Below are 576716 nucleotides of genomic sequence, written 5' to 3' on the forward strand. Positions count from 1 at the left end.
GCAAGGGGAATGGCTTCTCCCTCAGATCTCATCTCACAAGACATTATCAGGAAGAAATAGGAGGTGGGTGTAATCACAGAGACGGGACTGGGTTTCTAAAAAAGCCTTGTAGGTATACGGATCCAAATTTTCATTTGTTCAGCTTGGACAAACAAACCTAACTCTTGAGAGGCGGTTTGAGCTTTATTCTGATTGCACATGGATTTCTATCTTTGTCTGCCCCCACCCAAAAAGTCTATCTTATGAATGAGATCAGATGTTCCTGTATAGAGCAATCTAGCAGTGAAAGCTTTCCTCTATAAACATATTTGCATGACTGGATGGGAAGTGGAAATTGAGTCTCATGATCACAAAGCATTTTTAATGTAGATACAGCAAGACACATCAAAGCTGAATAACATATAAGTGGTACTTCACAGGCAATCTGCAGAAACTGCCTCAGTATGCGTTGATTGTGAGGGTACAGAAGATGTGGCTTGATCAGTCTGTTGCTATCTTCATCCTTGGCTGATTGCTTGGTTGTTCCATGAAATGGCAGTCTTCAAATCTGCACACCTCCTTCGTTAACTAAAAGTAGCCAGTGTTTCAATATTGTTCATTACTGTTTATTGCCTAAGAACAATTTATAGTGCACTTTGCTACTGTGATGGGCTAATCGGGTTGAACTAACTCTCCCCTTTGGATCTAATACACGATAATGCCATGCTTGCTTAGAGCACGCATGATGGGGCCCCACTGATTTGACCCACGGCAAACTGTTTACATTTCTGGAGGCTGTTTTCTTTCATGATAGCAGCTACATAAGACCTTGCCTTCACCAGAGCCTTAGACGGGTAAGAGTCAAGAGTCCTTAGCAACCTCATTTTGCAAATGACGATACTGAGTCACAGTGAGTGAGAAAAAAGAAAAAAAGCCTGCACAAACTGCATGTTTGTTTGTTATCCAAGTGCCAGACTTCCATCTTCCGCTTCTGGTATTATTTGGGGGACTGGGGATATGGTAGGAGAGAGAGAAAAGAAGACTGGAAGGAGAGATGTCGGTTTACATTGGGATTGCTTTTCAACATTTTAGGGAAATGAAGGGACTACAAAATGCTAAGATTTGTCTAGTCAGTAGATGGAGGCTGAATCTAAGGGAAAATCAAACCCTTTGTGTCCCATTGAATGGCTCTCACCCAAGTATCATTTTACTTCACGTCTGATTTGTCCTTGGCATCCCCTCCAGCTGCTGCAGCTGTTTGCTTCAAGTCCCATCTGATTCCCTCTTTATGTCTTCTCATCTGGATCACTTCTTATGTGCTGCTTGAGGGTGAACCATTTCCCATCGTTTGCCAGTATCCTGATGTATGTGACCTCTCCTTTATACACTTTCCAAGTTGGCTTTGCTTACTTGGGTGTTTGGACATATTTACATGCATAACACATAGAAAATACTGATTTTTTTTTGCTCGAGGTCAACTAGTGATGATGAGAAATGAAGGGAAATATCTCCCCAGGTGTTAAAGCGGGCATTTCTGTTTTGCACTAACAATGCATTTGGTTTTGTAGAATTTATGGTCTTTCAAAAGTAGTTTTCTTGGACTCCAGCACCCTACATAGTATGAAAAAAATTCTTGCTCTCAAATCTGGAGATCCAAGACTTCATTATCATTGCATTAGAATAACTGGTGGAATCCTATAAGAAACTGGCCTTTCTGTTTTGCCGTGCAGTCCATCTGCAGGTTGTTCCTTTGTTCTGGTGTCATATTCAGCTGAGTACCATGGAGAGGCTTGTTGGGGGACAGCAGTAATGTTATACTTAAGTATGCTTTAAAAAAAGAAAAAGGGCAAGAAGTTTCTTTAGTTTGGCATCTTCTATCAGAGGCAAGATAATAGAATTTCTAAACCCATTGATTTTATGGCATTAAGAATCTGCTTGATAAGTCAGTCTCTGTACACTGGTGATCACTATCTCCAGCTGTATAAGCAGTACTGTCCCCATTTCATTTTCAATAAGAAATTGAGGGAGACTTAGCTTTGCTGAAAACTATGGAGAAAATAAGTAGCATAAAATCTCTGTGCAGTTGGGCTACGGCACAGCTATTTATTATTAAATACTGTAGGGGTCAGAGAGAAACAGTGTTGCAGGAAGCATGAGCAAAGAATTCTTAATGGAGCCCCAGGCAGTGCTGGGGCCCTGGGGCAGGAGCAGTGGCAGCCTCCCAGAGATGGCCAGGAGGCTTTCATATGTGAAGGTGTAGCAGGGAAAGGGCCAGGAACTGGGTCGGTGGGGAGGTCCCTGTAGTCCTGCAGATGTGAAGCTTCTACAGTACTGAAGCTCCAGGGAAAGAGGATTGTGCTCCCCAACCCCCTTGCTAAGACGCTGTAAAAGAAAGGGAATAAATGAGGGCGAGTGGAGTTGCAAGAGGGCCCATGGCGTTGCCAGGTACCTTGGCCGGATAGATGCGCAACATCCCGTTCCAAATGCTGCCTCCCTCCATGGGGCTGTCCAAGTCTGTTTTCTACTTGGCTGCTTGTGCTATTGAGTCCCATTTGGAAGGATTCACATGTGACTTAAGACTGTCCTCTAGATGTCTGACTCTGTCCTCTACGACATAAATAATGCAAAAACAAACATGCCAAACAGTAACCTTCACTTGTCTCCCTGACACTGCTAGAGGGAGGGAGGGAAGGAAGGAGTGAGTGTGAGCAAGTGAACGAGTAAACTGCATGCTAGGCAGGCAGGAGACTGGCAAGGAGGGGCAAGTTGCGGCACAAGGAACTGTGAGAGCATTTAGCTCTATTCTCCAACTCGGCTCCACTGTTTTAGGTGATGCTGCGTCCTGAAGCAGTGTGTTTGGCAGATGAGGTCAGGGAAGCATCTGTCCCCAGGCTGGTGCAGAGCAGCCCTCTTTCTTGTGCAAGATGTAGATGATTCAGCAGCTTCCCTCCTGCTCATTTCTGTTCACTGATGACTGTGGCTAGAGCTGGGTGAAGGCAGTGGTACTTATGAGTCTGAGTTTTCGTTGTACAGCTTGGCTGTCCTGTTAGCCTCCAGCAAGTTAGTTAACATTGCACAGTGTATGCTCCCTTCTCTGTGCCCTCTCCTGAAGCCCCAATTCTCTAAAGTGGAGAAGAGAATCCCTTTTTCTTATTGAATGTACTTGTGATGCAAGTATTCATTAATTGCAGATACAGTTGTACGCAGCTCGCATGCTAAAGCACTATCAGCTTTGTGTGGAAGACAAATGCAGACAGACTTAAAAAGCTGAGATTTTTATCTATCTCTCCTCTCCTGGAAAACATGCAGCAAGTTGTCCTCATCCAGGGACTTGGTAATGAAGAAAAAAGCTTCTGTCTACCTCTTGTTTCCCCTCCCTGAGATAGGAGGAGGTAGGGAAGTGGTCTGCACATTCCTTCCAAAGAACAGGGCTTCCCCATTCCAGCAGTGGAATGCTTCTGTCAGGTTAAAAACTATGAAGCTTTTTCCATTTGCACATGGAGGAAAAGCAGAGGCATTCCCTCTGTTTCCCTCTGTATTCCCTCTGTTTCAACTCTGCTATGGAAATGTGGGTAAGCGGAGGACCTCCTAAAGATGAGTTCTTTGGTGGGCACCTAGGGAGAGCACACACTGAGGGGATTGTGGAATGAAAGCTTGCCTTTCAAAGAATGAAAGCACAGTGATTCATTGAGGTTGGCACGGACTTGAACCTGATGGATTGGAGCTGGACATGTGGGATGGTCTCTTGCTGCAAGGGAGCCACCTGGACAGATGGTGAAAGCCAGGTCCCAGTTCCACTTCTGATCAGCGTCCAGAAGCCAGGCAGGTAGCTCTCTCCAAACCAACTGTGAGACAGGCAAGAGAAGAGGATGGCACACAGGGAAATGCAGAGAAGGGCTTCAGCCTGAGAATCTTGGCATCAAGGAGTCTTTGGAGAGGGGCTGTCCTGCTCCCAGTGGACTCCAGTCTGAAGGAAATCCAAGTTTCTGAGCATTTGTTGATCAGATGGCACTGCTTACGCATAAAACCGGAAGCCTTTTGTTTTGAGAAGTGCAGAAGACAACACTGCAGGAACAGAGCAGGTGAGATTGCTGGCACACAGGAGCACTGAGTAACTAGCTGCCTTGGAAGCGAGCTATTGTGTGCTGATTCCCTGGGTACCACTGCCCCTATTCTGCTGAGCTGTGTTTGCACAGAGCCAGTTCCAAGCCGTCATCTTTGCACTCAGAACCTGCCTCCCCATCTGCTCACCTGCCGTCCATCACTGCCTACACTCTGGGATTAATGTTCCAGCCCTGCATGCCAGCGGTCTGGCTCCTTCAAGCTTTTGTAGCTTATTTTCTTGAGGATCAGAGCAACTATTCTGCTATCCCACTGTTCAGTACACACCAACTCAATCTCTGTCGTACTCGCACACTCTTGCGCACACATGCATGCGCACACACGTACACACACACACACTTAAGCTAAAGGGCTTTTGCTTGTTGTGTTGCTCACAGCATTATAAGAGTGTTTGCTTCAGCAGTGTGATTATCCCATGTGTAGGGAATTTTCCCTTCATTTTTCTTCCTTGGTTGGAGGAAGGCAATTCTATGCAAAGCTTGCAAAAATGTGTTTGCGTCTTTATTAATGGGGAGCGGAATGTTGTCTCCGGTGTGTGACAGGAAAGCCTGAGCCATTATTTTCAGTTTTTACTTAAAAGGCAACAACAGTCACAGAAGCCTCACAACAGAATGTCTGCTTCTTACAGACATAGATCATCGGCATCTTATAGCTGTATGCAGAATTATCTGTTTCCCCTCAGTCCTGTGCCCTGGTGGGATGCAGTTCCTAAAGAAATGGGCTTTATGATTCACACAGGTTTTTAATATACTATCAGAATGCTGCTGTGTCTGAAAAGCCACGATACTCACTCTGGATCCCAGCAGACCTTCTCACCAGTATTGACTTGCAGATGAAAACTACCACTTGCCATTAAAATAAAGATGCTGAGCTTCGTCATCATACAGTTGCAGGGCAGAAGCATCAGGCTGCAGGCACAGCAATGGTGGCAGGGGATTTACAAGCCTGGCAGAGTGTCTTCAGGCCTCTGATTCCTCCTTAGCGGCACAGGAGCTGTTTGTGTGCAAAGCTGTGGTCAGTGTATGGTGTAAGCCTGTGTCACTGGTGCATGCAACTAGGCAGAGTGTGCACTGCGCTATGATTTAACTAAGCACATCGCATGCTCAGATGTTTAAATAAATAGCTTTGATGCAAATTTAGCGAGGGACTCAGGCCCATGGTTAAATGATCATGGTTTTACTATTGGCTGTAGTTTTCTCACTTCCCACATGTACATTCTTAGCTAGAGCTGGGAGAGAAAATGGAGAAGTGCTACATGTGATGGAACTAAGGCCTGATTTTTAGCTTTTGCAGCATTTTAATAACACCTTTTTTCAGCCTTGGAAACAAAACAGAAACTTAATCACCATCTTTGACTTAGCTGCAGGTCCTGTTTCTGATAAACCATTTTCAGAGTCCAGGATGAGTTAGAAACGGGAAAGATAATTAAGGCGAACTATACATGAATTAAGAAATAATATGGAAAGAAAGGAATCTACGTGCATATGAGATACAGATGTGTGGAAGGGTGCAAATGGCCACTGCTCTCTCTGCGACTGCATGTGTTATCTTCTTGGGTTAATGAGCTGCTGTGCCTTAGGAAACCACTCAGCACTGCCCTTATGTGCTTAAATTCCTGCCCTTGGGGAACTTGATCCAAAGTGGTAGAGTTAAATTGGGCTTTAGTCCCTTGTATTTGCTCAGATTATGCCCACAGAGTTGTACAACTTCAGCACAGTCAACTGATTATTTGTGTCAAAGCTATTTATTTTAGTCTTTCATCTAGTTCTTTTCTTCTTCCCATTGTTGCTGCAAAATGAAAGATGTTTGAATTTTTCAAGCTGACCACAGACAGTGCTCCAGGACCTTGATCAAAGTGAGGAAGCAGGAGGAGATGATTGTAAAGGGAAGCTGGTAGCATCCCTCCTCACAGTTGGCTGCTGGGGCTCAGCTCCAACTTCAACACTTTGTAGCTGAGGCTGGACCCCTTTTTTTGGTGGCCTTAGACCAAAAAGCCTCCACAGGGCTAGTGCGTCTTCCCCAAGAGCTGCTTTTAAACTGAAACTCTATAGAGTTCAGTCTTTGTCTGAGCTACAGTGTCTTAGTACAATGTACTAAGAGCACCTGTCTCCTGCTCAGCCACCGTTTTGCCTGGCCATGCACACCTGCACCCTGGCCTCATCCCAGGATCTGTGTCTGATGCTAGATACTCTTACTAGGCTGGATCCTTCTTCTTTCTCAAGGTGCCTGAACCAAGGCCTAAGATGCACGTTGATGCTGGACCTGAATGAAAAAATAGTTTCAATTATGTATGTGATAGTAAGTATGCTGAGGCAAGCTCACAGCTGCACTCTCCAAACTCAGCTGTCTGTCCTGTATCTTGCTGTGTTGAGGACTGTGCAAGAGAGGTACTGGTATAGGTTGGCTGACTGTCTCACAGATGAGAGCCAGGCTCATTGTGAGCAGTCTGCCTTGCTTGCTATGGGATAAGAAACATATCGTAGCCCTTATGATCTTTCCAACTGGACAAAGGACTGATACTCAGCTGTATGAGATCATTAGGAACACATGTAATGGCTACCTGGACCTTGAGTTCTGTGAGAGATGTGATGTTGCAGCATGGATTTCATTTAAATGCGATCAATTCATTGATTCATTTAAGCTGATCAAAAGCTCTGAAGATATTTCTTATGGCAGTGCTAACATCTAAGCAGGCATCTTTCTTCCCAGTCAAGACAAGCAAGTCGGAATAAACAAACATAACAAACATCTCTTTAGATGATGAATATTCTGATGAAAGAACGAGATAAAATGTGAAAGCTTGCTTCAGGTTCAGTTTCCAGATATCCCAGCCTCTTCAGGGCCTCACAGAAGCTTGTTCCCTCCTCAGGGCTTTGTACCCCATCAGACTACATCATCCATAGAGCATTAGAGCATTATCTTTGGTCTAAGTTATCAGAGAGAACATTTTTATTTCATCGAAACTTCATTTTCCAAAGGAAAAATGTTTTGGTCAAACTTAGTGATGTTTATGCAGCCAAGCACAAGGAGTATAAACAAAACAAAACGTATTTTCAGTATGCATAGCTTTTCATTCTAGATTAAAGCAAACAACCAGAAAGAATATTGGTCTCCCATGAGAGAGCAATGTATTGTTGAATCTATGGTAAGAAGATGCAACAACTCTGAGAATGAAATGGCTGTTGGGGAGAATTTTGGAAACATTTTTAAGAGGAAATATGCAGAAAGCAAAGAAGCAAGAATTTCATGCTTCTTCCACCATAATAATAATACTTTGCCCAGTGCGTATGCTTTACTACTCACCGCAGCCAAGAGCAAAATTCCCTGCCCGCCAAACAAAATCAGCAAAAGGCAAGACTGGCTTTGCAGGCAGGAAAACTTCACAAGTGCATCCATCAAATCCTGCAATGGGACCAGTGAAGCACACAGGCTGCAAGGCATCAGTAATGAGAACAGGAGAATAAAAACCCTCAGCAGTACGGGCTCAATAATTAATCAAAGCTGAAAATCTTTCTAACGAAGGCAGCAGCCCCAGCAAAACAAAAAGAGAACATTTAAGGAGTTAGGGGTCTGAAAAAGAAAGGAGTTCTCACAAAACTTAACAGTAAATGGGGAAAGAATGGCTGCAGTACTTTACTTCCTGAGATTCTTGAGAATGCAATGAAGCTGCTAAAGCAATAGATAGGAATCTTCTTGATTTTCCATGATCTGATGCCTTTACTAGTAGCTAGCTACTAGTATAAGAAGGAGGTCATTCTACAAAAGAAAAGTTCTGCTCTGGAGCCTGCATCCTAGAGATGTCTCTAGTTTTCAGGGTGACACTGTAAATGTGTTTCTCAAAGTCCCTATTCTAATGCATAAAGTTGTCTGGCAAAACTCCCAGATTGAGTCTCAAGACTTACTTAATTATGAATCAAAGCCTTAACATATATACCTTGTGCTTCCATCTCTTTCAAACTGAGAACTTCAGGTTACTCCTTGCACCAGAGGAGGGAAGTGTTTCATACAGTTGGCCTTGAGGGGTAGATGGATGCACTATAGTCATAGCAAATGTGAAATAGGAGTCTTGTCGTCCTGACTCCCATGTACATTGTGAGCCACAGGGCTTTCAAGGCCATAGAATAGCAAGCTGATAGTCATAGCCAAGTTTTCGCGAAGCACTTGAAACTTTTCTACCTTATGGTTTGATGCTTCTTGAAAGTATAGACCAAGATCATATAGAGATGGCTTCACCAGCCCTGGGCGTGTTCAAGTAACAATTGGATGTTGTGTTGAGGGACATGGTTTAGTGGGAGCTATTGGTAATAGGTGAAGAGTTGGACTGGATTTTAGGTCTTTTCCAACCTTGGTGATTCTATGCTTATCTATGACTCTCTTCTGCAGGTGTCACTTGGACACATGGCCCATTTCAAAGTCTTTGATCTGGTGTTCAAAGTCTTGAGAGAACTACTGGTTTCTCTGTGAGGTGGTATCATTGGAGGTCTCTGCTGCATAAATAAAAAGCCTCTAAATCATTGGTCTACAAAAGTTAACTGTGGCACCTGTGTTTTTGTGTCACCACCTCACAGTGGGATCTTTGCATTTAATCTTATACGTCTGTACTGAATAGCAGACCCCTTCTTTTTCCCCAGCAGAAGAAGAAAACATCATTGTTGTTGTTTACACTAACTAGAAACAAGCAAATAAAAGTGGGGATGGGGTCAAATTAGAACTGATAGATAAAATAGATTGGGAAGATAGATGGAAACCAAATTAGCTGTGAAGCCAGTGTCAAATAGAATAGAAAATCATTTCCACCCAATAGCCAGCTGAAAGATTTAGCAAGACAAGAAGGAAATAATCAGGATTGCCTAATTGCCAAGTAACCTTTTGGTCTTTCTTTTACTCCCTTTCTTCCCTGATACAATCTGTCTCAGATTCCTCTATTAAAATGGAGGAAAACATCTTTTGATGTGGTCTGCAATGTGAACTGCAAGACAGGCTCGCAGAAACTCCTTCTGAAAGAAAGGTCCTTTATGTAAAGCTATCTCTAATGTGCCATACAGCTGCCTCGTGAGATTTTTGGCTAAAGGAAAGAAAAGACAACATGCCAGCAAATACTTTGTATGCTGTTCCCTCCTGGGTTGGCTCTGTTATCTAGCATGTCACGTACAAAGTTTGATATGCAGACAGTTGGTGAAGAATTAAGTAAATAGCAGGGGTATATGGGGTGCACTTTCTCTTCATGAATTGCTGATAATCCCTTCCTGGGGGTGGAAAGGGAGAGCTTTGAGGAGCTGAAGAACAGCTTTGTAATTAGTGGGAGCCTCTGGCCACATTGAGAAGTAGTGTTCAACAGCAGTGTTCTTGGAGAAAGCAGAATTTATACAGGGTTGCTGTGATGGAAATCTGTTCCTACAAGCCTGGCAAAAGGGGGGTCTATCTTGTGTTTCCATTTTTTTCTAAAGGACTTAAAGGTATGTAAAGGCTATAATATATTCCATTGGCAGGAGAAGTAGGTAAAGAACTGTGTGTGTCGGGAGATTGATAATAGCCTGCCCGGATTTTCCTGCAGGTGACTTGTTCAAACCTCCAGTAGGAAAAATTGTTAGAGCTGCCTCTCAGAAGCAAGCTTGCTTTTCCTTGCAGTGCATATTGAACATTAAAGTCTCTCAGAAGCAGGCTCTCTAGGTTCCTGCAATCTGTGAAGATACCTGGTGATGCTAATAGGAATCGGGCACCATCTAGATGTTGAGTGCCCATACATTTTCCATGATCTATGTACTTTTCCTCCTCCCAGACTGTTAGGTGAGGGAAAACAGCCTGGCTGGTGGTCGCTTTTTTCTGGTTCAAAGCACAATACCAGGAAAAGCCAGACTTGAAAAGCCAGACGTGTATGCTGAGCACTGATGAGAGCTGTGCATATTGGGTTACAGCTCCATCTGGGAAGGTCTTCCACGTTTTCCAGCTTCAGTGGGGTGATGACCACCTGCTCTCCACAGAGGACGAGGCTTTGGCCACAGGCTCTCAGGTCGAGGAGGAGCAAGTCTGGAGCTCTTGTTGTGTTTCTGTGTAAATGCCAAATGTTATTTCTGATTGACTGGATGCTTCCTTTGAAGTAGGGAAGAGGGGAAAATGTTATGTTAAGACTATATGCTTCTCCTAGGCAGACATCTATGATGTTTTCATTTCTTCTCCTAAATTAAAAAGAATAGAAGGCTCCCTTGAGAACATCTTGGCTGTGTTCAGGGCTGAGATTAGTTTTTAAGTCTTTCTTCATTACTGAAAACAATAACAACTCCTTGACAAAAGGCGTGATGTTACCAAATGTGGTAAATAGGAAGTTAAAATAAATCTCTGTGGTTCAGACCTGAGTGCCTCTGAAAGGCAAGGAGGTAAAGACAAAGTGCTTGGCCTTTTCAGCAAGGTTGTAGCAAGGATTCTGCAATAAATGCTTCCCAGTCATCACTGCTCTAAGTCCTGTCAGAGCTGAGTCTCCAGGGTGGTTGTCTAAACAGGCTTTTTTGCTGGGACTGTGGAACGGACTGGTTCTTAGAGGCCTATGCCATCTCAGTTCACCAGTTTGCAGAGCTGTGTAATGATTCATCAATACTATGAAAGTCTATAAACCCATTTGTGGCCTTTGCATCAAATGGAACTACATCAAAATGTTGATGTTTTCACTCAAATTTTACTCAAGTTGATACTTGAGGCAGCAGTGGAGGCCAAGGGGATAACAGTGGGACCTTCATTGGGCCTCCTTGGAATGCCTCCTCTGAGCCCCCCAGGACAGGGTTAGAAGAGGGAAAAGCTGCTGCACATCAAGCAACCGTGTTTCCCAAAAAAACAGGTAAAGAAGGCATCTGTGCTGATAGTAAAGGCAGCCTGTGAAGTAGTGCTGTGTTTCTGCCAGGAGCCAGAAAGGCCTATTCTTATACTAGGTACCTGTTCTGAGAACCTGGTTTAATTTTTTCCCCCTCAGGGAGGTTGCTTTGAAGAAGAGAAAAGTGCTTTTACAGCAGAGTTGCAAGCAAATCCTTTCCCCTCAGTGTCATTTCCTACTTTCCTTTCCCTTCAGTGCCATTTCCTACTTGTTGAGAAAGAGAGAGCAGTTCTGGGGAAAGGAACATTGAAATCATCTTCTAAATCACTTTGGTTATGGATCTCTTCGGTATTGTATGAAAACCTGGTGTAAATACACCATTAAGAACAGGTCTGGTTGCAAACAGGCCACACATAGCCAATGTATTCAGATCAAATGGGTATAGCAAAAGCTTTAAGTAAGTAGCAGATAAAGGGGGAAAATGCCTATTAAATAAATAAGCACGCGTACAAAGACACGTACAAAGCAAGCAAGAGAAAAATCTCATGTGACTCTCATGGGAAATAATAGCATTACTGTAGAAGACTAGGCAGAGGAATGAGGCTAATAAATGAGAAATATCTAGTATATCAATTCTATACCCCAGCAGTGAATTGTGCTGTTTTATGCTGCAACTAAGGCTCTGGATTTTATTTATTTATTAACATAAAGAATCAAAATAAATACTGAAGATTCAGGGAGAAGGTGTGAGCTGAATCCATTTTTTCGAAGTTATGCTAACACAAATGTGTGGAGAATGGCAAGTGCTGGTGACTATCAGATCCGCAGAAGATCTTTCCACTCCAAGCTCTATACCGTGCAGTGTGACAGAAATGTGAGAAAACCTGCCTCAGTTTTCCAACAGTGTAGGTCTGAGTGATACAGTAGAAGTATAGCAGTGTCAAGGGCACCTTTGCCAGACAGAATAACTAGTTGGGTTAATAATAAGCTGGGTTTTTTGTTTTGTTTTGTTTTTGTTTTTGCAGAGATCCCATTTACTGCCCATATGTTTTAACTTGGTCAGGAAGCAGTTATAAGTGGCAATATAATGCATCTGCTATCTGATAAGCACACAGTGAATTCAGTTTGCACAACGCAGAGTCAAGCAAGGCAGCTAAAAACTATCAAGAGGTTGAAAAATAAAGTAGTGGAATGCTTTTTTTCTTCAACCTTACAGACATCTTAGGATTTGTCTAGTTCTTATTTTCCTGCTAGAGGGCTCGTGTCACCTACCATTGTGCACATCAGGTATATAAATTAGATCCACCGAAATGATCGCTGAAAGAAATGGCAGCATTTGCCCATTTTTAACATTTTACAGCTTAGCTCAGATGAAATCCACAAATTAAGAATGAATATTTAGTTTAAACTCGCCTTTCTTGTAAACATGCATTATAATAAAGCCCTTAAAGGCAGTATAATAACATATCCATTCTCAAGTAACACCACGTAAGACATTCATATTTTTTCCTGTGAGCTTTGACAAATGTGTAGGATCTTGCAGCTGTTCAGTATTCTGGTTATTTCAAACAAACAGAGCTTAATGATGGCTTCTTATGAGAAAAGTATCTGAACAATGCATCACAGATGAAGAGGTATTATAATGGCCATTACAGTGAAAAGCGTGTACGTTCTAATGCGTATTGAGTTTTGCAGATAGGCTGCAAAATCAGCTTATGATGAACCCAGGTAAAGGCTTCCTCCCATTGCTGTCCATATCACTTCTAGCTGTTAATTTCTAAGAGCATGGCCCTGTAACTTGACAGTTTTCTCCATATATGTATTCCAGAGTGATTTTGCTACTGGCATATAATACAATTAAATGTGTTGTATTTCCGTGCTTTAGTGCAGCATGTAATATAAAAAACTGCTCTTTGAGAGACCACTGCTGGAAGGCTGTCTGCATTTGACTGCCCCTCTTCTAGGACTTGTTGCCTTTCTATTCCTCTTCTGATCTTACACTTATTCAATCTAAAATTTCACATACCAGCCTTTTACTGTCTCTTATCTGCTGATTTAGTGATTCATAGCACTATGAAACCAGGCTCTGGCCTATAATAGCGTGTAACCCAGGGAGTTTTGGGATTCCTTTCTGTTCGTAGTTATGTCCTAGCCTCTTCAAGCAAAAATCTTGTGCATTTATACAAGTGAACAAAACATTTTGAGAAGAAAAAAAGAAAAAAAGAAAAAAAAAAAGATTGTAATTCATGAGCTTTTTATATGAATATGTCTAACCTGAAATCATGTATCTTACAAAGGGGACTTCAGAAAACCTCTCTTATGACAGATTCTGAAGCCTCTTCCTTTTATCAAGGAAACTGTCTTCCTTTTTGTGGTGAATTGAATTCTGCTTTTGCTGTGATGGATCTTTCTCTGCTAAAGATTTTATTATGCTTAAAGAAATTGGTTGGGACCAGCATGAGCTGAGGTCAGCCAGGACCGAGTATAACAGCCCTTGCATAATCCTTTGGTATTTGAGGTTAAGTCACCTCATCTACCGTATTAGCTTCCCCTTCCTAGAAACAGCCGTCTTTGAGTTAAATCAACATATGCATTCAGAAAATGTCATAAAGATAATCAGTCTTTCATGCTGTGTGCACAAATTATTGCAGGCTACTTCAAATTTGTCACAGGCTTCTTGCTTGCAATACATTTAGAGAAGGCCCACCTCTTTCCTTCTTACCCTTCTGTGTCAAGAGGACTGAGGATGGGGGACAGAAGCAAGGACAAGTTTTTGGATAAAAGTGTATTAATTTGTTGAAAGTAGCAGTAAGAGAAACTTTGGAAACCTATGAATGCAGATAACTTCGGCAACGCATATTGAGCCCTGGGGCTGAAATCTATGATTCAGGGGATGCAAAGAAACAGAATATTACTAGCAATTTGAAAAGAAATAGTTGATGTTGTTCTGCTTTGGTTTGGATGTATCACACGCATAGATAAAAGCCCGTGTTTGTTGATAGAGTTTGATAACAAATTGCATGTAAGGCTCAAATCGGTTTATGCTTCTGCACAAAGAGGTTGGCAAGATGTCACAAACCATACACACTTAATACAACTCTGTGCATCTGTTAATCTGGAAGGTAGCTTGTGAAATTCTGCAGTAATAAATTGCTATTGTGAAAATCTACAGTAATAAATTACTACTCAGAAGTGTTTGTAGTCTCCGGGGAAGGAAAAAAAAAAAAAAAAAAAAAAAAAAAAAAAAAAAAAAAAACTAAATCTTTTGTTTAAAATATAATGCACAGCACAGGCAAAATTATTATAATACGTACCTTAAAGAGAAGGTAATTTACTGTTAAAATCTGTCAATTACTACAGTCAAGCATACAAGTATAATAAAGTAAGCACAACTGTCAAACGTAAAAAAAGAAGCTCGTGGAAAGGTCAGCCACACGTCTGAAGTTTTAGGAAAAAACATCAGATACATCTGAAAAATGGTTCCTGCTGGTTGTTTAAGGCAGCGATTAAAAAAATGCATGCACAAGTAGAGAACGAAGGCGACGCTGCTTAGTTCTAACAGGCACTTTGTAGTGGCAGTGGGGCTTATTTTTTTCTTTTTCTTGCTTGGCTATGCACATGTCTAGCTGATTTATGCATCTCCGTCTCTGAACCCTATACAGAGGCGGGGAGAAACATTACAGTCATGTTGCAGATGGGGTAAATAGAACTGCTTACAATTACAAACCATTTCAGCAGCAGAGCCAAAAAGAGGAGCCAGATTTTCTTTTTTCTTTACTTTGAATCCTGCGTCCAATTTAGTGAAGGCTGTGGTTCTAAAGTTATATTAAACTAGGTCTCTGATCCCCCTCTCCCCTGACCTGTGTAAAAATAATAACCCAGACCCTCAGCTGCTAAAATCTCTGCAGCTCCATCTGGCCCATTAATGCGTGTGTACATGCCAGTGGACAAGATTGCAAGTTGTTACCTACTCCCTGCCTAACAAACCTGGCAAAAAAACGAGAGTAATAAACACATAAAGTTGTCATTAAATTTCCAGCTTAGGTGGCAGAGATTTCTCCCTCTGCAGCACGATGGTGAAGATAATAGGCAAAAATCCACCATTTAATACTCTATCAAGAAATGTCTCTTCTTCTGGTGAATGTTGAGTAGAATTCTGCAAGCCTGGGATAAGTAACCTATGGACATACAGTAAGATGTTTTTTCTGAGAGAGACAGAGAGAAAAATCTGTTGGGCTTTATGCAGGTAGTAGGCTCCTAATCTTTTGTCTCTATAATTTTAATAATGGAATTAATGACAAGATTATCACAGCCACATCAAGATGATCTCTCATGTGAAACGAGCAGAGAGTCATGGCAAAGGGCTGGTCAGCAGAGATGCATGATGATAACTTTTTTTCTGGAGTTTTTTTTTGTGTGCTTTGTGTTTCGATTTTTTAATTGGATATGGGAAAGCAGAGAAAGGGCACTGCTCTAGATAGCCTTGGCTCACTGTTCATAAAAGGGCTTATACCTGTCAGCCCCTCCTGTGGGGCAGTTCTGGGCTCTGATGCAGGGTTGGCTTCCTGTGCCCCAGCAACAGAAGTGATGTTGAGATCCTGCAGGCAGTAAGCCTCCCTGCTACACCTCTGCATGGTTAATGTGATGAATGGCTGTATGGATATCACCATGTTGCTCTCCAGGTCAAAATCCAGCATTTATATCAGGATCTCTTCCTCCAAGCCAATGAGGAGTAGGGTCTAGATGATGCTGTGCACTATTGCATTTAACTGTGGCTGTGCTGCTCATTCCTCCCTGGGATGTCCCAGCTGCCTGATTCCAGTAGGGTCAGGTAGCGCGAGTGGCTCTGAGATGGGTACTGAAAGCTGCAGTAGCAGCAACCAGAGCACATTACAGCACTAAGACTCACCCTGTCTACACTCCAGTCCTTGCACGTGCTCAGTTGGAGGCCAGGCAGAAACTGCTGAGATGAGCTGCTGCAACCATATTAAAACAGTGTTGACCATCACTTGGCCACATTGCAAAGCATCACCTTCACTCAGCCTTCACTAGGGGACTTCACCACCTATCCCCCCCAGATGTCATAGTCCATTGCTGAGTCATCACAATGAGCTATCCTCGCCTGCAGCATGTGCATCGGCAACACTCCAGACCCAGCACAAGTTCTCCAACACTACTGCCAACTCCATTCCCCACATATCATGTGCTTGACATCAATGTTTCATGCCAATCACCAGGGCCTTGGCCATGTCTTCCCATGGGCCATGGCACACAGCTTCAGGGATGTACAGCAAAGGTTTTTCCAATAAAATCTCACACTTCCCTCAGTGCCTGGGATTTGGCAATATTCAGAAGTGTTTTGCCATGTGGGAAATTAAAATCTGCAAGTACAAAATTGCTTATTTAAAAACAAAGAACAGCAACAAAACCCATGTTAGTTCAATTAAAGGGTCAGTCCAGGGAAGCCAAAATAGATTTTTTATTTGCTAAGAAGCAAGGGACTGGAAAAAGATACATGTATGTAGCAGGTATTTCTAATTAACCAATGAGAGTAAAGGCACTTGTTCCACTTAATCACGAAGCAACAGAATGGAAAATAGCCCTTCTCAGCTTAAGAATATGCTCTGAATAACAGCCCAGGATGAAGGAGAAGCTTGTGGCATTTCAAGAATATATTCTGCTTTCCTTCTTCTCTACCTTCTCTCCGCTTTCTCTAACCCAGACTGTTGCAGCCTAAACAGGTATCAGTTTTTTTGTTTTAGGACTGGCTTAGTGGTTTGTGGTGAGCAGATGGGGATTTGATGTTACATTCTGTTTCAATTGTCTTTCATTGAAATTAATTGAAATAATGATCCTCTTTATTGATATAACTCCTGTTTCAGCAGTGTCCTACTGTAAGAGCATTAGAATCTAAAGAATTTAGAATCATGTATCTCAATACAGGATTAACACTAGAGATGGTCCTTGAAAAACGTCTTGGATTCAGAGCAAGCATGATACTTGAGAACTCAAGCGGAATGTTACATCTTTTCTCTTAGGTCTTTAATTGCTGCCACATCAGTAGAGCTATCAGGTTATCTATTTTGGGTCTCCTATGTTGCACCTAGAAGTTTTTGTATTTTGGACTGCTTTCTAGGAATCTCCTATCTGATGTAGTCCCTGTGCCTTCTTTCATGTTGTACACACCTTGTCATCTTTCTTCATATCAAGAGGATGGAAATGGATTCCAGTTCCTATTAGCAGTTTGATGGGGTAGCAAAATGGTGCCAATGCTGACGTGTCTACCTCCATGAAGCTCCAGCAAGACCTGTGTTTTATATCCTGCCTCAAAACCAAACAGGGAGAACTGTTTTTTAATTCACCAGCTTTATCTCTCTGGGCTTAGTGAATTCTAGCACTCATAAAAAGTGAGAGACAGCTATTGCAGGCTAAAGGCTAGCACAGCGCAAGTTACATGCATACATACTGCTCTGCTAAATACACCTTAGTGCTGACCCTGTGGCATGTCCTACTCTAATAATTCATCCTCCCATGGTCCCCGTCACTCCCCTCACCAGTTCATTCTTGGCATTTCTGTTGTGCCTTGCACTTCCCTTTTAATATTGCAGGCTTGGATGCCTCCTGATTAGTGACTGAAACTTATGCTGAGCTCTGCAGCAAGTTTTGTGAAGGGTCTAGGGTGAAACCTTCTGAATTCATTTTCACTCTTGATAGAAACCAGACAGTGAACTTTAGTTTCCAGATGAGGTAATGATTTGCCAACTGATCCCTTGCGTTTCTTTCTGATTTAGGATCTTCCTCTGGGGAGATGCTCGTACATTTAGGAATGAAGTCACTTCTATAGCACACTATCCTGAATTGGAAATCAAAAGCTCGGGCCTCTCTGAGCCTGTTTTCTTTGTGCTAAATGGGAATGTGTTCTCCAAATGAGAAAATTCTCTCTTCAGCAGATGGTTCTTCTTTTTGCTTTTCTTTCCTTTTTACAAACACAATGAAACTCTAAAGACTGGAAAAGGTCAAATATTTTAGTGAGCTTTATTCAAGGAGGAGGAAGAGATCACTCACAGGAGAGCATACCGAGACCCCTGAAATGTCAAATAAGGAGATTATTTGGTTACCGGAATTGGGGCAGCTGGTCCCAGGCGAGGACAGTGTCACAACTTCTTAGCAGTTTTTTTTCCAACACTTGGCTTTAAGATTTTTCCAACTCAGATAGAATAGAAAAGAAAAATCAACAAATTATGTTTTTTCATATTGAAGAGAACTTCAGGCAGAAAATAAAATCCCAGCCCTATTTAGATCAGACAGATGCAGTCATTCAGTTCAAGGGGCATGGATTTCACCTGAAGAATAATCACCCATGTGTTTCCTTTGATGATGTAAAGCGACACAGTTTGAAAGACAAGAGAGAAAAAACATGTGCACTCATTAAGGTGTGGGCATAGACCAACTAGGAGATCTGCATCTCATCTGTAGAATAGACATGACAGCCATAAGTCTTAAATCAGCCTGTATGGACTTGTTGATACAATCTAGAAAGCCTCTAACAGTGGTGGGCATTATGTCCGAGCGCAGGGATCATTGACACAAGAAACTAAAAGGATTTAATAAATATCTACCCTTTACAACATGTTTTTCCTCCACAAATCTCCCAGTACTTTATGCAGGAGGTAAGCATCATTATCCCCATTAATGGGTTTTTCAGATTTTTCCTGCAGACATTTCTGGTTGGGTAAAGCTGGGTTGGCTGAGAGAGAAAGTGACGCTGTTAATGATCCCCTCACGCTTCATGGAGACCTAACTGACTGCTGCCGTAGGCCAAGTTGCAGCATGGGCAGCTCCAGGTTTTACCTTGCCTTGCCACATGTGAAATGAAAAACAAGTGAGAACAAATCACCGTGATGTTTTTGTGCGGTTCCAGTAGGTTTCTCCCAGAGGTCAAGAGTTTCCACATAACCCTCCTTTATCTTTGAGTCTAGGGTGACAGTTTGGGGTAATTGAAATACAGTGATGGATTTTGATCACACTTTCCTTATAATAGCAGATAAAATCCTTGCATCCTGTCTTAGACCTGTCCTGTTACTTCACAGTGCTGGAGTGAGTCTGTGTAACACAATGCAGAAGACCACATAGATGACGCTATACTGCATGGAGTTTCAGTTACTTGTGGTGTGGAGTGCGCTAGTGGATCTGTGGGTGGGTGCTGTGCTGCATGGTGGTAAGCATGCTTTGGATGCAGAGGAATTCTTGTGGTTTGTTTGTTCTTAGGATTGTTACAGCTGAGTTAGCTCACAATATTCTTCCAATTTACTGCCTGGACAGCCACCTAAAAGAAATTCTTTGCCTTCTCCTGGCAAAGGTTTCTTCACTCATTTTCCATGCTCAGTCTGTTGATATTTTGTAAATAAGATTGGTTGGCTCTAAGTGGTTGGAATTACATTTATTTCTCTGACTTCTATGACATTCACAAGGTGAATGTATAAGCCTAGCATGCCTCTCTCACTTGACACTAGATGAAACTGTGGCAGCTATGGTGCCATTCCTTTTTAATATCAGAGACATTCTTAGAGTGAGCAGCTGACCATTCTTAAACACCTTAAAGGGTTGAGAAATCCTTGTTAAATACTATATTTCACTATCATCAAGCCATCATTCTTCTAGCCTTATGGGGAAAAAAATATTGATAGGCTGTACCTGAAAAATTCCAGTTACACTAAGACCTACAGAATTCCTGCTTTTGACTTTTTGGTTGCTTAAAGTATACTATCTAAGCTACAGAATAACTGTTTAATGACTTCTAGTTCAAAACTGGATGTTACATCTTGAGCAGTTTTACATTAGAGTGGTTAAGGATTGTTCACAGGGAATGCAGGTATTGTTTCAAGACAGGTTGTCTTCTGCTCTCAAGCCTTTGTAATGCTGGACAACACATTTCATTTATACACATCAGTAACAATTACGGAGATGTTCTTAGAGAATATCATCTAATATACTGAAGTTGAGAGGCCAAGCAGTTACTCCAAAATGTCTTGTTGTCTCAGCTCTCTCTTACCATGAGATCAGTTGTTTGTGTTCTTTGCTTAAGATGGAAAGTAGCCACATTACAGATGCAGCAATAAGCCTACAAGTAGAAGGAAAACAAAAGGAAGATAGGAGTGGGCACAACACCACAAGCAGGAGTTCTTGGCAGGGAATGGATGTGGTTTGTACATGACACCAAATGGCATCCCTCTGAGGGGAATGTGGAGCCTGCCTGGAAAGGACCTGAAGCCTATTGGCACCTGCGTCCTCAAGAAGCACAGTCAATTGACAGTATTTTCTCTGTGCTTTTTTAGAGAGTGTCTCTGGAGTTCAGTGTCTCAGATTCTCCTAGCTGACCACCATGAATGCAGCAGAGAACTGTCATCGCTCATCTCTTGGCTCTCTGCAGGAGCTGATAGCCCCAGGGACCCACCACCAGCCTTGGTGTATCTTCTGTTTGGTGCCATGTGAAAATCAGTCTTTGTGCAAAACTCTGTTTGCCCATGGCATCCCCAGATAAAACTCTTCATGGGAGGATCTTGTCTTGCTAGCTCCAGTGAGCTCCACTCGCTGCCAGTCACCGATGGCATTTTCATTTTTTGCTTTACCAAACAGAAAGGATTAATGAAAAAGGAAAAAAAAAAGTTCATAAGAGTCAGAGCAGTAAGAATAATGAGAAAGCAGAGCAGAAATCCCAGCCAAATATGCCTTCTTTAGTAAAGGAGAGAGGGGAAGCCTAGAGCTGCAGCACAAATACTGATTATTCCTGTCAAGGAGTTGCTGCTGTTGCTATGTTACTGGCCTCTTTGGAAAAACCTTGAAGTATGGGGTACATTAGGAGCTCATTAGGGTCCCGGGGACTTGCGCTAAATGTACAATGTGTCTTCGTGCAAAACACACGCCAGAAATAACAACATAAACTTTCTGCGCAAGGGTTTGGTTACTTCTCTTGTTGGGTTCTCTGCTCTCCTCACTCCTGCATCGCTTCAGTTGTTCTTTCCTGGCTGCTGCGCTGTATGACAGGATGGGCAGAGATTACCTGGATAGATGAAGATGAGCTCCGCTTCACTTTGTGAAGTTTTTGGCTTTTCATGCAAGTTCCCCTGAGGGGGGAATGTGGGAAAGAAGGGAGTGTGATTGGAGACGCATCTCAGATCTGTTCAGAGTGGAGGCTTAATGACACTCCAGGGATTTTGTGTCAAGTTGGCAGAGCAAAGAAGCCTGAACCTTAGGAAATCATGGGTGCACAAAGGAAGGCCCATTTGTGTTGGAGCAGAGCAAACAGCCTGGAGGCTGGCTGCTCAGGTGTGATGGAGGGGAGCCCAGCACTCCAACAGCTGGTGGGAGGACACGGGGCTGTTCTCAGGGGAATCTCAGCAGCATGCTTGCATCCGGAGATAGAGCACGTGGGCTCTGCAGGGAGTTAACAACGTGTCTGGGCTGAACAGAAAATGTGTATCTTTGCTGTTTTACATAATATTTAATGAATGATATATTAGTAGCCCCAACAGGATTTTAGTTTTATTTAATGTAATTTATAAATTAAACAGTCCAGACTGGGCGGAGAAAATTAACCGGCAGGCTTACTAGAAACAAACTGCCGGTCTTAGGAACAGACAGCAGTTCTATTACATGGATCATGTGCCATTTAGCTAACTAGGCATGAATTAAGCAGCGAAAAAACTCTTTTAGATTGCAGAATCATCAGTTTCTATAACTCATCAACCTGGAATCTACATTTGAATTGGGAGAAAACCTCAGACTGTTTGTTTAGGGAGCATTTTTAAGAAAGAAAGAAAAGAGATTTCTCTGCACAGACCAAAACAGATGCACAGGGGATCAGCCAACAATTTTCCAGGCAGATTCTTAGAATTCAAGCATAAGAGTAGCACTCAAAGACACGAGAGAGCCGCTGTGATCTTAGCATCTTCAAATCTGGTGGCTGAGATGGTGAAAATATTTCTAGCTGAGGAGGCAGTAACCAGAGACACACCTGATCAGGGGGAAGAGGCTAGGGCTGTGCTGTGTCTTACACATACAGGCTCGTGGGCTGTTGCCAGCTTTGTGATTCTTGTCTGCAGTGGAGGAAGCCAGCTCAAGGCACTGTGCTTCTATGAACCCTGTATGACTACCTCTTGCAGCCCTGCCATTTCTGAGATCTAGGCAAGACCTCTACAGCTAGATGGGAAACCCATTCTTAAGTTGAGTTTTATGTTTCTTTTTGTCATATTCTTTTTGTTTATTTTATTTTGGTTTTGGCTCTGACTTGTAACTTAAAATCCTGACACGTTAAGTGCTGCTAAGTGACCTTTTCCTTTGACCTAAATATTGGGCTTATCCTGTGCTGATAGGATGGGAGAGCAGTGAGTGGGGTAAAACAGACGAAGTGAGCAGTCTACATGGAGGCTGTGAGTCAGAGTAAAGCACTTATGTGCAGGCAGTCCTCAAGGAATGGCATCTCATGGTATCTTTAACGAGCGTGGGGCAGGAATAGTTTTCATCACTATGCAAAGGAGTGAACTGGTGGTTTTCTTTGCAAGCCAGTTCCCTTTGGTGAGTAGGAACACGCACCCCTCGGCAAAACTCAAACAGTTGAGAATAAGCATCATTCATACCGTGACGCTGTACAAACCTGAAACCTCCTGCAAATTTTCCCATGTGTTGCGTGGAAGAAGTTAAGGACCTCAAAATGCCACTCACCCAAATAAGTGCCCTGGACAGATGTGCTTAAATAAACCTCTTCTGCTTCTAGACTGGGAAGGACAGTACCTGACCTTCTTGTTCTCACTTTGTGAGATTATTTGACAATTTAGAAGCTCATGACTATTTTTGTCTAAGAGAGCAGACAAAACCAGCACTTATGCCACCTTCATACTGAGCTTGTAAATTGCCTGCAGAGTCCAAAAGCACTTCCTCCCCATCTGCAGAAAAAGAAAAGTGGTGTGTTTTTGTTTTGTTTTTTTTTCCTGGGAGGGAAAAAAAAAAAAAAATTAAAAAAATAAAATAAATTTAAAAAAAATCATAGATTTTTCCCCTTTTCATTGATGTAGTTTCAAAGAAAACTTTCAAGCATGAAGTGAGCCTAATTAACATAATATCTGCCTGAAGCAGTTTCACTGAGGTAGATTTGATCTGTCTCCAGTCATTTGTATTTGATGTTAACCCTGAAACCTAATGACTCTACCTGCTCTTTGTGCTAGCAAAATCTTTGCAGGGTCATGGCTTACCCATACCTGCTCTGATGGCTGGCATCAAACGAGTGGACATTTGTGGAGTCTTTCTTACATGGAGGAGTTCAAATCTATGTCCTTTGGTTTTTAATCTATGTTCAACAGCACCTCATTGCTAAATAGGATCCTGGGACCAGAGTATTTAACTGTTCTGCTGAAAACCCGCCTTATCCATGGTTCCTCAGTAATGCAGGCCCACAGTTTCCATAGGGAAATCTATTGCATGTCAAAAAGAGAAGAGCTATAGAAAGTAACTAGAATATAATGCTGAAATAAATAACAGCAGAAATTCAGTACTAGATGCATTATTAATTATATGAGTAATGAGGACATAATATTCCACTGGCATCCTTAGAAGTGCCCCTAAATCTGCTGCAGCACTGGAGGTTGCTGTAACTAGGGGCCCTCCCCTGATTTTCAGTCTGTTTTCCTACTGACTGCACAGGACTCTGACTCCCCTGCTTTGCTGGTAGGTTTGGGGGGACTCATGAACTGGCATTTGTAAAGACTTCAGAAGACAGGCATTTGCCTTTCTGAGTGACGAAGCCCCCTGAAATAGCTGTTTGGGAGTACCCGGTCTCTTTTGCCTACTGACTAGGTGTGATTACAACAGCTTCATCTTGAGGTAGCTGTCCAGCCACATCTCCCTAAAAAGCTGCAACCTCAATTGTAGTATCCCTTAAAAGCCAGAATTATTTCCATTTCTTGCTTATGTATGCTGATGGGCAGCGACAGCAACAGCCTTGAGCATTTTGGCTATAGTGGAAACTGTAACAGTCGTTCACTTTGATGAGCATAAAATTCTCGCAGAATTAAAACCAACAGACACCTTGAGAGCCCCAACGCTGTGCTTAGAGCGGGTGAGTGAATGGATGCTGCCATCTAGCAGCTGAGCTGGGCTCCTACCGGAGCGCCTCGCCTTCAGTGCCAGGTCTCCTACCTTGAAGCGAGTTTGTTGACTATTAATTAGTTTCACAGGTGAAGGGCTTTTCTTTTTCCGTTTACATCATCATCGCAGCATGTTGGACTAAACACATTGAGTGGTCCTTGCTGAAAACAGCAGTGCAGAGCTAGGAAGCTGTGTGTGCATCTGTGAATCCTGGCATCTGTGTTTGTATGAATATGTGCTCGCATGTGCTTGCATGTGAATTTATGTGCACCCAGAGTTTCTAGGAGAGAGAGAAACCTTTCAGGAGATGGCCACCATTGGGTAAGAGGCAACTGCCAAGTCCAATAGGCCTCAGGTAAAAAAAATAAGAGACAGCTAACTTCATGATTTGAAGGAGTAACAGAGTATCACAGGAAAATCAGAGGGAAAATAGCTGTGCTGCTAGTTTGACCTTTATAAGAGTAAATGTAGTCTCTGAAGATGAGGCTATCTGATGCAGAGTGGACACTTGACCTTAGAGATGAGGACTGAGAGATGCTGATGGTGCAGGTGGGAACACATTTAATTCTTTTTCAAAAACCTGAATGATTTTGACAAGGGGCCGGTCTCTGCCGTACTGGGCACATCCCAAAACTATGGTCTCTGCTTTAAAAAGCTTTGGCCAAGTTTCAAAGGGATGGGAGGTAAAGGACTCAGTGAATTCTTCAAAGGAGCAGCTGGAGTAGTCAGAAAGTGAAATTTCAGATTCACGTGAAAGGCTCTATCCTATTAAAATGTGCGTGTTAGGGATGGCATGAGCAGTGTACTGCCCTAAGTTGTATATGCCATTTTAATGCTGGAGTGGTTTATTCTGGGGAGGCCAGGAGAAACTAGGAGATTTCATGTTCTGTCTGCCCCTTGAAGTCCTGCTAGAAGTATCAGGTAAAGCATTTAGACCATGCATGCTCTCCCAGTGCCAAACAGTTTAACAGTATCACCACATACTTTCTAAGTTACGTACTTTTTTAGTCTCGCTATCCGACCATCCCTGCTTTCACCTCTGTTATTACCGCTATTTTGCTTTGGTTTTGCCTGTGTCTTTGTGTATAAAACTGAGCTAATAAGCAGTTTTCCATCCTAACTACTGGAGTTTCCTCTTCTGTTGGGTTTTTCTGCTTGTCCATCTGCACCCCATTTATGCCAGCCTCTGCTGCCGTGCTGTGAGACTTCATGGGTGATCATCCACCTGCTCTCTCAGACTCTTTAACAAGTCCTTCTGCTTCCTTCAGGGCACATCTCCACCCTAAGCTGCCTCCCCCTCTGCTTCTCACTCTGATGCCACATGGTTATAGTTCTGCTCTTTGCCTTACCTCCTCACACCTACCCTTTTCTGTACCTGCTGTTCTTACCTCATCACACCTCCAACCTGTCACCCTTTTCCTCCCATTTTTGATGCAGAAGAGCAGAGAGAATCTTTGTACTCACCTGTCGTGGAGCAGAGAGCCAGGAGAAGACCTGTAGCTGCTGCCTCTATTGGGAAGTGGAAAGGAAAAACCACTGCAACAACAGAGGAAAGGGTGTGCTGGTCTGTCCTTCAGTTAGTTTTGCTGTGGCCTCATTCTTTCTTTCACTGTATGGGTGAATGATGCAGGTGTAAATGGTACAGGCTCCATCCTACTTCCAGGAGATTTCTTTACCGCTTCCATGCAGAGATTCTATTTTGGTCACGTTTCCACCAATGCTGACCACCTGAGTGACAACCATGAAGTTAGTAGGTGGTGATCACAAAGCTGTAATAGAAAAATTTCTTACTCCACAAGATGCCTCTATTTGGGATCTAACTGCTATTCTAACTGCTATTCTGAACCTCTGTATGTCCACAAATTGCTCCAGCAATGACATGTTTACACTTGAATTTCAATTGCTTGGAGTGCATATCTGTTTGGAGAGCAGAATTCTCCCAGGAAATGAGGGCAGAATGGTATGGGAAATTGCTCGTCTGTATCAAACTAATGGCCCATCCAGTCCAGTATTCTGTCCTAACCATTGCCAGTGCTGGATACTTTAGAGAGAGACTTGTAACAACCCCCTAGTGTGCCCAGTTTTACAACACAACATAATAGGGAGACATTGCTTTCTGACCCCTACTTGCGATCATTTTATACCCTGAAGTGGGAAGACTAATAACCCATATGGTTTTTATTCTAGCAAGCCTAGCTGCAGATGCTATTCTTGTAAGGTCTAATCCTTTTCTGAATCTTGCTAATCTGTTTTTCTCTATAATATCCTCTGGCAACAAGTTTCACAGGTTAATTATACGCTGATTGCAGAGACTTTCCAATCATAGGCACAGTTCTTTTGTACCTCATCCGTGTATTTTTAAGTCTCTTTCAGCAACCAGAAGTGCCTGCAAATTTCTTTCTGCAGAAAAATAATGAAAGAAACTCACTTTATACTGAATTCTGCATGCATAGGCCTCGAGTTACTGATATTATCTCAGTTTCCTTTGAATTCAGAGCATGCTTCTTTCCAAGTAATCTATCTGGTGTAGCTATAAAGAACTTCTCCCTGGGGTTCTGTCCTGCAGCTCATGCCTCTAAAATTCACTCTCCCAAGTTGTCTATAAAATAACCCACTCTCGAGTCATAGGTAAGTCATCTAGCTAAACTACAGCCAAACCAAATCATGCCTTTATGTGTTTATATTCTACTTCTCCTGCTTCCTGATCTTCACAGCTCACTAGATGGTACATAGTAGGACTTTCTGCATGCCTAGGTGACAAGCTTCCCCTTCCAACCAGCCTGTATAACCCTGTGGTCCCGCTGTATTTCACGAGAGGAAGTAGGTGATTATTGCAAACAGAGTAAGTAATGCCAGAGGTGCATTTCTCTGGGGGAGCAGAAAGGACTCCCTGAGTTAAGCATATCTGCTCTGTGCCCAAGTGCAACTCTTCTTCTAGAAGCTCATGATGGGCTGGCTGCACTCCATCCCCAGAAATCCATGGCTTCCTGACTAAAGCTGTATTTGCAGTATGTCTCTCAGATCCGTGTATGTCCCTGAGTGATGGGCTGTATCTACACTCCTTCCCTGTTTGTGCCATCCAGATGTCTGTATTTCAGAAGCTGAAGGGTGCTTTAAACTCCCACATCAATATTGGCCAGCGTGGTATGATTGCCCACTATTGTGTGGCCACGTCTCTTTCCCATTCAAACCGATACTGCATTGTCAGACTGTTTCCCGGGCTGCAGACCTTTTGACAGCATTAGGTGCAGAGCAATTTAGGATTCTCAAGTATATCCAGTGCCAGCGATGAAAGACAGACTGCACTTGGCCCTTGCAGCCTCCCTCTTGCTCTTCCTCAACTATTCTCCCTGTTGTGTAAGGATCAGCTGAGTGAGTGTCCCATTCAGATCCCTTTACATACTGATTACACCTGTCAGGCAAGGTAATCATTAAGGATCTCAGCTAAACAGAATAGGAAAGTGAGGCAGAGGGAGGTTTAATTACTTGCCTGAGGTCATCTTGTTTCTCAGCCTAACATCCAGCTCTTGTCACATCTCAACTACTGGGTCAGTTTTCCTGCTGACATGCAATTGAAATGTTACTGTGATTCTCACACTTCTCTGTTAAATGGCTGCTCTATAAATAAATATTCCATTGAAAACGGCACATTAGAAAAATGCTACTGCATAATTATTATTTCTTGTTGTGAGGGTTTTAGTCATCACATAGAGAACTCTCCACCTCAAAAGTCAGCTGCCATAGCCATTCCTCTTCACTGTTCAAGGAAGAGTGCTTACATGTAACATGAGCCAAATTAAAAGTACTGATGCAAACAAGGAGATGCAGAGGGGAATAACTGAGCCAGCCCTTTTGGATTCTCCTTCAGTACAGGCTAGAAGGGCATCTTCTTCTCACCTGGTGAACTCCAGTAAGCTTAATTTCTCCACTGTAACACATGGGATTGGGCACATGAGGGAAGTGGCTGTAACATAGGCAAGGCTCTGGAGTGTGCCCTGAGAAGGACAGTAAAGCTGTGTGGTATCTGGAGCACAAGTCTTATGAGGAGGGTCTGAAGGAACTGGGATTGTTCAGTCTGGAGAAGAAGAGGTTCAGGGGAGACCTTATTGCTCTCTACAGCAACCTGAAAGGAGATTGTGGCAGGGTAGGGATCGGCTGCTTCTTCTTCTGGGTGACAGCGATAGGATGAGAGGGAATGGCCCTCAAGCTGCAACAGGGGAGGTTCGGGCTGGATATTAGGAAAAAATTCTTCTCCAGAAGAGTGGTGAGGCTTTGGAATAGGCTGCCCAGGGAGGTGTTCAAGAAACATGTAGATGTGGTACTGACGAAAATGATTTAGTGCGCAGTATTGGTGGTAGGTGGACAGTTGGACTAGATAGAGATCTTTTCTAACCATAATTATTCTGTCATTCTAAGTGCATCGGAGAGGGGAGTCTAGCATCTGTGTGTAAGTGGGAAGGCATAAGGCTGGGAGAAGACAGGCTCGCCATTTCATTTTTTCAAGCCGTCTGCTGAAGTTTTTGTTGAAGTCATTCTAATCAGATTTTTTTCCACCAGCTCTTAAAGTACTAAGACCTTCTCTGCTGGGAATTTCCTTCTTTTCCATTCTGTGTCCAAGAATCCAGGTAGCCCATAAAGAAAAGTATAACTGTGGTTATAGAAGAGGCTGGATGTTTGAAAAGAGAAGCAGGAAGCCATTACATTGAGAGTTAGAGTCTGTCTTACAAGAAGGGTATGTAACATGGCAGATGTTGGAACTGTTCTTTGCTGGTTTGATTTTCATGGTGGCTCTGATGGGGTGGATGGACACAAACCTCATATTCCCATCTGCAGCACGATCCTACTGCTTCAGAGTGTGCTGGAGGGATGCATGGAAGCAAGAGGGAATAAGCAAGCATGAACTGCTTTTCTAGGCCTGTTGACAGACACAAGGGATTCACGCTTCTCTTCTCCCCCATGGTAATGAACTCCCGCAGAGAGCATACCAAGTGTTCTGTCTTCCTTCAGTCCATCTGTGTGGTGAGGGTTTTATGGTCCCTTCCCTCTCTCTGGGAAACAGGGAATTTAACAGCTTATTCCCAGCAAGTCTAACCGCTCCGAATTAAACACTGGCACTACAAAAGGAGGTGGCCACCTGGTTCTGTGGCTCCCTGCCGTCAGGCAGGGAGTCCTAATGAACCTCTCAGGGGGAACACCCACAGGGGGAGGCTGATGAGCCTAATAGAGACTTTGGTCCCTGGGGCTGAGAGGCATGAACAGCAGCAGGGATGGTGCTTGGGAGGGGAGAGATGGAGGGCTGATGTCTTGCCTCTCAGCATTAAAGGGCTGACAAGCCTTCTCACCGTCATGCCTCTCAGCATTGAGCTTCCGGCATATGGTGGCTAGTGATGTGTGAAAGTGGGGATGTGTAGCTGGCACAGTGGGACTCGTCATTCCAGAACTGCTTTTCCTTCCTGCCTGCCCTTCCCCCTGTGCCCATGTGCTGCCCTTGCTGGTGACTCTCATCAGCTGCTTCATAGGTATCTCATCAGCTTAAAAAACACCTGGGAAAGCTGGGGTGTCTCTATGGGTAACCAACTTATAAGCCAGGAAAAGCGGAAAGGTGCCTGATATAAGAGCATCTGCCCTTGTCACATCTCTAGCCATATCTAAGCACTTCTTTTTTAAGTAATTTACTGGTTGCTGGCCTAGCTACACGCAAACCTCCATCAGTCAGCTAACCCCTTTCAGAGGGAGACTAAGGACTGTGGATAGTGTCAGAAATAAATGATGCTTTCTCCCTCTGTCTCTATCGTAGAAGATCTTTAGAAGAGGTGTACTTAATGGAAAAACCTCTTTCCACATTTATTAAGGGTCTGCCATTTTCCAGTAAGATTATTTACTGTGTTCTAACCTGATACCGCGAAACACCTTCATTTTGAGAGTTAGAGAAGCAACTATTGCTTTTTGTTTTTTGTTTTTGTTTTTTTTTACATTCTGCAAAATGATGTGACAGTGGTTTATAATCTGTAATGAGTGTGATCGGCCCTGTTTATACCAGTGCAGTGATACCAAGAGTGCTTGAATAACATGATGATGGATATTGCACAGGAAACCAGAGAACAGGGTAAATACTATGATCCAGGTAAATATCCTGGCTTCAAAACACACTCATCTAATGTGCAACATCTGCCACTATCAGGCTGAAAATTGCCTCAAGGATTTTGGAAATTAGGTCATAACAGGGAATAAATTTCCATATCTTGGTAGCATTTTATTGCCATATGGAATTCACGAGACACATTGCCTTTTGCTTTTGGGAAGGACTGGTGGACATGGTTTGCAATAGAGTTTCAGCCCCACAAGCAGCTAAAATGTTAGGAAAGCTAAACCTTAGCAGAAAGCCTTCAGGATCTTTTGAGCACTCTTCCTATGTCAAAAATATATTTAGGTTTCTGCACAGTTTCTTGTGTAAGAGGGGAAGGGGGAGTCCTAAATCTCTATTCTAGCAGGCATTCTCTCTCCCTCTTGCCCTACACTTGCTTGCAGAAAAGTGGCCCTATGTTATGGGTGGATGGGAAATGCTACTTCACCACTTAATTTCTGTGACCTTGTTAGATCCCTTTGTCCTTCCTTGTCCTGTTTTCCCCTCTGTGTGTGATTCTTTTGTTGGGAATGTTTTGTGCTTTTCTTGTTGATTTGGGTTTTTAAGCACAGTGAACAATGTAAAGTGCAAAACAGTAATATATATATGTATATATATATATATATATAAATTTAGTATTTCATTATTCTCCCTCTTCATATCACCCACTCTTGTGTAAGATGACATATAATCGACTCAGTGTAAATTCTGCTTTGTGGACCGAACTAATCCATTTACAAAGCTCCAAGGTCTTTTGCTTGCTTGGTTGTTGTTGGTTTTTTTTTTATTTTTTATAAGACTTTTTCATGGCTCCCACTGGTCCCAGGATAGAACAGAACAAGCCGTAAATGGCTTTTACCCCCAGAACAATTAGGAAAGCAATAAAAAAGTCCTCCTCTTTAAGAAGACAGATTTTCAGCTTCCATAATCCATTCCTGAGCATTTTTGAACATTTTAGCTACTTGAATTTTCAGCAGTGTAAGAAATCCTCTTGAGAGTGCCACGACCTTTCAGGTTTGGTATGCTTGGAGTGAAGACACTATCAGTCCCTGCAAACAGCTGATCTCTTCTCTTTTCCCTAACTCATTTTGTTTGGAAAGTGAACTGTCTGCTCATCAAGGAGATCATTGCAATGTTGTTTTCCAGGCATTCGTCTCCCATGTTATAAATGGTATTAAAATTACCAAGGGCAAAAAGGAAATTGAAGTCCTGGCTGTGAATACATATGGCTTTCTGCATTTGAGTACAACCTTTCTATGCAGCAGTCACTGGATGCAGAACTCAGCTGTTGTATCCAAGCCTCTGTGAGGTTTTGGAAAGCTGAGATCTGTGCCCAAGGCCTATCTATAACAAATATTTTCAAACAGTTCTACATAAAGATAATTTGTTAACAGTTAGAGGCTGTCAAGAATCCTGGATCACTCAAAGTGGACTTAAGCTTATTCACCCGATTAATTAAAACTGAGCATGTGGGCTCAGACATGTGGTGGTTGATCTGCAGAGAAGGAAGATGTATTAGAGTAAGATTCTAACCATCTGCTGTAGCAAAGGAGATCCTGGCTGACAAGACGGGGTTGAACAAAATGAGTATCCAGTGAGCCCAAATAAAAATATTTGATTGGATTCTTAGAGTTTAAGAGAACTCAGAGATCTTTCTTGGTTATAAAGGCTGACTGAAAGGCAGGAACAACTTTCTAAGATTGCACAGTTCAAACTGTTCTCGTCTCACAGAACAGAGTCATTCTCTATTCATTTTTGCAGCCTTCAGTGGAAGAAACTAAAGAGGGCTAATAGTTGGTCGGTTTTCTGCCACCACATAATTTCACTGTTATTCTCCAGGCAAAAGAAGGCAGAGTCTCTTCCTGATTGTCCTTTGAGGTTTCATTTTATTGCATCTATGTGGCATTATGTTTCTGGATGCGAGTGCATTTGTGTGCCAGGGAAGAAGTCTGTAAGATAGATGTACATACTGGACTCGTGAAGATCAGTTGGTAGAAGTCCCTGTTCTGAATTTAGGATGTGACACCTACAGTGAAAGAACTGATAAGAGCTTGAGCCAGTGCCTTGAGCTCAGGATATGCAATTTGACTTTAGAGGAATTGACCATGCTTTTAGTAATGAGGAAGCATATGATAAAGAAACATGACATGTATTTATAGTGTGAAGATTCAGAATACTTTTAGATTTTCACAGCATTTGTAATCTGTAGACTGGGAAATTTGTATTACTAAGCAAGATTCAGGAGTAGAGACCCACTCACGCTTAAGCCAACAAGCATCTGTCCAATTAAGTTATTTATATATCCTCCTTGCTTTGTCACTGTGCTGTTAGAGAAGCATGGGCTGAACAAGAGAGTGCTGGTATGGGAGATGTGACATAATGCTTACAAACCAGATCAGGACTCGGGCAACCTGGGTTGTAGTCATAGATCTGCCATGAATGTTTTGTGTGACGTCTAGCAAGCATCTTAACTCTGTCTCAGTGAATTAATTGTACCTTGCAGCAATTCCTGACAGTAAGGCCAACTGGCATGGAACGGCCCAGATCAATGGTAGTAAAACACTAAAGTACCCTGAAGAGTAGTAGTGCTGAGCAGCCCTTCCTGCTTACAAGTGTTTTCCTGGGCCGTTCATGTAGGATAGGTGCAAATTTTAGTAGGGCAAAACTGTGCAAGCAAACTTGCTTATAGTTTATTAACTTTCTTTTATTGACATTACTGTATCTGGGATCATTCCTGGGCACATTTAAATTTACTAAATTGGAGCACAGTCTTAGCTGCTGTAGTCAACTGATGGTCTGGGAGGGCATTCAAGCAGCTGCTGGGGGAGGAAGCTGGATCCGCCACCTCCTGTTCTCCTTTCACAGTCCTTTGTTTTGTTGGGAAGGAACGTTAGCTATATGGGCTGAGGGGAGCTATGGAAACTCCATCTGGGTCCCTCATTTACACCAGGACAATCAAGGGACCAGGCAAACCACTGGGCAAACCACCGTGCACCACTCAGTCCTGCGCCTATAAAATGAGGGTAATAGAATTTCCTGACTTAGAAAATATGATTTAAGGCAGCACAGTAATAGTCGAGGTTAAAATACTCTGCTCTATAATTGCTATGCTAGCCAAGCACTCTTTTTGCCTTAAATTGCTCCTGGGTTTGTGGAATCATTCGTTATGGGCAGGTTTTTCTAAAACTGCCCATGGCGTGTTTCTCTTACAGTCAGTTCTCAATTACAGAAAGTAATAGGAGGTAGTATATCTGCGTCTTTTGCTTCATCCAAGCTAATACAAGCTTGGATGGCAGCCAGATGAACCATTTACTCATCCACTATGACAATTTCTATGCCTTTATCATTCGTAAGGAATAGGGTATTTCAGACAGCTGTAGAAAAGCAAATAGTAGGTATAATCCAAGTATCTAGATTTCCAAGACTTAATCGGTCTTATCTTATTTAGATTGCACCTTACTACTAACTAGGAAAAAAATAAAACAAAAAAGGTTTAAATTCTTCTTCCAGCAGCTGCTTATGCATTATTGGAGACCTTCAAAAGCTGCCTGAACATGGTCTGGGCACCATGTTCTGGGTGTCACTACTGGAGCAGTGGTTGGGCCACAGGGACCCAGAAGGTTCTTCTATGGTGTGATTCTGTGATTCACTGTGGGTCAAAATAAACTTTAACGTGCCTGTCGTCTCTTACACACTCCCTTGTGGCAGAACAGTGTTGAGAGTTTTCAGCAATTACCTGGTGGTGGTCACATTAAGTAGATAAATGAAACCTCCATTGTTCCCAGTGAAAAGGCAATAGTGTAAAACGTCCATTCATGGGCTTTGGTACAGCTGATTCTGCTCCCATTGACCGTGCTGTTTATTTTATTTTTCTCTTATCGGCAAGTGGGTGGCTTTTCTTTCTTTCTTTCTTCCTTTCTTTCAGTGATGTTCTTTGCCTTAGCAATTTTGGAGAAACATCCTTTGCAAAGCTGAAAAAAAGAAAAAAAAAAACACCTTAATGTGCACTTTGTAATATGGAATTATAACTACATTTGCAAAATCAGCTTCTTTTAAGATTCCCTTATTTTGGATTACTCAGTACTGTGATATGAATGCAGCCTGCTGAGTGGGAAATTGATATAACCCTTCCCCACCTCTCGCGGTTTGTGGCTGTCACTCTCACCCCATTTCTACCATGTAGGTGAAAGCTATACGTGGCAGTATCTCTTAAAGGCTCTCCGGCATGGCTAGTTGAAGTGATTTTAAAACAAAGCACTCCTACTTGAGTCACAAAAGATACTTCCTGGACCTCTGGCAATTCTGCCTGCTAGACTTCTAGAATGTGGATAACTTCCCTGATGCTTGAGATCCTAAAGGCCTCAAACTCTATGTATGTGAAAGTAAGTTGCAGTGAAATTCAACTGTAAATAATCTTTTTTTCTGACATACAGATCTATGCTGCGCAGAGCGCATTTTCCTATATCTTATTTAAAGGTAGTTGGTTTTGTTTTGTGTTTTTTTATTCCATAGTAACATAACACTCTCCCTTCCATTCATCAGTTTTGTTAGCTGCTGTCCTTATTTACTCTGCTTCCTCATGGACCTTTGCCAAGGTCCTGATGACACAGTGGCAAGATGGTCTTGTGTACCCTCCCATTCTGTGTGTACTCTGAATGAGCTCATTTTTGCCTCCCACCGGAGCTCAGTGTTCCTTTCCCCCCCCATCTGTAAGAATGGACAAATTAAAATAATTTGTCAAGATGCATACACTGTGAAGGAACCAACGCTCCCCTGAAATGAAGTTGTTAACAATACCCTTATTGATAGCAGAGAAAGTCACTCTTGGCTTAAAAAAAATCCCTATCTCTTCCTATTTCCTACCTTCAACTCAGTAGCATCCTCTTTCCTCCGTCTAAATTGTAAAATAAAGGTTTGCATTTCTTACATTAACATTCTGGCCCTGAAGCTTGCTCTTCTTTGTAATCATGTTGTCAGGGAGGTTTGCTGGAATCCCACACCATGTCTGTTCCAGCCCCGGCTCAGTAATTGTGTTTCTTGGTTTCCTTTTGTATCAAATAAAACTGTTTTCCTGAGTAAACAAACAGTATTCCCACTCCCATCTCTTTATCGGTGTATACCTTGTTTCAAAAAAAAACTTCTTTGAAATCTGCATAAATGCCGTGTTTACTGTAAAAAAATACATTGGCCAGAATAACGATCATTTGCATGTTAATAGCTCCATCTCAGTAGGTGGCTGTTAGTTATTGCCGGTCTTGCTTGTTACAAAGCATGCGAATCCTTTTAAAGTCCTAATCTTAATTGCAAAATGATAGTAGTTTTCCATAATTCCCTATATTTCAGTAATTTTAATCTGTATCAAATAAGATTTCTTGACATGCTATCACCTGCCCTGTATTTTATGCCTGAGCTCTGCGCATCTTCCCATAGACATGCTAATTGCCAGACTGTTTGGGGTTTGAACTGCAAATAGGCCGTTAGCCAATTCTTTCCCACTGAACTTCCATAAAGAATGGATTGAGACCTGAACTCGTGCGTTGTGTCTCGACTCCATTTCATTCTCTTTGCTCTTCATTTCTTTTGCTGCATCTGACTGAGAAGTGACTGACATGGCAATGTGCTGCTGGCATCACTTCCATTGGGGGAGTGGGGTTACTGGGGTGGATGGCTCACTGTCATCATCCGTTTATGTGGCCCTTGTAGTGCCAAATGGGTGGTGTTTAGTGCACACAGAAATGTGGGCTCTATGTTTTAAAGGGGCAATATACTAAGGTAATTTTTTTGTACCTGTATTACTGAAGACAACTGTGTACAAGAGCTCCTATGGACGCACCAGTGGAGATGTGCAGTGCATGAAGCTGTAATGGCTCAGCATGGAGGATAACTTAGGCACAGCAAGGCTATGTGATGATGTGGTTTCCTATGTAATGGGCAATCTTATCTCCAGATGGCTTGCATCTGGAGATATTATAGGTCTAAGTGAAGTGCTCATGTGCTTTTCCTGCACTGTATAGGAAGGGAAATGTAAAGGAGCATTACTCAGGAAAGTCAGAGTGTAGAAGAGAAAGCCACTTAAAGTAGTTGCTAGCAACGCTAAGCAAAGCAGTGTGATTTTTATCCTAGGCCTCTTAGAGGCTTAGCCATTCCTGCTCGTAATTCCTGGTTTTGAACTTGTACATCCCAAGATAATGTGAATCTGCTCTGTGACCAAGGTCTAATAAATAATGACAGTAAAATGAGGAGCAGCAGCCACAAGCTGGGGCTTCAAAGATTTGGATGGGACATAAGGACAAGCCGTTCACTGGGAAGGGGGTGCAGCACTAGCAGAGGTATTCTGTAAGTTCTGGAGTTGTCTGTGTGTGGGGCTTTTGGGACCAGCTGCAGCAAGCTAGCTTGGGAGCAGGCAGCACAACTACCTGGTCTGTCTTGCAGTGAGCAGGGATTGGATCTAGAGAAGGTATAGTCTTGAGGTTCATTCTGAAATTATTTTTTTCAATGACAGGAAAGTTTACCTTAGCTCTTCATAAGGTCAATCTTTCCCTGAGTTTCCTGTGCCCTTTAAGGTGATCTTCTTTCCATCTTTAGCAGGTGACTGTGTCTTGAGAGCAGCATCCCTATGAGCATTTGTGGGGTTATAGCTGTCGTCGCTGTTTTAGTGCAGTTGTTGGGAATGATTGGAACAGATTGGTGCTGTGTGAAACTCACGTCACATGCCTTTATCGGATACACTCATAGTGGGATCTAAAAGTTTTAGCAGCATGAATTTGGGATGGTTGTTTCCTTTATGGCTGGGGAAGTGGAAAATGAATAGTGCACATAAAAACTTCTTAAATTCTTTCCCTAAGTCTGTCTCCAAACTTATGTTATTCACAGAGGATTGTTTCTGCAATTACAGAAGGTAGGCTGAAGCACATGTGATGGAAGAGGGGGACAGATCATCAGTGCTTTGGAAGGTCCTTATGGAGAAGCGATGAAGCAGGAATGGAGAGGGAAAATAATCACAAAGAAATTATGCTGGGAAGAGATCAATAGCCAGAAAATTGCTCTCGTCACTCGACACTCGGACAGATGTATTTAAAAACCTTCTCTTTATAGAGGAGTAGCCTCAAAATTGACCCATTCTATCCAGTCTATTCTTTTCATGTTAAAGCAACAAAGAAATTATTGAAAATGCAATGCTGCTTTCTTTCCAGCATAAAAGATGCAGCTGCCTTCCTTCCCCAGGTATGCAGACTGATTCCACTAACTGGGTTAGGAAAGAGTTTGGAAAGACCTACCAGGAGTCTGCATAGTATAACCACTAAATACATCTCATCCATATGGGGAATGATCTAAAAAATGAACCCCACACACCCTTCAAAGTGTGATTGCAGGAAATGCTTCCAGAGGTTAAACATACAGGCATGAAACATGTTTTTTTACCATGTGAAGCAACACACCAAAATGATGCTGCTGGTTGTACAGATTGATAGTGAAAGAAAGGGGCAAGCAGACTGGGAGAGGTAGAAATGGAGAACTACAAAACAGTTCCTGTGCTGGGTACCTGTAAGGAATCCTTCCCAGTGGATGGTTAAGAGGATAGTGAGAAGGGAAATAAGCTCATCAGTACACTGAGTGTGGAGCCCACACAGCATTAGAGAAGTGAACAAGCAGGGAGACATTTTTAAATTCTAAGACATGCTACTTGATGATAGACTTTTTTCCTTTTCCACCTTCGGTCTCACCAACTTGTTTGTTTCAGTAGAAACCGCATTGTGCTGCAGAGCTTGGAATAGCACAGAAGGGTGGTGGAAGCCAAGGACACGTGCCAAGTGATGGCGAGGGATTGTCCTGGATTTCCAAGCTCAATTGATGAGATGCCAGGCAATTTTATTTTAATTCCGTAGCAGTGAATTAGAGGCTGCTCATAGCCTGTTCTATTCCTTCTCCAGCTCATTTCTTTGCGGAAGGATAACTAAAGGGCGGCACATCTAAAATTTCGGTTATCTACGGTTCCACCTGTGTTAAGCAGTTTGATTTATTTATTCCTTTTGTTACATATTTAAATTGATATTTATTGTGCTTAGTATAAGACAGTAAGGGTAGAGTTCTGTGCACTGCTAAGTGCGTAATGTTTGCAAATATGAAGCTACTGTTTCTGCACATGACTCAGTTCAGTTAAAGCTGGTTGTATCTTGCAGGAATGCCTTCCAGTCATGTTCTTATTCTGTGCTTGACTTTTATATAGGTCAATATTTCAGTTGCAGTTGGGTTTGAATTCTGCCAGATTCACACTGTTCTTGTTTAAATGAAGCCTGTAGTTTTCAATTTAACTCCAATTCTCATTAAGAAAATGTGAAGCTTTCAGCCCTTGTTAAAGCATAATCTGTACAGCACCGATTGTATCCAGCTCTTATGTCCATCGGGAACAGGAATGGAGTGTTCCAAAGTGGCTGCTGATCCTACAGATCCGTTGATAGCTCCGAAATTTCCAGGCAAAACATGGTAGTATTTTTGAATAAGGCAAATGTGGCATCTGAGCTCACACTCGTTCTTCAGAACAGATTTTTATGTTGAGGAGCCTTTTGATTTATGCTTCTAGTTGCCTAGTCTTCTTTCTTGAAATAGGAGAGAGGCCAAGGGCTAGATTTTCAAAGGTATTCAGATATTTCATGATGCAGGTAGAGATGTAGTGTGATGCTTAAAAGAAGAAAAAATTAGGTTGCTCACCTTTCAATTAAACCATGGAGGATCAGATATTCATGTGCCTTTGAGAACCCTGCTTTGTGATTACCCCCGTCATTAGACATCATTTAAGTCTTTTCAGAAGCGTCATCTGTACTTTCATTTCTACTCTGTGCAATTCAGACAATAGCTTTTCTTTCCCTCACAATCCTATTCAGAACATCAGTATGTTATAAACAGGGTCATACAAAGTCCCTTAAATGAAAGAGCAATAAAAGCCTCTCTGTAGCAGCTTAGAGAATTGCCTACTGGGCTTAAGGGTGTTGCAGAGAAGATGCAGAAAGCAGTCAATAGTACTGGATGGGGCAGCTGAAAAATGAGAAAGGACAAGCATATTCTAGACCATCTGTTCCTTTGGAGAACGGGGCTCTTACAAGTTAACACCTGCTCTTGTGTACTCAACACGATGCTAAACATCTCTTCCATGGTTTCTGACTGAATGACATCCTTAGTGCATTTGCCTTTTCTGATTATGCTGAAATGTTAAAATGAAGCAAATAATGTGTTTTTCCTTCACTTCTGCTGCAAATAAAGAGGAACCAGTGGCATTGCACAGGCCTTCTGAACCTACTGGTGCTGGAGAAGACCTGCTGCTGTTAGCCCTTCGACATGCAGAAGGATCTATTGCCACTGTCAGTGGAGTTGCCCTAATGAGAAGTTTTCATCACACAAGGAGGCAAAAAGGTTGATACCTGAGCTCTTAACTAGAAGGCATTCTATAAATACTCACTGTTTATATATAGATATGTTAAATTTTTAATAATAGATTTGTAAGTTAAATACGAATACGGAATTTGCCGCAGAGAGAGAGAACAAATGAGAAGGCCAAAAACAGGTTGCAGTCCTAACTTTGCTAGAATGGATTATAAGAACAGGCAATTGATACAGGGATGTCTTATACTTGGATGCACTGCCTACATCTGGTTTCAGGGCAACTCAAGCTGGAGCAGGCCTCTCTCACATCCTAGGTCAAAAAGGCCCTTTCTTCAAGTAGAACCAACTTCATAGCACCTTTGTCCCAGTTCAGCTTGTTTCCAGCCAGTTGTGAAACTCCCACAGAGATAAATCATTTTACAGAATCACAGATCCCATCACACGCTGCTGGTAATGAAAATTAACCTGCTTAGATGCATGTGACTTTGGAAACTAATGATTAGTGTTCTTTCCTGGCCACTGCTGCATTGTCCAAAGAGCCAGCGTGAGAGGTACACTAAGAGCAATGAAGGCTTGGATCGGCAGGAGAAAAGACGAGAATTACAGTAAACGTTAGAAACAGAAAAAATGAGGCATTATGGATTAAAAACAGAGGCATTTATGCTCCTTTTGATTCCACAGTAAAGATGGGAAATCCTAGTTTGTCTTTAGGCAAATTATAATATGTTAACAGTCAATATGCCTCGACTGCAATTAAATATTTGATGAGAGATGGATACGATCTACTCTTTGAGTCCTAAATCCTTCAGTTTTTTGGAAAGCTAGATCCAGACCAGAACCAGCCTACTTTGCCATTTGGCCTCCTTTAAAGGTGTTTGGCAAGAGCCACACCAGAGGAATTAAACCTGGGACGACTAATCTTTGCAGAAATGTGAGTGAGTCTGTCTTTCGAAGCTGAAATTTCAGGGACTTGAATTCAAACTCTGATTCAGCCTCAACCTCATGTACTTTCCTAAATCAAATGCTATTGACTTGACTTCTCCTTCTATTTGACCTAGGCCTATGAGTGTTCTTGTGGAGTACATACTCAACGGATTTACTGCATACAGTTAACCAAGTGTGGGCTGGCTGGCTGTACTGAGTATTGAGTATTAATAAATGCTTAGAATCAGTTGAGGCAATGGTGCAGAGTCCTGCATGCATGTGAACTCCATCTAATACCACTCAGTGTTTTCATTAACATTTTCACTGGAGACTGGAATGGAGAGTATGCTAATCAAATTCATATGCAAAACAAAGCTGGAAGCAATCGCCAATGCATCGGAGAATAGGATTAGCCCAGAGACTGACTATGATGAATTCAAGAAGTGAGCTGAAATCAATAAGCTGAGATTCAATAAGCACAAATGTAAAGTAGTTCACATAGGAAGGCATAATTAAATGCAAAAATGGAAAATGGGGCTGTCTGTAGGCGGCTAATATGGACGGAGAGACAAAGAGGTTTTGCTCCTTAAACCAAATCTAGGAAGACAAGGAATCATTTTTATTCCTGGCAGTGAACAGCCAATAGCTCCAAAAATTAGCTTCATGTCCGGATCTTGCTTTTAGCTCCACATGAGCTTGTCACTGACGATGCATAATTAAAGGTGAAAAAAAATCTATCCTAAAATCATTAGCTCAGCATTTTCTGTTCTCCACAGAAGAGGTTAGCTCTCAAGTAAGGAATTTACAAGATTTTGTTGTTCTTTCCTTAGCTCTCCACGATCACTTATCAGAATCTCTCTTTCTATTCTCCACACTTGATGTCAGAGATGCAAAGTTGCAGAACTGGGTTGACAGCTATTTTGCTATGGACAACGACTGTGACCGGTGTCATGACCTACCACACATAGCTCCTGCTGGCTGTTTTATGTCAAAAAAGAAGCACATCATTTCTTATAATTATTGATCTTTGCACCTGAGTTTCTAGATTGACAGGGGCTTGTTAATGAGAAGAAAAGGTGTCTGTAGGCTGCAGTGCATAAAGCTGAAGTCTTGGTATCTGAGATAAGACGAGCAGGTCTCTGTACAGCCTTTGCAAACTGTGATAGGAAAGGATTGCATGAGTCCGCACTCCCTGGTGAGAACACAAGTTTTGTAGGGATGAGATTAAGAGAATTCGTCTCCGCTTCAGGCAGGTTAGAGCTGTAAAGCACAGTGAGAGAATCAGACCATGGCTTGCAGGGGGACACCACATTGCGTGGCTCTAGCCCATGCCATGCCTATCTTGTCCACAGTCTATCCAGGCCTATCAAGCAAACGCTTTGCTACAAGTTCTCTTTTCTTTGCAGGAAAATAATATGTACTGTTGTTTGAAAGGAAGTTTGTTTGTTTGTTTTCAACAATACAGTAAAATCCTTCCATTACCCTGATTGAGCTGTCAGAGTCAAAACAAAACCTAGCCCGTATGCCCAGAATGAGTTTTATTTTCAAGTGCTGAGCAGGCAGAAGTAGAGCATTGGTTCATCAGCTGCTACTGTCTTGGGAGGGACTAAGTAGAGATCATTGAGGACTGCTACTGCATTATACCAAAGGTCAAAAGCTGCCTTTGTTCAAGCCAGAAACTGGGATCTTTTGAGAGCCTCTAATGCTCACATTCCCTTATTAAATCCATCCAGGCTCTTTTACTGTTAGGGCTCTTCTCTGCCTAAGAGCCGTTTTTATTTTCTGGTCTCCTGATTCTTCCCTTGTTGATCTTGGGCTAGATATTTCTGTTTTGAACATGCACTTCAAGGAATCGCAGTTCTTGAAGAGCCTTTTGAGAGGCAAAAACAAAATGATGTTTTATTTGTGTGCTTGAGGCTGTTAAAGAGTATCTTTTCTTTGTGAGGCCATGAGAGCATCTTTAAGTGAGGTGACAGCTAAGAGATTAGCTGGAGCTGTCAGTGGGCTACGTGCATTTAGAGATTCCAGGGTTTCTAGTGGGGAAACAGCAAGCTGCATGTAGAGAGGTGTTAGATACTATGGGTTGCCTTGACTTGAAATTTTGGCTTCAGGATTTGTCTCAGCAGAAACACCTCTGTGACTGAATTGCTTCTGAGAGGGCTGTTGTCACATTAAGAGCTTTTTGTTGAGTAAAATCTGCCTCAGTGGGACGGCATACTTTTGTCATGACTCACATCTATGTGTGCTTTTCATCTCCCCTTACCATTCTCAAACTTACCTCTGTGGTGGAAATGCTAAGTCATGGATTGAACCAGTGATTGAGCACATGGTAGGAAGGCAGGGCCAACCCTAAGGAGCTCAGGTGCATGCAGTGTACCTGATTGACTATAGGGGTTGGAGCCAGGATCTACCCCTTTCCAGACCTCATTTAAGGGCTGGCAGGGGGCAGGGGGAGGCAAGGACATCTTATTGGAGATCTCTGTGTACCTGAAATATTATGAGGATAAATAGTGTCTTTCCTTTGTTTTTGTGCTTATGGCTGTTGTGTTTGGGCAAGTGTTTGCTTGCTGCAGCCTGGGACCTTGCTGCTCTGCTGCTATTGCATATGTTACAACAGCAAACTGGGAGATATTAGCTCATTGCAGTAGGATGCTGTGCTTCCCCCCTTCCCATGACAAATGTCACCTGTGGTGTTTTTAAAACTACATTTTAGGGGTAATCAGCTTAGGATGATCTTTAATTGGTTTAGTACCAGTTTGATACAACTGATAGGGTATTAGGATATAGGACAGACAGAACTCTGGAGCATCTCTATTTCTAGATATATCCTTCCCACATAATAGCCTTGAAAGATTGTTGTAATAGTCTAGACAAAATTCAGGGCAGTCCTGAGGTTTCTCTCAACTGTTGTGCGCAATAGCGTGATACATCTGCTCCCGAAGTCAAGAACAACAGTTGCTTTGGACTCCTTTTTGTACCCAGCAATTCTTCTGTATGGTTGAGGATACTCCATGCTGCTATGACCGCAGCTGCAATAAGAATTCAGGGTCAGGATGTTTCAAGCAAATTGAACCAGTGTAGCAAATAGAGTCTAGGAAAGATATTATTTCCCTGTGAACACCTAGGGTTGGGGGCAATAAGGAGACATAATTCCCTTTCATTGGTGAAAATAGGTTTGGCATAACTGACTTGATTGGTGGGATAAAGCACTTGATTATAATGTTTAAGATGTGACTTTTGTCACTACGTAGTGAGAGAGGAAAAAAAGTAGCAGTTGCAGTGATGCCCTGCGTGGAACTGCTCTTAACTTTCCACAGTTATTGATAAGTCAAAAAATAAGTTTTGATAGTCATGTCATACCTGTAAACACAGCCTAGGGGAACAACACAGGAGAGTATGTCTGCATTAATCGTGCTCTTTCCGTTGAAAGCCGGGTGGCTGGATGCAGACTGCAGGTGGAGAATAGTCTCAAGAATGCTCTAGTTTCCAAGTTGTACCTCAGTTTCTTGTGAGAGTACTTCCCAAGCTAAGCTGGGGCTGTGCTGGCTGTCCAACAGTGCGACTGATTATTTTACTGTTTCCAGGACCACCCCAAGGCACTGTTTATCTTATGAATATTGATGCAGTCTGACTGCCCCAGTCACACCAGAAAACAGTGTTATTGGCTGCTCCCCTGTGAGCTCATCTGAATGAATGTAAAGCAATTGAAATGTCAGTAGAGATGTCAGTGTTGACTGTCTGAGACTTTCAACTGGTGGTCATTATGCCTTCATAAAAAAGCCTTGACTATATATGTAAGGCAAGAGATACAGCCATCCACAGATGAGAATGGTGGAAAGAATAAGAGCTAGCATTACTGCTCAGTGTGAGAGAGGTATGTTGAGCACCTCAAGCCTGGCTGTCATCATTATGAGCACTGCGACATCAGCACAGAGCTTTAAGCAGGACAATGAAGCAGCTTAGTAAAAGTTTAGAGGAGAAAGCTCAAAAGTGCTGTTGGAAACATTTCAAGTTGGGTAATGCTGCCCATCAGACATGGGAGCTAACCTTTTGTTAGGGATCCAGAGGTGATGCTTGGGTAAGGGTAAGCCATAAAACCTTGACAGTGAAAATGGACAGTTTGTGTCTCCTTAAATAGAGGAGGAGCTGGAAGAAACAGGGTGAGAATACAACATGCTGTAGACAACAGGAAGGGACTGGGACCTTTGTCTTTCTGCACTGATTTGAGCATGGCAGGTTTGCAGTAGTAAGGCCTGAAAAAAGGATGTTGTAGTAATGAAAAGGCAAGCAAACATGAGCCTGGACAGCTGTTTTAGCTGCAGGGAGAAAGGGTCAGGAATTTGTGCCTTAGACATTTTCTAGCAGCAGCCTTCAAGTTTCTATGCAAGGACCTGGGAAGGGGTCTGAAGGAACAATTCAGTGCCTGAGTTGGAAGAGAGTGATGGTTTGCCAGGTTGATGGTATGCTTTGCAGGGATGGGAGAAGCAGGTGTTTCAGAGGGAGACATTCTTTTTGCCCATGTTCAACAGTCACTTGTGTTCACCACTGGATTGAAACTCAGCAGCTCCTTCATTTGCATGCCTTTTAATGAAGTGTGAAAGAAATCTGCATCGTGTTCGTGTAAAGCCAGCTCCTTCCTGGATGTTCCATATGGGGTGTTTCCGAGGTGTGAAGGGAAATTACTGGAGTGTGCTGAAGTCCCAAATGTGGAATATTGCTCAGAAGCTGTTGCAGGTAGTTTAGTCTGCAATTACCAGACCTGGTAACTGTTCCTCTGTTTATGAAGTTGACAAGGCATTTTTCACTTCATTAATAGTTATGATGGATGTTAGGCGATGCTTAATAAGGGTAGACATTTGAAATCCACAGGCTCTGGTAAATTGCGCCACAGAGCTCACAAGAGTTGATTGAGGTGATCTCCAGCTCACAGATGTTAATTTTAAATCTTTGTGGGAGAATAACAGTAATATTAGAAGAATGTTAATGTGCTGGATTTGAAGCAAAACAACCAGGATGACTTGAAATAGCAATAGGGCAGTTATTTTGACGTTGCTCCAGAATAAAAGTGGAAATGATGATATAGAATCCAGCAGCAGAAGAATTAGAGGTAAGAATGTCATTAGCGCTAGTCAACACAGATTTAAGGAAAATAGGCTTTTTCAAACAAATCTGCTCTTCTCTGTGGTATTAGGAGTCTGGTTCATGAAAATGACTTCATACTTGGATTTTTGTAACATGATATAATACCTCATGGCATTCTGATAAAATGTTAACACTGTGCAATTACCAATAAAGCAGAGATTAAGTGACTTGAGAGAAAGCTAAACGATAGATCTCACAAAGCAGTTGTCAATAGGGAATCATCAAATGGGAGCATTCCTGAGTAGCTTCTGGGAAGACAGTACAAAGCCCCACTTTATTCAGCGTTTTTATCAGTGATCTGGGAATAAGTATGCTGATTGGGGGGGAAGGAAAAAAAAGAGCGGATGGCACAAAGATTAGCAGATGGAAACAAAAAGATGACAGTAAAAACCTCGTGCATGGGTTATTTAAAGGCTGCATCCTTTCTTGCCAAGATGTGTAGGACACCCAAAATTAATTCAGATATTTAGGGAGATAGAGTAGCAAATTGTGTTTTCAGCTAGCAGAAGGACTGTGTCTTGAAAAGAGGAGTAAGGTATTGCACAAGTGCAGCTTAGGTTTCCAAACAGTGTGGTAGTAAAAAAAGGGTGTTAATGACCGTAGATCTATGAACACCACAGCAATGAACTGTGGTGAGAACTGGTTTTCTCTCTCACATGGCATTAGTGGGTCCATTTCTGATGCTGTAAGTCCTTTTCTAGTATCCAGATTTTTCAGAGTGTGTTTTGTATTAAATTGGCACACAAAAAGAGCATTCAATGTGACTTCATGGGGTGGTGAAAGTGACTTGCAGTGAGACTACAAGACCAGTCTGTTTTCTTTATTTGAAAAGATTGAAATGGGTCTTGATTACAGGGCATAAATATCTTCATAAAGGAAAAAAGTGTATGTGCTACAAAATGCTTTAATCTAGTGGAGAAAGGCATAGTAAGGACCAAGGCACAGAAACTGATGTCAGACAAATTCAAATGAGAAATTAGGCCCAACCTTTCAACAGTGAAGGTGATCGAGTACTGGAACAAACTCCTTTAGGACGTAGTAACTCTTCATCATATTCAAGCTAAGACTGGATACCTTGCTTAAAATAATAATAAAAAAAGGATGAATTAGTCAGATAACAGTAACTGAGCAAGTACAAGGAAAACGGGGTGAAGATTAAAGCCCTGTGATATATAGAAGGCTAGAGGGAATTGTTTCAACCTCTGTTCTGGCCTTAAAACATACAAATCTACCAAACCTGTTCTCTCTTGACAGTGCTTTGCTTGTTCCTTGTGTTTTTCTTCTACCATCACTCATAGGAGTATATTGCACAGAAACTTGCAAATGGCAAACAGAGGCAAGCAACACCTTTAGATGGATCTGAAGCTTCTTTACATCTGCTGCCCTTCTTCTTATCTCTTTCTGTGAATGCTGGCAGCGAAAGACTAAAAAGAAAAGATGGCATTTCAGCATCAGGGAACAGAACTATTTTTGAGAAGAACTTTATTTACTCTAGTGTGTTGGTTGCCATTACCAGGAAAACATAGTAGGAAGCATTTGTACCCCAGGTGATAATCCAAGCAGCTGAGAATCTAACTGAAGATGTGAAAATGTAAGTGGCGGGTTGCGTGAAGTATATCAAGGTAGTACATTTGTAACTGCAGTGGCAGCAGGAGCAGTTGCCTTGTACAGAGAAGAGTTCAAGGGATTCTGGTATATTGGAGAGTTGTGTGATGATCAATGGCACTTTTTTCCACAAAGGAAAATGCACGTTGCTGGACCTGGGATGCAGTAATGCCAGACGAGTGGCTAGAGGGCACCTCAGCAGGGAGAGACTTAGGAGTGATGGTAACAGCAGGCTCAGCAGGAGCCAACATTGTGCCCTGGCTGTCAAGGGGCAAACCACTTTTTCGGGGGCATTAAGCAGCTTAGCTTTCAGTTAGTCCTGAAGTGGTCAGGCAGTTGGCCTTGATGATCTTTCAAGGTCCCTTCCAACCATTCTGTTCTTTCAAACCTTTAGTCAAGGCATAGCAATTTGTGCTGGAGGATCTATTGAACTCAGCAAGCTAAAGCCTTGAGATGAACTAAAATAGGAATACTAAACTCTTCACGACTTGTTCTCATGGTAATTTCTGAGTATGTGAGCTAGCTTATGTTAATATTATATTTACAAAGCCTAAATGTAGTATGTTCTGTGTAAGCTGAGTATCTGAGGGTGTTTCTGCCTAAACACAAAACCAGATGCAAATTGAATAAAATCAATCATACAAGTTTTGAGTCTGGGGATAGGAAGTCATTCATATCAGTGCAGGTATTCCTCCTGTCTTTGCAGTACAGTTTATCATTTCTTCAGGACTTGAGAGTCTCGCTGTTAATGTTAACTCACTTAAAAATTCAAAGACCTAATTCTCATTCCATGTACTCTTAAGACAGTCCTGTCAGTGAGGAGGCAGCCTGTTTGGGACACTGGAATGTGTCAACTTAGCATAAGCCTCTGTGCAAACAGAAGGCTAGTGCTGTAGTTCAAAGATGATAGTTGAACAAGATTTGCAAGTCAGAGGCTTGAAATTCCACAAAGGGAAGATCAAACAGGCTCTTCCTTTTAACAAGCATTTCATTTCTTTAGGGGACTGGACAGTTTTCATCCAGAAAATAAATGCAGAAATTTCATGCAGAAATTAAATGCCACTATTGATATATATAACAAAATGTTATCCCTGACACACACATTGTCAACTGCCAGCTCATCAGCATATCTGGGAATCCATAGAGATGGTCCCGAACTAGCTGGATTTGGAGCTGTTGTCAGCAGAGATCATACTTGCATCCTGTCTCTCTCTGAAGTACACATCCTGAGTTCCACAGATAATTTTAGAAGCGGCTCCGAGCCTGTGCATTATCCCTTTAACAGCCCAGACTACAAACTTAGGCACAAGCACCTCTGAACCCTGTGGCATTTGAATTTCAAATCTCCTTTCTGTGTATTACTCTATTTCCATTGCTGATTTTAAAATGCAGCACCCCCTCCTCACCAGCCTTCCCCAACCTCCCAAAAGTGGTGCAGGCTGGAGAATGCTAATTCTGCTTCATGACAAGTTACGAGTTTCTGAATTTTGTTTTTGATCCGTGTTGGATTACGCCCAAAACTTTTCAAGCATTTTAATGAAGGAGAGCTGTGTTTAAAATGTCTACTCTGCTTTTGGAATGGAAATGTTAAGTGTTTTGATTTGGGTCTCTCTGTCATCCTATGGAAGTGTTAGGATAGTCTGCCCTAGACTTGAAATGTTTTGGCTTTCAACTAAGCATCACATCGTGACCAGAAAACATCTAGCTGGTAATGTTCCACCAACTCAACTTGAAGTTCTGCTTTGGTAGTAGAGTGCTCAGCACATCTCATTGTTAAATGAACAGCTGATACTGTGATCTCTGTAAGCAAGCAAATAGATGCTGAGATAGCTTCTGCCATTACTGATGTCACAACAGATAACCATGGTGACCTGTTGCTGTGGACACGATTTTGTTGTGTGCAACCCTTTTCAGAAACATTCCAGGCTGTTAAGGTATGTGTATGCGTTGCTGGTTAGGGGTTGTAACTCCTCTGTTCAGAAGGTTTGGCTATTCATACTGGGAACATAGAACCGTTAAGATTGGAAAGCACTACTGAGTTATGTAGTCCAACCATTGACCTGTCCCCATCATGCCCACTAAGCCATGTCCCTCAGTGCTGCGTTTCCAGGGACAGTGACTTCACTACCTCCCTGGGCAGCTGTGCTACTGCCTCACCATGCTTTTTGAGAAGAAATGTTTCCTAATGTTCAACCTGAACGTACCCCAGCACAACTTGAGGCTTTTCCCTCTTGTCCTATTGTTATTACTTGGGAGAAGAAGCTGATCATAACCTTGCTACAACCTCCTTTCAAGGAACTGTAGAGGGCAATAAGGTCTCCCCTGGGCCTTCTCTGGACTGAACAATCCCAGTTCCCTCAACCCCTCCCCATAAGATATGTGCTCCATACCCAACACCAGTTTCATTGAGCGCCCATCTGTATGTGCTCCAGAGCCTCAATGCCTTACTTGTATTGAGGGGCCCAAAACTGAACACTAAAGGAACCATTGGTATCTGGCACGGTTGGTGCAAAAGACAACAGTTAGCTTATTCTATGTCAGTCTAAAATGATGCTTGGGAATATCTGGCAGCTCAGAAATACTATACAAGCTGTTAGAGAGAAGGTGTATATAGGGTGGTAGAAAAATGGACAGAGAAGGGACTTCATAGACAAGGGCCGAATGTTGTGATCTAACTTGATCAGAAAATAGACTAAAAGATCTGTCTGCTTGAGGTTGTCTTATATAAGCCTTAAAACACCCTTGGTCTCTGTTCTGAAGTTCTTGCTGATTCTGGTGTTGTATTACAACTTCTTTCATAACTACGCAGATGCACCTTAAAACCAGCATGGGTTTGTAGTCTTATTTCCCCTTTTGGCAACATGTATGTGGGAAACTGAAGATACAATGTCAAATCAGCCACAGGGCGATTCATGGCAATGTCCTCGTTACCATTTTCAGCCTTCTTTAAAGGCTTCTCCTGATTTGATCTGTTTAGCTGATCCGGCTGATGGCCTTGCAGTGTGGAAGCAGGTGGAGGAAGCTTAACTTGGCACAGCCGGTGTGATGGCAGAAAGGTGCCATGTGTTGGGAGTCTGTGTGCTGCATCTTCCTGCATGGCTGGTGTGCAGCTGTGCCCAAAGCCTACAGCTGCAGTTCAGGTTGCTGAGCCTTCTGTGCTTGGCTGTGGGAGGACAGAACAGAGTGTGGGTGCCATGCTGCCAAAGGGCCTCCTGTGGTGCAAGAAAGCAGGGGAATGTTTAAGCAGCCTCCATCCAAGCAGGATGAGTGCTGTCAAGTAGTTCTCTCAATTCCTTCACCGATTTGTCTTGATTGCATTGACACTCTCTTGGCATCCACATCCTGTCATTATTTCAGTGAGCGCATTTATGACAAGGTAGGCTTGTGGAATAGAGTGAATTTCAGGTAATGCTCTGACAACAAATTTTGAATTTCCAATTGGCAATACTGGCACTCAGATCTGATTTTGAGAAGTGAGGTTCCTTCAGGAGAGGGAGGGAACAAATCTGCCAAGGGATGCAGGGGACCAGTCCCAGCTGCTCATGCTTTTACAACGTGCACCTTGCTGGGAGGCTCTGGCATTTAAGTAGTGCTCTAGAAGCTACTGATGGGGATTGCAGGCAAGTAAGTTTCAATCTGGACTAATTTTAGCTAGCTTAGTTTCCACTTTGTGAGTGGAGGTTTTGATGACATACGTGTGTTTCGTTCATTCTGTGCCTCTAAAAATGAATGGAAATGAGTTTTTTAAAAAAAACAACCCAAACCCTGAAATATTATGGAATCACTTGCAGCTATAATTCTGTTTAGCCTCTTTCCCTTTGCTCATGTTCATTATCTCAGAGCTAAATAACTTTAATTATTTTTTTTTTGAGGGGGGGGTTGATGTTTCTTTTGTCAAATCCTTGCACCCTTCTCTTTCTTGCTGTAGTGGAAATGCTGGGACATGGCCTGAAACAGTGATTGAGCACCTGGTGGGAAGGCAGGGCCAACCTGGGGGAGCTCAGGTGTATGCAATGCACCTGAGCGACTTGAGGGGGGTGGAGCCAGGATCCACCCCTTCCCAGACCACACTTAAGGGTTGGCAGTAGAAGTAAGGGCATCTCTTGCTAGAGATCACTGCCTACCTGAGGCCTTCCAACGTTAAGCAGCTCTTTCATTTCTGCATCTGTAGCTGCTGCATTTGGGCTTTTTCTCATTTGCTGTAGCCAAAGATTTTGCCACCCTGCTGTTATCATCCCATTATAGCGTTACACCTGCTTTCTTACTAATGTGGTTTAGGCAGGGTAGACATTCACAGCACCAGTTCCCATCAGTAGGATTCACAAGAACTAATTTCATGGATCTCCCCTTGAATTGCACAGGTGTGGGTACTTAGCATATCCCAAAGCCAACTTCTTCACTGTGGAGCATCGGTTGTCTAGGATGGACTCAGTCATCTGACTCTTGTTTTCCTTTGTCCTGGGGAAGATTTAACTCACTGCAGATTTCCTTGTTCTTTAGTGTGATATATGAGCTTCTGGTTATAATCCATGTGAGGATGGGGTGTTTTTTTGCTTATTCCATCCCAAAGTGTATGTTTTCTTTAATTTTCTGTAAAATGGAAGCATAAAGTGCCATGTAGAGTTGATAAATTAACTCATAGACTTAATACACTGCAGTATGTGAAGCACCTAGAAGTCGAAGGGGCCCCCAAATCCATTAAAGTAGTTTCATTCCATTCCACCATTTGGCACAGTACCGGGACGAATACACTCTGCAGTAACTTTTAATTATTACTGATCCTGATTTGATCAGACTTTGTGAATGAGATAAGACAGGCTGGGCAAAGCCAAAGGGGTCCTTTCTAAGGGATCCTGCATGGTCATAAGGGACCCTTATGACTGCAGGCTGCGAGTAACGCTGCTCTACAGCCTTGTATGGTGCCTTAATTCACTGTGAACAAAACAGTACAAATCCCCATGCCCTGACCTTATTTCCAAGGAATGGCTTTATTTCTTTGTTTTCCTTCCTGTTTTGTGGAGTTCTGTGTTTAGGCTCCCTTCTATACTGCTGTATTGAGGTTGGTGGACCCTAATGAGCAGTTGCCCAGGTGTGGTTGCTGTCCTGGTGTGGCACTCAGACACCGACTCACTTCCCCTTAACAGAACATTTTGGGATCTTTCCAGCTGCTGGGTCCTGTGTAAATGCCATGCATCATTATCAATTAAGTTGTGTCACCTCATAAGTTAACTTCTAATTACACAATTACTTTATGTGGCATTAATAAAAAGTAATGTGAGATTTTTCAGCAAACTCTAATTTTAAGTAAATAATATTTTTGGAGGCCAAGTGATTTATTAAATTAATTTTTTATTAGGCCTAATTTAGACTTCAAACCATTTTTACTGGTGCTACTGCATAAAATTATTATGTAATTAGTAATACAGTTGTCATACTTCTAAGTAATGGTTTTACTTAGAACAAATTAAAAAGAACTAGATTTTTTTTTAAGAGAGTGCTGAGTCTCAGGGGTAATAATAATAAAGGATAACTTATATAGGAAAGGTGTAATGAAGTTTGAACATCCTTTGGAAGCATGATTTTTATGGAGGTCACCTCAGCAGCTATTCTTCCTGTGCAACAGCTATCTCTGGGGTGGAACGTGTCATGTATTTTCTGCTTTCACCCTTCAATTAATGAAGTTTGTTTGATGCTAGTGGTTTCAGTTCCAGGTGTTCTCACCCCGCAGCAGGGACAGCTCATGAAGCAACCCCTTCCCTAGCACAGCTGTACAGGCAGCTGAGCTGCCTCAGCTGACATCAGTGTGATTCATGCTAATTGAGTGAGCTCCAGGTGCAGCAGCTGGCCCAGAAGCTGCTTGGTTGGCCCATAGGTGGGAGCTGCAAGCACCGAGGGAGGTGTTGTGGCAAGCTGCATGCCCTCAGCTGTCTCACCTGTTAGGTTCAGCAGCTTCACACCCTGTGATGTGTGAGTAGTGTTCGGAGTTGTCGCTGTTAAGCATTGATACCATTTGGTGAGGGAGGGTGTCTAGGAGAGCATCATGGTGCTAGGCCAGCATCTTGCTTCCCCTTGGAGGGATTGTAATTCCACTTGGGTTCTTTCAGACCTGAACTCTGTGATGGTTTTTGTAGCCAGGTCTGACAGCGTTAGGTCCTTTACTGCTTTGCTTTGAGAAATTAAAACTTCTCCCCTGTGGAAGCTGTATATCTGAATATAAAATGCAGGATCTGAGCAGAGGGAGAGAAAGCTCTGGGCAGAACAACCCCTAGGAAGCCCTCACCCCAGGGAGAGGCTGGCATCACCAGGGTAAGTCAAAGCCTGTGGCAGAGCAGGCAGGGAGAGCAGGGGAGAGCACCTAGAGTCGCAACCACCCACACCTTCCCTATTATTCCCGTTGTAAATAAATTGTGTTTATCATTACTGGCACCCTTTGTCTCCAGGCTTCTGAGGTGTTGAAAGCTCTGGTTAAATGGATTGCCCAAAGAAAACACTGTCACATTTGCATATTATTTTCATAGACACTGAGCTCAACCTGAGCCTGGAGGGAAGCAGGGATGTTCCCTGCATATTTTATATTCCCTACCTCAATTCCCACTAAAACTAGCTCTAAATTGTGGCACGGATATGGGTACACGTATGAGAGAGAGAGGGAGAAAGACATATGAGAGGTCTGAATTTGTCTAGGGTATTTCCAGACACTCAGCTTAAGGAGCTACTTACACCCCATGGAAAGCTCTGAAATAGTGCTATTTAGAAACAAATCTGCTCACATTTCACTTTTTTTTCCCCCCAGTATTCCTCATTCTTCATTACTAGGGACATCTGCATGAAAACTGGTTTCTTTTTTCTTTCTTTTTTTTTTAAATCTTGGGAGTTCATCTGCCTCTGCTGATTATCCCCTCCCTCCCCTCTCCTTCTGAAGTCATTATCTTCTGATTGCATTACATTTGCAGCCGTCCCACCGCGGCCGCTCTTCTCATCAAGATTCTCTAGTTACTCAGGGAAAAGAATAGGTCAACCCAAAGAAAGGAAACCTCAAAGAAAGCTTGGCCAGGGCAGAAGTGGGGTGGTGGGGTCCAGTCTGGGTCACCGCCCTTCTCAGCCATGGCTGTGCTTGACCACGGGTATTTCTGTTAGGGTGCAATGAACCCAGTCAAGTGTCTGATCATGAACCCAGACAGTGTCTGATCAAGAGTTGGGTGGGGGAGGTGTGTGTGTGTGTGTGTGTATATATATATATATATATATTTACAAGATGTATATTTGCTGCAAGATGCAATGTCATTCATGTTGCCTATTCTGCAGATGTTGGTAAGCTTGGATTCATCTAAAGAAACATTTTCATTGCGGGAGTGGGAAGGAGCAACAGGAAATGCAAAATGCTGTTTGTTTCCTTCAAACCAGAACTGAGAGCCTGCTGTTGGGTGACTCTGACCATATAATATTTAGCTGAAGTGAGAAAGTTTCCTTAGGTGAAGATAGGGTAGAACCTTCTCAGCACTCATATGAACCACAGTTTGTAACCTTGGAGTTAAAAAGTGATTTCATCACAGGTCTACCATGTCTTGTTGCAGCAGCACAGTTTTGACAATCAGTGTTCCTGGGTGCTGTGGGAAAAAAAGCCCTTTGTCTTTCTGAATCCCTTGACAGAATTAACTAAGGGTGGAATTATCCTGATGAGTATAATTTCACGGGAGTGGGAACAAAGCTGAGGTCACAAGCAAAAGCTGAACCCAACTCCCAGGTGTTCAGCCACCCAGATCTGCTGTTCAGCTCACATCTATCAGACACCCCCTTCAAAAATTATCCTATAGCCTATTTCACTAAGCCTGTCTAGAGGCTTAAAAGCAAATTCATATATGCGGCATTTTTAATATTCTTCTTTCTGTCTTGACTTCTTTCAACTGCTAGAGGAGGATCCAAAATAGCAATGATAAAATTATATCTTAAAGGATGAACTTGAAAACTCTTAATGGGGTACTGTATAAAATGCTGTGGGTTTGGGAAATGGCTCTGCCAGCAAATCTTTGTGCAGTTGATCCATTGGAAAAATACTGCCATTGTTCCCTACTCTGCTCCTAACTACGTGCAAGTAGTGTCACAGATGTAATAGGCCCCTTTACTTCCTGGTAGCAAAACCCTTGTATGCCTAAGACATCAACATGGCCATAGCAGTAATGCCAAGTGAGAGGCAGCGAAGTTTGTAAACAATTTTGTACAGGGTGAGAATGACAACCCTTTCGTCCCAGAGAGATGCCTAAGCTGTTTCGATTTGCCCCAGGAGGCAGTGGAAAGGTAATTCTAAATAAGAGCTCCCATACATGTGTTTGCTTTGTATCTCTGGGCAGGGGATGCCAGCAAATACTGAATTTACTTCTCGAATTAAGTGACCACGCAGCAACACATCATTGCATTCAATGCTACTTCGGTACTGCAAAGAGTATCAGTGATAGAAATCAGTTTAAATGTAGGATGATCTGATTTCCTACTATCCTATTACAGCTGGTAGCTCTGCAGTGTTATTGCACGGGCTTGGCATCTCTGGCTGATGGGTGCTTCTGCCTCTGGACATATTTGTGGAAGAATAGGCAATGTGATGGGTAGTTTGATCAAGTGTTTGTTCCTTAAGGATATGTGAGGGATGAGACCATGATCTTTTTTCCATTTTAAATCATCTAGGTGAATCAATACCCAGCAAGCTGTGGATTTGTTTTTGAGTTTTTTTTTTCCTCCAAGAACAGTATTAGGCAGGTAGAGTTCTGTAAGCAGAAGAAACTGCTCAACTTGAAGCCAAGTAATTATGCAGAATGAACATCCCTATGGATACTTCCCAGGGCTGATCTGTACTTAAAGATGATAAGGGAGTTGGTTAGGTTGCTCCCAGTTGTGTATCCTTTGGGGGAGATGAGGCAGAAAAATAAGTCTGAGGCCAGCAACAGCCCAGCATCTGGTGAGCCCAGCATGTATCCAGCTTCATGTGCTACGTACGTCTTACTTAAAAAATAATAATAAAGCAACAGAGGAATTCACATTGTTGAAGTTAATCGCTGGATTAAATTGCCATTTGTCAATAGCGATGTAATTTGTATTATAAATTACAGCAGCCAAGCTCTCGGGCGTGTTTTATCAATGTGCTTCCAATTATTTAATAACAATATTTTTTTCAGAAAATAAGCAATGCCACTTTTTTTTTCACCCCACCCCTTTTCACATCAGCCCATTCTGAGGGTTTCCATCAGCGTAAAAGCCAGCTCTGCAAAAAAAAACCCTGCTAAATAAATTATCACCAGGAGTCTCAGAATCCATTACCATAAACAAAGCTGTTTTCCCCTCCCCAATCGATGGCATACTGTGTTGCTGCTAATGGGACCATACACACATGTTGCATAGAAGGGAATTAATTTGCAAGTTCATCAGATTTACTTATTTTTTGCTTAATCTTGGTGGAGCGGGGAATATCGTGGGGAGATTCAGGAAACATCTCCTTGAACTCCCTGTTTCATGCAGAGGATAAGTCCTTCAGTCTGCAGTAAGGGACATATTGACTTGCACACTGGGAGAGAATTTTCCATACTAATTCAGGGCGAAATGGGAGAAGGCAGAAAATGGGAAGTGCCCCAGAAGTCAGGATAGCTGCCTTTATTTGGGACATTGTTTTTGGTAAGCAGAACATGCGTGTATTCTGCTACTGGTTTACAAGTGTACCTGACTTGTTTCTTCTTGTATCTTTCCCTGTTTCAGCCCTGCCTTCATACTGCAGTTCAGTCATGGTGCTTGCAGGCTGATTCCCTGCTCTCCCACCCCAAGCGCAGTCTGCATGTGCACTGCAGTCATTTTATTCTCTGTTTGTACTGAGTACACTTTTCTTCTTAAAAGTGAATCATCATTGATGTTTCTTTCTCTTTTTCTTTATAGGTAAGTGGCCGTTCCTGTTTTTATGAGACCACTGAACAATCAGCAAACCTCAGCTCTCTCAGGTACTCTTTGTGGTACGGTTTCTTCCTAAGCACCTTGAAGTATTTTCCTTGTCTGCGTTTGTACGGCACCTCAGCGGGAGGTTTGAGATAGATGAACTGGGATTTAACCTTAACTAAACAATAATTCCTCTTCTTTGATTTCTGAGGTTTAGTCAAACCTTACCAAGGTGCCCAGAAATAAGGAGCTAATGGTGCGGTAGTGGGAGAGATTGTGTGTGGCTCTTTCAGCTCCCAGGTACAAACACATGAAAGGCTGTTAGCACAGTGGGAGGCACGCTGTGCAAAGCTCTCCCAAACATCGGGTCAGCTTACGCAGGTACGCTGCCTCTTGCATATTCCAATTCCTTTTGCACTGTTCTCAATGGGTGCCTATTAGAGGAATGCTACCAAGTCTGAGATACGTACTGAAGCTCAAGTGTTCCAAGTGTTTCTGTAGACATTTCTAAATCTGGTAGGACTGGTTGTTAACTAGCAAACATCCATCTACATCTTCTCCTCCTAGGAAGGTGTTGCACAATGGTGCCAATGGGGATGATGGGAAAAGACATGTAAGCCCCTAGAAACATCCAGGTGTCTGCAGTTGCTGTGAAGTTGTTAAGTCATATATTTTTAATTGATGGTTTTTGGCATTGGGAATCCAGAGCAGGTCTTCAAAGTGATTAAAGAGGAAATAGTGACATTGTATTTATTTTCAGGAGTGTGGGAGTTATTAGGGAAAAAAAATAATACGGCAATGATAAAGTCATGACACAAAGCAGTACCAATCACTGGAGGGAATGCTGGCCCATCTTAAGACTGACTTGGCTTCAAACATGGGGCAAATATTAAATAGCTCAAATGCAGAGAACCTCAGTTCCCTGAAACACGGGACAATTTTAGTGTCTTCTGATTAACTGCATGATAGTTTTTGGTGCTGAATGGACAATTATTTTGTGGTGTGACTAAACTATTATCTCAAATGAGTTGGACACAGCTCTGAGTATTACCAAGAAATGCAAGTCTGGAACATATTAAATATCAATATTAATTAATGAGTCCTGGACACATACAGGAAATTGCCTTAAACCTCCAACCTTCTGAAAATATCTTCAAGTGGGATTACTGACATAAAGGATTTGATCTAATTATCAGTGCTAATTTCTTTTATGATGGCGGTAGCAACACTGTTGTTAAAAAGGCGCAGCCAAGATTAGTCACCTACGGTATTAATGTTAATCCCTTATCCTTATTACTAATATTTTAAAAACTAAATCTTTTAGAAATTATTACCACCAGTGCTGCTTCACGGTTTTATTCAGTGTAGGCAATTAGGCAGTTCAATTTTCTCATCCTGATGTGCTGGTTTGGGGCTTTATTTCTCGGAGCTTTCTTCTCCTGAAATTGACGTTATTGGTTACACTTTCCCAGCCTTTGTGTGATTTGAAATGCTATCTGTACACTATAAGGGTAGGAGGCAGGTGGATAGATTGAAATGATTTAGCAAGATTATGTGTTTTTTCCCTCTGGCTTAGCCATTAGAGGTAAGCAAACTCAGTGAAATAAACAAAATCCACGGAAATTGTGATGAGGGGCAGGAGAATAACAACAAGAAAAGGAATGTGTGCAAGATAGAGGACCTCCATCTTCCCTGTGTGATTTCTTTCTTTCTTTTTTCATGAGAATCTGAGCTCAAAGCCTAGCACTTCTTGCAGGGATGGAGCAGAGAGGTCTTGTGGTGGCACTGGGAAATGTATGCATGGCTCTGTTGGCTACCAGCAGTGCAGGTGCTCTTGGGCTGTCAGTCGTTGTGCCTTAGTAAGCCAAATGCTCCCAGGAAAAATAAAGCTTGTGAAGGCTCAGTTGCTTTGTGAGCCCAGTGTCTGCCAAGAGAGCTTGTAGATGAGGAAGGACTCCTAAGGGAACTGGCCAACTGAGTTCCGTGTGAGCCTTCATCCATGGGGACAGTGAGAACTCAGCTGACAACCTGCTGCCTCCAGCGCTGACGCAGAGAAATGCTACCTATCTGTGCAGTTCATTATCTGTTACTTGGATCTTAGAGAATAAAGTTGCTGCTGAAGAAATCCCATAGTCACCAGTGTCATAACAGACAGCACAACATGCTATCAGCTCTTAAATGTCCAACCCATCAACACAAATTGGTTCTTCTGAACAGCAATCCCACACAGAGATCAGGTTTCCCTTGACACTCCTTTTTTCCTCCTGTCCTGGTTTCCTTTCTCAAATACTTTGAGTGGTCAAGTGATCTCTTCTTGCATGGATCTTGGAGTATTTTAATTGGCACACAGTCCTCGGCTGGAAATGAATGTACTGAATCGGTTCTTTGTTTTGTTTCTAGTGCTGTTTTATTGACAGCTCTTTCTGGGTAATGATCCAGACCTCTGCAGTGCTTTTATATAAGCACGTGATGCTTTGATAGGGAATAGCAGGCTGGGACAGGGCTGTGTAGCTGGCAGGCTTTGATTCAGCCATTGTGCCAACGGGTACAGGACTTATTACCTGCTCTTGAACAGACAGCAATTAAAAAAATGCCACTTTTTAGGGGGCTGTCTCATTGCTGTGCATCAAAACAATTGAGCAATAAAGGGCAACGCACAAGAGAAATGTGAGGAAAACCTGGCAAATTCCTGTGTGACAGTAACACTCATTCATAGTTCTGCAAATTAGCAAATAAAGATGATAACAATAATAATAAAAAAGAATAAAGATGGTGAATCACATAATGCTCTTGGTTCACACAGTTAGAAAATTGCTAATTGTCTATACCTTTCTAATGCTCTGGATCACATTTCATAGGAGTAATAAACTTTTGGTAACGTGGTACCTCTCCCCCTGCAAACGTCAATCTTTGCTGAGCAGAGCAATATTATTGTAGGTGGGGATCATTGTGTGCAATGCACTAATTAATCTTGTACATGTTGAAAGAGAGGGGGGTAGAGAGGGAAGGAAGAAGAAAGTTTTATTTGGTGACATAGTTGCTATATGCAGTTGAACAAAGCACTGAGATTTAAAGGAGATGTGGGCTGTGGAAAATGATTAACAGTGTAAAACTATGCAGTTGTCCTCTGTGATCTGGAGAAGGAAAGAATTAACTAAATGGAAGTAGTCATAAATGTTTGTGCTTGTGTACATATATGAGCTTAGGAGTATTAAATATATGTCTATGCAAACAGGTGTACCTGTATGTATCTCAGTCTCTGGCAAGTGACATCATAGGGTTGAGGTAGGACTCTGTATCTGGTGCCTTCTGCTTTGTATGTCTGGAAAGATGGGCATAACTAGTTCTCAAGTCATTTGTCAAGGATCGCCCAAGCAAGTGAATAGGACTGACTTTCAGTGCTCATTCCAACCCAATACCCACTGTAACATGCTGCCAGCTCATCTAGCATCTCTGCACCACAGCTGGTGAGAGGAGAGTAAACCTAACTAACATGAGAAAAGCATGAAGGGTTTGCCAGGGTTCTTCCAAACACCCCAGAATGAAACAACTCTTCTCTAAAGAAAAATAAATCTCCATGTAGAAAAGCAACTCTACTGATCTAGCTGCATTTTTGAGACATTCACAGGGAAATAAGGCTGGAGAGCTACTGCTTTTTTATGTATTTAGGCTTTTAAATGAAAGCACGGTTCCTCAGGAGTAGTTTGGCACCTTCTTTGTAAACCCGACGTCCTCTTCTGATGTTCCTAATTCAACGTTGACTCACTTCAGGTTTTCTTTTTTGCTTGTTTAAAATCAGTCCCATATTGCTGGAATTCACCGGTCTCTTTCAAAGGAACTACAAGCTGCTTTTGTGATAGGGTGTTGGTAAGAATCACTGGAAGCACTTTCTAAGTGTTGTACATCATCTCTATGCTGCTGAATGCCGCATTTCAAAAATGGCTTGCCTGAATCTCCCTACAAAATGCTCTCCGTGGATTCAGGCAAGCATTTCTTTCTAGCTGCAGGCAGTGTAAGCTTATGAAGTGGAAACCACCTTGTTGTAGAGAGGTATAAAGTAGCAGCCTGACTCTCCTTTAGTATGAACATGACAGAGTATGACAGAGAGTGGTAAGTTGTGTTTACCTTTGTAAAGCTTGTTTTGGGCACAGCCTTATTTGGGAGTGGACTGTGACCACCGTGCTTGAGGCTGGCTGTCCCAGGAGGATTATCAGTGCTGTGCTATTTACCTGAGGAGCAGAGCGCAAGAAAAGCAGTGTCCACCAATTACATCTGCAGTATTCTCAGAGCTTGAGCTCTGCGCAGAGGGATTCATTTCACATGCTGTGCATTACTGGTGGTCTCTCAGCTGACTGGGTTGGTTATTTCCATCCTACCCAGGTTGTTGCTTTCCCTGCTTCTGACCCAGCTAGTGTGCCAGCCTCTTGACAAGCTCCTGGCTGGCCAGTGTTCAGCTGAGCGGCACGGGTGCTCGGGAGCCTGCCATGGATGGTCTGTAAATCAGTTTGTGCTGTGCAGCAAGGCTCTAAGCTTAACGATGAGTCAGAAGAAAAATGTTATTAATATTTAATGCGCAAGCTGAACGTCTGGTGTGCTGTTATTAGTTACACATCATGAGGGGTGCAGTATCGGCTACCAGTCAATGCAGGTCGCTTCCTCCAATGTTCTCATTCTGCAGACTTAATTCGTACTGTATTTTTCCATTCACTGAGACAAATATCTGCTCCATTTAAAGGGGCTTTGTCAAAATCTTCCGGCTAAATCTTTAAATTGGTGTGCCTAGCTTTCAAGACCCCTTTCTGTGAGACGGCTGATTACTTTTGAGATCAATTCTTCAGGCTGTAGGGCACTGCTGACTTCCAAAGGGGTTCTGTGCTGTGCCCTGGCTGTGAGACCCCACGTGGCAGAAAGGCCCTTTGGGGGTGAGCCATAGGAGGTATGAAGAGCAGGTCCGAGCTGAGTTTGCCTGAACCTACTGTTTGCAAACCTCTTAAGTACAACTTTCAGGCAAGGGCTGTATCATTTAGCCAGCAGTGGTGTTCTGATGGTGAAGAGCACTGGATAATCCACATCTAAACTCATCCTCGAGGCCTTTCATCAGCAAGCTTCCCAGCATGGAGGATACAGGGATGTGCTGCTAGGATTTCTGACTTCCACACATCAAGTGTGGATAGATAGCCATCCCTGGCTTGGGCTCTTCTTGTGCTGTAGCAGCCACTGAGCTTCCAGAAAGATGAGGTTCTATTTGTGAATTAAAGTAAAGCTGCACAGGGTGAGAACAGAAGACCTGGGCAGTAATTTGTGTGCAATTAGTGTGAAAACTATGCTTTCTAGAAAAGCTTCTGGCCACTTTCTGCAGTCTGTTCCCTTTCTGTTCCCCCACCATACACCATCATTGAACTGGGGTACTTTTCTTTCTATTTATTTTCAAATCTCTTCACTGCCCTGTTGTTTGTAAGGGTGTTGTTTTTTAACCTGCTCTAAAACTACATGCTTAAGATATAAATATATCTATTATTAAATATATATAATAAAGGAAAAGGAAGGAAAGACAAGGAAAGGAAAACCAACTACAGGATTGCCCTGAGAAAGGACACATGGTTTACAACTAAATGATATTTCTTTGTGGGAGAATTTGCAGCTTCAGAGGGTGGATTGGCTTCTTGCAATAGTGAGACTTAAAGGGACCCCTTCTCATTTTGCAATTTCATGCGAAGGCCTTTGCTCTTGGCTTTTGGTTGTGTTTATAAAGAGGAGTGGTCAGCAGGGAGAAGGAGGTGATTGTCCCCCTTCTACTCAGCTCTTGTGAAGCCCCATCTGGAGTACTGAGTCCAGGCCTGAGGCCCCCTGTACAGGAAGGATGTGGAGCTCTTAGTGGCCCCTCCTCTGGACCCATTCTGAAATGATCAGAGGGCTGGAGCATCTCTCCTGTGAGGAAAGGTTGAGGGAACTGGGCTTGTTTAGCTTGGAGAAGGCTTGGGGAGATGTCATGGTGGCCTTCTAGTACTTGAAAGGAGCTTATGAAGAGGCGGGGGAGGGTGTATAGCAATAGGACAAGGGGGAATGGTCTTAGAGACAGGGGGGGAGGTTTAGGCTAGATATTAGGAGGAAGTTTTTCACACAGGGTAGTGACACACTGGAACAGGTTGTCCAAGGAGGTTGTGGATGCCCCATCCCTGGAGGCATTCAAGGCCAGGCTGGTTGGCAACCCTGCACATAGCAGAGGAGTTGAAACTGGATGATCCTTGTGGTCCTTTTCAACCCAGGCCATTCTATGATTCCATTCTGTGTTACTCCTGAATTCCAGCAACACAGCTTATATTGCATTCAGAGCTCATGAGCTTCAGAATCATTCATTCCTCTTGCACTAAATTGACCAACTCTTGAAGTTTTGCTTGCATGGAATCAGCACCAATAAGAAGATTAAATGAAGCAAAACAATTGTATTTATAAAGCATGTCCCTTCTTACGGCATGTGGGTGGAGGCATGTACACTTTCCTCTTTTCTCTTTTCTTTTTAGAAGATATACCCAGCTCCTATTCATTTTGCGGGGAGGTTGTTGTAGGGAAGACAAGGAAAGCAACAAAGCCATACACAGGTGATAATGCTTTTGGAGTAGCTGCTAGGAAAAAAATAATAATAACATATTGCTCCTAGCAGAAGCAGTTGCTTTCCTCTTCCTGTGTTAACCCATCCCTCTCCAAATACCTTGATTTTCGCATTTCCAACTGTGCATATTTTTGTGCTAGAGTATTTCTTCAAGGCACTTGACTGCTGCAATCTTATTTGTCAAATTGAGGTCAGACTTACTGTAGGACTCATCACTCAGCCACTGGGCTCGTCTCTAGCACTTCACATGGGAAGGGGAGAGTTATCTCAGTAAGCGAAGACTGCGAGAATGAGATTTGACCTGAAAATTCTTATTTTAAGGCTATTCTGACTCTGCTTAACCGGCTTATTTTGACCACGTATGACATTGTTAAAAGATTAAAAGTTCAGCTCCGTGGTGTCATAATTTGGTTACTTTTAAATTGTAGCATGCATGCTGGAAATGCATTAAGGATAATAAATGTCTGCACACACAGTAATTTTTTTTCTGTAAAAAAATAAATAAACAAAAGCAATTTTGGTGCAGTAGACCAAAACCAACCCGATAACATCATTGTGTGAAGTAGCAGGGTGGGGATGGATAGACACAGCACGTGTTTTGAATAAGTTTTATTAACGCTATTATTAATGATGTTTAACTTTCATAAAGTTCCAGTGATATAATCTGTCAGACTGTGACAGAGCGCCCACTGGTGTCAATGTCACCAACTGGTGTCAATAGATTAACTGTTTAAAACACAGTAATTATTTTCTCAATTGAATAAAAAGAAAACGTTTTTTCGCATAGGAATTAAGGCTGTGATAGCATAGGATCCTGGAGCATTTTTACCCCCTTCAGAGCATTAGTTGGGAGAGAGGCAGAATTCCAGTTAGGAATGAATTGCATTCATTCTTGCTGTGCTCTTTTTGTTCCATTTCCTGCCTCCCCATCCTTCCTGTAAATTAGCTGCGTTTCAGTAAATGGAAGTTTTTTGTTTGTGAAGTTTGCAAAACATTCAGTGCTTTCTTGTGGAAGTAGCATTAATAACTGGCATATTGGTGCTAATAAGTTGTGTGGTTTTTTTAATCGCAATCAGAGTATGAAGGTTTGCTGTGAATTGTAAAATTAGCCAAAGCTGCCTGGCATGTCGCTGCTGCACTTTTTCTCTTCCACATGACATATTCTTAACTAAGTCAATCATTTACATGGGCTTTAAATTTAATTTAAATGTAATGAATTTAAATTGGGCTTTGCTCTATTTCAAGGTTGTTGGGTTACTTTTCTGTAAGTTAACATTCGGCGCAATGGATTCAACTCTAGGTTTGCAGCTTCAGTTGCTCTTCCTCTCTCTCCTACCCACTCATCTTTTTTCCTCCTTCCCCACCTTCCCAAATCAAATCCAGCCCCCACTGCCTGGTGGCCTGGGATGTGTGTGGGAAGGAGAAAGGGGCAATTGAGTGTGCTAGGAACGTGAGGATTGGCAGCAACAGAAAAGCATTATGAGAAAATCAAACATACGTTTTCAGGAGGAACCGCACGATTCTCCGTGCGCATTAGTGCCTATCTCAGTAATCATTCTTTTCCTCGATCGGGAGCCCTCTTAATCCTCCACCCCATCGTCCTCCTCTATCAAATCTCCAATACTTCTGAAACAAATCAAATCAAGAATTAACCTTTCAGCCGTGAAGCATTCCTTTGCTATGGTGTGTGTGTCCCCTGTTAATCACTGTGCTGCAAAAACATAAGGCAGAGAGTAAGTACTCTATCAGAGTTACTGGACTTACGCATTTTCTGCATTTGCCCTTGTAAAAGTCCCTTGGTCCATCTCAACAAGAATCATATGATGCCTTTTCCCAAATGTTGCACTGGAGAGATACTGGTCTGCAGTGGCCCTAAACTGGAAGTGGTTTTGGAAAGCCACTCTCTGCCCGTAGGTCACTGTGCATTTTTGGGGATTGTTGCCATATAGGGAGCATATAAGCAGGAGGGGCAATGGCTGTTTACTAGGGTGGATGGTGATAGGACAAGGGGGAATGGTTTTAAACTGAGACAGGAGAAGTTTAGGTTGGGTATTAGGAGAAAGTTTTTCACACAGGGGATGGTGACGCACTGGAACAGGTTGCCCAAGGAGGCTGTGGATGCCCCATCCTTTGAAGGCATTCAAGGCCAGGCTGGATGTGGCTCTGGGCAGCCTGGTCTGGTGGTTGGTGACCCTGTGTATAGCAGTGGGATTGAAACTGGATGGTCATTGTGGTCCTTTTCATCCCAGGTCATTCTATGATTACTGTGGTGCTGCGTGTTCATTTAGGGAAGGTTTCCTTTTTCACACTTGGAAAGGGAATATAAGGAGAGCTTACTCATAGTCTCTGAGTTAAAATGAGCAATGTGGAGATGAATTCTAGGCAGAGGAAAGGTGAAGCAGAGTGGCTTGAATTTGAGGGGACTCAAGAGTGAGAGAGAGGGCAGTTCTTCATACCTTTTGGACTATGCCTCCCAGAGCCTGATCCCAGCATCTAGCTATTTTGCATGATATTTAGCAGGTATTTTGCTTATGTTTGTGAAATCTTAGTGTTTTCTTGGTCATTTCTGCCACATTCTGTGCATTTAATCCAGGCTACCCACTGTACATGTACGCTGGGTAATTCTATGCAGTGGTGGGATAGACTGTCCACATTGCACTGCAGTGTCCCCTCTGTGGAAATACTTTTCTCTGGTTCTTCCCCTTCCCACTCCCCCATGTTAATATCAGGTTACATTTTCTTTAATCTATCTGACAATGGTATAAACTGCTACCATTCTGTTTTGTCTCATCTGGATGTCTTCCCCATAAAATAAGGTTGATGGACTGCAAATATGTTAGTGCATTCAGTCTTCTTTCATCTTCAGCTAAGAACTGGGGTGCTGGGGTGCTACTGTCACAAGACTTAGTATTAACTCTCTTGCAGTGACTGCAGGTTCCTCAGGAGTTAACAGAGTGCTGGTTGCAATGCACACAAAAAATATAGCAGCTCAATAGTAATGAAGTAACAATGTACTAACATAGCAAAAAATTGAGTGAAAATTAGAGCATAGCTGATTCATCACTGTGTTATTCTACTTAAACCAGTAGTGAATCAGAGCCAGCAGCTTGGGGAGAGGTTGTTAGACTCTTTATGAAGTTTGGAGCCATTTACCAGCATACAGTCAAATTCATTTTGTTTCATTACGGCTATGATAACCTTACATATTTGGGGACAGTGAGTAAATTTTGTTTTGCTTTGGGTCCGTATATTGTTTTGTCTCTTGAAGGACAAATCTGTCGCTGAAGTTTCTTTGTGTTCCTGCCTAGTAAGAGCCAGGCTGTAAACCTGTTGTAGCATCGAGGGGTATGCATAGTAACTTTGTAAGTGGTATATCATTTCTATGCACTTGTAAATACAGCCCTTCTACCTTGTGTTGGTCTTGCCATGTAATTAGACATACTTAGAGTCTTCTGGATGTAACATTTCTGAGAGTTAGGTAAATAATTTATAGGGTACTCTTCACAAATGGATACAATGTGAATTCAGAGCTAATCTGCTCCTCTGGAGGTACATAAAATTATCAAGCTTATACAAGAGCAAGCTAATTAGGAAGCAATCATCATCAACAACAGCTGTTTGTAGCTCACTGAAGGGCGGAGGCTTCTCTAGCCCTGTCCACTCATCCATTTCCTCTCCCCAGCTTTCTGAGACATAAAAGCATCTCCAGAGCTACTCCCATGCAGCCATTCCTGCCAGTTGCTCCCAGCTCAGTGGTCTGTCTGTGCTGGCAGTGGGTTCATTTCTGCAGTGTGTTATTGCCGTCTCACTGAGGATGCATGCCTATCTGGGTCACAGTTGGAAGGGGAAAGATGGGGAATTGGTCTATAGTGTCTTTCATCCCAACACCCCTAGTGTGCAGACACACTTAAGAGAACTGAGAGTTGCTGGTGGTCTTAATTTCTTGTTGCTCTCCTCTCTGCAAAACACAGAACAGCTGAAAAGAAGGAAGAAGCTGACTATCAATAGAAATGCTTGAGAGACCTCGCTAAGGGTAGGCTCTCCTTAGCACAAGATACTATGTAAGTTAAAAAGAGGAGGCTAGGTTTGGGGTGAGGAAATATGGGTATCAGAATAGGAATTCAGAGTTGGCAAAACCTGCGACAGCTTTATAGATTAAACTGCTGCCAGATGTTAATTGTTTTCCGTGTAGTTTTCAATTGATCTGTAATTTGACTGTAGATTCCAGGCTTTTATAATAAATTGTGTACGAAGCTAGCCACTTAAGGTGATAATAAAGACTCAAAGGCAGACAGAGTCATAAATTTGGACTTATCCGAGAGTAAGAGATGAGTTAGGGCCTCTCTGGGAGTGTTTTTGTTGGTTTTTTAATCCTTCTCCTTCCTGCTGCTTTTTCATGTAGAGAAATAGGAAGGAACTGGACTTTCTCTGCTCTGGAGACAGGAGAGAAGGAGCAGGTTGAATCCTAGCTGAGCTGCAGACACATTCCTTTCAGTGGATGATGTCTCGGCATCCATTTAACCTGGCAGTTTAAAACTCCCATTTGTTCTGATGGGGCAGGAGCCTTTTTGGAGCTTAGATGTTATCCTCTGTCTTTGTTCACACCGGTGTGTGTGTCTGTCTACTACTTTGGCTTCTCACTGCAACAGCTGTTGACTTGGCTTGCTGTGATGAAACCCCTGCTGGAGGGTAATAACCTGCAGACCTTGCGTCCTGGTGTGGTGTCTTGCACTTAGTTTCAGAGGTGTAAAGACTGCCTGTGGACAGATACTTCTGTCTCCATCTCTGGTCACTCTTAGAAAGCACATGCCAGGCTCCACATGATAAAAACTGGCATGGGTGGAGCACTTCAGGCCTTCTGCTCTTTCTGTCACTCTGCAAAAGGGGCACAGAGGTTTAGTCTCAAAGAATTATGACAGTGAGTATCTGATCATGATTTGTAGCATGCAGTGCTATGGCATGAGGTGTGTGGCAGAAGTTTGCCTCAGCAGAATGGCAGTTTTCTACTTGAAAATAGTTTTTTATCTCCTTACCAAAATGTTCTGCCTGCATTCTTGCAGGAAAATGGAGTGATATGTGGACCACTTAGTGCTTTGAGTAGTGTCAAGGGTGCACATAGAACCTTCCAAGAGGAAGGAGTCATACCTGGGTCACTGTGAGCTTGGCGCTGCTCCTGGACATAGGAGAGCTCATGCATCAGATAGTGGGGACTGGAATTGTTCTGGTGGCTTCAGCAAAACTAAACTGATTAGCATCACCTGATTGCATGGCCCTTTCCCATTGTTTTTTTGCAAAGGCTGACAGTGCGATAACAATTTGCAAACTGCTGAGGAAGGCTGCTGTGCTGTTGGACAGTTCTGGGGACTCTGCAGGAGTCAGGAGCCCCATAGGCCTGAAATGCTGGATACAGAAATCACCTGGTTTTTCCTCATCCTTGTTGCACAGGGGCATCTCTGCAGCAAGTAACCAAGGCTGTTTGGAGTCCGCCTACATTGGTTTCTGATGACACTAAAGCTGCTGTGAGCACTGTCTTCTCCTAGTGCCATGCCTGCCTCTGCTGCTGTTGCTTCCATTCAAAGTCACCCCTCTGTCTCCTTCCAGCTGCTGTCACACAAGCCTGTGCATTTTGATTATTCTTTGATTCCTGCTTCAAAGGAGTGTCCAGGCCAGGTGCCTACCTTACACAATTCTTCCTGTAGTGCAACCCCCTTGTTTCAAGTTAATGCTGCTGCGTGACAGTAAACCAAACAAAGGGCTGTAAGACGCTGTGCTGATGCACAAAACCACGTGTGTGCCCATATCTCCCACTGAACGTGTGCATTATGTTTCATTGCCCTATGTGTGAGCTGCCGCAAATAGTGTGCACATGTGGTTTATGCTATAGGTTCTGAGGATTTCATTGTCTTGCATGCTGTGGTGTCTCTGTGATGCGTGTGCTTTCTGCATGCTCTCCTGCCCTGTGATAGTAGCACCCTCTGAGAGCAGGATGGCAGCCGGCTGCTGGCTCATAATTTGGTGTGGACTATCTGTCACATGGGATTAGCTTTTCTGATGTAGTTTTCCATGACAAGCTTTCCTTTCGAAGGCATAGAGTTGAAGCTGAATGCATACAAAGCAGTACTGTGCAAGGTGGCAGGCTCTTGTGTGCACGTACCTGGAGTCGTGACTTTTGTCCTGTGATGCTTAATATGAAATCTTGAGTGAGTTCACCTTACACAAGTATATCTGAGGAGTTCTTCCCTGTATAAAAAAGTCTTAAGACTGGACTTCTACAACATCATCTACTGTCTTGCAGAAGAGGCTGCTAAGAGAACTGAACAGCAAGAACAGTGTTTAATGCCTGATCTAGGGAGTGTCAGAGATGGGAGAGCCCAGTGTGGAAAAGCATGTTGTTAATTTACTCTTGTCTCCCTTTTTGTGGAGCAATAAATCCTCTCATCCCATAGTCAGTGCATCCTGATGATAGCTAAAGCAACGAGATTGTGTATGCCATGCAAGCACCTGTTTGCCTGGGGATCCAAGCCCTCCTTCTGCCCTTCTCCTTTCCTTCCCTGCCACAAATAACCACTTCATGACCTAAGAAAATGGTTCCTGTAAAGGCTGAAAGAAGCCCAGCCTACTAGCATTTAGAGAGCTATGGGGCTCTCCCCTTTTCAACTCGTCTTTGCCACTTGAAACTGATTCAGGAGATCCGTGTTCCTTTTCTCATTGTGTGATCCTTGGAAGCAGAAAGCAGATGAGAAAGGCGCACGTTTCTACTTGTGGATGCAGCAGAAGCAGACAGCAGTTGCATTTGAGGAATCTCTTACCTCTGTGCCTGGTTTTACTTTTTTTCCCCTCCCCTGCTGCTCTCTTCATTCAGGGCATTTGCACCTGTCACTGTGCTAAGTCGCTTGTAGCCCTGTTGATTGCCCTGTAGAGAGGGGTAGGCTGTTAACTGAAGTGGAAAGAGTTGGTGTGTTGTTACTTCTGCCTCGGCAGAACTATCTGAGAAGGAAATAATATCTCAAGGACATCCCTCCTCCCACTTTGGAATCGCTCAACCAGCTGGAGAGGACCTTGAAATATGGCCAATTCAGCAAAGCCCTGCGATGGGACTTCTATTGCTGTTAACGAGGCAGGTCACCGTGCAGTACCTGCCTGAGGAGCTTCAGAGCAGGTCCTTTTCCTTGCAGCAGAGATGCTGCTCGCTCTCTGACCTGCTCCTCTCCCAGAGGCATCACACCATCCATGCTGTCATTGGACAGGTTGCCCTTCCCCAGAATCTGCTCCACACCCTGTTTTAATTAAACAACCTAATCTTTTAAGTAATCTTTTAAGTGACCCTATGCCATGGCAGCTGCTGTAGGACCTGTGGCGTCTGGACAAGTGTAATTACTCACTTTGGAGATGCTGTGCTTGGCCATCCAAGTGACAGTGCCTTCATCTTTCTATTCATGCTTTCCAGTACAGTTTCTCCTGTGGTGCCAGACCCAACTTTCCAGCAGGTAGGACCTGCCCCAGGCACTCCTGCCTGGCTCTTATTTAAACCGCCTTCTGCCTGCAGTCCTTTGTGCAGAAACTCTCACAGCTCCATCCTTTCCATTGGCACCAGCTCTGAGTTCTCAACTGAGAGCCCACACCTGGAGAAACAACAGTGATTTCAAGTGATTCCTCTCATTCAGCAGGAGATTTTAAAGGCCTGAATGGCCTTTCTTTAGGCTCTAGGCCAGTGGTTCATTAGTGGAAGGTTAGAAGCTCCACAGCTCAAGGTGCGGAGTCTTCCAGAGAACAGAATGCAGGAGAAGGGGATGCAACCAGGTTTGGCTATCTGATTCTGGGGGAATCACATGCCTCACCTGAATGACTTCAACTGCTGGGCACATATCTTTATATATGCCAATTTATTCTGTGCTGTAGCTCAAGGGCATTTGAAGGACTCACTGCAAACTGGGAGAAAGGGATGGGTCTTACAGGTGGAAGGAGGAGGAGCTGCCATTTGTTTTGTCGCTGGAAATTGTCTGATCCTGGCTGGATTCCTCCCGCTTCCCTTGACAGAGTAGAATGTGCAGGAGAGGGGAAAAACCTGTCTCTTTAATCCGGAGAGTTGAAAAGGCCCAAATAAATAAATAACTTTCTTCTCTTAATATTCTGGGCTGAATCACTCTGAAGGGAAAATGAAAGGGGAGAATGAGAAAATCATAGTTTGTCCTGTGCAGCGAGAATGTGTCATCACACCCATGCTTCTAGGTGGTGGGTTTGCTCATGAAATGTCCTTATTTACTCTCCCACGCTTTGCTAAAGTGCTTTTGCTGAGCAGAGCTGAAGCAGTTTGCTTCTCTCGAGCGCTCTGTAGATGGCACCGCTGTGTCCTTTTCCAGGAACGGGATCTGAGATGCTAACATGGAGTACTGTTGCCATCTGCTGGCAAAGTGGAGTTCCTCTTCTCGTGAGTTTTGTTCTTGCTGGCTTGAATGCAGCAGGGTAGCTGCAGACTCTTGCTCCATTTCGGGTGTTTGAGTAGTGAAACGTGTGCAGTAGGGCTTCTAATTTGGATTGATTCGTTTGTACATAGAAATCTTGTAGCCTGAACTTCTCGCTGCAGGACTGGCAATGCAGCCCTTGCTTGGTGGTGGTGTTCCAATTCCACAGAACAATGAAGGGCTTTGTGGACATCCCACATCCCATATTCAGGTGACATGGAGGATGCTGCCCCGTTAAGCCTTGTGAAAATGAGCTTTGCAACTTCACATAAAGTACTGCAGAAAGGACTGTATTCCTCTCTTCAAGGAAGAATTTGGATAGTGTGCACTATGAAGGTCTTTCTCAGCCTTTCAATACCTGAAGGGAACCTATGCCCAGGAGGGGAGTAAACTCTTTGAAAGAGCAGACAATAGCAGAACTAGGGGAAACGGATCCAAGTTGAAGGAGGGAAGATTTAGGTTGGATGTTAGGGGGAAGTTCTTTACTAGTAGAGTGGTTAGGCCCTGGAACAGGCTGCCCAGGGAGGTTGTGGATGCCCCGTCCTTGGAGGTGTTCAAGGCCAGGTTGGACGGGGCCCTGGGCAACCTGATCTAGTAAAGGCATATGTTTGGTGGCCCTGCTAGGCAGGGGGGTTGGAACTACATGATCCTTGAGGTCCCTTCCAACCCGGGTCATTCTATGATTCTATGATTCTCAGATGCTCTCATCCCTCCCTGTCCTGGGAATGCTTAGCAGGCCAACTTGGCATTGAACGCCTCCAGTGGTGGGGCATCCACAGCATCTCTGTGTAGCTTGTGCCAGTGCACCATCCACGTAGTGAAAAATTTCCTCCTAACAACTAATCAGCATCTCCCTTGTTATAGTTTAAAATCCTTTGCCTTTGTCCTATTGCTCTCAGATTGTTTAAGAAGTTGGTCTCTGTCTTATTTATGATAAGCTTCCCTTACTGGAAGGGCCCCCCTGAGGTTTCCCCAGAGCTTTCTCTTTTCTGAACTGAACAAGCCCAGCTCCCTCAACCTGCCTTTGTAGGAGTGGCACTCCAGCCCTCTGATTACCTGGTCCAGCAGTGCTGACCCTTCTCACTTCACTGGTTGCAGGAGGTGAGAGAGGGTCGGCCCTGTTATTTTTACCCCCCAAAAATAAAGGCATCATTGATGACCTTTCTCACAGCCTCAGTCTTCATCTCTAACTCTGAAGGGAGAATGAAGGTGAGGGGAGCACCCACCACAGCACAGCAATTATTCTGCACAGCTAGGAGTGAAACTCTGAACCATCCCTTCACTTGTGTGTTGGTACTAACACAGCTTCAGGCCTTGGTGAAAGCTGAAGAGCAGGATCCTCTTCATCTGTCTTTAAGATCTTTGCACAGATTGTTGCTGATTACACTGGAAGCAGGTATTCAATCCTGGGCTGGAAATAAGCAAGGTCCATGTCAGGGTGTGTGTAGATTCCTTCAGAGCTTTGGAAACAGTTGTGGTGGCTGGGAGAGGGAATTCCAGAGGGAATTTTTGGTATAGGAAGGGTAAGGATACAGCAAAGACTGAATGGTATCCTGAAGACAAAAAGCAACATTTGTCTCTGTTCCTCCTCTCATGTTTTTCACTCCGTTGGTTTTGTTTTTGTTTTCAACAGATGTTTTCCAGTATTCTTAAGCTGATTGTGTTTTTGTTTTACTTCAGAACAGTCTCAAAACACATTCCTAAGATTCGGGTTGGATATTAGGGAAATATACAATAGATATTAGAAAAAAACTCTTCTCGGAAAAAGCGGTGAGGTATTGGCACAGGCCGCCCAGGGAGGTGATGGAGTCACTGCCTCTGGAGCTGTTCAAAGAAGCCATTGAAGACGTGCCATTGAGGGTCAAGGTTAGTGGGCATGGTGGGGATGGGCTGAGAGTTGTCTTTTCCAACCTTAATGATTCTGTGATTTTCTGAAGTTGGTGAATCACAGCTGCAAGTGCATAGGGCCTCATAGGTTAGAGCTTTCTAGAGGAGAGGGTAACTCTTCTATAGATAGCCAAAGGTTGAAGCACTGCTTTAATGGCTTCTAGCACTGCAAGACAGCATCCTCTTTTTTTGTCTTAGAATCATAAAGTTTGAAAGGGCCCACGAGATCATGTAGTCCAACCATCCTCCCATTACCATTGCTACCACAAGTCACTAAACCATATATCGTAGCTCCTCATACAGATGCTTTTTGAACACTGCCAGGGACGGTGACTCCACCACCTCCCTACACAGCCATTCCAGTGCCTGACACCTCTCTGAGAGAAAAAGTTCCTTCTTATGTCTAGTCAAAACCTCTTCTGCCCATCATTAGTGCTCCTATTGCCACTTCATGAGCAAATGCTGCACTTTCCACATCGGCTTCCCATCCCTTGTGCTACCCGCATGCTTCAGGCCGAGCGCTGCCAAGCAGAGACTGTGCTGCAGACATTGGCAGCGAGAGCCAAAGAGCAAAGATGTGGGAGTTGCTAGGGAAAAATGGAAGAGAAAAAATGAGTAGAACATGTGGGTAGGGCAGGGGAATGGAGTTGCACAATATGGATTTCTTTTCTGTTTTGTATTTGGTTGTGAATGTAGCAGTTTCATAGTCAGCAACAGCCGAATCTTCTTTGCCCATCGTAGGGAGTAAAACTTGTGCACTTTCACTCTTAACAGCCTCATATAACAATGCAGGAAGCTGTAATTTACTTTCTGAATCCTCGCTTGTTGTGAAATGGCTTTTAAAGGATCCTCTTGGATACAAGTGACATGACAGCTTGAGAAGCTTTTTCTGTTCTCTGTGCTGCAGCCAACAGAGAGCAGCACTGTTACATGTCTGCTCACACAGGCAGGCGGTGAGAAGCTGAGTATGAGCCACTGCAGTACTTTGCCTTAAGAAGGAAGAGAGCTCAGGAGCTTTCTTAGGGAGTGGTAGTGTTGGTCCGGGGGGCACTGCAGCATCAACAGACCTTTGTGACCAGTGCCAGGCCAGACTATGGCTGAGATTTGAGCAGGAAACACAGATAATAAGTTGTAAAGCTTGTTTGTTGGTTTGTTTTAATCAAGCGTGACAGCAGATTGTCCAAATGTTTACCATCTCTTGCATTAGGGAACTAAGCTAGGTAGCACAATGTGAAATGCATTTCCCACCTGATGGAAAGAATTCTGTTTGGGCTTCTCACCCATTGGTGGGATGGGGCTTGTAGCGCTACTCTAGCTCTTGAGGATGTTGTGTGGATGAAGCATGGATGCCTACAGAATGTGGAGCGGGAAAGCAGGAGATAATGGTCCTGAGAGCAATACACTCCTCAGCCCTGGGGGTAGGTTGCATCACTGCAATCTTATAGGTATGTGTGTAAAGGGCCACAGCAGTCTGTTATGTAGGAAAAGGTGGCATCTATCTATGTGGGCAGCACAGGATATCTATCTGTACAACATTTCATCTGCTAGAATTAGTGGCTGAAGCTATGCTGGTACATCTCCCCTTAATGCATACACAGCTAAAGAGGTTAGGGTGGGCAGGACCCACTTCCAAAATAGCAGATTCATCCCCTGTGGCTGCAGGCACTGCCTCGATAGGAGAAGCATGCTGTGGCTCGCTGCTAACCCACCCATGCACAAGCCACAGAGAATTAGCCAGATGGTTTCACTTGAAAAAATCAAAAGCACAAAACCATCTGCTCCCCTGTCCGGATGATCGTGAACTTGACTTCTTGTCTATCAGCCTAAATTGAATCTCCCAGAGGGCAGGAATGTGCGTGTGCGCTCAGGTTAGAAATCATTGTGCCTGATGGGGGCAAGAGGACTGGAAACAGCTCCATCACTCGAGTTTCTTGTGGGCAGAAGTTTCCAGCATGTGTTGCGGCAACCTTTCCGCGGTGAGACAAATGCCAGCAAAACAGCTATTAGTCAGGGGAAAACATCAGCTGGGAAGGCTGTGCAGAATGCTGGCTGGCTCAGCCTGCCTGCAGCCCAAAGACCGGCAGAGGGAGCGCTCGCATCGCTCTCAGCGTTACGTCTGCATCTCTTCCCAACTGGGTATGGGGGAAAGCTGCTCAGGGAATGGGTTAGATGCTCGTGAATGTGCTCATAGCTCAAGATGCTCATGACTGAGTTGATGGAGGAATGACACTGCCAGAGCAAGCAAGCCTTCAGACAAGGATGAGAGAAATGCTCGCACAGAGGACATTTGCTTCTGAATGTAAATAGGAAAGATCTGAAGGACAACAAATTAGATCCTATATTGGGAATAAGTAAAGCTTAGGAGCCCAAATCCTTCTTCCAGCAATAGCTAGAAAGCCTGATTTGGCCCTGGTTCTCTTCTCCCCTTTTAGATTTGCATGATTTTGTTTGGAAAGAAGTCCCCTCACAGGAATGGTTGTAGAAATCATGGCAGCTAATTCAGCATTGCAAACAAACGCTTGTATGACTAGAGCGTAATTGTGTAGTTGCCAGCACTCATGTTTTGTTATGAGCCGTGTAATATTCTCTGTGTTCCCAAAGGCCTTAATGTTGAAGTCACAATGATTTGTCTCACACGTTTCTGGCCCTTATGCTTTAGACAAGCAGAATGGGCCTGAAAGGTTAAAAAGAAAGGGAAAGAACCCAGTGTTTATTGGGGGGAAAAAAGAAAAACGAAAGCCCGTGATTTTGTATATTCAGGGGTGTGACTCCCAATTGTATTATTATTATTTGTTTGTTTGTAATGCGGTCTTGGTAACGCGGCACAGAGGAAATGTTTTGAATTTTGCTGGTTTCCTGGGCAGTTATATTCTCTGGAAGCTGTTTTCATCCATTTGAGAATATGCAAAGCTACCACACGTGACCCTTGCAGTCACTCGGGAAAGATAGGTGCAAAGTCCCAGCTCACCGCTAACGAGTAAGCTGAAAATAAAAGATAGCTAGCAGAGAAAAAAAGGAACAAGATCCATCAAGACAAGCTCTGTTCAGCAAAAGCTTGAACGTACCAGCTTATTTTTCTGCAAAGAAATCATCCTGCTGACTTCAGTGGATTTTATTGTGTTCTTATCCAAATGATTTTGAAGAGAAAATAGACTGGAGGAAGCTGGGAAGCACTAGTGGACAGTTCATGAATTGGAGGAGGTAGAATTAAGCTAATAAATGATTCATTCAGAATTGTTTACCCAGCTTTAGCTAGCATCAGGAGGGAAAGAATGCAAATGGGGCTGATTATCCAGCTTCACTTTGTGCCACTGAGTTGTTCTTGGCTCAGGAACTCTTCCTACAAAGGGAAGGCTTGCACACGCTATCATTTGAGAACATTTATCACAGAATTGGACAAAGGTCTGAGAATGCACAGCAGGAAATCCTCGTGGCAGAGCAGAGGGCTGGATTCCCCAGGTGCTCTTTCCTTATCTGCCACAATGCTTTAGTGTTGGTAACCGTGCGCATTGCTAGCAGAATTGCCTGAATGAAATTGCGATGAGGGAACTCTCCCCTAAGAGTTGAACACAATAAGGATTGCTAATAAAGGTACAGCCGAATCCTTGTCAAGTTGCTAACTCTTTCTTACAGAGGAAATAGCAAAGCTAAACTAAAAATACCTGGCTGTTTCCCTGCAAAAGATGCAGCCAGCCCTCTGTCTCCAGTGAGGATTTTGGAGCTGGATCCACCCACCAGCTCCAGTGACAAGCAGCAGGAAGACCAAGGCAAGCCTCGCACTGATGGTATTGCCCAAGCCAACTGTGTTGGCTGTTCCTCAGAGCCATGCAGAGCCACAGGCATGCAGGAGGCAGGCCTGCTTATTTTGTGATCTGCTTCAAGCAGGGACTGTTGGCCAAAGAGAGGGCAGACAGATCTCTTGGTGAATGTGGTACCCATCATTAGGTGGCCTTCCCTTGAGAACAAGTTCATTTGACAGAGGCATAGGACAAAGAACTGAGAGTGCACAGAAATGCTTGTAACAATTTCTTGGGGGTTGGGGATGTATGGGGGACAGCAGGAAAACGCCCAGTGCTGTTTAAAATGTTAATGAAGTTACTAACAAAGTCATAATGATGTTCCAGAGGAGAGAGCTAGGGAAGCCATGGGCTCTCCTCTACTGGGAGTTTAAAAGGATAGAGTGGACAAATGTCTGTCAGGAATGGTTTTTAATGTAGTTGATGCTTTGGGTGGAACAGGATGTCTAGGTCATTCGTCAGCAGTCTCCCAGCTTTCTTTTATGGGATTCTAGTAGTGTGGGTTGTGGGGCAGGGCTGCATAGTGCCCAAAGTGTCATCAGCTCTCTTGCGATTGCAGATGGTCAAGAACTCTGCTTTGCAGGTGGTTCTTGTCAGTGTCACTCTGGGATGTGGGGACTAATGATGTTGTAGGAGGAATGACAGCCACTCACTCACGAACTTGGCCGCCTTCAGCACCTTAAGTTGTCTTTGGAGGTCTCCCATCCACGAATCTAAATTAATGCTCCCCTGGAACAGGGAGAGAGAGACAGAAGGAGATTTATGGTGGTTTGCAAGCCTGAGAGAGACACCATGACTAACAAGCTAATTAGCCCCTCAAAAGCTGGTAGACGAATGGAGAAGAGCCTCTGTCTGACTTGCAGACATACATTTTGCACACTGCAAAGGCAACTTGCCTGCAGGGGCCAGCAGAGTTTGCCCAGAAAGAGACTTCATGTGCATCTTCTTCCCATCTTGCCCCCTGCTCCTCGCTGTGGTGACAATAATTCACAAGGTTTCCTTCTAAACAAGAAGGTGCGGGTGAAGGAGACTGGTGTTGGAGCTGGAGTAACTGAAGCATGAGCCTGGTGGAGGAGGGGCACCAGATAATGCCGTGCACCCTACATTTCCTGAGGCTCCTGCCATGCAGGTTTCAGAGAGAGGGAGCAACCCACTCCACCTCCATCTCTGAGAAATGGATGGAACGTAAGAAATGTTTTAAATAATTGAATAATGAAATGAATATATTAATGCTCAGAGAGCGGGAGAGGGCTCCTGGGTTGGACTCATTCAGGCAAACAACCCCTGACAAACCAGGAGAGGAATAGGGTCAGAATTTATTCCTCTGGAGGGGATTGTTCGGTCGGTCTCCACAGAGCCCTCCTTTTTCTCTCCCATTTCTTTGTTCAGTGATTGCAGCTGATTTTCTATCTTCAGGTTGTCTTTTCTGCCCTGCTCTCATACGTGGCTGTCTCTACATCTTCTTTATCTTCCTATAGCTTTACGCTGTTTAATCCTCCAAAACACAGGCATCCTTCTCAGTGCATATCCATCTCCAAGACATACGTTCGCCCTTATTCTGTAGCCACTTTGCTTCTTAGGAACATTTAATTACAGGTGAGATTCATCTTCTCTCCAGATATGCTGCCTCTTGTTCAGGAGACAAGTAGGTGTCGAACACCAAGTGCACTTTGTTTCTGGGAACGCTTGCACGGCTGGCAGCTGAGGTTGGCGGTCCGAACCATCCATTTGCTTATGCAGGAGCGCAAGCACAGAAAAGTGTTGGGTTTGTTAAGTCAGGCAGTAAATGGCACAGGAGCTGGCATTAAGAACTGCTGAACTGCGATTCTAGTGAAAAACAGGGAACGATCAAGCTGGCTGCAAACAGCTGCTGCACAGTGTTTGGTACAGCCCGCTCTGCCCACACCCCTCTTGCCTGCAGACCCCAGGCTCGGGCTGCCCATAGCAGCTCTGCCAGTGCCCCTGTCCCCCCTGCAACCCCTCGCCCTCTCTCCCCACTACTTCAGAACTTAATTCCTCTTTGCAGAGTCTGCCAGTATTGCTGATGCACGCAACGATTTGTCAAAGCGATCGTTCAGTTCCAGAATATTACAACAAAACCCGCTGATTCCTATCAAGGGTAACCCGAGTCATATTTCAGATCCTAAATCCAAAGTGCTTAAGGAATCACCCGGCCATTTTTATTTATTTATTTATTTATTTATTTATTTATTTTGCTTGTAAATGTAAATGCAAATCATCCAGATACTAGCTTTGCCCCGCTTGAGCACTTCTTTTTCCCAGTCAGATCTTCCTGTTTGGATTACGTGGGGAGCAGAACCTTCGGAGTTCTTGTAGCCCTGACTCTGAAGTCAGCAGGGCCCCGCTGCCTATGCTAAACAAAGCAGTTGTGCTGCTGCTGTGTTTTACTAAAGGTGCAGGCAGAGCTTTGTGTTGAAACCTAGGGTGAAATGGACAGAGTGTAAGTCAGAGCAGGAATGAGTTCAGAATCACAGCAGGAGCTGGAGACGCTGCTGGAGACTTAATTTTCCTCTTTCAGTGATGAGAAGATTCCACAGATCAATATAAATGAGTAGCCGATATAAAAAAGAACACGTAAAATACGTATACAAGATACTTATATAATAGTTATGGAAGTGGAACCTGGGTAGAGATCAGAGCAGCAGCCGGTGAGGAGATAATGATGGAGAGAGACAGATGATTTCTGGGTGCTGCATGCAGGGACGGGTGGGGAGGAGGAGAGCACCGGCAGTTGAAAAGTGGCAGCTCTCTCCTTCATCTGGAAAGTTATTTCTTATGCAGAGTGAGTGTAACCCTCCAATGCGTCTTCCAGTTAGTGACACCCAGGAAATGTTTTATGGATGAGACTCCATCACCCGTTAGCATGAAGAGGAGCAGGCAGAGCCACTGGTGATGGATGATCCTCTGGAAACTGCACCGTGTCCTCTGCACCTCCCGCTCTGTGCCTCTTTATCATGCATCATCGCATCAGCATCCACCTGTGGCTGCCAGGAAACTCCCGGTTCCCAGCTCTTCCACCCGCTTTAACTTCCAAGATGTTCTGACATCTCCTTCTCTGAATCTGCCTTTCTCAGTCAGGGATGTTGTCACCTAATGGATGAACCACGGCCGTTTCTGGAGGTGACAAAGGGATTGTTCTACTCTGGGCAGGTTGTGCAGGACATTGCTTGTTAACCCTCGCTTCCTCAGTGAGCATCCTAGCATAAATCAGATGGTTTTGTGGCTCGGGGGATAAAGGAGCAGGATATTGCAGAGGATTTATTTTGACTGGTAGCGGGCACATGCTCATCAGTTTGAAATCTTGATGTGCAGTATCTTCTTTTGTTTCTTTTAGTAAATACTCTCTTTCACCGCATCTCTGTCACTGCAAACGACAGTTGTTAATGACGTGGCAAATGGCAGAAAATAACCGTGATGTGTATTGGAAACCCCTGGCCCCCAAACCAGATTATGGTGAGAGATGAAGTAAGGAGAGAGTTTCAGAGGTGACAGGCCAATCCCGCTGATACTGCTCGTTTGCTGAGCAGCCTCCAAATCCATGCACTTGTCACAGCCTCATTTAATAAAAGTCATTTTCTGTATACATTTGGAAAATACAGATAGAACCTAGGTACTGGTTGCTGTTTCACTCTGTCTGTTCTTGGATGGTGCAGTCTCAATTAAACCTTCCTCTTCAGTCCCCAGCCATCAGGAGCTCCCTTCTGTGTCTGCCAAACCCAGTTTGCAGAAGCAGGTCTCTGACTGTGAGCTGTGTTATTGCCATGCCAACCCTTTCTTCTTTCCTGAGTCCCTGAGTCCCATCTTTGTTTTTGCTTCCTGCAGGAAGCCTCCTGCTAGCTTCTCATTAATCAGCCGGCAGTTCACTTCAGCGCATCACTTAGTCTCATCTACGTGGTACCCAAGCCTCCCCATCTTTTCTATTCCTCTGCAAACCAGAGATGGTTTCAGTGTATGAGAGTCCTGGAGAAGCAGTGTAGCGCTGGTACACTGCAGGCTGGGAGCAAAGCCCCAGGGTTGATTCAGGCATGCAGTTCTGGCTTCAGGTTGGGTAGCAATGGCAATGTAGGTAAATTCCTCGAAGCTCTGCTACCTGCCTCCCAAGGGCTTCCCAATGGGCAAGTCCAAGTGATGCGGAGGGGCTTGGGACCGAGCTGTGCCTGTGTTGCCTCTGCACGTAGCACATACAGTGTCCCATACAGTAAAGGAAGAATCTCACTGCAAGGCTGAGGCTGAATGCCTGCCCCAGCTCCCATCCATCACAACCCCCCCACACACGGTGCACATACAGCAGGCCTGACCAGCTCCCATCCATCACAACCCCCCCACACACGGTGCACATACAGCAGGCCTGATAGCAGGGCAAGATGAATGCCAAGGAACATTGCTGTGGTAATCGCCCACCCCAAAAGGCAGAATATGACCTGACTGCCAGTGAGCTGGGGATACAGCCTAAGAATGGGTCCTTGGGAGCAAATTCATTGTAGTTTTATTCCTCCTCACCCCCCACCCCTTCCTTCGCCTAAGTGTTTAGCTCTGAAAAGAATAATTTATCAAATCATTTTTCTTCAACTTTGGAGGAGGAAGAAAAAGGATGGAGGGGGGGGGGGGGGGGAAAAAGGGCCCTTTGCTGTTTTAATTGCTTTGCGGTGTACTTGTGAGAGCCGAGCCGAGCTTATCAAAGCTGGTGCAGCTGAGTCCCTGCCACTCGCTAATGAGAGCTGCCACGTGAGCAGCCACGCTCCTCCGATGGAGCAGATAGCGCTCCGACCAGGCAGGGCTCAAACGCTCGGCGTGTTCGCTTAAATGAGGAGCTATGGAGTTGAAGCGGGGGAGGGGGTTGGGGAGCTTGTTTTACAAGGACTCGGAAATCAAATTAAGGGGGTTGTTTATCTTTTTCTTTCTTTCTTTTTTTTAAGGCAAAATGAGGCGTACAGCTTAGGATGTTGTTGGACTTGTTTTTCTGATGATTCATTTCTGAGTCAGGTGTCAGAGTCTAGGAAGAAAAAGGAGGAGGGTTTGGTTTGGTGTGTTTTTTTTCTCCCTGGAGTGAATAAAACATAAGAAACCAGCTGGATTCCTGGAGCTCATTTGTTTCCCTCTGTGCCTGAGGGTCTCTTTCAAGAGTTGGGTGCTGTGGCCTCTCCTCAGAGCTGTTACGGAAGGGTAGGGAGATCTAGTTGCAGGGATGGGAGTGCTGCTTAAATCGGTGGTAGCTCTTTAGTGCGCCAGGAAGAGTCCTGAACCTCTGGCTCAGGATCGCTCCTGCTGAGTCTTAATTTCTTAGTTCAGTTTTATGTCATTTTTGCTAAGTTTCAACTCAATGCAAGCCAATTTCTGGCAGGTGAACGTTTGCATTAGCTGCCAAGGTCATGGGTTATAGCACAACTAGCATCCAGACCTCCAGCATCTTTAGGTATATAGGATTGGGTTTTGCTATTGCATTTTAGCTACCGACACCTTGTGGCTGTTCTTCATGTAGCTGCACCAAAAACTTTCCACACAGCTACCACTCCTTGAGCAACCCAAACAAACTAGGTAACCAGCAGCTAGCCCAGGTTTGAGTGGCAAGTTGGATCAGGTATCATCCCAAAGTCCTTTCTGGCTTTAATTGTTGTAGGGTTCTGTGGTTGTGTTCTCCTGCACTGCTGAGGATGAGACTAGGGTACCCCCAAGTGAGCTGTATCCTGGGTTGTGCCCAGCAGCGAAGATGACTTCTTCCAGCACAAGGTTCAGCCCAGCATTGCAGGCAGGAACACAGGGTGGGAAGGAGGAGGCTAATATCTCTTATTTAAGTTCCTCTCCTATAAGATTGCTCCTGTCCCTCCTGGCTGTCAGCACACTTAGGTTTCACATTTTTTTTTAATTAAAAACTCTACGGCTGAAATTTCTATAATACTGGGAAAGCAGAAACTGAATTTTACCCGACTGCTTGTCAGTTCCTTCCAATGAAGAAACAATGTCAGTTCTCTAAAATATCAAACGTGAATAAAATATGTTCCCCCCCCCTTTTTTTTTTTTAATCTTTACTTAAAAAAAAAAAAAAATAGTTTCATAAAAAGCTCTCTTGAAAGCAATGATGGGACAATCTATTATTAAATGAAACAAATCAATATTAATGCAATCTGATGGCTGAGATTTGCTTGAGTAGTATTTTATATTCATGTGTACGCTGTTAACTCTGCCTTATTAGATATCCGCAACATGGGTGAGTTAAGGTTGCTGTGGGAACCATCATTTTTTAACTTTCCTGACTTTTACGCAGGTGAAGTCAACCCCAAGCTAGCTTGCATTAATATTGTGTAATTTCCTTGATTGAAGAAAGTGTTGGAGTATTTTATTGTCTGTGTTCCTGCATTCGATTGCACGTTCAGCCAAAAAGACTTCAATTCATAGCCTCAAAGCAAAGAATTAGAGCATTTGAGCTGGAGCTCTTTTTTCACAGACACAGAGGAAGAATAAAGACATCCCTTCCTTCTCCCTTCCTTCTCCCTTCCTTCTCCCTTCCTTCTCCCTTCCTTCTCCCTTCCTTCTCCCTTCCTTCTCCCTTCCTTCTCCCTTCCTTCTCCCTTCCTTCTCCCTTCCTTCTCCCTTCCTTCTCCCTTCCTTCTCCCTTCCTTCTCCCTTCCTTCTCCCTTCCTTCTCCCTTCCTTCTCCCTTCCTTCTCCCTTCCTTCTCCCTTCCTTCTCCCTTCCTTCTCCCTTCCTTCTCCCTTCCTTCTCCCTTCCTTCTCCCTTCCTTCTCCCTTCCTTCTCCCTTCCTTCTCCCTTCCTTCTCCCTTCCTTCTCCCTTCCTTCTCCCTTCCTTCTCCCTTCCTTCTCCCTTCCTTCTCCCTTCCTTCTCCCTTCCTTCTCCCTTCCTTCTCCCTTCCTTCTCCCTTCCTTCTCCCTTCCTTCTCCCTTCCTTCTCCCTTCCTTCTCCCTTCCTTCTCCCTTCCTTCTCCCTTCCTTCTCCCTTCCTTCTCCCTTCCTTCTCCCTTCCTTCTCCCTTCCTTCTCCCTTCCTTCTCCCTTCCTTCTCCCTTCCTTCTCCCTTCCTTCTCCCTTCCTTCTCCCTTCCTTCTCCCTTCCTTCTCCCTTCCTTCTCCCTTCCTTCTCCCTTCCTTCTCCCTTCCTTCTCCCTTCCTTCTCCCTTCCTTCTCCCTTCCTTCTCCCTTCCTTCTCCCTTCCTTCTCCCTTCCTTCTCCCTTCCTTCTCCCTTCCTTCTCCCTTCCTTCTCCCTTCCTTCTCCCTTCCTTCTCCCTTCCTTCTCCCTTCCTTCTCCCTTCCTTCTCCCTTCCTTCTCCCTTCCTTCTCCCTTCCTTCTCCCTTCCTTCTCCCTTCCTTCTCCCTTCCTTCTCCCTTCCTTCTCCCTTCCTTCTCCCTTCCTTCTCCCTTCCTTCTCCCTTCCTTCTCCCTTCCTTCTCCCTTCCTTCTCCCTTCCTTCTCCCTTCCTTCTCCCTTCCTTCTCCCTTCCTTCTCCCTTCCTTCTCCCTTCCTTCTCCCTTCCTTCTCCCTTCCTTCTCCCTTCCTTCTCCCTTCCTTCTCCCTTCCTTCTCCCTTCCTTCTCCCTTCCTTCTCCCTTCCTTCTCCCTTCCTTCTCCCTTCCTTCTCCCTTCCTTCTCCCTTCCTTCTCCCTTCCTTCTCCCTTCCTTCTCCCTTCCTTCTCCCTTCCTTCTCCCTTCCTTCTCCCTTCCTTCTCCCTTCCTTCTCCCTTCCTTCTCCCTTCCTTCTCCCTTCCTTCTCCCTTCCTTCTCCCTTCCTTCTCCCTTCCTTCTCCCTTCCTTCTCCCTTCCTTCTCCCTTCCTTCTCCCTTCCTTCTCCCTTCCTTCTCCCTTCCTTCTCCCTTCCTTCTCCCTTCCTTCTCCCTTCCTTCTCCCTTCCTTCTCCCTTCCTTCTCCCTTCCTTCTCCCTTCCTTCTCCCTTCCTTCTCCCTTCCTTCTCCCTTCCTTCTCCCTTCCTTCTCCCTTCCTTCTCCCTTCCTTCTCCCTTCCTTCTCCCTTCCTTCTCCCTTCCTTCTCCCTTCCTTCTCCCTTCCTTCTCCCTTCCTTCTCCCTTCCTTCTCCCTTCCTTCTCCCTTCCTTCTCCCTTCCTTCTCCCTTCCTTCTCCCTTCCTTCTCCCTTCCTTCTCCCTTCCTTCTCCCTTCCTTCTCCCTTCCTTCTCCCTTCCTTCTCCCTTCCTTCTCCCTCCCTCTCTTCCTGCCTTCCCTCCTGTCACCAAGTGAATGCAGTGCTAGTATGAGGCTTCATTATGCTTTTTGCTTTTCCAATTCTACTTTGTTTCACTATGCCTTTTCCTGAACATCAAGCTTACTCAGAAGGAGTGAATCTAGTGGGTGGCACCCTGCCCACAGCAGGGGGTTGAAACTGGATGGTCTTGAAGGTCTCTTCCAACCCAAGCCATTCTATGACTCTATGATGATTCTATGAAATTGCCTATTACTAATTATCTACACCTTAGCAACATCAGAGTCTATAGCCATACTGGCTGCAGGCTCTTTGTAGTCAGGGGTGTGAGACGGCTAGTGAGGAAGCTGCTTATCTGACATTCTCATCTCATGCCCTCGATAGGTTGTGATGATTCAGCCTTTGGAAGTTCATAATAACCCTAGGAGAGTGGTGTACCTCAACAGGAGCTTTCTGTATTATACATGATCAAATTGCCCTTGTACATCCACAAGTAGATAGCAATCATACGGAAATGCACCCAGTTCCAACATCAGCAGTCTAAATACATATATGCGGGCATAGAATACTGCTTCTCTATATATTACTTATCTATTTAACTGTACAGAGATTAAAACAAAAGCATCCATAAACCTGGATGGAATACTGTTTTCATGCAAAGCCTTTGTTTCTGATACCAAAACTGCCTTGCAGTTCTCTGTAAAGCATTGCTTTGTGCCTCAGAGACGTGGCCTCAGAGCTGTTTCTTTTACTGGATATGGCTTGCACTGTTCAGCATATTTTCAACTACTTCTAATCAGCACGTGGAATTTTACCATCAATGTGAGTTTAGCTAAAGCTGGAGCATAAAGGGAACATAGGAGTTCATCTGTTATAACTGTTGGATAAGGACATGTAAATCTGGGAACTGATGTGGAAAAGAAGAACCTGGAGCTGGCATCCCTTGTTGTTGTACTTGGTGTGTATTGGAAATAGCAAATCAAGCCTCTCTGTGTGGGAAGGAACCAATCTTTAAGACTTGGTTGGCCTCTTTTGGCTAATAATGCTGGTCAAAATGAGTGGTGTTACTGATAGCAGTCATTTAGTGTAGGAACTGAAAAGACAGCATGAATCCCAGTTTAAGGTGTATGCTGTAACTCTGCTTATGCAAGGGGATAACTATTCCAATGGTTAGCTGATCTCCTGCAGTAAGTCGTTTTGGCTGTTTAGCAGAGATAGGACCGTGCACGCTATTATGGTGTGTTATAGAACTACATAATTTATTATCTTGTGCCTTTGTTGGATGGTGATGCTTTTTGCAATGATTTGTGTTTCAGAAAGACAACTTTAAGCCAGTCAATATGATCCTTTCAATCCAGAGACGGAATTTCCTTGAGGCCAAAGCTGTTAATAAAAGTTAAGTCATTGCATAACGGGACAGGAAAAAATGCCATGTGACTGAGATGGCCAATTAGACATCATGAATATTCAGAATCCTCTAATCGAATGAAAGCTCATTACAAACACTCAGACTGAAATTTACTCATGTAAAATATTCATTGAACAATTTTGCATAAATAAATAATAAACAATAATAAATGCATAAAAAAAATAATAATGTTCATAGCCCATCTATCAGCTAGGGAACAAAAAGGACAGAATCTGCTAAATAAACTGAATGTAATGAGTAATCTGCCTACTGCAATTTCTCCCATGGTAAGTCTGCTGGGGGAGATCTGATATGAGCATCTCTCCTCTAAGAAGATACGACAGAGTCTGAAATGTCTCTGAACATGTAAACTGGAGAAAACTTACAGGAACAGAGAGAGATTCAAACCTATTTCCACCTATGAGCAAGAGCAGCTTCTCATCCAGCCAGCCAAGGCTTAGGAAACTCCTCCTGATGCAGAGGATGTGCTCAGATGCACCTGTTGTGGCAGAGGGATGCTGAGCGAGGACAAAATTGAAACTGTAGTGGGTGTGAGGTGCAAGGGAGTGCATATTGCTGGACACATGCAAACAGACTGTAAACAAACAGAAAAAGGTCAAAGCTGTCCCAGAGTTGAATATGAAATAAATGCAAATGACCGCATCCTCTCCGCCTACCTGCTTGGTTAGCAGGGCCAGGGAGGGGAGGGGAAGAGCAATCAGAATGCTGCTCCGATGAAATGTGAAAGCCAAAATCAAGAGCTGTTAGGAGAGAAATACCAAGGAAAGAGTGCTGTGCTCTGATTGGAGATGGCTGCAAGTGGAAAGGGCTTATGCTCTGATCATAGCGTGGGGATGCCCGTCTGTGTAGCATCTGGCTCTTGGGAGGTCTGTGAGACAGCCTGACCTATTGAGCATGGGCTACACGGGAGCTGTGTCTTCAGGGCAGCTTTTGTTGTATGCTTGAACAGATGCCAGAATATCAGCAGCCCACTCTCCAGCTGTGCCCCATCATGGGAGCAGTGAGCGGGACAGTGATAGGGATACATAGTGATTGCACAGACCTTCATGCTGCCCAGTAATTGGAATGTAGAGGTGGTCTGTAAGGGTTAATTCAGTGAGATTGCTTACAGTCCCTCTGCTTACCCTGAGCTGAGGTCTTGGGCTGTTCAGCGGTGCCACCTGTATTCCTTGGCCTTCAGGAGGCATTCAGCATCTCTGCTGTAATCAGACAAGGAAAGCAGACCAGGTGGGCTTTTATCTGCTGTCATGCATGCCCAGTTCCCAGCAGGTGAATGTATGATGCCAGCGTGAAGAAAAACCATCTCCCATTGTGAAAGATGGTTTCTGAACCCTGGGATTTCCTACTGATGTGGACGATCGTGTGTCTTTCAGTCTGGAGTTTTGAGCTTTCTTGGTTGGATTTTGGTTTGTTGGAGAGAATCCTCCTCCTTTAACTGTTTGCAAATCCCTACCCTGTTATCACAAGGCAGTTAACTGTCTAATCACATGCTTTTATTGCATGCTTAGCCATGAAACACCCCATCCTGCCAGATGCTCTAACAGACTGTATTAGGGAAATAATAACAAGGCAATTCAGAAGGCTCGTCTCATAGCTGCTGGGTAATTTAGTGACCAGGCTGTCCTGTAATTTTGTTGTCACTATGGCTCTGTGGATTTGGCTGGGAAAAACTGTGTCAACACATGTGCCATTTGCCGTGATGGACTGTGTGTTCTCCGGCCGCGCTGCATGGGAGGAGTTGGTATATATGACAACTGGGGGCGTGCTCATTTCTCTTTATTGCTAGTCAGGGTAGACCTCTGCAAGGGGGCCGATCATTGCTTTCCTTGCTAGCTGCTTTATTGGAGAGATCAAACACAGAAATTGCTGTGTGCGTTAGTGCTTCTCCTCACACCTACAGCTGGTATTTCCAGGGGAGGACTCGTGAACATGGACAGCGTGAGGAGAATGGAAGATATGGGATGGGGACTCTTTATCTGTTCAGGACAAAAAGTTATCCCTGGGGCTCTGTCAGATTAACATTTCTGCAAGCACCAGGATTTATCGAAAAGAGGAAGGCAGAGAATATATTAAACCATCTGTTTCCCTATTGAAACAAACTGTAAGGCAGGACAGAGATGAGTGTGTCTCCTTGTTCATGGCTGCTACGTAACTGTGAGAGATGGGAGATTGAGTGCTGGCAGGAGACATTTAAAGACAAGTAGCATTCGGTAGGAGCCTCAGTAAATTCATATTTACTAGCAGAGGAGGAACAGCAGCGTATGAGCAATGTGCAAGTGAGAAATTTCTGTTCTATCAATCCTTGTCTGTGCTCTGTGCCTCAGCATGAGCTCAGACATGGTCATCAGCTTTCTTCAGCCTCAGTCTGCCTGGTCAGGGCTCTTTTTGAACAATTCTTCTTTTCCCCCAACCCGGATTGTAACCCCTTGGTAAAAGCACAGCTCCCTCTAGGCAGTGATCAGAAACCCACCTCCAGCCATGCTAGTCATTCATAATCCATGCCTCAAATAGACTGCTAAACAAATGAGAGTGTGGGTGCTTCACCTTGTCTTTATGCCACAGCAGATGGCTGAACAGCACGTCCTGCCAAGCAGAGGGTGGCAGAAACTCAGCCCTGGTGCTGGGTAGAGAGAAGAAAAGGGTGTCCGAATGGGTGCAGAGTGACTACCAATAAAGGGAGCAGTCCTCTCAGCTTTATTGAGCTGTACTGGAAGAAGCGTCTGTTTTGCAGCACCTATTCCTCTCCCAAAACGACCATAAAGATTATTGCTTAGTTGTATGTTTATCATTCTGTTCTCACATTTCCTTCATCTGGACAGCACAAGAGAGGAAAGGCATCAAAGCAGGCCTCCAACACTACCCAAATATCAGACGGGGAGTCTTTGTGTTTGGGAGTGCTCAGATCTTTAAGATAAATGTTGCTTGTTCTATGTTCAGTAGAGTCTGCAAGGGGAAAGCATCCACATTTACAAAGGAAATGAACTGCCCGGTCACTATGTATAAACTGAATGGAAGGCGCTGGAAGGAAGAGGTGGCAATTAGGAGGCTTGTTTGGCATTTGAGAGATGAAAGTTCAATTCCCTGCTGTGTCATACACAACCCATTTGTCAGGCAGGTCATTTAGCCCTCTACTCCCTGAGTTCACCATTGCAACATGACAGTGGCATCCACCTCACAGAAGCATTAAGAATGCAAATATGCTACCCCGAGGTACTGAGATACCATAGAAAGAAAGCAAGAAAACACAGGTACCTAGAATGAAATATGGCCCCATAATGCACCCTAGCAGTGTCAGAAACCATGCAGTGACAAAGGTCCAGCTGACAGTCTAGCTACAAGACTGCAGGCAGTTAAACAGGGGCTGTTTCTTGCTCAGAGCTTTGACAATGCTTAGCATATTACAGAGTGTTCTTGGTTGCTTCTTAGACATTACTATATTATTAAATAATCATCTACTGAAATTCCTATAATAAAAGTGAATGAGCTGGGATTTTTCCCCTTCTGTTTCTGCTGCAAAGAGCACAGTCTAGCACACACCAAGATGTGCCCCATACAGATGTCATGGAGAGCAGATCTTGCACAGAGTTAAGAATTCTAATGCCTGTTTATCGATGAAGCTGCTGCTCAAAGGTGGAATGAGGTGGCATGTCCCTGTGCCACTTCTTTAGGGCACTGATAGGGCACTATGCCATCGTTTTTAGAGAAAACAGTTCCGTTCATAGAGCTCTGACGATCCTAGCAAGTGCCGCCGCCGCTGCTGGGTTTCTGCAAGCTTATGCTGATTTAGGAACTGGTTTTTTTTCTCTGGAATGCAAGTTACAACTCATCCTCTGGCTGGCCCAATCTTCTGTGACTGGCTTTCAGCACTGCGGCTCCCAGAGAGCTCAGCAGGAGCAGGGATGCCTGATGGGCAAATCAGCAGAAAGCTGTCTCCTGGCTAGTAGCAACTGCGCTATCACAGCAGCCCACAGTGTGGGCACAGCTGGGGCTGTGCTGTAACTCCCTGCACCACTTGAGTCAGCAAGGAACTACCTCGTGATTCACTAGCTCAACGCAGTGGCAAGGTTGTGTGGGGTGCAGCCGCTTGTATGCATGTGAATTGAGTCTCCTACCTATGTCCTCTTGGAAGTCCTGCACTGTGGGACCAGTTTGTCATGTGAATGGGGACTGGATACAATGGCCTATCTTCACATCCAGGAAGGGAGTATGCACTCCCACAGAAACACTCTATACTTTTGTCATTTTACTCCCCATTTTGAGTTCTGGACAAGCAAATGAGAGCAGTGTTGAAAGTCAGAAGCTGAGGATACTGCCAGATGATCAGAGCAGGGAGTTTAATATCCCCATTAGCAAGCAGACGTCTAACAGGAAATCTTTGGGTAAAATAAGATGGATGTCTGTGGGAGACTTCTATCCAAGAGCAGACCTATAGTCTGGTGACTCATCCCATCTCCAGTATGACCAGTGGTAGATCAGAGGCAGCTTCCAGTCACTTCTGTTGCATCAACTTTGGGCTATGCAGTTGAACAAAGGTGTTTTTCAACTAGTATTTCGTACCATGGGCAAAATTAGTATATACTCTGAACTGCTCATATCTGCATCTTTGGTTCTTTCACCTCCCTGTTAATCATTTTTAGGCTTTTATTTTAAAATTCATATTTTGGAAGTTTCTCATGTTAGCTTAAAAAAATATGGGTTTTGGTACTTGCTCTTCTACTACCATGGAACAGCGAGTTCCACAGGTTCTTAAGTAGGCACAGTGTGACACAGAAGTGCAATTAGTGAAACTACACTGAGTGCTTTCCCATTCCTCTCTTTTGGGTCATTGAACAGTAGCATACCATTCATATTTGAGGTCCTAGAGGTAGTCCTGGTTTTGAAATGGCAAAGAGCAATAGCATGTCCCCAGCAGCTTAGCAATAGAGAGAGATACATTCTCTTCTCTCACTTCAGGGTATTTAAAGCTGCTTTCCTGTAATGCTTCTGCAGTCAGAAATGGACCTCACTGCCTTTCGCTTTCCTCCTAGCTCTCCCCACTTCCCTCTTTATAGCTGTAATAGCTTCAATGAGGTTTGAATTCAAGCTTTCAATATCCCATGACCAAACCTCTGCAGGTAGCATGGCGAATTGGTTTCCATGCCTGAGATGCCTGCTTTCATAGAGCACGTTGAGTCATTGTGCCAAGGGAGGAAACGGAGCAGCCTCAAACTAACCTGGGAATATCGACTGACTCCAGAGCTCTTGTGGAGGAAGCAAGGAGGGCCAACAGCAGCCCTGATTAGTTACCCTACTGGATTTTAAACTGGATTTTGGATGAAGAATTTACTGGGAACTCTGTGTCCCGGATTTTGTGCAAATCAAACTACAAGTGAGGCCGGCTTCAGAATTACTGGATCACTGAATAAATTGTGTTGCAGTGACCGCAAGTGAGCACATAAGTCCGGTTGTTAAGAGCAACAGTGACTAACCACGGCAGTGAAAAGAGGAAAGAGTTTAGGGTGGAACTGCATGACACCCAGTGTGTGAATTCTGGCTGCTGCATCCAACATGGACACACATGCACAGGTCTCACAGCTGATAGGTATGCAGCCGTGCCTGGCAGGTGATGCAGTCAGTGTGCACATGCTCTTCACATCTCTCCAGGTGGCTTTCCCGGCTGAGTGCTCCTGTGTACTCCACAGGGTCCTCTCCAACCCCTCTGCAGTGCCTTGTGGGCAAGTTGGCCCTGAGAGAGCATTCTGGGGACCAAGCAGACCTGGGATGGATTAGCCAAGCGTTTTCCCATGGATTGCCTTGCCACGGAGCCAGTCTGTATCCATGACAGGTTTACTTTACTAGCAAACCCTCAAGAGACCTGCATGACCACTTAGACTATAAATCTGCCCCTTTAATACATTTAGTCTGCGGCTAGTCATTTCTCACCTGTGATGTTTCTCATCTCTTTTCTTCACTTCTCTGCTTCAGAGTTACCATTAGTCCTGCTTTTTTTTCCCCCTCTGATTTTTTCCCCTCCTCCTTTCTTTCTCCTCTGGTGACGGAGTTCACTGAGCAATCTGATTGCCACACTGGGGTTCAGGTCCAGCTCTAGAGTGGACATATTGCCTTGCCTTTTCTCCTTACCTGCTACCTCATTTTAAGATGCTTCCGTAGGCACAAAATGGAGCACCACGACTAGACAGATGCAGTCTAAACCTATTTATTAACCACCTCTGCGGCAGTCCTCGTTTCCCTTTCAGGAGTGAAATATGTGTCCATTTCTCTTTTCTACCAGTTTGTCTTATTTTGCATCTTTCTGCATGCCTGCAAGCAATGTAAAATGCCCTCATACTGAAAATGTTGGTGAGAATCCTTCACAGCTCAAGCACAGGAGATGCTGGCACCTCGTTTTTGCTGTTTGCAATGTTGTTGTTTGTCCTAGCATCTGAAAAACAGGCCATACTGATGGGTTCAGAGTCCTGGGAAAAACATTTCAGTCTAAAATCCTACTTCTCTTCTGCCTCTTCAAAAAGCTCTGCGGGTATAATTTCACAGCCCTTCTACCCCATAGGTATCCAGGAATTCACTTGGCAAGGGCAGAAATGCCTTGCTTCCTAAGGCTTGAACATTTAATCCATCCGAATAGGGAGGTTAAATCTCCTTATATGTCATGGATGTGTCTGTGTACATACGTGCCCACCAGTGCGCTCAGTTATAACATAGAAACAATTAACCCAATACCCACACGGCTAAACAGAGAGGAGTCTTTAGGGGAGAACGACCTGGCTCTACTGGGGCCATAGAGGTAGGGTGATAGAGAAAGCCCCTCTCCTGTGCTTGCCAGTGGAACTGATATGTCTGGGAAGGGAGGGGAGGTGGTAGCCTCATGCTGTCTGTGCTGGTGGAGCAGCTTCCATTGAAGCCAGAGCCCTGCTGGGGGTAAGCCTGAGCCCATTGAAGAATCCCTGCTGCAGTCTGAACCTCTCTCCTCAGTGCAGGGCATTGCATAAAGCTACCATCTGTCCTAATGCAATGTGTGTTTTTAACAGCACCAGCATCCACAGTGAATTTGTGGTGATTTTTCATTTAATCCCCTTGGCATGGCGGTGCTAGTTGTTTTGCCTTCAAATAACATAGCAAAGGGAAATTTCCTCCATGTACTCTGTTGCTGGCCCTGATTTGGATCGGACATTCACACCATTTGGAGAGGAGTGAGGGAAGGGAGTCATTTTCCAGTTTCACTGCTGCTCTTTTTTTTTGTAAGAGGCACGTGCTGGGGGATTGCCATACCTGGATCACTGTGTTCAGGAGTGAGTTACTGGTCTAATAACACCTTCTTTGGCATTGGCCAGAGGAAGCTATTTCAGTAAAGCGGAAAATGGCAGTCATTCTATGCAGAGAAAGCAGTAAATTGCAGCATTGCTTGAAGAAAGAGCAGTGAGGCCTCCAGGCTGAACTGGCAAAGTAACATTTTGCAGGACCTGCTGTTTTGAGCAGCAAGTCTCGGCTTTTGACTTAGAGGACCACAGGGCAGGTTGTACGCAGAATAAATTGAATCTGGGATCATGAAGCCTGACCTAGAGAGCATGGCTTTTCTGGGCTCCATGGACTTGCTTTGCCAGAGTGTTAGTTTGCCTCTTATGGAATATCTTTCAGCTCTTTTCCTACACCCTTTGGGAAGCAAAAATACAGATTGCATTTTCTGCACAGGGAGTGAAAATAAATAAATAAATCTTCTTCATGTAACCCAAACATCTTCCCCCACATCAAAACATCTTGGTTGCAAAGTCTAATAGCTTTTATCATTCTCTCTGGGCAAAAACACACTTCCGTCTTTCAGAATGAGATAAAGCTTTCATGTTCAATCAACTTGGTGAGAAGCATTGAGTACATACAGATGGTTTCAATTCTGCCTACATTCTTGTGTTTCTGTATAGCTGGCTCTGGGTTTCCCAATGTTCACACCCAGAGGTGTCAACAAGGGGTCTTCAGTAGAATCAAGACTGTTCAAATTTGGCCACTCATCCTTGAGTGTTTGCTTTTGATTCGGTGGTTGAGATCACTGCAGGTACAGGGCTACATCTTGACTATCTGAGCCAAAGTAGCTGGGAAAGGGAAGGGTACAGCAAGACTAAAAAGCTGTTCCTGCCATTATATTTTTCAGAAAGTTTGCAGAATAGTCTAATAGCGATGAAATACCAAACATTGGGAACAGGTTTCTGAATCTGTGAAAAACACATAGTTGCCTGTTGATCATTATCATAAATTGCGTTATATTCTACTTCTCAGTCTTTTTCATTAGGAGTTCCCAGGGCTCAGCTGCAAATGTAATGCCCACATCTGCAAAAAGCTAAGCAGCCCATCTGTATTCACAAGCTGGTATCTGTTGTTTCATCTCTGTTCCATTGCCTTTATGCAGTTTCCGTAGGTAGTTCCATGCCAGACTGCTGCTGTTGCGTCCAGACATCCTGGCTTCAAGTATCCATAAGCTTCTCTTGGCCTGCGCAGGCTGTTTGCCTTGCATTTCTTTTTTTTCCCCCTGCTCTGTTTCATGTACTTTTTGCCCTTTCCACGGAAGCTGGGTCTTATGCTGTGTGTGCTGTAAGCCCTGGAGCCAGTCCTCATTGCCCTGGAGCAAGGCATACCTTTTATTAGAGCTCCGGCGTTGCAGGCAGGGTGAGTTCATAGTCCCTTTTCCTCAGGGACCCACTGTACTTAAAGTGAAAATTATGTGCAGAGATATTGCAAAGATTTGGAAATCCCAGACATTCTTTACTAGCATGAGTATGTTCAAGGCATGGAAAATCATACATGGCAGATACCTTTCCCTGCTGGCCTCTAAGGACATTGTGTTTCTGTTCCTATCAATGACCTCACAGCCTTCATGTTTCCACCTTCCTCTCCGATGGCTGAGGGAATGCTCTGTCTTTTATAAGAACTGGCTACCTCCACAGCATGTCCCTGTCTATGCCTTGCACTGCTAGGTGCTCTGCTTTTCCTTCCCTCCCGCTTCCAGCCTTAGTTTCAGCTTGGAAAACCAGCTTGCCCTAGGCAGCAGCCAGCTGGTTTTCTTTTGTGCACCATTTGAGTGGATGCCATCAAAGTTTAACAGGCCTATTCTGTTATCATTGTCACCTCCTGTGGATTTTAGTTCAATGTAGAGGCAGAAAACCTCAGAAAAGAAAATTAAACTAAAAAACGAAAAAGAAAAAAAGCCACAGAGAAGGTATGAGAGCCTCTCAGATCTTGGAGTCCTCCACTAACATTGGAGCCCCCAGTATCAAACAGAATTCATAAGCTTCACTCAGACGCGTTACCCACGTAGTCATGGCAGCTCACCACACGCTGGCACTGGTATGACTTGATCTGGGGTGCAAACACTCATTGGCACTCCCAGAAAGGGGAAAGCGTGTGTGCAGCGGGTGCCAACGCAAGCAGCATCCTTTGGAGAAATGACTGTGGAGCCGCCTGTGGTCATGGAAACCACTCCTGCCTTCCCTCCCCTTCCAGCACAGCGAGACAGAACGGTTTGTTCTTGCCATAGCTGCCTTGTGCACAGCCCGAGCTCCTGGGAAGCCGAATGCGGGCAGCCTTTGTGCCGCGCTGTGCTTTCAGCATCAGGCCACATACAGTTAACAGTCCTCCCCGCACCCGCACCAACGCCCCTTCAAAGAGAAAATTAGATCAAAGTTTTATCAGTTCGCCGTGTTTGAGAGTAACACATGCCAGGATTAATAGTTCTCAATTTTTCAGAAATATTAAAATTTGCTCTCTATTGTCAGGACAATAAATCTTTTAGCCCGCAAGTTCATCTTGCTCTGAGAACGACCAAGCGATTACTGACCCCAATTACACAATTAAATCTTTGAAATAATACTGTTTGATATTAAACAATTACATTTCTCATATGAAAATATCACCGCTCTCTTGCCAGCTAAGAGAGTATTAATAATGTATCTACACAGATTCTATTGTGTGTTAATAATGAATGTCTACAAAACCTTATAGGACGTTAATACTGCATGTACCCACAAAGCTCTATAGGATGCTAATATCCACCCACAAGGCCCTAGGAAATGCAAATAGTGAATGCAAGGCAAGGAAATGGGATTCCCTATCCATTCTAGTCTTTAATACAGCATTCCACTTTGAGCAGTGTAACATCACAGGAAGACAGGAGGAAGGTGCGGTCAGATGCTCGTGAGGACGAGGAAAAGAGCTGTGTGTGGCTTCTTGAGGTCTAAGATGTGAGTGGTAAGCATCAGAAGTGATCTCTGAGATCTAATAAGAACTGGGGGTTTCTGGCATTGACTTTGGTGGGATTTGGAGTCGAGAGTATGAGAATATGTGGGGCATAACCATGTCTAGTCATAGAGCAAAATGGAAATGTGGAAGGTGTTGGTACGCTGAGCAGGAAACCCTTAATGCACTTGCAAAACACAAGCATGGCAGTCTGGATATAATTAATAATTGAAAGCAACAATATTGCACAGGGAAAGGAAAGATGGAAGCTGTCTCAAAGAACTTAAATGTGGAGATGTGAAATAATATCTGAAAAGATGGAGTAGGATGCTCCAGCATGCATTAAGCTGTAGGAAAATAAAACAGTGAAAGGTATGATAAGGGCCCTGCTTCACTGGTGTTGGGCTAGGTGACTGAAATGGTTACTGCTGCTTGTGCTGTCGCTGGTTATGCCATGGCTGTATGTGCTCACAAATCCTAGTAGCACAAATGTTGGTTAACAAGCATCCGCAGGATTTTCACAGTAATATTTACCTCCCGGTTGCTGCGGGATGTTGAAATACATCCCTGAACCTGATGTAAAAATAAGCAACTGCAGCATCTTGTCGGATGACAATAACGTGGCTCTGCAATCCCACGCCGGAAGCTAATAATTCAAACCCACAAAATGGAGATTGCTTAGTAGTTCTGGAAAGGTGCATTTCCTTTTTTCTTTTTATACTAGATCCTGAATACTGCAAGTACAGAAACGTCTCTCTTTAGTACCAAACAATATTTTAAAGTTGCACTGAAGGAAAGCTGCCCTACAAATTGCATTGTGTTACAGGGCGGGTGAGGTATCCTGCAGCCACAGGTTCATTCCTATAGACAGCACTTTCTGTTCCTCGAGCAAGCATGACCTGCTTGGCAGAGCTCCTGGTTGTGCCACTTGGCAGGCTTGGCAGCGTTATGGTTGGATGGTGCACACTTCCATATCCCATGCTGGATGAGGCCCCTTGAGACAGACAGGCTGCCAAACGTGTACAGAGTATTCAGGCCGCAGCATTCTTTGTATGAGAAGTGACTTTAGAAAACATAATCCCTGGCTGGTAGAGTCAGAATAACAAAACAAAACAGGAGAATAAAATGAAATGAACCTTCAGACAGGTCCCTTAGGAATAGACTGGGGCACTGGGTAACAAAAGAACTATTTGTTTCCACCATAAAACACTCCTTTTGTGTTCTCTTCTGTGTGTATTGCAGTGAGTATATTGACTGGCAGGAATGTTCATGGGAGCACTGAATTTTATGTAAATATTAGAGACTATTTGCAGGAGGCAAATTTTGAACTCATATAAAGTAGTATTCTCTATGGAAGCCTGATCCTAAAGGTTACTCGAAAAACAAAAACACAGAGTGGGATTTACTGAGTGTATTTCACAGACAACGTATCTAACTCAGCTCCGATTTTGAATATCGACTATCCGGGGACAGTTTGTGGACAAACAATATACTGAGAATTATTTACTGAGACAAGTCAGCAAATAATTGCAAATGACAAATAAATTTGAGAAAATTACAAACTGCTTGTGGACAGTTCATGAGCAGAAGCGAGGCAAAATTAATCAGATAAATTATTCACAATGAATGAATCTCTCAGCTCTAATTAAAACTCTGTAGGGTATTAATAATACATGCGCGCAGAACCACAAACAGAGTCTTATAACCAAAAGGATCCGTCTGTGTCTGCCTCGCAGACCTTCCCATCCTAGAAGGGAAAGCTGCTGTTACCATCATGCCTCGGTATCTTGTTGTGTTTATGTGCTGATGCTGCTCGCTGCTGATAAAAGCCCTCTTTGCAGGCGGTGTGTGTGGTTAGCGTGGTAGGTTTCCCACAGATGTTTGTGGTGCAGAGGATCTGTTCCCTCGGAGTTCTTTTTGCTCTTCCAGCCCTAGGGGGATTCCTGGGGAATATGCATAGTGTTACCACTGCTTAGCTGAAGTTCTTAAGGTTTTTTTTCTTTCGTGAGTGTTGCAAATGGTTTTGAAAATGATTTATTTATTTATTTTTTTCCCCAAGATATGGATACAAAGACCTAAGGGCTTAATCCTGAAGATTCTCACAGTGGGAACTTGACTAGCCCGGAGTTCCCTGCACCAGTTCTGCCAGCACCCCCAGTGGCTCTCAGCCCCTTGTATTGCAGACTGGGACTCCCTGCACATAGGTCTGCTGTGACCTGGTGTGTGCTGCCTGCTTAAAGGGAAGCCTTATCCTAACAGGAGTATTTTGAGGGGTTTTGTGCGTAGCAGGACTCTCTGCTATGGACAGGGAGCAGAAGCCCAAGGCAATAGGCTGAGTGCTGGTGGTTCTGCCTGTTGAAAAATATGACAGTAAAATAAGGAGACTTGCTCTTCCTCTCTCCCAGACTCGTGTTATTTTGCTCTGCTTTTGGTATAACTGCATCTTCATACTCTGAAGAACTCCCCAAACCCATTCCCCCTGCCCTGGTTCCCTGCCTTGCAGTCAAGACCTAGTCAATCAGAAAATTGTTTAATACTTCTTTTATTCCCAAGAGATCTCCTGGCCTTCTGTGTTCCCATTCATCAGCTTCTTTTCTACCAGCTACCCCCACCCCTCCTGCATCTTTTATCTGCCCAAACCCTATCACTCTTCCCCTCTTCTTTTTTCACTTGTCAAAAGGAATCAGAATTCAATGAGAGCAAGCTGCAAAATATCAGCATTAATCCCCTTGTTCTCATGGGGCCAGCGCCATGAGTCGCTGGGTCTCCTTATCGGCCCCAAACTGTATTTCACCAGCTAGAACCCTTCTGATAGCGTAAATACCTGCCATGCAGGTGTCTCCAGCTGACAAGATAACACATTATCAATCATACATCCCAAATTTATGCAATAAGCCCATCTTCCTTCTGTTTATTTCATCTCATGTTGGATGCAGAGCTGGGGAAGGGAGGAGCTGATAAATTAAATCCTTCCTGTTCCCATACACTCATAGAGCCAAATGACACATCTCTTGCCTATCCAAAGCAAAGGTATTTCTCTCCTGTAATTCACTTATTAGCAGTTATGGGGTGGTGGTGGTTCAGAAGAATGGTTTAAGCAGTAATTGTCAGTGGAATCACATTCAACTTTGTAATAACGCATGGTTCCAAAGTGGGCACTGCAGAAACTCTTCCATTAGAATTACCTGCTGGAGTGTTGCTTACACTGATCATCAACTATTCTGACCTGGAAGGGACCTATAAGGATCATCGAATCCAACACCCAGCTCCTCAAAGGACCACCTCAAATCTAAACCCTATCTCTGAGAGTGATGTCCAAAAACCACTCAGTGCTGTGCCCACAGCCCTGTGCAGCCCATTCCATGCCCACCGCCCTGTGGTGCAGACCCTGACTCCCAGCTGCCCCTCCCCTGGCACAGCTCCATGCCCTTCCCTTGGGCCCTGTTGCTATCACACAGAGCAGAGCTCAGTGCTGCCCTTCCGCTCCCTGTGAGGAGCTGCAGCCGCCATCAGGCCTCACAGGTGAGAGTAGTGTAGCTATGCTCCCAGAAGGTTTGGAGCTTGACTCCATCTCCTCTAGACCTCATTTAAAGGCTGACCACCACTAAGGCAGCATCTCTCTTGCAGATTGCTCCCTGGTGGAGATTGCCTCAGCATTTCCCAGTGAAGGCATCCATATTGGTGAGTTTTTCCTTATAAATAACCTTTTGAATATCTGTTACCATCTTTGTATCGTTCCACCTTGCAGTTTCCCCATCCCAGGTGCAGAATCATGCACTTGCTCTTGTTAAGACTTCATGTTCATGGGTTATTGCTCATCCCTGTACAGTCTGCTAAGATCTCTCTGCCCTCAAAGGAGTCAACAGATCATCCCATTTAGTATTATCTGCCAACTCTGTATACCTTCAAGTCCTTTATCTAAGTCATTGATGAAAACCTTAAAGAGAACTGGCCCTAAAAAGGAGTCTTGGGGAACCCCACCACTGTTTGGCCACCAGTCTGATGTAACTCCATTAACTGCAGACTTTTGAGTCTGACCCAACAATTCACTCATTGCATTAGGTTTTTGTCTGTCTGTATGATGGATATTTGTCCAGAAGGATACTCTGAAAAATAGTATGAAAAGCTGTGCTAAAATCCAAAAAGATTACATTAACTGGCCTCCCTTGCTCAGCCAGATCGATAACCTTCTTATAAAGGTGATTCAGTTGGTTAAACAGGACTTTCCCCTTGTGAACTCATGCTGGCTGTGACCAATGACTGTGCTGTCTTTCAAGTGTTTTTTCATTAACTTCCAGAATAATCTCCATAATTTTGCAAGGCAACAAAGAGATACTGACAGACCTGATATAGGAGAGAGACGGAAGGTGTTCAGGGTACATCTTGCTCTTCACTGGCCATCTTAGGTGCCCACTACAGTCATAAAGGAGGGCGAGACCTTGCCTCTGTGAATCATAGAATCATAGAACGGCCTGGGTTGGAAGGAACATTCATCTGAGGGTGATGGTAGCTTGAGGAGGGTGCCAGTGGCCACTGAGGAGGCAGCTTGTGAAAGCCCTCCGTGCTGGCAGCTCACCTTCCTCCTGTGACAGCCCCAAATGGTTATTGTTTGCTGGTGCTCACTGGCAAGGGACTCAGGACAAGCAAGACTGGCTTCAATTCGCAACTCTTTTAGTTGTGTCCTCCAACATGATTCAGCCCCGTCAGCAAGGTAGATATAGTGTGGGATGTACATGAAGTAGCTTTCTTTACTAAATGCTGCAGAGCAGAGTAGGGCTGAAATTGATCTTAGGTGAGAGGGATGTGAAGGGATATGCAGGATCAGTGGGGTTGGGGTTTCTTACACTTTTAGTTATGTTCTCTGAACTCTGTAAAGTTAATGGCACAACTTCCATGTCTGTAACAGGTATTGGTATAAAATACCTTTAACCAGTCTAGTTTGTTTTGTTTACTGTAGGGAATTATGCTTTTATAGTAAAAGGAGTCAATACAGGTCTAAGGGTTGCTTTGGTTAAAATGTTTGGATAAGATTTCACTGTCTGAAATAGTCAGACCTGTACACAGTACTGAGTTGACCGTCTTGACCTTCCACTGAAGTCTGATCTCAGTGGTAGCCGTTGTATACAAAGGTCCAATTTAAAAGTACTAAAAAAAAATATAAATGTGAGAATGAATGGTACTTAGTAAGTAAAGGAATAGAGATGCAGTGCCATTTCCATTCCTACAAGGTGGCATTTTCTTTGCTCCGTAGCACCTCTGGTTCACAGAGTGGCTGATGATGTGTGGGGAAGGAAATAAGCAGCAAGAGCAAATGACCTCATAGGCAGCAAAGAGCTTGGTTTCCATTGCAAATGCCTTTATTAGGATGGAAAAAATGGGGGAAAAAAAAGGCAGAAAGTACAAGGCAGAAAAAGGCCTGGAAAATATGTCTTCTCAGTTGTTTCCACAGTATCTGTTCCTAAAAGGGGTTGTGGCTCCTTAAACGTATATTTAACCCTATCCTCATAAGTATTTCTGTTTGCTAATGAAGGAAGATTCTGAAAACAAGTGAGCCCAGGTGTATTGCAGGGCAGTATTTATCGTGGTCTCTATTCTGTACTTGAATTGTAACGTGCTTGGAGCAGTGACTGTATCCTTGGTCTTGGTGTGTGCAACACTTATCAGAGTGGATTTCTGTTCCACAAATGCAGCTCCCATGTGCTGCCTCAATACAGAAAATTAGTGATGGTAATAAATCACGGCCAGCTCTGATTCTGCAAAGACCAGTTGTGTGGGAGAGGAAAAGAACAGTGGCTGTTAAACCTAAATCATAGATGTTCCTGTACTCTCTTAAAGTCTTTGTCCCCTTTCAGTGCCTGTCCTTGCTACTTATTAAAAAGTAAAATGACTCCTTTAGGATGAAGGCTTGTTCTGTTGGTACCGAAGATCCCAGCTTTAAGCTCTAGGGACAGGTGTGGTATCTGCCATCGCTCACAGTGCCCAGAAATCAAAATGCTTATGTCTGTTATGTCAGTGAGTGTCTGTCTCTCAGTGACAAGGGAGTCACTTGACTGGTGGATGAGCTATAATGAATTAGCTAGCTGAGCCAGTGTCCCTTTTCTTCCCATCACGGGCAATTAGTATTCTGTACCACTCAAGTCCTTCCAGATGCAGGAGTCCCCACCTTTGCACTGAGGCACTACAGGGAGATCATCTCTACCTCTGGACCCTCCAATTTTCCATGTAGCAGCTGATGCCATTCTCCAGACCTCTACCTCTCTTTCATCCTTGGGACCTCTCCATAAAGACACCTGTCTTATTCGATTAGGCCTGTTCCCTTTGGGGACGTGGAGATGTATGGATCATGTCTACTGCAGTTTCCATCTCCAAACTATGACATGTCATTGATCAGCATCTTCCTGCTCTTGTGTCTCCTCTCTCAGTCATTAATGACCTTGATGGACACCTTATGTTGTACTCCTGTGTTTTCCAAGCTCTGCAAATCGTGCTGGTGATGCAATCAGAAACCTTCTGTTTCTTATCCGTCACTGAAGTTTTTGTGATATCCACACTGAGAGAGAACATTAACATGAATAAGCATGATGGAGGGCTATAAAGGTTTTATTATCACAGTTTTAGGCTGTTCATCTTATAAATGCCAAACTAACTCCTTGGGAGGGAAGTGTGTTGGGTAGCACTTGCAGAGCAGTCTGGGGAGGAATCCCAGTGGGGATGGAGGGGATGAAAGACAAAGGAATTTGTGTTGTTCACAAAAGCAATCTGAAGGTAGTTTGCAATAACCAACCCTCAGCTACATGCAGGTAGTTTGAAATTATTGTCTTGAAGTAGCCTAACTTTGTGCAGTGTAGAATCATATTTAGCCTCTTACATGCACTAGTTAGGTTTGGACAATGCAATTAATACAAAGTTGTTTGCATAATGCCCAGGGCAGCTGCCATAAACGTGTGCACATTTCTCTAGGCCTGTGGATGAATATACTGTGGATATGTGAGCATTTTTCTCTTATTTACTCCTCTCACCCCTCCTCCCCTTTTAAAAAAGACAATTTCTCTGCATCTTTCCTTGGTCTCTGGACTGTGACTTTCAGACAGTTTTTGATAAGTCTGTGTGGGTGTGGGTTGTTTTGTCACTTATTACCTGGGCACTGCAGAGCTCGCTGAGTTTAAATTTATGTGTTCCGGCTTTTATTGCCGTGCCACTTGGCTCTTTTGAATTATCTCAGTCACCAAATGAATTTTATAGTCCATTGGGGGCTGTCCATGCTTGTTAAGGTGATATTTCCATCTCCAGTGTGCTGTGGAATCTCATCTGCCATGCAGCGATCGCTTCTGCCGCCAGCTGCCTATCACTTCTTCAAAAAGCACCCCCTGTTCCTTGGAGACTCAGGCAGTGTCTGGTCGTGTTGTAGCAGGGCTCCTGGGAAAATGCACAGCTCACAGCGGGACGCTGCTTTTGCTTAGGAAAGAAGCGTTTGATGCTGTTGCATTGTTGGGTCATACCAGCTGCTTGCCCCTGAGCCCTATTTCAGGCGCATCCCCCAGTAAAGAAGGATTATCAAGCAGAGAAGATGGTCCCATGGTTGGAGATCCATCCTTTTGTTCTGCCTTAAATTGTTCTCTCTCTCTCTTCTGGAAGCAGTTCTGATATTATGAACCCCAGTCTCACTTTAGTAAAGTTGTCAAAGTTTCAGGGGCGTTTTGAGAGAGTTTCCCATGCCTCACATCAGGTCTCATAGCACAGCAGATCCGCATGGTAGCAAAGGTATGAGAGTGAGCGAGGAATTTATTACTCTGCAGTGATGAATGCTCTGGGTTTGATACAGTGCTGAAGCGTGAGGAATTGTCCAAGGACAGACCTAATGGCTCGTACTCCTAGCAGGGATCACAACGCTCTCCCTCTCCATCTCTGCATCCAGAAGACTATCTTTCCTGGGAGACTTCACCTCTTCCCAGTGCCTCCCCAAGGACTCCCACAAGCACTTGCCATCCCTTTAGATGTCTCCAAATGACTGTTTCTGTCTTGGTACCTTTTACCTGTTTTCCTAGGGACCATTGGCAAAAAGCAATTTGTAAGTCCCTTGTGCCATTTGTTGGCATGGCTGATAAGCAGCCCATGTATGGCTTAGCCAGGAGTCTGCAGCTGGAGAGATCAGCTCTGTTTTTCAGCTACTGTATGTTATTTATCACGATGGCAATACAATGATTGGTCTTCAGATGATGTGAAACTCTTGCATTTTTGCCCTGATCCCCTTAACAGAGCTCCTGGTGGAGCCAACCACTGGAAGACAACTTGCTGCTTTCGTTTTCCTGCGCAAAGGGTTTTTTGATGGTATTTCTCAGAGAGTCTCTGCTGGACTCTGTGTGATGCTGTTTCCTTTCTCCACTCCTCCATTGTAAACCACCAATCAGTGATATATTGCAGCTGTTTTCATGATTCATTTTCTTAAGCCTGTCGTAAGGCTAATTGCTTTTCAGTTTAAGTCCTGGATCTTGCAAATTACAGTGTGTGGGCACTTTGCAGGATCCAGGCCCCAAATTTTCATTCCCCGTTGTCATTAGCTGTGCTAGACTCTGCGTTAATCCCTCTCCAGCTAACTGTCTTCATACAGCAATTTAACTGCTTCATATTAACCTAGTGTACCTCTTCCTGCTGATTGTGTGGAGTTCCTATGTCACCCTTGTGAGCATCCCTCCTATCCCTCCTACTGAGTGCAAATAAAAGCAAATTATAAACAAAACAAAGCTTAAAGCTACACATATCCTCCCTTTCTCCCTGTTCTGTCCCTCCAAAACAAACAAACAAAAAACCAACAACAAAACAGATTCCTTCCATCTAAGGATCTTGATGTACTTTGCAAACGGGAGTGAATTAAGGGTCACTGTGTCCCCCGTGAGGCTGGGAAGTCTTGTCACAAATCTGTGTCAGCTAGCACCTGTCTTTATGAAGCACATGCAGCTGCTGGAACTGCTCAGCCTCTGCAGGGATAGAAGTCATTTCTTCCTGCTGCAGGAAATTAGCTCCTACCTGTTTCTGTTCCAAGTGGAAAAGAGGGTCCATTAGGAGCAGAAGGCCTCTTGGGGAAATGAGAAATTCTGACTTCTTTTAGTAAAGCTAACTGGATTAAATGTGTACGCATAAATAAGCTATGTATTTTAGAGGCAGGAAAAATCAGACATAGAAAGACAAAGCGATATGTCCAGCGTCATGCACTGAACCAGAGACAGAGTGAGGGAATCTTCATCCATTGTTTTAACTGCAGAACCATTCCCCTTTCTGCAAATAGCAGGAAATTTTGACTACTTGTGGCCAGCAGCATGAAATTTGGGCTATACAGCTAGGGATTCAACAGAATGGCTTTATCAGAAACTCCAGATTTGCTTACGGGCTCCAAGGGAACAGTCTTTCTCAGGAGATTTCCACTCCTTCCTGCTTCAAGGAAGATTGTTTTCAAGGAAGACAAGAGCAGCTGTCTTTCTGGTGGTATCTTGCCATTCCACACTGTCCCCGCAGCCCCCAGAAGGCACACTGGCCTGCCCTCAGATGAGATAGCAAAAGGTACCAGGTCTTTTTCAGGTTTGGCTGAATTTCTGAATGTAGGCTTGCATTTTTTTCTCTCTTGCCCTCACTGCTCCAACCCATCCCCAATAATTATCTCTCAGATTCATCCTTTCCCTCCATCCCGATTCTCCTTAACTGCTCATTGAGATTAGGGAACATCCTTTTAGTCTCTCTCTCTCTCATACTCATTAAATCTCCTTTTTATTTCTTTTTTTCTTTATCTTCATCTCCTCCTTCCTAGACTGTCACTAAATTAAAAAAGAAAAAAAGTAAAGAAAAGCCCTTTAATGTGTTAAAAAAGAAGAACTCTTTGAAAACGATACCGTCTGTGTCGCTTCTCTCTCTCTGCCTCTCTTGCTGTATGCACTTATTTATTTTTACAGACTGAACTAAAACTGGCTTATTGATAAAAGCCACAGTGGCTGCTGTTTGCTGATGATTAGATGCAAAGAAGCGGCCTTTCCGTGCTCAGATAGGTAAATATGTAAAAGGTGTTATTTAAATTGAAAGAACAGACTGACAATGTGCATTCCTTCTCTCTTCAACACCGCGTGTCACAGGCACAGATGTCCAGGAAAAAGACTGGACTAGAATCCAAAGATAAAAGCAGAGTTTGCCCACAAATGTGCACTTTAACCCCAGGCACTGCTTTCAGAAACTGCTGATGTCTCCAGGCCCTTGAGTGATGTTCCTCTTACTAGCAGACTGCAGATTACAGCATCTCAACCCTCATGGCTTCCATTAGTCAGCCCTAGTAAGGAAATGGTACAGAAGAGCGGCTTCTTACCCAGTGGGAACAAGATCGGGATGTTCTCTTTGAAAAGGAAGAGAAAAAAAGGTAGCCCTTCACTGGTTTGAAATACTTGAGGACCAGTCCTAAACAGCTTCTCACAGTACCCTTAAGTTCTGGAAATTCAATGTGAATCAATGTGTTAATAGTCAGAAAAGACTACTAATTCATCTTCACTCTAATCTGAATGTGTTAGTGTATGAGCGTGTGTCCAGCTTATCTTTGTTCTATCTCTCTTGAATACTGGGAACAGTGAAACTGCAGGAGCTTCTGTGTTAGCTACCCACACTTATCCAGAGTTATGTGCCTATAGCAAGTCAAAGTTATGCCCTTGCACCTTCAGAGCTGTTGGCAAAAAGCTTGCTGCAGGTAGCTTGCTGCAGTCACACTTCTGGTATCGGTAATGAGGTTGGAAACTCCTGGTAATGGAGCTCCAGACCATCTGTGTGTGTCAGCTGCCCAGGCACTGACATGAAAGAGATGGGTGTGATGGCATGTAAAATCACAGTAGTGTTGGTTGGAGGGGGCCACTTGTTGGGCCTCTAGTCTCCTGTCCAAACATCTCTGAGAACACCACGTGTCAAGATCAAAAGTGCTATATCTCAGTAGGTTAATTCCCTCTTTCTCCCTCCTTCCCCCTGCCTCATCACTGCTGCTACCTTCTCAACACTTTGCCAGCACCAAGGCAGCCTTGGCTGCCTATCTAAGTCTCTGTTCTAGAGTCACATGAGGTGGCCTGTATCAGAGCCAGAGTAGATCCAGTTTTGCTATTAATTTTTAATTCAACTGTGATGTGCTTCTGGCTAATGAGCAAAACCTGCTTCAACCTTTGGGTACCACTGCTATAGAAGGCAAGGAACAGGTCCAGTGCACTGTGCAGTGGGGCCTTTTCTATGTCTGTGCAAAGGCCCTATGGTGGAAGGTGTGCAGGGTGTGCGGAGAAAGAAGAGAGCATTTAGATAGTTGGGAAACATGACAAATTCTTATTCTTCTAGTCCGTTCACTTGACTGAAGAGTTGATGTCACAAATAAAAGGTACATTGTGACTTGACAAGTGCTGGCCTAGGAGAACATTCGTGCCCAGAGGAGACAGCAGTGAAGGCCTCTCATCTGGCCTGTGCCCACACACATAAAAAAATGATTAAGTAGAAAAAGAGAAAGAAAAGCTACAGATTGATAAAATCAAGAACTCAAACTGAAAGAGCGAAGTAGGAAAAAGACACAGATAGCAGAAAGAAGAAACTCTGCATCATGGGGAAGGCCAAGATGATTTATTTTCATGAGCAAGATCTAGTCTTGGAAAGGTGGTTTGCATTTTTTGTTTCCTGTGTGGTTATCTATAAGGAGGCATCTGGGTGAATCTATAATAACAAGTGTCAATTTTGCTGCGTTTAATGAGTGATGTAGTTTGTACTGGAAGAAATCGTGTAATATACAAGCTCACATTGCTGCACTGATCCAAGGAACTCTGTGATACCTTTTAGTTTGCCCTTCAGAGTGAGTAGGACTTGATTCTTGACAACATCAACAAAACGTTCTTGAGAATACAGCAAAGGTGGAAATGGAGGAGAAGGGTTTCTGCCAGGCCCGTGACCTGATTACTGCTGGTAGCATTTTGTTCAGAGATAGACATCGGCCTCACTTTTGCAGTGGAACCAAACAAAACCCACAGCATGTCCATCTGCATTTCAAGCTGTATCATTATGAAGTTGCCTTCGAATTTTCCAGTTCTGTGTGATCCTGCTGCCCTTGGCTCCTGTGGTAGAAAATACCAGTTTATAGAACCAAGGGCTGGAGTTACCTCAAAAAAGCCACGAGGCGCAGTGAAAACATGCATTCTAACATCTTATGCCTCAGAGACGCTGCAGGCATTTACCAGATCTTTCTCTATGATTCTTCAGTGCTTAGTCACTAATTGTTATTCACTGCTCCCACAGAGCAGTTTGTTTCTTATGACGTGTGTAAATGGCACACTTATTATCAAACAAGGTTTGAGAGCGAGAACAAATCTAGTTTATTCTAATAAAGTGAAAATTAAAACAGTGGGCTACACTATTGGAAATGGGAATCATGCAAAATGAGACAGCAAAATGGACTGTCAGTTATCTATGTGACACTTTTCTTCTCTTCCTAGTTCTTTATTGAGAAGCTCTCTCCCAGCCTGGGACTCCTTGAACTGAGAGTGAATGCCAGCGGTTATTCTTCTTGAATGAATAGCCTACACAGCATATGGCCTTCCAGTTTATAACCTCCCACCTTTAAGGAACCATGGCATGAATGTGCCTTTTCAAAGTTGCTCCTTACCTCACTATTCTCTCTTAGGAGTTTTTTACTTACAAAGGAGAGTATTCACTAATAGCATCCTTTCCCTTTCTTTTATACTGTTCAGATGATTTCTGAGAGGGAGAAGGAGAGGAGAAATAGTTGGAAGGGACCTGCAGAGATTGTGTAGTAACAACTGCCTGGCCACTTCAGGGCTAAACAGAGGTGAAAGATTTCCAGAAGTACGGAGCATCCTCTAGAGGGTTGGATGACTTCCAAGAAAAAAAAAACAAAAATGAATAACTCTCAGGTTTCCATCTCCTGTGCAGGAATCAGGCCCTTCATTTCCTTTGATACCACTCCTGGTGGTCCCCAGGCAGAGCTATCAAATCTTAAGATGGTAGGACAGCCATTGTCAGGCTGGGGGCAGTCCATATACAGGGGGACTATTTGCCTCTGTGCTATAACTGATAGTAGTGAGGGATGCCAGGAAGGATCAATGTTGGATTGTTCCCTGTCATTCCATATGAGAGGTCAAGGAAAAGATGTTTCCAATGTTTCCATCCTACGTGCCTAAAGGCTGCTTCTGCTCCTGACTCTCTGGCTTTTTGGCTGTTTTTTCTGTATATCCTTTTGCTGTTTTGCTTACTTGGATGGGAATCTCTGAGGGACTGTGAGAGTCTCTACCCCTGTATGCCCGTACAAGATCCAGCAGTTAGGGGCCTTACCATTAGTGGGGCTGGTGAGCCTAAAAACAACCAAGCATAGCAGTTGGATTTTTTGCTGGGGTGAAGTTCATATCACAGTGTTAAAAGGTTTCCAAGCTTCCTCAGACCTGGAAACTGATCAAATAAAGAAGAAAAAATGCTCAATTAAACTAACACGAAAAAAGCCTGAAGGGGTCAAAAAAACTGAAGGCAGTGGTGCCCATTCCCCTCGGCACATGGCAGAGCAGCCTCTCTCCTCTTGCTACAAACGCAGGCCTGTCACTTCAGAGAGACTTATGGTCCTTTCATTTCTCTGGCTGTCACCACAACAGCAGAAAGACCACCCTGGAAGCCATCATCCCTTCTGCTTCCCTCCCCTTCTGAGCAGGAGAAAGGACAACCTGACATATTGTACCTGTTTTCCTCCTGGGGAAGGGAAATTGAGGGAAGTTATCCGTTTTTCCATTGTTGGGGCCTGGTCACAATGCAGATAACAGCACCAGCAGGGGGTGGCCATGGTTGGAGATGTGCAGCACATCACCTGCTGTGAAGGCCTTGGGGGCCACTCTGCTATGTGCCACTGGGATTGAAGCGCTTTATTCTTTTATCAAAGAGAATTTAGATTGGACATCTAAATCCCTTTAAAAATAGAGAAGTCTTGATGTTCTCTGTTCCCAGTGTTTGATGTGGGAGTGTTGCGAGGGGCAGGTAACATTGGTTTCCAGGCCACATCTTGCGTTGCACAAGTCCTATGGCAAGGTGGGGCAGAAGAGTCCCAAACCTACTGTGAGGAGAAGGTCCTTACTGTGACCTTCAGCTGGATGGATGGGGATGCTTTTAGTTGTCAGAAAGATGAATGAGTAAGTAAAGGCTTCTTTAGATCTCTTAAAGGGCTGTAGTGAGCTTTTTCCCATGGGAGGACATTATGAAAGCTTGAGCATTGAGTTATGGAGTTTGGCTTTTATGCTTCTGGTGACTGATGACTCATATCTTTGGTTTAGAAAGCCTTGCTGTCCATTTGCCTGCCACAACTTCCCTCAGTTTGAGCAGCAGTGCATCATTTGATATTCCTTTTTATGTACAGGTAATATGCTCCGTTATGTATAAGCATGGAAGGCACAATCACAAACTTGAAAGGTATTGGGTTAGCAGAGTGCTGTGGGAGGACCAGGAGGGTGACCGAGTGTCAGTAGCTCTATTTTCTTAGTGTAGAGGGGAGATTTTTAAAGGGTTGCAGCGTACCACTGGGAATTTGGTGCTCAAGTTCCAGGTTTTTAAACATGCTGGTGTCTCAGTAGGTTTAAGCAGTATAGAAAGATGAAGGTAGTAGCTCTGGCAGTGCAGACTTAAAGACATGATCCCCTATGCTGGAGGTGGCAGGGAAAGAGGCAGTGGGATGTGACTGGAGGGGAAATGCAGAGGAAGCTCAAGTGTGGTATCACCAGCAGAGTAGAGGAGGAGGATGAGCTCAGGGTGAGGTCAAGCTGGTGAAAAGGACAGACAGGCTGAAATTGCTGTAGGTTTTTGTAAGTGGGAAGAAGAAATTGAAAACTCAAGAAATTGAAACTCAATCCAGTGGACACTTCAGAAACAACAGAGGGATGAAGTGGGATAGATGTGCTATGACAGGATTTCAGGGCGAGGAGAGAGAATGCTAATAGCTATATTGTATACGCTTTGTGTGTCAGAAAAGCTAGGAAGAAATTGCATTGTATGGAAGTGAGCAGGAGTGAGCAGCCAGGCGTGTCTCCCAGCTGTCAGGACAAAAAAGAAGGGCTTGGGTGCTGGCTACGTTGCAGAGTTGTCACCGTCCCAAGGGACTGCCACTTGAAAGCCTCTCCATGGGAGGTTTGCTATTTCCCCTGTCAGCACTGCAGTCACTCATTCTACACACTGAAGAAGCGACCCCCAGGACTCAAGAGACCAGGCTGGGTCATAGAACCTTCATTCCTCTTCCAGACCTACCAGCTTTCCAAAGGCTTCTGCTTTTGTGCACTCTGAGGAAATGAACTTGCTGGAGGGAAAGGGCACAGATATTGTGTAGACTATTTCAGTGGAGTTTAATTGCAAAGGAGGAAAAACAATTTGTAAATGAAATGAAGTACCCTGTTTACAATTAAGAAGTGTAAAGAATGATCTGAGAGGAAACTGACATTTTGGCAGTCTGATGGCACAATTGAAGCCACAGGAGATACAGCTGAGCATCTCCAAGTAGCAAAGGAAGCAGTGGCTTTTAGAGCAACAGGAAGGCAATTAGCTTTGTTTTCCCTACACTTCCTTAGATGTCTGCTTGTTGTTACCTAACTGTCCTGTTTTCTGTCTGCCTCTTCATCCTGTGTTCTGCTAGGCAACATGCACACCAAGGGTCACGCTAGCCTGAGGGGCAGCTGAGAGGGGCTCCAGTATTACCGCCTGTAAACTGAATAACATCATCTAATCTAGCACTTGCTCCCACACTAACGAGATGAGTGGGAAGGGTTTTCACATGAGGTAGCTACATGTTTGCATGTCTGTCTATCCATCTGCATGTTGCAACAGAGATGTGCAGTGGAGGCTGGGTATTCCTTGTAGCTGAGGATCTGGGGTTGTTTTCGCTGTGTACATTTGTAGTATAGCCCTCAGGCCCTCCCCTGGGTGGTGCGAGACTTGGAAAAGTGGTCAGAAGGAGCTAGAATCCATGAAGCAGTCACGCTTGGTAAGATGCTGGCAGCAGTAGCTGTATAGCCAGTTGCTTAACAATTAAATAGGATGTCTGTACTCTCCTAGGAATTCTGCAGTAAAAATTAATAGTGATTACATAGTGATAATACAGTGGTTCTGATAATAGTCATATCAGCCTGTATGTAAAGAGATAAGAGCCAATGCTATAAACACAGTAATATCTATGTGGAGAGTAGTCTTAAGAACATCACATATGGTAAATGTGGCTATAGTATTTGCAATGAACAGTGTAGTTCTTTGCCTATAAACTGCAGTTTTCTTGCAATTAACTTGCCTCATTTTATTCCTTGTTTCCCCGCCTCTCTCTGCACTGTTGTAACTGCATCAGGAATCTTAAAGATTTTTGCTTCTAACTTAAGTAAGAAACTGTGCTGAGCTGAGTAGAAGATGCCTGTTAATATTCACAGTAAACTTCACAGCAAAGACTAAGGCAACAGGCAAGTGTTGAGGACAGTCTCATGCTCAGAGCGTGGAAGGCTTTCCTGCATTGCCACTTGCATTAGTCTTTCTTTTTCTTGCACAGTGCCATGAGAAAACATGTGAGGAAATAGATAAAAGCTTTTTAAGCTGACTCAGTAAGGTTAAGGTGCCTTTTTACTCAGTATATGCACACTTAATGGATTCACAACAGCTGTGTGAGGAAGTCCAGCCTCCTCTGAGAAATGGAAATGGGCACAGAAATAGTGGGAAAACTATCACACGCTGGTGTCTCCTGCCTGTGGCTTCAGGGAGGAACTTGGAGCTGCTCTGCACTTTCTTAGGGCTTAGTCCCAAGATACTCATATGTTCTTTGAGTGCCAGCAGCCAAGGATGGAAGTAGGAAGCTCTGAGGTTAATGTTAGTATAAGCTTTTTTGGGGCACTTTGAGAAGTGGGGCTGTTAATGGAGGGAAGACCTTCCCTAGCTATACTAAGCAGGTGCTGCCAGGGTTGGAGAAGTGGGTTACTATCTCTGGATATTCCTTCTCACTAGAAACACAGGAAGGAGACTTAGATTCAGAAATCCTATTAGGAGTAACCTGCGCTGACTGGGGTTAGCTAGTTTTCTGTGGATTCCAATGTGTGAAAGGCAGTAAGGTTTTCTCAGGCCCACGTGGTTGTGCTTTGAGAAAGATGGCACAGTGTGTGGTAAGCTAACTGATCAGCACGGTGCTCTGGGATGATAAGAAGGGATAGGTATACTCAGTGAGAGGGAATAAGTCCGCAGGAACACAGCAGATTGTACAGCCTGGACCCCACTGTTCGTGCTTTACACACAGAGGTAACTGCCCAAAATCTTGGCCTTGTTCTTGGCCTAACAAAGAGACATTCCCATTGGGTGGCATCAACTGCAGATGCTGCCTGTGGGTTGATGGCAAATGGTTGATCACAGCCTGAACCTCTGATTAACCATCTGAGGCAAGTGATGAATCAGCTGTGGGAGCACAGATGAAGGTAATTCTGCTGTGCTCCTGGAAGGGGTAGAGCTCGGCTCCACCTCTCCCATATCCCACTTAAGGGCTGACCACCACTAAGGTATCATTTCTTTCTGGAGATTGCTTCTGTGTGGAGTTTTTGCAGCAAGCCTCAACATTGGCAAGCATCTATCTTGAAGGCCTCAGAGTTGGTGAGTCCTTTTCCTTAGTTATCCTCTGACTATTTATTTCTAACTGTATTTGTATTATTCCAACTGTACATTATACCTGTATTATTTCAACTGTATGATGCTATACCTGCATTATTTTCCCTGTACGATTGCTGCACCCTTACCAGAGGGAAATCTCTTTCGCTTCACAGTCATTCCTTACTTGTGTCATTGCTTATTGGTAGTCTCTACATCTATGATCAGTTATTTTCAAGGATGAAGTATAAGAAGAGTAAAATTTCATCAGAAAGTCTCTGAGACCTCATTAAGTATTGCAACCACTGCCACTGAACTAGCCTGATGGGTTAGTTTCCTAAAGCCGAGTTCAAATATCTGCCTAGTTTCATGTTTTTGTTTTTCTTTCTCTCTTTTTAACGTTTTAAGAAGAATATTAAAATTTAAATGTTTTGCTATTTACATGTTAATGATATTGTATATTTTATGAAGGCTGCCCTGAAAGCAATGTCTCCTATTTTACTGTGTTGACTCATGATATCTGAAGCGGATGTTGGTGGTATGGCAGTAGATGTTGAACCTTCCCACCAGCATTCCATCACATGTTGGTGCTGTGCACCAAATGGCAGCAGAGGGGCAGTCTGTCACAGTGGCATCTGATGTGGAAGTGCATATGAAGCAAAGATCACAGAATCATGAACACCCATGCAATTCTGCAGGGCTCTTAGGACTCATATGGCCATCTGATTGCTATCCAGTATTGTTTTTTGTTTTGCTTTTTCATGTTGATGGTGATGAAGTAGCAAAAGGAGGTCAAAGCACAGTCAAAAGGGAATTCAGGGTCTTAATAATGTGATAAGTGAACAATTAGCTGATGGGTTGGGCTCCGTGGGTTACATCAAACTGATGTCCAGTTACTGATGGTGTTCCATTTTAGAGCTAATTCTCTTTAGTGTTTTCATGAATATATTGGATGCAGGACTTGAAGTTATACTAAGTGTGTTTGTGGACAATGCCAATGTAGGAGGAGCTGCTGTCTCCCTTGAGACCTTGCAGAGAGATCTTAGCAAACTGGTGGGCTGGGCAATTGCCAACCCTGTGAAGTTCTACAAGAGCTAGTGTGTGATTCTGCACCAAAGAAGGGGCATGAGTCTATGCTCCTGTGTTTATGCACAGACCAGTAGATGTGAGGCTGGAGAATAACCACACATTAAGGGGTGAGGGAGTTCTGGCTGACAGCAAGTTGAATCTGAGTCAGTAGTGTGACCTGGCAGCCCAAAGGGCAAACCATGTCCTGCAGTGCCAGCACTGCCAGCTGGGCAAAGCGAGGGGTCATCTTGCTTTGCTCTGTGTTGCCGTGGCCTCAGCACCAGGAGAAAATGGGGGAGGTCAGCAGGCAGGGGCCTGGAGGGAGAGAGAAATGGAAACTGCACTCTTTTCCCTATCTTCCCATTTCTCAGTCTTCTCTGTTTGAGACTTCATGTCAAATACCTCTGTGCGTGTTCCTCTCCCCACTCCCAAATCTCATCTTTCTTCAGAGCTTTGGCTTTAAATACATACACATATATATGCAATTAAATGCAGGCTTTGACTTTTCGCCTGGGAAACTGGAGGGATAAGGTGAGCTAAGCTTTTAATTACGAGTACCCATTCTGGGAGGCAGGGAATTCAAGCTGACAGTAGATGCTGCAGTGCTGTGCTTAATCCCATCTTACAGGGAAGGGAGGGGAAAAAAAACATGAATCTGCTGGAGAAAAGGTTTCCTGAGTATATAAAGAAAATACTGTTTCTTTTTGCTTTCCCTTTTCAAGTCTTCTTCTTTTTTTTAATGTCAAGTAGCAATTAAACATTCAATACTGAGAATTTGATTATGGCTTTTACTAAGGTGAAAGCATGAATGTGCTGTGCAGACCCCTAGCAACGTGCTGTTTGTGCTAGAATGGGTCATGTTCATCCAGGCTTCTTGCAGTAACTTGGCTGGAGTTGAACCACAGATACTCTTCTTTGGTTTCTGAGTGATTGTCTTGGTGGAGAGGTGAACAGTGTTAGGAGTTCAGTGGCATTGCTTCCAAACCAAGCACAGCTGAGGTTGCTTGGGGAAAAAATAAAAGTATGCCAACTACATTGCATGGTCCAGTCCCATTCACAACTCTTTTCTTTTTTTTCCCCTCTACTCATTCTAGTTATTTGTCCCTGCATTTTAGGATCATAAACTGTATCTACAGTTTACAGTCTGAGTCTACAAAAGGAGGTAGGATCAGGCCTGGAGCCAGGATGGTGGATGCAAGTCACAGGCAAAGACTTGACTGAAGAAGGAAAGCAGAATACGAATAGGCATTCATTGGGTTGGTTAATCAGTGGCACAGTGGAGTTCTTGTTTTGTTTCCATGCTTTGGGGAGAGCTGGGCCAACATCAACGTTTCAGATGGGATTTTTCTTAATTTGAGATCTTCTATCTGAACTTATTCTTACAGTTCTTGTTCTGCATGAGTTTCTATTTAGCATCTCCTGACAGCTTTCTGCTATAGACTGTGACCCCCTGTGCGGCATAATAGCCGAGGCCTTTGCCTAGCCTGCTGTTAACTGGAAAACCTGACTGTCTTACTGATATGAAAAACCTGAAAATTTCACTACTGCCTCTGAATATCCTCTGTAATACCATCATGCCTCCTGATTAATTTCCATAATGCAGTTTTGCCAGGTAGACCTCTGTAACCTTCTAGCTGACCTCCCTAACCTGCTGTTCCTCACAGGTTCTTGCTATTAAGAGCTGAATAATCCAGCCAAACCTACCGCCTTCAAACAGATTAATGGAGTAGTCTGGCATTTATATAAGATGGATTCCCTTCTCCAAAGATATCATCTGTACAAAACCTTGATTTGTTGGCCTCAATTCTACTTTTTTTCTTTATTATTTTTTTAAGATGCCTCTTTTCCTTTGCTTGAATTCATCAACTTAGAAAACTGAGTTGTATTTGCACAGCTACAGTGTGTTGCCTGTGATAAAGGAAACCTGTCCCAAACTAGCCAGCATTCAGTTTACGATTTAACAGTCTGTATTAGATTCACTGCTCTAGGTAGACTTTTCTGTGCCACTTCAGTCAAGTGGGAAGTGTGACAGTGAATTTGGTGCTTGCCTAATGAAGCATGGGGATCTGACAGCATAAGCATTCTGTGCATAGGCGAAGAAAGCACTTGAAAAATTAAGACATTTCTTAGCTTAAAACTAATAGTGTGTGCATGCATGTATGTGTGTGGGGGCATCTCAAAAATGCTTAGAATCCCTATGAGCCTAGTTGTGCCTTTTGTGAGTCTTGTGATGTTTGGCTTCCAGAAAAAAATGTGAATCACTTTGGTGAATTTTGTTCTCAGTCTTTGGGATTGCCTAATTTCTCATGGCTTGAGTACTGACAGCGTTGCCCAGCTTCATGAAACACGGTAAAGATGAATGCATGGAGGCTCTGTGATATTGGGCTAGTGTGGTGATTAGGAAGGGGGAGAGAAAGACACAAATTGGTCTTGGAGTCCCTAAAGCAGCACAGTAAATTTAGGGGTTGGATTTATTTGTGGAGAGAATATTTTTGTTTATTTTTTTCCTGTGGGTTTGTTTCCTATTGCCTCCTTGATCTGCATTTTGCCAGATGGAAGGAATCAGCCCAGAGCAAAATTTTCCTTTCTCTCTTGGCTGTGCTGGTCCTGAAGGAAGGGTTCTACAAACAAGCAGCAAGAATAAATGCAGAGTGTTGTGGTGCCCAGCTTTGTGTGCTGCTTGAATGCTCTGAGTCATCAGTGGGGCAGAGTTGAGATACAGAGTGGGACTGTGGAGGTCTGAGCTGAGGCCCTCAGTCTCTTGGCTTGACTCTGCACCCACTTCTCCACCTCCAGCCATGGCATCTCCTTCTGAGAGGCTCTTGTAAAGGTGCTTAGCACAGCCATGCTGGATTCAGCTCTCTGACTACTATCATAACCTGCATTTCAAACCACCTTCATAGCACCAAGCAGATGTGGAAAAGGCTTGTGTCAAAGCCTGTTGGGAATGGATTGGTGGAAAGAGGGAAAACAGGTGGGATGTAATAAGCACACTGGGGAAGGAGCAAAAGAGAAGGGAGCTCTCTGATCTGTTGTCTGCTCCAAGTACCTTTGCCGTGGGCTTGCCCCTAAGGTGATGCTAGACAGGTGAGACTGAATGTGCAGTTGGTACGTCAGGAGGATAAGTCTGAGAGAAACGTTTATTTAAGACAATTGTGATCAAATATTCATCACCTCTCACTCCCTCCATCCCACTACGGCTTCTTTCTTGCTTCTCTCAGCTGGAAAAGTCTTCAGAGTAAAAGAGGGAGCAGCACTTAAATGCTTATTTATGTTGTCATTTCTAGGCATTTTATCAGGTTTCTAATGAAATAGATTTTCTCTCAAGAGGTGCATATTTTCTGAGCCAGAGGGGGAGAACACTACAGATTGCTGAAAAAACTGCCCACATTCAATACATTTGTTGCATTATTAATGACGATAAAAGCAAGGGGTTATAAACATTTTCTTTTCAAAGTACTAATTGTAGCTGACCTTAGCTTTAAAAGAAAAAAAACGTACAAACAAACCCAGTGAGCCTAAAATGTAACTGTCAGGGCAAGACTCTCTTCTTGACAATCCCCAATGCTTTCACATATATCATTTCTAAGAGCGCTGCCAGAGCCAAACCATTTGGGACTAGAATTATAGCAGAGATTAGCAGGATTCTGTTCCAAGAATATCTTTATGGTGATCACTTGTCACTTGTCATTACAAATAAATCCTATTGGTCTTCTTTCCTCGGTCTCATCCTTGGCTTACTTACACTTGAGAAATCATTCTTCTCCTCTCTTTTAACAGCGAGCAAAATTCAGGTTGCTTCTTCAAGTGGCTGCTGGTTTATCCTGACTCAACACAGCCATCCGTTCTGGGTGGGGGAAGATGCAGGAGTTTTTCATGTTTGTGTTTTGTCCTGTAGCTGGTAAAATGTGTTTTAGCTGGTGTTGCTGGAATATTCCATGTTTCTGCGTTTTCGCATGGGACAACAGTATATGTGCAAAGGAACAGACAGGTGATCCTGCATCCTGTTTCCTCAGACAAAATGGAGGTGCTTTTTGAGCCATGCCTCTGACTCTCAAGGGTACCAGGAGTGTTCTACCAGAACAGGTTTCTTTTTATGCTGTATTGTCCACATGCACACAGGAGAGGCCGTGTGAGTAAAACAGCAGAAAACAAGTGCACGAAGAAATAAAACAGGCCGTTCATTTTCCTGCACCAGTTTAGTGGGCTAGCTAGTTGATGGGAGAGCCCAGCTATCATGGATCTTGTTGTGGAGCCCCACCTCATGAACTGCATTTCTTTTCTTGGATGCTGATACAAGCAGGGCTCTGGACAGGGCAGTTAATAACTAGACTGTCAGCTTCAGGGATGCTGCTGGTGCTCTTGTTCAAGGCAGCGGGAGGCAAATTTTGCTGGCTGAATTCTCCACAGCTGTCATGAAACCCACTGAGTTTTTATGGGTGATGCTGAGACATCCTAAGTCTAAGCAGCAGAAATGGAATATGAAACAATTAAAGAAGATATTGCACTGTTACATGAACAAATCAAGTTAGTTATCCATGTGAATGTTCAGGAGGGTTGAGTTGAATGGTTACCCACTGACTTGTGTTGCTTTCTCTGGAGCTTTAAGAAAAAGAGACTGTGTTTTAACATCGGAGCTTAGGCTGGTGTTTGAATATGCTTTAAAAAACCAAACACATTCACTGATATGTTGGCTTTGTTTGCAACAGAATGCCTTATTTCTATTTATTACTTCAGCCATTCATTATTTATGTTACAGCAACAGCTAGAAGCCTCTTTCTGCTAGGTGTCATACGGACTCATTGTAAGGGGAAAGTTTGTCTCCTTGTTGGCTTGAGATGTGGGCATGCATTCAGAAGAAGGAGAAAACTAATTGCGGAACATGGGAAAGGCTCAGGTCTCTTGGATTCTGGCTTTTCAGTGTAAGCAGTGGCCCTCACAAAGAGCTGTATGAACCAAAGCTGTTGCCCTCACTTTATGTGATGCCTTTAATTTGAACTGACACTGAATGGGAGCCTTTAAGTATACCATACAACAAGCTCTGCTTGAATGGAAGGTCTTCCAGAATTATATTGCACAGCTGAAGAGGACTGCGCTGCCTGAAGCTGGTGGCCTCTGTGCTTTTCTGGAGCATAAGCTGTTTTTTCATGTGCAGAAAACTAGAGGTCTTGCTTAGCTTCTCTCCTTAGTAGAACACATTGTCCACGTTCCTCAAGGTACCTGGGGAATCTTCCCCAGATGTGCATGCTAAAAACTGAATGTTTTGATGGCTGCTTGTCTCTGAGCTTAAAAGCAATCAGACGGAAAGGGACCAAACCCTTGGGGATTCACATTTGCTTTCGTTAGGATAATTAAAGAGCAGAATAAGCAGAACAGACTTCCCCATTTTAAGATGCAAATGAAGGATTCTGTGAATGGTGTTTTGGATTGAGTTTTCCTTCGTGCTATGCAAAGAAATGAAATTTCCAGCAAGAAGAGGAATAGGATGATTTGAGGGTCTTTATTTAAATGCATTTTCTATCAGTACTTGAATATGGGACATAGGTGATCCCCTGATCTTGGTAGAAATAGAGTGATTCACAGGAGTGAATCTCCCAAGGGATTTTCTTGGTTGTCTGTTTCTCTCGAAGAAGAGAACTAAAGCTGGCTTTGAAGAAGAAACTTTAGAATTGTTTCAGTAGCACAACAAAGTGGTTGTAAGGGGAAAGAGATGGAAGTTGCATGGGGATGGGTTTCAGTGCAAGTGGGAGAAGTACTAAATGGAAAAGACATGTAGATGCAGCACTACAGGGCTTGGTTTAGTGATGGGACTCACTCTGTCTGACTAATGGCTGGACTTCATGACCTTGAAAGCCTTTTCCAACCTAGGTGATTCTGTGTTTCCCATGTATTTATTCTTCTTTGGTGGATGTGCACAGCAGTAGTACAGTTGGCTGGATGTGGCTTTCCTACAGGCTACATTGGTGTTCTGTGAATGCAGCAATACAGTGAACCTGCCACTGTGTGGGTGACCGTGGAGGAAATCATAGAATCATTAAGGTTGGAAATCACCACTAAGATAATCTAGTCCAACCATCAACCCATTGCTACTATGCCCAAATGAACTACTTCTCTTCTTCTAGCGCAATATGGAAGTTCTTGTGAACTTGACAAATAAATCACCCTCTTCTTCCCCCGTCACACAGAAAGGATAAGTAGCTGAAAGTATACCTTCCACAAGTCTCTGAAACAGTGGTACTTTCTTTGTGAGTAGGTACTGTAATGGAAAGAGTTGTGGTTGTGTTCTTCAGCTGAGTGTTCTTGAAATCTCCTTTCCTTATCTGGGTAGTATTCTTGTTTAACAGACAAAACATCAACTTCATATCTTTGCTAATATTCCAGTATATCTACTCATTTATTTGTGTCATTTCTGGCATCAGCCTTGCTTCCCCCTCCCCCCCTTGCTTTGTGACACAGTTAAGCCAAATATCAAACAGATTCCTTTTCCTTGGGGTTATCACTGAACTCATTTCTGACACAGGGCTATTTTCTTATTAATTATTTAGGAGATCTAGGCCCTTTCCAGACTACTACCCGGTTTTCTTCCAATGCATTGGAATTGCATGTGCGTGGTTGTGCTGTGCCTCACATGTGTGCGGTGTCCTTGTGTCTGAGTTGGCTGTTGCTCAAGGGGCAGACTTGCTCTTTGCAGCAAGTTCTGGTGTTGTTAATTTTGCTCCTGCCTATGGGACAGGTGCCAGAAGGCACATGTAGGGAGGCAGTGACTCCATGAAGGCTACACACAAAGCTAAGCAAGTAACAGAATGATTGAAGGAGGCTGCCCTCCACCTTTTATTTTGTAAACACTTGAGTATTAAATATAAATGAATCTTTCAAGGATGTGTGTTTTCTTCAGGGATGCCTGTTTGCTACATCATTGTTACAGTAAAGCTTGTTTCTTTGGGGTCTAGAAAGCGAAAAATAAAACATCTTCATTCCTCTATCCCTGCTCTTTCCTCCTACTCCCACAGTCTTCTTCCTTGTTTTTCCTTGCTTTCATCACTGGGTGATAGGAGAGCGGTGAACACTGCAAAGCAAGCATGCCCTTACATAAACAACCCAACCAAAATCTTAAGCATGTTATAAACCTCAGCAACCATCTTCTTCACATAGCTTTGCTTCTGGACTATGTTTATTTAACCTGTGCCCCTCACCAGGGCAGCTACCCTGCTTCTAGTGTTGGATGACATGTTCAGCAGAGCACAAAGGCTGCAATTAGACCTTACAGGTGACTGTCCATCTTCTGTAGTACAGCATGAGCAGCCTGGGTGTGTGTTTTTGCTAGCTACCCCTAGTTGCTTCCGATTAAAATGTTTCTGCAGTTACTTCAGATCAGTGCTGCAAATTAAATCGTGCAACTTGAGACATCACCTTGTAGGCTGCTTTATGGGTTAAGCTGCCTTGTAGTAGAAGCAAGCTATCATTGGCTAAACTGCAAGATCATTACTGAATGTATTATCTTAATTACACCACACGAGTGTCATGTCCACTGCAAAGTACCGATGAGATAATCTTAAACCATACCAGCTGTCAGTGAGAGGAGAAGAGGCGAGTTAGGGATGCATTTAATTTTTGTATGGTTAGCTATTTTGCATAAACGAGCCATTGCAGCAGTAGTAGTTTGAAAAACATGCAGATTAATTATTGTACATTTACTAGTGAAACTACCTTTAGGAAAAAACAAGTATCTGATGGCATCTGGGATGTAACGTGGTACTAATGTTTTGGGCTTTTTTTCTTCAGTGGGGAACTCGCAGTGATGCCCCTCATAGCCTCTTGCAGCAGGGAGCAGGCAGAAGCAGCATCTGTAGTATGCTCTGGTCCCAGCTGGAAGAAGCACATATGCCACAATATGAAAGCTGTGTCACTAGGGAAGTGATCAAAGCTTCACTATTTATAACTGTTGCATTCGGTGTCTCCTTCTGCCTCAGACCCAGGAGCACAGCTCTTCCCCATCCCAGCTGCTTCCAGGGGAAGGTGCAGTTTCTGTGTTACTGTAGAAAACAGCTGGCATCCACAGCCAGTTCCTCCAGTCTCTTTCCAGTGCCTTCCAGTTCTCTGCATGTGTGGTGTCAGCAAATGCGCAGCAGTTCTGCTTGCAAATGGGATTGGGCAAAATAAATGAGCTGAAACTCTGAAAGGGGATTATTCATCATAGCAGAAGCTTGAGCTGCCGCAGTGTTTGTCATCTGTAGTGCCTTTGTTATCAGTTCCATCACCAAAGCCAGCACACCTTGTCAGGGGTAAAAGTCAAACCACTACACAGTGACCTTTCCACTTTGGTAACTAAGAGTCAAAGGTAAAGGTGAATAGCATTACATTTGGGACAAAGGCACTGCAGCTCATGGTTGGGAACATCCCTTCCTTTAGGGACTAATGATTCAACTGTAGGGGGTGAGCTTTTTCCTCATTTATTTCCTTTGTTCCTGTGAATAGAGGTGAGGTTTGGGGTTCTTTCCCAACCTCTTTCTTTTTTCACTCCCTCCTCTCTAAAGACAGAAGAATTACATCCATCTTTTGGGTAAGGGAGAAGCATGAGAGAGCCATAAGTTAATGGAGGACAGGCTAAATGACTGATAACCTGTCTGTCCTTCTTAAGTATTTCTTCTTCACCTCTTTCAGTCATTCTTGTATTCCATCACTTGCTCACACAAAATACATGCAAAATGGCATTGAAACTCCGACTGTTTTTCTGTCCTGATGTTTTCTCTTTGTACTTGTTAGTTTACTCTGTTCCATGTTCTGGTCCAAAGAAGGGCAACAAGGCTTGTGAAGGGCTTGGAGAATCTGCCCTATGATGAGCAACTAAAGGAACTGGGGCTGTTTAGTCTGGGGAAGAGGAGGCTGAGGGGAGACCTTATTGCTTTCTTCCAGTACCTGAAAGGTGCTTACAGCAAGAGCAGGGTTGGTCTCTTCTCACTGGTGACAGAAGGAGGGGAAATGGCCTCATGTTGTGCCAGGGTAGGTTTAGGCTGGGTATTGGGAAGAGTCTTTTTACAGAAAGGGTTGTTAAGCACTGGAATAGGCTGCCCAGGGAGGTGGTTGAGTCACCATCCCTGGATATGTTTAAAAACCATTTGGATGTGGTGCTCAGGGACATGATTTAGCAGAGGGTAGTTAGAATAGTATGGTTGGGTCATAGTTGGACTCCATGAGCTTTAAGATCTTTTCCAATCTGAGCAATTCTGTGATTCAATGTATTTAAGGGGAGATCAAAAAACACAGAATGGGAAGGTATAGGCCAGCAATAATATGAGAGGTAGCATGAAGGAGGAGAGGAAATTCAGACAAACATGCCAAACCTTGAAAGCTCCACTGCTTCTTGGCTCTCCTGAGGGCCATGTCTTTGCATGAGAAGGAACGGCCTTATGGCTGCTCTTCCTCATAACTACATTGCTCCACAGCTCTTTGTGATTCCCATGGCACCTGTGTTCTGGCTCTGAGAAAAGCTCTGAAAGTTGTCCTCTTTCTTCTCAGTCGCTATGGCCACAAGGGGAAGAGACTGGACAGCTGTATGGAATTGGCTTATAATTATGGATGCTTTGCTCTCTGCTCAGCATCTCTGATGACATTGCTTTCCTTCGACATCTACATGCATGCAGGCTTATTCAGAGTGAGATGTGTAGGGGAAGGTGTGGCTTTTTTGTGACTTCTGCAACCTGTCCTCTGTCTGGAGCTCCCTGTGAGGAGCTCCTTCTTCTTTTCAAGTTGCTCTTTGAAGGCTGAAGGAGAATGGGGCCCAAAGAAGTGAAAGGTATGCGCAAGCAGGAGGGTTACTGGTGGCCTGTTTGTTTTAGGGACATCTTCTGATTCCTCGCTTTAAAGACATTTTATCTTCACTTCCAAGGGAGGTCTGTCCTTTGTCCCTTTCTCCCAAGTAACTAAAATTCATCAGATAACCTCTTAAGGCCAGGCCTAAGGCAAAATCAGTCTCCAAAGGAAGCAGCAATTGTTGTAGCTTAGGCAGCTAGCAGAATGTGAAATCCATATTGGTTTATTAAAAGCACAGGCTTTGTCTCGCTTATCTCTAATGATGACAGGCAGCAATTATTTTTATTATATACACACATGGACATGTGAAATAAACTGTGCTAAAGGCGGGAGCTTCCTAGGGGACCTTATAGTGATCCTCACTTCACTGCTGAGGGCAGCTGAATCCCTTCTTGAGCAATGTCCTGTGTCAGTGTTTGAATCAAGTACCCTGATTGATCTGTTTTCCTCTGGAGTTTATTAACTGCTCTGTTTCCCTAGAAGAGCTGGGTTTGGAGGGGAGATGCACGGCAGCGAGATGAGCATGCACTGTGGCCCCACCAGCTGGGGCTCTGATGGAGAGCCAGGGGGTTTTAAATGTCAGTGAGTTAATAGCATCCAACTGGTCCCTGAGAAGGAGGATGCTGCAAGCAGAGTCTTTTTCTGGGCAGGCTGGAAGGCTCCTAATTACTAGAAATCAAGAGAAGAGTCAGTCAGGCGTGAGGTAGAAACCTCACAGTGGGGAAACACCACACTGGGAAATGCCTAGTGAGCAGACAAAGTTTCTTAGCTCTTCACAACTGTAGAAGATGATTACCGTCAAACTTCTTTCTCTTCCTTGCTCTCCTGCATCCCTGTGGAAAGAAAAACAAGCTCTGTCTCTCAAGCTGTGCTTCTCCCTGTCATTTGCTCTGGGGTCCCCACAGTCATGCAGGACACCTCCCTGCTGCTGCATACTTTCAGCTGGCAGCCAACAGGCCCTCTGCAGCCCAGGGTAGGGTTAATGAGCTGGGGAGGCTGCACTGTGCTCCTCTCCTTGCTTTCATTATGCTTCTCACTTCAAGCTTGCCCTTCTTCTTCCAGCCTCCCTCCCCAACCCATATATGTATGCTCAAGATCAACCTAGCTGTGTGAGTTGATCATACAGTGCCTTGCTTTGGGCTGCTGCATGAGCCCAGAGAGCTCTGGCTAGTGTGGAAAAACTGGTGTCAGGTAAAACCAGGATGCTGTGTGCTCACTCTGCAAGAGCTGATTGCTTGTGAACACAAATTGAAGGGAATGGTGAGGTGAATTAACTCCCTGATAGGATTGGGGAGGACCAGTCAGCCACTGCCTTGACAAATCTGCCTTGTCTCTGTGTTTTCCTGTCCCCATTTGTCACTGTGAAGATTTCCTTCTCTCTGTAGTTTCTCCCCTGTGGTTCACGCATAGGCTTGGGAGCCAGGAACTCTCTGTTTGTCCTAGATCCCTCACAGTTTCCTGGAGTCACTGATTTATTTGGGCCAAAACAGTCTGAGTATCTTGTGTTGTTCAGAGGGGAACTGCCCTTGCTTTCTTCGTGCCTGCCTTACTCTTCTTTATACAGCTTTGACTCAAAATGTGATGCTGGGAAGTTTCCTTCCTTCTGTTATGCAGCAGTGGGGGTCACCCAGTAAGGTATGAGCCTCACAGAGGTGAGGAAGGTCAAGTGAGGAAAGCTGGAAGGCACGCGTGTTGTACTTGGTTTCTAGGAAGTTTGTTGGGAACTGTGTCACTTCAGACCTTTGTGTCTCTCTCACAGCCTGCAGCTACGTGTGCTACTGCTGATCTTCTGCTCAGTTTTTGACAGAAACTGCAACTTGGGTTTTCTCTGACAATGTGTCTCAGTCCTTTGGCTGGATCATAGCACCTTGGCACATATCCATGATTACAAGGTGCTGAACTCTCAGCCCTGTTAAGTCTGCAGCTCTATGGAGCAGAGGGAGCACCTTGTGACAGCAGTAGCATTGAGGACAGCCCCATCTTGCTGAGTTCCTTTGAAACTTGTCTTTGGGCTTGTACTCTTCCATGCCCTATGTAGGAGCCCACTCAGTGGGAAGGAATTGCCATTTCTGGCTACTGCAGGAAGAAAACCATGTATGCTTTCTTTTTTGGAAGCCTTGGGAGAGGGACGAGGGAGAAAAAGTATGAAAAGCCCAGCAAGTTCTCACTCAGTCACAGAGCTGTGACTCAGCCTTAGCTCTCCCTGGAAACTCTGATCACACCTCCAGAATATGCATGGAAAGCAGTGCTGAGGCAGGGAAGTGTAAGTCTGGGGTCAAAGAATTAACAAATGGATGTTTCAGCTGAAAGCACAATGAGGTCTCTGCGGCTGGAGCTCAAATCACTTTGCATCTCTATAATATGAACAGGTCTTATTACTAACATACAACTTGTGTGCTGAGGTTTGTTTTGCCTCTTCTGCTCCAGATGAATGGAATTCCCCTAATCCCTGTGCTATAGATAACACGAGGAATGGGCGGATGAAGCAGTCAGAAACCTAGTGAGAAATGCAGCATTTTCCCTGGGATCTGTAATACGTTGGTATAATACCTGGGCTCTTCATACCACAGTCAAGGCTGTCTTTGGGTCTGGGCTGACATTTTTCCCATGGAAGTGAATATGCCTGCTCCTTTTCCAACCATCTTTACCACCACCCACTGTTTCTGCAGTGATTTACTGCCCACTAAGTTGTACACTGTCATCTTGTGCACAGGCAAGTCTATGCGGCTTGTTTGGGATTCTTTGAGCCCATGAGGTTAAGACTCCTAAGAGGACATCCCTGTAATAGTCTCTTTGTCTGTTTTGGATATTAATCGTAAGGCACAGGTATGTTTAGAGTAGAATAAACTTGTTCTTTATTGCATACAGCCATCTTTGCCTCAGGAGGTCACTGAAGCCAATTATTGTAAACAGATTTCAGAAAAGGCCTGGATAATTTTATGACTGTTTGTAATTTTATATTAAGAAGGGGGTAATCAAATCTTTGTGGCAGAAAATGATAACCATAGGGACCATGAAATGGCTTATTTTCTCTCCCATGCCCCAGCTGACCATTAGGCTGGAGGTTTCACCTGACGCTTGATCACTTTAAATTAATTGCCGCTGAGCACAGGAGTTGGCAGGCCCTTAATCTTCTGGTCTCATCTGGCAGGTTGAAAGCTGCTAGTCTTAGTCTGCTTCTCCCGTCTTGTTGCTGGGGAGAAGCAAGAGGAGATATTTCCAGTGGAAATCATGGGGTATAGGAGCAGCCCCAGCAGCCCTGTGTTTTCCTGAACAGGTAAAGCTCACAGGTGTGCTCCTGGTTGCAGGAGCAGTGGTACAGCATCACAGGTACATGGTGAGTGGCTTCTGACCCCAAGAAGTCAACCAAAGCACCTGCCGTATTGCCTGGCCTCCATGCAGCATTTGTACGAGCAAACTGTCTTGGCAAATGGTTACACTGGATTTTGGATAAGAAAAAAAGTCTTCTCATTTGTTCCAGACTTCAGCTGCAGTGCTTGCATTGGCTCATTTGTAGGATATTCCTTGGGCAGAAGGATGCCAAGCTGATGGGGATTGAGAAGCGAGGGTAATACAAGGTGTTTTTCATTCTGTGGCTCTGCTGTGCTGGCTCCACTGTGATCCATGGCTGTCTGCTGCATTTGTTCTGTAGGGTGGTGAAAATGGATGGAATGTTTCACTGAATAATGAATTGTGGCCTTTGAGGCGGCTGTCTGCAGAGATGCTTCAAACCATTTTCAATTGTAAAGAAAGTGATGTTCTTGCCAGTGGCCTCTCCAGCTTGCAGAGTTCCTCATGCAGTTTCCTCATCAGCTTTCAGTATAAAATGGAAATTTCAGCTACACCAGTTTTCAGTTGCTACTAGACAAACTGTTTTCCCACCTCAGTCTTTTAACCTCTTTGCTTTTGTAGGTAGAGGCCAGAATGCAGGTTGTCACAGATATGCCATAGGTGAATAAAGTAAAGCTAACTGGACATTTTAATCTAAACACTGTATTTTACCCTCCTGCATCTGAAAGATCCTGTGCAGATGCACTCTGGGGAATGCATCTCTTCTGAGGCTGGATGTGGTAGGAGCTTCTACACAGCAATGTTAACTGTTGGTTGAGGTCATAAAATATAGAAAAAGCTCTGTTAAGGAAGATGGAAATGGTATCCCTCTTCCTTATCCTAGCTAGAAGACAGCAAACATCTGTGCAGCTGTACGTGAGTCTCTTGCTTCACTCAGTAATGCTCTGAACTGGCAAATCCACTGCCTTGGCATGCTGTTTTGTAGTGCTACACTGTCCATCTCTTACAGATGGGAATCCTAAATACTTGATGGAGAGGAATGAGATCAAAAGTAGAAAAACTGCAGGATGGTTGGCAAAGGAGAATAAGAGATGCTGTCAGGAGAGGAACTGAACTGGGAAGGGGAGTAAATGAGGCAGATCGATGCAAGAAGGCTCTTCAAAAGGCAGGATGCAGAGCAGAGGCTTTCAGAGCAACAGCAGTGAAAGCTCTACCACATGAGATAGTGCACAATGAGGAAAGCAGTGGTTAGATAACACAAGAACTCCATCTGTCAAGGTTTACATCTTGACATCCATCAGATCCCTCTCCTGCAATCAGTGTTCCCATCTCGTCCCAGTCCACCATACCTTGCTTTGTGCCATGCTGCTTCCTTCCCATTGCACAGGCTTCAAGCTATGAATATTTCTTCCAGCTGCCACAGGCTAGTCCAGGTGATCTCATGACACTTCAGGCTGGATTTTTTTTTTCTTTCCCTATAATTAAAAAAGCAAAACAAACAAACAAAAATGTTCCTTCTCAGTCAGCCTGGTGGCTCTGCACCCAATCTATCAGCATGTGCATCCTGATGTTCAATGTTCTCCCACAAATTGGGCACTGCTGTCCTCAGGTCAGAGGGCTGTATGTTTTTTACTGAGCTTGGTCTTCTCATTATCTGCTATAATTGGGGAAAACTTTAACTTCATGGGACAGAAGCTGTCAAAACTGTTTCTCTGCTATGTCTGTAACTGCAGGAATTTGTAAAAATAGAGCCAGAGCAGCATAGTGCTGATTGGAGCTTGCAGCGGAGTTTACCAACAACCGCTAATTGCCAGCTCTGTTCGGATGAATTGAAAATGACCAAGATAATGCAAATTAAGATGATGTTCTCTCAGCAGGGTTTTAGCAGCTTCTGGGAGCAGGAGGAGTCATGCAGCTCTCTCTGATCCTGAGAGCAGAGTTCAATTTGTGGCAGCTTCCTTGGCCTGGGAGTAAACTTGGGAGCTCCTGGGCCACGGGCTGCCTCCAGGGTTATGCTGGTAGCTAATGCCATGCAGAACCAGGGTTTCTCTCAGTCTATTTTGGTCTGCCTATGTTGCTTTTAATGAAACATTTTCAAACTTTATCAGTAAGAACTGACACCGTGAGCTTTTTATGTGCTCTTTCTTTTTCCCTGAACGTAGTAGTGATGCATTGGGAAACTCTGTGCCTGAGAGAATGTGGGTAGGGGTATGGGATCAGTTGTGGAAGAGATTCCTGAGATATCCTTGTTCTCTTTGTTCGCTTGTTCTGCTGTTTTGTGGGAAACCCTGATAAATCCATGAGCGCAGGTGGAGCACGGCCTGAATGTTTTGGGTGGATGGAGAGGAAGCTCTCCCTCTCTGACCCCTTCCATCACATTCAAGAAATGTGCTTATGGGGAGAGAGCCCCGACATGCATGCCTTGTGTTTAAGGCAACAGGGAGAACTGTGTATTTTAACAGTGTATTTCTGGTGGTCTGTTGTGGTAGGCAGATAAAGATCCTTCAGCTTTTGCAAAGGAAGGAATTTCACCGTTTTTTTTCCTACCTCTTACAAATGGGTGGGTTTTTGGTTTTTTTTGGGTGGGAGAACGTAGTCTGCTCTGAATGAGGAGCAAACAGAAGTCAGATCCCTGCCAAGCAAAGGGAAGTTGGATACTGTAAGTACAACAGCACAGCCTCAGCAAGGAGCAACCTGTAGCAAGCATGGGGCTTCCTCTTGACAAAATGCTTGGGGTGCTGGGAAGATTTAATCTGGCAGTGCCAGAGAGTAGCTGTCAACACATACTTCCAGGGGCAACAAATAATGGTGAACCTGACAAATATTGCATTGGAAATAATCATCACTGGATGGAAGTCTGCCCAGATGTCTGTGCTGATTTGAAACTTGCTGGCTATTATCTGGATGGTTGTTCAATCACAAAAAAAACTTGTACAGAAATGGCTTGAGGTCTTGGGTGCCATTCCTACCATTTCAATCAGGGAATAAAATCAGAGGAGCAGGCTGCTTGTGGACTCAGTCGTTTGCTTTCTGGTGCTTGTCCTATGACAGTGGGTGTCTCCAGGAACAAGCTTGTTAGTTTATCTTCTTTCCATGAATGTTCTTGTGGGCACATTGGGGTATGAGTACAGCTAAAGTACAGCCAGTTTTAAAAAGATAATATAATATATATATATTTATATATGTTATATATAAAAAGTACGCTTTTCCTATCTATATATTTATCTAGATAGATAGATAGAAAATATATACATACATATACATATATATATATATATATAGGAAAAGTGTATTTTATTTCTCACTTTTCTTTAGAAAATGAGAGTGATGGGAATGTGTTTGCAGGTGAATAAGGTAAGGTAACGATGTTCGGCATGGCTGGCGTGAGTGCACTTAATAGGACACAGAGGGAGAAACTTGAGACTGATGGTGTAATTGTTTTGAATTAAGGTTTTTTTTCAAAGTGAAGGCTCAAAGAAAGTTGAGGAAGGCTGCCATGGTGCAGGAGGTGCAGAGGAAGGGCTTTGACGTTGGCAGCAGAGGACAGTGCCAGCAGTGAAAGAATCCAGAGGTTCAAACCTGCTTCTGCACTTCCCCTCTCTCTTTAAGTGGTGCGCTTATGTTAAGCAATTCTCATTCACAATGAAATCTGGTGTACTTTATTTAATAACTGTGTCAGGGGGCTCCTCTGGGATCCAGAGTGCCAGAATTGGTTGGCTTTTTAATGGGGCCTGTCAAGGGAATTGGCTACAGATGGGGAAATGAGACGCGTTCACTCATCTCTGGTTTTAACCTCCCAGCTCTGGAGTAGAGGGTGGGTTTAGTTAAGTGCACTTTGTGGCTCTTTCTCCTCTGTAACAGCCGTCTACTTAATGCAAAATGCTGCTTCTCAGCTTTAACTCAGCAAGGCAAAGTGCAGTGTTACAAAAGCACTGTGGGAGGGGAGAGGACGGGGAGGAAGTATGCGTGTTTATTTGCTCCCATTACAACACTGCTGTTATGAACGCAGATCGAAGCTTTCCTTCCAAAAGGCCCCTTGGCACAGGTTATTTGCACATAAATGGCTGCAGGCGATTTATTTATTCGGCGCAACTGGGTTCTGCAAAAGAAACTGTGGGCTCTACTGCCAATACGTTAATACCATTCCTGCAGCGCTCAGAGGGCACATGGAATTTGCTTTGCTGTGGGAGACTGCAGGCTTAAAGACCATGGCTGAAATTTTCAGCAATCTGGGGTAATTTTCTAGATGCCCTGTCTGCTTGCTGGTATATCTTTTTTTGAGCATGGCACTAACTAGCACATAGGAATTTTGATGTTATGGCACAAGGGAAAGGAAGATTGTTAGGGAAGGAGTCAGAAAGGAGAGGTTTGTGTTGCTTAACAAGGCTAGTGTGTTATGCCACTGTAGAGGAAAGGAGTTTGAATATAGGGGAACAGAAAGGGGACTGCTATGGGCTTGTTCATTAGGTAGAATTGACTTTAGTGATGAATGAATGCCACAGAGCTAGACGGTCTTGAAGGTTTCTTCCAATCTAATCCACTTCCATGTGGTCGTACAAAAAAGATTCCTTTAATATGAAGGTATATGTTATACCTCTATATGAATTAGCTATGCATGTGGCCGAATCTAGATTTTGATGACTGAGTGTTGCCCCTTGAATACATCTGGTGGTGGTTTTGTTTCCTCTGGAGCTGATGGTGTCCACCATTCTGTAGACATCTGGGCACATGTATTTTCATAACTCATTAAAGAGAAGAGAGTTTGTCATAAAGATCAAATTCAAATGTGTGGCAGTGACTATGGTGGGATGATGTCATTATTGGCTGGGTTGGTGAGGAGAGAGCAGTGGATGTTGTGTATTTTGACTTCAGCAAGGTGTTTGACATATCTCCCACAACATCCTTATTACAAAACTTAGAAAGCGTGGGACAGATGAGTAGATGTTGAGGTGAATTGAGAAGTGGCTGACTGGCAGAGCTCGGAGATGCACTAGTGGTGCAGAATCTGGTTGGAGTCTTGTAACTAGCAGTGCACCCCAGGGGTCAGTACTGGGTCTGGTCTTGTTCAACATCTTCATCAGTGACCTGGATAAAGGGATAGCATCCATTCTCAGCAAGTTTGATGATGACACAAAGCTGGGGGGAGTGGCTGGCATGCTGGAAAGCTGTGTTGCCATTCAACAAGACCTGGACAGACTGGAGAACTAGGTGGAGAGGAACCTGATGAGGTTTACCAAGAGCAAGTGTAGAGTGTTGCGCCTGGGGAAGAACAACCACACGTATCAGTGCAGGTTAGGGGCTGACCTGCTGGAGAAGGGGCTCTGTAGAGGAGGACCTGGTGAATAACAGGTTTGCCATGAGCCAGCAGTTTGCCCTTGTAATCAAGGCCAATGCTATCCTGGGGTGTATTTAAAAGAGTGTGGCCAGCAGGTTGAGGGAGGTGATCCTCCCGCTCTAATTCTCAGTGTGGTGAGGCCACATTTAGAATACTGTGTCCAGTTCTGGGCTCCCAAGTTCAAAAAAGACAGGGGTCTCCTAGAAGGGAGTCCAGCAGAGGGTCACAAAGATGAGGAAGGGCCTGGAGCATCTCCTGTACGTGGAAAGGCTGAGTAACCTGGGTCTGTTCAGCCTGGAGAAAAGAAGACTGAGAGGGGATCTGCTAAATGTTTATAAATATCTAAAGAGATGTGGGAGGCAAATGGATGAGGCCAGGCTCCTCTTGGTGGTGCCTAGGACAAGGAGTAATGGCCTAAAGCTTGAACATAGTAAGTTCCATATGAAGATGCAGATGAACTTCTTCATGATAAAGGTGACAGAGCACTGGCACAGGTTGCCCAGAGAGGTTGTGGAGTCTCCTTTATGGAGATACTCAAGACCCAGCTGGATGCCTACCTGTATGACCTATTGTAGGGAACCTATTTTAGCAGGGGAGTTGGACTCAATGATCTCTTGAGGTCCCTCCCAGCTCTGCAATTCTGTGATCTTAGTGGTCTTTCCTAACCTTAATGATTATATGATTAGTAATGATTCTGTGATCTATCGCTACTGGTTTTTAAGGTGAAAAAGACTTTCCAGGTAGAAACCTGGATCCTATAATTTGAATACCAAGAAGTAACTGAGTTGTTGAGAGAGGGGCATGGTGGGGAAAGGACTGCAAAGATCAAGTGGTCATACACATCAGTAGGGTGAACAAAGGATGCAGTGAAAAGGAATTTGTTTTAGAAATCACCTTGTAAAAATTGGGGTCCTCAGAGCCATCTGTAGAGAAAGCGGTCTGAAAATCTCTCACATCTGACTTCAAAGGTGCCCAAAGACTTTCAAGTGCAAATATTTAGAAGCTTGAGCATCAGTTGAGAGTGGAGGGGATTGCTTGTTTTCCCTCTCACTACTTTTTTTATTATTATTTTTCCTGAAGGAAATTTTCAACTGTTATTTCCATAAAAGTTTTCCACAAGGGAAACCTGTTTCCATCGCACAGTATATTTACATGAAAGGCCAAAAAGCTAAAACCCTACAGCACTAGAAATCCAAAGCACTTATGTCCTTAGACATCTTTCTTCAGTGAAACATTAATTGTTTTTCTCTGACCTAACACATTGCCTCTGAGCTGGGACTTGTCATAGAAAATCTCAAGATAGGCTCGTGTTTGAACTGGATTCAGATTTAGCATCCACTAATAAAACAAGAGAGGAGCTGAAGAGGAAGATACACTGCATGTTTAGGCACCTGTATCATTAACCAGCTGGAGCCAAGAGTATAGGGTTTTTGTCCTATTTTGTACAGTGTGCTGGTCAGGGCGTGAATTGAAGGTTGAATGAGCTGGGTCCATATTCTTTAGCTAGCTCGTAGACAAGTCCTTCAGTCTTCTGGTTCTTTAGCTCACTGCCTGCAAAAATGAGGATTGTAACTGTCTTAAATCAGAAGCCTTGCAAACATATACATGTAACTGACGCTCTGGTTCTGGAGACTGTATTGAATGCATTCCTTTTGAATCAGAGCTTCAACAATTTAGATGAGCCAGCAATTGAAGGGTATGAAGGTAGCTGGGTTTAAGTTCTGTTCTGAATTCACTTTCCTGCAGGCTGTGTGTAAGAACTTGAAATGAGTCTGCTGGAACCTGACATCTAATTCCTTCCCATCTTTAGAGGAGTAGAAAATACCATCTAGAATGTGTACTTAGGAAGTCAGCACATGTCGATTTTTAACAGGGCTGAGGTTATTTAATCTTTGCTACTTTTAAGGACTTAAGATTTTCTTCAGTGCTGTTAGAGGAAATAGGACAATTTCCTTTTTTTCCTCTTTCTCTTTTATGACACAAACTCTGTCTGTTTAGTGTTAGCCCTATTATAAAATCTTCCTTTTAACAAATCCAGTAATATGAAAATGTCATGTGAAATCCTTTTCGCCCATTACAGAACAATAAATCTAAATGTAGAAGCTGGAGTTCACCGTGGAAAAGGTCTCTCTAAATATGTGTGTATATATACGCACACACACACGTGTGTATATGTATAAAATTCTATTTTAAATTATCTTTTTTTCTCCCTGTCTTTACCCTTGGAAAAAAAAAATGTCCTCACGTAAAGTGAATTGGCTTCAACTTTCTTGAGATGACAGAGCAACTTCTATTTATATCAATTTAAAAGTCTTGGATGCAGGATCAAAATGTGAATGTATACAGTGTCCAGCTATATCTTGAGTGACCGCAGTTTTGAGCTCTCCCATTGTTTGACAGCTTGTTTGAAGAAGGATGGTGGGAGTGATGGTCTGGCATAGTAAAGAGTGTGGAAAGGCCTGGAGAGTCAAGAATCACTGAGCTAGCTGACTCACAAGGAAGATAACACTGTCAGAGAAAGCCTGAGTCAACCCTGCAGTGGAAGGTTGTAAGAGAAATATATCTAAATATATCCAGTCTCTGTTCATGCTATGACAGCTTATAATAGCCTTTACCAAACATCCACCATATTCCTACTGTTAGAATGCAACCCTGGTGCGAATACACTGTGAGTCTGGCACTTGAGCAGCATTTGGCTTCATGCTTTGTCAGAGTCATCCTAGGTGACCTTGGGTAAATCACAAAAGGAGACGTGAACGTTATGAAATCCCTTTACAAATTGCATGCCTCCCTCAGAGTTCACCACTGTATCTTACCTCAGGAATCTATCAGAGTTCTTAAGCCAGGGTGGGGGACAATGGCAAGGCTCTCTTTTGTTTGCCCTCCATTCCTTCCTCTTGCTGAATAGCTCAGGTCTGCATATTCCTCGAGATGTGGGCTTAAGTCCATACCGGTAGTTGAGTAAAGGAAGGATTTGCATGAGTGTGCTCTGTACTAGATTATAGCTTTGAAAAGTGCTGCAATGCTGAAAATAGGGTTATCCTTCTTTTCAAAGAGAAGAGGAAGATGGGGTTGTGTTAGGGCAGTGGGAAACACTGTGTGTAAGACCCAGATGATGAGGCAGTGAGGGAGTATCTAGCACATCAATTCAGGCAGAGCATGGCTGTGAAGGAGGTTTTGAATGTCTGCCAGATTTAAGTGGTTATACACATGTTTAATTGCAGAAATATAGATGTCTCAATAATGGATGAGCATAAAGATTACCCACAGAATTACTTCAGGTGCCTCCAGGGCATTGAACAGAAGCCAGGAGGAGGTTTGGTGCGTGGCCAGTAGCACCTACGTGTTCAAGGTCTGCTTAAGGATCCTGTGCTTGCCTCTCCAGTAATGCCAGCTCAGCCCTGCCTGCTAGAAGGGATTCATACTCAAAGCACGGAAGTGTTGGGATACCAAGGACATGTGGTGCTTATCAGTGCCTACAAAATGTGGCCAGGTTGGCTCCTCAAGGGTGCAAAGGTGAGACTGGAATTTAAATCCTATTAGTTCTCTGCTGTAGGTTTTTGCCAGCTTAGTGTAGCTGGAGATTAAGGAGCAGATTTTGACCCTGAGGCCTGTACAGTCCCTAAAGAACAGACAGGGGTGCTGCTCTAGGATGCAGGTGAGCTGACGTGGGAGTTGGAATGCTGCTGGCAGAAAATGTAGCAGGAGGGGCCATAACCTGGCAGCAGCAAAGCTCTTAGCCTTTGTGTTTTGCTCAAGCCTGAAAAGCTGTAAAGGTCAAGGCAAATTGTGGGCTTCCTCGCAGTCTTCCTGCAGCTCTGCTCCAGATGTCTTGGTGCTTTTGTTGTTTTGGCTCTTCGTAATTTTGTTTCGTTTCCTCATTTTGCTTGCGTTTCTTGCAGTTTATAAGGAACCAGAAGCAGGGGTGGGGGGAAGGCTGGGGGGAGGACGTTCAGCATTAGGAATAAATAGCCAATGCACCTCATGCCCACATGGCTCTCGCATACACACTTCCTGCGTTTGACAGCAAAATCAATTAATCATTAGGAATCTCCTTCTGGTATCAGCACTGAAAGATTTCTTCACTGCAGAAGAGAAAAAGAGTACAGGAAAAAGGCAGAAAATGTAAAAAAAAAAACAACAACAAAAAAAAAAAAAAAAAAAAAAAAAACAAAAAAAACCAAAACACAAAACCAAACAAAAAGCCCAGTGAAAGAAAATGAAAACCCACAACGTTTTCCATCTAAGTGTGTTCTCTCTCCTCTTTTCCTTTCACATAGCCACACGCTCACACCTGCAGATGTTGACACAGCGGTCTGGCTGGCTGGAGCTGCCACTCAGTACAAGCACTGTGGGACGGCAGAAAATAGCACTCGGAGGAATAAATGTGCCCCTTTTGGTCTTGCTTGGGAGGGATGTATTGTGTGGGTCTCCTCTTTATCCCCTGCTCTCTTTTCTCTATTGAGTGGGAGCGTGTCCATGGGACTCCTTTTGAATTTCCAAAGAGAGACACTTGCCCCTTTCTACCCTGTTTCTTGCAGGGAAAGAACCTGCAGAATACTGTCTCTGAAAACCTGACCAAGAGGTTTTCTCCTCTGATGGAGAGTGTTAGTCCCCTCGTTATCTACTGGGATACTTGTCCCCTGTGCCAGTGTTTGCCTCTGATTTAATGCAGCGCTGAGTATGAGCTGTATTCCCAAGCTGCTGTGTAGAAAGAAGGGCAAATATGTCATCTCTGCCAGCTGAAATCTTCAAGGTGAGAGAAGGGATCAAGAGTAAAGCAGGAGAAGCTCACATGAAGGTGACCTGGCGGCTGTGGGGTTTTAGTTTTGTTTGCAGAGAAACCATATGGGTATCTGTGCATACTGCTGTCGGGAAAGTAATGGCCCTGCAGAATAAAAAATGACATTCATGGTACTTTGATCCTATATGTCACTAATGCAGCTTCAGCACAGGCTGATGTTAGTCAAACGCAATTGCCCTTAGCTGGCCACCCAGCATTTCCAGCTGGGAGAGTGCATGGGCTGACATTTCTTCCTCTGCAGCCAGGGCCTGTTCCATGCAGCCTCTGTCCTTACAGGGAGTACTGATAGCAGGCATCTCCCTGGTGTCCTCAGCAGGCACCAAACAGAGGGATTCCTGTCTACCCTTAGAACATGAATTCACCTGATGAGACAGTGTGGAGATTAAATGATGAAAGCTTAGGTTTATAAGGTGGTTGGGACTTCACTGCAGCAAAGAGAGAGAGATCTCTGCCCTGCAGGCAAGATGGAGTTGTTTTTTTGCCCACTGGGTTATTTTGTCCTCCTCCAGACAGCAGAATTCACATTCACAGCATTGCAGTTCCTCCTGCTTACTCTGCACTGCACTCTGCCATTGCTAACTCCTTGATCCAAGCTGTGGGTGTCGGGACCCTGCTCCTGTTTTGTCTGGTGATGAGTGTGCTTTTCTGTGTTCCACCCTGTGAGACAACATCATCCATGGGGCTGAAAGGGAGCACAGCCAGTCTCCCTTCTTCCTTTCTCTCCACGTACTCAGTGTCCTTAGTACTGTAACCACTACTAGTGTTCACTAAAATGTCTAAATGAAAAGTCCAGTTGGCCCCCACCTTTGTAAGACTTCTCAAGTTCATAACCCCAGTTTATTTAGAGCAAACGCACGTACCCTGCAAACATTTTAAAGAGGCATTTGCTGATATAAGCATTAAAATGCAATGGTCTTAACTGCAGGCTGTTTGAATTGGAAATTATTTGCTTTCTCTAATCCACCAAATAAGCCAAATAAACCCAAACTGCCTCGCCGCGAAGGTGACTCTCGCTTTTTCGCCCGTTTGGAGTTGGCTGTGATGATCCTGATTATTTCTCCATAACCAAAAGGAAATAAAACCCATCCATCTGTGCCGGCAGCTCTAAAAGGTTCTGGTTTGTTCGGGCAGGAGTTATGTGAGGAAAGGACCGTGGCTGAAAGCACCACAGGGAATTAGGAACGCTGAGGCACGATTCTACTTCTGTCTTGGTGAGTGATATTAGTAGAGTTATGAAAACTTGGATATTTTTCCCCTTCATTCAAGCTTAACTCGAAGGCATACTGCATAAAAAGGCTCACTGGTGTCAATTTTTCACTCTGCCTGGCATCTGTGGCTGGGGATGGTGTTAACAAAGAAACTAGTGGTTGGCTCTGTGGCTTAGCAGTCAATTGTACACTAACCTCCGTGTATAATTTAAAAGCAGCCTGAGGGAATACTAGTCCTTTAAACATTACCATCTGGCCAGGGCCCCTGGTGACAAAGAATTGGAGCCAGAGAGCAATAGTGTTCCAGCTGCACCCCATATTGCCTTCCATGCTCCCCTTACCAGGAGACCCATCAGATTCAGCTGCACACCAGCTGGGAGCATCCTTATGAGGAGGGTCTCCTCACCCTGAGGACAGTAGGTGACTCACTGTCCTACTGTCATGGCCTAATTCTGTTTTGAGAAGAGCTTTAGAGGGGAAGCATTGGGTATTCTCAAGAAGAATTTTTCAAGCCAATTCCACAATGAAAATACTGTTTCTTTGCTGTTAAACTAGTTCCTGGTTGATGTTGTTGTTATATATGATTGTCTCCAGAGAAATCATCTCCATTTGAATTTCAGGGAAGATGATTTTTATTTTCTGTAAGTCCAAAATGTACAAGTTTATAAATCAGTAAAGACGGCGCTCAATCTCAGTTCTGCCTGGTCCCCCTGTAAAACTATGTGCTCTGATTTAATACAAGAGTTGTCTGTCACTGACAATGGATGACTCTACCTAACAGAACTGTTGACGCACAAAAGTTATTTCCATCACATCTGCAAGCTTAAAGAATGTGTTTTGCACGATGCAATTAATTTGAAACAAACCCTGTGTATCCTGTAGAAAAATTAGGACGCAGCAAATCCTGGCTAAAGAATGGCAGCTCAACCTCTTCCCCTGTCAGAAGTGCAGGCGGAGCAGAATAGTTCAAGGCAGCTGGGACTGTCCCAGCCACAGGATTGCAGTGCCTATTACAGGATGTAGGGGTGCACCTTCTGTTGCGTACGATCACATCAGCTTGGATGTGTCAACCACAGCACAGGGAGATGGCCCACTGTCTTGCAGACCTTAAAGGGCAGTATATTGCATAATAATAATAATTATTTTTTATTTTTATGTCTCCTCTGGGAAGGTAGAAAAGCCTGACTGTAGTCTGTGGCTTGGTCTTCGTAAAGGTCAATGAGTGCTGAGCTCTGACCGATTTGAATGTTGGAAGTGATGCCTGGCTGAGTCTTGCATTACCAGGAGACTGGATTTAGGAGTGCTGGGACTTAACATGTCAGGATGTTTGGCAGCAAATTCAGGCAGTGCCAAGGCATGTGGTATGTTTTATTAAATACCTGCTTGCAATTTAGCCAAGAAACTTGGCAGCCAGCATGTGGTGTCCAACTGAACATGTGGGAGCACTGTACCACCAAAGCTGATCTCCAGCCCTTGGACAAACAGGAAAGCATTATGAGATGTTAGTAAAAACAGGTGCCGCAGTCTCCCTTGAGACCCAGCCATCAGTGTGCAGTACCTGCCCAAAGGCAGGACAGTCACGCAGTGTCTGTAATGCTTTTTGACAGTGCAATATCAAAGGTTTCCATACCAATGTGTTTACTATTAGGTTTCCTCATACACGCTCGCACCTTTCTTGGCTTCTCCTCAGAGCTGGAGTGGGAGGACACTGTGAATTATTCTATTTGTGCTCTATCTGCAATCTGAAACTCTGCCCATTTATACTAGGGCAGACAGCTGTTTTTGTTGAAATGAATGGCTGGAAACAAGTTAACAATGCCGACAGTTAAATTGACATAATTAGACTTCAGAGTTAATACCCACAGAGACCTGTGAGAGGAGCTGGTATTTATCATAGCTGTTGTTCTTTTGCAAAGGGATAAGATGGATCTGTATTAGGGTATAATAATAATAATATCAAAGAAAAAATTACAACCTTTTTTGTTTTGTTTTTCTTTTTTTCTTAATCACAAAGGTTATCACTTCGCTAAATGCAGAATTGAAGGATCTCATAGCCTGTGCTGAGCGCTTCTAGTTGTTGTACTCTGGTGCATTGTTAGGTGCTTATACAGTCTGAGCCTGAATTTTGCTTTCTGAAATCTTTTGTGTGTTATTTCTTGGTTTAATTGTTGCATGTTTTGACATATCTCCCATTTGGTTTTTCTGTATTCACTCTTGTTCTCTATTTCAACTTTCGACTTCTCTGTTGCAACTCCTTCCCTTTGTTACACATCCTAGTTTGTCATGGTGCAAAATTTTAGGTGCAAGCAGGCAAACCTACACCTTCTTACATGAAATCTGTGGCTGTGTCCTTTGTGCCTTCCACTGTGCTTACAGAGTGCCCACATAGTACGTTGCTGTGCTACTCCCTGAGCATGTCGTGTGCTACTGAGTGATAATTTTGCTTAGAATGCACAAAGTAGAACGAAAAATGAGTTGCCATAAAGGGGAAGGGAGCATCTTTTTAATAAGCCTATTTGTTCCCTTAACTGGAAACAGCTCTGAACAGCCCAATACCAGCAGAGGTGCTTGAGGTGTTTTTGCTCCTGTGCAGCAATTGTGCAGTGTGGAAGGCCAAACTGTCTGCCTCCATTTGTGTAATGAGGCCACTGGAGGTAGGAGTTGAGACCCAGACTGAGGTGCACGTGGAAGATCCTGAAATGCTCTTAAAACAGACATAGGAATTACAGCACTTCATATTTTCCTGGAACACTGGCTTTGTGCTATTAGTTTCCTGACAAGGAAGTTTGTTTAATGTTTTGTTTTGTTTTATTTGCACTGCTGGAGCCAGAGTGTAGTATATCCAGAAGCAATAGAGCTTTTATAGGAATCTGTGTCTTTCAAGCTGGCATTTGCCCTTTCGCAAGCAAAAAAGAAAATAAATAAAAAAGTAAATAAATAAATAAAAGTATATATTTTAAAAAAAAGAAAGGCTGAAATCTTTACAGTGCCAATGAATCCCCCACGTCAGCCACAGAAGCCTGAAGGCCGGCAGCACGAGATGCGCTGTAGGCCCCAGCTCTCCTCCGGGAGCATTGTTTGAACACAATGAAAAGGGCTTCAGTTGTAGAAGTCAGGAAAAAAACAATCAGTGCTCTGCAAAGACAAAGGATACCAAAGGATGCTTGTGTTGGGAGCTGCTCTGAAGTGAGGAGATGCGAGTGAGATTTGGCTTTGCCTCTCCCTGCAGTTCCAGGTTGCTTGGATCCTAGCCCTTATGGTTGGCTTTGGTTCTTCCAAAAAGCCATAAAATGTCTTTTCTTTTGTAAGGGAAACAGAAAAAAGCTAGAATAAGAAGTCAGTGGGCGAGGCAGAGAAAAGCAGTAAAGGAATTATAGAACTGCTGCATTCAGCTTCCTTAAGGCCTCCCTGCAGCCCCCATTTCCTTAGGCAGCCTGCCCACATCCCAGGCAAGCTTCCTCTGCGTTTATAATGGGGTGCTTTTCCAGAGTTCCTGATCAGAGTCTCAGTACCCTGATCTCTGGGGCAGTTTGCCACGTGTCTGGCTAACGGGCAGAGGTGGGCTCCGTGAGGGCACTCCACCATGCTTGACCTCTCCTGTCTCCATGCTCAAAATGAGGATTTTCAGTCCAAAATGGCATTTATTGCAGACAAAGAAAAAAGGGAGAAGTTTCAGAGGGTTGGACTAGATGATCCCTGGAGGTCCCTTCCAAACCCTACAATTCTGTGATTCCATGAGAGAACACAGTTCACTGGGTTTTTTTTAACATGAGAAATGATTCCAACCTCTTGTAAATTAGCAAACTCAAGTTTATAGACTAGAAAGGTTGGCTGGCTTTCAAAGAAAAAGAGGAGAAAATGCCCAAGGAAAGAGAAACCATTCATTACTGCTTGCCCGTGAAGACAAAGAATATTTTAAGTCTCTGTCCTGCCAGTTGTTCTAGACCCATCTTTAAAAAGAAAAATGCATGGCTTTATGGTGGATCGGCTACGAGGAGCTGTTCAGATTTGATGCAGACCAAACAGTGAGCAAAGCCTTTGTGTGTGGGATAAAATATGGCTTTTTCCTTACCATTCTCTATAGCTGAGCTTCAGAGTTTTGCCAGCTTTCAAACTTCAGGCATAAAGTTAGGGTATCCGATTTAGGAGGGTGATCTTTTAAAGTGTCTTTGATGATAACAGTGACAGAACCATCCTGAAGTTTGTCTGTCTGTCTCTTCATTCTTGAATCATCCAAGGTGCCTAGACTCTGAGAATGGCATCTTTGATGAGGTAAGCCTGGATGTAAATCCTAGACATTCCCTTTGCTTCTGTCTTGTAGGGAGAGAGGCTGTTCTTGGCAGTAGCATAAAATTGATGTACCTAGCACTCTGGCTTACATGACATTGTCTGAGTAACATGGTTGTACTAGACCTTCTAGGGATGCCTAACCCTCATGGCCCCCTGCACTAATGGCTGCTCAGGGATGCTATTGGAGGACACACCAAAATACTTGAATACCTGCTAAATATATCTGTTCAGCGTCTCTGCACAACTGTTAAGTGAACTCAAATGACAGGAGTCCCATTGCTGTACCCTACAATTGGGGTGCAAGTTTTTAGTGCTTAGATGGAATGGCTGCACGGAGAAAACAAGCTGTCTGGGAGCTGAATGTGAGCAAGGGGCCAGACCGCAGTATTTTGAGAATCACAGCTACGTCTGCTCACTTAGGACTGAAAAACACCTTGTCATCATTAGCCTCTGGTCTGTCAGTTTGAAAAGTGCCTCTGTAGGCCTAAAATTTCATGCATTAGCATTTGGGAAGAAAGCTTTATGCAGGGACTGGGAGATTTGTGAGAAAACATCCAGTGAGCTGATCATCATTTTGTGATCTTTCATCTCTCCTTGTCTGCATCGTAGCACTCCTCTGTAACAACATAGAAAATGATCAGCTTCTTTTCTACCCCCAAAAAACTCAAGTTTCCAGTACAAGATGTATTGCGTTTTGACTTCATACTATATATATATACACACACACACACATATATATATATACACACACATATATATATATATATTTTCCCTCAGTCACTGAGGCAACCTGATCAACTTGTACAGGAAAAGCAAATATCAAGTCACAATTAAGGTCTTGGTGTTTGTCCTGAAAGCTGACCCGAGGTGACTGCCAGAAGGCTGAGGTGCAAGCTGTGTCTAATCTCTATGGATCTCAGGCAGAGCAGATCTTTCTTCTGCAAGTTCAGAGTTGGCTGGAGTATGAGATGGGTTGTTTTCTTCTGTTACTTAGTCAACAGCCCTGGGATGGATGGTATCACAAATCTCACAGGCTTCTATTCCAGGGGTAACATAGACTTCCTTTGCCTTTCCTTTTTTAATGCAATTGCTATTTGCATGTATGTAATCTGCAAGATACATACAAGCTACTAGAAAAATAAATTCCCCATCCCCACTCAAATGTGCAGCAGTTGGTATACAGTGTGAGGAAAAAGAATGATTTGCGGTACATGTTATATCATTAACTCACTACTGCAAGTTGTTTTGAAGACGTAGAGAAGAACCAGCACAGACAACTCTTAAACTAAAGCATGTTTACATTGTAGGTATCGAATGCTTATGAGCCACAATGCATACCGCAGACACTGAGAGTAAGCAGTTTCTTGATACATAAGTCAAAATGCTAGCTCAGAAAGAAAACAACCAGATGTCTATTAAGCTATTTTTGCCAGGGTTGCTTTGAACTTCATGCCACGTTTAAGAATGTCAAGTGCTTTTCAGCATCAGACTTCTTCTTCACATACATTTTGAAATGAATTTTTAATGGCTGCGAAAGATGAGTGGCTATCATCCTCGCTTTCTATTTGAAGAAGACTGTTGTTGATGAGATGTGCTGAAAGTGGTGAGAGGAGTAGGTGAGCCTTGTGTTTTGGCTAGCTGGACTGGTATTTCTTTGAAGCCTTACAGCACGGGTGAATTGGATGAAGAGTCTGTTTTTTGTTGGCTGCCAAGATCACAGTTTTGTTAGTCTAGTAGGCAGCACATCACCTCTCACAGAGGCGCTACAACTGGGATCCATGCTGTTGATTATCTCTAAAGTAAGGCCTGGGAAGACTCTCTTCCAAATGCACCAGTTCTGGCATTTTGCTCAGTGTTACCCTTGGCTTCTTTTTCACTGTTTGTGAATGAAAAAAGAAAACAAGTTGTCATCTCAAAATAATAATAATATCTTTAAGAATTGTTAATAGCTAATGCTCAAGCAGACAGCAGAGGAGACCTCCTAATTCCAAGAAAACTTGTAATGGGCTAGTGCCATATGTTTGGAACATATGGACTGATTAAATAAAATGCTTCTGGAGGGAAGCATTTACACCTTGCTTGGCAGCATTTGAAACCAAAATGTAAAAGCCGTGGTGGATCAGCCCTACCTGCACTGCAGACACTCTAATGAGGCAAGTGGAGAGCTAATGGACTACTGATGAAGCATGTTTTAGATATCCATTTAACTAAAGGAAATATTATTGGGCTTTGCTTACCCAGGAGGTCAGAGATTTCACAGCTTAAAACTGCAAGAAGCAGCCCTGAGGGTTATTAAGCCATAACCCCTCAGATCTCTCAGGAATGAGCATTCAGCGATGCACCGTTAGTCTGTGAGATCACGTGGTCTTATCACCCTGCTTTCCTTCAATTTTTGCTACATTCACCTGCTGGATCTTGTCTTAAATTAGGCTGCGAGCTCTTCCAGGCTTTCTTTGTATTTGCATAGAGACGAGTACAATGGGGTCCTGATACTGAATGAGGCTTTTGGGTCCTACTATAATACCAATATGTGAGTAATGAATAGCTAATAATAATAATAATAGTGTCTGCTTTGTGTATGAGCTGCTGCCTTTTTTTTTTCCCTTCTTGCTCTTTTTTTTCTGTGATCTTCCTCAGCCTCAGTGGCCTGGGCCCACAGTTTCTTGTCTTATTTTGCCTTTATAAAGTGCAGTGTCTCCAGCCTAGCAAGCAGACATACGCCGATGTACTGGAGAAGAGCGCGGGTGGAAGAGGGCATGTGACAGGTAGCATAGATGTTCAGTCAGGTCAAATAACAGTGTTAGACCTTGGGTCTTAGGCTGCGTCCCAGCTGCCTTTGCCAGTGTTTCAGTACTGTCTCTCCTGTGGTTTATTCTGATTCTTGTGACCTTTTCCAACTCTCCTTCTTGCTTCACAGTTACAGAAGCAGGATGCCAAGGGCAGTTCTGTGCAGAAGTCCAGCCTGTAAACAGGGATGGCTTCTCTAAGTGGAAATTGCCTCTGCTCAGAAAAAAAATATCTCTAGGGACAGACCACCTTTCCCTATGTAGAATGAAAAATAAATCTCCCCCAGAACTGTATGTGTCACAGTTAAAATGTAAAAGAAAGAATAAGGTACAGTTAGTTACCTGTGAGCTGCCGTCGTCTAGCACTGACTACGTCTCTGTTCAAGTACTTGGTTGCTTCTAATGGCTGCCTATTCTGGCACTGTCTTGATTACCTAAACCTTTAAATTTGAGAGACTAATTTCTTTAGTAATTTTTATTTTATTTATTTATTTATTTAGTGATAAAGTGGATGCTTACCTTGTGCATCTTCACACACCTTTTCTTTGAGTTAGCAGGTACTCTTAGATTTCTGTATTGTCCGGTCAGGCTTCATCTTTCCATCTCTGTGAAGGTGACCCATCCTTACTGAGCCAGCATGGGGCTAATGAAGGCTCAGTATTCACTTTGGCTTGTCATTTCCAAACCAAGTGAAAATGTGGGTGCACTTGGGTCCTTACAGGGAATTTCGCACCAGGAAGGCCAGTTCTATAGTAGATTCTCTATAGCCTCTCTTGCTCCTCACATCATGCCCTTGCATGATGTTTGATGACTGGCTTTGGGGCCAGAGATATCCCCTGCATTCTCTTAGTCAACTGGTTGAAGCTGAAAGAAGAAGAGTAAAGCCAAAAGGAAACTTGCTCCCCATATACACATGCATTCACTGTAGAGCAGAATGGGATCTCAGGGAAGCAGTGTGGACTTGGGTTTTAAAGAGCTGCATGCATGAGTGTGTACCCCATCTGAAGGGGAAAATGATGCTTTGGGAATGCCGTAGTCTTCCAGAACCAAAAGCTGTGCAGTCCATCGCCACCTCCTGTTTTCAGATGTGTGTTTGCGATGTTGACTGACTTGGAGTATATTCAGGAGATAACCAGGAGTCTGTCTGCCTGTCTGTCTGCAGGGGGTATAGTGTAAGGGTGGGTCTTTCCCACTATAGTTTTTGGTTGGAAGGAGACTCTGAGAGGGGTGTAGAAAAGGAAGGAGATAACCCCCAGGAAAGTCAAACTATCTATTTATTTAGTTATGTGTTTTGGGTTGCGTTTTGCATTAATCGCTGCCACACACAGGAGCCCTGTAATTTATTATTGGTGATAAGTGTGGACAGTAGCTATTATTTTTGCTCCCTGTTCTAAAACGTGGCAAGCAGGGACACTTAGATTTATGGAACATGCATTATTCAAATCTCAAGGCCCGATGGCTCAGCATGAACAACCCCAGCTATTTCCAGAACCTCTCAGGCCTTCCTCCTTTGTTCCTCCTTGTTTTTCCTTTCCATTAGGTTTTCTTGCCATTTTGTTATGCTGGGTAGAATTTTTTTCAGACCGGTGTAGATCCAGTAAAACCACACGAGTGACAGAACGAATCTCATGGGCAGTTGTGGTTGGATTGATTCCTAACTGTTGGAAATGTGCTGATGTGGCAAAGTATACAAGTTGAGCAGTTTCCTGGGTCAGTCTTCTTTATTTAGCTTTTAATACTTGACCTCGCTGGGACTGTTGTAAGGCTGGAAGAAAGGCCATATGTCTTGCCTGCCCCTGCTGGCACTTCAGGCACTATACCTATTTCACTTCTTGTCTTTTAGATGTGCACTGTCTCTAAATATGCCTGAAATCAGTCTAATGTCTACAGTCAACATGTGAAATGTCATGAAAGCAGAGGATTTAGATGTCTTTGTTCTCTTCTTTTGGTATACAAATCGTGGTAGCTGGGAGGGTTCTCTTGGCAGAAGTTCCTTCTAGCCCAAGCATGAATTTGGCTAGTTTCTCCTTCCAGCTGGTTGTGACTGCTGTTTAATGAATAGTAAAGACTTTCAGGAGAATGGCAGAGAAAATGGTTTCTTGGAAACTCCTATTTGCAGTTAGAAGCCAATGGAAAAAAATAAAATAATATTCAGGTGTGGAGCCATGGGAAAGCCAGTAAATTTTAAGGAGCCTTCAGACTGGGAGGTAAAACCTGATGGTGGTAGCAAAACTGAAAATGAGGCCTGCATCGCTGAAGAATAATGCATGGAGGCCCAAACAGGACCACAGCATAGAAAGAAAAGAGTAGTCAAGTAGTAATACTCAAAGCAGGAGTAAAATTTGAGCAAAAATAATTTCAGTGACTTAATACCTCCTGAAGTGGTCCCAATAACACCTAGTTCACACACATGCTGCTGAAGTGTTACAGGTCTCCAAGCGTGAGCATTTCTATGCTGTCGGGGGTATGTTTTAATTGAAATGGAAATGAAATGATCTGTACAAGTATAACCTTATTTTGTATCTATGTAGTTACATCTGCTGCAGGCTCGTAGGATAAAACCACTACCTTTTCACACACATTACCCTTACCTTGAATTGTATATTGCCATTTAAAAATACTGTTGAAAATAGATCATCAGGAACCTGCAAAGAGGATATGGTAGAGAACTGAGTAACACGTTATGGGGGATCAGAAGACTGGAATCTGAGAGTTTATTTCCCATGCATTAGTTCACACCGATTTTATCTATCTGCCATTCTGTTAAAATTGTAGGGAGGAGAGCTTATGAAAATACAGTATGTGGATAGCAATCTTCAGCTTTACCCAGTGCAGCTGTATCTTCTCGGCCCATTTGTGTACCTGCTGTTGAACCCGGCGTTCTTGTTATTTCCATGCTATATTACAGAAGAAGTAAACTTACTCTTCTTTCTTTGGAGACTCTTAGGATCTGCTCCTAGGGCTAAGTATCTCTTAAAAAAATAAATGTGAGGCGCGATGAGAGAAAAACAGATAAATATACAACAGAGAAAATAGCAATTTTGAATCAACATGAATTGGGGAAAAAATTGATGAGTGACAGTAATATGTGTTTGTGTGTAAAAATGAGGTAAGGTAGACAAGCATTCTGTGTAGATTTGTTTAGGATCTGCCAAAGCACCATTTCTGATAGAGCCTTTGGAGAGGCAGATTTCAGGTCTCAAAGACATAAGCACGTTAACTGTTTCTCAGCCTCTGTAATAGCATGACCAGGAGAAACTCGAAGTCATGCTTTTGATACTTTAGGAAAGAACTGTAATCTGTACTAATTCAGAATTGAACTGAAGTTAGAAATCCCAATTCCGAGAGCCGCTGAACTTTGACATGTCATCTGGAACGGAACTTTGTGCCTGGTGCCTCTTTATAATAGGATTACTCTGAATTATCCAAACTGAAATTGAGCACATGCAGCAGCATCACATGGACTGGGGAAACAGGTTATCAGACTCAAGCAAATGTTGTTTATAGCAGCTAATTTCTTGAATGCACAAGGAGTGCTGGCTCCCATTTTAGGTAGTCTGGATGTTAATTCCAAAACTGAATGCTAAAACTGAGTATTGGTTGGAATATTTTCTCTGAGGGAAAAAAAGTAAAAATAAAAATCATTGTATTTAATATTTTTTAACATGGTATAAAAATAAAAATGAGCCGCAAACCAGGCTGGCAAGGCAATAGCAAACCGCTGATGGAAAATTAATTTCTAAGAAAATTTCGGAGGAAATCGAGCATGATGCAGTTCAGAGCTTTGATGAGACTGACACATACCTGCAGAACACTCTGATTTCCACAAGCTGGCAATCCTTGCAACGCTTTTTTTTCCCCAAGAGACATTTTTCCAACCAGCCTTGCTTATTGTGGCTCAATCATTATGAGTGACTTGAAGGGACCAAATGTGTTGTCCTCCCAGGAGAATCACTTGAAGAGTGACGTGACACAAAACTTCAAGTAAGTACATTATTGAGAATTCAGATGATAGTTCTAAGAGCCTAAAGGGAAAAATAAGGATATTGAAATCCTTAGAATGCTTTGTATGTTATTTATGGTGTTAGGATAATGCCTAGGGGTGAAATACAATTCCTGTCCCAAATTCTGCATGTTCTAAATAGAGAATGCTTGAAAGTCTGTTATCAGGCTGCTATCAAGTATCTGCAAAGCATTTTGTGTGAATAGAGGTGAGAAATGAAACGCGGGGAATTGTGGACATATAAGAGGAAATCTCTAAGAACAGGCTAGCTAGAATGCTCAGAAAGTTTACATGGGCTTAAAATCTAGAGCCAAATAGTGCAGGTCATGCTTGTATGAAATAGAGAAAGGCAACACAACTGAAGAGAATCATACACTAAGTGCATCAGTAATGCCAACAGCACATGTCAGAGGTTTTTGGCAATACGCGTGAAAGAGACATTAATTGAACTATCAGGAAATAATAATTAGTGAAGTGTATAAAGACAATTAATGTATTATTTATAATGTGGTTCTTCTCTGAAAAGTGTCTGGAAAATGTAAATACATTGGTAGGTCCCAGTAGGAATCCATGAGGCTTGAAATTGATCTTTCAGGTAGTGGGGTATGGTGAAGGCCACACTGTTTCCAGCAGCAGCTGGGAGACCCTGTGATATGTGCTAAGAGGCATTTTCCTTGAAAGCACAACCCAGGTTTTTAGGCAAACGTTAGTTAAATTAAGCATCTCAGTCTTCACTCCCAAATCCTAGCTGTTGTACTTTCAAGATCTGTTCTTCCCCATGTCTAACATTCCTGATCCTCAAATACACCAGAATTAGGTCTTGACTTCTTACAGCTTCCCTTTCCCTGCTTGTTTCTGATGTTTAAATGCTGTAGCAAGTGTCTTTTCTTCCAGTTATGAGTGACGTTGGTAGGATAAGGTTTCTTTCTTGCATCCCTTTTTCTCATCCTCACTCTCGAGATGCTGCTATTCTTAATTCCAGCCTAATCCAAGAGTCCCCATTTTTTTAGTGGATTCTTTAGTAGACTATTCTAAAGATCTTTATCCCCAGCAAGTCTTAGTAGGTCTAGCAGGCAACATGCAATGGATCTGGGGCTTCACTGTCTTAATAGTTATGAATTATTTCACCTATCACTGCCTGCTTATCTACTTCTAAAATAAATGTAATCTAAGCTTACCTAAAGCAGTAGTTGGAGTGCTGGCAGTCGTAAAGAAGGGATGCTGGCAGGTGTAGAAAGGACATGTTGGATGCTGAATCAAAGAATATGTATTATGTTAAGTTTTTCTCAGAATCTCTCTCTGATTGCTCTAGGATTTTCTTGGTTTTTGGGTTTTTTTTTTCTTACTGAACAGTGAATAGTAGAGTTCCAATCTAGTGCATTTACATTTTTGCAAGCACCACCGCAAAGCATCTGCTATTTCAGACAAGTGTCGTGGTCCTTCCTGTGCTGATAGCTTCTTAGAAATTTCCATGTAGAAGGAAGGAAAAGAGCTCTCTTGTTTAGTAATCTGCCAATTATTTGTTTTATTTAGAATACTTGCACTTAGCCAGGTGGTTGTTTTAGATCATTGTAGCAGGGTCAATGGACTTTTCTAGAATGAAGAACAGAGGATGAGATGCTTCTGTAACTCGTGACTTTTACATGAATAACTCCAGCGTATGTAATAGAAGCATCTTAATAGGCAGTTGCATGATTCCTGCATTACACTCCTGCTCACTGAATATATTCCATACAGAAGTTCTTTGCAGAAGGCCAGTCAGTTCAGGTTTTAGCTCTACTGTTTTGCTTTAACAGTTCTGGTGCTATTAAATATGACAGTGCTATATGTCCATGGATCTGCAAGAAGCTGGCTTAGTGCCATGATTTTATCTTGAAATTCTTAACAATTGTGGGGCACGCTGCCTTATGAAACAGAGTAGGATTTGGCAGAAACACAGTGGGAGTTCACCATATGTGCCTGGATCAAACATGGCAAAAGAGGCAGATATTGTTCTATATAGATCCTACCAAAAGAGTTTTGTGGGGCATAACTTATACTTACTGCACTACACTTTATCTTGGCCTAAAGGCCAAGATGTAATACAAGCTATTCAAATTAGATGAGCTCCTAAAACATACTGAGACAAAAGAGATTAAAGAACCTCTGCAGGTGGATACTAACCAACTGCAGCTGGTCTTTCTAATTCCTGAAAGAAGCACCACAACTGCTCTTTAGATCTGTGAGCAATCAACATTTGGAATAAAATCTCTAGCTAGAGCTGGGCTTCACCAAGGAGGCAGCTGTGCCAGCAAGAGCCATGCTCCCACAATATTGCCTTGGTATTCGCTCAGGCTTGGAGAGGAAGGAGAGGTTGAACTGTGCTGCTTTGCAGCAGAAGGCCTGAAGGAAATAAGAGGATCAGAGAAGTCAAGCAGGTCGGTATGTTTGTCATTGGATGAGAAGATCTCCCTTTGAAGTTGTCTCAGGACCTGCCTGAATAACAAGGCCTGTCATGGGTAGACTGATTAAGACCAAGTGCCTGACAGTGGCAACAATATTTTATCATTGGTACCGTTCTGGTGGTAACTGGACTTAAAAGTGAGCTGGGAACAGAGGCTATCTTAGTGCTATGTGACCGAAAGCCTGCTTTAGAGGTAATGCTGAGGTGAAGAATTAATGTTTCCACAGTGCTTTTTAAAAGAAGGAAACCTTTTCTGACACTTTGCCCTTTTCAGAGTCTGCATGTGTTTGTCAGCCTCACATGAGCTTTTAAAGAAGAATTTTACACCAGCATCTCAGTGGGAACTAGAGGATGCTGGGTGTGCTTGAGTATCTATCTGTCAGGTACAGGTTGTTTGCTATCACCAAGTGAAGCATGCAGTTTGGGATTGCTGGGCACCTCATCTTTCTTCGGGAGAGCCTGGAAGTGGGAGACCAGAGGAACTGACATGTCAGCTCTGAGATTTGTTAGGACAACTCTTGGGGCCTTTTGACTACAAGAGCAGCTGGTGTGGGAGGTGGAGATGAAAATGCACTTGCAAGGCTCTTGCTCATAGGGGAATATCAGGCATTACAGAAATCCTGCTGTTCATAGTTGGAGCAACTACCTGAATGTGTAGAGGGACAGAGCAATCCAAAATCTAAGCGTTATTTCTTTTTTTATCACATTATATGTGCAGCCAGCATACATTTAATTTTTTTTTTTCCTGGAACTTCTCTTTCAACCATGTTCTCCCTGTATTTGTTGTGGTACAGCTGGCAGATCCGCAGACACTTTTGAACTAAGTGCATAGAGTCCAAAACGTTGTTCTTCTTGACCATAGTGTCTTCTAAATCATGGCAGAAGTCCATGGTTTGCTGGACTCAGAGTGAATACTTCACACATCCCAACCTACTGTAACAGTTGGGTTAAGAGCTGCTAGGTTTCTGATGAACAAAACAAACAAACATTTTTATTCTGTCCATGTCTTTTGTGAATTGATCTTTATAACCATTGCAGTCCATTGATGTTGTTGAAGATCAGGCTCTTGCACTAGCAGTGTGAAGGCAGATGATTTCACTGTCTCTAACTTCCAGCCAACCATTGCTGCTATTGAGATAACGTATGTTTTCATTGCTTGAATGTTTCTCTTGCCATTCAGTCAGGGCTCAAAGGTGATGGAAAAAGCAGATTGTCCTTTAGCTTAATAGGCTGCCCTGCTGTTTTTCTGATGCTGAGATCCTTGGCTTAATTTATTGCTGGAATGGATTGCTTCCAAATAAGGATAATCCTCCTCATGCTGTTTCTTCACTTGGTTACCTCCAAGTTCTTTTCACTGGCGGCATCAGCCTCTGCAATTCCGATTTATTCTTGCCAGGAGACTCTTATTCATTTGCTGTGTTTATTGTAGTTATGGTCCTAAACCCGGTATCTTCAGTAGCTTAAAACTTTCCAAGACAGTTGCTTCAGGGCCTTGAACTTTTTCCTCATGTTTTCAACCCAAAAGTGAGTTCCAGAAGAAGAATTTGCTTGGCTGTGTTGGTAGACAAGTTTTTAAAGCCATGACGTTTTTTTCTTTTCTAAAGCCAGGATAAACACATTGAAATTAATGACATTGTGCTGGGTCAATTCCTGATTACATAAGGGAAAGTGCCAGGAGTTTGCTATCACAAAATTCCTTCAAGAATGCTGCGTACAATGCAATGGCATCTCTCACATCTGCTCTTTAGTAAAATGTTTAATCTGGCTTAGTGAATCTTCTTGGCTCTTAGGGCTGGACCCTGGCTTTTACCAGGATGCCAGTATCTGTGGAGAATAAGAATGGTTCAAAAAGAGATGATTAGCTTTTACCTTCAAAACGTCAAGTCCTCTCAGGTCTGAAGTGGCTTTGGCACTCTGCTCTCTTCAAACCCACTGCTGCAGTCCTCTCTACTCAGATGACTGTGGAGAAGAAGATACTAGAGAGGGATGACACTTGTATTTCAATATATTTGATCACATAGTCCAGCAAAGCCTGATTTTGATCCTCTTTTTCTGCAAAGACATTAAAAATAGCATGCAATTGTCTCTTCTCCCCTCCGGTTTGTTGGGCGTTTACATCCTCTTTTCCTTCCTCTCTCTTTTCTTTCCTTTTTGGGGGGTGTGAATGTGCGGAGGTGCACAGAGGGAGGGAAATAAGTTATCCTTGTAATGTGCAGATTCTGGTTTACTTGAAGAAATCAAATAGGATTTCTCCGGGCAGTGTTTTTTCGGGTTCACAGCGTAACGGGCAATGATTCTCACCAGCAGTCTATAACCCTTTTTGTAGCACTGGGAAAGAGCACTGTTACTTCATTTTAACTCTGTGCAAATTTAATTATCAGCAGAAATTCATTTATGCCAGTAATTTTCGACAAGAAGCTCTTCTTCCAAATAGAAGCTGAAAAGAGAGCATGAGAATGCATTTAAGACAGGCAGATAACTTGCTGTCTAACCTCGAGAAATGCTCGTATTCAAACACCTCATGCACATGGAGCGTCATGCTCCAGCAGACCCTTCACCTCCCTCTGCAAGGGGCCTGAGATAAGGTTGCTCTGTGAACCTCGGAAGAATGAATTTCTCAGCTACTGCACGATTCACATCTCAGCCAGAAAGTTGCATCAACAGACTATTTGCTGCTAGACTAATTACTGGATATCGACAAGGGGGGTAGATGTTTTTGCATGCTCAACCTCAGCTAACTGCATTAACACAACAGTCAGCTTTCCTGCTTTAAAGCCAGTAAAGGGCGTTCTGCCTCAGACCTGTGCCCTGCTTGTTGGAGTGCTGCAGGGGAGAGCTGAAGGCTTGATTGAAATTTGAAGTCGTGCTCTTCCTGCTCAGTCTTTTGATGAAATGGTTTTTAAATCTGAACGTTGCCCTGTCACGGAGGCACAGCACAAGGTTGCAACAGGCCCTGGATAAGAAAGCACTGAGGAATGGGAAGTTGGCTACTCACCTGTAGTGCAAAACAACCTCATTGATACGCAGGAGACTTCAGTCTCGGTGACTTTCAATGTCTTCCACAGCATCAAACTGATATTTCAAAGAGATTAAGAACTGAAGGGAACATACGATATCCATTTAAAGCCAAGACTTCAGATTTAATGAAGGCTGTATCAGAATGAGATATGATTCAGATATCAAATTACATTTGTTTAGCCCAACACGGCTTAATAAATCACAGCAACATTTAATAAATATTTATCTTCTTTTAATCACCAGTTAGTGCTTTTTCTGATCTCCCCATTCCCTTAATGGCTCACTCCTGTATTTATTAAATGTGATTTCCATTTCTCTAATAATCAATACATCTTTTTATTTTTTATAATTTGGGCAGCTTTACTGAACTTTTGCGAGATTTAATTAAGATTAAGGTTTAATCTTTAATTTCAATATATAAATTGCCCCGTGTTTGCTATTAAGTCATTATTTGGTAACCTCATTCGGTATGAAGTCTTGACTGGAAACATAGCAAGCTCAACAGTGGTTACAGTATTAATGTTAATGAACTTCAGGGGAATCTTTGGATTGGAGGGGGATCTTGGCTGCAGTTACATCTCTCTAGCTGATGTAGATGTGCAATTAATAATGTGAAATGGGAAATAAGGAAGGTAGGTTGTGAGTGGCTGACAAAGCTTCTGTTTGCACGGGTGTCTGGTGCAGCAGTGGAAGTCAGGGTGAGGTCAATTAGAAAACAGCAGCCTGTGGAAATAACACTTGTACATGATGACTCAGCTGCCAGCATGGCATGCGACACGCAAGGAGGCTGTGAGTAGGTGTGAGTCTCATGGGTTATTTCCTACGCCATGATGAGCCTCTTTGGACTCAGAGACTGAGCCCTGCCAAGATACCTGAAGGGAGATCCAGGTGCTGCCAGCGGGAATGACTCTCAGCAAGACCTTGACTACTGCCTAAATCTTCTTGAAGGTAAATCTTGAAGGTGGTGCTGTGCAGCTGTTCCGCGCTACCTTCCCCTTCATCACCGGCTCCCAACCTCAAAATAATAATCTGTGAAGCTCTGTAGGCTGGTGTCAAAGTCTAATTTAAATTCCAGGGCACACGCGTTCTGCAGCCCTTGGCTAATCCCAGGCACATTGTGGCCTTGTTGTCCTTCTATGAAAAAAAGGAAAAAGAAGTGAACCAACAAAAAAATCAGAGGGAAGCAAAATGGTATGCCATTACCTTGTTACAGCTCGGGCGGGCACATGGATCCTGGGGAATGCTCTCAGCTTCCACCATGCAGATAGAGCCCATCTTCCCGAAAACTCTCACTGGTAGTTAAGTTAGACATATACAGGCCAGTCTGTGAGCTCATATTGTTCAATGACATTAGCACTGTCTTTGTCTTTTATTTGGCACTGGAAGATTTCTGTTGAGTCCTCTCCACGGTGTTCTGCTATGTGCAGAAAACTTTGGTTTACCTAGAGAGCCATGGAAACAAAGGCTAAAAAAATCCATAAGGGTGCATGTAATATTTATAAAGTTAATGCACTGTTCTTTGAATATTCCATGCTTCCATAACATCTGTCACATATCAGTATAATAGTCTCTGAATTTTGTATGACTCCAGAACATCCCATCTGCCATGGCCTTGTCTGGAAACCTGCTGCCTAAAAAGGGCAAAGTGTTTCTTTTCCCTCTCCCGCATCTAGTATAAACATAGGATAAGGGCATTATGGATTTCAGTGGCGGCATCACTTTTGCCCAAAATGTTGTAGACTTGATTCAGAATTTTTGCTTAACCACTGGGCAGTTTTTTTTTCAATCCTTATAAAATTATCTAGACCTTAAATTCTGCTCAGTCAGTTGTTAACTGGGCTTTAATGCTTTCAGCCTTTGTTCTCCATGTCTTGTTGATGGTCCCTTCTCTAACCACGTGAATGCTGCAAAGTAAAATACGTATTCTGATGCTTCTGTTTATAGATTTGAACAGCACAACCATTTTATATCTCATCGGAGGAGCAGCCACTGCTGTAAATTAGTGAAGGGCCATCTCCCCTTTCTGGTTCTGTCAGAGTGACTACAGCAACATATCTCTTTACTTGAGCCTACTTTGACCGTGGCTCCCTTTTTGGGACCCTATTCCTTCCTAAACACTACTGGAAGTAAAGGAGATTATCTGAGGAACTTTTTATCCTTTCTTTTCATTAGGTGGCCACAGCCATTTGCTCATATTGGAACTGTACAGAAACATCATTTTGATTGGAAACAGAGGTTGAGAATAGTAGACTTGGACACAGGGATGAATCTTCAGTGTTTGCTGCACAAGGCACATCTGATGAATGGCATTCCAAACTACCTCTTCTGTTGGCTCTCCTACCAGAATGCTGTAGTGTACCTACTGTGGTAATGTGAGGAAGGAGCAGGGTTTCCTTCCTTTCTCCTCGGAGCCTTCTGTTGCCACGCATCAAATGCCTTGAAAACATACATAAGGAAACTGCTTTCAGTTGCAAGGGGCTGGACTTGGTCAGCAGGTAATTTATAGATGAGTTTAGACTGAATAAGATGCTTTTCTCTGGTGTAGTCAGCATGACTGCAATCAGCTGGGGGTGGGAATAAACACAGTTTATCAGATTCAACAGGTGAGGTGCATTAATCCAAGATGCATGGCAATGCTCGTGTTGAATATCCTTGGTAACAGGGTTCTCCTTGGTCTACTTTTGCTTTCTACCATTTTCCTGCCTTGAGACCGACTCCTCAGTGGTGTCTTGCAGCAAGTAAGGAATTTGAGGGGTATGAAGAAAGCTGTGTTTGATACATGTTAGCTGGGCAGCAGACTGAATACTTGAAGTATAAAATCTACAACACCCGCATTAATGTTCCCTGTTAATGGCACCTAACCTCGATTGTTTGAAAGAGATTGTCTGGCAAACTTAGAGGTCTGATCCAACAATAGTGCTAGTACAGGGCATGAACAAAGAATACCTATACTTTTAACAGCAAAATGTCTTTTGGCTTTGGGTAGGTCTGTTTGTAACCCAGCAGCAATAGCTCTGGCTTGAGTTTCTCTGTTGCCTTTCTTTGGTTTACTTCTGTGGACCATAAAGACTGAGAGTCCCTTTGGTTTTATGGTTGCTAAAGGAACAGTAAGTTACGGCACGGTGAGTACCCCTTTTGCTAGCATTTCCCAAAATTATTAATACTCATCACTATGAAAATAAGTCCTCAGAGGGAAAAAGGGAAGGAGATTGACAGGCTGATGTCTGTCCTCTGGCATCAGCGTGTGCTGTGGGGTCTTGGGGAGCTTTGGTCTAGAATGTGTAGGCCAAACAGCTCAGGGAAAATCTAAACGGCTGAAGAGGAGAAGATGGATGCCTAAGTGGGGGGGAAAGCATTAAATGCAATTAATGTACAGGAGGAGTAGTTCATCAGCAATAAAGCAGGCAAAGTCCTGACTGGCCAGCCAGCTGCCTACATCTATCACTGCTCAGCACCTGCAGGCAGACATTTTGTTGTGCTTATCCTGCAGTCACCCAGCACTGAGAGGAGGATGCCCGGGGACAAGAACTGCAGACACTTGAAAGGAATTTTGCATAGGCACAGGAAGAGATCACACCTTCTGCCAAAGTTGAAGAGTGAGGTGGGAACACCTGTGGCTGGGCAAGGGGAAGAAACACCTTCCCCAGTAGATGACTAGGAAAGGAAAGGAGACAAACAGCTGTACTGCTGTAGCATTGTCCTTCTCCTTCTCACCTCTGTGCCTTGTTGAAGATGGATACCCTTGCCTTCTGCATCTTGTAAAGGTGATCGCTACCATGCCATGCTGACTGAATGCCAGCTTCTTCTGCCAAAGTTGCCAGCTTTTTCTAATTTTTATGTAATGAATGGCAAAGCCACGCTGTCTTTTTGTTTCATGGAGCCTGCCAAAGACCACATTAAAAAAGTTTGCTATGCAGTTTCTGGCTTTTGCTCTAGAGCGCTAGTTTGACCCATCAGTCATTTTGACATTGGGTTTCCAAAATTGAGTCCAGATGCTAATTTCTTTAATGGAAGCTGCCGATTCTATAAAGGCCCCCTTCCACCTTGCCCTTGGATCCTCTTTCCCTGGGAGGCGGTGCATACTGTTTTGACAGACAGTTCCTATGTGCGGTAGAGCATGCAAGAACATCTGGGGAAAGAAGAGAACTTCACAGTTGCCTGTAGCTGAGAAGAAAAAGTCATCTTAGCACAGCAGATTCGGATGCCTTTGGCTGACAGATATCCATGTGAGTTGTGCCTCTTAAAGGCAGAACAGCTCAGCGTCTTCAAAGCACACCAAATCCGTAGGAGTCACTTTCCTGGATGCACCGCTGTTACTCTGCTTCTTGTTAGTAATGTATCAACCTCAGCAGGAAAGCTGGATTTGAGATAGAGCCACAGTAGGAAATATTTGGGTTGGGCATGCTGGTTGTGTAAGGGAGGGGCTCACAGCCACGACTGTGCCTGCCTTGGAGGAATCGAGAGTGAATTAGCTTGAATCTCAATATCCTAAGGTTCTACCAAGGGAAAAGTTCTGCACGTGCATGTGCAATGGATAAAAATAGGCTTTTGTTGTATTTTATGCCTTCCTTGGTTCTCTTAAGCCGAAGGAGAAATTGCTCAGCATGGAGCGGGAAGCTCAGCCAGTGTGTTTGAATCACTGGTACAAAACATACCCCCTCAATATCAAAGGAAACCCACCCCAGCCATCAGGATCCTCAAATCTCTGAGTTTCAGCCAGATGGTAACACATTCATGCTCTCCAGGTGCAATTAAGTGTCATATGCAAAGGGAGTCAGTCTCATCTCCACTGTGAACTCTAGGACAGGGAAGTCCTTTTTTGTTTGCTCACTCAGTTGGTTTGACGTAGCAACTGGCAAAAGAGGTCTCTGTTCTGTAACCACAGAGTGCTGCTGCTGTCTATCTGTTGAGATGCTGACAGTGACGTGTAAACCAAAAGAACCCCACTGACATCAGTGGGGTCCTTTCCACCCTAATGAGGTACAGGAATTGAAGTTGGCTGTGATTTTGGACCAGTTCATTTCCTCTGCCTCAGTTTCCCTAACTGCGAACCTATTGATTACATGCTTTCATCACCTTAACTAGAATGCTTGAGATTTCTGCAGAGGTTGTTGTAATCTTCAGATGTTGTAGGAGTGGGAAGGATTATCATCATTATTTCTGACAGGCAACTATAATTCATCTTTGCTTACCAGACCCCTGTGGTAGTCTTATTGTGAAACGAGTAAAGGTTGCTTCAGCGTGGGATTCACCTGAGTTTATTTGTCGTTAAGCTTGATAATAAATTGGCCCCAGACAGTGTTATCCGAGCTGTGCAAACAGAGAAAATTTTATGATTCTTAATTTAATTTGCACTCTCCATTTCTCACTATTTGTATTCTCTCAAAGTCTGAAAAAAAAAAAACAAACCCAACAACACACACCTTCTTCGCCATTTGATCTGGATGTTTCCTGTGTGATGAATGCTGATTATTTCTTTCTCCTCCTCGTGAGATTTTTTATGGGTTTTTTGGGTTTTTTTTTGTATAAGGTAGAAAACGATGACTTAATTAAGTCAGCGCCTATCTTGAAAGTAAAGCTTTTTTTAGTTATTTTAAGCTCCCTCCACTGGAGGCTTCTGCAACAGCATTGGAGAATGGAACGACCTCAGATAAATACAACCCGACTTCGTTATGTACAGTGCAGTGCTGTAAGAAATGTGTGAAGGTAGAGTCATAGAATATCCCGATTCGGAAGGGACCCATGAGGATCATTGTGTCCAACTCCGAGGTGTGACAAGTGTTCTTCCTATGTCTGTAGTGAGCATTTTGTGAGGGAACGTTAAGGTGTTTGACATAACATTAATTTCTTAACCCTTATGATGACGGACCTTTGGGAAGCAAGTGAAGTGCTTTCAGAGCAAATTATACAGCAGTCATTAAAAAGCAGCCGTAAGGAACATACCGAGGGATGGGGTTGTGCTAAGAGCTGCGAGGAGAAGGTTCTTGGAGCATGTTGAAAGGACAGTGAACGTAGTAGCTCCCAGAGAGAGCAGCTGCACCAGAAACAGAGTGAAACACCAACCAGCCCTCACCCAAGAGCAATAGGAGCACGGGGCAGATGGATTTTTTTCCCACTGCCAGCAAATCCACCTGTCTTGTAGTAGCACAGATAAAGTTGTTTCACGTAGGTACTAGAGAGCATTCAAGCTTGTTATGCATTTCCAAGCTTGCTTAATCAGAAAATAAAATCAGGCTGTATATGTGAAAGCATTTCAATTTCAAATGTTTCAACAGAACAGCAGGCAGTAGGTGGGGTGGCATCAGGATCACTAAGCCACTTTTTTGGTGGGTTTTAATTTATTTAAGCCTGACTATGTGAGGTTTGTTTTTTTTTTTTGAGAAGAAGGGAAGATGATTCTCTGCTTCAGATCAGTCTGCTAAGACAGTGCCTTTTCTCCATCTGGTCCTTCTTCTGTCCTTCAGTTGCACCATAGGAGGTTCAGGTTGGGTATTAGGAAAAAGGAGCAATGAGGCAGTGGCACAGCTGCCCAGGGAGGTGGTGCAGTCACTGTGTCTGAAGGTGTTAAAAAACCCATAGATGTGGCACTGAGGGGCATGGTTAGTGGGCATGGTGGGGAGGGACTGGGTATGACTTGATAATCCTAGTGGTCTTTTCCAGCCTTATTGATTCCGTGATTCTATGAGATAATATTGCTCAAGCTGAGTAAACCAGGAATGGAGTAGAGTAGAAGGCTGGCAGGATTGACTGAAACAAGCTTTTAGAGTGAAAACTGTGTAAGTATTCTTCCCACTGCCTTTGCTGTGAAGTGTCACCACGCTCTCTTCCCTCCCATTCTTCCTGCTCAGAACCACTGTTTATGAATGCTGTCCTATGCTCACCACTACCACACCACTCTCAGAAGTGCGCTGCAGTCAAGGCATGTTACCTTGCTCCTCCTCAGCAGCACACAGTGCTTGGGGAGGTTGTCCTTATGGGGAAGCCCCATGCACATGCTTACTTTGCAGAGGTGGGGGATGACAGCGCAGAGAGAAAGCTGTTTGGAGTGGTGGTTTCTCTTCATTTTTGCATACAGCTCTTTAATAGCTGTGTAATAAACCAGTATTGATGAAAGAGGCCATTTACCATCAACTTATTTGGTTTTCTGCAATGAGCTAATGTTTAATTAATGTGCAATAACTTTTGCAACCGAATGTATCCCGTTAGATTTACTATAGGGGACAGTTTGAACATCAACTTAAGCGGCCAATGACTGCAAATGTATTTATTAAGGTTTAAACATGTGTAAATGAGTTCGTGTCTATTTGCAGAGCTGTTAAACTACAGTAAATATGTTCTTTGTCAATTGGTGGTTAATTAACATCCATTAGTTCTCCATTAAGAGCACAGTTTGGTGTCTGAATTTCCTTGCTTAGTACTAACTTTGAATTAGGGCTGCATTTTTACCTCCTTCTACAGAACAGTGTTTCCAAAACCCACTTTCTCCGTAGGGCTGGAATGCTGGGAGCAAGAAGACGTGCCAGTTTTTGGAATGTGCTTTGCAAGGCAGGAGGTTCACAAAGGGACGAGTGGAATCTTACTGCTAGGCCTCGCAGCTCCTATTTATAAGCTGAGAAGCTTCCCTCCTCTCGCAGCTCTGCCTCCCGAATGCTTGTAGGCACTGCAGGTTGCAGAGCTGGCTCACGTATTCGATGCCTGCCCACCTCTGAGCATTTTGGGATTCACTAGTGCAAACACTGCTAACACCTCCACGGACAGGACACACAGAACAGATCATAGAGGTTCTCTTTATTCCAAAGGAAGTATTTAAGGTGGGCATTTCTAAGCAAAGGCTGTGTGGGGTAAGATCACAGAACTGCAGAATTGTAGGGGTTAGAAGGGACCTCTGGAGCATATTGAGTCCAGCCCCATTGCAAAGCAGGCTCTCTGCAGCAGGCTGCACAAGGAGGCATCCAAACAGGTCCTGAATATCTCCAGAGAAGGAGAATCCACAACCTCCCTAGGCAGCCTGTGCCAGTGCCCCATCAGCCTTACTGTGTAGAAGTCTGGCACCGATATGCAAAGGAGCGTCCTACGCTCAAAAGCTTATGGCCGTTTCCCCTTGTCCTGTCCCCACAGACCGCTGAAAAGAGGTTGGCCACGTCCCTTCGACAGAAGGGGGGTTAGGCACTCGGTCTCCCCGCTCGGTTGGCCGCTATGTCAGCAAACAACCACAAGGTGACACTGTCCCAGTACGTTATTTATGTTTTGACAGGGGAGCGTAGATTACATTTGGCATAAAAGAGTGTTCCGGGCATCGATATTTGTTCTCTGCTTCTAAACTGGGAATTAGGTATGATGCCGGCATCATGCACTTGTTAGATCTAAAAACTAAGAGCATTTTCGAGTTGCCATCTCTATATGCAAACACTGCCCTTTTACAGAATGAGTAGCCTTAAAGAGAGCAACATTCACTACTGCTCACACAGCGGTCTGAGAATTTAATCCAGCAACAGAGGAATGCCTGACCAGTCACATTACCATCCCAAGCCATCACAAACATTTTGTCTTTCTTCTCCTTTCCTCTGCAGCTGTCAGCACTTGAAGTGATAGAGCATATTGTTTACAGGTGAGGATGGGAAGAGTCCTGTTGCTTCTGCAGTTGTGCAGATACACAATGAAGGGAAACATGGGCTGCTGAGGCCAATATTTTAGGAGCTATGTTGTTTTTTTTTTAACCCAAGGTACTCCAGTGTCCTCATGATAGAGTTTGGTTTCTTTGTTTAACAAGAATGCTTCGATTCTTTGCTGGAACTGGTCTCGGACGGTAATGCTAAGAGAAGGTAAGATGTGCTACAGGCATAACTTGGGTGTTGAGGTAATAAGTGGTGATGTAGATTAGACATATATGTAAATGGTTAATGTGATAAGAGTAAGGCACTACAGTGTGTGTCATGTTTGATAGCAAAACCTAGTATCAGAAGCAGCTGAGATAAAACACAGTTGTAAGGTACATGGAAATACAGGTAAAAGATATGCTTGGAAGGGTGGCCTTTGGACCTGTTTGCCCAACAGTGATGTTAGGTTACCTGTGGCGATTTTGTTTAACCAGATCAGGTTTAAAGAGCTGACTGTGTTGCATGGTCATGAATAACAGGCTGAACCTGATACTGCTCTGTTGCCTCATGCTCTGTGCCTGCAAGCATCTACTTTGGTTTTAATAACATTAGCTAAATTGTTAGCACTGTTAACTACTTCCCCTTGATTTCTCCCTCATGAGCCTGCATGCCTCCCTGCGTTTTGTTACTCTGAGATTATTAAAGGAACAGGCAGAGAAAAGAACAAAACTTTGATCAGCTCTAGTCAACAAAGCCTTCCTCAGCCTCCTAGTAATGGGGATCATTGAGAGAAACTGTCCTAATGTATTTCTAGGGGTGGGAGCAAGAGGAGCTTTGAACTGAATAGGAAATGCAGTAAATGGGCTTTCCTAGAGAAGCAGCAGATTTATAGGATCATAGAATGGCCCGGGTTGAAAAGGACCACAATGACCATCTCATTTCACACACCCCCCCCCTGCTATGTGCAGGGTCACCAGACCAGGCTTCCAGAGCCACATCCAGCCTGGTCTTTAATGCCTCCAGGGATGGGGCATCCACAGCCTCCTTGGGCAAGATTGTTCAGGCTCACTGTGGTTCCCTGCATGATTCCACACAGAGGAAGCTCTTTGTGGTTCATGATTTGGTGGTGAAGAGGAGCCCGATGCTGCCATGGGTATTAAAACTGTGCATCCTGCCCATCGGTAATCATCTGCATGCATGCCGTTATGAGCTTCTGTCAAGTTAAATTAGCAGCTTTGGTTTGAGGCACGATATCTGTAAGTAGCAATCATGACTTGTCCTGCTTTTCCCCCACCAATTCTAGACAGGCCAGGTCCTTGAAAGAACAAATCTGTAAGCTGTGAGCAAATGGACATGGTGGCCGTATCAGCTGTAGGCACAAAGCCAAGGCAGCAGCAGCAGAAACTTGCTCCTTCAGCTCCTTGGACGCAGGCTCGACCTGAAAGAACTCATCCCAGAAGAGCAGTAATCCAAAAAGTAGTACCTATTGTAGGGTGCTTTGCTGACTCATAGGAGGAGAGTCAGGCTGAATTCTAAAGCGTGAAATTGTCCATTGGGGCTGTTGGGTTTTGTCTTCTTCCCGAAATAGTCCAGTTCTCTGTGCTGCAGTCAGTGCTGCCCATTCACAGCCTCAGCAGGGGCGGGGAGGATGCTTTGGGGGTGTTTTTCTGCAGAGCATTAGGACAGGCAGTTGCAGCCTTAGGGGGAGACGGGGACAAGCAGTGCCTCACCAATAGTTACACGCTCAGTAGGAGACCTGAACTACAACTCCCATGAGGCATTCCCTTCCCAGAGGCAGATGCGTTGTACTGCTGGGAGACTCAAAGCAAAACACACTAAATTCCGAGTGCCAAAACGTTTTGGTTCATTGGAAAACACCGCAATTTCCCAGTCAGCCTCTCTACTTTAGATTTATATATATGTATATTAATATTTCAGACTTTAACTTGAATTTGGGATGAAAATCATTGATGAATCTGTTGGAATTTTCCATGAGGAACACATTCTGATTTATTTATTTTTTTCTCCTTTCTTCTGAGCACAGCTTTAAACAGAGGTAGCTGCACTTGTTTCTGTGAAGTGCTTTGATATACGTGGATGAAAAGAGCTATAGAAGTGCTAATTATTGTCACACCGGTTTTAATTATTCTGTCAGGCTGAGGAGCAGCTGCCAGTTTTCAACCAGCAGTGGGTTTTTTTCCAAGATGTCCTGTCCGCAGTTCTCATAGAAACAATCAGATACTTGTTTTTAATTGTTTTTAAAACAGAAATCTCTCTGTGCTCAGCAGATGCTACAGCTCTCTGATGGAAGTTCAAATCCACCTGTGTTTGTGTGAGATGTTGCTATCAGGGCAGTAATTAGGGGAGGAGAAGGAAAGCTCCATTTGCTAGCTAATAGGGAGCAATCCCTGTGTGGGGAGGGGGATAGAAAGGGAGTGGTTGCCAGCCAGGGTGAGATGCTCTGAAATTCGCTGTGCATAGCATTTTAAAATGGAAAACACAGCGTCCAACATTAGGGAGAGGAGTGATTTTTACCTCTTTTCTATTTGTTGCTGCAGTTATTTATTTACATTACGTTTTGTTCTGTCTCTGGGAAGACCTAAACGAAGCATTGCATCTTCAGTCGGCTCAGAGAAGCTCAGTGGAGCCGCACGGCTCAGCCAGTTTCTAGATAAACTTTGTTTACCCGGCAGTATTGCCAGCTCTCAGGGGAGCTGGAATTGGAAGGCCTCTGCTCGTGCTTTGCTTTTCAGCCGTTCCGCCCGGCTGTGCTGCCTCATCTGAGGCAGGCGGTGTGACAGTGGAATCCTAAGGCTACGCCGGCTGTTTGTGTTTGTCACTGCAAAATGACCCGACAGAAATCTGGGGGATTTACCTATGGGACTCCAGCAAATACAGCCTGCCTGGTATAAAGAAACCTACTGTGTGTCCTAAGGGAGAGATTAGGACCAGGGAATTGATAGGCATAAGGCTCTTTAGGGTGTTGTGTTCTCACAGCAGAAGTGTCAGTGCTGTGAGTTAATGGAAGGAAAGGAGCTGTTTGGACCAGAAGTAACCTGAGGATGAACCCAGACATATCAGGAAATAGGCTCCAAGCATTCTTGTTATAAGGCCGTCTCTAAAGGAAATGCAAAGTGCCGCATAGTAAGGATGTTGGTGGCCACAAGCGGGTAGACAAACTCTGGAGGAGCTGCCTTGACAGAAGTGCAGGCTCTTCTGTCTGTGAGATTTATAGAAATAAGATGAAGTTTTTCACGATCTTTCAAAATTGCATTATGTTTTCAGAAGAGGAAACACTTGCAGGAGGCACAAGTGGCACTGACAGGTCACTCCCTCACTGTCATGGCTCTGTGCATCCCTTTGTCAGCAAACTGGTGTCTAGGGCATGCAGCAACTCTTCAGGGCTGTCAGTAGGTCTCCATTAAAGGATAACAATGATATTTCTTTGGAGAAGAGACTTTCTCATCCGTTCTGCTAAATGATGTGTCAGGCTGTTAAAACACAGAGGTGGTTTTATTCTTCATTTGCCCTCTTTGCTTCTTTCTATGTATTTCCGGTGTCTAGTTCCTCAAGGCCAGTATGGCCCATGACACACAATAAGCAGTAACGTGGCCCACGCTGTAGGTTTTGTTCCAAAGCAAAGATTTTGTGGCCCTGTAAGCTCCTTGCCAAGAGTGTTTATTGAGGAGTGAAGAGATAGGAAGTGTGTTGCAGCAGTGTCAGCATTGTGTTAACTTTAGCTGGGTTGGCCAGCAGAGCTCAACCTTTCTATGTTTCTCAAGGGAGCTTTGAGGTGAAGCTGCCTTTGGGGCATCTATTAACAGCCTAATGAAAACAAGGCAAGCTGACTCCAACATCTGGTAAGCACAGTGGTGGGAAGTAGCTTAAGGTTTTACTGATTTTTGATAGAGCGTAGAAACATGCTGCTGTATTTGTGATAAGCTGGTAGAACACATTAGTTAGTTAAATGTGTATTCTTTGCACTTCCTAAATCCCACTACGGACAGTGCAAGAGTAGTTTTCTCAAAAGATCATCTGTATTGAGTTAAAATCCTAAATGCAGCCCTTTTTCCTTTCTTTTGACGAAGGTAAATCTTACTCTGAGCTTCCTCTGTTTCCTCCTGAGGAAGGCTAGTGAGAGAATAAAAACAATATTTTATATTGTTTTTTCTCTTTTTATTTCTCATTGCTTATATTCCAAATCTTGCTGAAAAATCAGAAAGCATTAATCACTTCTCTAGGCGGTCTAAGACAAAAGGAGAGAATCTACTTTTGTAGGTTCTCTGAATAATGTTTTGTTTTGCTTTCCGAAACACTTTCTGGTCTTAAACTTTATTACCCTCTACCTTAACTTTCCAAAGTCTTCTATTATGACTTGCTATTAATGTGACTTAATTGCTGTGGTTGCCATATGAGTCGTCAAAACAGCTTTGCATCTTTCTGGGGGATGCTAGAATTTGACATTCTCTTTTGTGCTGGCAAAATCGTCAGGGGAGATGAGAGCTATAACCTGCTGGGGAAAGTTATCCTTAACTGCTGGATTTAGGGAATCAGACAAAGTTGAGCAGCTTGCACATTGTTTGTGGGCTTGCCATTAGAGCTTCATTAGCTCCATAATCATATTCCAATTACAAAATACGTCTCTCTGTATACTCAACCCCATCCATCTCCCATACAGCTATCCAAACACATGGCAGCTTTATGGAAAGATATTACGGGAGCCAGAAACATGCAACCACGGTTTCCCTTTGTGAAAGCTCTTGAGTCAACTGTTAAGAGCTAAGGGGTCACCTGTCCAGTTGTGGTGACATCCTCAGTCTTTCTGTTATGCGTAGTAAACTAACAGCAAAATGCCTTGTTCCCTGGTATTCAAGACATTGACTCCTTACTGGCCAGCGTGCTCAAACAGTGAATTTTAAGATTGGCTCTTGGGGTTAAGGAGATTTTTCAAGAGCTTCAGAATCATTTTGGATGTTATAAGGAAAAACCTGCAGTCTGGTTTCTGTCCCTTCTATATTCTGATTTATTTGGCTTCCTTATTGTAAACACAATTCTCTATTAAAATTAAAAGAGAGAGAGACTGTAATGTGGTGGAAAGCACAACAAGGACAGCAGAGAAGCAAGATCTCAGGCTGCAGGAAGTGAGGATTCAATGAAATGCAGCAGCCATGGGCACAGAAATAAGGGAACCTTCCTGGACAGTGCTTTTCTCCAGCAGAGTGACCATTATCTCTCTTCTTGCACATCACTGTGATACATCAACAGGTCTAGGATCTTCTGGAACTCTTCTTTCAACTGTGACAGACTACTCTTCTGGCTGGGATAGGTGGCCCATTGAACCACTGTCTGTGTTCTGGCCACCCTTGCTTTAGGAAGGTGGATCAGGTCTTTCACCCACCCCTGCAATGGCAAGGTCATGTTAACTAAAACTGTTTGTGTTAGTGGCTCTGCTGCTTGTAATGCAGAGTAGGTGGCCAGAAACTGTTTTCAGTCTGGCTATATCTCTCTTCTGCTCTGCACCAGACCCAAGACCAGAACCCAACTGGGCTTTGAATGGTTGGGCTGCCATAGGCCCCAGCTGAACCTGGCCTGACTTACATGGACATCAACCTCAGCTGGAACGGTAGAATTGAACACACCTAGCACCTGTGCCTGTTTCAAACTAGTTTAACAGCTAGTTTTGCTTGCTGGAAGGCCTCCTGTTCCATTCTCACCCACTCCCATATTTGGCCTTTCTTTGTGTGTGTGTATAAAGGCCTCAGCAGAGGCACTAAGTGGGGTATAAAGGAACACCAGTATCCCAGTATACCCAAAAATTCTTGCAGCTGCCTTGGCACAGTAGGAACTAGGAATGGCTGAACCTTGTCTGTTATCACACTGGGTAGTGCTTTGGTCTTCCCCAACCAAACTTCACCCAGGAATTTCAGATAGGCCTGTTCCTTGCACCTTCTATGGGTTTATGGCCTACCCTTTCTCTTGCAGATGGAGAATTAATCTACCGCCTTTCCTAATGCTTCCAGCGAGTCACACATCAGCATGAGATCAACAGTGTAGTGATAGAGTTTGCTGACATTGGGTTTATTCCAATCTGCTAGGTCATGCACTGCTAGGTTATGACAGTATGTAGGCGACTGCACATACCCTTGTAGCAGGATGTGGAAAGTCCACTGTCTGCCTCCCCACGTAAACACAGACTTGTCTTATGATAACTCTTGGATGGGAATACTGAAGTAGTGTAGTGGTAGGTTTCTATCTCCCTACTCAATTTATCTATCACGGAGGCAGTATTGGGTACAGCTGCACGAACAGGCAGCATGACCTTATTCTGTTCTCTGTTATCCACTATCATTCTCCATGTGCCATCTGACTTTTGTACTGGCCATATGGGGGAATTATACAGGCTTTGTACAGGTCTTATGATTTGTAATTGTTTGAGTTCCTGCACTGTTCTTGAGATTTCCTCTTGCACCCCTGAGCTTCTATACAGTTTCGTGTTAGTAATTTGATCCAGCTTTGGCAGGCAAATAGGTTCATGTTTCATATGGCCTCCTAATATTGCCTGCGCTGCCCAGATAATAATACATCTCTCTCTCAGTCTGAATTGTCCCACAGTCATCTGGAAAGTCAGACCCCATAGTGTACCTATGCTCACTGTATACTCTGGGACTGGGGCAATAGACAACTTATACTCCTGGGGTGGGAGCCACCCAACCCCCATCTTCAGGCTTATCTGGGTTACAGGGATGGTCTGTCCCCCAAACCCACCAATCATCTCCATGGAATTTAGTTAGATTGCCTTAAATAACTGATCCTTCTGCTCCTGTGTCTACTAGTGCCATCACTTGCTGTATGTTCTTCTAGGACCAAAAAAATAGTTAATTCAACATAGGGCCTCCAGTCCATCTTGGGGTCAGCATCCCCCATCACACAAGTAACTGCTCAGTTACCAATTCATATTCCTTAGGTGGCTCAGGCATAGTGGCCCAGGTCACTTGGGAAGGCTTTTTGCTTTTGTTAGGAACTAGAAATCATCCAGATTCCATGTTCTCATTGTCACTCATTCAGTAATTCCTGCCCATGCTTTTTTGGTTTTTGTTTTTTGTGGGTTTTTTTTAATTATTTTCTTCCAGCTGCTTCCATAGCTGGAGGAGAACATGACTGGGCTGGCAATCAATTTTTGTAAATTGAACCCCAGAATGGATTAAATCATTAAACATCTGTTCTTAGGATACCTGAATGCGTCCCAGTTGAGATGTCCCCAGGGCAGGTCTCCTAGTTTTAGTTATAGAGAGAACCTCTGCCCCTTCTAATGTCCAGATATTGTGCCTGGTCGGTAGGCACTTTGTTTCTCCTAGATCAGTCACCAGCTGGGAGGCTTGTCGGATGATGGACTCTGAGGCCACTAAAGGGTTTAAACATGGACACTATTGTGCCACACTGCTGAGGAGTCATCTTGTAAGATGAGGTTCCTCATCCCTGCTGAAAACTTAACCGGGCCCAGATTCTCAAAAGCATCATCATAAGTAGCCTCTTTCATTCCCAGTTCTCTGATATAATTCTGAAGTTCCTTCTATCGAAGTCCACAGACCAGTATTTGTTGGGACATCACTTTTATTTGGCCACATGATTCTACATGCAGCCATTGAATTAGAGAATAATTTTTGCCATTGTGCATTATAGTCACATATAAGCTTTGTCTGAGGGCCAGATACCTGGTAATGGATGCAAGTTTAGAAATCTCTGGTCCATTAATAGCCACACTTTTGGCCCCCATGTCCTATAATTTGAAGAGCAAAGGCTGGCTCTTGGTTTCTGTTCATTATAATAAATACATGAGTTCAACAGCCACGTACAGGCATACTGTTACATGCAATGGGCAGGGGGCCACTGCTTGGGTGGCAACCCCATCACACTATTTTGGACCTTCTCAGTTTTTTGAGTAATTACTGGTCTGATTTCTAGAGGATATGAGGTCCCCAAATCATCTAGTTGGAGTTTACTCCTGTTGAGTTTCTTTTTATTTTCAGATTCAACTGTGATCCAAAGGTCCTTTTTCCCTCCTAATGATATAATTCTTAGTTTTAGAGGGGAAATGCCATTTGAAGATGAGGCAGTTTGCCCTATCAGAAATGTAATTTTATTTTCTAATTGTTTGATAGAAGCTTTTAAAAGCTTATTTTCTTCCTTTAGCTCTTCCTTCAGAGGAATAATATACACTAATAGTTAGTAGTAGCAGTCATGCTACAGTGGATTTTGTTACTACTCTTTCTTCTGTTAGGAAAGTTTGTTCTAATTTATTCAGAAGTTCTGCTATCTTGGAAGAGGATTTAATAGTGGGACAATTGTCCATTATGGGTCCCCATTCTTCAGTGATGTGAGCAGCATTCATTTTAAGATAATCCATCCTAAGTATATATACTGCTGTCACTCCTGCTTGGTTAGTGTAACATGATGGAAAGCACAACAGTGACAGCAGAGCAGCAAGGTCCCAGGGTACAGAAAGTGAAAATTCGCTCAAATGCAACAGTAGTTAGCATAGAAACAAGAGAAAGATGCTGCTTATCTTCAGAAGGCCTTACATATCCAGAGATCTCCAGGGAGATACCCTCACCTCCACTGCCAACCCTTAGCTGAGGTCTGAGAAGGGCTGGATCCTGGCTCCATCCCTACAGGTCATTCAGTTGCACTGCATGCACTTGAGCTCCTCTGGGTTGCCCCTGCCTTCCCACAAGGTGCTCAATCACTGCTTCAAGCCCTGACTTATCATTTCCATTACAAAGATCCTAGAGCTTAAAAATCAGTGGTTGTGTCCCTTCCATTTCAGCTATTTCAGTAGGTTGGAATGTCTGGTCTTACCTCACAGAGCATGATGATGTCATAAGCCCTTTCCACAACAAAGTGTACCCTGCCCCTCCCTCCTCCGAGTTTCTTCCCTTATGTAGTTACAGTGCCTGGAGCATCTCCCACAGCTCTGTTGTGCTGGGTAAGTTAGAGTGGAGAGTATTCTCTCCGTAGCGAAACTTAAATCTTGTGAGCAACCCTCTGTGCCATCAAGACCAAGCAACTTTTTCAGTCCAAAGATTTGAGCCCTAACACATTACCTATCAACCTTTATGTAAAGTAGAACTTTCACTTTTTGGAGCTTTCTTATTTACAAAACATTGAAGGACTGTAACAACGTTATATATCAAGTATTGATTTTTCCAGTTTCCTTTGGATATTTTTGAGTGCTTATGGCCATTCTATGCTTCAGTCAACAGTGCTTCATTTGTACAGCGGCATAGAGTGGGCTGTGTGGTGCGGAGGCTTTATCAGAGTCCACCTTGGAAGGACATTAAGGTAGCAGGGGCTATTTTGAGGCTTTTCTGTTACCTCTGTAAACATCTGCGTGACCGCTGTTTTGCTGATAGAATTATACTTTTCATTTGCGGCAATATATATGGATATAAAATAGCGATTTGACAAAGCTTAATTGTATACAAGACAGCAACTCAGTAAGACTCAAAATGGCAAGGACAGGGTTAAACGTACTTATCCAGGAAGACCCTTCTGTTGAGTCACGAGGTTCAGAGTGGGCCATTTTACTTCTGAACTCCTTGAACCAAATCAAGATGGAGCATAGGTATGGTTGATAACACTCCTAGTCCCAGACTTTGTCAGTATTTTATGTCTAAAGGATTATATGTTCGCAATTAATCTGAGATACTATCTTTACAAAACTCAGAAAGTTTAGCAAGCTATTAGTCACTTACTGAGGACCTGTCACAGCAAGGATTCTCTTGATGTCAAAGCATAGGAAATCTCTTCAGTAGACATAACCTCAAGAGGCATTCCTACTCAAGGGGAGATCATGTTGTACGTCCCGCTGTTGCATAGGAGAGCTCAATGTTCTCCTGGGCTGCTCACTGTTTATGAGGTAAGATGATGAACTCATAGTCGTATTTGCATACTGAATGCAGATCTTAGTTTCTTCCACGTTTGGCTTGAGTCACACATTGACCTGCACCGTGGTCAGGTGAGTGTACTGCTCAAGTTAGCCTTTAGCTAGTGTTGTAGTGTTGTTACCTGTCTTCCCCAAATCCACATTGGGTGGAATGACCTGTCACATCCATCATAACTATCAATGATGTTTATTAACTGCTCAAGTTGGCTGCAGCAACCACAACTGCCTTTGGTGATTATCGCTTTAAAAGGATTACAGGAAATATTGAGCAGGGTTTAGAGGGATAGGGGGAGCATACCATCACATGATACCAACATCAATTTATAGACATTATGTTTACCAAAATGCTTAAATTTCCCTTCAATTGCAGTTATGGTTCCCTTAACTTTTGTGATAGTTGTGCAAATGTGTTTTACATGATGGCTTACAGTGTGGAGGCATGTGTCTGGTAGCATAAGCAGTGTGGCTCAACTGACAGTTGTGTTTGCAGATAATCCTTACCCACAGGTATCTCAGTTCTTCAGCCATGGAAATGAGGCCAAACGTTTCAGATTGTATGAACAATGCATCCTCAGTCCCATCACAGTTATAATGTGAACAAGGCATCAGCTTCTCATGAAGCACTCATCATACATCAGTAAGGGACAGATGTGTTTTGGAAGTTCTTGAGTAATGATGGCAGTAATCTGCATGACATACATTGCTTGTGGCTAGGAGCTTTATTGGTTTGGCCTCTTGGTGTTTCCTTATTGATTGAGCTACAGCAATAAGACATGACAATTCATAATTATAGCATATTTGGCTGCAGAAGATATTTCACTGCGGAATTATTTCATGTTCTGTGTTTGTCAGGGACATGAGGAGAGTTTGTTTGATGTCAATGGGAGAAACTTTTCAAAAACCTATACTCTACCATGTCCTTTAGCAGAGAGGATAAATAGAAAATACCTGGAATTCATCCAGACAGCCAAATTTGTCTCAATCTCCTCTTTCCTGCTAGCTCAAAATTTCCGTTCATCTTCTGTGGATGCTTAACAGATCTTCTTGTAAGGTCCTCATTTGCTTCTTGGCACTGGAGGATTGGCCCAGGTGGTGACAGGACAGACAGAGCGTGTAAGCACTGTTTATGGCATTAGATCTCTCAGGTGATTCTTTGGTGTGTCCCGAGCACGCACTCAATACAGAATTAATGCAAGGTATGGGAGCATGGGTACCGTAGAACTAGCTTCACCCTTGTCCTACCAGCAGCTGTTTTCCTTTTGGAACACAGTTCTTTTCCTGTCATACTCTGGGAATTTTATTTACCAGCGGAGACCTAAAATACACGTCTTTCTGTGGCATATTACATCATTAGATTCAAGTTTCTTACTGATGGTCATACAATGTCTTTGGGTGTTGGGAAGCATTAGGAGGGGAATGAATATGTTTTTAGAGCATTGTGCTTGTGATGCAAGAGGACTGGCCCTAAGGTGCCCTCTGGGCTGTCACGTCATGCGATCCCCTGCAGACACATATGGGCAGAGAGGTGCTTTAAGGCCATTGGCTTCCCGCTGGCATTGGTCCTGGCATTCTTCTGTACAGAAAGCATTTCGTGAATAGGGACCTTATTCTGAATACTGCTTTCAGTTCGTATTGTGTTCTAATAATACCACACAAGAGACATGAAATGGCTTTGATCATAGGGAGTAAATGCCACCAAATATTATTCTTCCTGAAGGAGAAGCCTTTTCCTTGCCTCATTAAAAATTCATGACAATAGCAGCTTCATCTTTTCAGGACTTAGCTACATTAGCAGATGATGAGAGTGGGCAGCGATACCAAGGGATGCTGATGGACAGAATAGGGGTGTCCTGCCAGAGATGGAAGCAGTAGAAATACGCATTTCGTTTACTTATGCCAGGTCTGTCAGAGGCTAGTCAGATTCACCGTTTGTTCCCCATTTTGATGAGCGATGAGTTTACCGGAAAACTGTTGTAATTCAGTCAGATGATTCTGAATTTGAAGGTATGCCTTAATTTCCATATTTGCTTTGCTCTTTCTGTGTTCTTGCAGTTCTCTAGCCAAGAGGAATTTACAGGGGACGGGGTGAGAGGTGGACCTGGGAGGTGGATCTACAAACCTGATGAAATTATTGGCAAAGCTCCACGTGATTCTGTCAGGGCCAGGACTCCTCCAAAGGGCCTTTGCCTGTCAAGATTGCTTTTGACATCTCATACACTCGTAGAAGTTTCAAACAAGGAAAAATTTTGGGCTTTAGGCTTCTTCTGTTTCTAACCCTCATCAGATCAGTATGTTTTGAGGACTAGGACTTGTGAGGATAACTCACTGCTTTTGGCAGCGTTTTCTTACCATGCCAAGCCCGTGATGGGCTTTCCTGCCAGCTGCTATGTAGTAAGCACTCACCACAGAGAAAGTACCTCTGCTAAAGGATTTTTACATTCTTCCACGTGACTTTATATGAAAGTGTTTGTCTGGTCAGCAGTCAAGGTGAAGGCCATCCAGATCACAAATTCAGGCCCTCCTTGGGCTCTCACTTCTGTCTGGCAATCACAGGGCAATTCCTTGCAGACAGAAAGAATCAGGTGAAAAGGTCTTATGGGCAACATCTTTGACTTACAAGTGATCAGTGATAGGTGTTCCCCAAGGGCACCTGGTCACCTACAAATGCTATTGGTCTGGTCTCTGGGGTTTGTTTGCTAGTCCATTTGTGTGTCAGAGGTTAAGTAATGAGCAGTGGAAATGTCCTGCTTAGAGCTCCTTCTCATTCTCAGAGAGCTTTTGGGGGGCTTCGTATTTCATTACCCTCCTCCAGTCTGATCCAACTGTAGGTCTGTTTGCATATCAACAGCCTATGTCCAGGCAGCTGCCAAGGTACTCTGCTCTTTGTCCTTCCCTGATCTCTGCCTGCAGGAAGAAGCTGGGAGGCTCACTATGTTATTTAAAAACTACCTGTGTGTTGTATAAATTAGGAAGGTAATGAAGTGTTGCTGAAGGCCAGGGTTTATGCACAAATCCTCAGGGGTTGCACAGGAAGCAATGCTTCCATTCCTCTTTGGGCTCTTGTGCTTTTTGTTCACTCAGCAAGCTGTTGGATCTAACACGTTTCTTCAGAGGATTAGATTGTTAAAAGGTGTGTTTGCCAGCAGTATGGGGGCAGGTTGAGTTCCTATTGCTGCCTCTGCCTCATAAGGAGAGCGCTCACCTGTTCGCATACCTGAAGCCTTCAGAAATGCTCCCAGGTCTCTGCTTTAAGGAACTGTTTCAGGATGTGTGGGTCACTCATCCAACCCAGCTTTAGCAGCACTTTAAGAAGAGCTTCAGAGAAGAATTTCTATTCCCTCTGTGGGTATTGGCTTGTCTGGTAGGTGCTACTTCACCTGAGCAGTTTCCAAGTATATGCACCGTGGGGTTACTTTTCTTTATTCAGATTGATGAGTTTGGATGAGATTAAATCAGGGTGGTTGAGACAGACTGCCGCTGCCTCAAGCAGTGATGCCTGTGGGCAATGCAGCTGTGCTGCTGCTACATCCCATGGAAGGACTATGCTGGAAGCAGAGCTGTCTGACAGGACCAGCTGTTGGAAATGCCACCAGCAAAATCCCTCATCCCCTGGAGAGCTACTTCATTCCTGCAGCTCTCAGTGAGAGGGTCTTCCTTCCCCCTTCCACTGCTACATCTCCTTTCCTCATCCTTGGACTCGGACCCTAAGTTCTCACTCCTGGCTCTACCTGCATTCTGTGTGACCCTCATTGCCAGCATGGCACTGGGAACCTGGTGTCTGCCAGCTCTTTTGTGGAGGCTGCTGAGAGCGCCCTGTTTCCTCTCTGGGCACCGGGTGTTGGGGATGCATGGCAATGTACTTGACTAGGATCAAAGTTGGTACAAAGTGAGACTCAAACAGGTACAACACTATTCTTTGGGGAGAGGGTTTCTAACTACAGATGACCATTTAGCCTAAGCAAATAAACATGATTGGACTCAGTGGCTGGATTGTAAAGAAAATAAGCTGGTGCTTAAAATAACATGAGAAGTTCTTGACTTGAGGGAGAGTAAGGGGAGATAATTAATTGATAAAACTGCTAATCTAAGATAGGTCTCTGCAACTGGATGTGCATAAACCAAAGCTGGGAGCGTCTCTTTAACAAGGTCCTCTGGCACCTTGACACAACCAATGGTTGTGGCTTCTTGCCAAGAGAAATGGGTGAGTTTCCATGCTTTGGGGCAGGCAGCTGGACAAGGCTTTAAAACCTATAAAGAGGGCTGTCCCTGACAGAAACAGGACAGACGCAACTGATACAAAGGAATAAGGAAAACTGTTGATCACAGCCTGAACCTCTGATTAACCATCTGAGGCAAGTGATGGGTCAGCTGCAGGAGCACAGGTAAAGGTAATTCAGCTGCGCTCCCAGAAGGGGTAGAGCTTGACTCCAGCTCTCCTAGATCCCATTTAAGGGCTGACCACAGCTAAGGTGACATCTCTTTCTGGAGATTGTTCTTCTGTGGAGTTTTTGTGGTGAGCATCCATCTTGACTGAAAGCCTCAGAACTGGTGAGTCTTTCTTAGAAACTCTCTGGCTATTTACTCTGTAATTACAACTATACCCTTGTATTACTCCAACTATACAAAAGGAGAGACGCTTAAAAATATCAGGATGAGGATATAGGAGAAAAGAGCAGAAAAGAAGTGATGCAGAGGTGTCCCTGGTTTGCAGCTTGTAAGAATGGTACTGAGTCTGTGGGGCGGTTCTCCTGGCTTGTCATCCTGAAAATCTGGATGAGTTTAGGAATGTGTTTTCCTTCTTTTCAGATGTGAATGCGGTGAAATGATGTCAAGTGTTTTCAGAAGCGTGAATTTCAGGCAGATTGTAATTTCAGAGGGACCCTTCTCCCAATTTCTGCGTTCCAATTTATCTCCTTGCTTTGTTGTCTGTGAGGTTTTCTGACAGTACCTCCTGTCCTGATGGCATCACAAATCTTGAGAATCTTTCTTGTCTCGCTGAAGGCCTCAGTTTAAGTTTCATAAAAACTACGTGGGAGCTTCTGTAATGGACAAGGAAAAAGCATGGCACAACAGCCTGCTGCACTCTATTCATCACAATAAAATTAATTCTCTGGTGATGATGAATGTATAGCATGTATCATTTTGGAAAGACTTGGGAGCTCTGTTCCGAATCATCACTGTCAGAATGATTATTCTCATCCATTAGTATTGTGTAGAGAGCTCCATGCTGGAGCAGGTCATTGAATTTAGAGCAAGGCTCAGCAGAATGGGTTTTACCACTTCTTAGTCGTTCAGGATTCCTGTCTGCTGAGATCACAGCACCCTTTGCAGTGGCCACAGTCATTTGGGGGTCTGTTAATGAGCATGTTAAGAATCACATCACAGACTTGTCTCACGCGTTCTGTAGATTGTAGCTTGTGGGGACTTTTTGAATTGTGTTGTCAGATCTCCTTACAGTCTGTGATGCTTCATCCTTTGAATGCTATCAGAAACTGGAGGTTTACTGGGATCTGTTATGAGGCTGGAAATCATGACATGCCCCAAGAGATATGACATTTTTTAAATGGTTAAATGAGGCGTCTGCTCTGAAGCGTCCTCAAGAGAAGATTATCTCTAGGAGGGCAGGGGGAGATGAGGGAGATTAGCCTTTTAGTCTTTGTGAATTCCTCATTAAATGATTTACCCAAAGTCACAGACTAAACTGGGGCTGGAGGCCTCCCAAGTCCTAAAACCTCCCAGCCTCAGGGTCCTCTTTCTGCTTATATGTTGGATGGGACTTTCAACTCCTTTAGCAACCTTTCGTGAAGCCAAAGGAACTTCCAAACTCAAGGCCTCACACGTAGCTGCTGGAAATCAGGATAGTTTTTCAGCTGTGGGGGTGATAAGTCAACTTAGGGCAGCTCAGAACCCGGCTCTTGGCTTCTAAATTGTCCACGTGGAAGTGATCAATTGTGAAGCCAAATCGATGACACAGTAAAGAGGTTACAAATTGGTGAAAATCACTACTGCTCTGATACAGGAGGAGGTTATGTTACAGTTCGGTGATCACGCTTAGAGTTGTGATGCACGTTCACGTTATCATCTTCAGTTATGACCTATCTGTGACTGCTCTTGATGCACTAAATCCTTCTGTGTGATGAGGTCTGTAGTTCAGAGGAAGCTTATTCTGGTTACAGTACATGTCCTGATGCGTGTCTCGGGCTTAAGCTTGCTGATTCTCAGTTTCAAAAGCCAGACTGATTTATAGATTTGCAAAACAGTCATAACAAGCCAGTTTTTCTTAAAATAAAGCACATGCTGAAAGTGTTATTACTAGTATTTGAGGTATCATACACTTACGTTTCCTCGTGTTGCAGAATGTTTCCATATAACCTGTCTTCTCTAAGTGCCTTGGGGAATATGAGTAAGTGACATTAATGTTCCAGTCCCCATAGGATGAAGCTGGATAGACAGCATCCTGCCCTCAGATTCTCTATTTTTCAGCTTCCTCATAGAAATGTCCTTGCTTTCCAACACACTCTTTGGCCTGATATAGATGGAGGACACTGTATCTGGCAGGTACAGCTGGAAGAATGGTCTAAGTGCAGCCTAGAGGAACTCTCTTTGAGTGTGAGGAAAGAGGTGTTTAGCATTCAAAGTCCATTTTGTCCTCAATTTGCCTGTAGAGGCACCTGCTGCATTCACAGGCTTTTCCCTTTCTCTTTTAGTCTTGTTTCTCCTCCTCCTCCTCTTCTACTCTTTTGGCTCCCTGTAGATCAGAAAGAAAAGGAGAGTTGAACATAGCTGCTAATGAAATGGATACAGCCCTTTGCCCTCGTGGCAGAAATGTATGCAAGGAGGATCTGCAGGCACAAGCAGCAGAGATCACCACTGCCCTGATATGGTTCCTTCCTCCACATGAAACCCCTTTGCCTCTTCCCCATTCCTCTCCATAACTCCTCTGCCAATGAAACACAACTGTATTTTCTCTGCACGGCTGAGGAGCTTTGAGTAGGCTCTGCTGCTGAGTACAGCAGTGTATCTTGGCTAAACATGTCATAGCTCACAAAACATCGTATGTTTTCGCTCAGCACTGTAGATAGCCTAAATAAAGTCCATAGGTGCTTGGATTCAACTGGCAGAGCGTTTATGCTGTCTCCTTGCAACAATCGTGTGTGTCATGAAAGACTCTGAAGGCTTACATGAGCCTTTTAGACATTTCAAATGCAGAAAAGCCCATTCTTATGTGTGTCCAAAGTCTGTGCTTTTCGCTTCTGCTGGCTTTCCATCAGAAGCAGATGGAGGAAGGTGACGTGGTACTTATGGGACTGGGCTCATGCTGCCCATTCCATTCCTGTACTACAGCATATTAGGGAGATTTTGGCTCATCAGGCCAGAACTGACAGTTCTGCACCTACTGAGCATCGGTAAATGGCATTAAAAAGTGGCTGTGTGCAGTTGTGGTGCACTTGGTTTGATTGTTACCTGATTTTTTTCCCTCAAGATTTTAGAAGGCAGGGAAGCCAGAAGGCAGTCGTGCTGCTTTCATTATCAGCTTCCAGCAGGGGGAGATGAGTCTAGAGAGTTATTTCTTCCGGGAGCACACACTAAAAAACCCACGTTATTTATTTTGCTTATGAGGCTTTCTCCTAGGATCTGTGTGATTCTTGCTTGTTTGGATTTTTACATCCAGGCAACCTCTTCCTTTTACTTCTGTGTGTTTCTGAAAGCAAACAAGACTCACAAATTTCAGTGTTTTCCCAAGGTTTACAAGACCCTCAGGGGAATTTAATCCTTATCTGTCTGTTGATGATGATGATGATTATTAAATAGTTACGCTAGAATGGTTCTAATGAGGATTACATGAATGTCTGAGAAGATGAAGTCTTTGCTCATATTTCCATCTCGGTGAGAGGGGTCCCTGACTCTGCTATGATGCAACTACGTCATTGAGTCCCACCTCAAGTCGGGATGATGTGGGGATCTAGGGACAGGATTACTGCCTTCTCCCTCTCTGAACCTTCCTCTGTCACTTCCTATATAAAACATATTGGTGTCACTTTCCACAAAGTGTATTTAACTAAGCATTAAATTTAGATTTAACTGGATAGTTATTGCCTCTTAAGTAAATACTCTGAGATAAGGAAATATTTAGTGAGCTCTAGCAGTTGGGTGGCAGATGCTTCTTGCATTACATAATAGTTAATCTTTGACAAATATGTTTTCCTTACTCCACTGGCATTTAATTTACATACAATAGTTCTTATTAAATGTAGATGGAACATATGTGGGAGAACCTTGTAAAACAGATCCATGCAAAGTTTTGATTTGCAAAGAGGAGTGCATTACTATCTAACTGCATATGGGACTGGGGCTTGTACTCAAACTGCCACAAGGGCCCAGAGGCATCTTCCTGACACCTGTCATACCATGCCTGGGATGCCACTAGAGTGATGGCATCCCTGTCCCTTGTGCACAGGGCAGTGGCTCTGAATTGCTCAGCATCACGGGTTTCTTCAGTTCTGTCCCTGCTGCAGCTCAGAAACACCCAGTGTGTGGATGAACAGCCAAGCTTTTTCTCATTGCTCCTCTTCTCTCTTGCTATCTATACCAAGTCTCTTCTAGGGAGCTATCTGCATCTGCTCACTCCCTTGGCTTGAATACAAAGCAGCCATCTCTTTTGCTACTGCTTGCATGACACTGGAGGAGTGGTGTCATGACCTTAGCCCTTAATTTGTGGGCTTTTAACACATGCAGAGATTGTTTAAGCACCCACAGACAGCACTGGCCTTTCCATACCAAGACTGCAGGGGTTGGTTCCTAGGGGTTCAGAGAGGACTGGATGCATTCCTGGAAGAAGAAAATCAATAGAGGGCCATGAACTACAAAGACATTGCCACTGGCTTGGGACATGCCGTAGCCACAGATCATTGGGAACTGAGGAAACGCTCAGGGGCAGTCACTGCACGCTCTCCTTAAGCTCGTGGTTGGCTCAGCGACAGGATGTAGGGCTGGCTGGACCCCCGCTCTGATCCTGAGCCTGTGTTTGTACGGCAGGGAGTCACTGCTTACATCTCTGTAGTTTGAGCCTGACGTCCCCAGGAGTCCTCAAACCACCTTTCCCATCTCTGCCTTCCGTTTTGGCCACAGAAGGGTTATGCTGGCCGAGCGTTCCTAGAAGCTGTTCTCCATCCCTCCCTCCCACAGAGGGGAGCGGGATGGAGAAACAGCAAGCCGGCGACAGCAGTAAGACACACGGCCTATTCCTCTCCATTTATTTCATCCTTTTCTCTTGCTCCGGTGCAGGGCCGTTGTGTGCTCCGGGAGCCTTCCCGGCGGGCAGCGCTGCTGCAGGGCTCGGGGCTCAGCTGCGGCTGCTGGCACGCGGGGAGGACAGGCTGAGCATTCACACTGCGGGCAGCTCAATACCAGCATTGTCCGCCCTCCGTCCCTCAAAGGCTGGGAAAAGAGAGGGGGGGGAGGGAAGGACCGAGCGAGCGGGGAGAGCTGGGAGGGAGGCGGAGGGAGCGATGTGCCACTGTTTATTTGGGGAGAGAAAGTCTGAGAAGGGAAAAAGCGTGGCTTGGGGCTGCAGGGGCAGTTGCCAGCATTGCTCTTCCTTGTATCGGCGTGCTCAAAGCCAAGTTGTTTGCACTTTCCGCCGTGCTGCTTTGAACACGCAGCCCCCTTCTCTCAGTATTTACTCCTGTGACCGTTCACCGTGTTGTCCTCCATCCTCCGTACCCCGCTCCTGGGGCCTCCCTCCATCTGCCTCCCGCAGCCACCTCCGCCTGCCCTCAGCCTCGCCGCCTCCCTTCCCGGCTCCCCCATCCCTTCTTCCTCTCCCCCATCCTGCCTCCATCCTCCCTCTCCCTCCTGACCCCATCCCTCCTCCTCCTCTTCCCAGTCTCCCAGCTCGCCATCGCCTTTCCCCTTCCCGGGCTCCCTCCGCTCACGCACGCATCCCCGGCCGGTCCCAGCGCGGAAGCCCGGTCCCGGGGATCAGTGGGGCTGGGGGCATGGGGCCGGGGATACAGCCGCTCCGCGCCGCTCCCTTCCCTCTCTCACTCCAGCCGTGCGGCCGAGCCGCCGTCCTCATCTCACGAGTACGGCTCCCTCCCTCCTCCTCATCTCCCTCCTCCTCCTCATCTCCCTCCTCCCTCGCTCGCTCCGCCTGGGAAAGTGGGTTAGGAAGGGAGCTGGGAGCTGCACAGCCACGCACCGGAGCAGGACCGGCCAGGCGCGCAGCCGGCGGCACGGGAGCTGCGCTCTGTTTTTTTTTCACCTCTTCCATCGCTCCAGACGGGTTGATTTAATTGTTGCTGGGTTTTGCCGCCTGACTTTTGCGTCGTTTTGATCTGCCTTTCTGACACGCGCACGCTCCTCTCTTCCTTTTTCCCTCTCTTTTCCTTCGTTGAAGGCTGTGCTCAGACTTTTTGTGGAAAGCCTTAAAAAAAGAGAAGAGAAGAGAAGGGGGGGGTGGAAGAAGCCGGCGAGAGCCCGAAAAGAGCACGAGAAAGTGGCAGCTGAGGGCTGTGAAATCACCTCCCCTTTCCGGGGCTGTCTGTCAGAGCGAGAGTTGTACATTATTATTACTGTTTTTCTTTCTCCATCCAACCATCCATCCACATACACGCGCAGAGTGAGAGACGAGCGCAGGCAGCGAAACTCACCGAGACCAGCCATGGTAGCGAGGGCTCAGCCTGATCGGAAACAATTACCACTGGTCCTACTGAGATTGCTCTGCCTTCTCCCCACAGGGCTGCCAGTCCGCAGCGTGGATTTTACCCGAGGCACCGATAACATCACCGTGAGGCAGGGGGACACGGCCATCCTCAGGTAGGGCGTTCTGCCAACTTTTCCTTTTTCCTTACGCGTGTCCGTGCTGCCGTGTTTGCAATGTATAGATGTAATACTGCGTGCGCGCCTCTGCGAGTGTTATTCTACCTCTCCAACTGCGGTAACGGCGGCTGCTGCAAGCAGGCTCCGCGTGTGTGTGTGTTCGTGCCTTCGTATCAAAACATTGCAAAGCCTTTGAAAGCCTCTCGTAGTGTTCTGGATCAAAAGAATTTCAGCGGGGAAAGATGTGTTTGTGTGAGTCTGCTCTCGCCGGTGCGCGTTCGCCACCAGCCCAGCGATATCAATGGGGAGAGCAAAAGGGATCCAGCTGTGCTTGCCAGATGTTCCATTGATGATCCCGTGCCTCTTGTTGTACCTATGCAAAAACTTTATCCCTGGTGCTGCAGGAACTCACGGGCAAGTTCTTGTGGGAAACTCTGGCTTTTAATGCTATTTATTTATCTTTTGGTTTTTTTGCCCGGAAGGGAGGGTGAATGGATACAGCGGTGGGAAGGATAGAGAATAAACAGCAGGAGAGCTTCGGTGTCCCTGCAGCTCACATCTCACTCACTGCGCTGGGTCCTTCGCAGGGCTCAGTGGGTGGGTGTTTGCTGTGCCTGTATCTGAGCAGCTGGGAGGAGGAGGGTGTCTTTGCACACCAAGCCGTGTTTACTGGCAGTGTTGAGCACTGTATTTCCTTATCCGCCGTGTGGGTTTTCCAGCAGTAGTTCTGTGGCTCTGTGGGTTCAGAGAGTCTCAAATAGCTGCAAGCTGCTCATCTCTTTCCTGTGGGTTTGTTTTTTAAATTCTGCCTTGTTCAACTTACCTGCAGTAGGTTCCCTACCAAAGGAAAATGCCGTGTGTGTGTGCATGTGCTGTATATTATGGCTATAAAACTACTGGACGTAACGTGAAATAAAGTCTGTAATCTGTGTGAGGAGCTGATAGTGCACAAACCCTGAAGCACCAAGGGAGCAATTCCCTAGCAAAGCGAGCGGCAGCCGCAAAGTTTTCTTTCTCTTCCTCTGAAATAAATCCTGCTACATGCCACCAAAGAGCCTGCAACGTGATCCCCTGTGCCCTGCATCCCTCCCAGTTAATGACAGTGGGTGTGTGAGCCAGCAAGATGGGATCGGGGACAGAGCATGCTAGGAGAGGGATGTGCGTGTGTGTGTGTGTGTGTCTGCCTATCGCTTCCCTCAGCCCCCGTGTGCTGGCTTGTTTTGATCCTGGAATATCCGTTCACAGCTTCCATTCCCCAGCTCTCCAGACTTGTTAACTCGCGTGTAAGATTTATCCACACGGAGTAATAGGATTTACAGAGCAATTCATCTGCCTTGCATATGCGATGGAAGGGGTTTAGAGGCGACATGGTAAACACCTGACAAGGGGTGTTGCCTCTGAGTTCGGGTTCCTCTCCCTTCCGCTTGGTAGCAATTCATATATCCCATTAACCCTTTTCTAGTGGAACCCTTGGCTGACTCATCCCATTTTTTTAAAGGCAAATCCCTTCCATCAGTCCTTTGCCTTGGTCAGGCAGATGTTTGCTGGAATATGTCTGGGACAACAGCTGCAGTCGAGTCATTAAGCTCACTTGCCCAGCCAGGGGTCACTGGATTTCCATTTCCCACTTAACCTTGGAGCTGTGAAGTTTATCTAAACACTGTATGCTGAAGCTGCATTTGCAGCAGAATGAACTGAAGGGATGGTGGGGATGCTGCCTGCAAAGCTTTCTGTCAGCAAACTGAGCTGGGTGACAGGGATTGTGTGCCTAGGAGAGTGGTTTTGGGGCACATACATGTGTGTGGAGAGTGTGACTTGCCACTGTTAGGTCAGGCACTAAAATACAGTGTCTGAATAATGAGACCCAGCTGTGTCAGCCAGATGTGTGCCAAGTGGCACAGTTGGTGGGAGCTGCACACCTCCCAGCCCTGCAACTGCAGCACTAGGTAGTACAGTGCTCCTGGCAGGATGTGCTTCTGTCACAGGTCAGCATAGAAGATGCTCTCCCTTGGCTGCCTGGCTAAGCTCCTTAAGCAGCTCTGGTAGGGTGTGCACATCTCATGTTTCTTCCTCCCTTTCCCCCCCATGGTCCAGCCCTATATTTCTGGGACATTTTGGCTTCAGAGGAAGGGTTGCAGCTGGAAGATGGGATGCCAGGCTGCAAAGGGAGAGGGTTCCCTCTGTCTTGAGGTCCTGCAGAATGACTTTCATTCCCTCAGTTTTAAAGCCAGACTCTGTTTGCTAGCTCCCCCCTCGCTGTCTTCCCTGCCGCTCTGAAACATAACTCATCGTGACAGCCTTGTGTTTGGAAAACTCCCATCATCTTGCTGTCAGTGCCTGCAGACCCACTGGTGATAACACAAGGGGAAGAGCTAGATGGGGAAAAACTATTAGATGGTCTGTTCTGACCGTGCCCTGAGCAGATCTTTACTTTCACGGGGAGATAGATAAGAGATTTCTGTACAGAGATCATATCACCTCTTATATCTTTGTTACACATCTACTTCAGAGCGAGCACGCAGCCACAGTTTACCAGTGAACAGTAGCTCCAGCCTATAGCTTGAAAGGAAAATGTAGGAGGGAATGAAAATGGTATGCTGTTGGAAAGAATTGAAGGCAATGTACATAACGATAATATTAGTAAAAACATTCTGTTCCTCCAAATTGTGGTGTGGAACATTCAGCGTGGCAAGGAAGACAGGGTATTCTCAGTGCATCTGCTCCTCGGGGGCCTTCCACATCCATATATGCTGTTGCGCTGGTAGGTGGAAGAATGGGTGGATGGAGTAATCTATGAAGGAGAGAAAAATATTTTCCTATTGTAAGCCCTAATGTTCCTGAAGGAAGCCACTCCTTTGGAATTTCATCTACAGCTTGTTAGAATGGAATTATTCTGGGAAGTTTGAGTATGACTTTTTAAAGCCATGGCATTTAAATACTCCCCTGCTACGGACATTAGAAAAATGTTCTGAACGCTATACTGGCTCATCTCCTAAATGACCTGGCAGCAGGTTTGATTCATCTGTTGGCCTTGCTGAAGGTTGATGACTTTTAGCGATATTTTGGCATGGGGAAGTTAGTCAGGGGATTGCAGAGATGGAGAATAAAAATAGCCTGTGATGGGCTATCCACGGGGAAAAGGATAATGATCGGCTCCTTAGAGTGGGGCTGGAAAGGGAGGAGGGGGCTGAAAGCTGTAAAGAGGCGAGAAGGGCTGAGCAGCGCTGCTGGGGTTTGAAGGAATGGGATGTCTAGGAGGCAATGCTGTATATCAGAGCCTCTGTCAGGTTTAAGGGTTCATTTTTAACTCTGTCTTCAGCATGTGAAAGGGAACAGTGAACCTTGAGTACTGAGAGGGAATTGTGTAATTCCTGCCAATGCAAGATCAATTCTTGCCTGCAAGATCACAGTCACGAGGTTGTCAGGTTTTGTATGCAACTTTCCTACTTGATTTAAAATAAAAATCTCCAAGCAACGAGCACACAAAATAGCCCCCACAATCAACTAAAACGTGAAAATTAAAACACAGCCGTTCTTTCTGTTTGCCCACTTCCACCTCATTTTTTCCTGCAAGCACTGAGTGAGCAAAGGCAGGGGCCCAGTGCTGGAGAGGGGATGAGAAACAGGAGGACCTTGTCTGAGATGGGATGTGTGGTAGTGCAGGGCAGCTGCTGCAAGCTGAGGAAGCAGGGGACCATGTCACTGTGTTACATTTGGCCTTCAGGTAGAGTTGGAAGCAATTTAGTGATGGGAGTCTGTGCTGATGATCACTACCAGAGAAGGCACCGCTCTGGGGCTGTCAGCAGGATTTGCAGCTTGCCCAGTGCTTTTGGTAGTCCTGGTACAGGGGCTAATTTGGCCTTTTTATGTCTTCTGTAATGGAATTATTTGCTATCTGGAAACAAATTGAGTCCCATTCCCATCCACTCACTGATATCAGGAGAAATCCACCAGAACCCAGGGGCGCTGCTAGAAACACCTCCTTTGTCTTTGGGACAGTTTCCTGGGGGCTGCCAGTGAAGAGACTCAAGTGACTCACACAGGGCCTAAGCTGCCTGCTGCTTCTCAGGTGATGCTCAGCCCCCTGGGGAGCTGGGACCTGGCGGAATCCAGAATCTGGTTCACGGTGGTTGAGTTTTTCCAAGTGTCAGCTTTTTGTCAGTCTGCTTCTGAGGCAGTAATGAAAACTAACATTTAGCTAGGTGTCCAGTTTCCATTTTGAGCAGGTATTTTTTCAGCAGTAGGAGGTTTCAGGCTGACAGCATGTATGGGAGCTTTCATCCTAATGGCAGTTTATTCAAGTTCTATGTGGCAGGATGGCCTGGTAGTCAGTGACCAGCAGTGGTGATGGCGCTGTTTATGTGATCCTGCACTATGAGCAATTTCCGCTGACTCTGTTAGTGGCTGCCTGATATTTTGCTGATGTTCCATGTGTAGAGCTGTGTGGTGGATAAAGGCATTTCAGGCCAAGTAGCAGCACAGCATCACGACAAAGCTTATGCCCTATACATCCATTTTAAAATAAAAGGAAAAGCTCTTCAGATTATACTTATAATTAGCATATGATTTGTAACAGGGAGCACCGAGTTGAGCCCTTTACTAGGAATGAGAATAGGCACGTTCAAAGGTATAATGCTACATAATAATACAGTCTCGGCGGTAAAATTGTAACCCTGCTTATTAGTGGTATTGTTGTGGCACTTAAGGCCAGGGCTAAGTCGAGGCACCCTTTATGTTAAGTGCCCTGCGAGCAAAAGCAGGTCCCTGGCCATTAACTGGGATGGGCAGGGGCTGGAAAAGAGGGGTGACCCAGGGTGACTGGCCTGCCCCCAGGGCAACAGCCCAGCAACATCTGCATTAGGCTGAGCCACACACTGTAGCCCAGCAGACATGACAAGCAAGGCTTCCCATGGGCATCCCGCTCTTCTTCTCTGGCATATACTGCCACTGTGATCAAATATGGTGTGTGCACATCGGGAGGGCGTGTTGGGGTCTGTGCGAAAGGGTCCGTACTTTGCTGACACTTTCCTTCCTTCCTTCCAAAAAGGAAGAGTTAAACTATAAAAAGAAGTATATAAATGCAGTAACAGATGATGTTGCAAAACTTCCAGGTCTGGCAGCAGATGGTGCCATTATATGAAGGCACACACGCGTACATAGATGTCTGTGTGTATACATATGATAAAGGGAAATGCGATACGTACGGGAGATCGGCGTCTCTCCCTGTCACACATGCGTGTGCATACACACAGTGTTTCACACAGAGCACTCAGTGGGGAGTGGGAAGCTTGTCATGAGGCTTTTACCCCAAACCAGGACAAACCCATTGCAAGCAAAGGTTGGCTGGAAATTAGGAGAAGGTTCTTCTTTGGGTGGAATTGCATTATGTTCAGTAACGCTGTACATACAAGTTGCGTTCAGAAAGATGGAGGAGGGGAGGCAGCATCAGACTGTATGGCTTTAACCTCCTCTCCTGAGCCTGCGCGCGCGCTTCAGTTTGCAGCTGAGCACCATATGCTTTCCTACATAGTTGACATTAAAATTTATATACTGGGATGTGTTACCTTGGAGTGTCTCAGAGCCGGTACCTCTTCCACACCGCTCCCCTCCTCTGCAGGTCACAAGGAAATATTGAGCCTTAAAATAGCTTGCAGTTACCGGAATTTGCAGTCTTGTAACTATAAGTTTTCAAAATATATATTACACATACCTGCCCTTTCCTTCCAGACCCATTGGCTTCCCATTCAGACAGAACTGCAGGGCCGCCACTCGCTGTGACACAGCTGCAGGGCTCCAGCAGGAGCACTGCAAGGCTGAATGTAGCCATTTTCACCTCCTTGTGTTGTCCATCAAAATTCACGCTGGTTTGTGTGAACTCTGGCTCTCCTGGAGTAAGAGCAATGGAGGGCACAAAGGTGAAGTCGGGAATTTACTGAGTTTTCTTTTACTCTTCTCTGGCTCGAGAAGAAACGAATGTGATTTTCAGCTGAGTCTGACACCAAAGCATTTGCTTCAGGCTTCAGGCACATCTAACATGTCTGGTTTTATGGTAAGTAATGGGAACTAATAACGCTGAGTTTCACCTCTGCCTAGAAAGCAGCTATTTCAAAATAATCCCAGCAGCCAGTCTCCTCGGTGCACGCCTCGTTCTGCAGATCTTGTTATTAGGAGCAACTCGGTTGTGTGGGAGAGGCCCGCTCTGACCCCCAGGTGCCCCCGTTGTGCAGGGAGGGGAGAACCAACCCCACTGCAGCCCAGTTGGACGCAGCAGGGATGGGCTTCTCTAGCCAGAGGCAGAGTGATGGAGCTTTCCACTGTCCCTCACTCTCTCTGTCCCAGGATGGCTGTTTGCCCTCAGTGAGACACTGAGCCTCAGAGCTGCCTGTCCGCTTGGTTTTTGGTGCCTTCCTGTGCAACCAAAACCCATGCTGAAACCCACCAGCAGGCAGCACTCATGATTTTGAATAGTAAATACCAATCTCTCCTCTCCCTCTGTGTCTCTTTCTCTGTTATTAAGCTGACAGGCACTTAGCCAATTACCCAGTCGTAGTCTCAGCTGTATTTATGGAGGAGGAAGAGACAACGTGCGCAGCTCCTGTCTTCAGGGCTTCAGCTGAGCCTCCCTTGCGTGCTCTAGAGTTTTCCCTTATGTGAGCTTCTTAAGACACTTGGGGAAATAAACCAATGACATAGATATGTTATAGGAGGGGAACACAGAGAGCAGGAAAGGGGGCTGCTCCCCTAAACCAGAGGTGTGAGCAGAACTCCCACTGTTTGCCATTGGTTCTGTGTTCAAATGTGGCAGAAAAGTGAGCGCCTTTGTCGCAAGAGGTCGCGTTGGGTGTGGAACGCGAGGGCTGCGGGGACACGCTCCGTCTTTTTGGCTGTGACAAGGGCTGAGAGTCACAAACTGCGGCGACAGACTGTGAATCTGTGCCTTGAAGTACGGGGCCATGTGTACGTGGGGGGGGGACGTAGTGTGAATCCGTAACTCGGAGCCAAGAGCCACCCCTAATCCCTGATGCACTGCGCCTAGAACATACAGCCTGCGCCAGCTCAAGTGTTTACTCCAAACAGCAAAATTTAGGCGAATAGCGCTGAAGTGTTCTGTGAATATTTTCATGAATGTGAAAAAAATGAATTCACTTTGGCTGCAGCTGTGCTTCCTTTGTGTGTGCTCATGCATCCTTTTTTGTTCTCCTCTCTCCCCTGTGTATAATCTGAGTGGATGAGTTTTCTTTGCCCCAGCGTTCACGTACAGAACGTTTTAAACGGGTTCGTAGATGAGGAAACAAGGTTCTAGCTGCAACTTCTGCAGCTGGCAGCCTGTGGCTTTGCAGATCTGCAGGCACGTGCCCTTCTCTCCCTAGGCACTAACTAGGTGCATATGCCTGCGATGCTCTTGATATGTATTTATATAGGATGTTGCTTGGGGAGCATTGGACGTGGTCCTTGCAACACCTCATCGGAGCCTGGGCGTAAAAGCAGTGGAACAAGCAAGATGTGGAGCTGATCGCAGCTCAAGCCACAATAATTTATGTGCATGTGACAAGAGAAAATTACCTTTAAACTCTGCACCCAACCAATCAATCTTGCAGCAGCCTGTTTTTGCTAGGAAGGGTGCCTCAGGCCAAGCCCATCAAGCTCAGAAAAAGAAAGGTTAAAATGTTCTACCATCATAATCTCTTTCTTTTCCTTGGGTGGAGAGGAGCAACAGTGACAAAGCCAGACTGACTCTTTTACAGTGAACCCCCTTCGACTCCCAGCTTAGATTCCCAGAAGGAGTAGGCAGGAATTTCTGTGGTCTGACCCCGACTCCATCTTCTCAGGGAACAGAAAGCATGTGATGTAGGGGGCCAAGCACCAATGGGCATGCTGGAATCAGATGGAGCTAGAGAGGGGGAAAAGCATCATTATGGCAAGGCAGCAACCCTACCGGATGGCTGCAGGTAGCACAGGGATTTCAGGAAGCTCCCTTGGATCCAGGCTGTCCCCTGAGCCTGCAGCAGGGGGATGTGGGGAGTGATTAATCCCTGCAAATTATTGTCCCCTCCTTGCCAAGTACAATATAACACGATCCGTAGTCTCCCTCTCTGCAGCTATGGAGCACGGAGCCTGCGCCAGCTGCAGCAGTCATTTATTGGAGCCCCCCTCCTTGTGTGAGCTGGGGCACGTGTGGTTTGCTGGAGCTTGTTGGTCCCTTGAGAGCAGGCACGTTTATTAGCAGTTCCCTCGGGCCAAAGAACAGTGAGGCTTTGAGTGCCAGGGTCAGAGCTATGGTGTGGAAGAAGTTGGACAGGGAATGCTACACCCTCCTTTCCTTATCTCCTTCCCCTCCCTGTTTGCAGCTTGCTATTTCTCAGATGGACTCTATTCTCTGTGGGTTTGCTGGAGGACTTAGCCCATTTTGAAACCTTAGCAAATGCAGCCCCTTGTAATGGCTTTCCCCCTCAACTTTCCCACTGCAGGCTGTTTTCTGGAATGGATCAGGTCAAAGCAAACAGAGGCATGCCTGTTTATTTAAAGCCAAATAGGCAGAAAGTATAAACATTAAAAAGTGTGCATAGTCTCATTAAAAAGTGTGCATAGTCTGATCCTTTCTCACGTGTATGCTGCATAAGGTAGCCGTGGCTTTGGATAGCAAATAATTCAGGGCAGTATGCTTTAAAGTGTGCTCAGTGTGGGCAGCAGTAACAGGTGCTCCTATCCTAATGAGGGACGGAAAAGGAGTTGCCTCCTTCACTAGCTGAACTCACTCTTTAGGGCCTTCTGCTATTATACCTACTGCTTGCTGACACTTGGAGTGTGCCAAGAACAGATGCAGTACCTCATCTGCCTCCTTCCTCTGCCATCTTTGGATGTCTTCTGTCTCCAGGCCAGGGGAAAGGGGCAAGTGTGTATGCAAATGTTTGTCAGGTGGGACAGGAAGGATGGGTAAGATTATTGGGGGACAGAGGGGGCATATCTCCAGCTCCGTCTCCCCTTATGAAGCCTACACACAGCTCCCTCTGTTTGGTGTGCTCCCCGACCCAGCCTGCGACCTTGATGAAGCTGTCTGTCACATCTCTGCTACGCCTTCTCCACCTTCCCTCCCTATCCATTGCTTCTTCTCCCTCTCAGACCATCTCTTTCTCACCTTCAAGACACGCTCTTGTTCCTGACTCAGACCATTTCCTTCTCTGTTTTGTCTTTCTCTCTTTGCTTAGTTGTCATCTCCTTCAAACTTCCCTTCATCCTGGACCTAGGTGCAAGAATGGGTGATCTGGGGAGAAGCAGAGGAGGATGGGGGAGCAGCATGGAGGCTGTGGGGCTCTGGTCTCTTCTGTTTTAGATGACAGTGAGCTCTGAGCTCTTTAGTGGAGCCCAGCCACTCAGTTACCCACTGGTCTTCAGGCTGGGCCTGCAGAATATTCCCAGGGCCTTTATTTTCTGCTCCAGTGCAGAATGCCTGATGCCTGTTTGTCCTCAGAGCAAGAGTAGAGGCTGTGTCACCAATAAAGCTTCTTATTTTCCTAACACGAATGTAGTTACATTCCAGTGGTCTGCTGCTCCTGCTTTCAATTGTAGCCCAAGTTGGAAATGAGTGGAAGGATGAGGAGGCTGACAGGCAAGAACTGAGGCTGCAAGCTTGCATGAAAGCTGCTTTGCTGCAGTCTGCAGAAGGCTACACTGCTCTGCTTCTTTCACATGCTCTGTGGTTCTGCTGGTAGAAGATAAAAGGGTGCAGAAGCTTTGTTTTTTTCCATCCCATCATGCCCTTCTTGGGTGAGAAATCTGATACTCCTGTACGATGCTGATTTGGGGAGACCCAGGTTGATGCTGGGGTACAGACCTGACCTTATACAAGTGGCAAGGAAGACAGATGCACTTACAAACCGGTATTAGCACAATGCTGGGGAAAGTCCTCAGTGCTTAAAGTGCCAAACCTCTCTGGCCGTGAAGAGAAGCAGTCTGTCTTTAGCTACTGAGTTATGATTATCTCAGACAGATTTGTCCATTGCAGGAGAGGCTTTGCAGAAACTCTGGAGGCACCTCCGCACATTTGGCAGAGAACCACAAGGTGCTAAAAACTAAAGCCAGCTGCTGGTGCTGTACAGGCATGGCCCTCAGTGCTAGTAACCCTTTTCTATCCTCCTGTGGTACCTCTGTTTTGTGGGACTGGGTCTCTGAAGTCTCTGTGGCGAGAAATGCAACCTGGCTGCCTCTACACTTAAGGGAAACCTGAGCCTGGCATCCATAATCAGGAGCAGAAGGTGCTGCAGGCAATCTGTCTTCCTAGCACTGCATTAAACCCATTTTAGCTCTTTCAGCTAAATATCAAATTATCTGTCCACCCACACATCCTCCCCCCTGCATCAACTGTGCTTAGTGATGGGCCATCTGTAGGACTTCCACCAGGACAAGAGGGTCCACAGGGGTTCTTGCGTAATGTACTTTGTGCGTGTTTGTTGGCCTTTAGAGTGGCATTTCTTCCTTTCCTATTACTCTGGCCGGTCTCCAGTAATGGTGATGAATCAGAGGCATGCTGGTCCATCCACTTGAAAAGTGTGTCCCAAGGTGGAACAACACACAGCTTTCTTCTCACTTCTGCTGGGAAGAGGTGCTTAGATGCAGGCCAGGTGGGTCAAGGTCCTTGAACGTAATTGGGACAGTTAGCCTTTTAAATGATCTCTTTTTTCCTTGCTTCATTCAAAGCAGGAGCTGTTAGGCCTAAGGAAGAGAGGTCTAAGCATGAGATACGATTAATGACATGTAAGCATGTAAGAAGCAAAAAGAAAGTAATAATCTCTTCTGCAGGAGAATGCAAGGAGGAATGGATTTAGACTGCAGCAAGAGAGATGGGCAGAATGTCAGTAAGAACTCTGAAACAGTAAAGATAGCAAAACAGTGGATCAAATTGCCTTGGGAGGCTGTAGCTCCATCACTAGAGGGCTGTAAGGACAGACTAGACGTGTATAAGGAGTGACAGATGCCATAAATGACGAAGTAGAACTTATCCATCCTTCACACAGAGGAACAAACTGGACAGTTCCTTTGGGTCTCTCCCCCTCTGCTTCTCTGCACACAGCCTTTGGGCTCAGAGGATGGCAGGAGTTCGGCAGAAAGACATCTGAAGGTAGAGAGTATCAACCCTGGAAGGAACCTTGCAAACCTGACCAGGAGGCCCTTGCCCATCTCTCCTGCTGCAGCTGCCCTTCTCCTTTCCATCCCAGGAGCACAACATGCTCTGAGATGTCAGTAGTTGGTGCCTCTCCAGTCCATGCATGTTACACTAAAACTGTCTGGCAGGAGGGGCAGGAATCAATATCAGGACTGTTCTTAAAACCAACTTTCTGTTGGAGGGACACATATCTGTTCCTCATCTGCTACCCTGGGAGGGCCGTGGGACATAGAGGGTGTTCCACCTCTTGTGTGACAGAAAAAATGAGTTGAAAGTTCATTGCTTCTTACTGGAGAAGTTTGAAGTCGTTACTGAATGTCCACCTCACAAAGCTTTGTCAGCATGTTCTGCTAATGAAATGATGCCTTTCCCTGCTGTGAAGTCACCTTTGTGTTCTGGGATCTGAGCACGTGAGACTCAGGGTCTGCTTGAGGGTTGGATGTGGTACAGCATATGAGTGCTGTTGGGGCCTTTCACCATGGGGGAGGTAGCATGTGACGTAAGGCACAAAGTCTTGCATCTACTGCCATCAAACCAGAGATTTGGGTGGCTTCCAGGGACATCTCAAGCAACCAGAAGGCTCAGTGTGATGGGGATGCAGGGGAGGATAGGAAAGGATGTTTGGAGAGAGAGAGGAGCAAGTTAAGAGAGGAAGAACTATCCAAGAGTGGGAGTGAAGAATGTGAAACAAATCTTGAGGGCCTGCTGTAAAGTTTGGATGGATGTCCTTTGTCTTAATCTTTCTCCAGCTATAGTGACCAGGTTGTCGCTAACCTGGTCAGGCAAGGTGCCAGAGGCTTTCTCCATTGCTCACCCATCGTCCGCTCTCGTCCCGTCTCCGAGTCATGTTTTCTTGTCAGCATTTCTCTCCTACAGATCGATCCCTCCTTGGCTCATTCCAGTGATTTTTAAGCATAGAGAGAAACTTCCTCTTGGCAAGTGAGATAATCAAGCTGAATATTACCCATCTCTGAAGTGCAAGCAGTCTGTGAGAAGAGCCAAAGTCAATATCTTGGCAGATGCTGCTTTGCATTGATTTATCTTCTCTTGGAGTAGGCTGCAAGACCTCAAAGAAGGCAGCGTGGTCACCTGGCCAAACCCCAAAACATTCACAGGCAACATTAGCCTGCTTGATTCGGGATCCAGGAGCTGCTCTCCTCACTGTCTGGGAGTATGAGACTGTGGTGCCAAACTCACAAATCCCTCCTTTCCTCTTGTGTTCGCACCAGTGCTACTTCTTGTGCTGAGACAGATCTTGGGCTCTGAGCAGCAGCTCAGGGTGCTGAGCTAAGCCAGCCTCATCTGCTGGCTTAATGGAGCAAGAAAACAGCCGTCTGTGCTGCTGCTGGGGCAGGGGAGAGCAGCAGGGGACCTGCCCAGGGAAGCTTGCAGCATGGGGCTTTTCCCTTGTGGGAAACCTAGATGTGTGAGGGGAAACATCTCTGTGAGCAGGGAGGGCCTCCAGCAGAGCAGGCAGGGGGCTTTCAAAACCACAGCTAAAGAGAAACCATGTGTATGATCTCAAACAGCGGACAGCTGTGTACAAAACCCATCCCCTCTGGCACCATCCCCTCTCTTCTGCTCCCTCCCCAGCCCCTCAGCTCCCGGCCCGGCTGAGCCCTTAGCAGCTCCCCTCTCCCCACCTTGCTGCTTTCATGCTAGAACAGCACTGACACATCTCCAGCTCTGCAGTCTCCCCGAGGGCCTGGCCAGATGCTGATTGTCTTCATGCCCAGTTGGGGACAGCAGGAATTGTTATAAAATAGCATTGATTTCTTGTGCAGCACAGAGAAAACTTTCCCCTACAAGTCCATGCCTTTGCTCCCGGGACTCGCTGGGATGTCTCTCAAATGTCACAGTACGTTTGCAGCAGAGAGTACCTCTGGAGGCTTCCTGTGGGCTCCGATCTTGATCCAGATGGAAAATGGAACGAGTTGGCTGAGTCTTTCCTCACAACCTAATTCTTTCTGCCTCTCCTCGTCATTTTTATGTGAACAGGAGAGGCTTGGGACTGAAATAGGAGAAGCTGCAGAAGCGAGTGCTTCAGATAGAGAATGCTGTGCTGGGGGGAAAGAGAGGGGCTCGGAGCAATGGCTGAGCTGGGGAGCACAGGGCAGGGGCAGAGCTGGGCTGAGGAGCTGGGGGCTGCAAGGCTGCCATACTGTCACGTGAGAGTGGCATGTTAAAGGAGGGCAAGCATTTCTTCAAGACAGGAATATGTTTTTCCAGGATTAAACAACTCCTTCTCCCTTTGAGTTGCTGTGGCAAGAATCCATGCTATGTGGAGGAGCCCAGAGCAACCTGTGCAGAAGCACAGCTCCTGGCCCCCCGGCTCCCTGCCCATAGGCACGGCAGAGCACGCAGCACCTGTGGGCAGATGGAGCCCTTTCTATCTCCCCAGCTGACACCAGCTCTGTTTGTCCCCTGCTTCAGCTCTGTTTCAGCCCTAGGCACTGCTTGCTGCTGCTGGAGCTGGTGTTGGCACCAGCACATGTTCCTTCACTGAGGGCCTGCAGCCACGGGGCTGGTGCTGTGCTTGTACCATGCATTATGCCGTCCGCTTCTGTTTGTGATTTCTGCCCTGTCCTTGCTTGTTCTCTGGTTTCTTTTGTGTTTATTATTCTAATTTATTGAGTTACCTGAAGTGTTGCTGCAGACACCAAGGCTGCTTTGCCGAAATTAATGATTGTGCATTCTGCGTGGTGGTGCCTCGTGTAGACTTGGCTTTTATGTGATGGAGCTTAAAATATGCTCAGAGAAAATGAAAATGTTCACCTCTATTATAAGCACACACAGATAAGTTGTTGTCAGATCTGTGCCAGAGCACGTGGAATTACTTGGAGACTATTTTGCTCAGTAGTCCCTGCCGTTTCTGAAACTCAAGATACTTTAATTAATTTACCCTTTGAAACAAGTCAGAGTTGGCCACTCCATTCTGCAGCGGGAGAAACTGAGGCTCAAAAATGAGATGTGTTTAAGCAAATTAGTGGCTGGCCAAAGGCAGCTTGATTTATAGGTGCTCTTCGGGGCTGTGCTAGGTAACAGGCTGCTGCACCAAGATAGCGCATGAAAGTCTCCTAGTATGTTCTGGGTTGAATTAAAAAAGGGGTAGCCAGCAGGGAGAGGGGGGTGATTGTCCCCCTCTACTCAGCTCTTGTGAGGCCCCATCTGCAGTACTGTGTCCCCCCAGCACAAGAAAGACATGGAGCTCTTGGAGCAGGTCCAGAGAAGGGCCACTGAAATGATCAGAGGGCTGGAGCGCCTCTGCTGTGAGGAAAGGTTGAGGGAACTGGGTTTGGTTAGCTTGGAGAAGAGAAGGCTCCAGGGAGACCTCATTGTGGCCTTTCAGTTCTTGAAGCAGGCGTATAAACAGGATGGGGAAAGACTGTTTATGAGCGTGGACTGTGATAGGACAAGGGGGAATGGTTTTAAACTGAGACAGGGGAGGTTTAGGTTAGATATGAGGAGGAAGTTTTTCACACAGAGGGTGGTGGCACACTGGAACAGGTTGCCCAAGGAGGCTGTGGATGCCCCATCCCTGGAGGCATTCAAGGCCAGGCTGGATGTGGCTCTGGGCAGCCTGGTCTAGCGTTTGGCAACCCTGCCTGTGGCAGGAATATTGAAACTGGATGATCATTGTGGTTCTTTTCAACCTAAGTTATTCTATGATTCTGTGATAATATTACAAAAAAGTGGGAGATGCGCTCTACTCAGTTGTGGTCAGAAAAGCCTGAGCTGGCAGTTCCAGTTCACTGGCAATGATGGTACATGCAGGGAACATGCAGCCTCTTTCGTGTTCCTGAGAGAGTCACTGATCACTGCTCACACTCTGCTCCCACTGCATGAAATGGAGATTCTGGTTCACAGGACGAGCAGGCTGGTGCAGAATGAGCCTGCATTCGTGCATCTCTGTAAAGCATGCAAAAGACAAAGATAGCCCTGTGGACTGCTATGTTGTTTCAGGTGTACTTAATTGCTTTTCTGGTTGCACAGTGCTTATCAGCTTACTGGTCTCTGCTGGGAAGATCTGGATGGGGCCATAGGAGATGACAGACCTGAGTGTCTAGGAGGTGTTGCAGCAGGTCCTTTCAGGGGCTGACACTGTAAATCAATTGCATGTGCCCTCCCAGCTCACTGGGAATGAGTTCCTTGATGTGTCTGTGCCAGATCCAGTGCTTCGTGGACATCACTCAAAGGGGGGATGTGCGATGCAGGGTGGAATTTTTAGCTGCTGGGACGTAAGCCATTTGCATAGTGTGGTCACTCCCCTCTCTTGCCTGAATGCTTAGAAATCCTGCAGAGAGAGAGTACTTTTCAAACAGACTCTTAATTAACATATGTGAATTTCCTCCCAAACAGAAGAATTTAGGAAATATCAGGTGATAGCTGAAGCCTTTTACAGCAGTATCTTGCATTTCTTAATCGGCATTGTATAAGAAAATAGAAAACCCTCCTAAGTGGGCAAATATGCAAAATGACTTGCTGATATGAGAAATTTCTTCTGTGCCTTAGGCGGATTGTCTCCTGCATGTGGTTAGAAACAAGAGGATTTGTATCACAGTTGTTGGGGGAAGAGGTTGCGAGGATTTCCCATCATGTATAAAGCAAACAGTGGTATTCTTGCAATTCACATAACTGTCTTGTGCTCCTTTTGTGAACGGTGTTTGGCCTTGGTAATACGTAGGTAGCTCCAAAAGTAGTGCCTCCTATTTATAACCATGGAAACCATAACAGATACAAAGAACACAATGATATTATTTGACAGAGCAAATTCTCAGCTACAGAAATCTGTTTTTTTTTTTTTCTAAACGTTCTCCATTAGCTATGAATGATAATTGCATTTGTAAAAATCTGCACGACAGATGCGACCCGGTGCTTTACAGCTGCTTTGACAGCTTTGTGGCTAGGAAAATGTTGCCCACGCAGTCTGTCTTTCATTGGCCCAAGCAGATGGAAGTCAGAAGATGCCAAATCTGGAATATACAGTGAGTGTGGTAGGACATTCAAGCCTAGACTGGCAGCGTGTTCCAAATGGTACAGGGCCTGGTGTTATCGTGTTGCGAGACAAAGACTGCCGTCTTCTCTGACCTGACCCTGGAAGGTTGAGCCTTCAGCTCAGTCAGTGTCACAGTGTGGTGGTCAGAGTTGATAGTTTGTCCATGTTACAGGAAATGCAGCGTAGTCACTCCTTTGCTATCACAAAAAACAGTGCACATCACTTTACCCACTAAGGCCTGCATCTTGAACATTTTCTTCAATGGAGAATTCACCCGTCGCCATTCCATGGACTGTGCCTTTACAGGGCATTTGCCTGCTCTGTGCTCTCCATTATTTTGTTTATTGCTGGGCTATCTACTCTGATTTGTTTCCTCCCGATAGCAGAAGGCCCCAGTCTTTTCAATCTATCTCCCTTCTCACAGAAGTTTTGCCAGCCCTCTAACTCACTGCTGTCACCTGTCCCCGAACCTCATTTATTTCTATTGCATCTTGTGCAGACATGGTGACCCGATGTGGAATATTGTATTGCGGTTCAGTACTGTGCTTGGCCTTGGTTTTTCTCTCAATCTCCATGCAACCTGTTGTCATGTTCAGTTTTTTTTGCCGGTTCCAAGCAGGGGATTTTCAGGACTTTTCCATACGTGAATCTTTTCTGAGCGATTACAGTTAATTTAGAAGCCAACAAGATATCTCAGATTATTTTTCCCAGGGTGTGCATCACCCCGTGTCCTGTTGCTAGTCAGAGCTCTTGCATAAGGCAACACGTATCTGAGCAGAATATCTTTTTTTCCCCATTTTTTTGTAAGCCAAGTTGCTGCGCTGTCTGCTTGCACACCTGCTTGATGGAGCCACAGTCTAGTCTTCTGTTTTGTTTTTTTTTTCTCCTTAAAATCCACTGCTTTTTTTTTTAAGCAGTCTTCTTGCCACCCCTGCAGGAAGGGTCCTGCTGCAGGGCGCAGTGCACCTCTCATCATTCAGGCAGTCGCCTCTGAGGCAGTTATCAAATGGCACGTGGCTGAAGTGAAGAAGGAGCATGTATCCAATTGAAACTGCAAGTGGAGTTTGGGATGGCAGATTGTAATTAAACTAATCAGAATTCAGACTTGACTACCGTCTTCGCACCCGGTGCTTTTGAGAAGTGTCAAGCAATCTTTGATTATAAGCGGTCTCTTCCTTTATACTCCTATCATACTAAAGTTGTCCAAGAATGCAGTGTCTCATGTATTAAGTCCTATGAGGCTAAAAGGTATTAAATAGCTTCTTTTGCCAGACAACCTAAGCCACACGTACAAAGTCTCTGTGCACTTAAGCACAGTAACATCCCCAGAACTCTGCTGTTCTGCACGGTATTCACCTGAAACCTTTTCTCTGCATCTTTCAGGGGTCATTACATCCTTTTTTTTAGATGAAAGTAGGAAGCAGCTGTATTCAGGTGGAAGGAGCAGGCATGGAGGCTGCTGAATGAGGTGTAGCCATAGAAATCAAGAGATAGAAAAGGAGAGGTATCAATACGAGCTTCCTTACCGCAAATGCTTTTAGGCTTGCCTGATACTTGATCACTTATTGTATGTAATTACTTCAATCGAACTTTCTTTGAGCTTTGTTATTTCATACGGAGCAAGAAATCCATTTGCCTTGTAAGAAACTACTGAAACCACGTGGCTGACCTCAGTTCCCCAAAGAGTCCAGTGGAGAGTTCAAACATGCGATGGGAAAACGCTTGTGCAAAATACAAGAAAACTGCTTGGCATGGTTTTGACCTGAAATACACCCTAACAAGAAGCTGGTTGCAAAAGCTGAGATCACGTGATGCTCAGCAGTAATCCAGCTGTGAATCGTTGATTCACTGTTTTGTCCCCCTATTTAAACTGGGAGAAAAAATAAGGACGTTCTTAATCTGTGTTACTGAAGAGCAATAGATTTGGGTACGGCTCTGTAGGAAGAGCCCCCAATGCTTTTGCTCTCCAACCTGCTGTGTTTTAGTACAGGAAGCGTGTGTTGGTATATACTGTCCTGAATCTTTAAAATCTGATAGGTTGGCAATAGTAGCAGACTTCAAGATCTCTGATCTTTTGGGAGGAAATCAGTCTCCTGTATGTCCAGGGCACTGCCTGCTTCCTTCTTTCTGCAAGCGTGCAGTTGCAGAGTCCTTTCGGATAGCCAAGGCTCCGGCTCTTGACAAAATAAAACAGCCTTTCATAACAACAGCACCTCCTTCTCACATCTCCTTTCCTCCCAGAGAGCAGTTTACCTCCCACCACGTCTCTGTAAGTTCCCTGTTTGTTCCTCCAAAACATTTTACAACTCTTTAATGAGACACGTATCTCCAATTTACTACTATTTAAAAGGGTAAGCAGTTAATGTCATAAGACTTAGAATGCCTGGTAATTAATTATTAACTCCAAGGACCTAGCTATCTCTCTAACCAGCCTTGTCTCAAATAGCATCTCTCGCAGTTAAAACCTCTGTTCACAGTAATTAAGTAGGAAGGGGGAGGAGCATCGTGGAGTCTACCCAGCCAAGTCTAGCTAACACCATGTGCTGCTCTGCCAGGCTGCCCTTTCATCTGACTATCTGGCACGGGCATCATGGGAAAACAAATTTGCATGACCCCACATGCACTTCAGCTTTGTCCAACAGAGATTTCTGCAAATAACTCAACGGGATCCCCTCTGCTCTCTACTGCCAAAGCACGAAGCTGGTTGGGATCATCCCCATCTCTGGAAGGGCAGCCTGTCCTAGGAAGACTGCAGCCCTCAGCCAGCAGTACTCTTGCTGTGCTCCCAGGGACTGCAGCATTCAGAGCTGGAAGCAGGTTTGCACGACTGGCCCTCAGTGCCTCTGCAGCATCCTGTAGCACTTGGCTCCAGTTCTGCTCTTTAAACAGCATTTAGCCTAGAGTTTTGCAAGCAGAAATATTAGCGTGTTGGGAACAGATGTTTGTTAAGCATATACGGTGCCTTATGCAGAGATACAGAGCAAGATGATTGAGGGGAGAGCCTTTGGTTTGCAGCAGGAATGTTCTGAAAGCATTAGTGGTGGGTTTACAATCTCAGGTCGAGGCTGGCTGGTTGGATGCAGGACTCCCACGTCCTCAGTGAGAAGTTTTAAATACAGACGTGTGCAGATGCGGTGAGCTCAAAGGTATCATAGGAGATGGCATGACATGTGGGAGAGCAAGACTGGCAAGCCTATAGTGTGTTCGCTATGCTGCTGACTCACTGTGTGTGAGTTTTGGTATCCTATTTGCACTTTCTAGATTTCCCTTTCCTTATCTACTCTTTGACAGGGACAAAGATGCTTAACACCTTCCAAAATTGCCTTGAGCACTGTGAAGGAAAAGTGCTAAATAGCACTGGTGAAAAACAGGTTTGCTTCATTGTCTCCTGGCCAAATTTCACTTTGTTTAGCTACTTAATTGCCTCTGTACTTTCAGCTAGAAGAGGTATTCTTCAGAGCTTCCTTAAACTGTCTTCTGGTGCATCTGTGTGCTGCTAACGAGCGAGGCTTTTCAAGTCTAAAGGGAGATGCCCTTCTGTGATGACTGAAGTGATCGCTCATTGTTCCTTCCCCATCTCCCAAAGGTGCTGCCAGGCTTTAATGAACTATTCATCAAGTGCTTTGAGATCTTTTGATGGAAGCGGTCCAGGCTAGTACATGATTCTCACTGCCAGGGAGAGGATGACATCCAGCCATTTGCTGATTGCCTTCATCTGCAGTCAATAGCCCCTTTCTTTGGGTGGGGGAGTCCAGCAGCAAAAACCCTGCCGCAGACTTACTTAACATGGCAAGAAATAGGAAGCTGTAACTGTGTCTGGTTCCTTTATTGAAATGTTTTTAATTGGCCAGATCTGTGGAAGGGACAGGCAGGTTGGATGTGAGATTTCTGTGGGTGTTTTTGTTTGGTTTTTTTTGCTGTGTGGTTCTTTGTTTGTTTGTTTGAGTCAGGGCTTGCCTTCCTGTTGTGGCTCTACTGCACAGAATAGGCTGTTTTTACCAACTGCTCCGAGTCTGATGCTGAGTTGATCAGCACTGAGCTTTTGTGTGCATGGCTGTCTTCTGTGCAGTCCTTGTAATTTTACCTCTGTAATAAACTTCTGCGCATAGTGGGACTCGAGGGCATCTGCTGTGACAATAAATCCCGTGGCCTCAGCATGGGATCCCTTGTCTCCGTGGATAGTGAGGCAAGTAGGAGACGGACACATCAGTGAGAGGGAAGTCTGAACATCATGCAGATGTCTGCCCTGTCTGGACATACATTTACCTGTTTCGTAGTGCCACATTATTTCTGTGTCATCTTTTGAAAAGGCTGAGCCTCGAGCAAGACAATACATTTCACTCCTGCTGTCACAAACTCCTTCCCTCCCCCTGTTCCAGGCAGCCTGTTTCTGTGTGCTGGAGGAGCCTCTGCTTGCTCTCTCACTCCGCATAGCCCTGTTTCTTCTTTCCTCCTTTTTGCCTCTCTTTCTAATTATCCTTTTCATCTTCTATTTCCTTTGTTTGATTAACATCTCCCTTCTCGTTCAGAGAACTGCATTCCATTTCTCTCTCCTCCTGGCGGTGCCATTTCTGTACCTGTACTCCTGGGCTTCAGCTACCCTTCTCCCATAGCTGTCTTCTTCCTTGTAAAGCGCTTTGAGGTTCCTTTATTCTTGCCACGGCCATACCTGTGAGTCAGAGCTACAAATACTTATCCCTTTTGGCTGAGCCCTGAGTCCAGAGAACAAAAGGGAGAATCTTCCTTCAGGGAGCTTATGCTCTGAGCAGCGGGGATAAGAGGTGAGAGCAGGCGGTGAGCGCACAGAAAGCACGAGATACTGCAGGTCAGCGTGATATTGGCAGCCAGGCCCTACAGAAGTGCCTAAATGGTATTATTCCCACTTCCTTTTCTCCTTCTGCTCTCTTTTCTATCCTTTTAATCACCTTCGGGTCGTCTTTTTCTTCCGTCCTAGAGATTATAGGGCTTTGTCATTTTGGCTCCAAGCAAAGGGAGAGAGCGCAGAGTGTTTTCATTAGGCCGGGGGCTGGAGAGAAGGAAGCAAACCGTCGTATATGCTAGCTTTAATCTTTATGGTAATACTTTGGTAAATATCTGCTGTTCTTTCTCTCCTGTCAGTGTGGCAGCCTGTGAATGATATGGAGTTGAGATCAGGGGAAGAAGAGGGAACTGCAGAGAGGATTAGAAGGTTAAGATAGGATTACGAGGTCAGGATGGAGAAAAAAAGAGAGAGGAAAAAAAAGAAATAGCAAAAGAAAGGTAAAGAAAATGAAGTGTAGTAGTTGCGATAGTGGAAAGGAAGGCAAGTATACAGAGTACTGGAGAAGATGAGACTTTTATGAATGGATCGATGAATTCAGAGGTCCTGGAGTCAATAGTCTCTCTAAAATGATTTATTGAACAGAAAATCATTTGTTCCATGTTGCTCCACGAAGGCTTTTTTTCTTCTTCACTCTGGAGAAGGGGTCTGGCAGGGATATACAAACACCACAGTACCCGGCAGCCTTGCTTGGCCAGGAGAGCACAGCGGGAGAGACTGTCAGGAGAGGTGCGTGAGCCACCACAGCTACACCAGAGGAGCTGGAACACGGAAAGTCCTTGCTCAACTCTGTCAGCCTCCCTCCCTCCCTCGTGGTCCTGCTGTTCAGTGCCCTACTTTTAGGCAGCCTCCTGCTGAGAGTGATGGAAAAAAAAAAGTGAAAAAGGTGCAAGTTCCTTGAACTGCTCTGTGTGGAGCTCAAGGAACAGATTTGGGACTTTGAAGGTCAGGGCAGTTTCACTCCAGCTTTCGGTTGTTGTAATCAAAAGGAGAGAATGGGTGAACCATGTCTGGACTCAGAAGGAAGTGACCCAGACCGTTGCACACATTTAATAAGTTTGGATGAATTAAACCAAACAGGTCAAATGTCTGAGCTGCCTCTTCTCCTCTAAAAAATAATGACACAAGAGAAGCTAAAAGGAATGTGGTGTTGGGTTTGGTAATGAAGCCCTTGGAGCCAGGGCTCCCTCACTCTGCATGAACTCAGCAATGCATCAAAAGCATTCACACCTCCAACAATGCTAGTAGAAATGTGAGCATTCCTTCTCTTTTTGCATGTCACACAACAAAAAGGTGTAGAAGCTGCAAAATGGCTTCTGACCCCTGGTCAGCGAGAGGTCAGTGGGGTGCAGCAAGTGGGAAGCTGAGTGCAGACTGTGCATGCACTTGGTTTCCCAAGCAGTTTGTGGGGCCTGGTGGGTAGTCTGCCTTGCAGGCTTTGCTGCTGCATTAGCAGGAATTCTGAAGGAGGCATGGATGCCTTTCTAGAGACAGGGATTAGAAGGGAGCACATTGTAGGCTCTATGCTCTTCACAACTGAATGCAGCCTGTAGCCTTTATGTTATTTTATATGATGCTGTTGTTTGGCACCGCCTGGATGTGTAGCACTTCCTGGTACTCAAGAAGCAGAGATGCGCAGTTCTCCTTCAGTTCTTTTTGTGGGCAGAAGTGAGTTCTGGCTGGTCTGTGCGGGTCTGTGAGGAGTGTTTCTCCTCTCTGTTTTCTTCTCCTGAAACAGGTTATCCTCCTGTCAGGGCTTGTGATCATTGCTTGTCTCTCTCCCCTAAAGGAATGAAAGCTTTTTCCCACCTTTCATCCTTCCTTCTCCATTCGCTCCTTGGAGAACTTGAGGCAGCTGTGCTGTCTTACATCCCTGATACAACTCAGTCTTTTTGTGGAGCAGGGCAAGATGGCCTGCTGTCAGCAAAAGTTGGGAAGCTCATAAAATCCAGGCACCTTTTGTCTTCATGTTCACAGCTCATCTGACCATCCCTTTCCTTCTGCATCTGAGCCCTTCCAGTCCTTCATTCATGCCCTTGCTTTCTGAAGTCACCCTGTAACGTGTCACTTTTTGGAGGTAATGCTGAGTGCAGGGGCTTTTGCTCTTCTGGACTGTGTTCTCAACTGGTTAAGATCTCCAGAGCTACTCATGGGCTTTATGTAATTTCCATCTGCATTCAGACAGCCAGACTCCGTTTTGTTTTATTTGCATTTAACAATAAGCTGCTTTTCCTTAGCTCTAAGTTGCAAATTATCAAAAGTCATCAAACTCTATCCATTGAAATTTAATATATAGTCCCTAATCAAATCCAGGTCAGTTAATCTGACTGGCCGCAGAATGGTCCCAGGGCAGGACAAGGACAACTGCTGTATATACAGGGGTTGGAAATTCTTTGATGTATTTCACTAGGGGCCACACAAGACATTTCTGATATAATGTGATTGTTCAGACGAATGCCTAAGCTGCCTTGGCTCTGTATATTCATCTTTAATTACTAAAATAGGACAGATAATTCATAACCCTTGAGGTCTTTATTTTCTGACAGTGAAATTCAATGTACGCTTGGCCAAGGGGGAGAAAGGTAGATTCCAAGAGCAAAAGAACAAAGTGAGAGGAGAGGATGAAGAAAGAAAGAAACAAAAAAAAGAGATATTAAAATAATAAGCATTCTGGAAATAGGAGGGAGAATGAGAAGTAAATGAGGAGGCAGCATAGAACAGCCTAATGGTTAGTTGTACATCCTTTTCTGTGAGGAATACGACCGCATTAAACATTATCATGTTCTTGTTTGTTATCAAATACAACTAGATGCACTGATCTTGATGGTTCTTTCACTTCTTCTGTGTTTTGAGGAGGGGTGTAATGACCCTTTTAAGATAGGCACTTTATATAGGGAGAATGAGTGACAGTCCTTCCTCCAACAATCTTGAATTGTGTATGTGGTTATGTGGTTGCATCAACTTACCAGCAGAGCTGGTTGTCAAATAATAGCATCTTTGAGGATGTGTTTTCACAGAGTTTGGAGGACAAGGTTCAGAGGAGGTGAGGGATGGAAGTGAGAAAATAAAAGCAGACAGAAGAAGATAATACAGATAAGGAGGAGAGACTCAAATCACAAACTGCCTGCAATAAAGTCAGAGGGAATTAAGACAGACCACCAGGTAACAGCAGAAGGATAGACATCTAGATCCCAGCAAGTTGAGAGGCACTAATGTTGATGTCCTATTGCTAGGTCACTGCCAGTCAGTATAAATGCTGCTGTACATTCACAGCCAAAGGGGCTTAGCAAAGCTAATGAGCAAGGAAAGAATGAGGAACTGGGGAAGGAGAATTTCTCTCTTAAAACTGGCTGGGAGAGGATGTCGCTGTGCAAAAGGATTTGCAAGGCAAAACAGCTCACACTAGTGCAATAAATAAGCTGAGCTGGGAGACAGTGAAGGGAGAAACGGGAAGTCAGGTTGTAGTAAGAAAAAGGGAGATCCTGGCATATTTGCCCTGTCTAAATCTGCTCGGTCCTAGTAATTAGAAAGAACATACTGAGAGTGCTCATCAGAGTTGCAAGTTTAATGACTCAAAATTACAGCAGCCTGACATCCATTAAGCCGAAGCATTTGTTTTGGAAGTGTCATTTTTCATGAGGGAACACTGTCAAAGCACTGCCCAGTCTTATGCTGGCAAAGCTTTCTAATGGCAACCCAAGACTGATGTGTCAGGAGCATACAGGGCAGCAACTAGGGGTTTTGGCAGAGCCTAGTTTGAGAAATTGAGAGTTGAGCAAACAGGGATGCTGCAGGGCAGGAGAGATAGGATTAGGTGAAAGCATATCTTGTATCTTCCTCTACCTGGGTGTTGCTGTTTAGAAGTGTTCACATGCATCTACATTTTTCATTTAAGGTAATTTAGAATCACAACGTTGGTCAGGACCTAGAAGATCATCTAGTCCAGCCATCCACTCATTACCATCACTACCACAAGTTACTAAACCAGATCTCGTAGTTCGTCTTGAGTGATGCTGCTTTTAACTGGAGGTACTTTGCAGACTGTGGCAGGGAGTAAACTGTTTCAATCAAAAACTAAGCCATGGTGAAAAACTCGCTGAGCTTCAGGTCACGCGAAGGCACAGGAAAATCCATCTACATTTTTTATCTCAATTTATCTCAAGCACTGAAGCATTGTCAAATCAGAAAACCACAAAATACCTTATGTGAGAGCCCGTGACCATTTCAGCAGTGCTGGCTCTTGATAGCGAACTTGGAAGGACACCAGGTAAATTCATTAGAAACCAGTAGTTCCATTAGTGTTATAAGGAAACCTGTTTTCTGTGCCTCACATATCTCAGCGCTGTTGGGTACTGATGATGCACAAACAGTTTAAGTGCTTCTAGTAGGCGGATTTTATACCTTTCCTGCTGAGTACTTCCTTTGGTACTTGGTAATGTTTCTCAGATGCATAGCAATGTCAGTATTTTAATACCAGCAACAACAGTAGCTCACGTTTATCTTTTATCACTTGAGCATTGATTTCTGGAATATATTTCTGAATGTCAAAACTGTGGATTTCAGATCCGCAGTCTCAACCAAACCTATGAGGTATTTTGAGTTGCTAGAGTTCAGGCCCGGCCTTTTGACCAAGGACCTCCACCATGACCTAAGCCAGTAAGCAGGGGTAGCAGCTGCGGTCACTCTAACCAGTACTGATTATGGCAGTAGGTTAGTGAGAGGGAAGGAACCAGAAGGCTTCTGCGTGTTCACCTCATGTTGAGAAAGCATTCACTGCAAAATTTAGTGCCAGTTCTGAGCTTTTTCTGCATGCTTCTGAGTATTTCAACACAGGATTTATTCAGTCTGCTGCTGCCAAGTGTGTGCAAATTTTTTTCTGCATACTAAGGGCTCATGTCACATCCCTGATGTCTGTATGTGTGGAGTTGTTAGAGCAAAAGACTCATGATAATGCCTTAGGGCAGGAAGTGACAGTATGAGCGAAGAGTTTTGTGAGGCTGGTACAGGAGCTGAGGATTGGCCACATTCTGCCTGCCATCCCTAAGAAGTGTTAAGTGGCTGAGAGACAGCTTCTGTATTTCACCAAATCACAGAATTGCAGGGATTGGAAGGGACCTCAAGAGATCAGAGTTCATCCCCTGTGCTAAAGCAGGTTCTCTACAATAGGTCACACAGGTAGGCATCCAGATGGGCCTTGAATATCTCCATAGAAGGGTACTCCACAACCTCTCTGGGCAACCTGTGCCAGTGCTCTGTCACCCTTATCGTGAAGAAGTTCTTCCACATCTTTGTATGGAACTTACTATGTTCAAGTTTCAGGCCATTATTCTTTGTCCCATCACTGTGCACCACCACAAAGAGCCTGGCCTCATTCACTTGCCTCCCACCTCCCTTTAGATATTTATAAACATTTATCAGATCTCCGCTTGGTCTTCTTTTCCCCAGACTGAACAGACCGAGGTTACTCAGCCTTTCCTCATACAGGAGATGCTCCAGGCCCTTCATCATCTTTGTGACCTTCCACTGGAGTCCTTTCAGCCAAGGAGCTCCAAATCTTTGCTTCCTATGAGACTGGGACCATGGCACCTGACTTCATTCCAAACAGAGGCAGTCAGCCTGCTCTTCACTTACTTCTTTAATCACCTTCCTACTGAAGGTTGGCTGCTTTTTGGATAGGTTTGTATTCCATATATTTTCTCTCTGCACCATCTGTTCGCAGACTGGATTACAGTTGCTGCCAGTTAAAAAGCAGATTGCCTTGGCCCAAGGTCAGGATCGCAGCCCCAGTGCCCTACCTGCCTCCCATGGATTTACATGCTGCACAGAGGGCTCACCGCCTGGCTGCTGCTTGCCCAAAGTTCCTACCTACTGCCATGGAGGGATATTCAGGTTCTTTCTCTTGTACCTTGCTCCCATCTTCCTGGCCTCTGTCCTCTTGTGTGCCCTCCATTTGGCTCACTTTAAAGGCCGGGGAAAGAGAGGAGAAGGCAAAAGTACTGGCTGTCAGCCTTGATTTACCTCCAGTGACACACCGTGCTCAGACTTGTCAGCATGCCAGCCTCAACATTCATCAGCTCTGCTTGCCAAATCGTTTTGGTGACTTCTGAGAGACATTTGGGCCCTACTCTGCCCTGCTGGTAATTCAGAGCTGGCAAGAGATGGTGAGGGGGTGCTGGGCAGTAGGGTGTGTATCCCATCATCCTGTGTTGTATTTTACTGGCAGAAGAGAGAGGAAGGATTTGCAGTGGTGTGGTACTCCTCAGCTGTGGTTGTGCCCTTCACACACACAAAACAAAAGGGCCAGTGCATTTGTGTATCAGGACATAGTGATATTCAGAGGGTCCTGGTGAATAGCAAGGAGATTATCTGATCAATATCTATCTGAGGAGAGCAGTGGAGCTGCTGGCAGGCCTAACCCCAGATGCACCTGAACCATAGTGTTGTACTTACAGCTGTACAGAAACTGGATGCATTAATCTCCACATTCCCTTTACTTTTCCCTTTCCCTTCCTTCTGACTGTATGGACTCTTTGCAATCTCTGCTTGATTTTCTCTTCTCCCACCTCAGACCCTCTGTAATTTGTTCTCTGTGTTTTGAGGGCGGTGCTGGACCTCAATCAGCCTCTTTGTGACAAATTGCAGGGCTCTGCTGGTGTTCCCTGTTTTGACATAGCACGTTCCCTTATTCTACTTTCTTCTTCCAACTTTGAGTCACACGCAGTGTCAGTGCCACATCCTCCTCAGCTCTGTGAATCTCAAAGGGCTTTGTCCTTTCTAGACGCTCATGTTGCCGTATCCAGGTTCAACCACCCAAAGCGACTTCTAGACCTCCTGTACCCTGACCCATCACAATCTGTCTCTACATCTCTTAGTCAACAAGGGCTCACAGCTCAGGCTGTTGCTGAAAGGCTGCTTGCTTTTTCCTTTCAGTTCTATTCACTTCAGTCTTTTTATCTCTCCTAATGATGAAAAAATCCTCCCAGTCACATCCTCTCGTAATATAGAGGCTACTTATTTTCTCCCTCATATTATCCCCAGTTTCTTCCTCTACCACATACAGAAAATCCATTTCTTTTTCTGCTTCTCAATGTTTCTAACACTTCTTCATGTCTTAATCCTCCTTAGTCTTGATTATTTTAACATTTGCTTCCATACTTCCTTGAAAGTCGGCCTCCTTTCTCCTGCCACCATAAAGTGGGCATGCTGAAATCTCCCCTTTTCCTCTGCTAGTGAGAACTCGTGGTCTTTCTGTCTGTGTGACTCATCCTGATGCCTTTTGGAGCAAGTTCCTTGTCTTTGTCTTCATGACCCTCCAAAATCCTGCTGGTGTTTTTAATTGAACTCTCACAGTCTCTGCCCTTTTATAACAACTCTATTGTCCCAGTCATTTCCCAACAGTATTTCTCAGACTCAGCAACACAGCACCCTTCTGTGACTGTTTCTTCTTTGTATTTTTACCTTTCTAACACTCCAGAGTGTTTCTCTCCTGTACTTTCTCAGTGTCAAAGGAGTAACCTTTCACTCCGTGCCTTACCTTAGCCACTTCCCTTGGCACCGAAGGATTGCTTGCTTTGCCTTCAGCATTGCTGGATGGTGCTCAGTGACTTGCACGCCCACTCAGTTGCCCTTTAATTCAACCATACTTGCCAAAACTTTAGTTTCTACTATGTCAGTAATTTGCCCTGTGTACTTCAGCCCCTGCAAGGATCTGGGGATGCTGGGCTGGAGGATATGTGTCCCAGATTTGGGTCTCAGTGCTGGACGTGGCTGGATTAGGTATACTGTGACAGTTGTGTAATAGCGCTAAGAGGATTGCTGTTACCTTCCCAAGCATGACTCAGCCGAAACTTATCTTGGATGTAGGTGGGTAGGTGATGTGTCCCAAGAGGAAAGGGAGGGGACAGATTCCTCAACCATAAGTCATCTTCTTCTTTTTGATTTGGTTGTTCTTGTTGCCAGCAGCACAGCATCCAATTCCTGTGGCAAAAACGATCCTCTTGACCTGTCCTGCTGCAGGGTCCATGCAGGGCTGGGTGGGGACCAGGAAGCATAGAGCTTGGCCCTCTATGCAGGGTGAGCTCTGAGCAGGGAGCAGGTTGTTCCCTTCATTAGCAATATAATTCAGGAGGCGACCAGGATGACCTGGCTGGATTAATGAGGTGTTTCCTCTGCACTGTATCTGGCCTTGAGCTCTTGTGGTTCAGTCTTAGCCCAGGAGTCCTGGCTCTCTGCTGAGGGGCCATGGAGCATTGGGAGGCTTGCTGCCGGATGGAGTGGGGCTGGAGAAAGCCAATACTCTAATGAACCAGCAATGGCACCTAATCAATGTGTGAAAAATGGGTAATTCTTCCTAATGCCCTGTTAATGTTCTCGTAATGATCTGTCAGGGAACTCTGGCTAATTATCGTCATGGTAATTTGGCACAGGTTAGCCTGGGATAATGTGGCCTGTGTGACCAGATGCACGTTTTTACACCCATGGTCCCTTGCTCTGCTGCTCTCTCCATTTCCTCCCGCTCTTCCCCTGCTATCGCCCTTTCCTGGTCACTGTTGTAATTAGACAATTAGTTGATTGATTAGTTAATGTTTGTACAACACTTCAAACGTGCATAGTCCTAATTCAGCGATCTTTGTTATTGCTCCTTTGCTTCTGTCTTCTTTCTTGCTTTTCTGATGCAGTTGCCCCTCTTCCTTCTTCCCCTTCTATTCCTCCCTCTCCTGGAGGTCCAGGACAGATTTGTTTCTGGTGTTTTTCACAGTAGACCAAGGACCACATAGAATCCCTGTTGGTATCCACACCACCACGTGCTTTCCCTTACCGCTATATCGGTCTTGCTTTCCCATTGCAGTCCACCACTGTCCAGTGCATAGAAATCTGAAATCTGTGCCGCGTGATACCACTCCTGTTTTATTGGCCAGTATGTTGTTGACCTCGAGTCGAATTTTAATTCATGTAATTTTTTAGGGAGCTTAGAGAAAGGAAAGAGTACATTGTGCCTTTGAAAGTCTTCTTGTTTCCCTGCGGTGCTAAATCAGGAATACCGAGGACTTACATTTAAGCTCTTGCTACAGTTAGCTTGAAGCTAGCTGAAAAGGAAGTGAGTGGGAGGGCAAGTGGAGAGCGACCTATTTGCACATTAATGTATGATACGCCTCATTGTATTATATAAAGGCCTGGTTTGCATGTGTTTACATAGCTTTTCAAAAGGGGAAACCCAGTCATTGGAAACCCTCAGGATGAGCATATGGCTATAGAATGGCTGTACATTTACAGAGGAGCTTTCTTCTCCTAGCTGACATTTATGTACCACTTATTTGTGTCATCCAGAAGGATCCTAAACCCCTTAGCTCACTGCTGAAAGGCAGCCAACTCTGGAGTGAAACAAGCTCACTGTTCTTGCAGAGACATTCCCCTGCAATGAAAGTTTAGGACAGGATCTGGAGATCGTTTCTGTGGCAGAATGTGTGTGCAGGACCTTGGCTTAGGAAGGTAAGGGTGCAGGCAGTATGCTGATGTCAGTATGGTTGGTGGTTTGTGACTTCTGGAATTTCTTAGTGACAGGCCATGGCCAGTCTGAATAATTCTGCCTCCTACAACTGTGTGCTTTTAAATGATAAGATCACCTTTTTACAAAGCCAAACCTCAGCTCCCTCACTGTCAGAAGACCTAAAAGATCTTTTACTTCTTACGAGGGCGTGGAGCAAGGCTCCGTGTCAGATTGGGTTTCTTGTCCCGGCAACACAGCTTCCCTCCTGACTAGTAGCATCGCCGGTTCTCTCCATTTGGTTCCATAACAACAGCTTTGCCATCCCCCAAAGACTGTGAAGATGTCACTACTGCTTAATATTAACAACTGTAATTTTTCCCTCACTTGTCTCTGGCCTGGCTTGGCTCTTGAGAATGCCTTGCTCTAATCTTCAGCCTTCTTGTCTGTTTGCTACATCACTTCTGCAAAGTGGAGATGCTTTTGTAGTTTGGAAGCAAATGCAGCATGTCAGTCTGCTGAGAGCTGGATGAATTCTGCCCAAATGTAAAGTGTTGATAGTCAACATACTTATTTCTAAAAAATCCTTCCTTCAGTAAGTGATCCTCAGCTGATCCACATTTATTTTGGTATCATTCAACTCAAGTCTGAATCTGGCCCAAGGACACATTTTGTCTTCTTTCTTTCTTTTCTTTTTTTTCTTTCTTTTTTTTTTTTTTTTTCTTTTTTTTCCAGGAAAGAGTAATTGTGAAAACGGAGCTATTTCTTCTCTTTTACCACTCTGAACCACTCTGTGTTTTGTTCTAACCCTTTTAGAAGCTGTTAATTTACTGAGCTGTGTTCGCTCAATGTTTCCAGAGAGAAGAAAACAAGTACCAGTGTTCCTGCCTTGTGAGTGGCTTGAATAGCAATATAGAAAGAGAGAGCACAACAGACAGAAGAATACTCTGGTACAAGATTAGGCAGCTGAGATTTAGTACTGAAATGTATAAGCTAGAGGGCATATCTGTATGTCTCATCTGTTTACTGATCAGTCTCCATGCCTATTCCCCCTTTCCTGCTCCCTCCCTTACCTGTTCAGACACAGTGGCCAGCCCTGGGAAGGAGTGTATCTTTCCTTGCAGAAGTGTGTTTCCAATTACAGGCCCTTCAGGCACTCATTCCGATGTGAGATTAGAAAATGACTTTCCCTCGGCTGCTCATCCCCTCTCTTAATTTACTGCTCCTTTCCGTGTGTATGGAAGTTTGATGTGCTGCTTCCCTTACTTCTGGGTTTCCTAACAAGGAGATATGGAGTATGCTAAACTCTGTGGCTCTGAGAAAAGACAGAGGACGAATTATGACAGACACTTATAAATTTATGAATGTCATGGAGGAGGTTTCACAGAGTATCCATAATGCAAGAACTAGTAGCAGGTTCAGCATTAACTGAAGAGGAGATCCTTTTCCAAACACAGGGTGTTTTGTGTAGAACTCATAGGAGTTAGCACACAGAGCCATGTTCAAAAAGGCATCAATAATCTGTTGTAGGAGCAGCCTGTGGATTTCCACCCTTACTCATTCGTTTACTTCTGCTACCCCATGGGGACTGTGCTGTCCTGCCATTGTCACCCTCAGTTTCCCCTTTGTGGGGCTCTCTGTGGTTATGGGGTTAATTGTAGATTCATGGAATCATAGAATGGCCTGGGTTGAAAAGGACCACAATGATCATCTAGTTTCAACCCCCCTGCAATGTGCAGGGTCGCCAACAACCAGACCAGGCTGCCCAGAGACACATCCAATCTGGCCTTGAATGCCTGCAGGGATGGGGCAAACACAGCCTCCTCGGGCAACCTGTTCCAGTGTGTCACCACCCTCTGTGTGAAAAACTTCTTCCTAATATCTAACCTGAACCTCCTCTGTCTCAGTTTAAAACCATTCCCCCTTGTCTTATCCCTGTCCACCCTTGTAGACAGTCATCCCCCCTCCTGTTTATATGCTCCCTTCAAGTACTGGAAGGCCACAATTGGAAGGCTGTCCCCAGAGCCTTTTCTTCTCCAAGCTAAACAAGCCCAGTTCCCTCAACCTTTCCTCATAGGAGAGGCGCTTCAGCCCTCTGATCACCATAGTGGCCCTCCTGTGGACTTGGTACTTAAACCTTGATACTTAAGATGTTCCTCAGCCTTGTCCAATTTATTCTCCCCCTCCCCATTTTTTTTTTTTTTTTTTTTTTTTAATGTTAATTTCTAGCCTGTAAAAAGAGAAATATGGCATCGGTTAATCTCAAATTGTACAAATTATACATTTGATTCATGCCCTCTAATGCGATACTTTGTCACCTGTTAATAGACATTAGCGAATGTGCGTAGGGGTTCCTTTGCAGCACACACATGCACACAGAGCACCAGGTTTCATTGGTTCAGTTTCTTGGAAGTGCTAGGTTTCTCGTTCCTTCTGTAAGCAGTTTCCATTTTGTGTGATCCTTTCTAGCCCAAAGGCTCTCCAGGACTCTCATCATTTGCATTGCCGTGTCTGCTCCTCTCACTCATTATTTAGAAAACTCCTGGAGATGACCAGCCACAGTATTCCAGCTGAAGGCATGGCTTGACATAAGCGGTGGCATTAATACTTTTTCTCAGTGGGTGAGATTCACCCACCCCTGAAAGAAATGACTCACGCGAAGTCTAGGCACCACTTAAATCCAACATAAGCTGTATTTTGTTGGCTTAGATGAGATTTTGCTGGAGCTTTGGCCTCGCACTGAGCCTCTGCACAGGAATGATTTTTCACCAAGTATTATTTTCGCGTCTTAACGTTCCATTTACTTTTGGTCTACTATTGAGGTGCGCCGGAGAAAAGTCTTCATTGATCTGCCTGCAGTAACAGTTTTTTTTTTTTCTCATTGGATCATACTTAATTTTACAACCCAGAGAGATATCTGAGGAGTATAGATTATTTTTCTGAGTACATATTGCCTGTGTCAAGACCAAAGCTCTTTCTGTGGTCTGTCCAGCTGCTTTGTATCAGCTTGACTCTTTGAGGATCCAAATAGTACAGGTTTGATCATTTTATATTAGCAGTAGATGTTGATCTCTCATAATTTCCTTCTCCCTCTCAGTGCATTAGCTGATATATTGTGTATATACACGAGTCGTACAAAATTCTCAGCAGCACCCTGCTGTTTTCACCATATTAAAAGAGGATCCATCATTCTTTCCTTTCTGCTTTTTGTCTTGTAGAGACATGTTTTCCACGAGATAACTTTACGTCTCCCATGCATATATTCCTTAGTTTTGCGTAACAGATTTTTCATGAAATGCTCTGCCGAAGACTTTTTGAAAGGCAATTTATAAGAATATCCATGTGTACCTATCATTTGCGGGGAAACAAAAGTCAGAAGTGAAAAACGTTCAAAAACAAATGAAAGGAATACCTGTTCTATACAGAACTGTTAAAGATGGGGCTCTGTTGGAGTGTAAACACTACTGTGGATACCCGTGGTCAAGACTGCAAAACCAGAGTAGAACAGTCTGGACAGCCCTTTTGCTATAACCTTATCTGAACCTGACATACTTCAGCAATTCAGCAGGCCCACTGAATTTTCCCAAAAGAGGGACAAAGTAATGAGCATTTATGCTTGTCTCTTCAGCAGTAAAGGGCAAAGAGAATTAATATCAGTTATTATTTTCCAGTGATGCCAGGCCTCAAGGCTTATTGTCACTGTGATGTTCTAGCACATGGCGGATTTCAAGCAGCATGTTATTTGCAGTCACACTTAGCAAAACTATGAGGATAGGGGAAAGTTGGCTTTCCTTTGTTTCTTCAAAAAACATCTTCTTCTTCTTATTATTTTTTGTTACCTGATTAAACAGGCATCCCTTCAGGTGAAGGTGCAATCCTAGGGCATCTGACACTGGAATGCCTGTGAAGGGCACCCGCTGAAAAGCTGTCGGGGAGGTTTTGTTTTCATTCTATTTATTATTGTCCTTGATGGCTTCAGAAGAACAAAACGTATTTCCAAAGTCATACATGAGCATGAGCTCTTGGAAGGACACAGCTAGATACTGTACAACAGTTAACAGATGGAGACAGGAGCACATCCTGGGGACATATAATGAGGTTGCCCTCCAGTTTGCATTTCTCCTGCACCCTCTTTCACCTCCATCGTATTTGTGTGCTACAAACATGCTAAAGGCCTGGTGGTATATCTTGCTGGAACAGAATGAAAAGTCATCTTGCTATTCACTTACTCTTTTGCATTCCTTCCCCTCCTCCTCCTCCTTCTCTGCTTCCTCTTCCACCTTGTCTTCCTCAAACATGCTCAGATGCCTGCACGTAACAAAGCCACACGTGTGCATGCACACATTCCTTCCCTTGCAGTAGCTGTCCCTTCAAATCACGTGTTGATCTCTGTGGGGACATCTCTTGGCACAACAGAGGAAAATAGATCTTGTCTGTAAGAATATCTTAGGAAAAAAAAAGGCACACAAAGATGAACCTCTGAGTAACAGAGTGAGCGAAGCTGAGAGAAAGCTGTCTTGTTACATATAATTGAATCCCTCAGCACCCTTAAGTGACACCTTTCTTGCTTACACATACAGGAAATATACTGCACAAATCCTATTAAGCTGCAGCTAAACTAATTTAGCTGGTGGAGTGGATGGACAAAATCCTTCTTCCTTTAAGAAATTGTGTACCACTGATTGCCTGATAAATGTGCACGAAACCCCCTTGTTTAAAGAAGATACAAGGAATGACACAATGCCCAGGCTCACAGCTGGAGTAGAAAGGGGCAGGTGTTTCACATCAAACAATGGAGAAAAGCATGCACAGAACCTTCCCTTCTGCAGTGAAGGGGCAAACTCCTGTCAGCAGTGTGCAGTTACACTGCTGGGAGCCGCTTGGTACCAGCAGCTCTTAGACATCAATGCTTGTGACAAGAAGCGGTCAGGCCCTCGTGCTTAGGTTTTAGCCATTAAAGTGGTTGTTGTGTTTCCACACCTGCCATACAGCACATTGATCTTGTTACATCTAGCCGTTGCTTAAATCCATCAGGATTCTGTATGCAGAGGCAGACAGGCAAAACCTGGAATTTGTCATAAACTCTAGAAAAGGAAGGCAGGGATTAGGGACTGGTGAGCAGTGCTTTTATGGCCATCCAGAACTGTAAGAATGAGTTAAAGGGCTGTTGTCACAAAGGCTGACAACTGGATCTCATTGTAGCATCTCATGAAGAGCAGGCAAATAAATTCAGTTCTCACCGTATCTCTGGGTAGCGGGCTCCTGAGTGCTGCTCATTCACATGAAGAAAATTAGTGATATCCCTGTACTTTGTGGTAACCTGCCATAGGACCCAGCTCTCACATGAGCTGATGGGAAAGTGATCCTGGTGCTAGGTGCTGGAAGCTAGGTAATGCTTCTGTCCATTATCATGAATTTATTATGCCGTCGTTTGATTCTTTTGGAACCTTGTAAGATCTTAAACGCGGTTGTTTAAGGGATGGTTGCCGATAGAAACTGACCTGTTGTGATGTTATTAAGTTCCTGACTGTGAACTGGCTATTTTCCATGTGCAACATCAGCCATGCAGCAGTGAAGTTAGGATTTCTGAACAGTGGCCATGTAGACATCTTCATTTTCATCTTCAAGGCAAAAAACATGGATGGGATTACCCAGCTCCTTTCCAGTGACTGTGCTATACTGAGGAGAGGAGCCAGAACAGTAGCTCTTAAGATGATTCTCATTTTGAGTGAAACTTGGGTCAGATGAGATAATACAGCAAGGAGGTAGATATGTTGTGTGGTGGGGAAGCTCCTGGGAGCATTTGCCTGATGTATAATTCCAGAAGAAGTTGATGTGTGGCCAGTGGTCTCATGTGCTGTTTGCAGTGCATCTCTTTTCTGATAGTTGTTAGTCTGTGAGATATCTTAAGCAGATATGTGGCCTTCATTGCCCTACTATATGAGTACCTCTCAATCTTTTTAATGCATTGTCAGAGCACCTCAGGCGTGCAAGGAAGTAAAATTACTCTATTTCACAGATGGGAAACAGGGAAATTGATGGTGAAACTCTTAGAAGGATACAGATACCAAAGTCTTGCCCAACTGCCACTCCTGGCTCTTAAATCCAAATGTGCTTCTTCACTGATGCTCATTTTTATGTAATAGATGCACATTTCTGTTGTGTACTATCATTTCTATCTAGGTGCTTCCACTGTGTTTCCATAAAAGCCCAGAAGAACCCTAGTCCTATTAAAAATGAGCAGCTTAACAGCTTGACTTTAGAGCAGAGGCTTTGGGGCAGAGGTGGGAGTGCCTTCCGTTCTCTGGCCCTGTGCGTTTTTATGGTAGATTCAGGAGGAAGGAACTAGTATCTTCTCAACACCGGTGGGGATTGTGGGAGTTCCTCTGGGAAATGGAAGAGCGTGATCTGAACCTCCTCAGACAGAAACCAGAATTAGACCTACGTCCCTAATGAATTTTCAAGCTGCTGAGATATAAGATGAAGGGGAGCTGGTAGCCATCGTTTCTTTCTTCACCCTCTTCTGGAAACATTTTTTCAGGAGGGGGCAGATTTTTTTCTAAGTGGTTCAGCTGTAGAGACAAGTAGGACTTAGCAGGCTAACAGGTGCTGCACCCCACTCCCACCCCCTTTCCTCCATTACCATCTGTGCAGCATCCCTTCCTAGTCTTACGGTTATATGACTTGCATTCAGGAACTACTGCAGAGCTCTACTGGAGAACAAGGTGTCCAAAGACTGACTAAGCATGCAAGGAAGCAGGATGCAAGAAAGGATTGACAGTCTAGGAGTCTTTGGCATAAGTGGTGACGCAACTGGTAATTTAATAGCTGCTAACTGAAGCAGATCGGTGTGGTACAACAGGAACACCACAGTATACCACCTACACCCACTGATTATCATTCATTCCACTCTATCCCTTTGGCTCCTCCAGCATCAGAGAACTACAAAAGGTGCAGAGAAGAATGGCTGAAAATATGATACGAGAGGCTGCAAGTCCTGAGCTAACAGGACTGGCTAAAAATAAAAGGAGGTCGTTATAGTCTGTGAAAAAGATAAAGAAGGAGAAGCTGTTAAGAGAGGATTTAATTAAGCGTAAAATCCTAAATGGTACAGATAATGCCATGGCATGTTACTGTTCATAGACTGGCTCAGGGAGAGGACAGGCACCTGCAAAGGAAATGAGTGCAGCTCAGCTGATTTGATGGGGCTCATTCACACAAAACCTACAGATGCCTGTGCCAGAGAGAAGTGAGAGGAAGGAGCTTCAGTATGGCACAGGGCATCCCAAGGGGAACAAGGGTCCTAAGTGTCTTAGATAGAAGAGGAGATGGATGGTCTAGCATCAAGCAGGAGATGGTCTGGTGACCAGCTAGGAGCTTCCTGACATAGACCATGGAGGTAAAGGTGTGGCACAAGTAGGAAGATCTCTTTTGTCTCAAGGTGGGTAAGGCTGCTGAGGTAGCATTAAGACCTTGACAAGACTAGTTAAAGAGCAGCATGACCCATACTGTGTGTTTTACTTCTCTGAGCGGTATTCTCGGAGCACAAAATCTGATCCTCCCAGTGCGCTTCAAGAACAATGGCAAATATCTTCAGAGTCACAGAGAAAGGATTGCCCTGTCCATCGCTCTGTAATGAATTTGCAGGAGAATCACATTTGCTGCATGCAATAGAGCACTGTTCTTGTATATAACTTATAATGTGTGCCACATCCCATGCCAGAAACCTGCCCTGGGATTGCCTCTGCCTATGTTACCAAATGCTTTGCTAGGAACAGGGGAAGAAGCAGTTTAGAAATTCAGGGTATCTGTGGTTAGTAACCCTTTCTGATGCATGTTTACCATAGTGTATTTTCCACTGCCGCTATTATTCTGGATCTTATTTGAAGTTTTAATTGAAATGTAAGCATGAGAAATATGTCTAAGGAAGGAATTTCCATCCTTTTAAGTTTCATTTCCTCTAAGAAAAATTAGAAACATCACCAAAAGTAAACTAAAGGCTCAGAAGCCTCTTCCTCTTCATTTCTTTCTCCTCCCTCTTCCCACCTTCTCCACATGTATTTTTCTGTAGTTCAGGCTGGCAGTATTGCTGATAAATTCCTTATGACATGGTCCCTGCTCTGAAGGTTACACTGAGTAGGGGAAATATCATTAAAGCCAGGATAGCGCTTCAAATGGAAGATTTTCAGTACTAGGGGTGAGAATGAGGAGGGGAGAGAGCTGCGGGGCGGGACTGAGGAAAGAGGGAACATATTTGTTAAATGAGATCTGAGAAATTAGTGCGGTGCCTCCTCTTTGCCATGATGAGATTCTGTTTCATGGAGGGAGAACGCAGCTGGTTTTGCAATACCACTGAAAAACGAGTTCCAGAAATACAATGCATCGTGCAAAGATTTGCCAAATTTTCCATTTAGAAAAGAATAATATTATGGGTAAAGTATTTAGCTAATGAAAAACGTAGACAGGCAAACAAAACCATCCTCAAATGCCGTTTAGCTGTTGCACATCTCCTGGGAATTAGCTGCTGCTTTCAGTCTGGTTTTACCTGCTATTGCTCTAAGCTAAACTTTCCATTTATATGAGAAAAACTGGAGTCAGGAGGATTACAAGAACCTCCGCTTTTGATTTTTAATAAAAAGCGAACATTTACTTCTCAACAGTAGCAGCAAGAAAGGGAATTAAACCTGAGGAGAGCGGGCTGACCTCTGGGAGCGCAAGCATGTGCACACACACAGATTCTCCCTGTCTTTCTTCTTGTTGCCCCATCCTTCTGCTGGCATACGCTGTGCTGTGTGCACACCAAGGCGCATACGTGTGCTGTTGTGCTGTGTGCTGTTGCACACTTGATTCCTCACGGGCGACCCCCATGTGAAGACACACATGTGGTCACTTCATTCATTCTGTGTAGATATGGGAGCTATTGGTAACAGGTAAATGGTTGGACTGGATGATCTTTTGGGTCTTTTCCAACCTTGGTGATTCTATGATTATATGCACAGGTCTCTATCCCCTTTTCCTTATAGCAAGCCCCTCTTCCTACAGCATCGCTAAAACCATTCTGTAGAATTGTACTCAGCTATTCAAAGGCAGGAATCTGATCCGTGAAAATGGATTTTAAAATAGCAAATGTAAGAATATATTTGAAGTCTGTCTTTTTGTTCCCTGCTTTGATAGCTCACATTTACAAGTTTTTATTTGAAACCCTAACAGCTAGAAACTTGGTATTTGTATTTGAAAGAAGAGCTGCAAGGCCTTTGGTTGGCCATGTGGCTTTAGAAGCTGGGACTTTGGGGGGGAAAAAAACGTACCCATGTAGTCACAGAGCACTGATAAAATCGCAATGGTAGGCAATATCAAATGAAACTGAGTCTACAGGAGAGTTGGCTGGGGAATCCCCACGCCGGTGCTTTTTCTGTTGTGTTTGCTAACCCTGCTCCAGTTAGTGCTTCCTGACCCATCAGCAAGAAGGGGAAAAAAAAAACCCTCTCTCTCTTCATTGAATATTTATGCTCCTGTGACAGCTATCACTGTGCCAATGCTGTCCTGGTAGCAAGGCAGCAGAGGAGGGTTTTCCAAGAAAGAATAATGCAGGTGGGGCCGAAGAAGCAGATGTACATTATTTGTATTGGCAGAAGGTGAAAAACAACCCAACCCCCTCCCCACAGAAAAGCACACTTATAATTAAAACCCAACAGATTTATTGCCTTGACTCATTCTGGAATTTATCAAAGTATCGCTGTGTGGCACAGAAGTGTATGGCATGATTTACAGTGGAAAGGCACGGCAGCGATTCTTTCCAGGAGAACAGAGGGAGCTTTGTTGTCGCTGTGATAGGACCAGACGTGGTGGGAGAACCTGGGGAAGCGAGTGCTTTGTCAAAGCCAACCTCTTGCCTCTTCCGTGTGTGTTTGCACAAATCTAGTCACTCCAATCACATCAGATGCTCTAATGGTTCTGACATTATGTATGGAGAAGCAGGCGTCCATAGAGCACAAGCTACTTTCTTCGTCATTACCGTCTAGTCTGATGAAGAAAACACACTGGAAATTGACAGCAGGGATAATGAACACAAGAACGTGTTATAGATGGTGGCAAACCAGGAAACAGGTTTCTGAACTTTCTAACTTGTGTTCGTTTAAACAAATGGATTTATGTTTGCGTGTGGCATTCAGTAGTACATAATTTTTGCATTTTGGAACACCAGGGGTGCCCCTCTGTAGGCAATATAAGAGCAGTAAATTGTAGACCTGGCAAGTGGGCTGCGTGAGCCTTGTCATGAATGCGGAGCTTGCCTCCAATTGTAAAGATGTGAGTTCAAATCCCTCTGGGGGTTCTGTTTTTTATTAGTAATACTTCATAACTTTAATTCTAGATGTCAAATGGATCACTACACGTTCAGTACTTAATTATCTCCATCGTCCCAAAATACCCTGCCTCTAATAAACATATTTAAACAGCTCTTCCAGGAGCACAGCGTGATAAAGGGCCCTCCCTATTCCTCAGTACATCCCAGTTCTGCTGATTATGTTTGTTAGGTGGAGCGGTCAAAAGCATCAAAGTGGCTGAGGCCTTTTTGTCCACAGAGGGATGAGGTGTGTGACTGAAACCCGGGTAGCTCTGTCCCGCCTAATTTTAACTTCAGATATACCAGTAGTAGTAGGATGTCGACATGGACAATGTTGGTATGGTCTGCAACCCAGATTAAGTATCCAGAATCACAGGATCGTAGAGGTTAGAAGGGACCTCTGAAGGTCATCAAATCCAACCTCTGCTAAAGCAGGTTCTTTACTGTAGTTTGCACAGGAAAGCATCCAGGCAGGTTTTGAGTATCTCCAGAGATGGAGACTCTGCAGCTTCACCATGCACTTGTTCCAGTGCTCTTTCACCCTCTAATGAATGGTTAATTGTTGCTGTGCCATCGTTCCTTGGGGATGCTGTAGGAAATGGCTCCAGCTAGTTTAAACCTTTGTAGCCATGCCAGATGAATTGCAGTCCTGTTCGCTACCGCAGCTTGTACACATTGCTTGTATGAATCCTTGAGTTTTGCAAGGGAAGTGAGAAAAAGCAGACCCCAAACACAGTAAGGTGCTCTGTAATTATGGCCCTGTGGTATATTTTTTCGGATGAGAGGAGTTATTTATTTCTTGTGGTGAATGACTGTGAGCTCTGATATTGCTAATGCTCATGAAGAGTTTGTGCTTCGCTTTCCACATGGAGGCTTCCTCTCTCTGTTACACACGGCATGCATGGTAAAATAAATTATTTCTTATAGTGTAGAGTACAGTAACTGCTGCTTCCATTCACTCTTGGGCACTAAGAAGCCCAGAGATTCTGTCACCTTGCTGTCAGACTGTTTCTGTTTCCTCTGACAATGTGCAGAGAAAAGGGCATTTCCAGAGCAATTTTTGAGTGATTTCAGTTTTACCACTGTGTTACTAATACTGTTTTGTTCTTGTTACTAAATGGCGTGGCTTTCACTTTGCGCAACAGCATTTATTTCCAAGGATTGCATTCAGCTTATTACATTATTATATTCTGATTCTCAGATTGTACCAACATTCTCATCCAGTCATAACATGGAAGCATCATTGATAGTTTTGCTTCAAACTGGGGATCAGTTTCATTCAGTATGTTTGAAAGCCCTCTAATGAATCCGAGCAGAGTTTCAACCCAGTGACAGACGGATGTATTCATTCAGCTTATGCCTGCTTTTGCATTTTGTGTTTCAAATGTTACACATGGCAGTAGCGGAGTTCTGCTAATCCCCGATGCTAGACAAGAGCTGGTCAAAATGAGGATAAAACTGCTGGCGAAGTGTCTGTGTTAAAATAATTCTGTTTGCTTGCTTATTTATTTATTTATTTATCATCCTCCTCCAGTTTTGGAAACTCTGGGTGTTTTGCAGAGCAATTTCGCAAGAAACGATCTGGCAACTTTGGGATATATATATTTTTTTTCAACACTTACGGAAACAGCGTTGAGTTTTCTTGTCTGCCTGACATGAATTGGCAGAAAGGGCTGTGAGTACAGCTCCCACTGAAAAATGCCAATTAAGTAATGTACTACTTGTTGAATAATTAAAGCATCAGCCGGCGTACTCATTAAGTGTTCTCAGCAGCTGATCCAAGTGGTTGCACTGGGTGGTTGGGCACTTTCTGTGCTTGTTGACAAGGCTGTTGGGTTGTTTTTTTTTGTTTTTTTTTTTTTTTTCGAGATACAAACTGTTGTTCTAAAAAAGTCTGCAGTAGTCACTGGGATAAACACATTTGCAGTGTGGTCTTCAGCCTGTGTGTTTCAGCAGGGCGTTCAGACAGGCTGGGGCTGTTTAAAAAACACCAGTGCTACTGAAGGTAGCAAAGTCTGATGATGGCAGCGAAATCCATATGGTATACACATGATATGAAAGGCTTTCTTTGGCTATGGGGTGCTGGGCCCTGAGCTCTAAATGCCAGTAATTTCCCTCCCATCGTGTTGTCCTTGCTTTAGTCATCAGTTTACCTCATTGTGCTTTCCTCTTCCTCCTCCCCAGCCTGCCCCACCACTGCCTACAGCCCCAGCTTTCTGCTGTGTCTTCATTTCCTCCTTGTAGATCAATTCAGCCTGTCCTGGCCAATTTGTGCTGCTGACTGGCCTCAGCAGCCTATGTCCTTGTCACTGCCGTGCTGAATTAGAAATTAAACCATGTCGGATGAGAGCCACGGAGAGGCCTTCTACAGGTTATTGACGGAGTCTGTTGACAGTTTCCCAACCCACTATCTTGCATCCCAGCCAACAGCAGCAAAAGAAACTGGGTCGTTCCAGCCAGAAGCCTGGCTGTCTTGTCCAGTAGTGACATCAGGAGTGGTTTTCACTCATCTGTAGGATAGCAGCTTGTGGCAAGCACTTGTACAGAGGTGTATGCAAGTATCTTGTGAGGCTGTTTGAACACAGGCCTGCTCCAATCTCACCTTAGGCTTTAGTTTTAATTAGTTGAGAAATAGTCTTCAGCTTTGCTTCATTGCCAGCCACTCCTAATGTCTCTCCCTAAGTACTTTCTGCAAACACAAGTCACTGCATAACTGCATGGTCAGTGCTGGTTGAGGTGCAGGTACTCATTTCTATACTGGGAGTGCAGAGCCGGGTAAGTTAATGTAGGAAAAGTGTACGGCAGGTGATGTGGCAAATCGCATCTAAGCTAGGTGAGGCTGGGACGCAGTTTGCAAACCAAAGCAGTACCTGCTGGCACAGCAATCTCCTTAGCCCTCATGCTTTCAACAGATGTGTTTATCACAAACCCACCCTTGCTGCTGTGACACCAAATTCAGCTGCACAGAGCAGGAGGCCCACAGGTCCTGAGCCCCAGCCAGGCTGGTTCAGCTGAATGCTGCTTGCAGGGAGCCATCCAGCTGCTCCTAGCAACCCAGCGTGAGTTTGACCATAAGGAACATTTCTCCACTAAAGTAGGGAACTTGCAGCAGTGGAGTTCAACATCTTCAGGTGCCTTTGCTTCTAAAAATTAAAGGAGAAAAGTGACAGGGAGAAAGTCCTGTTTGAGGAGATAAAGATATTTTATGTGATGTACAGTTTGACCTTAAGATGTTGTTACCAGTGCATCTGAGGAAAGAGCAGATGCTTCTAGGTGGACCAGGGATTTTCTTCCCTTATCAGAAGGTTAAAATAAATGCTCTTTTCCTGCTGCTCCTCTTCCTGCGGTCCTCTGGCTGATAAGAAGGAGATCAGTGTTATCAGACAGGGAGGCAGGGTAATCCTCAAGGAGGGGGCCATAGCCCAGGAAGGCGGTAGGGCAGTGGAAAGGAAGGCTCTGCATGCCCTGGGAAAGAGGGGGGCTGTGTCCCACCCTTGCTCCATGGCAGGAGGCAGCACAGCTCATTTATTCAAAGCGAGAGCTGGGCCCAGCTCTATGATTCAGTCATGGTCTCACTGCCTTTCCCTGAATCTTCAAGGGAAGTTGCACTGATGCAATGCAAGCCCTGCTCTGCAATTCAAAGCCAGGTTGGGAAATCTTTGCACCTGAGAGCCAAGCTGGACTCTTTGCAAATATGCTGCTGCAGCTGGAGCTTCTTTAACTCTGGTTCTGCTGAGCAAACAGGAGGTTCCAGCTCATGCTTTGGGGGATGTGCTGGCTCTGTCAGGAGAAAAAAAGCAGTGAATGCTTATCTTAGTCAAGAAAGTGAGTGTTGCTCTCCCTGATCAGCCCAGGGGAGAGATCGAGTGTGCAGCAAACCCAGTGTTCTTGCACAGTCACTTCTCCATCCCGAGCTGCATTTTGAGGATGCAGAGCTCTGCCTGGCGTGGGAGGAACTAAGCTTTGCACTGCTGCCTCAGCATTTGTGCCATCCGCTTGTGCCGAGCAGAGTTTTTTTCTTCTTCTTCTTCTTCTTCTTCTTCTTCTTCTTCTTCTTTTTTTTTTTTTGAGTGCTCCATGAAATTGTAGTGACTCTTTAATTATCTTGGGAGCTCCACGAGCTATTCTGATGTGTTGCCTCTCTGGTTTTGGCACATGCTCTGGGCCGATGACACACAGTCACCGTTCTCCGTCTCCGCATCACTCTGTCACCTCTGAATTTCAAATGTCGCCCTTGGATTTGACACGTAGGGATCTGGACAGACTTTAAAAATCCTCTCCTGCCTTCAGACACCGGTGCAGGTAATAAAAGGGATTTTTCAGCCTGCGCTTCTCTGTGCCTGTGGGAATAGCAAGGTGTAAATTCATAGAGAGTTCTCAGGAGACCAGTTTGCCTCTTTCTCTCAAAATACCGAATAACGCAACTTTATTGTCTTGGGGATTCTTTATTTTTCACTCTTTTGCAAATTGTGTCTCAAGTTCTTACAAAGCAAAACGACTCACAACAATGGGTAAATGAGGAGTTGAGAGCTGGCAGTCAGAGGGGCCAAGAGCGGAACAGCAGAAGGAGCTGGGCCCAGAGGAAGAGGATGGGGAGATGTGAGCTGCGAGGTAAAGCAGCAGGGATGGCCAAGCTGGCAGGAGAGCTGCTGTGCACAGCGGGAGCAAGGGAGGAGCCGGCTGCTGAGCCAAGCTGTGCACAGAGGGAAGAAGAAGAGGTGGGAGCGGGAGAAGGGAGATGGCAGGGAGGTCAGCTGGGTCCGCCGCAGGGAAGATTGCACAACAGGGGCGGGTGGTTTTCAGAAGTACATGTTGTTGGAACTATCATGAGTTCTGATACGGAAAGATGTAAGTAGGCACGTACCAGCACACACGAGGGAACCTGGAGAGCCACATATCAGAGGAAAAAAAGATATTTCCTCTCCACAGCTGTGCAGTGCTAAGGCTTAGAGACAGCTTTGGAATCAGTGCCCTTCAGTGGCGACTGGTCCAGAAGTGCTCCTTGCTGGGGCTGCTCCCGCTAGGGCTTACCATTCCTCTGTCCCCCGAGTCCTTGGGTGTGCAGACCAGCCACTAGCCACTTGTTTTCTCCTACCTCTCTTTGCTAAATTGGTTTGATCAAAACATACCCAGGACCTGGGAGTCTAAATAATGGTCTTGCACTTCCCGTGTGGAGCTCGGTAATATTTACTGAGCCCGACGGCTTCATTCTCCTTGGCTCTGACTGCATTAATGGCTGGCTGCAGGGAGGGAGGGCAGGGATGAAGGATAGCTGAGAGGGGTCCAGGCGACACGGCTAACGGATGGCCTTATTAGAGACACTTTCCTGGGGCCTAAGTGGAGCTTTTTTGTCTGAGTCGGCAAGAAGTGGGTCATTTTGCTGGGCTGTCAGGCTCCAGCTCTTACCGGAGAGAGGATGCGGTGAATGCGGCAGCATGCTGGCTTCTGGATCCTGCACCTGGCTGGGTGTGGGGTGGAGAGACCTACCTGGACGCTGCCCTTAGGGACCCCTTGCTGGGGAAAAGCAGACCCAAAACACTGCCAAATCCCACCTGATTAGCAAGCAAAATGCAGAAGGAGGGTGGTAGGGAAGTAATGCAGCTGATCCTACTGCAGAACACTCCTCTCCCAGCTTTTATTGCTACCTCTCTCTGCAGTTCTCTGGAGAGGCGGTGGTGGCTGACGAGGGACTGGCTCAAGCTGCTATCCATCTAATCTGGCAGCAGTTTTAGAGACCTAGCGACAGCTAGATCTCATTGGTCCTGTGTCGGGTCTGACCTGCAGGGATCTGAGACTGCTACAGCCATGCAGGGAGAGTCACAGCTCTGTCTTAAGCTCTCAGTGCTGGTGGCTTTAGCTCTGCAGATGCCTGCTTCTCTGTGTGCTACTGGCCCAGACTTGGGGATGTTGCATACTTACTCCCTCCTCCCATCCTTGCCATCATAAATGTGTTGATGGATCACCTGAAAAAAGCAGTATCAGAAGCAAACGAGCCAGAGTACGCTGCAAGAGACTGCTCTGAGGGTATTTCCAGCTCAGCAGGAAACCCAGTCCTAAGAATTTATAGCTCAAGATTGCCAGAGTTGAAGTCTGAGATAGTCTCCTGTAAGATTTACATTTCTTACGGCACTATCCCACATGCAGCTGGTGATCCCTGTGATGCTCACCAGTCCTAGGAACACAGATTGCTACCAGAGGCAATGCTGGGTTTATCCCAGCATATCTTTCTGAGGAGGACCTGATTAAAAAAGAGCAAATGTGCTGTCAGCTCTTTCCTAGAGGAGCTGAGAAATGGAGGGAATGATCCAGGAAGTGCTTTTTTATTAATAGGGAGGGCTTGGTGCTGCATTGCATTGGCTTCCACTTGAACTGGTGTTATGTGAGGGGTAGCAGAAAAGGATGGTACAGTTGGGGTAAAAAAATTTCCTGTTTCCTGAAGTGATATTTGGGTTAAGTAGCTCTGGCTCAGCATGCTGGAAAAGGGCTGCTGTGAGATACTTTGGAGGCAAAAAATACAGACAGGTGAAATGCTATCCTAGGAGGCAGGAGTAAAGAGGAACATTTGTTACAAACAGGTGTGCTCTTCCTTTCTATAATGGTGGAGGTGAGGAGAAGGGCCCAGCATCTGACCTTCCCTGTGCTCCATCCTCAGTTATGTTGGTTTTCTTTGAGGTCATCTTCTGCACAGACTGAACTGTACTAGCCCTCAGAGTAAACTCTGCTTACATTCCTGTGAGGCAGGAAGCAATGCAGTAGGCCAGTTTGGTATGGATTTACTCCCACCCACCCCCTTTTTATACTCCCAGGAACCCGCCATGTTCTGAGCATACACTGTTGGGCAGGATGAGAAACCAGACCACAGGCACTGCTCTTTCCTTGTCTGGCTCCTCAGAGATGTGCTGCACATAGCAGCCTCTGAGTTGCTGGTCTGGGTGAGACAGATGTAATAGCTGGTCTTTGGAATTGCCACGTGATTCGGAAAGGTGCAAGCAGCTTGTACCACACCGTGGCTGAATTACCTATTCACAGCAGACATTTTCTTCCTGATTGAATGAGGTTAATGAACATCTTATGCCTGCCAGCATGAGGGTGTGTAGTCCTTTATCAAACATAGGCGACGATTCTGTTGTTGCTATAAAAGCTTTGCTCATTTCTTTCTTCTTTTTTTTCCCTGTTTTTAAATCCTCTTCTTTAATTTGCAGCAGTAAGTTCCAAAAGTTGATTTTATGTAACGGGAAAAAAATAACCAACAACACCACTGCCTTTGGACAAAAATATTTTGCATCCTTTTACCATGAGTTCTATAGTGTGTCCATAAATAGGTTACAACTGGGAAGGATGGTCGTTGTTTAAAAAGAAAAGAAATCCGATATGAATGATCAATTACTTGATCCCCCAAACAATCAACAGCCCGTGGCAGATTGCCGTATCCTGTGGCAGTAATGAATTAATGATTACCTTTAGATTAGGCTTGTACTGCATGCTTGAGACCCCGAGAGCATGGCTAAATTGGCTCGGATGGAGCTGGGATTGCTGAGTCTGTATCAAGCCTCCTTGGGCTGTGATCTTGTCAGAACTCATACGCTGAGCTGAAGAGTTTGATTAGGCGGCCGGGCCTGTAGGGAGGAAGCGGGAAGAGCCTGGACTCTTTGATAATGAAGGCTTGAGCTCACATACCTGCAGCGGGGTTTCAAAGGCATCAGGCCCTATGTGCAGACCCAGGCAGACGAGCAGGCTCTCAAGGAGCTCCAGCGTCACCGTGGGGCTTATCCCAGTCCCCATAGCATGACTTGAATCCCAGTGCAGCATGCAGAGCCAACATGCCGGTCTCCCCTCTCTTTCCTGGCCCGTGGGACCTCCCTCGGTGGCTGACATGATCCAGCCCGCCATAGCTTTTGACGTGGGCAAGATCTGTCTTCCTGGCATTAGGGCCTCAATTAGCCTCTTCTATTTCTAATGCTCTAAATTTGCGTGGTGAGAGCCGGGATTAAGGACAGGCAGTCTTAGCACAGCTCCTATTAATAAATAAGGAAGATTAGGAGCTTTGTCAGAAAGACAGTGCTTCCTCCTTCATTTAATTATTCAAGAACACCTCGTGTTTAACCCTCCACCCTCTGAATGAAGTAAATAAAAAGGAGTGAGATTATTAAAGATAACATTTAAATTAACTTTCTATATTGTTGGTCAGGTAAGAAAATTCGTCTTCCTGTAATTGAATGATCCTGGCTTCTGCGGGTTTTGAAAGAAGTCTTTTGCTCCCTTTTTTGCATAAATACATTTTTTTTCTGTCAGTTTGGGAATATTTCTGTCTGTGCTCAGGGACTGCTGTTCCTACTTACAAAGCACAAGTAGCAGCAGGGCAAATTTCTTCCCTACCAGCAGGCCACAGTTCATCTCCAGAGGGACCACATTTCGAATTAAACTAGGAGTGATTTTTCTGTGGCCCACTTTTCCTCGCTGATACTGCCAGAAAGAAGGATGTCTAATGGACTTCTTGAGGTTATCTGAGGTTTTCATCATACTGAGACCTTCTAACTCATTTCATAGTTGGTCCTCTAAGAGGCATTAGTACCCAACAGACAACCTGCTCCCATGGATGCATTCAGGCTGCAGTGACCCGAAGGTAAAAAGTACTTCATCCCATTCCTATGCAGCTAAATCCCCTCGGGATGCGTATCTCAAAGTGTGACTACAACAGTTTCCAGATGTTTCATATCTTCTCAGGCTCTATAAAGAATGATGACTAAATTGCAGTTTAGTGACCTTAGAGATATAAAAAGGGGGAGGGAGAGAGGTGGCTGTCTGGCAGAGAGCTTTACAGTAATGGGATCTTTGCCAGTATCATTCATGCTTGAGTCAAGGACTTTCATTTCCCAAAAAGAACTGGGGATTACTGCAGCTTCTGCAGCTGCCCTGCAAGCAGGTACGTCCTATCCAAAGATGTGGGTGTGTGCAAAGGCATCCTGGTGTCACCTCTCCTCGTAATAGGAGCAAACATAGCAGAGACCGGAATGCTTAGCCTCAAAAACCTTGAAGGAAGAGATGGCAGCTATTTGCTCCAATATAATCTGTTTTCTTCCATGCCTCTGGCCACAGTGGGCTCTGCAAAGCCACCTTGTGCATGCTGTGAGCCCTGATGCAGACTGGAAGGGCTGACTCGGTGCATTCTTCTTCCATCTCAAGTTGCAGGGCATGATGCCTGAGCAGCTAATGTGGATTAATTGTTTCAGGATTGATGCATTTTTTATCTCTCAGGGGGTCTTTGGATTTGTTCTTATTTATAACAGTAAGCTGCATAGGGGCAGATGAGAACCCTGAGACCACCATCATTTGGTTTGGAGATTTCCTGTTATCTTTTGCTGGTTGCTCTTGCCCCATGTACATCATTTTGGGATATAAAGACATGATGTTTCCCGGCTTGGGTCATTTCTTTTTTTCTGATGACCTGAGATCAATAGGCTGTGTTGTTTCTAAGCAAACTGCTGCTAAACAGCTCTCTGATTACATCTCCTGTTTTTGTTCCTAAGCAGGCCTGCAAATTTCTGGGCATGTAAAGGCAGGTTCACTTTGTGGAAAACTTGTTCTACATCGCCTGTTTTAGAGCAATTTTCATCTAGGAGATTAGCAGAGCAGCACAGGGACATCTTAATGTACATTTACAAAACTCAGAGTTGGTTTTTCAGGGCATCTATTCTTTCCAAGTTTAGAAGGTGCTTTCAGCAAAGATTCTCTGCTGTTCACTTAGCATTGACTGTTTCTGTAAATGTTCTGGCAGTGAACTTATTCAGTAGAATAGTCCCAGAAAGGGATATGACTGAAGTCACCTCAATAAATAATGTAGGGGAATACTCGCTGATTTCTCTGCCCATCATCTTGTGCAGTGCTGTGTGCCGTTCTTGTCCGTGTAATGGATTACCTTGTTCTCCATAAAACACGTGATGGGGATGGATTTTTGCCATTGAAAAAGCCTCCGGTGGCAGAAAGGAAGAACTCGTGATGAGCAATGTACTTCCCTCTCCATATTTCCTCAGCCTGTACAAACTCCTCCTGCTGCTTTCCTCCCCGGAGCCATGAAGGTCAGGATGCTGACGCTGACTCTGAAGCATGAGGAGGCACCTTCCCTCCCATGGAGGGCGATGGACCAATATTTTTCCGACAGTGTTTCTCCCAGATGCTGTGCTGCCGAGCCCTAGATCAAGCTGTGAATTAAACATCCCTTGCCCGTAGAACCAGGCCTTCCAGCAGTCCTGCTGGGGTGTCTACTGGAACTGCAGTTCAGCCAGCACCTTCCTGAAGCTCAGGGCTAAAGACTCAGGGTGCAGAGCCCGGATAGTTTCTGTAAGCCCAGATTGCAATTATGTGGTCACCATGGAGCTCCTCTTTTGTCGTAACATCCCCCTGGTCCCCAAGGAGTGACTCAAACCCAGCTGAAGCAAGGAGGGAACTCCCTTTGGGAAGGAAAACGATGACTTTTCCTTCATTTGGAGAACACAATCCGTAGGTGGGTAACAGTTGTTTTGGAATAACTGAGAGCGTAACAAAGAAAGGGGCTGGGAATGAATGCTTTTCCATTTCCACAGGAGTGTGATGATGGTAGGACTGCTTGCTGTGAGACTTCATTCTGTACTGAGTGAAACTATTTAGAGAAGCCACACTCACACACAGGGTCCTTTGCTCTGCCTGCACCTGCGCTCTGTGTGTGCTGCTGCAGATGGAGGGCATTAGTTGTGTTTTGCTCCACTTCAAATGCATCTCCTTTTCACTCCCTCTTTGTCTTTGGAGAATGTTATGGCACTGAGCTGAACAGGTTGATGGTGCCACGTATCCTTTGTATGCACATGCGGAGGCTCAGGAGTAAGCATCCCTGCTGCAGCCTGGAAGCTTTCTCTTTGTAATAGAATGCAGGCATGCACATAGCAAGAGGTGAGAGGAATCCTCACCGTGCTCTCCATGCCTTTTGTTTGACACGGGGGCTGTGTGCATTAAATTAAGACTAGTGCTTGGGGACTGCATCCTTTTATATAAGAGGGTCACCTCGTAAGTGGGGCAGGTCAAAGCATCTCGTGTCCCACACTAAGCAGCTTTGACCCATGTAATGCACATCAGACTATCACTCTTAATTTGATAAACTGAACACTAGATTGATAATCCTGCCTTGTTTTTCTCTCTTCTCCTCTTTCTAAATATATCCGTGCCTCTCTGTCCCTTAACTGTGAACTTGCATCTACCTCTCTCCATAGATTAATCATAAATATGGATATAGATGACAGAAGGTTGAGGGCATGGTGGGAAGGCAAAGCTATCCACCTCATTTATCATTGCTGCAGTGGATGTTTGGGTGGTGCCTCACCTGTCCCAGGTCCATGCTTTTCAAGCAGGGTCAAGAGCAAAGGTATTGGAACAAACAGGTCACAGAGTGGCTAATTTTAGTCTCCTGCTCTGCGTGGTTAGCTCTCTTTGAGCAAATGAATCTCAGGCCCTTGGCGCGCTCTTGAGTGACTAGAAAAATTATGCCTGGTAATTTTCAGTCAGCTTGAGCAGATTTACATTGAGGCACGCAGAGTCAGACCCCTCGATTGCAGTATATTAAAAGGATGAACAAGGGCTTTTGAAAGGGTCAGAAAATGATAGGGATCAGTTGTTGGCAAATATTTGTAGACAAGCATTCAAATCAGTGTAAGGGTTTTGTAAAATTCTAAAGATTCAAGGTCATGATGGTGGGAATTAAGGACTGGGGGACTTTCTTTCTGACGCTGGGCAAACTAATTGAAATATTAGTTAAAAGTATTTTGAAAACTACCAATATCATTGAAAGCATCAAGTTAAAGATGAACCAAAAATGTCCCTCTGTCCTTCCAGGCCACTCTGACAAGCGTGTTCTGTGCAGTGATGCAGCAGGGAAATAATCAGCTATACCCAGTGCTGATGCACTATCTGCTGACGTGCTGCATGCAGTTTTGGGCAACATGCCTTAAGGAAGAGGTAAACAAGCAGGAGAGAGCCCAGAGGGGAGCAGAAGGTTTTCTAAGAGGCTTTGAAAACACAACCTGTATGGGAAGGTTAAAAGGACTAGAATCATAAAAGTTTCACTTTTCTAAATGGGAAAGGCAAAGAGAAATGTTAAGAGTCTTTGTTCTTATAAATTGTTCTTTTAAAGTTGGTATTGATCTGTTGTGCTCTGAATCCCAAGATGCGAAGTTGAATATTACGAAGGCTTTCTAGCTATGGGAATAGCAACGTGCTGGAAAGGGTTAGAATAATAGAATTATAGAATGGTCTGGGTTGAAAAGGACCTCAAAGATCACCTAGTTTCAACCCCCCTGCTTGTGTAGGGTCACCAGCCTCCAGACCAGGCTGCCCAGAGCCACATCTGGCCTGGCTTTGAATGCCTCCAGGGATGGGGCATCCACAGCCTCTTTGGGCAACCTGTTCCAGTGTGTCACCATCCTGTGTGAAAAACTTCCTCTTAATACCTAATTTAAGCTTCTCCTGTCTCAGTTTAAAACCATTCCCCCTTGTCCTATCACTATCCACTGCCTTAAACAGTTGTTGCCCCTCCTGTTTATATGCTCTCTTCAAGCATTGGGAAGCCACAATGATCTCTCCCCAGAGCCTTCTCTTCTCCAAGCTAAACAAACCCAGTTCCCTCAACCTTTCCTCGTAGGAGAGGTGCTCCAGCCCTCTGATCATCTTAGTTAGCATAGGTAGGAGAATGCAGAGCCTCTTTCATTGACACTTCAAGTCATGTAGGCTGATGACACTCTCCAGGAGTGGAGTTAGAGGTACATTTGATCCTGTCTGAGTGTGGTAGGCTGGACCAGATGATGTTCTTGAGGTCCTGGCTGGTTTTACCTTGCTGCAATTGCTGTGATTCAACATGGTCAAACCAATCTGACTTACATATATGCCAGCTGTCTTGTCTTCACCCTACTAAAATTACTCCTGTCTGAAACAGATGAGATACCAAGAAATGAGTACATTTCATGTAAGCAAACTTTTCTAAATGCCTGTTAGGTTTGGTTTTTTTTACTCAGTCTCTTACAGGAGATTATTAAGGAACAAACTTGTCACTGGGTAAGAGATAAAGCTGTATCACAAATGAAGTAATAAGAAAAACAAAATTTACTGAATAAACGCAAAGGGAATATATAGCTGGTTCTCATCATGAAAAGATGCCTCAGCTCAGTGAATGTGTCACCCAACAGTGTTATGACTTGTGTGTAATATGGATTAATAACCCCAAAAAGGGAAGATTGCTTGGGAGGAGATGTGTGTAGATAATACAATAATATTTCCGTTGCCCAAGCCTAGGAAAGAGACTGAGGAGCTCTGGCAACGAGCATGCTGAGGTGGTTTACAAGCGTCATGAGAGTAAATGAAATTCAGTGTAGCAGAGGCAAGGTGATGCACTCAGGAAACAACACATTAGAATTAGTCATGCTCGTTTCTGGGTTCTAAAATAATTGTAACCACTCAAAAGAAGAGAACAAACAAACAAACAAACAAAAAGACACGGCTGTGGGCAGCTCTGTGAAAACATTTGTTCAGCCTGTAGTGATGGCGAAATAAAAGCATGGAAGATGAGAGAGTGCATTAAGAAAGGGGTAGAGAATAATAGATAAAATAATACAGTACCATTATATAAATTGATGGTACGTGCTCTCCTTGTACACTCTATTCAGTTTGCTCACCTCGCATCGCACAAAAGGAAATAACAGAAATAGATGAATGACCAGAGAAAGGGAACAAAAATGACTGGAGTCTTTTAATAGCTTCCTTCATAAAGAATGATTAAAAAGAGCAACACTGTTTTCTCAAGGAAAGACAAATAAGCAGCATTGTGACAAAGGTACAGAAATAGTCACCGCAAAAAATAAGTAAGTTCACTCAGCCATTCCTATTTACTTTGCCTTTATTAGAAGCAAACAGGAGAAGCAATTACATGAAAAGGAAAACGATTTAAACCTGTGAAGAGGAAATGCTCTTTTACAAAATGGCTAATTAACATATGGAACTTAGTGCCGTGGGGTACCACCCAAAATCAGAAACAGAGCAAGAGCTCGATGAGGTTCCATTCTGACTCCTGTGTGCATACAAGACTCAAAGGCCCAACAGCAAAGCTAAGAAGAAACACTGGACAAGGTAATATGTAAGACAGGAGAGTGCAAGGGGTCTTGAATCTTGTTCCACACCAACAAACAAAAAATCTACTGGCTTGAGAGCAGGAGAGGATCTTCCTTTCCAAACATTGTTGCATGTGTGGACAGCGTGGGAGTACTTCGGTAACTACTTCTAGTGCAAGCCATTTGTAGAGATGGGATTGAGTGAGGTATATTACTAGTTTCCTGTTTTCTGTCTTTTGAACTGTGGCATTTCAAAGAGTTTGGCAAGAGGACAGACAGCTTCTAGTTCCAGTTCTGCCACAGAATCATTTTTTGGGTATTTATTTCACATCTCCTCTTCTTCCTCAGTTTCCCTGTCTGTACATAGGATGGCTGTATTGGTGCAACCTTGTAGGTTAAGAGACTCCTGGACTCGTAACCAGTTCTTGTTTGTTAGTTACTGTAACAAGCTGAGATGGGCGTATTAACGATGCTTAGTAAAAGAACGGTATGATAGGCTGTGATGTCCAGGTATTTCCATGTTATTTTCAATGTGACTGGCTGTTGTATTTTCAGGCAGGGGATGCATTCCCCTTCTTCATGTTGCCCTGTGGTCCTGTGACCATACTCGTGCTCAGGAACCTGCTCATGGATCAGGATCCTCTTTGCAAGACATTAAAGAAAAAAAAGAAGTTATTATTAACTTCCTATTTTGTGGGTGATCAAATCTTTCATCCCCAAAATCAACTTTGATAACTACAGGTATCAACTATATTCAAATATACTTTTGGGCCAACAGTGCTGCCTTGCTTTTCCTGGCTGTATTAGTCTGAATCTAGGGCATTTTGTCTGTGTGCATGTTCCATCTGCAACTTGCAGAGAGTTCACTCTGCTGGTAGAATAAGAAGCAGAAAGCATCAACTGCAAACCTGAAATGTAGGTGCCTCCACTCCACTTCAGCTGGATATCAGCTGTGCCATAGACTGTACCAGGACACACAAACCTACACATCCTAATTTTCACTGTGGCTCTGATTTCTCCATGTGGTGACACACGTGTTTCAATGAGCGTGCGTTCCCGTCATTCCCCAGTGTCCCATCTGGCACAGTTTGTGGCTGCTATGGAGCACACATTTACAATTCCCATCAGGCAAGAATAAATGGTTGTAGCTGAAATCTGTCCCAAGTGATAGCGGAGTGTTTAGTCATCTCCTTACTAGGAAATAATCCTAGCGAGTACTTGGTTGGTGCTTTTTATTTCCTAAGTGCTTTACAAATATCAGTTAATCCTCAGGTACCTCTTGCTTGGCAGTTTGCACCAGGGGCTGAACATCAGCTCTCTGATCCTAGAGGCAGGAGTCTTTACCCTCTGAGCTAAACAACCAGCTCCAGTTGCCTGTCTTCTGGGATGTCTTTAACCTCTCCGTCTTCCCTGTTCATGACCACTGAGGGCAGATTGCTGCATTATTAATTTCTGATGCTCTCTTACTACCTTCTGTAAGTGAAGAGAAAGGAAGAGAAATGCCTCTGCCACTGCAAAGAGAAACCTGCCCGGTTCCAGGGAGATACTTTTCTCTTCCTGCCCGTCAAAAATGGTGCATTCCTCTAGATAGGTTCTGACCGGCAGAGAGCAAATCATAATTTAGATTTTTTTTCCCCAAAATCAATTAGACTCTTTCAGTGGTAGAAGCAATTTGTGTGACTTTTAATCTTGTGCCTCAGACTGATCAGCACTTTTTGAAGAATGTGGAGCCAATGTCCCTGCTAATCCAGGTAAATCAGCCATATCTGGAGACAGACGGACAGAGAGGGAAGGAAGGAAAGCTATTAAAACCAAGGAAGGCCCATCTCAGGACTAAAAAGCATCAGTGAGGTACCTGATTTATAGGAGTAGAGTTGCCTTTCAGTCATTTCTAATGGAATATTATTAAAGGAAAATCAGGAGCTGTGAAACCTTTTGTGTCTCATCTCCTAATGTATTTATTTCTGCAGCAGGGAACCCTGTTAACCCCACCAGGTAATGTATTCCTCGGCTGGCACGGGTGGCAAGGTTGTCCCCTAGAAATTTTATTACGGAACAGACTCTGTTAAATATTTGCACATGAAAAGTCTGTCTCAAGGTTTCAGGGTTCTTCAGTTTGCTTCCAAAGAAAACTGCCTTGTGGAGCTGCTGAGTCTTGCCGTGTGTGGCTATCAGATACCATCATTCCCATGGCTCTCTGTTGTTTTTTTTTCCCTCTTCACATTAATTTAGATAGATAGACTTCTAAATAGATGCTTGCTTCAAACAGTGTCAGCCTTTGGGCAAGGGTTGGGTCACACTTCCAAATTGCTTTCCCATAATTTTTCAAGCAAACTAATAGTTGAGATTGTTGTCATTGTAAGGAAGGTGAGTTCCATATAGCAAATGACATACAAGCCTCGATCTTGCGAACACTTAAGCACCCGTTTCACTTTCTGTACCGTTAATGGTCTTATTGCAGTTGCTGGAAAATCTAAAGATGACTGTATTGAAATGTCAACCCCAAATATGAGTAATATGGAAGACGTGGCTTTCTTTGAAGACTCTACAGGAGTAAAGGCAGCTCTCCAACTGGACTGTTTGTGCAAGAGGAGGTTCTTAGAGGCAGCCACCATTATGGCTAACAGCAGTCAAGGGGACTTGCTCAAAACTCAAAGCATTTAGCTGCTTTTGCATTAATTAATGAGCCACAGGCCTTCAAATCCCTTGCAAATGTAAATCAGCAAGTTGCATGTGTGCATCTTTACGCATTCCTGCAAGGTGTTTCCATCAAAAGGAATCACCCCCTAGAGTCATTGGTTTCAGCCAGAGCGGTGGCACAGTGGGAATCATGTTTACATTCAGATGTTACCACCTCAAAAGCAGAATCAGTAAAAACACAGTTTTGATTTCATAGGATCAAATAAGAGAACATCCCAGTGCTTTCCTTTCATTCTACTAAGTCTTTTAAGCAGCCTTTGTTTAAACAGCATCAAAGTAGCTATAAGCAAATTAGGCAAAATCACGTAGTAAGCCTGATAAGGAAGGTGTAAGTTTTTTCTTCTAGGACCTCCCACGGTATGCCTGCCAAATAAGGTTTTATCAAACCTTATCAGGCTTAGCAGTGTGTGTCACTGTTGTGGGCACACTAAGAACAAGCCTGCCATTGGGCTTCTTTAGGAGATTTTATGCAGCAAAGCAGTAAATGGCAACACAAGATAAAATCTGATGGAGAACTGGGACCTCAGGCATGCCGGAGAGCCAGGTTATGATCTCAGTGTCGCTGGCATAAAGGTGCAATAACATGAAAATGGTTATTGCAGCTTCTGAGTTCACCTCTGCCATGAGTTGGTCAGATTTAGGTTTACTGAATGGATCCGTGTGCACTGACGCAGGCGTGGGTTATGCAGCACTGTGTGGATGGGCAGAGGGCAGTTTCTTGTGACGTCTCAATTATATCTCATTCCGTTCGGTGTAAATGCTTTGCTGCCATCATAATAGACGGGGGTCCATTTAAATTCACCTCAGGCTTCTCTCATGCGCCTGTGTGAGCTGGAATTGTGATGTATTGGGAGCATATGGTGAGTTCTGGGAAAGCAGCCCTGCCAGGGGTGTATTTCATCAACCGGTGATCCAGGAATCTTAGCTGGTGGTGGGTGTTTGGGGCAGTCATTTAAGAGCCCCACTCCCACCGGCCACAAGAGTTCTCAGATGTTCCACTTCTGGGCAGGACTTGCATTGCTGCTGGGCAATGAGGCTCTGACTCCAGGCTTCAGCAGGAAGTTTCCCGATGGGCTGGCAGAAAAGGCTACATTAAAACCAGTTGAAAAGCTGGATATTTTTCTCCAAATGGCAAAGTGATGATCTTGCAAAAAGTTCCCATTAGCAAATTTCACATAGTCAAAAGGTTCTTCGTTTTTTTAGCTGGAAGATATTTCTCCACGTTAAAAGTCTCTTTCCTTTGAGGGGAAAAAAAAGAGTTTCTGTACTTATACGGAAACCACAATTTCCATTTAAAAAGTGTTCCAAAAGATGGTTTTCAAGCAGATGCAAATCCATCCTTTCTCCAATCCAAAGACTGTGGCGCACACTCATCTATAGTTGCAGTTGGCTTCCCACCTCCCTCTGCCCAACATCTCCCCTAGGAGAGCACCTGAGAACCAGGCCCTGTTCCTTAATCCCAGCAAAAGTTGTTTGTGCTGCAGCTGCTCCCTGAAGGTTGCTGCAACCGTAGGAAATGACTATGCACAAAATTTACTGATACACCATGTACTTCTTTAATAGAATATTTTCTTTCATACATCTTCACGCCCTTTTCCTCTTTCCCTGCTTTCCTCCAAGGGAATATGAGCCTTTTTAATGTTCGGTTTTCATTTTGTTTTGGTAGATTACAGTACTGTTTATTGCTTTCTGTCTCTTTGAGGTTCCCATACAAGACTTAGCTGCATCTGGCTTTTATTTGAGGAAGGTCCAAGCTTGCTTCTCTCTTAACCTCACTGCTGGGTTCTCTCTCTCTTTTTATTCTTTCTTTCTTTTTTTCTGCCTTTTGTTTGTGCTAGGAAGCCCCTGGGCTTCTCTGATGCTTTTCATCTTGGGACAATGGTTTGTTGTATCTGATTCTAGTGTTAGAGGAGGGAATAATGAGGATGGAGTGCAGTGATTGTTTAATTAAAATGTGCACAGTATGTATTCAGAGGCCTATATGTTGTGTGTATACTATCTATCTGTGCATATGTATACATATACATGGATACATGTCTTACTAGTAATTGCTCTGAGCATCTTTCTTGCTTTCCTGTACTGCAGCATTCACTGTTTGCTACAGGGGAAAGGAATAGCAGAGAGCACACAGAAATGTCACAGCTGAGAGGGTTTCTGTAATCCTCCAACATATGTTAAACATTAAAGCTCCTTCAGCAAGTCTGATGTGCTCACAGTCATCATGGGACCAGCAGTTAAAGCGCCCCAGTGCTGCCAGGAAAACGTTATCCTGGCCCTAATTGAGAGCGACTTAACTAATGTTTCATTTCCTAATTAGTCCTTGTCAGCCGCTGGAAGGCCGCGGATGCTGCTGGTGGCACGGGGCCCATCACTGCTGTAATTGAAGTTGTTCTGACAGTCCAGGGCTTTGGGGTGATCCATAAAGTAAGGCTGATGGTTTGGGACCAAACTGGGTGGTGGAGGAGAGAGGGTCAAGCATCGGCTGAGGCACTATTTGAGTGTGCTGTGCCAAATCTGAATGGTCATGGATCAACTCTGAAGTGACAGAGATGGCAGGGGAACAGTGAGGGGGTGAGGAGATGGCTCTGCTGAGCTCAGGTGGCTGGACAAAGCTCGACAAAGAGAACTGCTGTTACTGCATGGAGGCAAGAAGGAGCAGATCCTCTTCTGGAGAGCAGGTGATGAGCAAGGACAGACCAGCTGTGAGGAAACAGAATGAGTTTGGTGGGAAGAGCTCAGCCTCACCTCCTTCACTCTTAAGTGCTGTGATTGAGCTCCTGCCTTCCCCACCACCCCTGATTGGGTCTCTAGTGGGTCAGGATGTTCCTTAGTTGTGGTGTCAAGGTACCTGAAGCAGAGCAGGGACTGTGGGTACCCAGAACAGTGCCACGTCAGCTATGGACAGGGCATTGCACTAGCAATTGGAAAAATGGAGGAACATGGCTCATCGCACACATCGCAGGATTTGGGAAGGGGAGCGTCTGAGCACCCGTGGGTTTGGCATGCACAGCTGGCAGGCACCTGAAGGATGAGTGGGCAGCAGGAAAGCTGCAGGAAGAAAATACTGGCAGAGCCAGATCTGAGGCACGTCTAGCTGCGCACTGGGTGCTGTAGCCCTGCCTATGCCTCTAGTCATTGTGATGGCACAGAAGAGGTGATGGAACACATCACAGCATGCACGTGTGCTGAAGGAACGGGGACAGGAGTCAGATCTCTGGGCTGATGTGTGAGCACCATGGTGAGTAAGAAAAACCCAGTAGCATCTTGCTTAGTGGTTCAAGCTGTAAATGGATAAGCAAGTGTAGATTTGTAGCACAGCATCAAATGAACAGAGAGAGCCGGCTAAGTGCTGAATAAAGTATTGTCTTAGTGGGATGATGTTCAACATAGCCATCTTTTCCTGGAGACTCTCCAGTTCCCTACCAAACACCCATAAAAGTAAAAGGGGAGCTTTCAGATGCATGTGGAACCCCACTGTGTTTGTAATTTCCATAGCAAACAGGACACAACCTGCTCCTAGCTCCTACCCGGGTGATTTCCCCCTTTGTACCAATTGCATTGCTTGACCTTGTTGCCCTCTGTGAACCTGTGAACTCAAACACAGCATAATAAATTCCCACTTCATCCCAGGTGCCTGTCAGCCTGGAGCTCCTGCAGTAAGGTGAAGGGGGAAAAAGGAGGCTCGTGTGTCTTTACCAAATCAGGCTGGCTCTCTAATGCCCCATTAGCATACCACACACAAGCATTCAGCTTTTAATTAGTTACGTGGTGTGATAATTAAGTAGCATTTCTCCACAATTTTCCTCTTGTGTGGAGAGGAGGGGAGGGGGATGGTGCCTGTTGGGGCTGGGGTTGAGGTTGTGTTAACGCTGTGAGTAATTGCGACCCCAAGGAGAAGGTGAAGCCAAACGCAAGCTCTCCTGGGGAGTGAGGCAAGCTGCCTTAGGCTGGCTCCATCTCCCTCCCCAACCCAGCAGTGCAGGCTTCCCCTCCTTCTCCCTGCAAAGTGCTAGGTGGTGAAAAGCATCTCCCCTGGCCCTAAGCTTGCGCTTCTTCTCTTCCTTGGGGGACAAAAGAGGGCCAGCATCCTGCGAGAATGACAGCTGCCTTTACTTATGGGACTGCTATGGGGAGGGGGAAGGATCTTGTGGGGGAAGTGCAGGATGGAGAGAACCATGAGCTGTTCCAGAGCTGGGGAGCCATGCTCAGAGCCAAGCTGAGGCAGTGACACGAAGGTGTTTTGTAGTAACAGGGGGGGGTGGGACATTGACAGAGTAGGGCAGGAGAGAGACAAGGGCAGAGCATGATGGGCTGCAGCGCACCATAAATTTGGTGCTTGGCTCTGCAACAGGCATGGGAGGATAAAACAGCTTTCCTGCCATTAGGAACAGCAAGGGCCTGTGCCCAGCTGCAGCTGGGCAAGCATGGCCTCCTCAGTGGGGAATCTCTTATCGAAGTGTGGAACAGGTATAATTGATCCATGCAAAGCAGCGGCAGAAATAAAATAAAGCCTATTACCAACGCGGCCTGTTGTTTCAGCAGCATGCACACCATTGGGCTGCTTATGACAGGGAAACAGATGGTAATTCTGTGAGCCTCGCACATCCTGGCACACATGGAGATTCAAAGAGTTACCGCATCATGGAAGAGGCAGATGCAAGTTTGTTAGGTTATAAAACAAAATGCAATTTCATAATGATCTCGGCAGCCACACTGTCCCTTAGCCAGTTAGGAATTGTCTGCATTGAATATCTCCCCACTTTCCAATCGTGGTGTCCATCTCAGGGTGTTCTGCCAACACTCAGCCTGTTTCCCGCATGCTGAGGGGGCATCTCCTCCAGCTTGGAGTGCTAGCAGGGTGCTTGTTGGGAGTGTTGAGAGTTAGCTTTTGCATCTTTACTGCTGTGGAGAACAGCAGCCTGTCTGTGGAAATGGCCAACAGCTGCTCCAGAGTTGTGCTCTCCGTGCCATGAGGAAGGTTTCTATGAGGCAGCTTAACAAGGGTGGGTGGCAGAGATGAAGTGTCAGGACTCCCGTCACTGGTGTTTGGTGTTTGATTGTGTGCAAGGCGACAGGAGCGCTGAGTGTCCGTGGAACTCTACAGATGGTCAAGGGTGTTGAATAGAAAGTGGCACAGCTATGACTCATCTTTGAGTTTAGGGTGTTAGGGAAAGGGTTTTGAAATTTTGCCAATGTAAGATGTGAGGTTTTTGCCTTCATAGCATCTCACTTCCGTGTTGGGCAGCTCTGAGGATGAAATGAGTGCTTTGCTCCTTACTCTCCCACCCTGCCTTCCAGCTGTGCCAGTGCCTCGTACTGCTGCCCTGCTCTCCGAGTCCCAGACCTGTTTTACCCCCAGCCTGTCGCTCCTGCCCAAATGTGCTATGATACATGAAAGTGTCCAGTAGGATAATCATCTGCAATTACCAAAACACTTTTTTTTTCCATTGACGAAGCTAGGCTTGGAGTTTGGAATACAGGGCATAAAAGACCAGTAGAATAGAGCTTGATTGATAGCTAGCATGATTGCAAAACTACAGTACCTGCATCCAGACAGCTATAAATTGTACCACAGTGCCTATCAGCCAGTTTCTCTTGAAACATTTGATTAGAGCTTCTTTCAGCCACCCTTGGCCCTCCCCAGCTGCTAGGGAAAGGGCTTTTGTATGAGAAAAGCTTACGTGATTCAAGCTGAAATCGCGTCCTAAATATTTGAAGCGACATGAATTGAACACCCACATCTTCTTCTATGGCACTGAAACTGGCTAGAGAACTGCCTCGCAAAATGATTGAGCATTCAATAGCCAAAGCATAAAATTGCTTGCCCAAAATAAAATGACAGAAATGCCAGAAGATTATCTGCCTAAGAAGAGGGTTTTTGTGTTTGTGTAGGTATTTTTCTTTACTTGGTCACTGGCACAAGTGCCTGAGCAACACGCAGATCCTTGCTGTATCCCTCACCTTTTGCTGTTTCCCTTGGGAAGAAGGTGCTCGCGACTTGGGGAAGTTGCCCATACATCCCATTGAGAAGCGTCATAGCGGCATCACTGCAAACTAAGCTCCAAGGTCACTGACAGAACAGGGACTTGAACCCCAAAGTTCTTCACACCCTGCCCCGTCCTTTCTCCTCTTTCCGAGTAGAGCTGAGGGCTGGGGAGCACCCAGCTGGTGTGAGCATGTGAGTCACGTTTTGCAAAGCTGTGCACCTATTTAAACGTCCTACCCAGCTTAAATGGCAATGGGCAGAGACCTCCCACGCAGGGCTGTCAGAGCAGCACGTATTTATTTATTTATTCTCTTTTGGATAATTTAGTTTAAATCAATGTGACATGCAGTAGTATGTTTTCTAGTATAAATCAACAGGAAAATATAGTTCTGTCCTTGTTATGTGTACAGGCTGGCATATCCATCTATGTGGCTGGGAAGACGCAGGGGGCCTGACAATGAAACTTTGCAGAGGAAACTAACTTTTGCATTCCCTCCCCCAAATGTCTGTTGCCTCTGTAAGCGCTTTTTCTTTTACTAGTGAGAATAATAAGCTTTCATGGAGAGAAACTTGTGTTTACTGCTGGGAAAGAATGTAGACAGAGGATTAAAAGAAAGCAAAATAAGGTTCTGTCTGTGGTATCTTGTTCAGAAGAAATGGCAGTTTAAGGAAGAGAACTCAGAATCGCTGAGGATCCTTGAACTTGGTTTTGGGATTCTTTTGATGGATGCAATTCTGTGATTCTGTGAAATAAAACCACTTAGCAGTTTTGAATCAAAATACCAGCTACACTTGGCAGAAATCTGTGAAGCAAATTATATTCGTATGTATAGCTGTTAAACAAAAGCTGAATACGTTTTCCAATACTTGATTTCTTCAAGTATTTGCATGGGAAAGGAAGTAACACTCCACTTCTATGGAGCACTGAGTGCAGAAGATTTTCACAGTTGGACTCCATAGGCCAGTATCCAGACTGAAACTCCTAACTCTTTATTATTTCCCTGTCCTCAACATACGTATGTTTCCATATTAGGACCTCAAACAGCTGGAACTTCAGTGTGACACTCATGCAAGGTGAAAGAAAAACATGCCTGGGGAGAGCACAAATCATTAGTGGAATGAGTGGTGGGTCTGCCTTTTTCCTATCGCAACCCTTTTGTAGCCATCACAGAGCAGTTCCAAATGAAGGGATGCAGGACCAAAAAGGCATTGCAGGCTGGTTTTCAGGCTACTTTTCTAAAGGAAAACAGGGTGAATCAGTTGCAGTGCAATGACAGAGTGAAGAGCCATCCTTAGATGGGCGCAGGTGAAAGGAAAATGCTGGGTTATAGCAACCAGCATGTGATCTCAAGGAACTGCAGAATACTGCATTGAGGGCAGGGTGTAGCAGTGGGGGGAGAAAGCAAGCCCAAAAGAAACTTGTCTGTGCTATCACAGCCATTGGAAATGGGTGGCTTGCTGCAGCTTACAATGCTGCTCTGTCTTCTAGGCACCTTGACACCAAGAGGATGCAGACAAATCAGAGAGAATCCAGAGAACAGCAGCTAGGATGATTAAAGGGCTGAGGGATTGACTTATTAGGGAAGAAGATTAAAGGAACTAAATATGTCTAGCTTGGCTAAGTGGCAACTTAAGACGGGACATGAATGATAACAATCCACCAGCTTTTGAAGGATGCATACAGCTAGGAAAGAGAGAAGCAGGGAGGAACTGACAAGTCTGGTTCAAGGGGTGAAGAGTAGCTCACTGAGCGTATGATAATTTAGGTCGAATAACCAACAAACAAAGAATCCCACCCAAAATCCCGGATAGCTGATGAGACTTTGAAGGAAATAATAGACAGTAGACTGTGAGTTGCATTTAAATAGAGATGCACCGTAAGAACTAGACCCTGTGTTTGGTAGTCTCCTGTTTCTTGGCAGTAGTCCATCAACACCGCTGTCCTTCCTAGGCCAGTCAGTAATTGCTTCTGCTGGGATCCTGGCTGCTAATGCACACAGGTGAGAGGCTGCCACCAAGGGCAGATCCGCTGGGGATGGGAACAACATGGGGATGCTGTGAGAGTGTGCTCAGTGTTCTCTTCCCGTGTCTTTTGGGGGGATATGAAGCACCTCAAAGTCCAGTTGTCATTGTGACTTTTATCTTGCCAGTGGGGTCAGAGATCAGGTTCAAGACTTCATCTTCTCATTTTCTTCCTGCACATCACATAGCCATGGCACAGCGCATGTGCTGAGCTGCCAGATATTCTGCGTGTTATGGAGCTTGCTGTACCGACAGCGTGAAATGGAGGTGTCAGAAGGATTTGTGCCACTAATTAAGCTGCTGTGTGTGGAAACATAAGAGTTGTCAGTACTTAGCCCCTACCATGCCTTAAGGCTCTGCTGAGGTGTCTCTTCCTCTCGTTGGCTTGCTGCACCCCCCCTAAGCTGCCTTCTGAGGAGCCAGCAGGCCCTATGTGGGTCTGTGTAGAAACCGAGCCTGTGTTTTCTGGTAGAGCATCAGAGATCTGGACCTTGTCAGCGAGGTGTTTGGGCTAGACTGCATTCCCAAACCAGACCATGCACACGGCTTTCAGGAACATTTGTAGAGGTCAGGCACAGACAGCCAACGTACCAGTTGTAGGAGGAAAGGAAATGGCATACCTCTGTCCCCAGTAGGGTGCACAGGGCCTAGGTGGTATTTCTGGCCCTACATTTGGCTTAGCAGTACTGCTCTAGGACTTGCCCAGATGGGTTCATAGGAAAGGATGAAGCCCAGCCCATCTTTTTGCACTGCAGAGATGGCTCCATGAGTTTGCAGGCCGAGGCACATTCTCTGTGCAGTGAGCATCAGCACTGGCTGTGCTGCAGAGAAAGGCCCTCATCCCTTGGTGGTATCTGTAGGTCTGCACTAAAATCCCCCACGAGGTATAAAATGACTGAGGGCACAAAAGAGGCTTCCCACTATGCAGCATCAGCCCTACCACTGCAGTAAGGGCCAGGTGCTGATACCTAAATTACCTACAAGTTACTTAAACAGCCCTGGAGCAGCAGTGGGGGCAGGTAGTGCCAGCAGTGCCGGTGTCAGCAGTGCCAGCAGCACACAACACGGAGGTGTTCCCATACAATAAGTTCTGCCCGATTGCAGGCCAGCGTGTGATCAAATACAACCAGGCTGCACCCTCCCCACCCCAGCCCCCCCTTTTGCATGGAGGCTGTTTTGCAGAAAACACCGTGGGGAAAGCGGCTTTTGCTAAATGTTTTATAATGTGCCAGGGAACCTTTATCAAACATTTAATCCCAAACCTGGCTTTGAAGCAAGGAGGCATACAATTCTGTAATTAATTTTTTTTTATTTTATTTTTTTAATTTTTTTACCTTCTTTTGCTAATCGCTGATAAAAAGCTTAATTCTATTAACGACTCGACTTGACAAATTGCACCGTTCAACGGAAGCGTTTAGAAATTAATTACGCATTTTATTGCATAAGATCGGATAAACAGGGGAGTGCCAGCTGAGCGGGAGAGGAGCATCAGTGCTGGGCCCAGTTCAGTTGCACTCTGGATTGGTAGCCCTTTTACTTACACCATCTTGGAGCGTGCGATTTACGTGGCGAGAGAGAATCGCTGACGGGACTGGTTTTTGTTTTTTTTCCATTTGTTTGTTCTGGTCTCTTTGCTGATTGCAAAAGTTCCACGTAGGAGAGTTTATTTTTGTAAAGGTGAATTGCAAAGCTACGGTGAAAATTCAGCTAAGCACAAATTTCTGTGCTGAACAGCCTCCGGGGGGGATAGCCGGGTTCCGTGAGGCTGAGGATAATGAGAACAGGGGATGGCGGAGCAAACTGTGAAGCGAAGGAACAGCAAAGCGTTGTAAGGCACAGATGGGCCGACTGGGATGCAGGGAAGCCCAGAAAGTTGTGTGTGTAACCAGTGAGAGAACCTCTGGGTTTGTATTTGTGCATGCATGTAAATGTGCAGGTGTATGAGCGTGCATAGATATACGCACACATATATATGCATGAAGGCACAAATATGCTCCCAAATTCCCCGTAATGAAATTCAGAAACAATTTGCAGCTTCACGAAGATATTCCAGGGAAAGGGGAGAGATGTACCAAAATGGCACATTCGTTTTATCTGCCATCCTAATCTACCACAGCTGTCCATAAGCAATCCTTAATGATGTTCGGATTCGGAGCCGCATTAGCAGGCCTCCAGGTTTGCGGCAGGGTTTTTCTTTCGGGTCTTTGTTTGAACCTTCAGTGAGATTTGGGCCCATTCCTGTTAACTTGGAATGCATGGATGGCATTTCTCCATCCTTCCCACGCCGCTGCCTGTGTGCTGGCTTGTTTTTCTCTCGGCTTTGTTTTTATTTCTTAGAGGCACACCAATAACCTTTCTCCTTGGCTGCAATCCATGCTGTTGTGACCCTGATGAGTTCCAATCTGAATCTGGAAAAGGCAAGAAAATGAACTTCATTTCTCACCGCTGCCTCATTTTCTGTAGGTGGGCCTGGCAAACGCAGGTCCCCACAGGCTGCCCAGCCAGCTGGCAAGCATTCGCTCATCATTAGGGTTTGGGAGGAGAGGGTCAGTGGGGCTGTGTTGAGCATACGTACCTCCCTATTTGATGTGTGTGGATGGTGAAGCCCATGCACCAAAATAGGGATGGTTGGGTCCAGCTTGAACCCTCCCTTATTTCCCTGGTAAACACAGGAGCAGCCTCAAGAGGGAGGAATAGCCCACAGGCACATCCTCTCTGTCCTCCCCTGCTGTTGCCCTCCCTCATGCACACAAGCTGCAGTGAGTGGGCACAGTGTGGGAGCATGATGATACTCTTCTGATATCTCAGTTCATGCTGCTTCCCTAATTGCAGTAGGCAGAGGGAGGGACGAAGCACAGGGGAAGGCAGGACCATGTCAACAGAGAAGTCATTGGTGCCTCCTTGCAGCACCTCTCTCCTTAGATGGGGAATTTCCTTTAATTTGGGGGCATCAGTTGGGATTACGCAGTTAAGGCTAAGTTCATAGTTCCACTTTTAGGCTTATTTTTAGCTCTCTAACCCATGTTAGGAGAAACAAATTTGTTTGCAAAATAAGATATCCAAAACCAAGTAAAAAATGCCAAGGTGAGGAGGAGCTTCTTTCTGTGTTTTTTGTTTTTTGTTTGTTTGTTTGTTTTTTCTCCCTTAGCAAATGCAGAATCACAAGTGTTTGTGATTTGCCACGGCATCCGCTAACTTTATCATCTCTTATTCCACATCTCACTCCTTGACTCAGTCACTCCCAGCCTCTTTGCCTTGCCAGAGCTCACAGTGTCACACCCCCACACAGGTATTTTTCACAAGCGGCAGCTGGCAACTGGAGAGAGGACCCCCCTAGGTGGGGGCATGGCCAGCCCTCAATAGCTTGTGCTGGAGAGGGAGTCATGGGGCTGTGGTGATGAAAGGCAATCGGAGAGTAATCGAGTTGTGGGAGCATAGGGGAGGCAGAAACAGATATACAGATGGTGCACGGCAACTAAGAAAAGAAACATGGTGAAGGAGTGAAAGAAAAATAAATAAAAGTTAATAGAGCTAAGCAAAAATACTGAGAGGAGAAATATAGTGCTGCTGAAAGAGGGAACAGAATGAACCCAGAGACAGGCAACAGGGACGCTGCAGAGAAAAAAAAATATTAACAATAAAAGATAGATCACAGCGTGCTAGATGGCAAGAAATAAACAGCAAGTTTAGACAATTTCAAGGCAAACTATTGAGTCAAAATGTGTAGAGGGAAAAAGGAGAGAGAGGAAAGAAGGCAAGGTGGGGGAGAAGAAATTCAGAGGCACCTTTGAAAATGAGAATTAAGTGACTGAAGCATCAGTGCCAAATGAGTGTGGTACTCCAAGGTCTGAGGCATTTAGCAATGAAATCCTGAGGGAGCAATGAAAGCTGCCTGGTGGCCCTCCCTGGGGTTGAACAACCCCATAAGCTGCCCACATGGGAACCCACAGGCCCTGTCAGCCAGGGCAAGTGGTTTTGGGAAGGGATGCAGAAAGGAAAAGGGAGAGGAGAAGTGTATCTGCCCCAGCAAGCCTCCTTGGTGCAGCGTCCGTGAGGTTCCAGGGCTGAGTGAATTTGTCCCAGGACAGGTGTGGGTAGATGCCAGCGGTTCACCCTGGTCCAGCTGGCATTATGGAGGGTGATGGGCCATGAGGGAATGCACCGTTGGTGTCTGGTGAAGCAGGAGGAATTTACTGGTATTTAAAGTTAAATCAATGTGCTGCCTGCAAAAAATGATCCTTTGCCCTGAATATTAATGTCAATTTGGCGTATGATAATTTAAATTTAATTTAGTTGTATAGGATTCATTCTCAGACCTACGCATGAATGGACAAGTAATTTTGCAACATGACTTCATCTAGCTCTTCTGCTTGTAAAGCCATCACAGTGCCTTCAGCCACAGGCCAGGATGTCCCCATCTCTTATCCACCCTGGTCCCCTGCTCTCCTTCCCTGCCTCTGAAATGTGAAGCTTGATGGAGCGTGGCAATATCTGATGGCAAATAGGAGAACAGTAAGCAAAAAATTTTACCCCTTCCAGTGTCATGAGCCCTGGCAAAATCCCAGCTGCACTTCGTGCTCAGGTGCCAGGAGCTATTAATAGAGGTCTGCTAAGGTTTATTAATTATACCATTATACTGGGCCTGCTTCAATATGAAGAGCGTGTACATTTTGTTCCTATTTCCCCATGTATCTTCTTTCTATCATCTGAAGAGGCATACGTAGGTGAGGAAGTGCTTTGAAAGCAAAGGAAGAATATCCATGCAGGAAGCTTCCAAAACTCATGTGCCAGGCCCAGCATACCCAAAACACCTTGGTGCTGAGAACTCAGCCTTTGCTGGTGCTGTGGTTGTATCTGGGCAAAGTGCAAAAACTCGGTGTCCTCAGGGTGTTGGGAAAATAAGACTCTATTTTGGATTCTGAGCTGTGCCAGTTGACAGCTCCTTTTAAAACCCACCAGGTGAAGCACATCAGTAAGAGCTATTTACTTACATGCCTGACGTCCAGAAATGCAGCTGAACATCTCAGCTTCCCTTAATAGAAGCCAACATGACCTGACAGGACTCTGATCTCCTGAAAATAACACCAGGTTCCAGTGGTGACGTAGGGCACTGTGGGCAGTCTGCAAGGGACTCTTTGGGTTCCTTCACTGAACAGCTTAGTAGCACTTAAGAGCATGATCCTGTAAATCTGCTCTTAGGCAACTAGCCCATTGAGTTTAATGGGATTACTTGTGCGAGTAAGGCTTTGTGAGATGCAGCCTTAAGGGTGGTTGAAATGTAGGGAGCTGGCGCATTATGGCGTTCCATGATGGAGATGCATACAGCACTGGGAATAGATTGTACTCACAGGGCTGGGAGCCGTTTGGTTTGCACCAAAGGGGAAGGAGATGTGGGGAAGGATAGCAGAGAGGCTCGGTGTGGGCAGTGCAGAGATGGGGACTGGTGATGCCTGAGATGGCTAAGGGACCACCAAGGTGGGATGTGTGTGCGCAGGGAGATTCATGAGTATTCTGTTCTGATTCCAAAGCAAAGCTTGACATGATGATGTTTGCAAGCCTTCTGCCCTCTGTCCCTGCAAACACTGAGGTTTGGGTAGAACAAATGCTCATGAAAACGAAATTCCTACTATGAGTATTTCCATCAAAGGCAGGTTTGAAATGCTCTGTTGAATGGTGAAATTTGCATTTGTGCTGCCAGCTTTTTATCCAAGTCACAAGCTTTGTTTTTCACCCGATCCTCTGTTAGTTGGGTCAAGCTGGTTAAATGTGGCACTTCTCTTCCTGTCCACATAGAATCATAGAATAATAGAATCATAGAATGACCCGGGTTGGAAGGGACCTCAAGGATCATGTAGTTCCAACCCCCCTGCCTAGCAGGGCCACCAAACATACACCTTTACTAGATCAGGTTGCATCCTGGAGCTGCCTATCTGCTTTGCGTGCCATTGCTTCGGCCTCACTCTGAGCTACGTTGGCTGGCTGTGATGAAACCCTCTTGTAAACCTGTGTTTGATCTGTGCATACACTTGTACATTTTCCAGCATTTCTGTAACATACCTGGCTTGTGTTGTGTTGATTTTGCTAGCGATACGGCTGTTACAGTCCTGTAGTATGTAGGAGGGAGTGGTAGGGCTTACAGCTGGCGGTAATGCTCACAATATGTGTAATGTGTTGGGAAAAGGTGATTTGCTGCCAGAAAATACGTCAATAATCCCAAATAATAAGTGAACCTGTGAGTTGGAGATTTCCCTTGTTATCACAAAAATGCTGTAGCTTTGGTCACTCACTTTGTGACCCATAAGTGTGTTTGGTCAGCAGTACAGGTCTCTACTGATTTTGGTGAGGAAAAAAACACCTGAATCCAGGCTTGCCCTTCATGTTTCCTGCCTTCTAAGGAACCATCTGAAAGAGGTGCAAGTGATGTTTAGATTTTGCAGAGTCCTGTGATGTCCATCCAAGAAACCCTGTAGTGTTCTCCAGATGGCATTTTCCTGAGGATGGCATCCACTCACTGTAGACAGAATTTCTGCATCTAGAGAGACAGGCAGGGCAGAAAGATGATGTGTCATCTCCCCTGCCCTGGCAGAAAGCTGCATCACAGACATGTCCCTTCTGGCTTGGTGTACTGGGAGGCTGCCCCTGCAGTGTCCCTGCGAGTGTCTCAGACCCGAGGACATCTATTTCCTTTATGTGCGCACAAGTCCAGGAACAGTGGCATATATGAACGAGCATCACATAGCAATAGGGACAGGCATGTTTGTCACCAGTCGAGCTTGGTGCTGGCATGCCTGGATCTGCACATCCATCTGGTTCAGGGGAGAAAACACACCTGCGTGCCCAGGGGATGCACCCATCGGGTCCCCACGTGTGGGGCTGCATTCGAGGCGTGTCGTCGCTGTGTCCTCTGCCCACATCTGCCTGTGTGTGTGACTGCAAGGATTGTTAATCCTGTTTATAGCCGGCAGCAAGATGGGCAGGGAGCCGCTTAACAAGAGCTGACACATGAAGAAATAAGGCTTTTGTCTCCGTTGTATGTTAAACAATTCATGAGGTTTGGGGTTGAATAAGACATTTAATGAACGTTGGCCTGCTCGGGCTGCCTGCAGCTGGTCATTTCTCACTGAGGGCTGGCTGCTTTTAAAGGCAGAATAAGGAGACGTGAGCCATGAGTCATAAAAATTTAACAAATAAATGGCATTTCCTACTTTTCTTAACATGTGGAAATAGATGAGAGTGCTAATAGCAGCATTTCCAAATATCTGGAACAGCAGCAGGTTAGTAGATGTTGTGGGAGCACAGCTAAATGGCGGCGAGGATTACATGTGGATAGTTGTATTTACCTATCGCTGGCACTGTTTGTTTGGTGTACAGAAGCAGGGCCAGGATCCCTGCTTGCTTTGCAGCAGGCACCTTGTTAATTCCCTGCTTAGATCTCCCACATGCGTGAGGGGCAGAGTGGTGCAGAGGGGATGGTTGGTGAGCTGAGCACACCTTGCAAGGGGGGCTAATTGTGGACTGGAGGAAGGGGGGCTGCTGAGGTGCCGGTGGCTGCAGGAACATGAGGTTACCCTTATGGTTTCATCTTGGTTTTATATTATGCAAGATCCTCTCCCTTTACTCAGAAAAAAAAAGGGGGAGAAAAAAGAAATTGAGAGAAAGACATGTTTACACACTTTAAATGTTCGGAAATAAAACTTTACAGGGCTGCTGTTACATTGCTGTACTCCCATTTGATTCACTCCACCAGGGTCTGTGGTACCAACAAGCAGCATCTGTTTATTCCTTTGCAGTTTGTTCTCCCCATGGGCTGTGTGGACCTGGGGTCAGTAGCCTGCAGTGGTGTGAGGCTGGACTCCCCCCAGCTCTCTTGGACTAGGCAGTAAGCACCAGCATGGATGCAGCATCAGAGGCTGCGTGGGCTTTCTGATCTCTCTCTCCTCAGTGCTTCCAGATGGGAGCCTGGAGCAGAGGCAGGGAGGGGTGTGCTGCCACTGCCACTGAAGTGCTGCAATTTAATTTGCTTTTGGGGGGGCAGTTCCTTACTGTTGGCTTTGCACACAGCTGCTGATTCCCCATCCCACAGGTAGCAGGGAGGTTGCCTTTCTCTCCCTGGTGCATGTGAAGCCCCACTGCTGTGTTGGGGCTCAAGCTGGCCATCCAAACCAGATGGTGCAGCTTCATGTTCAGCCTGCACCACTGCCCAAGGCAGGCAGCCGGTTCCTGCACTCCCACTGGATGATACAGGAAGCAGCTGCCCTACATGATGCTTTTGTCCATCCATTACAAGTAGAGAGTAGCTGAGCCCTGGTACACCAGTCCCAATGATCCCAGCAGCACATTTTGTTGGAAAGGCTTTGAAAATCCTGTTTATAATCGCAGTCCAGCTTTCACTACGGCAACGTGGACTTTTGTTTTGGCCTGCCCATAATACTCAGGCATTTTGCTCCAGAACAAAGAATCCTATTTTAGCAACAGTCTTTATTAGTGCATATTAATGTGCGCAGTTGGTGTCATTTATTTTAACATGGAATTTAACACTTTCTGTCTCTGCACTGGTTTAATAGGAATCTCATTTTTTGTCAATGGGAGCCATTTAGGCCATTTCATGTTATGTGCTCTGGCATTTAGTGCACTCTTTAGATTGTAGCCTTTCAGCACAAGGGTCTTCCTTTCCTTTTTGTACAGCGTATTGTTCCTAATGCGCAGCTATGCATATAGCTATTACTGTTAACTCACCTAATATGGTATGGAAAATTGATAGGACTTTGAAAATGTGAAGAAGAATCATTCAACATGATACAGGGTGTTTATAGCAGTCATGGAAATCACAGGATTGGGTTTACATTGCATTTCTCTTCCTCACTTCTCCAGCTCCTCATGCCCTTGAATCACACGTGGCTCACATCAGATTGGGGATCAACAGCGTTGTGGCTGTGGGCTCAGTAGAAGAATGCGGTCCAATGATACAAAATGTCTTGGGTTTTTTTTTGGATGCCTCTTGACTACAGTTGTTACTGTAGATCTGTATGAACATGCCTTTCAGATTTGCGATGCCCCAAGTCATCGTTTTTCGTTAGCTAGCTTCGGTCACCAAAACTTACAGATACAGCTTTAAAATAAGCAGCTTTGTAGTTGTTTCCTTTCGCCAAAGAAATGCCTGCCCTCAAACACAGGGGCGAGAAAGTAGAGCAGGGGATTACAAGGGAAGATGATATGCCATGCACAAATACACATCGACGGCCTCAGGCTTTGACACCAAATTATTATGCTAATGCCATGCACATTGGTGCAGTGACTGTTTGCAAAGGCAGTGTCTTAGGAATGGGTCAAGAATTTGTGTTTCTGTTATATCATAGGGCTCATCCTGTGAAACTGAAGTTGCAAATCCAACCTGATACCTGACTGATATGAGACCTACAGCCTGTACTTTGCTTTTCACAGAGGTGAAAGCTCCTTGGAGCAAATCATGTTGGCTGGTTACAAGCCCTTAGGGTGCTGTCATCTAGAAGCTGGCATTTGAGAAGCAGGAGAGGGTGAGCAGAGCTGAGGTCCTGGCACGGAAGCTGTGTTGAGTAACACTGGTGCTTTCTAGCCGTCAAGTGGCATTTGCTCAGTGTCTACTCCTCAGGCTGAATCTGATGACACCAAGATGGCTCCTTGTGTCTGGTGGCACAAAGCCCTCCCATATGGGACAGGGACAGCTGTAGAGTTGCACTCTGTATTCTAGAGTCAAAATTAGGGAGCAGAATAAACCTTGGAACAGCATTTTGCCTTAAACCAGCTGTCAAATGGGAAAATCACAGTCTTTCACCTCATGTGAAAGAATCAGGGAACCTATTGCTCTTTCCTTCCTTCGGTGTCTATTTTCTATGACTCTCTCCCTTCACCCCATCATACGTGGCACACCGACTGTGCTGTTTCCCCTTCCTCTTTTCTGCACCAATGTTGTGAGCCGGAGAGTGATGTCTGGTAGTGGTTTTTTGTCATACACAGTGCAGAGCAATATGAGGATGGCAGCCCTACGGGAGCAGATGGCATCACACGCCTGGCTCCGTTTCCACAGACAAAGTAGGATACTGCAAACTGGTGCTCGCTTCACGTGGTACTGTCTGCTTGACACATCCATGGGTCCTGTGCAGTCTGGAGAAGCAGGCAGGCTGTTACAACAGCTAATGTGAGCAGGATGTGGTGAGGGCATGTTGGGAATGGAAGTCCTGTGCGTTTCTGGGCAGCGTTACTTCTCAGAGGAAAGGATAAGATGCCAAAAGAAAGAGGTCATAAAGAGGAGATTTCTCCTCTACCGCATGCGGAAGCGTGACCAAGAAGTGTGCCCCACCACTTCCAGCAGTGGTGGCCAAGAATATAGGATTAATTAGAGCAAGGAGGAGAGGGAAGGTTGATGGTTCCAGGATGACTAAGCTGTGAGCCATCTCCTAGCCTGGCACTTTCCAGGGCCGGGCAGCCCTCCTGCCCCATCCATGCTGTGCTGCATGTGACAGTGCTGTCTCCTTCAGTCACATAGGAGCCTCCCTAATTCTCGCTTGCTGGCCCAGCCTCTCCATGTTAACGCGTTGCTAACAATTACTATTTTTCAGAACTATTTTGACTGTTAAAAAATGTGAGGTTTTTGTTTTTGTGTGTGTGTGTTTTTTTAATAAGCTGATTAAAAGAGACTACTCATTAGCATAAGCTTTTTGCCGTTCAGCCCTCTTCATAATTAAAAGCACTCATCTGTGGAGACCTCGATTCTCCCCTGTCCTCTGGGCTAGATTTTTGGACATTTTTCCCTGTCAGTTTGCTGTATTTTACCCTGTCTTTCTTCTTCTGGTTTCCTCTCCAGCAGCTTCCTAGTAATGGTGGCAGAGGATTCAGGCAGGTGGGGGCTTAGGTATTAAGTATGAGATGAAAAGCAGGACAAATTTGTTGCGCCTTAAAGCAATGTCTTCTGTTTATGGCTGTTGGCATGAGAGCAGAGCAGTGATGTGCTGTGTGGCAGCCATATCTTTGGGTCTAAACAGCGTTAGGCTGGAGGGGTGTATGGATGGCAGACCTGTCATGCAACATGCCTACAGCCCATCACCAGGGGAGAGGAGGGGCAGCACTGAGCTCTGCTCTGTGTGACAATAATTGGGCCTGAGGAACGGCATGGAGCTGTGCCAGGGGAGGGGCAGCTGGGGGTCAGGGACAGGGTCTGCACCACAGGGCGGTGGGCACGGAACAGGCTGCACAGGGCTGTGGGCACAGCACTGAGCTGTGAGTTCAAGCAGTGCTTGGACACTGCTCTCAGATATAGGGTTTGGGTTTTGGGTGGTGCTGTGTGGGGCCAGAAGTTGAATTCAGTGGTCCTTGTTGGTCCCTTCCAACATGGGATATTTCCCTCTTTCCTCCTTCCCTCTCAAACTATCTCAAAACATTCCAACTATCTCTCAGCATTAGTTTTCTGAGTGGAAATTCACCTCAGTGGGATGGACGAGTTGCTCACTGTTACTTGGCATAGAAGAAGGGGATTTGGTTGCCTGAGTGGACCCACCTCACTTCCTGGTGCAGATAAAAGAGATTTCTCCAGACAGTTTTGTTTAGAAATCTATTTATTGCTAATATTTTCCTGTGATGTGAAATGATGATGGACCTTGAAGTACTCCATCAACTGTTTGCTTTCCCAAGGAAAATTTCTGTGGGTCACCTGTCAACTACAGCAGATGGCTGCAGTCAGCAAAAATGTGATTTCTTCATTTAGGAAACTGCACCCATGACTACAGTTGTGTGTTACTTGATGTTACTAAAGGGAAGGAAGTTGGTGTGGACATCAGCTTTTCCCTAAACAAACTTGGGGCTGGCTGGCAAAGATTTATAACCCATTCCAGGAACTGTAGGAGATGGTAGGCCTTTTCCTTTTCCCTCTTTCCCTCTCATTTCCTCTCTACCAAGACTGCAAAAGGACTGGAATAATTCCAGTTTGCCTGGGAGGAGTCTCTAAGTAACGGGCCCATTTGGCTTTATAGCACCTTTTTGCTCCTGGAGCAAAGCTTAAGAATTGCAACTGGTACCAGCTTTGGCTCACTATCTCTACTCCCCATGCTTTTTCAGTGTCTTATGCTTGGCCCTGCAGGAGCTGACACAGCCATAGAGAAGTGAGATTGGCTTCTAATTTGCGTCATGCCTCAGCAGCTGTAGTCTGACTGCAGGCTTTTTCTTCCCGGGGTTCCTCTAAGAGCCAGCAAAGAACAGTTGATTTTTGGATCCACAAGGGATTTGAGATGGCTGGCAGGTTAGATACACTGGGGCTAATGGTCACCTCTTTCACATCAACTTTCCACTGGTAGAAGTCCATTGATTGTAATGAAGTGATGCCTGATTTACCGTGACAGCCAGAAAAGAATCGCTGTTACTTTTATTTATTTCCCTTAGCTCTATAAAATGTAACACATCAGAGACTTATCCCAGTAAAAAGACTGCTTTCTTCTGGACTCTGTGCTTCAAAACACACCCCTCACTCCTTCATCCTCTTTCCCTGACTTGTAGCAGAGTATCTGTAAGTCCACAGTGCTGCATGTCTCCATCTCCTCTGAGCTTGTGTGTGCCATGCAAAGGCCATCTCCACTCTGGATATGGGGGCAGAGAGAAGGGTGCTCTGATGTTGGCTCTTGATCATACCATGGTACCTCATAAGTAAATTGGCAGGAGTTTGTGGCGTGACAACAGGCACTGTCAGCCCCAGGTATGTGTTCAGCCAAAGTATGGCAGCAAAGTCACATTTAAAAGGTCAGGAACAATGTTCTCGGTTTTCGCTTTCCCCCAGCACCATGGATTTGCTCCGCTTGCTTGACTGTCTTTTTCAGAGCTGTCAACCAGGCTAAGGTCTCACCTGTGTTTCAGAAATAACCTGAAATGAACAGCCTGAATAGCCTGCAAAGGTCAAGGCAGTGCCTCGGTGCTGGTGAAGGGCCAGAGTCACTTCTTGTTTCACTCAGTTCATTTGGCAATGTTTAAGATTGCGGCTTGGTCTGTCTCGATCCAATAATCTAGGTTTACTTTTGCAGAAAGGGTGCATGCTACTGTCCTTCTTTTGAAGGCAGGGAAACTGAGGCAGGAAGACCTGAGCGTTTACACTGAGCTCCCCAGGATATCTCCACATGTTGCTTTTCACCATCAGAGCTACAAAAGGAGAGCAAATGATGTTACCTGCAATGTACAGTTATAAAAATTCAGTTGTGTTGATGGGAGGGAGCTGCCAGGGCAGCATAGTGTGTCTTCTTGAGTTGTTGTGATGTCCAGGACCAGCAATCAGGCTGTAGGCTAAGACTGTGACTCTGGCCTGAGTACATGGCTTTGAAACCTTGCAGGGAGGACAGATCTGCAGTCGGTCCCTTTGTACCATGGCCGTGACTGTACGGCACTTCTGGGTAAGCGAGCAAATAGAAAGTGGAAATGGGGAGAGAGGTTCACACTTGTTTTCAGTCATGGTAGTGCTACACAGCTGAGGAGGCATCTCCTATGATCCTGCGGATGCTGGCTAGGAGTCCTACAGACTGGAGTGCTTAGAGGGTTTGTGAAAAGTCATGGTGATGAGGTGCTCTGTAGAGGAAATGAGAAAACGTAGGGGCAGTGCTGGTGTGGAAAGTTGCTGAGAGTTTTACAGATAATGAGTTTTACATTCAGGCCATGGTAACATTAAAGTTATATCAAGTCTTAGTTATTTCAGGTCTTGGGAGAACTTGCCAGGCACTGCTGCTCTACAGTGAGGCAGTGTGTATGTGGGAAACTTCTGAAGTTCCCAAACTGAAATGTCTGAAAAGCAATGCGTGCTACAGGGTAGGTGGGTGGCTAAACCTGTGTTTTTGAACAGCAAGATCAGATAAATCCTGATTGCCCATTTACTATTCCCTCATCTGGTAAAATCCTGGATATTAAGTGTAAGGAATTGAGATGTATATAACAGTGGTTAAATTCAAACATGGAACACAAACGTAGTTCTCAATCTGAACTATTTGAGTTTATCCAAATAAAGCTTTTCTCTTTCGTCCAATACTTTGTGGAACACTTAGGTTTCTACTGCCACTCACCAGCCTTTCACAGTCTTACTTTTCATCTGTCCTGCTAACACTTAGCTCTTTGATATCTGGCTGCAGAGGTGGGACTCTTGAGGGACAGAAGGAGTTAAGCAGTGAACAGAGAAGTCACCCGGCTAGTAAATTAGGGAGGAGGACCCTGATCCTTTAGCCAAAGTGCTCATATTTGCTAAGACTGGCTCCAAGCATCAAGTTGTAAGGAGTCTTCCCTCTCCCTCAGGGATCCAGGTCTTTTAGTTAGTTAGCTAGGGAGAGAAAAACAGAAGCAAACCAAAACAAAAAGCCTGACATCAGATCTAATTAATAATAATAGAAAAGCCAATTTCACAGCCCATTACCCCTTGTAGCCAGGTGGGGGGTAGGCAGGTGATGAGGAGGAGGGACTTGAACAAACATGGGCGGTTGCGTTTGTGGACCTCATGAAAGAGATGGGGTGATGGTGACTCTCAGAGTTTCCCTGCCAGACGTATAGCTTTAGGCTCCATTAACCCAGAACCCAACAGAAGGTACCACAGCCAAGGGGAGAATCTTTAAAAATGCCGACAGCATCATTTTGCTTCATTAGCAGGGCTCCTGCGTGCCTCCTTCTCTCTTCCCTGCCACCACGACCCCCTCCCCTCCATCCATGCCCCCTCCTTTCCCTCTCTTTCCGTTTCGTTTAACTGAAGGCAATTCATCTCGTTTTAATTAATTTTTACTTGCAGCGTTATCACCCCAAGTATAAAGGCAAAAAGTTGTTTTTTTTAATTACAAAGCTAACGGCATTAATTACCAGTACAGTAAATGCATCAACGCACAGGAGCCAAGTAGCGTTCGGAGGCACTGAGGCAGTGAGCGGCTGTGACAGCTGTAAAGGGCTTTAGCTTTTTATTCCTTCTTCTTCTTTTTTTTTTCTTTATTTTGTCCTTTTTTTTCCTGCTTTTTTTCCCCTTCTGTTTAACAGCCTCACAACAGAAGAGCTTCTCTTTGGAAAAAAAAAACCAAACAAACAGCCTGAGAGTGTCTAAAACACAAGTCAGCTCCAGCCATCCACTGGGATTCGGCATTGGAAGGGGTGTAGCGGTGAATCCTTGAATGAAAGGGTTGGAAGTTGTCAGGAAGAGTCCATTTAGTTCATCTTTTGCTCCAGAGCAGATGCTGCTGAGTCTGTTTCCATTTTGGTGGATGTTTTGTCAGTCTACTTTGACAGACATAAGGAAATGCATGTTTTTGCTAGCAAATGTGGTCTCCTGTGTCTGCACAGTCCAAGTCCAACTAGTTGAGTAGTTCAGCCTTAGTCTCACGCTCATTACCTAAGTGTATCTTTGTTACATGGGATGTTTGCAAAACTTTGGTGGGCTGGGAAGTGGAGATAAGACAGAATGATGGGAGCTAACCTCTGTCCAGGCAGGAAACATGGGCCCTTCTCCAGGAGGTTAAGATGACCCTTTGCTTCAGCTATGATCTCCACAGACCCTGAGAACAAACAAAAAAGCCTAGACACAAGTACTTTGTGTTTTAAAAGTGAGTGGTATTGCAAGAATTGCATTTCTTCTCAGAATCACTGGGGCACACAATGGTCATTCAGGTCATGATTATGGACTTCTTTTGTCTGAAAGTTTTTATGCTGGATATGAGACTCAACTGCAAGGTTTGTTTCTAAGGTCATGCTTCAGTCCATTACTGAGATAGATAAAGCACAGGATTTGGTAAAGCACTGAATCAGACTCAGATAATGTGATGAAAAACTTGTTGCATCTGACATGAGGTTATGAAATTGGGATGGGGGATCAGGATGTCATTCAGGGTCCCCATTCTGAAAACTTCTATCAACTCCTCTGTCTAAAGAGAGTAAAATGTCAAGTCCAGGAAGAGGATGTAGGAGAAGTCCTCATCACTTAAGGAGCTGCATAATTGCATGGGTTTATATTTTGGGTTTTAAAACATATTAATTTCTCAAAAAGAGTTTTTAAAATGTTCTTGAGTTTTTATACCACACAAAGCAGCACTTGATGACAGGGAGAACAGTCAAGAGAATAAATAGCTTTGCCTTTCTGTAATGTGTGGAGACATAAGGACTTTGTCTCAGAAAATGGGTGCCAAGTGTACTGACTTTGTTAGAGAGCTGGGCTTGGAAAGTGAGGTGTGAACAGCACTGGCAGTGTTGGAGAAAGGCTCTTGACTCTCTGTGCTGGGCAATTAAGAGGCATCTGGCCCACTATCTTTTGTTTCTGTATGGTCCCAGAGGAAGATGCAGAATTGGTTACGAAGGAGAGAGGGGTCAGCTTGGTAGTGATAAATGAAGGAGGCTTTATCTTCACCAGGCAATGGTCAGCATTTGGAGGAAATGAAGGATGGTGCAGGAAAGGCACTTTGGTAGCTGACTGGCCTTCTGGGAAGAAGATACAGCATGTAAGGAAGGTTGTTTGTGCTATTTTTATAAGAATAAAGGAACAAGTATGTGGAGGATGGACCCCCGGTGGAAAGCTTACAATGGGATTCCCGAGCCGTGCTTTGCTTTGAGCTGTTTATGGCCCAAACCTTGTCTAGTACTGCTACAGTGAAATGCCTTCACTAAATTGTACAAGGCTGCTCATTCGGCCCTCTCTAAAAGGATGAGAAGATAGGTCTTTGTATGTCCTTGCTTTTCAATAACCTGGCTGTGGGAGGACAATGAGGATGAGTGAAAATGACCCTAATGAAGAAAAGTCTATCATTTTCTTATCCCAGCCAGAAATTCCATGGCACAGAGCATTTAAAAATAAATAAATAAATAAATAAAATAACATAAAAATAATAATAAAAAAGACTAAAAATAAAAAAATAAAAAAAATTTAAGAACTTAGAAACAACCCGAAGGGAAAAAGTTATGAAATTAAAACCCAGAGAACCAGCAGAGAAAGTGCTTTAAAAATCTGTTATTAAAGTCACAGGAGGTAGCACCATAGCCTGAAATGAAAATCAAAATAAAAACCTGGAAGCAAAAAGGTAAGAGAAGCCGGTGCACTTAAATAGGAGGTTATGTGGGTTTATTCAAGTCAGAGAAAGAATCCTTTAAAAATTGGATATTCCGTCCAAGTGATGCTAATAGGATGGAACATAAAGTGCAGCACTGAGATGTAAAATTGAGATTAAGAAAAAAAAAACCTGAAGAATAAACAGCCAAAGATAACACAACCAATAATAATAATTTCTTTCCATACCAAGAGTTGGAAGCCCCAGGGAGAGTCGGTTAAGGAGGTAATCAGGATGGATAGAGATTGCAGGAAAGACTTGGTCATTACTAAAGAGGAGAAGAGGACCCTGAATGCCCCCATATGCATTTTACAGCAAAAAGATGATGACACTGTCCTCGGGTGATGTGTGAGTAATAACAAATCTGCGTGTAAAATGGGACTATACCAGACCTCCCTGTTATTCCAAAGAGATTCTGTGTCTGCAGGTCCCGAATGTGACTTGCTGTTCTTTGTAGAGGAATTTATATCCCCTCAGCTTTACCCTGGTACCACCATCTATTTTGTAGGAAGAAACGACCTGAAAAGAGCAGGTATGAAATTAGAACTTCTAGAACCAGCAGGGGACTGCTATAAGAAGACATCCTTATTAGATTCACAGGAGGTAGTACCATACCCGTAGATTAAAATTGAAATCAGAACCTGGAAGCAAAAAAGGAAGTAGAAACAAGGGCAGTTAAATGCCAAGTTGCACGGGTTTATTCACATCTTCAAATAAATAAATAAATAGATAGATAAATAAGCAACAAAAGAAAGAAATGTAAAAAAGGAGCGTCCAAGGGGCATGGAATGCCCTATTCTTTTTTTGTTGTTGTTGCTGTTGTTGCTGTTGTTGCTGTTCTTAATGATCAGGGTCTTCGTCTGTACAATTTTAATCAGTTTTGTTATTCCAATTTGACTGCTTCTGTTGGTCATCTTCATTCTGAAATGAGTGTTTTGTGTCACCCATGTCAGGCTTTGGGTTGACTGCTGGCACAGTCCCCCACTGCCAGGTGCTCAACATGGGCTGTGCCAGTTGCAAGCAGTAGCAGAGGAGCAGAAACGGGTCAGGAATATGCATTAGAGATTTGGTTCTGAGGAGTTTGTTGGTATCACATCAACGCATTACCTTCTGTATCGCATCAACATCTCACCTCCCGCATTTCAAAAGATGTATTTCTCATCTACCTATTAATTCCTCTCCTCAAAAGTATTCTTGTGAGCACCCTTGCATCTCCCCCAGGTCTGACTTTACTTTCTGCTTAGTCGCTGGATTGTTCCTTCCCTTCCCTTCCCTTCCCTTCCCTTCCCTTCCCTTCCCTTCCCTTCCCTTCCCTTCCCTTCCCTTCCCTTCCCTTCCCTTCCCTTCCCTTCCCTTCCCTTCCCTTCCCTTCCCTTCCCTTCCCTTCCCTTCCCTTCCCTTCCCTTCCCTCCCCTCCCCTCCCCTCCCCTCCCCTCCACCCCTGGCCCCTGCCTGCAATCTGCATCCCAGTCACCTTCCTGCTTCTGTTCCGTGTCCTTCTCCCTTTTGCATTTATTTATTTATTTCCCTTCTCCAGGGAGGGAAATGGGGGAAAAAAATAAAAATAAGTATGCAAATGAAAGGGAAAAAACGGAGAGAAATTTAATTAAAATGTGTGTGTTTCTTTCCCTTCGAGTGCTTTAGGGTGGAATAGCAAATTGTTAAAAAAGAGAGCACTCAGAATAAGGTTAAAGAGCTGAAAACTGATTACATGCAATTGAAAATGAAAGCGGGGAGGGGGGCGGTGGAGATGCAGTGTATTGAGATAGGTAAAGGGCTCAGGGAGACTCTTGCTGGAGATGGGGCATTTTTCACTGTGAGTTACAGCCAGGCAGGCGCTGCATGTGAAAGCCTGTGACGGGGTTTCAGATGCTTTACATCAGGAGAGAGGCAGGGAGGAGAGCTTTTTACTTTTAAGAGCAGTCTGGAGAGAGCACCTTGCAGATGAGAGCTGAAAAGAAAACAGGCCAGGGTGGAGGGCTGGAGGTGAGGCACCTGCTCCATCCATCCTGGTTTGCTGTGGTAGCTCTGCCATGCCACAGGGGAGGGCAGCGCTCCCAGAGCCTCTGAGGGCAAGAGGGAGGAATAAAACATGCTCATGCGTTATGCAGGATCTGCAGTCTTCATTTCTGAGCTTGATCAAAGCCCTAGGTAGGCATGTGTGTCTGCATGAATGAGAAAGAGGTGTCGTTGGGAGCTGTGTTTTGGCTTATGAAAGATTCCGGGGTGAAATCCAAGTCTGTGGGGAAACTGAGGTTCCCGGCCTCAGGCAAGTTTGGAACACAGTGTCCACTGCTGATCTGTCCCAAGATATTCACAGGGGATTCTGGCATCTCTTCCTAAAATAACAGCTCCATTAGACTGAGCACAGGTCCTTCAGGAGTAAAGCCCGTCTTCCCTGTGGGCATGCTGGGTCAACATAAGGACCAGCTACCATCTTGTGCATCAGTAGTGAGAATGTATATATTATCAGGTCTCACTTTGGAGCAGTGTTTTTCCAGTATATCTTCTCCATTCTATTCTCATTCCAATGTGGGAATCATTTCTTGGCAGCTTCATTTTGTAATTAAACAGCCTGTGAAAGACCACGTCCCCACTTGTGCCCAACCTTCGCTCCAGCCTGCCAAAGCCTCTTCATTACCCAGGGCCCACGGGAAACCTCATGAATTTCATTTCTGAACCAATGTCTGGCCCAGCGCAGCCGTGGAGAGGCACATTCCCAGCAGCTCTTTCCCAGTGCCATCACCACCTGCAGCAGGGACTGGGGGCTTTGTCTTGGAGCTGCAGCAAAACTCAAGCCCTCCTTTATTTGCTGCTAGTGCGTACGGCATTTAGATGCTGATCCTGCGCTTCTTTGAGCCTTGCCTGGAATGAGAGGAGAACAGGGAGTGCTGGAGGCAGCTGCTGGGCTTTGCATGCTGTGGGTACCTGGAGTAGTGTTTAGAAGGGCTTCCACCCTAAGCAGCCTCCTATGTGTGCTTTCTGAACCCTCTCCTTCTAGGGGCTTGGTGGTAAGGAGGCTCCTTCCCTTTCTGCCATGGCAGAGGTCGAAGTTGCAGCTTCTTTAACCCACCGAGGGCAGCTGTTCCCTTCCGCCCGCAGATATCAAGGGTCCAATTTTCCCTTCCATTTCCTGTGCCTTTTTGAGGTAAAGAGAGAAAAGAAGTCTTTTTGCTGTGATGCAGAGTGATTGCTGCCATTTGACATCGGCATTTATCTACTTGGTCTTTTCATTATCTCCTTCCCATTTGTTTCTACTCATCCTCAAGTGTCTGCTGATCCTCTCCCATCCTCTGGGGCTGGCTGTTGTTAAAACTCCACTGCTTACCTGCTCCGTATATCTTGACTTATCTGCTTGGTTCACGTCTCCATTCATTGATTTTTTTATACCCAGCTTCTAAATGAGCACTATCTGCCCCTTTTCCGCAAGCATCTTCCCCTTTGCTACTGCAGACTCCTCCGTACTCCAACTAAAGCACTCTGGATTCTCATTACAAACAGCAAAGCCAGTAGGCTTGTGATTTTTCCTGCTACTGCCTGCGTGCCAGTTGCTTTATTTTCAGTATAGAGGTCACACTGCTGCTGACTCTTGCTTGAGATGTTTCCCTAACTTTGAGCCCAATTTATCAGTCAGGAAACATGGCTCATTTTTCCCAGGTGCCCAGACCAGGAATAGCCTCTGGCTGTTACATAGCTTTTCAACAAACTGTGTCAAGAAGCAACAAAATCCTGCCTCTGGGAACATGTTCCTTTTCTTAGTTTTATTCTGTATTGTTAAAATCTCGGTTAGTGTCTCAATTACGTATAGACAGGTACAAGCTACAAATTCAGATCAGAAATTCACGGATGTTTGTATCCCAAGGGTTCGTCTGCCTCACTTTTTTGTACCGAAGCTATGTAGATACATGAGGGATAAGCTACAAGTGCGTCTGTAGGAGTATCACTGTGCCTACATGTGAGGGTTATTGTGAGCCATTCAAAGCTGCTTTAGTAGTGCAAAGTCTAGAAGCAGGCCACCTCCAAAGTTACCGCGTAAACCTAAGTGCTATAAAATTCAACCTCCGGTGCAGGCATACACTCTGAAAACCCAATCGATGCTTTTTATCCAGTTCGATAGCTGCAGAGGTATCAATCCCACATTTCTTACCCATAAAATCAGTGCAATTTCTGTTAACTTTGACATAAATCTTTTTCAGCTCTAACAGGGCCTGCTTTTTGGGGGGGAGGTGAGGGAATAATAAAAACACGCGATACACAACACGGCTTGTGGTCTGCAGAGAACTTGTGCAGCATAGTATATAAGTACAGTACAGGATATAAGTACAGTAGATACAAATGGAAGTATCGCAGATAAAATAAGACACGGCAAGAGTCCGTGCTGCAGGTTTAGACCTCCCCGCTGGTCTGGTGTGTATTTGCCTCTATGGAGTTAGAAAGTCTTTGGGGCTGTGGGTTTTTTGAGGCAGAAAAATGGTTTCTTTGCCTTATGTAAGCGGGGTTTCAGAAGAGGAGGGGAGTTTGGCTCACTGGAAGCCTCCAGTGCTTGTAATTGTAAGAGGCTTATGATTCTGGAGGTCTCTTCGTTACTCTGCAGTGACATTCCCTATGTCTGCTCCCAGTCAAGACAGACGTGTTGGGAAAGCATACACCTGTGAGTACCTTGGAAGTCCCACAGCTAACATTCCCTCTTGGATTCAGATAGGAGAAACCTGCGTAGGTGCAGATTTCTTTAGGCTGCAGGGTGGGAAAGTCTGCCCAGGAGCAGGGAGGCAGAGCAGGCAGTTCTGCTTGTCCCAGCACGGGTCTTCAGCTTTGCTTTCCCAACTGTGGAAGGCTGGCAGCGTGCGTATGTCGCTCTTAATCTTCCTTTTGCATCCCTGTTTTTGTAGTTGTCAGAGCGCCATATTATGCAAATTGGAATTAAGCAATTAAGGCGATAATGTTTCCCTTGAAGAGTTTGACAAGGCAGAAGGAACACAGACTGCTTTCCAGACAAGCTTTTGGTTGCATATTTACCTAAAAACAAAAGTAAGAAGGTGATGGACAGACACCCCCGCAGCTCCATGACCGAGCCACCCCAGTTACCCTCCCTTCTCCGCTCATCTCATACCACTACCAAGGCCATGGGGCAGAGGAGTTGCTCCCTTGTCCCCTCAGCACATGAGGGGCTAAGGGATGGGCTGCCACAGCCCTGCATGGCATTTGCATCTTAAGCAGATGTTTAAGGGTAGATCTCAGTGTCGTGCTGTGCTTAGATTCCAGGGCTTTTGACACTGACCCAGCGGTTGCGCTATCACACAGCTTTGCAAAGCTGGTATTGGGGATGAGGAGGGGTGAAACTGCTGTCAGACATGAGGGTGCAAAAGTTCAGAGCTGCCAGGAGTTCTTTGACTTTGTGACTTTGCTGTCTCTTGTGATTTCTTCCCACGTTGCCCACAGCGAAAGTTCCTCTTGTTCTCAAAGAGAACTTTCTAGTCTTCCTTCATGTAGACTTGCAGTGAGTTTGGGAAAGAGGCTGTGGGTCTGCCATTGAACTATTTTGCCACAGCAGTGATTTTTTGTGTTGCAATCAAAGATGGGCTAAAACTGAAGCTGCAAATCTCATTTGTCTTTGAAAGCAAGGTGCTGGGAGCTGGACTGACCTCTGGAGATTTGTGCTGCCGTTGCCTTTGCGCGCTCTTTGTGTTCAGCAGTTGAGGCAGTGCCTTTGAAAGCGGTTGATCAGATGTGAAATCTGCTTTGAAGCAATAATTATGTGAAGGATCAGACCCTGGGGGTAGAAATCTGCAAAACGGCATCATTTGAGATGAGCTTCACCCTTTGTTTTTTCACAGGTTGTCCTTTTTTTTTTCCTTGGGCTGTAGGTGGTCACCCCTGCTTTGAACTTTGCTAGCTCTTGAGCATCACATTTTCTGCGTTCTCTGCAGGTCCTGGTGGAAAAAGGAAGGGGGAAGGGGGGTGTTACGGAGTTGTTGCCAGCTGAGATACAGAGGACCTGATTCACTGCAGCTCCAGTGCACCCAGGGAGTCACTCTGGCACAGAACAGTGACTCAGAGGTGGTGACTCAGGCTCCAGCTCTCTATTAAATAGTCAGCATTGTGGCAAGCTGAGTCCCTAGCGACACTAATGACTGAGAGGAGCTCGGAAAGCCTGGGGTTTAATGGGGTCTGTTTCCCAGCTGGTGTGGGCACACAGGGAGGCATTACCAGAGAGAGATACTGGGGTGATCGGGCTGTGTAGCAGAGCAGTCTTTACAACAGCAAATGGGAGTGCACAGGAGGATTTGCTTTAGCTTAAAGCCTTCCCCAAGTTGCGTGAGCTAAAATGAAAGAAGGCCTGCTCAGAGAGGGTTGTGGGAAGCTGAGAAGATATTGTGGGGATGGATGACCCTTTTCCCTAAGCATAATTTACTGCCCATTTTCAGAAGAAGGATATGGACGAAGGGGACCCTTCTTCCAAGCCAGCAGGGCTGATCTTAGGCTATGTTTACGGGTAAGGCTGTAGTGAGTTAATCACCTATTCTGAGATTGTGCTTCACTTACATGGAGCAGCTTTCACATGGCAGCAAGTTGTCCCCACTGGCATGAGTGTCCAAAGCTGTTCTTTACGTCTCCATCTTACCTGGTCACTTCCCAGTGAGGTCAGCTGAGCTTATTCTCAGTGGCAGTTGTTTGGCCTGGATTAGCACTCAAGGAAGCATTGGCTCAATCGATCCAGATAACTCTATCTAGCCTTTGTTTAAATAAGGCCACAAGTTCCCGCCAGCTCCGCATCATTTATCTGCTGTGGAGTTTAGCAGCCAAGATGTGTTTGTGGAGACAGGAAAAACAAATAGAAAGGAAAAAATCCTGGAACAGCAAAAGGTAAATGCCTATTTCTGCTTTCATTCAGGGTAGCCAGAGGAAGTGCTTAAGGGCCAAGCCTTGATACCCACCATCCCTTCTCCTTGCTCGCCATTAACTGCTCTCTGTGGCCACACTTAGTAGCTGTTTGCCTTTGATTTGCCGTTTAACCAGCATACCCTGGTTCCAAATGCGATTGCTCTTTTCCTTCCACTAGCTGAGAGCTGCACCGTGCTGCCTTCCCTCTCTCCCTCCTTGGAGAAGCTCCGGACGCTCTGCCGGATGTTTTAATGAGCTTGCATTTTCCTGAGAGGCCAGATCTGATCGTGACTTGAATGGCAGCTGCCAAGCAGGCAGAGCTTTTAGTTTCAAACTCAGCAAGAAAATGGCTTTGCCTTCCATCAGAGCAGCTTGTGTACTTCAGAGGCTCACTCATTATGAGCAATTTCTATTAAGAGCTGAGTACCTTTTGTGTTCCTTGGGAGCAAAGGATGCTGAGTGTCTCCCAGGGCCTGCTCAGCACCGCTGAGGATTGCGCCTGCTGTGTGTTTGTGAACTAGCATCAGCAGAGATTAGACAAGCATGCTGGGAAGAGTGTGACTCCAATTGCAGTCCCTGGAGGCTTTTTTGTTGTTGTTTCTGCTGGTTCACTAGATATTCTCCCCCGCCCCTTTTCTAATATATTTATCTTACAAAAGTTGCATTTTGTGCTCTCCTGAAAAGCATTTACCATTTTCTGTGCGCCTGGCAGATCTTGGAGTGCTCTGCTTCCCACTGGGAGCTGCAAGCATTTGAAGGGTAAATACAATGAGGGATACAAGTTTCTTACAGGGGTTCTGGGCTGTTCAACTGGAAAACATGAGTTGCCATAGAAAGAAGATGGTCTGAAGTGCCTTGGTGTTGAGCAAGGCTCGAGTCCTTCTGGTGGAGCAGGTCTCCAAGAGGAGGGAGAAGGTTCTTCTTTTCCTAAAAAATGAAGAGAAAGAAGCTTATGGGTATACAGTGGGATGTGACGGGAAGCTCATAAGCAGGTGAGACTTTTTCTGCCTCAGTAGATGGGGGAACTCAGTACAGTCCTTCTGCACCTACAGTAGCTGCAGAGCTTGTGCACTTACAAAAGTGAACTCAGGCAAAGGGTGCACTCCTGGTGTACATCAGAAGTCACTCTCACAAATGGCCTTTGGAGAAGGCAGTATCAGGGAGCATCCCTGAGCACCACCATCATCCTGGCAAGGTCTGAGGGTAAGCCCAGTGGGCTCCCTGACTTCCAAAGAGCAGACTATGATACGGATGTTGTGCTGCAGTCCAGAAGGAGAGATTTCTTCTCCTTCACCCTACTCTCCAACTCCCCCAGCCGGATCTGAGTAAATGACTCATGCCAGTTGCAGCTTGCAAAGTGACAAGCAATGAAGAAGGCAAGGGGACAAGGGGAGTAAAGCCAATTGAGTTCATCTTTCTGTACTGTTAGTATGCCATGGACTGTGCTTTCAGGGAGCTCACGGGGGCTTCAGTTCTGCAATAGGAACAGAGTACATGCGCAGCATTTCCTGTGCAAGCTGTTTTACAAAGTACTCTGGGTTGGAAAGGGTGTGAGCGGCAAGAAACTTCATTAAGCTACAAGTGATGTCTTTAGTAAAGATGACAATAGTACTGAAAACACAAGAGAAGCACTGTAAGATAAGGAAGGCCCTTTATGCTAACTTTCTATTAAGCAGCAGAAAGCAGGTTGAGAGCAAACCTTGGTCTATAATTTCAGAAAATGGTGTTTTATCACAATTGCCCCAAGCCATATGAAGCCTTTGACCCCCAGCACAAGCAGAAGGAAACCCCATCTTCATTTACACTGCTCTTTGTCTGGAAAATGTGCCCACCAAAATCCCTGGAAGCACAATAGGAAATACAATCTATCTATAATTAAATGTCTCTAAATCTCACTGAACTTGAGAGTGGCTGACAGGTGGATGAATATTCAATGGAAGAACTGTACATGCTGCCCCCTTTCTTCTGGGCTTCCCTCAGAATCAGCTTTTGGTCACTTCGTGAGGCAAGAGAACAGACTTTGCAGACTATCCGTTTAAGCAGTACAACAGCTTTTCTGTTCTGTGCTTCAGCAGGATTTGCCCCCCTGGCCCTCTAGGAAACAAAGAGGTACCTGATCCCTGTTCACATCACTGAGGATGTCACTAATGCCTATTTTAGTTTCAAGGATAAAGTAACTTCTAGTCACATTTGAAACCTGTGAGCTATGAAATCCACAATCTGAGTTTTGACTATCTTATCACCTGCTCCGTGCCTGACTTCTTTCTTTGCTCCAGTGTCCTGCAGTAAAATACTAGCCCATTTCTAATCTTATATTAGTATTTACATCTCTGTCCATTTTATCACCATGCTGGAAAACATCCAGGTCTTTGTTCTAATCACGTCTCTGGAATAGCACAGGCCCTACAGTCTTCCTCAGCATCCTGATACAGTGGAGTATGCCTGCCTTCAATGCTTGCCCTAGCATAAGGAGTTTGAGCCAATGCATCACAGCCCCACTCTTCTCCATTAAAATGCAGGCTTGTACTGTTTGTTTATTTCCCTCTGGGAACAAGCCAAGAAGAGTGTTAGTGTCTGGGAAAATAGTAATAGTAATAATAATAATACCAATAATAATAATAATAATAATAATAATAATAATAATAATAATAAAGCCCCTAGGTGACAACTCAATGTTTACTGAGGTCTGGTTAAGTTCTTTGGAGCATAGAACTCCATCACTTTTCTCAGCAGGGTATAATTACTCATAACTTGAAGGTTTTATCTCTGGGCTTCCTGTATGAAAAGGGAGAAAGGAGGTAAATCTTGCATTCCACGAGAGTATAGATGTTTAATTAAGTATTGTATTTAATTGTTCCAGACGTCTGCTTGACTGTCACCGAATTTTGAACATTTTGTTGGTTTTGGTGGCTTTTTCTTTTGTTTTTAATTGGAATTGAAATGAAAAAAAGTGTCTGACACATAAATGTTGTCAGTCCCATGTCTCTCTCTCTGCGTCCCGGGGTGATGTGATCCAGGACTGGTGCCCAGGTTCCTGCTGGCTTTCATTGGCATGCCTCTGGCATGCTCTGTTTCCACTCCATTCTCTGGGGGACAAGTTACTCCCTCCATTCTGCTTCTAATGGCTCTTTCTGTTACCTGAAGTCCAACCTGACTTGTGTCCTCTCCCTGGCATTTGTATTCAGGTCTCTCTCTTTCTTCCTGTTACTTTAGGTCTAGGGAAAGAAGGGCAAACTGGACCTTGGGATAATAAATGTTCTGTGTCTTTCTTACACCTCCATTCATCCAAAGATCTCAGAGCACTTTGCACGAATTAATAATATAAGGCTCACTCTACCTCTGTTAAGGTGACTGGTTTTATTGTCCTTGCAGTGAAAATAGCAGTCTCTTCAAAGCTTATTTTGTCTCCTGTCAGGTTGGGAGACCACTTGTTAATAAAGGGAGAAGAAGGTAAATCCCCTCCATCTCTGCTTCCCAAGATCAGAGAGGCCTGTGCCAACACCTGAGTGCTGGTTTGGACATGGCCAGCACCAGCATGGTGAGGTGTGAGGCCTCTGCTGGGAAGGGGCAAGTACGTAAGGGCAGAAATGCTGCTGGTGGGAGTTGGGTCTGTGTGTAATTCTCCTCTTCGACCAAGCTCTGGAGGCTTTAGAGGAGGCAGACCTGACATTTACATGCTGTAAGTAGGGAGATCACAGATAATAAGCTCTGTGTGTGAAACAATGCGAGTTGAGTCACTCGTGCTGATTCTCATCGCAAACAGTACCCAACCACTGTTTCTCCAGTGGAGTTGTTTCCCGGGGCTGTCAAAACTATGACAGAAAGAGGAGAATTCAGTGATTTGGTTTCTTTGTCTTTCTGCTCCTTTCCTGAGGATAAACAGCAGTACTGGCTTGCTTTCCCTTCTACCTCTCTGCTGTAGTTTCTACATACAGCGCAGCGACTTTTCTATGCTGCCCTTGTCCTGCCCCGGTGCCAAAATGCTTCTGTGCCTTCTGTGTTTTTAGCCCCAGGAGACAGTGATAAAGCAACATCTCAGCCTGACTGAAAGAATCGAGGTGCATTTGAGGCTCTTTGAGTAGTCTCACAGCAGCAGGTTCCACCATGGCTTGCTGAAGCTCAGCTTGCCCATGCTGTTAGTCCTGCCCCAACAAGGTAGAAGGAGATTGATTTTGTGATACCACAACAGCCCTCCAGTTCAAATGCCTGGTGGGACCTGTGGGAGGACTCCACAATAGGAGGGGTATGATGGAAAAGGAAGGAGAGGCACAACAGCTAAAAAAAAAAGGAAAAGAAAGATGAAGAGTGATTGGGAGACCTTACTCTTCAGTTATAATAGGCTTCATCTATCAGATAGATTGCCTTAATGTGTCTCCTAACAAGGCTCCTCCAACACACACACACACCCTTTACTTTGGTTTACCTCTTTGATACTGTCACATGTTCTTCATTTTCCAGCGCATTGCATTCATTCTTTGCCTTTAAACTCTAAGGATTAAAGCAACTGGATAAAATAAATAAATAAATGAAATTAAAAGAGCTGACATTTCATGCTGTTGTCGGCAGCCTTTGATTTTCTTTTTAGAACAAGATCATTACTTTTCTGTCCTGCTTTCAAAAAAAAAGAAGAAGAAGAAAAAAAAAGATATGCACAGACTCCTCATATATTCATTTATCACTTGTGGGCTGTGGTAGGTGTGGGGAGCGGTTGAAGAAGGAGAGACTTGAGTCTGCAGCATAGGGAACTCAAAGAGACGGAAAGCTAAGAGCAAGGTAGTTCCAAATCTAGTTCTGGGAAGGAAACATCCTTTGGCTGAATTGTTCATAGAATCCCCAGGACATCAACTTCATGGTCCAGACTGAAGCTACCATAGTAACAAAGAACATCTAGATGAAAAACAGTCCAAACTGTGAAGTTGCAGGCCAAGCGATAATTTTGCAAGCCTTCAAAGATGGGGAAAGATGACCCCTGGGATTTTTGACTCACTGCTACAAGCATGGAGACCAGGGAGGTGTGGTGTTGGCTCTGATTCTGTGCAGGCCTAGAAGTTCCTAGGCCCAAGAGTTTTATTGACAGTAGATTGTATCCATCCAGGAGCTTTTCCTAGGTTTGAAGCTTAACTCAAATTTGCTGTGTCTGTGCCTCTTCAGATCAGACTGAGCCGTGGCTTTACATGCACAATTGTGGTTGGGATCAATGAACCTGCTGTGGAATGTTTGGGAACCCACTGGGGGCACATTTCCCACCATGAAATTGGAGGATATTCGGTTGTTCAGATCCAGCCTTGTTTGGGCTCTGAGCGTATCATAAATCTCTGGCACTGGGTGATGCTTTGCTGTGCAAACGAAGTCCAAGGAGAGCCTGAAGCAAAGAAAACGTGTTTGCACTCTCGGTTCCAGCCTGAGTGAATCACAGAGTGACTATAAATAAGGAGAAGGAAACTGCTGCAAGGAAGCTGATTATATGAAATCATCCATTCCCTCCATTTCCTTCTTCCAGGATGGTTCAGTGCATCATCTGTATGTTTCTGACAGGACAATTTTGGTACATCCTGATGCCGGGCCTCTTACAGCTGTGGTCAGATCATTGCTTTCACAGCCATACTGCCTTATAGTTGCTATGCTGTGTTGCTGAGAGACTTTCTTGAGCTAACTCCTAATAAAGATGTGTTATAGTACTGGCAGTTCCTTGTTTAATCTGGGAAGAAGGCAGAATCAGCTGAGGCAAAAGAGATGTTAAGGTCTGATACATGCTAGCTGGTACAAATGAGTCTCATGGGACAACCTGACATCATTGCCATACATACTCCATGTAAAAGTTCTGCGCATGTCATGCAAGTGTTAAGCATGTCAAGCAATGCATTACAATTAACTCAAAAACCTCTAATTTGCATGTGTTTGATCTTCCTAAAATCCTGGCTATAAAAAGAGATGGACTCTTCTGAGAACACTAAAATTCCTCTTGTCAGGACCTCTTGTCTCAGTGAGCTTCTTGACATGGAAGGATTTCCATGTCTGTTGTCCTGCAGCACAAAGTCAATGACAACATGTATGCTAAAGGTTACTCCTCAAAGACCCAGTGCACATCCCTGTGGCTCTCTACTATGTGTAACTTTTCCTGCCAGCTAGACAAGCCAGCCCAATGTACCTGTTTGGCATGCTGAGAGTTAACATCAATGGATCATGGCATTTTAGCATGTGCTCCAAAAGTGAGAAGTTCCAGCCTTGAAAGTGGGGCCTGGGGTAATCACTTGCTCTTGGCAGGATGGTAGAACACCTTGGCCCATGCCCACGGGCTCACTGGTGGCTCCATTTTAGCGTGCACCACTTTGTCTCTTTCTCTTCAGATACCGGGAACAGACTACAGAGAGGGCACTGCTACTTCCAATCCTTGATCACAGAGCTGGAGTAACTTGTGGGTTGATTCGGTGCTGTCGCTGCTTCCTTATGAGTTGCTAACCTCTAGCCCGGTGTTAAAGGCGGCTGAAGTATTAGTTACAAATATTATCTGTCAGAAATGGCTTCTGCCATTCTTGCATCGTGCAGCACTTTATACCACAAGTTTTTGCTCAGAGGTGATAGCGTGAAGAATATGGATAGCAGCAAAGCAGAGGGATATTAGAGCATTGCCGCTGTGTGATAAGCAATTTGTTTATAAACGGCTTCAGATTTTCTTCCAGTGTTTTAGTGCTTGATAAGTGCTCGCTAAAAAGAGTAATTTTTAGAACTCCAGCTGCTCTTTACAAAATGTTTGCTTCAATGAATCATTACTTGCTCAGTATTTGCACTCTTTTATTGGTTAACTGAATATCATGCTAATTGTTGTCTTTCTCAACTGGGTAAGTAAAATATCGGTCAGACTTTTTTCTTTTTTCTTGGTAAATTAGGCTGTTGGGAAATTTGTTCATTCTGAAACATCGATACATCAGAATGGAAACGTTTTACAGAATCATCTGTTTCTGTATGCAGTGATCTTCAGCTTTTCAGAATCGATATATAAACTCCGGTCAAAAGGCAAAAGAGAGAAGTAGTCAAATTGGGCTATTACCGAACAGGCAGGGATCTTATTTAGGCTGCAGAAAACCCCATCCAAAGCCTTGTATGGAAATCTGGCAGGATTTTGTACCTGTACCTTGCATATACCAAGCAAATTAATGACTGCTACCTGTTCTTCCTTGACCAAAGGGAAAAAAAAAAGGTTAAAAGACTGTAATAAAACTTAGGAACAATTTCCAGAAGTTCAAAATGTTGTGTGCAAATGAATTAATGTATTTTTAATTCTTTGGCCCGTCCTACGAATAACAAATAGATGCTGTCTGGTGTGCGTCAGCCTTCATGTTACGAAGCATGAAACCTTGGCAGTTCACAATTTTTCATTGACACCAAGAAAGTTGTCAAATGCTCACAAGTAACAAGTGCCGCGAGTGCATAAATCACAGCCATTCGAGCTCAGCTTTTTTATTATAGCACCTGCTAACCGATCAGGAGCATTTTCTTTTAGTGTTTTGTTCACTCGGTACTAGCAAATACAGTATGATGCTGTGAAAAAGAAGTGGGAACCCTAGGCTGCTTCATTTGTTGCAAGATCTCATAAGCTTGCTTGAAAAGGATGAAAAGCTTGAAAGGGATGAAGACGTCAGAGTGACGTTTGTCTTTTGCTTGCATTCTGGTTACAACTTATTTTTGGTAGTTTTGGATTCTTAACTCAAATCACTGTTGGTCATTGTGTTGGTAAGCATGAGCTATTAGGCTGATGATCATGTTCTGCTTTAGAAGTGCCTGTGTATCACTCATAGGTTCAGTGGCTGCATTTGGAAGCGATTTTGAACGCTTCTTTATATATACATATATACATGTATATGTGTATATATATATATACACACATATACATGTATATATATATATACACATTTAAAAACAAAACCAAAAGAAATTGTTATTTCTTTAATGGCTACTTCTGGTGAATCTGTTGATGTCAAGTGTACTTGCAAACTGCAGCCTCAGATACTAGGAAATAATCTTTTGGGTCTTAATAATAATAATAATAAAAAAGAAGTCTTCAGACAGCTGTCCAACTCTGGGAAATAAATGGGAACAATTTGATTTTTGCCATGACAATGCACAAGCTGGCATTTTTTGAATGAGAAAAACTTGGAGGCTGGAAATTAAACTGTCAGGGCTGGAAAGTATGGGACTGTGAAGATCACAAAGTGTTTAATCAGTGTGTTAGGATCGTTCCTGAAAGGGGCAGGAAACAGATTGCCCTGGAAGGACAACTCTACAAATGTAATTGCAGTGTAAGGACAGAGGAAGGTGGGTGCAGCAGCGACAGGAGCTGAACAGGCAGATGGAGGACAGTGGAGTTTGCTTTTTAATATATGCACAGGAGAAGAATTGTACTCCCCCTAAATCCTTTCCACAAAGTCATCCTTAAACTGGACCCATAACTTGAGGGAGGGAGCAGAACCTGACTGTTCAGGCGATGCTGAGGGGATACTGATGGCTCTTGTAAGTGCATAGCCGAATAGTTCTTTGGATGGACAAGGGAATAAGAGCAAGGTCAGCAGTGGCATTATGCTATTAAATTTCCTCATGCAGGCAACCATTAGTAAGCTATCTCTGCTTATTGCTGTAATAATGTATGCTCTGGCTCTGCACTGTCATCGGATACAGAATTTGGGACCCTTTCTTCACTGCTTTTGTCCCTGATTACAACAGTACTGCTGCACAAGAAGGAGCTGCATCTTTCACCCCAGCTTTTCTGTGTCACCATCCTTGACAGCGATGTTTGCTCCAGTCCCAGAGACAGGGATTACATCCACAGCCTAGTGTGCAACATTTGCAACAAACTGAAACCAAGCATGTTCTGTGTAAAGATGAGCTTTGTTTTGCTGTTACAAAAACCTCATGTGCTTACACGGTTTCTCTTTCTCTTATCTCTCTGATCCTAATCCTGATGTTTCCCTTCAGACTCCTCTCAAACAGAACAGAAGAGCACAGAATAAGATAATCTGTACTAAGAAAGTCGTGCAGCTTGGAGCTGCATCAGGAAAGCGTAAGGTGGGGGTTAGGAAGAGGTTCCTCATCTTTTCCTATGGGTGGTGGGCATGGAACAGGCTGCTCAGAGCAGTGGGGATGGCCCTGAGTGCTGGAGTTCAGGGAGCATTTGGACACAGCTCTCAGACATAGGGTTTGGATTTTGGTTGGCTCTGTGTGGAGGCAGGAGCTGGATTTGATGATCCTTGTGGGTCCCTTCCAACTCAGGATTTTCTATGATTCTGTGTAAATAAAGCCTAGCGATGCCCTTGTGTTACGTATGATGAATTATGTGCTGCTTGCCCACAGCTTGTTAGCTATCGGCTACAGTCTGGGGTAGTGCCACAAGCTGGTCACTCCCAATACAGTGCAAACTGCACGTTTGTGTTTGAATGTCACTCCCTGCGTGCGTATCTGATCATCATCTGTAACTGATGTCAGGAAGATTGTTTTTGGTGTGGGAATGAGGAGCCCCAGTTTCAGGTCTGGTTGGGTGACTGTTATGACTTTGCTTTCCATTTTTCTACTGTTTGTTTTATTTGCAAAGCCCCTTTCCTCCATCTCTCCATCCCTGTCGCTCTGTTTGTAGAGAAAATAGGCAGAACTGACATGTAAAGGTGCCCTCAGAGCCAATTTGCAGCAATTGGTAAAGATCACGCTGCATCCATCTAAAAATGCCTATCCATAGGGAGCTGTTTCTGAGCTGAGTGTGGGAGAGTGCTTTAAAGGCATAGCTAGAGCAGGAGAAGGATCTGTTTTTAAATTGGAGAGGGGCAGATCAATTCAAAAACAGCAAGGCTGTCCTCAGCCCTTCACCTACACCTTCTCTGAGAGCCGAGACCGTGATTGCATTTTTATTTATTACCATACATTTTTGCACTGCTTGGTTTTAACTCACATAGCAGAAGCACTAAAGCTAGATACACCATATTAACAGCTCCTTGTAACCACCAAGCAAAAGTCCAGTGAGCAAAACGCTCCGGTAGGTGTCTTTACAGATCCAAACACTTTGGCATTTGGGTCTTGTGTTGCCAAGCTAGTGGGCTGGCACTTGTTTGTTTGTTTGTATCTTTGGACCTTTTTGGTTTTAGGTTCAGCTGTTTGTAAAGCTAAGACTCCTCTACAAAGTTTGATGCAAGATTTTGGCCAGCGATACTGTTTTTCCTTTTGCCCTATCTACCTAGCCAAAATCATTTGGAGTTTCATTGGCTATGCCAGCTAGAAAAGGAAATTGGCAATAAACTCATGTTTCTTTGGCAAAGTCTGTCTGTTCCCAAGAATGTATCCCGCCTTATTTCTGTTGTGCAGCAGGGAGCACACAGTTGGAGCCAGTTATCTCGTCCACTGCTCCAGCTTGGTTTCAGCGAGCACCTGATGTGAGAACCCTTCTCCTTGGGCTCCCTTCTGCTGGACCGTCCTCAGTGCTGCTCCATGCTCCCCTCTCTGCTAGCTTCAGCACACTGTCACGTTTTCTACCCGAGCTGTTTTGCTGCCATTTGCACATTCAGCAAGCTTTCCTTAACAATTGCAAGCTCATGCTCACTCTTAACTACTACAGTGACATTCGCAGGTAGATTTTGGAGGAGCAATTAAGGCTCTGAGTTTCAGTAAGGTTTAACTTTTGTATCTCCAGAGTTGGGAGCAGTTTGGGCTCATACTTTGGAGGGAGAACCCCCAAGCAACATCAAGTAGGATAAGGCATCTTCAGCCCTCTGGCTTTATGCTGGCAGCTGATGCAAGGTTCTATCAGTCACATAGCCAGCAGCATGCACCTTCAAGTCATAGGTAAGGTTTATATATATATATATGCTGGGAAAAAATTATCTGATTCTGTACTCCTTCTGCAGGCTTGTTCTCTCTCTCTCTCTCTTGCCCCCTATGTATAAATGTTGTAAAGCTATCTTCTGCTGAGCTACTGATTAATCCAGCATTAATCGACCTCCCCTAATTGTACTTGGCTATTTTCTCTTCCTGTATCCTTAAATTGTTGTACTGGGCAGGGGGTCTGGAGGGCAAACACATTCATTATCTTACCGGCAAACAAGATATGAATCGCACTGCAGGGGACAAAATTAAATTTACAGTTTCCCCTTGTACATGTCATAAACTATTGATTTAAAGCAAGAGGGGACTCAGGAGTGGAGCCAGTACATTGGCTATCTTGCACTGTTTTTGCTGTATTCTGCCAGGGGTGCTTGAAGCCAGTCCCTGCATGGCTTGCTTGTGAGGAGTAGCTTGTCCCCCAGGGGATTTGTAAGTCAATGGAAAGGAAGAGGGAAATTAAGGTGTGGTCTGTCTGGTAGGTCCAAGGGTGGCTTACCAATGACTCTCTTTCTGACTCTAGATAGGAAAGTACTGTGGTAATCTTAATAGACCCACAACAGATACTTCTTCCCATATATGCAAAGACTAGAGTGATAAGTACCTCCTTAGAGACTCCATGGGCTTAGCCCAGTCCCAGTGACAGGGAAAGGAAGGGATTTCAGACACTACCCATGGTGTTTGGTGTTGGTGCTTGCCCTGTCTACTGTGCCAGACAGAGGAACCATTGGCTGGCAGCACAAGCAAAACAGAGAGTACCTTTGCAGTGCTTGGTCAGCGTGAGTTCTAGCACCTGGCAAGTTGCTAAAGCACAGTGTTTGCCTCTGTGCCCTCTTCCCTTTTCATGTTCTCTCAACAAGACTGGAAACACTTTTGTGGTGGAGGCCAGGAAAAAGCATATAGTCCATTCACACACGAGAAATATCCAGCATGTGGTACTGGTTGTCAACAGCAGACCCCACACTGTGCCCCTCTGCTGGTGTTGGGAATGTTCTGAATGGCGACAGCATGTATGGGGCCAAATGCAAACTCAGTGCCTGGTGGAACGTCATCTGTTATATGCCTAATGATGTTAAAAGAGAATTTAGTCCCTCCTGTGCTGGCAGCCGTTTCTCATTACCAGTTAATTGGACCTAGACGCAGTCACTGTTGAAATCTATTGTCAGTAGCAAGTTGTTATATTAGAGTAGGTGCACCTTGGGAGGGTTGCTTATGTCTCCAGACAGCATGAGAGAGTCAAAGGCTGCAACTACATAAAACATTTTCCTCTTCCTAGGGTTTCCTGGGGACAGATCCCATTAAGGTGTACTCTGGCAAGACTAATAGGGCTGCTGACAAGGGTTGAACGTGTATGTTGTCCAGACAGCAGAAGGGTTTCAGCACCTCTTGGTTCTTCTTTCTTCAGCACCAGAAATCTTGCTGCCGCTCCCTGACAGATGCAAGAGAGATGGGAGGATCTGTTGGAGAAATCTTCTCTTGCCCTCCCTTGCCTCCTTTGAGCTGGTCCACATGGAGAATTAGATGCAAGACTCTGCATACTATCTCCTATAGGACCTAATCTAGCAAGTGGCCAAAGATAAGCACTGTCTGCCGAGATTTGATGTGAAAATCTGTGCAGAGGAAGCTGTTTGCAATGAGGAACTTTTATTAGCTCCAGGATATTGACTACATACGTTCAAGCACTGTCTTCTCTCATCTTATCTATTGCTTTAAATGTGTGCCTACCCACTGACCCGACTCTTCCGGATCGTTCCTTTAATCAGCTCGGGGATGTAGGAGAATATTTTGTCAGAAAATATTTCTGACTGCCAAACTTAGTTTATTTGCGTCTCATTGCAAAACAGACCCCAAGAGGTGAAATGCTGTAATCACTTGCATTTCTGATTCCCCAGATCACTTGCCTCTAAATAACTATGATGTGCTTTGAGGACTGGGTAAGAATTTAATGATGTTATCACAATTAACCTGCCATCTTTTTGTTTTAATTTTTTTTTCCACCCTCTCTCTTTTCTTTTTTTTTACAACTAAAAAATTAACTTTAATTTTGAGCCAAAGGCTTTGTTGTCAGCAACTTTATCTGCTATTTGCCAACTCACCGCAGAGTCCTTACTACTGGCACATAAAATAAGAATGCATGAAGCACTTTAAAGCTTGAATGCATCTTTACTCGCGCATTTTCTCCTGTTCATTTTCAGGATAGTCTTTTGCAGCCTGTAATATCTCACTAGCACTGCCCCTTCTTCTTCCTTGTGTTGTAGACTTCCTAAGGTCATCAGAAACTTTGATCAAAGAAAACCCTCCCATGAGGGCTCCATATGCTATGTTCCCTTGCAGTACCTTTTCCAGAGCTGGCTAAGGTCTGTGTAAAGAACATGGCTTTCATTCCCATGTCTTTTCCACAGAGGATGTGAGCTTCTTTTTTCAATCAGGTGAAGCATTCAAACAATGTGGCGAGTGCTTTTTAGTTCAGAATCACAGAACACATTGGGTTGGAGGGGACCTTGAAGATCATCCAGTTCCAACCACCCTGCTTTGGTAAGGTTGCAGTCCCCTCTCCAGTGCATGAGCTGGTAGGGAGACACTCAACTCCCATTCACCCAAAGACTTCTGCTTGTTACAGTCAGCTTTGTAACAGTCTCATTTTCATCTCTCCTTCAACAACACGCCATTCTTTTTCTTTCAGTGGCAGTTATATTTGCCATATTGGGAGGTTAAAGTGACTTTCTGCCCAATTTGGGCAACTTAAGTATCTCACATGAGACAATGAATCTACGGTTCTATTCATCACTCAGTCTCCACTCTTCTCTTTCATTTGACACATCTTCCCCTCCTTCCTTACCTGTTCTTCAACAAGGGGTTTCTCTACTTCTCTCATTCCCTGCGCAAGCCCAACCCTGAAGCAAAGCAGCTGTCTTATCTCTGCCTGGCCCAGGGGTCTGAGCATCTGGATGAAAGTGCTGACTCTTCTCTTTTGTGCAGTGTAGAAGATGTGCCCTAATACCCTTCATTTCCAAGCAGAACTGGAGCTAGTCCAGCCTGTGAAATCTGCCTAGAATCTCAATTTTCCTCTCCTTGCCTGCTGTCACGAGAGAAATCCCAGCTTCATCAAGTGCTTATTCTGGTCCTTGGCTTGCTGAATTGCTGTGGAAGGTGACTCGAGAATTTTGGGTCCTTGCCAGTCATTCACAAGCCAGTAGCAGCAGAGGTAATTGTCACTCATAGCACCTGTGCCAGAATGTGGGCATGGGCTTGGGAGCTTTTAGGAGCCCTTGAAATGTCACAGCATGCAGTTGTTCAGGGATTCTGGAGTGTCACCTGGATTTCCCTATCTGCCCCATCAGCAAGTGCAAGTTATTCTTCATCTTTACTCCATTACCATAAGCATCTGTAGCCTAGCCTGACCCAACCAGAACCGGCCATAAATCACTTCCAAGAGTTGTTTTTGCCTTCTTTTTTCTCTGCCATCTATCCCATATGGCCTGTATGCCAGCCCTTTCTGGGCCTGCACTTCTAACAGTGTACTACGTCATGGCTGTTTGTTCTGCTGAGTGTGTTGTGTATAAAGGAATTACCAAAACATATGGTCAACACTCCACACTTCATATGTTATCCATCACATTACAGAGTTCGACCACATGTCCTTCCTGCAGCCAGGGGAAAGTGCCTGCCCAGCTCCTATCTCTACTAACTTGCTCCTCTGCAAAAGGTTTTGCAGGCATTGCTCAGATGCAAGGGTAGTACCAGAAAGTTGGCAGTGATTGGAGCGATGAAGAAGCAGCTTACAGAAGTCAGCTGGAAGAGGGGACAGTACGGAGGAAATTAGGGAGAGAGAAGGAGTTCAGGTTTGTGAATGGAAGAGAATAAAAGGAGAGTGACGACTTGAGGGAAGAAATAACAGCTGTGTTTTGAAGATGTAAAATCAACATTCTTGCCTCTCTCAGCTATTAAAGATCTCTTTGATTTTGTTTTAAACCCCAGATTGTTATCCCAAGAGTCAGGTCTAAATTCAGTGTGGGTAATTGCAGCCTGACCTACTTGTAAGACCCATTCTGGTGGCAGTAGGGTCTCACTTTCTGAGCCTAACTGTGCTGTACTGTTGCTGTGATCTAACCCAGAAGTGGCTTCATCTCAGTGCTAAAGGAAATGACTGTGACACAGGTCTCTCCAGATTCATCCCAGTTCCTTCCCAGGAAAATTCCCCATGTGTTAGAGGGAGATTCCTCCACCGTTTGGGAACAACATGTACCTTCAGAGGTGCACAGAAAGTCCTTGGTGTAGTAAACATATGTGTGCCTGGGAATTCCCAACCCATTTACAGCTCTCTTAGTGAGTTTGGGTCGTGTCATAGAAGGCATGCACCCCAGTAGAAAGGACCAGCTCTGCTTGGGCTGCGCGTTGTTCCTTTGCTCACTCGGGCAGACTTGTTCTGAGAGGTTTAGAGGGCTGATGTGGTTGAATCTCCTACTGAGTCCTTCCACTTTCAGCTTTCAAACCACTGCTGTCACAGACAGAACTGCCAACATCCTCACTGAAACTTCCTTGGGAAGGCAGCTTTGGTGGTCTCTTGTCCAACTTCCTGCTCAAAGCAGAGCTAACTTCAACATTAGATCAGGTTACTCAGGACCTTGCTGCATCAATTTTTGGGTATCTCCCAGGACGGTGGTTCTTCATCCTGCCTTGGCACATTTCCAGCGCTGCAACACTCTCATTATGAAAATATATATATATTTCCCAACCAAATACTTTAAGAGTTCAGAATTGCGCCAGTTGTACCCTCAGTTGTGCTGATGGGAGGGAAATAATTGTTTACTTTGGCCCGCTGTTTACACTCTCATTATTGCAGCCAACTATGCATTTAGCCTTCCTTGCTGCAAGGGCATGCTGGAGAACGATCTTCAGCTGTTAATAACAGGGACTCTCTGTTCTTTCTCTGCAGGGCCAGTTAGTCTTCATTCTGTAGTGTTGCACGGTGTCATTTCAGCAGATGAAAGACTTTGCGCTTGTCCTTGTTGAACATCATGAAGCTCCTGTAATCCAGTTTGTCCAGGTCCTCACAATAGAAGCCCCACCCTCCAGAGAGCCCAAAACTTCCCTGTGTTTGGTTTAGTTCCTGAAGATTTGGTGTTGGGCTCAATGATCCTTGTAGATCCCTTCCAACTCATGATGTTCTATGATTCAATGGTCATCCAGGTTGCTGATGATCAAGTGTACCAGTCTGTCTGATCTTTTGTGAGAACTTAGTAATACTACTGTTAGCATGAGTTAGAGTCCAGAAAGCTGGGGGCCTTCAGCCTCTGAGGTACAAAAACAGCTTGAGATACCTTCTGCCTTGTAGGTTAAATAGACAAGGCAGAGAAAGGGCATGAAAAAAAAAATGAGACCAAGGCATGTTTTGGCTTGCTTGAATTGACATTTCAGGCAGCTTCATTGCTGAGAGTATTTGCTGAGCATTAGGACAGCATGATAAACACGGGCTGCCCGGCTGCCTGGCTCACTGTGCGCAAGTGTTATGGTATTACTGAGCCTGCAGACAAGCCAGGGAGCTTTCTTTTCTTCCCCATCCCACCTAGCTTTTGAACCCTGAACATACTCCATGTAAATATTCAATGCCTGCAGGCCAGCTCCATGGAACAGCTCTGCGTGTCAGTGCTGTGGGGCTGGGGGCTGCCCTAAAGGGAGGCAGGACCCCATCCCCAGGTGCTTCTATCCACACCCACCAGCCCTGCTCAACAAGCCCAGGGCTTCATCTGTTGGAGAGATTAAGGAAGTAGTTAAATCTGCTAATGCAATAATAGTAATTAATAACAATAATGGGTGCTTTTAATGTATTTTGTCATGATTTACTAGGCAAGGAGTGCCGTAGGAGAGCAGAGCACTTTGCAGTGAGAATAAAAAGGCAAGGTGACTGGGCCCTAAATTGCACATCTGGGCGTGATTTGGAGAGGCAATTTATTGAGACCATAAATGACGGCTTTTTCAAGCAGCTTGTTTTGGTGCCTGTGATGAAGAGCACAGCTCCTGATTTAGGGCCCTGCTCTGCGGTCCTGGCTCACAATGTAGGGCTCCAGGAGCATCCCCCGTGGCAGAGGAGCCCACTCATTGAGGGTGCCCTCTTTTCCCAGGCACTCTGGTTGCAGAGTGGTTTGCAGCAGCCCTGGCTCTTGCTGTCAGTCTATCAGAAGCAATTCCATCTGCCCCTAGAAATGAGCTCTGTGAAATGCAAAAGGCTGTGGAGAAGCACATCCTCCCAGCACAACTTTAACGCTTCCATTGATCTCAGTGATTTTGTGTCAGCGTTGTGGCAGGAGTTGGCCTCCACGCTGTAGAGCCTTGCCTGGGCAAGTGGGTATTTTTCAATGGGTTTTATTAGTATTACTATGATAGGGCCTGCAGCACTCAGAGAGCTTGCCAGGATGCAGCATGCCCTTCCCTGAGGCTGTGGGTATTATGGTGGAGTGCCACGGGTAGTGGCCAGACGCAGAGGCCTGGGGCCTGTGCAGCCTCCCCTGGGACAATCTGCTCCTCAAATAAGCTGAAGGACAGAGCAAATTAAAGCAAACAAGCCAGAGAAAAAGCAATCCTTAAAAGCCCTGGGCTCATCTTGGCGGTCATCCCTGCCTCGGTGTGCAAGGAGACCACAGACGCTCGACATAGAGGGGGATGGGGAGGCTCGCCAGTGACTCTGCAGAGCGTGGGCGCTCATTAGAGCTCATCAAGAGCCTTTTAATGAACTTCCAAACTAGCAGGGGTCAGCTGTAATGGTAGGTGATGTGTGAATGAGAAGGAAGCCAGGAAGAGCAAGAGGCAGCAGTGAGGGGGCTGTGCTTGCACACTGCTGGGAGAAGGATGCCATTGGAAAGCTGCAGCAAAGGCAGCAAGAATCCTCCCTGCGCTGTCAGCCTCTTGCAAAGCAACAGGCAGCTGGGAAGAAGCAGCAGGGGCTGGTGCTGAGCAGAGTCTCCATGCAGATGCCAAGCTTCCCGCTGGGAATTTTAATTCCTTGAGTCCAGGGGACCTGTCTGTGGGCTCACTTGGGAGCCTCCTCTGCCCAAGCAGGGCTATGCTTGCAGCCCCCTGTTACAGACCCACTCTCAGAGGGGTCCACCATGTGCCAGCAGCTTTTGGGCCAAGTGCCCCAAAATCAGGGTGCATGGATGTGTCTGTGCGAGGGGTTATACCTGCAGATGGCTGACACCCTGGAGCATTGCAGTGGCAGCTCTGTGGGCGTCGTGCACTCATCTCTGTGCGGGTTTTTCCTGATGGGGATGATATATGCATACAAAGTATTTTGTTATTGTTATTATTACCCAAAGTTATGGATCAGCTTGAGAAACTCAAATGCAGTAAATCACTGGGACTGGGGTAGCATTAGTCTCAGGGCTCTGAAGTAAATAATGCATGAAATATACTGACAGCAGTGTCTGACAGATCCTTATAAACTGCATCTCTCTAACGAGCGCAGAGCTGCTAATAGCAGGGTTGGATTCGGGAAGAAAACAAGGAAACCTTGCCACTTTCAGACGAGATGATGCAGATCAACAACTGCCACTCCCGCAGCCAGGAGGACCTGGCTGTAGAGAAGGGATGATGGCATGGTGCTCTGGTAGCAGACTGCTGTCCCTCCTCCCTCCCCACGTGTCTCCAGCCTGCCCTGCCTTCACCCCAGTGCACAGGGAGGGGAAATGCTGCAGGCATGCTAACTGCTGTTATTATTTCTTTGTAATAATCAAAAGACATCCTGGGAATTACAGGTCTATGAGCTCCCTTTCAATCCTAGACAAACTGATTGTGGAGCTAATTAAAGACAGACAGGTACAAGAGTCGGATAAGTGTAACACGACAGGATCAGTTCAGTGCGGCTTCTAGAAGGTAAAACTGGGCCTTTTTGAGCCACGAATTTTTATTATTTTTTTTTAAGTTCAATAAAGTAAGAGATAAAGGTGATCCCCAGCAGACATAACGTGCTTTGATTTTCACAAAGCCTTTGATAAGGCCTTTCACATGAAATTATGAAGGGAAATAAATAGCCACGGGAGAAGGGGCAAGGTCTTGGCATGGTTTAAAAACTGTTTGAGTGCTAGGAAGCAGAGAGCAGTTGTTCCTTCCATGGAGAACAGCTACCAGTTGGAGCTAGCTGGTTACATGAAGGGCTTCTGTCTGCCTGCATCCGTGCGTGGTGTTTTAGTGATGACCCAGCCTGATGTTAGGGTGTCACAAGGCTCACCAGCACTATGGGATGGCGGTGGGCTGCAGCACAGAGCAGTAACGTAGGCTGTAAAAACAGCCTCCACTTCAGCTGCACGGCGATGAGCTGAGCTCGCGGGCTCCTCAGGGGGAAGAGATTGGGAGTCATGGTGAATAACTCGATAAAAGCTTCTTCAGTGGGTAGTGTCGCTTCCAAAAGCAGAGAGGATGCTTGGTTGCCTTTAAGGGACAGGAAAACAATAGGGAATATGTTATAAAAAATGACATTATCTTGAACACCGGCTACACCCTCATTTAAGTCAGCGTGTAGAATTACCAGAGGGCCGTGAAGCACGCTTAGTAATCTTGTGAGATTTACCTACAAGGAGGCAGTTGGTTGGACCAAACAGGGCTCTTTTTTCTCTTTTTTTTCCCCTATTTTCCACTGTTAGCAATCTAACACAAACACGCGAGCGCCATTTCCCCTTTGCATCTCTCCCTCCTCGTGCTTCATGACGTGCCCTCTGTCGTCCCTATGCATGCACTGCCTGCGCCTGCACCAGAGGGATGGTGAGCACCACGCGTCAGCACACTGAAGGCTTGTAATTGAGTTAGTTACACTAATGAAGGGTGCGGTGGAAACCGATTGGTCCCTCCTCCTCCTCTCCTCCTGTAACACTAGAACAAGAGGTCACTTGGAGATGCTAATAGCGGCTTAATTTAGACCACATGAAAGGAGACACTTTTTTGCACAGCAGGTAGTCGGTCTGTGAAATCCACACTGCCTCCAGAGGTCAGAGAGTCAAACGCTACAGAAGGATTTGTGAAGTTTCTGGGTCATTTTTTGCACTATAGCAGCTATCATCACAGAGAATATGAGAGCACCCCCGGGCAAGAGGGGACCCTGTGCTCAGTGCACAGCGTAGCAGTCAGCGCTGCCCTAGTGGCCTTAACTTTCATGCCCAAATGAAGCCAGGGTTGGTCTGGTTAGAGATCATAGAGTCATAGAACCATGTCATGGCTTGGGTTGAAAAGGACCACAATGATCATCAAGGTTCAACCCCCCTGCTATGTGTAGGGTCACCAGTCACCAGACCGGGCTGCCCAGAGTCACATCCAGCCTGGCCTTGAATGCCTCCAGGGATGGGGCATCCACAACCTCCTTGGGCAACCTGTTCCAGTGCGTCACCACCCTCTGTGTGAAGAACTTCCTCCTAATATCTAACCTAAACCTCCCCGTTTCAGTCTTGTCCCCTTGTCTTATCCCTGTCCACCCTTGTAGACAGCCATTCCCCCTCCTGTTTATATGCTCCCTTCAAGGAGATCTTCTCCATCGTGAGTAAATACCTGGGATTGCCCAGACCCAAGTGCAGCACCCTGCACAAAAGTCATGCTTCATTTTTCTTCTGCTCCAGCTCTAACCCTGCTGTCCAGCTAACATTCCCCTTCCCTTGGTGTCATGCATCCTGGCTGGTGACAGAAGCAGTGCAGCCAGCAGGAGCAGAGAGGTGATTGTCCCTCTGTACTCAACACTGGTGAGGTTGCATCTTGAGTACTGTGTTCAGTTTTAAACCCCTCACTGCAAGAAAGATATTGAGGCCCTGGAGTGTGTCCAGAGAAGGTCAGTGGAGCTGGTGAGGTGTCCGGAAAACAGGTCTTACAGGGAATGGCTGAGGGAACTCAGATCGTTCAGTCTGGAGAAGAGCTCCTTAAAAGGAGGTTGTGGCGAGGTGGGGGTTGGTCTCTTCTCTCAGGTAACTGCAATAGGATGAGAAGGTATGGCCTCAAGTTGTGCGAGGGTAGATTGAGGCTGGATATTAGGAAAAATGGCTTATTGGAAAGAACAGTGAGGCAATGGCGCAGGATGCTCAGGGAGGTGGTAGAGTCGCTGTTCCTGAAGGTGTTCAAGAAGGGGTAGAGGTGGCACTGAGGGATGTGGTTAGTTTGCGTGGCGGGGATAGGTCAGTGGTTGGACTTGATGATTTTAGTGGTCTTTTCCAACCCAAGTGGGTCTGTGATTCTATGAGGACTCTGTTTCAAGATGCAAATGAGCCTTTTGCACTGATGTTAAAAAAGGGAAGGGGGAGGACAGTAGGTCTGCAGCTGCCTTTATCCTGGCCAAGTCAGTCCAAGACCCAGTGTTATGGCTGATCTTGAGGTCTTCTGAACATGGTGTCTGTGGACTGGCAGCTTTGCCACTCTCCCAGGCATCTGCCTGCATTGCCTGTAGCACCATGAGCTGCTTAGCAGGACTGACTGTGTGTGGGTGTTGGTGGATTTTCCCTGTGGGCACCACAGGCCAGAGATTGTAGTAGTGATGAAAAGCTGTAAACGTGTGAAGGTATTTGTATTTATCAGCAAGAACAAAGCATAAAGGAACAGGGAAAAATATTTGCAGAGCTGTCTTTGTCTTTAGATCCATGTTTGACTGACCTGGAGTCCTAGGAAAGCCATTAGCCCCTAGAGGTTTGGACTCAATCTGTTGTTACTATTTTTCTTCCTGTTGGTAAATCCAGCTCAAATCCTTTTGTCACTCTGCACTCATTTTGACAACAGGGGCTGTCTCGTAGCGGTGCAGAGGGCTTTACAGGGGATGGAGCCAGGACACCAGTGCTTCTAGTGTTGTCCTTCGACTCCTTGGTGTAAGAAGTGGGCTGTTGGGTGCGTTCCCTTGTAGATAGCTGCTGAAAGATCTCAGTTTGTATACACTAAAAGTGATCATAATTCACTCGAGGCTTCAGAAGCTCTACAGGCAGCTTTCCTTCTGGCGGCATCACGGCAGCTCTTCAGCTATACTGCCTGCCTTTTGCTTCCCACTGTTGTTGCCGCCTTGATAGCTGCCTGTGTTTTAATATGTCAGCCCGTTGGATTTTTTTTTTCCTTCTCTTGTTTCCTGTGTTCCTCTAACAAGCAGCTTGCAACAGAACAAACAAGCAATGCAGGAGTGCTCTAGGCAAAAGGGGTGTTTGGTGTTTGATTTGAATACATACATATTTTTCTTGGTTAAAACTTGTGATATTCATCAAACACATCCAGGAAGGTTGTGAATAAGACCTCTCTCTTTCTTCCTTTCTGACACACGCTCCCCATCTCAGACGAATCTTGCGCACCTTCTCATTCTCACTCTCGCTGGCTGCTTTCTCTGCAGAGCACAGATCCTTGCACGCATGTTTGTGAGGTCTCATCCTGGCATATACAAAGCTGCCTTCTTGTCTCAGCAGATCCTGTGCATGCTGCAGACGACACATGTACGCATGCACAGCTGCTTGTGCACCCACAGGGGCTCTACTGCCAAAAACATAATTGCTTCCAAATTATGTGGCTGAGTATGGCTGTGGTACGGAGGAGGGAGTGAAGAGGTGAGGCAGGGCTGGAAACTGTCATCTTTTCACCTTTCTGCACGGATAACATGGAGGGGAGAGCATGGCCCTGTCCCTCTGTCATTCACTTGCATCCCCTCCCATACAGTCTTGTACTACTCCCAACAAAACTTTCTCAGCCGCCCTTGCTGATGGCTCCTTTCCTCTTGTTTCTGCCTGTCTGTCAGGCCTTGATCACATCGCTGTCAGGGCTGCAATGACAGCAGCTTTTTCTGACAGGTGGATATGGTTCTGTCACTCGCAGCAAAACTCTTCAGCACTCAGATCCCAGCTAAGGTAGCAGTGCTGGAAGGCACAGCTAAATGGTCAAATGTGATGATGACATCTCATGTTTCTGCATGCAGAAGGTGATGATCCTGCCAGGTTTGGCTGTGTGTTTCCAAGATGCCCTGCTTTCAAAGGAAGCCTTGCAAACTGTGCCTTGCCTTTATGAGGGTTAAGATTTGCTGTGGTTCTTAAAAGAAAAGAAGGACCTAGGCTTTTCTCTCATGTGCGTCTCTCCCCTCTCCTGTGGAGGGAGACTCTGTATGGCCTTCTCCTTGCACGAGGCAATGACAATGTTTTGGCTGCTGTGATGGACGCTGCTGGTGTGTTCCAGAGCAGGCTGATGGATGCCCTTCACCCAGGATGTGGCCACATGCATCCATAAAGGCTGAGAGGTGCTCAGTGCTTGCACAGCAGTGGAGAACTCTCGGGTTTTCCAATTATCATGGTGGCAGCTGGTAACCTTCCAGCAATGGGAGGCTGAAGCAGTGCGTTCCCATGGCTGCTGCAGTACTCAGATGGTACTTGGGCTTGAGCTGGCAGCAGGCAGGCTGGGAGCAAAGAGATTATCAACAGGGAATGTGAGGAAGAGGAAAGGTGTTTAGGCAGTTCCTACTTTCCATGTCTAATTCGGGAGCTATCTCTTCTATAGCTCCCCATTCTGTGCCCAAATTCAAACTTTGCAGAAGCATAACTCATTAAGCATTAGTATACCGTAAGATAAAGACCTTGCTTGCGTAAGGCCATCAAGCACCGATATTGACTCTCCAGGACATTTCTAAGGCTATTTATATCACAATAAAGCCATTTTATTAGAGTCATCAATCAAGACAGACCGCATTTTGGCCTGGAAATGATTCTGCTTGAGTTTCCAGAAAGGAGAAGGGTAAGTAATTATGGGATGCATTATCCTCAATCTCATCTGAAATCCCCTAATTGAAACCAGAGAGGAGTGGAGTTTATTGGTTATAAAATAGATGGTAGGGGCATTGCTAGCGCACCTATGGTGAGTACAACCCTCCAGTTCACAAAGGGGTAGAGACTGGTTTTTCAGTGGGTAGCGCAGAAGTTGCTTGTGCCCATGTCTGAACAAGAAGCATATGCATTTACCTGCTGCTGGGTTGAGTTGGGGGCACTCGCTGCTTGCGACTCACTGTGCCCCCAAGGTGCTTCTCTGCATGCAGCTGAGCATGGGCAGTGGTCTCAGGAGCAGCCATGGTGCAGGTAAGGGAGTGCAGCTTCACATTGCCTGTGGGGGCCTGCGAGACTGAGTAATGGCAGGGCTTGAAAGCTGTTACAGATATTTGATAATTAATTGGCTGGGAAATCAGTTTATTTTAATGACTCTGGTTAAATAAAGTGGAGAGATAAAAGGACTCTAAGTTCCTGCGGTGCTAAACTACTTCCAGGGACAGAGACAGCCCATTACATGTCTGCTTTTATGCCAATGGGAGCTTTTAGTTCTTGCAAAGGCTCTCCTGAAAGGTGGCTGAAATTGTTATCTTCCCCAAATCCCAGCAGTTTGGGTTTGGAACAAGGAAGGCTGAAGAGTGGTTTATTACCCGGGATCTGCCAGGTGGAAGGGGATGGGCAGTAGAGCTGCTGCTGTAACCTCATGCTTCACCTCCGGCCCGATACTTACCGCAGCGCGGCTCTACCGGTGGTTTATCACTGCTGTATACTGCTCTAGGGGGAGCAATGCATGTAGCTCGGTTAACCTCACTTGTCTTTCCTAGCACTGGCAGATCTCACACACATGAGACAGCATCAGGGGGAGGAGATGTGGAACAGCCCAGCATGAACAATACCTAGGCTGGGTGACCCCGAACTGCTTTTCCCCCATGAAGAGCTGCAGCAGCACAGCCAGCACAGTCACTGCAGAGTCAGAGAGGGGTTGGTTTCAAGTCCCCCTCAGTCAGGTGTCTCTAATCTTTCAGTTGTTTTGGAGGTATCCTTGTTTAGCATATGGATGTGTTCACTGAGGGAAAAGAGATGATTTGACTGGGATCTCAGCTTGAAGATTTCAGAGGGTCATGCTGGTGTGAGCTTTACATGGATCTATAAGATGATGTTTTGTGTGTGACTGTTCCAAGTGTGTGGAAGGACCTCAGCAGCCATGCTGAAGGAGAAACTGGAGGATCTGTTCCTTGCTGCAGACTGTGCTTTGAATGTGAACTTTCATCTCGAGCCAGTGCATCTCGTCCTGAGGGTTGTGCAGCAAGCTGTGGATATATGAGCAGTGTTCCCAGCGCAGTCATATTTGTCAGAGTCTGCAAAGAGCCTGCAACACCATCTGTTTTAGTGAGCAGATAAGGGATTAAACTGCAGGAATCACGAGATCTATGCAATACATGGAGGGGGGGGGGAGGGGGGGGGCATGCCAGACGATCACAGTACAGCTTCTTTTTTTTCCTCCCCAAAAAAATCCTAAGAATAACTTTAACATTCTCACTTCTAGGGTTTAATGTCAAAATTAACTACTGTTTCACTCCCGTCTCGCAAATCCCAAACAGCTCTCACTGCTGCCAGTACTGCTGCTTGTGCTGCTGCAGATTAAAATTCAGCACACATCCTCTACTAGAAAGAAATGCTGTTTTAAGAGAGCAAACCAAAAGAAAACCCTCAGACTGGTAGAAGTACAGCAGGACTTAGTGTTTGCTGCCCTGCAGCTCTCAGAAGTGAGCAGTGTGCAAGGGTAATTTGGGTTTAAGTATCCCACAAGGTTGTGCAGTCCTGTTAAATGCCACACCAAGCAAAGATGCTGGGGATGTAGACACCCACCAGGTGGGTACGACATCAACTCCCTTGTATGGTTGGTGAGAGCCTACCTCTAGCCAAGTGTAACTGCAGAGCAGGCTACAAGTCCTCATCTTTTAAACAATCTCTGGATCTGGAACCTCCTGCCAGCTGGAGCTGCTTTTAACTGAGCAGACTGGAGTGCTGTATTTAACGAATTCATTTAGAGGATGATGTGAGGAAGCAGGGACGAGCCTCAAGTCATGTAAATCTAGGCGTCCCCATTTACTTAGCGAGGCCTCATTGACCTTTGATTTACACCGTCTGAAGCTGCAGTTGGGCATCTCTCCATCCACTGCCAGACTTTGGGAAATTAGATAGCGCAAGCAGTCTGCCAGAAGAATGGGCAGGATCAGGCATGGTCCACGTGGGCAGCCTGAGTGCCTGCCATGGCAGGAAGGAAGCAAGATGCTGGCAGCACAGGACTGGCTGTGCACAGGGGAGAGGTATCATTGCACAGCAGGCTTCTGGGACAGGTGGCAGGAAGGACAACGGATCCAGGTGTGGTACCTCTGGATAAACCCTTCCAGTAGGATTCAGTGACATTTGTTTTTGTTAGGAAGTGCAGAAAGGGTTTAAAGTTCAGTTTTCCTGCCGATTTGCACAGCTTGTTTTGCCAGTTCTTGAAGACTTCAGGTCAGAAGGTTCAGGAACAGTCAGAGCTGAGTGGTTATGTCTGCGCTGCCACTGGTAGCTGGGCTGGAGTTCAGACTCCAAAGCTCGGAGCCAGTTGACCCAAGCCTGTTGCTTTCAAACCGTGGGCAGCATGAGTTTGTGCTTCAGCTGCTGCTTTCTGCTCTGAATTCGTGTCCCCAGGCAGTTCCCAATTAGAGAGAGTGAAAAACACGATCTCTCACAGTAGTGCTCAGATAAGTGTGCCCAAAGGTGGTGCCTGGGTTTGTGAAGGCTGTTTTGCAGCCGTCACTCCCCACCTCTCACAGTCCCCACTGCATACCAAACGACGTTGCCTATGAGGCAGGTCAGGTCTGCCAGGTTTCGTTGCAGGATGGCTGCAGGAGTTACTCCTTCCCCATTTCTCAGTGAGTCCTGCCTTCCTCCCAGTCTGTTTCTGAACAGGAGGTTTTAAGCAAGCTCCTGGCTTTCATATTAACAGACGAAACTCTATCAAACGTGCTTGACGCTTCTTTTCCACTCTTCCCTCTCTCCTCTGCTGTTTATTTATTTATAAACATGTCCTCCTCGGCAAGGCGTACTGTATTGGAGGGTGAAGGCAAGCTCAGATCAAAGATTTTCGGAGCTCTCCCTTCCAGCCACTTCTCTTCTTCCAATCCCCTGCAAGCTTTTTTTCTGGTTCCTCCCTCGGAAAGGCTCCTTTGGTGGGCTGAAGTGGTGCATTGGAAGAAGGCAGAATGCAAGCAAAGCTGCAAATAAAGGGACAAAAGTATTGCCAAGCACTGCCTAGCTTTAATGGCTTTGCCATGGTTTCCACTTAATGAAGCTGTTTGGCACACAGGATAAACAGAACACAAGTCTGAACCTTTCAGCGCTTTCTTCTATGGTTATAAAACATCTGTGAGATGTATTTTCAATAGCAGCTTGTATTCAACAGCAAGGTAAAGGGCTACATTGGAAAAGAAGCTCATTCTGCCAAATGCTGTTTAGAAATGTTGGTGTTGTACTGAGAACTGGTAGGCCCCAGAGCAGGTTGGCAAATCTGATCTTAATCTCAGTGCTGAGCACTTTGAAGAGTCAGGGGTCAGTTGCGACTTTTAAGGGCTTGACAATTTGAAGTGCTTTGGGGAATATGACCGTATGCCAGTGGTTTTGGGCAATAACAAAACGTTTAGTCTTTGTATCGGTAGCTCATTCAACTGGTGGTTGATTGCCTAGCAATGTAGTTAATGAAAAGAAGACTGTAGCAGTATTAAATATCTGAGATGTTACAGGCTTCCTTGCTTTCCTTGGGGGACTCTTTGAGGCTAGCACTTGAAGGTGGTAAAAAAGTTCTTCAAGTTTGAACACAGTTATTTCTCCTCTCTTTTTTGACTCAGTTCTCCTTTCTGGACCCCTGTGCACCATGCTAAATAATTCCTCTCTTCCCTTGGTGCTTTCAGCTTCCAAAGAGGTATAGCTTGTCAACATATCCCTTTTAAGTCCTCTCTTAGTCAAGTTATACATATTTAATGTTTTAAGCTTCCCTTAGATGCTGATCCCTTTCCAGTCTTTGATGGATTTTGTTGTTGCTTGCCTCTGAATTCCCTCCAATTTCCCCATATCACTCTGGTAACAAGGTAACCTGGGATTGACTGTACCGTCCAGGTGCGCTCCGTACTCATCCGAAGTTGGTTTTGGATGGAATTAAAAAAGAGAAGCAGCGGAATCTCTCAAAGGGAATCTGCTTCGTGGCTTCCTCTCTCAAGGCATTATTTCACGATGGTATTTCAGGGCTGGCTTCAGATATGGAAATGAGAATGTGTGCCTTGCTCAGAAGCTGTTTTCTGCTTTCATGTAGAAGAGAGATAGAAAGGGGGAAGAAGGGTTAAGCTCCTCAAAGGCTGTGTCTACATTAGGCTTTTTTCTTTCTATTTCCTAATGTTGCTCGCATGGGTGTAGTTCGGTCCACAGTGGCACTGATGACAGCGCTGGAGCAGTCAGAGAAGCCAATGTTTCTCTACACATCATCTGTGCAATCTCTATAAGCCCTGACTCCACCAGCTGTGCAGCAGCAGTAGGAGCTTTGGATGGAAAAAGTCAGGTGAAAATAATAGCCGGAGTGTTGGCACATTAAGGAGACATCCCTCCTGGGGATGCAGCAGCAGGAGGGATCAGCCAGGATAGGCCCACCATTGCCCTTATTGCTGTAAGCCATCCTTCCCATTCAGCTGCTGAGGGCAGTGCTTGGAAGGGTGGATGAGAATTTGGGTAAGCCATCTCGGGTGCTCATAGCCTCAGAGAAGATGGGAAAGTTTGATCTTATTGTCCCTAATATTGCTCCCGTTCCCACTGTGCTTTGCCTCTAAAAGGAATTTCAGTATTCTCCTTTCCCTTTTGGAGAAGGAACAGTATGAGATGGAAAAGATATTAAGGTCCTCAAAGCAGCACGATGTTGGATGCCAGGTAGTGTACTCCTCAGGTGTTGGGAGGAATACGGAGCATGGAATCAACTTCCCAGTTTCCCATGACACTTAAAAATGATACAGTTACAGCCCTGTAGCAATTAAGGGTTAATCTACGAAATTCTCAGCAACAAATTATCTCAAAATGAGGATGGTAATAAGTTAAAAATAAAAATAAAAATAGAAGAAAAGGGGGAAAAGGGTTGAGAAATGCCTAGGGATAAAAGAGGTAGAGCACAAACTTAGAAGGCGGAATGCAAACTGTCATTCAGACAGGAGGCCAACTTATATTTGCTTAAGTCTAGATTAGCAGACTTTTATGGCTGGAAAGGATCATGAGATTTAGATGGTGATTTAGACCGTTCTTTTAGGAAGCGTTCCAGCTTTGTTTGAAATATCACTAATTACAGGAGAATGAGTACTGAACTGTGTGTCTGGGTGCTCAGATCTTGCAATCCCCGTTCACTTCTGCTGCTGTTCCCAGTTCCTTCCCCAAACGTTCAGGTCTGAACAACCCTTACTCCATGATTCTATTTCTTTTTGCTTTCCCCTCTTTCAGAGCTGTCCTCTTCTATACTAATCTGTGGCATCATCTCATTCTCCAGTAGTTATGCTGGCTGCCTTGATGTTTCTCTCCAGCTTTTGCCTTTCCCTCTATTTTCTTCCCCCCCCCCCCCCCTCGGCAATGTAGCATTGCCTTTCTCCATCTGCCCAATTGTCTCTCTGCTTTTTATCTGGGTGCTGGAGCTCCAGGTGCTGTCATTCTCTGCGACAGCACAGAACGTTTCGCATTGCCTCTGCGGCTGGATAATTACCAGATACTGAGTCACGTGGACTTCCCAGCCAAACCCTCCCTCCCCTCCTGTCAGAGAGGAGATCACATATTGAAAATACATTTCCTTTATTATTATTATTATTATTATTACTATTACTATTATTTTAAAGAAGAAAACCAAGGGAAAGTTTGGAAGTTGCTCTTCTGGAACTACCTAGTGGTGAGCACATGAAAGTTACCAACAAGGCAGTGGGAGCCCAGGCAGAAGGAATAGGCCATCCCCAATACTGAATTTTGGGAAAGAAGGTAAAGGGGATGATAGCCCGTAGGGGCAACTTATTAGTCATTCCCAGGCTCATTCCCAAGGCAGAAAAAATGTATAACAGTACTCTTGAGTTGCTGTTTAGTCTCAGGTCCTTCTACAGGTTCAGTATAAAAGCCAAAATTCAGTTCCCAGAAGAGACTAATTGTCTTTCAGTGAGCTTCAGTTCCTAAGCGACTGCAGGTGCTTTTTAAATGTCAGCTCATGTCCTGCTGATGGTAAAAGCACAGCATCCTTGGCGTAAGTGCAGCAAAACCCAAAGACAAATCCTTTGGCAGTGTTCCCCATTGCCATCCTGTGTCATCTTTGCTGTTCCCTGGTTTCCCCTTTTGACAGTGCGGAGGCTCCAGTGATGCTACAAGAGGCTGCAGACAAGCCTCTCATGGCCGGATGTTTCACTGAGGCTGTGTGATCAGTAGCTGATTAGCATCATCTAATCATGCTTCATTGTGATCAGAATCAGGTTTCTGGCTGAACTGAAAAGGGACACCAAGTCCCAAAATGGAAAAGGAGGGAGCTCATGGGCTTTCCTTAGCAATCTCATTCTCCCACCTGATCCCGGTGCAAGACCTTGATGGAAGCTCTAGGAGCATTATTTGGAGATTCAAAATGTACTGGGTCTGGCCAGGATGGAGTTAACTTTCTTTGTAGCAGCTCGTACTGATATCATTAAAAGGTACCTCTGCTTGAATGGATGTGGACTAGAGCTGTTTATGCAGGTATACTGATCCCCAGAAGATGGGAAGAGCTATAAATCAAGCCAGTATAAGTTCTCTTGTTCTGGTATAGTTACATCCACCCCAGGAGAGTACTGGCATAACAATTACTGTAATTTTGCGTTTGATATTCTTTTTTTCTATACAGAAAACAGAAACCTGTGCTCTTAAGAAGTCATTTTAACATAAAGAAAACCCATGGGAAACCAGCTGTGTGTCTGCTAGTGAGAGCCCATGCAGCTCTCATTTTTAGGCTGGAATATTTTTGGCAAATTCCCTTGGATTTCATTTTCCGTCCGTATCGAATGGACTGAGAGATGAGGATGCTCACAGCACATGAGCAGTTCTGCACTGGTAGTCATATTCGCTGGTTGCAATCCTTTTTGCTTTCATTAAAAACAGTTGATGTTAGAGAGAGCGAGATAGGAACGTTTCTGTACAAGGCACTAGGGAGACCTCATCTAGAAAGTTGGGTATGAATTCTGGTCACGGCAGAGGAGTTCAGACTGAAGCAGGTGCGGAGAAGGGCTACTGGGATGTTTAGGGCAATGGAGAGTCTATCATACAAGAAGAAACTAGAAGAGTCTGGCTTGTTGAGCCCAGCAAAATGAAGGCTGAGAGGGAGTATGATTGCTCTCAGTGAACACACTGGAAGATAAGCACCCAGGAGAGAGAAAAGTTATTTAAGCTAAAGGATGGTGTTGGCATGAGAGGGAATGGATATAATCCAGCCATGAATAAATCTAGACTTAAAATTAGAAGGGGGGAAAGAAAAAGGTTTCTAATCAGCGGAGCAGAAAGACTTTGGGCTGCCTGCCATACCAAGCATTGGGGAGGGTACTCATACAGTTCAGATGGAGAGTGAGCAGTGGTGCAGGGACCAGAATTGTCATCTGAGTGGTGAGGTACCCCAAGAGCTGCAAAAAGGTGTGCTGGCCGAGGTCACATAGCTAAAATACAACACAGGCTCCACAGATGATGGCATCTCCAGTTGTTGTGCACAGCTTAGGGTGCCCTTGCCCAAAGGCAGGTGTGCAAGCCCATGTCTGTGCTGAGACCAGGTCCACATTAGGCTATGACATCCTGAGGCAAAAGAAGGCCATGTTCCTCAGCAGGCCCTATAGGCCAGAGTCCAGGTTGCCATGTGTGGCTCATGTGGCAGGCCACACACCTGAACTACTGCACAGGGGCTGGCTGGCAAAGGAATGACCAAAGGATTAACGGAGAAACAGTGATTAATGAGGAGTAGGGAAATGGAGATGTGGAGCTGTTGCTGGAATGTGTTTTAGAGAAAGAGGGTAGAAAATACAGTCCAAAACCATATTGTGTATTTTCCCCCCCAGTGAGGGAAGAACACGAGCCAGCACTGTGCCCAGCTGTCTTAGAAGAGCAGTGGCCTCCCAGCAAGTATCAGAAACAGGGTGGCCAGAAGGGCAAGGGTAGGGATTGTCCTTTTCTACTTGGTACCAGTAAGGCTGCACCTCCACCACTGCATTCACTTTTGGGCCCCTCACTAGCAGAAGAATATTGCTGCTAGAATGCTTTCAGAGAAGAGCAAAGAAGCTACTGAAGGGGCTAGAACTCGAGACATATGAGGAGTCTGAGGGAACTGGGCTGTTCAGTCTGGAGAGGAGAAGGCCCATTTCCCTCTGCAACTACATGATGAGAGGTTGTGGTAATGTGGCTGTTGGTCTCTTTTCGCAGATGACAAGTGGTAGTCTGTGAGGAAATGGCCTCAAGTTTTGCCAGAGAATGTTTAGATTAGGTACCAGGGAGAATTTGTTCATGGAGAAGTTGGTTTGGCATTGGATGGGGATGAGCAGGGAGGTGGCATCATTCCCTGTGTGGAGGTTTTTAAGAGATGTGTGGACATGGCACTAAGGGACACGGTTTAGTGGCAGACTTGGTAGTTGTAGGTGAATGCTTGGACTTGATTATCTTGAGAGTCTTTTCCAAACTAGTTGATTCTAGGTTGGAAATTACCACATAAACAATTACCCCAAGGTCAAGGGGACCCAATACATAATTGGTAATGCTGTAAAAACCCTGACAGGTTAAAATAATCATTTAAACAGCTGCTTCATCAGGTTTCACAGGAATTCTTTCTTGCCTCATCATCAGTGTGGGTTCTCAGTACCACCCACCCTCCTAAACACAGCATTGAACTTAACCTGGAGGGACCTCTGTGAATGCAATAAAAAGCCCTGCTCCATCTCTGTAGCCCTAGGCCATAGTTGTTGAGCAGCTTTCTCCAGGGTAGAACAGAAAAAGCTTTGGAGAGCCCTGGCTCTTGTACCTCCTCTTCCTCACCCCAGATAGCATTGTAAGTGCAGCTGCAGTGATGATCTACCTCAGCCCTGGACACGGGCCACCACAGAATGCTCTCAGTGTCCCATGGTTGTGACGTTGCAGGCCCTTGCTGCAGAACGATTGCTTGGTTCTAGATATAGACCTCCAAACAGAAGGCTTTTAGCTGATGACTATTAGCGTTTCTACTATCAGCGCTGCAATGTAGAGCTGGTCCTGGCTGTGCAAATAAATGTCTGCACTCAGGAGCAGCAGAGCACATCTCCTCTGGAGAAAATGAGCCAAGGTAACATTTTCATTGTGTCATGTATTTATTTTTTCCAGTAGTATGTTTGAGGTGACAGTTGTGGCTGAAGATCCCAAAGCACTTTCCTGTGGTGAAGGCATTATCCCTTCTCTTTCCTACTGTGAAAATGGCCCAAGACCATTGTCAGTATTTTGGAAATGGTGACTGTGAGATGTGTGTAAGGATGGCCAGGTGCCTTTCTCCAGTTCCAATTCGCAACTGTCCATCCCTGGATGGCTCTTACACGATTGCTAGGCACTGAGTGAGGAATGGAAAGATATCAGTAGCAGCTAGAAGTGGTGCAGTAGCTAAAAGCCATGAAGGAGCCAAATTATATTGTATTGTTTGTTTTATTTTTAGTTCGTTTTTTTTTCTTCTTGCTTGTTTGTTTTTGTTGTTGTTTTAATAAGACAGCAAAGAGACTAAAGAGGCACAGCAGCAAGTTTTCTTTTCCTTCTGTGTGTATGGATTGAATTGGTGCTAAGATCAATAGCTCCTGAGTCCCTGCAGTGATTGTCCGAGACATGACCATCACCGCTCACCACCCCTCTCAGTAGCTGCATCAGCAGATGTCATGAAATTAAACCCAAAACCACAAGGAAAAGCTAAATGGATGGATCACAAATAGTTTATTAGCACTCACTAGCACTGATGGTAATGCTCTCAATAAGCCTAATGAAAAGTGTTTGACTATCTCAGTGAACTTGCTTATTGATTATTAGTGAACGATAAGAGCCATTTGATATCTTGCAGATGCCTTGCTCCCATTGCCTTGCAGTTAAAATGTCAGTTAACATGCCATTTAATATTCTATTAGTATTGAATTAGCACTTATTACGCTGTGAAAATCATCACCATAAATCCTTATTAAAGCATGATCCATAAGGCTGGGTGGCATCTCTGGCAGAGAGGGAGGGTGTGTGTGTGCAGACGGACATGCTGGGAAACCTGGGTGTACACTTGGAGCATGCTTAGGCTTGGAATTTCCACATTCGGACAGTGACTTTTGCAGCAGTTTCAGAGGAACAGCTATGCCCAGATGAGTAGTTCAGATCCAGTTTGCTCACTCTTCCAGTTTTTCTCCTTGCCTTCGCTTTCTCTCTCCCACTCACATTATTTTGGTTGTACCACTGGCCTAGGGATTAACCTGAGCAAAAACAGCATGCAACAGGTTACGACACAGTTTTTGTCTTCTATAGTGCTTCTCTTCCTCCTCTCAGCCCTTAGGGTCCCTGGGTGATCATTCCCAAGGGAGGTGGCAGGGGCATCTTTGCACCTCATCACAGAGCATGGCAGAGAAATGCCCTGCCTGCCTCCAGTCAGAATAGCAGTGCTGTGTCATATAGTGCAGGTCCAGAAAGCAGCATGGCTCAGTTGCTGCTATGCTGGGTCTGGTGTACTCTGCTCATACAGACAGGTATGCTGTGGGTTCAGAAGTGACTGAGAAACTTCAGCGCCCACTGAGTTCGGCTGCAGCTGTTAATCTGCTTAGTTTCTTGACACCCTTGGGATTTTCACAAATCCAAAATGCACACAGAGGAGCTTGGAATACCTTTCAGAAAAGTTGAATCCTGGACTGGGGTCTTTTGATCTGCTCTCTAAAGCAAATGTTTGTCAAATAAGGCCTGCTTGCAGCCTGGCCAACAGCTTGGTGAACCTCTCAGCTACTCCCACACTGCCTGGATTTCCTCCTACCCCTGGGTAGCCCAGAACAACCCAGAGAGCATCCACAAAGCAGGGAAGTGAGAAGTGCAGGCTGTGTGGTGGGGTCACGTCACATAGGACACAGCTGTGGCACGGCCTGAATGAAATGCATTCAAACAGAAGAACGTGGAAAATGTCTGACCTGTTCTAAGAGGCTGTGTGAAAGCCTACTAGCCTACTGTCAAATATTTGTCTTATCTCAAAGCGATAATCTTTATCCTCTCTCTTTTCTCTCTCAAAGGCAACACATGCCTGAATAGTGCCAGGGAGAGGTGCGAGGTTATTTGGAGTGAGCCTGTGTGAGCTTGGCCCTGATGGGTTCAGCTGCCAGGAGAGAGAGGCATTGAGTTCCCAAATCTTCTTCATCTGTGAGCTGAATACCACAACTTCCTCCCCTTGTGCTGCTGAAACTGAGGGCTGGAGAAGCTGTGTGCTGTGTTGCTAAAGCTGGAGTTCTGAGCCTTTGCCCTCTAGACAGGCAGGGGGTTGGGAATGCAATTCCTCTGTGTGCTTAACCTCTAAAGGTGAGGGGTGAGCATGTGAAGGACTCCTTCTGGCCTTTCCTACTGGCACTTAGAAGAGATCTGATGACCAGGATCTCTTGTGGCCTTCCAAAGTCATGCCTTGTGCATGTGTAGGCCATAGACAACAGGAGGTGAGACCAGGAGCTCTGGCCACCCCAAATCCCAAATGTCCATGAAACCCTTCAAAAAATCCTTGTGAAAGAAACAGGCTGTGGACCATGGTGTTGAGCTGCTGCTATACTAGCAGGACTGCACTAACTAGTATCTGAGCAATGTAGTAAAGGGAAGGGACAAAATGGAATGTTTGTTAATCTCTCACCTTTCTCACCCTCTTCAGGTGTTATGTAGAAGACAGAAGCTCCAAGGTGGCCTGGTTAAACCGTTCTGGCATCATTTTTGCTGGAGAGGACAAGTGGTCCCTGGACCCTCGAGTAGAGCTGGAGAAGAGAAACCCTCTGGAGTACAGCCTGCGGATCCAGAAAGTGGATGTCTATGATGAGGGGTCCTATACATGTTCAGTGCAGACACAGCATCACCCCAAGACTTCCCAGGTTTACTTGATTGTGCAAGGTAAGCAACATGCCTGAGAAGAGAGCAAAGGGAGAAATAGATGGTGGGTGGAAGGACCTGTGTCCTTCTAAGGAAAACCACAGAGCCAGTAGACTGTGGACCTTGCAAACGGCAGCCAGGAGTGAGCAATTCCTTTAGTTTACAGCAAGAGCTAGCAGGACTGTCCCCTTCCTCTGTGGCATGGCATGGCTTTGCTCTGACATCAGTCTGTCCTTTCCAAAGCAGTGACAGAGCAGGGAACATCAGTGATGCCAAGGCATATTCAAGATACAAACTTAGTTCTTGGCTCTGGTCATTCTGGCTCTGAGGGGAGAGCATTTGTTTATGATGCCACTTGTTGGAATGAAGTGCTTGCCTTGTGTCTTCCCAGATAGCTCTCTTGTTTCTTCGCCATCTCTTTCCTCAGATTTTCTTTCTATTTTCTTACATCAGCAAGAGCGTTGTGCTTTTTGGCCTTCTGTTGTCAGCCTCTTGCAAGGCTGGGGAATTAATTTTCCTGGATGTTTTTCTGTGCAGGGTCACTGGTTTGCAGGGTGCACTGTCTCTAGGCATGTGTGAAACCTGGTACCTGTGGTAGCAGCCGCCTACCTTATGTTACACACTCCATTTTTAGCTGCCCTCCTCCTGCGTATGTTACAGGGAACTTGGCAATCTGAAGCAGCATTGCCCTGTCTGCCTGCCTGCGTTCTTGGTATAATAGGGAGTAAACACATCAAGGAAGTCACCAATTACTGGTAAGGGCACTATGGAGTTTGCTTGTTCCATCCTGCCTAGACCAGAATAGCAAACAAAACAGTTGACTTCTTTTTTCTTCAAATCTTCCCACAATTCAGTCTATCTGCATATTTATGTCAAATATTTATAGATGAGCTTAAATAGATAGGTACGTATGGCTGTGCTTAATATGTACTGTAGAAACATTCAGCTTCTTTGTTATCAGTCAGATAGGAGTTTGTTGTCTCTTTGGAGCTAATGTTTAGATCATTTTGTGTATAAATACATGTACAAATGGGCTTTCCTCTTGCTGCTATTATGATAGCCAGCTCAGGGCTATCTAGCATGTTGAGTGTTCATCTGCAAGGCAAAGTATGGTCAGAGGTGATGCCTCACATGTGAGTGCAGTGCAAATGAAGGTTCCCAATTAGTCTTGTGCAAAATCCCCCTTCAGCAGCATGAGGAGTGATGGGCAGCAGCACACAGAGCAGGTCTCCTGGACTATTAGAGAGTCTGAGGGAATGCACCCAGCATGAAATGCACTCACAGAGCCCTGGAGGTGTACCCAGCCTTGCCACAACCATGCAGGTAGTTTACCACTGGTTAAGTCTGACCACACGCAGTTTCCATTTACCTGTCAAGAAAAATATAGGTATGAATGAATTTTAGAGGCACACACATGTATTATTAATTTTATTTGTGCCTATTAGATGCAAGCGTAAGCAGCAGAATTGAGTTCTCCAGCTGAGCTTTTACTTAAATGTGTGGGTGTCCAGCTCTGAGCTACTGCCACCTTTCTGAGGATGAGAGAATTCAGGTACTGGCACACTCGAACATGCCTCAAAGCAGCAGCGTCTCTGGATAATCTTTGCTTAACATGTTCAATGGATTTTCCAAAAGACCCACTGCAATATCATTCTTACTTCTTAAGCCCCAGGTCCCAGAATTCTGTAATTAGATGATACTCACAGCTTCAAGTAAATACAATTTGTTTAAGAAAAAGAGAAATAAATAAATAAATAAATAAATAAATATATAAATATGAATTCCTTTACAATTTGGAGGAATTAGGCTTATTTTAAACCGTATTTTTATTAGTTTAAAACTAATGAATAATTCATTTTAAATAATCTTAACTAATAAAACTAATTTATTAGAAATTGGTATTTGCTGCAAAATATCCCTTTTCTCTCACAGTATCATTTTCTCATATTGATTATTATTATTATTCCCAGGTGTGCAGTTTGCCTGCCTGAAAAATAGTCTGTCACTAGTGCAAATGAGAGGAGTTTGGGTATTGAGTCGCGTGCTAAGCTTTTTAGGTTTCTTATTTAATATAATTTATTTCCTTCTCATGCTTTCGTGTTATAAAATTAAAAACATGGACTACAGAAAACAGTGGGCATCCAAAACTTTAAAGTAAATAAATAGGACACAGCTCCTGAAAAAAAATAATGAATAACGGGGTTGTTAGTTGATTGGCGTTGTGGTCTGGCAGGTGGATGCCTGGGCTGACCATCACAAGTTCCATGTGAGCAATCAGGCTGGTGCTGCCCGTATTTGCCACCAGACGTCCTGCAGGGACTGCTGACAGACAGCAGCTCACACCCTTTGTCTTGATCAGTTAGTGATGTCCCAGGTTTCTGCTGCCCTGCACTGGGCACCAGAGGCAGGTCCTTAATCTCTTGTTTTTCTACAACCTCATCTGGATGGTCACTGTGAAATCCCAGCCCCCTCACCCCAAGAAACAGATGGGCTAGCTATATCAGAGATTAACAAGTAAATAGGTACAGGATTGGTGCATTATGAATAGGGAAGGTCACTTCTATAACTACAATGCCAGCTGGAAGAGATATTTCCTAAGAATTGGCTGCATTTAGATCATCACAGCTTAATGGATTTGCATTTCCACTCTTGAGAAAATCATAGAATCATAGAATATTAGATTATCTAGCACTATTTGTTACTCTTTCCCCTTCTGCAAACTCGAAGTCGGCTCTACTTGGAGATGCAGACATCCACTGCCCAAAGACTGCTGAGTATAACCGTTGGCCAGCTCTTCTGTCCTTCTGACTCAGGTAGCCAGTGCTGTTGCCAGAGTGGGCTGAGCTGGAAGCAGCTGTCCCTGCCCAACTCAGCCACTACCAGGCGCTGGTACTGTGCCCTTCGCATTGAGGTGAAGGCATGATAAGGCAGCTATAAACCACCAGCATTTTGTGCTGCTGCACTATATGAACACTGGCAATTAGAGACTTTCATTTGCTACTCTGCATATTTCTTTTTGCCTCTGATTAGAGATGCAAATATCTGGAAGGACGCTCAAGAGGCACTGTGGTCCTTTCCTATGCACTAGAGAAAAGATCAGCTAGATATTGGCTGCTTCCAACATGTATCATCTTCTGAAGAGACCCCACACCATGAAAGCCGTGTGTGGCCATTATCTCATGCTTGTTGTGCCTGGAAATCTTTTAGTAAGTTATGATCCAAACTGATTTTGTTACCAAATATTTACAGTCCTTCCCCAAGAGATGATAATGATTTATCCTCCTCTTCCTCCAAACTACCTTTCATTTGCCCATTAAACCTCATGTCTTAGATCTCCCCAGTCCAGCCTAACAGGCTGGTTTCTCACAAGTCGTATTTTCCATCCCTTACATTGTACTTTTTTCACTATTGTGTAATTTGGCAACACTTTTCCTTAAATATACTGTCCGGAATCAAAGCAAAAGTTCTAGTTTTAGACTCATTTGTGCAGGTGAAAGGCAAATAAGTGACTATAATGTTTTGCGTATCATGCTTTACTTAACTAACTCCAGAATAAGATGAAATTCACTTTTTGTTTATAAGGACACCTCATTGCTTTCTCTTATTTAGTCCCTGCAGCTCTCTAACCCTCAGGTAGTCATGTTGTGACTTGCTGCAGATTGAGCATTAATTGTGATTTCCCCCTTCCTGAGCGCAGCACTTGTGCTTGCTGCTGTTGCTTTCCATCCAGTTGGTTTCTCCATGGAAATGGTCTCCAAGGTGCTTGCAGCGGCCCCCATCTTGGTGTCGTCATTGAAAGTCAGGTGCCTTCTTTCTATTGCATCCCAAAGATGTTAAGTGTTAAAGAGATCAGGGCACGAAGAGGACTGTGGTAGCAACTCACAAAATCTCCCTCCTCACATATAGCTGTCTGTTGATTGCAGCTCTTTGAAGCATCCTGATGGTGATTTAACATCTGCCATATTTTCTTAGCTTGTTCAGGAGGATGTCAGGCCTGCTCAAGTCAAGATATATCACACACTGCTCCCTCTTTATCCACTATGCCAGTTATCCTATAAAAAAAAGGGGTGACAAGATATATGTTTGCCAAAAGTGCTTTAGTTATTTTTTCCTTTACTGCATTATTATCCTCTAGGTGTTTATAAAGGGGATGTTTAATTGTTTGTTCACTCAGTAACTTGTTCTAGGAGAGTGAGTCATAAAGGGAACCTGGAGGCTGCCCCTCTCCGAGCTCTGTCTTGTGCTCTTTTAGGGCTGTAGCCTCAGGCCCTTTTCAGACATAAATAAATGTCAGAGGCTAAATCCCTGCAGTCCTCACTTAGCAGGGTCACAGGCACAAAGACACAGAGATATTAGCAGGCATGGGGTTTAGAACTTTTGGCAATAAAGACTTAAAACCATCCAGCTCAAGCTAAATTACTCTCAGGTAGGAGCAAGCAGATGGTTGCTGGTTTTGCTGTCAAGAGACTTTACAGCAAGGCATCACTGTGAATGGAGGCAGCCGGGAACTTTTCAGTGGAACAAAAACATTTGACTGGTTTTGGCTTTGATTAAAATTTTATCAGGAAGGTTTTAGAGGTCTTTTAGTTTCTTTTTTGTGGTCAAAACTAGGAAGAGGAAAAAATACCAAATTACCATAATCTGTCTAAAAGCTAATGGTCATATCTGGCTTATGGAGGACTCATGCTTGCCTTTTTGCTTTGACTCTGAGACTCGTGCAGCCTCTAACGTTTCTCGTGATTCCCAGTTATTGGCAGTTCAAAGGATGTGCGCTCTCCCTTGTTTAGATGTTTATTTCATGACAAAAATTCAAAAGGGCTTTGTCATTTTGGCGGAACGAAAACATCTTTGGAAGCGTCAGCAGCAAAGCTCTCATGAAGAGGAATTCTTGTTTACTGCTCAGCCCTAATCACAAACTCCAGATCAATGTGTCCCAGCTAAAGGCCAAATCCTCCGGTTTTCTTCCAACTGATCACATCACAGGCGTCATTGTGTGGAAAGAACCACACAGGGTGTAGCCTCTCCATTACGCATGGCCTTTGTAGAGCTCCTTGCTTACAATGACTCAGAATTGACCATTCTAAGTGGTACGAAGATGTAGTTGTTGATGCTGAGATTTAACCATTGAAAATTTGTTATTAACTCTATATAGAAAACTAGCTGTTACCCTTCTCTGTCCACTCTCCTGAAATTAAAGGACTTGGTGTATGCATTACAGAGCAAAATTCATTGTCCACGAAGACAGCTGAATCTAACCAGGCTTCTTGCGTATAAAGACTGCCCTGGCAGTGAGCCCCATGGTGAAATCCAGTTCTGGGGCTGAGGAGGAAGGGGGTTTTCCATCTATGCAGCCTTTGCCCTCACTGCTGAAGATAAGCATAGGAGAAAATTCTGCCTTAGACTTCAGAGTTATGGGAAGTGTTTCTGGGCACAACTGGAGCAAGGCACGCCACCATCTTTTATGGAAACCTGAAGTCAGATATCAGATGCATGTAAATGTTGCTGGATGCCTTGGGGCTAAGCCAGTGAGGCAGAGATTTGTGTGACCAAATGTAGTTGTTTCCACTGGGGTGAGTCACCTTGGACTCCTTTTATCACTAGTGAGGAGAAGCAGGCCCTTCTAGGACACTGACCAGCTCAACCAAAAGGAACCAGCCAAACTTCATCAGATGAACTGACCCACACACATGACAACTTCTCTCCAGCAGCTGTACAGTGGAGCCTGGGGAGGGTGGAAAGGAGAGGGCAGTCTGTGTGGTGCTGTGCATCTTTTAGCCTTCCTAGACTCCTTACATTCATTCTCTTCCAGTTTATTCCCTGACAGATATAGGGTTGGTGGCTCTCAGTGCTTGCAGGTGGTCACTGGAGATCAGAGCTGGTTTCAAGCTCAGCAGGGCTTTGATGCGGGCCCATCTTCCCCTGGCATTTCTGGCCTTCCCACCCCTGTGCTAGAAGCAGAACAACTTGAAGAGAGCTGAAGCTGTTTTTCCTTTGCTAGCCAAACAATAAGGATGTTGGAGTCAGGTGCTGTTCTCTGAGATACATTTTCTTTCCCGCTTGGTGGGCGCAGAGCCCAGAATTCAGAGGGATCTTTCTGAGTGCTAGCACTGTAGCATTTTCAATTCCAGGGAGTCTGCAGTAGGTAAGAATGAGCACAGACCACTTTGTCTTTTTCAGGACATAGCTCCAGTGGGAAAACGACAGCGAATTTGGCATGCTGTTGCAAAGAATAATGAGATAACATGGGAGTATGAATTTTCTGTGAGGGAGAAAAAAGAGCATTTTACTGGTAACGGTGCAGGAGAGGAAGAAAAGATTGGAGGGAGGAGATAAATTTGGATTACTACAGGGCTGGGAGAGACGGGACCAATGTGCAAAGAAGGAAGTGACAGCAGATCAGATTGGTGGGGAAAATAAGCGAAGAGAGCAGAGAATCATCTTAGGGAACCATAGCACAGTAGATTTTGCTGACCCCCTTCTGTTGTTATTGTGGACTGTAGTTTCCTACCAGAGAAGCAATTCTAGTATTTCAGGCGCACAGTAGTAGTGGTGGCAGCCTTTCTAGGTTTTCTGTGCTGTTCTTTTTGTGTGTATGTGTGTTTTTCTTTTTGCCTAAACCCATAAATTACAAGAAATTGCACCTGGTGTTTCATAGTTTACCAAGGAACTTCCTGCCACTCCCCATCTAATATGTTTATGGCCTCCCCGTAGTGTCCCGATTCCTCTTAACTTCTATTTTCCTATCTCTAGGCTGGGCTGGAATGTTACTATGCAGTGTAGGTTTTGGCTCTGTTTTATAGGTTGGCTCTCAGCACTTAGTGCATAAATCAGGAAGTTTTTCTGGAAATATTTTGGTGCTTGCTTTGCAGGTGCAGGCAAGAGACAAAAACAGAATACTTCAAAAAATGCTTACTCATTTTGGAGGAAAAAGTATTGCATAAAATGCACTGAACGTTTTCCTGTGGCTGGGAGGAAGGGTCTTGATATGATAATCCAGTTCCGTATATATATAACTCATCTTCGCTTGAGTGGTCTCTTTAGATAAGTATCATCTGACTTTGTATGATTTTGCCTGTTCAGCTGATTCAAGGTTCAGACCAACGCTGTGAAACATTTTCCCTTGATATTTCTTTGTCCATTTTCCTCAGTCTACCGTTCCATGTCTTAGCTTGGGCTGTACAGCGGTGGTATAGAGACAATATTTGCTCTCAGCTCCATAAACAGCAAGAATCCAGTCCCATGTCTGCTAACCCTGGAGAGAGTGCAGTTAGCCATTAATCCTATATCCAAGTGTGTTCCTTCTGTCATGGCTGGAACAGCAGTATCCATGGTAGCAAAAGAGTTGTTTGACCTGCTGCAAGCCTTGAACCTCCACTTGACTTGCCCGTAACAGAATATAGCCCCTTTGACAAACTAAGTAGTATATTCCAGGTGCTTACTTCCTCCGTGTTGACCAATGTCTTGTCAGATGTTGAGGAAGAAAACTGTTTTGCAGATAAAAAGTGCTCTGAAAGTAACACCTTTTCCCATGGAAACTACAACAGATACAAGGAGCACAATAATGCTATTTGATAGAGCATATTCTGAGCTACAAAACATGTTGTGTTTTTTTTTCAACACAAACACCACTATTATCTGCGCATTTTTGCCAGTGATGAACAAGAGCCTGAATGCCATGCTCCTAAAATTCTGCACCAGTGGAGATGCCCCACTGTCCCCACTGCTGAAAAGCACCACCCACTGCCTCACTGTGCTCCCATCTACTGTTTGTTCTCCATAACCATTCAGCAAATGTCAGTGAATGTTGGTGGGTGCCATTTGTTCTCCGTGGAGGAATTCAGTGACACACCTTTGCTTCATCTGCACTTCCATTTCAGACACCATTCTGTCAGTCTGCCCCTCTGCTGCCCTCTGTCACACAGCAACAACATGTAAGAGAACAGTGGTGGGAAGGTTCAACCTCTACTTCCATAACACCAATATCTGCCTCTGACATCATGAGCCAACATAATGAAATAGGACGCATTACTTTCAGAGCAGCCCTTGTAATGTTTATGGTAAATAACAAGCCTGTAACTGTTCAGTAGTTTGAAGATGAGCAACGACTTTTTTTCTATAAAAGAAAAATTTCTCACAAGATCTGATCTAATCTAAAGCTTTGTATTTCTACCCTACTATAATAAAAGATGTGTATCTAGTCTCCATGAGAAATTTTAGGATCAGCTTGTATTTTTACTTGCGCTACAGATGAGAGCTAAGGTTAATCATGCTCCACCTTTCTATGTCTCAGATCAACCTTTTCTGTAGCTTTACTATCCATTTTATTTTCTTCCTTCCATTTGAAAGAAATACTGCCAAGTTGAGGTTAGCTAGATTTGTGGTTTGCTTAGCTGAGTTTTTATTGTATTCAAACCCCAGAGATGCTGAAGTTAGGTTGGCTTGCTAAGGAAACAGAGTATGTAGGATTTTGTTTGTATGGTTATGTTGTTTGCCTGTCCTTCCTCTTGGTAATCCTCTGCTCAGCTACCTCCAGCACATCTCTTATCTACTGAGACCTTGACCCTGCCTTGAAACATTCCCACTAATGTCTCCCAGTCTCCTACTGCATCCCTTTATGATGGAACATACAAAAAGGTTTTCAGCTACACGTTGATCTGGAGATATGGGTGTGCCAGCTGGTGCCATGTTGACCAAAACTGGTCAAGGGCTCTGAAGATTGTTAGAGGGATGAGACAGGAGGACCTGCGACAGTCAGGCATTGTTAACTCATGGAACAGTGTGTTACTTTTTAATGTGTTTCTTATTTCACTGATTCCTGCAAATCTGCCATATGGGATTCTCTTGAAATTCCAGATTCCTGGGGCCCAGCAGCTTAAGGTCTGTGGGTTTGGCTGATGTGTTACTGTCTACACTCGTAGCTGTGTGTTAGTGGATAAGGACCTGGATCAGAATTGCGATTCTGCTGAAATTAAAGGGAATTTTGTTTCACTGGCATCAAGACAATTGGACTTGGCTAGAAACAGATTGTAAAATAAACCTGGATTGAGCCAACAGTTCAAAAACAACATCGAGACTTGCAGCAAGAAGCAAATCTATTTCCTGCTTTAAAAGCTTTCCATTTAATATGAATTAATTACAGAAAGAAAGAAACTGGCACATCAGGAAAGGAAGCAAGGTGCTAATATTTCTAATGTGAGACTGTCCTTGTAAAGGTGACTTGGGGATTTGAAGGTGAGAGAGGGCAGATGATTGTTACGTTATCTGCGCTGTGTCTTCCTACCATGTATTTGTGTCTGCACAGCACATATTGATCCCAGCCATCTCGTTGTAACCCTGTGCTCCTATAACTTGTCTCTACCCAGTTGCTGGCCATCATCTCACTTCCCTGCTGATGTGTCATCTGTAGTTCTGGTGTGCGTGTAAGCTATAGCTTGGAGGATATGCCTCCAGCTACTTTCCACAAAAACAACAAATGATAAACCGTATTAAGTGATAGGTTTTCAGTGTATGGATTTTGATGGCTTTTTCAGCACTCAAGCTCTTCTTTTTATCTTTAGAAATATTGGAATTGCTACCCTGGTAGCAGCTCCTTACTCACCAGAAAGAGAAAAAGCATTCTGAGAAAATAATGACTTAATATCACATTTCATATATAGCTGCTAAAATGTCAGTAGTTGGTTGCTTGAAAAAAAAAATAAAAAAAAATAATAATAAAAAAATCTCCAAAATAACAGAATAGCAGCTTGATTTAATAAAGCCTGAGATGTGATAGTTAAGGGGAAAAAAATAGCTTGCCAAGTGTGAGTACGACAAAACAGACAAAACCGAAAGAGATACTTAGACATATGGCTTCCATTTAGTGAGTATTCAGACAGGGAGCACTTTCTCAAGATCAAACCTAGCTTTTGAAAATGTCTTCAAAAAAGTAAATATTAGGTTAAAATGTGTTAATCTCCAACAAGACTGGAGAAAGGTAATGGGTTATAAAAACAATAGCAGCATCCAGGTTGTTCCTGGGAAAGAAACAAAGGTTCACCTCAGCAGTTACATTTAGCACATGGTAGATGTCATTGGTGATGCTGAGTCTCTGTCTGTCACGACTTGGACTGTCAGTAGGGAGACCTGTGGTAGGAGGAATCAAGCCCTTCTTGAGCTGTGTGTGTGGAAGTCTGGGATTATTCAGGCTTCTAAATCAAGAGATCAGTTTGTTTCTCAAAGGCACATCAGTGCCATCACTCGTCTGTCTGCCTTTCACTTTGGAAATCCCTTTGGAAATCCAAAAATGGGGATTGAGAACATGGTCAGTTCTGATAGCAAAAGGCTGAGGCTGTTGAGGCTTGGACAAAGCTACGCAAAAAAGTTTCTTCCAACTTCATGCGTCAGATTTGCCTTACATCATCTACTTGATGGTACCTCTCCAATCTCCTGGAGTTTGTTCCAGGAATATATCTTTATTATGTAGACACGTGTAGGAATGAGAAACAATGTTAAAATGTAAAACTTTCAGGGACTCCTCAAGCAGAAGAGTACAACTACATTTTTTGTCTCATTCCATGAAGGTTACCTTTAACAAAAATAATAATCTGTGAAGGAAAAAAAAATTGATAACTAGGGAGGTCCTCTTTAATGAAACGAGAATTGGATTTTGGTGATAAGTTTTAATTTAGGGCAAATAATTTAATTGGAATGACTCATTAATTTTGGGGTTCGTAAATTGGGCCTCTGGCAGCCTATTATCTTCTCTTTTCCATTCTGAGTGTTCTCTGCCTGAAGTATTAGAAAAGTCTTTTGCCTTTAATAAGGTAAGGAGACACTCCCTTTGAATGTGTGGTGAAGGGACTCTGGTGATGCTGTTAGTGCAATGGAGTCTTACCCTTGGGTGCCCTTAGCTTTTGAGCTGCACTTTTCCCAGCATCTAGGCTGCAATTAGACTTGGTTGTAAGAGAAGTTAGTAGTGGTCTGCCTGGCAGGGCCATCACAAGCTGGCTTGGGAACCATTAAGAAAATTGTCTGCAAAAAGTTTAGAACTATGTCAGAAGTTTTATGTCAGGACTAGCATAAAGTCTGTAGGTAGCTCCAAAAGTAATGCTTCTTATTTATTACCATTTAAACCACAACGTACACAAAGAGTATGTCAAACAATGTTTGACAGAGTAAATTCTCATCTACAAAACACTCCCTTTTAGCATTGTCACTGCCATTAACTATGCATTTTCACTAGTAGTGAACAAGAGCCTGTGCTCTGTGCTCTTAAGCAGAGGTGACCCACTGTTTCACAACTGCTATGACAGCTTTGTTGCTAGGAAAATGTTGCCCATGCAGTCTACCTTTCATTGGCCCAAAGAGATGGAAGTCAGAGAGTGCCAAATGTGGATGATACTGTGGGTGTGGTAGGACAGTTCAGCCAAGACTGGCAATATATTTCATGGTCTTCCAACTGGTATGGGGCCTGGCGTTGTCATGTTGCAAGAGAAAGACTGTCACAATCTCTGGCCTGACTCTGGAAATTCAAGCCTTCAGCTCAGTCAGTGGTGTCATGATACAGTTGATAGCTTGTCCGTGTTCCAGGAAATGCAACAGGATCTCCCTTTCCTATCCTAAAAGACAGTGCTGTGGGCTGTGTCTGAGCTTCTTCTTTGATGGGGGAATTCACCTGTTGCCACTCCATAGACTGCCATTTTGACTCCAGTTTGTAGTGGTGACACTATGTCTCATCTCCATCATGTCAGGTGCAATCCAGAAAACTGTCACCTTCAGCCTTGTATTAGTTCAGCCAGTCCTGTCAAGCCTGCATACGGTGTTCTGTCTGTTCCCGTGGGAACATTTGCAGGATCCACCTGTTACAAACTTTGCAATATTCCAACATTGCAACCATCGCTTCCAAGGAACTGAAAATAATAATGAGCTCCATACACAGTTCCATGATGGTAATCTACCAATTCACATGGATGAGCTGATTGAGACACCCTTCACTTTGTGGTGTGACAGCTATGTGTAGCCATCTGGAACATGACTTGTCTTTCATGTTGCGGAAAAGCACCACCCACCACTTCACTGTACTCGCATCCACTGTTTGGTCTCCATAAACGTTCAGAAAGCATTGATAAATGTCATTGACTGCCATTTCTTTTTCTGCATGGAGGAAGTCAGTGACACACCTTTTCTTCACCCATACTTCCATAACAGAGGTTATTCTGTCAGACTGCCCCTCTGCTACCATCTATCACACAGCAACAACATGTAACACAATACTGGCAGAAATGTTCAACCTCTATTGCCATACCATCAACATCTGCCTCTGACATCATGGGCTGACATAATGAAATAGGGGGCATTACTTTTGGAGTAGCCTATACTCTGAATTAGTGGATGAGTGACTCATCTGTCAGTGTTGTGTTAACTGGAAGGTTTGGCTCTCAGCTTTGCTGTGTGGTGAGTATATCCATCAATGTGTTAAAAGCCAGTGAAGACAGGCAAAGTAAAGCACATGGTATGAAGAGCCTTTGAAAGGGAGAGGAGCCAAGAAGCAAGATCATAAACCTAAACATTTTCTGATTGCCCTCATGCGGGTGCCACTGCAGCGGCTGTAGTCTGGAGTGTCTCTTCAAAATGATTGTCCTTTTGCTAGTACAATGGGAATGTGACTTTTGGGTACATTCTTGTTTTGAATGCAAAGACAAAATACTTGGCAAAGTAGGATAAAACTCCCCAGATAACCACAGAATGGACTTTCTGTTGTAGAAGCCTAATGACCTTGACTATACAAATCCAGCAGTGATCTTTAGGGTTATGCATGCACAGAGCTCCCAGTTTCTGATCTTCTCTGAAAGTTTAATCCACTTGTTGACCCACTGGAAAGAGACTGAGAACAAAAATCCATGAAGAGACCTAACCTTGGCACTCAAAATTAGGGTACCTTGGCTTTCTCATTGCCAACTCCTTAGCCTGCTTGAGAGGATGGCAGTGAGTGTGTTTTTCACTATAGAATTGACATGTAATTTGTGGTCTGATTATATTCCAGGAGAGTATTTACAGGTGTGCGAAGTCTGTAGATCATCTCTGCAATTGAGACTGACACCTTAGCTATGCCTATACTGCCCCTATGGACTGTACCAGAGAAAGCCCTGGACTCCAGGCCAGATGGCATAGACTGGCTTGTGTTCATGCTACGTGGTTGTCCTACCCTTTGGAACAGATCATGCTGACACTGCACTGGGCACTGGCAAGGGGCTGGTCTCCTCCTTGTTCCCTGTTGTGTCTCTGTGGCTCTGAGACGTGCATTTTTTTCTTAGTTAGTTGACTGATTTGTTGTATTTTCTGCTTAAAAGAGTCTGGAATAATGAGAAGGCTGGGACAGTCTGGCACACTGGTATTTTTGTAACTGAGTGCCAGGAGTGTGTGTTACATGGCACAAGAGTGCATGAAAGAATCTGAAAGCTGGGGACTGCAGAGTTTTTCTTGGAGGATTTTCCCAGGTCAAGGGAGCCAAAGCTGGCACAGTCTGCATGTCTGGAATGGGCTGGCCTGTCAGCTGTGCCTGAATGTCCTCTGAAGAGGATGCACCAGAGCCATTCCATAAGAGAAACTGGGACTGAACTCATGTGCATAGCTCTCCAAAACCTGGAGCAAAAGTTAGTAAACCATATTGGTAGTACAGATGTAGCTATTCAAGATCATTGAGGATTCACCTTGTTTTAAGAAATCAAGGTTGTGTACTTGTTTCTGCTAGATAAATTGCACAAGTGTCCCATCAGAGGCAGAACTGCAATTCAGGCCTAGAAATACACTTCTCTGTTACTCCAGTTTTCATCTGTAGCTCCCCTTTAAGCTTGCATCTCTTGTCTATACAGACACTTAGCCATGCAAACAGAAGTTGTGTAATATAGGTGAGATTCATCATAATCTTATATGTCTAAATGTTAGTAGTGCAAGCCTAATTGAGATTCACACAGCAAACTTTTTGATATCTGAAATCTGGGACATGAATCCAACTTGTGTGTTTATGCAGAAAAGCAACACTGTGTAGGAGTCCAGTTCTGGAGACTGTTATTAGTCACAGTCTAACACTGTCTCCCTGTCCAGGTTGACTGGCCTTGATTCTTTCTCTTGCCGTAACCTGGACTTTGCAATGCTAAGCGGTTTAACAGTACCTTTCCTTTTAATTTGTAATTTGTTCTGCAGTGGATAATGTTTTGGTTATAGTCCCTGATATATTTACCTGTTCTCACAACAGGCAGCTGCTTTTCCCTCCAAATCTCTTGTTTTGAGCCGGCCATAAATTCTCACAAGCTCTCCCAGTGGAAGATTGCCATCTCATTGTCTGAGTACTTTTGCCTGATACTGAGCCAGAGGGCAAGAGACTCCCCTGAAAAGGTTTCTGCACTTGCTGCTCCCTGAGCTACCAGCCCAGTAAAGCCCTGAGGCAGATGCTAGATTTTTCACTGGATGAGTATTCCTTTTCTTGCCCAAACTATTCTAGGCTACTCCATTTTTTTCTCCTGGATTTTGTGTTGCCCTTGTCTCACTAGTCCTTGAGCTCCTTTAGGACGTTGGTAGCGTTAGACCCAAACGCTTCTTTCTCCCTCCTTTCTTCTACCTGAAAAAAGCACGTTGTAAGACTTAAAACCCCAGATGTTTAGTCACTGACACCTGCAGTTGTAGAGCGCTGCTGTGGTTCTTCAAAACCCATTACTCCTTATGAATTTCATAGTATTACCCTCTTCTTCGTGGGGTTTAAGAGCACTCTCCTGGCTGGTCTGCCACCCAGACCCTTCCATTCTCTTAAAAACATACAAGCAGACAAACAAAACCTACCCCTGCAACTCAATTTTTCTAATCCTGTTGGTTCGTTGTGCACGTCTTCCAGCAGTTGCAGAAACTCCCAAGTCTGCACCTGACTAGCAGAAACTTCCCTCTATTTGACTCCCAGATCAAATCAAATTGCTGTTTATTTTATTGCCCTGATAAATTTTTTATTAACTGCGTTAGAAGTCCGTGAGGAGGGGGAAGAGAAAGAAAAAAGCTGTTCAGGAATGTAGGCTGGGCATAGTGCCCACAATTAATGGGGTAGCAGTGACCAGCGGGTAGTTGAAAATTCACCAGTGCCAAGTGCCAAGAGCATTTTGCTGCCTGTGACAGCTGGTCATCATTACTGGACGACTGCTTCTGTGTACATCTTAGTTCTGTATCTTTGTATGCCTCTTACCCAGTCCCTTCCGATTTCTGTTTTGCAGGGACATACTGAAGCAATTAGGGCATGCTGGATGGTTTTCGGGATGAGTGAACAGCACTGAGTAAAATATAAAACATAAAATTTATCTCCCACTCCTGCCCTAATTCCCATACCAAAGAACTTAAACCACTGTCTCAGAGATAGGACTCCCTCAGCACTGGATGAATTTGCATTGGGGCTTTGGAGCTCTATCCAGCCACTTGGTTAGGCATTATTCCTTGTTGCTACAGCACAGTTGATGACTTTAAAACAGTTACAATCCATACTGACTGTGATAACCATCTTTAGGAAGGAAATCCAGCCTTTTAATGCACCATGTATCTGGTGTTCGAGTCTGCTGACCCACTAATGAAATAGTGAACGCCTAACCTTGATGGCTTGCACTGCACAGTTACCACTAACAAGGGTAAACCAAGACCACTGTCTGTGCCATCCAAGCTGAAGGAAAGGATCTGTAAGTGTAGAAGTATTATATGGGTCTGTTAGAAGTGCACATGTGAGGCAACCATGTGCTCCTTGGCAATGCACTGAATTCAGCAGGTGGGCAAAAGCAGAATAACTGAGGTGGAGAAAGACCTCAGAACAGAAGAGTTAAATGCAAGGCAGGCATACTCAGGTGAGGGTGAAGCAGCAGCAGCAGCATACATCCATCTGCAGAGAAGTTAAAGGAGATAAATCCTTGTATCTGTTTTCACTGAAATTTTTGATGTGGAGACCCCCACAAGGAGCAGCTGTATGGTAACTCACAAGAATTAGATGCATAAAGACTTCTTTAGGATCAAGAGGGAACTCCAAGGGAAAATTCACTTGAAGTGAACATGTGAAACAGGAAATTGCTGTAGGTGCTAGTCCTCAGGCTTTTTGTAGTTTCTGTTCCTCTTTGGTCTGCTACACTGCATTGGCCAGTCTTGCAAGGGGAACCTCAGACAAGCGATGGAAAGAGCTATCTCATGCTCTTAGGAAAATGTACCTTCCCAACTCAGTATTACAGAGCTAGGAGCAGAGGGACCTGAAGGGAGGGACCTAAAGTTCATATCATATCCTCAGCAGGGAAATACTATAATTAAGAGCATTATTTACTTTCTGTAAGTATAAAAGATAACCGTACTGTGAATATTATTTTTCTTTTTTACTTCCACATCTCTATGACAAAATGCAGTAAAAATTACTGTGCCCAAAACCGTGTACAAAAAGACACTCCAAACTCTGTCCCAATAAGTCATTGTGAGACAGCCTACAAACATCAAGAGGCATTGGCTAGCAGAGGGAAGGAGTGCTTTAATTGGATCCAGAGTGCTGTAAATCAGTGGGAAAACACTTCTCATAACTTGTCCAGTGTTCTAGCTTATCATCAGTTAAAGCTGCTTTTTACAAGATCCCAACTTGTTCATTAGAGGACCAATCACTGAGTTGCCTGCTATGGTTAAGCAGATATTTTTGCTGTACATCAGTTTTCTTCTCCTTGCCTTTTGCTGCTAGAGAGTTCTTGCCAACCCCATCATGTTTTCATTTCACTTGTTCTCAGTGACACAAAAAGTCTCCTGCCCGAGGTCAGTCTCCCCATTATAAAAGTATCCTGTAGAATTAGTCAGTCTCTAAGACAGGTATATATATATATATATATATATATATATATATATATATAAACCTTCAGAAAATGGCAGCAGGCTGTCAGTTCCCATTAGCTAATGCTACCTGGGCAACCTGCTGACTCTCCACCATTGCACATGGGAGAGATGAGTTTTAATGAGCAGCAGAGGGAGTGGAGAGGAGGCAAAAAGGGAAAGTACTTCAGAAGTGATATTTTGGGTAGCACATGACATAGCTATGTTCATAGACATGTTCGTGCTGATGCACATAAGTATTTAATTGAATTTTGCAATAACTGTGTGGCTTGCCAGAGCTCTCCAGGAACTTTCAGTAATATTGAGGAATTGCATCATCTAGGCAAACTTAATGCAAACAAATCCAGGGCCCTGATGGGATGCACCCAGGAGTGCTGAGAGAGCTGGCAGAATACATTACCAAACCGCTCTCTATCATTTCTGAAAGGTCATACAGGAGGGGAGAGTTGTCTGAAGTTGGGAGGAAAGCTTATATTACTCTTGCCCTTCAAGAAGGGCAAGAAGGAAGACCTGGGAAACTACAGGCCAGTCAGCCTCCCCTCTGTCCCTGGGAAGCCAATGGAACAACTTATTCTGGATGGCACCTTCAAGCAAGTGGAAGAAAAAAAGGTTATCAGGAGTAGTTAACATGGATTCACCAAGGGGAAGTTATGCTTGACCAACTGCTAGCCTTCTGTGATGTCATAATTGAGTAGATGAGGGGAGAGCAGTAGCTGTTGTTTACCTTGACTTGAGCAAGGCTTTTGACACTGTCTCCCAGAATATCCTTGTAATGAAACATAGGAAGAGTGGAATAGACGAGTGGACAGCAAGGTGGACTGAGAAGTGCCTGACTGGCAGAGCTCAGAGGGTTGTGATTCATGGTGCAGAGTCTGGCTGGAGGCCTGTAACTAGCAGTGTTCCCCAGGGATCAGTGCTGGGTCTGGTTTTGTTTAATATCTTCTTCAACAACCTGGATGAAGGGATAGAGAGCTCCCTCAGCAGGTCTGGTGATGATGCACAGTTGGGGGGAGTGGCACCAGAAGGCTGTGCTACCATTCAGCAAGACTTGGACCATGTGGAGAGTTGAGTGGAGAGGAACCTGATGAGGTTCAGCAGAGGCAAGCGTAGAGTCCTACACCTGGGAAGGAATAACCACATGCATGTGTATGTGTTAGGGGCTGATGTATTGCAGCTAGTTCTGGGGCACGGCAAATTGAATCTAAGTAACCAAACACCCTGCAAACAACTAACAGAATCACCAAATATTTAAAGAAGTTGTGAAGTTCTGTATGGAGGTCATAACTAGGACTAGCAAGAGCAGATCAGGAATGGGATGTATTCAGCTGTGAAATAGCCTACCAAGGACAAAGGCAGAAGAGTCATTTCCCAGAAACTTTTAAGACTAGTTGGCCAAAACACTATTAGATATGCAGCAGAGAACAAACCTGCCTTTCCAAATGCCCCCAGCTCTGGAAGATAGAATAAGCGTGCAAATGATTCTTCTGTCTCTAGAGTAAGTGAACATTTGAGATCTGAATTGCTGCAGGTCCCATTCTTCTCCCTGGCATTTGACCTACATTTAAATTCTAATTGACTTAGAGTGAAGACTCACAAAGCTTTCCCTTTTTTGCCTGGATGCCGAATCCTCAATGAAAATATAAACTGTGTCATTAGATGGTGGGCTGATATTGGGCATAAAGGAGATAGTTTAAGCTGCAAACAGCACAATTAGTCATTCCGCATACAGAATGATTGCGACTTTCAGTGACTCTACTTTTGGAGAGGAAACACATTAGTATTACTAAATGCACCCCCACTGGATATTACTGTTAACACAAATCTTGCTGCTGGTGAGTGTTGAAGATGTCATGTGCCTAGGTTATTTTTTTTGGAGAGATCCTCCATCTTCACACTGGGAGCTGCTTCTACTTCAGGAAGCGCTTTTTCTGCCAGGGCCTTACACTTGAAGTGTTGCAACTATTTGTTTTAAGATGTTTGTGTCTAATCAGGTTGTCTATACTCACAGCCTGATTTTGATTGTCTCTAGGATAGCATAGTGTTATATATGCGTAGGCAGGAGACTAGGCCCAGTACTAAAGGTCTCCAGTAGCATGAGATAAAACATCTCCTTCGTCATTACAGTCTATCAGTAATCAGATGCTCCTGGGCCTCCCCGTCCTTTTTTGGCTGAACACTAAAAATATCTCTTTTAGTTTGTGCATCAGAGGGAAGCTTGCCTAGGGGAGCTGCTTGCATCATTTATTATTAGGAACTTTTAGATCTTCCTCTTCATCTTGCTATCCGTTCGCAAGAGTTTCCCTGCTCTCCCATTTCACATTCACCACAGAGAAGGAAGTCCAGTGTACAGCTGAGACTTGGCTCAATGTTTGACCATTACACTGATGAAAATTAGGATAGTAATTCTGTCTGTTTAAAATATCTGGGCTTTTTATGCAAGAAGGACTCTCTTGCTTGAGCCCACAGAGCTCTCAGCAGCTCATGGCCAAGAAAAAATATGCCTCTCAAATATTCAACCTTTAAGTGGGGCCTCCTATGTGTGGTAGTATAGGGTCAACTGTATATATAGAACGTATGCTATACAAGTCTGAGGACTGCCCAGGAAAGTAGCTCTCCAAGTATTTCCCCATGCATGTTTCCACTTCCCTAGAACATCAGGCTTTGTTAAGTCCAGTTTTTCTGAGGTCTGACAATTGATGCTCCCATAGTTCTATTTCCTTATTGTTTGAGGCTGCCTGACAAGTTTGAGTTCTTCTCTGGAGTGTAAAGGGCAGATGCGTATTTTGTTTTGCTCGCATCACCATTGTGGCCTAACAACCAATACAAAGAAGAGAAAGAAATATCTCCTTTTGTTAGGCTTGCCTAAATGAAGTGTCCAGGGCCCCGAAAAGACTGTTTGGGACTTCCATGTTACTGTTGACTTTTGTGGAAGGTATTCAAAAAGTGTCACAGGCAGCAGATTCAAAGCCTTTAAATAGGTTAAAAAAGTAGGTTGCCCCTCATCCACAGGGCAAAAAAGAAAAGAAAAAAAGAAAAAAAAAAAAGAAAAAAAATAATAAAAAGTTGTGTTTTCACTGTTTCTCCAGAGCAAGTAGCTAGTTGTTGGCAGAGTTTCTGTGCCTGAAGGCATCACAGTATAATGTGTCTCATAATGGCTGCACACCGCCTGCTGTGAACTGTGGAATTTGGAGGAAAGCTATCTGGGCTGGCCAGGAGAGCAGTGTACTCCCAGCTGTATTTGTTTCCCCATCACCTTGTATTGCCTTCCCATCAGATGTGAAGGTGAGATAGGGCTCTCCTCTCCACAGATGTGCTGGAGGGAAAGGTATTCTCCCTGGTCTACCTCATGGCTGCCTCCTCTAGTAGGTGTACGCTGTTGTGCTGACTGTGGCCAATATTCCCTCATCATGAAAGGGATATGGGAACAAAGCAGATAGGCAGCATGCTAAAATATTCAGTGAGGTCCTGTGGTAGCCATTCCTGTTACAAGGAAATGGGGAGACAAGCCTGCCTAAGCGGTGCAGAGGAGGCAATAGGGAAATTAGGCTTTATTCTCCTTCGAAGTAGCAAGGAAGGATGCTAGAATGTTTGGTGTCTACTAGGGGTATCTACATCCAATCCCATGCTGTCCACCAGGCTTCCTGAGTAGCTTTGTGGGAGTTTTCTCTGTGCCTCAATTCTTCACTTGCAAGACAGGATGCAGAAAACTTGTACTCTGGGGCATGGGCCTTGCACGTGCCTTGCAAGATTTCAGAAGTGATCCCATGTTATCACAGGCGACTATAATGAACATAACCAAGCAGGCAGGTTCTCTTGGTCTAGCTATGGCCACTGGAAGGCTGTAACTTGAAACTAGGGGCTCTTATTGCATCCTAAACACAATCATAAGGTCGTAGAGTATCCCGAGTTTGAAGGGACCCACAAGGATCATCAAGTTCAACTCCCCGATTCATGCAGAACTACCTAAAAATTAAACCCTATGTCTGAGAGTGTTGTCCAAACACTTCTTGAACTCATGGAGGCTCCTCCTGTTCTTGATCTACCATATCCTTTATGTCTGGATAGAATCACATTGGAGAGGTATTGTGAGGAAGCAGTGCTAATGGTAGTAAGGCTGTTACTACAATGGTGGGGGACAGAGGAGAGGCTATGTGACGGTGTACCTGAAAAAGGTCTGAGGGGGGCAGTGGGCAGTCTGCTGTGTGCACCAGGACAGTGTGTGCCAGGGTCCCTGTCATGAGACACAGAAAAATACTGGCGTACAGGTAGCACAGGAGAAAAAGTCTTAATTTCATAGCTTAATTAAGCATCAGGTAGATTCCTGTGCCATTGGTATACCTTAATGCTAGAGAGACTGAGGGAAAGCGAGCCATTTGGGGACTGCTTTTTCTGCTCTTGGTGACAGAAGCACTCCATTGTATGCTCCCGGCTTTACAGAAATTTGCCTCTCCAGAGGCAAATAACAAGGAGAGGCTTGGCTCTTTACCTCACTGTTTCCTGTAATGAATTGGGGTCTTCCTCCACCATATGCCCAGACAGAGAGAAAAGGGAGCACGTGCAATCAGTTCTCACTCAGCTAACCAACGAGATGTGAAATAGGTTCCAGGGTGGATGATACCCTTGAACGAAGTCACACTGACTTGATTGCTGTGATAATGTATGGATACTCCTTCCTGTAAAGTCTTCCATGTAATTGAACCCTGTTGTCTGGTAACTGGTATCGGGTGAGTAAATTGTTGCTTTCCAGTAGAGGTTAAAAGCTGCAAAGCTTTGATCACAGCATCTTATCCAACTGTCCCAAGCACTCTGTTTGCCAATGGAAATCACAGAATCACAGAATCACAGAATCACAGAATTATAGGGGTTGGAAGGGACCTCTAGAGATCATCGAGTCCAACCCCCCTGCCAAAGCAGGCTCCCTACACCACGTCGCACAGGTAGGCGTCCAGGCGGGTCTTGAATATCTCCAGAGAAGGAGACTCCACCACCTCCCTGGGCAGCCTGTTCCAGTGCTCCGTCACCCTCACCGTAAAGAAGTTCTTGCGCACATTCGTGCGGAACTTCCTATGCTGGAGTTTCAGCCCATTGCCCCTAGTCCTGTCCCCACGCACTACTGAAAAGAGACCAGCCTCAAACATGCCCTTCAGGGAAACCCCGAGGCTTGCAAATGACAGAGGGATTCCTGCCTCCTTTACAGGCATCCTGAATGCAAAACATTTTGTAGTGTGGAAGTCATGGTAGGCCACTCTGGCTACTTCCAATTTAGTCTGGGGCATTTTTGCTCTGCAGCTCAGACTGTCACTTCTATTTCTTGCTTGGCAGGCACTGAAGCAGCCCTTTTTTTCACTGAGTTTTTCTCACTGTGTGAGCTCTCTCATCTCACGTGTCCCTGCCTATAGCAGAGGGGTTAGAACTAGATGATCTTAAAGATCCCTTCCAACTCAAACCATTCCATGATTCTATGATCTGTCTTGCATTTATTTCTTCCTTTTAACTCTCTCCCAGTTGTCCATCCTTTGTATTTATTTCTTCTTTTTTCCCTTTCTCCTGGAGTACAAACCTGGAGGAGTTTGCTCCTAATTACCCTTCCTAATGTACCGCTCATTCCTATTGCCCAGAATAAGTCACTCCCCCACATACACTGCACTAATGCCTCAATTTCTCCATAGATAAATTTAGAATGATAATTATGTGTTTCATCAGCTCAGGAATTACAGGGCTTGGACAGATGATGTCTGCCGCATACTTTGAGGTCCTCGATACACACCGATAATGGCATCCATGCAGTTAGGCTGTGGGGAGACACACATCAGAATAAAGGGTGCCCTTGGCCTACACTAAAACAACTGTCATTTTCAGTTCCTGTCTGTGATGGAATTCACAGCCTTCAGAAGCGATGGTGTGCAAGCAGATAGAGAATGTAAAAACGAGGAACAAACTCCAAGCTTTTCCTAATGCCATCATCTTGCTGATCCCAGGCAGCTGCAGAAAGTTTCCCCTTGTTGGTATGGACTGGTTTATTAGAGACCAGCCTTGGGGGTTGGCATGGGCAAAACTGCCTAGGGAAGTTCACTTAATTTACCACCAGGGAACACATAGGACACCTTGTTGCTCCACAAACCATGTTAGTTATGTCCTAAAGGGGGTCCATCATTAGGCTGTTGGTCTAATATTTCCCAGGGAGTCACTCCTTTGGGTGAGGATAACTGTTTTAATTTCCCCTCCTGCTACTGCCTTGATCAGGCTGGAGTTTCTCAGCTGGCAGAAGCTTGCACTTGAGGAGTGGTTTTGCAGAGGGCTGTGCAGACAGTCGTACATCAGTCCTCCTATAAATTTGAAGTGACATGCCTGTCAAAGTCGGGCAGAGCATGATCCCTGGGAAGATTCTGCTAGAGTCAGATGAGCTGTGCCAAAGCCAAAGCAATGCAAGGGAACTGAGGATGACACTTTCCGTGATCTGGCAGAAGTACAGTATGCTGGATGGAGGGTGGGGGCTTCATTTTTCACTCTGTGAATGACAGGTTTACCTTCATCTCTATCAACCCTATAATAGAAGTTGACCTTTTTTCTCCAGCAGTGCAGTTTCAGTTGACAAACCCTGCCTCTCCCTCCTTTCTGCAGTCTGTTACAGTAAAACAAGGCCATTCCATCAACTTTTGGCTTCTTTTCCAAAGGAAATGAATATTGTAGGATCATGGTAATGGTCAGCCCTGGCTAATATCTACCACAATTGCTGGAGGAATAAAGGCCTCAAGGTTATTAGGGCTCCTATGTGTATTGTGCAAAACGTGACCCAAAAAGTAAGAAATGCTCCTTTAGCACTTTCATGGAGCGAAAACCAGAAAGAATGAGTTCAGCCCTTTTTCGGACTTCAGAAAATCATTGCAGCATCACCACCTTTCATGGCAAAGCCACAAGAAACCAGAATTATGCTCAGATAAACTTGCATTATGCTCTTATCTTTACCTTTGCATCCTCCTATGTAAACAGATATTACTCACAGTACCTTTCCAAATTACACAGAGATTCATGTAGCAAGGGCTTGCGATCAGCAGAGCCGTAGCACCTTGTGCACTGCAGAATTCATGCAGTCACTCCTTATGGGAACATTGTGTTGTGGGATTTCAGCTAGGAATTGCTTATGCAGGCTGGATTTGTATTTGAGCGCGTGCCTCCATATTGCTGCAGTGCCAGTAAGCACGGGATTCACATTGTTCCTAAAAAAAAAATAGCTGTGTCAAAGGAAAAGATGCTTCCTTAGCAGCAGACAAATTAGGCTGTATCAAGTGGTAGTTCTGGTGTGCACCCAGTCCTAGCCAGACTGAAATTACCAGCTGCATGAGTGCCAAGGGTGCTAAAATGAACTGCAGCCACTCTTGGGCTGTCACACAGCCCTGAGGAAGGTTGTGACTGTTGGTCAGTGGGTTTGATGATGTCCTGCTGTCTCCCCCCTTCTATCCCGTGCTCTTAGTTGTTACATTTCATATAGCTCCGCTTCTCTGGAGGAAAGACGTATCAGATTCGTAAAGCTTTAAATATGGAATATTTCCAGAGCAATTTGACACCATGCTGGAGTGAGGTGAGGGGAGAAAGGTCCTTTTCTGTTGTCTCATTCTTTTATCCCTGAGACCTCTAGTCGTAATCAAAGCAGTTGCAAAGTGCAAGTACATGGTAGAATATACTGTACAGTTGCCCGTGGGAGCTCTGGCTTTATTGCTTGTGTGCCAGTGAGGACCAGGACCTCTGTGGATTGCCTATAATGAAAGGGGCGTGCTTGGTGCATGGGTAAGCATGTGGAACATATGCGACTGTTTGCTGTGAAGGCTCTGAGCCAGCTAAATCCCTCCCCTTTACTCCAATCTCTTTCCAACTATTCCAGTCCTACACAAACATCTTCTCCCTCCTGTCCTTTCTCTTGCTTGTTCCAGCATCCCAAACCAGGGCCTTTGAGCTCTGTCCCTCCATCTAATCTGTGCTTCCCTGTCTAATGACGTGCACTAATGTGTGCTAACAGATGTCTGAGCGAAAATTAGCTGTGGTGTCCAAATCAATTAGACTGGAGAGGCTATGCAGGAGCAATTGCTCAATAGGCTGTACAGGTTGCTTTTCTTTTCTTTCCCCGTCCCTCCCTCCCCCCCTTTCCCTTCCCTTTCTTTAGAAGAGGTGAAATTCTGCAGCCAAGCTTTAGCCTGCTTCTTCCCTGCCTTGCAAACTCCACTTACAGGCAGTCTACCTCTGTGCTTAATAGGTTCTGATCTGGTCTCCAGATGGAGCTGGCTCCACCAGCTGCAGGCAAGCAGCAGCTGCTCTCTGAAAGGAGAGGTACATGCTTCTCCAGAACCTCACAGCATGGGTACAGCCAGCACGTCAGAGGCAGCTAAACGGTCCTGGCATTTTTCATGTGTTTGCCTGCTTCGCAGGAAAAGCAAATTAGTTTTACAGGATCAACCACTTGTGGAGCAGCGTCTTGTGGATGGAGAGTTCAGAATGGGCTGAGGCACACATAGACTTCTTGGCACTTGGAAACATGGCTAGAGTTCACTTTGTGTAGAGGAAGATTCTCCATGGCACTGGGAAGCAGAGAACACAAATACTGAAATGTACTATACATACTTTTCAGGCAATGAAAGATCTGCTGCCAACAGGCATGTCTTTCTGTAGTTTTATTGTGTCTTGTGATGGAAGTCTTTTTCTTCAAGGACCTCATGGTAAAGCTGGTGTTTGATTTAACAGGTTTCTTATGTTGCTTGTCAAAGAAATTCAGCCATGGGCCCCAAATCAGCCACACTGCTTGCAAGTGAAATACTGATGTGTTTATAGAAATCAGCTTGCGTAAGTGGGAAATACTGCTGGTCTTTCTGTACATACATTCCATACATGTTGTGTTGAGGGACATGGTTTAGTGGGAGCTATTGGTAATAGGTGAACGGTTGGACTGGATGATCTTTTAGGTCTTTTCCAACCTCGGTGATTCTGATTCTATTCCATCTGGACCATTTTAAGAGCAGCCATTGCGTCACTGCTCTAGTCTTAGTAACTGACTGCAGTTTTGAAGACAAAAGGTAGCCACAATGTGAAGAGTTGACCAGAAAAGTCAGTACTTTGTGCATGAAATGGAAATACATGATTTGTAGGCGTCTGTGGAAATACACTCTTCTTTTTGGGAGCTTTGTTTTAAAGCATACACTGTCAAGAACAAATAGATCCTTGACAACTTCCTCACGGAAGTCCTTATGAACTTCCTTCTAGTTTCAGTTCCCTTTCCATTAGCTGCACCTATGTTTTGAGAACAGTATTTGAAGGTCTACGGCAAAATATGTTATCTGAGTCCTGCTAGTTTTGGCATATGTAATTCCAGTGCTTTTCACTCCTATCTCTAGGTGTTCCTATTTTTTGTAAGGTAGTGCTGCATGTGCTGGTCAGCAAACAACAGTTATTTAATTTAGGCATGCAAGTACATAGACCAAAAGAAGAGGGTTCAAGTCATTTGTGTGCTTTGCAGAGTCTGGATGCATTTAGTCATCTTGAGCTCCCACCCCTCCCTCAACATTTTTTTTTCTTCAGTCTCATGTCTGATTTCTTATCTACTGGCACTTATGTCTCCATTTTGCCATCAAAGTTGGCTGGCTCCTCCTTCCTTCTCTAGCCCCCACAATTAATCATCTGTATTTCAAACGATGTTTCTCTGGTTATCCTAGCCTGCTTTTTCCAACCTGCATCTTGGTTTGGTTTTCCTTTCATCATTTGTATCTTATTCAGCCCCTTTTGCTCCCAAATCGTTTGAGGCTTCCGTGGGGCAGCCTCTCTCCTGCTGCCTCACCCCCAGCCCCATGCTGAGCCCACCTTTTGCCCCTTCCTGTGTGTGCAGCCATGGGCTGTGAACACACACCAGCATTGCACTTGGTTCTGTCAGCCAAGCTTCCCAGCCACATTTATCAAAATTATCCCACAGTTCCTTGCAGAGCCGAATATTAATAGGGTTCATTTAAAACCAAGAGTGTTACTAATGCTTTTTTTCCTGTGTGCTAAATGGGAGGAAACAAGAATTACCCAAACAAGCACACATGCAAAAAAAGTAGGGCTGTTCAGAATAGTAAATAAGGCGAGTGAAATTGGTGGCAGAGGAGATACAGACCAGTCAGCAGGGCACACATGCCAAGTCATTTCTCCTAGACCTGGTGGCAAGGCTGCTAGAGAGTCCCTCTGATGCCAAGGCTGACTGTTTCTTCATATCAATCTGGTGCAGCTCTGCTTCAAAGCTAGGATACAATTGGTGCTCCCTTCTCTCTTTGCTATGAAGGCTTAGGCAAGGAAATTAGAAGTCGAGATGGAGATAAGAAGGGAAGCTGGAAGATTAGTTAGGCAGGTTGCAAGAGCAAAAACATGCCCACATGTCATTTGCCCCTTTGTTAGGTCTCTATTCACCCTTTCTTTTAGATCTGTCTTTATTCAGATCTGCCATAGCCCTTTGCCATTCCCCAATCAAAACCACTGTCATGAAGGGACCAAAATACTCTTGCTTTCTGTCTACCAATCCCTGCATGTCAGACTCTGCATCCTCGTCATCATCACTGTAGCCCAGCAGCCAGAACAGGCTCTTTCTAAACACCCAGTTCCTTCTCAGATTAAAACTGAACCTCCAGTGGGTTTGTAAGAGAGGAAGCGTACAGAATTGCATACAGCACTAGAAAAGATTCTAGTGCTTTTATGAGTATCCACAGGTGCATAGCACTCTGTCATCAGATTGAGAGCTGCTGTGGAATCTTGCCACTCCCAGTAAGTAGCAGACAGTAAGCAGCCATAAAGCCCTGTACAGAGAGAGGGAGAGGAAACAACTGCACCCTCATGCAAATACATCTGCTCATCCACTGAGAGTCCAACCAGCACTGCTTTCTGTCCCAGCATCCCATGTCGTGCAGCAGACTGCTCTTCCCTTTCTGTTTGATGTTTCAGCAGCTCACCTCACTCATGCCTCCAGTTGGCCAAACAGAGCTACAGCAGCCCCACATGCTTGAAGAAGCAGCATCATCTCCTTTGGCTTCCAGGAGGCCACTGCTTCTCAAATGCTTTCCCAGCTCAGTAGATCCTCGTGTCCTACCTAGGGATACAAGCCAGTTTAAGAAACTCTTACTTCTTCATCTCAGCCTGACAGCGTCCTTGACTTCTCCAAGGAAGCTTCTGTCAGGCACCCTGATTTTTTTCTTTTACCTTAACTTACACGACGATCAACAATGCACAATCAGGTCATAAAGCAATCCCCTGCTGTTTCTTGGGTTTAACTCTGATTGCAGCATTTGGGCACACATTTAGTATTGTCACGTGCACCAGTCAGGGACTAACTCTGTTCATGGTGCTGTGGGTAAGAGCAAGGATTGACTTTCAGGAAAGACCATATTGCCGTGCTGCAGAGATCACTGTCACACTCTGCAAGCCCCTCATGCTGAGTTTTCTCCTCCCGCTTTTCCTCCTTGCTTTGACCTTTGCAGCCCTGCCAGCTGTCATGCTTGTAACAGCCCAAAGTGCTTTGTGGTTCTCACATGGACATCTCTAGAGTGAGGCACTAACACCAGCTGCCTTACTTAGGCTTTTCCTTATCCTATTCTGCCTAGTCTGGGGAGCCAGCCCTGGCTTGGGGAAGCGAGGATTAGAAGAAACATCCCAAGTGCATAAAAAAGCTATGATTGGTACCTGGGTGCAATTAAATCTGGTCTAGTGTTTCAATGCATTGCTCTGTGGTGATTCTAGTGGTAATCAAAGCATAAAAAGCTCACATAGTTTGGCATCAGTGCAGGCCAGCTCAGTCCTGGAAAAAAAAAGTGTTTGTTTCTAGGGAAAGATGACAGCGCTTTTCCTATCTCCAACCTTTGATTTATTCAGTGATAAGGAATGCCAAGGAAGCTTTGAGAAGAGTGCTTGCATTTAATTAAGGATTGTGAGACATTCAGGGCTTGTGGGAGGGAAGTTGTCTGGTGTTACGGAAGCACGAATGTCAGAGCACTGTGGCCACTCCTAGATGTCTTCTCCCCGTTAACAAAAAGGGTACAGGTAGACCAGGGAAAAAATAGGGTTTGTTCCTGGTGGGAATGGCAGGAAGAGAGGCGTAAAGATTAGGCTTCACAAGGGGAAACAGCAAAACGGTTGTTTATTACTGATATGAAAGCATCTGGGGATGTGAATGTAGAGGAGGAGTTTGATGAGAAGAAACAAAAAGCCTTGTGACTTCTGGAGCTTTATGGAGCAAAAACAGATCCCGAGCAGAGTTCATTTAAATGTGCAGTTTTATAGCTGTTAATGTGTTTCCTGGGGAAAAAGGAGGAGGGATTTAGCAGCAGTTACAATGAAGTAAATCACTTAAATGGAAGCAATTGTGCTCCCCAGCCTTCCTGCCTGTCAGTCAATTCACCAGTGTTTGCAGAGGGAAGGACACGATGGTTTTCGTGCTCCGCATTCCACACTTTCCCAACAAGAAACCCCCCCATGTCTCCTTCCCAGACACCTCCCTGTAAACCTCCATCAGCCCCATGGTTGTGTCAGATGGATACCTCTGCAGTTACAACAGTGATCTCCTGTGCCCCTTTTTTGCTGTTGAGCGTTTCAGACACATAAAGCCGTGTCTTTTAGACTCTTTTTTTCCATGTAATACTGCTTCCAACCAGTTTTAGTCTGTTTGGGATTCTGCTTGGATTTCCAGAGGCTGTTTTGACCAACTAGAACTTAAGGGGAAAAAAAAAAAAGACAAAAACAACCAAAGAAAACAAAACACAAGACCTTTCCTGTGCAGTCGTTTCACGAGAGGACAGAATTTAATTGCAAAGTGAATTGGGGAGATCAGAGCAGCAGTGGCTGCAGGCAGTGAGGGGGAAGTTCAGCGCTAATAAATGAAACGTCCCTGATCCAAGGAGAGAAAATAATCAGCACAGCTATAGGACAAACTTGGGAGATGACACCAGGCAGCTGAACCTGTCAAATTAATAACACCCCTTTAATTTTGTCCAGCCATGCTACTAAGCCCTTTTCCTGTAGCTGGGTGCTATAAGCCATGCTGAATCCCCAGGATAAGGAGGGGAGCTGGGAGAAGAAGGAGCTCAGCAGGGAGGTTCATAGCTTTTTGAGCATTTTGAGCGTCTCACTGTTGACTTTTAAAAGGGAACAGCTGTAACAGTGGTGGCAGGCTGTGTCTCCACGGATTGGAGCTCTGAAGGCTTTGCTTCTAGTCCATGGAGATGGGGAAATGTTCCCTGAGATACCGAGGACTGGGACAGCCTTCTCCTCCCTCTGGCTGTGCCCACCTGGCTGGAACAAAACTATGCACATAGCACTGCATGCTTTTTCCTTCTCTCCACACACCCTCCTCTCCATGTTGTTATCCAGCGGGGCAAGATTCAAAGCTCAGGCGTCAGGTATCTGAGCAGGAGAAGGAGAGGAACAAAGATTCCTTCACACTGCACATAACGTGGCGGTAGCCTTGAGCACACCTGGCCTGGGAGCGTCAGGGCACAGGGGAGGGCAGGGAAGGAACAGAAAGACGGATGCTGGGCGCTGCAAGCGTAATTGCTGCCTTGCCTGTAGGTGAAAAGAGTGCTGTTGCCATTCCCACTGGGGCCAATTTGCTGTTGCTGCTCTTATCTCCAATGTTCATCAGGCTGTGGATACAAACCTGCGATGTACAGGAAGGCATGTGAACTCCCTTTCACCTCCTTTCACCTGGGCTCGTGATTTGAAAGGGAACAGTGCACAGCATCTCATCAAGGCACAGAGAGTGATGCTGCTAAATTGCAAACCCTTTGGCGTGGGAATGAGGAAAAGGAAGCCTGAGGTATGAAAGCTGTCCAGGTGCCCTGTCAAGGGGTTGTGTGCCTGAAATGAGGGCCTGGCCCTCTACAGTTAGGTCCTGAATTTGTTTTTGGATATTCTGTCTGTCTGTATGTTAATAGCACTCAGTTCACAGCACTGCATTTTTAATGCACAAAAACTACTTCTACGACCACATTTCTCTAGGATCTAAGTCCAAAACTGAAAATATGGGACTTCTTGACAAAAGCTCTCACATCCTTCGTGGTTTTCAGCAAGCCCCTTAAATTCTCTGGGCCCCATTGCTTCTCCCTTCTTAACTGCACTGCCTTTATAACTTGAACTAAACTAAACTACCTCAAACAGTGTTATTTTAAGCATCCTGCTTATCATTTTCCGGGGAAAAAAAAAGCCAGAGCTGCATTTCAGACTGAGTTGCCATGTTCTAGTGAAGCCCAGTTGCAATTTTTTTTTTAGTAAGAGTTTAATATTTAATTTGACCATTTTGCGCTGAATTAAAAGCACATTTTTTTTTGCGAGCGAACTAATAGTTCACATTCCTTATTTAGCTCTTAGCCAACTACAAAACAGACTTACTTTGTAACTTCCGATTCCACATTTTTGTGGTACAGACTGGGGAACGTCATTCCATTTTGCTTATTCCGATTAAAACCAGTGTTCTGTCTGCAGGTCCCAATCAAGTCCTTCCAAGGCTGCAAACAAAGGCTGAGAGATAGTCCCTGCCCTGCAGAGTCTACAGCTTAAATAGACCAGATAAAAATGGAGCGGTAGGGAAAAAAAAGCCTCGCTACTCCCAGTGAGATGAGGCATGTGGAATGTTGCCCAAAATAAGAGCAAGTGAGTGGCAGGGCCTGGCTCTGAACTGCTGTAATCAGTAAAATATTCTATTTTTGATAACTTCCTTGTCTTCTCTGTCCCTTGGCACCCCCGCCCGCTTAGAATTATTTAGCATACATAAGCATATATTTCACAGAAAACGTACTTTTCCTACTTCTTTTGCCCAGTCAAGTTTTGAATACCCCAAACCGAGGAGCTGGAGGAGGCACAGTGGATGTGACCACAGTGAGGTGGTGGTGGGTGCGTTTCATCAGTGATGACAGCGACAGTGGGGCACCTCCAATGGTGCAGTTTGTTATGAGGGCGGCATTCAGGCTCTTGTTCATTGCTGGGGAAAATGTGCAGCTAATGGTGGGGGCCGCTGAAAAAGAGTGCTTTGTAGCTGAGAATATGCTCTATCAAATAGTGTTATGGTGCTCTTTGTATCTGTCGTAGTTTCCATGGAAATAAATGTGGCATTATTTTTGAAGTAACCCGTGTATAAAAGAACACAGGTGCAATAGGTGATAGGTTAGTCTATTATGTTGCAAGGATGCACAACCATGAAACAGTTAACACTTTCAAATGCAGTCCTATGACCCTCTGTGTTTAATGCAGAGAGGACCAATTCTGGCCAAGTTTGCAAGAGTGCTGAGAAGGTACTTCAGCGCTGGGATAATTGGTGAGCTGTATATCTCTTCTCCAGGTAACAGCAAGCACGCTCAGATAAAGGCTGCTTTTAGTCATTAGCCTTTGCCATATTATATAATGCTATGAAAAGAGCATTGGTCTAGTCTGGTCTTCGTGTTGAAGTGAGATGTTGTGCACGAGCTGTGTCATCTCTTTTATACTTAGATTTATCAACCCAAAGACTGCCTTTCTTGGTTTTTTTTCTCCATCTTTTAGCTGCTGCTGCATACCTGGATGAATTGTTCCACTGCGTATGCTATGTTAGTGGTGCTAAAATGGACCTTTCTTCCACCACATGATGCCTTTGTAATTTCTCTGAAACTTTATTCTTCTACCATGTCATCTGTCTAGATGCCAGGGACTTTGCTGTCACCTTTCATTTTTTCAGCATTGCTCTTCACCATATTGAATGCGTGCATTTCAGCATTCTTCTCTCTTACTCAGTGTGGTTTATTGGGCCTCAAGTGAGGGAAGCAATACATATGAAACATGATTGAAGCTGATACACTTTAACTTGTCCGTAAAGACAGATATGGACTAATGTACCATCTCCAGTACTGTATGTTTTATAGACTGGGCCTTACATCATATTTATACCTAGCTAATTGTGGGCCCGGCTGTTTGACCATTTACTCATCTGGAATTTAGACAGCCCACATTTTTATGTTTGTGAGTGCTTTGAGAAATCTGTTCCAAAAGTTACACGCCCATACTTTCTGAGAAGGTGTGTGGATCTCTTCAGACCCATAATCTTGCCATGACCATGAGAAGACTATTATTTTCCCAGTAGAGCTAATTAGCTTGTTTAATTCCATTCTGCCTCTATCCCTAACCCCTGCATGTCCCATTTTGTTTATCTGCCCTGATGGATGTTTGCAGCTCCTCCCAGCTGAGCATCATCCACAGCTTTCATTAGGGAGGTACTTCTTCAGGCTCATTAATGAAGATGTTAAATGAAAGCAGACCTCACACAGATTCATACAGCACCTTGCTTACCCACCTACTTACAACTTTGCTCTTACATGGCCCTTGTCGTTATCCTTGTTTATGGTTCTTCAGGCAATTTCTAATCCGTGACAGTGCTCCTAACCCAAGACAGATTGAATTAAATTCACTAGCAGGAGTTTGTGAAGCACTGTATTAAACATTGCACCTTCTGAATTCCCTGCAACCCTGAATTTAAAAACAGTCTAAAAATAGCATCACTGGCCATGCATAGATTATACTGGACCCTCACAAGTTATAGAGTTGTGGTTTTAGAACAGGTGATAAATATTGTTAGCTTGATGAGGCTGGAACACTGCCCCAGCTCAGGTCTCATCATCTCCAGAATTGACATTGCTTATGCTGTAACATCACTCCTGAGCTACCTGATTTAGAACTTCCATCTGGTTTGTAAGTCGCTGGTTTTCCCTATTGAATTAATAATTTAATCACTGATATAGGCAGTAGCTTAAATACATGCTTAGTGCTTATCCTTGCTCCAAAACTGAATTCCAAACTCAGTGCTGCAGTGCAAGGTGAGAATTGGGCAAGCAAGGTTTTCATTCTAATCTAGTTCAGGAAAAAAAATAATAAATCATATTTTGTTACTAATCTTCCCCTGGTGATCAATTAGATCATCATTACTATTTATTTGTTTTCTGTGTTCCCTTCAATCTGCTGTCTCTCCAAGGGCATGATTTTGAAGGAGTCCCAAGAGGTCAATACATGAGAAGAGTGAGATCAAGGGGAGAAATAAGCTGGTAGATATTGCTATGACCGTTTACTACACAGCGCAGGCCAAAACAGAGCAGTGGTCATCAGTAAAATCCTGTGAATGATGATTCATATAAAATTGTGAAAGCCGCGATCATAAAATGTGATGCAGCTTCCTATTGGAAGACCAGCTCTGTCAGCGTCAAAGTGTTTTGCAGGAGCACGGTGATGCAACAAATTTTTTTGACAGACGAGTGTCACAACAAATCATTTTAACTTCCTCATTTCATTTCTCTAATGTCAAAACATTTAACTGCAATGAGGCAAAAACGTTTCATTTTGACTGTATCATTACATTTAATTTTGTTTAGATTGGCATGTTAATTTTGATACCATATATTTATACCTAATGTTGCAAATTGTTACGAAGCAGTAGAAAAGAACCCCTCTTTTCATGCTCTTAAAGTATAGACTTAAAATGTTTGCAGAGTTAATATTTAATGAGCAACTGCATTCTCTCCCTGAGGTAAATATCTTATCCTACAGCGGTAAGAGGCAGCCTTCAAATATTTCTACAAGTGCTGCTGTCCTCTGAGCTCCATATAGTTTCTGAGTTCTGCGTGCCCTGTCACATATAATTAGGAGCTGTTGAGTGAATTGATCGGTTAATTTCCATCTCATACTCAGATGCATTTAATCCATTAGCTGATGATTTGCAGAGATTTTTTTTTCCCCCTGAATATTTCCTCACCTGTGTTTTATCAATAGTTAAATTGATTGGGTCACCATTACTCACTGCTTGTCCAAACCCTGTTTCTTTGTTTGCCTCTTTCCTGGCCATGTGGTATTTTAACAAGCAGTTGGCACTTCAGTCATTTAAATGTCATCATGAATGTCACCTCTTTTTGTTTATTTATTAATCAGCATACCTAGTATCGAATGATATTTCCAAATAAAATTCTTCCTTTCAGTAGCTTCTAGCATGATCCCATCACCGCTTCGCAATACTGTTATTTGCTCCTTGGTCAAAGACCCATCCAAAGGGAAACCTTCTTTGAGGTGTTCTGAATGCCTCGGCAGTCCCAGGAGAGCGCATTGGTCATGGTTGTTTATAAATGGCTTTCTGAGGAAGGGAATTTTCCACCTAATACTGTTTCTTCTGCAAGGTATTGTCTGCAAATTAGGTTTTCTAAAAGTAGGCCTAGATAACCGGACTGGTCTTTGTAAAAGAAAAAGCCTTGGTCAAATTGCAGAGCAGTGAGTCTGAAATTCTGGACTGTTGCATTTCCACTGTGAAAAGCTCAATATAGACCCAGGCTACGGATTCATTAAATGCTGCATGCACACAGAATCATAGAATGGCTTAGGTTGGAGAGGTCATTAAAGATCATCCAGACCCAACCCTGTGCTATGGGCCTTGAGGACCTCCAAGGATGAGGCAGCCACTACTTCTCTGGCACGTGCACTTGGCTGGGGAAGTTCTTAGTCCAAAGTCTTGGAAAACAAAAGAAGAGGCAGAAAAGGAGGAAAAAGCAGGCAAAGAAGGTGTCTCAGAGCTCTGAGAGAGCTCCATGACAGTTAGAAACCAGGCTCAGCTGTGGTTCTGCCTTCCCTTATGCTCCCCCCTTCTGCCAGCCCCAGTATCTTCTGCATCTGTCACTACCTGTTTCTTCATCAACTATTCTTTATTCCTCTCATTTCTCTCTCAAATATATGTATACAACTCTGGCACGCCATGGCAAGTACTATTGAATTCCAGCTTTTTCTCTGAGTAAATGGACCTTCTCAAAGTTCTCTGTGTCCTTCAGCCAAGATAGCGATGAAATTTGCAGCTTAAGGTGAGATAGAGAGTACAGCAATTTGCCAACAGTTTTTGTGGCTTCTTTTAGCTCATCTCAAGACCAACCCCATTCTGTAGGCAGCCTCACTCCCCAGCTCACCTTCTTTGTTCCTTACTCCCTGGATGCTAGGAGCAGCCTACCTTAGTCTGGCTTTCCCTTCTCCCAGCCTCTCTCCACTTTAAATAAAAAGAACAAAATCAAACCACACATCCTTGTGAAGAAAACTGAGGAGCAGAAGAGATGGCCCATCATCTCCTAGGAGGATAGAGAAAAAGAAACTGAGAAATTTCATGCCCTGGGGACAATGTCATGTTGTGCTAGAGGGGTGTGATAAACATAGACAGTTATCCAGGCCTCTTGGAACTGTGCTCGCAAGCCCAGCTTACTCTCTCAGCCCTAGTTCCCTCCTCAGTCATCTTCCCCTTCCTGTCTTTGATGCCCAGAAAATCTGTAGACTTGAAGAAAACCAAGCCAGTTGTCAAGAGGGTTGCATTCACCATATGGTGCCTGTACTTCCCCTGGGAAATTGCAAGGTGTCCTCAGTGTAAGAAAGCTTGGACACCACCAGTTTAGATCATTTAAACTAAGTTACACAAACCCATAGATCCCAACTCCTGTAAGAGAAATGTCCACTCGCTTCAAATGAGGGACGCACTGGTAATTTCCCAGTAGGCCAAACACAGCCTTCACTGTGCAAACAGTGAAGCAGATTAAAGCTGCACTCAACTTTAATACAGCACCACAGCCCTAGGGCACTGTAGCTGCTCTGATTTGGGGACCAGGCAGATCAGAATGGAGTCTGGCTCAATGGGATCCTGCTTCTCATTTCACATCAAATTGAAGGCAGCCAACAGAGCTACACTGTGCAGCTCAGGGACCACAGTGAGGACAGCTTTGTCTTGGCTGTTTGGCAGGTTATAGACCACCAGCCATATGAGAACTTCTGAAGATGCAAGAGTTTTAGGAACAAACTGCAGTGTACATGTAAGTGCTTATATTTGTATGCATGTATGTGTATATATTTGTAAGTATTCTAAGTATGTATGTATTATATATATATACACAGAGAGATACTCACATATGACAGTTTTATGCCATTCATATTACTTTTCTGCATGGGGTTGCTCAGTGCAGTGCATTGGGGTGCACATCTTTACCCACGCTCTCCAAATAGCCTAACACATAGTTGTAAGTCTTCAGTGTTTCACTCAAGTCAAAGAGTATCCAAATATGTATCTGAGTCATAATTTTTTCGTGCTTAAGGGAAATATCTCCAGTAACTCTGCCCAAAGGAGGGATCTGTTTTCCCTCTCCTCCTTCCATCCCTCTCCTCTGTCCAAGCCCAGGCATCAGTACAGCAGTGCAGCAGCAGTGGCTATGGAGTTGATGAATCTTTGAACAGTCAGTGTCCTTCTTGATGCAGTGCCTGGCAGCTGGTTGGGATCAGCTGTGATAGCAAGAAAGGGTAGGTTGACATGTCACATAAAAGTAAACATCTTTGGATGGCTACAGGTGAGATCACCACGAATCTTAGTCTGCTTTAGGGAAAGAGAGAGGAGTCAAGAGGCAGGTGTGTTTCTCAAGTAGCTGGGGCATTTCTGGAGGCTTGAATAGTAGGAGGAGAGCATGTGCTTGCCCCTCATCTGAGCTGTTCTTAGCTCTGCCTTCATCTGGATGGGCAGCAGATGAAGGCGTTGTGTCATTAATTTTAATTTTGCTATTCCTTAGCCACATCCAGCAGACTTCCCTGGAGTTCAGGGGGAGTTCTTGTAATGAATGCGTTTCTAATCAAGGAATTGTAGAATTTTTTGAGTTGGCAGAGACATTTAAAGGTCTTCTTGTCCAACTCCCCTGCAACGAACAGGAATACCTACAGCTAGATCAGATTGCTCAGAGCCCTTTCCATCCCCACCTTGAATATCTCCAGGGATGTGGCATCCATCTCCTTGGTTCTGCTGGTCAGGAGAGCACCTTAGTGCAGTGCCATCCTGGTACAGCCAGCCAAAGCTGTTTGCATCTTGGTGCTGTGCTTCTAGCTGCTAAGTTGGGAGAGTTTTATATACCTCTGAGTTTTCAGTCACACCTCTCTGAGCTAGAGGTATGGCTTCCATCTCCACTTTCCTTTGTGTTTCCTCAGTAATGCTGGCCATGCTCAGTGCCTTATAACTCCTCTTGAACTATGGGTTTTTGTCTGTTTGTTGTCAGCATCTTTCCTCCACAAATCAGGAGATGGCTTGAGGCACGAAGAGTGTGCATCTACAGTGCTCACCTTTGACTTCCAACAAGTCTCTCCCCTGCATTTCCCCTTCTTGAACCAGGTCGTGGTTGCTGTCAGTCTCCTTCCGTTCTGCAGTGCAACTGGCCAGACATCTCAAATCCAAAACAAGTTTTCCTGCCCAGCGTGATGGGGAAGTACATCTCCTTCCCTGTTGTCACCACCTCTCTTAGGTAACTAATAAATTGCTCTGAGTCTTTAAATGGGCTGTTATTTCTTCCTTCCATCAGCACTCTCTCACTCTTAACTCTCAGTGCAGCTTCAGCTTCAATGAATTTATTGGCATGACAGGGTACATAGGTGATGCCAACGTTGACAACTTAATTCATCAAGCACTACTGTCTTTCTCTCATCTACAGTCTTCCGTCACTCCTTTCCTCTTTCCCCTCCCTCAGCTCACCTTTTTCTCTGTCTGTCTGGCTGTGCCTGTCCTTCTGTCTGAAGTCCTCTCCCCCTCCTTCTTGCTCTGGTAGCCTCCCTAGGTGATAGTTAGTTATCTCACACTCAAGACAATCTGTCTCTCCTGACAAACAGAGCCATCAATCAGAGGGCTCACCAGAGGGGGAAAGAATTGGTCTCTGCATCACGGTGGCTATTTTCTTCTCATTGCAGCACATGTGGGGTTGGGGGTTGAGGGCAACAGTCTTCAAACTGACTTACAGGAGCCACGTTTGCTTTAAGGCTGGTCTGGGTCTGCAGAAGAGCAAGCTGTTGTGTCACAGGGACAAAGGAAAGAAGAAAAGCCCGTCAGTGCCAAATGTGTATAGGCAGGTAGAAATATCATTTAAAAAGTCCAACAACTTGACAAAATCCCCCCAGAGAATAAGGACTCTGTTAAGTAGAGTAGTAAATGATCTGTCCTTCTCACCCTCCCAATCCCATAATCTTTTGTTGGCATGGCAATTGCCAAAGTGTTAAAAGAAAGAGACAGATCCCTCAGGTGTCTGTCAGCACTAGATACAATCTACCCAGGACAGTGTGTGTGTGGTATTTAATCCTCCATACATCAAGCATATGCCTAGGATATAGCGTCACACTGTATTTGTGCTGCATCCCTTGTGCCTATTTGTCATGAGTGTCTGTGCCTGAGCCAGTGGCAGGTTGATCCATAGTGTGATGCCATATCGGTTATGTCTCTGCTTTTCCTCAGACTTTGGCAGAGTTTTCATCATTGTGTTCTGATGCAAAGTTTTTTTGTTTTTTTAATCTTTCTTTATACTTTAAGGAAATCAGTTTTTCAGACTCCAGTTTATCACGACCATCAGAATAGAAAGTGTATGTGTGTGTCCCTCTCATCCATCAGTATTCCCGACTGTACTGATTGCACTTCTATTTGTTTTTAAGTTTTTACAGTGTTTTCTAGATTTCACTTTTTCCCCATGAGGCACGTGGCTGATTTTCTCCTTTGTGAAAAACCAGTTTTGAATCATAGAATCACCGAATGGTTTTGGTTGGAAGGAATCTTAAAGATTGCCTAGTTCCAGCCTCCCTGCTGTGCATGACGAGGGATACCTCACACCAGACCAGACTGCCCAGGACCCGATCCAACCCAGCCCCAGACACCTCCAGTGATGGAGCATCCATAACTTCTCTGGGCAGCCTGTTCCAGAGCCTCATCACTCTCTGAGTTAAGAACTTCCTCCTAATGTCTAATCTAAATATGCCCTCTTTTAGTTTAAAACCATTGCCCCTTGTCCTATCACTGCATTACCTGATAGAGTCTCTCCTCATCTTTCCTGTCAACTTCTTTAAATAATGAAGGGCCACATTCAGGTCTCCTTGGAGACTTTGCTATGCCGAACAACCCTAACTCTTTCAGCCTGTATAAGAGTATTTTATTTTTACTTAACATCAGCAATGAAGAATCAGAAACAGACTGTGTAGTCTGTCTGTGGGAAGGTCTGCCTTGGGTTTGCCCTTTTTGCTTTGCCAAGAAAGTCTACAGCGTGATAATTCCTCATGGAGAATTCCCTTTAACAGTCTGAAGCTTTTCAGATACTCCTCCCCTAACCCTCCTATTCATCCTTTGGGACTGTAGAGGTGAAGGCACTGTGCCTGTCATGACACCAGTCAGATACCAATCACTGGGGATGCCATACATCTTGCACTCAGTAATTCTCTAAGAGTAGAGTGGACAACTGAGCCTCAGGAAGGTAGATCGACTTATCCAAAGTCGTAGCAGAAGTGTGCAGCACAATTGTCACTGAACTTGGAGTAGCAGACCTACTGAGTCATTCACAAAGACGTTCCACACTTCATTTTTGAGTAGAGTTGCTTACCTTGGTAACTATGACTGGTGCTCAGATGTGGATGTGCTGTTATGGCAGAGAGATACAGGCTGTATTTTCCTCCAAACTTAGCTCTTGATCACCTGCAGTGATGGAAGCAAATGCACTTTTGAAGTTTCTTTGGTGAGCAACAGGGAAAAATCACTCCATTCCCTCTCTCTGGCAAGCAGCGCTAGATTCTGTGGTGGGTAGTGTTTTCTTGCAAAAAGTCAGACAAAAGGTGTGTGTAGAGGTGTTGTCTCACTCAATATGAAGGTGCTGGAGATCTTTTCTTAATTATTCTCCTGAGAGGACAATGTTTGCCCATTTCTTCTCATTTTGTTACTCACTGTCCTGAAATTTCTTACAAAGTCCTGCTGCTTCTTTCTTGCACACCCCTGCGGGTATAATTTTCGCGTAGACAACCAGGCTTCTGACAGCCAGACAACTTTGAGTAGGTAATTTCACTCAGCTCCAGTGGAATTTGCCTACTTAAGGGTCTGGTTCCCTGTACCTGTTTGCAAACCCAGCACATAATATGCTAAGTAACTCAGTTTGCTAACACTGAGAGACCAGCAAAAAAAAAAAAAATCTGTCAGTTTTGAAGAGTTCAGGCTTGGAACCCACTGAAGGAAAAGGGACAGCCAGCATCTTTAATGTGCCTTGCTAAAGCTGCAGGCTATAAGGAATAAGCCTCATGCCTGGACATGGGGGGGTTGATTCTGCTTTAATTGAAATGGCACCAGTAATGTGTTTACAGAGCAAAGCTCTTGGAATCTATCCCTCGCATCATCCCTTGTGGTTGTCTGAGCATATACAGCATGTCCTTACCACATGGCAAACCTTGGAAAACAAAACAGTGGGACACTTCCAAGACCTCAAGGTGCTGCTGCACGTGGCTGAACCAAAACAGAGCACTCATTCTTTTGGCAGGGAGGCTCAAAGAGCAGAAACTCTACTCCCCAAGAAACCTTGGCTCTCGGTTTGTGGGAAGGAGGTTGTGGGAAGGAAATCACCACAATTACATCTTAGCTCTAGTTGGCTGCTTGCTTTGTTGGAAAATGCCTTTACTTCAGAAGCACTGTATTTGCTTTCTTGTCTTTACTGCTGGATCAGATTTGTGTAGATGAGCATGTCTGATAAGGGATTTTTTGCCTTGAACTCTCTAGCTTTCCTTTCTCAGATGGCTGATGATAACATCCTGACCTTTATAAACACGCTGCTGCAGCTATCACCAAGCTTTACAATAACTAACAATTGAAGGTCTCACAGCTGGCATTTCAGAACTGCGTGTGCTGAGGAAGGCCACCATCTGTGGATCCAGCAGTAGTGACAATATGGGAATATACTGAGCAGTCCAAGCTATGAAGATGCACTTTGAGTCTTTTTCAAGCTCAAAATTTGCAAGAGCTTTGGAGATCGGTCTTTGGATCAGGTTCTTTTTTGCTTGATGTGATTTTGGTGGGGCTTTCAGCAACTCTGTGCTAAGACATTATCCTCCTTATTGCTGAACAGACTGCACAAGCAGCTGTGGTGTCTTCTGTTATAGAATGTCCATCATTCATTGAATTGGACCAAGTGAATCCTCTTGATGGTCAAACAGCTGTATTTTCTTCCCAGACTGCTGTTCTAATCCAAGTTGGAGAATTATAGTGCTGTAGACAGCATATCGTATTCTTTGCTCTTCTCCAAATCTGTGCCCTTAAAACAGGAATGAATTTTATCCAAAACTCTTGAAAGATTCGAATATGGGATTTTTTCACTTTATTCTCTATACTTTGTACTAAAAACAAAACTAGCGTTTCCAAAATGCTGCAGTAGCTTTGTGCTCCCCTGGAAGCCTGGAAGCAATCTTGAAAGGTGGTTACAGTGAGCTGTCCCGCTCCATTTTGCTCATTTCAATGCATAAGAAGGAAAGCCTGCTAATAAAAAGCCTTTTACATCTACCACATACATTTGATTTGAGCAAGAGGCTTGCAACTGAGAAGTTGTGGGTATTGGTTGAAACTGAGCCAGATCCTCGGGTATGTGGTATTCACAAGACACTTAGAGCATTGTATTCACTGCCCTGTGGCTCATCACAGAGACTGCGGCATATACCACGGGCAGCCAAAGGAATCTGAGAGCAGAGTTTGGAGAGAGCTGCCTTTTCCTTTCAGCCTGTGTGTAGATTTCCATCCGAAGGTTCATGAAGGCTATTTGCTTCTGTGTTGCCTGTCCCTAACGAGCTGAACATAAGCAAAAGTATCCAATCTGAAAAATAAATCATCAGACAAAAACTCTTTGTTTCTTCTGACTATACAGCCATGATAGATAACCTTGCCTTCATCCAGAGTGGGATGTCTGCCGAAACTAACTTCTTATCCTGCTTTCCTAATCAGGAAAGCCTAGTCATCTCTGTAATTCGTAGGCACTCTCTTTGAACCTGTGCTTCTTGCCGTGGAGTGGCATAGGCTTTTCTCTCTGCTTTCTGACTATACTGGGCCTATGCTCTCCAGTCTACCTCCCAAAGAAAGAAGTAATAGGCAGCAACCAGGGACTGCTGGGACTCATTTAAAAAGCCATAATGGCTCATTTTTTTCCTCTCAGCTGTCCCTGTTATGGTTGTAGTGCTCTTGAAGCCATCACTCATTCTTGTTTTAAAAGAATTTGCTCAGAAATCTTTAACATCCAAGAATCTCCCTGGGCTTTGAATCAAGCTTGAAAACAGCCGCACATTAGCTGTACATCCCATATACATCCAACATGCTTGATGTTTAAATGAAAAAAATTTTCTTACAAAACTCTCTGAGATGCGTTTGGAGGACTTGAATGCTAAGGAGAGCATTTCTCATAGAATTCGTCTTCCAGGAGGGTGGGTTATATTATATCTGCTGAAGAAAAGATCTTTTGTTACTTCGGTTCTGTAACTAAATACTTCCAGATTTAAAAATAAAAAGTAAGAATGGTCTGAGGGAAAATATAAACACACTCAAAACTCAAAGACCGAATGCTGTGTACATTTGTAGTCCTTAAAGTGCTTGGGGTTAGGCAGCATTCCAAGGGTTAATCCTTTGGGATGAGCTGGTAAGTACTTTTGTTGTTGCTTACACACGTCCTGTGAAGGAGGCTGTGTTTTCACAGCGGGCCACTCCAGGAGAGTTGATCAGAAAGCATTTGCGGTCAGCTTCATCAAGTGCAGACAGTTTTTGAGCTAAGAGAACCCAAGCAATGCCAATGGCAAATGCACACAGCTTTCTTTTAAAGGGATGAACCGCAGATAAGTGGATCGCTGCAACCCCAGCATGAATTTGATATGTTAATTGAAAAAAAAAATAAAAATAAAAAGAAGTTATGTAGCAAGCAACCAGTGCTTCATATACCAAGGTCGGAATCTGGAGATAAGGAGATATCAGGCATGTGCCCCCACCTTGTGCTTTCTGCTAAGGATGCAGCTCAGAACTTAGTGTCCAGATTCCATAAATGTTGGTTGGTGACCCTTTGCTTGGTCACGGGGGACACCCAGAATCTTGGGTGAAATGCTAACAGCATGGGAGCAGGCTTGGGCCTCAAGCCTGGAGCTGGAGCTGCCCTGGGGTAGAAGGCTGGGATCTGGAATTAAGGGGCTAGGGGCTCCTAGCACTGGGCTAGGAGCAGGACTGAGATTGGTTTTACCCCCATCCCACAGCATCATATCAGCACAGTGAAAAATGAGGTTAGCTGGAGACTGAAGCTGTTTGTTTTTTCTCTGGTTTGCTCTCATTTAAGAAGTAGAATAATTTCTTTCTTGACAAGCATGTGGAGATGAGTTTAAAATAAATCAGCAGTAATGAATGTAAGCAATAGAGCCCAGTTCTGTGCTGGCTTTTTCAATGGGTCTCAGATAAGGCAGTTCAGCAGGTTTACAGTCTATGTTTTTCTCTGCTAAGAAGCAACGTACTGAGAGTGTTTGCCATGCAATTTGATGTGGAAAAATCTCCCAGGCACTTACATATATATCAGATGAGGCAGAACTTTCCTTTGGACAAAACAGTTTTGCTTGTCAGCACTGATTCTCTTGCAGTGCAGCGAGGTCTGACATGCTGCCCAGCCCAGCAAGCTGAGGGGTTTTCCTCATGGCTTTGATTTACCGCATCCTGTTTGTCGCTCCACTCCCACTCAGTGCAATAGGCACAGTCAGTCCCCATTGAGATTTAAATGATTCCCTGTGTGACCACCCAGCAGGTGAGGCTCAGCTGCTCAAGAGGGAAGCTTGCTCTCATGCAAAGGCCAAACTGGCAGCCGCCGTGCTTCCTTCAGCCTGTGCTCTCAGTGCATCAGCAGCAATGGATGCTCAGAAGTTTTTACACCTTGCTGAAAACACCGCAGTGTATTTTGAGAGCTTTTTTTTGAATCCCACGGGATTCAAAACAAAAACAAACTTCTGTTGTTTCCTTCTACTTCACCAGAAGCTTTAAAGCTACTGGGAGAGGCACTGGCAGGATGAAGCAAACATAGCAGAGCAAAAGGTCGGAGAGACGTTTTGACGTCCGCACTTTTCAGTGAAGTTCAACAACTTCACACTCTGCCCTCCTGCCCTGGTGACAGCTTCATCTCTCCGGTTGAGGCTGCGGCATGAATCAGACCGTAAAAAACACGTCTCGGGTCTCATGTCTCATTTCATCTGTAAAGTGCTTCCAAGACATTAGCATGCCACATCCCATAGGGCATCTGAATTTTACTTGCTAGCCCTCGACTCGCTCCCCGTGCAGACTAGAGTAGCAACAAGCTGTTTCTTGTTACTACTGCAAAGAGCTGTGATTAGACTGCTGCACACATAAGAGGGAAATTAAACCATTTAGTTGTGTTTAGCAGCTCAGCCCCTTCTTCAAGCCCTCTCTCCCCACTAACACATTGACTAAACAATGACTAATGAGGCCAATTTGCTGACAATTAATTGCCCTAGGAAAGGACCCCTAATTGTGGTGAGCAAGGTGGAGGCTCTAAAGCATTCAAGGGCGTGTGATGGTCAGCATCCCCCCTACCTCTGCCTTGGGGCCTATTAGCGACTTGGTATTTGTTGCAAAGTGCCCTTAATTGGGAGCTGGGGACGTGGAAATGAGAACTCTGGAGGCTAATTGATAGGCACCTGCAGAGGGCTTTAGTAGCTGCAAAGTTCCTTTGACTTTTGAGAGAAGTCCTGATGTTTTCTTATTGCCCTGAAAGCCAGGGGCTCCTGTGGATTGGTGGGTGGGAGTCTTATTTTGCCCAGCAGATGGGAGTCTCTCTTGCCAATAGAGAGGAAAGTAAACAGACTGGAGGAGGTAACTAACTAATGGGGATATATGGAAATGGTTGTGGTGACTTTCTTGTCTGTATTCAAGGTTCTCTTCTTGGGATTAACAATTAGAGCACTTAATGGAGATTATGGGCTGTTGGGTTTTCTTATTTTCAGTGCTGTTCTACTCCTTGGGTAGAGTAAATAATGTTTGCTATATCTCAGGTCCAATGAGCGGGAATAAGACTTTTTATTATTATTATTTTATTTTAAATGCATTTTGTAACTTATTGACAAAATACCAAAACATTAAGCAGGTTTATAATTTTAGACTGGGGAGAAGCTGCTTTGGAGTCTAACTTTGTAACTCACAGTCTTGTGCCAAGCCCCATTTGCCAACAGGGAGCAGCCAGGTAGCCTGGCTATGAACTACAAGGGGTGGCCTTGATGCTTTTCTTGTTCTGTCCTCCACTCCACTCGACTCGTGAGCCAGCCTCTGTGGATGTGAGCTTGCATCTCCTAACCATTGGGCTGACTCATTTTGTAGGAAACCAGTACGTAGCCTCACTCATTACCTGCTTCCATAGTCTCATATGATAAAGCTGACCCAGTGTACACGGTTACAGCTAATATCACTGGAGGAGTTTTGAGCTCTGAAGGGGTTTGGTCATAAAAGGCAAAGATAACAACAGCAGATGTTGTGTGTTCTCTTGTTTGTGGTTTCCTTGCTGCATCCTGTATATGGCCCCTGGCTTGTAATAACTGCTGTAGTGGGTGTTTTTGAGACACGGCAATGTTTTGTGGAAACAAATCACTTGCTTTCATTTTGAGAGCAACAGTGATTGCGCAGGGGGAGTGTGCTCTATTTTTCATGTCTCGGTCTTTCTTATTATATAAATTAATGTTAGTTGCAGTTGTCATGAAAGTAACAGATTGACAGCAATTAACTTGAATGGGCTTAGTGCAAAGCAGGTTTTGTGCAACCCTTTCCTACCTCACTCTGTCACTGCACGTTGCCTGGGAGTTGCATTTCTCCACCAACTCTGTCCTTGCCCCCTCCTGCCGTGCAGCCCCCGCTCTTCCAGACTTGAGCTTCTTGAGAAGAATTCTTACTGGTTAATTTGTCATTTATTATTTACAATCGGTGACATGTACGAGGAGATGCTGAGCTTGCATCAGGCTTATCGTAGATTTGAAAGGTAGAAGAAATGAACAGGCATTCATGAAAAGCCGCTCTTCCTCGAACTCATTTCCATCTCTCCAGAATATGTTGCTGGGATGAGTATGGCCATGGTGTGTGGTGTTCTGCACATCAGTCCCTTCTCTCACCCCTTCCAGTGGGTTCCCTAGCACAGGTTAATGTCTGCCCTTTTATGCTGAGGGAGGAAAAGAATCTGGCAGCTTATTCTTCCTCAGCAGTACCATAGACCTGGAAGTGCTTTCCCAAGGTCACCAGATCCAAAAGGGTCTGACAGCAGCCTGATCTCTGAAGGGACAAGTTGTTAGCTGAATAGGAAAACATGGGAAAGTGCTGCTTAATTATAATGTTTCCCATTCTGCGGGTCTTCTGGCTGTGATTTTTTGCCCTAATGCTCAGAGAGGCCAGGCATGAGGGGTTTTTTCTCGATGGGAGTCACCAAGAGATGGCTGGGCAAGAGGAAGCTGTCACATCTCAGAAGCTCCTGGGCCCACAGGGTTTGTTTTTTTTTTTTTTTTCTCAGCAGTCATCCTTCCCACAGTCTGGGAACTGTGAACATATAACACAACCCACACTTGGGAAAAAATAATAAGGTCAAAGCTTCTCATTTTAAGACTATCCTAAAAAGGTGTGTACAAAGTAATGACAAGTGCCAAGTAGGCAATGCGAACTGTTGCTGCTGCTGACAATTTCAGCATTTTTGACATGCCATCTTGACATCTTGAAAATTAAGTCTCTGACTTTTTTTTGTCTGAGAGATATTAACGTCCACTAAGATCTGGTCACTTTTAATGCTGAACCAGGCTTTAAATTCACAGAAAAATTATTTCCTACACCATTCCCCTTCCTCTCAGCCTCTCCTTGCCCTCTGTCCAAGGTAGCAGGCTGAAGGCAACCAGACATTACACTTTGGAATTTCAGCCTTGAATGCCCTCTTTTTCCTCCACTGAAAAAGTGGCAAGCTAGATATGGCCATCTGGACACATCATCCTCCTCTTGGGCATTTGGTCTGCATGGTCAGATCTGTTTCTGAGTTTGTTTGATGTGCTGCAAACTAAAATGACTTGACGGCTTTGGAAGGGGCAGGGTGCACGTGTCCTAACTGAAGCTCTGCTGCTGATGCCCAATAGTGGCTTTGTCTGCTGAGCCATTTGGCCTGGCATTGACCGTTCTGCCAGAGCCTCCATCTGCTAGGCCTGCTTCAGCTTAGTCCAGAACAGACCTTTTCTTGGTTTGTTGTGGGACTTTTTTTCCTGATGCAATCATCAACCCTCTGAAATAAAGATAAGTCCCTGAAACATGTGGTCTAGCACTGTTCTCGTCTCTTCAGGGCTCTGCTTACATGTTTTCACCAGCACATCAAAGGAAAGCTGTGCTGAGGATGCTGCCGACAGAGAAGCTTAGGCACAAGTCTTGCAAAAATAGCAGCCTTACATTCTTCTTTCTCAGGCTAAGCCTACAAGTTTAAAACTAAGCCTACTCAGTGCTGAGCCAGATCTCACCACGGTGCAGCAATTCACTGCTGCAGCAATTCACTGCTGCTTACACATACCACAAACGTGAAGCTATAAGTGTATTTTGGAGAAGGCAGGACATTTAATTTCCTACGTGGGGTGTTTCCTTTCTGCTGTCCTTTCTGCAATCTTGATACATTAGTAGCCAGTTCCTGAGAGCACTGTGTGACTGTTGTTTTGCACTACCCGGCATTTGCTGTGCAGAAAATCCTGGTTACAGGGCTGTAATAAAGGGAAGGAAGCAGGGAATGGATCACTTTTATAGTCAGTGGAACTCTCATACATCCCTCAGCATGGTGGGATTTAATTCTTTGGCAACGTCAGTGTTTTCCAGCAATGCTTATTTGTTTGTTGTTTTTTTTTGGTTTGTTTGTTTTTGTGCTGTCCAACTTCCTCCTACAAGTATGGATGCACTGCTAATGGCTCACAAGAGATCATTGATGGTCAAGGTATCAGGGTTTGTTTATCAGAGGATTTTGCTTTGAGAGAAAGGGGTTTGTTTTACCCAGCGTTGTGCTGTTAGGAAGTTATCCCTCTCCTGGAAAGAGAACCCAGGTGCAATCAACTGTTTCTCCAACATCTCTTACTTCGTTTACTTCACCAGGAGCTCAGCCATCAGCACAAACTCTTGCACAGCAGACTGGCTTCCAGGTTCATTTTTCTTTCCATCCTGGTGCCAGTTAGAGAAGGTTGCTTAGGTTTTCATCCAGACAAGGTTTGAGTATCTCCAGGGATGGAGGTTCTACCACCTCTTTGGGAATCTGTTCCTATCTATCTTGACTTCCCAAAAATGAAAGTTTCTTCCTCACTTTGAGTTAGAATTTTCATTGTGTAGCAGCTGGTCTGCTGCTTTTTGCTGATCACTCTGCAACTCAGTGTCTCCTATGCACCTTTCCACTAGGTATTTGTAGACAGAAGTAAGTGAACTCTTCTTTCTCTGAGTGTGAACATACCCGTCTTTCTCAGTCAGTGCTTGTACATTGTGTATTTGCAGCCTTCTGATCATCTTGGAAGCCCTCTGGTAGACTTGCTTCTGTATGTCAATGACATTCTTGTACTAGTGAGCCACAAACTGGATGCAGTGCTTGAGAGACAGCATCTGAAGCACCATATAAAGAGAGAGAACCACTTCCCTCCTCTTATGTGGTTATACTCCTGCTAGTACAACCTAGGATATGGTTTGTCTTTGCTGAAAGGGCACACCACAAGCTTACGGTGAACCTGTTGGATTACTACTTCTGCTGGGCTACTTTCACCCATTCAGGAAATATCAGAGTGGTTGAAGTTCCCTGCCAGGCCCGTGACATTGAGGCTTCTTCTGTCTCACAAAAGCAAACTTCATCCACTGTCTCTTCATAATGAAATAGTTTGGTAGCAAAAACCAGCCATCAAGTGTGATGCTGTGATACCCTCTGACCCATAGCTCCCATCCAGCTCCCCAGAGCTGGGTGTACTCCAATCATTGTGATGACTGTATTTGTGCACAGCCCATTTAAGATGGGCCCACAGCTTTCACCAGCAGAGTGCAAAATCCTTCGCTGTTGTGCTGGTCCTTTCTGCTTCCTTGCTAACCACGGTGCTGTCCTTTCTCTCCGTACTATGACAGTCCATCCTCAGTGTACCTCATTTAAATCCGTTCTCACCTAAATTAGCAAGTTCGCCTGCAAAGATGCATTTACCTTGTTTTGTTCAAGTAATTCCTGCTCAGGTGCCCTTGTTTTTCCAAAGAGGTGCCATGGTTGTAGATACTGAAGGTCTGGGTGTGAGTTTGGGGCCAACAGAATGGGGCTAAAGAGCTGTGGATTGTAAACACCATTGCTATGAATCCAATACACAGCTCGCTGAGGTGAGTTGCTCTCTTCAGGCTTCATTTCCCTTCCCCACCTATCTCGTAGGCAGCTCTGCCTCAGAAGGGCCATCAGCCACTCCTGCCAAGGAGCGGGAAGGGGAGGTTGCTGTCTGTTTACTCTGTGGTAAGCAAAGCAGAAAATGATGTTGTTTCATTCCTCGCTACACACAAATTTGGAAGCTGGGGGGAAAAAAAAAAAAGCAGAAAATAAGAAGATTCCTTTTTAGCTAAACTCCCTCACCTCCTCCTGGGTGTGAAGCGTGGAAGAGACACAAACATGAGGAAGGAGAAACAGCCATGGCTTGTTTTGCCTCAGGAAAAGGCTGCGAGGCTGAAACACAAGGCCTGCTCCTCACCCACAGCCACTGGTTCAAGTCCCCATTGAGTCACTTCAGTCCCGTGACTCAGTTACCTGGGAAGGCCTTTAAGGCACAAGGAGCACAAGCTGTGGCTGGTCTGAACCTACTGTGCTTTGGGAGCTTGGGTTTCAGCCCAGAGAAGGTATCAGTACCCAATGTACCTCTGGTTCTGTGCCTTGAGGTCTGGAACCCTGCAGGAGGACATAGAATAGTGTCCAGGCTTATTTTAGTTTCAAAATGAATGTTGAGAGCTGGGGCAATGTGTAGAGTTGACCTTCTATGCAGCCTTGGGGCAGTAAGGCAAGTTCTGAGAGGTTCTTTTATCAAGCCCCCAAAAAACATAATGTGTCAAAGCTGCAGAAAAAGATGTTTCTACCTGCAGGTCCTCAGGGCAAAGGTACCCCTGTAAGGCAGCTCCCAAAAGAGGAAAATTAAGGAGAGTAGATAGCTAAGGGAAGTCTGATGCAGGAGGCTTTCCTGGGGATGCTGATTTGGTCTCCTTAGTGCATATTTGATATGAGTCATGCTGGTCCCATGACTGTGCCACCACAGAAGTTAGCGCTGCTGGGCTTTTTGGGCATTATATCAGATGCTCTCTAAGTCAATGCTGGCAGCTTTCTCACAGCCAGAAGGCCCTGCTTTTTCACTGTTTCTCAACTCAGCTGTGACCTTGCCCATGTCTCTGTTTCAGTTCTTTTCTTCCCTCTCCTGGCTGCTTCACCCCACGCATACTCCTGAAAGCAAACTATTGCTCTATGTATCTTTCTCCATTCTCTTTTTACATCTTTGCGCCATTAAAAGGTTGTTACACTGGAATTGATTTTCTCGGCTGCTGAGAAGTCATAACCTTATATTTGGAGCACCATTCTAATTCAGAAACCTGGGTGGCAAACTGGAGTGCAATCTGTGAGAGGAGTTCATGTCTGCCTCCGGTTAATAAGTAGATGATTGATAGGTTAAAAGTAGGACCAGCTTCCCTCCGGAATTAATGAGGTCCAACTTTGTTTTGTCTTCATAGTTCCACCAAAGATCTCCAATATCTCCTCGGACATCACCGTGAATGAAGGCAGCAATGTGACCCTGGTTTGCATGGCAAATGGACGTCCAGAGCCTGTCATCACCTGGAGGCACCTCACCCCAACAGGTAAGTGACTCAACAGGCCTGTACCCTGCTGATGATTTGTGAACTCTGCAGTAGTTTCCTTCTTTTCTGGTGTTACTGAAAATTTCAGTTGAAATTCAGGCAGCTGCAGAAATGAGGCAAGGCTCCTCAGTGCATTGCAAGCATGTTTTGTAGCGTGACCTCCAAAGCATGATAACCACATTGTCCCAGGGGACAATTGAAATTACTTCAGTAGATGTTCTGCAGAACTGGACTTGTGATTTTATTTAGCTTTCGCCTTTGTCTAGCTGTTCCAGTCTCTTCTGCTGGTAATGCACACGGAGGGAGTGGAAAGAAAACAATGCTGGAGTGGGAGAGAGCGAGAAAGAAGAATTTCTGTTTATATATTACATGGAAGAGGTTCTTTCTGAAAAACTGAGTTTGCTTCCCATTGATTCACCTCAAAGGGAAAGGAATATAGTAGAAGCGGTGATTTTATATTACTTTCCACTTTGGCAGACAGCGTTCCGTTGTCTTGTGCAGTGAGTAAAGGAGATACTTGATCTGCCATGCAAGTGAAGAGCAGGATAGAGACGGAATTATTCAACAGTTTTGTTCTGCTATCTAAGTATACCTTCCAAGTTTGAGGATGTGGCAAGCTTGGAAGGAAAATGTCCTTTACACAGTCTGACTCCATGGTGATAGCAGTGTGGGTTGCAAGGAAACCTTCATTCCTTAAAAATTATCAGTGGGGATGGGAACAACTGGTGGGTTTCTCTACATCTATATCATGTCATTTTGAGGAGAGGGTTCTTTACTGGATTTCCTTTTTGTCATCAAAAATTCTGTCATCTGAAGCATGGGGGGAAAGCATTCATTAACTCTGTATAGTGTTCTGTGATATTGCCATATGTGTAAATGATTAAGGAGGGTTTGAGGTATGCAGAGTACAAGTCTACTTTGTGTGCTAGAGAAACTTCAGCTGTCAGCCAGCAAAGGGAAGAGATTCACACAAAGAAAGTTAGAGAGGGGGCCAGAAAGATATGATAGAACAGGGCCTGATCCAAGTGCTGCATCCAGAAGCCCCTGGATTTGATGTCTGTGGTTCAGATTGGTGTTGTTCAGATTTCCTGTCTCATCCCTGCAGCCAAAGCATTTGTGTATTTGAAAGCTAGATATGCATCTTGTAGTTTGGGCCCATTTCTTGCAGAAGAAAGAAAGAAAAATTTGCTACCAGGAAGTAGTGAGAGGAGGAGAGCTGTCGTGGAGAACACTAATCCTTAATGGTATCATTGACACTGCTTGGTTTTCCAGCTTTTTTAGTATTAAGCACAGATGTGCCATTGGTATGCATGGAGAAATAGGCCCTATCTTTTTAACCTTTATTTATGTACTTAAAATCTTTTAACTTTGGCACTTTTGCTCTTAAGGTTTATTTCTTATTGAGTCTTCCATCTTACTGTACCCTCAGTCTTTTAGTTTTCCACCCAACTTTTTCTTAGTATGAAACACACTAGCTATTCTGTGAGCACAATCTAATGTTTGAGTTAAAGGAGTTACGGGAGAATTAAATTAAATATTCATGAAAACTGAGTCCTGATATGTATCAGATGCATTGTTCAGAAGAGCAATGTGAAGATTCTTGTCCTGGCTCATCACTTTGGCTGCATGCTTGTGCTTTGAGGGTCTTTCAGTTGTACTGCCTACTCCATGATATCAGGCAGAGTTCATTTCTCCCTTCTGAGGAGTCCCCAGTGCATATTTCCATTCTGGCAATTCTCTCTGTTACACAGCTGGGCCAGGGAATCCCACCCCTGCTTTGATTCCCATGTCAGCTTTAATGGGTCTGTTCATCACTATCCCAGAGTGCCTCCTCACTTTTCCTCCTGTGCCTTCCATCAGTGCCTTCCCACTAGCCCTTTCAATCAAAACTCAGGCCTTCCCTTTAACAGTGAAGCCCACCAAGCACCTCCTTCCTAACTGGGAAGGAAGGACAGGCAGTCCTTCATGACTGTCTGTCATGTCCACATCTTGTTGCTTGTTCTACTGTCTCTTCCTGCATCTCAACCCATCTATTATCTTCTATCCATACAGAAGAACTGATTTCAGGCAGAAGTCCTGTCTTTGTGCAGCACGTATACCAGTAAGGCACTTGTCCAAAATGAGGGACAAAAGAATTCCTTTTAAATATTTTCCTTGAGGTTGACAATTAACAAAAAAAATCCCAAATCTATTCCAAAGCTTTCATGGTTAGAAACATCTGTCTTATCTTGGAATCTCCCTCTTCCAGGATTGTCAGGCATTTTGGCTCGATTTATGCTAGTTTTGAGCACATCTGCTACCCATCAAAGAGCTATTTTAGACATTGTAAAGGTTTCTAAAATCTCTCTCTCTCTTTCTCTCTCTGTGGATCTTTTTGTGATTAAACTCGTGACTGCAGAATTGTAAGAACGAGCGCTATGGAGCTTGTGTAGGAGGTTTTGAATGGACAGGTTGTGAAATTAAACCAGCACTGGGGGTCGAGAGAGCCAAATTACTTTTTCTTTGTGCACTTTCCTGAAGGAGTTCATTAGCAAATTTGTCTACTGTTTCTTTCATTCATTGATTTGGTCAGTAGCATTTGGCTAATTATCTGGGTTAGGACCACAAAAATGATTTATTTCTTGTGGGCTGGGAAGCGGAAGATACAAATGCAATGGGAAGTCAGTGATGCTGCCTTCTTTGTGCAAAAGAGGCAGAGATGCATGTGATCGTTCATTTAAATGAACCATCATCTCCCACTTTTTTGCCTATCTAGGAAGTAGAAAATTCACTTTAAAAAATGCTGCATGCCCTCCTTTGCTTGTACTTTAGTGAGTACTTAACAAGGCATTTTTTCTCTAATCAAATGTAAGGCCCCAAGCCTTGAAGTAACCCACAGGTAAACCCTCTCTCCTTCTCTGGTGAAATAACTGACGTTTGTCTGTGATTGTTGACTCTAGCACTTGACGCCTGGGAAGAAGACAGATAAGGGGAAAAATGCTTAATAATTCAGATGGCAATTGACAATACAGATCAGCTTTAGTTCCAAACAGTGTTTAGTAATGAAAGCAGAAATGACATTCCTTAAAATGATGCAAGTCCTTGCTCTCCTTCTCTGTTCCTCTTCAGATGGCTGACTGACTGGATTTTGACAGAGCAACCAAATAAGAGAGTCAGCCAGACCCTTTTCTTCCTTATCTGACAGGTTCCAGTGCTGTAGGACCAGGGCAACGTCATCTAACTAGCTATGGATAGCTTAGTAGGCATTGCCTGAGAGCACAAATGTCATTAGCTCTTCTCCTTCAGCCAGCAGAGCTCTTATGGGATTGCTGACTTGCAGCTTCCAGCACCTCCCTGCACATAGTGCAATTGCCTCCCCTGTGATTCAGGACATGGGCTTATTAAGCCTGCTGTGCCATGTGACTCCTCATCCCACTATGTGATGGTAAGCCTTAGAAACCCTCTGAAATGGATGTATAAGGAATCTGTGGTTTGTTCTGCTGGAAGGGGCATGAGTATTGGAGGTTACTAATACAAGCTAGGTGACTTGGCAGTTGGTAGCATTAGGAATATTTCACCTGGGGAAATCCTGTAGTCGCATCTTTTGAAAGGGACAATACTCAGTATCTCCCCTCTGTGACTTTCTATAAGGAGTGGGTGCTATCCTATTGTTTTCTCATTAGCTCATAGCCTACACAAAGGTATAGATTATTTTTTCCTCATTGAATGCAGTCTAATCAAATTCCCAGTTGGACCACAGGCTGGAGAAGGCTCCAGCTCAGGGCCAAGTATCATTCATCATGCTGGCAGGTTCTGTGTGGGCTACCATGGGCAGCCTACCCATCTGTGGCCAGTTTCATTATGAGATGCTCTGTTTTCCCTGAACCATGCATCAAGAGAACAACTTACACAGTCAAGAAAAGACCCAGTCAGATAGTTTACAGATGGTAGGCAGTGTCTGTGTTTGAGCTCATCTTAGTTTTATTTCACGTCTTTCTTGACTTATGTTTATTCAGGCTAATGTATGTTCTCCCTACCCATAAGCTGCTGAGATCACAATCCAAGAGGCAATCATTTATCATTCCTCATCTCTCCATCTTAGTCAGAGCCATGCTAGATGCTTGGTTGACTGAAAAAGCTTCCTGGGGAAAATAAATATTCATGTACATTCATATACTTCTCAATAAACTCTCTCTCAACAGCAGCCCTAAAGCCCTTGTGAATTGAGTTAACAGCAACGTGGACATGGAGTGTTGTTGCAAGCATCACCAGAGATCTCACTACCAAGCCCATTGTCTTAGATGGGCAGACAAATGCCAAAGAAAAAGGTAGCTTTTATCTGGAGGAGCTAGTACTCATGGACAGAAAGTCCCATTCATCCTTCTGCTGCTTTCCCATGAGGCATTGGTGAAAGCCTCCCTGAGGGCCTTGCTCCAGGATGCTGTGGCAAGTTCTGTGACATTAGTACCCAAGTGTTGTGGCAATCTCATAGGCTGTTACAGGAAGGCAAAGCTATATTGATCTATATTAGGCTCCACTCAAGGCTGAACAAATGGGATTTACTGGTTCTGTGTAACCAGTAGAGTAGCAAACCATTAAGTTCATCTAAGAGCAGTTACAGGTTGAAACCTCTATGAAATCACCAGGTATTTCATTCCCAGTCTGACTCCCTTGACCTCAGCATAGCAAGGCAGTTTGACATGGAAGACAAAAAAGCCTGGATTCTCTCATATTCCTCCTAACATTTTAAGGATACGTAGTTTGGCTTAAAAAAAAAAGAGCTTAGTTATTACACTGGTAATCACAGCATTAAAAAAACAGTCCAAGCAAAGCAGATAAGTATTGATTACAACACCCAAGTTTCATGTCACAGTGTAAAATGAAAGGAGGTGGGAAGGCTTGTCAAACATGCCAGGCCAATTCTCCCTAGGGGGTGGAAGAAATTCTCATTGAGTCTTAGAGAATTTACCATAACCTGGGAAGTTTAGAAGGGATAGGGAATACAGAAAAGTGCCTTCCTGCTCTGTGTAATTGAGATGGTATACGTATAATATGTTTATAAACAGCTGTAGAACTCATTGCCATGGAAAGTTATTTAAAGATAGGAACTTGGCAAGACTCAAACAATTTGTGTGTTTCTGAGGATAATGTGAACAAATCTGGATATTCTTGTTATTCACACCAAAATACTGAGAAGGATGTTATACTTCATGCTTTGGGGCTCAATTACTAGAGATCAAGATGAGACCTAAATGGAAAGAGACAGATTATCTCACATTCCCCGCTCACTTGTGTATCTTCCCTCAGTACGTGCAGGTCTCTTTTTAGGGTCAAACACTGAACATGAAGGAAGCAGAGGGCTCTCTGAAAGCATGAAATTTAAGATGACCTTGTTATTCATGTGGGCAACTTTGTCTTTATGTCCAATGTTTGTTTGCCTCTTGTTGCTTTCCAAAGCCTTAATACTTCACTTTGAGTTTGTAAGGAAAGCTTACTTCTGCCCAAAGAAGATAATAAACAGAAACTCTGGACTTCATCCAGAGTCATCACAAGTCAACCCAGTAAGCGCTGGGTGGTGACGAGTGGGAAGGGGATTTTCTGGTTATCTAAGCCATTTGCATTTAGCCCACCTCTTTGCTACATTCTAAAAGCCTCAGTGAAACAGTTGAGGAGAAGGAGTAATTTGCATACATACATATACATACATACATATATATATATATATATATATATATATATATATATATATATATATATATATATATATAAATTTTTTCTTTTAAATGTGGTTATTTTTTAATTTGGTGGTGTTACTGCAGGAGCTGTGCTCATGCCCTTATCTGCCTTTGCCTAATCTGGAAATTTAAGGTTTACATGGTACTTGTTTGGTTCAGCTTTCTACAGTGTTGAAGGGAAGGAATGCTTTTTAACCAAGTCTCATTTCTTTTATTTCTTGTATCCTCAAAATACTCTGGAAAAAATCTGGTCTCCTCTTTCACAGTGATCTCTCACTTTGTCTCTTATACACTCCCTTTTTGTTTTAGGGCTCTTTCTGAAATCTTTTCCTCTCCCAGTTGAGTTTCTCTCTTGTCCAGTGTTATACAGGAGGATTTGGGGAAGGATGCTGGCTCACAGAGAGCCTGGGAAAGAAGCCAAAGTTTCAACTTTTTCCAGGCTTTTCTAAAAGGCATCCAAATTTGCTTCAGCCTCTATTTTCATCCTGGTTCCTTTGGCTCCGCTTTTTTAGAAGTCACTTTAGAGGTTCCCTGGGGTAGGTTGCATCTTACTTCTTATCCCTCCTTCTTATTGCATGACCCAGAAGCAAGAGCTTCCCATCCCCCATCTATAATAACCTTACGTGCTGAAGTCCTGCTCTCTCCCTGGTACACAGAATGTGTTTGATTTCTTTCTTTTCTGTGTAGCTTAAATATCATCAGGTACAGATACATCCTATTGTAATAGTGCCCCACTCAGTCCCTGCAGTCTGTGATGCTGTTTCAGTACAAACACGCTTCACATTGATACATTAAACGTTCATTTTCATTGCAGCTTTAATGCAGCTTTGATTTCTCTTTCCCACCCCATGACAGAGACAAAGATCAGGGCCTCACAAATATTTTAGCACTTCTGAGGAACTGGTGAATTAGTCTGCTGGGAGGACAGACTTTGCCCTGCTGCCTTTAGCAGTGGTTGGAGGGGAACATCTGCAGTCTTTTGGTCGGTGCTTGGCTGTAACAGCTTCAGCAGGCTTTTCTGTGCTATCGCTGGGAAGATGGCACTTGTGTACCAAGTTACTGGCTTTCCTACCAAATGGAAATGCTGTGGTTTTTTTTGATAGCAAGTTGAAGTCTGATGGAGTTGCCTCCATTTTTCCTGCTCCCAGAATGGTTATCACTTTGAATCAACCATGGTATTCAGATCCTTTCCATGGCATTTTAAGGGCTGAGTTAATTTGTGCCTATATAAAAACTTTCATCCACCTACAGAAGAGCAGCATCTTTCTGGCTCGCTGCATGCTGTAATACTCCTGTCTGAGCAGTGCTGTATAGTCACTAGCTCTACCTTCAAGTGCTTCTCCACTAAGATGTTCCTGTTTAGCCAGGATATTCAGGAGTTACCAGATTGTTCTTTTCCTGCTGTCTTTCCATGAGACAGTCTTGAAGGATTTCAGAAGACCTGAAGTCAAAACTGAGAGGATGAGTGTTCAGAATAATACATAATGAATGATGATAGGGAAAGGAATTGTTGCCATACTCTAGTGTAAGTAGAATTCCAACAGCAGGTTACCAAAGTCTCCTTCATTCCCACTTGCAAAAACCTTTTGAAATCAAGAAACATTGCTGGCATGACTAGGAAGAAAAGAGGAAAGATGTGCTGGCTGACCATCCCTGCTGTGTAGTAGGTGCTGTCCTGCACTTTCCCTACCAGCCTTCCTCATGCTCCACTGCACAAACCTGCCATTGAATCCTACCTTTAAGTAGTCAGCTTCCACAGACTGTTGGCAGAAAATGTCACTGAGTGCAAGATTCTGCCTGTGTGTGTGTTATCGTGTCTCCCTCTAGTGATGTGAACTAATGAGTCTGCTTAGGGTCTCTTGTGCATGGTGCTGCTTCTTCAGTGACAGGTATTTTTAAGGCTTTATAGGGGCAAAGGGGTGATGTTTTAAGATGGGGTCCCATTTCCCTGCTGTCTGGAGGCCATACGTACCACTGGCAGCTCCATGTTTACAGCTAGAGCTCACTGCTCAAAATATAAAGAGTGCTTGTGAAGATACAGAGAGACTGACTGTGAATTAAAGAGATATTAAATTTAAAATGCTGTGAATTTTCTGGTTTCAGTTCAAACATCCTTAAAAAAGTGATTCCTAAGAAGAAAATTGAGAGGCTGCATTTTTTCCCCTTGTAGCTGTAATCTATAAGTACCTCCACTTTAGATGAGCGTATTTCTCTCTCTCTTCACAGTAGGATGAAGATACACTAGGGAAGGTTAAGGTAGTAGCTTATAGCTGTTCCCTGCATTCTTTTCCATTATATTTCATTTCATTATATTTCATTTAAAGAGAGTTCACCAATTTTACTTGTATGCCGTAGTTTGACTTCAGCTCATCTCAGTGACGTGTCTGACTTCAGTGGCTGATATATGCTGCATTGGAGCCAGAGTGGCTGTCTCATCTAGTGTGACGATCTCAGTGAACGTGGATGACAACATCCTCATCAGTGCATATAACAGTGATGTCTGGAGGGAGTTAAGCATGCAGCCCCAAAGCCTTCAACCCTTCTAGTTTCTCCCATGAAATCATCTGATTCTTCTCTTGCCTCTGCCTCTACCTGCACACCAATCCCACTGATGAAGACAATCAGCATCTATGCCCCATGACCTGCAAGGGAGACAGAGATAAGATCGGAGCAAAAAATAAGCCAGTTTTGGGGGGCAGAACATCCTGTCGCTGCTTTCTGTGTTGACCACAGCAAGGTCAGGCATCACTCAGCCTTCTGCAGAGCGGAGGTTTTCTCCAGCATCTGAATACAGTTGTCCTGGAAGGGGGTGCCTGCCAGCTGAAGGTATTGAGTTATTCTGGTAATAAAAGGCTGCAGCAGGCCCTGGGGATGTGAAGACTGGTGCTCTTTGCTTTCTCCCACCTGGCCTTCTTTGTGAGCATTTCAAAAATGTGTCTTCAGAACATCCTTTCCTTTCCTGTCTGAAGAAAAACAGGAGAGACTGCAGACATGGGATTTTTTTAAGCTTAGGAGGTGAAATTTCAAAAGTGCTGTTTTTATTTCTTCTACACTTGATTTTTCTTTCTTGCTGAACCATACCAAAAAAAAACCAAAAAACCCACAACTCTTCTCATATACCCTGTATTACTTCGTGCACCGGCTGAGCAAATCATCCCTTCTCGTAAACTTGCAGTGAGTGGCCACCTCAGTGCTAGGGTGGCACAGGTAAGCATGCAAAATAAAAACAGAGAAAAAGAAAGGATCCTGAGTCATGCTGTATCTAGAAGGAAAAGGCATCCTTTGACTGCAGGATATGGATCTGTACAGCTGTCCAGAGCCTGCCTACGGAACCTAAAGTACAGCTGTGAGAAGGGAACAGGAGAATAATTAATTATCTTTAGTGTCACTCCTGGTAAGAGACAAAATGTTAGAAATTCTGTGAGCTACAGAAGATCAGACCGGGCTCCAGACTTTGCATCTGCAGCCTCCTTCTGACAGTCTCACTTGTGTCAACTGTGTTTGTCCCTGATGGACTTGGCATCTTCCAGGCAAATAAGTAATTGGTTCTTGTCTCTGTCTCCCCTTCTGCCCAAGGGACTTAAAGCTAATTTGTGCTGACTGTTGTCTTTGGGTAAAGGGTAACTGTGAAGGGAAGCCAGGGTGTGTATATAGATGGATGTTCCTTGCACTGTGAAGCTGTGAGTAGCCTCACATCTTGTGAGAGGTCTCCATCTTTGTGAGAGGGTTCCTTTAGGAGATTTCCAGGGAATGAAGCAGGTGGAGATGAGAAGTCCCTATGCCTTAAATGTTTCATCAAGCTTAGCTCTAGGCTCAAATGCCCGGAGGTGCACACACCACAGCTTGGGTGAAATACAGGTACACAGTGACGCAGGTGGCTCAGTGTGAGAGCCTGACTTGTGCCTCAGGAAGTGGCAGGGTGGGTCTCAGAGTCCATGCACAGAGCACAGGCTGTTAGGGATTTGTGGATGAAGGAAAGTCACATTTGACATGAGCATCTCTTGAGTGAGACCCGGGAAAGATGTAGAAAGGAGGCTGTTAACTCGAACAGACAAAAGTAATTAGAGGAGCAAAATAATAGATTAATGAGCAGCCAGTGTCAGGGGAACTTAATAATTATCAGTAGAGGATTTCTTTCAATGCACAGGCTGGCCGAGGGCAAGAAACATAGCGAGCAAAACTCTAGTCCTGTTTGAGGAAGCTGCTAGGGGATTAGGGGCAGGGGGGTGTATGGAGGGTGATAGCAGAGGTTGAGTTAAGTGCTTCCTTTGAATCTCTTGTTTTCTGTAGCTCAGGTAACAGCTGAGGAGGAGGGGGATGTGGGAAATGCTAGATAGTATCTAATGGTGTTAATAATGGCTCAATAAAAATGCTCTGATAAGAACACATTAAAGTTGCACAGTTAAGCACTTGCAAGCCAGGTAAGGTGAGATTTAAGGTTACAAATACAACCTTAACTCTTCTCCTGCTGAGTGTACCTTAGCAGGCAGCTTCTAATTAAGGGGCATCAGGCTACTTCCCAAGTAATACATCATAATATTGGTTAATGCTCTCTTCAGCTTTGGGCAGGATCATATGGTGCTTTAAATGTTGTGTGTGTGTCTGTGTGTCTGGTGAAACATATCCATTTTAATAGTGGTGCTGAGAATGCTGCATTAGTTGCACTTGAACCAAATAGTGTGGTTTAGACACAAGGTTCATTTAGAGTGTTTAGGCAGAAGGCAACCCACCATTCTCTCAGGCCACCATCTCGTGGCTCAGTGAGCAGTAGGCTAGGAAGGTGTCAACATTCACTGCGAGTAATGTTGAATACAAGAGATTTCTTTCTAAAGATAGCTTTCGACTCCTTCAGCTCTGCATGTTGCGTTTTTGACCTAGTTGTTTTTCTGAAGTCATTTTGACCACAAGCCAAGATATTACTCTGTCACATCAGACTGTACCACAAGATGTGCCTGTCCTCTCTGTCACTGAGACTTGGGTTTTCCATTATGTTATCAATTTATTTTCCTCTTAGGCCTTCTACACATGCTACTTTTAGTCTCATTGCATGCACCATGGTTTGTGATACAGTGGAAAAGAGGACGCATGCAAGTAGTAGATCTATCGTGAGGAGCAGAAGTGAACCAATCCAATGTCCTTAAACTGCACACTGTAGATTCTTGGTAGCTATGCCACGTTGCTAGCCCTGCCCATGCTATGACCTCACAATCCTTTGAGAAGTATCTATCCCTTCTGCTGTGGAAGTGACGTTGGACTGTGACTCTCTCCAAATCTGTCATCATGTGAATTCAGATGCAGACTTCATGTGTTTGAGAGTGTGTGATAGAGCAGTCTCAGATGCCCTGAGCTTTATTTTTGTATTGTGGATCACTGTCCAAAGAACAAATGAGGTAGCAGGAAAATCAAAGGCAAGCGTAGTAGTCCCAGCAGCAATCAGAGCTCTGTAGATATTTCTGCAGGTTTCCAAGGGTGTGTTGCTGGTTGCCCCAGCAAGGAAGAATCAGGTTGTGAGAGCTGCCCCTTCAAGGCATACCAGGCGATATTGAATGGAAGCTCATCAAAAAGGTTTTGTGTGAAAAGAGAAGGTCACAAAATCCAGCCAGTTCTCTGGGAGCTGGCCACAGGGGAGCAGAGGTAGTGTGCAAGAATTGAGAGGACACCTGCGAGGAGACAGCTAGAGAATTTAACAGAAAGCCCCTCGGCATGGGAAATATGGTGATTAGTTTCCACAGACCTGAAACGCATCTGAAGTGAGCTAAAAATTTCCTCACTCAGAGACTTTGGGGATCACTGAGCATAGTTTGTTTAAAAGAAATGAGCTTCATCTGAGAGGTTTTGCAACTTGTGCTAATGAGAGTCTGTCTGTCAAACTTAAGTGGCATCAAGTGGCTCAGAACAAGGGCTCTTGGGCGTTAAATGGTTCCTACCAAATACCAAGCCCATTACCATGATTGGCTGTTATAGCCCTCTAAACGGCAAAAGTGATTAAATTGGTCGTTATGAAACACTAAAGATGCATAATTATGAAAAATAGGGCTTGAGTAAGAGGAGATTTCATCTCACTCACTGGCTTGTATCTCAAGGAGGAATCAATGCAGAAATGTTTTAAAAGCAGCCAAGGGTTGCCCCTTGTCTGGTTTTCTCCTGACAGTCTGGAATCATGAATGTGCTTGGAAGGGAGCGTGTTTCTCCAGTCTCTGGGCCAGTATATGAGCTGGAGCCTGACTATTGCAAGACCTGCTCTGCACATAAGCTTAAAATTCTCCCTCGCCAGGGGAAGCTTTGACTTCCTGCTATCCCTCACACCCCTGAGCTCTGAGGGAAGTCAGCTCTTCTTGGTTGTGTGCCACAGGATCCATCTAACCCATTCAGCAGTACGGAGCAATGAGCTGTGAACATGTGTCCTGTGCTGAGCCAAGCCCCAGCAGAGAAGCATTAGGGCAGGAGAGGTTATGCTGGGCAGGAGCAGCTCCAGCAACTCAGTGAGAGCTAAAGCATCAACACATTGGTGTTTATTTAGCAGACTGGGCAATCAGAATTAAGAATTGAGCATTTTTCAACAGGAAACTGCTGTGGGAGGCTTTGAGATGCAGCCAGTGCCAAGCAAACTTATCCATACCCAGCTGTGCCTCATTTGCTGAGGTGGGCTCCTAACCTTGGTATATCAGTCACTCCTGCCTTATCCAGGAGGCAGGGATTTGTGCTGCTGGATGCTGTGGGTATGAGGGCTGGTCCAAAAGTCATACCTCTTATTTTACTGTGTTTCCCACTCTATCAGAGGCAGATGTTGGAGGGATGGCAGTAGAGGTTGAACCTTCCCAACAATATTCCCTTACATTTTGTTGCTGTGTGACAGATGGCAGCAGAGGGGCAGTCTGACAGAGTGACATCTGACACGGAAGTGCGGGTGAAGCAAAGGTGTGGAATTGAACTCCTTCATGTGGAAAAAACGGCACCCATTGACATTCACCAGTGCTTACTGAATAGTTATGGCAGCCAACCTTTGAATGTGAGCACAGTGAGGCAGTGGGTGGTGCGTTTCAGCAGTGACGACAGTGGCAGTGGGGTACCTCCAGTGGTGCAGATTGTTAGGGGCACAGCATGCAGGCTCTTTTTCACAGCTGGTGGAAATGCATACCTAATGGTTGTGACTATGTTGAAAAGTGGTGTTTTGTAGCTGAGAATATGCTCTATCCAACAGTGTTATGGTGCTCTTTGTATCTGTTGTAGTTTCCATGGAAATAAATAGGATTTATTACTTTCAGAGCAGCAAATGAACATTTTGTCCTCATAGGAAACTCTCTGTTAGCAGACAGCAGTCTATGCCTCGTCAGTGAGCACTGCTGAACTTTTCATTTCTACTTCAGCCCCTTCCCTGTGGGCTGAGGGGACACCTCCTCCTTAAATGAGTGGCACCGTTTTAGCATCTGCATGCTTGCTGCTATGAAAAACAGCAGCCTGTCTGTGGAAATGGCCAACAGCTGCTCCAGAGTTGCGTTGTCTATGCCATGAGGAAGGTTTCTATGAGGCAGCTTGACAAAGGTGGGTGGCAGAGATAAGTGTCAGGACTCCTGTCACTGGTGTTTGGTGTTTGATTGTGTGCAAAGGGACAGGAGCGCTGAGTGTCCGTGGAACTCTACAGGTGGGCAGGTGCTGAATACAAAGTGGAACAGCTACTGCCTGTCTTTGAGCTTAGCATGTCACGGGAAAGGGTTGTGGAGTTCTGTCAGTAAAGAACTGGAGGCTTGTGCCTTTATAACTTCTCCCTATCATTGGGTAGCTCTAAGGGTGAAACAGGTGCTTTGCCCCCTTCTGCTCTCCCACTCAGCCTCCCAACTGTGCCAGTGCCTCTTACTGCTGCTTTAGAGTCTCCCTCATATAATTCTCATGCTAAAAGGTTGGAATAGCACCAAGCACAGAGCAGAATACGTGCATGGTTGTTCTTTTGCACAGCTCCATCAACCCAGATTTCCTAAAGCTCTGATATTCTGGATTTGCATAGTTTCAGCAGAAGCATATTCTTTATTTATTTATGTTTCAGTATCTTTTTAGTTCTCTCCTTTTTTGCTGCCATCACAACCCTAGAAGAGCTCATTTTTACACCCTCCTCAGAAAGAGTGATAGCTTTGCTGAGCTATGTGCAGCCTCCCGGGGCTCTCTGCTCTCCTTAGTTACTGCATATCACTGTAGGTGAGCACTGCCTGAGTTGCTGAGCCCATGTCCTTGTTTTTCTGGTTGGAACCAAGTGGTCACTGGGGATGAGCTCATATTTACGTACTCCTCCTGTGTCTGATATGTAATGTACTGGAATATCCTACCTGAAATTCTGCTGACCATTCATTTCCCTCATCTATCAGTGTCTGCCTTCCATCTTTCCTTGTATGACAGCTGACTTGGAGCATCTTTCAGGAACCTAATTTTGTTGTAAATCAAATGCCTTTAAAAAATGATCAGACACTGCTTGGTATCAGAATATGTCATTTAAGGCATTAGTCACTTCTAAGAAAATATTCAGTGTGTATGCAATTTATGTTATTATTCATATCCCAAAGGGCGAGTAGTATCATCTTCAGGTGTATGTGAGAGTGTGTGAGCAATCCTGTTGGCTGATTTGCTGTGTAAAGTTGCCTTCCCTAGTACTTCTGTTGCTGCTGTAGTCAAAATAAAATGTGTCCTGTCCTAAATGGAAAACCAACTATCTCCACTTTTTAAAGTGACTGTACTCTTCACAAAGACAAAGTTGAAACACACCCCTGGGCTCCTGCCCACATTTAATCCTCATCCAAGTTCAGTCTATTTAGCCAACTTGATCTGTCTGAAGAATAGCTTGCGTTAATTGGAGTTAGAAATATCCTGAAAGGTTTTAGACCGTTCTTGAGTTTTGAACAGAGGACAGCTTGTGAAAATGGATTGATTTCATTCCTTAGATGTCTTTCTAACTTCTTTTCGTGACTTGTTGTAATTTGCACATAGTTGTTAGCTTAAATCCCCAGCTGTACAGGAAAAGATTGCTCTTTGAAAGGGTGAATGTTTGCCACAAATTCTGGTTCCGGGAATGCAGACATATTTCATTATTGCAACCCGCTTCCAGGAAACAATGTGACCACAATGAAGTTCCTTGCCTACACACGCTAGCTTGTACGTATTCAAAAATGCCTACATTTTAGATTCTTCCAGAATAATGAATGCATCTGAGATTTTTCCATATTATTAGCTTAGCTTATGCTAAAAAATAATAGGGTTGTGATTGCCATTCTCTTTGGATTTGACATTACGAGTGTGTGTATCAGGAACTAGATCACTCGAGAATTAAGCTTGCTCACTTCCCTGCAGAAATAATTTAGTCCAGATGCCTCAAAAAGCTTAATTTGTGTTCAGGGAACAGCTTCTCAGGAACGAATGGATTACAGACACTGGAGGATAGAATGAGTAAAAAACTGAGCCTGAGTATCGCATATAGAACCTTTTCCGTCTTCTAATTTGCTCTATAACCCCCAACTGCATTTTAATCAGATACATTTGACAAGTTTGATTTTGATGGCAAAAGGAGAGCGGGTGGACGCCTTATTTATTTATAAAATTGAAGTTGTTCTCATAGGTTTCAGAAGGGCTTTGGGACTTCCTCAAACACTACAGCCTTCATGGGAAGGATGTCAATGTCCAGAAACTGTACCTGAACATGGAAGTTGCATATTTCTAGCCTAAACATGTTTATTCTAATGGCAAATACTGTGTCGTGACTGTGATCTTACTTTTTTGCATGTCTTTGTCATATCACTTTGTTTTGCCTATATGTTGCCTCTCCCTTTGCTAGTTGTTTTTTTTAATCTAGTGCTTATACTCTGTCAATAAATCTAGGAGGGAGCGTTGTAAATTCCCTGTTTTCCACTTCTCAAACCCTAACTTGGAAACTCGAATTTAAGGTGTCAAACAGAATCCACTTGTGTTGCCTTCATATTGCTGCGGCAAACTGTATCACCTTTAAGATGCTGGAAGTAGGTTCCCAAGAAGAAAATGCATTCGGGAGTTGTCTGGAATAGATTTTCTGAAAGTGACTTTAAATACAGAACTACCGTCAAAGAACTACCCTTAGCAAAAGCTACTCATTGAGCTGGCTAGCCAGCAAACCCAAAGACCAGTCCAAAGACCAGTATTAATTGTCCTTTACTAGACATCAGTCTCATAGAGGTAGGGACATTGCCTGTAAACTTGTACCTAAGCAATCTGTTACTCAACTGTCCTTTTTCTTAACGTCTGCCAAGTTGGCTCTTTCCTCTCCAGAATTCCCCAGGCCAGGAAAAGAAAACGGAGCGAGGTACATTTGTCAATAGCTCTTCCATCAAAGCCTGCCTAATTTATATGCAGGCAATAAGTGAATTATGCCTGTAGGGAAAGGCAGCAGAGACAGGGCTGTTTGAGCAATTTTAAGTGATCCTCTCCTGTTTGCATTTTTTCAGTGTCTTGAAGGCCATTTGTAAAGGTAACTTTACATTCCCAATCTTGTGAAAGCATGAGGTAGGTAGCAGGGTTTCACACAGCCTCCTGTACGTAACTTGAACAAGAGTGCAGCTTGCAATGGGGTGTGCAAGAAGATTGGAACATTTGCTGTCTCAGGATGCTCTTATCTAGAGGGTGTATGGCAGCCTCCATAGAGTTTGCCCTACAGATGTAGTGTTCAGGAGTGTGTTGCTGGAGCTCTATCTCATGTCAAGAGCTGAGGGAGTGGGAGAGTTGAAGAGAAGTAGCCGGCAGGGAGCTTGGAGCAAATGACCATAAGCATCAAGAGGGCTGTGACAAGCAGGAACCCTGTGTATGAGCATTTCACAATCAACATCCTTGAGAGCAGTGTGACTGAGCCTGCCTGTGCTTCTCCTCCTGTAGCACATTTTATCAGCACTGGTGTAGGATGCAAAGGAGACCAGGCCTCCATACTCAGCCTCCCAGCTGCCAAATACCTCCTGCACTTTGTCCTTCTCCATTTGCCCAAGCATGCCTCTTACAGCGGGAAAAGCAAGACTCTCCTCTTGCTATGAATCCAAAACATTTCCATTGATTTTTGGAGGTTGTCACTGGACACATCCCCCACCATGCCAAAATGCAGTTACCAGAGATGCTCTGCCCCTCTTCCCAACACCATTTTGTTGTGGGAATCAACTCTTCTCATGGCATCAACCTCAAAAACCAATATTCATAGCCTGTTTGCTCCTTCTCCCTGCCTCGGCGCTGGCAGCTGCTGTTCCACTGCCTTCCTGCGTTTGAGATACCTGCCACAGTAGTGAGATCCTCCTGCAAGCTCATTAATTGAAAGGAATTTCTGTCTGGCCTGAAGATGTCAGGAGGCTGACGGAGACGTGTTTCTGTAAAATGAGGCTTGATCTACAGTGCAACAGTCTGGATCACTGAGACTCCTTGACGCTCACTGCCTGCAGCCAGCTTTTCCATGGGGACGTTAATTAAAGCACAGTGTTTGGGGTGTGGTTGCCAGAGCCCCCCAGCTCTGCTGCTGGTGCGTCCTCTGCAGCAGGGCTGTGTGAGGGGCCGTTGCTTTCTTCCTCTTGCCTGCTGTGCCACTTCCATTTCTCATTCCCATCAATTTGAAACAGCCCTGCTGACCCTGCTGACCGCCACTCATACATTTCCCGGTGTGGTTAATAATAATGGCCTCTGTGGGAAATGATGGGCTGAGACAGAGAAAGGATGTAATGATGCTATGGCTGGGGTAGGCAGAGAGAGGAAAGTGAAGTGACAAGAAGCTAAGCAGCAAGAGAGGGGTGTGATGATAAAAACAAACAAACCTGCAGACGTCTGAAACCCACAGCAGCAGTATCCCTGAAATAAATGGAGAGAGACAAGCTTGAGCCCCTAAGGGAGAGGAAAGGGGAAAAGAGAGAGAGAGGGGAAAGTGAGCAGAGAATTATCCAATAATTGAAATGGCATCAGGGAAGAAAAGAACTGAAAAGCACAGAGGGAAAGACAGGCTTGGAATTGGCAGATGGAAAAGAAAAAGGATGAAAAGCAGAGGGAGCGAGCATGGAGGTAGGACGATGTAGAAAGTGAAAGAAAAAGACAGAGGGAATGGTATATGTAGAGCTAACCTTAGGGAATGAAGGCAGAACTGGAGGTGGAGAAGCATGGAGGGAAAGATCGTGTAATGGCAGAGGAAGAAAAGCAGAGGTGAACTGAGCCAGGGCAGAGAAAGGAGAGAAAGCAAGGTATTTGGGATTAGGGGGGAGGAAAGAACAAGAAAGTGGGACATAGAGAGCTGAAGAAGAGCTACTTGATGAGTCCCAGGTCTATGCTGTTGAAATTCTCCAGAGAATTATGAGAAGCATGATCTGGATACAATGAGTGTCTGATGGCTCCTTCTTCTTTGGGGCTTCATCTGACCCTGTCATGTTCTTGGGATCTGAGGGTAAAATCCATGGAAGCACTTTTTCCTTTTTGCATAAACAGAGTTTGGTGTGAGGGGAGATTTTTTGACCCTGAACTGCAGCCCTGGTACCTGTAGCACATGGCAGGCAGGTTTGCTGTACATATTCATAGCAGGCATCTTGTGGCGCAGCAGGTCCACCACTTCCCTGCTTCTTTCTTGCTGGGTGCTGCACAAGAACTATGTCTCCTTCTGTTGGTAAAACAGATCAATGCTGACATTGTGCACTGTCAGAGATCTTTCTATACATGCAGACGGTTGCTGTTACCCTTGGCACTCCTCAATAACCAGTTATGCGACTATCTTCATTTTCTGGCTCACTGTTCTTTGCCCCACACAGATCAAATCAGAGAAGATGGTTGAATTGGTAATTCCTGTATCTTCCTATATCAGTGGCAGCTGCTGGAGAACTGTGTTTCCTGCGCTATGGAAAAGTTAGCCAATGCATAGTACTGGCCCATGGCTGCCCAGAGAGAGTTAAGTGGGCAAATCTTCTGTAGAGTTCATCACTATTCTTAGCTGCTCACATGTTCAACAGTTGAAAGCCATTAAGTTCTGCACTGTCACCTTAGCACTCGTGTCCTGGGCTCTGTGCTCAGTTAGTATCATAGAGTTGCTCAGTTTGGTAAAGGCCTTAAAGATCATCAGATCATCAAGTCCAGCCACAAAATAACCGTACTACCCTAGCTCTAACTACCCTCCACTAAATCATGTCTCTGAGCACCACATCCAAAAAGTTTTTAAACACATCCAGGGATGGTGACTCAACCATCTGCCTGGGCAGCCTATTCCAGTGCTTAACAACCCTTTTTGTAAACGACTTTTTCATGATATCCAACCTAAACCTCCCCTGGCACAACTTGAGGCCATTTCCCCTCACCCTGTCACCAGTGAGAAGAGACCAACCCTGCTCTTGCTGTAAGCACGTTTCAAGTGTTGGAAAAGAGCAATAAGGTCTGCCCTCAGCCTTCTCTTCCCCATACTGAACAGCCCCAGTTCCCTCAGTCTCTCCTCACAGGGCAGATTCTCCAAGCCCTTCACAAGCCTTGTTGCTCTCCTTTGGAACCTGCTCCATCACCTCAATGTCATTTCTGTACTGAGGTACCCAAAACTGAGCACAGTACTCGAGGTGAGGCCTCACCAGTGCATTTCTTTCCTTGTCTTCCTGTCTAATAGTGTATGAGCCAAAGATCTTTCTGTGCCTCTGTGGGTTTTTTTCTCCAAAAAAATGTCTTCATGGAAGTCTCCATGAGAGTTTTAGTTCATCTGAGGCATTTCCGGTCTTTTTTATGGGTTGAGGCAGGCATGCACTTATGTTAAGCAGAAGTATTTTTTTTTAGGATTCGGTGACAGGCGTAAATACGCGTACACATCTGGAGCTTTGCTTACTTCAGACATCCTGCAACATTTGTCATATTGAGTCATTGGGGCTTCTTCTAGGTAAGGCATGAGAATAAGTCTGAAAAACAACTGCACAAACAGCACAACCACAATATTTATTTTAAAGATCTGCATCAGTATTCATGGAACTATTTTTTACCGCCACCCTTTTCCCCAGCTTTTTTCCAGCTCCTTAGAAATCACACCCCTCCCATCTTTTGCCATTCCAGTTTCCACCTGTTCCATGTAAAGTGTTGAAATCAGCTCTTTTTCTATTTTTTTTTCTGTTAAAGATGAAAGCGGTTAGTATCAAATACAAGTCGTCGTGGCATGTGGAAAGAGAGGGACGTAGGTGAGCCACATGGCTGGCATTCTGATGCAGAGATTTGGTTTTCAATTAGATAATGCTCTCTGAAAACAGGGCTGCTGGAGCACATGGGACAATATTGACTAAAGCACAAAGCAATTCAGTGGGTGACCTTCATGCTCCCAAGGATGTAGCCAGTCAGGATTCATGGAGTGTAAATGCCACCCAATCAGTATTCATTTCGTGTGACTCGTAACCAACCAGCACAAGGGAGGGGATGAAAGGCAGCGTTCAGGTATGTAATATGATTATCAGATAATATATCAGACTGCGATTCCACAAAGCCAAAGGGTCAACAAGACTGGAAAATGTATTTCACAGCTTCTGAGAAGATGAATTTTTTGAAGATTAGTGTGTTCTCAATATAAAATGAATAAATAAATGAATAAAATAAATTGCTGCCATATAATATGGCTCCCACTTGTCCCTGTCTTAACAGCTCCCAGAGACTATGTCCGTGGGAACTGTCCACACACTGTATGTGTGGACATCCTTGTTCATATTTGATCTGGGTTGTGTTTGCATATATGAGATGAAAGAGTTCTGGCCCCTTCACCACTCATCTGTCAGCCAGTCCTGGTTCCTCTAACTGAGCATGCTTAGGGAAGGTTTCCTGCTAGGCATCTGTGTGCTATTTCCTTACCAACCTACCGAAGATTTGAGTCAAATCACCTCTGCCACACAAAGCAGCAGACATTTGCTTGAGAGTCAGCATGTTCTTGGCCTTTGACTGGATGACTTGACTCCCTTGTGTCTGGGAGGATGAGTGTGGAGATTGTTGCTATGATTGGCTGAAGTTGTGGTGTTTAAAGTTTTAGCAAAGTACACTCAATTGTTGGCTCCAGAGAGACTACAGCTGTGATAATGCTATAAATCGTTACACTCATAAAACAGGCTCCCAGGCATTTTTGCTGCTGCTTCTGATCTCCAGTATGAGGAATGGTCTATGATGCTCTGTCTCTGTGATGCTCTGTGATGTCTCTGTCTCAGAAATCATCTCGGAGTGATCTCAGCAGTAGCATTGTTTGGGCTCAAAACCTCACTCACATCTAACCCTCAACTTCAAAAAGGAGGAGACGGTAGACACAGACTGAGGGTTTTCTGGCTTGTAAGTGAATATGGCTGCCCAAAAATCTGGGAGCTGTACCTGCGAGGCACCAATGATAGTTATGCTGCAGTGAGTGAGAGCAGCTTTTAAGATAGCCACTGTCTTTTCTCATGGCTCAAAGAGTGAGTAACAAGAAGTAATAAATCTCAGAGAAAAGAAATGACCTCTGAATTTTCTCAGTAGAAAAACTGACTCTCTTGAACTGGAAAAAAAAAAAAAAAAAAAAAAAAAACTACAAAAAAAAATGTAGCTTGGCTTTGGAAATGAGTATTCCTTACATTAAGGGAAAAAGGGAAGTGTGATTTTATTGTAACTACATTTCAAGACCTTGAGGGACCGTCTAGTTTGATTTGAAGTGCAGCGCAGTCCAGAGAATCTGGCAAAGCAATTCCTGTGCCATATCCATAACATCTGTTGGAATGACACAGCAGCTTCCACAAGGGCGCAGGTGACTCCACTGCAGCTTTTGCATATTCCTATGGAGCACTCCAGCTGAACTCAAGAGGTTCCATGAAACCTGGAGCCCCAAGAACATGGCCTCCTCCCTTTTTGTGCCACGTTCCCTTCCCACATACAGCTTCACGCAGCCTGTGGGGAGCATGAAGAAGCAGAGGAATGAAAACTAATGAGGTAAAATATAATCATAACTCTCCTTCAAACTTGCAAGCTGCTCAGATCAGGTTCTGGGGATGAGCAGTCATTTGTCTTTCTTCCACACTGGTTCGATCTGGCTCACCTTGCCTCCACTGAAACACTAGTGATTGAAGTGTCTTAGGTGAGAGAAGCATAATAACTTTGCTACACTTAGGGCGCCACTGTCAAATTGAACGATTGGGGAGGAGCCACTTCACCCAAGGAAAGGATTTGTATTCAGTGCCTGCTAACATGCAGACACCTTTCCTCTCCATGGTCTGGGAGGGGAGCAAAGCACCCTCTTGCATTTTGTCAGCTCAAAAAAATGCGTGGAATTTTGGAATATGGGGTAAGGAAGGAGGAAATCAGCAAGTCCTTCACGGACGCTCACAACTTTCTGTCCCAGTCCAAGCGTCCTGACATGGAAGTTTCTAGTTTTCACTGTTTGTGGTGTAATGCTGAAGAGAGGATAAAGCGCTGCAAATAAGTGAGAACAGGAGATCTTAGCTGTCAGAAATATCCTGTGTAGCAAACAGAAAACTTCTTGTAATGCGTGCAAGTTACAGAGGATGTTTGTATGTACGCTAAACGGAGCCAGAAAGAGAGCCCTCCAAGGAGCTGCAGTATCTGCTTGTGCTTTAGGCTGTTACGCTGCATTGCAGTGGGCACACTTTTTGAGGTTCTGACTTTGTATCTTGATGTATGCTAACCTGGAGCAGCAGGATCTGCTACAGGCAGTAAAATAGAAATTGAGAAAGAAAATGCAGCTGGGTGTATATTACGTCCTGAAAAGCCGGTGATCAGCCAGTACATGGGAAAATGTATCAAACACGATAAAACTGGAGCTCTGTCAAGAAGAGGACAAAGGAGGACTTTGTATAAGTGGAAATCATAGAATGGCTTGGGTTGGAAGGGACCTCAAAGACCATCTAGTTCTAAACTCCTGCCACGGGCAGAAAAATAAAGAGAAATGTGATATGCCAGATCTTCTGAAGAGAACTTCTTGCCTTTGTGTGCAACTAGACTTAGTTGCTCTTACTTCCTTAAAGAAATGAAGTAACTGACAGGTATTTGTTGCCGGCATGTCAAAAGTGGGAGTAGATTGCCGTTCTCAGCTTTATCTGAGCTGCTCAAATGTTTGCCCTCTGTGAGCTACATAAGTGCTTTTGTTGTGAGATGGTGGAGGGCAGTGTGCATCCTCAAATAGACTGAAAGGTCTGAGGGACTGCCTGATTTCACAGCGGTGTGTAGAATACAGTAAATCTGTGAAGTATACCAGCTTCCAAAAATCTCTGCAGGTTTCCTGTTCTGAACCTTGGGATCACCACTAGAAGGCAGATCCTATTGCTGGACACCATCTCACTGGCTAGAAATTGCTACTGTTGGGGTTTACTAATGATAGCTTGTGCTTATCCATTCATTTGTCATCCACGGGTCTCAGGGTGTTTTACAATACTGTGTGCTGCCTGACCATTAACCTCAGAGGCAGGGTGTCATTATTTCTGATCCCATTTTCAAATCTACCCGAAATAGAAGTTCTTCCCTTGGTTGGCATTCAGGCAGATGATTTTGGATTGGCCAACTTGTACACTGGCACATTTAAATCATGAACTGTTTTCACCGAAGCGTGATCAAATCTCATGTCTTAGTTCATAATATCTTTAACTGTATGGAAACGTAGGTTAGTTGATAGACTTTGTTATCTGATCTGTAACCTATAAAGTGTATTGGCAAATCTGGGAATTAATTTGCTTTGAAGACTCCAAGCTTATTAAAATTTGGGATTTAAGCTTGACACGTTAGACAAATGATCTTGAAAGTTAGAAGTAGGGGAAGGATGATCAAAGAGAGATGCACGTTTCCATACCAACAATGCAGAGAGTTGAATGTTTATATTCCCTGTCTCCAAGACCTTCCTCTGACTTTGAAGGAGATGTCTGATTGGTAAGAAATATGATAAATTATTTGTGAACCACAGATAATCTAACTATACTATTTACATAAAATGGGGAAATAGCTGAATCGCATGCCCTGATTTAGAGTAACATTTGTAGAAATCAGATTTAAAACGTATGCCCTACAAATAGAGTTTTCTATAACTGCACAGTGATGGAGAATGCTCAACAGCTTGGCTAGGAGAAGCCTGCCAGCATTTCCAACTGAGGATAGCTACAGGTATGCCAGTAAGAACATGTTGAACAGACCTACGAGTCCAGAAACGTTCTGTATGTTCCCGTCCCAAAAGCTATGGAAGAAATTTCTGATTTAAAAGTGTTCTGAGTGTTGGCAGAGTCACCATCTGAGAATTAGATGAGCAAGTAATCAATCAGAGCCTTGCTGTGGCATCAAAAGCTTTTGGAAAGACAGGAATTAGAAACTCCTCGGGTTTTTGAAGAAGAGAGTATATTTTATGTGGTCAGCCTCCCTGTAAGTACTAACAATATCTTTCTTAGGCTGTGAGTGAGTTATAAACTGTGACAAGTGCCTTTACCTGGCACCTGGAATACCAGTGTTTTGTTTGGCAGGCCTCTGAAGCCTGCAGAGCCTGAGCTAATGGAGAGAAAACTGTGGGGTTTTAATACCTGATATAGAATTTTGTATTCTAGCAAGTCTTTTCTCACCACCTGCACTTCTACCACTGCCTCCCCAGGAAAGTGATCAGTGTTTATTAATTGATTGATTAGATAATGAATGAAAGTGATGAATTGGAAAAGAGAGGGTAGAGGCTTCAGAAGAGGAAATGCTTTTGACAGGTGTCAAGAGAAACACAGAAAAAAACTTGAGTCCAGAATTAATGGATTAGATACCAAGGGAGCCAAGAAAGTAACGCTCACCTATCTTTGAAAAAGAAGCAAAATCCCAAGAGGGAATTGCAGCAGGCTGCCAGCAAGCTGGAAACAGAAACAATGCACGATGACAGATAAGTGGTGCTTGTGTTTATTTTAGGTTAAGAGAAACAGTAGAGGTGATTTTTTATTTATTTATTTATTTTTAAAGAGGATTAATTCTTTTTTTCTTGGAAGCTGTATCTGTTTTGCAAAATTAAAAACGCGGCGGATTCTTTGATTTTATAATACCTTAAAATGGAGCATTGAAGAAGTTATTTTCCTATTCATCTTTTTTTATTTCTCAACATTGTATTTAATATTATGGTAATGCCATACATGGCTTTGAGAGCGTATGTATATTTACACTTTCCACTTTGTAGTTTTGGGGATCATCTCCATTTTTGAGTTAGCATATAACTGCTCATTTGTTATGCAACTTCAGAAGTTAAGAAAGCTGAAAGGCTAGAAAGGCAGAGATTGAAGAAAAGCAAAGGTGAAAAGATATATATGTATATATCCATTTAACATCGAGTGGGGAAATGTACAAAGAACAAAACAGAAATATGAAAATGAGATGTTTCCATTATTGTCAGATGAGAAGTTCTTTAAGTGCATTTGAAATTGAAGCTAAGTTTCCTGCTGAAGTAGTTTGTTGGTTTTTTTTTTGTGTTAGGAAAAATATCATTTGAATAATAAATACATCTACTGTAGAAAACGTTTATTTCAGGAGAAGTACCCCTGGAATACTTTGTCTAGCTGTAGGAAGGACAAGAAGGGCAATAGAGCTCTGTGTGTGGCCTTCCTATCAGAGAAGCTGCGGTAATTCTGGGTGTGGAATAGCTTTTAAAATGTTAAGGGACAGAAATAGACATTATGGTTTACTTCTGTATGTTACTTCTTTAGAATACATATCTAAACCCTTCCAGTGTGCATTCAACTGTGACACTTGCGTTATGCAAAGGTACGTGGCATTGAATTGGGTAACAAAGCTTATTTTATCTGCGTAAATGTTGAAAATAAAGTGGAGTGTGGAAAAGGAGTACATTAATACAGACATATCCTTCCTGCCTAAGGAAACCCATACCTTAGCAGTGAGCGGGCTTTATTGTTAGCCAGCAAAGCATATCTGGAGAATGACTGCAGAAATGGTGAAACAAATCATTTTAACATAGCACGGTGGGGCTTGGAGTAGGAAGCTGACAGACCTGAGGTCTACTTTTGTGTCTGGTGTGGGATGAGTGACCTCTTGTGAACTGTAGCCCTTCCTTCTTCCTCAGTTTCCTCAACCGATGGTATTAGTTCATCTTTAGAGCACTTTAGATTGCACGTCTTGAAAATGTTTGTGCCAGAGCTCAGCATTATTTATCCTAAATGACAGCACCTTGTGTTCGCTGTGCTCTTTCCTCTATTACAAGCCCTTTCTTCACTTGTAGTTTTCCTTATTTATGCCTTTGCTTTCCCATTACCTTTGCGTTAAAGCTCGCATCTGCATTGATTTTACATCACTGCACCGTACTGCAGCCATTACAAGTCTACATTTCGGAGAGATCTGTTTGAATCTTTAACCCATTGCTCCAAAGAGACCGCAGTGGATAACCTCAAGTAGACTTTTTATAATGGGGGGGTAAACTGACCACTTACTGTCAGGGTAAAGGGCCAAGTAAACTGTTAATAACTGCGTTCCTAAAGCATCCAAGTCTGTCTTCCCCAGAGCACATAAAGCTTTTCGAAGCAGGACACTGCCAATACTATGATAAAACACTTCGGAAAGTACAGTCCTAGCTTGGGAAAGTTAAACAGCATTGCATGTCATGAGACTTCCACTCATTGGTGGTATGAATCATTTGGAAACATGAATTCCCTCTCTCCATTCCTTTGGCCATGTCATTAAATCACTGTACCTGCAGCACGCTGTTTGGGGATGTTCTGGCAGCAGCATTTGCTAATGACAGCAGAAGGAGCTGGGCCTGACAGCTCTGGAGAACCCCAGATGTGATTTGCTCATCTCTCTCTTGAACCTGGATGCCACAGCACGTCATCAAGACCTGGTAGCTGGCTGGAGTATGGTTCTTCATCTTTCTGCCTCCATTCCTCACCTGCAAGGCATTTTAAAAGCACCTTCCGACTTTCGTCTAAAAGAAAGATCCTCATCGGTAGCATCCCTGGACAAAAGGAAGAGAGCTACGCAGGCATATGTAATAGGTCATTAAGAAGTGGGAAATACTGGTCTGTGTTCCCAGTGAGGATGTTTCAAAGTGTGAAACTTCTGTTGCACATTGGTTAGGAGGGGTAGCTGAAACCAAATAATGGGTTCTTCTCAGCTCTGCACCCAAGTTGGTGTAACTCACATGGAACCCTTCACTCAGCTGGCAGGAGTTTTGGAGAGGAGACCTTACATCTGTGTCATAACGCCAGCCTCACAAAGGGAAGAATAAAAAGTTAGTTTCTGCCTTTGGGCGCAGCAGAGGAAGGTGTTATCCCAAGCAACAGCCGAGACACGTGAGCAGTCTGCTGGGAGGAAAAGAAAGCCTAAGTGATCTGTCAATCAGAGACTTGACGTTGACTAGAAAGCCCTGCAAATGGTCTCATTGCTTAAACAAAGTAGACCTGAGTCTCTTGATTGTAAGTGCAGGTACCAATAAGTGTTTCTGTGTTTAAGTTGCTGTACAACTTCAGTTGCTTGTCACAGTATTTAAAGCTCAGATTTACAATGATACTGGTAATTGCTCAGAGATGTCAGGCTGTAGGAAGCAGAGGAGCAGGTATATCTTTTCATTTTTGAATTAGTTACGGGACTCACTCTCCAGGAATCCTGATGCTGGAATTGCAATATCCTGACAGGGGCATAACTATGTACTGAATCAAACTGGGTTCCTAATAGCTTTGCCTAGCAGCTGAATGCAAGGAGTTTGAGTTATTTTTCACTGAATAAACTATGAGACTGGAAAAGAGAAGATCCTGCGATTAATTTACTGAAGAACAGAAGAGATTCATTTTGTGTGTGTGTGTGTGCTTAGTCTCGCTATTCAAGGGAACTCGCTTGTGCTCTCGTTCTGCTTGAGAATGTGCTTCTTTAGTGAGCTGGAGACCTGGAAGTTCAATCAGAGCTTAATTTGTGAAGCAGCAATTTCGAGGCCACCAAAGGACAGATGTGGCAAGACTGAGTGTATATGGTGTGGATGAAATACAGCGATAAAGGACAGTTTCTTTAAAGAAGACATTCCTGTGTTAAGTATTACCTTTGGGTTTTCTTCTCTAAGCCAGGTCCACATTAAAACTTTCAACTCTGATAGTGCACACAGTCAGGTTATTTACAGCAGCAGTACCTGACCAGTCTCAGATGTGGCCAGAATGGTAGTGTGTGGATAATATGGACGTAAGTCGTACTTCACACAGTAAGATATTTCTGTCCTGGGATGTGCAGGGAGCTGTTTGACTGTTTTAACTTCTGTTTGATTTTGACGGAGGAGTTACTTTTTCATCAAAATCAACATGACTTGATCCACTGGGAGTTAAGAAATCAGTGGAGGAATTCACCTTGCAGGCAAGATACTAGAAGCCTGGGGTAGCATTTGTGTGTAGTAGCAGCATCTCCCATGGTGGAAATCTTCCCTTGGGATTTTTACACCCCTATGGGTTGCTGCCAGGAGCTGGCTGACTGCTCAGAGAGAGATCTCATCACTGGTTGGGAGGACTGGGGGGAGGGGGTGCAAGTGTTCAGGTTCAGCACATCCCCATGTTTCTGCATGGAGAGCCCAGAGAAACCAGAGTTATTAGAAATGGGCAGTACAGACTGTTTGCGCGAATAAAACCTTGGCATCACAATTTGCAGATTAAAAACTGGCTATTGGGGACCAATGAAAAGGGGCAAAATGACAGATTCCATAGTTTTCTCTCTAGGTGGAAAACCAATTTTGCATAGGGAGCCTACCCCAAAGATCTACAGAGCCAGGCTTCCCTGGAAAGAGAAAGCCCTGGTTTCCATTGTGCCTGCCTGCTGCTCTGGGAAAACTAAGTAGAGCTGTGTGATGAGGATAAAACAGCAAGGTAATGCCGACGGCAGAGTGCTGCTGCCATTGAATATTTTTCAGCGCCCTCAGGCAAAACTGTTTCTAGTTGGGACAGGGGAGTACTGATGTGCTAATTCAAAGGAAACGTTTGGCTCTAATTGCAGTGAAGTGAGAGGAGGGTGGATAGGTTTAACAAAAGATGAACTGTAAGAAGACATGGCATAGTGACAGAGAGATGGATAAGGACTAAGATTTAAAGAAAATGGCTCCAGCGCATTCTACCAGGCTGGTTCTAATGAGCTCCGTTCTGCTAGCCCTGGTGTCCATTTTCAGGGAGCACTTCTGAGGCTATGCAGCTATTGTTTGTCCCCAGTAAAACACAGATTTCAAGGGAGCCAGTCTTGCTATTCCTGAACTCATCATTGCATCTGAGTCAAGGTTGCTTTTTCTCTTCCTCAGTTTCAGTAGGTTAATGTATTTAATCCCTACCTTGGATACAGTGAGAGGACGTGGCCATAAGTACTGACTTGGAACTTGGACTTGGTTTCAAGGACGAATTTTCTAGGAGATCTGAAAGCTTGGGGGCTAGTTTCTCTTACAATGATTGCTCCTTTTTACATGCCTAGATGCTTCTTGATTTCAGATTCAATGGGGGAAGGAAGTGGCTGACTAGAAGGAAACAGACCAACCCCAAGCTATTTCTTCATCATCTCAAGCAAGAAATCCCCTTAGAGAGCTCATTCAACTGAAATTTCCAGCTTGGTTTCACAAAGTGAGGCCCCTCAATGTTTGGTTGGAAACATGATATAGAGTAGATAGGGAGTTAAATGGTTTGTCTGAACAAGTGACCCTGGAAAGTTACACCTGTTCCTTGTGTGCTGCTTACTCCATCTGCAAAATACCGATAAGGATACTTACTGAAGATAGGAATAATGGCTGAACTGGTGTCCAAAGGCAGTTGAGGATGTCTCAAACAACTAATTGTTCCTCTCAGTGGCCTTTTAAAATTCCCTGTTCTCAGTACTCACGGTATGTAAGGTTTTGTTCACATTAAGGTTGCTATGTGATTGCTCATGTATCTAAATGTGATGGGAAGCCAGCAGCTCAAGTATGAACAAATACAGTCTATTCATAACCACCCTCATTAACACGGTTCCCGTTCTTGCTCCAGGGAAGCTAAATGCTTCCACGTGACCCAGGTCACGACTGGCAAACCTCACACTGCTTGAGCAAAGAGCATTGGTGTAATCCGGTACAGTGACATTTGTTAACATTAACTGTTCATTAACAATTTCTGAGCAGCAGACATGTTCATAAAGCTCACAGCCTGCTCACAGATAATTCATGAGCATAATAAAAGGATTCATTATTCATATAAGTTCTTTACTGTGGAAATTAAACTGGCTCTAATACCTCACGTGCATTGGTGCATGTTGGGAAGGTTTATTTGTTGCATTTGTCTTGTGCTTCAAATTCATGGAATTAAAGTTACTGTGGAGAGATAAAGCAGTGTGGACTGAGCCTTTACATCTGTCAGTGAGGCCTTATGAATGCAAAGTTGTGCCACCTCAAGTGCACAGGTGTACTTAAGGCAATGCTAGTATTAGGCATAATACCTAATGTATATTCTGTAAAAGCAGCTCTGTGGTGCTTTACAGCAGAACAGCTGTACAGGATCGGGAATATGCTCTCACAGCACATACACAAATAAGTGCCCGACATTAACTTTGTAAACATCACGTCCAAAAGCGCCACCTTCTCTCTTTTATCTCTCTTTTATCTCTTTTTTTTTTCTTCCTTTTTTTTTTTTTTAAATTATTTTATTTTTTATTTTTTTATTTTTTTGTAACTGTCTCCCTGCTGAGGATTGCAGTTCTCTATAGGTAGAATAGGGTAGCATCAAACTTCTCTTATCTGCTTCAATGTGAAATCAGCTGAGGTTGCTGTTGACTTTTTGCCTTAAGTGGCGTAGGAGATGCTGGGAGCAATAATCTTCAGCAGAGAGATAAGAGCAAGCATGGGGAAGGGATAGTGCCTTCAGAGATTAGGCTTGAAATAAGAGATACCTGACCACAGCTTCCTATTCCTAATAAGACTATTACTATCTGGATAACAAAATTATTTGTAGGCTGAGCACTAATACTCCTGATAGAATGGTTTGAATGCAAGCCGAACTACACAAATGATACAGAAATCAATGAGTATATCTATTCAGTCTGACACTAGCATAAGCTGTCTGTTATTGCAGATTCGAAAGAGTCGTATTATACATCCTAAACAGAAAGCTATACACACTGAAAGGCCTGAGAACAAATGGGCACTTGAACTGTGAACAAAACGGACTGTTGCATGTAAATGAATGTGTGAGCCTGGAGATATTCCCCTGACAGGCATCCACATGCATGCCAAGTGAAACGCACCAGCAAGGCATTGTTGCTGGTAGGAGTGCTGTAATAATTTTCCTAACTACAGGTCCTTGAAGATCCCATGGCTAGTGAAAGATGTTAAGAATGTAAGGGGAGGGAGGCAGTCTGTTATATTCATTTTTGCTTTGTGGACTTTGGCAGGGGTGAAATTGCTTCTTAACCTTTTCTTTTTATTCATCCAATGCATTTGGAGTGATAAAACTCCTTTTGCAAGCAGGGAGGTGAAGCTGCCACCAGGGAGGAGATGAAATGTCTGTACTTCTTATTTGTGTACTGGGGCCTCCCTGATATTTTTTTCTCATTTTAATATTTTTTCTCCTCCTTTCAATCTGCAGAAAGAGTGCAAAAGCACCTTTGTGAACAGGTTTAACAGCCCTCTTGCAGCGCTTGAGTAGGCAGAGTTAGAGGGAAGTCAGAAAGTGAAGCCAAGAAAGGCCTAGTTGAGGCCAGGGTAATCTCTGAGACTCCTGGCCAGCACACTTTATCCTTTTGTCCCCAAAATGTGTTACTGGAGAGTAGTTCCTTCAAGCAGAAGCTGAGCAAAGTGCCATGAAACTCCTGTTGTTATGCCAAAATCAGGAACTAGCTGCAGAAAAGAGCAGATTCTGTGTAAGTAACTGCCCTATTACTGCATCCACAGTAAATCGCCACTGGACCACCAAATTGTGTGTGCAGTAGCCAAGCCATACTTTCTCATTTGAGACTACCACAGCAAATCAAACTCCTGAGAAAGGGCCTTGCAAGAATGTCCTTCTCTGCTGGGTGGTGGAAGGATCTACTTCAGCTGCATCCTCCAGCACAAAACAGCCCTGTTGCCTTCCTTCCCTTTTGATTAGGGAGGGTGGAGCTAAACTGTGCTCATGCCCCACTTATAGAAGATGTGAGGTAAAATAAGCAGAGTTCCTTATCACTGCCTGAGCTGAAGGCCTTGGACTGTGTCTGCTGTCAGCCTGCTCCTTTATTAAATACTACCCCATTCCTATGACTCCCTTCCTGAGCAAATGCTTAGAAAAATGTGAGCAATGGGGCTAAGGAGAGCAGTGCTTAATGTCCGCCATAGTCTGTACCCCTGCATGATCAGGTTTGGGATATGGGCATGGAAGATGTACAGTCTTGACGGATGACCTATTTCTAGGCACAGATAGATATCAAGGCACCATGCGGATGCCTTTTGATATCTTAGTATCATTTGATATTATTGATCAAAGAACTCTATGAGCAACCTTGAGCAGGTGAGGGTGGCTCTATTCAAGTCTGCTGGACAGATTGTAGGGTCAATTTTGTCTCCACCCTTTTGCTCTCTTCTCTGAACACACAAGAGATAAGAGACTGTGCTGCTTTACCAATAACCTACTGGTATGGCTCAGTTCTCATGCTTAGAGGGTGACAGAGCACTGCAACAAGCTGCCCAGAGAGGATGTGGTATCTCTAAACATATTCAAAACCCATCTGGATGCTTTCCTGTGCAACCTCTGTAGGGAACCTGCTTTAGCAGGTGGTTGGACTAGATGACCTCCAGAGGTCCCTTCCAACCACTGTGATTCTGTGATTCAGGAGGAGCTGACTCTGGTGGTATACAGGAATATGGACTAGCCTGTGAGATCCCTCACAAATCAAGGCCTTTATTACATACATCCATTGTAAGATGACTTTGCACTCACAAAGTATTAGCTCAATCTAGCAAGCAAGCCTAATTTCAGTGTAGGTAGGAACATCACAGGGAGGAGAAAAGGAAGGTAACAGAGCACAGGACACCTTACAATTCAAATTGTAACAATACATCAATGTGCTGGATTAACCTAACTCACACATGAAGGATTTCCTTATTATGTTGGCTGTGGTTTTCAAGACATACAGTTATGCTAAGCTGCTGTGAGCACACAGCAGTACTCATCCCAGGGAGTGCTTTCCTCACTCATGGCTCCTCAACCCCAGCCCAGCCAGGTGAGGGACTGGTGCTATGATTGCATGCTGTGGGATTGTCTGTAGCACCAGCCATGCTAAGTAACAGGACTTCACCCTAGCTGGCTAGACTTCATATCCAAAGACAAACAGCTGCTGTGTCAGGCAAGCCTTACAAGAACAGCTTCCTTAGTGCCCTACCACAGAGTCACCCAGATGCCAGGGTCTATATTGGAAATTATGAGTCAGATCCTCAAATGAAACAAAATGACCACGTTCCAAGTCAGTGCTTGATTTATGTCCTCCAAAATCTGGCCTGCTGATCTCAAAATGGATCAAATTATCTGAGTTTCTGGACTCTCTAAAACCCATCCTGATCTGTGCATGTGAGACGTGCTCACAAATGTGTCAGCTCATGGATACACACAGATTGCAGGGACATCTGGCTGACAGAAACTTTAGAGGACGTAGAACTTGGGGAAGTGGGAAGAAATCCATTATCTGATTAAAAGGCTAGCTACAGTAGGAGGAAAAGTACTTGCAGTCCACCTGCTGAGCAGAGACTTACATGGGGAGGGTGCTCAAAGCTCACCATTAACCAGTTTTTTGTTAATCAGCTTTGATGCAATTCTGCCTATGTGTGCCTAATTCTTGCAAACAGCAATTTGAGACATACAGAACACAAGCAGGTGCTGTGACAGCATCTCTAAAGCCTCCACTCCTGCCCTGCAGCCCCTTGGCTCTCTCAGCTCCCTGCTCAAGCTCTGCTCTCCAGCCTTACTCCATCACTGTCTTATCACTCATCACACTGAGCTGTTTGATGTTCTATCTGCAGCTACCAAGGCTACAACAAGCCAAGATTCTTTTGTCAGAGCTGAAGCCAGGAAGGTCACATCCGATGCCAGTGGCCTAAGCCATCTTCCCAAGGGATGTTTCATTTTGCAATCACCTTTCTGGTTGGCCTGGCTCCCCAGTACCTCCTCAGTGCTTATAAGCAGTTGATGTGTAGAAGCAAGTAAGCAGCTGCTGAAAGAGAAGGAGTTAAGAATCATTTAAATCATTAGGTTTTCATCAGATCTCATTCTGCTGCTGGAGTGCCTTGGAAGCATCTGTTAATAAAGCAGGGAGGGGGGCGAAGAATAAAGGCCCTCTCCCTCGTGTTGAGATATCTTTTTCTATCCAGCTGCACCCAGAATGAAAGAGCTATCAAAGAAAGCTCCCCCATTAGCCATCAATTCAGAGCAACTTCAATCAGTCAGTTCTGCTGGAGCCTGCGGGAATATCTCCCCAGCAGCCTCCTACATGCTGCACTTGAGTGCTCAGAGAGAGCCACATTAAACCTGCCTGCTATCAATCCAGAGGCCTCCTTCTCTGTAAGTTAATGAGGTGAGCTGGCTGGCAGCACTGACAGGGAGCTGAGGAGTTAAAATGGAAGTGGGGTTGCAAGGCATCCTGTCTGGAAAGGCCTGCACGCAAAAGGGAAGCAACTAAACCACCTGCCCTCTGTCATGGCACTCTCTGCAGGACTGGGGTCTGTTTCTGAGCTGCAGCAAACCCATGGGAGGTCAAGAGCAATGGAGGGCAGCCACTTACCAGGACAAGGCATGGGCCTTTCCCTTTAATGCGCTGACAGCAACTGTTGGCATGGCCTGTCATCTCTACTCGCAGCCAGATAGCTAGGTGAGAGAGATGACATTCACCCTCATCCCTACCACTATCCCCTTTGCTACTGGCACATGATGTGCCTGGTGACTAACTCTGGAGAGGAAAGGCCGTGTCCCTTATCTGCTGCTCTAATGAGGGGGCAGGTGGCTCACATATGCTGCCTTTCCAACTGACATAAAACCTCCCTGTTTGTCAGGCAGCTGGAGGATGGCTGAGCCACACAAAACCAAACAGAGCAACTGTCAGTTTCCTGGCCTTTCTTAAAGATCTGGAAAATACAACTGCTTGAGATCGAGGGGCTTCTCTCAGGCCTTGCCTCCAACCATCGGGGATAGACAAAACTGAGGCAACTTCCGAATACATCCAGTACTACACTGGTAGATCTAGTCCAAGTATGGACCTGCCCATCATCGATATCAGTGCTTCCTAAGGCACCTTTCTTCATTAGATGATCTAACATGAACTATAGGGAAGTTGAGTCACTTTTGATGCAGTATACCCCTCTGTCCTGGATCATAGTTTTCCCTCAAAGTTGTCCAACACAAGAAGCGCTGCATGGCCACCCTTATGGGCATAGCAGAGTATTTTCCTTGGCTCTTTGGAGACCTGAATGTTCGAGAGGAATTAGCAGTTCAGAATGACTAGCAGGAAGGGGCCTACTTTGACAGTTGGTAATAAGATGCCTCAAATGATGGTGAGGTACATTAGGTTGCTCAAAAAGTAATGCATTCAGTTTATTTCCATGGAATCTACAACAGACTCAGAGAGCACAGTAACAGTAGTACTACTTGATAGAGCAAATTCTCAGCTACAAAACATGCTTTTTTCCCACACAGTCACCACCAAGTAGCTGTGCGTTCTTTCAGCGATGAACGAGAATCACAGAATGTGAGAATTGTAGGGGTTGGAAGGGACTTCTGGGGATCAACCAGTTCAATCCCTCTACTAAAGCAGGTCCCCTACAGTAGGCTGCAAAGGAAAGCATCCAGGTAGGCTTTGAGTATTTGCAGAGATGAAGATTCCATAACCTCTCTGGGCAATTTGTTCCATCACCCTCAAAGTAAGGAGGTTATTTCTCGTGTTCAGATCAAACATTCTGTGTTTTAGTTTGTGCCTATTGTCTCTTGTCCTGTAACTGGGCACCACCAAAAAGAGCCTGGCACCATCTAACCCTTAGATATTTATAAGCACTGATAAGGTCTGCTCTCAGCCTTTTCTTCTCCAGACTGAACAGTCCCCATTATCATCTTTGTTGCTCTTTACTGGACTCTGTCCAGTAGTTCCCTGTCTTTCTTGAGCTGGGGAGCCCGAAGCTGGACACAGTGTTTCAGATGTAGCCTGACCAGGGCAGAATAGAGGGAGAGGATCACCTCCCTTGACATGCTGGCTGTGCTCTTGTTAATTCGCCCCAAAATAGCATTAACCTTCTTGGTCACAAGAGCATGCTGCTGACTCATGGTCAACCTGCTGTCCACTGGGATGCCAAGGTCCTTCTCCACGAAGCTCCTTTCCAGCAGGTCAGCCCCTAACACATACTCATGCATGTGGTTATTCCTTTCCAGGTGTAGGACTCTACACTTGACCTTGTTGAACCTCATCAGGTTCCTCTCCACTCAACTCTCTACATGGTCCAAGTCTTGCTGAATGGTAGCACAGCCTTCTGGTATGTCAGACACTACCCCCAACTGTGCATCATCACCAGACTTGCTGAGGGAGCTCTCTATCCCTTCATTCAGGTCGTTGATGAAGATGTTAAACAAAACCAGACCCAGCACTGATCCCTGGGGAACACTGCTAGTTACAGGCCTCCAGCCAGACTCTGCACCATGAATCACAACCCTCTGAGCTCTGCCAGTCAGGCACTTCTCAGTCCACCTTGCTGTCCACTCATCTATTCCACACTTCCTGAGCTTCATTACAAGGATGTTCTGTGAGACAGTGTCAAATGCCTTGCTGAAGTCAAGGTAGACAACAAGAATCATTCCTTATAATTAGTTTTCTAGCTTGTTTTGAAAGACTCCACACCCTCCTAAGATAAATTATCCTTGTGCTTCATTATTCTTTCTATATGTTTATTTGTTTGTTTGTTTGTTTTTGCTGGGCTTCATGATTTTGTCACTTTAATTATGTCCTTCAGCCTTTAAGCCAAGCAGGTCCAGCTGATTTTGTCTTTCCTTCTCACCCATATGTTCCACACCTCTAGTCATTGCTTTGCTCTTTTATGGACCCTTCTCATGTTGCGCACATCCTTTTTCCCCTCATCCATCAACGTTCATCCTTGCCAATGAGTTTTCAGTTTGTCAGGTAAATACATTAGTGATCTGATGGCTGTGTCTTACAGTCTCAATGTAGGTAATGCAAATATGGGAAGGCATTCATGATTCCATCAAGTCATCAGACATCCACTGATCGTCTGGCCACTATGCTGGGGCTTGAACCTGGAATTGGCCTGGCAGCTAGCTCTTCTCAGCTGGTGGATTTAAACAGGTAGGAAATGAATCACCTGAAGGTTAGCCATGCCACTGATGGATATGTGCTACTAACACAGTTCCCATATCTCCTCCTATCTGCCTCCATCCTTTTCCAAAACTGTGTAAATCTTCTTGGTCAATACTTGGTAGCTGAGCCATGAGACCATAAACAGTTGTTGTCTGAAATTAGAACAAATATTTAGTGTGGTGCCCTAGTTTTACCATTGCTATAAGGTGCTCCAAGTACTATTTCACTAGTGGTCTACACCATTGCTACTTCTTCGAAAGTGCCCCCCAAGCTGAGCCAACAGGAAGCACAGGGATTGTTGAAAATGCATCACAGAGATTTATGGCAAGCCTAGTTATCCTCTTTTTATTACAAAAAGTCTCAATCTATTTCAAGGATATTCTTGGGAAGTGAGAGGTAAAAAAAAATATCTTGCTCTCATGGGAGATCTAGTTGCAACCTTTACAAGCACAGTTAGCTCCTAAGTTCACCATGCCACAGCTGCACTGGAATCCACATGTTTCATTGGTTCCTGCTTAAGCTGGCAGTTACAGGAGGGACAGATGTAGCCCCACTGCCTGTGCTCTGTAGAACACATGTAATGAAAGCTCTGCATCCCAGCCAGCATGTCTGCAGACTGAAGGTTAAGCTGGCAAAAAAGACCTAAGGTCTGATAAACCGCCTGGAGTTTGTTCACATGCACGCTTGCTCTAGTTCTCCCTGTCCACCTCCTCCCTGATCTTCCTTCCCTGACCTTTTGCCAAATATTGTCTATTATCTTTACAAAAAGGTGGGTTGTTTTTTTTCTTTCCTAATACTATTTTCTCTGCTGCAACTTCATTTTGGCCTGACTTTAATGGCCTTCAAGATTGCACCACTGAAATGCTCAACCAGGAGCTTTGCTTTTTAAAGAAATGTTCTATGACGCTGATTTCTTGCTCTCCCTTACATTTCATCTTCCTTTCTTCCATGTTTGGTGCTGTTGTTGAACAGGATCTTTGTGTCTTGAGGAGGGAGAAAAGAAGCAGTAATTCCCTGCACCAATATCCAGGTACCTGTCTATCACAAGGGTCTGGCAGGCCAGTTTCCTCCTACCAGCAGGATCTCACAGTTCAGTGCCTGAAAGCTCAGGGGTGAAAGCAGCTGAGAGAAGCTGGGGCTGGAGGTAAAGATGCTACGCTGTCCAGGCAGCAAGTGATGTTGGCTCTTAGTGCACTCTGGCTCTGGTAATTGATCTCAGTCCCTTTTTGCCTCACTTTTTTTACTAAATTTGCCTGGATGTCAAGAGAAGGAATTCAGTGAGCGCTTCCCAGCCTTGCTGCTTGGTACTGCTGTGAAGGCAGTACAGGCTTTATTGTGGCCATTCTGTATTGCCTGCAGTGCTGCACCTGCAGTTCAGCTGAGTCGCAGCTCCTCACTCATCACTTTTCCTCTTATCTAAGCTTCATAGATGCCTAAGTTTCTCTTTCCCCCTCTCCTTGCCTTCACTTCCACTTCCTTCTCTGGAATGAGCAGGTGAAAATGTCTTGTGAAAGTCTAGGTTCCTAGGCCATTTTTGCTTTGAGCCTAACAAATATATAGCAATGGCAGGGGGATATATAGACAGTCTGACAGGCTTGTCTGTCCATCAGACAGCAAGAATGTAGTGCTTTACTCACTTGCTGCATCTTCTCCTGCCATAAAGCACAGTCCAAATGAATGCTTGGGGAAAATGGATTTCATACTCCATAAAGAGCTCATTTCTTGCACTGCTGGGTAAGACCATGAACTTCCCCGAGTGGGCTCTGCTGTGCTAGAAATTAGAGAGACCTGAATGTCTCATGTAGACAGTGAGCAAAACATTGTGCTGATGCAGGCCCTGCTCTGAATGCTGCATACTGAAGTACCTGGGGAAGACACCACAGTCTTTGAAGGCTCTCCTTCAGTTAATAATAATGACAGGGTACTTCAGATGCTCTATACCAAAGGGAAATGCATTCATGTTTTCTATAGAAGAGTGGGATGATTTATCTAGGGAAGGTAAAGCCACTAGCTATCTTGAGCTGGAAAGTATGCCAGAATTTCATCTGCTCATGTTACTTTAGCAGAAGATAGTCCACAAAGAGAGAAAATTAAAACCACGAATACAGAGAAAATGTAAGCCAGCAGCTACATGTGAAGTGGTGAACTTGACACAGGTGTACGAGTGCCAGGATGTTGTAGGGTTTGGTGGGTGTGCACAGTGAGAAGGCCTTAACTTTGAGGCTGGCCACAATGGGTCAGAAGTAGTTATGGGGATGCATAACATATTGGTTACTGCACTTTCTCCCAGATGCTGGATTATATGCCCCTCTCTGTTATCAGGCTGCATTGGAATTTTGGCCACTCATCCTGGCTGCTAACATATGCTAGAACATCTCGAAAGGACTGTTATCTGCCTTGTTACCAACTCCAGCTCAGGGAGCTTTTGCCCTGTCTCTTCCACAACACACTCGTAAGCACTTCCTGCACACAGGATGTTTGTGAGGACTGGTGAAACTGCAACAACTAAAGGGTTGGTTGGAACCAGTGCCTTGAGCTGGACCTCTCTATGTAGCTTGTATTCATTCAGCACTCCCTAAGAACAGCTACAGTTCCTACAGTTCCAGGTTTTCTTTTAATGTGGCCTTTTTCAAGCCAGTTTATCCTTCATGTTAGTTGTAGAAATAGCATATTTTGTTGCCTGAATTAGGTTCTTGTCTCAGTAGGCATGGGCCTTTATTTCAGCAGCTCTGGTAAGTGTTTGTCAGCTAAGGTAAATATAGCATTATTCAGAATAGGCATCGCAGTAACAGACCGCAGGATACAGCCTTGCTTAGACAAGAGCTCAGAGCTTAAAGAAGTCCGTTCCTCCTGACAGCCCTGTTTTTCAGGGTGGATTTCATCCCTAGTGCATCCCTTGTGTGCGTTGTTATTGTTCAGTACACTTGCAAAACCTTGGATTCCACACAGCTTTCCTGTCCCCAGCTTCAGATACGTGACTTTCATTGAAATCGACAGGCAGTGAACAGGAACTACTCCCAGCTCAGCAGATACACTGCTGAAAGCCTGTGAGCCCAGAGCTTCTCTTGCTTACCCCACTGTAGCTGCTCTGGGCTACATCCTGACCTTTTGGAGATGGGTGTAAGTTAACACCACCAACTGTGATAGCGTGCATCTGGCATTAGACTGGCATAGCAGAGATCAGAGCCTGCCCATGCTTTTGCCTTTGGTGTTTGACCTTTGCTCAGGTCCATACAGAGTAAGGGTCACTTCCATTTCCATTTCCATTCTCCCTTCTGCATATTGCAGTGCTGCTGTGCTCATGCACTAGCTCCACAGTCTCACATATATGCTGCCAAATCCATGCACTCATTTCTGGATTATCTTAAAGAGAGGACAGCCTGCGCTTGTCAGATTTAGTCATTTCAATCTTTCCTGTAAACTTAGGATTTCCCAGAGCTGGCTATATGGTGTCCTGCCAGAGGAAGACAACAGAGATGATGGCTGGGTACGCTGAGAGATGCAGCAACTTTTCCTGTAGCTGACAGAAAGGAGGAAATGGCCACACTTTAGCTTGGTTTCGTAGTTCAGCATCTTAGCCCAAACCCAGTCTCGGGCAATGGCTGAATGCTGTAAACAGGGACAGCTGGCATATGATGCACATATTCTTCCTACTGGCTCTGCTGTGGAGCTGCTAATCACCACCAGAGTGATTGAGCAAAAAACTGATCAAAATGCCATAAGTTGTCTGAGATGGGTTATGTAAGTACTTCTGTCTGGATCTTAAATCCCTAGAAGCAGGCTGCAGTGGACCCAACTATGCTGCAGCTCTGGGACAGTGGAGACAGTCGTATCCTAACCACTGATGTGGCTCCTTCCCTCTTTAGAGACATGCTGACTCAAGAAAACTTGTGCTGGAAAAAGCTATTCTTCTTATCTTAGATCTCTAACATAAATGACCTTCTTGTGCATCTCCTTAATTTTCTTTCTGATTTCCATTCTTGAATAAATAAAGAAAGGGGAAAAAAGTGTGTGTTAAGCTGAGCTTTATATATCTGAGAGCAGTGCAGAAGCCAAGTTGCTGGTAGTGCTGGAAACCACATATGTGAATGAATGTTCATGTAGCTAAAGCTGAACTGAGAGTACTTGTGAGCAAGCCGTGTAGGGCAGCGTGGGATGGCACTAGAACAAGACCAGAGGGAGGGAAGTGCACCTCTGTTTCTATTCAAAAGAGGCTGGAGAGGATTTGCGTATGTAGCATGCATATAGCTGAGTGGAACAGTAATTAGGAGTAAGTGAAGGTGAAGCTGAAAGGGGAATTTCATGTTCTGTGGAAGATCTTTCCTTGTAAGTTATTGTTCAGAAAGGTTATTAGCAGGCAGCAGTACAAACTGTCCTGAGCCGTATGCTCTGCCTTTGTCTGACTACAGGATTTTTACAAGCCTTTTTTTCTTTGAGAGCTGACAGCATAATGGTCCTGGACAATGCCAAATCATCATCTGCACGCTTGCTAGGGGAGCTGGGCTTTTATATGGGAGCGAAGAAGATAAAAACAGCACACTCAAAGCAGGACCGAAATGACTGAACAAGAGAAGGAGAGAAGAAGAGAGAGACTTAAATGCTGTTTGCTGGGCTGGCTGATTTTTTGCCTTCTGTTTTCTTCCCTTCAATTTCATCCCCTCCTCTTCTCATCATGTTCTGGACGCCTTGTTTCAGCACTGCTTCAGTCATTTTGTGGGCCTGTGTTTGCAGAGCATGAAGGGTCTGGTTGTGCAGTAAATACCAAATAGAAGCTTAAAGAACAGGGAAAATAGCGCTGTGAAAAGGAATTGGGTACAGATGTTTTCTCTCCCCCAAGCAACGTTTCTGCTCCTGACAGACAGTACTACAGACTCCACCTTTCCAGATGTACTGCAAGAGTGAGACCTGTTGGGTCAAGGCCATAGCCTGGACGAGTTGGAACCAGTGCCAAGAGGGTTTCTGCACCCCAGCACAGACATTACTGCACTGCCTAAACTGAGCTGTGACTCCTGGCTTGGAGGCCAGTTGCAATCCAGAAAAAGGGGTTTGGCTGTGAGTACTCCCTGCTGACTAGGGGTCCATCCGTGTTGCAAGGCTCAGACAGAAAGCCAGACATTTCTAACACTTGTGTGTCTTAAGAAAGATAAGTATTCAGATACTTCCTGACAGACTCGCATAGGCAGACTGAGGGTTTGTGTCTCCAAAGCCCATCTTCTCCCCTCCATTTCCTTATTTCCATTCCCCAAGGCTCCTTATGCATCCCTCACTGTGCAGCTCCTTTGGTAATGTGGTGAGAGGGTGAGCAACAATCAATCTCGTGCTCTTTTTCCTCCACTTCCTTTGCAAAGATTGCAGGAGCTGCTGCAGTTGTTAACACTGAGACACTGCTGTGAAGCATTTCTGCTGCCAGTCTGTGTTTGGTAGGAGAAGGATTTCCTTCAATCAGCAGGTCCCTAAATTGCCCCAGCTATACAGTGTGTGCTGGCAAGGATGGCATCTGGCTTTATCAGCTTTGTTGTTTGGAACAAGCTCCATACAGTAATGCTGTCACACAGGAACAAGGCAGCACATTGCAATTCATGTCGGTAAACCCTTCATGCTGTTGTGTGTTACCATTAAAGATATGATTGTGTCTGGCTTTATGAAGTACTTTAGAAATGTTTTAGGACATTTTAGCTCGCTGCACCAGGCCCATTGTCTGCTTGCCTTCAGCAATAAATCCAGGATGCCTTAGTAATCTGAAGTCCAGCTTTACAGAGAGAATCCTCTGAAACAATGTCATCCTCCTGCATACAAAACCATCAGAGCTTTTTGATGTCCTTCATCTTAGACTCATCCCAGGCTGGTATCAAGTGGAGAGCAGTAGCTCCTTCCCTAGTGGGATAAAGCTTCTGCTCCTGCCAAGGTATGAAGTATTGCAGCACCACAATTTAACCTACAGAGAACTGGAAAGTCTGCCACATGTGCTAAGGTTTAGGTGGGGAGGAGAGCAAGGCAAACAAATAGTTTAGATATCTGATTTGCTATTCCTGAGTAGTTTGAGACTGGCTGGGATTATGCGGAGGGAGTATTATGAATGTAGAGAGTCTGGGTGTCCTTATGTATAGCTCTGCTCTTTTTGACAGTAACTTTGCTTGTCTATTAAGTTAGCTTCTATGCTGCATTCTCAGAAGACCAAGGGATCAGCATTAGGAATCTCACCTCCTTCCTGGAGACTTTTTTGGCTTCTTGTATGCTTGCTTGGGAACAGTACGCTTTGCAGAGAGCCTCAGTTTTGCTTTATTATTTGATTGCATATAAAGAGCTTATTAAAAAATGAGTAACAATAACCATGTAATTAACATTACATTTGTTATCATCCAAGCCCTGTGTTGACTGCTGGTGTTTGGCACAGGCACTGACATGCAATTTTAAAAACCAAAAAAAAAAAATCAGGCTGAATGAATTTAGCTTTCAGGGAGTTTTTGAAGGCTTCAGCAAATTCTTGTTACTATGCTAGCTCTTTCTTGATATTTACACTGAAATCTAGAAGCAGCTAGTTAGCCTGGACACATTTTAAAGAAGGAACTCAGGAAGTGGGGTTCAGAACAGCTCCTTTTCCTTCCAGGCTCCAAAACACAGAGTCATTTTTACCCTGATGATGCACTGCCTTTTTTTGCCTCCTGGCCTGAGCACAGGAGAGACTGCAAAGTGGGCTGCTCTTCAGATGGGAGCTCAGCTGGTGGCAACGTCCTCCCTGGCCCTGCCACCGAACCAGCTGGCCTGATCAATGAAACAGAGTCAACCAAGGGGACTTTACTGCAGCTGAGAGCAGAATAAAAGCCTGAGTGTGCAGGTCCTCAGGATGCTGGTGAGCTGCACTGAACAGCAAGGTGCAGTCAGCCTGTGCTCCTTCTGGCCATGGCCTCTCCACTATGGAGGAAGACTGTGATAGTTTTCAGTATTTTAAGGACAGTAATTTTTTTTCTGTGCAGGTATTTGCGTCTCCCTGACTTAGGGTTCTGCTGCTCCCCTTGTTACTGGGGTATGTGAGGGCAGGACCACCAGTATATGCTTGCATCTTCCAGCAGTAGACTTCACAGAACTGCATGGGAGGGAGGAAACCAAAATAAAAACTGCTTCTGTGTCTAAAATGCAGAGAAACAGCTAGGTAAGCATCCAGTCCAACAGCAGTACAGTAGAGGACTTGAAATTGCTTTCTGTAGGCTGTAAAAATGGTTCTCAAGAGACAAGATGACAGGCAGCAGCTTGCCAAGCATTAAACATTCTTCTTGGTCCTTCTACGAGGTACCAGTCCCAGCCAGTCTGCAGGCTATTCCCACAGGGGTCCCTCTTTCTCCCACAGTTGTGGTTTCTCACTTCAGGCTTGCCCCATCCCTTGGCTTCTTGCTACCAATGACTTGTCTTCTTCAAGAAATACTCTGACAAAGCCTGAAGGTGGGATCTTCTGTACTGTAAAGTATGTCAGCTGAAGGCTTGCTAAGGTACATAACCGTATGTGAGTGTCCATGGCACTGCACAGAGCTAAGAGGGAGCCAGAAGCCTGAGGTCTGCTTGGCAAACAGGTTTTTATGGTACCAGTCATGAGTTCCAGGAGTCCCAGGGAAAAAAGAAAAAAAAAGAAAAAAGAAAAAACACAAAATTGGATCAGTAAATGGGAATGAAAAAACCACCCTGTTCACTGTCACCAGATTGGAATGAAAGGAAACTCTTGATATTGAGCCCCAGGATGAGAAACCTTCCCACCTAACGCCTCCCACTGAAGCTTGGCTATAGATGAGGAGGGGTTTGTGCTGTGCTTTGTCTGCTGGCAAGCTGGAATGCTGCAGGGCTTGTCAGGGAATGGGGAGCAGAGATGAAAGTTCTGCTGATAGCAGTGGTCTGCTGCGGTCTTCTCAGCACAATCCGCTGAATCAGAGGGAAGCAGGCCCTGTGCTGCCCACGGCTTGTACTAGAAAGGAGATAAGTCAGAACTGAAAGGAAACGTACCGGTCAGTTGTAGCAGCTCAGAATAAATTGCCGTACTCTTGTCAGCAAATTACCTTTTTCTGCAACCACAGCCCCCTCCTGTCCCCACACAATGGCATCTCCCCCTCCTTCTCCCTCTGTTCCTCATGAAGCTGCCTCCATGTTTGCCTGATGCTCTGTTATGTAGCATCACCACACTCCTGAGCATACTGAGAAGTGTATGAACACCATGTGTGGCTCGGTTCTTGGAAGGCCAGAGATCTGACCTGCACCCTAGGATGACTGTCAGCCATCCTGTCCTGACAGGGGATGTGCCAGCAGCTGAGCCTCCAGCACCCTCACTCTGGTCTCATGGCAGAAATGCTGCCAAGGCTTCCAGGAGAATGCTGTGAAGCTGTACTGGGCAAATATGGCTTTGCCAACACATTTTCATAGAATCATAGAATGGCCTGGGTTAAAGAAGACCACAATGATCCAATGATCATTGAGTTTCAGCTCCCCTGCTACATGCAGGGTTGCCAGCCACTACACCGGGCTGCCCAGACCCACATCCAGCCTGGCCTTGAATGCCTCTAGGGATGGGGTATCTACAACCTCCTTGGGCAACCTGTTCTGATGTCATCACCGCCCTCTGTGTGAAAAACTTCCTCCTAATATCTAACCTGAACCTCCCCTGTCTCAGTTTAAAACCATTCCCCCTTGTCCTATCATTATCCACCCTCTCAGACAGCCACTTGGCCTTATTGAATCTCAATGGGTTTTCATGGGCCCACTTCTCCAGCCTGTCCTCTGGATGGCTTCACTTCCTTCCAATGTATCAACTGCACCGCTCAGCTTGGTGTCATCTGCAGACTTGCTGTGGGTGCACTTGATAATATCATCTGTGTCACTGATGAAGATGTTGAAGTGCACCGGTCCAAAGACCAACCCCTGAGGGACACTGCTTGTGACCAGCCTCCACCTTGCCACAGAACCAGTGATCACAACCCTTTGGCTGCATCCAGCCAGACAATTCCTAATCCACCGAACAGACCATCCTTCAAATCCATACCTTTCCAATTAGAGAGAAGGATGTGGAGAGGGATCAAGGCAAAGGCTTTGCAGAAGTCCAGGTAGATTACATCCATCACCCTTCCCCCATTCACTAAAGCCATCACTCCACCAGATTGGTCAGGCAAGATCTGCCCTTGTTGGCTGTCTCGAATCACCGTTTTATCTCATATGTGCCTTAACATAGCTTCTAGGAGGATCTGCTCTATGATCATCCCAGGCACAGAAGTGAAGCTCACCAGCCTGGAGTTCCCCAGGTCTTCCTTTCTTCCTTATTTGAAAATTGGAGTAATGTTTCCCTTTTTCCAGGCACCGGGGCCTTCACCAGACAGCCATGATTTTTCAGATTTAATAGAGAACAGCTTGGCAGCCACATCAGCCATGTTTTGTGCCTTCTGTGAGCACAGAATGCTTCTTTTTTTATACACATGTGCCTCCATCATTAGCGTCCATCTCAACATGCTGCCCCTTGGAAATCTTTCCTCCCTGCTTCCCTCTCAAGCTGCTCAGAGCCAAGCAGGCACTCTCTCTAACACAGACCCGGCCTGAGAGCAGGCTATGCTGCAAATGGTGATTTGGAGAAGGCCTCTCTCAAAACGCTGTAGGCTGCACTGCGAACAGGACATGCTGCTCCTTTCCTGCCATATGCCAGCCTCTGCCGGAGAGCCATCTGCGGCCTGCTCCCAGCTCCTGCTGCCTCAGCCTCTCTAAGCATAAAAGCAGCCTCGGAGTGATGACTACAGAGAAAATAATGTTATACTAACCAAAAGGAACACTCGGAGCTCCTCCAGCACTGCACAGTCTGTTCAGGAAGGCTGTAATGTTGTAGGAGAGCAGTGCTTGACCGATGGAAGCTGATTTGTGTTACTGAAAGAACATGTAATGTCGTATTGGATAATATCATCCCTTTCTCTGTGTCTGAGTAAATCTCTGAGCTTTTGATTTTCCTTAGCTTATCCAGCTGTGACACTTCCTGTGCAATGGCACAGGATAAGCTTCTTCACCTCTGTGCTGCTTGGGGGATGATTTTTTTTTCTCCCTTTATCAGGGCACACTCCAGAAAGGCATTGAATGCTGGGCTAAATCAGCCCTCCTAAGATTTTACTTAGCAAAAGGGAAAAAGAAAAAAAGAAGAAAAAACCACACGTAAAAGCTTTTATAAAGCTTTTCAGGAGATAGTGGGCAAGACATTGCAGAGCTGTGCTCCTTGGCCTTGTCTCCTGGGTGTCACGGGCTGCAATGCCCCAGCAAACTGCAGCAGCTGTAGGAGCAGTTGCCCTCAGCCTGCAAAAGTAATGTTGCTATTAATGTAAAACATAAGAAATGCCAGAACTGTGCCATGGAAATCACGTTTGTGACTGTGCTGTGGAGCCTGAGCTGGGCTTGCGCTGTGATAAGGATGCAGCCCCACTGGAAACTCACTTAAATAGGGTGCTTGGGTGAAGAGAGGAACACAACCGCATTAAAGTAGGTACAAGGTGACAAGGTGGTAAGTCAGTGTGCATCCTGAGCAGGATGAGCTGTGGGAATTACAGCTGGTAGGAACAGGTTTTGTCCAGCCTTGCTTGACAGTGTTGTTTTTGTTGCTTCTCATGGGATTGGAGGTGCAGGCAGTAAGGGGAGCATGTCATGTTTGCCACCATGGGAGAGAGAACCAGTAGGGCTGTGTTGAGGGCAAAGCCTGGGGAAGGGTCATGAATCAACCAAGCACCTTATTTTCAAAGCCACTGCCAGCTGAGATGTCTGTCAGGCCCTTTGCACTCTCCTCGATCAGTGTTTGTACCAGGTGCTTGAGGAGCTCCTAAAAGCTCACCTTGGGCAGAGGACGTGACTCTTCACTAGCATGTGTCATGTCCATCTGCATCCTCTCACGTATTGGAGCAATGCCTTTAGTGTCAGAGCTCAGCATTGCCTTCCCTAATCCACCAGCCTGATCTTCCAGCTATTCCCTGTGTATGCCAGCTGTGCTCCTGGAGGACAGAGGAACTCCTCAGTGCACATCTTGGGTAGAAATATGCATGCTGCCTTTTTAGGGGCAGCTGTGAGGAGGGTGGCATATGTCTCTCATCCTTTTCCTGTTGCCCCTGGCAGGAGGAGCACTGTTGTGTTACGCCAGCGTTTAAGAAATAATAATAATTAAAAGCTTTCTGATGAACATGGTTAATTTCCTATTCTAAAAAGCTGCTAAGGCAGCGCCTTTTGTGCATTAGCATATTTGCAAGGTTAATGTAGTGTACTTAATAAGATAAATAATGCTTGTCATGATATTTCAGGCCAATTTTAAGGGGAGGGAATAAAAAATACTTTGCTTAACATCTTAAGTTTTTGCCTGGACAACTTCAAGTTAACTACTGAGCTACCACTGAGCACTGAGGTATGTTGTCTACTTCCCTTGGCAGGTGTTCATGAGTACTTGCAGTGGGTTAAAGGAGACTTAAGCACAGATGAGCTTCAAGTGGGCTCTCAGTGACTGCCATGATAAGCATCACTCTGGGAATGTGGGTGGGAAGGGCATTAGGAAAGCAGCAAAAGCTTTAAAAGGCTGAAGGAAAAGGGTGTGGGGTTGGGAACATTTGTGATTGAGCAGGAGGAGGTAGCAGTGCCAACAGAGGATCTGAGGCTACAAGAGTGGTGAGCAGATTGCGGCAGTAATCAGCCATGGACTGATGTGGTGGGACCACAATGCTGGAAGAGGTAGCAGGAGATTTCTCAGCAATTCAGAATCCTTTTAAATGTCCTTCTTCAACCCTTCACATCATGTTTTATTTTCCTCTAAATGTCCAGAACCAGGGAAGTATTTGAAAAATCCCCATGTAAAACACTGTGGGCCAAGGGAGACAATCATAAACCTTCTTGCCTAGCTGCCAGTGCTGGGGAAGTCTCAGGTAATGATTAGCAGAAAGCCCTTGTGTTCCTAATGGCTTCTCTTGCCTTCTCTTCTGCAGAATGATTGCTTTCTTAGGCTTTTTAATAATATACAGTAAGAGCAGCAGCATCTTTAGACAAATGAGGCCACAGTGGGCAGGGAAGAAAGATGAGAGAACTTCCCAGGCAAATGATCTGGGGCACCTGGCTTGCTACTCCCCCATGCCCTTCCCTTCTCTCCCTTCCTCCCCCTGACCACTAAAATAGACCAACCAGCTTGTTATTTTCTCATAATGATGAGGAGAGGGAAGCAGAAGCAAGCCAACAAGACTGTGGGTATTTGTTATATAGGAATTTTTTTAATGGATATGCCACCCAGGTGCATGCCACAGTGAGAGGATAGAGGGGTGGACAGAAGACTGGACCAGTGTGATGGGGGAAGAGAGAGACAGCAGAGGCAGCTGCAAGATGAGTGCAGAGGGGGTGGAAGAAATTAAAAGAAGCTATAATGCACAGTAGAGAAAGAAAGATACGATAAAAAGGTGGAGCAGGAAAAGAGATGCAGGCAAGGAGTAAGGAGGATGAGTAAATAGATACAGCTCAAAGACAGGTGGATGAGTCTGGCAGAGGGAGGATGGAATAATAGTTGTTGTAGGCGTCTGTGAGGGGAGGTAGCGAAGGGGTGGAGGGCCAGCTACAGTGGGTAGATTGATTTTGATGTTAGCTATATTGCAGGTCAAACACAGTCCTCACATCACATCGACTCCGCATCTGTTTCTTCTTTTACCTGCCTGTCAGCCCCCTGCTGTGTCCTAGATTTTTCAGCTGGAACCCCTCTCAGGCTTGGCACTGCCTGCCTGTCAGCCATGGGGTGGGGGGAGCCCAGGGCATCAGGTGAGGTGTGTACCAGCCCCTGTGCCCACTGCACCAATCTCAGGGCAGGCTTACAGAGGTGTGACCCAGTGTGTTGGGAGAACACATCATGGAGAGTGTGAGCGCATTCTATCTCCATTTGCCCTCCTGCCCAATCCCCAAGCAAACAGACAGGTTAACCCCACAGCACAGAGGCGTGCAGCCCCCAGCATGAGTCTTCTGCATCGCAGCACCGCAGCCTCTTGTCAGCTTGCAGCAGTGAGTCAAGGAGACAGAACTGTTCCCCTGCCTCCATCCCAGCTGGCGGCTCCCTTCTCTGGCTTGGGGGCCACAAACAGTGGCACTGAGCTCTGCAGGGGAACTCTGCTCCCTGCCCTTAGCTTCCAGCTCCTTCCTGGCATCCCCCACTGCTCTGCTGATGCTAGTCGCATGGTAACTGTGATGCGCTGAGGGATGACAACTTGCTCACAGCCCTCCCAGCTCTTCCGTCCTCTCCTGCCTGCTGGCACCCAGTGGTTTGCTGGCTCTTTTTCATTTCTCTCCCTTTACCTTCCCTTTGCATTCACCCCATCTTGCTTTTGTCCTCTGGAAATAATGCTAAGCAGCACGGCGTGCTGCCTTAGAGGAGGCAGGATTGCTCTGGGCAGTTAGCCACGCATCTGGATAAGGAATCTGAAAAGAAGAAAAAATAAAGAACTCTAAAACACAGTCAGAGTTTTCTCCGTTCCCAGTTCCTTTAGTGCGTGCTAGGGCTGCTGGCAGAGCTGTGGGGTGAGCAGCCCAGGGCTTAGGGAGTGAAGGAGCTGAGGGTGAAGGCCAGTGCTTTAGGAGCAAAGATGTAAACAGACAGAGGAGGAAAACTGTCAAAGCTGTAAGAAGCTCGGGGTTGAGATAACAGAGGCAGACACGGTTCAGGACTGAGGTGCATCGTGTGCAGTGCAGTGACTGCCTGAGGCGCTCAGCCCTGTGCCTTTGCTGTGCTTTAGAGCTCTGGATGTTACCCTGTGAACTTCACAAACCAAGGAAACACAGGGAAAAAATGTAAAAGAAAAAGAAGTCCAACTAGTTCAGTTGTTCTGAGCAGAGGAGGAAAAAAGAAAGTTAATATTCCACACTTTCCCATGTAGAGCTAAGTCTTCTGTGGTGTGCAGAAGTACATATGCATATGTACATACACCAGCTCTTAGGTAGGACTTGCTCAGAAGATCTTCAGGAGCAGCAGAGAGCCCCATGCTGAAACTCCCTAGATTTGGCTGCTGTCCCTAAGCCCTGTCCTTGGCTGTCCTTCCAGAGCATGCTGGCAAGGGCTCTGTCAGCTGCACTGCATTGATGGAGATGCAGCAGGGTTAACGGTAACACCGGGGAAGGCTTTTGCTCATTCTGTGCATCATCTGTCAGCAGCACACTCTGTGTCTGTTTATGATGGCAATCAGATAGCAAAGCTTCCAGAGGGAAATGCCCCACCAGAAGGCGTTTGTGCAGTAGGCATGGGAATTGAGAAATATGAATGATGGGTGAAAATGTGAGCTGGTATTTATATATATATAATGATAGCTCTTTACTGGGAAATGAAACTCAGCAGGGGAGAAAATACTGTGTAGATTTCAAAAGTCTTCACATGTCCATGCACTACAGAGCATTTCTTCTCCTTCCCTTGTTCAACCCTGACACTTTAGATGCCTCAGACTTGAGCAGTCTGTTTGAACTCCCTGCTGTTAAAAAATCTTGAGGAGACAGCTGAAGCACTTTGCTGCTGACGCCTTTCTTTCAGGGTTTCCAGGAGCCAGGTAAGAGCAGCATCCAGGTTAGTTTTTCTCCTAGGAGAGTAGGCAGACTCCCAGCTGCCTCTGTACCCTGTTATGCCTGCTGGGGGAGATAAAGCTGCTGGGTCCTGCTGGCCTGTGGCTGTCCTGCGCTATAGTGAATCGGTGATAATCCCAGCTTGCTTAGGAGGTAGGATTTCTGTCTCTAGTTAGGAGAGCCTGAAGGGTTTCTCTATTACAGAAAACTCCTAATAGGGGCTGGTCTGATTTTTGCTGACAAACCTCCATTTTACTCAGGGTTATATGAAGGCACGCTTTCTCAGCAGTGTGTATCTGTGTGCATGAGTCCCATGTCCTTGCCTTACAGATGTAAAGAAGTGCCTTTTCCTCTCAGCTTCACAGATCCAGCAAAGTACAGAATCACAGAACTGCAGGGGTTGAAAGGAACCTCAAGACATCATTAACTGCAACCCCCTGCTAAAAGCAGGTACTCTACAGTAGGTTGCTCAGGTAGGTGTCCAGACAGGTCTTGACTATCTCCATAGAGGGAGACTCCACAACATCTCTGGGCAACCTGTCCCAGCGCTCTGTCACACTTACTGTAAAGAAGTTCTTCCATATGTTAGTAAAGAACTTCCCATGTTCAGGTTTTAGGCCATTACTCCTTGTCCTATCACTACACACCACTGAGAAGAGCTTGGCCTCATCCATTTTCCTCCCGCCTCCCTTTACTTATTTATAAACATTAATCAGATCCCCTCTCAGTCTTCTTTTCCCCAGGCTGAACAGACCCAGGTTACTCAGCCTTTCCTCAAACAGGAGATGCTCCAGGCCCTTCCTCATCTTTGTGGCCCTTCCCTGGATTCCTTCCAGGAGGAACTTCCTGACTTTTTTGAACTGCAGAGTCCAGAACTGAACACAGTATTTGAAATGTGGCCTCACCAGGGCAGAGTAGAAGGGGAGGATCACCTCCCTTGGCCCGCTGTCCACGTTCTTTTTAATGCACCCCAGGATACCACTGGCCTTCTTGTCCACAAGGGCACACTGCTGACTCACGGCCAACCTGTTGTTTACCAGGACCCCCGGGCCCTTCTCCGTAGAGCTCCTCTCCAGCAGGTCAGCCCCTAACCTGTACCGATTCATGTGGTTATTCCTCCCCAGGCGCAAGACTCTACACTTGTTCTTGTTAAACCTCATCAGGTTCCTCCCTGCCTAATTCTCCAGTCTGTCCAGGTCTTGTTGAATGGCAGCACAGCTTTCTGGTGTGTCAGCCACTCCTACCAGCTCTCTATCATCAGCAAACTGGGAAGGTTGAACTCTACCCTTTATCCAGGTCTTTGATGAAGTTGTTGAATAAGATCAGACCCAGCACCAATCCCTGGGGAGCACTGCTAGTTACAGGCCTCCAACCAGACTCTGTGCCACTGATGAGATGTTCTTTCACCATAAGCATTATCAGCAGAAATGCATATGTTTCCAATGGCAGGATTGTTTTTGCTGGGAATGGTAGATTAGGCAGAAGGGATTTTCTCTGCTGAACCTCCTGGCATTTTGGAAAAGTATATTTTATCTTGAATAAATTAGGGAGTAACAGAGGGAAATTCTTCCACCATTTCACTTTTATGGTCATTCTATAATCGAGATTTTAAGAAAAGAGGAATTGAAGATCCTGAGGTTAAGGATGATGGGAATCTTTGCTCTGGTAAATTCTGGAACGTGGAACTCTCGGATGAATGGAGCCATGATAGTCAATATTTATTCATATTAAATGGATTATAACAATAGTGATTTGATTGTACTAGACATGTTAAGTATGAATCAGTGAAGGAGGTCATCCTGAGGATATTCAGAATCAGAAGAAAGTCAGGATCCTGGGAACTCATCTGTTTTTAATGCACTTACGTAGAGGTGGTAAGGCTTCTTCTTGCACTTGGCACAGTGAAATATTGACCGTTCACGTGAACTCTCCACCCTGGGCGTAAATAATTGCAGAGGGAATTGATTTTGAATCATTTTTTATATTTAGAAATGTACCACTTCTAAAGTGCAGTGCAACATGTGGTGTGTAGGGTGTCTACAGTAGCATTTGAGTTTGAATCCTGACTTTGCTTTGGAGGCATCTCTGCATACTGTGTGCTGCTTCCTATGGCAGGATGGTCTCTGGGTACACACTGTCTTCCTTTCCAATGCAGCTAAACTAGGAGATGCACAGAATTACTGGCCACTAGTGGTGTGTGATCCAGGGGGCCTGACCTGTGGTTTTCAACTGGTCCCAAGTGATGGGAATAGCAGATCTCTTAAACAGTTTTGCTCTAAAAGTCTGCTCCTTTTGCACTGCACTCTCAGTAACATAGACAGTGGCAGATGAGGCTGGACTCTCAGTCTCAGGAATTCAGCCTCTAGAACCTATTACTTCTAGCTGGAGTTATAGCCACCTAGAAGAATATGAACTTGCCCACATAATTATTCCATCTGATACTTTCCCCCACCATTGGCAAGCTTGCATGATTTAGACTGGTCTGTGGTCTTGACTTACCATGCACTGACTGTTGTTCATGTTTATCAGGTTGAATGTCCTTCATGTTGACCCCTTGATTCCCTTATGCTGGTTGATAAAACTGCTCTTTCTCCAAAGTGTGCTGACAGAGCCTGGTGGTTTAGCTGTGTTAGGTGAGAAGAATGATGTCAAGAGACCATTCTCACAGTGGGCTCCACACAGGGTGAGGCTGATGCTTTTCCTGGTTACCTGCAGGGAGCCCTTCTCTCTAGGGCCCTTCTCCAAGAGAGCACTGCAGCACAGTGTCTTCTGCTGCTTTGGCTGGAAAAGGCTGCAGCCCTTACCCTCTTGTAGAGGTACCTGCAAAGTTTCCCATCCACAGCCTTCTTTTCTCTGCGCCTGCCAGAAATTGAGTGTTTGCAGCTTCTGAGGCCAGACACTGACAGAAGGAGTCAAGAGGGATCCAGCACCGTGCTTGTGTGTGCTGCACCCACCCTGCTGCCTCTGAAATGGTGATTGGTTCAAGGAGAATCTGTGAATATTGAGGGCAGTACTTTTAAGGGTACCATTAAGCCATCCTGCTCTTTCTCATTTCCTTTTCCCAGCACTGCAGAGAGTTGCTACTTAACTGGGACTTTCCAAATAGCCTAATGGAGTTAGCCATCCAGAGCCAGTGACTTTCTGTGCATAGAGAGCATCTAATTCTTTTAAAGCCCGTGGCAAATCCCAGCATTATTTCCTATGCAGATGACTGCTACACAGAAGCAATTAGGAAGATAACCAGTATCTTCCCTTCCTCTCTTCCATTTTTAAAGCTGCAGGGGACATTGGCAGTATTTTGGTTACAGATAAGTATAAACCAAACCCTAAGGTGCTGGCAACCCAGAATACTTGTATGTTGCAGTTTTAAACTAGCATCTAGATTTGTATCTCGGATATGGTTCCTAGCTTTGCTTCTTTGAATAGTAAATCTTTTTCACAGTTTGAACTGTGAATATGATTTAGAATTAATGTACCATGTATGTCTTTGATATGGCCAGAAGGGACAAGTTATGTATCTGAGTTGGAGCAGAAAGATGTATCACCGTGTTGGCAGGATCTTTACCACCAGAACAGAAAGTACAGGAGTGTAAAACTAAAGAGACATGGAGAATATTTAGGTCTGGAAGTGTCAAGTATGTTTGTAGCTGCTCCGGATTGGTGTGAGATGTTTCAGGTGTAGAAGTGGAGTGGAGGAGGCATGAATGCATCCACATCAAGGAGCCATCTTCTGCCACCACCATGTTTCCTGCTGTTAGGGGTCCAGCACTGGGCAGATCCTGATCCTGCATTAAGGTTTCTTTTTGGGTACATTCTTCTCCTTTTCTGTTCATCTGTGGGAGAAAGAGAGAGGTGGTTTTCACTATGTAAAATTGTTTGAGGTTAGAAAGCTGAACAGCAGTTAGCGGCATTATACAGCCTTGTTAAGTTATGGTCTGCTTTTCGGCTTGTTGCCTTACTTAAGAAGGAAGGAAAGAATTAGCACGCACTAAGTCTGAATGGTGAAATTAATCATGGCTGTGATACAGTATGGGCAAAACAGCTACACATTTCTCTGTTATTTTTAATTTTGGATCCGAATTGCAGAGCGTATGGAACCCAAGATAGCAACTGAATCCCTGGGAGCAACTTCATTTCCAAACGTGAACATGTCAGAATTGCCAGGAACTGCAGAAAAGGTGCAAGCAGGCAAGCCTGCTTTTAAAGGATCAAAAATCCCCTCCATTTCTTTGCACTGAGTCTGTTGGTGGTGAGAGTAAGAGACATCCAAGGCTGGAACAAGGCAGATCACGGAGGTTTGGCTAAGTTTGACCTGCTGGTTTTTAACATGGCTTGCGTTTCTCTCAAGGACTGGCTAACACCTCAAGCCTCTCCTTTCCATTCCTTTTTTTTCTTTCTTTTTTTTTTCTTCAGAGGGGGTCATTATTATTATTACTATTGCTATTATTATTATTATTATTAGTTTGCGGTGGAGTTTTTTTTTTTAGTCATTTGTGTTGCACTCTCTCGAGAGCAATGAAAAGAAATCAAAATGCTTTTGTGAGTTGTGACAGAAGAGTGCAAATAGATTGATTAAAAACGCTGTTTCTTTTTTTAATTTAAACAGAGCGGAGCCTTGTGGGTAATGTGCATAATGTATGCTCGGTGGTAACAAGCTCGCTGCGGTGAGAGAGGAAGAAAGTGAGAGAGAGAGGGGAAAAAAAATTGGAAGTGGAGCCAGTGTTGTTCTGCCTTTAAACACAAGATTGATTTTACATTTTCCCTGCGTGTCACTTTCATTACTAGCAAATTAATCCTTCTCTCTCAGGCCTGAAACTTATTTCTGGGGTTTCTCATAAGAAAATAGCTTTCGGTGTTCTGCCTATTCTTAAAAAGGGAGCTCGGGGCTTGGCTATATGAGGAAGTTGCACCCGTTTAGCCAAATGTGTAATTTTAAGATTGACCCTGTTACAGAGGTGCAAATGGCTGGTTTGTTTTCATTTTGTTTAAGTCTGTTACACAACTGCTTATACTGACAGAAGCACAACCATCTAAAAATGATACAGTGGTGTTGACCAGAGGGTGAGTAGCATCGCTCTTCTTAACTATTGAATCTCACCCAGATAAAGAAAGCATCCACTGAGCCCTGTGTCTGTCAGGATCATGCCCTCAGGAAACTCTCAAGGAAGGAGAATGGGAGATATTCCTCACCCTAAAACTGCTCTGCAGAGCGACAATGCTTTGGAGCACAAGGGTCCATGCTGTTGCAGCCCTTTGGATCTGGGGGAGTTTCTAGGCCTAATAACAGGCCAAAGTTATTGAGCTTTTGTTTCAGGCCAATGATTGCAGGCAATTTTATAGTTAAATAATTTCACTGCCTGAAGCTACAATGATATTGCAAGTTGAGCAAACCATTTCACCACTTCTGGGTTTCTAATGAGGGCTTAGTGGGACCACTCTCTCTTCAGTCTTCAGATCACAGCACCAACCTTACAAATTTGGACGTGCTTTATTTCCATTTAAATTACCTGGTATACATAGAGCTTAAATAATTTCTTTGCAGTTGATGACCACTTGAGTCATTGCCTAGTTAGCAAATCCTCTTGCTTTGTTGTTTGACTCATCTGTATTGATGCCTTTGACAAAGTGAGAGCGCTCTTCTGATTCAGGTTTGGCTCAGAAAGCTGGAGTGTGACCTATTGCCACTTCCTTTGCTAGGAAGTTTAACTTTAACATTTTCGTTCCCTCTAAGATGAGTAGGTGGATCCCAGCTGGCCAAACACTTGTAGAAGGACCACTTGCCAGAGTGATGATCCACAGCATCATACAGACTCCCATAACAGGGCTGTGTCTGAGACCTGCAGTATCTGGCTAGCATCTGGGTTAATGCAACAGCAATTTCTTACCATCAGCTGCTGTCACAGAATAAAAGTATAAGAGCATGATTTTGGGGCTAGTTTGGGCAGGGTCCTGCAGTCCAGTCGACAGTGGTGACTCATAATTAACTCAGGAAGGGTAAGATGGTCTTTATCTTTCCTTCTGAATATCAAAGAGCGCACAAAAATAGCCATTCGCAGCGACAGTGAAGATTTTCTCCTATCAGTGAAAATACAGCCTATTTTATCTGACCATAGGTCAGGTGTTTATTTGGATTAACAAACAAAAGGCATGCCAGATGCAAGGAGGAGAGAGACTGCTTTTGAATCAAAAGGACTCTTATTTTGTCTTTTCCTTCTGAAAACTCTGGTGGCAGCATTTCAAGATGCTTAGGCTATGTTTCAGTGGAAACAACTGCCAGCTTTTCCTTTGCTGTGTGGTGGCCAATGCTGATGGAGGATCTGGTGTGTGATTAGGCTTCTTAAGTGGCAGGTGGGGGAGTGCATCCACTTATAGAGTTATTGTTAAAATGAGGAGCTTTTGGGACTTCTCTGCAGGAACTCTGGATTGTTGGAAATGTTCCATCGGATTTTTCAAAAATGCTCACTTATAGACTGGCAAATCACAGTCTTTACTGCTGTCTTTTGGATTTGCAGGAGCCTTGAGAAAGCCACTGGCTTCTCTTTGAGCATATGCTTGTTCAAGCATACCTGTGCAGAGCAAAGGAGCAGAAATGGCTGCGCTGTACGCAGTTCCATCTGACTGACTTTAAGGGAAAGGTGCCTGTGAACATCTTGCCGCTGCTCACTGGGCACAAGAGCTTGTAGGAATTTGGACTGATTATCTTTAATGTGAACGGTGCGGTATATTATTGACATCCCTACTCCCGCCATAGCAGCGGACAATCTGATTTTGTATGTGTCAAATAAGTTAAGCCAAGAGTGGTTCTGTCTTGAAACAGAAACCAAGCTCTATTCCCTTTAGAATAATTTGCAAAAATGCCCTGGAAATTATATCAAGGGAAGACATTATCTCTGTTTTGATGCTTGCTCTGATATGTGAGATTACCAGCATTGTTTTCAGATGCGCTGTGCTACACAGCAGACTCCTGAGAGGACGTGTCATTGAGCAGACACTGAGTGTTGCAGAAAGGACCCAGAATGGCAGCGGAAGAGAGTGTCCTGTAAGAGTAGAAGAGATCGGTCTGAGGGGGCTTTGGGGATAGCAAGGATCACTGCAGGGCAGGTGGGCGGACATAAGCAGAGCCACAGGGCTCGTACAGCACGGGATTTGCCCACAGCAATGAAGTTTGTACCTGATACAGTATAAAGCTCTTCTTTTCCAATGACAGAGTTAATCAGCATTGTAAGCAAAGGAGAAAAAATTAAGGATGAACATCACAGAAATTGGAAGGAATGGGGAAAGAGTTTTGTACTGTCTTGTTTATCGAGAAACAGAATTTTACTGGGCCATGATACTAAATTACATGCGTATTACCCTCTTGCCTTCCCAGCTTCAGCGCCAGCTCTTTTCTTTTCCAGGTGAGGCATTATTGTGTTAATACTTGCAGGAGGAGGGGGAAAAAACAAGTCCAAGTGCCCCTGTTTGAAACGTCCTATCAGTGCATAAAATATGTCTGCGGATTTGAGAATTACGCTGACTTCACAACAGTAAATTTCAGATAAATAATTTATCTCCTGCAAACACATTTCTGTGCTCTTACACATCCATTTGTTTCTGGAAAGCGGCGGGGGCGATGGGGAAGCAGAAGCGATTGGTGCTCGCTGGGGAACTTCCCGTGGTGCCGCCTGTAGCTTGGGTGTTGTTGGCCGCTGGAGGTGATGTTTTGTTCTCACAGCCACCAGCTCCCACATCATAAATAAAGCCATTTTGGAAACAAGAGGCACCTTGAGCTAAAACTGGCTTTTCTCACCGTATTGGCAGATCAAGCCAGCAACTGTTGATTTTAAATGTTTAATGAGCAATATGTTGCTGATTCTGGTAATAATGCTGTGTTTGCCTAACCTTTCTCGGTGTGCTCCCTTCTGCTGTATCGCTGGCAGGTTTCCAGGAGGGAAGGAAAGAGAAAGAAAATAAAAACCCACCAGGAAGGTTGAAGCAGGGCAGGGAGAAGAGGAAGATTTGAACGAGTTAAGGAGAAGGGGTATAAAAGGAAAGGGTAGAACTTAATTAAAGAGAAGAGATAGAAGCAGGATATTGATGCCATTCCCGAGTATTAAATTGCAGACTGAAGAAGATGGCTTTTCCCTGCAGAGATATTCATACTGTGGAAATTGGAAGAGGAAGGCTGGGTGCTAGTATGAGATGGACAGGAGGAGCTGTGCAGAGCTGAGCCCAGGTCCATGACGTTGTCAGAGATTGCAGTCAGCTGGTTAAAAGCAGGTGAATTGGAAGAGAAGAAGCATGGTGTAACTCAGTTAAGATGCTCAGTTACTTCCATGTCTGGCTCATGCAATGCTCACTCTGAAGGCTGTCAGCAGTATGCTGTATTTTTTTCCAATTTGTTTTTGTTTGACCTGTAGTTGAAAACCTTGAGTCATTCATCATAACCTTCCATGACACTGGGTAGCAGGTTGGCTGTATTGAGGTTTATGTGCATGTGAAAAATGAGAGGGAGGCTTCCTCAAGCAGCATGATGGTGGGAACATGTAATGGAAACTAAAAAAAAAAACAACTGCTTTTTCTAGTTGTAAATGGATGCTGCATTCAGTGCTGTGCTCATCCTAGACTAGATCCTCCCTCTGCTGGTGTGAGCACTGACCATTGCTTGCTGTACAAGTCCAAGCTCGTGCTTAATTTATAACATGACTCTTGTACATGTACAAGACTGAAATACTGGAAGCTGAAGGCTTCGGTCTTCAGAGCAGAGGGTTGTGGGGCAGCAGGGTCAAACACTTCCCACTCCAGTGCCTCAAGTTCTCTTCAGTGCGAGTTATGCAGAGAGTTACTGTGCAAAAACTGTGGAAGGTTTTTGTAAATATCTTGATTGGGCTCTCGAGTAAGACCAGGCATTTTCTCATCTTTTAATCATTACCTGTTTGACTGATGCTTAAATCAATGCCTGCATGCCGAATGCTCACTGCCCTATTAGAAAGCCTCTTCTTGCTTTACATAATGGCTTATTTATTGCTTCCATTGTATGTACAGCACAATATATATTGTCCAGAAGGGAGATACAGATACTAGGTCATATGTGGTGAAGGAAGATTTTTCTCTTTTTAATGAGGAGAATATCAGCTTTGCAATGCTTGTTATACTTTTGTTTCCAGGCTGCTGCATACAAATTGCATTAGATAAAATTGACCACACAAATACTACATGTAGAAAAGTGTGAGTTGAGGCACTGTTAGAAGTAGAAAGCAGCAGGACACAAAGGATGTATCTAAGAAAAGCCTTGTCAGAAAAGGAGCAGTGATCCACCCAGGCCATGTCTTTCCTCAAACAATGAAAGAGGCTTAAAAAGACAACGGTGTCCTTTATTTATATAAGCTTCTTGATTTATTATTTTCCTTTTGTGGAATAACCTGCCGCCTCCTTAAGTCACTTGGTTCCTTGTTAAAAAGTGCATGCAAAACATGAACGTATGTTATGTTCCACATTAAATCTTCAATTTTTAAGAGCAAGTATGCATAAGATTGCTGAATTGACCTTCTCTTTCTGTTGTTTACTCTTTCCTTTACACCATCATTACATCTTCTATTGTTTGCCTGCCTTCTTGATAAATGCCTTAAGGACTGAAGTTGATATGTGCAAAAGATATTTTTGTATGACTTGAGCTTTCCACCAAGGTCCTTAAGTACAAATAAATGCAGACTCTAATTGGTTCAAACCAAACACCTCTCCAGTAGGTCATCTTCAAGGAAATTTCCAGCAGACATGCTCTTTCACGCATGGCACTCTCTGCTGTCAACAGCTCCCAGTGATTTCTTTTTAACCCCATTAATTGTAGGGGATCCTTCATTCTGTTTTGTTTTTCCCTTTCTTGTTTTAATTCCATACAGCTTTGAAGTAGAACAACCAAATATTTTCCACTCGTGTAATGGGAGATGCAATTGTTTCTCTTGGAACAATCTTCACATGTTTGCCGTGTAATAGACAACTGTAAAAGCAAAACAAAGCTGCAAATGCAAGAACACTCCTGCCATTTGCTATTTCTCTATGAATATTTTTGTCATTGGAGTAGCTCAGATGAGTTATGGCCAGGTTTTGGTCTTTTAGACAGAAATATGAGTGGAAGGAGAAAAGAGTAGGAAGATATGAAGAATAATAATAGGGGAAGAGAGGGAGGAGAAAGAAAGGGTAAGACAGGGAAGTGATAAGGCAAAAATTGGTATGTGAGCTGAAGATGAGGGAAAGTGGAAGCAGGAGGGTGATGGGTCAAAAGCAGGAAGGGTGATGAAGATCTCTGTGATGGCAAGCTCTGAGGCTTGTGAGCTGTCCTTGGCAGGGCAGAGCCCTGCAGAATTCAGTGTAATCTCTAGCAGGGCCCTTCAGTTTAGGGGCATATAAACAGAGGAAGATTTATTGCGAATTCTGGTTAATAACTTTCTCAAAGGGGAGAACTCCTGTATTCTCTTTGAAATACAATTTCTTGTCTCATAAACTGAACCAGCTGTGACTGTTCCCTCTGTGCACAGGATTTTTTCATCTTCTTTCCTTTTTTTTTTTTTTTTTTTTTTGCTGGGTGTACACGTGTGATTTTGCTTAATGATTTTCTCCTGTAGAAGGGACCCAGAATATGGTGCTGTACACAGGTTTTGTGATCAGTGTCTTTGCACAAGCACAAGAAAAATGCCTTGGGCATTTTCTGCTTTTAGAGAGGAACAAGTGTTAGGCTATTAGTCTGAATCTAACTTGGACTGCATTTCTCCTGAGAAAACTCAGTAGGAAATTCTGCCGCATCGTTCCCTAGAAAGGCCTCTGCCTAAGCTAGGATTCAATCTATCACCTTCTCTTCAGTGAAGAGGCTGGACGTGTTGTTAGCACCTTCACAACTGCCATGCGGACAGTAGGGAAGGGGCTGCAGGTCAGCATCCCTATGTCCTTTGTTCCTGCCCCAGCTCTTAAGGCATGTCTTCCTGGGCAGAACTGATGATGTGTGCCATAGAGCAGGTGGAGAGCAGGATTCCCACCTCAAAAGAGAGACAAGGCCATCTCCTTCCTCCTGAGTCTTAACCAGTGCTGAATAGTCTCTGCCAGCATTGGCCCATCTCTGTCTCTCTGTGAATACTTAAATGTTTACTCTTTATTTTCTAAATTGAAAAGAGCACAGCTTGCCCTTGGGTTAGTGTAAAAATCTTCCAGTGTTGTGGATGACTGAGTGAACAGAAACACAGACAGGGAATCATACCTTCCTACCGCAACTCGCTGTCTACTCCAAGTTAAGGTTTTCAAATCCCTGAATCATTAGGCAAGTGAGTTGACATAGCATGCTAGCAGAAGTAGCATGGGCAGATGTCCAGAGGAGTTTCAAATTGAGAAGGTTAAATGTATACCTTCCACTAATTTCTGTTTGGCAAGGGTTTGGGAAGGCTTCTGGTTTAAGAAATACCTGAACAGGTATCTCAGTCTCTCATTCCACCAGCTTTCTATCATGACTTCCTGCACATACCTTTAGATGGAAAAAGAACAGGGAAAAGAACCAGGCTTTCCTTGCATGTGAGTTAAGACCACCTCACAGCAGTCTGCAGCCATCCCATTGCATGTGGCAGATGCTCTTTGGCAAGCTGCAAGTTAGCATCAAAAATCATAGAATCATTTGAGTTGAGCAGAACCTTTAAAGATGATCTAGTCAGCTCCCCTGCAGTGAACAGGGACATCAACAGCTAGATCAGGTTGCTCAGAGCCTCATCCAGCCTGACTTTCAGTGTCTTCAGGCACACGGTATCTACCACCTCTCTGCACAACCAGTTCCCAGAGCCTCACTACTCTTACCATAAAAAACTTTTTACTTATATCCAATCTAAATCTCCCCTCTTTTAGTGTGAAACCATTCCCCCTTGTTCTGTCACGAAAGGGGAGGTGTTCCATTCTTTGGATCATCTTTGTGGCCCTTCTCTGAATGCACTCAACAGGTCCATGTCTCTCCTGTACTGAGAACTCCACATCTGGATGCAGTACTCCAGGTGAGGCCTCACCAGCACAGAGTAGAGGGGCAGAATCACCTCCCTCAACCTGAATGTGCAGCCCAGCATACAGTTGGCTTTCTGGGCTGAGGGCACATTGCTGGCTCGTGTCCAGCTTGTTGTCCACCAGTTCCCCAAGTCTTTTTCAGCAGAGCTTTGCTCCATCCTTTCATCCCTTGGCTTGTACTGATAGTAGGGGTTCCTGTGACCCAGGTGCAAGACATTGCATTTGGTTTTGTTGGATCTCATGAGTTCCTCCTGGGTCCACTGCTTGAGCCTGTTTAAGTCTCCCTGAATGACATCCTTGGGTGTGTCAACTGCATCTCACAGTTTGGTGTTTTTGTCAAACTTGCTGATGGTGTACTTGATCCCCCTGTCAACGTCATAGATGAAGATGACCCCTGAGGGACGCCACTCATCACTGATCTCCATCCAGACACTGATCCACTAACCTGCCCTTCCAGGGCTGTGTGGGAAGTGCTGGAGATTGCCATCTGGATCTCCTGTGGTGCTGGGATTGTTTGTAGGCTGGGACTATAGCTTCTTCCTTGTCTTCTTGATCCACTAATCACAGACTGTCTCATAATAGGAAGCATTTTATTAACTGAGACCTTCTAGAGGACTTGTCCATGTTTGAGAAGGTAGTACATATTTGCCTAGAAATGGGAGGGTAGTTAGTTAACAGTGTGCTTTATCTGCCTTTGAAGCAATGAAGCAAACAGAGAATGATGAGAAAAAAGCTTTCTCACACTGTTCCTAGGCTTCACTATAGAAGGTCATAGGGATGTATTATCTGTCTTCTGACTTGTATGTTCCATGCATGTGTATATACTGTGTAAGTGGCTGAGACTCTCTGCAACCCTGCTAGCAGCTTTGAGTTGCGTGTGAGCAGTGAAATTGCTTACCACAGATCAATATAACTCAAATACATCTGAAAGGTTCAGAGTTCAGCAAGCGCTCGCGTGTTGTATTCCCAACACTGGCTACTTTCCTCACTGCTTTCCTGTGGCAATATACGTTGCTTAGACTAACCCTGTGCATCCCCTCCATTTCTAATCAACCTTTAACCTGTATCTCATGTTCTTTGTCTCATTTCCTGATCTGTTTCCCTTTGTATAATTTTCCTTCAGACTTCTTTCTCACAGACTATCTTCTTTATGTTTGTTTGTTTTTGTTTGTCTGTTTAATTTATGTTTTATTGCCTTACTTAGTTCTTCCCCAGTTCTCCATTCTCCTTCCTTCACCTCTTCATCCCTCTCCTTCCTGCTCTATTCATCCCCACGTATATGTAAGCTCAAACTGCCTAAAAATCATCTCAGGACCTTCTGCTCCTAATGCAGCAGAAAAAAAAAAGAAAAAAGAAAGAAAATATAGTCTACACATGAATCTACCATTTTAATGTAGTTAACATTCCTCTCCTCCTTCAACTGTTCTGAAATTGCAGACTGCATAAAATCCCACTAGGATATTGACATAACCTATAAGCCGGGAAGTTGTTTTAATCAAACCCAGCATCCCACTTGGAATGCTGGACCTAGAAATACAAGGACAGCAGTTTACAGAGCAGCTGAGAAATAAGAAAATAAGTGCTTGGGGAGAGGAGGTTTAAGAACCATTTTTATTATTATTATTTTAATTCCTTCTGGTCAGAAGTTGTAAGACTTTTTTCTTTCTTTTTTTTTCCTTCCATTGAGTCCTCACTTACACAGAGTGCTCAGATGGAGTATTGATACTGGAGATGTGATAAAAAAGGAATTAGATTGGGTGTTTGGATTATTGAGAGGGGTTCTTAACTAGTAAAAGTCTCAGAGGACCTCAGTCCACAGGGCATGGATGATTACTGTGGGTGAATTCCTGGTCCTTGGAGGCCAGGTGGGAGGGCACGATTGTCGTGTTCCCCCCGCCCTGTAAAATTTAGAGCAGCCTTGGCTGAGCGACTTATAAAAGTGTCTGTTACATTGCTTGGAAAGCAGTGAACCAAAGAAAAAGCTGAAGATAACCAGCACTATTTGTCAGTTTTGAACTCATGAACTCCACCTGTTTCCCTCAGTCCATATTTCAGTCCAGGTTTCCAAAGAGATGATCTTTGTGTGTGACTGGCCTCCACAGATCAGCAGGTGAGGACAAGGTATTGACAACTGCAGATGCTTTCAGTGGCAGTGCTGATAAAGAGGAGAAGGGGCTGCAGTAAAGGAGAGGTGACCAAAATCTGCGTACTGCATTGGTAGTCGATATGCCTGTGTTGATGCAAGCCAGTGTTACAGCACTACAGTCTGCCAGGAGGGAGAAGTGGCCCATTTGCAGCCTCGGTTTGTGCGTAGGCAGTGCAGAAACCCACATGAAGCATACAGCTTTTGCGTTGTGCTGATGAGCGACAAGAGGAGATTTCTGTCCCCAGCCAGTGATCAGTTTATTCACTCAAGTATGAGGATTGATAGCACTTGTCACTATTAGCCCAGCTAATGTAGCTACAGATGCTACATTTAATCATATAAACTATGTGGCGCAATTGCAGAACAAGGGCCTCTGGCCCATTGGAAAAGCGAGCGGAGCAGATTCCTAAGGGGCTGGTGGAGAGCTGCAATCAGCGTGCATGCACGTGACAGAAAACAAGAGGATGCATCCTGCTTTTGCACAGCACTCCGAGTAGGGGTGTGTGTTTTTGTGCATGCACGTGTATGATCTGCTGAGTGCACATGAGAGAACAAACTGAAAGGATCTTGTGCATGAGATCAAGAGTGTGCAAGAAAAAAGGCAGAGCTCCACTGTGCATGGAAATAAGGAAAGGAGAGGCTGGGGCAGTTCTGTGGGATGTGCCCACTCCACTTTGGCTATCTTTCATGTAACCATATCCCTGACAACTGAGTCTTGATATCTGCAGGCAAACAAGGAGACAGAGCTGCACGGCTTTGTAAAGCAGAGAACAGCTCCCAAATGTTTAAGATCAGTGCTCTTCAACAAGGTGTTTGTAGTACTGTGAGGTGAAAAGAAGCTAGAAGGAAGCATGACAGACCTTTGTGCTGCAGGAAGCCATACTATATGCAGGGGTGGTGTCTACCTGGGTCCAGAACTCATCTGAGCACAGCAGTAGCACAGAACAGCTTCCTACCCTTCCCACCTCTGTGCTGCAGCAGGGGCTGGAACAAATGTCTGAGGGGCGTGGAAGGACAGTGCTTAGTTTTGATGCTGTGGGCTGAACTCAGGCTTTGTGAGAAGCTCTGGAAATAGCCCCATTGACATGAGGTGGGCCACACCTGGACTGCAGCCTAGGCAAGAAGGATCAACCCTGAAAGGTTCCCATGCAGAAATGGAGCCCATCTCTGGTCACATCTGCCAAAATGGTGCCTTTTCTTGGGCGAGCATGCAGCTGTGTAGAGGCAGGCACGGTGCAGCCCTTGGGACAGTGAAGACAAATGGTGCTCTGTACAGTCCTCCAGAATAGAGAGGAAGCAGAGGGAGCTCTGGTGATCCCAGGCAAGATTGCAGGCATCCCTTGTGTGTGTTCTCTCTGCCTGCCAGCCGTCCCTTGCACACCTCATTATGTCAGTGCTCTGTCATGTTTTCAGTTCCAGCTTCCATGCATACTTCCCACATGCATGCATGCTCACTTTTACTCACCTTCTCCTTGTTCCCAGCCCTGTTACTGAGCTCAGTGCTATGTTTTTCCTCTCCAACATGCATGCACTTATCTGACCCAGGACTAGGCTAGCACACATCAGGGTTAAAAATGAATATGTAGGGAATATGTAGGTGTGAGCTTCTCTAAGCTCACACCCTGCTGATATAGACCTTGAGGGGAAGGATATTCATAAATGCAGATGACTGTGGCTTTTGCTGAAGAGGAGAGTGGGGGATGAAGGTCTGGCCCAGCACCTAGCCCTTCGAATGAAGTGACTTGTCAAGTATGCAACTGTGGCCAAGATCCTAGAAACAGTAAATTTAGCAGCAGTCACTTCCACTGACAGCCTGTCATGTGCTTGAAACATAAATAGTGGTGGAGACAAATCACTGCTGTTTTCCTATTAAGCTTTGGCCCACTGGCCTCCCAGCTTGCCAGCAGCGTTTCTACCTAGCCTGCCACTGTGCCTCATCTCAGGGACAGATGGGCCTCCCCACTGCAGGCTTTGGAAGTCAGGAAGGGAATTATCGTGCAGTTATTTCCTCAGGTGTCCTTGGTGTCTGGGTACTTGCTCAGCAGCTGATGGATTTCTCACTCAGGCCGTGTGCTGCCAATCCCTCCTCCCTCTGCCTAAGGCTGAGGGGACATGGGCCCTCTCCCAGGAGGTATTAGGGTTTTCACCCCTGTCCCTGGTTGCTTCCATGTAGCCTCACAAGGTCGTGCTGATAGAGTAAATGAGGCGCTGATTTGAATAGGGGAGCAAAGGTGACGTTTTCCAGTGCACCTGAATGACTTGCAAGCACAAATGCCATTAAAAGTCACCGAGTCTTGTCCTGTTAAAGCATTTAGAAGCTTTTGGAAACCTTGCTTTCAAGCATTAATTATTATATAGCCATTTAATAAAACATGTCATCAGAGGCTTACATTAATCTTCACAGAGATGAGAGATCCCTTAGTGCTCTAAATTGAGGAACCAGCACATTTTCCCTTCTTCCATCTCACCTATCAGGTGTGATTCTTCTTCCCTTCTCTCCTTTATGAAGATGAAATCATGCCAGTGATTAAGGTGGCCTGCTCTGTGTTGGTTTAATTAGAACAACTGCTCTTTCAGCTATGGTAAAACTCTCGTGCTGATGAAACCCCTGCTTCTTCAGGAAGGTTGCAGAAAGGAGCCAGTGAGTCTGACACATTAAATGAAGGTTTTGTGTTCTCTCGGTCAGTGTTTTTGGTCTGCCTTCTGTACCCTGTATCCAGTACAGTTGTTGAAGTTTTCTGTAAGTGTCATGGAAAGAAAGAGCATTGGGAACTGGGACAAAGGCAATGAAATATCTTTTTGGCTTCTTTTCTCAGACTTTCTTGTAGTCTTACAAAGTAACATGGAAGAAATGGGAAGGTGGTTAGAATCTGTTTCTTCTATACATCATCTGCTCTCTCCCTTTCTGATCTCCCACTTTCCTGATGGGAGAGGATCTAACTTGCAGCCATGATTTGCAGTAGAGCTGATGACCAGCAGCTGCACTTGAAACTGCAGGAGCAGCATCTGGGAGCTGAAGATCTCAAAATCAGGGCCTGCATTTCCTCAGTGCTTATGTCCCCTGTGCAATTGTATATGCTGCAAGATGAGCAAATGCCTTCCTCCTCCTTCGCAGTCAGCCTTGCTAGTTTCAGAGAGAGACTCCCTATTCTTTGGAAAGCAAGGGCGTGTTTAATAGCATAGGAATTACATAGCTTGTGCTGAGGCAGTCATTTATCTGGACCACTATCACTATGAATCAACAGCAGATAGATAACTCAGATGATAATATCACAGGAGCCAGCCTAACTGCTCAGAAGTTCCTGCAGTGTGCAAGCCCAGGCAGTTATCTTAGCAGCACACCCCACCCTGCTAGAAACCTCTGCGATCCTTGTTTTGATACCCAGCAGTGCTTTGTGCATGCTCTGTCTTAAGAGCAGCCACCCAGCCTCAGCTCCCAATCCCTTGTGTCCCCTGGAGAATATTCCTCTTGCTCCTTTCATGAATGACAGTTACGGGGATGGTGTCAGGCAGTCTCTGTTCTGGACCTAATTGAGAAACATTGCAGCAGGGAGAGTGGCCAACAGGAAAGCAAACAAAATGATTTTTCAAAGGAGCTAATCCACCAATACAAATATTGGCGCCAGGCGTCACAACACACTGACATGTTTTTGAAAGGGTAAATCTTGCTGAGGGGTGGCTTAACTCTTTGACCCCGTTTCTAACAGTTGAAAACTATAGCTGTGTAAAAGATCAGTGAAAAGATCCAGGCTGATACGGAAATCCCTGGTCTTTATGTTTTAGTTGTGATCTCAGTGTTCAGAATAGCCTCACTGAGAATAGCGATGAGCTACAGGAATTGTGATCTTGCAAAAGCACGAGACTCAGGGGCTGTGTGATCTGGCAGTGCAATGATTCACTCTGGCTTGCAGAAAAAGAACAAGAGCAACGTGTAAGCTTCTAAGTTAATGTTATTTCCTGTTTCGAGTAAATCTGGGCCTGTCTGTGATTTCTTAGGCCTTTTTCATGTTTGGAACATAAAAGCATGGAGTTCTGTGAACCAAATTGAATCTTTATTTTTATAAATTATTATAATAATTTTTATATATATTTCTTATAATTTTTAAGCTACATTGAAGTTCTGGGTTCATTCTTACCCCTTCACCTCAAAAAGTGCAAGTGGATATAACACAGAAGACAACAAACTTGCTTTTAAAAGCAGGGAAACATTTTTGTGGATGCCAACGAAAGCACGCCACTTGATTCTTGCACAATAGTATATTGAGCACGTCTTGCTCTACACAGGGGACACAGGACTCTTGTAAAGAGCATAAGAAGGATATTTAAAGATGCTACCAAGCACAGACCAACCCTGTAGTTCTTACAGTGGCAGACTGGCACAACCAGTACCACTGAGCACCATCACATGAGGTTTCCCAAAGTTCTGGGCCTGACATAAGGGCTTATGGAATTAAAGTAGGGACATTGCAGTCCGTCCCCGCTCTCTGCTGGCAGGACAGAAGCAGTCTGGTCCAGCTGTGCTTTATGGAAAATGCCCCAGAGTGGACTTCTTGCTGTTATCTTTTCTTTGACCTTGGATCCATAGGGAAGGACTTGTCAAATTTGTCTTCAAACTGCTTAACGATGGTAGCATGAGTGCTTTGTCCAAGATGGGAGAACTTGTAGGGGAAGGAGTAGAAGAGGCTAAATGAGAGAGGAAGCCAGGTAACCCAGCCACTGGAAACAGTAATGGCTGGCTGCTTTCTCTTATATTTTAGTTACCTTTCATTAGTCTCCATGACATGCAGAAAACCCCAGTCCCATGCAGCATGTCTCAGCTTAAGTTGCCTTCCTGTGCTTAACACAGTGGGCAACAAGCCCCAGCTGCGCTACCACCCATGACTGCACATCATGTAACTCCTAAGCTTGGGCTTCTGGGCTGGCACTGACATTCCATGTTGGATCTCCTGCATTCAGCCAGCTTTTTATTAGCTGCTCCAGCACAGTCCCATCAGCCCCGAGGACTTCTCTACCTTTCCCTTCTAAAGCATAGTTTTATTCAAGCATCTGGTGCCATCGCAGGGATTCCTCTAGCTGATTATGATGTCTGCCTCACATTGTAAAGTAACCTCCAATTTTGGGGATGCAGGAACAGTACAACTATTGGTTTGTTCATGTTTGCATGTCATTTTCTTGGCAGTGGGATTAGGACTTGATGTTTCTTAGCACTGTCCTTACATAACTCACATCGCAGCATGCAACATTTAGGGAGCATAGTACTGTAGCTGTGACATTAGATGACTTAATTTACCTTGTGGCTGATAATTTACTTTATACATTGGCATCACAGCCAAGTTTTGTGCAAGAGCAGTTCAGCTATAAAAAAAAAAAAGCTCTTTGTGTTCATTAAAAAAGTGTTAGCAAATTTGGGTCCAATTCAGTAAGTAATGATGTGTGGAAAGAGGGGGAAAAAAAGAAGATGATGAAGAGAAGAGATGGACATCTCAAGCTGAGACAGAATGAAATGCCTTTTTCTGATTCAACAAAACCAGAGTTGGGTATTTCAGAGAGAGGTTCCCTTTCTTGTGTCCACATGTGAGTTTTGAATAGAAAACATACTCGGTTGTTGAGTCATAGTGGTCTTTTGCACGCCTGCTCTGTGCCCACACCCAGTGGTGTGTGCGTGAGATGACCATTAGTGGTCACTTATGAAAAGGGGGAATTTGGAGACAGAGGCTGCTTTCATCCAGAGCTGTTGTACTCGCACACTAGGCGCATAGGGTTTGGAGTAGGGTCCCCATGTGGTCTGCAGGCTTTCTGAGCAGTTGGGCCACGATCTGTGGCTGGAAAGGTGCAGCAGTCAGCTCTGCACATGAGGAGAAAATGGGATCACTGATGAGCAAGTTCCCATGAGCGCCAGGAAGTCATGCCAGGGTATTTCCTCCTGATTTGACTCATTCGCATCCATGGAACCAGAGCTCGGCCAGAGCCCTTAGTGTCTCTGCACTAGTTTTTTGGTTTATGTGTAATAGCTAGAGACCTAAGGGCATGGGAGGCACGAGGCCAGCTTGAACAATAAATACCCTGCTGTGCCTTGCTCCCTGAACAAAGTAATTATTGCCTTATTACATCTGACCCCTCTCTTCCTGTCCCTCTGGCAGTCATGACTCCATGGCAGCCTGTGCCTCTCTGCACTGTGCATCTCTTGTTTGCCACCATCTCTCTTCCTGCCTTTCTATCTCACCCTTTGGCTCAATGCATTTCTCTGTGTCTGTATCTGGCCACCATTTTCTCTTTTTCTCAGTCCCTGAAGAATCTCACTTTGTTTCCATTTCCCTCTACCAGCTTCTGCTTCTGTCCCTCTCTTTGTTCCCTCTCTATTATCTTTCATTTCCTCCATCTATTTTTCTCCTTATCCTGTGCCATGCTCATTTTTCTACCTTCCCTCCTTGCTGTAGCGTTGTAGCGCCGGCAGTCCCTTTGCTCATCTACCATCTGCTGCTCTCCCCTGATCTCTTTGCTAAAAACAAGCTTCTTCAGCTAAGGGACAGAAAAATTGCCAGGCTCATTGGAATCTGTGATGGGCAAGGAGACAGAGGCTGATCAACAAAAACTTCAAAGTTCTGAATTAAAACAAAGTCCCAGCTAGATGTAAAACAAGAAAATGACGTCTAAGTCTCCTTTGGCTATTTTTGTCTTTTACAAGTCTATTCCTAGGGAATATAAGTTGCAGAGGGAAGAAGGAAAGTTAAGAGGGCAAGACCTTTAACAGTAAATGGACAGTGCAGAGGGAATAAAAACTTCAGCATTGGAAGTCACTGCACACAAAACACACCGCTTCAAATGGCATTTATTGATTTGCACTCCTTTTTCATCCACTTGCATCTTGTTTTAGGCTGAGGATAGCCCAGCCAGGACATGTAGCCCCTTCTGCTCTCCCCTCTTCAAAACTACAAAGAGGCTTGGAAGAAGTACACAGAGTCAGAGCATCTGATCTCTTTTTGCGCATACCAAATGCAAACAGATACTTTCAGGGAGCTTGAGCTTCAGTTTAATAGAAGAACACAATGGAATTTAAAAAAGGAGATGCACTGAGGAAATTTCTGCACAAGGAGTAGCCCAACGTTGGAGGTACAAAGAAGAGAGGACAACACACATCATGGCTGCCACCTCTGCAAATGCACCCATTTCTAGAATGTCCATGAACACACGGGGAAAGTCCAAGTCTGAGTTTCTGCTTGCATAGTGGGATTTGGGAGCATGGGTGAGAGCATAGGCAGGTGTGCATGTCAACGGGGGATAATACGCAGTGAGGCTTCTGTGGGGGCTTCTATGAGGGCACATCCATGGGCTAGGGAGAAGGATGCTTCTTGCCAGCAGGCTGGCACTGCAGGGATGGTTTGCTGTTAGGGTTCGTGATTTAATTGATGAACCCAGAGGATATGAAATGTGGCTGAGGCAGGTAGGCAGAGGGGACACACGGAAGGCCCCTCACTGCAAAGGATTTGCCCCAAAAAAGACAGCACAGCCAGGGGACAGCCCTTGTGAGCAAGGGTGGTTTTGGCAATGAGGCCAAGATTGTGCCCCTGGGTAGCACACTTAAGGCAAACATTTTCTGTTAGTGGGAAATGGAGCAGCTCTCTTGCCAGGAGCTGGCAGTCCTGCTCTTCACCTAACAGAGTGTGTTCTTTGTTGTACGCACCAGAGAGCACTGCCCCAACCTTCTCCCTCCCCGCTTTGATAAACTGCATAGTGACAACCATCAGCTCCCTGCCAAAGCTGGCTTCTGCGCCGAAACATTTGTAAATTTGCTCTGTGTGTGGAGCTGTGTTTCTGTTCCCCCCGCCTCGCTTTGCCTTGGAGGTTAGAGTTAATATGACTCACCTAATCTGGCTGCCAAGGTGAATTAGTGAAAACATCTCTACAGCTCTGTGCAAGGTATCACAACCTGACATTTTTCTAACACGCCGTGATATATCTTTTTTCTCTCTCTGATGCGTACGATGACACCTCAATTTTATATAAATGCTCTTTGTTAGGAATGGTTAATGTACTCTAGGGGGACAGGGCTGCAAGCAAAGGGGTCCAACCTGCAAGTGGGATTAACCAAGTTGTTACAGGAAAATGCTGATGCGCAGGGTTGAAACAGATCAGTGCTGCAGGGACAAGAACAGTGATATCACCACCACTGTTTCAGAGAGCCTGTCACAGAAACTTCCCCTGCAGTGGTATGCTCATATCTGCATCCTGGGGCAGAGGGATGAGGAGCTACATAGGCTTGGTGGCACCTTCAGCTTCCTTTTAACACAGAGGCCTCCCTTTCACTCATGCTGGTATTGCTCCACTGGATGAAGCAGCAGCTCCTCATGCACATCACCTGCTGGGAAGGACTGTCCATTGCTGCTGGAAGCCCTTCAGCTGGACACAGTGCATGGTTTTAAGTGCATGTGTATACATCAGAGAGGAGCTGAAAAATATCTTCACTTAGGAAATTGTGTACTTAGGATACTTTCTGGAGCCCCTATGATGCAGTGCTCTGATAGACAGACTTAGCAGCACCCCTAATGAGGGTGCCACTCCATTAGAGCTGGTAAGTCACCCTCAACCCTTTTTTCATTACAGTGACAGTCTTGTGACAAGGGCAAATTGCAGGAGAAGCAAGTCCCAATTGGAATGAACCCTGTATATACACAAAGCAGGACTGCAGAGCAAATGATTTGCAAAGCAAAGGCAAATTATGTTTTAACCTTTTCCCTGTAAGTCTTTCCTGGATGTCCAATTAACTTTCCAGTCAACTGGCTGACCTACCAACTGGGAGTGCTGCTGTGAGAGGAGTGGAGTGGTGGTTGTCAGCTCGGACTGAGGGTGGCATTTTCAAAGAGCATTATTAGCAGGCAGTGGTGTGTTAGGAGATGATGTGGGAATTAGAGGAGATCCCAGCCTCCCAACCCTAAATGATTCATGCTATGGCAAAAACACAGGAGATGTACTGGCTATGAAAACAGCACCACAGTGCAGAAGTGTTACAATCCTCTGCCTGTGTCCAGCTGTGGTAGTACTTCATATCTGAAATGCTGTGTATGTTTTAGGGTTTTACACTTCCAGGGATATGCAAGCTTGTCAGAGAGATCTAAACGGAAAGAGCAGGAATGATCAAGGTCTACAAAACCTCACCTATAGAGAAAGGTTGAAAGACGTGACGCTATTCAGCCAAAAAAAAAACAACCCAGTGACAACCAAAGGAGGAACAGAAGTGATTTAAAGTTGATAAAAGGCTATTGCAGAGAAGGAGGGAATGATTTATTTGTTCTTTTTGTCTGTAGTGGCAAAGACAAAAATAATAGCCTTAAATTGCAGCAAGGAAGACTCAGTCAGGCTGCAGGGAAACGGTTCCAGCAGCGAGGATGGGGAAGCATGGGAACAGACTGTCTGGAGAGACTGGGGAGCTTGTCAGTGGAGAGCAGGGCATGGCCATCACCAGGAAACAACCCTTGTGTCATGCTGAAGTGTGGGAATGGGCTTGATGGGCATTGAAGCTCCTTTCCATACCAGGACTGATCTAGCACTGCTCCTACAGGAGTTAATATTCCCAGGCTTATTCATGAGTTGCCTCACTGAAAAATACCTATGCAAAACCTGCCCTACCTTCTTCTCCAGGAACTCAGCCCTGGTTGTCCATAAGCACCAGCACAAGATTGAAGCAGTGTCCCAGAGCACTGCCACAGCTTTGCAGATGGATCGCCTTGTAAAATATATGCTGCCATGCAGAAAGACGTGCAGGTTTAGATGCTGTACTAAAAGACATGGTTTAGTGGGGAAATATTGGGTGATCTTGGAGGCCTTTATGCAACCTTGGTGATTCTATGATTCTCTGAGTCTGTCATTGTAAGGCATCTCAGCTGACTGCTAGGGGATGAGAAAATCTTCATCAGAGCACTTGGACATTTGAGGTGTACCAGTGAGGTATGCACTCATCTGGACATCTGGTAGGAGCTGGAGAAGGGATCACTGAAAGAATGGGGAAAGTTTGTCTCTGCATGGGCTTAATAGGTCCACGTGCTTCATCTCCATGACAGAGGATGGCTTTCCCCTAGAATGGTTCTGGAAATTGACTGGAAAAAAGAAAAGGGCAAAAATAATTGTGTGATAGACAGATTTCTGAGCAGGTTCTGAAGTTGCTCGAAATCCTATCTCTGGTGCAGAAGTCCAATCACATTGTGTGTGCGGTGCACCCAGCCTGCCCGGGCTCATACACTGCAGCAGCCGAGTGCCAGTGTGGTAGGATTTGTTTCAGGTGGTTACAGGGGACTTGAGCTCCAGAGTGGGGCTTAACTCAGTGCTGCAGAGCTGAAGAGCAGTCCCGTCCTCTCGGCCCTGGCTGAGCTCCACCAAACTAGTGCTGATGGGAAGTGGGCACAATTTCAGAAGTGCTCAGCACCCTTTGAGCAGAAATCGTCTCCTGGACAGATTTGCACTGGAAAAACTGACTGCTCTCCTAGAAACCTGAAAGGGAGCCCTTGTTGTGCTGATGTTTTCTCGGGGGGTAGGAGGGGAAATCTGTCCTGATTCACGAGTCTCAGCTTTCAGAGCTGTCCTAGCGAGGCAGCACAGCTTAAGCGTGTCATTTCATGTACAGTAGATGGGGGATTTGTAATGATTATTGGGCTCTGCGGATCAAATGACACTTTATTTCTCGGTTTGGATGTGTTTAACTGTATGTAGCGTGGTCTGATCGATGTCTCTTCAGGGTGGCAGCTGCTCTGAGAGGCAAAAAGAATTTTTTCCCAGTTTGGCAGTGATGAAAGGGCTGCTGACAGTGCACCAGCATATCTGGGGAGCCAGCCACCCCAGTCAAGCACATCAGTAGGCTGACTTCTCTCATTTGAACTCACTCCAGCCTCACATGATGGAGATTGTGCCTATTGGGCAGCCTGTGCAACACTGTGCTACCACTTGTGCTTCCTTCCCAATTTCCTGAACCTGAGTTTTCAATAACTAAATGAAATGCAAATATCTTGCTGATACGGCGTCTGAAATAACCTCGAAATAGCTCCCTCAGTGGCTGTTGTTTATTTGCAGAATCGCTGTTGTGATTGTTCCTCCATAGCAATTAAGCAAAAGGCTTCCCCAGTCTGTATGTCTAGCGGAGAGCCATCACCTGTGTTTTTCTGTTCTGCAGGAAGGGAGTTTGAAGGTGAGGAGGAGTACCTGGAGATCCTGGGGATCACGCGAGAGCAGTCGGGCAAGTATGAGTGCAAAGCTGCCAACGAGGTCGCTTCAGCAGATGTCAAGCAAGTCCGGGTCACTGTGAACTGTGAGTACCTCGCCAGGGAGCAGATCCTTGTCCACAGGCAAGGGTGGCTGTGGGGTAAATGGAGACGTCCCCCGAGGCCATATTAAAGGATCTGAAATGGTGGGGAGCTATAAGACGCTTAACATAGGGTGGAGTTTGTTCCTTAAATATCAAAATATATAAGAAAAGGAGAGGAAAAAAGAGAGAAGAATCATCACAGAGTGGCCTAGGTTAAAAACGACCACAATGATCATCTTGTTTCAACCCCCCTGCTATATGCAGGGTCGCCAACCAGCAGACCAGGCTGCCCGGAGCCACATCCAGCCTGGCTTTGAATGCCTCCAAGGATGGGGCATCCACAACCTCCTTGGGCAACCTGTTCCAGTGCATCACCACCCTCTGTGTGAAAAACTTCCTCCTAACATCTAACTTAAAGCTCCCATCTGAATTTAAAACCATTCCCCCTTGTCCTATCACTATCCGCCCTTGTGGACATACCCATACTGTTTATATGTTCCCTTCAAATACTGGAAGGCCGCAATTGGAAGGCCCTCCTTGGAGCCTTCTCCAAGCTAAACAAGCCCAGTTCTCTCAACCTTTCTTCATAGGAGAGGTGTTCCAGCCCTCCGATCATCTTTGTGGCCCTCTTCTGGACCCATTCCAAGAGTTCCATGTTGTTCTTGTGCTGGAGGCCCTGTGCCTGGATGCAGTACTCCAGATGGGGCCTCGCAAGAAGTTTCAGTGTGTTGCCCCTCTTTCTCCCTTCAGAAGTCCTGACCATGCCATGCTTTTACTTACTGATGTTTGAGATAACAGCATAATGAAGAGCAGCATCAGCAAGGATAGATAAGGTCCAGCCAGCTCAGAGCAAGCATCCATTTGACTTGGCTGTGCTTAAATGAGAATCATGCCCCAGTGGCCCAGGGGGATGCATGGTAGAGGCACTGTTCACAAGAGGGGGCAAAAATGTGACTTTCAATCTGGTTTCAGGTCATGCGAAGAAAGCCTTCTGTGCATCAATACAGTACAGAAAAGTGTTTGGCAAAAGGGGCCTGCTATCCATCTTAGAACACTCAGAGGCAGTGCCGTGTGGCTTACATCCCCACTCCAGCTCCCATAAATCCTTGCTGGGTGATACTCTGCTTAGCAGGGCACGGACCACTTTGCCCATGCCCATACAGAGGGTAGTTCACCTCACCCTGCAGGTGTGCTCTTCTTGCAGTCACACATAACATGTCAGACCACCTTCATTCCTATAGCCTTGTATGTGTATGGCTCATGTTTGGCACAAGTTATTTAACAGGAACATACCCCCATGCCTGCTGTTTCCCTGATTGGAGGCTAATAGCTCTGCAGCAAGGATGAATGAATGGGACATATACCCTCTCCTGACCTTCTTCAGGTGACTCACCTGCAATTGGGGTTGGCTACAGGCATGAGTCAGGGTGTGCACACGTTCCCTTGATTCACAGGTAGCTCCTCCTGGGAATTGGCAGGGGCAGACCTGGCAGCAACAAGAGGCTTAGCCCAACCCTCTCTCATTTGCCACCACAATGTGGTTTTAGCACATCTTTGTGCCATTCTTGTTCTTCCTTTCCAGGCATTGCTTTTGTGGTCCCTGCAGCATCTTTGCAAGCCAGACCACTTTGGGGGGAATTAGGTGTTCCTGCCTATAGCAGAGGGGTTGGAACTAGATGATCTTAAGGGTCTTTTCCAATCATTCTGTGATTGAAAAGTGGATGGTGGGAGTTTAGTAAAGGCTGCTTCATGGGCAAGCTTAACCACTAGCGTGAAACTGAAGTAGCAGATCTCATGAACTAAAGTTTTTGTTTTCTACATGAAATGTGTGGTCTGCTTTGTTGTTTGTGGGTTTGTTTTTGTTGGTTTGTTTGTTAGTTGGTCAAAAACGACTGAGCTTATAAACCCGAGGTATCCCACTGAAAGCGATTTGGGTTTTCAGATATTTCTATGAAACATAATTTCAGTGCCGTATTTAGCATGGTTGGATAAAGTCTATGTACAATTTTGACTTCATTTCAACTCAGTTTCTGTGCTAGAGCGAGATCCTTTTACTGTCATGGTATATGAAAATAAGATCTGATGCAGTATTGCAGTATTATCATGTGGCCTAATGTGTAATGTAAGCAAATATTATTTTCCTGCAGGACATACCTTTTGTTGCCAAGCATAGGGATAGATTCGGAGAAGTCATGAGATGCAAAGGAAAAAAAATTAAAAATGGGTCCTGTCTGGGGGATGAAATCCAGATATTTGCATACTTCTTTCCTGATCTTGCTTTCTTAAGCTACACATGCAGTAGAAGCAATGAAAATCACAGTAAGATTGAAAAATGGGACCTTCCCCAAGTGAGGAGCTTCCTGGCCATCTCTTATCACCTCATCTCTGAGGCTGAGAAGCCGGCAGGTTGACTGCAGGAGCAATCAGAATCTCTCTGCTTCGGTCTCACACCACCACCTTCAGGCTTCTTGAGTAATGGCCCTGGCACATTGCAGATGGGAAACTGAGGCCTGGGGAAGCAAGGAGGGAGAGCAGCAAAGGGAACCCACTCCTGGCTCCCCTGGCAGCGTAGACCAAACACGGAGCGGCTGCATTTTCTGGGCCCACAATAAGGTTCTGTTCATCGCATGACTCATCGCATGTGCTGGGTTCATTGAAGTGGAAAAGGCTTTTCTCACAGCAGACAGCAGGGTACATGGCTTGAACAAAAAAATTGGAGAAGGAGGCTTAAAAAATCACCTTCGCTATCCTTTTATTACCCCCTCCTCCTTCCCAAATTAAAATATTTACGTGAACCCACAGCCTTTGAATGCAGGATCCTATTTCTGTACACTTATTAATATTTATGATGTTAGAGGGCGCACTGCAATATCCCTAAAGCCCTGCATAAAATCCCGATTAAGGTCAGGAAAGGGATCACATTGAGCTGGCTAATACGCTCACAACAAACTTCTCTCAGTACGTTTTCCAGACAGCACTATCTTTTTATATTTGACAGGCACGATCCATTTTGATTTATTTTTTTTTTTGGCCTTCCTGTGCCAGGACGGACACAAGCAGCAGAGCTGTGCTCCGTGCACAGGCAGGGTGCTTTGTAGTGGCCTGAGCCTCAGCACGGCAGCTGGCTCAGAGTCCCTGATCAATGGTGATGGTGGACAAGGTGCCCACTCCCTCTCAGCAGCCAGGTGGAAATAATCCTGCCTTTTCATTCGTCGTTTGTCATTTTGAACACAGGGCTGAGAGTGAAGCTGCTGGTACCCTGCCTGGCACTTCAGCCAGCACCGAGACCCATCCCCAGCAGAGCGCACTGATCACAGAATCATTGAAGTTGGAAAAGACTTCTAAGACCATCAAGTTCAACCATCAACCCCATCACCACCATGCCCACTAACTGTGTCCCTTAGTGCCACATCTACACAGTTCAAAGAAACACAGAATCACTGAGGCTGGAAAAGACCTCTAAGGTCATCCAGTCCAACTACCATCACCATGCCCACTAAGCATGTCTCTAAGTGCCATATCTATATGTTCCATGAACACCAGGGACGGTGACTCTGCCACCTCCTTGGGCAGCTATTTCCAGTGCCTCACCACTCTTCTGGAGAAGAAATTCTTCCTGAAATCCAATCAGAACCTCCCCTGGCTCAACTTAAGGTGATAACCTCTTGTCCTATTGCTAGTTACCTAGGAGAAGAGACCAACCCTTCCTTTCTTATTATAGTTTTGATATGAAATGCAAAGGTTGTATGGAAATTAATTTTTATGCAAGTGCTAAATTCCTGCTTTCTTTCCTTTGCTTCTGCTTTCTTTCTTTACCATTGATAAAGTCTTTCTCTCATCATCTTCTCTCTGATAAGGCCATGTGAACTGGAGATCCACAGGTAAATATTCATGAATTACAGGAGTCTGTCATTAACCTCAACTTTACCTGCATATGCCTGTGCAATTATGACAGAGCTTTATTCACTGCCACTGAAGAGAAGCACACTAAGGAGTAATGCTGGCATACTTATTAGAGGAGTTCAAAGAGCAGATATTTTTCAGAGGAGCAGGGGCTGGATGTGCCCCATCATACAGCTGCTATAGTCCTCTACCAGCCCCAATGGTTTGCATAAGGAAGCCAGTTCCTGAAGCAGTTCTGATTTATTTCTATCCAAATGAAAGTTGTGATTTACCCATTGTTTCCTTCCTGCAGACCCTCCCACCATCACAGAGTCCAAGAGCAATGAGGCGGCCACGGGACGACAAGCCTTACTCCGCTGCGAGGCATCAGCGGTGCCCACACCTGATTTTGAGTGGTACAGGGATGACACCAGGTAAGACCATTACCTCTCTTTTTCCTTTCACTTTCCATTCCAGTCCACTCAGAAGGGCATCCTTAGACAATCAGCTGTCATCCTCAGTTCTTCTCCTCAAGCAAATTACTCTCTGTGAGCCATGTCAAAAGATTGTCCCATCAGCCCAGGCAAAGGCAGTGTGGTTGGGATTGGAAAAGGCAATCCTTCTCTAAACCAGAGATGCTGAAGGAAGTGCTAAGGATGAAGCTCCTGCCTTTAAGTCAGTAATGGAGCAATTCACAATTAAGACAGTAGTGCTTCCTTCCTTCCAGTGTTCATGTGTTAAATAGATCATGATACAGATATAAAAAAATAGTGTTGGCCTCCAAGTAGGTAACTCCAATCTAGCTGTCTCCTTCCAGGGCAGGTCTGGTCACATCTCTGGGACCTGAGCCACCAAGGTTTGTACATGGGGAGAAAAGGAGAAAAAGGATCTATTCCTTATACCTGAGCATTTTACATTGCATTTAGAAGGTAGTGTTGTTATTGTAGTTTTTTGGCTGACCCATGTCTGCAGGCTCAGGGATGGCTCAGCTTTTGTAAATGCTCATATAAAAACATTGGTGTGTTTCACTAAAAATCTTTCCTCCAAGTATGAGCTAGCCCTCAGTTGGCCATAGTAAGTTCATTTCCCAGTGTAAGCCAGTGCTGAATAAAGGCTTCCTCCCTTTCCTTCAGCTTTTCTTTCTTCTCCGCTGCTTTACCAGTGTCACTCCTCTCTGCTACACTCCTTTTTCCTTTCACTCCCTCCTCCTGCTTCCTATCAGTGCCTTCTCTGGCCTTTCTTCTCACGTCTCCTCTCTGCCTGCCTCCATCCTCGCCTGCCAGCTGGTCTGAAGGGCGTTAGCTTCCTCCCCAGTACTCAACGACCATTGCACTGCGCTCCTCTTCTCCTGTCTTCCCAGGATAAACAGTGCCAACGGTCTGGAGATAAAGAGCACAGGGAGCCAGTCTCTGCTGATGGTGGCCAACGTCACTGAGGAGCACTACGGGAACTACACCTGTGTGGCTGCCAACAAGCTGGGAGTCACAAATGCCAGCCTATACCTTTACAGTAAGTATAGAAGAGGGCGAGGGGAGGTGCAGGTCACTCTCATAAAGAACCAGGCTATGCTGAAAACACACAGGGTCACTGGTCCATAAAACACTGCTTGCCAACTTTGACAAACCTCTAGCCAGGAACTGACTGCTTCAGACACATACATGTCCATACTCAGAGTGAAACACGAATGCAGCCAAATTAAAAGGTTACAGTCAAGCTCTTTGATTGACTTTCTTTGCCAAAGTCAGATTTTGTTAAAATAATCAAATTGTGTTTGTTTTAAGACAGGAACTGAAAACTCCCTCAGAGTGAAAGCCCTTTTAATAAGCAGAGAAAAGGCCAAGGCTCGGAGGGGCTGTGACAGCTGAGAAATGACAAGTAATTCAGAGAGGTGGAGAGAACTAGCCACTGAGCCTGAGGAGAACAAGAGAGAGTCAAGAAAAAGAGAAATGAATTTGAAAGCAGGAGAAAATGGGAAGGAAGGAAGTAGGATACAATGATTTAAGGCAGAATGATTTAAAGGGGCATACCTTGGGGAACATGGGGGGAAAAGATAATCAGCAGGTGAGTTATGAAAGAACTGTCTGGGATCTCATTCTGCTACCTTTCAATTACTGAGTTTTTGTAGTAAACTTAAGAAGAAGGAAGCTGGGGCCGTGCCAGACTCCAGAACAGAATTACCTGCTGGTTCCACATTTTGCAGCTGGTTCTGTCCTGGTCCTATATTAAGCCCCCATTCCTCTCCTCCCATCCATACACACATGGGTATATTCACTGTGGTGTATTCAAAACTCAATTCTGTATTCCAGGCACAAAACTTGGGCTCAGCTTTCACTGCACATTTCTATTGCCACCAGAAATAGACTGCAGCAGAATGACCCACTCACACAAATGGACCAGAGACCCAGAAGCGACGTAGGGTTGTATTCTTCTGTTGATCTCAAACTGAATTAAAATGCTCAGGCCATGACCTGCATGACCTTCTAAACAGAAAGAAAATAAACTATGCAAATCTGTCTTAGTATGAGAGGCAGTCTAGTGTAGTTTCTGCTGTGTGTGGTCAGATTAATCAAAGTATCAGGAAAAAAATAAGTGTTCTGGTTTGGTTTGTTTTTTTAGCAGAGCTAACGCAGAAGTATAAAAGCATTGGCATTCCTTGTTTACCACCTCTGGGTTTATTACATTGCAGTTGGAATTCTTGCAAAATTTGGGTGCGTTCTGTGGAATTCTTTCCGCGAAGAATAGATTTATCATAAAATCACATATATTTGATTTCCTGCTGCATTTGGCCAGGGAAACAAAAGTCGATTTCTACTTTGAAAGTCTTTTTACCCTCATCTTGTGACTGTCATGAGATTCAAATGAAATTCTCAGGCAGCAATCTGGAACACAGTTTTCAGATACTCGAGATTCGTTCTTGCTGATATTAATATAATGCTAAGTTTAGAATCCATTATTTGTGGCTGAATTCTAAATTTGGCCCTCTCTATTGGTTCCTGTTACACAGATGAGCTGAATACATCACTGAAACAAAATATAAGATGAAATTCAATAATGTATGTACGGGCACGTGATAGTAGATGGGGGTTGGTTTTGCTAGAAAAGCATTTTGCGCGACTGGAGAGCTTCACCTCAAAGGATCTCAAAGGATTTGCTAGCAATGAATATTTTAACATCGCAAAGTTATTCCGAAATCGGTGAGTGTTATTAGCACCGTTTTGCAGTAGGAAAACTAAGAAACAGAGTGAAGAAGTGGTTTACCCATGGTCATGAATTCAGTGGCAGAACCTGTAAGAAAAGTGGGGAGATCTTGTGAAGTTGCCAATATCTATACCGAGAGGAAAGGTGGTAACTGTTAGAGATGACTTGAGCGAGGAAATAAAAAGTGAGGGTGCTATTTTAGCCTCCTTTTGATGTGTGTCGAGGTAACTTTCCTTCTATCAAGTTGTTGGATTTTGTTCATCATTTTTACAGTAGAAATTCAAGTGCTATTTGTACTGTGAAATACTTGAGAACTTGTGAAGTAGCAACTTCACAAGCGCCAGAAGAATGGAGGTGCAGGAGGTGAGAAAGATGGGATGATTTTCCTCAGACTGTTTCCAACTTTTTTGTTTTTGTTGCTTAGTTAATTCCCCGTTTTCTTCGGCATTCAGTGTCGTGGAGGGAGAAAGCCATTGTGAAAACTGTGTTAATATTGTTTCAGGAACTCTCCATTCTCCTTCTAGTTAGTGCGCAAGAGAGAAAAAGAGAGAAAAACATTAAATTCCTCTTGGTATTCTTAAGGTTAAAAAGTCCAGGAAGAGATACTCAAATACTCAGAGTGTTCTTCTTCCACAGAATCCAGGAGCTTATGTTTTTTGTTTAAATAGAGATCAAGCTCACTGCAGGGCGACATCCCACCAGGGAGGCAGACACAGCGATGGTTCCTCAGTGGCCCACTGTTAAGAAAAACCCCACACAACAACAACAAAAAACGGCAGCCAGCAGTGAAGTAACAAGCAGAAAGTTAGTAATGAGGTACTAGAAGCTTTGTCTGAGGTGGAGGGCAGATGGGAAGCTAGCAAAATGATGTGAAAGAACAGTTCAGCAACAGAGAAAAATGGGTGTCTTCCATTCCAGGAAGTCTCTGCCTGCATTGAAAAACTCTGAGAGACCAAGTGCCTTAGATGTCAATGCCATAGTTAGAAGATGCATTAAATTACAAAAGCAGCTTCCTAGAGCTGTATGAATAGATAGCTAGTGATCATCCATAAAGGATGTAGCAGCCACGAATGCCTGCTGTAGGTGGAGAGATTTATACTCCTCGCTCCTGGAGACTGAGCTTATAGCAACACACAGATGGCAATGCAGGGTCAGCCCAAAGGTTACCCAGGGTCCTGTCTCCAACAGCAGTCTGGAATATGTTTGCAGACAGCACACATATGTACTGTCTGATGATACAGTGGATCTGACAGCTTGCTGCCATCCCCTCCTCCCTGCTCCTTGCTCCCCCTGCTCTATGCCCCATGCTTTTGTCACTTGACAGACTCTGGTACTAGTGGGTCACACACCAAGGCAGCTCAACTTGTGAAAACAAGGGAGCTTTACCACCCAATCCTCTAAATGCTCCCAGATATTTTCTTTTGTTGCAGGGAGCTGAGTTAGTTGGGAGAAAGGTTCAAGGAGCACCAGAGCCCATATCTATGGACCAAAGGAGCTGGGAGGCAGCAACGTGTTGTGTAGCATTAGTGAGCCTGGAGGTGGGTTCAACTCTGCAGAGCCTGGGAACAGGGCCGGAAACTCCTAGCACACAATGCTATGAGACCAAGGAAATGTGCAGTAGCATTTCTCAGTGTGAGGGTGACCTGACAGAGGTCAAGCCAGGCTGCCTCACAGAACAGCAGAGGTGAGAAGCAGCAGCACAGCTAAAGGGAAAAGCTTTTTCCCCCAAGTATATGAAGGGAGAGGGAACTTATTTCCTTCATATTCCAGTAGCCAACAGAGTGCTATGAAAAACTTCAGATGTAAAAGCCACAATTTATATGTTAGCTCATGCTGCACAGAAATACAAATATGTGCATATATATATGTATATATATAATTGTATATAAAAGTGTATGTCAGATGCACATCTGCCATACAAGCATATGCATACTTAGGCTTACATGTACAGATACATGTAAACACATGCAAACACATCTACATGCACACAGAAGCAGCTGCAGCACCTGGTGCAATCATGCAAGGCAGAGAAAAGCAATGAAAGTCCTTCCAGACCAGTTGACTTCTGCCTCCTGCAGAGCCAGTTTATCCCTGAGGATAAAGGAGGAGACAACAGCGCTCTACTGCACACCTCAGTACAGTCCTGCTGCCTAAATTGTCTCAATTATGGGAGACTGCCACCTCAGCAGGAGCCCTGCTGCATCCTCAGTGCCCTTCAGCAAGTGAGGAAAGCGGAGGTGAAGCAGCACCTGGCAGGGCCCATGCCAATTAGATGCAGGCAGCATCTCACCACCTCCTCTCAAAGCGCTTCAGGTACAGTTATCAGTTCGGTCCAGCAGTTTTAATCCCAGCAAGAGGCAAGCTCCTTAGAAGAGATGGTGCTTGCCTCTCACCTGCCATTGCCTGTTAGCACCCCGGCCCAAGTGCTAGCTGGTGGGCACCCCCTCATACTACTCATAATACTCTGCCTTGTGCCTGAGCATCTGCCTGTGGTGGTGTTTGCTATGGTTTAGAGTAAAGTCTGAGGCTTTCAGCGCAACCCCCGTGTTTTCCCACAGGCTGTCAGTAACAGGGAGACTCTGGAGAGGAAAGAAAGTGGTGAGGGTGACAGCCAGATGGAGCGAGGCTGAGACACTGCTAATGAGCCAGGGTGGAGCAATAAAGGCTGCACGCAGCAGGCAAGGGGAACAGAGGGAGAGTCCTTGAATAGAAAGCAGTGTGATAATGAGGCCGTAGTGCTTTGCTTTAACTGCTTATGCTGTGCAGCCTGCAGCCTGCTGTGCGGGAAGAAGGTAAAGGGGAGTTGAGTTATTTAACCAAACTAAATAACAAGGAAGTCATGTCAGCACAACAGCCTGCTTTCACAGAACAATAGTCCCCTGGTGCTACATAAACACAGAGATCTAGGCTAGCTGTGTATTTTCTACACAAGAGACAATCTCCCTTGTCCCTGCTGTGGACTCCAATGGCTCCATTACCACCGTGAAGGCAGGAGATCTGCAGTGTCACAGGTCTCCATGGGCACCAGCAAGTCAGAAGCCAGCTCCTTGCACCATGAGTGCTATATAGAGAGCACTGGCTTCCGAAGAGCTGGGGTGATCAGAGAGCAACAGTGGACTACCTCTGTATGGTGCCAAGCTGTATGTACCTCAGCAGTGATCTTAGCAACACCCTCACAGGTACACCAGGAGACAACTCATTGCCTCAGGCCTATTAGCTTTTGCATAGTGACATATTTCTGCAGCTAAATGTCTACCTCCCAGTCAGCCCTTGAGTAGGAGCGTGTCTCAGTCAGCACAAGGCATCTAGTAAGCTCTGTAGTTGATGAAGAGAGACCCATTGTGGAGCCAGAATAGGGTCAGAGGAGAGTCAGGTCTGGTGGGCTTTTATTCATGGTTCTGCTCCTCACTCTGCCAACAGATCAGCTTTTGACCTTGGGCAGACTGCTTCCTTGCTCTCTGCATCACCCTCTCTACCTGTAAAATGGAATTAACACTCCTTCTAGCCTCAGACCGAGGTCCCTGACTGCCGATTTCCCTCAGTGTCTGTGCAATTCTTTTGAGATCCTGGCGTGGAGGAAGCAAAGCGTGAAGCCAGTAGTGATGTATACCAGAGGCTTGCTGTGATGTAGAACAAGGACACACTGTAAAAACCCTATAACTGAAACAGCAGGCTCAGCTTGCTGCTCGAGATCGGTGAATCTGCAAAAGCTCTCTTCCTTTAGAAAGACAAATGCCCAGAAGAAACAGAACACCATTCAGATTCACCAGGCTGACAATTCCAATGCTCACATCCTTAAGGAACCTCTCACTGGCAAGAAACCCATTGTGGGGAATGTTCTGTGGAGGCAATAACTACCCATGGAGGACCTCTACAACTCACCTTGCTGCCAAAGGCTAACTTCCAGCCAGAGGCGTTGCTAAGAGGTGCTGTAACACGATGACGTGAGAGTGGTCTGGAAAGTCAGAGGGGAGATGTGGCCCATTCATTCCAATTAACCTCACTGAAGGTGCTTAATCCCTATTGCTGTATAGATACTATTTCAGTTGCAGGGGATGTTGATGTGTACTAGGTGTATTGCTATAAAAATGCTCCATATATGAAACCTACTCTAGCTCATCTAATTTGGGGATGGACAACTCCATCAGGTTTGTATCTGCTGCTTGCTTGGTGTGAAAAGTGGCTTTTCTCCTGCATGTTGCTTATTGTTTTTTTTCCCCCCTTAGAACGAGTTTTACCCACACTCCCCAATCCTTTTCCAGGTCAGTATATGTTTTATGTCAAAGTAGCTCTCTAGCCGGGTCATTCTCCATCATCCTGATAAATGCAATGAGATGGGAATGGGCAAAACTATGCAGAACAGCAAGGGCTTTCCCCCCTCTTCCACATGCTGTTTGTTCTCTTCTGCTCTCCTCCCTCATCCTTCCCCCTCCCTTCTCCCATTTCAGGAACCCAATCACCTAAAAAGCAACAGCCTTTTCCCAAGCTTTGATCCGTGACACCATGTCCTCATCCAGGTCTGGATAGTCTTCACAGGAGATCAGTTTTTCTATAGACTGACTCCTTCATATATACTCTCTTTCCACACATATCCTGATTTGGATCAAAAGCATAAGGAGACCTAACATTTTGCAGCGATTGTGGAGGGGATAAATGAGAAGCTAAAAATTAATTGCTGCCAGGAGATTTTTTCACTCTAGTTGTGCACACTGTTCCCAATGAAACACCTTTATTTTCTCGTTCCTCCATCATGCACCCCTAAATCTGTCCTATAGCTCTGCATTTGTGGCAGACAGCGTGAAAGGAAGAGCAAGGTAAAAGCATACACTACAGTAAAGTGTTATGGACTAGTTTATTGCAATAGGAGAAGGCATGAAGGCAAATCAGAGCCTGATTATTCTTCCTGCCCTTGCCGCATGCTGCCCAAGCCTCCCTCAGGTACAAGGAGCAGGGCCCAGGCTTTCTGAGTGCACATGAGGTTTGAGGTTTGGATGTGATCCTGAGGTAGGGAAGAAGCACAAAAACTCGGCACTTTCAGAAATCAGGCTGTTTCCAGGTGCTTGAAACTAAATCAACACTAAGGCAGCCGGTCCCCTTATTCATGTTAACATTTTGGCCTAGAGCTTCTCAGTATCTTTGTTTCACTGCCATATGGAGATATACTCAGCTCATGGGATGCTCTGAGGCCTCAATAGTTAATGTCTATGTAGAGCTTGGAGGTAGAGTGTTATTATGAACCCATGCTGTGTTGTAAAAGGGCACCTGCCCAAGTAAAGCACCTGCAGGTACTCCCATGGAAAGAACAATAAGTGCTGGGTGTTACATCAGCTCCATTTAACAACTCCGTGTTTTCAAATCAAGCTCTGCTCTTGGCAACTTATTCAGGCTCAGGATGTAGTCACAATTGCCTATTTAAAAGGCAAATCCACGAATACAATTAAAGAAAAGTACCTAAAAAAGGAGGGGAAAAAGAAAAAAAAAGAAATCAAGCTGCCATTAAAATGAAATCCCAGAGAGTGATTTGTAAATAACATTCAAGGACCTGAAGAAAGGACTAAAGTAAGCCGTTGGGAATGTAGCGTGGCAAAATAAATCCAATTAAACACCATTATCATATGTATTGCAAATGAAACGTGTGCTTGGATATGAAATTAAAGTTGCTGAGGCTGTTAGGGATGTAAGGATTTGAGGAGTTTTCCAATTTTGCATCTTCTTTTTTGAGCAGAACTTTCGATTACAAATATTTCTGTCTGATGGAAAACCCAGGGCTCTTTCTTTTTATGCTTATTTTTATTCCATGTCCTTAAATTCCACAGACAGGCACTGTTAATTCTTTTCATAGCCAGCCCTGTTTACTGCTGGGTTTGAATTAGTGGTCCATTAAGGTAAATGATAAAGCAAAAACGGCAAGTGACTTCCAACCAGATTTCCATATCAAATGCCCCTCCTAATCAAGCTGCCAACATCACCCTGCAGAGCTTTAGTCTGTCCTTTAACATACTTCCCTCTCTACCTTTGAAGTTGTCATTTCATCCTCTTGCTGCTCCCTGTTCCCTGAGACCATCTTGAAGGACACCCCAGTGTGACATCACTTCTGTGAGGAGTCTTCAGGAGTTCATGATGGCAAATGCTGCAGTATCTCCAGTGACCCTGGACACACTAAGAGGATTTTGCACAGGGAGAAAGTAGAATTTAAATACTCATTTGGTTTCTGAAAGCTCGTACCGGCATCTGTAATGTGAGCATTCAGCACACATACTGGTACTTATCTCAACATTTGCTTTTACTTTGCTGTTCACCTTCAAAGAAACCTTAGGTGTAAAATTGCCTTGTTAGACCTTTTTCTCACGGTGAGTTTGTGTTCTGAGATGCGGTCCTCAGCTCTCAAACAAGCCTTCTCTCGGTGACCAAAATCACAGCCTCCTCCCTCTTCTCCCTTAATTTCCATTTCTCTTAAGCCTCAGTAACACTTCCCTGCCCTGCAGGGCTTTGAGCATTAATTTAAAAGGAAGGTGTTTGCAGATGAAGAGCACTGTGCTCACTGTAAGCATTGCTATCATTAGCTAGCTGCAGTGGAAACATCTTGCTTTCAGGCTGGCTAGAGATGGAGAAGAAGCCCATTCAGCTAAACACTTAGAACTTGAATTTGATCAGGCATTATCTGGGAAAGCTGGTAGAGCCCAGCTGATTCAGCTCTCAACTGACTTGTCCCTGGAAAAAAAAATCCAGCTTTCCTGATTTTGCAGCAGGGCACTCAGAATGCCCTGAAAAGTCTGGTAGGGCGGTGTTATCTAGTCATATTCTCCTGTCCTCATTGTAACTTCGCTTTGTGATGGGACCTTAGTGCATCCTCAAGTTGTTTTCAAAAGGGATTTTCTTCTGAAAAGGGAGAATTTTCTCATTCTTCGTCGTACTTGGACAGGGCAAGTGGGACTGCTGAACCTCAGAAGAGTATCGCTGTTACGATGTTAGCTCCGTCTCCATCCTGCATTGTCCCTTGCCCTCAGCCCTTTGAACGTTGACTCACTCCCCTGTGATTAGCACTGAGACTCATCCTCACCATGGCTTATTCAGACTGGCAGGCTTCAAAACCTATGATTCTTCCTGTCAGGAGATTCATGATGAAGACTGACCACAGAATAACTAGGAACTTTCTCAGCAGGATTAGCTTGAACAGGGGTGATACTGTACTGCCCAGAGACAAGCATTCAGATCCCATCTTGGGGCAGGCCTGGTCTGACATGAGTCCAGTCATGATCATCAAGAGAACAACAAAACATGTACAGCAACAGTCTTAGCAATTGGTGGAGGGGGGAGAAAAACAGAGAATGAGCAATCCCGTGTTTCTGCCAAAATGTGCGCTGATTGGAGAATGACCCCTTATGACTGTAGCTTGTAGCTAGTCTCCATTTAGCTGTAGCCCGTGTAGCTTGTGCTGTCACTAATGCCTTCATCGGGTGGGTGGAAGATGGGAGAATGGAGAAAAGAGATGTTCATTTGGGTCTGATGACCAGAGTGGGAAACAGGAGAGCATCTATATAATAATCTCTCAGTCCTCTCCCCATGGAAATGCCGACTGTGGAGAAAAGAGAGTTCATCTGTTGCAGTGGTCTCCTCCACCCATTGCTGCTCCCATTTTGCTTCCTCCAGTGCCTGGCCCTGCCAGTCCTGCTAAGCAGGCAGCTCTCACATGAGCTGTGTGTCTTTCTTTTGACATAAGGGTAAACATCCGAATATTTTAAAGCTAAGGAGTGAAGCGTGGGGGAATACATCAGAGAGTACAGACTGTAAAGAGTTAACACGTTATTTGCAGGGGTGTTTGCCAACTAGGCAGTGATATGAGAAGAGTTCAGAGAAACCAGTCCTCCCAGTACAATGTGGCTGGTTAAAGAACCCATCTGTCTCGAGTCTTATTCACTGAAGTGAGAACTTGCTCTTTCGTTTCCAAGAAATGGTCATTGAAAACCCAAGCCTTGACAAGTGTCTGAACCATATTAGTCTGTAGAGCAGGGAAAAACACAGCATAAGCAAAGACCACAATAACCAATCTTGTTCTATCATCATCATCCTGACACAGAAATTACCAGCAGGTAAAACCAATAGTTGTAGGGCCCAAACATAGGAAAGAATTGGCACCTGATAACACCCACAACCTTGGATAGCCAGCACAACTCGGGGCTCACCTTGCTTCCTGCTGGTGGTACCCAGCCAGATTTTCCCAAAAGCCTATTCACCATTGCAGAAGGGGGCAGCTCTGCAGGGTGGATCATGCAAGCCAAGCTTCTCTCATTGCTAAAGGTCAACATCCATGCTTGCCAGGTCTGCAAGTACTGTAGTGGATGCCAAGCCTGCTGGGGCTTCATGCCAAGGGAACAGGAAAAACAAGACAGGGCAAAAGCTGAAGGCCATCATATTGGGTTTTTTTTGCTATTTCATAGGTATCAGCCAAGCAGTGGCACTGTGTCTTATATGGACCATATGGTTAAAATAATATCAAAGTCAAAGGTGGTTACGGTGTCTTCCAAAAGGGCTGGTAGGAATGTAGCTGGAAGAAAAACAAACCCAAACATCTTAGAGAAAAGAGAAGTACCAAGAACTGTTTCTGTTACCACCGATACTAATGTTGCTTGGTGGCTATTTCTGGAGAGCAACAGGCAGTTTCTGATTGCTGAGATTGTTTAAAAAACCAACAGCAGTCTTCTTCTTCCCAAAAAGTGCAAAGAAAAAAAGCCCAGCTTTTGTAAAGAAGACAGAGACACGGGGGGGGGGGGGGAGAGAGAGAAATAGCTTTATTGCTTGATCTGTTTCTGCACTTTTTGTTCATTAATTTTAATTTAGATTGATTTATTCCACAATGAGCCCTGGATTGCATATATTTGCATAACCCTCCCTGGTCGTAATGCTGTGGAGAATCCAGCAAGTGAGGTAAAGTGAAAGCAGAGGGTAGGAACAGAGACTGCAAGTCCCAGAACGATATTCCTCAGGGCTGGGCCCTGCACTGGGACAGCGAAGACATTTCAAGGTCTGCTTAGGCACAGGTATGGCCTTGCATGCATGCAGAAGAGCCCTGCAAAGCGGAGGTCAGAGCACAACAGGCAGGAGGGAGAGTGGAGGCTGGGTGAAACCAGTGGGGGAAAAAAAATCACACAACTGCACTGGAGAGATTAGAAACAAACCCACAGAGAAAGAAAAAAAAACAGAAAAAGTGCCATGGAATATCAGTTGTCCAGCAGGGACACTGATAGCATCAGAGCTGTAGCATGGACAGATTACCCTGCAGAACAGAGCACAGACAGGCCATAACCCTCCTGAGGCAGATGTCCCCTGCCTGGAGGACACTCATAACCTGATACCATCTGTGTGTTAGATGAGTTTCTGAAGCTACCAGCTGGACGTTCCTCTGCAGGGATGATGAGACCGACTTCTACCCATTGCACAGTGTACCTAAATCCCTGCTCTGTCTCCTACTTGGTGAGATGCCGGCCAAGCAGACTGGGACCAAAGCGTGGAGGGCAGCAAGAAGGAGGAAGAACAGCCATTGTTGTCTTGATTTAATCCTTAAGCACACACAAAAATTCCTCCCACCCCCATGAGAATATGACCAAAGAGTAACTCCCACCCTCATCATCCTCCTCTCTACCTCACTTCCATTTCCTCTATAACCACTCAAGAATTTGCCTAACAAATTGGCCTCCCCTCTGGTTGTTGTCCCAAGTGAACAGTCTCTCCATTCACTAACCCATGACGGTAAGTCGGTTTGGGAAGCGGCAGGTTTATCTTCTCAGCTCAGGCACTGCACCGGGCCCGCTTGCGATCCAGTTGCCATTCAGTGTCTGCTCTGCTGTTGATAAAGTACATTACACATGGCTGGGCTTGCATGATTAATACAGCTGTCTAAGCGCTCTCTCTAAAAACAAAAACAACCGGGAGAAGGGAGGTGTGGGATTTGGGGGGAGGGGGTGCACAGGGTAGAAAAGAATATATTCCAAAGAAATCAGGCTTGCAGAAAAAGTAGAGTTCTCCTGGTAGACCTGCCCTGCCACGGGCGAGCAGGTCTGTCAGCAGAGCATCCCAGAAGAAGGGAGAAGCTTAGCAGCAGGGCAAGCAAAAGAGGAATGCATTGGCCCTTCCCCAGCATCACCTGCATGTCCCTCTGCAATGTGGATGCATGGGCAGGAGCAAAGGGTCAGGCCATGTAGAAGGATGGGCTGTGACCAGCACAGCTGCAGTGAAACCCAGCCAGGCTGTCTCCACGGTAGGTGTTACAGAAACGCATGCTTGCTGGTGAGCCAGTGTACTCCTGAACTTGCTCAAATGACAAGTGCCTCATGCTTGGTGGTGCATCCCACTTTCTTCTCCAGCATTACCCATGCTTTAAAGCCCTGCTTGCACTGTTAGGATGTTGAGGTGACCAGGAGTCACACGCTGTGATTGTACACAGACACGCATCCTTACTTTGATGCAAACTACAAACAGCATGAAGAAATATTTACTTAGATGTCTCCCGTGCTTTAGAGGTGTACCCCAGCCTATGGGCCTGCCTTAACTTTCATGACTTTGAGAGTTCTCATGTTTGCTGAACACTGAGAAAGGCCTTCAGAAGATCTTAAGGGCAGGTCAGGGGCACCATGCTGCAGGCACTGGAGCAGAGGGTTTAGAGGGGCAGAGACAGTGGCACAGCTGAGATAGTGGTACAGCTGGATATCTCACACGCTGGTCACTCTCCAGCCCAACCTGGTTCTCTTTCTGCTCTGGTCTCTCATCCCGGTACCTCAGCGTGTCCCCTCCCTTTTCATTTCTGTTCACAACCACTCCAATCTTTCCCATGCCAAGTGCCCAGCAAAGCTTGCTGCAAACAGTAGCAAGGATGAAGTGAGTAAACAGACACACAGAAATCTGATGAAAATATTAATTTTTCAAGAGGTTCCAGAGCTTCCCATTAGCAAGTCTGCCGTGTGCTCTTGTTGAGGGTAGCTATGCTCTTTGTTCCCTAATGAGAAGCCAAACCATCATCGCTGCTGGTCTGCTGTGCCTTAACCCAAGTGCTTGAAATGTGAGCAGAAAAATCTTCTCTCACATCTCAAGCACTTGGGTTAAGGCACAAAGCCAGACAGGTTTAGATGATCCCCCCAAAAGGCTACACTACACGTTTTTTAGACTTTCTGCTTGTAGGATGGAAGTCCTCAATGAATCAGACCAGTATTACTGTGAGCCAGCTCTAGGATAAGTGGTGTAAGCAGCCATCTCTTGAAAACCACAGCCTGCTCGGAACGACACTGAGAAATACAACTTCAGACTTCAGAGAAGGATGGGTGAGCTGCATTACAAAATGAATCTTCACTATGACATGAGATATGATAGATGAGTACTTAGTGCACCATGAATGAGCTCCAAAACATGGGAAAGAACTGTTCGGTGCTTAAAAAACCATGAGCAAATTCTGACATACATTAAACAGTGTGTTAAGATTGATAGACACCAGAGACATTTCCTTAATCTTACTGGAGAGCCGCTGCAGGGCATCCTCTATCGTTTACAGAGTGGTACTTCTGTCCCTAGAAGAGAGAGTCTATTGCCAGTGCACTTAGAGTCAAATTTTAATTACAGGAACAGAACCCCACAGATATTAACTGGTAGAAAGAATGGGGTAAAGCAGGTAATGAGCAAAATAGTTTCAACGTTAAGAGCAGGGAGTGAATAAGCATGTCTTCTTCTCCAAGTAGAGGGGGACAGACAGAAAACCGGGAAGAAGAAAGCCCCAAATGAAGCCTAGTAAGTAGAAGCTGCTAATCCCTAAAGCCTCGGAGTAGAGTGCAAAGCCTTGGAAGAAAGAAATTAATAACTTTCAAAGTATGACCTTGAAAATGGAATTAACAGTATTCCTCCCTTTTAAGCCTTCATGATAATAAAGATTTCATCTTCTGAAGCCCTGGCAAGAAGCAACAGAGTAGAAAAATGAGTTCCTGCAGAGGAGCTGGCAAGTGTAAAACCTACGTCCCCTCCTGGTGCCACTATGGTGCCCATCCACTTTCCCTTCACCTTCTCCCATAGTGCATTTTTCATTCCTCCCTCATTTTTGGTCCTCTTATTTGCTCACAAAGCCACTCTCCAGCCTTTGCTATAAATAGAGCTAACCCAGCAGCAGCAACAGAGCCTCTCAGGATGGAGAGCAGCTTGAAAAACAGCTCATGGCTCCACTTGCTTTACCATCATTCCTTCTTTCCCATCACAGAGAAGTCCTTCTAGTCTGTCCCATGCCTTCTCTTGGCCTCACCTTCAGTCAGAAACTCATGGGGTCTGCTTGGCATCTTGCACAGCATTTTAACTCACGTTCTTTGAGAAGATCCTGGGGGCAACCAAAGCCAGGAACAATCCTATGGCTCTCTGACACCCTTTGGAACTTGTCTGTGTGCTCTCCCTTATGAGCACTACAAACATACCAAGCCCAGGAGTCTTGCTAACATAAATAAGATAAAAAGTGGGTACCAGCTGTTTCTTTTCCTGTTTCCATTTTGGTTTTGTTCAGGTGATGGGACCTGGGAGCCAGTGGGGAATTCCAGGCTGGTGGATGTGAGTGTGAAACATGGAGGGAGCTGGGTGATTTTGACCCTCTCTATTTGGACCGAGAACGTGTCTGTTCCCTGCTTGCATCTCAACAATCCCTTTCTAAAGTCTGTGCTGGGAAATCTGAAAGTCGTAGTCTGCATTTCTGGGGGTGGTGATGCTTACAGTCCTTGGAGGAGTGTTTTCTCTGCAGCTGAGGAGGCTCATGGCTTTGCTTGCAGGTCTGGGGCAGTCTGTTAAACAAGGGTTATGTGGGATGGCATGTCCTCCTCCACAGCTGCAGCTGTGTACATCTTCTTATACAGTGCCACCAGAGATGCTGCCAGTCTTCCAAGAGGCAGCGAGGGTACAAAAGCGGGCATTATCTACGTGAGGTAGGGGTATTAATGCCAACCAGAGCTATTCCATTGCAGGTGGAATAGCAGGGAAGGATGATCATTAGCCAGTGGATGGAATGGTGCTGACTTAGGGTCTGGCTGCCACCTGGGCCGGGAGAAAGGGAGCACGGACTCTGGCTAGCTAACCAGCCTGGCCAGCTCTGCAAGGTGCTAGGTGTGCTCAGACTCCCGGCTCTCCCCCTGGTGCCAGCCTATCCCATCCGACACAGGCGGCGGCACCCACTGCAGAGTCCCTGGCATTGCAGCGTCCCTTCTCCAGCACCCATAGGCTGGGCTGAGCTACCAGCCCGTTGCAAAGCGGCTTTCCCGGGGCTCGGGTGAGCCCTGCGATGGTGTTTTCTTCGTAGTTACTTTATCGCTTGGTTTCCCTTTGTCTTTTTCTCTTCCTTCGGCTGCCACCTGGTGGGAAGAAGCGCACATTGCTCAGGGCGCAGCCTCTGCGCCGGCCCTAGAGCGGCTTTTCCTACGATGCAGCCAGTCTTTCCCACCTCAAGCACTTTGCTTGGCCTGGCGGCGTGCTGGGGAGGCTGCAGAGAGAGGGGTTAAGTTTCAGGTTACCTGCAGTGTGTGCACCGTGCAGCACACCAGCCTTAGTGCCAGCACCTTGAAGCCACGGTAAAAGGTGAAACCCAGTGTAATGCAAAACCATAATATTGCTCCTGGCAGCCGACTGCCACTTCAGACCCTAGAAGCTGAGGGAGGCCGTGGATGCAGAGGTCTTCAAAGAGCCTAGAAGTGCCCTGTCCCTGGAAGCACTCAAGGCCAGGCTGGATGGGACTTTGGGCAGCCTGAGCTAATGTGTGGCAGCCCTGCCAATGGCATAGGTTTGGGATTGGGTAGGCTTTGAGGTCCCTTCCAACCCAAGCTGTGCTATGGTGCTATGATAAGTGGCTGGGCAAGGTGGTGGAAGAAGCAGATTACACGACATGGAAACATTCAGCTGCCATGGTAGTGCCTACTGTGCAATAAGCAAGTGAGACCCTGCTGTGGAAAGTGTCAGGCAGCCATAATGGCAGTGGGTGCACACAGGGCCAATGAGGCTGCTTCATGCCCTGGCACAGTGCAGATGGCCGAGGCCGGACATGTCTGCAAGCACAGAAGGGAAATGCATCAGTTTTACCCTCTGTTCCTTCCAGACCTATTTAATGTGGCTGGTCATTCAGGTTCTGGGGACCCTTAGGGTCACGCTTATGAAGTACTGCCAGATGAGAGTATTAACTTACCACTCTCACAAGCCCAATTTCCCTGGCTGCGTTGGAAGGAACCCCCTTGAATGTTATTGCACGGCCATGCCCACGGCTATCAGCCCAGGAATTAGGCCGGCAGGGAGACTCCCGGAGCCCGGCTCTGGCTTACCGGGACATGGCAGGAAGGCACCGTAACTCCTCTGTAGCCCCTTTGCCCGGTGGACGGGGTTGCCCCATATCTGGCGCTTGGCCCAGGATGCTCGGACGTGCTGGGAGCACCAGGGGGCGACGGAGACCGCGCTGAGTCTCGGCTTGCGGCAATTCGTACCCGTGTCTCCGTTCCCCGGGATCGGGAGGTTTTGTTTGGTGGTTGGGCTAGAGCCGGCCCGCATTTTTCACAGTGCCTGCGATGGGAAATGCATCGCGCCTGGCTGGTGCTGCGGTTAGGTCAGGGATCAGGAGCAGCCACAGGTGCTGCGGTGGCACAGAGAGCTCAGCAGAGGAACACAAGGACGTGCAGGCATGCAGCACGCATCGTTTCCAGCCATGCAGATGGCTCATCAGGTACCCACAAACTTAGTGAAGCTCAGGGAGCAGAAGCTGCTGAGACCATCATCACACTATGCCCTGCATGTCTTCCCTTATACCAACGTACTGTGGAAGACTATCTCATATCACACTGTACTATACCTTACCCCACCTTAGCCTACCCTACCATGCCATACCCACACACACAATCTCCAGAACCATGCAGCAGTACTTGGGCGAAGTCAAACACTGTTTCTGCCCTGCCAGGTGCCTCCATAGCTACACTCCGATCCTATGTGCACCCCACAGAAAAGTGGTGAGGAGGGGGCTCGTGGCTGCTTATGTGTGTGTTACAAATGGTGTTTCAGATAGAAAAATAGTATTTTAGCCACGTAGTGAAAATGCGATGGCGAAAGGCAGGTTGTGGACAGCATGCCTTGCCTGGCGAGTTATTGCTTATTTGGTGGCTCACGTTTTGTGACTTATTCACTGCCAAAATGTGGTTCAAACAGTTCCTGAAAGTCATTCCTCCCAAGTTATTTGACCAAGAAAGATGCAGTCTCTGACACACAGGGTCAGGTAAGTGCAGCAGCTGAGCTCATTCCTGAGTTCAGGGGGGAAATAATATCCTATCATCTAAACAAGGGGGGAAAATAGTGTTGTAGGTTTTGTGTGAGAAAAAGCTGCAAATGAACAGGGAATACCTGAAAAAAGAAGCCGTAGATAGAACACAAATTTTCCACATAATTCAACACATTCCAACCTAGTGATGAAAGAATAGAGCTGGGGCACAGCTGATCCAGAATGTGAAAGGCTACCTGAGAAAGAAAAGCAACAATTGCAAGTGTCACAGAATTGATGGGCTCTGGGCAACACCCTTTGTGGAGGGGCTACCCAGACAGACCTTGGCTGCTACCTTTGCTACAGCAGAGAGGAGCTTTTCATCAGACTGAAGATGGAGCAACTGCATTTGGGCTCTCCTGAACAGGGGGCTCTTCCATATTTATTAATTTGTGTATTTATTTTGTGCCCCTCCATTAGAAACAGCTCTTTTTCCACAGCAGGATCAGTCCTTACATAGACTCAGATCCACCTCCGCACTTTGGAATCTTACTGTGTAAAACACGGTGCATACATGTACACACACATACATGCACACACAAATGATGACGAGCACGCCTTTGTGAAACCACAGCCATGCACACAGTGCTGTCTCGCTATAAAGAAAAGGCTGCCGAGGGTTGTCATTGCAGGGTGAATTTAAAACAGCATCACTGCCTTTTAAGTCATCCAGAAAAGGAAACCCATCAAGGAGCGGATAGATGAGAAGGTGTCAGGAGCGTTTGCACTTAATATTCCTGGAGCAAGCCTGTGTTATTTGTTGCTGCAGCACAGCTCTCTTCCCTGCCCCCTCTGGCAGACCCCTCTGTGCACACAAAGATTTGTTCTCCACGCTTGCCAAAAATCCTGGTTTTATCCCTTAGGTGCCATGCCCTCCTCCACCCTGAATAAGGAATGGTGATGGGGAAGTCCTTGGGCCGAGGGACTGACTGACTGGACCAGTATGATGCATCAGCCCCTGCAGAGCTAGTGTTTTGCTGCCAAAGAATCATAGAAAGATGATAAAAGGGTAGAGTGATTGAGGTGAAAGAGATCTTAATGCCCATTCCAGGCCCATGCTATGGGCTGGGACACCTCCCACTGGATCAGGCTGCCCCCAATCCAGTCTGGCCTTGAACACCAGTACTTACCAGCATGCACAATTACACCCAAGGGCCACTGCAAGGATGGGGACAGAGCAGGGGATGTCATGGTTTAAGTAGTGCTGGTGGCCTTGGGTTGAAGCCTTCCATTCACCCCAAGCCCCGCTCCTGCAGGCTGGGTGTCACACAGGGAGAGAGTGTTGGGAGTTGTGCCATGCTGGAGCCCCGTGTGCTCAAGCCAAGTGTGACGTTGTCCCCTTTTTCTCTTCTCTCACCCTGCAGGACCCGGCACGGGGAGAGTAGACAATGGCTCCGTGAGCTTGGCCGTCCCACTGTGGCTGTTGGCAGCGTCCCTGCTCTGCCTACTCAGCAAGTGTTAATACAAATCAAAATTAATAATAATAATAATAATAATAATAATTAAAAAAACCAACAACAACAACAAACAACCAACACGACAACAACGACGACGACAACACACAAAACAAAACGCATTATACAGGAGACAGAGCGAAGAGAGGGGAGAGAGAAAAAAAGAGGGGGAGAGAGAAGAAGCGAGAGGACCGTTTCTATCACAACAACTTCTGCCTGTTCAGGAGCAAAGAGGGGGGAGAGGAAAAACCACAGCAGGACCACTCAGCACCACTTACCTGATTTCCAACCACTGGCCGTCACAGCACCGACCTCACAAGGCGAGAGGCAAATGGGGCACCCACAGGGCCCACGGAGCCAGAGGATGCTGCACTGCAGCCGCACCGATGACACCCGCTGAGCCAATCGAATCGAAGATCCCTTTTCTTTTCTCTCCTCCTTGCTGTTTTCCATACTCCTCACCTGCCTTCCTCCCTCCTTCCTCTTTCTTTCTTTCGTGGAAAGAGGTCTTTGCTTCGGTGTCTATAAGCCACTTAACTTTTTGGATGCCCTTGGTCATTTTTGTGAGCCGATGCTCAGGCACTTCATACTTTTGGGAAAAAAAAAGAAAAAAAAAAGGAAAAAAAAGGAAAAAAGGAAAAAAAAAAAAAAAGGAAAAAAAAATAATAATGAACAGAGCAAGTTATCAAAGCTCTCTGCGCACTGGTGTCCTATGAAGAACCCCTTCCTCTCTTTGCACCATCCCATGCTCCCGTGCACTTCGCTAAATGCCTTCTGTCCTTCACCCTCCCTCATGCAACATCCCGCTTTGGCCTGAAGGAAAGCTGTGTCCCTCCAGCCCAGCTTGCTCTTTTATTTGCTTTTTGGATTCTCTCCCTCTCCCCCTCAGTTTGGCCAAGTGTCTTTCTCCAGCGTGTGCCTGCGTGCGTGCGTGCATGCGTGTGTGTGCTCTGTTTTCTCTTTCTCTCTTTCTCCTGCTCTCCCTAAGCATGCTGAAGGAACAGTCCACGTGTACATACGCCCATCCCACTGTAGATAATGTCCTGCCTTGTCAGTGTGAGACCACATGCTGAGAGATCTCTCGAGCTGAGAAGAGGGCTGAGGAAAGAGGAGCAGGTGTAGCTCAGGGCCCTATGGTGGCCCCTCTCTGGAGTGCCTGGACACCTTGACTGCAGGAGTCATTCTGCATCCTTTCTTCACCTTTTTTTCTCTCCCACCCACACCCGTCTGGCTCTCAGCCTTCATGTACTGGCAGAGCAGCTCATGTGGGTGTGAACCCCACAGTGTGGTTGTTCCTAAATAGAACCAGTACCCCCTTCTGTTGTTGTCTTACTGTGTTTTACACCGCTGTCCAGATGAAGCTCATTTTGCAGCTTAAACGTGCTAAACAAATTGGGTCAGAAAATGTCTAGGACCTGTGAATGTAGGAATAAAAACAGGTCCAAAATTCCGGGCTTAGCTAGAAGGGGTTTCAAGTGGTACAGTGAAGAAGTAGGCTACACTATCCATTTCCTGTCTGGAGGGTGCTGGGCCTGTTGGAGAGGGCTGTTGCTTCCAGACAGATACCCTGGAAATGCCATGCAGGCGTTTGGCACTGCCAGGCCTCTAAGCACCTGCAAGCTGGCTTTTCCCTCTTTTGCCTATGAGCGGGCTTAGCAGCATCGTGCCCATCAGCTTGCATGTCCCAAGACCTGGTGCCTTCCTCCTGGCTGCCAGGCTCAGCTGTTGGGGCAGCAGCCAGCAGGCAATGCAGCAGGCAGCCAGGGTGTGCGAGGAAATGAGAAAGGCTGAGGGCTGGATGGTGACAGACTTGCTGTAGTGGAGTTACATTATGCTCAGTCTCCAGTTCTTGGTGCCATCGTGTCCCATATCCCTCAGAGTATTTGTATGCCCCTGTCACTGTCTGCATTTCAGGAGATCTGTGTCGCTCAGCACTCCAGATTTCCTGCTGCAGCCAAGGCTCCTTGTCCTCTGCGGGGTGACCCTGCAGCTGCAGGCTGATGCTGCTCCCAGATCTGGGGCTGGGAAAACTCCACGTGGCCAGCATGTCTGGCTCCCCCTGGATCTGCTGCCCCTTGGGTCTGGGTTAAGTCCTTGTTCTTTAGGTTGAAGGTTCTCTTCCATGTCAGCCTGTTGGTCACTGTGAGGTCTGTCCTTTATCTTGTCCAGCACAGGTCAGAGCCCTGTTGGGGTGGTGCTTGTGTGCTATGTCCTCATGGGTTTGGGTGTTTTGAAGAGTTTTGAGGGGCTTCATATATTTTTGGAGAAAGCACAGAGGCTTTTGTTTTAAAGACAGATATGTTACTAAAAGCAGGACACCCAATTCCTGAAGCCATCTGCTTCTTCACTGTAGAAAATGGCCACAACCTCAATGCTGGCTTCTGATCTTTGCTGCAGGGTGTGCACAGATCCATGTCCTGGTTGAGTGGTTGTGAGGCAGGCTTACAGCAGATCTACCCCAGGTGTGCCCCATGGGTGCTGAAGGCACCCCACTCCCCCTGAGATCTAGCAGGAATTACTCAGAGCATCTGCCAAGACAAGAGCTCAGATGAGCACAGGAAACACAAGGTCAGCTGCTCTCCCTTCCTTGCCCTCTGACCATATCTCAGTCCCTTTCCTCTGGAGCTCTCTTTCTCCTCATTCATTTTCCTGCCTTCCCATCCCCTGCAGGTAGCTGCGCTCTTTGCCTCCCACTGCCTCTTGGAGAGGGGGGGTTTGGAACGGGACACCAGTTCTTTGAGCTTGTCAGTGTCATTGTGTTTGATTGATGGAGATTTAACATTTAGTGTTACAAAAAGAAGCGAACGAAATGGAAAAAATAAAAAAATAAAAAAAATAAAAAAATGGTATTTCTTCTACCGGTTTGTAAATATTCCAAGAGTTACATGAAATGTCTGGTAATGTCCAAGCAGAGGAACAAAGACTTAGATTTAATATATGGCCCCGTACTTGCTAGCAGATTACAAACCCTTTTGGATGGCCAAGCAGAGGGTAGAGGCAAGTCTTTCTGGAAGGAGCTGGGCAGTGGGAGTGCTAACCCAGCCCTACGACAGCATTGCTTGGCACGTCTTGTGGATGGCAGGCGAAGCAGGCAGTATGGGACTCTGCGGCTGACACCTGTACCATGGCACTTGTGCTCATTTTTGTTCATTTCCAGCCCTGCAGCTGGTGGGTATGTTGCTCAGTGATGCACCCTCCCCTCCCCACCTCCCTTCCCTCCTTCTCTTCACCAGTGACGTTGTGTCGCCTCATGCTAGCACTGAGTGCATGTTAACGTGCCATTCATGAAGATTTCATTGGTGACATGCATTGTGTTGAGAGTTGGTCTTTGTCTGCACAACTTTCTTACGCCACTGACTGTCGCTGCTTAGGCAGACCTCATGTACTGCTGCCTGCTCCCCTCTTGGTCAAAGAAAGCCTGAATCCCACCAGTGATCCTTAGCTCCGGGTGCATTCTGGCCGTGCCCCCAACTACCTGGCTGAGCAACCTCATTTTCAATGTCCAAGCCCCCACAACAGATCAAATTAGTCATGCCATCATCTGAATGGGAGCTGCACATCTGGAAGGGCTCTTGGGGAAGCAACAGCAAGTTCTGAGGATTCAAGAGCATTTTGGGAAGAAGATTTGGGAAGCCAGAGGAGCTGTATTGGAGTCCTCCTCAGCCTGCCATTGTTCAGCTCCATCTTGTGCTACATCTTCTTCCTCCCCTAATGATGGAGATCATGGGCAAGGATAGCAACTCTTCTCCTCCCACACCTCTGATCCAAGCACACTGACTGGTCACCCACACCATCATGGTGCTTGACATTATGTAGCAACAGTGACAGTCCTGTGGAGGAGGTGGTAGCGGGTGAGGAGCTCTCCCCCTCTCTCTTCTCCTGCTGCGTGATCTCACCACTTCTCTGGCTCCAGAACTGCTTGAGCTAGGGATGCTAGAAGCAAACTGTCCCATGGAATGGGCAGAATGTCAGGCAAGGAAGCAGAGGTGAAACTGGATGGTTCCAAGGTGTGATAGCAGTGGGAATAGATAAGGATGAGTGCTGCCCATCACCCATGCACAGAGCTCCCAGGCACACCAGTGAGCAGACTGCCTCTCAGCACTGGTCATAGAGTGGCTTCATTTCCAGTGGGATGCCCTGAAGATATTTTATTTTAAACTGCATGACTCCTGCTACAAAGAGCTGTGTCACACCATTAAAGCCTCTTTTCCTTCTTGCAACTTGCTAGAATGGTGCTCAGGTAGCTCCTGCATCCCCCAGAGTTTCTGCTTGGCTTCCATCAGGCCAGCCTAAGATATTTACCCATGGGAAAGCAGAAGTCAGCTTGGGGAGGATATGTATGTGAGGCCCTCTGTATCTCTGCAACGTAGGGAGATGTGGTGGCAATGAGATCAGCCAAAACACGGCTTGGGAAAAACGAGCATCTCTCCAGGTTAGCCCAGAAGGGTGGCAAGTGAAGAGTCCTTCCTTTGTTGCAGACTCAGGTCACTTCTATGCTGCAGTGCCTCAGCCTGCCTTGGTAAGCCCTACAGAGGCACCCAGGCAACGGAGAGGAAGGGGTAATGCATGTCAGGTCACAGGACCGTACCCCAGGTGCAGATAGGGCAGGACCTTCTTCTTTCCCTTCCCTTCCCTTCCCTTCCCTTCCCTTCCCTTCCCTTCCCTTCCCTTCCCTTCCCTTCCCTTCCCTTCCCTTCCCTTCCCTTCCCTTCCCTTCCCTTCCCTTCCCTTCCCTTCCCTTCCCTTCCCTTCCCTTCCCTTCCCTTCCCTTTTCCACCCTGTCCCCACAAAGATATCTCTGTGTAGCCCATGGATGGATGCAGGGATCAGGGCCACCTGGGAGCCACTAGGTGAGCACAGCACCTCCCAGCCAGGACTGCTCTCCAGTTCATCACACACAGGCACACACGCACACCCTGTGTCCTCTGCTGTCCTCCACCACACGCAGCCCAACATGTGCATGCTCCTGGTGATGGCTCCGTCTGCCTGGCACACAGTGACCTCCTGTGCACATGTGGGAGCACACACATGTGCGGGGACAGGGAGGAGGGGGGCAGAGGGCAAGTGCCTGCCTTGCGGGGTCACTGTCACCCACAAACCTTTCAGCTCTCCCAGCTGGAGCCAAGTTTCATCCTCTAGACCTTGTGAACAAAGGCCAGTCCCTTCTTGCTGCACGGCGGGGTGGTTAGAACTCTCCTCATTAACAGTGTTATATACATATAAATATATATATATATCTATATCTTTATATATATTTTTCCCCAGCACTGTAGACATGAGCTGAACTTCTCTTTAACAAAATGAGAAAAGGGCCATTTTATTTTTTGCCATTGGTTTGTTTTTGGAACTAGCTCTGTGAAAGGCAACTCTAAAAGCGCAAGTGTGTGTGTAATGGAACCGATCAGAAATGAAACCACCCAACCAAGGAATGAGCCAAACCCAGTGATGGAAACAAACGAACAACAACAACAACAAAAAAAAGCTTTTTATTTTTTCTTTTCTCAATGTATTTAACTTCTGTTATCTTGTTTCTGTTTCTTTACATGTATGAATGCTCTGCTCTTCTGTGATCTTAAAAAAAAAAATACAAAAAAAAATACAAAAAAATACAAAAATGAAATAAACGTGAAAAGGAGGTGATGTTCCTTCGTTTCCCCTCCCTTCCTTGCGTATACTGCCTTGCCTCTTCTCTGTGTCTGTCTGGTGGTGGCTTCTCTGCTGGACAGGGTCTTGGCAGAGCTGAGGTCCCGGTCCACGCGCACTGAAGCTCAGACTGAAGGTAAGGTAGCAAAACCCTGGCACACACAATCTCTGTTTTCATTAACATTTAAAATGGTTATTTTTAATGGTACATTTAACTAACACTAACTTATCCATGGGAAGAGAATTTGGCTGTTAACACTGGCATCTGCTTAACAAACTGAAGCTTTGCATTTGGTGAGGCGTGAGCATAACACCAATAGTATTACTTGCAAAGAGTAGGCTCATTAGCATTAACTGCTGCATTTAGTACCACAAAGAGCTGCCGGTATCTGTAACAGCAGTTATTATATGTACCCCATTCTCCACTGGAAAAGGTACGTAGGTAATTATTAGCAGTGATTGTAATCGGGTTATCTAGATTTATCCGTGATAGAGGCTGCTGCCCCTAGAAGGGGAGAAATGAACAAAAACAACGGCAGCAATCTAAGGAAAGAAATTATTTTACTAAATACGAGACACAATATGATACAATATAACTACAACTACTATATCAAACAAGGCAGAGAAAAAAGAAAGAGAGAAAAAGAGTCCCGGAGAACCGGGGGCCTACTGCAATCTCTAGGCGACAGGCTGGAACGTTGCTGATAGAGCGAGACGGCAGGGATGGAGCGCTCCAAAGCGAAAGACAGGGCGAAAAGAGGGACGTTCCAGCCTGGGAGCGAGATTATATGTGTGTCCTCCTCCTCTGGTGATTCATCTCTGGCCGCGTTGTCCCCTGGGATATGTAGTTTCCTCCAAGGGCTGAGTACTCGGGATGCTGCCATTCCACAGATCTGGAGCATGAACCTTCCACACTTCCGCATACCCTCTGTTACACTTCCACATACCCTCTATTACACTTCCACATACCCTCTGTTACACTTCCACATACCCTCTGTTACACTTCCACATACCCTCTGTTACACTTTCTTATACCACCAAAACAGTTCATACCGCACATGATGTCATGATGTAGAATATTGACAGCACAAAACCATGACATTCCACCCCTTATTCTACATTATTACATCATGGTTACACAGATACATGGAATTACTGACTGCACTCCCCCAGCATCAATTTGCCCTGTGGTACACACTGAACATCCCCATCCTTCTGCATCACCCACCAGGTGCACCCAGGTCCCTGGGCAAAAACAGTTCCACGGACAGGTTTGCCATTTCCAGAGGCTGGAAGGACCCAAACAGCTTTTCCCAACATACTCTTCACATGCACAACAGGGACTTTATCTCCTTCTATGGTGTGTAGGGGACTAGATCGGCTAGGACCATCGCGATTGACAGATCCTCTAGTATTGACCAACCAAGTGGCTTCTGCCAGGTGCTTCTCCCAGTGCTTAAATGTTCCACCACCCATTGCTTTCAACATCGTTTTTAATAACCCATTATATCGTTCAATTTTACCAGAGGCTGGTGCATGGTAGGGAATATGATAAATCCATTCAATGCCGTGCTCTTTAGCCCAAGTATTTATAAGTGAATTTTTGAAATGTGTCCCATTATCAGATTCAATTCTTTCTGGGGTGCCATGCCGCCACAGGACTTGTTTCTCAAGACCCAATATGGTGTTTCGAGCGGTGGCATGGGGTACTGGATATGTTTCAAGCCACCCAGTGGTTGCCTCTACCATGGTAAGCACATAGCATTTACCACTGCGAGATCGTGGCAAGGTGATATAATCAACCTGCCACGCCTCCCCATATTTATACTTCTGCCATCGCCCTTCCTCCCAGAGAGGTTTCATCCTCTTGGCTTGTTTGATTATAGCACACGTTTCACAATCATGAATAATTTGCGCAATAGTGTCCATAGTTAAGTCCACCCCTCGGTCTCTGGCCCACTTATATGTTGCGTCTCTTCCTTGATGGCCCGAGGTCTCATGGGCCCATCGAGCTAGAAATAGTTCGCCCTTATTCTGCCAGTCCAAGTCAATTTGAGCCACCTCAATTCTGGCTGCTTGATCTACTTGGTGGTTATTTTGTTGTTCCTCTGTTGCTCGACTCTTGGGCACGTGGGCATCTACATGACGCACCTTTAGGGCCATATTCTTTGTTCGGGCAGCGATGTCCTTCCATAGTTCAGCGGCCCAAACAGGTTTACCCTTCCGCTGCCAGTTGTTTCGTTCCCATTGCTGCAGCCATCCCCATAAGGCATTGGCCACCATCCATGAGTCAGTATAGAGGTAAAGCACTGGCCATCTCTCCCGCTCAGCAATGTCTAGGGCCAGCTGGACAGCCTTTACCTCTGCGAATTGGCTCGATTCTCCTCTTCCTTCTGTGGCCTCTGCAACTTGTCGTGTAGGGCTCCACACAGCAGCCTTCCATCTGCGATGTTTCCCAACAAGGCGGCACGATCCATCAGTGAACAGGGCAAAATTCTTTTCGTTTTCCGGAAGTTCATTGTATGGTGGGGCCTCTTTGGCGCGTGACACCTCTTCTGCTGGTGATGTTCCAAACCTTTTACCTTCAGGCCAGTCCATGATCACCTCTAAAATTCCTGGACGATTGAGGTTCCCCATTCTTGCTCGATGTGTAATCAAGGTAATCCACTTGCTCCAGGTGACATCGGTAGCATGATGGGTGGAAGGAACCTCCCCTTTGAACATCCAGTTCAGCACTGGCAGTCGAGGTGCCAGGAGGAGTTGTGTTTCAGTTCCAACTACTTCGGAAGCAGCCCGAACCCCCTCATATGCGGCTAAGATCTCCTTCTCAGTTGGAGTGTAGCACTCTTCAGACCCCTTATATGCTCGACTCCAAAATCCCAGGGGTCGGCCTCGGGTCTCTCCTGAGGCTCTTTGCCACAAACTCCAAGTGGGACCTTTCTCTCCAGCAGCAGTGTAGAGGATGTTCTTTACATCCTGTCCCGTCCGTACTGGCCCCAAGGCCACGGCACGGGCTATCTCTTGTTTTATCTGCTCAAAAGCCTGCTGCTGCTCAGGGCCCCATGTGAAATTGTTCTTTTTCCGCGTTACGTGATAAAGGGGGCTTACAATGAGGCTGTAGTTTGGAACGTGCATCCTCCAAAAGCCCACTACACCCAGGAAAGACTGTGTCTCTTTCTTGTTAGTTGGTGGAGACATGGCAGTGATTTTGTCGATCACATCTGCTGGGATGTGACGACGTCCATCCTGCCACTTGATACCTAGGAACTGAATTTCCTGGGCAGGCCCTTTTACTTTGCTTCGCTTAATAGCAAAGCCGGCTTGTAGAAGAATGTGAATTATTTGCTTTCCTTTTGTAAAAACTTCCTCTGCTGTATTGCCCCACACAATAATGTCATCAATATACTGCAGGTGTTCGGGAGCACCACCTTGTTCCAGCACAGTTTGGACCAGTCCATGGCAAATGGTTGGACTGTGTTTCCACCCCTGGGGCAAACGGTTCCAAGTATACTGAATACCCCTCCAGGTGAAGGCAAACTGTGGCCTACATTCTGCAGCCAAAGGAATGGAGAAGAAGGCATTAGCAATGTCAATGGTGGCATACCATTTGGCTGCTTTTGACTCCAGCTCGTATTGGAGTTCCAACATGTCTGGCACAGCAGCACTCAGTGGAGGTGTTACCTCATTCAGGCCACGGTAGTCTACAGTTAGCCTCCATTCTCCACTGGCTTTACGCACTGGCCATATGGGGCTGTTAAAAGGGGAATGAGTTCTACTGATCACTCCCTGATTCTCCAGCTGACGAATCAAATCGTGAATGGGGAGCAAGGAATCCCTGTTAGTGCGGTACTGCCGTCTATGTACTGTCTTTATAGCAATTGGTACTTGCTGTTCTTTCACTCGTAGCAGCCCCACAACAGACGGGTCCTCTGACAGGCCAGGCAAAACAGACAGCTGCTTAATATTGTCTGTATCTACAGCAGCTATTCCAAAGGCCCATCGATAGCCCTTAGGATCCTTGAAATGCCCCCTTTTGAGGTAATCAATACCCAGTATACATGGAGCCCCTGGACCAGTCACAATAGGATGTTTCTGCCAGTCTTTACCAGTGAGACTTATTTCGGCTTCTAACACAGTCAACTCTTGAGAGCCCCCAGTCACTCCAGAAATATGGATTGGTTCTGTCCCTTCATGACTGGAGGGCATTAGAGTGCACTGTGCGCCAGTATCCACCAGTGCCTTATATTCCTGTGGTTCCGATGTGTCAGGCCATCGAATCCACACAGTCCAATAAATTCTATTATCCCTGTCCCTCCCCTGACTGAGGGTAGGGCCCCTCTATTGGTTACCTGTGATAACCGGAGCAGCTCTACTGGTGGTTGGTCTATTCTGTAGTTCTCTCACCCGTGCTCGCAGTACAGAAGTAGGCTGGTTATGCCACTTCCTCATGTCCTCTCCACAGTCACGTAGGTAGCGCCACATGGAAACACGTGGTGGAATTGTACTGTTATTCCTTGCTCGAGCTGGGAAGCGTGTGCGTCTAATTGCCGAGACTTCTGATCTTACAGGTGAGGAGTAGTGTTCATCACCTTTAATTAGTTTGATCAGTTCCTTTAATAGACTTCCTTGATTGTTCTGATCTTCATTGGACACTGCTGATACCTGTATGGGTTTGTCACGATTGGTCAATGGAAATAGTTTCTCGTGCATCTCATCCAGCCGGTCTTTTACTTGTGAGATGGCAGAAATAGTGGCGGTGTACAGTGGGGACAACTGATGTTCGAAGTATTGAAGTGTCCTAATCAGTTCACTAACTTCGGGCCTTCTGTTGTGGTCCACATATTCTTTACACGTTGTTGCCAGTGATGACGCGTATTTCTCTGGTGCTGTACTTGTAAGTTTCTGCCATATGTCAGGATCGGTCTTCACATTCTCAGGATCACGTTCGTTTAAATTCGCAGGGTTGTACAACAGTTCCACCATGGCCATTTCCCTCAGATACTGGATACCACTTTGGATTGTATCCCATTTAATAATGTTAAGCTTCAAAGCTGCCTTGTAGGGGTGCCTTACTTTCACAGCTGCTAAGAGTCGCTCCCAGAGGGTGGCATCTTCATCTGAACATCTGCTAATCTCTCTGTCGATAGCTGTGTCTCCGGAAATGTTTCCTAGCTGGCGTGCCTCATTACCATCTAGTGACAGGCTGTGGGCCCCGTTGTCCCAGCAGCGAAGCAACCAGGCAAGGATACCTTCGTTTTGACGCCGTATGAACTCCTTTCTTGAGCCTTGGATCTCAGTCAGCTTTAGAGGTCGACGATAAACAATTTCCTCCTCATCAGCCTCTTCTTCACGCCTCTTAGTCTTTCTTTTTGCCTTTCTCGGTGCCGATCCAGACGAGGTACCTTCTTCTGCTTCCTCTTCTTCTGCTCCTCCTTCTCTTCGTTCTAGACGCGTGGACACCCGTCTCCATTTCTTGCCTTCCACAGGGGCAACTGATATTGCTACTGATGCCTCCCGTGACTGATTAGAGTCGACCTGGATATTATCTTTGTTGGTCTGAATCTCAGATCGGAAACTCTCTCTCTCCAGAATAGTATTATACAGAGCACGGTATGCGTAAGCCAAACCCCAAATAATGTTTACCTCCTTAGATTTCTGACCCAAGTACTCACTTAATTTCTCAGGGTCCCTCAGGTGTTCAATAGTGAAATCCCACGACACTGCGGGTCCCCACGCTTCTAAGATCTTTCCTAAACCTTTCCATATTCCCTGCCAGTCAGCATTCTCTGGTTTTGGAGGAGACTTCTGCATAGAACGAATGTATAGGAATACATATACATTCACTGATATTGATAACATGAACATGAGTATGAGACCAAGAATTAATATTACCTCGGCTGTTGAAAAGCGTACGACAATCTGAGAGTACAGCCTGTACACTGGATTGAACATCGTGGTGTCTGTTAAATTAGCTATTCCATCTGGAATGTATGTGCCGACAATTAAATTATACCACACTGCATATAAGTACCAGGCAGGTGTCTCCATCACGGTTCTTATTAGGTTATATAGATACAGAATTCCGCAAAAAGAAAGCACGTATGGACAATATGTTGAGAGGATCATGATTGCTTTCAATCCCCTAAACAGAGCGACTGGAATGAAGAGTGGGTTCATAGCTGATAGTAGCTAGCAGGCCCTGTGAAAGTCAGAGCTAACTAGCTGTGCTCTGAGAGAGCAAGAAATCTCTTTGTTTTCTTTACAAAAGCAAGATAGTAATGCTCAGAGTGAGCAGCTAGCTCAGACTGTTGACAGTTCGTCTGGAATTTCAAGGTCACGCTCTCAGTGAGCAGCTATGAAAAAATAACACTCCTGTAACAAAGCTTTTAGAGAGCAAAAAGAGAGTTGTTCTGGAAGCTAAAAAAGCAGCAGATCTAATCGAATCAGATTGCCCGCATTCTCCACCAAGATAATGTAATCGGGTTATCTAGATTTATCCGTGATAGAGGCTGCTGCCCCTAGAAGGGGAGAAATGAACAAAAACAACGGCAGCAATCTAAGGAAAGAAATTATTTTACTAAATACGAGACACAATATGATACAATATAACTACAACTACTATATCAAACAAGGCAGAGAAAAAAGAAAGAGAGAAAAAGAGTCCCGGAGAACCGGGGGCCTACTGCAATCTCTAGGCGACAGGCTGGAACGTTGCTGATAGAGCGAGACGGCAGGGATGGAGCGCTCCAAAGCGAAAGACAGGGCGAAAAGAGGGACGTTCCAGCCTGGGAGCGAGATTATATGTGTGTCCTCCTCCTCTGGTGATTCATCTCTGGCCGCGTTGTCCCCTGGGATATGTAGTTTCCTCCAAGGGCTGAGTACTCGGGATGCTGCCATTCCACAGATCTGGAGCATGAACCTTCCACACTTCCGCATACCCTCTGTTACACTTCCACATACCCTCTATTACACTTCCACATACCCTCTGTTACACTTCCACATACCCTCTGTTACACTTCCACATACCCTCTGTTACACTTTCTTATACCACCAAAACAGTTCATACCGCACATGATGTCATGATGTAGAATATTGACAGCACAAAACCATGACAGTGATGCAGACGTACCAGCAAACGAGGATCCAAATTCTTGGCACGTACCATAACTCCAAAAAAAACCCAAAAACCAACATCCATAAAAGTAGTAAAGGGAATGAGGTGTTCTTCAGCCTTTCTTGCTGGAGGACTGTGTTCAAACACAGCTGAATTGCAATTGGAAATGGATTCACAGGCAATCAAATCATCAAAGGTCGGATGCACAATGAAAGGTACGTCCCTAAAAATGTCTTGCCAAAAGTAGCAATGTTCAGGTTGGATGTTAGGAAATACTTCTTCTCCGAGAGAACGATCAGGCGCTGAAATGGCTGCCCAGGGAGGTGGTGGCGTCACTGAGCATGGAGGCATTAAAGAAACATTTAGCTGTTGTACTAAGGGACATGGTTTAGTGGGAAATACTGGTGGTAGGTGGACGGTTGGACTGGATGATCTTAGAGGTTTTTTCCAGCCTTGGTGATTCTATGATTCTATGATTTTGCTGTCCAAAGCACGCCATTGCCAGAATGGGCAAAAGGACCAGATACAAGGAGATACTTTGCAGTGGATGAAATACAGGATTTACCACAGCTGTGCACCAGTTGACACTATTAAGGTTGACAGGACTTGTCTCATGTGCCCATCAGCTGCTGGGGTACCAAGGCAGTGTATTTGATTCAGAGGCACCATATTTTGGTGCTTTGGACTTGAAATAGAATTTTTTACATGAAGTTTCTCCAAACGTGACATCCCAGGCTGGGTTACGAATCAAGATGCAAACAGCTTACCAAAAAATCCATACCCAGGCAGCCCAAAAGCGCATCTCTGAGTTGTAGTGAGTTGGGGTACCCAGGAAAGGAATGCTTTACTTCCAAAGAGCACCTTCGCTACTACTCTGTTGTCTGTGCTGCTAGCACTGCCCAAACATGGCTGGTGGGGTGTCTGTCCAGTCTTGGAAACACGATGGAGGAAAACAGCTCTACACAGTGCCTTCTGTTGATTAACACCTCCACAGTACATGGTTTGTAGAAAACTTACTCCTTCCTTTTCAGAAGTCCTGTGCTCCCTGTTAAGCTCAAGAATGGTACAATACCCAGAAAGCTGCAGGAATTAATGTTTGGACCATTTTCAGAAAGAGGAATGTGCTAATTGAAGTGTTCGATAAGGCTATCATACATTCCAATAACTTTGGTGGTAAATCTTCATTTCAGGTCTTTTAACCTACTGCATACAATACATACTACCTCTCCCACCAGTGAAGCCATGCAGTTTACCATCAAAATGTTCGTGGTCAGAGACAGGAAGAGGTGATGTATGCCATTAGCAGAGGTTGTTTTATTATCAGGCTGGAGGGAATGCCAGCGTAGAAAGAAAAGTCTTTACATCAAGTAAAGGCTGCAATGTCTTCCTCTAGGGCCATCATCCACTTGTAGAGTGACCTGAGAACTTCTCCAGTGGTGGAGATCCCCACATCCCTGGCTGCTGATTTTCTGGTTTGCACAGAGCAGAGTCAAGAGAGTCCCCTTGCCAGCGTTTGTGCGCTGGTTGTCTTTCTTGTGAGGGGAGGTCTGGGCTCACCATGTCTTTCTATGACTACTTCTTGACTCGTCCTGAAGTCTTCCTTCCACCACAGAGCCCTGCACACCTTTAGCACAACATCCATCCATGGAGTAAAGGTATTCTTCATAGCATGGACACCAAAATATCCAGAGGACCATCACCAAGGACACTCACCCTCTGCCCTGTGGATGCTCCCAACATGGCCTCTCTTAGTGCAGCTGGGGTCTCCTCCAGCTCTGTAGAGAAGAGGTGGGGTGATTTGTGCTGCTGGGAAGGGTTTGCTCCACAAAGAGGCTGTAGTGCTTGTGGAAATTTTGCAGCTGCTCTAAGGCAGCTCTTCTTTCCCCAGCTGGGGCACCCCAAAGGTGCAAGGTCTGCCAGGAGGACATCTAAAGGCAGGGGAACAAAGGCAATGCAGGAGCTTTGTGCCTCTAATGATGGCTGTGATGAGGGAAAATTAACGCCAGACAGACAAATGGGGACTCATTTAAAGAGGCAGCGAATGAGACAAAATTGTAATTAAAAGCTCAGGAGATTAACTCTGTGGCAATAAAACTTTATCTCCCAAGGAATTCAGCGCTTTCTCATTCTCCCACTCTCGTGGGCTGAACCCTTGGAGTGCTTCCTCCCCATCCTCTGGTGCTCTTTCTCTTAGATAATTGCTGGAGCTGAGGAAACATTTATTCAGAGCAGGAGAGTGAATCTGATTTGGTGCTGCCCTTCCCTCCCTCCTTTTTCAATTCATATCTGCAACAAACCTTTCCTGTCTGCAAGGAAGGCGAAGGGGAGTAGGAAGTCATCCCATCTCCAGTGTTCAAAATTGGATATGCTGTGCTTCATAAAGCCATCTGACAGTCTGGCATGTCCTAATAACAGGGCCTGGGATGTTTTGCATGGGGTGCAAGGACAGAGGCTGTATATGCTTGTGTTTGACTGTGTGCCAGTGGGAATAGGCTCATCCTTGGCCAGCCAGGCAGTTTGGCTCAATGAATCCTTGTCCATGTCTGAAGCACATGTATTTCTGCTCCCTGTCTATGGCACAGGGATGATTTTAGCCCCGTGTCCTACAGGAGGGATCCTTGTGAAGGATGGGAAGATATAAGCCTTATGGGGAAGGGACTCATGCTCCATCCTGTGGGACCTGTACCTGCAGGGTGGTGACAGAGGAGCAAGGCCTAGCAGCTAGGCCTAGGTGGTAATCTAGGGATGCCTGGCTGCATAAGGTTTGTCTGATGGGTGCTCAACTCCATCATCCTCTACTCTTACTCTTTTGCATTCCCATTAGCTGATGCACCTCTCCACCTTTGCTGGCAATTGGCAGTTAATAGCCACAGGAGCCTTGCTGGCTTAGCGCTTCTCTCTCCCATTTCTGCTTCTAGTGCTTGGATTCGTTGAGCAAGCATGAGCTATTTGGCCCTCATGGATTATTAATGAAGACAGAGACCTTTTCCCTTAGCAGCTTAGCAGTGGGTGGGTTGGCATGGCAGGGTCTGCAAGGGTGGGAGTGGAGAAGGGGCACACATTAGGCTGGACTCACTGCTTGGATGATGCACCCGTTATGCCAGTGGAAGACCAGGGTATAATGGTCCCCTTGGGATTTGACAGTGCAGAGGTGCTAAGAAAATACCAGCAAAGGATGAAGCACTTTTCCAGTAAAAGGGGACACATTTTCACGCAGGAGTGGGCAGAGAAGGTCACACCCCACATGTGGTGTGCTGGGAGAAGAACTGCAGCCTGCTCAGGGAGCAGAGGCAGAGCCAGGGAACAAAGGATGTGCATAGTTCTATCCAGGCACAAGGGGGGAGAGGCTGCAGTCCTCCAGTGAGACCACATGCCGTGATTTCTGCAAAACCAGGCAAGTCACGCACTTGTGATGGGTCACTGGGACCTGCTCAGGTGGAAATGCAAAATGAGCTTCCTTCCCCAGCACTCAGTCTTTCCTAACCAGCCCTCCTTTTGTGTTTTCCCTCTCTTCATTGCCTCTCTGCTCAGGCTGCCTGCTGGTAGTCCAGAAAACGGAAGAAGAAACACAGATTGATAAGTGTTCATGAAGAGGGGTCTCCATATGAAATAACACATACCTGGAAAGGTATACAACAGATACAAAGAGCAAATAACACTGTTTGATGGAGCAGATTCTCAGCAGCAAAACACAGTTTTTCAACATAGCCACTGCCATTTGCTGTGCATTTTGGCCAGCAATGAACAACAGCCTGCATGCTGCACTCATAAAAATATGCACCAGGGAAGGTGCCCCACTGCCACTTGTCACCACTGCTGAAATGCACCACCTCACTGCGCTCACACCCACTGTTTGGTCTCTTTAAACATCCAGCAAGCATCATAATTGAATGTCAGTGGGTAACAGTAACAGAATACTGGTGGGAAGGCTCAACCAATAACGCCATGCCAACATCCACCTTTGACGATATGGGCTGACATAATAAAACAGGAGGCATTACTTTTAGAGCAGCCCTGGTTCGCTCATGGGATCTGACACGCAGACACAGAGCTGGCAGCCTGCAAAGGTGTAACTCCTTCCTTTACACAAAGGTGTGCTGCACAAATCTGTCGCATTCTGAAAACCATGAGGTGAATGTGAGGAATGAAGGACAGCAGCGTTCCCCTCCTATTGCATGTGATCATGGTGTGCAGTGATGTTCCCAGGTGGCATGAAAGCAGGATAAGAGCATGGGGTATCTGTAGGGCTTCTGCAGTCAGTCAAGAAAGTACATGCATGGACAATGGGTCTTCAGTCCAGCCTAGAAAAGGATGGATCCCAATGCGTCACTTGACATGTGGCTTTGTCCACTACAAGTGGGACAGCATTGAGAGCTGCCGAGGAGAAGGAGATCCCAGTGGCAGGGATGCAGCACCCTTACCACTGCACAGTTATCAGATCATGCAGACTGTACAGAAGGGGTAGCTTTTGGGGTCTCTCATGGCTGAGCACATGAGCCAGGAGCAGGTGCTTCCTTTCAGCCAGCTGCGGAGCTGAGCTTGCCGTGAGGCTTGCCGAACAAAAGGCAAATCTTATTTTCCCCTTCAGCAGTCTCAGCAGCAGAAAAAGGCAGAGCTGGTGTGTCTGCACAGCACAGAGCTCCTTCCATATGTGCATGGCTGCCTGGCTGCCCTCTCTCCAAACACTGCAGCACCCTGCGGGCTGCTGCCCCAACCCCTTTTTCTTCAGCACAGTGAGGGGAGGAGCCCCCATTGCCGGTTCACATATTAAATTCAGATATTAATAAAAGGGTAACCAGAGAGTGTGCTGGTTTGTCCATCCACCCCATGTGCAACGGGCTCCGAGAGTGTATGGATAAGGAGCTGAGTGAGTTGTAAAGGTGTGCTCCCCTGGGGCACTGCCCTTAGCAAAGTGCTCTCTGCAGAGATGCTCCCTTGGGGGCCTTTTCCCCACTGAGTGCTTTATTAGCAGGGGCATTCTCCAGAGATCATCCCGGGAGACGCTTTTACCCCCAGAAGGCAGCTGTCTTTGTGCTGTGTATTTTTAACAAAGCTTAAAGGTATGTTTTATTCCCATCCTCACCCCCCCAGAATAAATACTCTGGAGCAGAGAAACTATTGATCTGATCTGCACGAGCTCCTGAGGGATGAGCTCACTGCAATTTTCCTGTAAGAACGGAGAGGATAAGACACATCTTACGTGTGTCATGGGTAAGATGTGAGGTTGTGTTTCTTGGCTTCCTCCTGGCTTCAGACCACAATGTTATTTAGGTAGTTCGGGGCACATCTAAGACCTGAGTTTGTATTTTAAATGAAAGGGGACTTTCTGCCCTGTGATGGTGGGGCAAAAAGGGTTCCTGATTCTGGGCTCTGCAGTCCCCAAGCTTCCCGGGAAATCCAGTATCCAGAGAAGAACGGTCTTAATCATAGAATCATAGAGCCATAGAATGGCTTCAATTGGAAGGGACATCTAAGATTATCCACTTCCAACCCCCTGCTGTGGGCATGGCTGCCACCCGCTAGGTTCAGGCTACCCAGGGGTCCTATCCTGACCTTGAATGCCTTCAGAGACGGGGCGTCCACAACCTCTCTGGGCATCCTGTTCCAGCACCTTACCACCCTTTTAGTGAAAAAATCTCCCCTGACATCTACTCTAATTCTCCCCTCTGTGAATAGTCTCAAATTCTTCCAGTCTGTGCAATATTACAATAGGATTTTCAGGCAAGTTTTGGCTGTGTCCAAAAGCTCCTTGAACTCTGGCAGCTTGAGCACCTACACACGTCAAGGTGCGACACATGGAAAGAAAAGCTTTATCATTTGCCCCTTCTTGGTACTTAAATCCTTGATTAAATGTTTTTTATACAGCAACAGTTAATTGCTACACTCTGGACCTGACACATTTGAACCTGAGATGCTCGGTGTCTGCTGGCACACGACTGCTGCTTTGCAAACTTCTCTCTCCCTGCCTGCAAACATACAAATAACCCACAGCCGGATTCCCCTCCCTGTCGGGTGCGTGGTTGCGAGCACCGTTTGGCAGTAGGGTAAAAACATGCAGACTCATTCACAGCAATGCTGCTGCGCAGGGCTCCTCCGTGGCAGAGCCTGTGGGCGTGTGATGAATACCTAGTAATTAAGCTGATTCTGGGCACGCTGATTATCACTTCAGGAAGATGTGGAACATCCTGCAAGCACTTACACAAACAGCTGATTCCCAGCGCACATGCACATGTGTGATGGGGAGGGAGAGAAGGGGGAGCAGGCTGAGGAGCGCTTTGAAAGTGAGGCAAATAGGTGCTGGTGGGACTGCAGCTGTGTTGGCTTTTTACTGCCAGGCAGAACTGGGAGCCCAGTGGCTGAGCAACTCAAAGTAGTTCGCAGTGGTAACACTGTTGTAGCGAGACTCTGTTTTCTCAGGACAGTCTCCAGGTCCTGCTGTTATCTGTGGAGCCACTGATAAAAACTTCCTCAGAACCTGCCTGGACAAGCTGTACATGCCCCATCCTTAGAAGCATTCAAGGCCAGGTTGGGTGGAATGTTGGGTAGCCTGATCTGGTGGGGAGGGCAGACCTGCCCATAGCAGGGGATTGGAGCTGCGTGGGCTTTAAGGTCCCTTCCAACCCAACCATTCTGTGATTCTATGATTTTCATTCGATTTTCATTGAAAGAGGAAGTGAGCGCACCTGCAAAGGATCTAATTGATATCATGGCAGGTTGTGCTGTGAAGTCTGACTGCTCTTGCTCTGTGCAAGGGGTGGATGCACAGACCCCAACAGAGTGCAGTGGCACTGTTTATCACACCCTTTCTTTCCAGCAGGACCTTTGCTGTGTCTGGGCATCTGAAATCCAGAACACTTCTGCACTCTTTCCCTGAAGCTCTGGGCTTTCCCTGTATCCCAGCACAGTCTCAGTGCTGAGGCAAGGAGGGAGCTAATTGCCTCCAGGCATTTTCCATCAGCCTGTGCAATTCCTGTAGAGCTCCTGGCCTCACAGATGAGGAAGACAGGCAGGGAGACAGACATGGGCTGTAAGTCTGTGACAGGGTCGGGGCAGCAGCTCCGGGGAGTACTCTGCCTAATTGGTTTCCTTCCTTTCCTGCTGTATTAATCACCTTCCTGCGCATGCTGCCCTGGGCTCATTTTGAGGGCCCAGCAAGAGAGACAGGAGCAGCTTTGGTCAGAGGCTCAAGTCCCTCCCTGGCTCCATGGCAGCCTACTTTTTACTCAGTCCCTCTTCGATGCTCTCTAATGGAGGAGGAGGTGAGCATGAAATGGACTGCTAAAACCCATGAATATTTCAGAGGGAAAAGTCAAGGGACTCCATTAAATCCTCTTCAGTCTTTGCAAATGGAGCGGGGGAGGGTGCACTGGTTAATGAGAGATTTCAGCGGCATCCTGGCAATGTCAGGAATGCACCCAGTAGTTTCCAGGCTGCTGTGATCATATGGTTTTCACCCCATATCCCGTCACCTCTTCTCCATACCTTGCTGTCCACACATCCATCCAGCACTATTGTCATCTCCTCCTTCCCCAGACAGGTCTGAATAATGCCACCATCCATTGTATCTAATGCTGCTGCAGCCTAGCCCAAGGTACCTTCCCAGTGATCATTACCTGACCATCCTCTGCCCTGCCTCCCTTCCCACTCTCATACAGGTTTGGTCCCAGCTGCCCTTTCACATCCTTTTGGCTGGCTTTGAACCCCGTGTTGTCCTCCAGCAGCCCACTCTCTCTCCCTGCCACATTATCACCTTCCCACAGCCCCATCCCCATTACCACGGGCTCCGGGCAGTTTCTCTTGCAGTCAGCAAACGGTGAGCATGGCGGCAGCTTGCAAAGCAACAGCCAGACGCAGCCTGACAGCCCCATATGTTTCGGCAGAGACAGTTCCCCCCTCTAATGGGCCCAGAGGAGCACAGCTTTCAAAGGATTCAGTGTGGAAGTGACAAGCTGGAAAGCCTTATTAATGGGATCTCGGCTGGAAAGGGGGAGGAGGGTGGTGAGTGTGGATTTGCCCAGCAGTGGCTGGAGATGGTGAGAGAGAGAGCCCCTGTCTCCAGGCCACCACCACCCTGCCATGCACAGCGTCATGCCACATGCCTCACCATCTTTCCCTACCTGCCTTTGCCCCACTCATCCTCCTCCTCAGGCATAAAACATAGCAGCTGTGTCCTTGTGGTCACTGTTTTTTTCCTAGGGTCTTGTAAGCCTACTGGGTCATTTAAGACTACTTCTTACCATCTAGCATTGAACTGGCACTGGTGACCAGATGATGGTCCCCAGAGGAACCCCAGCCTGACCCATTGTCAGTCCCGGAGCTGCTTCATGGCTTCCAGGAGGAGTAGCTCTCCACATCCCAAACCACTAGTGTCTGCCCTGTTAGACCCCAGCACCCTCTTAGGCCATGATTGCACTAAGCATTTTCATGGCTTTTCCTGTGTTGTTCCTAAAATGTTCAGTCGCAGAGCAAACTGAGAAGATGAAGGTGAGGACTCTGCCCCAGAGCACCCACAGTTAAATCAACCCTGCATTTAAACATGAGCACAGACAGGAGGTGAATGAGGCTCATCGAAGTCTAAACCACAGACTGAATGAACGTGCGTAGATAAATGGCCATGGATGGGCACACGTGGAATGCAGGGGACAACTGAACCTTCTCCATTAGACCTCTCCTTCACCAATTAAAAACGGTTCTCCTTCTGTTGGTCATGGTCCTAAGGATGGCCACCAAATCCTTTAGAAGATGACCATCTCAAGAGGAAAAAATAGAAAAGAATCATAAACTCAGTAGAGACTTCAGCAGCAGTTTCCACCTCAGCCCAGACAACCTCCCTCTGCTACCCAAACAGCAATGGCCTGCACCACCCCTCCTCTCTCCCTCAAAAGATAATGACTCTTATCTCTCTCCTGGCTTAGCATCCACCCATAGCTCCCAAAAGCCTAATTACATTTTACTCATAACTTGTTTCATCAATTATCATAATTAAATTAAGCTCGAAGCAGTGCCTTTCTACCTGTACTCAGCTTGTAATTTGGGTTGTAGGCTGGTTCATTTATAGACTAAAGCACCCTGAAACCCGCCTGTTTCTGCAGCTACTGCAGCTTGTCTGGTACAAGCTGCCACCTCTGCAAACCCTGTCACTGCACTGCAGATTCAGTGCTGCTCCTTGGAGAGAAGCAGGCTTTCACTGCCTTGACTTTCTATTATTCATGCTCACCACTCTGTGCCAAGCGGAATTAAAATTATTTCCTCTTTAATGAACAAAAACAGCCCTATGAACAGAAAAATAATTTCATTTTTGATAAACAAAAGTGATCTGAGGTACAGAAGTGCGCAATTTCCTTTGTCTGGCATTTCCTGCTCTTCTTCAGAGGGCAGCAGCTTCTGTCAGTCTGGATGCCAGCCTTGCGTATGACAGTAAAACAGGGCAAAGTGTAACTGATCAGGAGACAGTAAATGTCTGTTGCGTGGTGCTTGGCGCTGCCTGCAACACAAAAGAAAGCAGACTTAGAAATGAGAGTGAAAACAACTCATCTTCTGCCCTGAGACTCTTCTGAAGCTCTCGGTGTGCTTTCTCCAAGAAGAGGACATCTCCCAGCAAGGTGTGGGATAAGCGTGGGCAATGCCATGGGAACCAGAAACACATCCATCTGCCCACACCTCACAGCAGTCACGGGGAGGCTGCTGACAACAGATCACGTGTGTAAAAAACCTCCCAGAGGAGGCTGTGCACCTGGACAGGGAGGCGATGGGGGCCCACATCCAAGGTGAGCCTCATTTTGTACAATTCGGACAGAAAATCGATTCCACCACATAGTGGCAAGAGCATGACGTTGGAATGGATACCCAAGGAGCTTTGTGTGCCTGGTTGGAAAGGCTCTGGAGAGGACTGATATGCAGCTGAGAGTCTCTGCTGGCACATGTGCCAAGGGCTAACTGTTCAGCCTCCTGTCCCCACATTGCCCTGTAGAGTGCAAGGCAGCTCTGCCACCCCCAGGGAGCCATTCACTTGGAGGGAGGCCTTTACCTGCCCCTCCCGGTGCTTCATCCCACCAAAGCAAATCCAATCTGCCAGGGCTGAGCCCTGCAATCCAGCTCTGTGGCTAATTGAAACCACTTGATTTTGAATGCTAAATATTTGTTTGCACACAAGCTGGAGTCCACGCCTTTTTTGGAGAAGCCATGGGGCAACTGATGATTACATGCAAGAACACAGACATCTAATTGTGTCATTTTCATTTGCAAATTGGCACTTTGTCCAGAGCCCATGTGAGATGCTGAGGTCTGCTCTGTTTCCCAGGCAGCTCCTTGGAGCCCCATCAGGAATTTTCCTGGGCCCTTGCTAAGCCAGCTGCTGTATTTCAGAGAGGAGAAGCAAACGGTTTCTTAATTGTGCTTGCAAAGCTTCCTGGGATGAACAGCTGAGATAAAAAATGTCTGATTTCAGCTCTGCTCTTGAGCTGCTGACATATACAGCACAGTATTAAAGGCAGCAGCCTTGCACAGCTTCAGGAATCACTGCTCTGTTCATATTTCATTGCACTTGGCACAAAACTGATGCTAAAGGAAAGGACTTGGTAGGATTCCTAAGGTGCTGAAATATGTATTCTTATCTGAAAAGCTCCTGGTATTTCCCAGTGGGTTACCGAAGCTTCAGTTTCTGTGGGAGATTTGATACCTTACAGTACAGTTGCATAGAAAACACCGACAAATAACAAAACAAAATAAAAACAACCAACAGATTGTTTGATCATCTAAAAAATTTGGTACTTGCTTTTCCTTAAACATGCTGGGTGCCTTCCTTAATGGTGAGTCACATCACCACTCGCACACGCCAGCCAATTCCTCTACCCAGAACATCCCAGGCCCAGCACTTTGCTGCAGACGTGGTACAGATATGCGGTGCTGAAAGCACAGCTTTCCTCCGTTTGGCCACATCTTGGGGAGCACCCAGTTGGCCACAGACCTTTCCTGGGTCAAGAGAATCTGTGGTTAGATGTGTTTCTTATTGTGTAAATATCTGGTACTTCTGCATGGGAAGACCACATCTTGCTTTGGTCCTGTGTCTTCTACTTCAACGGATATTTATCAACAGTAAAACCATAGCAGGCCTTTTACTTCACCCTTTCATTTTAACATAATTTTTTTGGCCAGAGAGAATAAGTAGAAAGTATTTCTTTCCACTGTAACAGGACTTAAATGGAAAGGTCGAGGGAAAATGGAATGAGATTTGTGAAACAAGCACTGAAAATCTACAAGAAGGAGAAACTGCTATTCCAGGAGCAAATAAATGCACACAAGAGCACGAATCTATAAGTGAGAGACTTTATTGGAACCAATTTTTCAATACAGACATCTGTATTATTCTCACTTCTCGGGAATGTTTTCTGCTCAGTTTTGAAGCTTGCAACCTTAGGACAATATTCAGGACATATGTGTACATTAGATCTCTGCAGATGGACACATTCATAATGCACAAGTACAATGAGTGAGAGACTCTTTCCAGATCCTCACACAAGAGCATCGGAAATGGGCCGCTCTATTCGTCAAGTTCTGCTCTTATTAGCTTCCAGACACGTCACAGTTCTTTACACTCTCAAGGCTGTAGCCTTCTTCTTCGGGCCCTGATTTACCACTGTGTTACTTCAGCTGTATGCCAGTGTAACTCCTCAAAATAGGGCTTAGGTGATGCATAGGGATGTGTTTTGTTCATTGGGAACAGGCATGAGCAGAAAAACCAAGCTATTGGATGAACGGCTATCCTAGGATTTTCCTTTATGAGAGCAGTCAGGATCTCGGGCTGGGATTTTTGGAAGTGACCGGTGGTTCTGGGTGTGTAATACATCAGTCTTGATGCTCAAAGTACATTGAGGACCTATAGTTTGTGCCCCAGTTGTAAACCACTCAGTCACTATCCGGTTCTGCAAATCTCAGCCTTCATCTTTTCTTCCGAGTATTGCTCAACAGAGGAATGTGGTAATAAAGCATCGTAGGTAAGAATGCAGGCTCGCACATGACCTGAGATCAACACCCTGAACAATGGATAGAGGGTAGTGTTTTCAGGGCCACCTAAATGACTTGGGGATCTTTAGCTCCTTTTTTTCCAAAACTACTCGAGAATTTTAGCCCTGACATGTGCTGCAGATGGAAGCTTGGACATCCTTCAGGATCTGGGCCTTAGGAGCATTAAGTTTATTTGAAAGCCAGTGAAACATATACTCTCAAGCACCCATGTCACTTGGGTTATTCTGAAAATGATACCCTATATACATATGGGTAGGTAAGGGGCAGACTTTCACAGGCACAAGTGGCAGTTAGACATGTAACTCCCATTGATATTTTTTTTTCCCCCTCGGGGACCTGGAAAACTCCCCCCGAGGAGTTGAATCCTCCTCTTGCATTATTTTCACACCAGATTAACACCACTGCTTCCAGTGGAGCGACTCCTGAGTTACCCCAGTGTGAGCGAGAGGAGAACCAGTCCTGAGGTGCTCTAAATATCCAGTGAAAGTGCTAATGTGGCAATGCGGAAAAGTGGGGAATCTAGCACAGGCCTGGAAGAGGACCCTGCCACCGCCACCCCAAGTCATTGAGCTCAGGTGGTCACCAAACGGACTCTTGGCCAAGACAGTCCACAAGAGCCTTCCCTCCACCTCTGCAAACCACAGCCTCAGTGCTTCCCTCCAAAGACACCTATGACAAACACCAGACCTTTGGTACGAAGAGCCTCATGTGCTACAATGTGCCATTCGGAGAGCACCGAAAAAAAACACCAAACTACCTCATTTTATGCTTTTCTTCCTTCCTTTCTTCCTAAATTATAGTCATTTCTTTCATCTACAGCAACACACTCCCCTAGAGACAGTGCGCATGTAGTCACCGTAGATGATTTCCTTCCAGCTAAGGCCTCTCCTGGGGCTGTGTTAGGGTTTGGTGCTGGAAAACACAGGGTCTGGAGGGGTCCCAGCAGGACGCACTTCCTTCCCTTTGGAGAGTGGCTCACAGAGGATCTTCTTGGCTGATGCAATGCTTCCAGGTGTTGTGTTTTTTTTTACATGCTATCAGCGCATCTAGTCTGTGGTTGCCACAAGCATTGAAAAGCAGACCAAATTCAAGCAAATGATTCATTGCACTGATTGGGGGGGTGGGGGGGAGGCTGTTAGCTTTGGATTTTTTATGGTCTTCCAAGGCTTAATCTAGATGAGGTGAAATGTCAAGAGCCGGCCTACAGCTGTTAGGAGCATTCAGTACAGATGTAGATCACTAGCATATCTCACTACAGAGGCACCAAAAAGTCCCTCCTGGACTCATCTCTGTGCATGAGGCCAGGCACCATCTTCCCTGTAGGAGTCATCTTGTCATCCCCTTCCCTCTCCATATACAAAGCAACAACCACAGGCACCTTCAAGCAGGATATGTATTCTTCAGGGAAAGAGGAACAGATACACATCTGTTGTTGCAGTAGGAGCAGTATAAAAGCTCCAGCTACCCTGCTGGTTACTCCCCACTGCCCTCTTCACTTCTGTGACCTCCTGCCTTTTGTGCTGCTCTCAGCTCACTTGATACCCTACTAGAAAATTCATTCCCCAAATACCCCTGTTTTCCTTCCAGTTTCCGTCCCGTGCTACATCCTTTGAACTGCTTCCTTTCAGCCGTTAAAATCTGGCTGAAAAGGCAACGCAAGGAAATCCAAATGCTTTTCTCTGCTCTCTCTTCCTGTACCCTGCAGACAGCCCAACTTCCTATACAAATCTTGTGTACTGCACATGAAACCACCTCGTGCTCAAGGCAGGGTTTGTCTGTTGCTCTCTCTCTCACGCTCCTTTTGCCCTGACTCTCTGGCAGGATCAGGACACGGTACAATAAGAAAGATTGGGGGGTGCTTGGTTACAGCCAGTAAATTTTAAACTGGAACCAAGGGAGAGGAATTAGTATTCAATTATATATTTTTTTTAGGTTTGCAGTTGGTAACCACATACCCCGTTCTCTTCATGGGGGGGAAAAGAAAACACAAAACCCAACCCTTTGTTCTCTAAGCAACATGGCAAAGTATGTTCTTAAAAACGGTGGCAAAACACACGCGATGCCCCAGCCGTCAGCCAAAGGGGAAGCAACATGCAAAATGCAAAGATAAAACATCCCCAAGGGAGAGAAAATGTTTCTGTTTATCAAGGAGGGAGGAAGGTCTATGTCCAGGAAGACATAAGAGGTTGTTTTCTTTTCCTGATTAAGTGAAAAATAGTACTAATAAAATGGAGGGAAGAGGGAAGGTTTGGGGTCTGAAGTCAGAAGAGCAGGGATACCAAGCGGTCTTTGCAGACACGCAACCCTTAAGAAAACCCTTCCGAATGGTCATGACAGGAGATGAGGTCAAATAAAAGCCATGCTTTCTCCTTCCTGCCTCCTCCTGAACATCTCTCCCGCACTCCTGAGAGCTGAACCTCGCTCCTCTCCATGCGGTGCTAGAGTCACAGAGCGTCCGCAGCATCCTGGCCGGGCACACAGCGTGCTACAAACAGCAAACATACTCTGCCCCTCTCCTGGTGTGCCCCGTGCCCATCAGAGCGCTCTCCCTCCCATACCCCATCCGCAGGCTTGTGAGACCTGGCATACGGTCCAAGCAGTGCCTGATGTCCGCGCTACATTTGCTGAGTTGAGGTCAGGCTGGAAGGTGTCTCAGGGTTTACTACCCATCATGACATGGGAATATTAGCATATATATCGTTTATGAAGTATGACACAATACCTATCTGTCAGTCAGCCCATCTTTCTACCTATTGAGTCTGTCTAATCTACTTCAGCTAGCTACATTTCACTATCGCTATCAATCACCTATTGCTCCATGTTACCTAATTTCTTCCTGTCTCTCTCTCACCTTTTTCACTCTAACCTTTCTTACTCTAGCTATACTCCCCTCTCTCTCCCTATCATCCATCTATCCACTCTAAAGTCTTTTTTTTTCCCTTCCTCTCTCTAATCCCTGTTTTAAAAAATCTCTGTCCAATCTCTCTCCCACTCTCTCTTTCCCTCTCTTTTTTCAATCCTCCCACTCTCTCTCTCTCTTATTTCCACACAAGGCCAGGAAGCGCATGGAAATGAATCCCTACACATTTTGATGGCACGTCCAGTCAGCAGTTCAAAGGGATTCACTCTGAGGAGACACAGTTCATCTTTTCTCCCTATTTCCAACAAAGAGATGGAGGAGAACAAAGGAAGCAGGAATTAGCCAGACTTTGGGGCTGTCAGCAGACCCATTTTTTGGTGCTGCCACTTCTAGGCCAATTTAATCCTGGTCCTGCCAACAGCATTTTTCAGCAATCCCAGCAGCCGCTTGGCCTGTAGGCTGCCCATCCTTCACCACAGAAGGCCAGGTCTAGTGGGCACTTGGCTGGGGACAATCCCGCATCCTGTAGGCAGTGGGCAGGAGGTACATGCAGTGGTGCTCAGCTGAAGAGCCCAGCCTCAGCTGTGCTTGGAGCAGGCTGCAGAAGGTGGACAAGACAGTTGAAGCCCAGGCTGGGTGATTAAACCAAGCTTTTGCCAGGCAGCAAGGGACAAAAATTCCTCCAAGTGCTGTTGGCTGGCTCTGACACCACTAGATCTCACCCTAACCACATGCCTATGCACTTATTGCACTGGCCCAATACATTTTGCCAAACAGAACATCTTTGGAGAACAATGCCACATCAGTCAACAACTTCATTTCCATCCCAGTGAGGCAAGCACTGGGAGGCACCTGGCCCTTCCTGGCCCTCAATGCATTCCTTGGCAGGGCTCAGAGCTTCAGTATGGACCAAAGCTGGTCCCTCAGTTGGCACCCATGGGGCTGCCTGGGATCACTCCTTTGAGGTCGCTGTGCACCCCTAAAACAGGACTCAGAGAACTCCTGGAGGCACACTTCTTTTGATCTTTCCCAAGATCAATTTTGCTACTTTTCTTAAGCTAATGCCTCGCTCAGTGCTGATGTCATCTCAAAATCCAAGCCTGCTTCCCTTGAAAATCCCCTGAGTGATGCTAAGGAGAGTGCTCAGCCTCTGACCAATCGTAGAGAAGTGGCTGAAGAGCTGAGTGGGGCCACGCAGCAAGCAGGCCACCAAAGAGTGGCCTGCACGCAGAGGCCAGCAGGACATACAGCAGCATAGAAATGCGACACGGCGATGTTAATGATCATTATTCTCATTTATTATAATTATTGTTCAGTTTGAAAAAGGAGCCTGGAGCCAAGCATTATGCTAATTGGCACATTTTTTGTTGTTGTTGTTGTTCTAGTTCTGAAAAGAAAACGGGATTTAGTACTATTGTTTGTTCATTTGTTTTGTTAAGCTTGTTGTTTTTTTTTCTTTCGTTCATTCCATCACATTGAAAAAGGAAGAAAAGGATTACTATTCTTTTTTTTTTTCCTGCTTTGCTTTTGTTTTAACTCACTCGGTAAGTCTGGACTCCTCGGATGAACGGAACATTGCACACACACACACACTTGGAGAAGAGAGAGAGGAGAGAGAGAGAGAGAGAGAGCGCTCGCGGTGGGCAGACAGACACACGCACGCGCCAGGTCAAAGAACTCTGATACAGTGCAAGAATTTTCCCAAAATGATTGGATCATCATTACCAAAAAACTCGCCATAACAACACCAAGAAACAAAGAAATGTTTAAGCCACACTGTTTGACTGGGATTTTTCCTGCTTTTTTTTTTTTTTTTTTCTTTTTTCTTTTTTTTTTTCTTTAAATGTTTGCCACACAGAGAGAAAAAGGGTTTCAGAGGGAATGGGAGGGGGACTGACAGGCTCACAGATGTGAGCAGGAAGGGGGGGAGATCAAGATTGGGGTGGGAAGGAAGGATAGAGGATAGGGGGAGGGAGGGAGGGGAAACGGGGAGTCATTTCTTAATGTTCAGGCATTTTCTTGGTCCGCCTTGCTCTCTTCTTCTTTCACCTCTTCCTGCTGGGCACTTTCAGTAGGTTTGGTTTCTTCTACAGCATCTAGTGGGGAAAGAGATGGTTCAGCGTTAGTCAGCCACGATCTAGAGCATCCTGCGCACGCACGCAGCCATCGCACAACAAAACTGCATGGCTTTGGGCTTCTCTCTCCCAAAGGAGACTTAGGCCTCAAGGTTTCTGGCATTTCTGTGGCATGGGAAGAAGATGCCCAGGTTCAGCCTAGCAGATGAGTTCATGGCTCTCACATGAAATCTCCATCCCTACCAGAAACCAGGTGCAACTGGAAGGATCTGCCTAGAGCCCTAAGCCCAGCCTCCTGCTGATGTGTCAGGCAGCTCTCATTCATTTCACCACATGCACTGATGAAGCTCTTGGCTTGTAGGGTGAAACCAGCTAGATCCAGTGTCTGAATTACCCTTTCATCACACCTGCTGGCTGTACCAATCACCATTGAATTTCTCAGCTCTAATTACTGCTGCTGAACTTCTCAGAAGCTTGAAAGAGGGAAAAAAAAGTTGTAACCTGTAATTCATACACCAAACAGAAATAAGGAATGGGAGCCTTTGGACAGGAGGCTGTCCTCTCCAGTTTTCCGGGCTCTCCTGTCAAAGGCAGAGCTGCCTGGCAGAAAGAAGTGAACGCAAATGGAGGCTGGGTCTGCAATACCACAATAAGAAAAACAACAGGGAAATAGCATTGGGGGGAAGACAGAGGCAGTAGGGAGGAACAAGGCAGTGGTTCACCAAAGGGCTGCAGGATACTGCAAAGGGTCTTAGTGCACTGCAGTTTTTGTTCTGCTCTATCTCCAGTTCTTCCCATTCCACGCTTACTATTCCTCAACCCACCCAAACATATGTAGTAAAACTGTGGAAAGATCAAGCAAGGAGCATCACTCCAGGTTTAGGATAAACAGCGGAGAAAAGAAGTGCCAAAGGGCTGGGTGGTGCAGGATGGGGCACAGGAGTGATATGTCACATACCGCAGTGCTGGTGCTTGATATACCCCTACATCAGCAATGTACTTCTGTTGGACTCAGGGATCCCCTTGAACAAACCACTTCCTGGCTTCTGTGATGGAGTATCACGTTGTGTTACATTAGCAAATAAAATGGACCAGGGTTTGCTCTTTTGCCCTGGAGCTACCTGGCACCACTCAACTCATGTCCATATGGCTAAATCCTTGCTCTCCAGAACAAGAAAGGATGTGTCTGAGAGTTGTCTGGAGCAAAGCTAATTGGAATATTCAAAAACCACACTACTGCCCACGCTGTCAGCCTAACGTTACAGATATTCAGGTGATATGGTTTAGTTTGTGAAGGTAAGCATCCTCACATCCATGTTTATCACTAGTCAGAATATTATATGGGATGTGGACTATTCCTGACTGAGACTGATTATACATTTTTGCCTGGTCCATTCGATGCCATCAGATGGCAGACTTGTATTTGCTTCCAGCAATGGCAGCAGGTGCAGCAGCTCTCACACCCCTCTCTCCCTCAGCTCCTTAGCCTCTCTTTTATATGCCTTTCTATGCACCACTTCCACGTGTATCACCTTTAAGGTGTAACATCCCACTCTGAATCAACTTCATCAACTTCTCTGCTTTTGGAACTTAAAACACCTTTTGTCTTAATGAACTTCAGACACTGATTTTCCAGTAAGAAAAATTCTTTGAGAACATCCCCATCTCCCAGTACCACGGCCTGAGATCCTGCACTTGCCTGCCAGCAAAAGCTTCTAAGCACTTGCTTTCCCCTGATACTGAGCAGCAAAACAGACTATCTTGCCTTAGTTTGGTTGATATTTCTGAATGATTCAATCACACTTCCTATGGAGGGCAGGGAATCCCTTTAATCCTACTTTTCTCCAAGGCATTCATAGCAAGGCACATGTTGAATTATGGAGCTGAGAGCATGTATGGCCATCTAAAACTCAGTGTAGGCCAAAAGAATATCATTAGTCAGCAGCTTTGCTAGTCTAGATCCCAGTAAGACAAAAGGTCTGCTTTTCCTTACATAAATGCAAGATAAATGGAAGATTAGCAAAGGATGGGCAACTCAGCTTAAGGAACACAAGTCCCAGCCACAACATTTCATGTTTTAAACGTTTGCATTTTCTTACTGAAAATGCACATGGATTTCAGCTAAGAGTCCCCACAGCCTTCTCAAGGCAGCATAACAGAAGGGCATATAATGCAACAAGCACAGGGACGGTCACTAGGAGATCCTGAGTTCATGCTGTCCAAGAGAGAGTACTGTACTAAGAGCCTTGGCCAAGTCATACAAACCATTAAGTTGCACAGATTCCCCCACTGCAGTTAAAACTGAAGTCCTGCTTCTACAGAAGTAGGATTCTGTAGTAGTAGCTTTTGACAACTGTTCTAGTGACACGAGCAGGAATTCTGGTTGCATTCAAAATGGGGGAATGACATGGGATAGCTCATGATACTGTCCCTGCTGGCTTGCTACAGTGGCAAATCTGATTTTCAGGGAGTATCTGTGGTACCTAGAGGGCACTGGCTGGCAGACACATTTCCTTGCTGCACAAGAGCCTTGCTGACCCCCTTGTTCTTCTCTGGGGGCAGACATAGCACTGATTTCTACCATGCTGAAATAGCCTGGACTGACTCTGAGGTCAGGGAGCAGCAGAAGGGCTATGAAGTCACTTCACTACATATTCAGGTCTTGAACAGAAAGGAATCAGAAAAATAAATAAATAAATAAACATATGCTGAGCACAACCTTGAGTCACTTTTCACCTTCCATTAATGGCCCAAACATAAATAAGAGGTCTATCTTTCTAACAAGAACTATCGAGCCAAATTCATCTAGCCATTCTCCTTTTAATTTTACATGGTTTTGAAGCAGTGAGAGGAAGTACCATACTCACACGTGCACCCTGCTGCCACTAAGCTATGCCTCACTTCTTAGCAGCTTTAGCACAATTCCATTGATCTTCAAGACAAGGGAAAAGAAGCAACCTGGTGTTATTATTCAGTAATGAGCTTCAGCAAGAGGTAACATCACAAAGGATAAACAATTCAGCATAAAAAATGAAGTTCAAGCTGTGGCACTGCTAAATCACAGCAGTGAAAAGAAGAGGGTTCTCCCGGAGCAATGGGAGCATTGCAGCACAGACCTATTGACATCAGGGCCAGTTAATAGCAGTTTATGATTCACAAGGAGAGACGAGACAGTTTTGCCTGACTCATCCTTCACCGGTTTGTCTGATGCAGGCTATTTCTGCAGTATGTTCTCGGGGGTTTTCTCCAACCTAGTTTTCAGCGTCCCAATAAAGTCTGCTAGGTGTCCCTGGGGAGATTATTAGAGACTTATCCTGGGGGATCTCTTAGATCAGAGAGAAGCTCTCTTCCGCTGCTTCTTACCAGATACCAGGCTTGATTTCCCACTGCCTTGAACTCCGGGCTGCTGCACCTCTTGGTCCTCTTGTAGTGGACAGGTACAGTTATGCAGCCAGACCTGTACAACCTTGACATTTTACATTCACTTTGCACTTTGTTGAACTAGGTGTAAAAGGTGACAAAAAAAAGTAGGTGAGAATCCAGGGCATCAAGGTAAAATGTTCTGCACCCTGCTTGAGGAACAACAGCATGTCATCTCAAGTGCTCAAATTTCCACCTGTCTAAAGCTGCCCCTTCTGGACATACAAGCATTGTGAGACCTCAACCTGCAAGATCAGAGCACCTATGCCTACCCTCAATGGAGAGAACAAGCAAGAGACACTGACTTATCCCTTCAGATGGACCTGGAACAGGGCAAAAGAAAAGATGCATTGGGAGACATTACAAAATAGGGATGTAGAAGTAAGAGAGGATAGAGAAGATAAGGACCCTATTCATCGCTATTCATCGATATGCACAGACATCATCATCTGGTCTTCTCACCCTGCTCCCCCTTTCCAATTAGCGGAGATAAACACGGTGTTTTAAAGACTATTAACCAAACCTATGGGAGCTGCTTCAAAAGTAATGGCTCACATTTTATTACGTTGGCCCACGACATCAGAGGCAGATGTTGGTGGTTTGACATGAGCCTGCATGCCACACTCATCAAGATCTGCACCAGTGGAGGTGCTCCAGTGCTGCTTTTGCCACTGTTGAAACACATCATCCATTGCCTCACTGTGCTCACATCCACTGTTTGGACTTCAGAAATGATCAGGCAGTGTCAGCGAATGTCAGTGGGTGCAGAAATCTTTTGGACAGTCTTGGATAAACCTCAGGCTATGACCATGCAAGTGCTTAAGGGATAGGGCTACTTGGTGGGAGGGACTGAAGTGTGCTTGCTTTCCAGCTTAAGGTCTCTGTCTTGACAGTTGCCTCTTACCTAGAGCTCAAACTGGTACCTGATGGGGAATTTTAAGTGCTTTGTCCATGGGAGAGAAATGATACAGAAATAAACTACAGATCCTTGCTTTAATAGGGTCTTAGGGAGCTTCTGCTCCTCAGCACTCTATTTATTTCATGGAGAATCATATCCATGGACTCTGTTGGTGAGCAAACGCCTTGAACATATGCAGCTCTGGCTGCTGTGGAGCCGCAGCAGGCATGCAGGCAACAGCATGGCTGGATGGTGGCACCTCCAGCTGCCTTTGCCTGTGCTGCACTCTAATGGCTGAGCATGCAGGCTCCTCTCCAAGTCTCCCCACTGCCCTACATTAGTGAAATTAGGTTGAGTAGATTTCCGGGTAAAATACTGTCTCTTGGGACCTGCCCAGCTCCCATCTGAGTTGCCAAGATTAATTAAATCAGAGCAGACATCAGTTTATGACCAGAGTAGCAGTAACCTCTCTGCTGATCATTTCTTTTGTGCCTGGTGGCTTGGGTTTTGTTTTCCTTTTCCTTTCTGCTCCATTGTAGATCTTCAAATTACTGCAGCTGATGCCAAAATGAAAGGAATTGCACAAACACTCCGGGACTCTACTACAGATGCAGGAATTTTGCTTCTGCTGTTTTCCCACTGTTTGCATAATTATTGCTGTTATTGATTGTGTGGCTTGAACATGTCTGCGTGCTAACGCATTGCCCATCCCTCCTCAACAGCTGCTCTTTCTCAAGCATTGGCCACAATGTGGGTCCATTTGCCATACTCACTCCTTTTTCTGTCTGCCCTCTGCCAGACACAGCTTGGCCAGAAATGGGAGTGAAAGCCTGCACCTTGTCTGGTCTCCTCTTCGCTTCCAATTATTAATCTGGGTTTTGCTGCCCTGTGATAAGCAGCCCTCGTTTACCCCTGAGAGAGGCATTTTTTGGAAGGTAAGGAATACCTTGAAATCTGTGACCTACGCATCTCCTAGTTTTAATGACATTTTGGTCCAGATTTGGATCCAGGCTTCACAGCTTGATTCATCTGTCCCAATCCATCTGTCCTTCTTGCCAGCCAGAAGCTGCTTCCAGACAGACTATGGTAGGTCTGAAATTACTGAAATAAGATGCAGCTCGGGTTCAGAGCTGTTGCTTATACAGCTCCCTTCCTGATCCAAGTTAGCCCATTGCAGTCAGCCCTGCTACGCACCATACACAGTGCTAAAATCCTACACCCTGCCTGCTCACTGCTTTGTAGATTGACAGATTTATGCCGGGAAGCAAAGAGATGGGGAACTCGGAGGAGTGACTGTTCCTGCTCCAGGGAGATGGGTTGAGGGATTTTTCCCAGAACCTTAGGGAATCCCTTGTTCGCTTATGGGCAGACCCAAGGAGCAGGCAAAGCAGTAGGCAAAGCAGCAGGGAAATGGGAGTAGTATGTGTTGTGGTAAAGGAGGCACATGGCATGCTGGTGAGAGGGTGACTGTTAGAACAAAAATGTGACTATGGCCACAACACATGGCATTTTTGGACTCCCACTCCTGCACCACATTACCTCTGTTTCAGTCCCATGTATTCCAACCCCAGCTGTACCAGCAGAGAGAGGAAAAACCACTTCTGCCAGTGCCGCAGATGATGACTGTGGGCCCAGCTTGGGCAGCCTTCTTCTTCTGCTCCAGCTCAATCCTCAGAGGACAGCCAGCCCCAGATCTGTCATCCCACCCGCCTTTGCATTTTGTCAGGTTGCCCAGCTCGTGGCTTAGGGATTTCCCCTCCCTCCGTTTCTTCCCCAGCAGCGCAGAAATCCCACCCTGCATCGGCATCTGTGCGTGCAGGAGGTGGGAAGGGAGGAGTGGGCGATGGGCTCAGGGAGGGGCTGTGAAGGGCCTGCAGCTCCACGGCCCAGCATCTCTCCCAGTGTCTAGACACCAGCTGCCGGGTTGCCATGGAAACGCTCAACTTGGGCGGATGGGCAGAAGCTGCAGGGTCTCCAGAGAGATGGGAGTGGTGCAGCATGAGGGTGGGGAGAGAAAAAGGGAGATGCTCTCTGTGAATGGGAGGTGTTAACCCTGTTATAGCTACGTTTGCAAATATTTCTGCTTCCTGGAGAACTGGGAAAGGAGCGGCTGTCCTTTCTTCTGCTGCTGTTTCCTTCCCACACACGGAGGCAGCCAAAGCTGAAGGCTGAGACAAATGATATGCCAGCTGCTGGCAGGTGTGTGATTGCTGCCACACACAGCATTTTTGGTCCAGACTTCCCACCTATGACTGGGCCATTGCAGTCAGCTACAATGGAAAGAAGCCTACAGCCTACCAAAGTGGTTAGGTTTTTCAGTCATAGTTTCTCTCAGCTGCTATCACAGCTACAGCAAATGCAACCCAAGAGCAGCACAGTAGTTGAAGGGGAAGCAAAGGAACCTTTTTTTGGTGAGAGTGCCTTGGAGGCAGATGGCTGACAACGAAGTCTCCCCAGAGCCTTTTCTTCTCCAAGCTAAGCAAGCCCAAATCTCTCAACCTTTCCTCACATGAAAGGTGCTCCAGCCTTTTGATCATTTTTGTGGCTCTCCTCTAGATCCACTCCAGCAGCTCCACATCATTCTTGTGCTGGGGGCACAAGCAGTATACCATATGGAACCTCAGAAGGGCAGAGGAGATGTGTCTAAAGGACCCCTTCCTATTACTTTTCATATCTTGCCATGTTCGATTCCATTTGCACATCAACCTTCCTGCTCCCATCTCTGCATGTCTGAATGGCATCCCTGTATTCTTTCCTGGACACCCACCCTTGCTTCCAGCACATGTACATTTCTCTTTTCCCTCAGTTTGGCCAGAAGGTTCTTGCTCAGCCATGTCAGTTTTCTGCCTCTTTTGCTTGATGTCTTATGCTGAGGGATGGAGAGCTCTCGTGCTCTCAGAAAGGTGTCCTTAAAGAGCTGCCAGCTCTGTTCCACTCCTTTGTTCATAAGGACAGTTTCCCAGGAGATCTCATCCAGTGACTCCTGAAACAGCCAGAATTTCACTCCTGACTCTGCCCTTTGCCAGGCCCACAGTGCTCAAGATCACACTCTTGACCACGCTGTGGTCACTACAGCCCAGACTGCCTCCAATCTTAACATCTTTAATGATATCTACTGCACTGGTGAGCACCAAGTCCAGTAATGCTTTACTTCTGGCTGTTCTGTCCAATACCTGGACCAGAACATTAACCTTAACAGAACCCAGGAGTACCCTGGATTGCTTGCAGCTTGCTATGTTGCTTCCCGGCAGACATCTGAGTGGTTGAAATCCCCCATTAGTATGAGAGCCTGCAAGTGATGCCTCTTATAGTTGAAGCAAGAAGTCAACAGGCTCCCCGTGATCAAGCAGAGTGTAGTACACCCTGACCACCAGATGTCCTTTATTGGTCCGGTCCCTAATTTTAACCCACAAACTCTCAGTGTGGTCACAGATGTTTCTCAGAGGCAGCAATATTACCAAGCAGCCATCACAAGACAGCAGGCAGAAGAGCAGCATTCATAACTTTACCTCTCTGAAATAGGAATACCTGAGAAGAAATAACCCAGCAGTTGTTCTTTGCTTTTCACATTTGCTACTCCAGTAGATTTCACAAAGGTCCTGCACAGAGGCAACTCTTATAAATCAATTAAATACCTTGTGATTTAAACAGCTTGAATACAGAGGTTTTTACTGGCTTCCAGCTGTGGAATGTAACACTTGGCAGCTGCTCTCGGCATATGCACTGAATAGCAAGATGTCCCCATCTCATCATACATGAGTACTCTTTTGTGTCACCCATCTTTTCCTCCTAAGTTGGACAAAATGCTGGAGAATGGTTCAGAAACAGGGAATTGGAAGGGAAAGAGTACCACAAGATCTTCACAAGATGCATCCATTTATTCTTTAATCTCTCTAATGTTATTGCCCTGTGAGATCATAGAGGAGAAATCAGACAAAAGATAAGAGGGAATGGAAATACTCAGAGCTGATCATGGGCAAGTGAGCCCAAAGTGGCCAGGCTGAAGTGATTGCTAGTGATTCCTGTACAACCAGGGCAATCCCAGAAAAATAATTAATTCAGGGAAAGGAGCTTACAGCACTTTGGAGATGGAGGTGCACATTTGGAGAGTCCTGGCAGATGCACAGAAAGTGACAGCTCTGCTGATCAGCCTGGCAATTGTGGTAGGACCAGTAGGGGGAAAGAAAGAACCCAAAACAGTGGCAGCCTGCTGGCATTCATGCACTGCTGATCCTGAAATAAAGAGGGTTTGGGAGAGGAAGAAAACATGCAGTGCTGGAGCCTTTGGGTCTCAGTCTTCAGCTCCCACCCACCTTGTCACATGGGACAGGCTTTGAGGTTGCTCTCCTCCCCTGCTTTGGTAATATTGGCAAGGGAAAAGAGGCCAGAAGAGGAAATGTTCTGTAATTGCAGCAAAAAGGTCTAGAAATTCCTTTGGTGCATCCGGAATTAATGTGCTGCTCCTCCCCTTGTTCTCCTCCCCTTTCAGCTGTCACTGACAGGAAAACAAATTGCTGCAGCCCTTACTACAAGCCACGCTCCCGCCTCCCTTCCCCCAGTCCAAAAGACATGTGCCATTCATAAGCTGCCTGACTGCTAGTCTCCATTATTAAATCCTGGAAGGCTGATAAATTGGGGATTCATGGAGCCTGCAAGCCTTCAACAACTCAGATTGCCATGGAAACCAGAGGCAGCCTCCATCTCCAGCAGAAATGATATTGATCTAGCTGAAGGCAGGGAATTACAATCAAGAAGAGGAAATAAAATGTCTCTTTTTCTTCCCTTTGCCATCCTCCAATTTTCTGCTGAAGCAAAAGGGAAATCTCATTTTGAGATCATTACTTTGTTTCAAGGCTCTGCAGATTTGATGCTAAAATGAATTAAATACTTGTTGTCAGGCCTTCCACGGCCATTTTCTTGATAACTGCCCCCAGCAGTTGCAACGTCACCAGCATGAGCTCTTTGCATCAAAGATGTTAATATTTCCCATATGCTGACCTGTAGGATCCCAATCAATCTAATTCTGCAAAGGCCTGATCCTCCCATCGTTGGGGACCTCTTCCCTTGGGTGCCTATGAAAATGCCTTAGGGTTGTGATGTGAAAGAAAACAGCTTATCTTACAGCAGAAGGCCAGGCAGCATACTTGCCTCTTCTGCCCAAAGAAATCTCTTGCTGTGAAAGGGGCAGCAGCTACCATCACTAATTCTAGTTTTAGTCTAAATACGGCAGCTTTAAAGAAAAAACAAACACAAAAACAACGACAACAAAAAACACAGCTAAGCAATGTTTTCCCACGAAGGAGAGGGAGAGTCCCTCTCACAGGAAGGACTTTCTGTCCTCCAATGTGAGCCCTGCACCAAGCGCATCAAAGTGGCCGCCCCATGGTAGCCATTTCAGTTTAATTGGCTTTTCACAGTAACAGTTCAATTAGGAAAGTAATGAATTTTGGTCTCTTTGAGCAGTGTGGCTGCAAATGCTACAGATGACACCTCACACGAGCACAACCAGGTTACATCACCCAGAATGGTGGAGCAGCAGGTTCACGTTGGTTGTTACTGGCAAAGTTGAAGCTCATTTGTATGGTTCATGTACTTTTATCTAAGGCATAAACTTGACCAGGCCTGAGCCGCTCAGAAATTGCACTGAAGCAGAAGCAATGGCACCCCACTGCTTTGTGCTCATGTTGTCTCCCTTGGTCCTATGGCTGATGTTTTTCCCTGCAAAGGTTCTTGGCTCAGGTCCTGCATGCTGGTCACAGAGTGGTGTTGTGGGATATCCATGTGGATGAACACGTCTCTCTCACTCTTCCTCTCCTACTGAAGCTGTTCCACTTCCATAAGTCATTAAATATTCATTAGGCCAGAGAAGAAGATTGATTCTGTAGTCTGGTAGTGAGGACATTCATCTGGAAGGGGGGAGATCAAGCTCCACATCTTGGTCCCAATAAATAATAAATAATTCATATGAAGTGGAACAACCACAGCAAGAGGCATCAAGGGAAACATCCAGCACAGCCAACAGCCCAATGTCTTCCTTGCTAAGATTACTGCATTTCATTTTCCTAATGTAAGCACAGACACACGATGTCTTCTGTCACTTCAGGGAGTACCTGATCTTCATTTGCTTATTATAAAAGCAGACAAAGATTTCTCTTACTACTTTCATCCAGAAATCCCACAGTTCCTGATTCTGGTATGTTATGTTTCATTCTGACAAATTCATAGAATCATAGGCTAGCCTGGGTTAAAAAGGATCACAATGATCATCCAGTTCCAACCCCCTGCTGTATGCAAGGTCGCCAACCAGCAGACCAGGCTGCCCAGAGCCACATCCAGCCTGGCCTTGAATGCCTCCAGGGATGAGGCATCCACAGCCTCCTTGGGCAACCTGTTCCAGTGCATCATCACCTTCTGAGTGAAAAACTTTTTCCTCATATCTACCCTGAACCTTCCCTGTCTCAGTTTAAAACCATCCCCCCTTGTCCTATCACTATGCATCCTCGTAAACAGCTGTCCCCCCTGCTGTTAATACACCCCCTTCAAATTTTGGAAGACCACAGTGAGGTTTCTCTTCTCTGGAGCTTTCTCTTCTCCAAGCTGAACAAGTCCAGTTCCCTCAACCTTTCTTCATAGGAGAGATTCTCCAGCCCTCTGATCATTTTAGTGGCCCTCCTCTGGATCCGTTCCAAGAGCTGCATGTTTTTCTAGTGCTGAAGGCCCCAAGTCTGGATGCAGCACTGCAGATGGAGTTTCACAAGAGCTGAGTAGAGGGGGAGAATCATCTCCCTCTCCCTGCTGGCCATTCCTCTTCTAATGCAGCCCAGAACACAGTTGGCCTTCTGGGCTCCAAGCGCACACTGCTGACTCACGTCCTGCTTCTTGTCCACCAGGACCCCCAAGTCCTTCTCTGCAGGGCTGCCCTCAAGGAGATCTTCCCCCAGTTAGTGTAAATACCTGGGAATTCCCCAGCCCAAGCATACTACCTTGCATTTGGCTTTGATGAACCTCAGTAGGTTCTCATGGGCCCACTTCTCCAGCCTGTCAAGGTCCCTACTGTATTGACTGCACTGCCCAGCTTGGTGTCATCTGCAAACTTGCTGAGGGTGCACTTGATGCCATCATCTATGCCATTGAAGAAGATGTTGAAATTAAAGAGATCTTTAATGAAAACAAGTTTCATGGAAAAAATTAGAGCCTGGCAGCACTCAGAAGCTCTGCATGGAGTCTGAACTGCAGTAAGGCTCAAGTCCTCTGTCAGAAACACGTGTACTTGTTTTGCAAGAAATGAGGACTAGAACCATGCTACATCATTCAGGAATGAATGGAATTTTCTCCTTGTTCCCTCAGGTAGAAATCAGTGACTTCATCCATCTTTCTCAGTCATTTGGTTTAAGTCGTGAAGGTTTCTAGCCTGAGGCAGAAAGAAACATTTTATTTCTCATTCTGTGTGTCTTTATTGAGTGCAGTGAACAGTACTGGGTTAGCATCTCTTGAGACCAAATCTAGCTATTCGCTCACAGCACTGGCGCTGTACAGTGCAAGTTCTGTATGTTTCTCCCCAGTGTCTTGCTGCTGGGCTGTAGGTGTGTTAGGAGAGGTTGTGTTATGGACAGGAGGCGAAGTTTAATCCCTGTGCCTGGCACTGTTTTTGGCCATGCTGTTAGGTCTCCAAACAAAGAACTGGCAGTAGTGCAAGGAAGAATTTGCGCAATACTACCTTCATTCACATACAAAAGCTTAAGGATGTGCCCAAACCATTTACATTGCTGAAGGAGCTTACCAGTCCCACTGACTTGTCAACCTGCAGCACTCTGTGAATGCAGTAGAACTGCCACCTCTTTCTGACCACAAGTGAAAGCAGAAGTTCAGTATTCATAGAATCATAGAATTATAGAATCACAGAATGGCATTTGGAAGGGTCTCAAGGATTACTGTATTCCAGTCCCTGGACAACAGGAAGTGTTTACAACAGCTGGATCAAGTAATATATTAGATTGTCCAGGAACCCATCCAACCTAGCCTTGAACACCTCTTGGGATGGGGCATCCACAACCTCACTGGGTAACCTGCTCCAGCACCTCATCACTGCCTCAGTGGAAAACTTCCCCCTGACATTTAATCTAAATCTTCTTTCCTTTAGTTTAAAACCATCTCCCTTTGTCCTATCATCCAGTTCCAAAACCCCTGCCATGGGCAGAGTTGCCAGTAACCAGATCAGGCTGTGCAGGATCCCATCCAACCCAGCCTTGGATGCCTCCAGGAATCCACAGCTTCTCCAGGCAGCCCATGTGAGTGCCTCACCACCCCCTGAGTAAATAATTTCCTCTTAACTTGTAACTTAAATCTCTCTTTTAGTTTAAAACCATTCCTCCTTGTCCTACCCCTATCAGAACATGTAAAATGTTGGTCTCCATCTTGTTCATAAGCTCCCCTCAAGTGCTGACAGAACCACACTGAGGTCTCTGCGGAGCCTTCTCTTCTCCAGAATGAACCAGTACAGCTTCCTCAGCCTTCCTTCACAGCCAACATTCCCTCTGGTCAGCTCTGTGTCCCTCCTCTGGACCTGCTCCAACAGCTCCATGTCCTTCTTGTGTTGGAGGTCCCAGGCCTGAATGCAGTACTTCAGATGGAGCCTCAGGAGAGCAGAGTAGAGGAGGACAATCACCTCTCTCACCCTGCTGGCTGTCTCTCTTTTGTGTTACAGTAGTGCACTGAGCACATCACAGTGGAAGAAGCAAATAGATCATCTGCAAGCAGATCTGAGATTAAAACCACAGATTTCCTCAACCCACATTTCTTTCCGAAGTGCAGCATGGCAGACTCCAGCCCAGGGCTGGATCTCCAATGGCTTCTCTCTTGTTTCAGCATTGATGACTGAAGATTATTCTGAATCTCTTACAACACTGATGATAAAATAACAGGTGAAATCCTAGCCTTCCTTAAATTGGCGAGCTTTATATTTCATCCCTTTAGCTGCAGCTGCCATTGGTGAGTGTTGCTTCCAAACAGGCTGTAAAGGATGGAGGTAAGGAGAGAGGAAAAACAGGAGCTTGAGGAGAAATTTTGGGATAGGCAACACTGATTGTCAGGGCTAGAATATGTTTTATGCCCAAAGCCGGACTGAACGTGGGGACAAAGTATTAAAATTCATCAAAATACTAAGCAGTTCTGGACTTCATCCCCACAAACCTGCATTCAAACTTTCCCCCCCCTTCTTAGAGGTTTGCATTCATTCCAAATCAACAGGCGCTCAAATCCCTTCAGAACCACAAAGGCTATTCTAAAAGTACTTTGCACCGCCTCAGTTCTAATGACTTTTATCCTGTTTTCCATCTCTTCCATCAGTTATCTAGTAAGGTCTTTTTCACAGCTGCTAAGACAGTTCTGCCAAAGTCAGCAGCACTGGGGAATGCTACTGCACACCGGCCACTGCTCTCACTCCTGCCCTCCCATCCCTTTCTCTGTACATGAAATGCATTGTCAGTTAAGGTTCTGCAGCACTGCACAACTTTAACACAGGGATTGGGATGCTCTTCCAAATGTTAGAGAAATATTCTTTTTCATTAAGCCCTGTAGGTTACAGGTAATGTCCAGTCATCATTTATAGCATTCCCAATAACTGTGTCTTGCCGGAAGAAAATGAAGAGGTTGAATAGTGTCTGTTTTCTTTCATAATGAAAAGAGGACTCATTTGCTATTGCCTTAAGGTACAGCTGGAAAGCATGTGGTCATTTGAACACTGGCTAATTGGGACCTTATGACCCCTATCTAAGGATTATTTACATGAAGCCTTGAGTCTCACTGTTCCTATCATTAGGATAACAACATTTTCCTTTGCATCCCTTGTCCTTGTCCAGTTCTTTAGTTCTTTCCCTGAATACTCTGCAGCCCAGCAAAGGGCCAGTGATCTGAATGGGCACCAGGCTGCCACAACATCAGCTGAGATTTTAAGCCCTGGGCCAGTGTTGCACGCTGACAGTTATATTACAAAGGCCACAGAAAGGAAGAAGTAGCATTTTCACAGACCACATATTCACAGTTGCAGATGGCAAAGCCCGGGCTCTTTATATGGCATAGGGTATGCAAAGAGATCCTCTAGTTGGGAAGAAAACCACAGTTCTACTAGCCTGCAAAATCAAATTCCCCTTCAGGAAAAAGCTAGCAGCGTTCTCTATTACTTATTTTTTTCCAATACATTATCGTTAACCATCTCCTCTATTTTCTGCCTGAAAAACGTTCAATACCAACAGAGAGGAAAGCTAGGGAATGAGGAAGTTCTCCTTTATGTCTGCCTGCAGCACTGAATGTAGCCTTGAGAGATACACTCTGCTTAGAGATGTGCTCAAATTGAACTTGAGTGAGTTGGGGTTTTGGATGGTCTATTGGAAGTTCAGAACAAAAGGTGGAACCTACCCACAAAACCAACTCTAGTAGCTGTCTTCATGTCAACCACTGATTTGCAGGCCTCTATTTCCATTTCTTTGGTTCTCTCTGCCACTGCCCAGTCTCACAGGCAACTATGTGGCTGGGTATATTTGTGCTGTGCTTTTACAAAAAGGACATCTTTCAAGTGTAAAATGGACCTGCATGTCATTGTTGTCACCCATGATCATTGAGTGGCTGTATTCAAAAAACAACAATGTTAGTGTGTATAAGAGCTGGGATGAAGAGTAACACAGTAGAAATACTGCCTTTCTGGAAATACATGACAAGTACAGCCTTTTCTGGACTAGTGTATATAGTGTTTGTCACCCTGTTTCACAAAGAACATTTGTAGATTTAAGAAGAGTTCACAGAAAACAACAAAGCCTGGGAATTCTTTCATACAAAAAACAATTGAAAACATTGTTTGTGTTTTTGTCAGGAAAGACTGAAATAGCAAGGTCTGTAGTATTATGCCATCTGTGCATACGCATATAGAATACACTGTATACCATAAGCAACAACATAATGTAGGGCTATCAGAAACTTTTGTTCCCTCTGTGATGAACACAAGTAAAGAAAGAGATTTCAGGCAATGATGTCCAATTCATTGGTAATCTTTCCAGACATGGTACAGTTGTTTGGAGTTGGGAAAGCTGTTGATACTTAGTTAATCAGACATTGTGTATTTATATATATACGCCATATAAAGCCCTAGTTATAATTAGCATTGAACGAGATAATACATCATGCTTTAGCTGTTAAATCAAATTCTAAGTGGCAGAGGACAGGAATGGGTCCTATCTGTAGAGAGGCAGTTTATGACACATCTGCCTATAGCAGCATTTGGTGCTGGTCACAGCTAGAGAAGTACAGTAAATGAATGTTAGGTCCAACTTGTCTTGGCAGCCCTTATGTCCCTCTGCAGTTATCCTATAACTTCACCCTGCTAGACTCCATGGAGCTGCTGCAGAGATGGGAAGTGATCGCTGAACTGCCACTTGGTAATCCAGTATTAATGCACCTATTATGCAGCACTCAAGGAATGTTTAACTAATCTGATCCCTCTGACCTGCTGAACCTTCCTAGTCCCATTTCTTTCTGCAGTCATCTATACCACTGAGTCAGTACTGCTACATCTAGAGTGACGCTCCTCAGAGCTGTAAATCCCAGCTGATACTCTGCAAGCTTATATCTGTCTGCAAAGTTCAGCCTACTTGATCCCAGTGTAAAGAGATGACACCAGTGGTGCTGCAGAGCACAGCTGGGAGCTACAGCAAACAGCTGCCATTTAAGTTTCATTGTCTGTCTGCTCTGTCCAAGAGTCTGCTGTTTGAAACTTCCTAAGCTAAAAATTAAGCTATCATTTACAGCAGAAAGGCTTCCTCCCATGTGAGGATTTTGGAGCATTTTCTGAGGATGGTCTGTAGCAGGTCATCGCAGAAGACAATCTAACAAGTAGACAGTGATTGAAAGCATGACCTAGGCAAAGTTTAACCATGGGCTTTGCCTGTAGAGACCTGTGTTAGCATGAGAGACCACCACACAATACAAGCACATACCATGACACCAATATGTATTGCCTTCAACTGCATCTGTGTGTACTGCTTGCAAGAACACTTTCCTATAGAGGTCTGTAAGAGCATAATGCTCTCAGCAAACCTCAGTGTGCATCATCTAGAAAGTTCAGTGCTGCACATGTCCAAGACTTTGTCTGCTTGTGGGAACGCTATATAGATGTAAACAACAGTGAGGCTGTTGTTTACAACCTCCCCATGGACAGGAAATCCATCCAGCATGCCACGATCAGTGAGGAGTAGCTCACCTGATCCTGCAACAGCTGTGATACTCAGCATTAAAAGGTGTCATCTTTCCTCTAATTTCCATCCTTCACAAAATAAACCAGTTAACCACTCTTTCCAACTGAGGCCTCCTTGGACTAAACCTAAATTAATCTGCTTTTCTTGGGAGGCATTTTCCACAGTCATTCCACGTGGTGTTATCAGTAAATATGCTCAATGCCACCTAGAATTTCATTAAAAGCGGTCATATCTTGCTTTACCATCAGCACTGCCTACATGTATACTGGGCAAGCAGCATCCCATTTAAAAAACAGCAAATTTGACACATACATGGGACCAGAGACAATATTTCACTCTGCAACAGAAGGGGAAATCTGCAGCTATTACAGCTGTAAGTTTCCTATTGTCTGGAAAACTCTGCTCCTCACAGGGCTGTCATGCAATCCACATACCCATCTAGGCACAATGCAAAGATGAAAATTTTCAGAGCAGCTGAGGACTAGGCACATACTTTGTCACCCTGAAGCATGTTGCATGTAACCTAAATTGCATTTACATTCTTACTTTTTTTGCTTGAGTGATACTACAGACAGGAAAATGCTGCTTTGCTTGCTTCGAGTAGTTCCCTCTGGGGCACTCACCGCAGGACTACTGCATTTGCATTGCTTTCCTCAGCTGCCAGGTGTAGCAGCAGAGATAAGCTCCAGTGAAACAGGAATGTCAGTGAGGTTGTTCTGTCTCCTGCCAGCTACCCACAAGCCGGGACTAAAATTCCAGTAATACAACTGCAATCCTCTTCCATAGCAAAGGTTGTACTCTCTAGCTCCTACGTGACAATGGACAGTCTTCCCTTCCAAACCTTTATATAGCCAGTGCTCTCTAGATGCAGCAAGTATTGTCCTTCAATCAATACACTGATTGAGCTAAAAACAAAGAACTTATTCAGCTATAAACCGTGAAAAAGGATCCATAGGGACTTGCTGCCTCTAAAGAAGTGAAGATGGTGCCTCCCTGTGTTCCTTGTTTGCAGGGTATAGGGCCCCAGGGGGAACTGTGGGCTTGCATGCATGCAAGACAATTGACATCTGGCGGATTTTTCATTTCAGCTGTGAAACTACTCCATTGTAAAGTTATTTCATCAAACAGGAGAAAGCATTCTTCATTTCCCAACAAAAGAAGAGCAATTTGTTTCCTTAGGTACAATTTACTCTTTCACACTTCTGGGCTTTGTTGTATCCTTACCTGACAACTTGAGAGTGCTTTTGAAGTGAGAGCTAGCCAAGTTTGGAGACGAGCCTTGAAAACCTGGTGAATTACAAAGAGAATCTAACATTGTGTGATATTCACCTCTTCTCATAAGGCTCACAGTATCCCTTCTTCTGTAATTTGCTGTTGCTGGATGCTGATCTCACTTCAAAGCTGTGTTAACGTAGATTCTTTCCAATGACTCTGATGGACACTCTTCACATTTAAGTTAGTGCAACTTAGATTTAATGTCTCACCTCTCCATCCATATGTAAGGTATAAATTCCTTCCAGTCACTTCTGAATGTTGACCCATTGAGTAGATTGTCATTTAAGGCAATCACTCTAAGCATAATTCCAACACCAAAGGGGCAAAAGTTGGATCATAACTAGAAAGTCTTGGCAAGGAAGCTCAAATAAGAGAACAGCTTTCTGACATGCAAGTCATCCACCAGTCATGAAGAGAACAGAAAGATGTCTTTCTTACATCAGCCCCCATATCCACTGAACAAAGCCCACTGACTCATTTCATCATCAGAGATGATTCACTGAGGATTGCTTAGAAACTGCCCACAATATGAAAACAACTAATACTAGATGCAGGACAGTTGGTTGAAGTAATTTCCTAAGCCACTATCAATATATACAGGTCGAGTACGTGGAACTGAATAACAAAGAGGGTTGAGGTCTGTCAGGGGAATTAGAGGATTGTATGAAGAATCACCCAGCCTCCCTCCCACTCCAGAAACATTAAATATTAAGCATTTAAAAATCATGCTGTTCTCTTTATCCATTAATTAACCTTTTCCTCTCTTTGTCCTGCCTTCTAATGAAGACAAAAAAATCTCCTTGACTGTTTCTTGTGTTTGACCATGGAAGATATCCACGGATGACACAATATAGCCTGTATCTACAGCCTGTAGTAAAATTCAAGGCGGATGAACATGACTGCACAAAAGTAGCGCGGTCGGCACGCCTCACGGTAGTAGCAGCCAAACATGCTATGGCAACCAGCCAACCAATGACACTGGCGAGGAGCCAATTTGATTTATTTTTGGCAGCCTGACACTGCATGCTACTACTGTGCCAGTCTTCGATCACAGAAACGATAAGAGGTGACCTTTGAAAGCCAAGGGGACAACTTCTGGGAGAAGGGAACTGATGAAGCTGAAACAGGGTCTGTCCCCAGGCTGGCGGAGTATCGAAGTGGCAGATGTTTGGTAGCCCTCCCTCTTTCAAGAACAATCAACTAGTTCAACCATGCCAGCAACAACCAGCAAATGATTTGTTTACTGGGTGAAGACTGGGAGAAAGATCGAAACACAGTACGTGTCTCGAAGACTATGAAAGGTGTAAGTACCAACAGAGGGAAACAGAGAGGTTTAAAGAGATGAGAGGGAATAATAGAATGAAGATAAACAAAAGAGAATTTTAGACATCCTAACAGGAAACATTTTCTGTCTGCGGGGTCTTTGATACTGTTCTGATACTCTTCTGCGGAAGATGCTTTGAAGAGAGAGGTGCTTCTCACTATTCTGAACATAGTGCTGTAGAGCATATTGCAGAACACACCCCAGCATCCTCAAAGAGACAGACAAGAAGGCCTATTTAATCTGGTGGGTTTTTTTCATTCCCTTCTTGCATTGCTCTGGGGGCATATACGCAGCTGTTTGACTTTGTGACTAGAAGGCTGATACCATCCTTTAATAGGAATTTAGAAAAAAAAATCTATATTCATTAACATTTTAAAGAGAATATCAGTTTAACTGTGGCCACACACCTTCCATGTTTGCTTTCAGCAAACATTTATAAGCTTGAGTATTACTGCATGCATATTAAGTGAGTCCAGATAGATGCACATACTGGCCTTGAACAATCAAATAATCACCAAAAGCTCATTTTAAAATACATATTTGATTGTAGATATAGTAACTTACTCTGTTGGCTAGTTATTTACATAAGCAGCAGTATCATGTGCAAATGTGTATTAAATTGTAATGTTCCCACTTCAGATTATGTTAAGGGCAACAAGACCATGGGGAAGATATCTGCAAATGACTCAGAATACCGAGTAGAAAAAAAACATTATTTGATTACTGATCATTGAAAACAGATAAAATTAAGCAAGTGAAATATCTTAATGCTATTAATTGCCTATCTCTATCCATTACAGAATATTATACTGAACAAAAATAGGATGTTAATTCAAAGCAGAATAAATTCCTATCTAGGAATAAAGCACTCCAAATCTTAAACAAGAGTTAATTTGCACTCATTATTCTGTGTACACAGGACTCCAAAACACTGATTTACTCTATTCTGTTTTTACCAGTGATGTTTATACCTTTGCTCATGTGTAAATACAATGCAAGTATAACATGCAACATACCAAATCAGATTTCTCAAATCATATACCATTTATTTTGCCACTTAACTCATCATATAAAGCAAAAGACAGAATGGACAGACACCACAAAGAGCCAACATGATGAATGCAAATTCAAGGTTTATCTCTAGAAATGCTTAAATGAAAGGAGGTAAAACAAGTATCCCATTGCTGTTGTGTACGTTCAGCTTAGAGTCACACTCCTCAAAGCAGTTCCCCTTGTCCACACATTAAATCAGAATTATTTTGCACATGCTCTTCTCTGAGTACTTATCTGTTCTTTTGAATAAGTACTTCCTTATCTTTCCACTGTGCTGAGTAGGTGCAGTCACCCGAGGCCCTGAGTTAACTATGAAGCTTGGAAGCCTAACTGTAGAATTGGAATTCTCATTTTGGAAGAGAAGTCATTCACACAAATGAAATGAGGAAAAAACATCAATGAGTGCAAGTCTGGATGGAGATGCTCTCAATCCATTTACATAAGGCTGTTTATGAAAATCAAGGTGATACACTACATTTTTTTCCTACACAAGCTATTGATCACAGAGTGTATTCTACAATTGAGTGTCTCATGAATGTGGAGGCCAGTTATGCTTTGCACTCTCTCTTGGTCAAGTTTCATGCGGTGCCTGCCTCTGTTGTACTGTTTCTTTTATTTATGTTGTTTTGCTTTGATAATTTTCAGAAGGTAAAGAACAAGAGCAAAAACAGGTATTTGATGTGTTTTCTACCTATCTCAGTATCATAATTCAGTAATAGCTCTTCTTTATGGTTTGCAAACAACATGCTACTGCCAAAAATGCTCACTTTTGCCTCTACAAACTTCTGACTTCTTCCCAGGGGGACTAGTTAAACAGACCTGCAGCTTGGCTAGGAAAAAGAACTGGAAAACACCTCCTGGACCGACTGTTTGCATTTAGCTCTCTCTCTTTAGTCCTCATTCACTGAGCTGTCAGGACCTTTAATCTTCCCTTTCCTACCTAATCCTATTATCACGTGGCTATAACCTAGCTGACATATGTCTGAAAGCTTCATGCAATTGATATGCATGGCTGTTGCAGGCTACTCCTAGCAGAGAGGCTAGAAGTACTACTTGTGTGAATCGAAACTATTAATGATGCTGATAATAGGATGAGGTTGTACCAACAATCTCAGCCATTCTTAGGCAGATGGAAAAAAGATTCTGCTCCTTCTTCACCATCCCACCAGCACGGCTAGGTCAGAGGTCTCGGAGGCATTTTCAGGAGAACATGTCAGACACCCATTTCTGGAGAGGCCCACTCCCTACCGAGGCGCTCACTCACCTGTCTTCTCTTCGGTTTGGCTGCTCTCCACTGTCTCCATTTGGGGTTGCGCTGTTGCCTTGGCAGTAGCATCCTCTGCGGCAGGGGTGGTGGTGGCAGTGGTGTCAGCAGCAGGCACGTCGGCTTGTTTAGGCTCCTCTTTGTCTTGGGCTTCGTCAGCCTTCAAGGATGGCGAGTTATCAGTGGAAGCTTTAGTGGCACTTTCCGTCTCAGCAGCGGCAGCGGGTTTTTCCTCCGAGGAGGCGGCAGGAGTGGCAGCCTGTGGGGCTGGCTGCTCTGAGCCTGTGTCAGCGGCTCCATCCCCTTTTTTCTCCTCTGCTGGAGCGCTGCTGTCTTTGCTGCCCTCATCCACCTGGGCACTGTCGGCGGCGCTGGCCTCTGTGGCAGCAGAAGCCTCACTCTCTTTGTTCTCGGCAGCTCCGCCAGCAGGGCCTTCGTCCTTCTTGTCAGCGGCCTCAGACTCGGATGCGGGGGCATCTGCCTTCTTCTCTCCCTTGAGCTTTTTCCTTGTTATGTGTCCACGGAAGCTGGCCTGGATTTTGGTGGCTGCCTTATGAGCTTTATCTTCTGGTTTGATGCCATCTTGCTCAATCTTTTGGTCCCCGTCCTCATTTTTTTCAACCTTAGAAGAAGAAGAAGGAAGGAGGGCAGAGAAGAAAACAGGGTAGTATGGTTAGGTTGCAGTTGGACCTGATGATCTTTAAGGTCTTTTCCAACCTGGGCAATTCTATAATTAGATAAGTTAAGACTACTCCAGGTGCAGCCCAGGCTCTTATTCAATTGAGAAAGTGCCACCCTCCCCTCCTGCTAACAGGTGACAAGCTTGGTAGCAGCCATTCCGTTTGGTATGGTTTTGAGGCCAGTGGCTCTGATTTCATCCTACTGCTGGGCAGACACAAGGGATTGGTAAAAGGAATTTAAAGCACCCCATCATCTCTGCTAGCCATATTCAGAGCAACTTGCCTGTGTGGGAAGGCTTGCACTAGCTGGGCTGTCACTATTGCCATGATTTATTTTCCCATCCATTTTGAAATTTTCCTCTTTTTTTCCCCAAGTCATTTTCAAAATGCTCTCCCAAAGGGGCGTTCCATGATCTTTCCAGATCCTCTTTTGCCTTCAAATCCTTGTTCCTTTTTAATGAAACTTTGTTTCACAGGTATGTGACTCTAACTACAGCAAGTGTTTCGTGCTTTATAGCTTTTTGGCTCAGATTTGCCTGCAGAGACCATTATCGCCACTCGCCCTGCCATAGATGCATGCTGTCACACAAACACGCACATCCTCCTCACAATGGTCTGCCTGCAAGCACTTAGAGCCCTTTTTCTCTGCTCTCCACTCTTGGTTTCATTGTAGAAATAATGGGCAGATAGATATCAGCCTTTCCAATTTCAGCAGATTATGATTATTTCTCTGACCGTTGTATAGAATACGGCTTTACGACAAAGAACAAGCATTCCTCCTGTTTTTTAGTCTTAAGCCACGCATTAAAGACTTAAATGGGACTAAAACAGAGCCCATACTTCATGCTGGTCTGCTGAAGACAGATAATGCTCAGTTGGAAAATCCCACTGAATTTACAGGTCATACCATGCTTCACCCCAATAATTTTAGCAGCTCTTGGGCAAGTAACAGCTCAGCTGCATACTGATGAAAGGACACTATTCTATTAATATTCCTATTGGGAAGCCTTCAAAAGAGCTACTCAGAAGCACTTTTACTGTCTACACCCGGTTTCCGACACTGGCCCAGGTCACAAAAGAAAGAAAACGAGCTGGCTGAGAAAGACAGCAAGTGTTTGTTTCTGCAAGGGAAGAAGAAACCACTCCTCAGACCACTGCAACTGAGAGATGCTACCTGGGGAAAGAACCAGAACCAGAAGTCCATAAATACACCCAAAAAGACCGCAGCTGGAGTTAAGGGAGGAGACGCTGCTGGAAACATGGCGCAAGTGAAGAGGGTGACAGTGGACTGGTCACAGGCAGCAGTCACTGAGAAACAGACTGTAAAGGATTGCTCCCATGCAGAGTTAAAACACTGATGTGAGACAGATGGGCATGAACATATGAACAAAGCAGCGCCAGCAAGCCCAACACTTGGCCACCAGCAGGCAAGAAATGCTACCCACCACATCCTTCTGGAGCCACCAAAGAGGACAAGGTCCCCTGCCCTGGCATCCAAACAGGATTGTTCCCCAGGTAAACAGGGGTGAACTTCAGTGGTTATGGTGGCCAAGGAGCCAGCAGTCCCAAATCATTGTGGAAAAGAGCTGCTCCACACAGCTATGCAGGGTTGAGGATGGGTCTGAATGCACCAGCACAGCTAATGTTGCACTGTGACCCAGACAAGTTGAGCAGAGTCCTGCACAGGTTCACCTACCCTGTTCTTTAGGCAAGCTTTGCAGTTTGCACTAAGTCCTGTGTTGCTGTAACAACATTACTACTAATGTGTAATGTGTAGACAAGTTGGTTTAAGGAGAACTTGAATATATCTGTGTTATACTGAAGCCAGAGCAGTACAGACATAGACACAGGTACATGGACATAGGTATTCCTTTCTAGCACCAAGTAACACATGCCCTAGGTTTGCCCCTCACAAAGGTCTCTGATCAGTTTCAAACAGCAGCATGATTGGGAAACTGAAAAAATGACTACAAGGTCCTAAAGATCCAATATTATATGTCTGATTCCTGTCAGACCACTAGCGAACATGACAAAATTTCAGTCCTTGGACAAAAGATGGAAACTATTGCTTGAATCAAAGAGAGAGACTTCTTGTCACTAGGACAGCTGTGATGAAATGTGGCCTTGCTGCATACACTGATGACAGCTTTCTCCAGAGCAGATACCCTGTCACCAGGGCTATCCAGTTCTATGAGAGCTTCTCTCCCTCCTGCTGCAGGGTGGGGGTCTCCTGACAGAAGAGCTGTGACAGAGGTGGCCTGAAGGGCTCACTGGCCAGCCACTCTTTACCTGGCCAGGAGCAGGAGAGTGCTTTTCCTCTTCTGGGATATCAAACTGGAACCTTGCGTCCGCAACTACCGTATTACAGAGCTAAAAGCCTCACTGCTATTCCAATGACTTCACTGTCCCCTTATCCCAGCTGGGATGATATCAGCTTGAGTCCCTGACAGACTGTAAGGTTCACAATTGCAGAGTGTATTTCCAACAGGGCACTTACAACAACAATTCAGATATAAAAGATAAGGACCACAAGGCTGGATTAGAGACGGGTTTTAAGGTCATGAGTTAAAACAATGTTCTAATAGTTGGACTGTGCTAATTCAGATGGCTCATAGTGGCCCTCAGGAATTCTACTTCTATTCAGTTTCTCCCCACTGCAGCATCCTAAGCATTTGAAATGACTTACTTTGAGGCTACTGGCCTGAAGCTACTTCTGGGGTAGGACACAGTATCCATCTAGTATGTATGTCATGTTGTGTAACAACGGGTTGGGCGAGGAGCAGATTGTTTAGAGGTAAACTTTTGTTCCCACACACACAAAAAAGATGAGGGCTCTTCTTCTGTAGATTACACACACAACAGATAAGGTTTAATTAAGGAAGCTGCTCAGAAATAACCTGTACACAATGAAGCTCCTGGAAAGCAATTTGTCTTCCTTCGAAAGGTAAAAGGGTGAGTCAGCCTTGCCAGGATGTATTCAAAAGCACTGCAGTGGAAAACAAGAAATCTGTCTGTCTTATCTATCCACCATGCATGTATGACATCTTGGTTGTAATATTGTGGCTTCTGGTATAAAAGTGACAATTATTATTAGTGGTGGTACAGAATCAAGAGCCCCTATGCAAAAAACAAAACAAAATAGGTCTGCTAAGGAGAGTTTTCATATGTTATTATTCAGTCACACGCTCCCTTCATCTATAATTTTATGTATAAACTCATACTAATACTTAATATTGAAATATTCATGATATTGTAAGCATGCATGGAACTTGAAAATACTGAGGCTGGTTCACATACGAGCATCATAAGGAACATATAGAGACAAACACATCCTTCATTTAGACCATCCCCACATACCCTCTGAAGCCAATGTGCAAAGCTTTGCCTTCATGAAATGTACTGGTAGGATTTATGTCTCTATCTGCACAGCCCACATCATCTTTCCAATCCTGGAAGGATGATCCTCTCACCATCTCAATCTGCTTGTCTGCCACACCTCCAGCTTTCTAGGACATTCCTTCCCAGGCAGACAGTTCTTGTAAGTAAGACTTTCCTTGCTGTCAAATAGCTCAGAGTAGTAGATGAGGAATGAATGCTTAGGACATAGACAGGGCTGAGGTTAGTTTATAGGTAGTAAGAATGTGGAAATTTCATTGACCCAAGACCCCGAGATTTCTGATCTCTGACTACCTTTCTACCTTCCATCTCCAAAGCTTGCAGAGGCATCAAAACATAACAAATAATGAAGAAGGCTCTGTTTTAAGCTCCAGGACCATCTGAATGGAAAAGGGAAACATATTACTCTCACCTTAAGAAAACAAGCAAACCAAAAGACAACAACCTTGTACTCAGTGAAAAGATATATGGACCCTAAGTAATTCCATTTTCATGACACCTGCATTAAGGTATGTGTGGAAATCTTTCCTTCTGTTGACTGGGTGAAATAGTGATGAATCAGCTAATCATCAGTGGTATCTATGGGATGAATTACAGAATGGCTTGGGTTGGAAGGGACCTCAAAGCCCATCCAGTTCCAAGCCCCTTCTGTGGGCAGGAGTTCCACCCACCAGCTCAGGCTGCCCAAGCCCCCATTCAACCTGGCCTTGAACACCTGCAGGGATCAGACATCCACAACCTTTTCCACACAGCCTTTTTCAGCACCTCGCCATCCTCTGAGTGAAAAAAAAAATGCTCCCTGACATCTGAAGTAATCTGCCTTCTTTTAATTTAAAACCATTCATCCTTGCCTTATCACTATTTGCCTGTGTAAAAGTCAATCTCCCTTTTAAGTTCTCTTTAAATACTGGAAAGCTGCAATGATGTCTCCCCAGTTCAAGCTGAACCTGTCCAGCTCCCTCAGCCTTTCTTCATCAGCCCTCTGAGGAAGATACACATCAACCCATGATGTTCTAAGCTTAACTAACTGTACAACATATATTCAACTGACATCATTCAAAGCTAGTTGGACACAGACTCACTGTGAGATTTAGGCACCTGACTCTCACTGATTTCACAGCATTGAGTCACTTCAAAGCTTTTGCGGGCCTGGCTTTGTATGACCTGATTTGTCTCAGATACAGCATTTAAGGAGCAGAGCGCATTAAAAAAAAAGACCAGATGTCTCCCCAGAAGGAGTGAAATGTGGACATGTAAAAGAGAGAGAGAGACAGAAAAAAAGACTTTCACGTTTTGTGAAGTGAGGAAGCAATTTAGCACTGAGAACAGCTTTTTTTTTCTTCTTAACCCAGTTAAATGGTGTGAAGACACCTGGATAGGGGATGGCACCTCTTAGCACAACCTGTCTGCATGGCAAGGAAACAAGCAGAGTTTCTCTTATTCCCAGGCTAGCAATGCTGATGGTGACGAAATGCCCCTGTAAGAGAAAAGGTTAGTTTGTGTCTCCAGAGGCTATGCAAGATGGTTCTCCAGCATTTAACCAGCAGGGCATCAGCTCTCCAGCTCTAATACTTTAGCAATTATTTGGTTTCCATTACTTTACCTACGAGATCCTCTCATACATGTGAAACTTCCCTTCTATTTTATGATACCTGAAATGGAGCGGGCTTATGATGAGCAGGCAGTAGATGGATGTTATACACTTGGGTATTGTGACTGAGAGGTAGAAAATAACCTAAACAAGACCTATGTAATTATTTTCAGTGTGCCTTCTCACTATACCTTCCTCACCTGTTTTGTGACTCCTTTGTGTTTCTTACTCTGTTTCTGTTAAACTGGTGATCAACTTTGGTGTCATCTACTACCTTGATGCCCCTGAAGTTCCAGTGTTTAAAGTGAGAAAGGCATCATAAACGCCTACACTGCCTTTGCAGGCTGGGTCAAAGATGGAAAAGCCTTGTACCTGAAGCTGATGCAAAGTGTCCAATGTCCAGCACTCAGACTTTATGGAGCAGAATGGCTTTGGGATGTCTGTGGCAAATGGCACTTGGTTCTCCTTTGGTCTGCTGCTGTGGCCACAGAGCACAAGATTCATTCACTCATCTTTCATTTCTAAGTGCCCAAATGCAAGAGGACTGGGTTACAGCCCACCACTAAAATGATGCTTTTACAGTGTAATATCAAGGATGCATTTTACCCTGAGGACTTAGGTGTGAGGGCACCTGAGAACACAAGGTCTGTGTGGACTGCGTAGAAGGTTTTGAGTGCTTGCCATAGTCAGCATCTATGCTCTTGCTCTAGGTTCCTGGCATATGCTGTGCTACCAGCTGTGCCTAGCCTTCTTTTTGGAAGGAAAAAGCTGTGTTGTTCCAGAAGGAGCCAGCCAGCAGGTGTTCAAGTCAAGGGACCAAAACCTTTTAAAGTAAAACCTTCACATGAAGTGTTTGTGTCCTGCAGCTCTTATTCATCCCCACTGTGGGAACATGTCTGCACCCAGATCTGCTGAAGTGAAGCATCCCTGCTTCTCCCCAGCCCAAGCAAGATGTCTGCACAGATACCTCAAGTCCTTCCACTGCTGGTCTCTGGGGTTCACTTGACCTTTACTAGATTGCACCAAAGAATTACAAGGCACTTTGTGCTGGCACCCTCAGAGCATGAACAACTAGGTTGAAGCCCCATCACCAGCTTCACACACAATGGTGCTTCCTACTGGCTTGCCCAGGGTTTTTGCAACCAGGAGAATGACAGTGAAAGGCTCAAGCCCCAAGACCATCGAATCCCTAAACCTTCCTTTTTAACCTGCTTGTTAGCCTTAGACTTCTTCTGGTACCTATGACAATAGCTCTTAAAACTAATTACTCAACCTTGTGAAGAAAGAGAGTGGAGCATCAAGTAGCTCCCTCCCTGTTTGATGATAAGCATGGGGCTGTATTTATTATTTTTACTATTATTATTTTAATTTGCATTATTGAAAACAGGGGCAATTACCTTCTGAGAAAGCATCCAGGCGTTTGTTAAAGTCAAACAAACATCTCAAGCAATTAGGGAAAGCAAAGAGCATATTAATTCCCAGTGACTTGGGAATCTGCTCAGAGGATGGGCTCCACCAACACAGCAGTGAGCTCCTCTCCCAGAACAGCGCCAGGCCTTGCCACTGTCTGGTTGAGCAGGGAAGGCATGGAGATGGGGCCCACAGTGAAAAACTGGGGCTCTGCAAAGGGCTGACCTGGTAAGACAGAATTCTAGTGCAGTGAGATGTCAGAGCTTGAGGGAGAGAAAAACGGAAATGAGAATGGAAGACTGTGAAGAACAAAAGAATTAAACTGGGAGGAGAAAATGAAAAGGAGGATGAGAAGTAAAAACTTGCCAGAAACAAGCCACTTCATTCACAGCAAACCACACCAACTATGCTCACCTCATGAATCATACTCACATCAACCAAGGCTTCATTGAGGAAAACTCTTTGGCTATGTAATAGCCTCCCTAGCCTTCCTCACACCGCTCTACAGTAAACTGCTCTACGAGATGATGCTTCTATAAGACATTACAACCCCCTGCTTTCTAGCAAGGCCCTGCCCAAAGAAGTAAAGGTCTCTCTCCTCTTCAGCTTCAGCTGCTGATAGGGTGCTAGTCTACACCTGCTTCTTGTGCCCACAGCCTGATGCATGGCACAGGGGTGCTGCATCCCACTGAAATTACTGGCAGACCTAAAGAAGTCACAACCAAGATTCTTGATCAGGATCTGGCAAGGACAGTCAGCATTGCCCTTCTTCACTTTCATTATTCTCCCCATCATACCTTTTTCTTTGGTTTTTCTGAACTCTCAAAAGTGAGCCTAAGCCATGGGATCACCTTCAGCCAACACCTTCCTGCTCCCCAGGGAGCAGAGAACAACCTCTTTAATCGTCAGAGCCACTTTCAGCAAAGCCCAAGCAACAAGACTTGCAAGTCTCCTACATAACTTGAAAAATGTTCTAAAACAGATAATTCCAAAGTATCTCATAACTTTTTCAGCTTCTGTTCCAGACAGACCAATGCTACTGCCTCCCTGCAGAGCTGAACAGTGTGTGTATTGTGATCTTGTATTCCCAAAGAGGAAGAATTCATACAAAGGCTGAAACCTACTGATACAGACTCCATCTCCTTCCAGAGGCAGCATGTTTTCTCAGCTTCAAGTTCTGAAGGGTTCAATGGCTCTTGGTGGCCCTGACTCTCCTAACCAGCCAGGATTGGCTCTGCTGGTTCAGTTTACTGCTCTACAGCGTTCCCTGACCCTGATAACACCAGCCCTAGCTCCAGTAAGAACACAGTCAGCATTGTAGCTGGATAGCAGTGTTGAGTGCTGGCTCTGATTTTCATGACACCTCCATTTATTGATTTGTGTTGTAGCTCTTCATGGTCATTTAGGATTTCCTTCATCCATACAGATGCTTTTTTTGTTGGTTGTTTCTGGCTTGCCCTGGCCTTTCTCTCCACCCTCCTTTACTTCAGTGGTACCACTCGTGCTCACGGTTGCTCCACAGACTTTCTGAGAGGCAGCAAATAGAGCTCTTGCTACAGTATGCACGTGGACTCACTACAAGTAACAGATAAGACATGGCAACCTCTTGTGGATCTGCATTTTTTCAACCAGCAGCATGTCTTGGATACCAGAGACCTTAAAGGAAACCTGTGAAATTATTCTTGGCCTACTTTTTTTTCCTTTTCATTTCTTTCATGTGTTTAAATTACAAATAGAGAAAGGAGGGAGATTCGTATCTCCTTCCTATTTACCCTCATCTTAGTTGAAGTGAAGATGGAAAGAATAAAACTTACTCTTGAAATATCATAGAGGAGAATGGGTCCTTGGGCCCACTAGAAGCTCTTAGATATTGATGACACAGAAAAGTGAGAAGACCTGGACCTTGTCTCTCTGTTCCTCCCAGACCAAAGTTTATACAGCTCATTAACAGTTGCACTGAGATCTTACTGTAATTTCAAAGCCAAATGCAATGTTGGGTGGCTAAAGTGGGTTGTAATTCCATTGCCTTCAATGTAATTTTCTTCTGAGATAATATTTACAAGACCTTTGTGGTCTGTTACTCCAAACTGCTTGGGAAAGATGACACTGCTGTGTTCCAAAAGGACTCTGATCCTAATTGAGTTAGCGTTTGTAGTGCTGTGAGAGTCTCAAATGCATGGTGTCGTAGCATTGTGCAATATTTAAGCTTTGCTCTTATCTATTCCCTTCTGTCAGCGTAGGATAAGAACATCCTGAAAGGAGGGATGAGAGTCTGTCAGAACCTGAAAAGGCCTCCAGAGGGGACCTGTATGACACAGCTTTCACTTGAGTACTTGGGCTAGACTGACTGAGACCATGCACCATTTGTGTTACTTTAATGCTTTGTAGGGTGCATAAATCTGAAGAATCAAACCCGTGATTGCAGTTGTCACTCCTGGTGGCAGAGTGCCCACGGCTTAATGCTGTCCTTACCCCTCTCCTGTCCTTCAGGCAGGGTTGTCACCAGAGCACAGAGAGGGCTTTGATGGGAACTTTCCTTTGGGGCCAGAGGCAGAAAACATGACACTGAGCAGCCTCAGGGCTTAATCACTTATTCTAGAGACTGGCACTGAGCTACGGGAAATGCACATGTGGCTTCAAGCCATTTTGTTTCCTACTTTGCTCCTCTACTGTACACAACTCTATTGAAAAAGGAGGAGGGGGGGGGGGGGGCAAGCCTGCAGTGCATGCTGAGATAGGCTCTTTGTGGACACTGTTGAGTTAATGCTGTAAAGACCTTCAGCCAAAAGGAACATGTTGAATAGATGCTGGGAAAAAAGCCGGAAAAAAGTGTTTGGATCATAAGGGTATGCCACAGACACATGTAAAAAGTCTCTCAGAGCTTCCCCTAAGCTTCCTTCTGTAGATGAGCTCTTCTGTCTTGCTCTTCTGGACCATCGTTGAGTAGATTTTATATGAGGGCTTCAAATGGCTTTAAATATTTTGGTCCTAAAGTCTTCTGTTTGCTTTTTTTCCCCCCATTCTTCACTCAGGAAGCATGGCAGTAGTCTCAACACAAGTGTGCGTTGCAATGTGTTTTCTCCAGGTGTGCAGTCACTCTGTATCTAGTGATGCAGCCCAATGCACAGGCATACTGTCATCCAAACACCCCTGGAGCCCTCCCTGTACAGGGTTTTACTCGACAGCCTGCCTGGCAGACCGCTAAGGGACAAGAAGGTCCTTGGAAAGAGTAAGGTAATGGCTGGACAGGCAGAGTGCCTAAAGCTCCTTCTACTTCTTTGTGTTCTGCTATGGATGTGATACAAGAAGTGAGTCTTCATCATCAGCAGAACCTGTGAGGTTTCTTCTCTCGTGGGTCAGTGCAAAGACAGACTGAAAGCACTGGCATGCACGCGCAGACTGTCTAACATCAGGAAAGTGCGCTATATTCAATCTTCCAGGAAGAGCCAGCACATACAGAGTGCCCAGCTTTGTCACAGAATGAAGAACAAATTGTTAGAAAGCCTTGAAGACCAGCTAAATGCTCTCCAGGGTCCTCTCAGCCCTCCCTGTGCACTGCAGCAGGACCGATTTTGTTCATATTTAAGCAGCTCTGTAAGAGCAGCACTTCTTACCAGTATTCATTCACTTTCCAAAAGATGATTTTCTGGGTTTCTCTGACAGCTTTTTTTCCCCTTGGTAAAGAGTTCCTTCCCAAAGTTTCAGTCAGCCCCTTGCTTCTTGTTCACATTGAGAATAGCTTGTTTCTCCTTTCTTACTAACATTCCTTTGTAAATCAATAGCTCTCACCTCTCATACCACTCTTTCTTACCAGACCATTCTTCCTAACAGTCTTAACCCTGACTCAGAGATCCTACTTTACTTACTTACTGAATTCACACTAGTTCTGCTGAGAAATGACTGAAACATCACCCCAGCTTTAATGAATAATGAAACACTACGCTCACGAAAATAATAATTAGCGAAGTAGCTAAAAATACATCAGTGTGTGGATCAGACTCCCAAAGGCAGTAAGAAAAGCTGCAGCCACTAACATAGATGGGGATGAAAATAGCTCAGCACTTCAGGAAAGAAAAAAAAAAAAAAAAAAAAAAAAAAAAAAAAAAAAAAAAAAAAAAAAAACAGGAAAAAAAATAAAGAATTTAGGGGAACTTAGGAAGGGCTGAGTATCCTATAGATAGACAGCAATCCATGCAGACTGTTCAACGCAGTCCTAAGTCTGACTGCTCTGTTTCCTGTCAGCCTCTCCCAAATGCCATTCAGCACATTTAGGAGTTTTCTGAGGATGTCAAGAGGTTGGATAGCTGAAGCTGGCTAGGGCAAATAAGACGGAGTGGAAGGAAGCCAGCCACGTTTCAGAGGTTCTCAGAGTTTTCATCCGGGCTCCTATTGTACTAACAGTGAGCTCCCGATGAAGGGAGAGGTGCCTGCTGTGAGAAGAGCCAAATGCAGGAGGATTTATGACGATGACGATGGTTATTATTTCTACATCCTTGGGATATATCTCCCTTGTGGTGCTGGGAAAAGAAGCAAAGAAGCAAGCAACAGAAGTCAAGACAATGGGAGTGTGCTGAATACAAGAAAGTGCACAGGCAGCACACTGGTTTAAGGAGAAAAGACAATTGAGATACTGTAGGGACCAGCTTGATTTCCAACTAAAATACAGAGCCACTTTTTCTTTTTGAAGAAAGACCTAATTTCTGCTCCTCTGGGAAATCACAGGACACAGCTGGTTCTTGCCAGTCCAGTTTGTTGATTCATCAACAGTAACAACATACAGTCCTTCACAAGACATGCAACTGGAGTTAGGTAAATTGTAGGTCTGCTCAAATGAAGCAAAGATTACGGTATGCAACAATTATGGTCTATGTTAAGTGGAGGTTACATAAGCAATTATTTTCCACTTTACAGATGAACTGTTGGCTTAGCCATGAAAATAGTCACAAATCCCACATATTCCATTACAGTGAATGATCACTGTCTGATATATTAGCCTTGGAATCTGCTTTTTTTTTGTTGTTGTTATTTGTGGGTTGCTGTTTGGTTTTTGTTCATTTGAACCTTTTATTTTCCTCCTTTTCAGTCAGAAAGAGAAAACTATCATAGGAGTATCACAAACTGAGTGTCACAAACACATACATATATACAAATAGAGGAGTACGTTGATGATATGGGAGCAACCTACTGTCTGAAGTCAGTTTGCATAACCTATTCACTAAATCCTGATGAAATAAAACCAGAAATGAAGCACAGACACAAAATATTTCCAAACAGATTAAATTCCACAAGGGTTCTTTGAGCCCTTCAAGAAACAATGAGTTCCAAAGGCATGAATGCTTTCTGTACTCTTCCAAACTAGTCTCTAACTCAGGGTTTCAGTATCTGACTGATCACTAGTAATACTTAACAGCATTCAGTGTAGATGTGAAGAACCTATTGGGGCTTTCAGATATGTAACATTTTTATTTCAGCGTAACGCCAAGGACAACAGTTTCCACCTGTTTCTTGCTTTGGTTGCAGACACTTTTACTTCAAAGCCTCAAGAAAATACAAAGCATCCACCTCTCTCCTCATCAAGATGCTCATTTTCCAGATTGCACTTTACAGACATTAATAAATTGCTGACATTTATTGTGCATTTATATGCTCTAGATCTAGTGGGTCAGTATAAACTTGACTCAGTGAAGAATTAAAGGGTCAGGTCTTAAGGAACCAGTGATGGGCTTTTCACAAATGCCTCTTTGCCTTAATCCTGCTAAAACCAGTGAGAATTAAGCCCCAAGGCTATCTGAAAAACCTCCTAGGCTCCTGCCTATATAAATCTAATTTGTCAGGACAGTTCTGTAAATTACCCAATACCACCTTGCTACTGTTGGAAAGTAGCACAGTAAATATCTGCTGAAAGACTGCAAAGTAAAACAAAGGAGCTTAAAGAAGACTTAATGCTTGCGAGGGAATTCTGGATATTTGAAGCTCAGGAAACTCAGGGGTATAAAGGGATTACAGTAAAATCTTGGTCCCGTTTTTTGCAGTCAGAAGGTAGAAAGTGAAAATGCAGGAGGCACAGGCTTGCTAAAGAAGAATAGATTAGGACAGCAGACAAACTCCTACAGGACTGCTCTACCTTTGCAGAAGCCATCAGTTGGCCTGGCTGAGGATTTTCACAGGGCAACTCCTACTTGCATGTCCTTCACCTTTGATTAGCTGGCTTTAGATGCTTTGAGTCTGATTCAGAGCAGTGCTGAGCACTCAGAGCTGCAGCTGAGATCAAAGGGGAATGTTTTCAGATATGTGCAACAGTAAATAAAAGCCAGTAGTAAAAGTCACATCTTTTCTCAGAACTGGCACCTGAAATTAGGGAATCCTGTTGACCAAACTCTCTCTTTGTGCCTCAGTTGTCCATCTGCAAAAACAGAATAAAATATTCAGTTATGCCACATAAGTGTCGCAAAGATTAACTAAGTAATGTCAGGGAAGTTCTCAGAATCACAAGGCAGTCCAAGAGAAAATTAGTATTTCTGATTCCAGAGCAGAATCTGAAGAGAATTTATTGAATACAGCTGTGGGGTCACACACTGACTTACTACGAGTGAACAAAATATTGAATAACTGCTCATTAGGTGAGTGCTGCCCATTCTGTGACCTGAATGTGGCAGGAATCCCTGGATAGAGAAATAAGATGTACTACTGCTATTAGATGTGCATTAAAATACATACACAAGAGGAGGCCATACTGAGTTTGCACAGTCAACTGCACTTCAAGTACTGGCTAACTTTTGAATACTTAACTTAGCTGCCTTACTAACTGTCTTTTTATACAGTTTCTCTGTGGTCTTTTCCATATGTACACTAGCTCACGCTGATCTAAAATCTAAATATATTTCCACTCCTAATAATGCAGGACAATTCCATTTCTACCCTCATTTCAGCTTCTAGAATGAAGTGTACTGCATCATGGAAGTTCAAACCTCCTGGTTTACAAAAACACCTGCTGACGTTTTCAAAGGTTCTAGACTCAATCAGTTCAGAGAAGAGAAGGCACTAGTGAAACCTATTGCAGCCCTTCAGTACTTGAGGCAAGCTTATAAGAGCGAGAACAACTTTCTACATGACCTGATAGTAATAGGACAAGGGTGAATGGCTTTAAACTAAAAGAAGAGAGATTCAGATTAGATATTGGAAGAAATTCTTTACCCAGTGGGTGGTAGGCCTCTGGAAAAAGTCACCTGTAAGAGTTGTGGGTGCCCCATCCCTGAAGGTACTCAAGGACAGGTTGGATGGGGCCATGGGCAGCCTGAGCTTGTGGGTTGCAGCCCTGCCCACAGTAAGGGGGTTGGAGCTCAATGATCTTCTATGTCACTTCCAACTCAAGCTGTTGTATAATTCTGTTATTCAATTATTCTATGTTCAAGAGGTGCTAAAACCATAGCAGGTACCATGAATGGGGTGAGGGATTTTCAACAAGTAGCTTAGGAGGAAGTTTTTCACTGAAAGGGTGGTGTCACACTGGAACAGGTTGCCCAAGGAGGTTGCAGATGCCCCATCTCTGAAGGCATTCAAGGCCAGGCTGGATGTGGCTCTGGGCAGCCTGGTCTGGTGGCTGGCAAACCTGCACATAGAAGGGGGGTTGAAACTAGATGACCATTGTGGTTCTTTTCAGCCCAGGCCATTCTGTGATTCTACAAGAATCCTCCTATATAGGAATGCCTATTGAAAAGTAGCCCTAACACTGGCAAAGTGTGCTGTCAGTAATCTGACTTATCTCCACTGTAGGAGTCACACATCAATTCCTCAGTATCTGTCTGTGGCTTTAGAAGCCACAGGTTGGACATCATTGAATTAGGGAAGGCAGAATTATCAGTGGAAAACAAAACATTTTTCTAAGCAAAAAATAAAATAAAATAAAAATAATAATAATAATGGAAAGTAAGTCTTATCTGACAACTTAATGAATGCACAATTACTGCATCAGGGAAAAGCTCCCTGAAGATTTCATCATTTAATATGTACAAAAAGCTTCTGAACAGAGAATTACTTTGTTCAAAGGATCGGTTACATCTTTGCCTACTTTCCAGCTACTCAGTGGCTATCCTGCAGTATCAGAACTGGAACAGCAAAGGTGCTGCAGGGCAAGAGCACGGGATGCTGATAAAAGCGGAACAATGGTATGGCAGAAATCCTGCTCAGCATTTTCCTCTGCTCTGTATAACTGAGTGTTATTTCACTGCCACTGGCAGCAAACTGACCTCCTGTTCACACCATAGCACTTGAAAATTGTGTTTTTTGGAAACGGTGCCCATCTCCAATTGTGATTCATTTCTCTGGGCATTTTTGCACTGCTCAGAGTTCTCACAAATAGATTCCCAAACAGCAGAGTCGCTCTGTACTCCAAAGAGGTACTCAGCATACTCTGTTGTTTGCTGCACCTGACAGCAGGAAAAGCTTAGAGGCAAGTACCCAAGAGAGAAGTTGAAATATTACAGGTTGAAGATATCAGCATTGATGCTACCATGCTGTGTGAAGCTGAGAAGCAATGAATCGTATGTGAAAGGTGGAGTTGGATGGGGCTGGATATGAGGAGGCAGAGCAATGAGAAACATGTTTTCCCTTCTGCAGGACCAGGTCAGAACCACAAAAGAAAAAGAGAAAAAGCCAGACCTGCCAGTGGGACCAATTACAGTACTTGGCAAGATAGGAAGGCTAACCTTAGTGTGGGAAGGCCCATTCAGTTGTAGAGCATTTCTGTGCTGTGGCAGTGGATATGCTTTGGTGACCAAAAAAGGAGCCGGGGTTGCTCCAGGATGAAATCCCATCTGATCTGAGAGAAGTGAGGACTACAAAATGCCCACTGCCTCATAAGTGCTAACACAAGACCTGCCTTTTCATTACCTCTGGCAAGCACGCATCTAGTTTTTTCCATATTCACTTTGCAGCAAGGCCTTTTTCTTCTCTACACTGACAGCCTCTCCACTTCCACTCCAAACTGGCCGAGGAGAGAGATTCTGCCTCCAGATTTCACATCAAAACCTTCTCTTATAGCCACATCCATGAAGTGTCTCTCTAGATCACTCAGCCTTGGCCAACGAGTCTGCAAAAATCCTGACATTCAGAGGACTAATTAGAGGAACATTCTCTTAAGATGCCATGATGGGCAATCTCGCCAGAAGGTACTCAAAACAGGAGACAGGGTGCCCTCATAAACCACAGGCTACATAACTAGTAGTTAGATCTGTCAAGTTTACAGTGTCATGCCATGCTGACACGTCTCAAGAGAACAAACAGAGGCACAAGTTTTCTTCCATGCACGGAGTGCAGGAGAATTGCTTTTGTTCAAAGACTTGAATTTCTGTGTTGGGATTTCTCTATTTCCATTTCAGCCTCTGTTAAGACAAAACTGTTCCCTGAGCATGTTAGGTTGCTTTGTGCCCTGGTAGAACAAGGATCTAAACTTCATGAGAGCAGCATCAAGGCTAGGACATAGGACATGCAATGCCATAGACCTAGTGAGATGCTTTCTCACTTGTCAAACCTAGCTCTTCCTTGGGACATCCTCCCAGAGTCCTACAGACAGATGCATGCCCCATTCCCACAGGCACACACATAAAACGACCAGCAAACAAAGCAAACAAATGATTGACATTACTCAAGCCACATCTTCCAGGTGCAAGGGAAGGGAAGAGGAGAAGGAAAGTACGTTTCCCATTAAGTTCATGGAAGGAATGTAAATACTAGTTTAAATGCTATTGATGGTATACAGAGGAGAAAACAGGCAGAATGACTTCAGCTGATGATTCCACTTTCTTCTGTGCCTCAGTTTTCTCACTCACAAAGGGAATAATAACAAGGTGGTCCAGGCTCGACCTCTTAGAAATCTAGGATGATACCACAGAAAACAATAGTACTAATTTCAATGACAAGATATTTGGCCCATTTTTGTCCAATAATTTTACAACTCCTTGTTCATAGGCACAAGTACAAAGTAGTGTGACTCATGTATTACATAAAAATCCTGTCCTACAATCATCTCTATGGGCACATGGTAAAAGCCAATGGAGAAAATGTAAAATGGAGACTTACTCTGAAACTTGGCTTTTACTTCCTTTTGCGTATGCCCTGTGATCATTTTTATCATGTCATTTATTTTTTTTTCTGCAAGTCCTTCCCACCCCCAGCTACTAGAAAGGATAGGCAAAGCTCACTGAGTGGGTAGCTATTCAGTATTTCCCTTTATCCTAATTCCAGGCATGGCAAAGTGCCTTATTTGCCACACATCGTTCAAAGCCAGAACTGAATACAGAATTACTAATTACCTCACAGCCTTTTCTAGGGTACTGTTTTGCCACAGTATCTCAGTGCTCCATGAGCCTTAACTGATGTTCTCATCAGGGAGGTGGGTGGGGCTGTTATCTCTACTTTACAGACACCGAAATCAGACACAAAGAGGGTAAGGTGAAAAAGTCCGCAGCATCCACTGATTTTTGGATCCCTAATTTGAGACACCTCGGATTAGCATTTCCCCAGCTCTTTGTGCACACTGGGAGCAGGACTCCACACAATACCAGCTCTGCACTTCTGCCACTCAAAGCCCAGGTGACACAGATGAAGAAACCAGAAATGAGCACACACCAATTAGCGGCCACCCCTGGAAATCTCATTTACAGGCATTTTCAGTATGACACAGAAACCTGTGGCAGGAGGCAGGAAAGATTCGGGAGCAGTATTCAATTGCCATAACATGAGACCATTCTTCTGCTTTCAAACAGCCCTCTGCCCAATTCAATACACAACCTTCACCACTGGCAATAAATGAAAGAGGAGAGCGCAGAAAACACCTTTGTTCATAGCAAAACTCATTCAGCCCCTAAGTATATCTCATTTTGTGCATTCAATGAGACTAGGATCCTATTAAAAAAAATTAAGAAAGCAAAACCAAAAAAATTCAACACACTATTTGACCATGTAATTAAGGACCAAACCATTATGCCTGTATATGAGAGAGGGCAAATTAGAGAAGGAAGGAATGACAGCTCTTTAATTATTTACATACAAAGTGTCTGGCTTTGAAAACTCAACATTTGCTTTAAGAATTGTTTTAATTTCCTCTTTTAAAAATGCAAATGATAAAGAAAGGAAATAGGAAAATCCATCATTTGAAACTATAACGGTTTTGGAAGAACCTAAGAAAAGGATATCTTGCTGAGGGTTGTATGGTCTCAGCACATGATACTAGAAGATACAGCAGGTCCGCTTTATTTATTCTATAGTCTCATGCAGTAGTATTTCTTCTGCCATAGAAGAATATATCCAAGTAAAGTGAAATCCCTTTAATACCATGTCTCAGTACGTTTTATTTAGTACTCCCAAAAACTGCTGGGACACTTCATAATGGGAGCAAAGGGGACTAAGCACAAAAGGTGAGTGCTAGTAAGGGTGCAGCACTCCAGATGGGGATTCCTGAGTGGCTGCCATATAAATGCTTTGAGTAATTCATGTCAGACAGGTAGAAGAAGTCACTAGCTGATAAATCCCTACTAATCCTCTCCTGAGGCTGATGAAAAGGAAATATCAGTGTGGAGTTGCAGCAGATGACCAAGTTCAGAAGACAGATGTTGGAGTTCAGCCTAGGAAGCAGATGAGATGACTTGCAGAAATCATAGCTTTAAGTCCACCAGAAAATATGTGCAGAACTAGACACCTCATTATCACAATACACCAAATGAATGTCTTCTACATGCTCATGCTAAAAGCAGAAGACAGAGTGACATTTGAACTGTCTGGATTTAGGCATCTCTCTCTAGTTATCAGTGAAGCATCATCTGTTTTGGACTCCAATTCCTGAATCTCTGCTCAAAAAGGGACATAACTATAGTCCTCTCTGACAGCATGCAATTTATAGGCTTTTATGTAGTTATCTCAGTGCTCAAATTACACTACCTAAATTATGGGAGATATCCCCCAGTTCTCTACCTCAAAGGATCTCAAGTCTTACTCTTCCTACTATAGAAGACTGTTTATAGAAAGGTACTTCTAGCTTTTCCTGTTTAATATATATATATATATATATATATATATTATTATTATTATTTTTCATGGAAGAATTAAATTAGCTTGAGTCCAGAGACAGCAGAGAAGTTAATCTAGCTTTACAGTCCACTGGCTGAGCACTCTTCTGCAAAGGGGCAGATTTGGCCCATTTCTTGCTTCAGTGAATATTTGATACTAATCATAGAAAATCCTCCTGGGAGACCAATTGAGACCATTTAGTCCATCTCATGGTTCAACTGTACCTCAAGAGCCCTACAGTGACGGGAGCTGCCATAGCTTTCTCAGACAATTTATCCCACTGCACAGTATCATATTGGTGAGAAAACTCTTCCTAAAACCCAGTCTGAATCACTCTCATAGCCCATTAAAGACCTCTATTCCCTGTTTTATCCACTCTGGATGCGAAGAAGAGATTATTCTCATTTTATCTCACTTGTTTCCTAGGCATCTGAAGATCTTTATCAGAAGTCCTCTCCGTCTCACTCCTTTTAAGTTAAAAACAAACTAATTATTTCAATCTTTTCTCATAGATTACATTTCCCTTGACTTCCATCAATTCTCACTGTCCCAGTTTGCACCCTCTCACTGGACCAGACTTTCTTAGAGAGTAGTGAAGAATGGCATTTCATCTGAGTCTTACATGTCCTGATCAGAGCTGTTGGCATATTAGATGCATCTGACAGCCTCTACTCCTATTTGCACAACCTGGTAAGATGAACTTGTGATCATCTAGAGATGCTGTCTCCCTTCCTGAAGGATAGCTGGTTGTTGTGTTGGCCCCCATGGATAGCTGGGTGCAACTTTTTAATCCTGCTCATGCAGAGCACCTTGGATTCATTCTTATGCTTCCCAAGCCAGGTCCTTGGTTTGTCAAGATTGCCTTGAATTCCAGTAAATTTCACCAACATATACCAGGTTCACACTATCTGTATTTTAAAAACAAAAACTTCTTTTAGTCACTCATACAGGTTGAAATTAAAATATAAAGTACAATGTACTTAATGAAAACATTAAGCACTAACAGACCACAGCTCAAGCTGTGGCAACCTGTTCCAATACAGTCTTCTATTTCGACAGGAAATCAGCAATAGTTATTCCCTGAGTAGGATTATCTACATCACTTATGCATCTCTGTTGTAATGTTTTCCTTTGGACCATACTCCTTTGCTTCACTTATGATAAAAGCTTGTGAGATAATATCAAAATCCTTAAAAATGACAAGACATGACAACTACTTCCTCTGTATCCACAAGGCTTGTTATAGAAGAAAGCTAAATTAGTTTGACATGATCTATTCTTGACAGATCTGTGCTGGTTCCTAATCACCTTCTTTATTTGATTATTTCCACAATTTTTTTCCAGGAATGAAGTTAGACTGAGTAGTCTGTAATTTCTTATCTCCTTCTTGTTCTTTTACAGCTTTCAGACACTTCACCCAGCCCTCATGAGTTTTCAAAGCACTCAGTCCTTCACAGATTGCTTCCACCAGCTTCATAAACAGTTCAGGATGGTCAGAATCAACCATATTATATCAGTATATTCTGATTTGTTCTTACCCTTTCCTACATCTTGACCTTCTTCCTTTGGCTGCACGCCATTTTAGCCATCTACTAGCAGTTGACCATGCTACTAAAGACATGCAAAACAAGCATTAAATACTTGGACAAACACAATGTAAAGTTTTAACTGAAGCTCTTTCCACCCCTTCATGATTATCATAAACACCAAGGTAGAGAGTTATGATGACATTCTTACACTTCTTTCCTCTGGCCCAAACAATACTGATTCTTCCATGCAACAAATAATCATTGCATCCAAAAAACACTGGGATAAATGGGTCCCCGCATAACGCATAGTCTAATAGCACATTCTCCTTGGAGATGGGTTTTCAGAGCTACTCTGGGAGTAATGGTATATTCATCACATTTCTGGGTGAACACTTTAACCAAGGTGTTGCTGGATTACATTAAGGTAGTACATTCTCTTCCTCCTGGATGCACTCTGTGAAGGCTTGACCTGGCAAACTTACCCATTGTGGCTGTGCAGGGAAAGCAACTGGAAGAATACTTGGTTTGTTGATCCCAAGGTAGCTTAGCTATTAAGTAGGTATTGAGCTGATTAATATTTATAAAAACTAAGATTATTTAGGGATTCCAGTAAGAAATCTTTCAATGTTTAGGGAGATCTACAGGCATATGTATAATTACCTTAGGACTTCAGTTACCTCCACAGTTGGAAAGAAAGGAAGATCTAAAGTTCTACAATGTCAGATAGACACCTCTAAGAAGGTAGTTGTACTTAGAACAGCATAAACCACTGATTTCTGACTTTGGAAAAATGGTAAATCACAGAATCACGGGGGTTGGAAGGGATCTCCAGAGATCATCGAGTTCAACTCCCCTGCCAAAGCAATGATACATTTTGGACTCTTTTGGACAAAGATCATACAACAGAAATAAATGAACTTTAGAGGAAGATTTGCTAATCCTATGAGCCCTTTGGGTTCATTTTTTACTAATTTGTCATTTTTTTTATCTTCCAGAGCCATATACACTGGCATCATCATGGAAGGTTCTTTTTGCTGCATGTCTAGTTTTACCCTATAAGAGGATACTGATTCACATCAACTTTTCTAACTATGCTCTGCAAGTGAACTGAATTCTATTTACTTCATGGGAGTTTTGGTTAGCTTCAATTCTGTTACTTTGAGGGGGCATCTTTCTTCCTTACTCCATTCTTCCTTCCCTCCAGATGGAATCTCTTCTAGCCTGTATTTCTGACAGGGCTTTAGAAACATAGGGAAGGCCCTTTAGCAGATCCTGAGCTTCAGGTGGGATTGGTTGCATCCTTGTCATGCTTGTTACTGCATTTTTAAAGGTCCTGCCAACATTAGATGCCAATTTGCTGTTGTGGATGTCTGTCCTCAAAACTCTTCATAGGGCTTCCCCTGGGTCTTCCACTGGAAATGCAAAGAGCAGGAAGGGTTAAAAATACTGTACTTCATCCTTGATCAGGCAGAGTCTCCATCTGACAGGTTCTGACTCAGCCTGTGCTGTCCAGCCCTTTGCAAGCTGCCAATCTGACTACTACAATGAAACAAGTTAAGAAGGAAATCGTAACACTAAGATGTTTCTGGTTCTTAGGAACATAAAATGCAACTTCAGTGTAGCCCTCTAGTCTGCAGAAATGTCCCCGCTGAGCACAAACCTTTGGGCCAGCTTGTTAAAGCTCCCTTACATCAGTTCTCTTTTGTTCCATTTCCTCAGTTCTAGTACAGCCCTGCTCAAGTGGAGCAGGTGATGCTCTCCAGGCATCTGGAGCAGTGGACCCCGTTTTAATATGAAACTAAATGCCTGCAAGTTTTACTTCAGCAAATTGACAAGCCACACTTGTTTCCTTAGTTCTACCTTTCAAAACACAGATAATTTAAATTAAATACTTGTTAAGTCCACCACTGAATAACTTATTCCTAAAACCGTGGGTTAACAAAAGAGAAAAGCATGGTACCATACTGCCCCAATATCCTCACCCTTGAGTACTTAACACTGCACATTTATAAGGTCATTGGATACTACTGATAAAATAAATAGATTAGACTCTATTTGATATTGTGATGAACTGGATGCCAATTGACAGGTCTTAATTATAAAAGTAATTGAAACTAAATCATTCTAAACATCATCAATTATCAGAAACTATCCCAAAAGATGTTTCTGGAGTACCTGGGACTACAGTTTCACTCCTAGGAAATCATGAGATAAGAGGAATAAAACTAGCTTTGGAGTTGGGTCCAGATCCAAACACACTCCTCCCACTGCTTAAATTTTAGGGGAATTCAAACCAAATGAGTAAGATTCCTTCAGAATCTATTAGCTTTACTAATTACCAGCTGTCATGGTTTTGTGCTGTCAATATTCTACATCATGACATCATGTGCGGTATGAACTGTTTTGGTGGTATAAGAAAGTGTAACAGAGGGTATGTGGAAGTGTAACAGAGGGTATGTGGAAGTGTAACAGAGGGTATGTGGAAGTGTAACAGAGGGTATGTGGAAGTGTAACAGAGGGTATGTGGAAGTGTAACAGAGGGTATGTGGAAGTGTAACAGAGGGTATGTGGAAGTGTAATAGAGGGTATGTGGAAGTGTAACAGAGGGTATGCGGAAGTGTGGAAGGTTCATGCTCCAGATCTGTGGAATGGCAGCATCCCGAGTACTCAGCCCTTGGAGGAAACTACATATCCCAGGGGACAACGCGGCCAGAGATGAATCACCAGAGGAGGAGGACACACATATAATCTCGCTCCCAGGCTGGAACGTTCCTCTTTTCGCCCTGTCTTTCGCTTTGGAGCGCTCCATCCCTGCCGTCTCGCTCTATCAGCAACGTTCCAGCCTGTCGCCTAGAGATTGCAGTAGGCCCCCGGTTCTCCGGGACTCTTTTTCTCTCTTTCTTTTTCTCTGCCTTGTTTGATATAGTAGTTGTAGTTATATTGTATCATATTGTGTCTCGTATTTAGTAAAATAATTTCTTTCCTTAGATTGCTGCCGTTGTTTTTGTTCATTTCTCCCCTTCTAGGGGCAGCAGCCTCTATCACGGATAAATCTAGATAACCCGATTACATTATCTTGGTGGAGAATGCGGGCAATCTGATTCGATTAGATCTGCTGCTTTTTTAGCTTCCAGAACAACTCTCTTTTTGCTCTCTAAAAGCTTTGTTACAGGAGTGTTATTTTTTCATAGCTGCTCACTGAGAGCGTGACCTTGAAATTCCAGACGAACTGTCAACAGTCTGAGCTAGCTGCTCACTCTGAGCATTACTATCTTGCTTTTGTAAAGAAAACAAAGAGATTTCTTGCTCTCTCAGAGCACAGCTAGTTAGCTCTGACTTTCACAGGGCCTGCTAGCTACTATCAGCTATGAACCCACTCTTCATTCCAGTCGCTCTGTTTAGGGGATTGAAAGCAATCATGATCCTCTCAACATATTGTCCATACGTGCTTTCTTTTTGCGGAATTCTGTATCTATATAACCTAATAAGAACCGTGATGGAGACACCTGCCTGGTACTTATATGCAGTGTGGTATAATTTAATTGTCGGCACATACATTCCAGATGGAATAGCTAATTTAACAGACACCACGATGTTCAATCCAGTGTACAGGCTGTACTCTCAGATTGTCGTACGCTTTTCAACAGCCGAGGTAATATTAATTCTTGGTCTCATACTCATGTTCATGTTATCAATATCAGTGAATGTATATGTATTCCTATACATTCGTTCTATGCAGAAGTCTCCTCCAAAACCAGAGAATGCTGACTGGCAGGGAATATGGAAAGGTTTAGGAAAGATCTTAGAAGCGTGGGGACCCGCAGTGTCGTGGGATTTCACTATTGAACACCTGAGGGACCCTGAGAAATTAAGTGAGTACTTGGGTCAGAAATCTAAGGAGGTAAACATTATTTGGGGTTTGGCTTACGCATACCGTGCTCTGTATAATACTATTCTGGAGAGAGAGAGTTTCCGATCTGAGATTCAGACCAACAAAGATAATATCCAGGTCGACTCTAATCAGTCACGGGAGGCATCAGTAGCAATATCAGTTGCCCCTGTGGAAGGCAAGAAATGGAGACGGGTGTCCACGCGTCTAGAACGAAGAGAAGGAGGAGCAGAAGAAGAGGAAGCAGAAGAAGGTACCTCGTCTGGATCGGCACCGAGAAAGGCAAAAAGAAAGACTAAGAGGCGTGAAGAAGAGGCTGATGAGGAGGAAATTGTTTATCGTCGACCTCTAAAGCTGACTGAGATCCAAGGCTCAAGAAAGGAGTTCATACGGCGTCAAAACGAAGGTATCCTTGCCTGGTTGCTTCGCTGCTGGGACAACGGGGCCCACAGCCTGTCACTAGATGGTAATGAGGCACGCCAGCTAGGAAACATTTCCGGAGACACAGCTATCGACAGAGAGATTAGCAGATGTTCAGATGAAGATGCCACCCTCTGGGAGCGACTCTTAGCAGCTGTGAAAGTAAGGCACCCCTACAAGGCAGCTTTGAAGCTTAACGTTATTAAATGGGATACAATCCAAAGTGGTATCCAGTACCTGAGGGAAATGGCCATGGTGGAACTGTTGTACAACCCTGCGAATTTAAACGAACGTGATCCTGAGAACGTGAAGACCGATCCTGACATATGGCAGAAACTTACAAGTACAGCACCAGAGAAATACGCGTCATCACTGGCAACAACGTGTAAAGAATATGTGGACCACAACAGAAGGCCCGAAGTTAGTGAACTGATTAGGACACTTCAATACTTCGAACATCAGTTCTCCCCACTGTACACTGCCACTATTTCTGCCATCTCACAAGTAAAAGACCGGCTGGATGAGATGCACGAGAAACTATTTCCATTGACCAATCGTGACAAACCCATACAGGTATCAGCAGTGTCCAATGAAGATCAGAACGATCAAGGAAGTCTACTAAAGGAACTGATCAAACTAATTAAAGGTGATGAACACTACTCCTCACCTGTAAGATCAGAAGTCTCAGCAATTAGACGCACACGCTTCCCAGCTCGAGCAAGGAATAACAGTATAATCGCACCGCGTGTTTCCATGTGGCGCTACCTACGTGACTGTGGAGAGGACATGAGGAAGTGGCATAACCAGCCTACTTCTGTACTGCGAGCACGGGTGAGAGAACTACAGAATAGACCAACCACCAGTAGAGCTGCTCCGGTTATCACAGGTAACCAATAGAGGGGCCCTACCCTCAGTCAGGGGAGGGACAGGGATAACAGAATTTATTGGACTGTGTGGATTCGATGGCCTGACACATCGGAACCACAGGAATATAAGGCACTGGTGGATACTGGCGCACAGTGCACTCTAATGCCCTCCAGTCATGAAGGGACAGAACCAATCCATATTTCTGGAGTGACTGGGGGCTCTCAAGAGTTGACTGTGTTAGAGGCCGAAATAAGTCTCACTGGTAAAGACTGGCAGAAACATCCTATTGTGACTGGTCCAGGGGCTCCATGTATACTGGGTATTGATTACCTCAAAAGGGGGCATTTCAAGGATCCTAAGGGCTATCGATGGGCCTTTGGAATAGCTGCTGTAGATACAGACAATATTAAGCAGCTGTCTGTTTTGCCTGGCCTGTCAGAGGACCCGTCTGTTGTGGGGCTGCTACGAGTGAAAGAACAGCAAGTACCAATTGCTATAAAGACAGTACATAGACGGCAGTACCGCACTAACAGGGATTCCTTGCTCCCCATTCATGATTTGATTCGTCAGCTGGAGAATCAGGGAGTGATCAGTAGAACTCATTCCCCTTTTAACAGCCCCATATGGCCAGTGCGTAAAGCCAGTGGAGAATGGAGGCTAACTGTAGACTACCGTGGCCTGAATGAGGTAACACCTCCACTGAGTGCTGCTGTGCCAGACATGTTGGAACTCCAATACGAGCTGGAGTCAAAAGCAGCCAAATGGTATGCCACCATTGACATTGCTAATGCCTTCTTCTCCATTCCTTTGGCTGCAGAATGTAGGCCACAGTTTGCCTTCACCTGGAGGGGTATTCAGTATACCTGGAACCGTTTGCCCCAGGGGTGGAAACACAGTCCAACCATTTGCCATGGACTGGTCCAAACTGTGCTGGAACAAGGTGGTGCTCCCGAACACCTGCAGTACATTGATGACATTATTGTGTGGGGCAATACAGCAGAGGAAGTTTTTACAAAAGGAAAGCAAATAATTCACATTCTTCTACAAGCCGGCTTTGCTATTAAGCGAAGCAAAGTAAAAGGGCCTGCCCAGGAAATTCAGTTCCTAGGTATCAAGTGGCAGGATGGACGTCGTCACATCCCAGCAGATGTGATCGACAAAATCACTGCCATGTCTCCACCAACTAACAAGAAAGAGACACAGTCTTTCCTGGGTGTGGTGGGCTTTTGGAGGATGCACGTTCCAAACTACAGCCTCATTGTAAGCCCCCTTTATCACGTAACGCGGAAAAAGAACAATTTCACATGGGGCCCTGAACAACAGCAGGCTTTTGAGCAGATAAAACAAGAGATAGCCCGTGCCGTGGCTTTGGGGCCAGTACGGACGGGACAGGATGTAAAGAACATCCTCTACACTGCTGCTGGAGAGAAAGGTCCCACTTGGAGTTTGTGGCAAAGAGCCTCAGGAGAGACCCGAGGCCGACCCCTGGGATTTTGGAGTCGAGCGTATAAGGGGTCTGAAGAGTGCTACACTCCAACTGAGAAGGAGATCTTAGCCGCATATGAGGGGGTTCGGGCTGCTTCCGAAGTAGTTGGAACTGAAACACAACTCCTCCTGGCACCTCGACTGCCAGTGCTGAACTGGATGTTCAAAGGGGAGGTTCCTTCCACCCATCATGCTACCGATGTCACCTGGAGCAAGTGGATTACCTTGATTACACATCGAGCAAGAATGGGGAACCTCAATCGTCCAGGAATTTTAGAGGTAATCATGGACTGGCCTGAAGGTAAAAGGTTTGGAACATCACCAGCAGAAGAGGTGTCACGCGCCAAAGAGGCCCCACCATACAATGAACTTCCGGAAAACGAAAAGAATTTTGCCCTGTTCACTGATGGATCGTGCCGCCTTGTTGGGAAACATCGCAGATGGAAGGCTGCTGTGTGGAGCCCTACACGACAAGTTGCAGAGGCCACAGAAGGAAGAGGAGAATCGAGCCAATTCGCAGAGGTAAAGGCTGTCCAGCTGGCCCTAGACATTGCTGAGCGGGAGAGATGGCCAGTGCTTTACCTCTATACTGACTCATGGATGGTGGCCAATGCCTTATGGGGATGGCTGCAGCAATGGGAACAAAACAACTGGCAGCGGAAGGGTAAACCTGTTTGGGCCGCTGAACTATGGAAGGACATCGCTGCCCGAACAAAGAATATGGCCCTAAAGGTGCGTCATGTAGATGCCCACGTGCCCAAGAGTCGAGCAACAGAGGAACAACAAAATAACCACCAAGTAGATCAAGCAGCCAGAATTGAGGTGGCTCAAATTGACTTGGACTGGCAGAATAAGGGCGAACTATTTCTAGCTCGATGGGCCCATGAGACCTCGGGCCATCAAGGAAGAGACGCAACATATAAGTGGGCCAGAGACCGAGGGGTGGACTTAACTATGGACACTATTGCGCAAATTATTCATGATTGTGAAACGTGTGCTATAATTAAACAAGCCAAGAGGATGAAACCTCTCTGGGAGGAAGGGCGATGGCAGAAGTATAAATATGGGGAGGCGTGGCAGGTTGATTATATCACCTTGCCACGATCTCGCAGTGGTAAATGCTATGTGCTTACCATGGTAGAGGCAACCACTGGGTGGCTTGAAACATATCCAGTACCCCATGCCACCGCTCGAAACACCATATTGGGTCTTGAGAAACAAGTCCTGTGGCGGCATGGCACCCCAGAAAGAATTGAATCTGATAATGGGACACATTTCAAAAATTCACTTATAAATACTTGGGCTAAAGAGCACGGCATTGAATGGATTTATCATATTCCCTACCATGCACCAGCCTCTGGTAAAATTGAACGATATAATGGGTTATTAAAAACGATGTTGAAAGCAATGGGTGGTGGAACATTTAAGCACTGGGAGAAGCACCTGGCAGAAGCCACTTGGTTGGTCAATACTAGAGGATCTGTCAATCGCGATGGTCCTAGCCGATCTAGTCCCCTACACACCATAGAAGGAGATAAAGTCCCTGTTGTGCATGTGAAGAGCATGTTGGGAAAAGCTGTTTGGGTCCTTCCAGCCTCTGGAAATGGCAAACCTGTCCGTGGAACTGTTTTTGCCCAGGGACCTGGGTGCACCTGGTGGGTGATGCAGAAGGATGGGGATGTTCAGTGTGTACCACAGGGCAAATTGATGCTGGGGGAGTGCAGTCAGTAATTCCATGTATCTGTGTAACCATGATGTAATAATGTAGAATAAGGGGTGGAATGTCATGGTTTTGTGCTGTCAATATTCTACATCATGACATCATGTGCGGTATGAACTGTTTTGGTGGTATAAGAAAGTGTAACAGAGGGTATGTGGAAGTGTAACAGAGGGTATGTGGAAGTGTAACAGAGGGTATGTGGAAGTGTAACAGAGGGTATGTGGAAGTGTAACAGAGGGTATGTGGAAGTGTAACAGAGGGTATGTGGAAGTGTAACAGAGGGTATGTGGAAGTGTAATAGAGGGTATGTGGAAGTGTAACAGAGGGTATGCGGAAGTGTGGAAGGTTCATGCTCCAGATCTGTGGAATGGCAGCATCCCGAGTACTCAGCCCTTGGAGGAAACTACATATCCCAGGGGACAACGCGGCCAGAGATGAATCACCAGAGGAGGAGGACACACATATAATCTCGCTCCCAGGCTGGAACGTTCCTCTTTTCGCCCTGTCTTTCGCTTTGGAGCGCTCCATCCCTGCCGTCTCGCTCTATCAGCAACGTTCCAGCCTGTCGCCTAGAGATTGCAGTAGGCCCCCGGTTCTCCGGGACTCTTTTTCTCTCTTTCTTTTTCTCTGCCTTGTTTGATATAGTAGTTGTAGTTATATTGTATCATATTGTGTCTCGTATTTAGTAAAATAATTTCTTTCCTTAGATTGCTGCCGTTGTTTTTGTTCATTTCTCCCCTTCTAGGGGCAGCAGCCTCTATCACGGATAAATCTAGATAACCCGATTACACCAGCCTTCAGAGATACATGTCTCCTACATAGAAAACGTTTAAATATTATGAGATGTCCCGGTTTTCTATAAATATATACCATGATTATAGCTGGAATTAATTCAAGAAACTTCAGAAGTAAGATGAGTAATGAATGAGACTGACATTTCTTGGTTATAATTTGAAAGAAGATAAGTACATCCTGGCTTCTTTTTCGAGGAATCAAAGCCAATCAGCCCTGATGGGAGGAAGGCAATCTCTGGACACCCTCTTGACTAACAAGACATCTAGAACACACCTTGACACCTAGGAGTGTCATTTAGAAGCTGAGGGACAGGCCCAGTGGAAGCATGAACCATCAGGAAAGCAGGAACTGTCATACTAGCTTGTACTGTATGCACTGCTCCTGTGGCAGCCATACTCCTCCCCAGCTGCTTGCTGGGTTTGGGCAGTTTTTCACCTATGCTGAAAACAATGAAATAGGTGAGAATGAACCTCTCTGCTGTCTCTGCCTATAAGCATTCATCTTCTTCAGCTGCAGCACCTACCCAGGTGGAGAGGACATGGGGATGCTACAAATGCCAATTGGAAACACAAAAGAAGAATCCTTGTATTTTCTCTTAGCAGTTTCCTTGCTCATACTAGAGCCAGGAGGGTGAAAAGGCCCCTGATGGCAGTAGAGGATGCTGCTGCCAGCAAGAGCCCCCGAGAAGCACAGACTAAGCACAGACTGGGTAGGTACCCAGCTGGAGGAGAGAAGCAGCAGCAGGAGGTCTGCATGGTCAAGGGAGCAGGAAGGAGGCAAGGAGAAGAACAGAAGAGACAAAACAAATAACAGGAGGACTCAGCAGGATCGACGGGACTCCAAAAGCACAAATTCCTTTTTTAGAATGGAAAACAAATCAATATTTGTATCAGTATTTCCACCCCACATACATTCCATATGCTGTACAGGCTGGTGCATTGTGATGGTAGGAGAGTAGCATACTGGTGAAAGGTAGGGGGAAGGTTAAGTTGTAGCCCTACTCTCGGACTCTGGTTCATCATGGTTAAAAATGAGTCTGGGGAGAAATTCAGTGCTTTGTGTTAGAGGAACACAAGTGGCTAATAAACATCCCAGCATGGGCTGAGGATAGATACAGCAATGCTTTACCTGTTTAAATCACTTTTCACCTGAAGGCATCTGAATCCTTTTTTTTTTCTCCTACACACTAATTATTTAGATTGCATTTTAAAGCAGCATCTTGCAGAGAAAGCCATGATAGCCAGAAAAACTATGCCTCCATCAAGTCAGAAAACAGGTTAATAGTACTGTTAGGAACAGAAATCAGCTCTCCCCAAACACATTCCCATATACTAAATACTGGCCTGCGGTGCTTGCGACCATGAAAAGCCATGGAGTTTTACACACACACTCAGCAGGTGATAGAGAGAGCCCTAAGGATATATAAACACCTTCTCCACATGAGGCCATCAGAACTCTGAGGTTACATGTTGCCTCCCAGCATGCTCAGGAGGATCTTGGAAATAGAGATGAAATGTCTGTGAATGGACTTTAGACTCTGACTTTGGACTTCAGTACCTGCTTCCAGGATACCTGCCCTGCTATTCTGGTATTTCCACTAGCCAGGCCTATTCATCTTTCACTCAGCACCCAATGGCCAACCTCCTCTCACCAGCCCAGTATTACCCTGGATGGAGCTAATGGGCTGTGGTTGTTGCATTACACGTTGGAAATTGGTTCTTCATAACTCAGATGCAACCAGATGTGGACTGCTGCCTAATACCTCCCTGAGACTTGCCAGCCTGAAGGCAAATGGGAAATGAAATGCACAGTGACTTCCAAAGGGCATCAGCACAGAGGGCTGCCATCAAATGGTTTCCCATCCTCAGGTGGCTCTAGCTTGGGCCTGTCATCAGAGCTTTCATTCGATCTCAGATCCAGATAAAGTCCTCCCTGTGTAGGGAGGAAGCCTGAGACAATGGAACAGCAAGGGACAAGAGGGGAGTTATACAAAGGAAAAGATACAAGGGCCAGCAACACATGAACTGAGCAAATGGCAGTCAGTAATGTACCACCAGCACTAATGCACCTCTGGGAGTATGAGAGAACTCAGCTTATACACACTTGGTGTAAAAGCAAGCTTTTGCTTCATACTACCTCACCCAAAAGCCAAGGTAGTCGTTGGGTTATGCCTGCTGGTAACACCTCAGCATGTATGTACTTGCTTTGTACAGACCAGGCCGATCCCACATATGCCTCATATTATCTGCACATGAAGCCAACAGGTTGCCCATGTTCCTAGGTGTGAGGACAGTGAATCCAAGCAGGTATACACATCCCTGATTTACATCATGCAAGTCTATCAGCCCATTTTTATTCTGCTGTGGGCAAAGGACCAAGTTCACCTTCCCAGTAGCACAAGAATGCTTTGCAGTATGGCAGATGTCACAGTGGGGCATTCTCCCTCCATTGGTGTCTCTGGGAAATGGGGAGTGAGAAATGCAATGCCTCTGTAGGGCAGCTCCTAGATCACAGAGTCCATGACAGCTGGCCTGAAATGAGAGCAGACTTCAGGAGGAATCTCTGTGCACTTTCATCTTCATGTCAGCGAGAGCCATACAACAGCTCCCTGTCAGACTGAGCCTTACGTTGGAGAAGACTAAAGTGTGCCAGGTCGCAGCCTGTAGGTACCAGCGGTGCTGCCTGGTTGCACGAAGCTGGAGATTACAACTCAGGAGCAAGTAGCAAAAAGCAATCTCAATCAACAGACTGGCATCCCTCCTATTAAGCGTTATGGCTGTCCTTCTCTCCCTGGCAACTCTGCATGCAATTATTTGCTGAGGAAGGGGCTTGTCTGTACCATTAAGAACTTCTACGTTACGTGATCGAGGAGAAATCAATGTCTCTAATTGTCAGCAATGGCAGCGGAGGAGGACGGGGTGATGGGAAGGGTGTTTCTCTGGAGACACACTTCTCAGGAGAAATCCCAGTGGTATTGTCCCAGGGAAAGAAATAGTAAGGACCTGAAGTAATTAAACTTCCAGGCAGCAATTGTTTACTGGAAGCAGCACAGAAACGGCTCTGAGCCTCATAGAAAGGTGGGGCAGCAGCTTGACTCTCCCAGGGTGCAGACACCCCTGCCCTGAAGTCAATGGCTGGAGGTGATTTACACCATGCTGGTGAGCGGAGAGAGGAGGGGTGTGGATGGCCCCTTTTCTTTCCTTTTCCCGTCCCTTCCTCTTCCTCCCTCCATCTCGGTGTTTAAAGGCATGAAAATTCAGAAGCATCCGCATCGTGTGACATAATCAAGTTATTCTAAATGAGACCTGAGACATTTTAATATCCTGAGGCCACACGCCCTTAACTCCTTGTGCATCTTCCTCTCTCTCTCTTTCTCCATTTCCTTCTTCCCGCACACACCTCTGCAGTTCCTGGAATGATAAGACACCTCGCCGGCTGGCTCTAATTGCTAAAACACTCCCTAATGCTTTCTCCGATTGCATTAAGCGGCTTCTTCAGAGATACAACCCTGTTTATTCATGCTGCTCGTGTGGAAGGGGAAAGAAATGCAGACTGCCTCTCCCCCTCCCTCCTTTGATTCAATGGGTGTGGCAGGTTTAAACCTTTGCAGCCACGGCTCGCCAGCACTGGGCGCAGAGCGGAGGACGGAGAGGGAGGGAAGCCGTCGGATATGGCTGGTGATGAATGAGACTCATCTCACCCACAAGTGGGAAACCTGCTTGCGGGTTATTGTTTAATCACTCATGCAATCCAATACTGAGCACATACCCCCATCACGCCCATCTGTTCCAGTATGCGGTGCATACAACACTCGCATTTCTAGACACCTATCTCACTACCCAGCCCTGCAAATTACTGACCGCATCTCTTGCCAGAAGGAAAGGTTACATTCAATTTTTCAGAAACTGCCTGACACAACCCTTACGTTATGCCTCTTTTTAGCCAAGTATTTTGCGGGTGCGGATTCAGAGGTGCAATTGACTGTGGGCAGAAATGACAGCACTGAGCTACCTACATCCCCCATGGGCGTGCAGTCAGATACCTCACTCCTCACACTGGCATTGCACCCACAAGAAAGAATCATCTGCAAACTGCAAGTGTGTGAACGCATTTGTCTTTGACGGGCGGGAGAACAGACGCATTCAGGAGCACCAAGACGCAAATGTGAAGAGATTCCTTCCACACACAAGCCTGTAATTTCAACGTCTTGCTCTTTTGCTGCCAGAAAGGCGGGACACCAGGGGCTTCCCCCCAAAAATAATATGAGGCGAGATGTCCTTATTTTGGGATGGAAGCTCCGATCTGTCCTGATCAAATCATTCCTTTTTTGTCCTTCCGTGAAAGATCTGGGTGGGGACGGAGGAAGAGCACGAGCTGAAAACTGTGATCTTTTTCTTCTCCAAATTAAATATGTCTCTGATGTATCACCAGTGTGGCTGACCGCATTGCTATATTGCCAGTTTGGCAATTTCAGTGTGTATTCAGGTATAGGGATAGGAGCTGGGCTCAAAGCCCAGAAGCATCCATGGAATATGCACAGGCAGGCACATTCAGGATATATGGCTGCATAACGATGAGAAAGCATGTGCATACGAGAGCGTGTGTGCTGGTGCATATATGTGTAGTACGGTTGCAAGCGATCAGAAAGCGCGGATGTGTGCTGCACATGCACGCGCAAAGGGGTGTGTACCATGCGGTGGATTAATGTACAGAGCAGGGGGAGAGGACCGTGTGTGATCCAGATACCTGCATGCCATGCATTTCTTAATATGTTAGAACACAAAGTGATAGGAGTGGATGCACATAGATGTAAGGAACAGGCATGCTGCAATTCGAATCAGGAGTGTCAAATACTCAACCTGTGAAAGTCTAGGCAAAATTATTCTCCAACAGCTTTTTTTTTCCTGACTCCAGAGGACCCCGGTCCTACTTACTTTATCTTAAATTTTGCTGTGCACCTCTGCACTCTGCCTCTCTGTCTGCCTGCCTTTTCCTCCTCTGCTCTTCTCACCCCATACCTGCCAGCTGAACGTGCTCTGCTGGCTGGCTGCAGTGTGTTCCCCTCTCCCCCCAGCCATCGCCACCTCCCTCCAGATTTTAGCAAACGTATCATTAATTGCAGAGCATTTGAAACCTGCATGGGGAAAAACACAAGATGACGCAGGATCCCTTTCTACCCTGCTCGCCTGCCCCTCCCCATTATTCTACAAAATCACTCCTTCCTCTGATAACACACGTATATCCATTCAGAAATACACCTTTCCCTGCATTATTATTTTTTTTAAGCTCTGCACTGTTCTGTAGTATAGGAGCTTCTTGCATCAGTGTGCTAAGCTATGACTCGAGAGCGCTGCAGTGCTATACTGTAAGGGATATGTCAATGTATGCATATATAAAGTAACCACTGTGGTTCCACACCCAGGGCTGAGTTGAGCTCTGCTCTCAGAACAAGGATCCAAGCTCTTTGTCACTACCTCTGAACCTGTAATTAGGGGAAGCTCCCCAGATGCCTCATAAAGGTATCTAGGGGCAGCTCTTGCTTCCAAGTTTTACCTGAATAAATCCAAGATACTCCCAAGAAAGTCCAAACAGCTCCATGAAAATAGGCTCTTTCAACAAGACGCAGGTTTGGGTTTTCATACAAAATAAGAAGGGGGAAGGTGGGAACAAATGATATAGCTTTGTTGGTGCTGTTGTTCATTCAAAAATATCATTTTAGATATGAAAATTTCATCTCTAACAACCAGCCGCTACCCGAATTTCCTTATCAACCCTGATTTCCTGACAGGAAAAGCCAGGTGGAACCAGTGAAGAGAATGCACTGGTTTCCAACAGGTTCACACCGTGAGCCTCTCTCATCCCACCCGAGTTCGGAGCCGGCAGAGGCGTGGTCCTCTGTCTCCTCACCAGCTGGTGCACAGTTGTCTAACTGGTTGTACTATGAAGGGTACGGCAGAGAGGGTGCCTCTCCCCACTCCTGGCCAATGCTTTTGTTATTAATTAATTACACTTTTCATTATGCCAAAGGTTGGAGGGGGAAAAAAAAAGCTTCAAGTTAATTCCTGCTCGGATTGTTGTAAGACAAAAAAAAAAAAATAATAAATGAATGCACCTGTCCTCCGAGCCACCTCACAGCACATGCCCGTAAAGCATCTCCCATTCATCAGAGCCAGGAGCAATAGAAAGCACTCTGACCAGGGATCAAGGCTCACCGGGCATCCTTTCTTTTCTTGGCATATGATGAAGAATCGCTTCCTTTATCTCCAAGGTAGAGCCAGATCTCATCACGCTTCCTGCCAGCTTCCCCCCCCACACACACCCCCACCCCACATCCACACCCTCAGAACCACCGAGAGAAAATCGCAGGCAATGCATCGGATCACAATTAAAGCAATAAAAATAATACTAATAGTAGCGGGGAGATGCTGGTAGCTCCCCAAATGTGGACACAGGCCACCCCCCCCCTCCCCACATCAGCAGCCCCGGAAAAGCAAAGCAGTCACGCTGAAGGGTGTGAAAAGAGCCTTCAGTCGCAAGATGCTAAAGAATTGCAAAAGAGACATCTGCTGAAAGCAGCTGAAATGTCCTCCCCCTTGCCCCAGCCCCTACCCAAGCCCCTCACACATGCGGGCAGACACACACCCCACGGGCGACCAAGAGCCTGGGAGATTTCTTAGCAGAAAGAAATATAAAAATCTGCAGTTCTACCTGTTTTGTTCTTCTCATACAGCACAGCATGATCGTATTGTCCCCTTCCTTCCTTCTTCTTCCTTCCTTCTCCTCTCTCCTTTTCCTCTTCTCTCTCTTATCTCTCCCCCCCACCCTCTCCGCTCCCTCCCTCCCTCCCTCCCTCTCTCTCCTCTCTCGCACACGCACACACGCACACACGCACACACACCAGGGCAGCGAGCAGTGACTGGAAGGTCCACAGCCACCGCTCGTCGCACATGCACCCGCCGCCTCTCCCTATACCCTGCCCAGAATTGTTCCCCGGCTCTCCCCGACTCGTCCCCTCCCCGGCCCACCCCACGCCCAGCCCCGCAACCCCCCCAGGTCCCTTGGCCAGCCTCATGAATAATTAACATCTCCAATCTGGACCCAATTACCCGACGCCTTTTCCACTGTACAGAGACTACTGGGGAGAGGGGACGCGGCGGGAGCCCCCAGCCCCGCTCCCACCCGAGCCCCCGGCCGCGGTCGGGAGTGGGATTTATACGTGGAGGAGCACGGGGTGGGCACGGAGGGGAGACGAGGGAGCGGGGTTCTTGCTGCCACATGCCGTGTGCTTCATGCACAGGTGACGTGCCGTAGGTGGGAGCTGTCAGCTAAACGGGAGTTGGAAAATATGTTAAAATGGCTGTTAGAAGCCCCCCCTCCCCCTCCCCTGCACACCCGCAAACATACATGCACATGCTGCCATCTCCATACGTGTAGGCATAAACCCCCGTGGCAATGTCCTGCTGCACACAGCTGGACAGCTTTCTCTCTTGTCCCTTATGACCATCCTATAGACTTTGCATAGGCACAGAAAATGATACCCCTGCAACAGATTTATTATTATTTTTGTTTAAATAGCACTACAGAAGTCATCCGTCTCCCTTCTCTATAGTTCTATATTAATTTCCCCGCCTAAGTGATTTCTACATCTATTGATCTCAGACAACAAATTTCTGTAAACTGTGGTAAAGGAGATGATGTGTACGTTCACACACAACCATCCCTATGCACGTGTGGGGGCAAAAAGGTATGGGTCTGCATGGATGGGAGATGATGGCAATGAGCAAGTTGGAGTGAGCATTAATGCACACACACACACACCTCCAAGAACACGTCTTGAAAGTTTTAGCACGGTGTTTTCTCGGGATATATATGAGCAGGGTGGCTATATCTGTCATTGTGAAAAAATATTCCAGGCAATGTTTAAAGCAAAGCAGGAGAATGTTGAGCATGTGAAAAAATATAAAAAGACTGCTGGATTTTCAGGATTTCATCTACCAAAATTCAAATTTAGCTTATTTTATTTACCGTGTCTTGGAGGCGCAGTCAAATGCTGTTCTCTTTCATAGTACTAATGTCACTACATCAACTTCTCAGCTACGCCATGGAGTTACTCCTAATTTACTGTAACGTGAAACTGCTCACAAAAGAGAAGAAAAAAAAAAGGCTTGGGTTATTAGTATGTGTAAATATAACTAAATAGATTATGAATGCAAGCATTCACACAGATACAAATAAATACAGATATAGATACAGTTTCTGGAATACCCCTCAGCGCAGACTCCTGCATAATCATATTCAGTTGCTATGACATCATTGCAATTCCCAGCACCCCATATTTTTTTAAGGAAAGTAAACAGCATTACAAAGAGAATCTATCTAGCTACATCTGTGTGTAGTTTAAGAGAAATGCCTTTTAGAGTTAAACAGGTATAAATATTACTCCTGGATTTACGGTCTAGAAAAGGGAAACCGTGGCACGGTAATGAGATGCAGAGAAGATACTAAACTGGGAAGAGTTTTGAGCACCAGCTGACAGAGAAGTAGACCAAAGGATTAAATAGCAAAAATTAGATTCATCTTCAGAAGACGTGTGCAGAGGGAAAGAAGGCAAACCATGAAATCACAAAAGAAGACAAGTGAAAAGTGGATCTGCAGAAAACAACTGGCATCAGATCAGAGGAAGGGATGTTGGTGGCATAAACCATTGCTGGCAAATCCATGTCAAGGCAATGAGAAGCAAGGCAATGAGAAGCAAGGCTATGGCATTTTGGAATACGCCTATGGGGCTTGTGAGTCTCTGCCCCAGCTTCAGGTGTTGCTGGGGCTCATCTTCACAACAAAATTAACGCGTCGTGAGCTCAGATCTGTTTGCTGCCCCACACAATACATGCCCTTGGGATATAGAACTCGCCCTGTTCAAGCATGCACGTCTCTGAGAATATAACCCTGGACTCACTTTGGAGACAATGAAGAGGAATGGGAACTTGTAGGATGTGTTTCAGAGCATCCTATAGCAGGAGCCTAAACTAGGTCAGATGAATCACACTTCCAAAGTGTTTTAGAAGCTCATGTTCTTCCCACTAAAAAGGCCTTTTTAGGGAACCTCCCTGCCGTAGGGAGCCCTGGTGAGGAAAGCCTGCCTGGCCCCCACTTTTCCCAGACACCCACTCAGACAACGAGCAGGCTGGCAGCTGAATGACTGCATGAGTACAGCCAGTGAAAGTGAATCCAATGTCCTGAATGCATCTGGGGTTGCTGCTCATCCCCTGAAGCCAGAGCCAAAGACAGAGCTTCTTTGCTTCACGTCCAGCCCCATGAGCACTCAACACTCTTGCCCACTGCAAACCACTTCTGTCACAAAGTCAAATGTCCTTAATGAGTTTGATGTGCATGTGGAGTTAGTGCATGTGGTCAGCCAGTCCACTGTAGAGTCCCATTTGAGTTCCCTCTGATTTAATCTTCTCATGTAGAAGAGCCAGATACTGAGACCTGAGTTACCACCTATTTTAGTTCCTGACGCCTTTAAAAATCAAGACCCCTTAAGTACTTTTAAAAGTGGTGCCTTACATTCTTTACCCAGTTGCGTGGTTTTGACAATGATACGTTTGATGATTATGTGTTTGATGATTATATGTGAGGAGGCCAAGGGGAAGTATCATGGTGACCTACCGCTCCTCACAGGGAGCGGAGGGGCAGCACTGATCTCTGCTCTCTGTGACAGCGACAGCCATTTTGGCTATGTCATCATTTCAACTTGTAGGGTAAGTTATCTGATTACCACATAGAAGGAAAAAGAAGGGTGAGTCTACAGCAATTAAAGAGAAGTTGAAGAGAATGAGGAATCTGAGTATGAAGTTAAAGACACACACTACAGCCAAGGTATTATTGAGTATCAGAATCAAAACTCAAGAAAAGGTGAATCCCCATTTCTCAGCGTCACTAAGTCAAGATAGGGTGCTTTCATGCAAACGACACTTCTGTTTCTCCACTGTTCTGCCAATTCTGGCTCATTCCCCACTCCTTCAGAGTTTCTGGATAACACTGCATGCACTGTGTAGTGCAGACATGCCCTGGAAGGCTCCTTTGACCTTGAGTTCTGATCCTACACAAGTAAAAAGAAGAGCAATTCCAGAGAACAACATGAACGGGGAACTGGGGAAGAGGGCTGGCAGGATGGAATGAACAATGGGTATAGACTTTAAATGCTTCATCTGTGAGACTCGACTAAGTGACACCTGAGGAGGAGAAGCGTGGTATTTTCAAAAGCTGTAAGTCTCAAGAAGAGAAAGGAATCATTTGGAGTGATACATAGCCTACTGTTTGGTGTGTGCTGCATGTCCCTCCTCTGTGAAGGAAAGTTTGGTTAATGTAAAAATAATTATTAATTCTTTATTTCAAAGCCATGATTTCAGTTTAAAAGACTCCAGATAATTTCAAAGTAATGACACGTTTTGGTGGTTGTTGCAACATAGGGTGAAGGGAACTGAGAAACCAGTGCTGTTTCCCTGTTGGCTTTTCTTGCAAGGTTGATCAGTGCCTGAAGTTACTCCAGTAGCAAATGGTCCATACTGGCTCAAAGAACGATCTTCAGCTGCAAATCTAGGTGCTATAGTAAAAGATCATCTTCAGTTTTGGTTTAAAGAATCACCTGGTTTGAACCAGTTTCTGTGACTATCATCAGGCTAATCCCCTGGCCAGACAAAGTTAAATAAAAGCAAGCTAAAGAAAGACAATTTGCCCATAGGAGCCAGCCTAGTGGTAAGCAAGCTAAGCTGAAGAGGCGTCTTTTCAAGAGAAGCACTGTGAAAGTCCTGTTACCAAGGATATTTAAAGCTTCAGTATAAACAGAACTGAAGTGAACGACTTGCTTTCATTGCGAGATAGATTGGATTTTCTCTTTATTCATATGTTCCACATATAGTGGTAGCCTTGCCTTTTGTTAGCCAAATTTCATGCTGAAGGGAAAAAAGCCAATTTTACAAAGATTTTTTAGGATCCTCATTTGAATAGGCATTCCTGAAAATCCCTCTGTTGGCCCATTTGCATTTTTAGTGTCCTCAGGAGCTATCCGACTCCGGTCTCACTTGGCCTCACTTTCAGTCATCTGAAGTCTATTGACACAAAATAGTATAGCTTAACACTACGAGCAAACTCCTTTTTTTTAGCCTGATTTAGATGCATTCAGGAATCTCCCTGGGGGAGTGTGGTTTCCAGTATAAGGATTACTTATGCTACCTTAGGTTCCAGTTAATCCTGAGTTTAAAAGTTAAAAGAGGAGAGCCTATTTTATTTTGACAAGACTGTCCATGTTCATCAAGTTGAAATAAATGGCTTTAAAACCCTGATTTTCAATACTCACAATGCCAGCGTGGTATTGAATCTTTTAAATTCTGATACCTTATCTGGAATGCTTCCAAAAATGCCAGTCCAGGAATGCTCTGTTTCATTCAGTGTCTTTAACAACTGCTTGGTAGCTCATCCTCTGCCACTGTGAATGTAGGTGATGTTAGCAACTGCTGCCAACTCGCAGGTGCTCTGCATTTATTCCCAGTGAATTCCACTTTTCTTCCCATACCTGCACAGCTGGTTCACAGTACTGAAAACACTTTACAATTGGAAACATAATATGAAATGGCCTCCAAAATTTCCACGTTTTTTATTATTAGAAAAAAAATAAATGTGTTTTATGTAACTTGTGTGGCTTATTCAATATCTGGGTGGAACCAAGAGTAGAAAGATTTTAACGTGCACAAAGAATGGTCCTCACAACTGCCAGGTCATTATTAATTATTGCTGAGCTTGAGAATCATAAAATAAATAAATAAATAAATAAATATGCAAACACAGTAGCTATCTGCCAGAACAGCTTAATGCTGAATATCATAACTCTTCAATAAAATGAAATCTCATTTATTTATCTGTCAACAAGTAAAATGTCATCATGGAGGGCAGTCAGCCTATCCTCTATTATTCTCTCTGTAGTTACAGTACGCCATTGGAGAACATGATACTTTACAAACCAAACCAAATATGTGGCAGGATGACACAGGGTCAACGCAGCAGTCCCTTCTGCTGTAGCACAGACTCAGCAAATGAATCTAAATCTTCCCTCCTTTAGTTTAAAACCATCCTCCCTTGCCCTATCACTATCTACCCACGTGAAAATTTGATTTCCCTCATGGTTATAAACTCTCTTGAAATACTGGAAGGCTGCAATGAGGTCTCCTCGCAGCCTCCACTTTTTCAGGATGAAGAAGCCCAGTTCCTTCATCCTATCTTCATAAGGGAATTGCTACAGCCCCTGGATCATCTTCATTGTCTGGACCCTCTCCAAAAGCTCCACATCTTTCCTCTGTTCAGAGACCCAGACTTGCATGCAGTATTCCAGCTGGGACCTCATGGAGGCAGAGTAGAGGGGGAATAATCACCTCCATCAAGCTGCTGGCCACCCCTCTTCTGATTGAACCCAGGATGCCACTGGCATTCTGGGCTGCAAGTACATAATGCTGATCTATGTTACATTTTTCATTAACCATAGCCTCTATGTCCTTCTCAGCAGGGCTACTCTCAAGGATTTCTTCTCCCAGTGTGTATACATATTTGGAATCACCTCAACCCAAGTGCAAAACCTTGCACTTTGCTGAACCTCATTAGGTTTACAAGAGCCCACCATCTGTGTTTATCGGGGTCCCTCTGGATGGCATCCCTACCTTCTGCTCTATTAACCACACCCCTTAGCTTGCTGTCATCAGCAAACTTAAAAATGAGCTCAATCCCATCATCTGTGTCATTTATTAAAATGTTAAAGAGTACTAGCCCCAAGATGGACCTCTGGAGGATACCGCTTATAACTAGTCTCCACCTGAACACAGAGCAACATAGTACACAACCCTTTGGCTGTGACCTTCCAACCAATTCCTTACCCACTGAATCATCCACCCTTCAAACTCATCTCTCTCCAATATAGATGAAAGGATATGGTGGGAGACCATATCAAAGGACTTGCAGAAATCCAGGCAGATGACACCAGTTGCCTTCCCTTTGTCCAGTGATGTTGTCACTCCATCATAGAAGTCTACCAGACTGGTCAGTCATGACCTTCCCTTGATGAAGCCATGCTGGGTGTCTCATATCCCCTCTGTTCATCTCTCATGTGCCTTAACATGTCTTCTAAGAGGATCTGTTCCATGATCTTCCCAGGCACAAAAATGAGGTTCATCATCCTATAACTTTCTGGGTCTTCCTTACTCCCTTGCAAATGGGAGCAATGTTTCCCTTTTTCCAGACACTGGGGACTTTGACTGATAGCCATGACTTTTCAAATATTGTGGAGAGCGGCTCAGCAACCACAGCAGCCATCTCCCTTAGGACCCTGGGATGCATATTGTCCGACCCCATGGACTTGTACACATTCATTCTCATGAGTCAGTCTCAGACTTGCTGCACCTTAACAGTGTAAGGGAGTTTGCTCTCCCAATTCCTACCTAGACGTTCAATTCAGGGCTGTGGGGTTCAGGGATGTGAGAATCCTGTCTGCCAGTAAAACCTGAGGCAAAGAACTCATTGAGTACCTCAGCCTTCTCTATATCTGTTGTAGCCAAGTCCTGCAATGTCATGGCTAAGTTGCTGACAGCATCCAGACTGGTCACCTTACAGTGTCATGCTAAGGGATATCTGTGATGCTCCCTGCTTCTGGGTGTGATGGGACTGAGACAGAGGCGTGCACTGAGATGTGAGTCTTGCTCTAACTTCATACTGCAATCAAAGTAGAGGATTCTATCCCAGTGCTGTTTCACTCCCTCCTTGACTTCTTCATTGATAAATTGCCATTCCCTTAACACTGCAGTGCTGCATGTGGGGGCTGCATCCAATAGATCAGATTTTACTTAACTTTCAGGCCTTTAGGATTAAGAATATTATAGCGAATGACTGTGGCCATGCTTCAGTCACAAACATGTGAAGACCAGGCCATCTATTGACCAGGATCATAGCAGCAAGCTCCACAAACCACAGAGGGTTTTAGAAGAGTGTTTGTAGTGTGAGGTGCTGGACTGAACTGATATTTTCACCTATCCAGAGCTATACAAGGAGATGGTAAAACAGCAGAAATCTATCAGGAGTTAAATGGCCAGGAAGACTGTAAACATTCACATGCGTAGAATCACTGCAGCTCTTTTGGAAATAAAGTCTGAAGCATTTTTAACATCCACCTTAAGATCCTAAAAAGCAGCTCTCTTCATCTTGACTTCATTCAGGTTGAACACAAGATATAGAAAGAGGAAAGTCCATATCTCTCAGTTTGTCCAACAGGCATGTCACATGCAGAGGGTTTGTTCCCTTGCAGTGAGCTCCACACCACAAACCTCACTGCATCCAATTAAAGTAGGAGAGTCCCTTATCCAAAATGCTGAGCTCAGGGCTTGGTCAGACAACTGGTGTATAGTTGGGCCTTATAGCCTGATTGTGTTAAGAGTTCCCAAAAAGTAGAGTCCTGCTTGGAGTCAGAGATGGGCCACCAAGTGATTTTTAATGAAATCCAGCATTAGACCTATAGGAATTGCAGGTAGGGATTGTGACACTGCGCTCAGTGGGTTGTGACACTCTTATAGGATAAAAGTGCTCAGTTTGGTCTATAAAATCATCAGTATTGAAGAACGGAAATTCCCAGTTAAGAATCCCACAGCTCAGCTTCCTCATCACCTCACTCCAATGGCATCAGAGCTCTGCCCTGGCATGTGTGTGCATTAAAAAAGATTTATCTTACACTGACAGAGGTACACCATGCACAGCCCTCACAGTAGTGCCCTGGTATAGCAATTATTGTTTGCTTTCCAGGATCCCACTGTTAGCCAAAGGAATTCACCCTGGAGGGCAGGAAACACAGATGGAATTTTATTAAGAGTCCAGGACTGTGCAGGCAGGAATCCAAACCTGCTGCCCTGTGGATGGAAACTGTGTTGCAGGGAAAGGCCCTATTTTAGCTCAGCTCCACTGGACACAGAGCCATGTTTCTGGAGCCCATCTTACTGAAGATTTAGAAGCAGCTCCAAGCATAACAGTGAATTTTCTTACTGTGTAAATCCGGGGGATTAGCTCCTTCCACAAGTGATTCTGGTGGCAAGGAGAAAGAGAAGCATTCTAGGGTGAAGCAGCTTAATCTCCCAGGCTGCCATACAGTCCTCCTCACTACTTGACAGAACTGTGTTATACAACATTAGTGGCATAGCATGTGCCTATTGCTGCGACATACTGGAGGACTTAGTCCTGCTTCATTCCAGCTTCATTCTATTCTTTTCCCTACGGTGTGCATTCACAGTTCACCCAGGCTTTCCCAATCTCCTGGAGTAGTTGCCATCCACAGCTGCCAGTCCTTTCTATCCAGTAGGTGAGGCACAATGAGACATGGGCTGAGGCCAGAGAGTGGGAAATAATAGCCTGAAAAAGGCAGTGAGAAGGAGCAAGTGAGATGACAAGGACCTGCATCCAAGTGAACAGGGATTTTTATGGAACAAAACAGCACAGAAAATGCAGTACTCAATGGAGGTGGAAAGGTCTCCTTCAGCTTGAGGGAGAAAGGAGGAGAAAAGCATTCATCTACCATCTACATCAGAGAAGACAGGTGTGCAGATCTTGATGATCTTCTCATGTGTGTTCACCTCAGCAGGGAAAAGTTAAAATTGATTTTATTACTGTGTGCTGTAAAGTATGAGAGGTAATTCTACCCTAATTTATTCAGCAGAGAGGAGGAAAAGGTTCATTCTCTGTTTGTTATGAAAGCTAAGCCCAGGTATGAACAATGTTCTGTAGTAAATGACAGAGAGTTTGAAAATCTTATCTGTATCATATGATCATATATTGAAAGGTTCTATTGTTAAGGATAAATACAAGGGAATACAATGTCAGCTGCTTCAGGAACTGTAATTCTGAGCTTCCTCAATTTTAGAGTTCTCTACAAGTCAGGAATCTGTGTTTTCTCAGCATAGCTTTTTGCATGCTACTTCCTTGGTACTTTCTAAACTGGCAATAAGTCTTCGTAACGATGGAAAAGCCAACTCTGTATGTCCTGCTTTCTCAAAGTTAGTCACAGCACAAAGATATGACTTGAATGGCCTTCCATTCAAGAACAATCCTGAGTTCAGTCAGAAACTTTAAATGTTACTAACCCCTTCTTAAGGATAAAAGCTAAAAAAAGAAATGATCAGAGAAAACAAAACACCACAGGCAACAACAAGAAAAAAGAGGAAAAGATGCTACATTGTCAGGTAATCTCCATTACACAACACACTCCAGCTTAACTGTTAGCCACTAACATTGAACAGAGTGCAACATGGTCATTTTCACTCTTGCATTAAGCTCCAGCAGTTACTGAGACACGGTTTGAGGCACTGTGATGCCCTCTAGGTCTTCCAACCTTCCTGCAGCGACAGGGAATTAATAAACCAAGGCTGAACCCTATAGAGAAAGGGAAGTTGCTGAAAGACATTGCTCATTTAGCACTGTTGCCTGAAAGCCAGCAAAGGTTATTAATTCTTAGACCTTTGGCAAGTACTGCCACCTTCTATGTTTATTCATCCAAGAAATCAAATGGTCTCCCAAGGGTTGTTTAGCTACTGTCTCATTTAATCTTCATCATACATTGACTACTAAAAATATTAGGACTGTGCTGAATCTACCTTTTTACCATCTCGTCAAACTCCTGCAATCTCTTATTAGGTCTTCCTCACACACAGTTCAACCTCACTGACCTGAAATTTGTCTTGCTATTTCCCAGGAAATATAAGGGAAATCTACACCTTTCCATGTAAGTACACTTCCCCCAAAAAAACTGGAGGATGATTTTGTCCTCTGAAAACGTAAGACATACTCAGCATTGGACCACAACTCTATTCCTCAACACATAAAAAATTTAGGAAGCATTTGTTTTATCTATGTTGATCTTACAACTGATTTCAAATCCTATCTTTCCTGTCACTTCTTTCAACTCATGCAACAGATTGTATGAGACTTCCTGTCTGTCTCACAACAGTAAGGTCATCTACGTATCAAAGAAATTAGTGTGGGACATGTAATGTCACCTAATTCTGAGAATTTCACAGCAGTTTTTGCAAATATATTATTAAAAACCATAAGAGATGGTAAACCTTTCTGCCCTTTCCTGCAGTGTTACTAAGTGGAACAGATTCTACTCTGTAGTCACCACTTTTTGAACCACAAAATCCAATATTGTTCTACCTTAATAACTTTATTGAGGATTTTAAACTCTTTATTTACATCCAGTGCAATCGTGTATTTTTGTGAAATCTATGCGACTGTGCTAGTCATTATCTCATGTCTTTTCAATTTCTTTTGATTTGCTGGATCTGCTGTGAATTACTTCTCAAATCCTTATTCCTTCTTCCAAGGGATTAAATCCATAGAAGGATCAAAGGTAGGATTCTGCAGACTGACAAAAATGCATTGATAAATATTAGTTTGCCTGCCTTTTTCAAATGTGGATACAGAGCCACTTGCTCTCATTTTTTATAAAATTTCTTTGCAACATCCCATTGAATCCAACCTACGGATCTCATCCTCGACTTTGAGAACACATCTTTCTGTTCTCCATCACCCAGTCTGGGACCTAACAGAATCTGTTGCTTTATTCTGACCCCGGTGCTCAACTGCCCTTTGCATTTCTTCCAGTTTTGGTTCTTTCCCCAGTGCTTCAGTTCTTTGAAAGGTAATGAGCTAACAAACTTAAGTAAAGCTCCAGCTAAAGCAAAACCACCTCCTTTCATTCTGACAATGTAGAATGCCAGCACTTTGGGTACATGTCTTTGCTAATGTAGTGCAATTTTTATATAATTTGCTCCACTGGTAGGTTTCCAAATCACTACAGCATTTCAGATCCATCAGAAGCCATTTCTACATCAGCTGGCTGAAAACATATTTCTTCTGCAATTTCTGGACTTCTCAACTGTTACTGGGCAGCAATATTAAAGCAAATGTTGTGTTGTATGGTTCATTTAACCAGTGGTGTTTGTGATGCCCGTGGTGCAAAGGACCGTTTTGATCCGCAGCAATATTAGGAATAACAATGATTTTCTAGGCTTTCCCACTCAGCAGGAAGAAGTTGCACAGCCATGCAAGTAAATTATAGGCTTATCATTCCTCATCAAGCATCAGCACTGACATTCAGCAGAATCCACGTGTCCTTGTATCCAGACCACAAAAACGTAGTAGTTTGAGCTGTACCGTGTGTTTGTGCTTCCCCTTATTTATTGCCCCTGCTCTGTAACTTTGCTGAATGGTTATTCAACAGTTGCCCTTTGAATAAGAAGCAAGTGGCACAGCGATGATTAGAAGGCAAGGCTGTAGAAAAGAGCAACATAGGAAGCAGTGGTGTAGGGCTTATTATAAAGGGCAACTAACTGATTCATCCATGCCCTCCCAAGCAAACCATGCCATATAAATGCTATTTTGAAATTAGCATTGTGGTATAAGAAGGATTAGTTGGCAATGATATGCTTGCTTGAAGTGTGAATATGTAATGACTTCTCTCCCTAAAGAAAGACAATTTTTTCCCCCTCCGACTGCATGGTTTCAACTCAATTTACGATGTGTGCCCCAAGGCCATTTTTGCAGCCAATTCTAATTTAAGAGAATTAGCAGGATTTTCATTCATAGCATTGGACTAGCATTCTGGCTCTGAATCGTGCTGAATATTGGAAAAAGAAGGCAAAAGAAATGTTATAACCCAGCATAACAAGATACTGCCATAGGAAGAGATAGGAACCAGAGTTGCTGCCTTTTGGAGGTCTTGCAAGGAAAAACAGCAGATTTGCCAGGCTACAGATTGCTGTGTTAGCATGCAGTGAGGTTGAAAGAGCACATGGCAGAAATGGCTGCCTGGCTGTGGTGCACCTATTGCCAGCCCCGTCACTCAGGGATGTGGAGACAAGATAAAGGTTTATTTTAGTGTCCTGACAGCTGACAGGAACTTGTTGTATTGCAGAAGCTGCTGAATCTCAGTCAGGGAGAAGGACAGGCAGGGGAGTGAAGTCAAAAGCAATCATGTACTTGGTGTGTGCCAGTCTAATCTCCTGGGGGCAAAAGATAGGGTGAGAACTCTTGTGTATTCTGTGTGTATGGCACATTCCACAAAAGGGTGCTAACAAATGCAAAAGGCAGTCAGCAAAGGAAGGAGCTAGAAGAATCTGCACTTTAGTTTATGTTGTACTCACTTTTCAAGTATCATGGAGAAAACTATTGCTCTTGTGTATGAGGAAAGCTGATCTGTCTGTACAAAATGGAGGGGAACTTCAGCCAGCAAGATCCTTGCAGTGCAATACTCCTGGTAAGTTACCACAGTTCCACAGTTCTGGACGTCATCTGAGATGAGAAGGAGCAGCAGAAAGAAGAGGTTGTGTTGGTTTTTTTTAGGGAGAATTTTGAGTCTTCCTACAAAATCAGTAACAATTTGTAGACTGAGGAAAAAACTCACACAAAAAACATGGCACTGTTTAGATGAAAACTTTCTGCAGAGATTAAATACTTTGTTAAAAGGATGTAACTGAAAAATAATAATAATCCCGCAGTTCTGCCTTAGTTGTTGAGGATGCCCCCCCTGTCTCACCCCACATCCTCCTCTGTTAGGTTAGACACATGATTTTAGATACATTCCCTCTAACGTCACAGAATCACAGAACTGCATGGATTGGAAGGGACCTCAAGAAAACATCAAGTCCAACTCTCCCTAGTTCCCTAGTTCCCTATGTGCCTTAGTTGCTCCTGTCTTTACTGTTGATATCAACATTATGTTCATCACATAATGTTTTTTAAGCTAGGGTACTGCTATGCTACTTCTACTTCCAGTGAACATACAGCCTTTTTCCCAACCAAAGTTCTTGAACTGTGTTCTGCATCCTATCACACCTGTAGGGTCCTAGTTCCTTGCAGCAAGAGGCATCCACTAGACAACATCAGGTATAATGCCAAACAAACTGCAGCAGCTAGGTAGATGTGGCAGCTTTTTTCATGTTTTAATACAAGTCCAAATAAAAAGAAAAGTTGGACCTGGATTTCAGTGGTAGTCAGGAATAAACTCTGGGTTCAGATTCAATAAGCAAGGCATTTGAGTCAGATTTATGTGCCTGCTTTGGAACATAACGTCCCTAAAACAGAGCCTGAATTTACTCCTGTTCATTGACATAATGTGTCAATGACACATCTTAACATGCCTCTGGTGTCTGATTGTTCCTCATGTTTCCTCTCGCTTCACATAATAAAACACCTTTTAAACAAGCACCTTGCCATTTTGGAGCTGAATAATCTCAGTCTGTGCCTGAACTGCTGAAGGAGTGTCAGAAAGAAGGCAAAAGAAATCTGCCAGCATGGCTGAGAGAGAAGCTTATCTTGCCTTGGCTGGGTTCACTTTGGTTTCCCTCTTCAGCTTCTTTCCGTCAATCGCCGTACTAATGTATCCCCAAAGGTGCTGATCCCAGAACAATATGCTACAAAGATGATTACAGTCTAAAAAAGAAAAGAAAACCCTGTCACCATGGATGTTGTAGGTTTCAGCTTTTCACATTTAATCCTTTAATTGGTCTTTCTGGCAAGAAGAATTTGATACTTGGCTTTACTGCTGCATGGATGAGCTCTATTGCAAATCCCATTGGGATGAAGTTACAGTCATTTGGCAGTAAGAAGATCCTTAGCAACTTCTCAAAAGCCTACCCAGAGGGTTCCTTGTTGACATCAGAGTTTCTGTGTGATGTCATAAAGCCTCCTAGGAAACAAAAAAAACAGCTGTAGAACCTTTGAATAACTGATGAGACTGTGGCCAGCCCTTATTCTGCTACTGTGTGTATCAAGAGCTACCCTACAGGAGAGTTTGGGTCTTGGCTTGTAGCCAAAACATTGGTGAATGCAGAACACAGAGCAACAGCTGAACAGGCTGTATGCAGAGTGAAAACAAATATTGTAAAGATACTGAGTGCGTAGGACAAAAGAGAGAGAGAGCCTTGTACCGAGGTGTTTGGAGAAGTCTAATCTATATATCTTTACAGTTTACTATTGTTCTGTGAACAGTTCTATAGGCTATCTGCCTGCTGTTACGCAGATCCAAACAAAGGCTGAATAATCTGAGTAACAGACTCTTTGGAAGGGAAAGTTACATCTTATGGGAGCACACAAGTAAGGTGCCTTGGAATCTCCCATGCCCCAGGTCAAGGGCAAATAGCAGCTTCTTCGAATTCCAAGTGAGCAGCTCCTGAGGTAAAAAAGAGAGAAACTACTCAGTTTAGAATACGATGAAACTTAGGAACCCTGATTCACATCCTGTTAACAACTGGTAACTCTTTCTTCTCAAAGTGAAGGGGAAAGACTTAAGTCATTGTAAACAAGTGCCTCTTCAAGACAGGAGTATGGTTTACTATAAGTTTCAGAGTTGCTGAATTAAAACATGAAGATTTGGACCTAAAAGCCCCTCAGGTCAGACAGTTTTTGCTGATGTAACTAATGAGGTATCTGGATCTTACGACCCATTGTCGTGGCATATATGCAATGAAAAAAAAAGAGCAGATTAACAGCTATCAAGCTAAAAATAAAAGCATCACCTCAGATGTTGGGCCTACTGTGCTTATTGCAAAGGGTGGGGTAGGATTGGTAGAGCTGTGCGTCCATCGTGGATGTCACCATGGCACACCCACGCCAACATCTCCACGGAGACACAGCACATTTCTAGCTCCTGCATCACCAACTTGTTGCCAAGGAAACAAGAGGATGCAAAAAAAAAAAAAAAAAAAAAAAAAAAAAAGAAAAAGAAAATCTCAATGACATTCAATTTTGAGACAGTGAAGAAACCTCTGAAAGGGATTTTTAAAGTGCCTGAGAAGGAAATGGAAATTGGGCTTCTAATTACAGATTCTCAACCAACTCCTTTTTATTCTCTGGTTATTCTGTCTGCGCACGTCACTGTCTTCCTGCCATTCTCTGTCTACAGAGGTACGAATGCCAGACATCAGTGAAAAGAGAATCAAAAAGAGCTTTCCTGGAGTGAAGGAGGAGATGAGGGAGGGAGAGCGGGGGAGAAGGTTACTCAGTACAAGCAACAGTGGAGATTCCAGAACTCAGAGAAAGGTGGTGGACAGAAGCTGCAGGAAGGGAAACGTGGAAGAAAGGCAGAATGGGAGCAAAGGTTTATGTGAGAAGAGAATGTATGCAGTTGGCAGGTGAGGGCTTACACATGCATCTCTATTACCAAATGTATCTGTATTTTTAGGTATGCAGATGAAAAGGTATGTCTAAATCCAGACTTAACAGTCAAGAACCTCAGTTTTGTACTCCTCCAAAAATCAGTAAGTTGACTGAGAAATCAAGCAATTAAACATGGAAAAGTTTTTCTTTCTTTCTCTTTCCTTCTTTTTTAATATACTCTAACACTACATTTAAAGGCTTTCTCAAGAACCACAACCCAATTGGCATCCTTTTTTAAATGACAGCCAGCGCTTTCACCCAGCTGCCTGACTATAGGAGCTCAGGCTGTACAGAAAAATAACAAATATGATGAGAAAGACAAAAAGGTTCTGAAAGCTAGCAGTACACTTAAACACAAGAGCACACAGGAGGAGCAGCAGATACGTTTACTACAAAGCCCAGAAGTGTGTACAAAAAGGATGACTTGTTGGGTGTTACTGCAGAAAGACACGGCCACCAAGACAACATGTAGATGTGCTGCCAAAGAGTAACGGAGCCAGATTTCAACAGCACTGAAACTTACATGGTCCACAATTATTAGCTGTCTTGAGGGATGAGTGTGGGGAAGATTAACTGAGTAAATGTGTGCCTATCATCTTACTTGAGCATGGGACATAGAAAAGGTTTCATCATACAATAGCACACAGTGGCACAGATGTTTAATGGTTATCCTCCATGGCTAGAAGTATTGCTTGCATTTGCGTTAATGCTGAAATAGATGAAAAGAGCTCTGTATTCAAGTTCTTCAATACCTCACCGCTTGCAGTCTCACCCTTCTTCACGCCTCAAAACTGTCATCAAATTTGCTGCCTGAAGTGAGATGGCTGGAGACCAAAAAGGCAAACTTACAGACAGAAGTTAATTATTGCAATGGAATACCTACAGAATGGAACTGGGAGATCCCCATTAAAACCAAAGGAGTTTTTCAAGGCTGGATATACAAGGAATTCATTATTTATGACAGCTAATACTAATAGGGTCCCATCTGTAAGGTTTGGACTCTATGCCACTTAGAGAAGCAACAGTCTGGCCATATCAAAATACCCCTTCATGCCACCCACAAACTTCCACCTGCCCCTTGCATATACTTTTGAAGGACTGAGAAGCCCTCTACTAAGGCAGATTGCCTTCCCCTTGCTAGAAGCAGGCATGAAGAGGGATGTCAAGCATCCCTCTCCAAACCCGTGTAGTGATTGATAGTCTTGGAGTCCAACAGCTTTTTCCAAGGTTGCCATGACATGGAAGAGATAGGCCAATGAATCACTGTTGTGGAGAACACCAGCCTACATGCAGTTGCTGTGTTCAGATTAGCAGAAGCAAGTCCTCCATTGCTCACTGCATTAAGTATTTTAATATATCCAGTAACATCAGCAGCTGAGACAATTTTGATTGTTCATCCTAGAGAAGATGGACAAAAGGTCTCATGGTGGCCTATAGCTCCTCAAAGGGGAGTGGAAGGACAACACCAAGCTCTGCTCTGTGTGACAGTGACAGAGCCCAACACAATGACATAGAGCTGCATCATGGGAGGGGCAGCTGGGGGTGAGGGACAGGATCTGCACCAAAGGGTGGTAGGCATGGAATGGGCTGCCCAGGGCAGTGGGCATGGCCCCAAGTGCCGGAGTTCATGGAGCATTTGAACACCACTCTTAGAAGTAGGCTTTGAATTTCAGGAGTTCCTGTGTGAAGCTGGGAGCTGGACTTGGTGATCCTTGTGTTTCCCTTCCAACTAAGAATATTCTATGATCCTATTCTATGATTCTTTGAAATGATAAAGCCAAGATCACATTAAAACACTTTAAGCAGTTGTCAGTGGCCACTTCAACCTTTTTCTTGCGTAAGGTGATGATAGGTAGAATAACTAAAGTGAAGGCCACATGTTGTCTCCACTTTTTCTGCCACAGTGTCGGGCTGCCCTATAGACTCAGCCCTTGTCCACAAAGACAGAAGACAGAATGGGTATATGCAGAGAGGCCCTCTCATCCCACAAAAGCTGAAATGACTTTCTAGTGCTGAGAGCTAAATATGTGTAAGAAATAGGGAAGCGGGGGCATTGCTGTCAAGATGCAGGGGAGGTCTGAGTCAGGGAGAAGACAGTATAAGTCTTTCCTTCTCTCTTCATGGATGAAAAGGATTTCTTATTTCTCCATCACATGGCTCAGTCATACTTTTACTCTAACATTAATTTTTCTCAACTGAGATAAAAACACCACTCAGGTGATTATTTTCTGAATTAAAAACGTAAAATATCCAACAAAGTGTCATTAAAATTTGCTTAGGACAAAATACAAGTTGTGATAATTGGTGATTTTTCTCTTTGCTCCAAGTGTTGTTTATCAATGAACCGCACACTTACTCCAACTGGCTCTTCTAAGGATGGAATTTTATAAGTCCCATTTCCCTTGAATCTTCAGCAAGCATTTTAATAGCAACTATTAAAAGCCTTTGAGTGGAAAGCGTGAAAAAAAGGTCAGGACACGGAATGTTTCTAAACCACTACAGAGGTTTCTATTGTTAAAAAAAGAAATTGCAATAGAATTTTAAAGTTATCTAAAATGCATAAGAACTTGTATGCATATATACAAGCTGTGTTATTTTATGCTTACACATTTTCATGCTGTGTAATAGACACGCGCCGTTTTTCTTCTAGGACACACAGCCTTTCCTGTCTTTAACAAATGCAGTGCTCTCTCTTTTGTGTGCACATGTAGACGTGTGCATGCCATAACACACTGCATTCAAAAAATGCATGTACCCAGAGTAATCTCACCTCCTAAAGAAACACAGATCTTTTTTAGCAAAGGCACAGGTACATACATGTGCACAATGAAGTCTTTGAAACACAGAGGCTCTGAAAACACGATTGTATCTCATCTCTCTCTAATAGGTACTGTTGTTCCTTTCCCTAACACAATGTAATCTCTCTCATGCTCACTTTCCTTCATACACAAAGACACACAAACGTACACAGACAGTGCAATCACTCTCAGGTTCAACTACAGTATCTACATTATTTCCAGAATCACATGAACACTTTCCAACAGATATTTTCATTTGTAGACTCCATCGTTCACAACTACTCACATGCTTGCAGAGGTGGGAGGATGTGGATGGAAGGGAGTCCTTGATCATACTAATGCCTATGTGCTCACACAAAGAAGCCTTTTCTGGCAAGACTTTCTTTTACAAAGGAGAAGATGTTTTAAGAAACACTTCCACTTTGGATGCACTATTGGTTCTGCATTGTTTCTTGTGATGATATTATTCCACCAACAAACGAAACTCAAACAACTTGATAAAAAAAAAAAAAAAAAAAGAATAAAATTCTTCTAGATCATAAAAACATATTATTTCCATGTTCCTACCACTGTCAAATTCTTCATTGATACACTGAATGACACTTGCTGCAAGCAAATTACAATGTGCAGTTACATCGATATTCCCTGTGACATATCACACACTGTAGGCCCTAGATATCAAAAGGAAAAAAAAAAAAGGAAGATGTATAGAGGAGGTTCCGCCTCCACTTAAGCTATTATTTCTACAACAAAAGTCTACGCTTAAATCACTTATATTAGCAGGGTTGTTCTAATGGGAATATTAGATGAATGTCTGCCTTTGTGAGCTTCTTTACACAGTGGAGACAGATAACAGTAAGAATTAGGGGATGCAACACCAAGCAGTTCTCCTGTATGTCAGTGATTCGGAGATGGGGAGTCTGATGGTAGGTTTGGGGGAACTCAGCAAAAGTGAGTTTCATATCCTCATTCTGACTTCCAGTCACTAAATTACGCTATAACCAAAGCAAGTACTAAGACGAAAACCCTGCAAAGGATCAGGAGTTCAGCAGTGATGCTAAAGACTAGCAAAAGAGGATGATTTGCAGGGCCATATTGGGCTGGCAGTAATTCTATTACCTCCATCAGGAAAGTCATAAAGGAAAACTGAAGAGGAAAAGATAATATTAAAAAAATAAATAAATCAGGAAACCAGCTTCAAAGGTATTGTCTTAGCTTTATATAAGCACTCTTGGTCACTAGCATGCAGTAACTTGATAAAATCCCTGGGAAAATGCTATTTATAGGCTACATGGGGGATTTTGACCAAGAATTTGGGCCAAAAGGATCAGCTGCTTAAAAAACACCTCCTTGGAGATGTGGGAAAGGGAATACCTTTGTGGAGCCAAAACACATAGAAGACAGGCTCCACTGAGTGCTTGGATGAACATTTGTCACATTACCAGTAGAGACTAGAGGAGAGGTTTTCCTTCCATAGTTTGTGATACTGTTCAAACTAACAATATCTTGCTTTGAGAACCTGTTATCAGTGCAGAACCATACGGCTCCCAACAGGAACCTGCTGAGCCAGAACCAACTGAGATCACAGGCAACTGGAGTGGATAGACGTAGGCAAATAATAGGAGACACTGGATCCTATTTTAAAGGTGTGAAAGCCCAGAGCTTGAAGAACTGTACTCAGCTGAGCTGAGTATCTCCAGCCCCTGGCAGTGAGACCTGTGATTAGTACATGTATGTTATTAGCAGCACTAAACAGGGCATGTGAAACACCCATGCCTAGCAGTCTTCTGGCCTTTGTTAGCCTGTAGTCCTATGGAAAGTCTAAAGTAGTGGTTTTCTAACAGCATCAGCCCAGCATTCAGCTAACCCACAAATATCTAAACCCAAGCATATGACAAAACTGGACTATGTCTAACCACTTTTGACAAGACAGAAATTGACTCTAATCTACTGCAGGAAGCACACATCACCACAGAGCTTGCAAAATCCATGCAGTGAGTGTTAATGTCAGCCTCTTTCTGTCCACAGAATTGACAGAGCAGGAGAAGATGCACTGCAAACTTCCCCCACACACCACATAGTCATGCCCTCTGAAATAGATGCTAAGTGTCCACAATCCTGCCTGTAAGACTGCTTATAGCACTGGTGTGCTGCAGTGCATGAGAGGATAAGAGTGCACTTCACAAGCAAGACCCAAGCTTGCTCAGCTCCTGAAGGGCAGCATCACTAAGCCCCTTTCTACAGTGAGAAACCTAGCTGTTGCACAGAGCAAATAGAAGTGTAACATGGCATGTGAACTTCTGACACTGCGTCCTATGCTGCCCTGCACCCTTTCTTGAGATATCTGATAGCCACCTGGAAATCTGCTGCATAGAAACTATTATCCACAAAACAGACCAAGAGACTAGCTCTGCTGCTCTCAGCAGCTCCAGACTTTCCTCCTCCCTGACAACATCAAATATCCTGACACTGGGGATCCTTGTTATTTTGAGTGTTATTTAGACATGGTTTCTGCTGCTCTGCCACTGACCTTAAAACCCAACATGCTGATGGCAAGAAAGATTTATTTCTCAGAATCACCTTCACAGTGGTAAGTCTCTGAGAACCTGCAGGAGAAAGTCACTTATAGGCTAGTCAGCTCACCTGGAAAGCTGTCTGCTTAGCATCTCCTTTGGTGTCTTGGCCACTGGTTTATCACTAGGAACAAACCATTTTCATGCATAGATGATCAGTTTGCCACAGGTCCCTTGGTCAGAGTTGCTGCTGTCACTGCCACATTCCTCTCAGTTGCGTCCTGACCTTGCTGTTCCTCCAAGTCTGAGCAGAGAGGCCTCACTGTCAGACTTCCTAGGTAGATCTCAATGCAGATTCCTACAGTTCTTTCACTTTTATCTCTAATGAGATTGACCCACAGAGGCCATTCCACTGGTATTCAGGAAAAAGCCACTAATCAAGCTGACAGAAAGCCATGTGACAAAGCTTCTCCCTCTCTGTCTCTTTATGCTCCATACTTTCTCTCTTCTTTTCTGACCAATCAACCTGGTTATCTATCTTTCTGTCACAATAGCAGTTCAGCAGCACTTCAGTATTTCTGAAATAGAAACAACCAACATCCTCCTTTCTTTTTTTTTCTCTTCCAAGGCTGTAGGAGGAATTGTTCAATTAGTTTTTAGGTGCCATGATTTGTTTGCTTGTTTATAAGCACACATGTGAGTGGGTGTTTTATAGCTGTGTGTGAAGAGCTCAATGGATGGGGCTAGGCTGAAGAGCCAAGCTGGGCTTTTATTAAGGAGAGTGGCGAGATACATGACCTTCCATGGCTGATGTAGTAAATACCTCCACAACACAGCCCGTGTCAGCAATCCAATCTGTCTCCTGCTTTTAAATCAGTCCCACCAACAAATCTGGGCAGTTGCCATGGAAGGAGGAGACTTAATGGGGGAAGGAAGAAGAAGGAGCAGTAATTATTTCTGACTTGGTTACTTCAAGATTTCTGGCCAGGGATAAACAAGATAGCCCCCACTGCTAACTGAGCATCAGAACTGGAAGCAAATAATGTAGAGAGTGTCAGTATCATTTATGAGGCCAAAATCTATGGATGGGGAGGTAAAGAGCTTTGAGACACACAGGGTTCTCCTGGGTTTGGAGCAGCAGTGGAGCAAAACACTGCGTAGATCTTTGCAGAAACCTTGACACTGGCAGTGCTCTGAGATATAACAGAAGCAATTTCTTGGACAGTTTGCTCTTTCAAAGAATAATTTTTACAAAACTTCTCTAAAAAAACATTTATGCCATCAAGTACAAATATCCTAAAATATTTTGCTCCCATCAATGACATACTCCAATGGCTCCTAACAACCACATCTAGTGGAACAGCTTTCATCCTTTTAACAGCTCTTCCTTTCTCCATGTACCATATGTTGCGCACAGATTCCATAAATAGAGAGAGCCGAAGGCAATATTGAGGGTCTCTTGCCATTTTTTGAAGCTAACTGCTACTCAAGGGATAAAATAGTATCAAACATGATGTCAGGACTTTTGCAGTAACAGGACATGGCAAAAGAATGCATTTAAGTTGGGAGAAGATATTTCCAGCATCGACTCACTGGAAGAGTGTTACCCCCTATCCAGATTGCACGGCCATTTGGGGACTTCATATAATGCTGGGATGACTGTTTTCAGATTTTACAGTAAGTGCTATGAGAAGAAAAAAGTCTCTTTGTTCACCCTAAGGCAATCTGTGTCTAAGTTTGTCCAACTGCCTACCAGTCTTTTGGCGATGACTTCTGACAGATTTTGTCTCTTCTGTTGCTACTAGAAGAGTAGTGGAGTCATTACTCTAAAGCCCTTGCTTAAAGGTATGTGTACATGGGAGCTGGGAGAGAAGGAAGAGGCAAAGGTGAGGTACCAGCTATGGAACAACCCTACATTCCTACAATGCTCATTTTGCAAGAATATGAAATGAAAAGAAAGACAAGGGAATTGTTGACCTAACTGGATGCATACTCTAGATATCCACAAGACAAAAGGACTTCCTTCTTAGAAGCAACAGCTGATATAAGAAGTGCTTAACTTCAGAAAGCAGAATGGAAGAAAACCTGTGTCCAGCTACAGCACAGCTGCAATGAACCATCCTGATGTCATTATAGGGCCTCAGCATCGGGACATCAGTGGAAAGTCACTGCATCTCCTTTTGAGATTGGCTTCAAAATCAAGCAATGCAAAACACATATATGTAAGCATATATGTATGCATGTATGTATGTATATATATAACCTGCATTCTTTTAATTTCCTTGCTGGGTTCTGAGTCCTCAGATTTCATGTGGCTCGTTCTTTTAGTGTTCTTTGTAACTGTGAAAACTAGAAGCTCATATTTACAAAAATGAAATCCTTTATTATGTAATTCCATGATTCTAGTGCCTGGGGATTTTGAGAAACAGCTGAAGTATCATGTAACGCACAGTGGTTGACACTGCTGTTCTGGGTATAGGTCTGTTACAGTCTTTCTGTTAATGCACCAGCACACTTTCCTTTCCATATGTCATAGCCTTTCCTTAAAGCTATGGATTCCTAGAAGTGCTGAGCTACTGCTCTGTAATGTGAGTGTAACATTAGATCTGAAGCCATGTCAAAGTTACTTCCATACAAGGTAGAATAGAAGTGATGGAAGAGCAGCAGGAGTTTCATCCAGCATTTGTCTCAGAGATAGACCTTTATGCCAGCACTGGAGGAAATACCTCCCAAATGACACATGCCAGAGGGTCTCTACTGTCCCTTCCCGAGGAAAACAATGTTCCCTTGAGGAGAAGGCTCTTACTCGCTCTCTCTTTCTTCTCCTGTTTTGCTTCAATAAGAGAAATGGCTGCATTTGTCACCTTGGCAGACAACAGAAGATCTCTCTGTTTGCTAGCCCTTATGTGACCAACTCAAAGAATACAAACAAGTGATAAGGCAGATGCTAAAGATGGTAAGACACTACAGTGTAAACAAAGGCTCTTATGGGATGATGACAGCTCTACCACTTGACAACTGCAGACCAAAGGCAGAAGTGAGAACAGAATGGCTCTTTCCCTATCCCACCTGGATTCCCTGGTAAGACAGTTCATAGAATCATAGAATTGCTCACGTTGAAAAAACCTTAAAGATCATCGAGTCCAACCACAACCTAACCATACTACCCTAACTTTAACAACCCTCCACTAAATCATGTCCCTGAATACCACATCCAAATGGCTTTTAAATACATCCAGAGATGGTGAGTCAACCACCTCCCTGGGGAGCCTATTCCAGTGCTTAACAACCCTTTGTGTAAAGAAGTTCTTCGTAAAATCCAACCTAAACCTCTTCTGGCGCAACTTGAGGTCATTTCCCCTCTTCCTGTCATCAGTGAGAAGAGACCACCCCACTCTTGCTGCAATCACCTTTCAGGCACTGGAAGGGAGCAATAAGGTCTCCCCTCAGCCTCCTTTTCCCCAGATTAAACAGCCCCAGCTCCTTCAGTCTCTCCTCATAGGGCAGATTCTCCAAGCCCTTCACAAGCCTTGTTGCCCTTCTTTGGACCTGCCCCAGCACCTCAGTGTCCTTTCTGTACTGAGATGCCCAAAACTGAACACAGTACTCGAGGTGAGGGCCAAGTACATGAGTACATGAGATCCATAAAGCACAGCAATACCTCTCCTTTGAGTATCCAATACTGTCACAGA

At 44.8% G+C, this 576716-nt stretch overlaps 2 protein-coding genes across 6 annotated transcripts; one reads left to right on the plus strand and one right to left on the minus strand.

The window, feature by feature from the left end:
• Window positions 1-57138: 57138 nt before the first annotated feature.
• Window positions 57139-470080, plus strand: LSAMP (limbic system associated membrane protein). Of its 5 annotated transcripts, XM_072326671.1 has the most exons (10): window positions 57139-57193; window positions 101341-101394; window positions 186686-186764; window positions 311878-312110; window positions 363520-363645; window positions 440477-440611; window positions 444804-444924; window positions 445851-445999; window positions 451915-451950; window positions 464351-470080. In XM_072326671.1, exons 1-10 carry the CDS (start codon window positions 57154-57156, stop codon window positions 464446-464448), a joined length of 1071 nt encoding a protein of 356 aa, XP_072182772.1. In that variant the 5' UTR covers window positions 57139-57153; the 3' UTR covers window positions 464449-470080. The 5 variants fall into 5 exon arrangements, with proteins under 5 accessions (XP_072182772.1, XP_072182774.1, XP_072182776.1 ...); XM_072326673.1 differs by lacking the exon at window positions 451915-451950; XM_072326675.1 differs by lacking the exon at window positions 101341-101394.
• Window positions 470081-493361: 23281 nt separating this feature from the next.
• GAP43 (growth associated protein 43) lies at window positions 493362-552477 on the minus strand. Its single transcript, XM_072358261.1, has 3 exons — window positions 552186-552477; window positions 515633-516254; window positions 493362-494177 (listed from the first exon to the last, which is right to left on the minus strand). Exons 1-3 carry the CDS (start codon window positions 552213-552215, stop codon window positions 494089-494091), a joined length of 741 nt encoding a protein of 246 aa, XP_072214362.1. The 5' UTR covers window positions 552216-552477; the 3' UTR covers window positions 493362-494088.
• Window positions 552478-576716: the final 24239 nt, after the last annotated feature.

Source organism: Excalfactoria chinensis, chromosome 1 (assembly GCF_039878825.1).
Source record: "Excalfactoria chinensis isolate bCotChi1 chromosome 1, bCotChi1.hap2, whole genome shotgun sequence".
NCBI classification, from domain to species: Eukaryota; Metazoa; Chordata; class Aves; order Galliformes; family Phasianidae; genus Excalfactoria; species Excalfactoria chinensis.

Excerpts from the sequence above, each read along its gene's own strand:
- GAP43 (XM_072358261.1), bottom strand. The coding sequence starts at position 552,215 with ATGCTGTGCTGTATGAGAAGAACAAAACAG. Across the intron at positions 516,255-552,185 it reads GTATGAGAAGAACAAAACAG|GTTGAAAAAAATGAGGACGG; the intron begins GTAGAACTGCAG and ends TCTTCTTCTAAG. Across the intron at positions 494,178-515,632 it reads CCAAACCGAAGAGAAGACAG|ATGCTGTAGAAGAAACCAAA; the intron begins GTGAGTGAGCGC and ends TTTCCCCACTAG.
- LSAMP (XM_072326671.1), top strand. The coding sequence starts at position 57,154 with ATGAGACCACTGAACAATCAGCAAACCTCAGCTCTCTCAG. Across the intron at positions 186,765-311,877 it reads GGGGACACGGCCATCCTCAG|GTGTTATGTAGAAGACAGAA; the intron begins GTAGGGCGTTCT and ends CACCCTCTTCAG. Across the intron at positions 312,111-363,519 it reads GGTTTACTTGATTGTGCAAG|TTCCACCAAAGATCTCCAAT; the intron begins GTAAGCAACATG and ends TTGTCTTCATAG.